Source organism: Anabrus simplex, chromosome 3 (genome assembly GCF_040414725.1).
Source record: "Anabrus simplex isolate iqAnaSimp1 chromosome 3, ASM4041472v1, whole genome shotgun sequence".
NCBI lineage: Eukaryota > Metazoa > Arthropoda > Insecta > Orthoptera > Tettigoniidae > Anabrus > Anabrus simplex.
This window is the reverse complement of record NC_090267.1, coordinates 419,363,363-419,940,078: the sequence shown is the minus strand read 5'-3', so window position 1 is coordinate 419,940,078 and position 576,716 is coordinate 419,363,363. Positions and strand designations below refer to the sequence as shown.

The window sequence follows — 576,716 nt, the reverse complement described above, 5'->3', positions numbered from 1 at the left end:
TATTTATTTATTTATTTATTTATTTATTTATTTATTTCGGAAACCAAAACAGCGAGAAGCCGAATTACACAGTTCCGCAATGAAAAGTATTTTTACAGTGGAGAAGCACAATGCAAACATTTTTAAAAAGTGGAAGAGCAATGAAGAAAAATCATCTAATGGCAAAAGTCAAAAGTCTTCTCCGTACAGGCCGTGAAGGCCCTTGGAGGGGTGGAAGGTAAGGGCTTCCACTATCCATAACCTCGGCACTTGATGGGGAGAGTGGTTAGCTCTACGACCGGCCGTCTTTGCGCCCAGGAATTAACCTGCTACTCATTTTTGGTGTAGGCTGAGTGAACCTCAGGGCCATATGCACCCCCGGAAGTGGAAATCTCGTTCCTTAAATTTAACGAGTTCCTGACGGGGATTCGAACCCACGCCCTTTCGGGTGAACCGAGCACGCCTTTACCGCCTCGGCCAGGCAGCCCCTAATGGCAAAAGTAACGGGAGAAAATGAAAAACTAACAAAATAACTGTAGAGACACAACCAAAACCAAACCAAACCCCATGGTGCAACAGCCCCGAAAGGCCTCGGCCTACCAAGCTCAGCCCGAAGGCCTGCAGATTACGAGGTGTCGTGTGGTCAGCACGACGAATCCTCACGGCCGTTATTCTTGCCTGTCTAGACTGGGGCCGCCATCTACCCGTGAGATAACTCCTCAATTTTAATCACGTAGGCTGAGCGGACCTTGAACCAGCCCTTATATCCAGGTAAAAATTCCTGACCTGGCCGGTATTCGAACTCGGGGACGCTACCCCTATACCGCGGGGCAGGCTTAGAGACACAAGAATTAACAATAAAACATAAAGGCAAAATAAAAGAACGAGGAAAGTTAAAGATAAAACGAAGAGAACTTGTGGCTAGGCAAAGTAAGATAAATACAGATATGACACAAATGTAACGGTGTAGTACAGTAATAAAAATACATTATGTACAATAGAGGGGACAGCAATGAGAAGAGATAAAGGAATACGAAGGAAATGAGCTAGGTTAAGTTAAGGAATAATCGACGAAAGGAAGTATACGAAGAAAAAAAGTCCATGTTCCTGTCGAAAGATGAAGAGTTGCGGAGGGTTGGAATGCGGAGACGATGAAGAGTTAAGGAGGGTAGGAATGCGGATAAATAAAGTTCTTTGAACAAGAGGGAGGCGGGAATACGGAATATGAAGGAGTGGATTTATCCTGGTTTTGTGAGTTGGGACATGTAGGGAAAAGAAGGATGCAGATTCAGGAAAACGAAATAAACTGTTAACAGCGTTATCTAGGAATCTAAGGTCAGCTACTTTCCCGCGATGAGATAACGGGCGAAGGTTTAACTTATCCAGAATTTGATTGCTGCTCACGTCTCGACAATCAGATACTCTGGCTCTAACAATGGAACAGAAGAATGACTGCACGCAGTCAGTGTGATTCAGATTAGTGGGTGAAGAGGTAGACGAAATGGGAGACGCGAATTCAATAATCGGTAGGATGCAAGATACACAGTGGGCTCTGAGGGCGTGGATAACGGTGATATCAGAAAATCTATAAACAACCCGAGAAGTGGCATTGCTCGTGAAGTTATCTTTTGTATATGGGGATAAATAACAATTTACTGTCAAACAACACTCCTAACTCATTTCGCTCTGTTAGAGTTGGGAACGGGTTACCGAGGAGCGTACATTTACTAAGAATAGGGGATTTACGAAGCGTCCCTTTTCTCGCCCTTCGTGGCCATCACCTTTCTTTTGTCGATACCTTCATTCTTCGAAATGTCGGACCTCTTTCTTTTTCTCTCTGATTAGTGTTAAGAGATGATGGTTGCCCAGTTGTACTTCCTCTTAAAACAATAATCGCTACTACTACCTTACTCTTCTGAGTAAACTGCCTATGCCCCCTTGTAAATAACTTACACTCCCCCTCTCAGGCAACCACTGATCTATAGCAGTTAAAGGGGCAGCCATTAATTAATTAATTAAATTGATCCTGTTCGGTGGTTTCTTAATTTGAGTTAATTTTGTCTGGGAGCAGTGCTGCGATTATGGGGGTGAGGTGGGGGAGTCACCCCCCATTTTACGGAGAAAATTAAGTTTTTATTCCATATTAGCTACCTAAAACTAAGAATTTAAAAAAAAGTAGTTTATATAAAACATGTTGTCCATTACTTAATGGTTTCCTTTAATTTATTTCAATATTTAAAAAATAATTTGCGGAAATGTGGATAAAATGTCATTCGACGCAGCTCACTGATTAGTACAGCGCCACAGCAAGTAGGGGAGACTGGAGTAGCAGCGTGTAGAAACGTGATTACTATCAGTGGCGGCTCGTGACAAAATTTTCAGGAAGTTCACAACATTTTTGTTCACGTCTCAATGTAACGCAAATAGGTAAAATAAAACCAAAAAACATTCCATTAAAACTTCTTTGTAAGGTTCTTTCTCCACTCTTGATATGGTAGAACCCCTCTAACCGAGAATCCATTTTATCTGAGACTAATCTATGAGTGTACAACAAAACTAAAATTACTCATCATCATCATCTGTTTACCCTCCAGGTTCGGTTTTTCCCTCGGACTTAGCGAGGGATCCCACCTCTACCTCCTCAAGGGCAGTGTCCTGGAGCTTCAGACTCTTGGTCGGGGGATACAACTGGGGAGTATGACCAGTACCTCGCCCAGGAGGCCTCACCTGCTATGCTGAACAGGGGCCTTTTGGAGGGATGGGAAGATTGGAAGGGATAGGCAAGGAACAGGGAAGGAAGCGGCCGTGGCCTTCAGTTAGGTACCATCCCGGCATTCGCCTGGAGGAGAAGTGGGAAACCACGGAAAACCACTTCCAGGATGGCTGAGGTGGGAATCGAACCCACCTCTACTCAGTTGACCTCCCGAGGCTGAGTGGACCCCGTTCCAGCCCTCGTACCACTTTTCAAATTTCGTGGCAGAGCCGGGAATCGAACCCGGGCCTCCGGGGGTGGCAGCTAATCACGCTAACCACTACACCACAGAGGCGGACACTAAAATTACTACTGCTGCTAAAATGTTTTTATTCTGTACCCTGGTGAGGTAAGGCGAATCTCCCATAGGGTGACGTCTTCTGTCAAGCCAGGAGATATGTTGCAGTGAAGGTGAAAGGAGAGCGGCCATGGCCTATAAAAGGAACTGCCCCAGAATTCATCTTAGTGAGGGGAATGGAAACCACGGAAAAAAAAATCTCAAGACAGTCGACGGTGGGAACAGCCCACCGCCTCCCAAATATATAGCTGAAAAGACACAGTAAAGCCGTGGCCACTGTTAGTCGAAGCTACTCTTCTCGGTGAAAGTAAAATTCACAGCAACTTTGCTGCTATGCTATATTGTAGCGAATATTAAAGGATGCGAGCATGGGCGCCCGCAAGGGGGGGCAAGGGGGGGGCACTGGGGGGGCACTTGCCCCCCCCATGGAATTCTAAAGATGTTGATGTTCAATTGTTTAATATCATACTAGATTATTTCATAAACTGAAATTACTGACAGTCAACTAGCATATGTTATAACTGGAAGTTTCTGTAAACAATTTAATGTTGCTGACGTTATATTGGTTTTTAAATTCAAGAAAATTGTTAATGTGCCCCCCCCCCCTGGAAAAGATCCTGCGGGCGCCCATGGATGCGAGCACTATTCTTGGTCTTTACTGGGCACGAAGTTAACCTAACATGGGGGCATTCCCTACTCATCACCAACGATTTCGCTCAAATTTATAGAACATAAAGGGCTTGGCTAGAAATGAAAGTACTTAAACTGGGAACTCCATATGGCCAAGCGTATAGAAATTAAAAATAATGTCGTCGACGCAGCTCTCGCACCGTATAAGCCACTTACGTTAGTGCGGACGCCGAGCAGTAGTTGGCGTAGCGGTAAGAGCTTGGACTCGTAATTCGATGGTCGTGGGTTCGACTCCCCGTATGGAGAATATTTTTTTCAATTTTTATATTATTCATTTATTTTAATTTGTTTTATTTATTTGTGTGCAAAAGGCAAATAGGACGTCATTTTTTTAATGAGCGCACAATTGTAGAAAATTTGGAGTTGCGAACTTTCCCGACGTGTTCAAGCAGAAATTCTTCCTTTTTCTCCTTTATTGGCTATCTCCCCTCCTTGGGGAATGTGCCATAAACGTGAATAGTCGTTTCGCTGAAAGATTCGTTTTCACCTGACAAGTGAAGGTTGCTCCTGGCGGCTGTACACAAACAATAGATTCTTGGCGCAGGTAGAAAAACGTCTGACGATTAAATTCCAATTTTTTACTTTTCTATGCCCTTTGCTTATAAATAAATAAATTAAATAAATAAATGAATAAATAAAACGAATTATTCACTTCTTTGCTTAATTGGAAAATTAATAATATAAAAGTTGACAGAAAAAAACCAGTCTCCACACGGGGAGTTCAACCTGCGACCATCGAATTACCAGTCCGAGCTTTTACCGCTACGCCAACTACTACTCGGCGTGCGCACTAACGTAAGTGGCTCATACGTTGCGAGAGCCGCGTCAACATTTATATTTTTATTTTTATTTTCTATACGCTTGGCCATCTGGAGTTCCCACTTTGGGAACTTTCATTTCTAGCCAAGCCCTGCATGTTCTGTAAATTTGACCGAAATCGGTGGTGACAAGTAGGGAATGCCCCCTTGTAAGTATGACAACAAGCACATAAATAATGCCACCACATTTAACGGTACCGGTGTTCATATTCATTTCACTTGAAACTATTCTCCACCCACAGCGTAAAGCAAACTTCTTTCCGCGATTACAAACACCTGTCCAACCTGTCCAGAATTTCTAGCGAAATCTTCCGGCATGGTAATGTAATAGTAACTTCTGGGTTGTTGCGGCTAACAGTAACCTGCGAGGTCAACATTAATACTATCTGTAGTTACATGCTGATTGTACATGCGCATGCGTATAGTCTTCAGGATCGTAGCGAAAAATCCGGTGTGCTCCCTGCATTGTCAGTGAAAACGAATAGCTGTCAGTGTAACGGAGCTTCGATATAAGTCGAATGCTCTCGATCGATTGATGAAAACAGGTCGAAACAAAGGAAGCTATTTTTTAATTATCCGTGAATGTGCAGGAGAACCGGGTGTTCACGTGCTAACGTGCCCTTGAGAACCCACCACCACTGCTCACTATCTGGTGGCGCAAAACCTTACTTGAGCACTAAATTTGTAGTCTATACGTACACGTCCATGTGCTACAGCATGACTGATTGGGGAGGAACATTCACTTTGGTGTGTTCATATTGTTCTTGGCGACCACGTTAGGATAACAAGGCTTCATTTCGCTCCCAGTAGCTCAGCAGGAGCACCCCCACCCCCCTACTACCTTCCTTCCCCTAATTTCTCCTCCAAGCTCGGGTCTTCGCGAGTGTTTGTGCCATCGGATAATAATCGCAATTCTAGCATGAGCTGAGAGGAATGGAAAGAGGGGTATAATTTTTCCAAACTCAGGAACAACGAGGTGTGATTTACCCGCCTGCCCCGCACATTCGTCAGTCTGGCAGTCTCACCAAATCAATATGTCTAGTTATACCTTAGTGTCGTATTTTCTTAGTGTGTAGTCGAATAATAAATGGCTCCTGTATTGTATAATCGCGCCGTACTTCTATTTAACTGTAATACATGTGTAATATTGTTCCTTTGGTGAAAGTCTTAGTGTACAGTAGTGAATCATAATCTTAAAAAAAAAACTACTGTGACCACAGGCACGGTGGTAAACAGTCAACCTTTACTTCTCTGTCAAAATTCGTTCAGAGAGCATCAAAAACTTACCATTATGTTGCTTTCTTTTTCTTTTTCAGTTTTGTTGTACATCCATGGTACTTTTTGTTGTCTATACATTTTTTTACCCCATCCAACATGTTTCTTCCTGAATTAATTATTTTTGAGAGTCTGATGCGGCCACATCTGTGGTGTAGTGGTTAGTGTGATTAGCTGCCATCCCCGGAGGCCCGGGTTTGATTCGCGGCTCTGCCACGAAATTTGAGTAGTGGTGCGAGGACTGGAACGGGGTCAACTCAGCCTCGGGAGGTCAACTGAGTAGAGGTGGGTTCGATTCCTACCTCAGCCATCCTCGAAGTGTTTTTCCGTGGATTCCCACGGCCACTTCCTTCCCTTTTCCTTGCCCATCCCTTCCAAACTCCCCCCCCCCCCCCACAAGGCCCCTGTTCAGCACAGCAGGTGAGGCCGCCTGGGCGAGGTACTGGTCCTCCTCCACACTAGTATCGCTTCGACCCAAAGTCTCACTCTCCAGGACACAGCCCTTGAGGCGATGGAGGTAGGATCCCTCGCTGAATCCGAGGGAAAAACCAACCCTGGAGGGTAAATGGATTAAGAAAGAAAGGCATACAGCTCTGATCCACCAGGGAAGCTACGGGGCTGGTGTCGCAAAGTCTTCAGTATGAAGCAATAACATTTTGTTGACCCTGTACATACAACTGAAACGCTGTATACAATAAATAAATAACCAGTATCTCAATCTGTTGCAGGTCTTCCCCTGACGGAGCAGACAGTGCGTCCAACCTGCCTCGTCAATCTTGAGTCGGTAAGTAGCTGACGTCATTTACATCACTGATAACATTAATTAGAATGTAGTAGCAGTGGCAGTTCTCCACGGGCTGTCAGTAAAACACAGGAGACTTATCTTGTCTACAGAAGATTATGTCTCCATGAAATACGCGGCCCGTTACGACCTTTAAAGAAAGACATTTGTCATGTATGCAGTATCTCAAATTTCAGTTATGATTCTACTATCTCCAAGAACCTAAATAATCAACCTTCTTCTTCTTCTTCTGGTGTCATCATCATCATCATCATCATCATCATCATCTGTTTACCCTCCAGGTTCGGTTCTTCCCTCGGACTTAGCGAGGGATTCCACCTCTACCGCCTCAAGGGCAGTGTCCTGGAGCTTCAGACTCTTGGTCGGGGGATACAACTGGGGAGTACGACCAGTACCTCGCCCAGGCGCCCTCACCTGCTATGTTGAACAGGGGCCTTGTGGAGGGATGGGAAGATTGGAAGGGATAGGCAAGGAACAGGGAAGGAAGCGGCCGTGGCCTTCAGTTAGGTACCATCCCGGCATTCGCCTGGAGAAGTGGGAAACCACGGAAAACCATTTCCAGGATGGCTGAGGTGTGAATCGAACCCACATCTACTCAATTGACCTCCCGAGGCTGAGTGGACCCCGTTCCAGCCCTCGTACCACTTTTCAAATTTCGTGGCAGAGCCGGGAATCGAACCCGGGCCTCCGGGGGTGGCAGCTAATCACGCTATCTGGTGTCATCACCTCACAGAAGGATGGCGTCTGGTTCCCTGGCTAAAGGCTTAGTGTGCTGACCTTTGGTCCAGAAGGTTCTGTGTTCGACTCCCGGCCAGGTCCGGGATTTTAACCTTCATTGGTTAATTTCAGTGGCTCCGCGGCTAGCTGTACTGTACAGTATGTGCCGTCTTCAGCATTAAAATTCATGGTATGGAGGACTCGGCCCTCACAGACGCGCAGGTCGCAGATACGGCGTCAACTCGAAAGATAAGTATCTGGGAGAACTGATAACACAAAACTTCTGTTGTATCCCCCGACCCAATGTCTCGCGCTCCAGGACACTGCCCTTGAGGCGGTACAAGTGAGATCCCTCGCAGAGTTCGAGAGAAAAACCCGACCCTGGAGGGTAAACATAAAGTAGAAGGAGAAGAAGAATAAGAACAAGAAGGCCCTGATCGAGAAACTGGAGGTCAAAGAAAAAGAAAGGCACTGGGGAGCACAGAAGACGGCATGGTGACGAACTATTCACCCACGTAGAGAAGATTACCTATACCATTCGGAAACGAAGAATTACCTTTTATGGGTATGTGACACGAATGCACCAAACAAGACTACAACATACAATAGGAAGGGCCTAGGAGTGGGAAGGGATCGGCCGTGGCCTTAATTAAGGAACAACCCCAGCATTTGCCTGGAGTTAAAATGGAAAACCACAGAAAACCATCTTCAGCGCTGCCGATTGTGGTACTCGAACCCGGATGCAAGCTCACAGCTGCGCGCCCCTAACCGCACGGCCAACTCGCCCGGTACCAAACAAGACTGACCAACCGTGTCATTGCCTTCTTTCAGCAAAAGAAAACCAAAACCAAAGAGGCTTGGTTCATTGAGGTGGGTAGAGAGCTTGAAGAAGTGGGAATCACACATAATGACATCCAGGAGCGTGTCCCACTTAGGAAGAAACTTCAAGCGTTCCAAGGTTTCCGAGACAAGCCAAAAATAAAACCAGGAAAGGCATGGACACAGGAGACGAGCGAACGACACCGAGAACACATGCGGAAGTAGTGGGCAGACGTCAAAGTCAGCAATAGCCAGTTGAAATGACGTGTTCCAGAGTTGGCCGATACGATATGAATGAATGTCAAAGCACTGTCTAGGTTCCGCGCCCAGGATAATCTTCTCCGTCTCCTCCACGTTTCCCTTCACCTTTCCTGTCTTTCTTTAGTACTTTTTACAATTTGCCTTATGACGCACTGGCACAAATAGATGTTATGGCGACGACGGGAGAGGAAGGGGCTAGAGCTTGGCAACTCGAAGTGAAACCCCGCAAGAAATGCGAACTTCGAATAACTCCCTCCTGCCCTTCCGGCCAGTAAGAGTAGCTTTCTAATCTGTAGGGAAGAGTCCTACAGTACCGGCCGTTCTGTTTCCCGTGTTTGGTGCTAAATGGCAATAACTTACAGGTGGCATATGAAGGATGCTACATGCCCACGTTGTCATACTTTGAGCGTTTCGTTTAGCGTTCAGTCTTGTGTGAGATGCGAGTGTTGTACATTGGCTGGCTTACGATCGCGCTTGAAAATATATTTTCAAGCCCCTGGTACTCCATTTCCAGGTAAATTGTTGATTTTGTTTTAATATTTATACGTAATATATATTCTTTAAGGATCTACATCTGGTAAAAGTTTCTTGGCATGGTCTGTTAAACAACATTAAGACGCGGGAGTTTTGAAATGTACCGGCCACTCATATGTGTCCAGTACCGGCCAATAGGAGTTAGAAATAAAATTACATCTACTTATTTTCACTTACCAGGGTGAAATGACAAAGAAAAGGGGTTAAAAAAGGAAAGTGGACCAAGAACGAGATGACGAGATGAAGACGGCACTAAGCGAAATGTGTTCTAACGAAATGACAGCAAGGCGGACTGCTGAGGCTTTTTGTGTGCCAAGAAGTACGTTATGAGATCTTCTGAGAGCACTTCAGAGATGGTGTGTCTGTGGATCTAACTCCTCTAATCAGGAGATTTTTAAACCTTTTAAACCTTTGATGATGAAAGGGAAAATCAGTTGGTTACTAATATGAGCAGCATCCGATTTACCGCGCCAACCACCCAGCAGATTGCCTCGTGTGTAGAGCAGCACCTGATTTACCCCGCTAACTACTCCGCAGATCAGATCCAGCAGATTGCCTCGTGTGTAGAGCAGCACCTGATTTACCCCGCTAACTACTCCGCAGATCAGATCCAGCAGATTGTATCGTCTGTAGAGCAGCACCCGATTTACCGCGCCAATCCCCCGGCAGATTGTCTCGTGTGTAGAGCAGCACCCGATTTAGCACGCTAACTACTCAGCAAATCAGATCCAGCAGATTGTGTCGTGTGTAGAGCAGCCTCCGATTTACCGCGCTAACTAACCAGCAGATTGAGTCGTGTGGAGGACAGCGCCTGATTTACCCCGCCAACTACTCAGCAGATCAGATCCAGCAGATTTTGTCGTGTGTAGAGAAGCACCCGATTTACCGCGCCAACTACCCAGCAGATAGGGCCGTGTGCCTTACAAGCAGCCTTTGCATTGTAGCGGAACACCCTATTTTGCTTTAAAACAATTAACATCGCGTGCCTGGTGAAGTCTTTGCCAAGCTAGCCCTTTACTGCTCATTGCCGCAGAAATGCATCTGTTTATAGACGCATATATAAACCTCTCATGCATGATTTTTCTTTGCGTTTGGTGACGAAAATGTCAAGCTTCGAAGTTCAACTTGCGTTTAGAGTCATAGGTGTACCAACAATTCGTAACTGGAGCTAATATTTTAACACTGTATGTGATGTTGTTTTCCATAATGGAATATATATTTACGCATGTTTGCGGTAAGACCAATCCTCGAGTATGCCAGTCCCGTCTGGGGAATTGCAGCCAAAACACATCTGGATAGGGTCCAGCGCGTTGAAAATCGTGTGCTGCGCCTTAACGTGCGTACATACATGCGAGCTTATTGTTGAAAACTAAAATGTCCGAGTGGCTCGCAAGCACTGCTTGAGCCATTTGCGCGCGAGTAGGATCAGTCTGTGCCTTGTTTCCATCGAAATTGTCTTTTGAACAAGAAACTCTCCTTTTCCAGTAGTGAGACTACTTTTCTCTTTGCTCCGTTTCCCGCGGTGTGACCCTAACAAAGAAATATATTTTTCTTACATTTTCTCCGGGTCGTCCAATTGTTGTACCAATATACCGCCATGCATCCTCTTTCACACTATTTTTAAAGTATTCCCCATTTTTCGGGTCACATAAAACAGAATGTGTCCGATAAGTATCTATTAGCTTAAGCACATCTTCATCCCACCAGGTCGCCATGCTCGCAGGATGCTCACTGGTCACGTTCACCCTTGCGAGCATGTTCCCTTGCCGACCACGCTGAGCGCGAGCATCCCTGTGTGCTCATCAGAAAACCGAGTCCAGTCGGGTCAAGTCCGAACGGCTCAACGAATGCTCGCATTACGCTCTGAACGCCGTCGACGCTTGCGAGCATGGTAGTCTGAGCGGCTCATGAGTGGGTACGCACCTTTAGGAGGCCAATGGTTCGAACGTAATCGAGACATCCATTCTGACCTTAAAGACATCCTTACCAGAATTAAGAAGAACCCCCGTAAATTGTATTCTGGTATAGAAGACAATCCCAACGCCCTCGTTTCATCTTGGGGCAGTTATGAAGCTGAAGGTCTTCGCAATAAAAGGCCCAACGTCATCATTGCTTAAACCTGGGATCCACTGAAGTCGATGTGGAGGAGGAATAATGTTTGACACCAATGCTCGTTTCGAAGAGGTCCGCTTGTTTCTCTTTGAAGAGGGGTCTGCAAGGTTGGAAAGTTGGTATAATCGTACTTCGAAGACTTTCCACTCGCTTTTATGTCGGCTGGCAAATCAGTGGTTGTGGCGATGTATATCTCCGCGAAGCTAATAAAAGCTGGTGTTAAATAGAACATTTTTTTCGGTTTACTACTTGTAAAGTTATAGTAAGTTCTTGTTATATAGTGCTGTACAGGGTGAATTGTTTATGCAGTTAGGAAAGGTACTCGACCATAACTTATCATTTCTATGCGATGTAAGCCATCAAAGACGGCGAGTAGGCCTAATCGGTAAGCTAAATATATTTAGTTCGATTTCTTTCACTGTTGTTGATGTTTATTATTGCTTGTGCTTATGTATTTATTTTATAACGTAAATCCTTGCAATATCCCAACTCCGACAGGACTTAAAATTTTGCATGAAGAAACTAAATTTATGACAAGTAACTTATTGAAAATTCTTCATCTGAACTTACCATTGATATGAATAAAATTGCAAGAGTTAAGGAATTTAAGAACTTGGGTGAATGGATCACTGAAAATTGCAATGAAAAGAAAGTAGTAGCTTCAAGAATTTAGAAAATGGAAATTGCTTTTCAACATACAAATAATGTTTATAAAAAAAAATGTTTCTCCTCGAACTGTATAATTCCTCATTACTTAACAGTGATCAAACCTAAAGCACTTCACGTTTCAAAATGCGCAATTTACACCTTAAAAATTTAAATGGACAATTAGTGATTAAAGAAAGGAAAATCATGAGAAAAATCATAGATCCAAGTTTAAAAATAGAATACATTACCCAAAACCGAACTCGGAAATTATATAAAAATATCTTAACTTACTGATACAATTAGACTGCGAGGAGTTCAATTTTTAAGCCATTTTGAAACAAGGAACAACACTAGATTTCGTTATGAACACACAAATTTCTGCAAATCAAACGTACGAAATCAAAATGGTATAAGCATGTAGAGAAAGATCACACTTAATTAGGATCACCAAATCTGCAGGATAGAAATTTAATCAGGAAAATTCTTCACTCAAGGGGATTTGAGGGAGATGAGAAGAAACCAACACGACGTACTTGGTCGAGGAACGGAAATTACAACAAACGATGAAAATTAAGAACTACTGGGCAAGGGGGAAACCTCAACAAATTTTGATTCCGCGTGGTCCTAAGTAATCCATTCGCGCACAAAGAGAACAATAAGAAGAATCCCAACTCCGTTAAGGTGCGAATGAAAAATACGTTTGTGTCCATTTTAAAATATTGTTTTCCTGACGATAGAGAATGTGAGGCAGCAAATGTTCAGTTGTAGCGGAAGACTTTCTTTTGTTCCGCAACACCCTTGAAAGCAATTAGACACGTGATTAGACGTTGTTTATATTGAGGATCAAGCTCTCTGTCGTAGAGAGAAATACTGTCCTAGCAAAAGAGAGCACAAGGGGTTGGAAAAGGAAAAAAATGGTGATAGACTGTCACTATTGTAACGGCTGCTGGGTTTTGAGGGTTCCGTAGACTTACTTACTAGAAACAAAAGACAAATATTACGTGGATAATAAATTTTATTCACAAAGACAGCTAACCTCCAACTGATCGCGCGATTTTTTCCGGGGGCCCCCAGAGCCCGCAACCCCCGCGTGGCGATCAGCTCAAATCTGCATCACCTCCAACATGCTATCAGTTTTAAGAATAAAGAGATAGCACGGAGGAACAGGAATCGATACTACAGGAGTATCGGCCTGTTTCCATGTCAGACATGCTAGCAGGCAGACTTTGTGTTGGTAAGATGGTATTAAGGGTCAGGACAAAACCACATAGGCGGAAAGAGAAAAATGCCTACATGTAAAAACCTAACTAGAGAACGCCATTCAGCACAGCGCCATCTTGCAACAGAGTATGCGTGTGACGTCACATATTTAGCACATATTTTGCCTTACTTTGAAGTGCTATTTCATGAAAACTACCTTTCAGATATGTATTTATTTATTTACTTATATTTCATTTATTTATTTATATTTATTTATTTATTTATTTATTTATTTATTTATTTATTTATTTATTTATTTATTTATTTATTTATTTATTTATTTATTTATTTATTTATTTATTTATTTATTTGCAACAGGTACCTTCCTCTTTCATCTGTCCATTGAAACATTAGACATAATCGTAAGTTAAATACTCTTGGCGATATGTGCGTTCTACTCAAACACTAAAAGCGTCTTAAAATTTGTCTTTCCATGTACTTGTTGTCGGGAACGTAAGTCTACGTTAAAATGAAGGAAAGTAACACAAGTTATTGGAAACAATGATAGACTCAGCAAGTGGTCAGGCGGTCGCCAGCCCTGGCTCTTCAAGTTGAGAGCCTCTGAAAGTACAACCCCCGCCCCTTTTAGTCCCCTCGTATGACAGACATTGGATACCGTGGATGGATTCCACCATTCTCATCCACAGAATAATCTTGGGTGTGCCAAAACAGCTGCTGTTCTGCCTCATATCTTGCAAATTTTGTAGTGGCCCGTAGTTCACGCGACCGGGTTCTCTGGTTCTCCCGTAAAAGAGCTCTTCACGTTATCTCAAGAGGTCCTCAATTCCCTTCCAACTCTTGGAGCAGAATGAAATACTTCGTCGCGCAAGGAATCGTTTTTGTTTTTCCCTACTTGTTTAATGTCGCATTGACGCATCGAAGGTTTTTGGCGAAGGAAGGATGGGAGAGGGCTAAGATTGTGAAGGCAGCGGCCGTGGCCTTAATTAAGGCACAGCCCCAGCATTTGCCTGCTGTGAAAATGGGGAAACAACGGAAAACCATCTTCAAGGCTGCCAACCGTAGGATTCGAACCCGCTATCTCCCGAATGCAAACTCACAGTTGTGCGACCAGGGAATCGATGTCAGGCAGGAAGAAGTTGTCAATATACAATCCATCGCATCATTTCTTATTCGTCGCTCTGTTAAAGGTTTGAAAGTATATGAGCAAACACTGTCGTCATAAATACGAAGAAGAGGCAAAAGACAGTCTTAGAAGAAACCTCAATCAAAACAAATATAATTACATATTATGTACATGCTTGTGGGCGTTATGCGATTTCGCTCTGGGCTGCCCCTCCATTGGTGGCGGTGATTTATGCCCCAGAAAACAGAACATAAGAAATAAAAAATAGGCCTATGTACGTACAATCACACACTCCAAAATCCAAAATTTCAACGATACTTTTATTTCTCTGGCCCAAGATCAAATCAGACAGGATTTGAAATAACCTTGAAGACTCTGAATTTCACACGAGTGATTCACCATACAGTACTAATGAAGTGATAACCAATGTGTTCTCATTGTTCCTGGTATAATGGCTATATACTTCGTACCTGTCGGCGCAACCATACATGTCACAACGTGGATAATGATTGAACATATGTGCCACGGTTTTTGCGAAAATCTGTTTGATGCCAGTGGTCAGTTGAAGCCTCTAACGATGCCACATCAGTATAAGGCAGCTGCGAAATCAAGTCAGTGAGTTTGAAAACCGTCACAAGGAGAGAGTATAGTATTGCGTTGTTCCAGAAAAATTGTGGAAAATTGAAATAGAACGAATGTGACTAAGGAGAGTACTGTCAGGGCCGAATAATGTATCAGTAAAGAAAGCAGAAAGTACAAGTGGGTGGAGACTGCCCCAGGAAAGGGCCTATATTTGGCACACTCGACTCACAAGTTGTGAACTTCAAGAGAGAGATCATACTATTTCAAGTTCTGAGATTGTACAGGCTACTCACTTGTACTGATTGCACAGTGAAAAGGTCATCAAAAATGTACCCCTTATATTTGTGTACGGAGCTTATGATCAAAATGTCCCTTGGTCCTAAAGCAGTTTGTATGTATGATGTAAGACAGAGACTGTTTATTGAAGTCTTCTCGTGATTGCGGGCCCAGTTTAATCCAAGCTAGGAGAGACAATCAACTCTGTTCGGTTTATAATTGAGCGCGAAGCATTGGCGCGTGAAAGTCAAATATTTATTACTTCCGGGCCGTCGCGCTTAACGAAGTTGGGAGGATGGAAACATGGCTTTAATGACGAGCTCCATACACACTGGCCACCTTCTAGCTTTCTACAAGATTAAATTGAATCATATTTCACACATTCGCTCGGACTTTTTGTTGCAGTCGGCCGGCTTGCTTGAGGCGTACGAATGTGCTACATGTGTAAACATGCCCCAGACTCGTGTTCCTGAAGAGCTCCACTGACAAGTTAATTCAATTCTTATTCACTCAGTTGATTTGGGTAAAAATTGGACGTTTGCCGAATGTTGTAGAGGTCGACGGCGTTTTATTTGACAGGAAACGAGGTAATAGAACATCGATGAAATTCGAGGAAGAATATATTTAAGAATATCACCGCCATCGTTATTAGCTTTCCTTACCTTCTTTTTTTGCTAGTTGCTTTACGTCGCGCGGACACAGATAGGTCTTATGGCAACGATGGGACAGGGAAGGGCTAGGAGTGGGAAGGAAACGGCCGTGGCCTTAATTAAGGTACAGCCCCAGCATTTGCCTGGTGTGAAAATGGGAAACCACGGAAAACCATTTTCAGGGCTGCCGACAGTGGGGTTCGAACCTACTATCTCCCGAATACTGGATACTGGCCGCACTTAAGCGACTGCAGCTATCGAGCTCGGTACTTTCCTTACCATTGTAACTTTTCTGATTGTGCATTTTCCTGCCATTGCATTTTTGTAGTCGCGCAAAGTCCTGTTTTTAATTATCTTCTCTTCACGTTGTTTTCCCAGGTCGGTCTGTTATTTTGTCAATTTTGTTGCTGTTTTGCTTTTGTCATCCTTATGTTGACCTTGTGTATTTGTATTGTTTTTGTTAGTGTTTTTGTTGTTGTTGTTTTTGTTGTCGATTATCTTTCTTGTTTCCCTTCTCTTTGTAGTTACATGTTTTTTAAGTTTAATTTTGGGTTGGTTTTAGTTTAATGTTGGTTTTCTTTCGTTTTACTTGTGATTTGTTTTGTATTGCTTTATTTTGAACAAAAAGAAAAGAGTTTAAAAAGAAGAAGGACGGTTAAGATTGTGGCTGGGTCGCTTAATTGCGGCCAGTATCCAGTATTTGGGAGATAGTGGGTTCGAGCCCCTCTGTCGGCAGCCCTAAAGATGGTGTTACGTGGTTTCCCATTTTCAAACCAGGCAAATGCTGGGACTGTACCTTAATTAAGGCCACGGCCGCTTCCTTCCCACTCCTAGCCCCTTCCTATCCCATCATCGCCATAAGACCTATCTGTGTCGGTGCGACGTAAAACAACTTGTAAAAGATTGTGACTGGAACATTTCATCTATCCAATTGTTTATATCTTCTTCTTTGTTTCTTAATATGTTTAAATAAAAGGAATGCCATCTCCTCATAGACAATAATGGCCGCTGGAGGAGTGAAAAGTAAGGGTTTTCGTTACATATAACTCGGTACAACGCCCGGTCACCTTTGCCCACAGGCATTAATCTAGTACTCATTTTTGTTGTAGGCTGAGTGAACCCCAGTGCCATGTGCTCTCTACAAGCAGAAATCTCGTTTCTAAATTGTTCTACTTCCTGGTGAGGAACTGAACCTAAATCCTTCCTAGTGAACCAATATTTTATTATTAATTTTACAATTTTCTTTATGGTGCACCGACACAGATAGGTCTTATGGCGACGATTGGATACGAAAGGGCAAGGAGTGGGAAATAAGCGGCCGTAGCGTTAATTAAGGTACATTCCCAGCATTTGCCTGGTGTGAAAATAGGAAACCACGAAAAACCATATTCAGGGCTACCGATATTTTTGCTGACATTTTGTTTTTTTCGTGCTTATGTAGACCTTGTGCTTTGTATTGTCTTTGTTGTTGTTGTTGTTGTTGTTGTTGTTGTCATTCTTGTTTCCCTATTCCTTTTTAGTTACCGGTACATGATTTTTTTACTTGAATTTTGTTTTGGTTTTCGTTTAACGTTGATTTTGTTTTCGTTTTACTTGTGATTCGTTTTGTATTGCTTTATTTCGAACAGAAATAAAATAATTTAAAAATAAGGAGAAGAAGAGGGATGGTTAAGACTGTCATTGGTTCGAAACCCAGTGTTCCTAGCCCTGAAGATGGTTTTCGGTGGTTTCCCATTTTCACGCCAGGCAAATGCTGGGGCTGTACCTTAATTAAGGCCACAATCGATTCCATCCCATTCCTAGCCTTATCCCATCTCAGCGTCGCCATAAGACTTATCTGTGTCGGTGCGACGTAAAGCATTTTTTTGACAATTTTGTTTACGTCGTACCGATACAGATAGGTCTTATGGGGACAGAAAATGACTAGAAGTGGAAAGGAAATGGTCGTAGCATTGTTTATGATACAACCTCAGCATTTTTCTGGTGTGAAAATGAGGAACCACGGAAAGATATATTCAGGGCTGCCGACAGTGGGGTTCGAACCCACTATCTCCCGAATGAAAGCTCATAGCTGCGCGACCGTAACCCACGACCAACTACTAGGTCCTTTATTCCTCAGTCAGACAGCACCAAATTATAGTTATTTCTGTAAATATATTAGACTAAGAAAATAATGTAGGCTTTAATTGGTTAACGAACCCAAACTTTAAGGTTTTGAAAAGTAATCTCTGAGGATATAACATTTCGAGAGTTTTAAGTTAAGGATCTTTAAAGAAGATTTGAAATTCTCTTTCTGTGCGGGTTAGATAAGGCAGCAGATATGAAATTCCCTAAACGTTCCCGAGTCTGGTCGCATTCCACGGTCGTGACGTGACGTCTGTGTGTACGGGAGGTGACCCAAAAACTAATCGCACTATTCATCAGACGGTGCCCCAGTGTCTTTCATATAACCAGCAATATGGAGATCTGTAATTAGTCTTCCGGAGCACACAATGGCCATGGCAGATTAATTATGGACACAATGGCGAACTGGCTGTGGCTTTGTTAAGAGAGGGACAAGTTGAGGAAACTCTCCTCGCTGCTTTGATGACAGCGTCAAGAGAAGTGTGAGGTAAAAACGTCCAAGGAGACCATTTCAAGAAATGGGAAAAATTGGTTGTGCTGTACAGCATCTGTGGAGATATATTTGATAAATATTATTTGTAGAATCTGAATATCTAGGTACTTATAATTGTTAAAAGAGGCAGGCAAAAGGGCAGACAGAACAAGCAAAAATGACTCAAAAATAAATGCAATTTTTTAAATGTATAATTTATTAGAAATACTGACTGCATAAACTCCATTTTCATACATTGCTGAAAAATTATTCTCCAATGTCTAGTGATATATCATCGCGTCCTTTCAAATAAAGTAGATGAATCGAAATCGACCTTCAACCTATTAGGTCGTGTTACGTACATTTCGTACGTGTTGAAGAGATGTTAATTACAGAACAAAAATGGCCAACAGGACACCAGTGGGATCCGAACCAACAACCTCCCGATTTCGCGTTGGTTGCTCTACCAATTGAAATTGCACTATTAATCAGACGGTGCCCCAGTGTCTTTCATACAACCAGCAATATGTAGATCTGTAATGTTATGGCAGCGTAGTCTATATGGGGCAAGTTAATATAGATGAGTTTCCATAAACGAGTGGTTTCTACCTGACAAATATAAAGACTGTTGTTGTAGTAGGCGACCTTTTAAAGATAGAAACGTGATCCCGCGGATTTTGCTTGTAGAACTTTTCATGCTCTACAATTCTTGTGCATATACAGTAGTTTATGGATATCCTTAACGATTTAGGCAGCGTAAACCAAGAAAATGTTCGCGTGGCGTCATTTTCTTGGAGTTAATTCGTTGAAACCGTTACTGCTAGGCTTCCTTTCATGGCAGTTCAATATGTATTTCACGAAAACCTTACTCAGTAGATCCCCCACCGAGCTCGATAGCTGCAATCGCTTAAGTGCGGCCAGTATCCAGTAATCGGGAGATAGTGGGTTCGAGCCCCACTGTCGGCAGCCCTGAAGATGGTTTTCCTTGGTTTCTCATTTTCACACCAGGCAAACCGCCGGGGCTGTACCTTAATTAAGGCCACGGCCGCTTCCTTTCACTTCCTAGCCCTTTCCTATCCCATCGTCGCCATAAGACCTATCTGTGTCGGTGCGACGTAAAGCAACTAGCAAAAAAAAAAAAAAAAAAAAAAAAAACAAGACTAGGAAAATCCAATATTCGTGATTTTTACAGATTCTGGGCTTCAAGCCTCTAGTTGACAAATTTACAATTTCAAAGAGGTATAAACTTAGGCAAGGGCAGAAATCCCTTAACTCAAGAGCACTTGCTCCCTAAATACAATATCTGGCCTTCCAGAGGCACTCTTTACAATAATCAAAACTTGAAAAAAGAGCTAACAGGCTCTCCAACATTCATCCAATTTTAACCGCCCGCTTAAGGCAACATTACACACAACTCTTACACTCTCTGGCCTTTCTAGTCACAATTTACAATTGACATTACTTTTACGGGGTTATTCATAACACAACCTACTGGGCCTTCATGGAAAAGAACAGGTTAGATAACTGGCCCAAACACCAAATGAAAGGAGGCGTACACTTGCATTCCTAGATAATAAAGAATAAAATCCTAACGGGGCGCTTGGCCCAGAGATACAGGGGCTAATCCCAAGCTACTGAGGTGACACGAATAAAGATTGAATTAATGCATTACAGAAAGGAAGAAAACAGTTACAAAACGTAGTCACCTCAAACCAAGATGAAGGGGAGCTCGATAGGGTAGCTTACTCTCTATCCTCGATTTACAGTTAAAGCTTTATGAAATTTTTACATTAGCCGAAAGAAGATTTACATTTTAGAAAAGTTTGTTACATAACTAAAGATTCGGATCTTCCCCTCGGAATAATTTGCAGATACAGCAGGAAAAATGGAATTATGTGGCCATTACCTTGTAGATGTTCTAGCTGCCGACGAAAGAGGCCGCCCGCCGCCTGCTGAAAGACACACACTCAGAAAGACGACCATCAATTAGCCAGGAAACGTGAAGAGCCGCAGTTTATAAACCCTCAGGGAAGGTTCGAGATCATTCAAAACTAATCAGGACACACCATCTAAATTTTTATTGGCTAACACAAAGTGAACAAGAAATGCCAGATTCGTAGAAAATTAATAACAAAAAGTTATGATTGGCCAGATTCCAAACTGGCGGAAAGAAAAGGAAGTATTGCCAACCCAAAAATAAATGAACATAGATCAGTTATGGACAACCTAGAAATACAAAACTTCTTTAAATTATAAATTCTTACACCTTGCACCAGGGTGTATGATCATAGATTTTCGGTAGTGTGATCTGTAGAGAAATGTCCAAACTTCTTGATGTATATCAAAACAAAACAAGGAGAAATTCAGTCAGTTTAGGAAACTTCACAACAAAACAATTACTTAATATTTCAGTGGTGACATCTTCTGATTAAAGTTCAAACTTGTTGGGTTATTAGTTTCACTGTTTGACCAATAGAGGAGTTCATTTAGGCGTTAATTTTGAATGCGCGGCGTTGAGATGTACCTCCCGGTACAATAATAATAATAATAATAATAATAATAATAATAATAATAATAATAATAATAATAATAATAATAATAATAATTTATACACGTAGAGATAGTCGAGCAGGTGAAATGATCTGAGTGTAGCGTTGCTCTACTTTCGGTGAAGTCGCTCTTCGTATACTTTCGTGCCTTCAGACAGACCAATGATTCCAGGAAATCTCTAATTTAACTACTTCATTAATTTGAAATGTAATATGTTGCTGATGAACTGCATAATTATAAGCTCTATCAAACTGATCTCTCTGTAGGTGAAGAGGTTCAATTTGGGGTCTTACAGGTCAATAGCGACCAGATTGATGGGGACTGACTGTGTCAGTTACTTGATTAATTATCTATTGAGCATAAGATCAACTAACAGGATATGTAGACCATTTATTAAGGGCATCTGTAATTAAAACCTGCATCTTTATATATTCATATCTAAGAAACTTCTTGTTCAAAAACGACAAAGTATTGTTGAACTTTTAAAATCAACTGTGGTAAAATTCGTGCGTAATATCAACTATGTCCGCTTCGATGCTGTAGTGGTTAGTGTGATTAGCTACCACCCCCGGGGTCCCGGGTTCGATTCCCAGCTCTGCCACGAAATTTGGAAAGTGGTGCGAGGACTGGAACGGGGTCCACTCAGCGACAGGAGGCCAACTGAGTAGAGGGGTGGTTTTCTGTCGTTTTCCACTTCTCCTCCAGATAAATGCCGGGATGGTACCTAAATTAAGGCCACGGCCATTTCCCTCCGTCTTCATTGTCTATCCCTTCTAATCTTCCTATCTCCCCACAAGACCCCTGTTCAGCACAACAGGTGAGGCGGTCTAGGGAAGCGCTTGTCCTCCTCCTCAGTTGTATCCCGACCCAAAGTCTCAAGCTCCAGTACACTGCCCTTGAGGCGGTAGAGGTGGAATCCCTCGCCGAGTCCGAGAGAAAGACCAACCCTGAAAGTTAAACGGATAATGAAATGAAAATGAAAATTTCAACGATGTAGTTTCCTTAGTCCATCAAACGTGATGTATAATAAAAATCTTCCGGGCTATTATGCCGTGGCGACTGCCAGCGGGATACAGGAGAGAGTATCTACACGACGCCACAGAAGATGACTACCGCAGCAGTAGTCGAAACGTCTGGGAGAAGCGAGAGGAGTGGACCACGGCATAATAGCCGGAAGATTTTTATTATATTGACACCGGCCGAGAAAGCCTTCATACTTTAAAAACGTGATGTAAATTGCAATAAATTACATTTACTAATTAAAATTTTTATCACAACCTTAGGTAAAATTTTCACGGATGAGGTTACTTTATGAGTCGTAACTCCTTTCTGCACAAATAAATAACTCTATAATCTGTGACAAATGGAGAGTATTTGTCCAGCTAGGTCTGTATTACTATTTATTTATTTATTTATTTATTTATTTATTTATTTATTTATTTATTTATTTATTTATTTATTTATTTATTTATTTATTTTGTTACGAGTTTTTTTTTGTTGTTGTTGAACGCAGAGGTGTAAGAAGGTGCGGGCTTGAATGAGTGGACAGAGAAAAGATGAGACCGTAATTTAAAACACTAACATTTGAAATTTAAACAATCAAGTACCATAGAGAAAATTGTTAGCACAATGAATTCAAAGAGATGAGTTTTGTAGCTGAAAAGTTACACTATTTCAAAGAGCACTTTCGGTCCACTCAATTACACTCTAGGAGACTGTGCTCCAAATTTTACAACATTCCAGCCTCTCAAAAGACATGTTTCTAATCCAAATTTTACATTAGATTACTTTGAAAATAGTCCTTACTGACTTTTCTGCTCTACAGTCTGATTCACAATTATTGTCTACAATTAATGGCACCTTAAACAGAGGCAATAAGTGCCCATTCTAAGTGGCCTCATTGGCCAAAAGAAAAGTTTTAAGTAATCGGCCACAAACGAGATGGTGACAAATATTAAGTTCCAAAAAAAAGAGATGAAATTTACAGTTTTAGAAAATCGTAGTCACCCCAATACCAAGTTGAATGGGAATTACGAGAGGGTGAACATTCTTTATTCCCTAAGTTACAGCTTTCCCAGCACGGATTTTGAATAGAGTCCTTAGACTTGCCTGAAGATTACATTTATACGGTGATATTAAAATTTAGAAATTTACATTAAGAATTAATTTTGAAAGCCTCCCCTCTAGTCAGCTTTCAGGAGCTATCACATATTTCAAATATGTCTGCCATTACCTTGAGCTGGTGGGCATTCCGACGGCGAGCAAGGCTTGGCCCTGTCTCCACTAACGTATGCACTCTAGACTGGAACGAGGAAGAAGAAGAGAATATGGCGCAAAAGCTCCCAGGTTTTTTTATAGCAGAGGGGAAAGTTGATGGTTTGTACACACCCAAAATTTTGATTGGTCATCAAATATAATACCAATATAAATGGTCCGTTATTGGACATTATAAATTTTTCAGCTAACTCGTTCCTGGTTGCCAGCGTTTCGCCCCAGTGTGCTAAGATGAGCTCATCAGTTGATAAATAGCATACCTACCAAGACGCATGGCTAGTGCATACCGTGAAGGCCACTGCGTAGGCTATTTGGAGCCACCGGCCAGTGGAGCACTATGAGAGACTTTGTCTCATTACCAAAAATTGATGCCTGTCTGGCCATCAGATGATCATAAATCAAATATATGTACTAAATTTATGTTTAGCTAATACTTTCAGGAAGAAAAGGAGGCCATGTATTGCTGACAACTTCAGCACATAAATTCAATTTATAAACACTTCAGGTTAACAAACATATAGGATAGAATTTTCCCTTGAAAATTAGCTGACCGGGTGACTTGGCCGTGCGGTTAGGGGCGCGCGGCTGTGAGCTTGCATCCGGAATATAGTGGGTTCGAATCACACTGTCGGCAGCCCTGAAGATGGTGTTCCATGGTTTCCCATTTTCACACCAGGAAAATGCTGGGTCTGTACCTTAATTAAGGCCACGGCCGCTTCCTTCCAACTCCTATGCACTTCCAATCCCATCGTTGCCATAAGACCTACCTGTGTCGGTGCGACGTAAAGCCACTAGCAAAAAAAACATTAGCTGTCCATCCTCCCACCAGAGGGGGCACATAATACGACAGTAGAGACATCTGAAGGTTAAAGTTCCAAACTTCTTCCACTACACAGTTCAGGGTTTAAATCACAGACGGTCTTCTAAAAGGCGCTCAGTTCAAATGCAGGAAGAAGGTGTACCTCCGGTATTTATTTATTTATGTATGTATTTATTTATTTATTTATTTATTTATTTATTTATTTATTTATTTATTTATTTATTTATTTATTTATTTATTTATCGCATTGTTTTTTCTACCGGTAGTGTGTCCGAGTACGTCCGACTCGTTGGCTGAATAGTCAGCGTACTGGCCTTCGGTTCAGAGGGTCCCGGGTTCAATTCCCAGCCGGATCGGTGATTTTAATCGCTTCTGATTAATTCTTCTGGCTCGGGGACTGGGTGCTTGTGTCCTACTCAACACTCTCCTCTTCATATTCGGACAACCACCACAGAAACACGCAATAGTGATTACATCCATCCATTTAGGGTTGGCGTCAGGAAGGGCACCCGGTCGTAAAACTGGGCCAAATCCACATGTTCGACGCAGTTCGCACCCGCGACCCCACAGGTGTGGGAAAACGGTACGAAAAGTAGAAGAAGAGTGTGTCCGAGTACATGTTCGGCTCGCCTAGTGCGACTTGCGCGTATGGATGATGATGATGATGATGATGATGATGATGATGATGATGATGATGATGATGATGATGACGAGGTACGGAAAGGGTGAAACCCGGTGTCAGCACATAGCGTACTCCTGCCGAATAACACCAAGTGTCCGCTCAAGATTGAACATCCCCATCCGACGCATCCATTACCATCAACAGCTTAACATTCCCTCATTCCATATGAACACTGCGGAGAGGTTTGGAATTGAACCCAGGCCTTTGGCACTCAATTTGGTGATTATAAATTGTACACCTCCACCTCTCCTAAACCGCCGTAGAACATTGTAATTGTGTTTTGTTTTTGTTTTTATTCACCAAAGGTACTCGAACCGGCTAACCACGGTGTCACGCCGTATAGACTTAACGCCTTAACGATCATGGCCTCCTGTTGGGATAGCGGCTGCTGCATTATCGGGTTATTCCACCAACAGAATGCGCTGTGCTCCGCGGAAAATTCCCCGTGCCAGCATAAAAAACAAAACTGTGACAATAAAGTTCGGTGAATGAAGTCACAACGGTCGATCCGGCAACACTGGCGTCACGCAACGCTGCATCTGCGTAGCAGCAGGTTTTGACCACCTGCTGCCAACGTTGTTCGGTTGAGCATCGTGTGTGTGCCGTTAAGACCTGTTTGACACGGTGCGCGTTTAGTGCGTTGTTTCTGAACTGCGAACAGGAACATGAACGACCAAAAGATCAATGTGCAGTTTTGTTTTAAACTTGGCAAGACACCGAAAGAAACGCATGCGATGCTGGTACGTGTTTATGAAGATCAAGTACTGTCCTTGAAGTGTGTGTACGAGTGGTTCGCCCGTTTTCTAGGAGGCCGGGAAAGTGTTTCTGACAACCCCCGTAGCGGAAGACCGGCGACCGCCGTCAGTGACGAAAACATTGAGAAGGTGAGGACATTAATCACGAACGATCGGCGATTAACTGTGCGCATAATAGCGGATGAACTGCAGATTAACCGTGAATCCGTGCGACAAATCGTTACTCAGAAGTTAGGGAAGAGGAAAACGTGTTCTCGTCTTGTGCCACATCACTTGACTGTCGATCAGAAGCAGGTACGTTTAGAGGCTTCACAGGATTTTGTCGAAACGGCGGATGCGACACCACAGAAATTTGACGATATTCCTGACATCCAACAGAACGTGACGAGGCTTTTGAACACCACCCCAAAGGAGGCCTTCTTGCAAAGTTTCCAGGACATGTATCGCCGATCTCAGCAGTGCATAGTTATGGGAGGGAACTATTTCGAAGGACAGTCACTGTTGTGCATTGTTCATCTATGGTGATAGTACAGGACTATTCACCGAACTTTATTGTCATAGGTTGTATGTTTTACTTCTAAAAATGACCACAACCGAAACAGCTTCCCATTTGTCACAAGTGTAGCCGAAAAGTATTTTACCCCCATTAAAATGGGTCTTCAAACCATTGGAGGTGTTAGGGCCATACTTCCTATAGTTTATGGAATCTGTGTACTTTCTGTAAGTCTTCCCTGTAGCGTTCAGGCAATTTAAGTAGTGTTCTGAATTTGATTAATAATGATAATGATGTTATTTATTTTTACGTCCCGCTAACTACTTTTACTGCTTTCGTAAATGCCCGGGTGCCGGAATTTAATCCCCCAGGAGTTATTTTACGTGCCAGCAAATCTCCTGACACGAGGATGACGTATTTGAGCACCTTCAAATACCACCGCACTGAGCGAGAAGAGAACCTGCTAAGTTGGAGTCAGAAGGCCAGCGCCTCAAGAACCTGAGCCACTCAACCCGGGAAAAAAAAGTTAAATATCTTTGAATTCTTACCCTTTTAATCCTTCCTTCGGCTGTTATTTTACTGCTGAGATATGTGAACTCATCTACATTTTCCAGACAACACACCCCTTAAAATACAATGGCATTGTGCAAGGTGGCGGCTACAAAGGACCCTGGGCAATGCCGTGTCCCTATGGCTCGGACTCCACGTAAAACTGGTGGTCCCTGTTGTAAACAAGGTTGGGCTTACAAAAAGCACAACTTCTTTATTTGCTTCACATGTAAAATTACAATATTTACACTAACAAAACTGAAAGTTATCTCGAAGCAAATTGAACTATGAATTTGGAGAAAGAGTCTGTCTTTGTACACTATATACACGTGGGAGTATTCACGTTCACTACTATTTCGGAAAGATAGTCTTTGTGACATGAAAAGTTCTTGATAGTCGAAAACTATCAGAAGCACTGACGTAAATATCTCAGAGAGTCCTTCCTTGTTGAAGTGTCTGAGTTCATTAACGTAAGTTCGATAACTGAAGAGTTCCTACTTAGCGAAACTAAGTCGATAATGGGAGCTAGCATTAGCTAGGGAATGATAGTGGCATATAATGGTAAGACTGGTATGGACAGCGGAATAGGCAAGAGGAGCGGTGGCCCGAGGTGAGACCTCTTACTGCCAGAAATTCAGTCCACCTGGCCGAAGCACATTTTCAAGAGGAGTAGCCTCCGTGCTCGACGTAGGGTGTATTCTGGAGCTGGACACCGGGGTCAGTGGGCTGTCTGGACAGGCTAGGAGCTCCTTTATATAGCACACACGATGTTCCAGGCACGCGCACTGAGGGCTGCGCGTCGAGGCTCGAAGAATAACACACTGGCACGCGTGTAGCTGGCTGGCGGATCGAGAAGGGAGCGACGGACATACAATACCCTCCCCTCCTAAATACGCCGGTACGGCGTGAAACGGCGGCGGCGCTGGCGGCGGCTGCGATGCTGGGCCGGAGCTGCTGATGTCTCTGTTGTATTGTCCGGAGCTGGGACTGGGCGGAGTGGCGCTGCCTCGTCCTGAAAGGAACCCATGGTTATTAAATGTTCTAAAGCTCGTTCAGCAATAGATTTATCTGGCTTAGCAATAGCATCAAAGCTGGACATGGGCGGTAGCGCAGACGTATCTGGTCTTGATGGCGGCAGATACGTTTCTCCGTAGTCTGTATCTCGTAGAGACGATGACCCAACGATCTGCAGATGACTCCAGGTATCCAGAGTGGGTTGGACTTGAATGTCCTGGTGTAGACCTTGTCGTTGACTGAGAACTTCGGTGGTGAGGTCTGAGGCTGGGCTGGAAGAGGCTGCAACAGAGAAAGTAAAGTTCTGTGAGGTCGTCCATGGAGCTTCTGTGCAGGAGTGATATTATCAGCGCCGGGCAGAGTTCTGTAGTTGCTTAAGAGTTGGAGCAATGCTTGGTCTTTAGTTAAGCCTGAAGAGATAGCTTTTTTCATACTTCTCTTAAATGTCTGTACAAAGCGTTCAGCTTCACCATTAGATTGAGGGTGAAAAGGCGGTGCTAGGATATGACGAATGCCATTATATGTACAAAAGTTCTTAAAAGCAGTAGCTGTAAATTGAGGTCCGTTGTCCGAAATGAGTACTTGAGGTAAACCTTCTGTAGTAAATATTTTCTGAAGAGCACGAATGGTAGCTGCGGTCGTAGTAGTTGAATGCATATCCACTACATATGGAAAGTGCGATAGTGAATCGATGACTATTAACCACATGGAACTGAGGAAAGGACCTGCGAAATCGATGTGAACTCGTTCCCATGGAGTAGTAGCAGGAGGCCATGAAGCTAGATCAGAAGACGGGGCGTTCTGATTCATTTGACATTGTTCACAATGACGGATGAGATTTTCGATGGCGGCATCAATACCGGGCCAGTAGCAGTGTTGACGTGCTAGTTGCTTTGTTCTGGATATACCCCAATGGCTTTGGTGTAATAATTCGAGAACTTGTTTCTGTAGGCGAAGTGGGATAACCACTCGGAAGATGGTGCCTGTTTCTAGAAGTACGACTCCAGCACGAGTCGTGAGACGATGCTGCAGACGATGATAAGGTGCAAGGTGGGCAGGAAGCTTGCTCTGAAGAGGCCAACCGTTGCGGATGTAATTACGGACGGTAGCAAGTGTACTGTCCCTATCCGTAGCTTTAGCTATGCAGGTAGCATCAATAGGAAAATTGGATACAGTATCTTCAAGTTCTATGTCCAACTGAAGACATTCAGATTCCTGAGAATCGAAGGCAGTATCAGGACCAACTGGTAAGCGTGAGAGGGCATCAGCATTACAATGCTGGGATGTGGCTCGATAGACAATCTGATAGGAATAATCAGAAAGGAACATGGACCATCTTTGAAGCTTGCGGAGGGAATTCTCAGGGATCTTATTACCAGGGTGGAATAAGTGTACGAGAGGCTTATGATCAGTAATGATCAGGAAATGGTTGCCATAGAGATATTCATTGAAACGGCGAATACCAAAGATGATGGCTAAAGCTTCTTTCTCTATCTGTGAGTATCGACGTTGATGGTCATTAAGTGTTTTCGAAGCGAATGCGATGGGGCGTTCCTGTCCATGACGATCCTTCTGGGAGAGAACGGCACCGACACCGTAGTCTGAAGCGTCAGTAGCTAGCGTGATGAGCTTGTCGGGCTGAAAATGAGTGAATTGTATAGCTTGAATTAAGGCGTTGTTGATGGTTTTCCATGCCAGTTGGCATTGCGGAGTCCACTGAAATTTAACACCTTTTTTACGTAGAGCGTTTAATGGAGCTGCCACTGTAGCGAAGCGGGGCATGAACTTATTATAGTAGTTCGCTTTGCCTATGAAGGACTGGAGCTGCTTGAGGTTCTGAGGTGCCGGCATGTTTACGATAGCTGAGACATTCTGTGCACTAGGGCGAATTCCAGTCTTATCAAGTATATGTCCTAGGTAGTGAACTTGAGGCTGAAAGAATGTACATTTAGCGAGATTCGTTCGTAGGCCATTGTCTTTCAATTTCTGGAGAAGGAGGCGTAGATTGGTTAGATGTTCCTGATGATCTTTTCCAGTAACAATAATATCATCCAGGTAGTTAGCACAACCGGGAATGGAGGCGGTGAGTTGAGCTAAATAGCGCTGAAAAATAGCCGCTGAGGATGAAACACCGAATGGGAGCCGCTGGAGCTGGAGCAGTCCGAGAGGAGTGTTGAGTGTTAGAAATTTCTTAGATTCTTCGTCTAAAAGTAGCTGGAGATATGCTTCTTTAAGATCAACTCGAGAGAAGAATTGTCCACCAGAGAGACGACGGAATAAGTCTTCTGGACGTGGAATAGGAAAGATATCTGTGTCGATGTGTGCGTTGACGGTAGATCGAAAATCTCCACAAAGTCGAACATTACCATCAGGTTTCTTGATGACCACTAGCGGAGTAGCCCATTGACTAGAAGTAACTGGTACCACAATTCCAGTTTGTATCCATCTGTCTAATTCTTTCATGACCTGGTCTTGAAGTGCGAGAGGTACTGGACGTGCTTTGAGGAAGCGAGGCTTAGCTCCGGACTTCAGCTGTATGTGAGCTGTATAGTCTTTTGCTGTTCCGAGCTGAGAGTCGAAGACTTCAGGAAACTGCTCTAGGAGAGCGGTAACGTCAGAAGTAGGATGCAATGTAGATACGATGTTAATGTTGTCATGTATCTGGAAACCAAATAAGTTAAATAGATCCATGCCCATAATGTTGGAGGCAGTGTAGTTGTTAACTACGAGAAGAGGAATGGCCTTCTGAATTCCTTTATAACTAGCCTGAAGCGTGATTTGACCTTTAATGTCAATTTTCCTTTTGTTAAATGTCACGAGCTGGATGTCAGCTGGAGAGCACGCAGGTGAACCTAAGTCATGGTATGTAGCCAGGTTAATAATAGAGACCGGTGATCCAGTGTCTAATTGAAAATCGACAGAATGATCAGAGAATGAGAGAGGAACGATGATCTTGTGAGAATTCTTGGTAGGAAGAATAAGATTGATCTGATCAACTTCCATGTCTTGGCGGGGCTGTATATGCTTCCGGCGTGCTGCAGGAGTCTTAGCAGGGCGGAGCGAACTCTGACATACAGTCTGAATGTGTCCAAGTTTATTGCATCGTTCACAAGTGGCTTTGAAAAAACGACAGTCACGACGTTCATGATGCTTGAAACAGCCTCGGCAGGAAGGCAGGAGTTTCGAGTTGCGTTTAGAATTGGGCTTCCTGGTAAAATGACGAGAGGGACCCGTGCGAGAATGCTTGGTAGAGAGCGCCTTGTCTGCGCGGTTCACTGTAGCAGAGGACTTGTGGGCCTGAGGCGAGACTTGAGCAACTTCGTGTGGAGAAGCTATGGCTGCGGCAGTCTTGGTAGTAAGCTCATAAACCGTAGCAATACGCTGGACGTCTTCTAAAGAAGGGTTACTCTTCTTGACAGCGTCAAAACGTATTTTGTCTTCAGGAGTATGTAAAATTACCATGTCCCGAATGAGAGAATCAGTGTAGGGTGAACCACAACCGTCCTTGGAGCATATGAACTGGCAGGGTTTAGCTAGACCACGCAATTCAGTTATCCATTCAGTATGTGTCTGATGGGGTTGCTTTCTGCTCTGAAAAAATTTATAGCGAGCAGCCACTATGTGAGGAGCTTTGGCATAGTGTTCAGTGAGACGGGCCAAGAGCTGTGCGAATGGTACCTCAGAGAGGTTTTCTTCTGGACTTAATTTACGTAATAATTCACACGTAGCATTGCCAACCGAACTAAGAAATAGTGCTCGGCGGCGTTGATCATCTGTGACAGAATGGCAGATGAAATGCTGTTGTAAGCGGGCTAAATAAACTGACCATTCTTCCTTAGCCGGATCAAAAGCAGAGAACGGAGGAATAGCTGATGGCTGTGTAGAGACAGAAATAGCTTGCATAGCCTGAATTAAGGATGTCTGTTGTTGTTGCATAAACTGTTGTTGTTGCTGCTGTAAGGCCTGGAATACGGTAGCGAGTTGCTCAGCTGTAGCCATTGCGAGATGCGTGCAATAAAGAGCAAGTATAGCTGTGTGTCAGAACTGGTTGTATGCGAGACCTTGACCGGTATAGCGGGGAGTGAGAGAGAGCAAGCAAACACGCTGGAGCGTGCCACACAGGTGGAGCGCACGACAGAGAGCTGTGGAATGTCGGCTGACGTTCCGGAGTGTGAAGAAGTGTAATAGCTTCACTTGAGAAAAGCGAACTGCTGTGATAGGTCGTACGGGCGCCAATGTGGAATGATGATAGGTACGTAGGATAAGGTCACTGTGCCCATGAGTGGACAATATCCCGCAAGAGTTTGTTGGTCTGTTGCAAATGAGTTGATAACCGAATGGACACAGGCTTGCACTTTGTTTCAACCGAGTGGGCGACACACTGAGCACTGATTGACTTCGTCGCCAATGTATAAGTGTCTGAGGGCACAGAGTTTGCTGTATCTCGGTGTGAATGAGTGGATGACGGGGCCTAGAAAGTTCGTGCTGTGTCTCGTCACCACTGAGTGTCGATTGGCGCAGATGAATTGCAAGTTTGTTATCCCGTCGCCCAGAGTTGGCGACTGGGGCCGATGAAGTGTAGGTTTTTTTTTTTTTACCTCGTCGCCACAGAGTTGTGTTGTAAACAAGGTTGGGTTTACAAAAAGCACAACTTCTTTATTTGCTTCACATGTAAAATTACAATATTTACACTAACAAAACTGAAAGTTATCTCGAAGCAAATTGAACTATGAATTTGGAGAAAGAGTCTGTCTTTGTACACTATATACACGTGGGAGTATTCACGTTCACTACTATTTCGGAAAGATAGTCTTTGTGACATGAAAAGTTCTTGATAGTCGAAAACTATCAGAAGCACTGACGTAAATATCTCAGAGAGTCCTTCCTTGTTGAAGTGTCTGAGTTCATTAACGTAAGTTCGATGACTGAAGAGTTCCTACTTAGCGAAACTAAGTCGATAATGGGAGCTAGCATTAGCTAGGGAATGATAGTGGCATATAATGGTAAGACTGGTATGGACAGCGGAATAGGCAAGAGGAGCGGTGGCCCGAGGTGAGACCTCTTACTGCCAGAAATTCAGTCCGCCTGGCCGAAGCACATTTTCAAGAGGAGTAGCCTCCGTGCTCGACGTAGGGTGTATTCTGGAGCTGGACACCGGGGTCAGTGGGCTGTCTGGACAGGCTAGGAGCTCCTTTATATAGCACACACGATGTTCCAGGCACGCGCACTGAGGGCTGCGCGTCGAGGCTCGAAGAATAACACACTGGCACGCGTGTAGCTGGCTGGCGGATCGAGAAGGGAGCGACGGACATACAACAGTCCCGTAATCGTGATCTTCCTTTCACGGGCCAAATTACATCAAGCCATCAGGAGTATGCGTCCCGGTAGTATATTGTCATCAATTTTCCTTATTCTTCACGATCACACGGGTTAAAATGTTACGTTGATCGTGCAAGATGCAGGGCCGGAATCTGGCGCAGGCTGACTACTGTCGTGGAAAAATGTATAGACACCCGAGTTAACACATCAACAAAAAGTTTTTCCTTTGTCCTAAATAGAAACAAGCTGCACCCAACTTTAAAAATTCATGACATTAAGAGCATTGATATCATTGTCACCAAACATGAATACGTCTTAAAGTAACTTATTGTTGATCTGTATACCATGTTTTTATTCCATCTTATATTTGTGAGAAAGGGTCCCCGCACCACAAAAATAAACTGTAAAAGTTGACAGTGTTCACAAATTAAACATAAATAAAACATTATTAAAGGTTTGATACGTGCACAATTTAATCATGCTCAAAGTTAACAACGTTAACTATTATAATAATCTTGAATATCTATGTATATATAAAAGAACTTGTCCTGACTGACTGACTGACTGACTGACTGACTGACTGACTGACTGACTGACTGACTGACTGACTGACTGACTGACTGACTGACTGACTGACTGACTGACTGACTGACTGACTGACTGATTCATCATCGCCGAGCCAAAACTACTGGACATAAAGAAATGAATTTTTGGGGATACATTCATATTAACATGTACTGCAGGTGCTCGCTAAGGGAAGATTTTTGGATATTCCGTCGCTAAGGGGGTTAAAAGGGGGGTTAATTTTTGAAATGAGTGTATCTATACCTCAATACTTTAAAGGTTTACAGATGCAAAAATTGGCATTTAGAATATCCTTTAAAAATAAAGAAACACGTATTTTTTTGTTTTCGGAAAATCCCAATAGAAGGGGTGGAAAAGGGTGAAAAATGGGTTGAATGTCTTTAATGAGGCTACTTATATTTCAGAAACTGAAAGTATTACAGACCTGAAAATTGGTATTTGGGATCTCCTTTAAAAATAAAGAAACACGTATTTTTTTGTGTTTGGAAAATCCAAATAATAGGGGGGGGGGGGTGAAAAGGAGGTGAATTTTAAAAATGAGTGTATCTATATCTCATAACTTTAAAAATTTACACATGTAAAAATTGGTATTTGGAATCTCCTTTAGGAATAAAGAAACATGTATTTTTTGGTTTTCGGAAAATCCTAATAAGAGGGGTGAAAAGGGGTAAAAAATGGCTGAATGCCTTTAATGAGTATACTTATATCTCCGAAACTGAAGAATTACAGACCTGAAAATTGGTATTTGGGGTCTCCTTTAAAAATAAAGAAACATGTACTATTTGTTTTTGGAAAATCCAATTAATGGGGGTTAAACAGGAGTGACAAATTGGGGTTAATTTTTAGAAAGATTATATCTGCAGTATATCTCAGAAACGTTAAATGTTACAGACGTAAACATTGATATTTGGAATTTGCTTTAAAAGTTAAGAAACACGTATTCTGGGAAAATCCAAAGAAGGGGGGGGGGTGAAAGAATTGAAAAATGAATTGAATAAATTGTATGAGGATAATTACATCTAATAAAAACTAAAGTTGTCACAGACGTGAAAACTGGTATTTGAATCTCCTTTAAAAACAAAGAAAAACGCGTTTTTTGGCGGGGTGGGTGGTAAATCATCTTGGACGGCGGGAGTGAAAAGGAGTTAAACTCCTTTCATGAGGACACATATCTCAAAAACTGAAGATGTTAGAGTCGTGATAATTGGTATTTAGAATATTTAGAAACAAGTATTTTTGCCGAAAAATTCACTTAAGGGGGGTAGTGTAAAAAGAAGTGAAAAACAGGTAATTATGTTTATGGGGATTCTTATATCTCAAAACTGAATGTAACAGACGTGAATATTGGTATTTGGAATCTCCTTTAAACAAAAAGGAACGCGCCTCCTTTTTGGGGGGGGGGGTGTAAATCAACGGCAGTGGGATGAAAAAAAGAGGTGAGACCAATTGATTTTACCGTTCATAATGTACTTATAAGGAACCTCCGTGGCTCACGCGGCAGCGCACCGGCTCTCACCGCTGGGTTCCGTGGTTCAAATCCCGGTCACTCCATATGAGATTTGTGCTGGACAAAATGGAGGCGGGACAGGTTTTTCTCCGGGTACTCCGGTTTTCCCTGTCATCATTCCTTCCGGCAACACTCTCCAATATCATTTCATTTCATTAATCATTGCCTCAGAGGAGTGCGACAGGCCTCAGCAGCCGGCACAATTCCTATCCTCGCCGCTAGATGGGGCTTTATTCATTCCATTCCTGACCCGGTCGAATGACTGGAAACAGGCTGTGGATTTTCAATGTACTTAATCTGATCATAAACAGATCATTTTTAATCTTTCCTGGGTTCGTTTTCAAGACCCATCTTTTCCTTTGGAGAATGTTCTTAGATTACAGTAGATTCTCCTGGCATTTAAATTAAAATTTAAACACATTTGAAATGGTGCTGGTCAAATTTTCAGCAATGGCAATGGCAGCAGATGTAATTTACCGCCAAGTAGCCGCCTTGCATCTTGCTGTGGGGTCCAGAACAACAACAACAACAACAACAACAACAACAATAATAATAATAATAATAATAATAATAATAATAATAATAATAATAATAATAATAATAATAAAATGGGAGGAACTTTCCCGTAATCTCTCAGAAAACGAGTCAGATCGCAAATTTTGGCGGATTCTCTCAGAAAACGGGTCAGATCGCGAATTTCGGCGGATTATATGTAAAACGTAAAGCATCCAATTATAAATTTCAGTATGATACCGTAGCGAAGCACGGGTATCTCGCTAGTATATATACACTGACTGACAGAGCAAATGCAACACCAAGAAGGAGTGGTTCGAAAGGGATGAAAGTTGGGGAAAAAACAGAGACGGCACGGACGAATAATTGATGTTTATTTCAAACCGATATGCAGGTTACACAATGCGCACGGCATCGACTCAGTAGGATGTAGGACCACCGCGAGCGGCGATGCACGCAGAAACACGTCGAGGTACAGAGTCAATAAGAGTGCGGATGGTGTCCTGAGGGATGGTTCTCCATTCTCTGTCAACCATTTGCCACAGTTGGTCGTCCGTACGAGGCTGGGGCAGAGTTTGCAAACGGCGTCCAATGAGATCCCACACGTGTTCGATTGGTGAGAGATCCGGAGAGTACGCTGGCCACGGAAGCATCTGTACACCTCGTAGAGCCTGTTGGGAGATGCGAGCAGTGTGTGGGCGGGCATTATCCTGCTGAAACAGAGCATTGGGCAGCCCCTGAAGGTACGGGAGTGCCACCGGCCGCAGCACATGCTGCACGTAGCGGTGGGCATTTAACGTGCCTTGAATACGCACTAGAGGTGACGTGGAATCATACGCAATAGCGCCCCAAACCATGATGCCGCGTTGTCTAGCGGTAGGGAGCTCCACAGTTACTGCCGGATTTGACCTTTCTCCACGCCGACGCCACACTCGTCTGCGGTGACTATCACTGACAGAACAGAAGCGTGACTCATCGGAGAACACGACGTTCCGCCATTCCCTCATCCAAGGCGCTGCACCGTGGACACATCCCTATGGGTATCGGCTGCCATTTGACGAAACGACCAACCTCCCCTTCTCAGCCCGATCACCATACCACTCGTAAAGTCGTCTGTCTGCTGGAAATGCCTCCGTTGACGGCGGCCTGGCATTCTTAGCTATACACGTGTACTGTGGCACACGACAACACGTTCTACAATGACTGTCGGCTGAGAAATCACGGTACGAAGCGGGCCATTCGCCAACGCCGTGTCCCATTTATCGTTCGCTACGTGCACAGCACAGCGGCGCATTTCACATCATGAGCATACTTCAGTGACGTCAGTCTACCCTGCAATTGGCATACAGTTCTGACCACTCCTTCTTGGTGTTGCATTTGCTCTGTCAGTCAGTCAGTGTATATTTTAGTTGGTGATTTTTCCAGGTCTCATGCTAACAGCATATAAAAATTATCGTACATTAAGGAAGAATAAATAAAGAATGCACAGATTTTTATGAATCACATTTCAGACAAGTCGCCTTCATTTTTAGTGTTCCGAGGTATCTGTGGAACAGCAGAGGTGAAAGAAGGTGCGGGTGGTGAACAGGTCTCAGGCTACGAAGTTAAAATTAATTTAAAATTTAACAAGGTTATATTTTCTTTTCAAAATACAGAAATAACAAAAATGGCAGGTACAGAGTAGCAAGGCAACAAAAGTACAATTACAGTATTTACAGGATTTGGGCTTCGAGCCCCGAACTCACAATTCTTGGGCAATTAGCCCAACTTTACCCCAAAACAAGATTTAACAGAGGGGCAGAAAACCCCATTCATGCCCAGGAGCACTTGCTCTAAATTACACAGAAAAGCCTCCTCGAGGCATACATACTCAATTTTCAGAAAAGAGCCACTCGCTCTCAACTTTAAGCCTATCAAAGGCCACACCAAACTCCACCTTCAAGTTGTCCTCTAAGGACATAGACACCGGGGTAAAATACCCAACCTACTGAGGTCTATTAAGTGAGAAAAAGGTTAATTACATGACCTCCAAAATAACAATTTGAGAGGAGGCGATCTGCACTCCTAATACCTTTTGTTTAAAACCTAATCTGGCTCCAGGCCGCTAATGCAAAGGCTAATCCCATACTACGGAGGTGACTTCAGAAGGAAACAATTTACATTACGTTAAGGAAGAATCGGTTATGAAAAATAAGTTCACCTCAAAACAATATGAGTGGGAGCTCGAGAGGGTTAAGCACTCTCTATCCCAATATGTAGCTTTAAAAGAGAATAGATGCTAAGAGTCTTTACATTTTAGGGAAAGTTACATGGTGGAAACGCTTCGGACCCGCCCCGAGAGTTAAACTGCTGAGCTAGCAAGAAAAGAAGTTATTAAACGGCCATTACCTTGTTGTTGAACTGCTGCCCGAAGACAGAGGCGCTCCCGCCCCCTGCTACGTACTTTACACTTTGAAAGTTGGTACTGAAGTGGCGCAGAGACCCTAAAATCAGCAGTTTATATACTCTCGCGGAAAGTTTGAGGCGTTTCAGGAAAGAAAACACCCGCCCACAATCATTTATTGGTTAGGGTTAAGCAGCATATCCAATTTGCAGAAGAAACCCCTTATTGGTCGTAAATTAATTAACGAAATTCGGGATTGGCTAAATTCAAAACAAGGGGAAAGAAAGGGGAATACAGCCAACTTAAACAATACCAGGAAGAAATTTAACAAGAAACGAACTTTTGAAATAAAAATTTCTCCAAAAAACAGTTCTTTCACCTTGCACTAGGGTGCACTATTGTAGTTCTTCAGTAGTGTCCTCTAGAAGAGAAAGTTCACACTTCTTACTACAAGCAAAACAAAAATACGTCGAAAACGACCCAGTTCAGAAACTTCAAAATTTCCAAGTAGTGACATCTTCTGAGAAACTTGAAAATTAACACAGTAGATAAAGTTCAGACTTCCTCCAGCAGAGGAGTTTCAACTGGCGCAAAGTTTGAATTAGCGGCGTGGTGGTGTACCGCCCGGTACAGACCTCCCCCCCCCCCAAAAGTCCCTCCAGGGGTGACACATGAAATTTGTTTGATACCCAGGTTCAAGTTATGATGTTGCTGTGGAGATTAATTGCAGAAGCATTTATAAAAATTGTCTAAATTTGGTTTGATCCAGGTTCAAAATTCTTGTAGTAACTGTTGAAGTAATGTCTTTATGTTTGTAGAAGTTGAATTCAAGAGGAAAAACTTTAAATTCTTGAAAGAGAAGAAAATTTTCTAAGTCCACCAGATATTGCAGTTGAATTCAAAAATGTAGTAATTGTTGATATTAAATGTCCATGTAGCTGATTAAATATTTTCAAGGTTGATTAAGTTGGATGGCCAGACCGGCCGCTGCAGCTTGTGTCCAGAGGAGGCCGCTCGGACCCCTCAAGTACCCTGAGATACCGCTCGCCCGCACTATAAGAGGAGTAGTGGTGTAGAAGCACGCCGCGCCCGCGGCGAACATATACAGGGTGCGGGCAAGTAGCAGGTCGTGCGCCGCACATCAGCCTTGGCCGGGAGGAGGGCTCCGGCTCGCCGTACACTGGTCGACCTCGCTGGAGAAGAGGGGGCCCTTCCTCTATTCCAGTAGCGGTACGGCGCCGCGCGGCTGCGGGGGCACTGAAACATTAAAGCTCGGCGGCAGAATTTCTGTTGGACCAGAATGATTTTAGGGTACATTCATTGTGGTGAGGTTGAGGGGCCAGCGGCGTGGAGATATTTATTTCATTCCTCTAAGCCACTGTGTGTTGTGGAGCAGGAGACGGGAGCGTGGTAATGGCCGTGGCAAGGACAGGATGGCAGTTTAACTGTGCGGGGGGGTTTACAATAAATGCTTAAATATTTAAAAAAATATTATAGAAAGGGCAGAAGGCCAAAAGTGAAAACCTCAAAAAAAAATATAACCTTCCTATTCCTTTCAAGATTATATGAAGCAAGTTAGCACAGAAATTATACAGGTTTCACCTGCGACAGGTGAACCCTAAATATCCTCTCGGTGGCTGGATTACTTAATAACAACGTAACCGGCGTAAGGAAATCGAGAATGACACACGGCCCATGAAATCTGGGGGCAAGCTTGCCCGCGGGAACAAAATTCTTGACCATCACTTGGTCGCCTACCTTCAAATTGGTGGGTCTCCGTCCACGATCATATCTTTCCCTAACCTTTTCATGAGACACTTTAAGATTGGCTTTAGCCTTCTTCCAAAGATCTTTAATGTTGTCCGGGTCTATTGTCTCGGGTAGAATGTCACTCAGAGACCAGAGGTTAGAGAGCGGCGTGTTGGGAACAAACTTGGACATCAAAGACGCTGGAGTAAATTTATGAGATTCATGAACCGCCGAATTCAAAGCAAAAGCTAACCAATGCAGGGACGTGTCCCACCTGGAATGATCTTCATGATGATAGGCAATAAGCGCGGACCTGAGATTACGATTAACCCGTTCAGCCAGAGATGGTTGAGGGTAATAAGTAGAAGTAGTTACATGAGAGATGGACAGGTCAAAACAGAATTTACGAAAAAGATTTGATGTGAAAGCCTTAGCATTATCAGACACAATATATTGACACGGACCAAAAGAAGCAAAGATAGAATTTAGACAAGTAATGGTGGACGGAGCGGTAGCCAGCTTAGTCGGAAATAACCAGGAAAATCTTGTAAAACCATCTACACATACAAGGATGAACTTGTTGGCATTTCCCTGTGACTGGGGGAAGGGTCCTACATAATCAATATACAGGCGTTCCATGGGGCGCGACGCTTGATGAGAAGACAACAGGCCTACCTTGGTGGACATGGTTGGTTTACTAAGCAAACAGGACTTACAAGCCTTTACTAGTTCACGGATTTCACCGTCCATACCCTTCCAGATGAACCTTTCACGAATCTTTTCACGAGTTTTAAAGATACCAAGATGCCCGCCTAATGGGGTCTCATGATAGTACTTGAAGAACATAGGTACAAGAACAGCTGGAACGACAACCTTCATCATCTTATCATGCCTCGAAGGGCAACATAGAACACCATTCCTCAGCACATAGGGGACGACATGTTCCCCAGAAGAAAGGGTTTCCATTATCGGAGCCAGCTTCGGATCTTCACGTTGGTATTTCTCGATATCCCTAAAGAGCATGGGAGCATCTGTTAAGATGGCATTAACATCAAATAGTATGGACTCGGGAGGAGATGAACTGTCGACTGGTTCATGGGTCTCAACGTCGTTGGAAAACATACGGCTGAGTCCATCAGCAACAACATTTTCGGTACCTCTGATATGCCTGACATCGAATTGGAAGGCAGAAATACAGATGGCCCAACGGGCTATACGACCAGTACGACGCGGCCTCCCTAAGACCCAGCTTAAGGCTTGATTATCTGTCTCCAGGTCGAATTTGACATGTTCCAGATAGAGACGGAACTTTTCTAAGGCAAATAAGACTGCCAAACCTTCGAGCTCATAGATGGAATACTTGGCTTCTTGAGCCGATAGAGTCCTAGATGCATAGGCGATGGGTCGCCTCCCTAGTTCAGTCTCTTGAAGAAGGACTGCAGCTACCGCCGACGACGACGCGTCGGTTTGGACGATGAATTTCTTTGAGAAATCAGGCATAGCAAGGACAGGGGCATTACAGAGAGCTAATTTAAGATCTTCAAAAGCGGCTTGTTGAGAAGGTCCCCACTCGAATTTGATGCCTTTCCTACGAAGAAGGTTCAAGGGCGCCGCTCTATTAGCGAAGTTAGGAATAAACTTCCTGAAGAAATTCACCATACCAATGAACCTGGCGATACCTTTAATGTCCTTGGGAGGTTTAAAATCACGGATGGCCTGTGTTCTAGAATGATCGACTGCAACACCATCAGGTGACACAATATGCCCTAGGAATGACATAGAGGGCTTAGCAAAGGCAACCTGGGACAACTTGACAGTTAACCCAGCCTTACGAAGGCGATTGAGAACTTCTCGCAGATGATCTAGATGTTCTTCAAAGGTCTCCGAAAATACGACGACATCATCCAAGTAGTGATACAAGTACTCAAATTTGATGTCGGAGAAGACCCTATTTAGCAGCCTAGTGAGTACAGCTGCTCCCGTGGGGAGCCCGAAAGGCACGCGGTTGTATTCATACAAATTCCAATCCGTGGCAAACGCTGTAAGATGTTTAGACTCTTCCGCTAGAGGAATTTGATTATAGGCCTGATTCAAGTCCAAGATAGTAAAGAACTTGGCCTTACGAAACCATGAAAAACAAGAATGAAGGTCAGGAAGGGGCACAGATTGTAACACCACCTTCCGATTGAGAGCCCTATAATCAATGACAGGCCTGAAGCCCCCTTGGGGTTTCGGGACTAGAAAAATAGGCGAAGAATACGCCGACTTAGAGGGCCTAATAACACCATCCTTCAACATCTGATCGATAATTTCTTTCAGAGCCTTCATTTTTGGTGGAGATAGCCTATAAGGTGGAAAACGGACAGGAAGCGAATCCGTGACCTCAATATTGTATTCAATAAGGTCAGTAACACCAAGCGTATCAGAGAACACCTCTGGAAACGACTGACACAACTTACGAATACTATCAGCCTGCTCCTCAGGTAGATGTCTAAGGTCTAACAACATCTCATCTTGGGTAGGCGAAATAGATGAACATGATGCAGAATTTCATTTTAACAAGGGGATTTTACAATTGGAAGCAAATTTGAATGTGCACGACTTACTCTGAAGATCGAGCACAAGACCAGTGTGAGAAATGAAGTCCGCTCCCAATATGATGGGGCAAGACAAGTGCTTAGCCACAAACAATTTGATTTTCCATGTAAATTTAAAAATACGAATTTTGACCTGTAAAGAACCTATAATTTCTAATGGAGATGAATTAGCCGAAACATATTAGATCGAAGAGGAACAATAGTCAGGAAGTTTACAAACAGATTTCAATTTTGCATACCATTCAGCCGAAATAATAGAACAAACACTGCCTGAATCTAATAGAGCTGTTATAGGCTCATTATTTAACTCAATTTTGAGAAAGGGGACCGGTGCGGGGGTATCCGCCGCAATCCTAAGACACTCTTTGGGGCATTCAAAAGATGGATTTGCAGATTGACCGTTCCCTGAATTTTCGATCTGTTTACCAGGGGCTGAGCCTCGGAAAGATGGATTAGTCGACTCAGCCGAAGCCACTAGTCACTTTTTATTATTGGCATTGGTGGAATTTGCACCAGAGGTTGAGCAGGAGGGGGTGCTATTTGAATTTGGGCAATTCTTGGCGATATGTGAGAAAGCCCCACATTTAAAACAGCCTTGTGATGAGCCAGCTCCATTATTTGCCCTACTAGTTTTGACCAATGGACATTTATTGCGAAGATAGTCAGGCGACCCGCAAGCATAACATTTACGGGGTGTGACTGGTCGGCGAGGTGGAGGCCGAGTATTACTAAACGAAGGAGGGGGTTCTTTCGCGACACGCAAGGAATCGGCGTATCTAACTCCTGCCGCTGAGACGGCCAATGCTTCAAGTTCAGAGAAGGTTTGCGGGCACGCCGCGAAACACAAATATGACCTATAAGATGGTGAAATGCCTTCCACAATAGCCTGTACAATCTGATCCTCAGGGAAGTGAAGAGCAAACACTCTAGTATAGAACTTAATGTCTTGTATGAAATCAGCCGGATTTTCATCCAATCTCTGTACTCGATAATAGTACTTCTGAATCAGAGATGACCTCGCGCGAGCAGGAATAAAATTTGCAAGCAGATGTGCATGAAAATCTTCAATAGATGACTGTTCGGCAATGGCTCTTACTATTTTATCTGAGAGAATACCAATTGCATAAGGATAAATTATCTGTAAAATTTGACACGGAGAAAGAGGAAAAACAAGGGCATGATCTTGAAATTCAACTAAAAACCTTAAGAATGAAATAACTTCACTGGTGGTATTAACAGAAAACTTAGAGATACCTCTGAGCAACATTGCTAATGGATGAGGCAAGCTGCTGAACCCAGGTGACATAGTAGGTAAAGGTTTCAGTGGCAAAGAAGTTAGTTCAGAACGTACATTATTCAACGACATACGGCGTTCAGACTCGTTGTCCAATGGGGCAGAGATAGTTTGAGCTCCAACGGTTTTCCTATTGACTTCTCCCTTAGGAGGCTCTTCCTCGCTACCTACATTCACCGTAGCGGGTTGATCAGTTTTGGGAGGAACTTCCCCAGTTAACAATTGAGTGACCTTACTAGATAATTCAGAAATATTTTCAAGCACCGTACTAGCTTCCTTCCTCTGAACGTCATTCAACTTTAGAGACAACAGATCGTTAACTCTATATTAAAAATGAAATAGCCTGGCTTGCACACGCTTTTGATTAGGAGAAGGATCATTTTCGTCAAAAAAACTAACTACAGATGCTAGCCCAGTAATATTCTCGATGATCGTGGAAAGAGAGTCGTCAATTTCTTTCTCTCCCAAAGTGGGGATGGAAATGGGCAAATCAAGGGACTCTCTAAGCTTGTTTGTGTCTACTGCAACCGTGCCTCCAGATTGCACATTTCTGATAGTTAACTCATAGATCAACTCCTCCTTGCGCAAATAGTTAAGATGGAGAACATCGCGAGGGCCGGGCATGATGACAGAACAATTTTGAAACAGGACAAATCAAAAATTCCAGCAACTGAGAAAATCGTTAGAGTTCGGATCAAAGCAATGTTTAGCCGTCAAAAGGGGCTAAATTGAGACCCATTCAACCACGCTCTGCTACCACTTGTTCCGAGGTATCTGTGGAACAGCAGAGGTGAAAGAAGGTGCGGGTGGTGAACAGGTCTCAGGCTACGAAGTTAAAATTAATTTAAAATTTAACAAGGTTATATTTTCTTTTCAAAATGCAGAAATAACAAAAATGGCAGGTACAGAGTAGCAAGGCAACAAAAGTACAATTACAGTATTTACAGGGTTTGGGCTTCGAGCCCCGAACTCACAATTCTTCGGCAACTAGCCCAACTTTACCCCAAAACAAGATTTAACAGAGGGGCAGAAAACCCCATTCATGCCCAGGAGCACTTGCTCTAAATTACACAGAAAAGCCTCCTCGAGGCATACATACTCAATTTTCAAAAAAGAGCCACTCGCTCTCAACTTTAAGCCTATCAAAGGCCACACCAAACTCCACCTTCAAGTTGTCCTCTAAGGACATAGACACCGGGGTAAAATACCCAACCTACTGAGGTCTATTAAGTGAGAAAAAGGTTAATTACATGACCTCCAAAATAACAATTTGAGAGGAGGCGATCTGCACTCCTAATACCTTTTGTTTAAAACCTAATCTGGCTCTAGGCCGCTAATGCAAGGGCTAATCCCATACTACGGAGGTGACTTTAGAAGGAAACAATTTACATTACGTTAAGGAAGAATCGGTTATGAAAAATAAGTTCACCTCAAAACAATATGAGTGGGAGCTCGAGAGGGTTAAGCACTCTCTATCCCAATATGTAGCTTTAAAAGAGAATAGATGCTAAGAGTCTTTACATTTTAGGGAAAGTTACATGGTGGAAACGCTTCGGACCCGCCCCGAGAGTTAAACTGCTGAGCTAGCAAGAAAAGAAGTTATTAAACGGCCATTACCTTGTTGTTGAACTGCTGCCCGAAGACAGAGGCGCTTCCCGCCCCCTGCTACGTACTTTACACTTTGAAAGTTGGTACTGAAGTGGCGCAGAGACCCTAAAATCAGCAGTTTATATACTCTCGCGGAAAGTTTGAGGCGTTTCAGGAAAGAAAACACCCGCCCACAATCATTTATTGGTTAGGGTTAAGCAGCATATCCAATTTGAAGAATAAACCCCTTATTGGTCGTAAATTAATTAACGAAATTCGGGATTGGCTAAATTCAAAACAAGGGGAAAGAAAGGGGAATACAGCCAACTTAAACAATACCAGGAAGAAATTTAACAAGAAACAAACTTTTGAAATAAAAATTTCTCCAAAAAACAGTTCTTTCACCTTGCACTAGGGTGCACTATTGTAGTTCTTCAGTAGTGTCCTCTAGAAGAGAAAGTTCACACTTCTTACTACAAGCAAAACAAAAATACGTCGAAAACGACCCAGTTCAGAAACTTCAAAATTTCCAAGTAGTGACATCTTCTGAGAAACTTGAAAATTAACACAGTAGATAAAGTTCAGACTTCCTCCAGCAGAGGAGTTTCAACTGGCGCAAAGTTTGAATTAGCGGCGTGGAGGTGTACCGCCCGGTACATTTAGCATTACGTTTTATTTGTTAAAAATAAAGATGATTAACTGCTAAAAACATTCAGCAACTTTTGTGTTTAAAAAGGAATGGGATATTTCGTTGAGATGTGAGATGCACCACGTCTTCAGCCTAGGAGACCGCACAATCTAAACCCGGCTCTGGTAAGAGACGTTAGTGAAGAAACGGTGGGAAGTTCTTGACCACAAAGTTTCAATACCACTTACGATATTTTAAAATATGGTCAGAAACAAGCTCCACAACTGGCAATAATTTCGTGAATTGAAGGTTATAGACTGTGCGAGAACGTGTGAAACGACTTCAATACAAATTGAACTGAACCTGAAGGCCTGTCTCTGACCCTTATCCACTCTCGAGGAAAAATCAAACAGTTATTGGAGCTCGTCTTCCCGGTCGATGTGGTCGTTCCATTCAAAGTACCGTGACGATTCAAATGCTCACGAACTTCGTTGACCTGTTGTTACACGAATTAACCTTCCCTCCCTCCCACCACCCTCTTTCCGATCCCTCTCATGAGACCTCGGGAGGCCAATGACCCAGGATAACAAATTACCAATTCCAACCGCAACGCCGAGGTTGTGAGAGTAATCACGATCAATATCAACAGATAACGATGTATCATAACATTTAAAGAGGAATCTGCTTGTCCTGTTCTTTCTTTTATGTTTTAATGTAGCACTAACTCTGATAAGATTTGTTTGAACCCACCACATCTCCTGAATACAAGTTAATACGACACGTAATGCCCAGATAACTTGCTAGGTGTAATGATTTTTGTCTGCCTCAGTGACTGAATGGTTGCATACTGGACTTCGATTTAGAGGGTTCTGCGTTCGATTTTTGGCCAGGCTGGAGGCTATATCAACGTCTGGTTAATTTATTTGGCTCGGGGACTGGGTGTTTATGATTTTCTTATGAATACACGCCACTAAAAATAACCACAGAGACACTCAGTAATTAATGCATTCCACCACAGGAAGGGTATTCGAATGTAAAATTTGACTATGCACCAGGCTGTGAGAAAAGTGGCAGAAGAAAATATACGTTATTATAAAAAACCAAACCAAACCCCATGGCACTACAGCCCTTGAAGGGCCTTGGCCTACCAAGCGACCGCTGCTCATCCCGAAGGCATGCAGATTACGAGGTGTCGTGTGGTCAGCACGACGAATCCTCTCGGCCGTTATTCTTGGCTTTCTAGACCGGGGCCGCTATCTCACCGTCAGATAGCTCCTAAATTCTAATCACGTAGGCTGAGTGGACCTCGAACCAGTCCTCAGGTCCAGGTAAAAATCCCTGACCTGGCCGGGAATCGAACCCGGGGCCTCCGGGTATGAGGCAGGCACACTACCCCTACACCACGGGATACATTATTATACTGCAATAAAATGTGGTATATATATATATATATATATATATGAAGCCATCTCTTTTCAGTTTCTACTCAGTTAAATTATAACTGTTAAGTTCTTCAGTCTATCGAAACTAATTTTGAATAATAAATGTATAAACTGAACCTCAAAACTAGCTTTACCTACAAAAACCTCAGCACCTCACCCTATGTAGCAATTTTCGTTGACTTCCAGAAGGCTTACGACTCAGTAGACAGACAGTCCCTCTTTGAGACGACTGAAATGGGACTGGATAAGAAGACTTTGAATCTTGTGAAGGCTACTCTAACGAACACCATGTCCAAAGTCAAATTCAGAGGGGAATTATCAAAAAGCTTCGAGATCAAAACAGGTGTTAGACAGGGAGATGGTTTGTCCCCTATCCTGTTTAACTGTCTGCTGGAGAAGGTCATTCGGGAATGGACGAACACACTAGCTGACAACTCTGGATTAAAAATCGGCTACAAAAAATACAAGTTAACAGTTACTTGCTTAGCCTTCGCAGATGACCTCACACTCTTAGCTTCAAGTATGGAAGAAGCTACGTACCAGCTATCCTCCCTAGAACGCATAGCAGCTAAAGCAGGGCTAAAGATCGCTGTCAATAAAACAGAATTTCTGACCAACAGCAGAGAAGCACCCAACTTCATTTCTTTGGGGGACAAAATAATACACAAGGCCAACTCATTCAAATATCTTGGAGAGTGGATAACCCCAAATGTTAATGAGGATCTTGCAATGAAGAGTAGATGCACTAAATTAGAAAAAGCTTATCATCTTTGTAAGAACATATACAAGTCTAAATCTCTCTCCTTGAATCTTAAACTTAGACACTACAACACCGTAGTAAGACCATCTGTACTGTACACTTCAGAATGCCTAAATATGACCCGGAAAGGACAACTCAGAAAACTAGAACTGAAAGAGCGAAAGATCCTCAGAAGGATTATGGGTCCCATTAAACAAGGAGATGGCTACAGAATCAGGCTCAACAAGGAACTGTACAGTAAAGTAGAGAGCATTACAACAGCTATGAGGACGAGAAGACTAATCTTCTATGGTCACGTAGTCAGGATGGACAGCCAGAGACTCACTTCAAGAATCTTCAACACTGTATCTAGAGGGAAAGCAACAAATGCCAAATGGACGAATTTAGTGCGGAAAGACCTACAATACCTAAACATTGATCACATTGACATTTACAACCGAGATAAATTCAGAAAGTTAGTCAAGACATCTGACTTTCTCCAGTCACTAACAACTAAATCACTGCGTCCAGGAGTAGGAGTGAAATGGACTCAAGAAAGAAAAGACATCAATAGCGCTAGAATGAAGGAATACTGGGCTAAGAGGAAGAAAAGAGGTCACCAGAGTTAAGAACCACGTTATCTATCGTAGGCCTAAACTAAGAAGAAGAAATGTATAAACTACCTGAAGAATAAAACATATGGTATCCGAATTATACCTTTAAAAAAAAATTAAAATGGCACGTTTCGTCCTTGAAAGAATATCTATCGAATGACAGTCAAAAATATTTAGAAATGTATAAATATTTCTGTTTATTTTTGTTTAAATCATTGAAAACTTGAAATTTGGATATTGAATTTCACGACCGCAATGTAATCGAAACCGATTTTCAACCTATTACGTCGTGTTACGTAAATTTAGTGCGTGTTGAAGAGATGTTAAGTACAGAGCAAAAATGGCCAACCGGACACCAGTGGGATCCGAACCCACAACCTCCCAATTTCGCGTCGGTTGCTCTACCAATTGAGCTGTGGTGGCCTAGGCCATCTTTGCTCTGTTGGAAAGGATCTAAGCTACAGGTCTGGTACTACTACCATCACACTGTAGAGTGCGTTTAAGTCGCCCGTTGAGGGCCAAGTCAATGAATATTGAATTTTCACGACCGCATTGTAATCGAAACCGATTTTCAACAGTCGGTTTCGATTGAAATTTGGAACTTATTTTAATGAAATCCTCACTTTTCTAGTGGAGAATACGAGTTGTTGCAATACTAACGCACGGAAAACACGTGACTACGTGCTGCCGCCACTATCGAAATGTAAACAAGTTTTGATTTAATTAGGGGTTATGTTCGCTATTGACGCAAAACGAAGAAGGAAACCTAACATGACTTTCAAAGAGAATAAATTGTTACTGAATTTGGTGTTAGAAAGCACTAACATAATCGAGAATAAGAAAACAAATTATAGTCCATTCATTGCATATTTCACTCAATACATAAGGCAGTATTCCTTCATACTTCATTAAAATGTCATGCAGACGTGTACCGTACAAGATATAATCAAGAATTCACATTAGGCCTACCTATGAGTTGGAAATTCCAGGTTATGTACGGTCATGGATAACACCGATAATGTCGAAGCTTTAGGATAACCTACAGTGTCGAATCTTTTAGGTAACCTAAAATATGTCTGAAAATCAGTGCCGTCGTAGTCCTCGAAATATGTCGCACGTTCCTTTATCCACCAAGAGCGTTTATTAACTGCATAGTCTTGATCATATTCCTTGTCGCTGTGATTATCTCTTAGAATTAGGTATAACAGCCGTCCACGAGCTGCCATCTTGGAAGGCTATTTATTATATTAGATTTCCCATTTACCGGTCAACCAATCTCCAGTAAAATTTTAAGTCGAGATAGTGTTGTTGGCGAATACAAACTTAACTGTTATCTCGGTTTACGTAGCCTTAAACCAAGATAAATGCATTTACTCGCGTTGGTGAATTCAGGCCTAAAAGTCGAGGTTACGAATGATGGGAGTCTCTACCTCTCCATAGCCTTTCGTGCTTATTAAATGACTGCTCTTCTGCTCTTTTGACGAATGAATTTGATTGGGGAGGAGGTTCGAACCCTTGGAGAAAAGATCATAGTTATTAAAGTCATAAAAGGTCATAAAAGGTGTGAAAATTACTTATCGGTATCGAATCTTTTGGAGTCGGAGCAGGGAAGAAAGGTGCTTGCGGGGCTGGATAGGAAGAAAGCGAACAGGCTGTGTTGGTGGCAAGGCTGCAAGATTTATGAGGTAGAATACGTCTTTTTGACAGAAATGAGGCAGATTGAACAACAATATTTACTGAATACAAGTCGTGATCCTGTCGTCTTTGATTCATTCTGCACTAGCTTTAAATATCTAGATTTTATCTTTTCCAGAACTTCTCATTGCTTCACACTCAGTCTAGTATTCCTTGCTATTCTAAGTTCTATGCTTTCCGTGTGTTCTGTCTATTCCTTAGAAGCTTTGGTATCAAAAATGGTGGCAACGCATATTACAAATTTTGTTACTGATCAGTGGAGGCGGGTAAATTTGTATAACGAACGAACGAACAAACAAACAAACAAACAAACAAACAAACAAACTTAGGCTACTTGTGATTTTATAGATATGGAAGATTTTAAAATTACAATTACTATATATTACTGAATAAGTGGTAATGTGGGAAATTATGATTAGGAACGTTGGAGAACGCTCTTGTTTATTACAGTCCGATAGTATGAGAATTAGCTCACGTACGGCATAAGTTTGATCGACATATTGCTAGCGAAGGTGTTCCTAGTGGAGACGAGATCTAAACTGAGTTGTTTCTTCATAAGATCCAACATGTTTTGAGAGTGACGAGGACCGATGTTGAATTCTTCTATTATAAAGCTAGGTATTTTTGTGTCAAATTCTACACACCTCAAAAAATGTTTTGCACCACATGTATATTTTGTGTTCGTTCGTGAAGGATGTTCATGTGAAGAGTTGCTGCATGACAAACAGGCATGGGCGCCCGCAGGATCTTTTCCAAGGGGGGCCACATTAACAATTTTCTTGAATATAAATACCAATATAACGTCAGCAACATTAATTTTTTTACAGAAATTTGCGAATATAACAGATGCTAGATGACTGTCAGTAAGTTCAGTTTATGAAATAATCTGGTATGATATTAAACAATTGAACATCAACTTTTTAGAATTCCAGGGGGGGGGCAAGCGCCCCCCCTTGCCCCCCCCCCTTGCGGGCGCCCATGCAAACAGGCATCCGAATGACGTGCAATACTACCTGTTAGTGGACGTAGAAGTAATACACGTAGTCTCAGAACAGTCCAGAAGAGTGCGCTGTTACCGTCACCTGTGGACACAACATGACAAGAGCATATTTATGTCGTTTGCATTTGAAAACATGCCTCGGCGAGTCATTACAGCTTTTGACTATATGCGCATAGTGGGATTGCGTCAGCAAGGACTCTTTGTGAGACCAATCGCTGGCCTGGTTTATATATACCATTGTGACTTTGTCATGACATACAACCGCTATCGTGTGACAGAAAATGTATAAGAACGTCCTCACAGTGCTCGTCCGTGGTCAACAACAGCACCTGTTGCATGCGATTCGTGGCTCGCAGGAACCCGGTAGACACCGCAACAGAACTGCGCAATGCCCTACGGCAGGCAACTGGTAGATCTGTATCTACGTAGACAGTCAAAATCGTTTCCATAGGGACCACCTACACTCAAGGAGTCCCTAGGCGAGCACCTGCATGTGCATCCGAACATCGTGGCGCCAGGCACAAATGGGCAAGGGAGCACTTGGACTGGACTCTGGAAGAATCACGGCGGATCCTCTTCCCGGATGAGCGCCGAATGTGTCTGACGACGGATAATCGTCAGAGGAGGGTTTGGAGAGAGCGAGGTAACGTCAGACGGGTGCTGTACGCCAACACACATGCCCACTAAGGAGGCAGATCCGTCATGTTTTAGGGCGTCACTGATCATCGTAGAAGGCAATATGACTGGTACACAATACCGGAACATAATCGTCGGCCATTATTCAACCGTACCGACAGCATTTCGGCGACAGATTCGTTCTTCAAGACGTCAACGCGCGCCCGCACCGCTCCAGTCTTGTGAACCTCTTCCTCGGGGAGGCCCATATCGTTCGGTCGTTCGGATGGAATGACTAGAAGTGTTTTGGTAAAACCTCCAGCAAAGTCTGCAATGCAAAATTTAGTGATAAAATGGCGTGAAACGGGCTCTATCTTACAAATAAAGTTGTAGGGGGTCCGCTGTCTGTAATTTCGTTTGTTTTGCCAATTTTTCAGATATTTATCCGTTTTAGGTCAACTCAAGACCGAATCGGTGGTTTTTACTTTTCGTGTCTGTTTGTTTGTTTGTTTGTTTGTTTGTTTGTTTGTTTGTTTGTTTGTTTGTTTGTTTGTTTGTTTGTTTGTTTGTTTGTTTGTTTGTTTGTTTGTTTGTTTGTTTGTTGCGGTGTCTCCGGACATGAATCTAATTAAACATTCCCGGGATATGCTGAAACAGACAGTGCGACGACGAACGAATCCACCTCTTACCCTAGCCGACCTCCGTAGGGCTGCTGTCCAAGAGTGTGACAGGGCCGACCAGGCAAGCCTCAACCGCCTTGTGGACAGCATGCCACGACGGGTCCTATGATGCTTCCCTGCGCGGGGTGGAGGTACACCATACTGAGAGGTAGAATCAGATTCTCATGTTCGATAAGCGGATGTACGTTGCCGAATAATAGAGTGTGTGTTGCGCCTGCCACTGCTTTTCTTCGCATCACTCGTGTTATGCTTGACAAACCGTATGTATTTGCATCCAGTATAATCCCTGGGGTCATCCGCAAGCTAAAAACACGGAACTCCAGGTGGTGCAAAGCTTTTCTTGAGGTGTGTATGTCGGCGATATATTTGGCGGTAGCATAGTACTTGATCAGCATCGAGTAGAGAAACATGGCACAGTTAGATATGAACACATCGGAATGGATGGAAACACAACCGAGCCCGAGAGACTGATTCGCCATCTGCAGACGACTCCCAGTTGAATGAATAAATTAATTAATTAATACTGTCTCTCCCAATTGCGGATGACCACCAACTGAGGGACTCCCAGTTCACAAGCTCAAAGGCCGCGGAAGTGGTGGGCTTGTGCGTCCCGCTTGGCGGATGACCCCACTTTCTTACACAGGCCGTACTCTCTGGCACGTTGTGTTGCAGACTTCTTCGGTGTGTTCGATTCCTAAGATTCCCCTCCATCTTCCTGAACGCGTTTATGGTAGATTCTGATCCACTCCCCGATCATATTTAGACATTGTGCCAATTTAGCGCAATTTTTTACTTTTCTGCTGACCTGGCGACGAAGTTTTGGACGTTATACAAGGGCCATCAAGAAATTAAACTTCCCCATGCTTTAACAATACAACATAGTTACATGAAAATCTTTATTGGCTCCCGATACAGCAATGTTGGAGCTATATTTTGACATAATCACCACCAGAATTGAGACACTTGTCATATTGTAGTATCGACTTTTGTATGCCGCTGTCGTAGAAGTCTGCCGCCTGGGAATGGAACCAGCGTGTGACATTCGTCTTCAGCTCTTCGTTCGAGTGAAAATGCTGACAGGAGGACAGGAATTGCTTGCGATACAAGAAAAGATGACAATCACTGGGATCCAAATGTACGGTGGATGATCAAACACCACCCAGACAAACTCCTTCAGAACAATTGCTGAGCGCCGAGCCGTATGTGGGCGAACATTGCCATAGATCAGGACAACACCTGCACTGAGCATTCCACGCCTCTTGTTTTGAATGGCCCATCGCAATTTCCGTAGAAACTTTATCACAGACCGAACCTTGCAGGTGGCGGAAGGTAGAATAGGAGCCACTGCTGCTGCGCTACTGACACCAGGCACGACTTGTCCGGCCGGTATATGATTGCTGCGTCATAAATCTGTCACGCATGCTCATATTTTTCGGCTAAATACGTTTACTTTACAAGAATAGAAATTGGGAAACTTAATTTCTAGATGGTCTAGGTCAGGCATCGTCAATCGAGAATGAAATGCCTTCGGAGCCAGTCTTCTCCCCGCTCTTGAGGAACGAGAGCAGCTTAACGAGCAAGTAGGGGAAGTGCACGACACAGTACGTGCTGCAGGCCAGTGGCGCAAAGGTATAGCGCATCTTTCTGGACAGGTTAGATTGCGACGCGATACGCGTGAACTCATGTGAGGTGACAGTAGTGTGTTTCCACCTTTATTCTCACACCACACGACGTTCAAGTATAGTCAGTTAATGTTGCACTTACTATGGAAGAGAGTTCAGCACCAGCGTATAGACCATCGACGCCAACAAGTTTCAAACCTTCTTGGGAAGAAGAGTATTTGATACTTCAAGAAAATAACACACAATGTGTAATATGTAATAAAATATTGAATCACATTAAAAATTTAATCTGCAGCGCCGTTTTTTTCCTTTTGCCACGCCAACAAGTATGATAAATATGAAGGACGGGAAAGAATAGCGTTACTAGAAAAAACTTTAAAATAACACATTTGAGGATGTAAGTACATTTCATATTACCCTACTCAACTCTATTTATATTACAATGTTTGATAATTCCTCAGAAATGATTTATTTATGTACCGGTATGTATTTAATTGCTGTTGTTAATATGGTAACATTTCCGAGCGGCAAGTACAGTAAGCCACGGTATGCAACCCGCCTGTCCACTGCTCTCTTATCACGTGACTGAAAGCCGTCCAGAGCGGAGCAAGTAACACCGGCTTCCTAGAGCAACTGCGTGATGACGTCTGGTCTAGGTAGTAACCAATGATGGCTAGTATGATAGAGTTCTGCGCGATAAATGTAGTTATAGGCACCACTTTCAACAGTTTAGCACCACGGATAGGAGCTATGGCAATTTTACTACGTTTCAATAATTTCAGTTTCAATACACAGTAGCGGACGCCGCCACGATTTGCCTTGACTTCACCGATTACCGAAACCAATTCAAATACTATCTTCACCCTTCACCTTTGTAACCTTAGGCCAGGGATGACAAACCTTTACCTACTAGCGTGTCAATTAAGGACTTACTTATCCCTTTTTTACTGTCCAGTGTACCGAAAACGTACAGGGTGGGCAAAATAAAAGTGACCCGGAAAATATTTATAACACTGTCATGGAATTGACCCTTGTTAATGAGCAGGAGAACTGCCCATCACAGCCAACGCTGGAAACCGTGATTTCGATGCACCAATCTGTTGCTGACACATGTCTGCGCATCCGTATCTCCCGCATCTCCCGAGTACGTCACTGTGTCATTACAGGCGTGTTTATTGACCATTTGAATGCAACTCAAAATGGTGTTCAAGATGAAACAGCATGTATTCATTGTCCAGTGTTACGCGAAGCAAGATTCGTGGTAAAGAATTTAAGACTAGAAGTGTTTAGGTAAAACCTCCAGCAAAGTCTGCAATGCAAAATTTAGTGATAAAATGGCGTGAAACGGGCTCTATAGCGAATAGAAATTGTAACTATCCGAAAAGATTTCGAGCAGCAGAAAACATTGCTCGAGTGAGGGAATGACTGGAACGAAGTCCAACAAAATCTCAACGCCGTTTATCTGTGCAAGGGGAAATTAAGAAATCGTCGTGCCGAAACATTATTAAAAAGGACCTGCATCTATATCCTTACAAATTTACTGTTGTGATTGCGTTAAAGCTTCAAGAACCTTCGTGTGTGGTTTCGGAATGAAGTGGGGTCAGCACTTTTGGATCCTCAGTTTTTCATATATTCAAATGAGGTCATTCCCAGCATCATATGTGATTTTCATTAACAAGGGTTAATTCCGCGTCAATTTTATTTCGACCACCCGGTATCTGAGTTAGTGCAACATTTGCAAAAACATAATTTCTGTAAACCATAGGTTGTATTGCAGAGAGTACACAGTCCCACAGATTGGGTATAGTCAGAGAATGCTGTATCGACACAGGTCTGTAAAGGCATTCTCCACGACTGATGTTTTGTTTGTTCAGAGCGAGCTACACTCATAAACCTTAATTTGTTTTGATCGGTGGCTAATAGCACTGCCAGTTTCCTATAATGGATTAGTCCCTGGGCGGTGCTGAAATACGTCACGTTCGTTCACAGTGTCATCAGCGTTGTAACACAAGAAGCAATGCAGGCGTACAAGAGATGTCTATAAATCTTCAAGCTTTAGAGTTACAAGACCGTCACATATTTCAGTCGTGTGTGTTTACCGTTCCTAACTTCATATCCCTATGAGAAGGATGTTGTTCAAAATCTTGGAATTTCATATCTTGGATTACCGAACTGTAATTTACAGTGATGAAGGCACCATGGCTTCGGAGGTCAAGATTCGATTCCCGTCTGGGTTGTATAAATGTAATCGTAAACATTTAATCCCTTTGTACCGGGGACTGGGTATTTGTGTGGTCTCCAGCATTCCAAAAACTCTCAAATCACACTTAAACTCCATCCTTCGCCACACTAACATGCAGTTTCCCATACAGTCTAGACTTAACTCACCTCATCGGAGGGTCTTTCTTATAAGGTCTGCATTCGGCTATGACGGCCACGCGATTATTATTATTATTAATAATATTATTGTCCGTCTTCGTAGCGTAACGTTTAGTGCTATTAGCTGCAGTTTTCGGAGGCCCGACTTCGATTCCCAGTACCGCCAAAGATTTAAGAATAGCAGGACGGCTTGTATGTGCTTAAAATGGTAAACGCAGCTCACCTTCATTAGCGGTGCGCCGGAAGAAAGCTCCACCTCCTGGTGGAATACGGGGACGTCACTGTACTTTACATTATTATTATTATTATTATTATTATTATTATTATTATTATTATTATTATTGAGCAAGTTGGTCATGCAATTTGGGTCACGTATTTGTGAGCTTGCTTTCGCGAGATGGTGGGTTCGAACTCCGATGTCGGCAAACCTAAAGATCATTTTCCGTGGTTGCCAATTTCCACAAGTACTTTAATTAAGGCCACGCCAGCTTCCTTCCCAGTCCTCACCTTTTCCTATCCCATCGTCGCCGTAAGACCTGTCTGTGTCGGTGCGACGTAAAACAAATTATTATTAATATTATTATTATTGTACCGGGCGGTACACCTCCACGCCGCTAATTTAAAATGTGCGCCAATTGAAATTCCTCTGCTGCAGGAAGTCTGAACTTTATTGACGGTATTAATTTTCTACTTTCTCAGAAGATGTCACCACGTGGAAAACTTTGAGTTTTTGAACTGTGTCATTTTTGATGTGTTTTTGTTTCGCTTGAAGTAAGAAGTGTGAACTTTCTCTTCTAGAGGACACTACTGATGATCAACAATAGTGCACCCTAGTGCGGAGTGAAAGAACTATTTTTTTGGAGAAGTTCTTATTTCAAAAGTTTGTTTCTTGTTAAATTTCTTTCTGTTATGGTTTAAGTTGGTTGTATACCCCTCTTTTTCCCCTTGTTTTCGATTTATCCAATCCCGAATTTCTTTGAGTTATTTCCGACCAATCCGATGTATCTTCCCCCAACTTGGATATGTTTCTGTACCCTAGCCAATAAAGTATTTGCGGGAGGGTGTTTTCATTCCCCTAACGCCTCGAACCTTCTGCGAGAGGATATAAACTGCTGATTTTAGGGTCTCCGGGCCACTTCTGTTCCATCTTTCAGTGTATAAAGTATATAGCAGGAGGCGGGAAGCGCCTCTTTCTTCGGCAGCGGTCAACAACAAGGTAATGGCCGATTAATAACTTCTTTCTTTGCTTGCTCAGCAGTTTAACTCTCGGGGCGGGTGCGAAGCGTTCCACCATGTAACCTTTTCCTAAATGTAACTACTCTTTTCATATATTCTCTTTTAAAGCTACATGTTGGGATAGAGAGTGCTAACCCTCTCGAGCTCCCACTCTTATTGTTTTGAGGTGAACTTATTTTTCTCAACCTATTCTTCGTTAACGTAAAACAAATTGTTTCTTTCTAAAGTCACCTCTGTAGTATGGGATTAGCCCTGGCATTAGTGGCCTAGAGCCAGATTAGGTTTTAAAAACTAGTGTATTAGGAGTGCAAGATCGCCTCCTCTCAAATTGTTATTTTAGAGGTCATGTAATTGCCCCTTTTCATAGACCTCAGTAGGTTGGGTATTTTACCCCTGTGTCTATGTCCAGTGAGGACAACTTGAAGGTGGAGTTTGGTGTGGCCTGGGAGAGGCTTAAATTTTGAGAGCGAGTGGCTCTTTTGAAAATTGAGTGTTGTATGCCTCGTGGAAGCTTTTCTGTGTAATTTGGAGCAAGGGCTCCTAGGTATGAATGGGGTTTTCTGCCCCTTTGTTAAAACTCGTGTTTGGGGTAAAACTGAGCTGATTGCCCAAGCAGTGTAAAATCAGGGCGCGAAGCCCAATTCCTGTAAATATTGTAACTATCCTTTGTGATTTGCTACTTTGTACCTGCCATGCTTGTTATTTCTTTGTTTTTGAAAAGAAAATATAACCTTGTTAAATTTTAAATTAATTTTGCTTTCGTAGCTGGAGACCTATTCACGCCCGCACCTTCTTTCACCTCTACCTACCACGGAAAACTCCGTAACAAGTGGTAGCAGAGCGTGGTTGAATGGGTCTTAATTTAGCCCCTTTTGACGGCTAAACATTGTTTTGTTCCGAACTCTAAAAATTTTCTCAGTTGCTGGAATTTTTTTGGTTCTTTTTTTTTTTTTTTAATTGTTCTGTCACCATGCCTGGCCCTCGCGATGTTCTCCATCTTAACTATTTGCGCAAAGAGGAGTTAATCTATGAATTAACTATTAGAAATGTACAATCTGGAGGTACGGTTGCAGTAGACACAAACAAGCTTAGAGAATCCCTAGATTTGCCCATTTCCATCCCCAATTTGGGAGAGAAAGAAATTGACGACTCTCTTTCCACGATCACGGAGAATATTACTGGGCTAGCTTCGGTAGTTAGTTTTTTTGATGAAAATGATCCTTCTCCGAATCAAATTAAGCGTGTGCAAGCTAGGCTGTTTCATTTTTCAAATAGAGTTAACGATCTGTTGTCTCTAAAGTTGAATGACGTTCAGAAGAAGGAAGCTAGTACGCTCCTGGAAAATATGTCTGAATTATCTAGCAAGGTCACTCAATTGTTAACTGGGGAAGTTCCTCCCAAAACTGATCAACCCGCCACGATGAATGCTGGGAGCGAGGAAGAGCCTCCTAAGGGAGAAGTCAATAGGAAAACCATCGCTGCTCAAACTATCTCTGCCCCATTGGACAACGAGTCTGAACGCCGTGCATCGTTGAGTAACATCCGTTCTGAATTAACTTCCTTGCCATTGAAACCTTTACCGACTATGTCACCAGGGTTTAGCAGCTTGCCTCATCCATTGGCAATGTTGCTCAGAGGTATCTCTAAGTTTTCCGTTAATACCACCAGTGACGTAATTTCATTTTTAAGATTTCTAGTTGAATTTCAGGATCATGCCCTTGTGTTTTCTCTTTCTCCATGTCAAATTTTGCAAATTATCTATCCTTATGCAATTGGTATTCTCTCTGATAAAATTGTAAGAGCCATAGCCGAACAGTCATCTATTGAAGATTTTCATGCACACCTGCTTGCAAATTTTATTCCCGCCCGCGCGAGGTCATCTCTGATTCAGAAGTACTATTATCGGGTACAGCGCTTGGATGAAAACTTGGCTGATTTCATACAGGACATTAAGTTTTATACTAGGGTGTTTGCCCTTCATTTTCCTGAAGATCAGATTGTACAGGCTATTGTAGAGGGAATTTCACCTCCCTATAGGTCATATTTGTGTTTCGCGGCGTGCCCGCAAACTTTCTCTGAACTTGAAGCATTGGCCGTCTCAGCGGAAGGAGTTAGATACGCCGATTCTTTGCGTGTCGCGAAAGAACCCCCGCCTTCCTTTAGTAATACTCGGCCTCCACCTCGCCGACCAGTCAATCCCCGTAAATGTTATGCTTGCGGGTCGCCTGACCATCTGCGCAACAAGTGTCCACTGATCAAGTCAAGTGGGACAAGGAATGGAGCCGGGTCATCACAAGGCTGTTTTAAATGTGGGGCTTTCTCACATATTGCCAAGAATTGTCCCAATTCGAATAGCACCCCCTCCTGCTCAACTTCTGGTGCAAATTCCACCTATGCCAATAATAAAAAGTGACTAGTGGCTTCGGCTGAGTCGACTAATCCATCTTCCCGAGACTCAGCCCCTGGTAAACAGGTTGTAAATTCAGGGAACGAGCAATTTTCAAATTCATCTTTTGAAGGTCCCAAAGAGTGTCTTAGGATTGCGGCGGATTCCCCCGCACCGGTCCCCTTTCTCAAAATTGAGTTAAATAACGAGCCTATAACAGCTCTCTTAGATTCAGGTAGTGTTTGTTCTATTATTTCGGCTGATTGGTATTCAAAATTGAAAGCTGTTTGTAAGCTTCCTAACTATTGTTTGTCGGCGATCCAATACGTTTCGGCTAATTCCTCTCCATTAGAAATTCTCGGTTCCCTATATGTCAAAATTCGTATTTTTAAATTCACATGGAAAGTTAAATTGTTTGTGGCCAAGCACTTGTCTTGCCCCATTATATTGGGAGCGGACTTTATCTCTCACACTGGTCTTGTGCTCGATCTTCAGAGTAGGTCTTGCACTTTCAAATTTGCCTCTAATTGTAATATCCCTCTATTAAAGTGTAATTCTGCATCATGTTCTTCTATTTCGCCTACCCAGGATGAAATGTTGTTAGACCTTAGACATCTACCTGAGGAGCAGGCTGATAGTATTCGCAAATTGTGTCAGTCGTTTCCCGAGGTGTTCTCTGATACTCTTGGTGTTACTGACCTGATCGAATACAAAATTGAGGTCACGGATTCGATTCCTGTCCGTTTTCCACCGCATAGGCTATCTCCACCTAAAATGAAGGCTCTCAAAGAAATCATCGATCAGATGTTGAAGGACGGTATTATTAGGCCCTCTAAGTCAGCGTATTCTTCGCCTATTTTTTTAGTCCCGAAACCCCAAGGAGGCTTCAGGCCTGTCATTGATTATAGGGCTCTCAATCGGAAGGTGGTGTTACAATCTGTGCCCCTTCCTGACCTTCATTCTTGTTTTTCATGGTTTCGTAAGGCCAAGTTCTTTACTATCTTGGACTTGAATCAGGCCTATAATCAAATTCCCCTTGCCGAAGAGTCTAAACATCTTACAGCGTTTGCCACGGACTGGAATTTATACGAATAAAACCGCGTGCCTTTCGGGCTCCCCACGCGAGCAGCTGTACTCACTAGGCTACTAGATAGGGTCTTCTCCGACATCAAATTTGAGTACTTATATCACTACTTGGATGATGTCGTCGTATTTTCAGAGACTTTTGAAGAACATCTAGATCATCTGCGAGAAGTTCTCGATCGCCTTCGTAAGGCTGGGTTAACTGTTAAGTTGTCCAAGGTTGCCTTTGCTAAGCCCTCTATGTCTTTCCTAGGGCATATTGTGTCACCTGATGGTGTAGCAGTCGATCATTCTAGAACACAGGCCATCCGTGATTTTAAACCTCCCAAGGACATTAAAGGTATCGCCAGGTTCATTGGTATGGTGAATTTCTTCAGGAAGTTTATTCCTAACTTCGCTAATAGAGCGGCGCCCTTAAACCTTCTTCGTAGGAAAGGCATCAAATTCGAGTGGGGACCTTCTCAACAAGCCGCCTTTGAAGACCTTAAATTAGCTCTCTGTAATGCCCCTGTTCTTGCTATGCCTGATTTCTCGAAGAAATTCATCGTACAAACCGACGCGTCGTCGTCGGCGGTAGCTGCAGTCCTTCTTCAAGAGACTGAACTAGGGAGGCGACCCATCGCCTATGCATCTAGGACCTTGTTGGCTCAAGAAGCCAAGTACTCCATATATGAGCTCGAAGGTTTGGCAGTCTTATTCGCCTTAGAGAAGTTCCGTCTCTATCTGGAACATGTCAAATTCGACCTGGAGACAGATAATCAAGCCTTAAGCTGGGTTTTAGGTAGGCCGCGTCGTACTGGTCGTATAGCCCGCTGGGCCATTCGTATTTCCGCCTTCCAGTTTGATGTTAGACATATCAGAGGTACCGAAAATGTTGTTGCTGATGGACTCAGCCGTATGTTTTCTAACGACGTCGAGACCCACGAACCGGTCGACAGTTCATCACCTTCCGAGTCCATACTATCTGAGGTTAATGCCATCCTAACAGATGCTCCCATGCTCTTTAGGGATATCGAGAAATACCAACGTGAAGATCCGACGCTGGCTCCGATAATGGAAACCCTTTCTTCTGGGGAACATGTTGTCCCTTATGTTCTGAGGAATGGTGTTCCATGTTGCCCCTCGAGGCATGATAAGATGATGAAAGTTGTCGTTCCAGCTGTTCTTGTACCTATGATCTTCAAGTATTATCATGAGACCCCATTAGGAGGGCATCTGGGAATCTTTAAAACTCGTGAGAAGATTCGTGAAATGTTATCTGGAAAGGCATGGACGGTGAAATCCGTGAACTAGTAAAAGCTTGTAAATCTTGTTTGCTCAGTAAACCCACCATGTCCACCAAGGTAGGCCTTTTGTCTTCCCATCAAGCGTCGCGTCCCATGGAACGCCTGTATATTGATTATGTAGGACCCTTCCCCCAGTCTAAGGGAAATGCTAACAAGTTTATCTTTGTATGCGTAGATGGCTTTACTAGATTTTCTTGGTTATTTCCGACTAAGCTGGCTACCGCTCAGTCCACCATCACTTGCCTAAATTCTATTTTCGCCTCTTTTGGTCCGTGCCAATATATTGTGTCTGATAATGCTAAGGCGTTCACATCAAATCTTTTTCGTAAATTCTGTTTTGACTTATCCATCTCTCATGTAACTACTTCGGCTTATTACCCTCAACCATCTCTGGCTGAACGGGTTAATCGTACTCTCAGGTCCGCACTCATTGCCTATCATCATGAAGATCATTCTAGGTGGGACACGTCCCTGCATTGGTTAGCTTTTGCTTTGAATTCGGCGGTTCATGAATCTCATAAGTTCACTCCAGCTTCCTTGATGTTCAAGTTTGTTCCCAACACGCCGCTCTCTAACCTCTGGTCTCTGAGTGACATTCTACCCGAGACAATAGATCCGGATAATATTAAAGATCTTTGGAAGAAGGCTAAAGCCAATCTTATGGTATCTCATGAAAAGGTTAGGGAAAGGTATGATCGTGGACGGAGACCCACCCCTTTGAAGGTAGGTGACCAAGTTATGGTCAAGAATTTTGTTCCCGCAGGCAAGCTTGCCCCCAGATTTCATGGGCCATGCATCATTCTTGATTTTCTTACGCCGGTTACATTGTTAGTAAGCAATCCAGCCACCGAGAGGATATTTAGGGTTCACCTGTCCCAGGTGAAACCGGTGTAAATTTTGTGTCAACTTGCTTCATAGAATTTGATAGGAATATGAAGGTTATATTTTTTTTTGAGTTCCACTCTTAAGGCATTCTGCTCCTTCTATTTTATTTTATATGTAAGCATTTCTGTGAAACCTCCCCCGATTTGTTAAACTGCCATCCTGTCCTTGCCACGGCCATTACCACGCTCCCGTCTCCTGCTCCACTACACACAGTGGCTTGCTTAGATTAAATGCCATGGATATTTGCACGCCGCTGGTCCCTATACCTCTCCAACAAGCCTGTGCCCTCAAAAAAATGATAATTGTCCAACAATTCTGCCGCCTAGCTTAAATGTTTCAGTGCCCCCGCAGCCGCGCGGCGCTGTGCCGCGGCTGGGTTCGAGGACGGGCCCCCTCGGCCCCAGCGAGGACGACATGTGCATGGCGAGCCGGAGCTCTCCTCCCGGCCTAGGCTGATGTGCGGCGCACGACCTGCTACATGCCCGCAGCCTGTATATGTTCACCGCGGGCGCGGCGTGCTTCAACACCTCTGCTCCCCTCATAGTGCGGGCGAGCGGTATCTCAGGGTACTTGAGGGGTCCGAGCGGCCTCCTTTGGACGCAAGCTGCAACGGCCGGTCTGGCCATCCAACTTCATTAACCTCAACTACATGAACAGTTACTATAAGCAATGACTACACTTGGGAATTCAACAGCAATATTTGGTGGACATTGCAAAATTTTCATCACTTTTAAGTATTAAAAAAATTTATCTTCAGAATTCTACTTCTACAAACTTAAAGACTATACTTCACCTGCAACAACAAAATTTTTGAAACTGAATCAAACCAAATTAAGAAAATCTTATAAATTTTTTTTGGCAATTAATCTCCATATCTACATCAAAACTTGGACCTGGTTTTCAAACAAATTTCATATATCACCCCTGGTGGAACTTTTGGGGGGGGGGAGGTCTGTACCGGGCGGTACACCTCCACGCCGCTAATTTAAAATGTGCGCCAATTGAAACTCCTCTGCTGCAGGAAGTCTGAACTTTATTGACGGTATTAATTTTCTACTTTCTCAGAAGATGTCACCACGTGGAAAACTTTGAGTTTTTGAACTGTGTCATTTTTGATGTGTTTTTGTTTCGCTTGAAGTAAGAAGTGTGAACTTTCTCTTCTAGAGGACACTACTGATGATCAACAATAGTGCACCCTAGTGCGGAGTGAAAGAACTATTTTTTTGGAGAAGTTCTTATTTCAAAAGTTTGTTTCTTGTTAAATTTCTTTCTGTTATGGTTTAAGTTGGCTGTATACCCCTCTTTTTCCCCTTGTTTTCGATTTATCCAATCCCGAATTTCTTTGAGTTATTTCCGACCAATCCGATGTATCTTCCCCCAACTTGGATATGTTTCTGTACCCTAGCCAATAAAGTATTTGCGGGAGGGTGTTTTCATTCCCCTAATTCCCCTAACGCCTCGAACCTTCTGCGAGAGGATATAAACTGCTGATTTTAGGATCTCCGGGCCACTTCTGTTCCATCTTTCAGTGTATAAAGTATATAGCAGGAGGCGGGAAGCGCCTCTTTCTTCGGCAGCGGTCAACAACAAGGTAATGGCCGATTAATAACTTCTTTCTTTGCTTGCTCAGCAGTTTAACTCTCGGGGCGGGTGCGAAGCGTTCCACCATGTAACCTTTTCCTAAATGTAACTACTCTTTTCATATATTCTCTTTTAAAGCTACATGTTGGGATAGAGAGTGCTAACCCTCTCGAGCTCCCACTCTTATTGTTTTGAGGTGAACTTATTTTTCTCAACCTATTCTTCGTTAACGTAAAACAAATTGTTTCTTTCTAAAGTCACCTCTGTAGTATGGGATTAGCCCTGGCATTAGTGGCCTAGAGCCAGATTAGGTTTTAAAAACTAGTGTATTAGGAGTGCAAGATCGCCTCCTCTCAAATTGTTATTTTAGAGGTCATGTAATTGCCCCTTTTCATAGACCTCAGTAGGTTGGGTATTTTACCCCTGTGTCTATGTCCAGTGAGGACAACTTGAAGGTGGAGTTTGGTGTGGCCTGGGAGAGGCTTAAATTTTGAGAGCGAGTGGCTCTTTTGAAAATTGAGTGTTGTATGCCTCGTGGAAGCTTTTCTGTGTAATTTGGAGCAAGGGCTCCTAGGTATGAATGGGGTTTTCTGCCCCTCTGTTAAAACTCGTGTTTGGGGTAAAACTGAGCTGATGGCCCGAGCAGTGTAAAATCAGGGCGCGAAGCCCAATTCCTGTAAATATTGTAACTACCCTTTTTGATTTGCTACTTTGTACCTGCCATGCTTGTTATTTCTTTGTTTTTGAAAAGAAAATATAACCTTGTTAAATTTTAAATTAATTTTGCTTTCGTAGCTGGAGACCTATTCACGCCCGCACCTTCTTTCACCTCTACCTACCACGGAAAACTCCGTAACAATTATTATTATTATTATTATTATTATTATTATTATTATTATTATTATTATTATTATTATTATTATTATTATTATTATTATTAATATTATTATTATTATTATTATTATTATTATTATTATTATTATTATTATTGAGATTGGAAAGTTTCTCATTCTTCGAACACTGAAAGTATCGGGTAAATAAAGGGAAAGGCTGGGAAAAGTGAAAATGGAAGACTCGTAAGGATGATACTGTCGGTGTCTAAGGGGAACAAAATTCGTCAAGAGAGGTCTGACAGGAGAGAAAACAATGCCAGAGGGGAGAAAATCGGAAAAGATAAGAGAGTTCGCCAAGGGTGGTACTTCGGAAAAGATGACAGGAGTGTACAAAGTAGACTCAGGTGCTGCTACGCTTCACAGACAGTTAACATCTGGAGGATAGTACAGTAATCCTTTAGTCTACAAGTTCTAAAATCGCTGTAATGTCTCGGTGCTTGCGAGAAATGAACCCTTACAAATTATGGAGTGAAATCCAGTTAATAAGTTATCTTAGCAGCGCATAGAGCAATAAAATGAATCGAATGTAGTAGCCATGTTAAGGTCTGTCGTCAACGTCAAGCTCATTTCCAGACATTTGATCTGGTTTACATCCACTTTAGAGACAAGACCAGACGAAGATAAACAAAATTTATTTTACTTTCTTTCTTAACATGTAATGGTCCAAAGAATAACTGACCGAGCTCGATAGCTGAAGTCGCTTAAGTGCGGCCAGTAACCAGTATTCGGGAGATAGTAGGTTCGAATCCCACTGTCGGCAGCCTTGAAAATGGTTTTCCGTGGTTTCCCATTTTCACACCAGGCAAATGCTGGGGCTGTACCTTAATTAAGGCCACGGCCGCTTCCTTCCCACTCCTAGCCCTTCCCTGTCCAATCGTCGCTATAAGACCTATCTGTGTCGGTGCGACGTAAAACAACTAGCAAAAAAAAAAAAAGAAAAACTGCAATTAATATTACAAGGGGTATAGGCCTAATAGGTCAGATTGGATATCGGATTTGTTGGTGGCGAAGTTAGAGGGATAGGCCACTTTAGCCACTTATTGCAGTAATATGATAAAATTATGTAATGCACAAATGTTAACAATAATAATAATAATAATAATAATAATAATAATAATAATTATAATAATAATAATTATAATAATAATAGCCAAACAAATCGGAAAATACAAAGGTGATTTCAGAATAGGCGGATCATATCCAGAACAGATTCTAAACATCAAAACTATAATACGAGATATACCAGCCCTCCTGCCGGGAATCGACCCCGGGTGCTCGAAGGCGGTAGGTAATAGTGCTAACCGTTACGCTACGGTGGCGGACTAATAATAGTCTAACAATTTCACATAGATAAAACGTTTCGCATTACTTCGTCGTAGTAGTACTACAATTTTTGAAGCTTAATAATTGTAAACGCCTCTGTGGTGTAGTGGTTAGTGTGATTAGCTGCCACCCCCCGGAGGCCGGGATTCGATTCCCGGCCTGCCACAGAATTTGAAAAGTGGTACGAGGGCTGGAACGATGTCCGCTCAGCCTCGGGAGGTAAACTTAGTATAGAGGGAGTTCGACTCCCTCCTCAACCATCCTCGAAGTGGCTTTTCATGGTTTCCCACTTCTCCTCCAGGCAAGTGCCGGGATGGTACCTAAGGCCACGGCCGCTTCCTTCCCTTCTCCTAGTCTATCCCTTCCAATCGTTCTATCCCCCCACAAGGCCCCTGTTCAGCATAAAAGGTGAGGCCACCTGGATGAGACACTGCTCCTCCTTCCCAGTTGTATCCCCCGACGCAAAGTCTCACGCTCCAGGAAACAGCCCTTGGGGAGGTAGAGGTGGGATTCCTCGCTGATTCCGAGGGAAGAACCAACCCTGGATGATAGATGGATTAAAAAGGAAAGAAATAATTTTAAACGTTTGAACTTTTCATCATCAACCCTGTGAATCCGCGATTATCGAAAAGAATGATGAAAATGAAACAGTCTTTCCAGGACGAGATTTTTCTTGCTGCTTTTCGCCATTATTTTAGCCTATCTGCCTTGCCCGTAATTTTAAAATTATATGAGCATATAAAGCCGGCCTCACGGATTAGGGGTAGCATGCCTGCCACTTAACCCGTAGGCCCCCAGGTTCAATTCCCGGTCAGGTTAGGGTTTTTATCTGGTTCTCGGGGGGTTGTTCCAGATCCACTCAGCCTACGTTATAACAGATGAGGAGCTATCTGACGGTGAGATGGCGGCCCTGTCAAGAAAGCCGAGAATAACGGCCGAGAGGATTCATTGTGCTAACCACATGACACCTCGTAATCTTCAGGTCTCTGGGCTGAGCAGCGGCTGCCTGGTATGCCATGGCCCATCGAGGCAGCTGCACCATGGGGTTTTGCGTTTAGGGTTTGGTTATTAGAATAGAACTTGACTAATTTGGAAGAAGTCGACCGAATTATATCTCACAACATTAATATCACAAAAACTAAGTGTTATCGAAGAATGTAGAGACCGATACATTTGAGAGTATAATATCTCAGTATCAATGCAATTTGGTAGGTACAGTATGATATACCAGGTAATCTGACATGTCTTTCTGTGGGCCACAAGATTTGTCAGGATAGGCGTTGTCAGTGTAAAAATCAAAGCCTTATCTGTTCAAGTCAGCACATGCCACTGCTCCTATACGTCGACTGAAGAGTACGTCTTTCAACTGTTAAATAATGGAAATACAATGGTATATAAATAATATAATTTATGAGCAGGGGCGACTCGTGATGTAGGTAGTGCCATTGTGTCATGGCACCACCAATATAATAAAGAAATAATATGAGAATTTTCCTCTCAAATACAGTTTATATTAAATTTCAAATAAATGTACACTTATTTTTATGTCTTTATTTGAACGAACACGAGAACCGACACGCGCTTGTATGAGTTATAGAGCCAAATCTCACGTGCACCGCTTCCGAACATTAAACACTGTACAAAATACCGTTTGGCTTCAGTTTGTATATGTCGTTAAGGGGCTGAGGGAGTACGTCTGTACGGCTGTGTGACTCAACGTTTCAATTTCATCCGTTAGATTACAGTATGCAGGCCTAACAAACACAAGCATATTGTACCGGGAAATGGTTGTTAGGCAAGAGTATGGGAAGGATCTCGGGTTGTGGACGGTTGCTATTGGAGCAGGTACAGAGAAGGATGATTTCGCAGGGCGAATAATAGATGGTAAAAAAATTTTGACAAGATTTTATTAATAATTTCAAGAAAATAACCCTGCTTCTCATTCATCAAAAATTAAATCTTCCATTGATCTCTTCAAAATCAAATTAAATTACTGAATCGTGTGCGCTGTTACGATTGAACAAAATAGAGTCTTTGTCCTACACATCCACTTGATGTTTATATGAGGTTCAGAATGAATACCAGTTTTCAATAATTTCAGCACACATTAAATTACTGAATCGTGTGCGCTGTTTCGATTGAACAAAATAGAGTCTTTGTCCTACACATCCACTTGATGTTTATATGAGGTTCAGAATGAATACCAGTTTTCAATAATTTTAGCTCACCCTACAGTTCATCTAAGATTTCACACAGATTCAAATTCAAAAATAAAAACTTTGATCATAAACCTTTATTCGATCACTTTGTAAATTGAACAATATTTTTTAGAATTCAAAGAAAATTAAATGAATCACTTTTGGTGCAAGCCTAGTCTATTTAAAACCATTAAACAGAATATCAAATTGCACTTGCTTTAGCAATCCTACAGTCCAATTAATGATCTTCAATCACTTGTTCCAGACATCCTTCAGTCCAGATAAATAAATTAAACATGAATTTTAAATTGTGCACTTGTCGTAGAACAAGGCCTACAGTTCAATTAGGTTGTTATGAAATGACTTCCCACTACAATGATTTCAAAAAGAACATCCTAAAGTTCATTTAAAAATTGATCTTGTTTTGGAGAGAAACCTAAGTTCATTTAAATATGACCTAAAGCCCTGTTAAATGATCTCCCGACAATTTGAACAAGTAGTAGGATTGGAATTCACAGATCAAAAATTCGGTTAGACCACGCACTTTTCACTTAATATGCGTAGCACAGTTGAATATTCAGAATGATTGAGTGCCTAATTAATAAGTCAGTTAATGTTTAAGTGTAATTACTCACTCAAGAAAATGTAAAGTACACTTATGTCACCTGAGTTCTGCTTATAACAGTAGTTGAAGTACGGCTCTGCAGCTTGATGACTGGAACTTCTGCAGCGAACAGCCTGGAGCCGAACTTAGCACAGCAGTGAACCACGTCTTAATCCGACGAAGTTACCACGTCTTAATCCCACGAAGATACCACGAATAATCCTTCGAAGGTACCACGAATAGAAAAAGCCACTTCCAAAGCGACAGTCTTGTTCAGAGTTAGAGTTAACAACCTGCCGAGATTTTATCCATTGTGGCATCCAAGAAGTTAGTGAAAGAATACCTTGTACTTGCTCTGAATTATGTTAAAATTCCCAAGAGAGGAAATCCTTGACTTCATTTGACTTTTTCTACAGCTGAGGAACAACAGCGAGCTGCTAAGGCTCTTGACCAGTATATGTGGAGAAGAAAGCTTCTCAGCTGTGATATTGTGACCACTGATGCACAGAAACGTAAACCTGAAGACAGTGACGTCCTTCTGTCGTAACCGAGCACGTTGTTACCGCCTCGGTTAGACAACTCTCCTAATTTATCATACCAATTCGATGACTTTTCAATAATTTTTTCAGGGTCGCATTGCGTCTTCAAAGTTGTCTTGTTATGACGACGATGATGATTGTTGTTTAAAAGGCCTAACAGCTAGGTCATCGGCCTTTAATGGCACAAGGTACAACGAAATGCAATTTAAAACTTCAAAATATATCCGCTGACTAGAATCTAAAACGGGTGATCGTGAAAAACAATCGGTGGATTCAATTTACAATGCCTTAGTTACTGGAATGATAGGTATTATCTAAAGGGGTCCTAAATCCAGGTCACCGACCCCTCATAATGGTACTAATGACTGGTAAAGCAGAACCATGGTTTTCTTCCTATAGTGGTACTAATCACAGGTAACGTAGATTCATGGTGTTTCTCGCATGGTGGTACCAATCACATGTAATGTAGACGTAACGTGTGTCACACACAAGGGCACCACTCGCAGGTAACACAAACCACATGTGTTTCGCACATAAAGGCACAACTCACAAGCAAGACAGATGCATGGTACTCCTCACATTCGGTGCGACGTAAAGCCCCTAGCAAAAAAGAAAAGAAAAAAAAAGGTACTCCTCACATAGTGAGCCTAATCACGGGCAACGGTATTCCAGTGGTATTCCTCACATAGTGGAACTAATCACAGGCCACTAATACTCATGGTGTTGCTCACGTGGTACTAATCACAGGCAATGTATTATTGTTGTTGTTGTTGTTGTTGTGCCGGAGGTACACCCTCTCCGTACATTTAAACTGAGCGCCTTTTAGAAGGCCATCTGCAGTACGTAAAGTGAACTATCTAGCACAAGAAGTTACTAACTTTATCATTAGGTGTATCTACTGTCGATTTACATGTGCCCCCTCTGGTGAGAGGATGGACAAGTCATTTTCAAGAGAATTTTGGTATTTATCAGTTGGCTAAACTGTAATGTTGTAAAGTCTTCTTTTATTTCTTAGGTTACTAGAACTGCTATCCCTTCCTTCTTCTTCAAATTTTTGGGCTACTCATGAATTTTGGATAATTATTAAATTAACCGATAGAAATAGTGGATGTGTACAGGGCTTCGGCCCAGAGATTTCTGGATACTTCCTCTCCGCTATAAAAGCTGGGACCTTTTGGGCCATGTTGTCTTTCCATCGCAACAGTCAAGGGGTTTAGAGTGTGTTGAGGAGGCAGGGGCAAGCCTTGCCCATCTCCGGAAGACCCACCAGCTCAAAGTAATGGCAGACATCCTGTAATCATGATATTGGTTCAGAAAGCTACTTGAGAGGAAGGTTTCAAAATTCTTTCTTAATGTTAAACTCAATCTTTCACTGTAAATTTTCAAACACGTCTACCTAAGTCTAGCTTAGGGAATAAAGAGAGTGAACCCCCTTTTATTCCCATTTAACTTGGTACTGAGGTGACTATGACTTCGTAAACTTTAAAATTTTCCTCTTCGTTTTGGAATTTAAATTTAATTCCATTTAGTCACCTCTGTAACTTCGGGCCATAAGCCCATATAGGGGTTTTAAGAATTTGCCTTTTGTAGATAGATATAGGGTTATTTTGCCAGACATTAAATGTTTTTCTTTTCGTTTCTATGAGAGATTGAATTTCTAGGTAATTTTAATCTAACCAATCTGGATGTTTATTTTTGGCGAAACCAGCCGATTCCTCACAGGCTGAGGGCTCTGCTGACTTGAACGTTTGCCACTGATCTTCGACATTATCTGGATAATTCTCAGGCAGCTTTTTATCAAGGAGTTGGTGTAATTTCGATTTAACGCTATCATATCTGAGACGCTCGGTGTTCACCCTACATCTGATATGCTTTCCCTGCTTCCAGTGCTTCTGTATTCTATAACTTGCAGAGCCATAACGTATCAGTCGGTGATCAGTCCAGCAGTCGTCAGCACTTATCAAAGCCTTTATGATGAATACGTCGCGTTTGCCTCGAGCACACACGTAATCGATTAGATGCCAGTGTTTTAATCTGGGGTGTTGCCATGAAGTGTTACATTTGTTCTTTTGTCGGAAAAATTTGTTCGTGATTACAAGGTTATGTTCAAAACATTTGGTTAATAGAAGAGTTCCATGAGAGTTGCTTTTACCGAAACCTTCTTTACCAATTACACATCGAGTTGGGAATAGAATTCTTCCTCCTGGTCGTCATCGGAGGTGAGAGTCCGAACGTACGCGCTAATAATTGTAACTCGTTGGTTATCAGTGGGCTTAAGGCAAAGGGTCATAAGCCTTTCATTTATACCGCATGAGTGCTCATCAAGATGATCAGCAATTTTATTCTTGATAGTAAAACCAACTCCGTGGATACGGAGCTCATTTGAATTCTTCCCTTTCCAAAAGAAGGTACAACCTCCACCATGCACTTTCAGTTGTCTTTCAATTGCAAGCCTTGTTTCACTGAGATCAGCAAACTCAATGTTGAACCTCTTCAGTTCACCAGCAACAATCGCTGTTTGTCTTTGTAGTTGATTACCTGTGTAACAATCCTTCAGAGTTCGTATGTTCCAAGTACCAAAATTCAGTCTGGACGCGGCAATCCAGTCTGGCGGAAATAGGCTTACTATGTTTAGGGCACCTATTTTAGTCCCCTCCCCATTCAGGGTAAGCAGAGTGGATCCTAAACAGGCTTTCTTAGTCACGAACGCAGCATACAAAATGCTCTACAGCCACCCTCTAGTAAAGGGAAGGTCACACATTCGCCGTCTACGTGCCAGCTTGCTTCTAGGAGCTCCCAGGTAGCACAAACCCATGGTGTTCCTCACATAATGGTACTACCCTCAGGCAACGTAGACAAATGGTTTTCCTCACATAGTGGTACTAGTCACGGGCGCCAGCCAAACCCGTGGTGTTTCTCACATAGTGGTACTGCTCCTATATAACGTAGACCCATGGTTTTCCTCGCAAGGTGATACTATCGCAAGTAACGTCGACTCATGGTGTTCCGCAAGTAATGGTACTAATCGCAAGTAGTCTCATGACTTTAATGTCATCATCCCTTGGTCGCCCCTTTTAGTCGTCTCTCACAACAGGCACGGGATACCATGGGTGTATTCATCATCTGCGTCCATCACCCACAGTGGATGTATGACAGTTGTCTCATTCACATACATTACCTCTTATTAGTGAGATGCTGGAACCCGCTAGGTTGATGATGAGGCTCCGGAGAAGCCATAGAAAGGTGCAGGCTTCAGTTTGTGGGAACAGACATCTATATTGAGGTCAAGCTTATCTGCAGTCAATAGAGAATGTGTAAGAGCTGGCAGGACCTTTTGGAACAAAACAAAGGCTGCCGGTTTGTCGGAGTTACACACAATGCCGTACGGCCTTTGGTAGAGTAAGACTTGAAAGCAGCCAATTTAATGTGCTATTGTGCTACCCTCTAGCTCTGCAATGCCTCGGGACAGGGGTGTACCACACTATATAATCATTTGGAGATATACAGTACATTCCGTAGATTGTTTTTTTTATTCAAACTGAAACAACTGAAGGTCAATCTAAGGAATATCTGAAGTCTGTATTTAGTGCTTTTCTCATGTTTCCTTTTGTATTATTATTATTATTATTATTATTATTATTATTATTATTATTATTATTATTATTATTATTATTATTATTATTATTATTATTATTATTATTATTATTATATCGTGAGAGTCCATGGCTTAGGCGGCAGCGCGCCGGCCTCCCATCGCTGGGTTGCGTGGTTCAAATCATCCTGTTCACTCCATGAGAGATTTATGCTGGACAAAGCGGAGGTGGGACAGGGTTTTCTCCGGGTACTCCGGTTTTCCTTGTCATCTTTCATACCAGCAACACTCTCCAGTATCATTTCATTTCATCTGTCATTCATTAATCATTGCCCCAGGGGAGTGCGACAGACATCGACAGCCGGCACACTTCCTATCCTCGCCGCTAGATGGGGGCTTCATTCATGCCATTCATGGCCCGGTCGAATGACTGGAAACAGGCTGTGGATTTTCATGTTTTTAATTGTTGTTGTTATTATTATTATTATTAATAATACGAACAGGTGGGAACAATGGCAGGAAGATACTCGAAATAAGGAAATAAAGACTAAGGTAGAAATGAACACTATAGATGAAGCTGTACGCATAAATCGGCTTCGGTAGTGGGTCATGCGAGGCGAATGGAGGAGGATAAGTTACCTAGGAGAATAATGAACTCTGTTATAGAGGATAAGAGAAGTAGAGGGAGACCAAGACGACGATGGTTAGACTCAGTTTCTAACGATTTAAAGGTAAGAGGTATGGAACTAAATGAGACCCCAGCACTAGTTGAAAATAGAGGACTGTGGTGACGTTTGACAACTTCACAGAGGCTTGCAGACTGAGCGCTGAAAGGTATAACGGTCTATAATGATGTTTATTATTATTATTATTATTATTATTATTATTATTATTATTATTATTATTATTATTATTATCTTCTATCTATCTAAATCTATTTATCCTCCAGGGTTGTTTTTCCCTCGGACTCAGCGAGGGATCCCACCTCTACCGCCTCAAGGGCAGTGTCCTGGAGCTTCAGACTTTGGGTCGGGATACAACTGGGGAGGAGGACCAGGCGGCCTCACCTGCTATGCTGAACAGGGGCCTTGCGGGGGATGGGAAGATTGGAAGGGATAGACAAGGAAGAGAGAAGGAAGCGGCCGTGGCCGTAAGTTAGGTACTATCCCGGCATTCGCTTGGAGAAGTGGGAAACCACGGAAAACCACTTCGAGGATGGCTGAGGTGGGAATTGAACCTTCTCTACTCAGTTGACCTCCCGAGACTGAATGGACCCCGTTCCAGCACTCGTACCACTTTTCAAATTTCGGGCACAGCCGGAAATCGAACCCGGGCCTCCGGGGGTGGCAGCTAATCACACTAACCACTACACCACTGAGGCGGACATTATTATTATTATTATTATTATTATTATTATTATTATTATTATTATTATTATTATTATTACTATTATTATTATTATTATTTCACAACATTATATTGACGCTGAATATCTCCTCTGTACCAGATAAGACGAAGGGGCACCGTATGAACTATACTCGCAATTATATACATTATATTGACATCAGATTCATCACCTTTTTTATGTGTAGATATAAATTATTTCCAAAACTTCTTTCTTTCGTTTGGCTTTACCTTGCAACGACACAGATAGGTCTTATGGTGACGATGGGATAGGAAAGGGCTATCTTTGGGAAGGAAGCGTCAGTGGCCTTATCTAGGATACAGCCCCAGCATTTGCCTGGTGTGAAAATGGAAAACCACGGAATACCATCTTCATGGCTGCCGACAGTGGGCTTCGAATCCACTATCTGCCGAATGCAAGCTCACAGCTGCGCGGCCTTATCCACACGGCCAACTGGCTCGATTCCAAAAATATATATTTACATGGTGGAGTCGTGGATGTTCCATCTTCAGAAACTTGCGGACGATGTGAGAGGCAGCTAAAATGACTGCTTTTTGAAGTTCTACGTAGCTGAGTGGGTGCAGATTGAGAATGTTGAGGTTTTTGTGCAATGTCTTTGGAATAAGACCATTGCATGCTATGATTATTGGACTGTGATAATCTTCTTGGCTCTCCACATTGCTTTATTTTCCATCGACAAATCAGTGTTATTATTATTATTGTTATTATTATTATTATTATTATTATTATTATTATTATTATTATTATTATTATTATTATTATTATTATTATTATTATTATTATTATTATTATTCTGTATCACCGCGAGAGTTGGCAAACTGATACATTTCGTGTAGCTGTAAGCTTCCTTTCGGAAGATGGTGGTTTCGAACACCACCGTCGGCAACCCTGAGGAAGGTTATCACTAAAGCACTACTCACAAGACTTCTGAAGCAGACTGCCTAAAAGGTGAATATCAGGCAGGTTTTAGAAAAGGAAGATCATGTGTAGAAAAAATTTAATCTCAGACCATCTTATAAAATACGATAAACCAGACGAACTGTGACAGTGTTTATAGATTTCAAACAAGCATATCATTCCTTAGCTGGACAAACAAATTTTTATGTGCTGGAAGAATTTAGAGTAGATAAGAAAACAAGATATTTAATCGCATAGACACTGACTGGCACCACCTCGAAAGTTAAGTTCTCAGGGGAAATTTCTTAACCTTTCGATATTAAGACAGGGGTCAGACAAGGATATGGCTTATCTCCATTATTGTTCAATCTTGTGCTAGAGAAACTAGACCGAACCTTGGAAAAGGAAACATAACGGATTAATATCGGCAAGCGAATTAAAGATAAAATGCATATCAACTTTTCGGTCTTCGCAGATGATTTGGTGTTCCTATCCCATAACAGTCAAAAAGCAAGTCAGTTCCTGGAAATACTTGATGCAATTGCATCTGAAACCGGATTCCAAATCTCATATGAGAAAACACGAAACATGGAAGGATCTCCTCGACATTTAGACAAACAACTTCTGTTAACTCAGTTTGGCAATATCTCCAGATAAATAATTCCAAATACTTAGGGGAAAATATCCAACCATCCGAGTTAAATCGCGAATCTAACAAAGACATAATTTGTAATTTATCAAAAGCCTACAGAATCACACGAGACAGGTAAAATAACAATAACAAAACAATGTCTCGGGACGCTAAATTGAAACACTATAACACGGCAATTAAGCCTCAAGAACCCTGATCAGTGGAGGTAAATCACTATTGTTTAAAAAATGCTATTTGTTCGGGGCGTCACCTATAGAGATTTTTTTCCCTACTTGCACCATGTAATATGAACCTGCGTGTAAGTGGAATGGAGGAAGTGTAGAGTGCTGAATGTGAGGAAAGGAAAGTTATGGACGATACAAACCCCCCAGTCTCCAGGCCAGGGATATTAATCATTTAAAATTAAAAATTACTGACCCAGCCGAGAATCGAACCCGGGGCCGGCGGGTGACAGGAAAACACGTTGCCCCCTTCACCGTCGGGCCGGACAGGTAGATCACTAACACAAAATTTAGAAAAACAAAATAGGGAAATCTCTGTCCCAGTTTGCATAGAAGGAGTGTTGATGAAAAGGACGTGTCCTGAATTACACCAGAATTTTGATAAAATATCAGACAAAATTAGAAAAAGGCGATTGAAATGTTACGGTGATATTCAAAGACTAGAAAGTGAAAGACTTACTAAAAGGATATTTAATCATGCCTCCTCACAAAAAAAGTCAAGAATAATTGGATAGTCGACATTGAAAAAGACCTCCAAGAAATCAACTTAACACACGAAATTATATGGAACAGGCCAAGCTCTAGAACACTCGTGAACAAACATAATTTTGCTGAAAAACCCAGGAGAGAACCGAAACTGCATGTACGGAAGAAAAATCATAGCGAGACGATGAAGAGATTCTGGGAAGATACGATAACAAATTCATCTGCTACATAAGTTCAGTCGCACTCCTTAGTTGGGCACAATAATAATAATAATAATAATAATAATAATAATAATAATAATAATAATAATAATAATAATAATAATAGAAATCGCTATGATTCAAATCGAACTCTTAAGGAAATCGCCGAACAAACTGGGCTGCAGATGTTGTTTGAAAAATACAGATGTAATGACTAACATCAAAGACACACCACGGAAACACCGGACGAAATACGGAGACATCAGGCGAGTAGAAAAATTGAAGTACATGGGTGAGATCAAAATGAAAAATGGACTGGACACGGAAGCATGTAGAGCACGAACACGCAAACTTGAAAAGGCCTATGTAACGTCAAACACGTTCTATAATAAAAGAAGCCTTTCCCAAAACACTACTACACGTCACTATAAAACGGTAATGAAGCCAGTAGTTTTGTATGCTGCCGAAATCTTATCCTAAAATGCCAATAAAGGACTCCTCCACGAAATAGAGAAAAAGGAGAGCACGATCATTAGGGTATTCATGGGATCCAATTACAAGAATGGCGCCCATTAAGGAAGTCTATATCAAGATACAGAAAATTACAGACATGATCCGTAAAAGACGGGAACGATTTTACGGTCACCACAAATGGACGGATACAGGTTGACCCTACAGATCTTTCACTTTTCTGATTCAAAAACCTAATTCGGGTACCTGGATACTAGACAACTTCTCTCTAGGTTAATATGAGGCTCTGCTAAATCCTATCTCAACATTGTTTCACATACATACATACATACATACATACATACATACATACATACATACATACATACATACATACATACATACATACATACATACATACATACTGCGCCCTCGTCTTATACAATACATGTATACACTGCACGAGTTGGCTACACAGTTTTGGTCACGTAGCTGTGAGCTTGCATTCGGGATATAGTGGGTTCGGTCCCCACCGTCGGCGGCCCTGAAGGTGGTTTTCCGTGGTTTCACATTTTCACACCAGACAACTTCTATACTACATTTAACACCATGCGCTTTCTTCCCAGTCCTAGCCCTTTCCTATCCTATTGTCGCTGAAAAACCTCAGTCCGTGTGACGTCAAAACAGTTTACGAAAAACCATACATGCAAGCATAGAATAGTGCTGGTTTCTAACTCCCAACGTTTCACCAGAAACTGAGCCCCATATTTTCAAGAGTTCGCTCTTTCGAATATAAGTAATAGACTGAAGAAGATGTTTAGAGCTGTTTTACAATTCGTGTTCACTGAGTAAAATCAAGTGGCCATTCCTGCTCTCAATAAGACTCCTGAACCTTATTATAAGTAGGACCCGGATGTTTATGACCTAAAACTGTTAGAAATAGGCAAGCATTTATGACCTAAAAATATATTAAAATATGACAATAAATATGACTTCAAAATTTGTTGCTAACATTCAAAACCTTGCCGCTGTATAAATTAACATTATATTGAAAATATACTTTCAAAATCTAGAACATTCAATAATAATAAATAACTAATATTATTAATTTTATTATTATATTTTGAATTTATTTAATTACTCAATCCAGAGGTAACTCGCGACTCTGTACAGAATGAAATAAATGTCACATTTTGATGGGTGATCAGGAAGAATTACAATAGCAAATTACATATATTTTAAAGTTTTGAAATAGGAACGATCTTCTATTTTGATGCAAAATTGTCTTGTAATAGGGAAAAGACCGCTCAATATCGCAGGATGTTACTGGGCCATATTTGAAATACGTCAAACCATTAGAGTTTAATTGAGGCTGACTATTCCGTCTCTTTAATTGCATCTGCCTCTTTCTCTACAGCTTACCCTCCTAATTAACATAAATATATATTTCTAATATAATTGTATGAAATTACAGATAACACTTAGGAAATGTAAAAAATCTGTCTTTGAGACGACTGCAAGCAAGTATGCGCAAGTGGAATAGAAAGATAATATGATAAAAATACGAACATTCACGTGGAAATATGACCATAACCTAAAAGTTACAGGAAAACGATAAACAACGTTAAAAGAGCCAAAATATGACCCTTGATTTTTTTTTGCTTTACGTCGCACCGACACAGATAGGCCTTATGGCGACAATGGGACTGGAAAGGCCTAGCAATCGGAACGGAGCGGCCGTGGCCTTAATTAAGGTATAGCCCTGGCATTTGCCTGGTGTGAAAATGGGAAACCACGGAAAACCATCTTCAGGGCCGGTGACAGTAGGGCTCGAACCCACTATCTCCCGATTACTCGATACTAGCCGCATTTAAGCGACTGCAGCTATCGAGCTCGGTACCATTGAAAATTTTAGTCACCGTAGATTAAATCATGCTTAAGTTGTATTTTCCATGGAAATAATATAAAGAAAAAATATGACATGTCATAAACATCCGGCCCCTAATTATAAGTTTTTTAAGGTTAGAAAATACTACATACTATATATTATGTGTCTGGCTTCCTGTGGCCCGAGGACGCACCTTTCACCAACTCTGACCAAGAAGCTAATTTCCCAACACGCGTCTGGTCTGTTATCATGTGTACCTCAGATCGAATGTATTTCAGTTCCACACCACATTATTTATTGAAAACCGTTCTCTTTATTTGTTTCCTTTTAGCATTTCCAGAAAGTCGGTATCTCAGTTTGGATCATTAAGTTTACAGCCTTTGAACAAATATCCTGAGGTTAGGAGAAATAAACGCGGTTTCCTAGAACTGCTGGGTGGGTAGAGGTGACGAAGTCCAAAGTGCATGTTAAATCTTCCGCTATGAACCAGCTTGTCCACATTCATAATAAATACACTGCTAGCCCAGAGCCGACATTTATGTGTAAATCGTCAGGAACGAGATGACACTTTTGAATCAAAGAAGTAAAGGATTACTAGGTAAACTTGCGAATTCTCCTTGCTGGTTAAGAGATATGTTTATTTTATTATTCACGGGTGCCTGAGCAGGCTCAACGTTCACTTACTGTACTCAAGGTTTTGAGATTGGTGATCAGTGGAGTCAGTATTTGTGTTGAAATACGACAAACCTGTGTAAATTGATCTACTAGCACGTCGCAGAACCTTATCGGGCACAATCTGGCACTCTGTATCTTCAGACCTACTGTAGGTTAAAAGTAGTTCATAGATATAACACTATTATTATTACTATTATTATTATTATTATTATTATTATTATTATTATTATTATTATTAGCATAATACCCGTCGAAACCTCAACAGCTTTATTTATTTATTTATTTATTTATTTATTTATTTATTTATTTATTTATTTATTTATTTATTTATTTATTTATTTATTTATTTATTTATTTATTTATTTCCTGTCAGGAAAAAAATCAAGGCAATTGAAAGCTCACAGTAATAAAACAGCCATAGTGACATAAGTAGCACCCTCGAAGCGATCGCCTTGTAAAAGGAAGTCAAATGGAGCTCGGTGTCCAGATGATAAAATAAGGTACGTTCTGTTGTAGAACTTGTTTATAATGTTCGTCGAACCAGCGCTCTACCGTCTTAGTACTCACTCAGATTATACCATTCCTCTGGTACGATTACGATATTACCCCCTTTTTTTTCTATTTGTTTTACGTCGCACCGACACAGATATGTCTTATGGTGACCATGGGATAGGAAAGGTCTAAGAAGTGGAAGGAAGCAGCCGTGGCCTTAATTAAGGTACAGCCCCGGCATTTGCCTGGTGTGACAATGGGAAACTACGGAAAACCATCTTCAGGGCTGCCGACAGCGGGGCTCGAACCCACTATCTCCCGGTTACTGGATACTGGCCGCACTTAAACGACTTCAGCTATCGAGCTCGGTATTACCCGTTTCTACCTGGTACAGTACCACCCGTTTGTGTGACCTTCCCCAAACCCCCCTTCAGTTTTGCTAGATCCCCCGGTTTTTTCGTGTATCATCAAGTTATTTAATATATTTTTCATTTTCAGTTATATTGATCACCGGCAGTCAATATATGGGAACTACCTACGGTCATCTAGTCTTTTACCAAATCCTTCACACATTGCATTTTATTCTATTTTATGTTTTATAGATTTTAGTATATTTGTTATCATGTCTGCCCTCTAGTGAGTCTTTGCTGAACTCAACAACACTGAAGGCGTCACACAAGTTTTTGTTTGAATCGAAGTTGAAGCTCTCGACATAAATATGTCTTATGTCTGGGGATCATCTGAAAATTTGCGTCACAAAATTAGCGACAAGAAAGGTTTGACGCGATGTTACGAAGTGACCGTGCAGGCTGTGATGTGAAGTACTGATGGATGGCCATGATTGAGAGGCATATTGTCAAAGAGGGGCTTTAGAGTGCAGATGGTCGATATGATTTGCAGGCTGTGATGTGAAGTATCCTACTGATGGATGGCCACGATTGAGAGGCATATTGTCAAAGAGGGGCTTTAGAGTGCAGATAGTCGATATGACTTTGCAGGCTGTAATCTGAAGTATTGATGGATGACCATGTCCGACTCGTTGGCTGGATGGTCAGCGTACTGGCCTTCGCTTCAGAGGGTCCCGGGTTCGATTTCCGGCCGGGTCGGGGATTTTAACCTTAATTGGTTATATCCAATGCCTCGGGGGCTGGGTGTGTGTGTGTGGCGTATTCAACATTAGAAATCATCCTAGGTAGGGCCCTCATTTTCACAGACATGCAGGTCGCCTAAATAGGCCGTCTACTAGAAAAAGACCTGCACCAGACCTCTCCGGAGGCCATACGCCATTATTATTATTATTATTATTATTATTATTATTATTATTATTATTATTATTATTGATGGACATGACTCAGAGACATTTTTCAAAGAGGGGCGTTAGAGTACAGATGATCGATATGATCTTGCAGGCTGTGATCTGAAGTATTGATGGATGTCCATAACTGAGAGACATATTATCAAAGAGCAATGTTAGAGAACAGATGGTCGATATGGTCTTGCAGGCTGTGCTGTGAAGTATTGATGGATGACGATGACTGAGAGACATATTATCAAAGAAGGGCATTGAAATACAGATGGTGGATATGATCTTGCGGGCTGTGATGTGAAGTACTGATGGATGGCCATGATGAGAGGCATATTACCAAAGAGGGGCGTTAGAGATGGTCAATATGATCTTCCAGGCTGTGATCTGAAGTATTGACGGATGGCCATAAGTGAGAGACATATTATCAAAGAGGGGCATTAGAGTACACATAGTCGATATGATCTTGCAGGCTGTGATCTGAAGTATTAATGGATGGCCATGACTGAGAGACATATTATCAAAGAGGGGCATTAGAGTACAGATAGTTGATATGATCTTGCATGCTGTGATGTGAAGTAGTTGTGATTGTGTTAAATTGTTAAGAGTGGTATAGTACTACTTTCCCATACCTGCAGATAACGCAGCTGTAGGAGAGTATTTTTTTCTCATTTAAATTTTCAGTGGATGGACGAGTGAAGTAAGTTCACAGTTGAAAATGTAAAATTGTTGTTAATTTTACTCTACAACATGAAAAATACATGTATACAGTACTATGACAACATTGTCTGTGAAACGGATGTTATAAAAAAAAGTCCAAGTCAGTGAAAAATATGTGAAATAAACCACTAGATATACATTCCTCCAGTTTTTTTATTTTATGATAATTCCACGGTTTTTTTAATTTTCTAGTATTGTACCCCTATTAGGGATAATCAAGATATGTAAATTCAATCGTTATGACCGAAGTATTGAACCCTTGAACTTACCATTCCATCGTTGGTCGGCCACGGCTGCTACAGTAGAACAATTTAGAACTCTTAAATCCTGGGTCGTTGCGGGAATAAATTCGGTCACGATCTTAACCAAACGATGGGGTTCAGAAGAGAGCTTAACTACTTGAAATGAGGAGCAAAAATGTGCTTACTAACTTTTATTAAATTGAAATAGCACGATAACATCATTGATTTAATATGCATTCTTGCAAAATAAAAAAATATATAAATTATTGATTTTTGAATGTTCCAAACACAGTCACATTACATACCGTCACTTTGTTTCTTGCAATATCGAAGAGTTGCTTCGGAGAAGTTAATATGTTAGTGGACAGCAAAACTGAAAAACTGAAAAAGGGAAGACCTGAAAACCGGGCACCTATTATTCCAAACAAGAACTGAGAGTTAATCCACACGATCCGTGGAAAATCTGACTTTCAACGAGTAGAACGCCTGATTTTCTCTCAATTAAGGTTATCCACCAGTCGAATACCCTTAACGGATACGGAACACCCGCCGAATGGACCCTTAATCGAACCAAACTGACAGTTGCTTTGGATAGGTTGCGAAATATTATGGGAAAGCATGGTGTTCACTACAAGTTAACAGCATCATTCACAATTGAAATAAAATCCCACCATGTATTTGTCATTCATGACACCCTTAAGTGATAAGGTAATCCCGATGCTAAATGTGCATCACCCCAAACAGCTGTTCGGAAGGAACCAACAACAACAGGATCCGTGAGGATCTTACGTTATGTCGTTCTAAAGGAACAAAACTGCGAAATGCAGGAAACAATTACTAATCATGCATTTAGAGGAAATGCCAAACACTGAAGTTAATTAAAAAGTGGAAAGTCACTTGGAAAATATTATTATTGAACCGATTTTCAGGTTAGAAATGGGTTTGATATGCTTAATAAAATTACCAGTCCACGCTAAAATTTACTACAACTTTAAGGAATTCTTTCCCTTGAAAAACAATGCTACCAGTACAGATCTCTCTATTTACTGTCTGTCCCAACACACTACTTGTAAAGTGATTCCTTACTTACTTTAACTATGAATAAAAATGAAAGTACGACAAGATTGAAAATAAAATAAAATACTGGCTGACGAATCGAAACCGCATTCGCAACTCAAGTCTCACACTAATACACTGAGTGTCAATATGCACACTATCAAACGAGAACGGACGTCAAAACGAGAAAACAATAAAGTCCGTAAAAATAAATTAACATCTCGAAGTCATTAAAGCTTAACACGCACGGAGAATCACAGTAAAAATATTTAATCTATATCGAGCCGATATCCAACACTTGGACAACCCTCACTCGTCAACAGCTGTCCCGTTATCTCAATGGAGAGCTACGCATTGACCCTCTTCATAAATCATATCGTACTGTAGATGCTACCTTCCTCCAGGCCGCTTCAACAAAAAAACAAAAGAAACATCTAAACTGAGACTTGAGTGTGTACAGCTACCATCCCAGACCTATCGTCGGGCTCACTTGAAATCTGTACACCCTAACACTAATCATTATGTACATGATACCTTCCAAATTCTATCGTCGGGCGTGACCTAGGACGTCTCATCATCAGTGACTCCAAGAATAACATGTGACGTCCTAAATCTATCGTCGGGCGTCAAAGTGGGTCGTACTACGCCTCCCTTAACATATCAGGCGAACTAGCAATTTCAAACAGACTCTGACTTTTAATACTAAATCTGGTCAGACAAAATACGCACGACGGAACCACGTCTCTTACTATCAAATGAATGCAAGTCGAAAAATACAGTAAGTCTCTACCATTACAATACGTGAGCTCAAAAATAAATATGCGTGACGAACGATTCTCCACCTCGAACACAATCTCAGCCTGTGCACTGAAGTGTTAGGGAAGCAAATGAAAATTCCCAACACACGTTTACCATTTAATGTATGCCTTCAAAATAATAATCATCACTACCGCATTCGAAATTCTCAAATCGCCTATCATCAATTCCAACTATTTTTATCAATGACCTATCCAGTGAACAAATTCAATACAACACCAACCGTGTGTCCAAAGTGCTCTTTCATCCTTGAGGTCGCTCATTATCTTATTATCCATACGGGCTTTACGTAACAAAATCACTGGACGTTTACTACCAAGACTTTAACATTTTACTAGAGTCGTTTTCACTTGGGATCTTTCTATAAATTTACGATGCTTCACACCATAGTCGTCTCAAATTCGGATTGATTGCGGAAAACAATACAGCCTGCCTCAACACAGCCTGTTTCCTAAATACTTCCTCTTCAAACATAAAGAGCTTATCTCAAAATCCTTCTCCTCGCTTTATTCCAGCGGTATCACTTCTCTCTCATCTCCACATACATATAAATTCGTCGCTCTCAATCCCTTTTCCTTCAAGACCCTTTTTCATACGTCGATCCCCTGGTGAAAACGACAACCATTATTAAACACATCTCTACTTTACTATTATACGACTTTCGAACCTCGAGAGTCCAAGAGCACACATCGACCTTTCGTATCACTGATATACACGATGTCTCAAAATTTTCTTCCCATTAATGACTGTGACTCTAACAAACTTCACCGAAATCATCTAAATATGCCTGCGATCCTTGTAAAAATATACTGGTTAAATGCACTTTAACATAGAAAAATTTCCTTATCCCGCGGTAGACATTATTATTATTATTATTATTATTATTATTATTATTATTATTATTATTATTATTATTATTATTATTATTATTATTATTATCGACAAACATTTCTGAATTCAACTGACATCTGAGATTAAGATATTCGCCACGACAAATTTACACTTATAACGTTCCAAAAATCCACGCTTTGGATGATATCTCATCGAACATTCAACACAAAATTTTAAGCGTCGCATTTTACCGTTCTTGACATGAACTTTACACACTGAAATTTTCACACGCTGACCAAAAATTACAACACCTTTCGCCGGATAATTACGAATATCAACCCGACAATCATCTGGAAAATTTGTTGGGACAGAACAATAACTAACTAACTACAACATAATATAAAATAGACAGACCTGCACAATGGTGACATTCCCAGCATTCTGGTTACATCATCACCAGCTGACCTCGGGCTTAGCCGCTCATTTTCACAGATAACATTTCATTTCCAAAATCTCACTCATCCAAACACTACCCTTCACACACACGATATTAAAATTACCACATGAATCAGGCACTTTCTCTGTAATTTGCACCACGAACTTCCCTCGTTCCGCAGTCGACTACAACTGTCTGATGCGTTCCCAGAGTGGTTTCTCTTCGTTACCCCAATAAAAACAGGTGTTCAGCAGATAAAGGGAGCAGAACTACTCTGAATAGCGTCCCCCAGACCCTCTTCACTTTCAAGCGTACATGAGATGATATAAATAAAACCTGCTGTGTATATTTCAACCAGCCTACACCTTCCTAGTCGTCGGCAAACGTTCAGAACTTTTCCAATCACTTTCTCTTCTTAACCAAATATATGGACCTTAGCCACGGACATGTATTTAATTATTTGTCGGTCAATCTGGCGCGAATTTCTAATGACGACGGGCACAAGCTCCCGCGGCTTCAAGTTCCAGATCGACACTGAAAAATCCACGGTGGGGGGTTTCTTTTATAATCTCAGAAGGGACGCTATCCCCACTATGAGGCTTGATTGTGAAATCTGCCAATTTCGCGTCTAATAGACCGATTTTGATGAGACTTGTCCCAGAACTCCGGACAGACTTGCACTTATGTTAGATGTTAAATTTATAATTTTTCTACACTCACAACAGGGGAAATAAATTATTTCTGCCCGTGCGTTTCGCGCGTTTTCTTCCTCCCCTGACCTTGGCACGTGTAGCTGGTTCGCTGATCTCACGCTAACATGTACTTAGGCTTAACTGCATTTAAGTTTTTCCCTGGTGTCACTATCTTCACGTAGGGTGTACGAATAATTTTGCTTATTTATTTCTTTATTTACTATATTGCCAAAATCCCTCGTTGTATAGAATTCCATGAATTTAAAGAATTGTCGGGCACTCGAGTTCCACCGAGGTGTCCCGGCAATTCACGAGCTTGCCGTGAGTTCCTTCCCACGCGGCATCGGGGCTCTTAGGAGCGCAACATGGCTGCCTTCAAACATAAAAGTACTTTCTTAATACCAAATAAATATTGGAGAAAAAAAAATATTTTTCTCACCGTAGAATTATGGGTTCAGTATAGTAGTTGTCAGTGGTAAAAGAGCACATTTTTCTCAAATATTTACCCGTTAAGACTGATAAACCAAACCCCATGACACTATAGCCCTTGAAGGGCCTTGGCCTATCAAGCAACCGCTGCTCAGCCCGAAGGCCTGCGGATTACGAGGTGTCATGTGGTCAGCACGACGAATCCTCTCGGCCGTTATTCTTAGCTTCCTAGACCAGGGCCGCTACCTCACCGTCAGATAGCTCCTCAATTCTAATCACCTAGGCTGAGTGGACCTCGAACCAGCCCTCAGGTCCAGGTAAAAGTCACTGACCTGACCGGGAATCAAACCCGGAGCCTCCGGGTAAGAGGCAGGCACGCTACCCGTACACCACGGGGCCGGCTCGTTAAGATTGATGCCCTTTCAAATAATAATTGATGCATATGTTCTACAAACGCCCCTGAAATTTTAGAGAAGGTAGTAAATTCATTTTTAACAGTAAATTTGATTATATATTCACATTCGTGGGAGTATTCTCTTCATTCGGTTTTCCAAAGAATACGGGTAGTTATTTGTATTCATAGAACCTAGTTCCCATTAAAACAAGGTGCTTATCGCCTTCACAAATGCGAGGGATCATGACAATTCTACATACTGTTACCACATCAGCTGTTCCAAGAAGAGGCGAAGTCTGGTTTGTAAGCGAATCGATACGGTGCACTTTGCGTGCGATTGTGATCATCATAAATGTTATTATAATTTTATTCTAGCAGTCTATATACCTTCTGCTGGCCACAATACAAAGTACTATCATGTTAGGTACTAGGGTCAGTACCGACCGCTTTGAAGTTTGTCGCGGATTAATAACTGATCTGTCAAATATGAGTGATGAATTATTTGCTAACTGCGCACGAGAAATCTTCTACTGAGATAACGAAACAAGAAGCACGTGCATTTGTCATGCAATTGCAATCGTTTTTAAATGGTAAGCTGTTTATCCTTGACATGACTGTCGAGTGCTACACAACCCAGAATTGGGATCAGTTTGCAATGTTCGTCGCCGGGCCCCTGGTGTGGGGTAGCGTGCCTGACTCTTACCCGGAGGCCACTGATTCGATTTTAGGCCATGCCAGGAAATTTTACCTGGATCTGAGGACTGGTTCGAGACCCACTCAGCCTACGTGATTACTAGACGTCGGATACATATGCAGTATAAATCACCAATATTAACATGCAACTATGCTGCAAAAAGTAGTAAAGTATGCATTTAGGTATGCACTTATTTTCATACTACTAAAATTTGAAAAAGTGTTAACGAGGAGTGGAACGGGGTCCACTCAGCCTCGGGGGGTCAGCTGAGTAGAGGGGGTTTGATTCCCACCTCAGACATCCTCACAGTGGTTTCCCGCGATTTCCCACTTCTCCTCCAGGTAAATGCCGGTATGGTACCGAACTTAAGCCCACGGCAGCTCCCTTCCCTCTTCCTTGCCTATCCCTTCCAATCTTCCCACCCCTCCACAAGGCCCTTGCTCACCATGGCAGGTGAAGCAGCCTGGGCGAGGTATCGGTCCTCCTTCCCAGTTGTATCCCCAACCCAATGTCTCACGCTCCAGAACACTGCTCTTGAGGCGGTAGAGGTTAGATCCCTTGTTGAGTCCGAGAGAAAAAGCAACCCTGGAGGGTAAACAGATTAAAAAAGAAAGAAAGAAAGATAAAACATTTGTAAGAAATTCAAACGTAACATTCCATTAATAGACTCACGCGATTCACATACACCCATATATAAAATCTTACCCTTACCCCATGGCACTATAGCCCTTGAAGGGCCTTGGCCTACCAAGCGACCGCTGCTCAGCCCGAAGGCCTGCAGATTACGAGGTGTCGTGTGGTCAGCACGACGAATCCCCTCGGCCGTTATTCTTGGCTTCCTAGACCGGGAATATATAAAATCATGATCATGAATAAACAACTGAATTTAAAAAGGAAAAACACTCTGCTTACAGCTGCATGTGTTCCACTAGTACAAACAATCCGTGTGTAGTGCGTGAGACGTATCAATCTATCAGTGTTCACTGTTAAAACAATATGCACACGTTTCACACATAAGACACAGTGTGTTAATTAATACACACGATAAATCAATTAGTTTGGTTGTAAGAAAACCGGAAAAAACGTGAAGAAACACCCTTCAATACATTCCCTTTCATTTTACACTGTACATTCTACTTTCCGTCCATAATTTGCCTTGCAGTACCCTACAACAATACTCTACAAATTTCAATTTTCTAGCTCGTCTGGAAGATGTGCCGCCATCTTGATTTGGGGGGCAAGCGGAGATGAAACTTAGGAATTTCCTGAAAAATGTTAAGCCTATGAAACCTGTAGGTTTTTGCTTTGGATAAATATATACTACTACGTTCTTATGCTGAGCCAAAAATTTGAAGCCCCTCAGGGAATGGTACCTAACTTTTTTTTGCTAATTCCTTTACGTCGCACCGACACAGATAGGTCTTATGGCGACGATGGGTCAGGAAAGGGCTAGGAGTGGGAAGGAAGCGGCCGTGGCCTGAATTAAGGTACAGACCCAGCATTTGCCTGGTGTGAAAATGGGAAAACACGGAAAACCATTTTCAGGGCTGCCGATAGTGGGGTTCGAACCTACTATCTCCCGAATACTGGATACTGGCCGCAATTAAGCGACTGCAGCTATCGAGCTCGGTGGTAGGCCTACCTAATTTAAGGCCATGGCCGCTTCCTTCCCTCTTCCTTGCCTATTCCTTTCAATATTCCCATCCCTCAACAAGGTCCCTGTACAACATAGCAGGTGAGGCCGCCTGGGCGAGGTACTAGTCGTCCTCCCCAGTTGTATCACCCGACCCAAAATGAAATTGAAAATTGTAAAAATGTGTCTGGCGGCACATCTGCCAGACAAGCTAGAAAACTGAAATTTGGCGAAATTATAGATTTTAGCCTGTTACCGACGGAAAAATTACAAGATGTTTACATTTTCCACTTGGAAGTTTTCTTGTATAGATCGGTGCCCTTTTTTTATTCTTTTTTGTTTTTTTTTTTACAGTTTGCTATAGGTCGCACTGACACAGTAATGTATTATGGCGAAGATGGTGCAGGAAAGGCCTAGCGTGGGAAGGAAGCGGCCATGGCCTTAATTAAGGTACAGCCCCAGCATTTGCCTGGTGTGAAAATGACGACAGTGGGGTTCGAACCCACTATCTCCCGAATGCAAGCTCACAGCTGCGCGTCCCTAACCGCACAGCCAAATCGCTCGGTGGTGTGTCTGTTAAAACTAGCTTCAGTGCGGAGAATGATCTCTCTACATCTGCAGATGTGACAGATAATTCTTGAATTCGGGAGCGAGTGCCGGTGTTGGGCCTAAACTTTCTGGTAGATCCATATTACCAGCACCACCCAAATATTTCTTTATAGCTACCATGACGTCGTAACCCGCATTTTGTTTAAGGACATATACGGTGTTTCCTGGAATACCTTCCAGTTCACGCTTCACATTCTTCATAATGTCCAAAGAATCACCAAGACGCAACTCACGTGTTTCTAACTTCATGATTGATTGTGGTATGATTTGGAAGTGTGGCTTGATAAGTACCAGTTCCCTTTTAATCGTTTCATTGCCGAAGGAGTTAACAGCATTAGTTACTTTACATTTTCTTGAAGACTGCTTGTAAAGCATGTTAAAATATGCACAATAAAAGTCGAAATTTGAAATGTATGCACTAATTTATATGACATCAAGTCGGTTTGGAGCGATCTATATATAAAGGAATAAAAATGAAAATAGACGTGAATTAATGAGGCACTTCCAGGCATCTCAGAAACTTACAACCGGGTATCAGAGAAGCTAAGACCTTAGTACCCCTAGAAAAATATAAAATTCTCAAAATTCCGTGAGGGGGACACGCTGGGGGGGCCTTCAAATTTTGGGCTCAGCATAAGAACGCAGTCGTATATACTGTATTTATCCAAAGTGATAACCTATAGGTTTCGTGGGCTTAAAAACTTTCAGGAAATTCCCTCGCCCCCAAGTCAAGATGGCGGCACATCTGCCAGATGAGCTAGAAAATTTAAATTTGGCGAAATTATAACTTTCACTCTGTTACCGATTGAAAAATTACAAGATGTTTAAAATGTTTCACTTTTGACCCCCGAAAAATATCGAAATATGGAGGCAATTTTAATGAAAGTGCAGACATTACTTTCGAGGTATTTTGTGGCTAAATGCTAATTGCTATCAACAAACGGATTGCTCTTTCTGTTCCTAAAATGGAGAATTCTACAATTTTTGTCCTATGACTGTTTGTCGTATCTCGACCTTTTCTACCTTACATTGAGCTTCGTTTTCCCAGTTGTGGTCAATTTTATTTTCCATATATGATTTTACTGATTCACACACATATAAGATGGATAGAAGTACGAAATTCAGCAGACCATGTGTAAGCCAAATTACGTTATCCTAGCTGCCATCCATGCATAGGAAAACGGAAGGAATATGCGAAAACTGCACTGCAATTTCAGCCTAATCTAAGTTTCTAAGCAATCTAAGCTGCAGCCGATGGAGATACGACAAAACATCAAAGAACCAAAATTGTAGGTCGTTTCAACATCGATACGCCTGCCAAGTTTCAAGACTGCAGCTGTCTGCTAAGTTGGCAAAATAATGTTTCAACTTGTGGAAAGCGTACGAAATTTGACGTGGATCGAAATATTCACCTCTATGACGGTATAAATAGCCGAGATAAGACAAAATGTCTTTGGACCAGAAATGTAGGCCACTAAAAGTGTCGTTTAAAGCCGCAATCCTCTTCTCGATACAACCTACCGTTTCGCCACAATAAATTTCCAAATGAAGGTCTGCACTATTTTGCGTGCACATTCCCTGGCTTTATTTATATAGACCTATATAAAAGCAAGTCGGTTTTGAGCGATCTATATACTGAACCCATGACTTTTGTGCCCTAAGAATATCAAGTATTAAATTGTCAATGGGATAAGAAGTTCGATTCTTGATAGCATGGAACTGACACGTGACGAGGGGGTGATTACCTTCGGTCTCACGCTCTGGGATACGTGACGTCAGTCGCACGTGTCAACGGCGGAAGAATCTTAAGTCATTTTTGTGAACTATTTCAAAGCGCGTGTATATGGCGTGCCCAAGCCAAGTCGAAAAGATAGTGCCTATCAAATGAGGTCATTTATTCCACAAATCGAACACGTATAAATTTTAAATGTCCATGAACACTACCGCCGGAAATATAGCGAGTATGTAGTCACCTTCATAACCCTTGTAATTATAGTTTAGTTAAGTCTGAAAAGTTATAGAAATGTTCTTGGCGGCAAAGGGAGATGCCCGGAGAGAGGGGGTAACTGCTATAAATAAGAATTGACGCCATGACGAAGGCTCCTGCATTTTGTGTTACGAAGCTGACGACAGAGTGTTGAGCTGCTCTGTGAAATCAAACAACAAAAGTAGACTAAGTTCAACCAACATATTTTAGCCATTGTGGCTGGGGTCTTGACTCCATGTGGAGATAGTTTTTCTTGAGTGAAAATAGTTGTACCAGATAGGACGGTCAAACTACCGAATAAAATTTGGAGTGGATGAAGAAAGTAAGTCGTGTGCGGAAATAATTACAGTCTACCATGTGCGCTCAACAAAAACAAGTGACGGGTATTTTTTATGCTTTATTTCCAGTAAACCTGAAGAAATATAATGACCTGTAAAGCCAGAAATGTAAAAATGGCTAAATAAAATTACCAGGGTCGCTGGTGAGCCCAATGATGACCGATGGCGTAACATAAGGTATGTGACTTACCATCTTACTACCTATTATATCTTGTTTCATGATCTCTAAAAATGTGTATTTGAATGGGGTATATACGACACAGTGGTCACCCCTATGTGGTTTTTGTAAATGTTAGAATACGATTAAAAAGGAGTCATTTGTTTTATTTTCCACATGGATAAATTTTTGAAGTCTTGCGAGTGCCGTATGATGTTGTAAAAGTTATTTTTTTTGCTAGGGGCTTTACGTCGCACCGACACAGATAGGTCTTATGGCGACGATGGGATAGGAAAGGCCTAGGAGTTGGAAGGAAGCGGCCGTGGCCTTAATTAAGGTACAGCCCCAGCATTTGCCTGGTGTGTAAATGGGAAACCACGGAAAACCATATTCAGGGCTGCCGATAGTGGGATACGAACCTACTATCTCCCGGATGCAAGCTCACAGCCGCGCGCCTCTACACGCACGGCCAACTCGCCCGGTGTAAAAGTTATTAAATAGGGTTTCGAAGTGATATCACGTCCAATGTACATCGCCATTTCCGTGTGTTTACTGCCTATATTTTGTGATGTCAAATTAAGGTGTTCATTCGACGTAAAAATTTTCTGTCTAAAATTTTGACGTAAATAATATAAGAAATCCATAGTCAATCGAGTGGAAGCGCGCTGTCGGGTGAGAGTATAGAGTGATGAATTTGGTCACGGAGTGAAACGTTTTGTAGGCCCATTTAAACTGTGTCTGACTGACAATAAAGAAAGATCATTTTTCGTGAAAATCCAGTTATTAATTACGATATCATTTTATGCGAAGTCATTTATTATTAATGCATTGTGCGTTATTAGGCGTCGTGAATTCCAGTAAGGATTTTATTCCAGTTCTTTTGTCGGTGATAGTCGTGAGTTGGGAAACAGAGGTTAGTTTTGTCGTGCGAGTCGAGATGAGATTTGTGAATCAGGTTAGAGACCTGCCAATGAAGCCGGGACTTGTGAAAGCCCGAGGAAGATTTTTATAATGTTGGGAATGGAAAGCAATATACAAAGAATCCGCGCTGGTATTAATTTGCGACGTGTATAATTATTGTGGGCATCTTGAAGTATAATCTATGTGCATTTTGTTGGTTAGAATATCGTATTTGTTTAATTATGTCGGAGGAGTTTAAAAGGGAGCATTTTGAGAAGCCAGTCAGGTAGAACGAAACAGATGTATCGTATCACAGCCAAGCAAGCTTGGGCGAGAAGCCGTCAGCTGATAGGGGAACACAGCGGGGATAACGGGACACGCGTGGAATTGAGATTGTATTTCTCGGCCGGGGAGAACGTTAAATGTGGATTTAGTTGAAATTTTCATCCGGTAGTAACCTGAGTATTATTAGATACTGTAAAATTTGTTTAATTGGGGACGTAATGTGCCTTTTATGCCACAGACTTGGAGTATAATGAACAAGAATAGCAAAATTCAGGGTTGTCCAAAATATAGAGCGATGGTAGATTGTTTGTCTGTGAGGGGTGCGCAAACTTTAAATGTTATGACGAGATATGACATCGTAATTATATGGCGAGTTGCTTTTGGTTTGTACGTAGATTATTAGGGTTATCGAAGTGTTAATAATGGGTAGGGTTAGATTAGATTTAAAGTGTGAGGTCATAAAACAGGATATAAACTGGACATGAATGATGTAATCGTTCTTTTCCAGCAATAGGAATCAACAGATATACATCACAGGATCAAAAATTGTGAGAACACAATTGCGTAGGAATTTGTGAAGAAACCAGAGTCCGCGGAGATAAAATTTGTTGTCCTTTAAGATTTCATTAAATCATTTAAATTTATTTAATTATTAAATTCAGTGAAACCTCATTTTGAAATAATTTTAAATCAAGCGAATAACTTGGAGATGCATTCTGGAAATCTTAGTTTGTTTTCTGGGGAATGTGTAAATGTTAACGTAACGATTAAAGGGACATATCCGAAGGTAATGGATTTTACTGCCACAAAGTATTGTGAGCATTGCTATTGTTGTATTATTTAACTTTCATTGATTGGGCAGTGAATGTGCTGGGGATAGTAAAGTGGAAACTTTGATCATCAACCGATGTAACTTAATTGTGTTTAGCCTTCAGCTTAGAAACTTGGATGGTCTTGGGGTCATCAACCTCAGTGACTTAGATTAGGGTCATATGCCACTGTAGCGTCATTTTCCTTGCGGTCATCATCCACAATGACTTTAAAGTAACTTAGAAGTTTAGATGTCGATCATGACATAGACGCAGGTCACATCGATTCATTTAAGGGTCCATGTCGTATAACCACTGTGTGGCACACACCGATTGGACTGCCTTAATTATACCCAGAGTCCAGAGTTCGTGTTACGAGGGCTGGACCATAACGAATCACTATGATGGTACATGTGGTCTCACATGGAAGCCGAATTTAAGGATTTCCAGACTTTCCTTTCTTTAATAAAAAATGAGACAATGTTTTCTAGTAAGAATGCCCATCATGCAGTTACGTCAAAGGCTCACACCAGTGTTCTGACCTTCTATGTAATAAAAATGATTGTGGAGTCCAGTGGACACGATTAATTTCAATGATACCGTTGACAAATCAGAATGCTTCAGAATTTCATGAATAAATAGGAATCTTTTAAACAGGCCTTTCATTCAAGTAGATAGATTAGAATTACTGAACCCTGCCTTTACCTCAGCAAGTGACGATACGACCCAAGAGACAGATCTCATGAACTTTGCTGATAGGTAAGAAAGGTAGGTATCCCTCAATATGGACCAAAAGGGTTCAATACACAGGCATAAAATTGAAAATAGACGTGAATTAATGGAGCACGTCCAGGCATCTCAGAAACTTACAACTTGGTACTAGAGAAGTTGATGACCTCAGGATCCCAAAAAAAATCGAAAATTCTCAAAATTCCCTGAGGGGGGCACGCTGGGGGCTTCAAATGTTGGGTTCAGCATAAGACCTTAGTCGTAAATGTTTATCCAAAGCGATAACCTATAGGTTGCTTGGGCTTAAAAACTTTCAGGAAATTCCTAATTGTACCCCTCTCGTCCGTAAATCAAGATGGCGGCACAATCTTCCAGACGAGCTACAAAACTGAAATTGGGCGAAATTAAAGCTTTTAGTCTGTTATCGTCGGAAAAAATCCAAGTTGTTTAAATTTTTCACTTTTGAACCCCGAAAAACATCGAAACATGGAGGCAATTTTAATAACGGTGCAGACCTTCCTTTCGAGGTATTTGATGGCTAAGCGGTAAGTAGTATTATAAAACGGATGGCACAATCTCAGTTCAGTTTGAAGTGATCTACAACTTTGGTCCTATGACCTTTTGTCGATTCCTTCTTCGAATTCCATTTTTTGTAACCCAAGTGTGGTGAAGTCAAATATGATTCCAGTTATACTAATTTTAATTTCTCACGGATGTCCATTGCTGGTTGGGCGAATTCATTCTAGGTGGAAAAAAACATTACATTCTAAATTCTGCAAGTACTTATGTTAACAAATATGAAATTTATTTTCTAAAATTATGTGTCTCTAAAAATATATAATGACTGAAAGAATAAGTGTTTCACTCATATATCTTTGCACAGATTGTTGCATACCACCAGAATTTTGCATCTTTAAACATTACATTCCTTCATTAAATATGTAATTAAAACTAAAATTATGAATGAATTTGGGTCGAATTTTTACATCCTTTTTGCCGGGTTTTAGGTCCTTATTTGTATATTTTTATATCTTTGTTCAAGGTCTGTTTTAGGCAATTTATAGCTCTTCAAATTCCGAGCCATAGTGATGATATTAAATGAAATTTCACACATATGAGGTTCGGACTCCACGTGAAATTGAGGGTTTTGTAGCTACGATCACATCACCGGTCTCGTAAAACAACAAACTTGCTTGGTTTCGGTCCTATGTTTGTAAAAAACGTTTTTGAAGAATCCTCAGCGGACATTGTTATACAAATTCTGAATTATTATTGAATATGTTTAGATACTGTCCATCTTCTTGGCTAAACGGTCGGCGTCGCGGTCTTAGGTTCAGAGAATCCTGTGTTTTAATCCTGACCGGTTGGAGGATTTTAACCGTGTCAGATTAATTCCTCTGCCACGAACACTGAGTATTTGTGGTTGTATCAGCACACTTCCCTTCATACATACACAACACATCACAATCTAAAAGCCATGGAGCGTAACGAATGTGATACGGGCCCGTCTGCCAAAAAATTCTGGCCCCTCAAATAAAATATAAAACCTATGAATAACTGAAAATAAATGTAATTACAACAGGTTGAAGTAATGCAATACGTTGTCAAGTTATATAACCAAAGGGATTATTCGTTATTGTAAGATTATTATTAGATTGTTAAATTATAAAATTATTATTAATTTTAATTGGTTTCGTTTTTCAGTAACTACAAAACTATGCCCTGTAACCGATACCGAAGTCTGCATTATAATAATTTACTTGATTACAGAACAGAAAAACATACGAACAAAATTAAATCAAAAACTGTTCAAATGAAGTTTGAAAATTTTCAAACCGTACAACTGATAAGCCTATTATTAACTTCACGCCAAGAGTGCTCGTTCGAAACTGAGTCGACTGATCGTCACTACACAAACTTCTTATTGGCATTGCCGAATGAATGTGCAACACCAGTTGAATGTTCTGCAAAATATGTGGATAATACGATCTCAGGTCCACTACACCGCAAGAAATCATCATGTTCTAAATAAATTATGATATATTGGCATTAATTTTCATTGTTGTAATAATTTTTAAATAATTTGGTGCAGGTCTTTTCAGAAGAGCGTGTCACGGTCTTCTGAGAGACGGCAACGGCGAGCATTTTGTTTACAGTTGTTCTGTGTTACACTCAATACAACAAACTGCTGCTAGATGTAATCAAGTGGCAATTATCCTGCGTAAAATCTGTAAAAAAAAAAAATAAAAAAAAAAACGAACTCTTTCGACTGATACTACAAAATTTTCCATTTGCTGGCGAGATGTAGTGTTTACAGTGCACTATGTCTTCTGGTATGGGCTATATCAAATTTGTTACTTTCATTGACCTGTCTCAGTCTCATCCTTGGCTTTGAAAATATGAAAGTGACTGAGGTATGAGTGATGCTAGTAATACCATTCCTTATGCAGCCAGTCCCTGTTATGAATGGTGTGAAAATATCACTCATAGGGTCAATTGGTGCATGTATTTCAGTGGGCTTGGCAGACTGATATGTAATAGCAACTGCTGGCTCAGCGATGAAAGCAACGGGAAACTACCTTACTCCTGATATCCCTAATACGCCTCTTCAGTGACGCCTAGGCTATTTATGACAGCTGTTGGCGGAGCTGCAGAGGATCAAACCAGCCTTCGGGCTGAATACCCAACATGCATATCTGCCTGCTGTCATTTCTTGATGGATACAGTACTTTTGCATCCATCTCTTGGCACAGGCCAGAGTAAAGTGTAGCTTCCACCGAAGTACTAGTCAACATCCATGGCTGTGACAATATGGAAGTTGCTGGGGTATGAGTAGTGCTGAGTGATGACATTCGGAGCATGACTAGTGCATCTGAGTGTTATGAAAGGTGCTACTCATAGGGTCAGTCGTGCTGCAATAGTACTTTCTGACCCAGTGAGGAAAGCAATGGCAAACTACCTCACTCCTCATCTTGCCTAGTACGCCTCATTTTGGTGCTGCCATTGGTTTTGGGGGTTTCCTTATAACCGCATAACCTTTGGTGGTGCTATTTGAGGTCCAACCAGCCTCTGGGCTGATGACCTAACAGACAGACGGAAGAATACCGAAGAGAAAATCGATGTTAAGTTTGTTTTGGCTATCAGATATCTTGACGAGTAAGTCAGATCCACTTATCACCGTGACACTCATTGCACGCGTCTGCTGAAGTGCATGCTGCGTGTGCAGATAGCAGAAGTGTGTTCCATGGACTATTACGTCACCATCAGCTTCAGCGCGTGATTAATCATGACAGTTCATTTCTAAAACCATCATCGTGTCGCATGTCAAGTGCCCGAGCACGAGCGATGAGGGGGTTCCCCGATAGGACGAGTGGGAGTTCTCGACGTTTACATTTGGCCGATCGCAAAATGGGTCACACACAACCTCTTATCCCCGACAGTATACACCATTCCAAAGTGGAAATCTCTGACGAAAATGTATACGAAATGGGCGAAATCCGCTGAGTAAAATGTTTTAGGATGTAATAATAATAATAATAACAATAATTTCGTCCTCTACTGCTTTTCCCACACCTTATGGGATCGCGGGTGCGAACTGTGTCGCACATGTGGATTAGGAAGTGTTGTTGTCTGAGTATGAAGAGGAGAGTGATGGAACTAACGCAAACAACTAACCCCGAGCCTCAAGAATTAATCACACGTAATTAAAGTCCCCGAGCCAGCCGAAAATCGAACCCGGGACCCTCTGAACCGAAGGCCTCAACGCGGAACATTCAGCCAAGAAGTTGGACAATAATAATACCGAGCTAATAGCTAAGCGGTTTGGCCCTTGTTGCTGTCAGCTTGCATTCGGGAGTTAGTGTGTTCGAACCCCACTGTCGACAGCCCTGAAGATGGTTTTCCGTGGTTTTCCATTGTCACACCAGTTAAATTCTGGGGCTGTACCTTGATTACGACCACGGTCGCTTCCTTCCCACTACTAGTACTTTGCTATCCCATCGTAACCGTAAGACTTATCTGTCCGTGCGACGTAAAGCGAATCTGTATATTTTAAAAGTTTAATAAAAACAGCGTTGTCCAGTCAGTCAGTCCGTCCGTCCGTTCTACTGGACTGATTTGCTTCATTTGTGTTTTATTCTCTCCAGAATTACCTCCTGGTGAATCATCAGGTAATCTTAAGTTTCTAAGCTCAGACAGCTTTGAGTAAACCTAAAATAATCACAAAACGACCACTGTAATAACAACAGACGAAAGCTTACCCTAGCCCGCAATACATTCAGTACTTAGCGGGTTGCGCAGTTAGGGAGCAATATCCACTCCTCGACACTAGAATACCAGTTAAAGAAAAGAATCAAGTCAAATTTTGTTTTTTATACAGAAAAATTCATTTGAAATGTTAAATATATAGAGAGGTTTGATCTTACCCCTGAGAGTACAAATAATTGTGCGTTCACATATGTCTTAACCCGCAACATATTTACGGCAAAGTTCCAAACTTTTGTTGAGGTCTATATTCACATAAAGATACCTGGGAAGCTTAACGATTAAAAATAACGGCGACCACAGGGCAAATCTGGTACGCATATGACTTACTGTCTGGAAAAAGAATTATATGGGGTATGACACAACTAGCATCCATGCGGTTGGGATTTGGGAGGGTGTGGCATGTAAATGTAATTGAAAACTGGAATATTTGCATCGAATCCATAATTTTTGGGGTCACTGAAATTAATATTGACACTCTGGATGTTGTTTAATTTAACATCGACACTGGGGGTGAAAAGTGGGGGAAAAGAAAATGTCTAAAATGACCGAGTTTATGGATGTCCAAAATTACCAAGATTGAGGATGTAGACTACGTGTGCATGTTTCAACATAGCTCTCAACCAAACTTGGCTCACATTTTACTTACTGTCTGGAAAACAATTATATGTGAGTAAAGACACCCCTAGCACTCCCACGTTCGTGGGTTCGGAGGGAATGATAGGAAAAATTAATCGAAAACGACAAATCGTAGTATCAAATTCATACTTTTTCGGGGTCGCCGAGATGAATAGTGATACTTCGGATGCCGTTTAAGTCTCCACCCGCATTGGGGGTGAAAATAGGTTAAAAACGAACTGTACAAAATGACCGAGCTCTCAATCAAACTTGGTTCGTATCTGACTTACTATTCCCGACACCCCTAGCAACCCTATGGTTGGGATTTGGGAGGGAATGACATGTAAATGTAATCGAAAACTACAATATTTGCGTCGAATCCATAGTTTTCTGGGTCACTGAGATGAATTGTAACCCTCTGGATGCCATTTAAATCCAAGTTCAACCTCCATTGGCATGGGGGTCAGAAGGATTAAAAAAGAAACATCCAAAATGCCTGACATTACTGTTGAATCGACTGTAATTATTATTATTTCACAATTTGGCGAGTTCTACAGATGGTAATGAAAAATATATGAAGTGAAAGGGGCATCAGATAAAATATTTAACATTCAGTAACATGTGGGTCGTGACAAACACGTGGTATCCAGAACGACAGTGGTTGACATATCGATACTCAGTTATTTTTCTTGTAAGAAGCACATTTTTAAAAAGAACTGAAATATTATTCTCTCAGATATTTCTGTGTCCATTACTATTATTATTATAATGACATTTCCTAATTGTTTTCACTTCATTACAAGTTAAATGTAATGTGCATCGTGCACATGTTTACTATTTTGGGTAAATTTACATTTTTTTTCTTGATAATTTTGGGTCATTTTCTCTCTACGAGTATTTTAAGGTTCAAAGATTTTTAGGTTATTTTATATGTTTTGGGCACATTTTTCGTCACAGCCTCATTGGACTACGTTCATTCAGGTTTCCTTGTCTCTATATCCTTCATTCTCTTAACATGAGCATTTCTTCTGTCATCTGACCAGGGAAGTCGTTTCGCCCATTTGACTTCATCTTCAGACACACTCCAGTCCTGGATGTTTTGTTTAAAGATGCGTCTGTCTAGGACATCTTGTTCCGTTATGCCGCTCAGCCTCAAATCATCAGCCACTCCTTGGTGCCATCTGGGTTTACCTTTGAGATTTCAAACTTGTGTTAAGATCTTTTTCGTTAGTCTGCTGTCAGACGAACGGAACACATGACCGTACAAAGTCAGCCTACCTTTCCTGATAACGTCTGTTACTTTGCTCACCTTGTTATGCACTTTTTCATTTTTCCTGAGCTTCTATATTCCTTCCTTTTTAATGGGTCCTAAGATCTTTCTTCCTATCCTTCATTCTAGTTTCTCCAGTTTTCGTTTTGAGGTTTTATTTCTCAAGCTCAGTGAATATAAAACTACTTTTATCTGGTAGTGTCGGATCTTAGCTCCCATGATAAAGCTTTCTTATTCTATATCTCAAGAGTCTTCATGTATGCTGCCTTCATTTTCCTTAATTTTGCCTCCACGCCCTGTTTTTCATTGTTCTTCATAGAAGGCCATCAACATTCCGGCCATAATCATATGTAATCCGAACTGACCTGAAATAACATGTGAATTACAGCCGTTTGTACAAGTTCAACACAGATCAGACCTGTTTAGCCTTTAGCTTGAAGTTAAAGTATGTGTTCGACGATCTTCACAGAAAACATGTGTTATGGGTTTTAATATATTTTGTTTGTCATAAAATTACAAACAAGAGGGTTACTTACACTGCCTTCAAAACTTAAAGGCCGAAAGTAACGTTCACATGCTGTGTCACTACCAAGTACCACAGCTCGATGAAACTTGAACCACCAAGCGAGTTGACCGTCGGTTGGGGACAGGGATCTGTTAGCCTGCATTCGGGAGATAGTGGGTTCTAACCCAGTTAAATGCTGGGGCTGTACCCTAATTAAGGCCACAGCCGCTTCTTTCCCATTCCTAGCCCTTTCCTATCCCATCGTCGTCATTAGACCTATCTGAGTCGGTGGGACGTATAGCAACTAGAAATAATACTTGAACCATACGTATGAAGAACTGCTACAGCACGGTACGGTAGGCCACTGAAAGAAATACCCGATGAGACGAACTGAAATTACACTTTTACACAGAGACAATACGTTACAAGTAACTAACCTCATGCATTACACGAAAGTCCCTGAGACTCATGATGGTCCCCTAGACATTACAAGAGGCGGAACATGGTTCCTAAAACAGTGTTTGATCACCACGGTTAGTGATGGATGCTCTGCAGCGTACTCGCATGCTGGCCACAAGGTTGGTAAGGAGTTCAAGTGGTAGGGCGTTTCATTCCTCCACCAACACGGTTGACAATTGCTGGATGGTCGTTGGTTCATGTGGAGGTGCTGCAGTACGTCTCCCCAACGCATCCCACACGTGTTCGATGGTGGAATTTAAGTCAGGGGAATGGGCAGGCCAATTCATTTGCCGAATATCCTCTCGTTCCAAGAGCTCCTCTACCTGCGCTGTTCGATGTGATCGCGCATTGCCATCGATAAAAATGAAGTCAGGGCCTAATGCATCCCTTTAAAGACACATATGAAGGAGTACACTGTCACAGTAACGTTGAGGTCAGTACGCCCATGACACATAGTGCCTCCCCACACCATAACATTCGAACCACCAGAACGATCATGTTCCACAATGTTCCTGGGTGCATTATGTGTTGCCACCTCTCGCCAGAAGAGGGCATGTCTAGAATCACTACTCAGATTGAGTCTGCTGTCATTTGAAAAGAGCACACGACCCCACTCCTCGTCGGTCCAGTCCTGATTTCCTTGACTCCAAAGCAAACGCAGATGTGTGGGTGTCAACAGAACACAACGTAATGGTCGTCGGGCAAACAGGTGACCTCCATGCAGTCGCCGTGCTACTGTGGAGCGTGAGATTACGTGCCTTATAGTCATGTTAAATGTGGTTGCAATTGCACCCGGTGTTTGACGTGAGTCTCTTCTTGCCTTTTGCACAATGTAGCGGTCATCTGCTGCTGTAGCTAACCACTGTCAACCACCTCCACTCCTTCGGGCATCAGTGTATGTGGCTCGAAACGCTCCCCATGCACGTGAAACAATGCTGAGAGCAATACCAAACTCCTGGGCTACACTCGTCACACTTCGCCCTTCTTCGAGGTTCCCGACGATTCTTCCCCGTGTGAAGTCGTTCAAATGTTGTCCTCGGACCATGGTGTAATGAAGAACACCACCACAGTACACCGGAAGATTTCGCTGATTGACACACACAGTCTTGTCCCGCTCCATCAGCTGCCTCGTTTTGCGGGGCCAGGCCAATTTGACGCTACACTCGCGCTGACCTCAGGCTAGCGTTCTGTGCAGCGTGTGGGAGACCTCTGCCAACATGCTCCCGAACTTTCATTCATTTCCACCGAGTAATTAATAATATATTATGTTACTTTGTCTACCTCGCCCGTAAGTTGTGCACAGCAGTGTATGTAAAGGTAGTCCAACAAACTGAAGACTGCACAAAAATCAACGAACACATTGTGCAAAATATTGTGGAAGGAGATTGTAATGTTTGCTACAGTTGTGATTCCTACAATTTGACGAAGGGACTGACAACCAATTGTGTAATCTAGAATTCGTAAGTAGTTTAAATCCATCAGGCCTGCCAACACACAGATTTATTTTGAAGAAAAATATTAATGTTGGTCAGAAATTTAAATGCCAAATCAGGACTTACTTAACTGTCTTCACGCACCTCCATGAATACACTGTCACTGCTCAGTTAATTATCTCTGGAAAAACTGTTAATAATAATAATAATAATAATAATAATAATAATAATAATAATGGCTTTACGCCCCACTAACTACTTTTTACGGTTTTCGGAGAGGTGCCGGAATTTAGTCCCGCAGGAGTTCTTTTACGTGCCAGTAAATCTACCGACACGAGGCTGTCGTATTTGAGCACCTTCAAATACCACCGGACTGAGCCAGGATCGAACCTGCCAAGTTGGGGTTAGAAGGCCAGCGCCTCAACCGTCTGAGCCACTCAGCCCGGCCGAAAAAACTGTTTCCATACCACAAATTAACCTCACCCTCTCCAACCCAACCTTACCTTTTCAAATGATCAGAATACAGTTACCACGGAAAGTAGTTAATGTGACGTAAAGCCAATAACGTTATTATTATTATTATTATTATTATTATTATTATTATTATTATTATTATTATTATTATTATTATTATTATTAAAATTATTAAAATTGCCTTTACAATTGAGGACCAAAGATGGGAAAGGGTGAAGGTGCCTAATATGAAAAAAGTGTGTTTTTTGTAATAAAGGGGATGTGTTAGTCATGCTGCACATGGTGGTCACTTGTGCATGTGCCTGAGGTCATTAGTTTAGTTTAGGAATTTCAGCATGTAGAGCCACAGTCCCGTGTGTCCAGCTAAGTTTGTTGGGGAAGGATGAATGTGCCAGCGTCTCGCACTGCAATCCTTCTGTGCTGCTCATTGCTATAACTCATATGTTTTCTAATTTCTGAGCCACTTAATTTTAAAAAATGACATATATAGAGGCTAAACATTGTTATTTAATTATATACAATTTATTGGATGTGGTGTCCGACTCGTTGGCTGAACGGTCAGCGTACTGGCCTTCGGTTCAGAGGGTCCCGGGTTCGATTCCCAGCCGGGTCGGGGATTTTAACCTTAATTGGTGAATTCCATTGGCCCGGGGGCTGGGTTTATGTGTTGTCTTCATCATCATTTCATCCTCATCACGACGCGCAGGTCGCCTACAGGAGTCAAATAGAAAGACCTGCACCTGGCGAGCCGAACCCGTTCTGGGATATCCCGGCACTAAAAGCCATACGACATTTCATTGGATGTGGTTTACTTGCACTACAAAGACCGTAGTTAATAATTAATTCCTGGTCTCCTTTGGTAGAGAAGGGTATGAAATGTCGTATGGCTTTTAGTGCCGGGACATCCCAGGACGGGTTCGGCTCGCCAGGTGCAGGTCTTTCTATTTGACACCCGTAGGTGACCTGCGCGTCGTGATGAGGATGAAATTATGATGAAGACAACACATACACCCAGCCCCCGTGCCATTGGAATTAACCAATTAAGGTTAAAATCCCCGACCCGGCCGGGAATCGAACCCGGGACCCTCTGAACCGAAGGCCAGTACGCTGACCGTTCAGCCAACGAGTCGGACGTAGAGAAGGGTGAAAGTGCCATTGTGATCGGGAATTCTGTTAATGGCGTTTGCTTGAAAACATGTTTCGCACTTTCACCCTTTTCCATCTTTGGTCCTCAATTACTCTATCTGCAAGTATCAGAGACAGACGCTTCAAAGAGCTGGATTATACTTGCCAAAGGCTGTATTTACTCATGGACAACTATAGAAGACTTTTAAGAGTCAATAATTCTAATAATATTTGTGTATCAATTACCGAAGATCACAAACAAAAAATTTCAAGATTGCATTCTGACATGAAATATTGTATACAAAAAGGTATTGTAAACTGCAGATATGTTTACCATAATAAACTCTATTTGCTATTTTGAGTATACACTTCGCCAATTACTTCACTTCAACAACCTAAGAACAAAATGAATATTTTTTGAGGGGACAGGGAAAGGATAAGTGTACGGAAGTTTCGCACGGGTTTACTGGTTAATAATCTTACAGGTCCTACCAAAAGTTTAAGGACACCTGCATATTTCGTGAACATGATTCCTGTCCTTAAACGTATAGTCTCAGGCATACGATTGTTTACAGGGAAACAAAACATATTTAGAGGAACATTTGCTGAAATGTTCATTAAAATATCGTTCTTTCTTTCGAAGTTATTGAAGTTCTTATTTATAATAATTGGAAAGAAAATAGCTATTTGTTAATACTTGTGGAGCTCTGGACAGCGCAATATGAGGATTACAGTAATATTTTTTGTTGTGGAGGAACAAACACACACACACACACATATATATATATATATATATATATATAAAATCGTAAAGACCGTGTGTCTGTACATTGATTATTTTGAAGACATTTCTGTACAGTTATCCGTTTTAGGTGCAATAATGACCATCTGCATAATTTTTAGCTTTGGTGTCTGTTTGTCTGTTTATTTGTCTGTCCTTCTATAACTTGAAAACTACTGAATATATTTCCACCAAACTTCATATTTAGAATCCACCTGTTCTTGGGTAGGTTTTAGCGCAAATATCGTTTCTAAATCACTGAACTGAGTGGGGATTTTTACGAAACCGAAACCTTGAATTTGCACTCCCTCAAGGTATACCCAACCGAACTTAATGGAAATCTACCTGCCTTAATGAAAATTAATATCTAAACCTTTTTTTCTCATGTTCATCATTTCGATAACAGGATTTAATAAGGGAGATATCATTAACGGACCGTTTTTTGGTACACATCCCAGCGGACTTTACGCAAGAGTTGCGGGTGCTTGTAAAGCGTATTTCTTACAACTTGAAAACTACTGAAGATATTTGAACCAAACTTTATATATAGCATCTATCTGTCCAAGGGTAGGTTTTCTTCGTGTCAGTTAGTTGGTTGGTTGGTTGGTTGGTTGGTTGGTTGGTTGGTTGGTTGGTTGGTTGGTTGGTTGGTTGGTTGATTGGTTGGTTGGTTGGTTGGTTGGTTGGTTGGTTGGTTGGTTGGTTGGTTGGTTGGTTGGTTGGTTGGTTGGTTGGTTGGTTGGTTGGTTGGTTGGTTGGTTGGTTGGTTGGTTGGTTGGTTGGTTGGTTGGTTGGTTGGTTGGTTGGTTGGTTGGTTGGTTGGTTGGTTGGTTGGTTGGTTGGTTGGTTTCTAAATCCCTGAACTAATTGGGGGTTTATACGAAACCGAAACAGTGATTTCGCACTCCCTCAAAATATACACAACCAAACTTAATGGAAATCTACCTGCCTTAATGGAAATTAATTTCTAAACCTTTTTTTCTCATGTGCATCATTTCGATACCTGGATTAATAACGGAGATATCATTAACGGACCGTTTTTCGGTACAAGTCCCACCGCACTTAACGCAAGAGCGGGTGCGCGTAAAGCGTATTTCTTACAACTTGAAAACTACTGAGATATTTGAACCAAACTTTATATTTAGCATCCACCCCTCCAAGGGTAGGTTTTAAGGTTTATACCATTTCAAATTCCCGGAATGGATTGGGGTTTTATAGGAGACCGAAATGCTGATTTTTACTCTCCCACAATATACAGAGTACAAGACCAACCTGACTGGAAATCGATCAAACTATTTGGAAATCCAATACTAATTTCTTTTTCTCATGTGCATTTTTCAACGGCAGGATTAATAAGGGAGATAACATGAAAGGTCGGTTTTCAGGCTAAGTCTAGCGGACATAGCCCAACAGGTGTTATACGTGGAACAGATTACTTATCTATCTAGATAAATCATATCGTAACGACCGTGTGCCTGTGCATTGACTATTTTGGCGAAATTTTCGTACAGCTTTCCGTTTAAGGGGTAATAATGACCACCTGCATATTTTTTAGCTATAGTTTCCCGGAAGTCCTAAATCCCCCGCCCAAAATCAAGATTGCCTCACAATCTGCCATACGAGCTGAATAATTGAAATTAAGCAAATGTGTACGTTTTAGCCGGTAACCTAAGGGAAACTTCCAAGATCTTTAAATATTTCACTTTTTATGCCGAATAATATCGAAATATAGGCAATTTAATGACGGTGCAGACCTTCGTTTCGAGGTATTTCGCGGCTAAACGGTAAGTCCTATCACAAAACGGATGGCACGATTTCCATTTAATTTCGAGTGATCTACAAGTTTGGTCCTGTGATATTTTGTCGTCTCTCTCTCTCCCTTATAGGGTAGATTTGGCTGTATATTTCGATGGTTCGTAAATTTTGTGCTTTTTACACGTGTATTACTTACTTTGACACACCTATAGGAAAGGAAGAGTCATCGAATTTGGCACGCTCATTAACACGACCAATGGCTATATGCGAACCCAATTTCATTATTCTAGCTTCCACATAAGTATGTGAAAAATAATGTAAAATGATGAAAATGTACCCAAATTTCACCCCGATTCAAATAACGTAACTCAATCGAACCCATAAATATGTGAGATACGAGAAAATGCTTTAACACCAAACATGTAGAGCGATAAAAGGGACGTCTCAGGGTGCAAACCGTTTGTTGGTATGATGTACCGTTTAGGAGCAGTAAATCTCGAAATGGTTTGCACTTTCAAACGTGCCCATGCTTATCTGTCATCTATATAAATATAATCGCAACGACCGTCTGTCTATACATTGGCTATTTTGGCGGAATTTCCGTACAGTTATCCGTTTTGAGTTGTAATAATGACCACCTGCATATTTCTTAACGTTGGCGTCTGTTTGTCGGTTTGATTGTATGAGTGTTTATAACTTGAAAACTACTGAATATATTTCTACCAAATTTGATATTTAGAATCCACCTGTCCTTGTGTAGGTTTTAGGGCCAATATTATTTCTGAATACCTAAATTTACTGGGGGTTTATCCGAAACCGGAACCACGATTTTGCTCTTCCTCAAAATATGCACATCCGAAATTAATCGAAATCTACAATCCTTAATGGAAATCCATTTCTAAAACTTGTGTTCTCATGTGAATTTTTCGACAGGAGGATTAATAAGTGAGATATCATGGACGGTTGGTTTTGCAGGTTAAGTCCAGCGGACGTAGCCAAAATGTGTTGTACGTGGAGCAGATTCCTTATCTATCTATATAAATAAAATCGTAACGACTGTGTGTGCCTGTGCATTGACTATTTTGGTGAAATTTTGGTACAGATACCCGTTTGTGGGGTAATAATGATCGTCTGCATATTTTTTGGTTTAATTTCCTGAAAGTCATAATTTTTACCCCCTTACCCAAAATCCATGTTGCAGCATAATCTGCCAGACAAGCAAGAAAATTGAAATTTGGCAAAATTATACGTTTCAGCCTGTAACGAACGAAAAACTTGACAGATCTTTAATTTTTTATCCCCGAAGAATATCGAAATATGGAAGCAATCTTAATGATGGTGCAGACCTTCGTTTCGAGATATTTCGTGGGATAAACGGAAAGTCCTATCACATAACGGAAGGCACAATCTTCCTTGAATTAGGAGTGATCTTCAACCTTGGTCTTATGACTTCTTGTCGTATCAGTATCGCTTATACGTTAGATTCGTCTCTATTTCTCGATTTTAAGTAAATTTGGACTCTTTACCTATATAATTCATACTTTCAATCACTTACAGGAAAGATCAAACACCCAGTACCCATATGTGAGCCAAATGCTATGTCACATAATTATCCGAAAAGTAATGCTATGTAAGGTAATCTTACACAAATTTCAACCTATTCAACGTTTCCGACTCAATCTGACCCATGAATAGATGAGATGCGAGAAAATATCATAGGACCAGCCATTTAGATTGCTAAATACTGCGCATTACGGTACAATCCTTTGTCAATATGACGTACCGTTTAGCAGCAGTTAATCTGTAAATGAAGGTCTGCAATATTGTAAGCATGCATATACTTTCGTATGTCCATCTGTATATATTCATTGATGTCGATTTGTAGCGATCGAGAAAGGGTGTGTCTGCTATTGTAATCAGTACTCCCTACACCGACTTTGACTGCTGGCAGTAGGAATGGGGTCCTTCTCCTACTCCTGTGTAACTGGCATTAGTAAGGAGGGCCTACCCTTTTAATGAATAATTCACTTCTCGATTTGTCTTGCAGAAGGCAAGGGATCGTGCAGTTTTGTTCGAAAGTCCCCTACCCTATTGTGTTTGGCTCTAGGCCAGGGTGCCCGCCATTATAAACAAATTGTCCAATCTGAAATTTGACTAGCATTAGGCACAGTGGCCTGCTATTTTCATGGAAACTCACTAATTCTGTGTGACTAGCAGTAAGCTGGCTGGCAGCAGTAAAAAGGGCCTGTCATTGTGACGATTACTGCACAACTCAATTTTGACTGGTGGTAGGGAAGTTGCCTGCTATTATAATAAAAACTCCTCAACTGTAATCTGTCTGAAAGTAGGAAATGGGTCTGTCATTGTAACTAAAACTCCCCAAATCGATTATGACCGCGCAGTAGGCAATGGGGCCTGCAATTATAATGTAAACTTGCCAACTCGATTGTGAATGGCAGTAGGCAAGTGAGCCTGCCGTTATCATCACAACTCCGCAACGCTCACTTTACATTGGAAACAACGTATGGGGACCTACCATGCTATTTCTCGAATAAGGCTAACAGACATGCAATTTTAAGACAATCTAATTTACTGCACGCACAGTATTTACGTCGATATCCGTATACAATGTAGAATACCGTTGCGAATTTATAATTGTAATAGAGAAACAGAATATATTACCATTTAAAAGTACCCTCCGTTTTATAGCTCGCAACAGAACCACAGAAAGCGGTAAAAGAACAAACATTCCTTGATAATGGACGGACAGGAGACCCCTCACGCTAGCGAGATCATTTGTGTGTTACGTTGTAGCGAGATAGGGCCTATCTACAGTATAACGTAACACAAGAACGATCTCTGTAGCTTGGCTTAGATGACGCATCGTGATAGTACAGTCATGGTTTTCACAAAAATACACTGGGACTAAATATTTGTTTTTAACTTAAAAAGCCTAACCTAAACTGAATCAGCAAAATTTAACTGGTATTTTACCGTCGCCGAAGTTCTATAGATTAAATCGCGTACTGAGTATACGTGATCAAAGAAAAATTAGGGGAAATATTCGTCACGACGTATAACACACGTTATATTCGTGAAGAATGGCACAGAACTCATGAAAACTTCACCTATAACCGAAGAGGAACAGTACAAAACTTCACTATATACCACTATACAAAATTATTTTATTTCGCGCTTAGCTCTGTGTTCATACTGGGCAACCTAAATATTTTTCTGCGTCTATCGGAAAACATATTATACACGTGCCATCAATGAATTGCTCAAAAAACTTTATACATGCCGAAATCGAAAAATAAAATATATTCTTCTATATTACAATTGATTTCATAAACTCGCTCTATTTTTATGAAATGAAATGAAATGGCGTATGGCTTTTAGAGCCGGGAGTGTCCGAGGACAAGTTCGGCTCGCCAGATGCAGGTCTTTTGATTTGACACCCGTAGGCGACCTGCGCATCGTGATGAGAATGACATGACGATGAAGACGACACATACAGCCAGCTCCCGTGCCAGCGAAATTAGTTATGGTTAACATTCCCGAACCTGTCGGAAATCGAACCCAGGATCCCTGTGACCAAAGGCCAGCGCACTAACCATTTAGCCATGGAGCCGGACACTCTATTTTATTAGCGAGACGATGTGCAAGTGGCTATACTGTTAACATGTTGATATTTTTCTTGTAGTCTCTAGTGTGTGGCGCTGAACACTTCGAGTGTCAAGTATTAAAACTAACATCCCTTACCTAAGCTAGCTGGCCTGTCGCCGTAAATTGCTGTCGGGGGAGAGTTCACAGCCCCGCCCCGACCCTGGACAAGGAAGCTTCAAGTGCATGCGTCAATCAAGTGACTTAAATTTCGCTGGGGGCAGCTCTCTTTCGCGCCGGCAAGGAAATCCAGCTCGCTGGAGAAGCTGAACTGCGATAGTGCGAGCGGATTATCGAGACAGCTGTACTTGGCTTGGCTTAGATGTTCGCAGCTTTTTAAACTAAGGAATAATAATAAAATGTAAATACAAAATTCTTTACCCCAGCAGCGCTGGGCTAGATGGGGCTCAGTGCACGCCACTGCTGAAAACAAGAAATCTGATTCTTTCTACAAAGCGCGCAGAAGGGTCTGCCCTTGTTTGACGTTGTGTGAACACCTCAGGTATCAGCAATCTTTACACCATTGAAGGGATAACGGACAATAGGAGCACATAAAACTTGTTACAGAAGATCGTTGAAAAATGAGCTGTAAAGAGGGTTCGAGATTCGTCCAGGATAACAATCATGAGCAGACTGCGTTTGATTGAAGATTATGGTATAGATATTAACGCTCCATCAGATGCCACGTACATCCCAACCGAGTATACCGAGTGGACCGTAGCAAGTAAGCAAGGTTGTAGTTTCATGTGACTGTTGGTCATGAATTCATGATTATAGCTACGGGACCAGAGGCGTGATGAATATGACACGTGCCCTTCTGGAGGAAACAAGATTGGGTCCTCCCAAAGTAATTGTATAACACCTATCAATAACAAATACACATTTACCTACAACAGATACAATATCGCATTCTATATAATTTTAATATATACAAAGGACTTATTATAAGATTGCCGGGCTGAGTCGTTCAGACGGTTAAAGTGCTGGCCTTCTGATCCCAACTTGGCAGGTTCGATCCTGGCTCAGTCCAGTGGTATTTGAAGATGCTCAAATACGTCAACATCGTGTCGGTAGATTTACTGGCATGTAAAAGAACTCATGCGGGACAAAATTTCGACACCTCGGCGGCTCCGAAATCCGTCAAAAAAGTTAGTGAGACATAAACACAATAACATTTGTATTCTCGTTTAGAACCGTTAGAAATCACGTCAAGTAACTACAAGGCATTTCTGGAAGCCTTCTTTGCAGCCCAAATGCGTTGAATTCTTCCTCTGGCCACCTGTCTTCTCTCTTCTCTCTGCCGCTGCTCTGCTTTTTGCTCATCGAGAAAGCAAGCCCTTCAAGTTGTTTATCACTGATCCGTGTTTTGATCGGTTAGAGATGTCCTTCTGATTCAGTCTCATGCTCTTGAGGTCCTTCCTTATTTCCTTGAACCATTTACCCGAGACGTTAGACCTATTGTCCAATGCATTAAAAATCTGCTACCGGGCGAGTTGGCCGTGCGGTCAGGGGCGCGCAGCTGTGAGCTCGCATCCGAGAGATAGTGGGTTCGAACCCCACTGTCGACAGCCCTGAAGTTGGTTTTTGCCTGGTTTCCCATTTCACACCAGGCAAATACTCGGGCTGTACCTTAATTAAGGCCACGGTCGCTTCCTTCCCATTCTTAGGCCTTTCCTGTCCCATCGTCGCCATAAGACCTATCCGTGTCAGTGCGACGTAAAGCAAAATAGCAAACAAATCTGCTTCATTAGTCGGGTTGCATCCATCCTGAACAGATGTCCATAGAACTTCAGTTGTCGTTTCCTTATTGAATCCATCAGTCGCTCATTATCCCTGCATAGCTCTTCACTTCCTCGGAGTCTACACTGTCTATCTGATGTCTTGGTACACATTATTTTGCGAACGATCTTGCACTCATACTTCTCTGCTTCTCTCAGTCCAGCTTTTCCTGTCGTTCTGAGGCATGCACTTGCGTACAGACACTCGGATTTGATCAGTGTGTTACAGTGTCTGAGTTTAGGTTTTCTCGAGATTGCCTTTTACTTGTATAGGACCTGCATCCTACGAAACGTTGCGGCCACCTTCTCACTAGTTTTCATCTGCACTATCTCACCAAGATATCTCAAACAGTATATTTATTTTCTATTTTGCCGTACTCTATTCGTTAAGTGTTTAGATGATGTTCGGATATTGGTTATGTACTTTGTTTTCTCGAAACAAATTCGGAGGCCAGGTTTCTCGCCTATTCTTTCATCTAGTTTCTTGGTAGGATTGCAAGGTCATCGGTGAAAGCAAGGCAGTTGACTCTCACGCCATTTTTTGAGTCTCTAATGTGAACTTTGTTCAGTACCCTTTCCCGGGTAATTCCTTTTCCCATTCTCGGATGACCTTTTCTAACACGCAGTTGAAGGGACTGAGGACATTCCATCACCTTGTCTGACGCCAGTTTCAATTAAAAACTCTTTGGATACTTATCCAATTAATTTTAGTTTTGAATGTGTCTGTGTTAGAGATTGCTTAATGATTTCCACTGTTTTACAGTCCACTCCAAATCATATCAAGATGTCAAACAATACTTCCCGGTCTGCCGAGTCATAGGCTTTCTTAAAGTCAACGAAGACCACTACCAGTTACTTAGAGACGTAATTTTCTAATATCCTTTTCAAGCACCAAATCTGCTCAACGCAGGATATCCCTTTACTGAATCCACCTTTATATTCGCCAAGTTGATGATCTACTTGCTCTACTAGCCTATCCTGCAGTGCTTTGGAGAGTACCTTGTAAGTATGAGGTATGATAGAAATGCCACCATAATTGTTGACGTCAGTTCTATTTATTGTATAGAGGATGAATCAGTGCTGTTTTCCATTCACTAGGTATTATTCCAGTTCCTCAGATCTTTTCCATCTCTTGACTTAGGGAATTAATGGTAATTTATCCTCCACTTTTCAACTTTTCTGCTGTGATTGAGTCTCCCCCGGCGGCTTTGTTATTCTTCAGTTCCGCAACTGTCCTCCGAAGTTCATCAGGGGTAGGACGGAGCTGAATCGTTGTTTCTTTGTTCTGGAATTATTCTCGGCCATTTTTCTCTGGGTTCTTCGCAGTTAAGCAGTGTCTTGAGGTACTTGGCTAGGATCTCACAGGTTTTTTCATTATTCACTGTCAGTTTCCCATTGTCTCTGTTGAAGTTCAAACTTGGTGGCTGATAGCCATTTACATGGTGCTTGAAGGTCCTGTACAAATTCCTGCTGTTGTTTCTTTTGAATTCTGAGTCAATGCTCTCGATTTCTGTTGTGATTAGGCTCTTTTGGTTTTACGAAAGGTTTCTTCAGTCTGCTTCCGCACTTCTATGTACTCTGAGAGCTTACCTTCTGTTTTGTCTGCGTACCATATTTTAAAGGCCATTGTTCCTTGGTCGACTGCCGTATTGTGATCTTTCGTCCAACATGAACGCTTACACCTCCTTTGTAAAGGTGCAAGTTCTTTTGCAGTGTGTACCTCTTATTTTTTTATATCCTGCCAAGTCTCTGCTATCCTTTACTGTAACAGGTCTTGAAAATTAGCTTTGTTTTGACTTAGCTTATCCATGTCGATCCTCAAAACTTTAATCTGAGGCAGTTTTTTATTTACTGTAAGCAGGCTAACCTTTATACGGGTCAAGAAGTGATCTGAATCAAGACTGGCTCCTTTTCTTACTTCTACATTCATAATTTCCCTAATACAGTATTCCGTTTCGATATTGCAACGTGGTCCAACTAAATTCACCAAGCTTCTGGTTTTCTTTTTCCTGGGATGGATTTTGAAATTAGTAGATATAAGTTTAAGATCGAAGGTATCATAAACGTCAATAAGCCTACTACAAATTCTATTTATTCTATTGTGGGCAGGGTAGTTACCAACGATATTTCGAAATCGTCGCTCCTTCCCAATTTGCGCGTTGAAATCGCCCATTAAAATTTTGGCAATGTCAGGTTATTTTTCACTTCCTAGCTGGTCCCAGAAGAAGTCTACTTTTTCAGGGTTTCATCGATTGCCTTCGTATGTGCGCGTTGAACAAAGTATACTTTTTGTTTGCACATTTGGATGTTAGGCTAGAGAGTCTGTCTGAAGAGGAGCTGAACTCTGTAACGGAGTCAATTATTTGTTTGTGAACACAGAATGCTGTTTCGAGCTGCCATAGATTTGTTCCAATCGTTTTCCCGGGTTTTCCTTGAATGTTCTGTAATTACCTGATTCAAAGTTATTTCAGTCTGTGAATCATGTCTCCTGTAACGCAAGTATCAGAATTTTCTGTTTTTCCATCTCGTCTAGAGTTCGTTTCAATTTCCCGGTCTGAAGTAGAGTTTGTATGTTGACTGTTCCAAAATAGTGACGCTTCTTAGATCGAAAATTAGACCTGGTTACATTGATTTTTGTGTCAGTTTCATTTCTATTGCTTAAAGGGCTTACAGATGGCTCCGACTCCATCTTGCATATTGGTACAGGCTCCGCAGAGACCGAAGGCCTGTGTGCACCGCCTAAAGCGACGGTGGATTTCCGTTGCCGGTTACCATATGGAGTAGTTCTTTCAGAAAGTGTTTCCATCATGCATAATAATTGTTACTTCACAGTATAATTGGGAGGACAGATATCTCTGTCCAATGTAAGAACTGCGGCTGTAAGCCGTAAAGCTGGTTCTTCCGCTCCCTCTACCGTTGGGAATATACCTCTTCCGCCATCGAGGCCGTGGACCGATGTTCCTTTTTTCTTCAATTGATCCGCGGGTGCTTATTTGGCTAGGCCTTATTCGCACCTGTCCTGTATATCTGCAGGAACGTTCCCTACCAGCCATTGGGAAGCGCCGTGTAGAGGTTGAAGAACCCCCACCCCAGTGTCTCACGCAGGATTAAGCCCAGCCCTTACTCAGTTAAGTGCTAAACTCCCACGTAAGTTAACAGGACACGGAAACAATAACATTATTATTAACATATCTCTTCATTTACACACAACAGACCACTCTACTAATTACCACAGAAACACGCAATAGTGAGTATATCCCTCCACATAAGATTGGAATCAAGAAGTGCACCCGGCCGTAAAACTGGTCCAGACGGAAGGAAAACAAAAATATCTACCGAAGATAAGGCAGAAATATGATCATGAAACAAGAAATAAACTTGTTCTCTCACAAAATCCCATTCATGTGTCGTTTGGTAAGCACTTAACTACCACATGACCTCATAAAGTACAGCACGGGGCCTATTCACCACGAACCCCCTTCCTCCGCACAATTAAGTTACAAAATAGGAATGTCAATGAATCTATTGAGAGTTAATGGCATCACGCAGACGCCACTAATTAATTCAACCTACATTATGACTGAAACGAACCGTACGGTAATTCCAGAAAATTACAGCAAGACTACTTCATCATCCAGCTGAGCGGTCGTCACGTACCTGGAGTGCGTGCGTGTCCCAAATTACGAGGCACGAGCAAAATATAATGCAGGGAGATCACTCACTTCTCAACATCAGGAATGCTTGGAACGACTGAGCGCCACTACAACACAGAGGAAGAGAGTCGCACATTGACGAAGTGGTAACAAATTGAGATTCCTCTGCGTTTCCTTTATTACTGTGATTCCTGGAGTGTTGTCCGCCGAATATTCTAAAAATGCTGCTAATACGAGATGTGGGTGCAGAATCGGAATTTGTATGTACTGAGGGATAATACGAAGCGAAAATAAGGATTACTAAGATATGCAAGCAATCCCCTATGTATTGGTTGAGTTCTGGTTGTGGGGAAGTACTCCTTTATTGGTCAAACAATTCCCGGTTTCGTTCTTTTATAGAAATATTTTGATGCTCATATTCCATAAATTCCAGTTTTGCATGTGGTTTCCACCAAAATTCATAAATTACTGAAGAAATTTGTATAGAAATGTCTATGGAAGTGTATTTTATCTATGTGAACTATAAGTTCTAGATTCCTTTCTTTAACAAGAGTAATTTGACTTTTAACAACTTATTAGTAGTGTAAATACATGCATTCGAAAATTAATACGAAAGATGACGTATACGGAGCAAAAAATTCTGATGAAAGATCTTCAATATTCTAGAGCAGAGGTGCTCAACTGAGCGCGCGTTAAGGCTAGCACACTGCGGCCGGGCTGGCCTGACGTAAATGCGGGCAGCTTATGTAGCAAGCATACGTCACAATGATGTGGGAAAGCGAACTATGAAGCTTTCCTCCACTACTCAGTGAAATGTTGATTCGGGTACTGTATTAATAATAAACAAACAGAAAACGCTATAATCGCATGAAAACATACATTTTCAACATATTCCAGTTTGATTTATATTGTGTTCTATATACAGTAGATAGTCAGTTTTGTTTTCTATTTATATATTCAAAGGTAAATGACACGTTATAATTTTTGTGTTACATGTTACAAAGGTACAAGGTTTAAGCGTACAAGGTCGGTTTAAAATTCCTTGCATGGGAATGACAGTATTTCCATTAAACAAGTAAAATTCCTGTTATTCATTCAGCAAAACGTAATAATTGTTACATAATTCAACAAGTGTACTACTTGATTTTGCGCTCTGTTGTAGTGTTATGTGACTTTACCCGTTCACTGAATTTCTGAAAATAATATTTAAAAGTCATATATCAGGCGTCCGATGATTACAGCTAGCCTCTAAATGCTGAGGAAGTTTCACAACGAGTGAGGACGTAGATATTTACTATCAAAGATTAAATTACAACAACAACAACAACAACAATGTAAATGCATCTACCAAATAGATGTTCAGTATGCCTTCAAATGAATAACCAATCTGATGCTATACCCGGTAAGCATGAATGGATTGTTGGCGAGTTTATCAGATAATTTAACCCCAAGCAACCACAAGTCGCAGCTTACCCACCTTAACTCCGTATTATATTAGAAATATTTCTAAAGCACCTCTTAAAATATAAGATTGAAAATTGTAACTCATTACGTAAAATGAAAATGAAAACCTACAGCCTGTTTTCCAGTCAATGATCGAGTCAAGGATGGGATGAATGAATCCCCCAACTTGCGGCGAGGATAGGAATAGTGCCGGCTGCCGAGGCCTGTCGCACTCCTCTGGGGCAATGATTAATGACTGACAGATGACATGAAATGACAGTGGAGAGTGTTGCTGGAATGAAAGATGACAGGGAAAACCGGAGTGCCCGGAGGAAAAGCTGTCCCGCCTCAGCTTTGTCCAGGACAAATCTCACGTGGAGTGACCGGGATTTGAACCACGGTATCCAGTGGTGAGAGGCCGGCGCGATGCCGCCTGAGCCACGGAGGCTCTAATTACGTACAATAGGCCTACAAAAATATGTGAGGTTGTCAGCCAAACTCTTTATTGTATCCAATCAAAATACATAAACTGTATCGAACATAAATCAATTATTTCTTACAAATTAAATTGAAAATGGTGCAGATTTCTGCCCTCTTTCTTTCATTATTTTCTGCCTCCATTTCAAACTCGGGTATCGCTGCAGTGATCGAGAGTGACTGGGAGAACTTCACCCCTTCACGGCCTGTGACGAAACCACGTCACTGTGTCTGAATAGCGTACGCTTATCGCCTGCCTGCCCGCCCGCTTAGAGTGCTGTGTGCCCTCGGGACGAAATGCCCACCGTGAGCACCTCTGGTCTAGAGCATGCAGCCTCAACTTGAGTAAAAGTTCTGTTCACGATCAAGACCAAGACTTGTCTAATAATGAATGTTTGAATTTAATAATGCTTTACCGTTGGTGTATACACTAGTAAGTGGTACTTTCGTTCGTCACTAGATGGCTCACTGTGCCCTAGCCTTCCGAGTACGAGATGACGGACCCATCTTAGCTCCAATTAAGATGTTTCTCGTTCCATCAACTGTGCGCGCGTGGGGGACTCAAATGAAGAATGCACCCATGGTATGCCCTGTCTGTCGTAAGAGGCGACTAAAAGGGGGACCAATGGATGAAGGAATTAGAACAAAGCGACTACTTGTGATTCGTACCGTAATGTGAGGAGCACCATGGTGAGGAACACTGTGGCTCTACGTTATTTAGTAGCAGTAGCATTATGTGAGGAACACCACGGGTCTGAGCGTTGCCTGTAACTAGTACCTTCGTGTGCATCCCACCGAGCGGGGGAGCGGGCGCTCGGCTGCAGAGACTGGCGTCTAGCGGGAATGGGTGCCGGGCGATGCGCTCGAATATGTTCGTTCCACTGCGTTCAGAATGGGTCTGCGTTACCTATGAGTAGAACCATGGATCTGTGTTGCCTGAGGGTGGTACCATAATGTGTGATACACCGTGGATCTACATTGCCTATGATTAGTCCCACTATGTGGGCAACACCATGGATCTAGCCGGCGCCCGTGATTAGTCCCACTATGTGAGGAACACCAAGGGTCGGCGTTGCTTGTGAGTCGTACCCTTATGTGAGGAACACCATGAGTCTACCTTACCAATGATTAGTACGATTAAGAGGAGTCAGTGACCTGGATTTTGGACCCCTTTGGACAACATGCATCCTCTCAGAAAATAAGGTATTACGAATTGGGTCCACTGATTGTTTTGGATTCATTATCATTTTTAATCATCATCTGTTTGAGATTCTAGTCAGTGGATACATTTTAAAGTAATAATTATCCCTTCGTTTCGTTGCTCCTTGTGTTATTACAGCCAATGACCTAGCTGTTTAAACAACAATCATCATCAATATCGTCATCAAGAACCCATGCGCAGCAATGAAAGAATACTGCAGTTCTTAGGACACATTGCGAGACGATCTGGAGAAAATCTAGAGAAGTTGATTATGGAAGGGAAATTAAGGGCAGTAAATCACAGGTAACGACTGTAACAGATGAACAGGGCAAGTGAAGGCTATCACCAGTTTACCTCTCCAGTGATCCCTGAGGAAAACCGAAGACTGTCCAGGATGGCGAAGCTACAGCAGAGATGTGACAAGCAGTTACAAAACCAGTGGTTGATCACGCTCAGAAATTGGTAAATTAATTAGTGATGGTCATTTGCTGCAAATGACCGTAAAAGCTGCTTTTGACTTTCCTATTATAATAGGACTACGCAAATTAATTTGGAAAGTACGCATTAATGAGTAAGACGAGAGATATTTTATTATTAGGGTTCGGAAGTTTATGACCTAAAAAAGTATAAAATATGCCCCAAAAACTAGCTAAATATGACAAGCATTTTAGGGACAGGAATCAAATATTCGAGTATTACTAACAGAGAACCTGCCAAAAAGTTATTGGCGATAATACAGCAGACACATTGAATCATACAAACTGACAGAGCTACATTAGTTATGTTAAAACTGTATACATTCATTCAGTAGCATACCTCTGAGGCGCAGTTATCCCTCTGTTCTCCAAACGAAGGACAGAAAATGAAGTATTAGCATGTTTTTTGGTATCTTCGGCGTACGTTCGTACAGCATTACGTCCTCGGAATCAGTCTTCTAAACTTGCTACCTATCTGTTTCACGAAAAGAAAGGAAAATATATCTACTACAGTATTTTGAAATCCTTTGTTTGAAACTCGACAGATAACATGTACCTTGTTAAAAACGACGTCTCAATTTAAACAAAATGGCTCAAAATATAACGTACTAGAGTGCTGGCCTTTGGTCACAGGGGTCCCGGGTTCGATTCCCGTCGGGGTCGGGAATTTTAACCATAATTGGTTAATTCCTCTGGCACGGAGACTTGGTATATATGCCGTCTTCATCATCATTTCATCCTCATCACGACGCGCAGGTCGTCTACGGGTGTCAAATCAAAAGACCTGCACCGCACCAAGCCTCTCCGGAGGCCACGTGCCATCACTAAGATGACCAAATATGACCAAAACAATAAAATTGGCAGATATATGAATTTATGTGCAACATAAAATTGCTTCGAAGGGGATCAGGGACTTATCTTTCACCGTTATTCTTCAGATTTCGGGTAAAATGAGCTCAGCAAAGAAATGTGACTTTTCCTTAACATCCGAATATTATTTATAATAAACATGATGAACTGTAGTTTGACGATGATTCTTTCGTACAACATTCTGCTTACAATATTCTGTTCAGTCGTTGAGTATATCATTTGAGCCCGTAATCATTTCCTTTGAATAAAAATCCTTCTCAGGCCGTATAAAGAACTTAGAGACCACCAGTTCATTTTCTATTAGCTTGTTTGTTTATCGTATGAAAACGGAATATATCACTTTTATGAAACTCAGAATATGTTTTACACAAATTAGCTTATATAGCATGTGTCAAATGGGAAATGGTTTCCATTATGATAATTTTCATGAAGTAAAAATACTTTGGCCTAGTGCAAGTGATATTTAACCCAGAGAAATTTTCAATGGAGTGCAACATATTGAGTAGGCGAGATAATAGAACAACATAGCAGTCCCTTGTTTGGACAATCCTGATCTGATCTAATCTCATCTATATAACTCATTTTGCCTTAACATCAGCTCTCTTCAATAATACATTTGAGCAATAGAGCACACAATCAACTGGACGTAACTCTATTCTTCTGATGAAGCCAACAGCTGACATATTGACAGGTTACTGCCAGAGAGCTTAAATCTATATAAATAAAATTGTAGAGCGTCTGTAATTTCGTTTATTGTGCCATTATCTGAGGTATTTATCTGTTTCAGGTTAACTCATGACCATGTCAGTGGTTTTTAGCTTTCGTGTCAACCTGTTTATCCGTTCCACCAACACGGAGAAACGGCGGGATAGATCTATACCAAGCTTCATATTTAGACTCTACTCATCCAGGAGCAGGTTTTGTTATGTATATGGTTTAAAAATCACTGAATAGACTGAGTGGTTATAGGAAGACCAAACGAGTTATATTATATTTTCTCATACACTATTGATTATTTGAAAAATCTATAGACTATATGTGAAACGACCATTCATTTTAAATCATTTTTACGTACATAATTCCGCTTACTCTTAAAATAACGGAGAAATTTACTATTTTCTACGGGTTTCGTGCTCTGCAGCGATTAACGGCCACATTCGCAGACCGACAACGAACCTACCGGTTGTCATGACAACGTCTCAGTCTGCTTGCCAGTGGGGATGTAACGTAATGCCATTTTCGTCATCATTCCTGTGAACTCGTGGTTGTTAGTCGGGTAGAAAGCGAGAGAGGCGTAAAGCTGCCATTCTGCAGAATATTTGCGGAGTACCGTTGGAGCATTAACATCGTCTTCGAATAGCACTTAAGGGAGGCTGTTAATATTTGAACAGTACCGTGGAGTGAAGTCGATTATTTTACACTGGCATTTGCTATAATTTTTACTGTATTTCTCCTCTATTTCAGATTTTTGCTTTAATTTCTTGCCTCTGTCTTGCCTCTCTAGGCTTTAGTCATCTTATCTGAATACTGTACCGTACGTCGGGATGAGTGACAGAGACGTTTGAGGCGCTGGCCGTCTGACCCCAACTTGGCAGGTTCGATCCTGGCTCAGCCCGGTGGTATTCGAAGCTGCTCAAATACGCAGCCTTATGTCGGTAGATTTACTGGCACCTAAAAGAACTCATGTGGGACTAAATTCCGGCACCATAGAAGTAGTTAGTGTGACATAAAGCCAATAACATTATTAATACTGTGCCGTACAGTCAATTCTGAAATCGTCCTAATTTTGTCTCGAATTTGTTCACCTTTATCGTACTTCACGTTGCTGCCATGTGCCTTTAGAGAAAAATAATAGTTTAAAATATCGTATTAAACGTGTGAATAGCGACGTGTAACCTTGCATAAATTCATGAAGAAAACCTGTAATCCATTACAAATTCCCTAGCGAAGAACGGGTACAAATGCAAGTCTGTATGTATAAAACAATAATTTTGTCTGTGCGTTGCTCCTCTTATAAATGAAGTTGTAGGGGGTCCGCTGAATGTAATTTCGTTTGTTTTGCCAATTATTCAGATATTTATCCGTTTTAGGTCAACTCAAGACCGAATCGGTGGTTTTTACTTTTCGTGTCTGTTTGTTTGTTTGTTCCACCATCACGGCAAAACGGCTGGATAGATTTCAACCAAACTTCATATTTGGAGTATACTCGCCCCGAGGAAGGTTTCTATATGCATTTCATTTTAAAATATTTGATTAGACGGGGATTTATAGGAAAACCATTCTGGTTTTCCTCCATTTTCTCTTATACTATTCATTTCCTGTAAACTCCGTGGACCGTATGTGAAACGTCTCTTCATTATAAACAACTTTCGTTATGTTCATAATTTACCTTACTATTCAAATGACGGAGAAATTTACTATTTTCTGCGGGTATCATGGTCTGCGTGTGTGACCGACAGACCGACAACGAACCCACAGGCTACCATGACAACGTCTCTGACTGCTTGCCAGCAGGGAAGTAACGTATTGCTATTTTCCTCAACATACCTTTAAATTCATGGTTGTTCCTTGGGTAGAAGGCAAGGGAGGACGTCAATCGGCCATTCTGCGGGATATTGGCGGAATATCGTTGGAGTTTATAACCGTCCTCGAATAGCTTAAGTAATAACCCCATTAGTCATCTTATCTGTTGACCTAAGAATGTCTGCGCCTAAATTTCTCCTCTGTTACCTCTTTCTTATATCCATAACTCACACCAGCATATTTTGTTGAGGGGCATTTGATTTTCCAATACATTCACTTGGTATTTACATATTTTTCGTCATCCGGCTGTCCTCAGTTTTAATCCATTTTCTATTAATTTCAACTTTCTTTACTGAATTATTTTCTTCCTTAGTTACACCGTATGTATGCGAGTGCTAATCCTGAAAGCTTGACACTCTTTCCTTTGAGGAAATATTCTAAGCTATGCAAATGTACAACTTTCGGCCCCGGAAAATATAGAAATATGGATGCAATTTTAACGCCGGTGCACACCTTCGTTTCGGGATGATTGGTGGCTAATCTGTAAGTCTTATCACAAATCAGAAAGCACAATCGCCTTTCATTTTGGAGAGATCTACAACTTTGGTCCTATGATATTTTATCTTATTTCTATTCCTTATACGTTAAATAGAGCTGTATTTCTCTATTTCAAGTTAATTTTATACTTTCACACGTACATGTTAACATTAATTTGGCACACTTATAGGAAAGATAGAATCATGACATTCGGCACGCACATTGGCATGACCAGTGGCAATGTGATAGCCAAATTATATGATTCTATCTGTCACATGAGTATCACAAATATAAAGTAGTATGCGAAAACTGTACAAAATTTCACACCCAATGATTCTAACTCAATCTAACCCATAAATATAGGAGATACGAGAAGATGTCATGGGACCAACCATGTAGAACACTGAAAGAGGCATCTGATGGTGAGGTCCGTTTGCAGATATGTTGCAGAGTTTCAAAGCAGTAACTCTCGAAATAAATGTCTGTACTTCTAGAGTGTGTCTGTACATTGACTATTTTGGCGACATTTCTGTACAGTTATCCGTTTCAGGTCTAATAATGACCATCTGCATACTTTTAGCTTTGGTGTCTGTTTTTCTGTTTTTCTGTTTGTCTGTTTGTCTATAACTTGGAAACTATTGGATATATTTCCACCAAAATTCATATTTAGAATCCACCTGTCCTTGGGTAGGTTTCAGGGCAAATACTGTTTCTAAATCCATGAAATGACTGGGGGGGGGGGGTATACGAAACCGAAACCGTGATTTTGCACTCCCACAATATGTACACAACCAAACTTAATATAAATCTACCTGCCTTAATGGAAATTCATTTTAAACCTTTTTTCTCATGTGCATCATTTCGGTAAGAGGATTTATAAGGGAGATATCATTAACCAAACTTAACTTAAGAACGGGCGCGTGTTGAGCGTATTTCTTACAACTTGAAAACTATTGAAGATATTTGAACCAAACTTTATATTTAGCATTCACCTTTCCAAAGGTAGATTTTAAAGGTCAATAACATTTCCTGTTCCTCGAATGGACTGGCGGTTTACAGGGAACCGAAATGGTGAATTTACTCTCCCACAATATATACAGTACATGACCAACCTGACTGGAAATCGACCAAATTTGTTGGAAAACCATTTCTGAAAATTTTTTCATGTCTATTTTCTCGACAGAAATATTAATAAGGGAGATATTATGAATGGTCGGTTTAAGTCCAGCAGACATAGACCAAAAGGTGCTGTACGTGGAGCAGATTCCTTCTCTATATAAGTAAAATCCTAACGACTGTGTGCCTGTACATTGACTATTTTGGCGAAATGTTCGCACAGCTACGCGTTTAAGGGGTAATAATAACAACAATCTGCATAATTTTTGGTTTAGTTTCCTGAAAGTCCTAATTTTAACCCTCCTCGCCCAAAATCCACATTGCGGCATAATCTGCCAGACGAACAAGAAAACAGAAATTTGGCAAAATTATACGTTTTAGCCTGTAACGGACAGAACATTTCCAAGAGCTTTAACATTTTCACTTTCTTCCCCGAAGAATATCGAAATATGGAGGCAACTTCAATTATGGTTTCGCGAAGTCCTATCACATAAGGGAAGGCACAATCTCCGTTCAATTTGGAGTGATCTACAACCTTGGTCTTATGACTTTTTTTGTATCTGTATTCCTTTTACGTTTGATTTTTGTCTATTTCTCGATGTTAAGTAAATTTGGACTTTTCACATGCATAATTCATACTTTCAATCGCTTATAAGAAAGATAGAATCATCAAACTCTACACGAAAACTGGCCCACCCAGTAGCCATATGTGAGCCAACTGCTATGTATGTAGCTGTCACATAATTATCTGAAAAGTAATGCAACGTGAGATAATCTTACAAAAATTTTACCCTATTCAACGTTTCTAACTCAATCTGACCCATGAATAGATCAGATATCATACGACCAGCCATTTAGGCCGCTAAATCTGACGTCGTATGGTACAATCCTTTGTCGATATGACGTACCGTTTTGCAGCAGTCAATCTGTAAATGAAGGTCTGCAATATTTTAAGCATGCATATACTTTCGTATGTCGACCTACAGTATATATATTCACTGATGTCGTGTTGTAGCGATCGTGAAAGGGTGTGTCTGCTATTGTAATCAGTACTCCCCACACCGACTTTGACTGGCAGTAGGAATGGGGTGCTTCTCCAACACCTGTGTAACTGGCATTAGTAAGGAAGGCCTACCATTCTAGTGAATAATTCACTTCTCGATTTGACTTGCAGAAGGCAAGGGTCCATGCATCGTTGTTTAAAAGTCCCCTATCCGATTGTGTTTGGCTATAGGCAAGGGTACCCGCCCTTATAAACAAATGTATCTATCTAAAATATGACTGGTATTAGGCATAGTGGCCTGCTATTTTGATGGAAACTCACCAACTTGGCGTGACTGGTAGTAAGCTGGCTGGCAGTTGAAAAAGGGGCCTGTCATTATAATTATAACTGCACAACTCAATTTCGACTGGTAGTAGGGAAGTTGCCAAACATTCTAATGAAAACTATAATCTGTCTGGAAGTAGGAAAGGGGGCCTGCCATTGTAACGAAAACTCCCAAATCGATTGTGACAGCGCAGTAGGCGATGGGGCCTGCAATTATAATGAAAACTTCCACACTCGATTGTGAATGGCAGTAGGTAAGTAAGCCTGCCGTTATCATCACAAATCCGTAACAAGCACTTTACATTGGAAACACCGTATTGGGAACCTCCCTATGCTGTTTCTCGGATAACGCTAAGAGACATGCCATTTTAAAACAATCTTATTTACTATGTACAGTATTTACTTCGATATTCGAATACGTTGTAGAATACCGTAGCGAAGCACGGGTACATTTGCTAGTAATTTAATAAGAATGGTATTTCTGCATCGATCGAGTCCACATTAAGAAGGAAATGTAATTCTTAATTTTCTTTCATGTCTGTCTGTCTGTCTGTCTGTCTGTCTGTCTGTCTGTCTGTCTGTCTGTCTGTCTGTCTGTCTGTCTGTCTGTCTGTCTGTCTGTCTGTCTGTCTGTCTGTCCATCATGAGGAAATGACTGAAAATAATGTAATGAAAATCATGTAAAGTCGAGGAATAAGGCACTACAGTCTAGGCCAGGGATGGCGAGCCTATGACACGCGTGCCACTAGGTGATACGCGAACAGGACGTCGGTGGCACATCAGACAACATACTTCAATGTTTTTAACATGTAATAGGTCAGGAATCTAGCAACATAGGATATTTTAATATTACGCTTTAATAAAGAAGTATGTCTCAATTAATTCTACGGCTATAATATTTTTACAAATTTTACTAGATTAAAGCAAAAATATACTGAACCCTTTTGGTCCATACTGAAGGATACCTACCTTTCTTACCTATCAGCAAAGTTTATGAGATCTGTCTCTTGGGTCTATCGGGTTCTTCGTCACTTGCTGAGGTAAAGGTAGGGTTCAGTAATTCTAATCTATCTACTCAAATGAAAGGTTTGTTTAAAAATTGTTCCTATTTATTCCAATGTTTCATGTAGCATTTCTGCTATATCCACGGTATCATTTAACTCAATTGTGTCCACTGGACACCACAATTAATTTCACATAGAGGGTCAGAACACTGGTGTGAACCTTTGACGTAACTGCCTGATGGGCATCCTTACTAGCAACCATTATTAATTAAAGAAAGGAAAGTCGGGAAATCCTTAAATTCGGCTTCTATGTGAGACTACATGTACCATCATAGTGATTCTTTATGGTCCATTCCTCATAGCACGAACTCTGGACTCGGGGTATAATTAAGGCCGTCCAATTGGTGTGTGCCACACAGTGGTTATACGGCATGGACCCTTAATTGAATCGATGTGACCTGCGACTATGTCATGGACCGACGTCTAAACTTCTAAGTTACTTTAAAGTCATTGTGGATAATGACTCAAGGAAAATGATGCTACAGTGGCATAAGGCCCTAATCTAAGTCACTGAGGTTGATGACCCCCTGACCATCCAAGTTTCTAAGCTGAAGGCTAAACACAATTAAGTTACATCGGTTAAAGTTTCCACTTTACTATCCCCAGCACATTCACTGCTCAATCAATCAAAGTTAAATAATACAACATTAGCAATGCTCGCAATCCTTTGCGGCAGTAAAATCCATTACCTTCGGATATGTCCCCTTAATCGTTACGTTAACATTTACACATTCCCCAGAAAACAATCCAAGATTTCCAGAATGCATCTCCAAGTTATTCGCTTGATTTAAAGTTATGTCAAAAGGCGGTTTCACTGAATTTAATAATTAAATAAATTTAAATGATTTAATGAAATCTTAAAGAACAACAAATTCTATCTCCGCGGACTAATGGTTTCTGTTACGGAGTTATCCGTGGAAGGCAGAGGTGAAAGAAGGTGCGAGCTGGAATAGGTCTAACTACAAGTTCGAAAGATGAATTAAAATTTCAACAAAGGTTATATTTTCAAAACTTAACAATGGTGACATAGAATTTGAAAACTTAACAAGTCAACAACAAGCCAAAATCAGATACAAAGAAATTACAAGTGTTAGGGGATTATTACAAGGTCTGGGCTTCGAGCCCAACAATCACAATCCTTGAGCTATTAGCCCAACTTTACCAAGGTACAAAATTGAACAAAGGGGCAGAAAACCCCATGATGCCAATGAACACTTGCTCCTAATTACAATGTTAAGCCTCCTAGAGGCACACAGAAATCAAATTTAGGAAAGAGCAGACCCGCTCTCAAAGTTCAAGCCTATCAGGAGGCCATAAGCAGACTTCATACTGACTGAAGGAAAACAAAACGAGTTAAATAAATGGCCCAAAATACAAAATTGAATGGAGGCGATTACTTGCACTCCTACACTAAAGTTTTTTTTTAAACCTATGTGGCGCCAAGCCGATAATACAGGGGCTAATCCCAAGCTAGAGAGCTGACTCGTATGAGAAAATTTTAATACATTAAGGAAGAGAAGAAACAGTTATGAAAACGTAGTCACCTCATTTTCAAAATGAAGGGGAGCTCGAGAGGGTAAAGCATTCTCTATCCCCGCTTTACAGTAAAAGAGATTTGTAGATTTTACATAGACAGAAAAGGAATTTACATTTTAAAAAGATGGGTTACATATTAAAGGATTCGAACCCTCCCCGAGAGTTAGACTGCTGAGCTAGCAGAAAATCAAGATGTTAAAAGGCTATTACCTTGTAGAAGAACTGCTGATTGAAGAAAGAGGCGCTTCCCGCCGTTAGATGTTATACTAGTGGCCTCGAGACCAGAAAATCAGCAGTTTTTATACCCTCGTGGAACATTCGAGAACTTTCAGGAATGAGTAGACACACCCTTTCGCTTTTATTGCATAGCTTAGGGCAACATATCTATGTCGAAGAAGACGTACATGATTGGTTGGAAATAAATTAAAGAAATTTGGGATTGGCTAAATTCAAAACAGGCGGATAGAAAGGATTAATGTTGCCAACCCAAAGATAACAGAACAAAATATAGTAAAAACAAAACTTATGAATACTAATTTTCTTCAAGAAGGTTCATTCCTTCGCACCAGAGTGCGTAATCATAGTTTTTAGTAGAGACATCTGGTAGAGAACGTCCACACTTCTTGATCAAATACAAACAAAAACACATCAAACTTCACACAGAGCTATCTTCGGAGAAACTGTTGAGTTAATACAGTTTGTTAAAGTTCAGGCTTTCTCCTGTAGAGGAGTTTCAACGGGCGCAATATTTGAACTAGCGGCGCGGAGGTGTACCGCCCGGTACAGTTTCTTCACAAATTCCTACGCAATTGTGACGTAAAATTAATCCTGTGATGTTTATCTGATGATTCCGATAGCTGGAAAAGAACTATTACATCATTCATCTCCAGTTTATATCTTGTTTCATGACCTCACCCTTTAAATGTAATCTAACCCTAGCCATTATTAACACTTGGATAACCCTAATAATCTACGTACAAACCAAAAGCAACTCGCCATATAATTACGATGTCATATCTCGTCATAACATTCTATAAAGTTTGCGCACCCCTCACAGACATAAAACTATCATCACTACCATCGCTCTATATTGTGGACAACCCTGAATTTAGCTAATCTTGCCCATTATATTCTAATTTCGTGGTCTCAAATGCACATTACGTTTCCAATTAAACAAATTTACAGTGATTAATAACACACACGATATTCCCGGATGAAAATTTCAACTAAATCCAACATTCAACGTTATCCCCTGCCGAGAAATGCAATCTCAATTCCATGGGTAACACACACTGCATGTTCCGTTATCCCAGTGGCGAACCCCTATCAGCTGACGGCATCTCGCCCCAAGCCCGCTTGACAGTGATATGAGACATCTGTCGTTCTACCTAACTGGCCTCTCAGAATGCAACCTTTAAACTCGGCCGACATAATTAAACAAATACGATATTTCTAACCAACAAAATGCACATAGATTATACTTCAAAATGCCCACAATAATTATACACGTCGCAAATTAATACCGCCATGGATTCCCTACTTCTACTTTCCATCCCCAAACATTATACAAATCTTCCTCGGGCTTCCACAAGTCCCGGCTTCATTGACAGGTCTCCAACCTGATTCATAAATCTCATCTCGTCTCACACGACAAAACTAACCTCTGTTTTCCCAACTCACGACTAGCACCGACAAAAGAACTGTAATAAAATCCTTACTAGAATCCACGACGTCTAATAACGCACAGTGCTTTAATAATGAATAACTTCGCATAAAATGATATCGTATTTTAATAAGTGGATTTTCACGAAAATGACTGAAAAATTCTACTAAATCTTTTTTTATTGTCAGTCAGACATAGTTTAAATGGGCCTAGAAGAACTTTTCACTCCGTGACCAAATTCATCACTCTATACTCTCACCCGACAGCGCGCTTCCACTCGATTGAAAATGAGTAACTATGGATTTCTTATATTATTTACGTCAAAATTTCAGACAGAAAAATTTTACGTCGAATGAACACCTTAATTTGACATCACAAAATATGGGCAATAAACACACGGAAATGACGATCTACATTGGACGTAATATCACTTCGAAACCCTATTTAATAACCTTTTACAACATCGTATGGCACTCACAAGACTTCAAAAATTTATCCAAGTGGAAAATAAAACAAATGAACCCTTTTCGTCGTATTCTAACATTTACAAAAACCACATAGGGGTGACCAACTGTGTCGTATATACCCCTTCAATTACACATATTTTAGACATCATGAAACAAGATATAATAGGTGGTAAGATGGTAAGTCACATACCTCAGGTCACGCCAGCGTTCATCATTGGGCTCACCTGTGACCCTGGCATTTTTATTTAGCCATTTTTACATCTTTGGCTGTATAGATCATTTTATTCTTCAGGTTTCCTGGAAATAAAACATAGAAAGAAACAGAAAATGCCCTTCACTTGTTCCTGTTGAGCGCACACGATGGACTGTAATTATTTCCGCACACGAATTACTTTCCTTATCCACTACCAATTATTTCCACTCAAGAAACTATCTCCACATGGAGTCAAGACCCCAGCCACAATGGCTAAAATCTGTGGGTTGGACTTAGTCTACTTTTGTCGTTCGATTTTACAGAGCAGCTCAACCCTCTGTCTTCAGCCTCGTGATACAAAATGCAGGGGCTTCGTCATAGCGTCCCTTCATATTTATAGGCACCACCTCCTCTCTCCGGGCATCTCCCCTTGCCTCCAAGAAAATTTCTGTAACTTTTCTGACTTAACTAAACTGTAATTACAAGAGTTTTGAAGGTGACTACATACTTTCTACATTTCCGGCGGTAGTGATCATGGACATTTAAAATGTATACATTTTCAATTAGCTGGATTAAATGACCTCAATTGATAGGCACTATTTTTTCGACTTGGCTTGGGCACGCCACACACACGCGCTCTTCTGAAATAGTTCACAAAATGACTTAAGATTCTTCCGCCGTCGACACGTGCGAATGACGTCACGCATCCCAGAGCGTGGGATAGAAGGCAGCCACCCCCCTCGCCACGTGTCAATTCCGTGCTATCAAGAATCGAACTTCTTATTCCGATTGATAATTTAATATATAATATTCTTAGGGCACAAAGGTCATGGGTTCAGTACCTTACTATTCAAATTTACATGTTTTTAAAGGTAAGACAAAATAAAGGCAAAATAAAACCAAGAAACATTCAGTCGAAACTAATGAAATGAAATGAAATGTCGTATGGCTTTTAGTGCCTGGAGATCCCAGGACGGGTTCGGGTCGCTAGGTGCAGGTCTCTTGATTTGACGCCCGCAGGTGACCTGCACGTCGTGATGAGGATGAAATGATGATGAAGACAACACATACACCCAGCTCCCGTGTCAGGCAAATTAACCAATGATGGTTAAAATTCCCGACCCTGCCGGGAATCGAATCCGGGACCCCTGTGACCAAAGGCCAGCGCGCTAACCATTTAGCCATGGAGCCGGACAGTCGAAACCAATACCTAAATGAAATCATATGATGGACTTAATAATGATTTTAAAGGAAAATAACCGATGACACACTAGACAGTAAAAAAGTAATAAACAAGACCTTACTGATACGCTAGTCGGTAAAGATTTGCCATCCCTGGTCTAGGCTATAAATATTTTCTTTCACTCGAAGAAATATTGTTCAGTCATGTTAACTGGCAATCTGCCTGTCTTTGAGGTCATCAGCTCAGAGGCTGGTTGGGTCCTCAAATAGTACCATCAAAGGCTGTACAGTTATAAGGAAACCGCAAAAACCAATGGCAGAACCCAAATGAGGCATACTGGCCAAGATGAGCAGTGAGGTAGTTTGCCATTGCTTTCCTCACTGGACCAGAAGGTGCTACTGCAGAACGACTGATCCAACACTCAGACGCACTAGTCGTGCTCAGCACCACCCATACCGCAGCAGCTTCTATATTGTCACAGCCTTGGATGAGACAGTGACCTCGGTGGAAGCTACACTTTGCTCTAGTATCCAGTATTCGGGAGATAGTAGGTTCGAACCCCACTGCCGGCAGCCCAGAAAATGGTTTTCCGTGGTTTCCCATTTTCACACCAGGCAAATGCTGGGGCTGTACCTTAATTAAGACCACGGCCGCTTCCTTCCCACTCTTAGCCCTTACCTGTCCCATTGTCGCGATAACACCTATCTGTGTCGGTGCGACGTAAAGCAACTAGCAAAAAAAAAAAACCACTTTGCTCTGGCCTGTGCCAAGAGACTGACACAAAAATACTGCATCCGTCAAGAAATGGCAACATAACTGGCAATGGCAGAGATTTTTGTCGTGATTGTCTAAAGATGAAAAATCGCGTGGTTTTCAGCCCATATCGACAAAGAAATTGTGAAGATGACTTAAAATGAGCTGAAAAATCGTGAAGGGACGATGGCTTACAGAATAAGACAGGAGGGAGCCGTGAGAGGGGGGAAAGACACCCTTTACACTGATTGCCCTAATAATAAGGAATCGAAAGAAATGTGAAGGACCGGGCGAGTTGGCCGTGCGTATAGAGGCGCGCGGCTGTGAGCTTGCATCCGGGAGATAGTAGGTTCGAATCCCACTATCGGCAGCCCTGAAGATGGTTTTCCGTGGTTTCCCATTTTCACACCAGGCAAATGCTGGGGCTGTACCTTAATTAAGGCCACGGCCGCTTCCTTCCAACTCCTAGGCCTTTCCCATCCCATCGTCGCCATAAGACCTATCTGTGTCGGTGCGACGTAAAGCCCCTAGCAAAAAAAAAAAAAAAAGAAATGTGAAGGCCTAAATAATTGAAAACCCACAATGCGGAGAACATGCACATGCACATGCTGAGTGGCTGTCCCGTCAAGGACGGGTACTAGAGCCAGTGAAAAATAAAACGGTATTTCCACGCTGAAAGTGTGTTCACTGTGGAATACTTTCTTATTGCTACTTGTTTAACGTCACATCAACACATCGAAGGGTTTTCGTCGACGGAGCCCATCATGTGCTTGGTTGAAAACAGGAAACCACGGAAAATCATCTTCAGTGCTGGCGACGGTGTGATTCGAGCCCATAATACCTGTGTTTTTGACTTGCTTTAATTTTGAAAACATTTCTTAGCAAATAATAAACGTAAAATTAAATCATTTCCTCAATTGTGCCGAAAGTTAAAGGGCTAAAGGGCCCGCAAAGATTTCAAATTGTGAGTCTTGGATAGCTCTTCAAACTATAAAAACAAAATTTCGAAAATCACTTTCAGCCTAAATGCAGTTCCGGAGAAACAGCCTAAAATCGCGTTTCTTTCGTTCGTTCGTAATCTGTTTACTCTCCAGGGTCGGTTTTTCCCTCAGACTCAGCTAGGGATCCCACGTCTACCGCCTCAAGGGCAGTGTCCTGGAGATTCAGAATTTGGGTCGAGGATACAACTGGGGAGAATGACCAGTACCTCGCCCAGGCGGCCTCACCTGCTATGCTGAACAGGGGCCTTGTGGAGGGATGGGAAGATTGGATGGGACAGGCAAGGAAGAGGGAAGGAAGCGGCCGTGGCCTTAAGTTAAGTACCATCCCGGCATTTGCCTGGAGGAGAAGTGGGAAACCACGTAAAACCATTTCTAGGATGGCTGACGTGGGAATCGAACCCACCTCTACTCAGTTGACCTCCTGAGGCTGAGTGGACCCCGTTTTCGTGGCAGAGCCCGGAATCGAACCCGGACCTCCGGGGGTGGCAGCTAATCACACTAACCACCACACCACAGAGGCGGACGCTTCTTTCTTTACTCGTTCTTTTTTTTAGATTCAAATCCTAGCCAAATGAACTTATTTACAAAATTATTACAGTAATGTGTTCTTTAGTTCAATATCCTCAGGAGATTTTCATTTTTTTAAATGTCCACACTGAACGTAGTTATAAGGTATTAAGGGAAACTCTGCATTGACTCATATTAGCGCTCTTAGTGGTAGGAAAAGGCAAACTGCTGATATAATCGACAGGGATAACGATGATTAAGAAAAGGATTGTAATTTTTAGGAATAAATAAAGAACATCTTCTTATACTCTACTATATTTCATTCACCTAAAATTCGCAGTTCATATCCCTAGGATGTTTCCAACATTGAGTTGTTTGCCTGAAGAGCTGGAACTGTGGATTTTATATTTATTATTTTACGATCATTAACTATTTCATTTTGTAATGATTTGCTAGATAGTCAAAATAAAATCATTTCGAGTTTCCGATTCTCTCAACAAAATTCTGGAACTCTCGCTATATTACTAAAAATCGCATGCTTCTTCCTATTGCTTTCATTTCATCCAATCACTTTTTGTGTCTCGTCGAGTCAGCCAAGAGTTACAAAGGTCTCCGACATGACAAGTCATCACAAGTATGACAACTAGTCTGAAATAAGCGTCTGGATACCTGGAAAATAATAGTACAAACGCACAAGGGGCAGACGGAGGGACAAAGAGAATTGGCGCTACTAAATTGCATTTCCTTACAATCATGTCTTCTGTATCTCACTGTTTCAAATTAAATTTTGTGTTCTATTATTATTGTACATAATTCTCTGTTGAATGCTTTCTTTTTGCTACTTGCTTAACGTCGCACTAACACATCGAAGGTTTTCGTTGTCGGAGGGATGGAAAATGGCTAGGATGGTGAAGGTAGTGGCCATAGCCTTAATTAAGCTACAGCCCCAGCTATTGCTTAGTTGAAAATGGGAAACCACGGAAAACCATCTCCACGCCTGCCGACGGTGAGATTCGAGCCTACTTTCTCCCGAATGCAAGTTCACAACTGCACGACCCTAAAGTCGCTCGGTCTGTTGAATACTTATATGCTAGGTAGTAGTGGTTATTATTATTATTATTATTATTATTATTATTATTATTATTATTATTATTATTATTATTATTATTATTTCGCATTATTTGGGTTAATTTTTAACTTTTGAGAGTCGTTTTAAAAACTTATTTTAGTTGGTCCTTATGTATCACCTTAAACTGGGTTTTTAAATCATATAGATAGGGATCAATATCTTTCATCGTAAAGTTAGATATTAAATAATGTGGATTCAAAACGGTGCCGACTAGGATCGCGTATTTTGAAACTGGTCCAGGTAAACAACTCAAACCTTCTTGGACCTCCTCTTTGAATTCACGTGTTTTGAGAAGCCACAAACTCGAGACCTATGCGTAAACCTAGGGGTTTCCCTCTCACCGTCCGATCGTATATTTTGTCGTCATTTGTTTGTTAATGAATCAGATGGAGAAACAGCCTTGAGAGAAGTTTAATTTTCTTGTAGTGGCCTTCTCGTAGAACATTCCGACATGAATCATGAAGACAAGCCGACTGATATGCTGACTCATCCACGCAGCGTGCTGGAGTCTAGTAACTTCGAGTACCTACTTCTAAGGCGAACGACGCGCCGATCAATGTCTATGATTAGGTTAAGCCGCGATTGGCTTGTACGTCGCACCGATATAGATAGGTCTTATGGTGACGATGGGACAGGAAAGGGCTAGGAGTGGGGAGGAATTGGCCGTGACCTTAATTAAGTTACAGCCTGGTGGGAAAATGGGAAACCACTGAAAAACCATCTTCAAGGCTGTCGACGGTGGGGTTCGAACCCACTATCTCCCGAAGGATGGATACTGGCCAAACTGAAATGACTGTAGCTACCGAGCTCAGTAATAAAGTATGAGAAATTACAATCCTTTTATTAATCATCGTTATTCGGTCGATTAGATTAGCAGTTTGCCTCTTTCTACCACTACGAGCGTTAATGTGTCAATGCATTGTCTCACTTAAGCCCTTAAAACTACACACAATGTGGACATTTTTCAAAAAAAATCAAAACACTCCTGAGGGTACTGAACCAAGGAACGCATTACAGAAAAAATTATGTAAATACGTTAATTTTGCTAGGATTTGAATAAAAAAGAAAACGAGTAAAGAAACAAGTGATTTTAGGTTGTTTTTTCCGGAACTGTCCGGCTCCATGGCTAAATGGTTAGCGTGCTGGCCTTTGGTCACAGGGGTCCCGGGTTCGATCCCGGCAGGGTAGGGAATTTTAACCATCATTTGTTAATTTTGCTGGCACGGGGGCTGGGTGTATGTGTCGTCTTCATCATCATTTCATCCTTATCACGACGCGCAGGTCGCCTACGGGAGTCAAATCAAATTACCTGCACCTGGCGAGCCGAACATGTCCTTGGGCACTCCCGGCACTAAAAAGCTATAGGGCCTACGCCATTTCAGTTTTCCGGAACTGCATTTAGGCCGGAAGTGATATTCGAATTATTTTTTTTAGTTTTGTAGAGCTATCCGAGACTCGCAATTTCAAACTTTTCCGGGCCATTTAGCCCCTCAACGTTCGGCACAATTGAGGAAATTGGTTAATTTTACGGTTTTTGTAGTATGGGGACCGCTACTTTGTGTGCTAAGAAATGTTTTGAGCATTTAAAACCCGTAACTTTGCCTATACCGTCTGCCTATGAGGAAAACACAGTTATTTTAATTGTACTATTTGCTTTACGTCGTACCGACACGGTAATGCGTGGGTGTGGCGGCGATGGGATGGGAAAGAGCTAGGAGTGGGAAGGAAGCGGCCGTGGACTTAATTAATGTATAATCCCAGCATTTTCCTGGTGTGGAAATGAGGAACCATAGAAAACATCTTCAGGCCTGCTGACAATGGAATTCGAACCCACTATCTCCCGAACGGAAGCTGAAGACTACGTGACCCAAACCATGCGGCCACTTGCTCGGTACAGAGAATTTTAAGAATTGCCTAGTTGTAGGAGTTCCGTGTAGTGAACTAAGTACGAACAGTCTAATGAGATTCAGTGTTACATTGTACCGAAGTATATTGTTAGAAAATGACTGTGCTTGCTGTGATAGATCATGCTAGCGTTCGTGTCGGTTATCTGGGGCTTCCAAAGGATCACTTCCCGCATACCGAGAAACAGCGCCGCTCAATCGACAGTATGGCGCGAGACATTACGAAACACCCACGCATTACCTGGAACTCGGAGTGGATGTACATACACCACCGGTAACAGCATATTCCAGTATCTCCTTCCCAACCTGATTATGTGCTGAATTCGTGAGGTGTTTATAATGTACTTCTGGGCTTGTTACGACAGCAGTTTCCAAGAAGTATTAAAGGATATCTCCACCCCAGCTTTAGCCGTCTTGTTGTACGGCAGATTGGCAATGAATTGGCAGTTGCCTTTCAACCCTCATTAGCGGGATGCAAGTATGTCAGTACCCCGGCAGAAATATACAGTCAGTCCCGCAAGGATTATAACATAGTATGTTAGTTGTATTGCTGCTATTCTTACCTAGAAATGATTCTGGACGAGAGATGTGCGTGGGTTTCTTCTTCCGCCACAACCCACAATGGGATATATATTTCAAAGGTGGTAAGTCTAACCTAAAAATTCTCACGAAATGTGGACGATGCTTACAGGACTCATAATACTACATATTATCAGCCATACTTGGGATCTTAGCTGTGAAATGGTATTCCAGGGATATTTTTGGTTTTCTGATTCGTGCAACCGTACGCTCAACACGACATCATAACAGCAGCAACACCAACTTAATATTAGTATCTCGGAATTATTATTATTATGATTATTATTATTTTATTGTTGTTGTTGTTGTTGTTGTACTGTGATTTCCCTGGAGTAGAAAGGGAAGAAGCGTGATGGGGTGATAGGGAGACGATCTGAAATATAAGGATGATGTAAATGTATTAAAATTTGAGAAAGTTTTAATTTTCTCTCTTTACTCAATAAGGTAACCAGTAACGAATAACAAAAATAGAGCATTATTGTTATTATTATCATCGTCATCCCCGTACGAATCGTTATCAGCACTGTAAATACTATCTCTACAGTGTGGGAACTGCACGTTCGCGGTATACACGCTAGGAAGAAGAAGCAAAAGAAGAAAAAAAGGACGACAAAAATGGATTTCAAGACCCTCTAGTTTCTTATTCTTCTTCCTTAAGAATGAGAAGTAGATAAGGAAGCAGAAGAAGAAGAAGAAGAGGAAGAGGAAAAGAGGAGGAGGGAGGAGAATTTTAGGACCCTCCTGAATAGCTTTCTCTTCTTGTTCTTCAACAACACCATCTTAATATTAGTATCTCTTTTACGTTTTAGTGTGTCGTACAGTGTTCACTTCTGAAAATTCCCGTAATTACAATTTGCGTTCACCGTATTCCCTTCAATGAGCTGTGATGAGTTTAACCGTCAAAAAATAACATGCGTTCTCGCGCCTATATACGACCACGTCCCGTATGTAGAGCACTGCCATTGGGCTTCACTCTCAGAGCTCCAAAGCATCTCCCTGTATTCTTTACTCCCTAGTTCAGATCGTTAATAGTTATGCAAATCTCACTGCAGAACTGTTGTGCGGGTAGAAGGCACTTGCGCCTTTGGTTCAATGCGTTTGCATTCTAACCTATTAGTTAGTAGCGGCTAGCCCTAATGTCACCCGGACGGTGTCCTTCCTAGAGAACGAAAGGGTTGTTTTATTTTCTCTCGATATTTGAAGTCAAATATTGGACTCAAAGAATGCTAAGAAAATTACATTTCATTATAAAACTGTAAATTGGCATCCATAAAGAAGACTGTTCGGCAATATCAAACTTAGGTGACTGACTGACTTTTAGCGGGCAGTTGACTGGTCAATGTTTTCTGGTTGAAGACAAGCACGGACTCTTGAGCTTCCGTCCGAAGGTATAGTGTTGGTGAGGGGGTTGAGACGTAAGGGGGAAGCGCGCCGATGGACGGTTTCGGTGGGGAGGATGGGTGCGGAAAGAGGCTTTCCGTAGCAGTGTAACAGTAAAGATGTCCTCAGAAACCCCTAAAGGAGATTACGCCAGCCAAATCTCACATACAATAAAATTAAATAATAACTGATAGCTTTGTTTGTCCTATTATTTATATTTTAAGAAGAAAAATAATAAATTATTACATTGAAATGTAACGTTTGAGACCAAGAATTTTGATTCAAATTGGGCCTCTGGGTTACACCCCGCTTTTGTGAGGGATGGCAGCAGTAAATTACTTTGTTTTCGCGCGGAAGACTTGAATCAGTGCGGGAGTACTGGTCAGTAGCAAAGAAAGAAATGTGGGGAAAATGTACCGTGATCCCCCCTCCCACCCCCGACCTGAGAGTCCACCGGCCGCCACTGTTATTAGTACTTAAAAATCCTTTCCCTAGTTATTATCTGGAATGGGGGGATAGTTCGCAATTAGGATTAAGTTTGGAGTCAGGCATGCCATCTTCTTCTCCAGCGTGTAAAACAAGGCTGCCATCGAATACGTGCAATGCCTTGTGTTCAAACACGTCTGACAATCAATTAGGTGGCGTGTTCAGGCGTGCATTTATTTTGAGCGCTTTTCGCATCAGAATACCGTATCATTGCTGGTACTCGCATGCACAGAAATTATGTACCCACATAAACAATCAACACTACCCCACTCCAGTACCGAAAAGGAGGGGAAGGGAGTGAATGGGTAGGGCTGAAGGCACAAAGTGTGTTTGGCTATACATTCACCACTGAGCCCATTTCAGTCACAACGGTCTTGTAACGGGCTATCTACCTACAGCATTGCCTTAACCGAGAAGGTGGTGGGGAACACCATGATTTGTTTACATCGGGACACTATTTCTGTGCATGCGTGTACACACCAACATGGCTACAGCTACTCGACATTTGATGTGCTAGGTAAGGCTATTATCAATACTTCCCGGAAAATGTTGGAAAGTCTGTAACTCATAAACGATCCACCGTACGGCCTGTCCTCAATATGCTTCGCGAAAGTGAGTCCCATGACCTATAATGTCACCCCTAAATATTTAAACGACTAAACTATTTCTAGTTTCAGATTTCCGCAGAAGAGTGTGTCATTTGTTGTTCACTTTCTTCGTTTTATTCTGGTTTATGTGCATGTCGTTATCATGTGACCATTTCTCGTTCATTGTCATGTCAAACGGAGAGAAAATTCTGTTCGTTTTATCGACAGTTCTTTAAATCCTTTGTTACCACGAAAATGATATTTATCGCGTCTTATTTGCTCCATTGAATCAGATATTACTGTGATGTTCCATGTGCCTTTCAGAGACAATTGTCTCTTGAATAGCCGGGCTGAGTGGCTCAGACGGTTGAGGCGCTGGCCTTCTGACCCTAACATGGCAGGTTCGATCATGGCTCAGTCCGGTGGTATTTGAAGGTGCTCAAATACGTCAGCCTCGTGTCAGTAGATTTACTGACACGTAAAAGAACTCCTGCGGGACTAAATTCCGGCACCTCGGCGTCTCCGAAAACCGCAAAAGAGCAGTTAGTGGGACGTAAAGCAAAATAACATTATCATTGTCTCTTGAATAAGGCGCTGTAGGTCATCACTTTACGCGGAGGAGTGTGATAATTATTGTGAATACGTTCCAATGTACTTCCACAAAGTTAGCTAAGACGCTGATGCGCGGGTATATACAGGCGTTACGAAACCGTGGTAAAACTCTTACCGTGGTATTGTCATTAACCTGTTGCACCATTGCTAATACTTGGTTTTGAAACCGCGGTTTCTTGACGCACATTTTTCTCGCTATTGTTCTCCTTGGAAGTAATTCAAAGTAGTATTCAGAAGGCAGTGATGAGTTTGACAGTCACTTGCCTTCACTTTATGAGGAAGGCAGTGATATTTTCGATAGGCATGTGTCCCTAATTTATCCAGTTCCCAGTTGTTGTCTGGAACAGTCAGGTGTCTTTTTATTTCTAGGACGAATATTATTTCAACTTTTTTTTACACTTGTATAAAAAATGTTTTATAATCCTTTTTCTCTTCATCAAAATCATTGCAGTCGTTTTTATCATATCTTATATTACAGCTCCTTATGTATAAGATTAATTAATTTTGTTTCGTTAGGTTAGGTTATCAGTATAGCCGATATAAAAATGAAGGACGAACGAGAGTGCCAAATTTTAGTTCATTTGAAACTGAAATGCTCACTGACTTATAATTATTTCTTGGCGAAACAGGATTATTTCTTCAAGTAGGGAAGAGTCGGTCACCTATATATTGTAACAAGGACGCCACAATCTCTTTCTCTCTGCTTATCATCTTCAAGATACTGTAGATTTAAGACATGTGGAGCCAAATCCATTTTAACGATAAGATCACTGCATTTCGGATGCACACAATGTGAGGTTACATCGCTCACTCATGACCGGTAAACTTTTAAACTTTTAAATCGGATCACGACACTTTTGATGCACGTAATATACAACTTACTCGTGAGGTTATGTAGAGTAGGCCTCCTACGTAGGCCTTAAGCCTCGGTTAGCTGCTGAACTTAATTAAGTACCTTGAACTCATTCTACTATAAATTCTCACTCATTGATTAAGGAAAAAAAATTACCGGTATGATCTTCATAGCAATTCTCTATTGAGTTAGTTGTCGACTTTTGCACTTTTATACGACCGGCATTGATATTCCCCTTTATGTTTCACTGTAGCGGTAAAAGGTGTAGAAAAAAATCTTAAATAATATTCCAAATAAATATTGTTATTAGAGCAGTCTTCCTGTAAAATCAATGCAATTTGTTTTTTATGTCACACCGACACAGATAGGTCTTAAGGTGATGATAGAATGGGATGGGATGGGATGGGATGGGAAAGGCTTAGGAGTGTGAAGGGAGCCATGGCTTTGATTAAGGTACAGCTTCAGCATTTGCCTGGTGTTAAAAATGGGAAACCACGGAAAACCATATTCAGGGCTGCCGACAGTGGGTTTCGAACCCACTGTCTTCCGATGCAAGCTCACAACTCCGCCCCTAACCGCACGGCCAACTCGCCCGGTCCCTGCAAAATCAACCAAAAAGGAGATGCATCGTACTTCACAGGTTGTTTTGTACTGTCTGACTTAAAAATCAAGCAACAGTATCCAAAACGTACGCACAGAAAAACGATTGGCATATATCGGACCTGTACAACGTACGGCCAAATTTATTTTAAATTTTGGCTTGTCTATATGACTGAAATTATTTAGTAATGTTGACTTTACTTCCCACTAACTAATTTGTGATTTTTCGGAGACTCTGAGGTGCCGGAAATTTGTTCCGCAGGGGTTCTTTTACGTGCGAGTAAATCTACCGACACGAGACTGACGTACTACCGGACTGAGCCAGAATCGAACCTGCCGAGTTAGGGTCAGAAGTCCAGCGCTCTACCGTCTGAGCTACTAATCCCGACTGATCGAAATTATGTAATCATCCTGGGGAATATGAAATTAGACGATTTTTTCCTAGCGTTAAATTAATTATTTAAAAGAAATTAAATCATGTTCGTTGGAATATCATCATTCTAAAAGGATATACCGGTACCACGTTTCTTAATTTCTTTCTTTCTTAATCCGTTTACCTTCGTGGGTTGTTTTTTTTCTCTGAATCAGTGAGGAATCCCACCTCTACCGCTTCAAGGGCAGTGTCCTGGAGCGTGAGACTTTGTGTCGGGGGAATACAACTGTAGAGGAGGACCAGTACCTCGCCCAGGCGGCCTGACCTGCTCTGGTGAAGATTGGAAGGGATAGACAAGGAAGACGGAAGGAAGCAGTCGTGGCCTTAAGTTAGATACCATCCCGGCACTGGCTGGAGGAGAAGTGGGAAACCACGGAAAACCACTTCGACGATGCTGAGGTAGGAATCGAACCCCGCCTCTAATCTACCTACCGAGGCTGAGTCGACCCAGTTCCACCCCTCGTACCACTTTTCAAATTTCGTCGCTGAGCCGGGAATCGAACCCGGGTCCCCGGGAATGGGAGCTGATCACAATAACCACTATACCACAGCGACGGACACGTTTCTTACTTTGTCGACAGAATATTCCACCAGAATATCGTTTAACAGTGGGTGGAAAATAGGCCTATAAAAGGCATGTATATCACTTCTAGGTGAGTAATTTGAGGAGAGAACTTCTGTCGATGTGGGAAATATCCTGGAAGTGCAGTGTGATATTTTTAGTAAAATTATAGGTAAACTTTGTGTTCATGTTTAAATAGATTTTATCGAGAAATTTTGTAGCTACTATATATATGTTTTTTTAATTGTTCATAATTTTAATTGCAAGTCTCTAAAATAATTACATTTTCATATTAATTTGTCTTTATCGTAGACCTACTAACAAATTTACTTGTTTAACTGCAGTGGACTAGTTTAAGATTCAAGGTCCGAAGTGATCTACACCTGGGTCAGGTGGTCCGAGTTGAGTTTGGCCTTCAAAGTTCACCAAGTTGTGCAGGCTTGGTATATTTATAGAACTACAGAAGCGTTGAATGGAACTCTATCGCGCCGTGAATCTAATCGTATGCATTTGTTTACTAAATTGTGCGCAATTTGAAGTGTATTTTTTCTTTGCGATTACAACCTGCGATAGCAAAAATGTTATTAGATGTACTGTAGCCGTCCATATATCAGCGATGAACATTGGTGCCTTTCCCGAGCGCTTATTCCTCACCCCGTGTGAACAAGCACCCACCGACTGTGGCCGCCGTCATATTTGTCGCGATTTAAACCGCATGCTCTCTGTTTGTGCCCACTGAGTCACAGTGGTCTCTACGGGTACTTCACCGGCTTGGCTCTTAGAGTGAAATCTACAGCCGCTTAGGAAGGCTGTCCTGAGTGCGAAATCCAGTACTACGTCCGAAGAGTGGCCATAGCAACATCGGGAAAGCGTAACTCTAATATCAAACACACTGGACGACGACTTTGGATTTGTCTTTTTATTTACATTCATTCTTTACTCCGGTCTCCTCTCCTCTCCCCACCTTTCGTCCGCCTCTGCTCCTCAGTGTTCGACGAGTGAAGGCTTGTTCTTTCTTCCACAACACGCGTGCTGCACTCCAGACAAAGATATATTGTCACTGTCATTATTTAAAGCCCTTAACTGAAAACTTATCGCAGGGTCACGTGATACGGTGCAACAGCATTTATTCTTTTCCCTCCTTCTCTGAGTCAATAGGTTAGCTTATGAAGTGACGTCATTGTTGTGAGATTACCAGACTGTAGTGGTGGGGGCAACGCAAGCAAAGCCAGCTGACAACAGAAGTGAAGGCTAGCTGGCAGTGAACAGGCACGGTGTGTAGTGTGTACGATCGGTGAAGCCGTGGTCACAAAGCGAGTTATTTCTCTTGTTGAGAGAGACGAGAGTGCACGTTAGTGTTTAGTGAGCGTGTAGTGGGGCTAGGTTCAAAGCCCGTGACCTGCTATTGTGAGAGTGTATGTGTGTTGTATAGTGAATGCTGTTCTTGTCCTACAGTTGTGTGCCATGAACACGTGACATTTGATTCAATACAGGTAAGTGGGCTGCATTTATGTCATTGTTCCATCTTCACAATGCAAGGGCATACCGGTGATTAGATATCGGCTTACTTGAACTTTCTCCTTCCACGTGTTTAGCTCCCCTAAACTTGAACTCCCATTTTAAAGATTTTGAAACATTTATTGACGTGGCTATAGATTGGTGGTGTTTTTACGAGAAATGTTAGTACAGTGAGGAAATTGTTATTAATTAAACATCAGTGTTCATGTTCAAGAAGAAATCAAAAAGGAAAACGATCCTACAGGTTACTGTTCAATAGAGTCTTGGTCTTAAAACAGATACCTGTTGCATTCGTCACTGCTGTTTGGAATGGTCAAAGTCAGTAGCGTAGCCAGGATGGACGGATGGGGTGGGGGTGGGAGGGATTTGATAGAACATAATGAAAGTGCTCGTGCGTATGTAGCGCGCGCATGCATGACTGTCATAAGCACACTGATGTTGATATTCAGATTGCAATACCGGTAAATTACAAAATCATACATTAAAATAGAGAAGAAGAAAAATATGATCAAAGTGAATAGTTTTACGGCGAGTGGTATGTTCAGATTGCAGTCTAAAATCCAACTTTCGAGGCTTCATAGTGAATATATTCAAGAGGTCTGTTGGCTTTACAAATTTGTCTCTGTGAATATTCGAAAGAGCCAACCCTTGTGCGTCGACTCTCACTTGTTTATTGTCTTCTGTTTCTTTTCTTCTGTAAAAATTTGTGGGGTGGGGGTGGGTGGGAGTGTAAACCCCAGTAATCCCTGCTTGGCTACGCTTCTCATCCAAGTGCACTTACGAAGGAAGTCATCGTTATTTTATTTTTATTTTTACAATTGGCTTTATGCCGCACCGACACAGATAGGTCTTAATGGCGATGATGGGAAGGAAGTGGCGACCTACCCGAATACTTAAAAATTTATAAGGAAAATTATACGCTACTTAGCAGTAACAGCGTACCGAGTGAGTTGGCTTCGCGGTGTGGGTCACGTAGCTGTGACCTTACATTTGGGAGATAGTGGGTTCGAACCCCACTGTCAGCAGTCCTGAAGATGGTTTTCCCATTTTCACATCAGGCATATGACGGGGTGTACCTTAATTAAAGTCAGCAACGTTCTTTTCTTCTTTTTTCTTTTTTCATTCCTGGCTCTGCCCTATCCCATCGTCGCCATTAGACCTCTGTGTCAGTGCGACGTAAAACAAACAGCAAACATTAGGAACGATGTAAGAGGAGGGAGTTCAAAATGTTGTCTTCGCCAAACTTTACTTTAGGATCGTTTTGTGTTCTTAAGAAAGAAATGAGAGAGAGAGATAAAGGGCTTTCGTATGATAGCCCCGGGAGCACTCGAACTGAGCGAAATATGTTACCGGCGCACACAAACTGAGCGAAATATGTTACCGGCGCACACGAACTGAGCGAATTCTTCCTGCCTCAACTAAACCCTAACACTCGAATAGAGCGACTTGCTGTCCAGGTAAAGAACACACCTGGCCTTGCTGCGTAGACGACTAACCTCCCCCACCTCCACCCCAACACCATCATCACCTGTCAATCAGTCCTGTTGGGTCACACTTGTCATTAATTGTTATACCACAAAATAAGTCTCTTTGAATTCACTTAAATTTGTTATATTGAAAATAATTTCACAGTATTACAGTTAGTGCAATTTGCGACCTACAGAACTAATAACGTTTGTGAAAGTTTTCACGCGCCCTTCAATGCATCGTGTGATTCCTCGCATCCCAATATTTTTGTGTTTTTTGAAGAACTTCAGAAGAAGTGAAACAGACATCTACATAAACATAAACAGTGTCTGGAATGGAGCTTCTTCAAGGGCAGACAAGAAAACCAAAAATTAGCAAGATTTTATTTAAACAAAATCCATCAACTTGAAAATAGTGAGAGTTTTACAACTGAGTTTTCGTCGCACTGACACAGATAAGTCTTACGGCAACGATGGGATAAGAAAGCGCTAGGAGTGGTAAGAAAGCGGCCTTAAATAAGGTACAGCCCCGGAATTTGCCTGGTGTGAAAATGGGAAACCACGGAAAACCATCTTTAGGGTAGCCGACAGTGGGGTTCGAACCCATTATCTCCCAAATGCCAAGCTCACAGCTGCGTGACATAAGACCTCACTGTGTCGGTGCGACGTAAAGCACATTCTAAAAAAAAAGTATACGAATATACTGGAAACCAAGGCTCCAGAGTTATTGCAGTAAGAAGTCCTCAAATTCCACAGACTTCAAACAGGATTAGTTGTAGCAGTTTTCAGAATGAATTTCTGCTTCAGAATCCAAAGTTATGGGCCAAAACGAAACTGTGTTAGCCTACTTAGTGAAATTAACAGTGCACAAAATCATATGACTGTACCGGTGCGGGTTGTTGTTCATTTGGTAGAATTCAGTCTCGTACTAGTGTGTGTGTGTGTGTGTGTGTGTGTGTGTGTGTGTAAGAGCTTCATCCTGATAGTACTTAGGTATTTTAAACAGATTTTACTGTTCTATACAGCATATATTAAATTATTATTTTCCGTTTCGATTTCAGTCAAGTGCATTATACAGTATAATAGGTAAGAAAGCCTTTGTTCCTCTTATGTTTACATAGATGTGTCTTATAAGATTAAAAGAGTAATTTCAATCTAACAAAATTGCCGGACGCTAGTTATTCGATTTCGTTTATATAACTTTCCATGCATCGAGGGCAATGATTTATATGGCATACTGTAGATAATTAACTCCATTAAATTCCTACGCCTACTTTTGCATCTAATTAAGTTTCTTATAGTTACTGTGAGGTGCACTTGATTCAGTTTCACGGTCGTTGTATACGGATAATAAGCGAGCATGTGTTCTGTGAGATGGCAGTTTTCTCCACTGTTGTTACACCGTTCTTGCTGACGATGTACTCTGCAAGTAAAATAAGGAGTTTATTTGTTCGTTCTGCTCGGTGAATGCAGGCTTCTTTCCCACGTGTTCGAAGACCTGTTGCTAGCTTGCTTGCCTGTCGTATCCCAGCTTCGTAGAATCAATTTCTACATCTCATGTCCGGCTTCTTCTCAGAAAGGAACTGTAGTAAATCACGTAGTGATCCCAGTTTTTCAGGGGCCGCGTTTCCTGATAGACTTCAGAATTGTAAACATATCGTACACTTGTAGACAGCATATAGAAAAATGATGATTCGTTCCGATTTCAGTCGAGTGTATGTTTGCAATAGAAGGCCTAATGGTATTGGTATTGCGTACAACTATCTACTTTTACGTCCGGCTCCATGGCTAAATGGTTAGCGTGCTGGCCTTTGGCCACAGGAGTCCCGGGTTCGATTCCCGGCAGGGTCGGGAATTTTAACCGTAATTGGTTAATTTCGCTGGCACGGGGGCTGGGTTTATGTGTCTTCATCATCATTTCATCCTCATCACGGCGCGCAGGTCGCCTACGGGTGTCAAATAAAAAGACCTGCATCTGGCGAGCCGAACTTGTCCTCGGACACTCCCGGCACTAAAAGCCATACGCCATTTCATTTTCATCTACTTTTACAATTTTCGGAGACGCCGAGGTGCCTACATTTCGTCCTGCAGATGTTCTTTTACGTACCTATCTATTTACCGCCAATAGGCGGTTTGTGCCGGGATCGAACCCACCTACTAGCACTCAGAAGCCGAGTACTCTGCAGTTTGTCTTGTTTCTATTAAATCGCCCGGGTCGAACCCCACAGTCGGCAGTCCTGAAGATGGATTTCCGTGGTTTCCCATTTTCACACGAGGCATATGCTGGGGTTTTACCGACCACGGCCGATTCCATTCCACTCCTAGCCCTTTCATATACCATCGTCGCCATGAGACCTATCTGTATCGGTGCGACGTAAAGCAGCTTGAAAAAAAATTAGATAGCTCCAAAGGTTGGTTGGGTCCTCAAAATGCAACCACTCTTTGCTTTGTGATTTTTAGAAAGAGTCCAAAATCTTAAAAGTGGTGTTGACGAGATACACAAAGTACGAAGTAGTGTGGACAGTAGTTCACTTCTCCGTCTTGTTTCCCCCTGAGGCTTTAAACTTGGAAGTATGGGGTGGCATCTGCGGAACCACAAAATTAGTTTAGCTTTGTTGTCATTTACGCCACGCTCCTCAGTGTCGTATTTCCTATCTGCAGTGTTACCCGTCATACCAACACCCGAAAATCCGTCGAAATGAGACCTATCTCTAAACGGTTTCTATATATATAAAGGGGCCGATGACCTTCGATGTTAGGCCCTTAAAACAACAAGCATCATCATATATGTAAATGCAGACATCTTTACTTACCGATGTCTATTAAAGTAAGAATTCATCAACTGCCTCTAGTTCCGCAGTTGATGTGCTGGGTTGATCTACTTTGCGGGACAAAATTCCGGCACATCGGCGTCTCCGAAAACCGTCAATGTAGTTAGTGGAACGTAAAAGCAATAACATTATTATTATTATTATTATTATTATTATTATTATTATTATTATTATTATTATTATTATTGACCTATTTTGAAGTTCTCTGCCATCGGCCAATTTGGTTGAGAACTTTTTCTGGCAGGGCATAATAATGACATTCTCTCACAGTGAGGATTGAATTCATTGCGTTAGTTTCAAGCCTATTTCTGAGGGTTATTTTCATTTTATTGAGCATGCCAAACGCGATTTAATTCGAAATAATTTCCACCAGAAAATACGTCAAATCTTCTCACTGTCCGGCTTGAAATTTTGTCAGTTTTGACGTAAATTTCGTCAGGTTGGCAATACTGCCCATCTTTCCTCCCTTGATTAACTTTTGTTTTCTTCTAACTGTGGCAGTAATACATTTTCATACACGTCTTTACGCTTCTCTTTCTCCTGTCCATACCTTTAATATTCGAAGGTTCGGACCTCTTCCATTTTTTTCCTAGCGTTTGTCAGTCACTAACTCGGGTACACTAGGTTTTCGACGACAATGGAATAGGGAAGGGTTTTCTCTGGCATGGAAGCAACCGTGGCTTGAACTAATGTACAGCCCCAGCATTGGCCCGATGTGAACGTGGAAAACCACAGGAAACAGTCTTCAGGGCTACTGAGTGTAGGACTCGAACCCATAATTTCCTGAATACAAGAATGCATTTTCTTCCGCGTTAGCAAAAGTTTACGAACACACCCTATATCGGCATGTGTTCGAACGCACAGAAATTATCATCAGTGACACCCAACATGGCTTCAGACCGGGGAAATCGACAACGACAAATCTGTTGGAGTTCACTCATGAAGTATCTGCAGCCATGGATACAGGAGGCCAAGTTGATGTAGGTTTCGCAGATTTTAGAAAAGCATTCGATAAAGTTGATCACGATGCACTTTTAAATAAATTGGTTTATTATGGACTCTCTCACAGCTTAATCAAATTATTTGCATCATATCTCTCTGATAGACAATTTGTGTCATATAAAGGATTTGAATCTCTGAGTATTACAATACTCGATCTGCTGTCCCACAGGACTCAAATCTTAGACCATTACTCTTCTTACTACTTACTAATGAAAAATGAAAACCCACAACCTGTTTTCCAGTCATTGACCGGGTCAGGGATATAATGAATGAAGCAGATATAGGCTGTTAGTACGATGGGGTCGCGACTCCCAAAGTGATTTATTAATGAATGATAGATGCTATGAAATGAGAATGGAGAGTGTTGCTGGAATGAAAGATGACTGGGGAAAACCGGAGTACCCGGAGAAAAACCTGTCCCGCCTCCGCTTTTTCCAGCACAAATCTCACATGGAGTGACCGGGATTTGAACCACGGTATCCAGCGGTGAGAGGCCGACGCGCTGCCGTCTGAGCCACGGAGGCTCCCTACTACTTACTGATGATCTTTCTAAATGCATACAGTATTCAAACATATTGCTATTCGCAGACGATGTAAAAATTTTCAAAACCATTCAGTCACAGGAAGACGGTAGATTTCCTCAGAAAGACCTCAATAGCATATCACATTGAAGCGTTATTAAGTTAGATTTTAACATTAACAAGTGTCATGTAATGGTATTTTCCAGAAATAAAAATAAAATGAGTCACTCGAATAATATTTGGAATACTAATCTGTCATCAGTGAATTCCATCAAGGATCTTGGTGTGCATTTTGACGCTCTCTCTACACATAAACGAAGTTAATGCAGATACTTAGTGTTAAAATTTATTAAGAGATGCACACGTGACTACACAAATCCCGAGGCAGTAAAGCTATTATACAACTTCTTTGTAAGAAGTCGGTTAAAATATGCATCGACCATTTGTAATCCCAGCTTTAAACTATATGAAAACAAAGTTGAAATGGTGCAAAACAAATTTCTTGCATACCTTACGTACAAAATAACTAATAATTACGCTAAATTTGATTCGTATGATGATTTAATGAAACAACTTTGCTATAAGTCCTTAGCACATAGACGAGTAATTGCAGTTCTTCTATTTGTCAAAAAATATTTAACAGTCTTATTGGTAGTCCTAACTTGCTCTCTCTGTTCAACTTATCTGTCCCTAATCCAAAGCATATTACTTTCTACTGCTCTAGATCAAGAACCCAACAACATAGCAATTCACTAGTATTAAACTCAATGAAAATATTTAATAGATATAGCAATGAGTAGAGATAGATATATTTGCAACTACATACACTTCCATAGAAGAACAATGTAAACAAAAATTGTTTTCTGTTCTAAGTTAATATCCCACTTTGCTGACTCTTATTGTTAAGCTCATAAGTGTAAAATAGTTCTCTTTTTAGGGTCTAGTAATACCATCTCAGGGCCGATGACCTTCGATGTTAGGCCCCTTAAAACAACAAGCAGTAATACCATCTACCTCATCATCATCATCATTATTACCTTCGATAACATCACTACCATCTTGTATAATTACAGTATTAATGCGGCTTTAAAGCCGTTAGTAAATCATTTTAATTGCAATATATTAAATACCGTACCTTGTTATACTATGTGCATATGTAACTGAATATTTGTAATATAATGTTACTGAAGAAAAGTGTATTTTTGTTTCATTTATGACTTCATTTTACAAGGATTTTCGTAAGAGGTCCGTGGTGTAGGGGTAGCTTGCATGCCTCTTACCCGGAGGCCCCGGCTTCGATTCCCGGCCAGGTCAAGGATTTTTACCTGGACCTGAGAGCTGGTTCGAGGTCCACTCAGCCTACGTGATTAGAATTGAGGAGCTATTGACGGTGAGATAGCGGCCCCGGTCTCGAAAGTCAAGAATAACGGCCGAGAGCATTCGACATGCCGACCACACAACACCTCGCAATCTGCAGGCCTTCGGGCTGAGCAGTGGTCGCTTGGTAGGCCAAGACTCTTCAAGGGCTGTAGTGCCATGGGGTTTGGTTTAGTTCCATAAGAGATAATATACTAATTTTAATTTGATATTTTTTATCTAATGTAATAGTATATGTGTTTCGCATCATTAGGTTTACACCTGTCTGAAGCACAATAAATAAATAAATAAATAAATAAATAAATAAATAAATAAATAAATAAATAAAGTCACTAAGAGGACGAAATGTCGCTGCGATTCTCGCCATTGCAATGTTATCCTGGTCATCAAACAAGTGGTTTAGAAATCAATACATACGAGTCAATTAATGTACATTTGACCATCTAGAGACCGAAAATGAGGCGTAGGCTTGGAGTAATCACGTGTAAGGGGGATGAGAGGAACAGATGTCCCTGCGGCGCTACTCCAGACAACAAACAGGCAGGAGGGGTCGTTACAAGCACGTGAGTCGCTTTGTTGGCGGCACGTCCGGATGGTCATCGGCTTTCTTGATTGTACCTCCGTGAGATGTTTTCATGTCGTGCACCCTTAAGGGTCCATCTCTAATTTTATTCATTGCTACCCAATGAGTTGGCCGTACTTGGAAGGATTTACGGGGAGGGAGTTGAAAATATGGGTTTCGTCAAACTTCATATTTAGGATTTAACACTCCTCCACTTCTGACTAAAACAATGAAGTTTTTATGGTTTACTTTATTCTTGTCATCCGAGGGTTCGGCTCTTTAGCTGAATGATGATCATACTGACCTTCGGTTCACAAGGCCCCGGTTTCAGTTTCCGGCCGGACCAAGGATTTTAACTCCTTATGATTAATTCCTTTGGTTCCGACCCCTTATGGGTGGGGACGCAGATGAAGAATACATCCACGGCATCTCCCGTCTGTCGTAAGAGACGAATAAAATGGACCCCTTTGGAGAGTGTGTTGGCGACCACGGGGCCCTTAGCTGAGCCCTGGCATTGTTTCCACTTACTTGTGCGAGGATCATCACTTTCGTCTATCCTGTCCGACCTCCCTTGGTCAACAGTTGCTATTTTCCGACCCGGACAGTATTACAGCATTCGAGGCCTAGAGAGTCTCATTTTCACACCCTTCGTGGCCCTTGCCTTTCTTTGTCCGGTCACTTCACTTTTCGGAGTGTCGGATCACTTTCTCTCTCTCTCTCTCTCTCTCTCTCTCTCTCTCTCTCTGACCCCCTGTGGGTGGCCGATGCAGATGAAAAATACACGCACGGTATCCCCTGCCACTCGTAAGAAGCGACTAAAAGGGGCGACCAAGGGGTGATTGAATTAGAACCATGAGACTACTTGTGATTAATACTATCACGCGTGGAACACCATGGGTCGCCTTTACTTGCGAGTAGTACTACTATGTGAGGTACACAATAGGTTTGTGATTAGTAGCAACAGTGGGTGGATCACTATGGGTTTACAGTACCCGTGATTAGCACCACACCGGGCGAGTTGGCCGTGCGGTTAGGAGCGCGCAGCTGTGAGCTCGCATCCGGGAGATAGTGGGTTCGAACCCCGCTGTCGGCAGCCCTGAAAATGGTTTTCCGTGGTTTCCCATTTTCACACCAGGCAAATGCTAGGGCTGTACCTTAATTAAGGCCACGGCCGCGTCCTTGCCATTCCTAGGCCTTTCCTGTCCCATCGTCGCCATAAGACCTATCTGTGTCGGTGCGACGTAAAACAAATAGCAAAAATAAAGTCTTCTGTGCGTCCGAATACTCGCCACCTTATTGATTGTCGGATACGTTTGAACACTCCAGGCATTACACGTATTCGATGGCAACCTAGTTCCACACCCTGGCGAAGTATTGCGATGTCGGCAACGACATGTCTGACTCCAAACTTAATTCTAAATGAGAACTATCCCTCCATTCGAGCTAATATGCTTTTGCTGGCAGGACCTAGTGTTTACAGTGCACTATGTCTTCTAGTATGGGCTAAAGCAATTTTGTTACTTTCATTGATCTGTCTCTGTCTTATCCTTGGCTTTGACAATATGAAAGTGACTGAGGTATGAGCGATGCTAATAATGCCATTCCTTCTGCAGCCAGTCCCTGCTATCAATGGTGTGAAAATGTCGCTCATAGGTTCGGTTGGTGCATGCATTTCAGTGAGCTTGGCAGACTGATATGTAATAGCAACTTCTGGCTCGGTGAGGAAAGCAACGGGAAACTACCTCACTCCTCATTTCCCTGGTACGCCTCTTCAGTGATGCCTAGGCCATCTATGACAACTGATGGCAGAGCTGTTGAGGATCCAACCAGTCTTAGGGCTGAAGATTGTACATACAACTAGCTCGTAAACGGTCGACCATAGGACATGTGTTCATACTTCATGGAGACTTTTTGTATGGTTTTGGACGTCGGCGGTTGCAGAGTAGGCTTCGGCCTACAAGTGGCCACGGCTTTACCGTGGCTCTACGCCTCTGTATTCCGGAGGCGGAGAGGGGTTGGTCCCTAGCGTCGGCTGTCCTGAGAATGGTTTTCCATTCTCCTGCACTACAGCGAATGCCGGGACGGTTCTTCGTATAGGCCACGAGCGCCAAACCCCTCACCTTTTCCGAGCATCTCCTTCGCCGTAACAAATCTCCTGGCCGGAGAGATGGCGTCACCGTCAAAGCGGCCCGCTTCCCCATTCAGGAGAGGAATGAAAACATTTTAGTTCTAGTAGTATTCTGGATGTACTATTCAGACACCCTCTCCCGGTTACTTTCCGCATGTTTGGGAACACACTGTATAGTGGTCTTGACAGTGTGAGGGATTCTCATTACCACTGTGAAAGCATCTGTTTTCAAACAACTTTCAATTAAAACACGTCCAATAACTCCGAATGAGCAATATCCTGAGATACTGGCAAGTGAACTGTATCTTTGTATCCTTGTGTTTTAATGGTTTTCCGTGGTTTCCCATTTTCACACCAGGAAAATGCTGGGGATGTACCTTAATTAAAACCATAGCCGATTCCTTCCGGCTCCTAGGCCTTTCCTGTCCCATCGTCGCCGTAAGATCTGTGTCGGTGCGACGTAAAGCAACATGTAAAAATGGTCCAAATGTCAAAATCTGTCGATTTAGGTCTTTATGACTGTCTGAATATTTTCAGAAAATATTATTGCTCCCTCTTCAGCTTGTACTAATACTTTCCAGGAATACAGCCTACTCTTGATTTTCATACATGTTTGGAGTTAGAATAAGTGGCCCATTGTCGCAATACTATTACAGCCATTGGTAGTGTTTGGAGGCCATGTCATGATTCATGAAACTCTGAATATAGCAGTGGGCGCCTGCTTCAGGCAGCATATCAGTCATGACTATCATGACTCATTCTCTTCCAATTGTAGCTGGTCCACTTTTATATCCAAAGTTTTGTTGGAAATTAGAGGTTAGTGCTTCCTTACTACAACTCATTTTAAAATCCTTACCACCACCCCTCCCCCGCGTGGGTGAGGGACGCAGACGAAGAATACACCCACGGTATCCCCTACTTGTCGTAAGAGGTGACTAAAAGGGGCGACCAAGGGATGATGAAATTAGAACCATGAGATTACTTGTGAATAGAACCATTACGTGACGAACACCATGGAACGACGTTACTTGAATTAGTACCACTATGTGAGGAACACCATGGGTCTGCGTTGCTTTCGAGTGATGCCTGGGTCTGCATTGCTTTAGAGTGATGCCCTTATGTGAGGAACACCATAGGTCTGCATTGCTTGCGAATGGTCGCCTTATGTGAGGAACACCATGGGTATGTGTTGCTGCAGTGGTGCTACTCTGTAACACACCATGGGTCTGCATTATCTGTGATTAGTATTACCATCAGAGGAACACCACGAGTCTACGTTACCTGTGATTAGTACCATCCTAGGAGGAACACCATGGTTCTGCTTTACCAGTGATAAGTAATATTATGAGTGGCCGATGAATAGGATTTTATACACCATTTTTATAATAAGTATCATCTCAGAAAAGAAGGCATTGTGAATTGGATCCACTGATTGTTTTGGATTTATGGCCATTTCCTCATCATCATTTGCTTTATATTTTAGTCAGTGGATACATTTTGAAGTGTTAATTATCGTTTCATTTCGTTGCACCTCATGCCATTAGGGCCGATGACCTAGCTGTTAGACCCCTTTAAACAACAAATATTATTATTATTATTATTATTATTATTATTTATTGTATGTTGGGTATTCAGCCCAAAGGCTGGTTTAATCATCTAAAGCTCCACCAACAGCTGTCATAGATAGCCTAAGTGTCACTAAAGAGGCATACTAGGGAAATGAGGAGTGAGGTAGTTTCCCGTCGCTTTCCTCACCGAGTCAGAAGTTATTACATTTCAGTCTGCCATGCCCACTGATATGCATGCACCAACTGACCCTATGAGCGATATTTTCACACCATTCATAACAGGGACTGGCTACATAAGGATTATTATTATTATTATTATTATTATTATTATTATTATTATTATTTAAAATCCTTGTGCTAGCCAGAGTTTTCGAATAAGGGGCAAATACACCCACATCACAGCCAATGGTGTTTACAGACAATCAAATATAGCGATATATTTGATTTCTCTCAACTACGAATTCCCTGCCTTAAAAAATCCGCCGATCCGGGCTGGAATTGAGCGCCCGGTCTACAAAAAGCTAGTTTGCTGGCCCTTCGATCTTCAGTCCTTCCACCGTTTACTTGATCGGGCCTGTACGCTTTCTATCAGTTACAGTCCCCCAGGAGCACACAATTGGTTTTTGGGTCAGATAGTTGCTAAATTGTTGTCCGACTACTTGGCTGAATGGTTCGAGTTGAGGCCTTCGGTTCAGAGGGTGCCGGATTCGATTGCCAGCCGGGTCGGAGATTTTAATTGCGTTTGAATATTTATTCTGGCTCTGGGACTGGGTGTTTGTGTTTGTCCCAACACACTCTTTCTTTAGATTCAGACAACACACCACACTACCAACCACAAGAGAAACATGCAATAATGATTACATCCCTCTACATAGGGTTGTTGTCAGGTTCGCACCCGCGACCCCGCAGTTGTCGGAAAAGCGGTAGAAAAATAAGATAGCTGCTAAACTGTTGTCCTCTATAACCATCCGTAAATTCGTGGTAGATTCGGAGGTCGAACTTGAGCGTAGTGGACGGATGCTTGCTACGTTTGGTGCTTTTTCAAGACCACTAAAAATCCCAATAATGTTTGATCGGACCTTGTTTCTAGGCCACAGCTTCAGACACTTATTGAATGGATGAAGGAGCTCGATGTTTTGTCACAGAGGCTCCTTGGTTGTCTGATCTCGGAATAGCAGCATTCCATTTCTGCAGTTCTAGCCTGTTGCGTGAATTGGACTGAAAGCTTCTTGTTTTTGTTCAGCTACAGAAGAAAAGGCTTGACGCTGTCCTTCAAAGGAAGCATTGAACTTGGCTCGCTCTTTTCTCGCCTGTGCATGCCCTCTCTTCGGACGTCTCGAATTTCAGGTCTCTTAGCAGGTCAAGTGAGGATCTCACTCCATGAGTAGCGTGACTTAATCCTAGCTCTAGTTGAGAATTAGGAGTGCTTAACCCCAGTGATAGAATCGATTGTACCATTAATTTTGAGAATTTTTATCACATTTTTACCGAGGGCGGGCTGCGGGAGTTTTGCTGCCCTGTGCGATACTAGCAAATGCCACCCTTCCCCCTTTCACCCAGACATTTTTATCCACAGGGCCAGTCTTCCAGTGATTACTACGTTCAGTATTTATTCGAGCACGTAATCATAAAACATAACCAATTCTAAAAAGTAATATAAAACACAACTCAGAATATAAAACTTTCAGAAATGACTGTAATATCACAGACAATACACTTTATTTTCTACTAGTTCAACCACCCGTCGCCAAATCACCTATTTCTATGTTTTTTTTTAATAACTAGTCATCGGTGCGAAAGATCTCGGTGTGGCCAACTTGCTGGGAGATTGAGTCCATACGAGGACAAGCCAGCATCATGCAATTACTCGTGATGGAGAGCTGTCAGTCTCGTATATCACACGTGAGACTACTTATAATTTCATCATATCGTTACGAATAAAACTCCGCCTGTTTCATTACTCCAATTTATTTCAGGTCTAGCAAATGCACCCGTGCTTCGCTACGGTATTCTACACTTTATACGGATATCAAAGTAAATTACTGCACATGCAGTGAATAAGACTTTTTAAAATTGCATTTCTCTTAGCTTTATCCGACAAACAGCTTGGGGAGGTCCCCATACGTTGTTTCCAGTATAAAGTGTGAATTGCGGAGTTGTGATGATAACGGCAGGCTCAGTTGCCTACTGCCATTCGCAATGGTGTTGGGAAGTTTACATTATAATGGCATGTCACATTGCCTAATGCGGGATCCCAATCGATTTGGAAAGTTTTCGTTATAATCGCAGGCCCCCTTTCCTACTTCCAGATAGATTACAATTGAAGAGTTTTTATTATAATGGCCGGCAGCTTCCCTACTGCCATTCAAAATGAAGTTGTTCTGTTGTCATTATAATGGCAGGCCCCTTTTCCCAATGCCAGCCAGCTTACTGCCAGTCACACCGAGCTGGTGAGTTTCCATTAAAATAGCAGCCCACTATGCCTAATGCCAGTCGCATTTTAGATGGGTACATTTGTTCATTATGGCGGGCACCCTTGCCCACAGCCAGACACAATCGGGTAGGGGAGTTTTTAACAAAATTGCACGCTCCCTTGCCTTCTGCAAGTGAAACCGAGAAGGGAATTATTCTTTACAATGGTGAGCTTATACAGGGTGTAACTAAATATATTGGAAAAGCTCCGGGGATTCTATAGAGGACCTGACAACAGTCAGAACATGTCCTGTAAACATATGATTTATTCGCTTTCGTTTCCGTGTTACAGGCATTGTTTGTGGTGTGCATAACACAGACCACTTCACTATGCAGGTTGGTCATTTGTGTCGATAAAGTGTAATTTACTACTTACAGATCTCTACAGAAGGTGCTCAAAGTGGCTACCACGAGCTGTAATGCGCCGCATCATTGACTGTCTCACTCGTTCCCTTATTCCAGGCGTCTGTCGTATCTGCCGACACCCTTGCTCTATTCTCTGACGCAGCATTTTCACGTTATGAATAGGTGTGACATACACAATGGCCTTCAAATGACCCCATAAATAGAAGTCTAATGGATTGAGATCGGGAGAACGAGCAGGCCACGGTGTCGGTCCTTGACGCCCTATCCATTTGTTTGGAAATCGCTGATGTAAAATTGCTCTAGCAGCAAAAGAAAAATGAGGGGTTCTCCATCATGCATGAACCAGATCCGCTGAATTAAATCCAGTGGACATCTTCTAACAAACCATGTAAATCATTTGTTTAAAAGGCGCAGTATGACGCTCCTGTCAATGTTCCCGGTAAAATTAAAGGAGCAATTAATGTCCGCATTTTGAACACCTTCTGTAGAGAACTGTAAGTAGTAAATTACACTTTATCAACACAAATGACCAACCTGCATAGTGAAGTGGTCTCTGTTATGTGCACCACAAACAATGTCTGTAACTTGGAAAAGAAAGCAAATCAACCATATGTTTACAGGACATGTTCTGCTTGTTGCCAGGTCTTCTATCGAGCTTTCCCACATATTTAGTTACAACCTGTATATATCCACACAATTCTAATTAACCATGAATGGCCACACACACTAATTGTTGTCTATTTACAATTTCCCCCCCCCTCTCTCTCTCTCTCTCTCTCCCTTATGGCACAGTAGGCGGTCCAGCCCGTTGTTATACCTGCGGACGCTTAAACCTTACTTTCACTTTCCCCAAGTCCAGTCACCTCATACAGCAGCTGTGTGTAGACAGCTGGATTTGAACACAGGGCTACGGGCCACTCGACACACGATGACTGTTCGTTGGTTAGATTTCACAGACAGTCCAGTAATTCACACAGTCACGTGCAGTGAACAACTAAACAACTCAACGGTATTCAACAGCAGGACGATACTCACGACAGCGAACATTCACACTCGCGATAGCGGCTTCTCTCGCGGACTCAGGCCGAGCTTCAGTCCACAGAAATGCAGGAACACACAGTACAGTCTTCATTTACGTCGTCTCCAGCCCACCTACTCACTTGTCCCTCCGACACCACAATTACAGCTCCTCGTTCATACCTCGGTGGGACACTAGCGACAGCCAACACCTATGTCGCTCTCAGCTTAGCCACCGAACCCCAACACACTGAGTTTCACACCGACTCCACCACGGTGCCCGACACTGTGACTCTCTGTCCGCAGCTAGCCTCCCTTTTTATAGCTCGGGTGATTTGAGCCAGAATTTTCGCGAGGTGACTAGAGGCGGAACATTCCCGTTGAATCTCCAAGAAACTCACAGGTAAGCCGGCCGACGAGAACAATACACGGAAAGGCCGGCCCCACCCTGCAAGCTGACTAGGAGAAACCAGGTCTTGTGAGTCACTAGCCCCTTCCTGGAAGTACCGAAAGGGGCTACCACGGGGCTGCCACGTAGCAATATTTTCACATCGTCGTTACGCCTGCGAAAACCGCTATGCGATAATATTTTTAGAGAAATACTGACCCGCAGCACGTATGCGATCCGTTTCACGGAAAGGGACCCAAAATAGGATTTTTCATTAGAGAGATTTGTGGTTCTAAATCGGCATTCTTTACTGAGCATTTTGAAAAAAAGTTCATGCTTCTAGGCGCAATACTTCAGAAAATATTAATTTTTGACTGTTTCTATGAAGAAAGCTGTATTTGGAGAAAGTAGCCGTTACAGCTTTCACTAATTTTCCTACGAATTGTACAAAGTTTTGATGACATCGAGTAGCGAAGACTGGACCTGCTGCGTAACTTAGTTTATTAGAAGACCCATAGGTAGCGCACAGGAATGTAATATTTACACCCCAGACACTTCAGTTCAGCTCTGCTGTAAAGTTTCCATTGCCGACTTTGATTCCCTTTCCGCGCAGCGGATTACATGTTATAAGAGCGAGAAGTCCTTGATGATAGTCGCACAATATTGATCCTTAGATGACAGAACCTTACCGGCCAAACCTCTAAGCTAAAATATTTCACATAGCGGTTTCTGCAGGCGCAAAATAATTGTCGCCATTGATACAAGAGGCTGTCTAGCGCAGGCAATAAAGATGTGCTCGGTTCATCTGGAAGGACGTGTATTCGTTTCCCCGTCAGGAAGTCGAAAATTTTGAGAAACGTGATTTCCACTTTTGAATCGGCTCATGGTCTTGAGGTTCACTCAGATTACACCAACAATGAGTAGCAGGTTAATTTCTGCGAACAAAGGCTGCCCTGCATAGAGCTGAGGTTACGAGTAGTGGAAGCCTTTACCTTCCACTCCTCCAACGGCCTGCGTATGACCTGTATGGAGGTGGCTTTACAATGCTTGTCATTGGCACAAATTTCCAGTGTCAAGTTTAATTTGTCCATTGTGAACTATGTATTTACTTTGATGATACTTTCACATTAATAGACCATTGGGCGGTCTTTCGGAATTTTGCCGTGTGCGAGAAATAAACTTCAGGAATTCTTTACTCTTCGGTAGCACGGTCGTAGTCGCGCTCGGAATTTTTTTTTTTTTCCAAGGACGGGGAACAAACTCTTCGTGAAACGTATAGAATTCCTATAGTTTATTTCTTTGACACGGCAAACAACCCAAAAGGTTATCATATCTACGTTTCATATTTTTACTGCCGCTAAAACCCTCCAATGGTCGTATGGCTCACAATAGTGATCCTGGGTGATCAGCTGTTTACTCTTAATCACTCCTCTCTATTGGTTTGGCTGTTGAGCTTGAATCTCTGTGTGAGAGTCTCGCCCTGTCACCTGTTATCATAATAATAATAATAATAATAATAATAATAATAATAATAATAATAATAATAATAATAATAATAATAATAATAATAATATACAGCCTCCGTTGCTCAGACGGCAGCGCGTCGGCCTCTTATCGCTGGGTTCCGTGTTCAAATCGCGGTCACTCCATGTGAGATTTGTGCTGGACAAAGCGGAGGCGGGACAGGTTTTACTCCGGGTACTCCGGTTTTCCCTGTCATCTTTCATTCCAGTAACACTCTCCACTGTCAATTCATGTCAACTGTCAGTCATTAATCATTGCCCGAGAGGAGTGCGAAAGGCATCGGCAGCTGGCACAATTCCTATCCTCGCCGCAAGATGGGAGCTTCATTCATTCCACCCCTGACCCAGTCACTGACTGGAAAACAGTTTGTAGGTTTTTATTTTCAATAATAATAATAATAATAATAATAATAATAATAATAATAATAATAATAATAACTGTAGTAGGGCCTAGACCTGAGAGACTAACATCGCGATGCATATCTTATACATTCCCTCCCTTTGACTGTCAGATTCTGGAACTTTTGCGGGTGAACCGAATCGAAATCTACTACGCTAATCCATAGACCATGACAGTAGGCCTACATAAAAGATTGATTAAATTAAATTTCTTGCGAATGAAGTAAACTCCGCCCGCTGTGTCGGCATCCAATGCGCGCTACAGGCCTTAACTGAAGTGGGAGTGTATGTAAACAGAATGGAGTGGATGTTCATGTGTCACCTTCATTCTCCTCACCGGGAAGAAGTGAATGAGAGCCACGTGGTGAAGACGGAGGCGGCGTGTTGGCGGCGTGGGATGAAGTGGGCGCCCGTCAGCCTAAAATGGAGACACGAAAGTGCTGGGCTCTGCGTGTCTTGATATCAATAGGACCTTTGTGTGGTGTGAGAGCTGGAACATGATTTTCATGCCACACAACAGCAGACTAATCATGCTCTACGATACTTGGTCGTAAAATATTAAGAAACAACCTAATTTAAAAGAGCAGGAAAGTGTCTATAATTAGAAAGATAGGGCCGATGACCTTCGATGTTAGGCCCCTTAAAACAACAAACATCAATTAGAAAGATACAGCCGAAACTTATTAAAATTATGAACAGGGAGAGAGTTGATCTACTTAGAGGGAAAGTTATTCGATTATTTACCAGTCAAATCCAGTGGGGTTCTTTTCCAGCGAAGTCTTAAACCAGGGAAATAATAATAATAATAATAATAATAATAATAATAATAATAATAATAATGCATGATCATTAAGTACTGGTATGCCTTTCAGCGTTCAGTCTGCAAGCCTCTGTGAATTTACTAAACGTCCCCACAATCCTCTATTTGCAACTAGTGCTGTGGCCTCATTTAGTTCTATACCTCTTATCTTTAAATCGTTAGAAACTGAGTTTAACCGTCGTCGTCTTGGTCTCCCTCTACTTCTCTTACCCTCCTTAACAGACTACATTATTTTCCTAGGTAACCTATCCTCCTCCATTCGCCTCACCGGACCCCACCACCTAAGTCGGTTTATGCGTACAGCTTCATCCATCGAGTTCATTCCTAATTTAGTCTGTATCTCCTCATTCCGAGTACCCTCCTGCCATTGTTCCCACCTTTTGTACCAGCAATCATTCTCGATACTTTCATGTCTGTTACTTCTAACTTATGAATAAGATATCCTGAGTCCACCCAGCTTTCGCTCCCGTAAAGCAAAGTTGGTCTGGAAACAGACCGATGTAAAGATAGTTTCGTCTGGGAGGTGACTTCCTTCTTACAGAATACTGTTGATCGCAACTGCGAGCTCACTGCATTAGCTTTTCGTTGTAATTGACAGATATTCCAGTGCCTGCTTACAGTAGCATAGCTACAAAATCGAATGAAAGCATACATTACATCACAACAAAAAAATACGTGAAAACAAAATATTGCAAGAAATTATATCAGAACGCAAAGTTAAATGATAACGAATGTTATGTATGTTGGGTATTCAGCCCGAAGGCTGGTTTGATCCTCCACAGCTATGCCAACAGCTGTCATATATAGCCTAGGCATCACTGAAGAGGCGTACTAGGGAAATTAGTGAGGTAGTTTCCCGTTGCTTTCCTCAAATGATAACGAAAGAAGAAATAAATTCATGGAAACAGAATGCAGAACAAAAACTTTCGAGCCGTGTAACATAACAATATTACAATCAATCGCATAGGAATTCACGCAAAATTTACAAAATAGAACTTCGGATATTCCATCACTAGTCGAGTAATATAATAATTACAACGCAATCGCTTAGAAATTCACAGGCAATGTAAATAATTCCAGTATGCTAATACTACAGTTTCCACAAAATTGAGCGGTACAGGGACTTAGCTCTAGCTTAACGTTTATTTACAACACACAAAAATTTGTCTAAAATTATCAGAACATTGGTTGGTGTCTTTTCTTAAATCATGTAATGTTTTTTGGAAAAAGGCTTGTGAAACCCCCGCAGATAGTGCATTATAATCCAATTCCCCTATTTACAAAGGACTATTTACCATAGCTTGGTTTCTACAACCTTCCTTTTATTTTACGAGAATGACCGGCCCTACCTTTGCCACTTCTGTAATGAAGACCATATTGTTGTTGTTGTTGGTGGTGGTGGTGGTGGTGGTGGTGGTGGTGGTGGTGTTCATTATTAATTTAAGGGGCAACACATCGCAAAGAAATCGTTGAAGAAATGAGAAGAACCGGGCTGAGCAGCTCAGATGGTAGAGCGTTGGCATAATAATAATAATAATAATAATAATAATAATAATAATAATAATAATAATAATAATAAATTATGTATTGTATGTTCCACTAACTACTTTTACGGTTTTCGGAGACGCCGAAGTGCCAGAATTTCGTCCCGCATGAGTTCTTTTCGTGCCAGTAAGTCTACCGACACGAGGCTGACGTATTTGAGCACCTTCAATTACCACTGCGTTGAGCCAGGATCGAATCTGCCAAGTTGGGGATCAGAAGGCCAGCGCTTCAACTGTCTGAGCCACTCTGCCCGGCACTCGCTTTCTTAGACCAAGTTGGTGGGTTCGAGCCGGCGCAGTCCGGCGATATTTCATGTTCAGATTCATCAGCTTCCTGTCGGTAAATTTATAGATACGGTATGTAAAATAACTCTTGCGCGACGATATTTCGGTATCTTGCCGTCTCTGAAAATCGTAAAAATAATTAGTGAGATGTGAAACCAGTAACTTTAGAAAGAGGAATACGGTATTTCAGAACCGCCGAAAATGAGAATATCTGAAAAAGAAAGAAAAGGCCTACCAAGGGTGTACAAATGAAAGGCACTGTAGACAAAATGAAAGCCAGGAGCCTCGTACAAGTACGTGGAAGCAGTGCCAGTCTCAAGATTGGGGCCCAGTGATCGCCGCTGTAAGTTTTCAAGTTCAGAACCCCTCGCAACACGCCTCCACAACCATCAGCACCGAATACCGGTAGGGCCTACCAACAAAAAAAAGTGGGGCAGAATAGAAGCTAGGCTAGAAAGAGTCTGAATTGCAGTATTACATCTTAACCATTTAACCACACCAAGTGGGAGTTCCAAGCACTTGTTGATAATTCTGTCAAAAACTGCTCTTTTTAATCTCCTGATTTTAACAGTGATTGCACAGAGAAAGCTATTTAAAACGCGGTATCAATGGAAGTATGATACCTGCCCTACTTCCGGTGATCACGTCAGTTTTTAATAGCATTTTCATTTATTTTTTTACTTGGGTAATAGGATCAACGTGGAGTATGCATTCTTAGAATAAGAGATACAGCTTGCAGCCAGTGTTTCCGGGAAAAGACTATGTTAGGAAAGTGGTTAGGATGTTTGTTTCCTTGTGTAAGGTTTGGAACGCGAGGTTATCTTAAGAGGAAAAGAGTGTTTGCTTGAGCAAATACCAAAGTGAACCTGCTGCCATCCAGTCGCGGCGGTTGCTCATGAATTGTAGTGATAAGGGATATGAAGACTTTCGAAAGTGGAACACCAAACACTTGTGTGTGTGTGCGGGGGTGGTGGGGAGAGGGTGTACATGCATATATTCATGAGGCTGTCACGTACATCAAACCAGGCGGGTGCACGGTTCAGGTCTCGTAGCTGTGAGTTTGCATTCGAAAGATCGTGCATTCGAATCCCACCGTCGGCAGGCCAGAAGATGATTTTCGTAGTTTCCCATTTTCACACCTGGCAAGTATTGGGGCCGTTTTCTTCACAGTTTTATCCCTTTCTCATCCTCACGTCGCCGGAAACTTTTCATGTCTTAGTTTGAGGATAAACCACTAGAAGCCGGAATGGAGGCTGACATGATAGAAGCACAAGTTGGCGGTTTCAATCCCGGCTCAGTCGGTTGTATTTGAAGGTGCTTAAATACGTCAGCCTCGTGTCGGTAGATTTACTGGCACGTAAAATAACTCTTGCGGGACAAAATTTCGGCACCTCGGCGTCGCCGAAAAACCGGCCAAAGTAGTTAGTGGGACAAAAAACAAAAACATTATTATTGTGTGTTTAGTAATCAGCCCAAAAGCTGGTTGGATCCTCAACAGTTCCGCCATGAGCTGTCATAGTTGGCCTAGGCATCACTGAAGAGGCGTACTAGGGAAATGAGGAGCGAAGTAGTTTCCCGTTGCTTTCCTCACCGAGCCAGAAGTTGCTATTACATATCAGTCTGCCAAGCCCACTGAAATGCATGCACCAACCGAGCCTATGAGCAACAGTTTCATACCATTCATAGCAGGGACTGGCTGCGTAAGGAATGACATTACTAGCATCGCTCATACCTCAGTCACTTTCATTTTGTCAAAGCCAAGGTTAAGACAAAAACAGATCAATGAAAGTAACAGAATTGCTCTAGCCCATACCAGAAGACTTAGTGCACTGTAAACACTAGGCATTCATTATTATTATCGGCGTAATAACATAATTATTAAACCAGCGAAAGAACGCTATGACAGACTGGGCAGTACTGCAATAATGTGATCAACAGACTGCAATTACTATAGAGATGATGATACCAAGCAAGTGGCTGTGGGGCTTGGGTCACGTAGCTAACAGCTTGCATTCGGGAATCCCGCTGTCGGCAATCCTGAAGATGGTTTTCCGTAGTTTCCCCATTTTCACACCAGGCAAATGCTGGGGCTGTAACTTAATTAATGCCACGGCTGCTTCCTTCCCACTCCTAGCCCTTTCCTACCCCATTGTCGCCATAAGACCTATCTGTGTCGGTGCGACGTAAAACAGATTGCCAGGGAAAAAAAAAATATGAGAACAAATTGTATCCAAACCAAGACGCTGGCGATCTAGTCATTATCCCCAGCTAGACAAGTGCCCTCTGATCAGACATCCTGATCCGCAGTTTTCTTGAGGTAGGGTGGCAATTTTCTTTCCACTCCTCGTCTGGCCAACAGAAGTGGCAAGTAAGATATATGAGCGACCCTCAAGATGGTTTCCCTCGGTTTCCCACTTTCACACCAGGCTGTACCTTAAGTAAGGCCACGGCCGCTTCGTTCCCAATCCTAGCACTTTCCCATCCTTGAGTAGCCGAAGATCTTCACTGTGTTAAACCACGTTAAACAACTAACAAAAAATTAACAATACGGGTACCTATGTAATAGTATTCTAAATGTTATAGTTCGTACTTCGACATAGTGAAGAACTTAAAACTTTTATTAACTGACTTGTGAGTCGACGCTGACAAATAGTGGCTCCCTTCTTTACAAATGTTGTAATGAACTAATTGGTTTTAGTACTAGACCTGATTGACACGAGCAATTTATGGTAGTAAATCGAATGTATATTGTAACGTAATGTATGCTTTATTATTGTTGCGATTTTTGTAAGTGAGTTAAGGAAGTATAATGCTAACTTCATGTACCTTCAAAAATGTTTCTCGGGGTAATAGCAATCATTACCACCAGAAATATTAATACAGCTGTCAAGAAAGTTGAAAGAAGTGCTGATACTGCTACGGTTATATAAGACATACTAGCAAATGTACCCGTGCTTCGCCACGGTATTCTACAATGTATACGGATATCGAAGTAAATATTGTACGTGCAGTAAATAGTTTTAAAATATATTGCATTTCTCTTAACGTTATCCGAGAAATAGCATGGGGAGGCCCCCATACGTAGTTTCTAATGTAAAGTGTGGGTTGCGGAGTTGTGATGATAACGACAGGTTCACTTGCCTACTGCCATTCACAATCGAGTTGGGAAGTTTACATTATAAATATAGCCATTGGTCGTGTCAATGTGCGTGCCAAATTCGATGACTCTACCTTTCCTATAAGTGCGTCAAACTAAGTACATGAGTTTAAAAAGCACAAAATTTACGAACAATCGAAATATACAGCCAAATCTACACTATAAGGGGGAGAGAGGGATGACAAAATGCCACAGGACCGAAGTTGTAGATCACTCCAAATTGAACGGAGATTGTGTAATCCGTTTTGTGATAGGACTTACCGTTTAGGCACGAAATACCTCGAAATGAAGGTCTGCACCGTCATAAAATTGCCTCCATATTTCGATATTCCGATATTCATCGGCATAAAAAGTGAAAAATTAAAAGATCTTGGAAGTTTTCCGTAGGTTAATGGCTAAAACGTATAATTTTGCTTGATTTCAGTTTTTCAGCTTTTGTGGCAGAGTGTGAGGCAAGCTTGATTTTGGGCGAGGGGGGGGGGGGGTAAAATTTAGGACTTTCAGTAAACTATAGCTAAAAATATGAAGATTGTCATTATTACCCCTTAAACAGAAAGCTGTACGAAAATTTCGCCAAAATAGTCAATGCACAGACACAGGTCGTTACGATTTGATTTATATAGACAGATAAGGAATATGCTCGCGTACAACACCTTTTGGGCTATGTCCGCTGGACTTAGCCTGAGAAACCGACCTTCATTATATCTCCCTTATTAATCCTCCTGTTGAAAAAATTCACATGAGAAAAAAATTGAAATTGGATTTCCATCAAGTTTGGTCGAATTTCATTCAGGTTGGTCTTGTACTTTATATATTGTGGGAGAGTAAATTCACCATTTCGGTTCCCTATAAAACCCCAGTCCATCCCGGGAATTTGAAATGGTATTGATATTAAAACGTACCCTTGGACAGGTGGATGCTAAATATAGAGTTTGGTTCAAATATCTTCAGTAGTTTTCAAGTTGTAAGAAATGCGCTTTACACGCACCCGCTCTTGCGTAAAGTCAGGTGGGACTTTTACCGAAAAACGGCCCGTTAATGATATCTCCCTTATTAATCCTGGTATCGAAATGATGCACATGAGAAAAAAAGTTTAGAAATTAATTTCCATTAAAGCAGGTAGATTTCCATTAAGGTTGCTTGTGTATATTCTGAGGGAGTGCAAAATCACGGTTTCTGTTTCGTATAAAAGCCCCAGTCAGTTCAGGGATTTAGAAACAATATTTTCCCCAAAACCTACCTAAGGACTGATGGATTCTAAATATGAAGTTTGGTGGAAATATATCCAGTAGATTTCAAGTTATAGAAAGACAAACAAACAGAAAAACTGACAAACACCAAATATAGCTACACCTGGACAGGTGGATGCTAAATATAAAGTTTGGTTCAAATATTTCTAGTAGTTTTCAAGTCGTAAGAAATACGCTTTTCACGCACCCGCTCTTGTGTTAAGTCAGGTGGGACTTGTACCGAAATGTACCGTTAATGATATATCGCTTATTAATCCTGTTATCGAAATGATGCACATGAGAAAAATGATTTAGAAATTAATTTTCATTAAGGCAGGTAGTTTTCCATTAAGTTTGGTTGTGTATATTTAGAGGAGTTCGAAATCACGGTTGCGATTTCGTATAAACCCCCCGACAGTTCAGGGATTTAGAAACAATATTTGCCCCAAAACCTACCCAAGTACTGATGGATTCTAAATATGAAGTTTGGTGGAAATATATCCAGTAGTTTTCAAGTTATAGAAGGACAGACAAACAAACAAACAAACAAACAGACAAACAGGCACCAAAGCTAAAAATTATGCAGATGGTCATTATTACACCTGAAACGGATAACTGTACGGAAATTTCGCCAAAATAGTCAATGTACAGTCACACGGCCGTTACGATTTTATTTATAGATTTGCATTTTTATTTTTTGGAGTTGTGGTGCATAATGTTTGTGAGAGAGGTCACGTCAGGCAGGGCAGAATAATACGTCCTTTTACTTCATATTCCAACTATTCAGTGCCAGAGCTGGTCAAAAGTTCGTCTTCATTATAGGAGATTTAAATTCTGCGGGTACTGTGAATTTTAATTTTCAGTCTATTCCTTTGTGTTAAGAGACATGGTCAAAATCACAATTACGTCTCTATTTCTATATATGCGGATAGGTCTTTAAATTAATTTAGGTATAAATTTCACACAAAGAAAGAACAATAGACAATTCTGGGTTATTCATTTTCCCAAAGTTACCGATTTAAATTCTAGTGTACTGTTTGGTGACAGTGCTTAATTTTTTTTAAACATTGATTGGAGGGCTCCAGTTGTAGATTAGTGTTATCTACGGCCAGAAATGTTCTTTTTTAATAATAATCACAACATTTATTCAGTTCAAGAGGTTGTTGTTGTTGTGGTGGTGGTGGTGGTGGTGGTGGTGGTGGTGGTGGTGATTATTGTTTTGAGGAAATGCAACCATCCTCTATTAAAACTAATCAGAGAGAAAACATGGAAGGGGTCTGACACTTCGAAATATTAAGATATCAGCTGAAGGAGGTCGGATAGGATAGATGAAGGTGAGGAGACTGGCACAAGTAAGTAGAAGCAATGCCAGGACTCAGCTAAGGGCCTTGTGGTCGCCAGCCCACGCTCCCATGTTAAGAAACCCTGGGGCCCCGCTTAGTCGCCTCTTACGACAGGAAGGGGTACCGTAGGTGTTATTCTACCGGCCCCACCCACAGGGGGACGAGAGGTTGATTCTTTTGTAATATTTTGTTCGCTATACTCATCTACGTGCCTCCATTGATCAGTGCCAAAATTTGTACCAATGCTCATGTGGCACTCGGAGGGGTCGTAGAGGTATTTATATCGTCAAAGATTTCATGAAACGGGTCATAATATGTGATGTACTGGTAGAAAGTTTTATGTGTTGACTCCATATTTGATAACAGAACTCTTAACGGATAGACTGGACATACGAATAGCATGGAACCTAAACTAGCAAGGAATATCTATGATACAATGTAGCGATTCATTCTCTGGAAAATTAACCTCCATCCCATGAATGAGTATGGAATGATTGCTTTCAGGTGCGGATTAGTTGCTTCAATCGTTTGTACCATAGTTTTGCATTCCTCTTAGGTTCTTGATTCTTAAACGATGACTTTAATACGCATTTTCTTGACTCTGTTTATAAAATTAAACGTTAGAGGGCATTAGACCTGCGCAGGTTATTGTATATAGAGAAATTTTATGAATAAATTAATTCCATCACCTTGTCTATGGAGATTGAACAGCCAAAGTAGGGGACTGCCTCTAGGGGTGAAGTACAGTAGGGACTTCGAGGGCCCTAGGACCGCTACGGTAGTTGTAAAGGCCCTTCAGGAACTTTGAAAAGCGATGACAAAAGGGGCTCTAGTTAAGACGCAGCAGATCGTTATGTATGTTAGGTACAAAAATGGGCAAAACAAAGAAAAGAAAGTAATGAAAACTTTAATCTTATAGCAGTTGTAAATGTTTTAAGGATGAGCTGTGTTTTTAATAGAAAAATATTGTTAGTGTAAATTGTATAGTACTGTATTTTAGAACATTTTCTTCTTCTTCTTCTTCTTCTTTTTAAATTTTAAATTTAACATTTAGTGCTTGATAATAATGTATTTTTGTGTATCATTTGCCACCGAGGTAGACACCTCATTTGCAAATAAAGTGATTTTGATTTGATTTGTTTTGATTTGATTCCAACCTATAGAGACTTCGTTTTAGTTGCAGATTTGAAAGTCTGCTCTCAGTCTTTCACCTCAACTTCATCATTAGGAGAAATCATAACTTCATGCTCAGTAGTGGAAACTAGTTGGTTTATGAGATTGTACTGCATCAGTGTGTGTGAAACGTAATGTTGTTTATCTTACGGCACCGGATTAATGATTTCCTAGTTTAAAAAGTTGTACAAACTTAACGAATTGATATCAGTAATTCGCAGTAATTTCAAAAATTTATCAAACTGCAGAAAAACAAACAATTGATTGCTAGAATGGGAGAGGGAGCTAATCCACACAGACATGGAACTGAGATATTTTGAATTTTGCATTTGTCTTTATTGCATAAAATTGAGCACAGTAACAGTGACATTTTTGGTTCATAAACAATTGTTTATATTCCAAAAAAAATACAGGAAAATTAAAATTGTCTTCTAATATCCATTATTTCTCTAAAAGAATGTCAGCTTCAAATCTGAACAATACCATAGAAAGAGTTTTGTAATAACACTTTCTATGCCTCTTAAGACGAATATTGGTGTCCCAAAGTAGATTAAATTGTAAAAATCGGTTACTTTACAATTGTCATCAATTATTTTAAAATGAGGTTAGGTTCGGATTTACTTAAACATGAATTTCGTGTAACATTTAAGGTTTACTAATAGTGTCTGGGGTTTAAGTCACACAGACTCTAAACAGCCGTCTATCACCGTCAGCAAAAACATGTGACAGCAAGCACTTGTGCTATTGGCTACCACTACCTGTCGTAATGTTACCGCGTGGCTCGGCTCCCTTTCGCGCTGCAAGATTGCTTTTAGAGATATTCTAATATCTTTCTTTTGTACAGTGGGAGAGTAAAAGTGGACAGTAATTCTTCATATTTTGTGGGATAATAAATATATAATATTAATATCCAAATACAGTGTGTCAATAACTCATTTTTTAAAACAATTTATGGGTTAGCTCCCTCTCGCATTCTAGCACACGATTTCTATTTGTGATGAATTTCCAAGTGTTTGTTGATGTAATATTGCATTCTATTACGACAACAGTTCATGTGTATTGTCTCATTACCTCGAAACTTTGCAAGTATGCGTCGGTATATTAATGATACGTTGCGGGCGGAACCCGCGGGTAAATGCTTATTCCACATTCCGAACGGTATAAATTCAGATGTGTTAAAGTATACTTTATTGTTTTCTCTTTGATGTCATTACGTGTTTACAATGCGATTGCCCTCAGCCATGCTAGGAACTATGAACTGCTTTGTTTACGTCCGGTGCTTTGTCGCCAGGTAAATTAGCACGTTAAGTCTGACTGCTCTGTCAGTCGGTCAGTCCTTGGTTATCATTATTATTAACAACTACATCGCAATTGGGAAATATCCCGGTGGCAATGGTCACTTGCAGTAGGGTGATAATAAAGTAAAGTTAAAACATAATTACACAACAACTACAACAACAAGAGTACAACAAGTAATTCCATGTAAAGAAATACTACCAGTTTAACATTCTAAATCCAGCATAGTCAAATACAAATTCACACACAACTTAAGTATTTCCAGTGCTTAACACTGCGGCTTACTATACTACAGGTTCAGCTTACTACTAGCTTTACTGGGCGAGTTGGCCGCGCAGTTAGGGGCGCGCGGCTGTGAGCTTGCATCCGGGATATAGTGGGTTCGAATCTCACTGTCGGCAGCCCTGAAAATGGTTTTCCGTGGTTTCCCATTATCACACCAGGCAAATTCTGGGGCTGTGCCTTAATTATGGCCACGGCCGCTTCCTTCCAACTCCTAGGCCTTTCCTATCCCATCGTCGCCATAAGACCTATCTGTGTCGGTGCGACGTAAAGCCACTAGCAAAAAAAACACTACTAGCTTAACATTACAACAACGTCATATACAAATTCACACGAACCTTAAGTATTTCACAATTTTACACTATGACTTACAACAACAACAACAACAACAACAACAACAACAAGAGTACAACAAGCAATTCCCTGGCAAGAAAATATTACAAGAAATACTGCTACTAGTTTCACATTCTAAATCCAGCATCATCATATACAAATTCACGTACTCCGATGTAGAGCGTCCCAGGTGATTGGTAGGGGTGGGGGGGATCCTTGCCGGCTGATTTGAGGGAAATAAAATACCCCTCGCGGACCAAACATATAACCCCCTGTGGGTGGAGAACGCAGACGAAAACTACACCCACGGTATCCCCTGCTTGTCGTAAGAGGCGACTAAAATGGGTGACCATGGGAAGATCAAATTAGAACCATGAGACTACTTGTAATTAATACCATCACGCAGGGAACACCGTGGGTTGCTTTTACTTGCGCGTAGTACCACTATGTTGGGAACAAAATAGGTTTGTGATTAGTAGCGACTCTGTGTGGCTCAGGATGCATTTTACAGTACCTGTGATTCGTACCCCTATATGAGCGACACAATGGTTTTGCCTTGCCTATGCTTAGTACACACTATGTGAGGAACACCACGGGATAGTGCGAGTCCCTGTGGTGCGTCCACTTATGTGAGGAACACCATAGCTTTGCGTTGCCTGTAAATAGCGCCGCAATGTCCGAAACACCATAGGTCTGTGTTACATGTGCGCATTACATTACCTGTGAATAGTACCGTAATGTATGGAATACCGCGAGTCTACACTACTTTTGATTAGTACCGCAACATGACAAATACCATGGTTCTACTTTCCTAGCGGTAAGTACCATTATGAGGGGCCGATGACCTGGATTTTGGACCCGTTTCGACTACAAGCATCATCGATTAAGTATTGTGGTTTAGAGGCAGTCCCTTGGTCAGTAATACTATTGTTTAACGCTAGTTTCTGGGGAATGTGGGGCATTGCGAGTCGGATCCACTGATTGTTTAAACTTCATATCCATCCATTCATTTTTCGTCCTCGCGTTTTCGAATTCTGGTTAGTGGAGGATTATGGATTTTTAAATTGCCATAATATTTGGTCTCATTTCGTTCCATTAGGGGCCGATGACCTAGATGTTAGGCCCCTTTAAAGAACAAGAAGCAGCATCACATCACCATAAGTATTTCCAGTGCTTAATACTACGTCTTCGAACACTACAGTAGCTTACTGGTAGCTTAACATTAAAACACCGTAATATACGAATTCACACGTACCCAAGTATTTCTAAATTGTACACTATGACTTACAGTGTCCGACTCGTTGGCTGAATGGTCAGCCTACTGTTCTTCGGTTCAGAGCGTCCCGGGTTCGATTCCCAGCCGGGTCGGGGATTTTATCCTTCATTGGTTAATTCCAGTGGCTCGGGGGCTGGGCGTTTGTGCTGTCCCTGCAACTTACACACCACACATAACACTATACTCCACCACAATAACACGCAGTTACCTACACATGGCAGATGCCGCCCACCCTCATCGGAGGGTCTGCCTTACAAGGGCTGCACTCGGCTAGAAATAGCCACAGGAAAAAAATGACTTACAGTATACTGAGAGGCCCAATTACTATTATCATAGCATTGTAAATACAGCACGTTCATACACAAATTCACACATACCTTAAATAATTACCTCTACAATTTACAGTCCATTACAATATGACACCATCACATAAAAATGTACACACAGTTTACAGAATGATGGAGTCTATTCTTGAAGCATCTTACATTTTTGGGAAAAGGCTCTAAAACAGCTACAGTTAATGCGTTCCAGTCATCAATTTCCTGATTTACGAACGAATATTTACCATAGTTTACTGCGATCTTTACTTTATGTGGATGATCTGTTCTACTTATTTAACAGGGCTTTTATAGTCGACTGTTGAACTCTCCCAATGCTTGCTTATTCGTGTAATGGCACATAAGAGTTCGTTTCCTTCTAGTCCTCAGTGTCTCCCACCCAAGTTTTTCTATCGTGCTTGTCACGCTACGTCTAGGATTGAAATCTTTAAGCACGAATCTTGTAGCCTTTCTCTGTGCAATTTCAAGTTCCTTAATGAGTCCTCTTTGGTATGGATCCCAAACGGCTGCTCCATATTCCAGGACTGGCCTATATAGCCCTGCGCCTTCGCCTCGGAACTGCTGCCCTTTAGCACCCCCATCACTCAGTGTAAGGACTTGTACGCTTTGGTAATTACACTTCCTATGTGGGTGTCCCATTTTAGATCTCTCTTTACCGAGCTCGATAGCTGCAGTCGCTTAAGTGTGACCAGTATCCAGTAATCGGGAGATAGTGGGTTCGAGCCCCACTGACGGCAGCTCTGAAGATGGTTTTCCGTGGTTTCACATTTTCACACCAGGCAAATGCCGGGGCTGTACCTTAAGGCCACGGCCGCTTCCTTCCACTTCCTAGGCCTATCCTATCCCATCGTCGCCATGAAACCTATCCATGTCGGTGCGACGAGCAAATAGAAAAAAAAAACTCTCTTTACGTGGATTGCTAGGTACTTGCATGAGTCACTCGCACCCAGAGCGTCCGATCCAAAACAGTAATGAGAGTCCGCATTCCTATGTTTCTTTCCAATTCTAAAGGGGCTGCATTTTCGAGAATGTGTTTTCATTTTGTTATCGAGTGCCCACTTATAGAGTATATTTATATTGGCTTGTAATAACCTATTATCGCTGGCATTCTGTATTTTTCTGTATATTATGCAGTCGTCCGCAAACAATCTGCATTCACTTCGAATTTCGTTCTGCAGATCGTTGATAAATGCCGTAAATAGGAGTGGCCCTATAACACTACCATGTACTACTCCCGACGTTATACTGTATAAACTTCGTCGGAGTATTTACTTCCCACCTTCACCCTCTGCTTGCGGTCTGTCAAAAATTACCGGATCCATAGGAACCACTCTTTTATTAATGTTTGTTTCTACAAATTTTCGGACCAGAATTTCGGGTGGTACTACATCAAATGCTTTAGCAAAATCAATTACAATAGCATCAACTTGCACACCAGTGATACAGCGATTCCAGTGGACAATTTCTGCTAATTTTTTGGGATCCGTATATTTTTTCTGATAAACTTAGACTTGATATTTATATTTGATTTTATATTTCTGTTTCACAAACTGAAGAACTTGCACAGGCATCTGCCTTACGATTTCAAAGGACGTCAGTAATATGTAACCGAAAGGAAGTCTAGAGTACTATGTAGGACTATGTTCAAGATGGAAATGTCAGTAATGTATCGTGAAAGAGTACCTTTTCCCTTCACTCAAAGTAATTCGGACTGTAAGGGGTTAGTAGCTCTGCAAGAATTGACAAATAATTTGTGTGTGCCCATGCTTTTTAAAAATCGTGAATAAAATACAGCTACAGGATTAAAAAGTGTATTTTGAAGTCATGGTCGGTCGACAGACTGTAATATCAAATAAAGTTGTAGCAGGCTATAACGTAATTTTACGCCATGTGTACAGCAGGTGATAATATCGTAAATGTTATTTTCCAAACAAAACCTTTAATAGATTGTGGAAGGTCAAATTACCGGTTAGGAATGTGCAGTCACGAATGCAAATATAGTAAGGATTATGTTTCTTTTGAAATAGACACCTTGTTGACTATTATTTTGGCTTTAGGTATAGGCCCTATTGTGAAATGCTGATATATTTACGTCTGGGCTACATCCCGCATAAAGAGAGAGAGATTCTCCCGGTAATAGATACAATCCTCATTTTAAGTTACATTTCGTTATACCTATTGTAGTTCTTGTTATCTGTTCCGATTAAATATATCCGTCATAAAGAGAACACAAAGAGTAATAATGTAGGAGGAAAATTGCACACCTGGAATTTCACTGGGGAACGTTCTAGAACTAGAATTGTTTGTGTTGTTTACAAATTGCTACCAGAATCAGGCGGACTGAAGACGAGGTTTTTTAACAAGTCATTAATCAATGACTGGCGAGCTGACACTGTCAAGGAACCCGTCCCATTTCCGAAAAGCACAAAGTTGTTGATGATATTATTGAAGACACTAAACACGTCAAGTCTACACGTGCACTATCAGCTATGCATGTTGGGTATTCAGCCCGAAGGCTGGTTTGATCCTCTGCAGCTCCGCCAACAGCTGTCATAAATAGCCTAGGCGTCACTGAAGAGGCGTAATAGGGAAATAAGGAGTGAGGTAGTTTCCCGTTGCTTTCCTCACCGGGCCAGCCGTTGCTATTACATATCAGTCTGCCAAGCCCACTGAAATGCATGCACCAACCAACCCTATGAGCGATATTTTCACACCATTTATAACAGGGACTGGCTGCATAAGCAATGGTATTATTAGCATCACTCATACCTCAGTCACTTTCATATTGTCAAAGCGAAGGATGAGACTGAGACAGGTCAATGAAAGTAACAAATTTTATATAGCCCATACCAGAAGACACAGTGCACTGTAAACGCTACATCTCGCCAGCAAAGGCATTCAGCTGATAATGGAAAAACTTGTCTTAAGAAGAACGATATAAATTTTATTTCATATTTTGTCGAGTTTAACATGTTTTCGTTCTTATGTAGTACGTGGAGGTTTACGATACTGTAGTTACTTACCGCACTCAACTTACGCCAGCATAAAAGCATATCATCATAAACCTTTATTAATACATGCAAACAGTTATCCTACATGCGAGATGGCTACACTACGTCATGTGGGCGAGTCAGTAAGTGTGTGGACTGATTCTTGGATTATATTTTCATGGATGGCTTCGATTCTTCGAATGGTGGGTTCTGAACTGAGCTTAGTCTTCTTGATATTAAAATTTAAAATGTCTACATAGTAGACTATGAAATGAAATGTTGTACGTTACGCGTGCGAAAGTGTTTGACCCACGTAAAACTTAAATTTCGGCCCTTAGAACGTACATAACTACGAGGGCTGTACATAAAGTAGTGGCAAAGTAGTCCAGACACTCGCAGGAGATCGGGCATTCGCAAATAGGGTATTGGAGCGGATAGGTGGCGCTGTTCTCGAAGTGTAGTGTGCATTTAACAGGCATCCAGTAGGGAGTTTTGTTGCCGAATGGCGTTGAAATTGAAGGGAAAAGTGTCAATTTCACCGCCTTAAAGCATATTTTCAAAAGGTAATCAGCATTCATGGATTAAAATCGAGGTTGCAGTGGCAAAATTGCATCAGAATGTTTTCAAGGATTACGTGAATCCTATGGCGAGAATGTATTACCGTCTAGGTCGGTTTCACGATGGGTCAAGGCGTTTCGTGCGGTTCGGAATGAGACTGCAGATTTCCACCGCACAGGTCAGCCGTACAAAGTGGCCTAGTTTCCGTAGGTCATCGAAGGATTGTCAGGGAATTATCCGTAGAAGTTGGTCTCCATCATCAAACGGTGTGGCATGTACTGACGAAATGTCTTAATATGAGGTAAATTGCGTCCCGTTGAGCTCCACATCAACTCGCCGACGCGACGTACAGAAACGGTACCAGTATGCGCTGGCTGGTATCCACCTGGATAGATACCGCAACAAAGGAAACTCATTTCTGCAGCGCATTGTCGCCATTAATGAAACATGGGCACGAGCTTACGAGCCTGAATTAAAGCGTCAGTACAATTAATGGCGTTACCCAGGTTTGCCACGTCCACAGAAATTTCGACAGGAACCCAGTCAGTTGAAGCTTATGCTGATTGTGGCATAACACTATGAGGGTGTTATTCTTACGCATTCTGTGTCTGAGACCCAAACCTTCAACAGTGATTACTATTGCCGATTTCTGGAGCGACATCTGAGTCCGGCTATGCGGCCTAAACGTCCTCGTTTAGTGCGAGACGATCGCCCTATCGTGTTGCATGACAACGCATTTGTCATGTGGCAAACAATGCCAAGCTGTCATTGCAACAGTGAAATTAGGAGGTTTTGGAATACCCTCCGTATTCTCCAGACAGGAGTCCTTGTGACTTCGACCTGTTTCCGAGTTGAAGGAATCCCTCCGAGGCCACCGATTTCCTGACGTGGCACCTGTACTCTGCGCAGTAGGGCGCTCCGTCGCTGTCATCAACGGCTTCCCAACATTTGGCAAAAGGCAATAGACGTTGTGTATGACTATATTGAAGGAATGCAATGCAACTGTACTTGATAGTTCATTAAATATTGTGTCACACTTTATTTACAGCCCTCGTATCATCTTAGCCATGGGCGACCTGAAGGGGTGCAGCGTAGGGCCGTTGCCGCCCAACCCCTCGTTTACAGTGTTGTTTGAAACAAAACAGTGCGTAGGTTTCGGTCTTTCTGCCTCTTTCACGAGCCTTGCTACCTGCCACCCCTTCGTCTGTTGAAAAGAGATTCATTTTAACAACTGCTCTTCCGCTTGAACTTGTATTTGTTCAAAGAGATTTTTAAAGGCGATAAACTGGAACATGGAAGTTTACTGGCATTTCAGTTCTCCACTCGAAGATGTTACATAATTTTGTTTTCAAATAATAATAATAATAATAATAATAATAATAATGAGCGAGTTGGCCGTACGACTAGGGGCGTATGAAACATCTTAAGTCACAAATCGAGTATAATTTCTACATTGCCACAGTTTATCAATATTTGTTAGAAATTCCCTTGCCATCTATGACAGCTTCGATTCTGCAAGGTATGGAATCGACCAACCTTTGAGGATCTTCTGTGGTTATGTTTCTGGACCAACCATGGGTGATGATTTCTACAAGTTCCTTTTCATTGCTGGTATTTTGGTGCGAAACACGCATTTTGTTTAAGTCAGAGTTGTTCGTTGGCTGTGGCAGAACATTAATAAGCTGATCGTTCAACCATTTCACGCTCAATTTTTCTGTGCACCATCTTCCTGAAAGATGCATTGATTGTGATGGTCATCAATGGAAAGCGGCAGATTTGCTTCCAGGATTCCAATCGGGTATGTCTTGGCATTTATTGTACGGTCTACGACATATAGTTGACCAACCATGTATTACCAAGCATTTCCACACCGCCACACTGACTCGATGATTCATGGTAGCGATGTGCTTTCTGGTAACAAAAAATCTTCGCCAGGTCGACGCACTTATGTACTGGAGACTACTTCCAAATATGGAAATGAGGGTCTCATCATTCCCGATTACCTTGCCCCAGGTCCACATCAGTCCAGGTCCTCTATTCAGTAACCCACTTCACACGTTTCTCCGTTTACTGTTTACTAAGGTATGGTTTATTTCTTGGTCTTCTCGCCTGCAAATGATTTGCACTCTCTTTTCTTCGGATCGTTCTATAAGTACTACTTACTCCTGATGATTCCAGCACCCCCTTGATGTGTTTTACAGTATGCCGACAGTCTTGTATCGCAAGGCGTTTCATTTTGAGGACAAAGTAGAGCTTTTCTCACAGTTCTAGGAACAATTTTAGTACTTTCTTTATGTTATTACGTTCCTCACTTTTCTTACACCTTAGCTCCATCTCCCAACTTTACACATGTAGCCTTTCTCACATAATGTAACAGCTTTGCTGCCCTTGGATAGTGACTAAGGAATCCGTTTCTGGGGCACAAACGGGTGTTTATTTGTTGTTGTTGCTACTGCTAAAAATGTCGTATCTGTAAGTTTTAGGCTGTACACTTACAATCTGCATGACGTCGCACCGACACAGATCATATGGTGACAATGGATAGGATAGGGCTAGGAATGGGAAAGAAGGGACAGTGGACTTAACTAATATACAGCGTCGTCCCCCCTCCTAGCACTTGCCTGGTGTGAAAATGGGAAAACCCGGAACCATCTTACGGCTGCCGACAGTGGGATTCAAACCCACTACCTACCGAATGCAAAGTGACAGCTACGTAACCTAAGCCGCGCAGCATTTCGCTCGATTATTATTATTATTATTATTATTATTATTATTATTATTATTATTATTATTATTATTATTATTATTATTATTATTATTATTAACCCACCTGAGGACTATGATCGTTTGTGCGACTATCGCCTATAACGATCGGTAATTGGCGAGCGCTTCGGAATCGTTATAGCCGGTTTCAACTGTATGTATTTAATCATATGGTTATTACAACTATTGACCAGTTCACAAGTCCAAGTCAGAATTTTGGAGTCATTCAACAGCACCTTCTGTGAGTTGAGACAGGTTGCTGGACCTTCAGATTAGGATGACATGGATGGCATGATCTGCTCCTTTTAGTTTGTCACACATTGGAGAATCTATTCACTCCCAGTTATGATGCAGGTATTTGCAGTCACCATGGCTGGTTCTCAATGTGTTGAGATGACATCATTTTCTTGGTAGGTCTAAACCCTCAGATGATGTCCCATTTTGTGAAATGTAACCCCTATATTCCTATTCAGATATAGATACCTTCCCCACCTCCCACTTTCATTGCCAACTATCATTGCACATGCGATTTACACGACGAAGTCCGTCACTTTCAATGAAATCAACATTGTACTTTCCTGATCTTGAAGCGGTTTGGGTTTCTCACGAGAAGCTAGGCTTCTAGAAAAGAGTTTTGGTAACAAAGTCTAACAAATCGTTATTTTAAGACTCTAAGATGCTAGGTTCAACAAACTTATTATGAGATAATTGAAATATGACTGTCGGTGAAAAGAGTTAAGAGTGGTCCGTGATTAGTTGTCTTGCTCTCAGACCTGTTCAATATTCCCCTTCTTGTCGTGACTTAATAAGACATTAAATAACTCCAATGTAGCACCTATTAGGTACCTCTGTAGTCATTATAGGCAAATTTGCATCGCTCCTTTTTGTACAAATCATCCATTATTTTTTGGCCATTCATCATAAGCCATCTCAGATATCTCGCGTGCATTAAATCTAGATAGCCACTCGACTTTTTCTTGGCCTTTTTCCAATTACCTGAGGTCGATTCTAGATGTGGATTACGCCCAGTTTTACGACCAGATGTCTTTCCTGATGCTAACCCTGTGTGTTTTTGTGGCGGTTAGTAGCTTGATGCGTTGTACTTAAATGAAGATGTGTATCAAGACGAACACTAGTAGTACCCAGTCCCAAGACAGACGAATTAAGGTTAAAATCCTCATCCTGGCCTAGAATCGAACCCTGGGCCCTCTAAACCGAAGCCCACTACGCTGACTATTCATCAAAGGAGCCGGGTAATCGAAGTTGCCTGTAGTGATAGAAAACAACATTCTAACAACTTGAAGGACGACATCATGTTTACTACTATTTTGTTTAACTAACATAATGTATTAATAGTCATTTTAGACTTTATGATAGTCTTAAAGTTGCATCCAAATTGATTCCTTGGTTCTAACGAAGAGCATGTCTGAATTGATTTCCAGGTTTTAAGGAAGGGCACGTCCGAATTGATTCCATGAGGTGGAGCCACTACATCTTACTTCCCATTGTCCACAGACTTAGGACTGTCCACATGTTGTAGGTATGGTTAAAAATGTGTGGCTTTCCAGTGATTATCAATATTAAAATGTAAACTTGCAACTGCCAGATAAAATAAAGATAATCTTTCCGCTATTTAGATGACAGAAACTCGTAGCAGTTCTTTCGTAAAAGCTCATAGCGTGTAATAGTGCAATTCGTCAGATTTGCCATTTCTTGTTTCGTGAAGTTCTTTTTATCACGTATATTTTTCGAAGCTCTTTCCCTTGCCAATTTGCAACTTAACATAGCTTTCACTCTGCACCGCCTTCAAAGCTTCTATTAAGAGTTTAGATGGTTGGGCGGAGGGTGGGGGGTAAAATGGGCGTTAAATCTAATGACTGAACGTGAGGATTGCGTAATGCGTGAAATAAGATTTTACGTATACATTAATGTAGGTTGTACTCTTGGCATGTTTGCTTCAATGAAAATAAATTCCATACAGAGAGCCGTATATAAAAATACAAATTTATTCAACAGATAATTGGGAACCAAGGTGTCTGTCACATTTTTTATACTGATTTATGAATATACATGATAATTGGTGATTCCGATGGTTATATGACATCCAGGTAGAGATTGGCAAGGTGGGAATCATTTCAAACCAACACTTAAACACAGTACGAAAGTCAACTGGTGTACTAATTAATCTGCAAGGGACGTAATACGGAAACATCGGGTCTTCAGATAAGTTTTAGATAATGTGATACTATGTGAATTGGAATAACTGCAGGTAAGCATTTCCGTTTCGCGAAGACTTCCTCCGTTTCCTCGCAAGTAAAACAAGAGCGATCAGAGTGTTCTAATAATTTTAATATTCTCGCTGGGTTTCTGTATGTTTTAATACTGCAGTTTAAAATACGACCTCTTAGCCCAATCATTGTCCTCTAACCCTATCACACCTAAAGTACAGTATCTACACAGGTAGAAATTCAAACATTTTTCGTATTTTGGCCCCCTTGAAAGGCACAAAGTGTATTATCATCATGAAAGAAAATGTAATTTTTCTTAAGAAAATTAACGATACTAATCGCGCGTAAGTTAACCTTTACAGTGTTACGTAGTAGGTTCGAACCCCACTGTCGGCAGCCCTGAAGATGGTTTTCCGTGGTTTCCCATTTTCACACCAGGCAAATGCTGGGGCTGTACCTTAATTAAGGCCACGGACGCTTCCTTCCAACTTCTAGCTCTTCCCTGTCCCATCGTCGCCATAAGACCTATCCGTATCGGTGCGACGTAAAGCAACTAGCAAAGAAAGAAGTATATAGTGCTACTGTCTATTTTAATCCTCTGAAAAGAAATACAAAGGCCTCGCTCTTTTTAAAACCTCATGGGAAATCTACCTACAATGCATTAATGCCTGCAACATCTTTCTTAAAACTGAAAATCCTCTTGTTACTGCTTGAGGGATTCTCACGCGGAGAGTTGGGAATGTATAGAATGTCTCAAATTAACAAACTCCGATACTCGAGGAAACAACCGCCAAGAACGGCCTGTTCGTTATTAAGAAGACCCGTCAAGAGCTATGAGAACGTGAATTTACCTCCTGGTGTTCACTACCTGAAAAAGGACTCGGAGTGCAACTTTACCAAAAGCACACACAGCAAACTCCTGGGTGCGAGATCACACCGGACTGTCTTGTAACGAGTGGAGAGAGGCTATAAAGATGACAGCTAATGTTTCTGCGGTGCGCTCGGTGGCAGGCAGATCCGTGGACAACAATCTCGGCCGGCATTGCCCCGGAGAGAAAGACACTCTTGGTCATGTCCTGGGATTCTGCAGACGCGGGGAGCTCCTAAGAAATACGCGGCACCGCCAGACAGATCCTTCATTGCCAAATAACTGAGAAAGAATGGATTCAATATACATGAAGAGGTCCACTGACTGACCATAAACAGCAGTTCGCAGAGAATTGACATCATAGCCTTTAAAGACAACAGTTCTCAGGGATTTACCTTAGATCTGACTGCCAGGTTCGAGCACCATAGCGGTCAGCCAGAGGAGTCAATCTAGAAATGAAAAAAATACAAACCCAGTATCCCTTACTAAAAATCTAAATATCAGCTTCAGGGAATTGAAATAATAGTAATAATGGTCGGAGCTCGTGGTACCGTACCTCGTCACTTTATCGCCACGTGGAATCGCTTCCAACTCCCAATGAAGCTCATCCCCAAAATCGTGACTCTCGTCCTCTGATGCTCCAAGATCCTGAGACACCACCTCTACAGCACAGAATTGCCGCACTAATTATACAGTTTACTATCTTCACCATCATCATCTTAGCGTTCGTCCCGCAATGGAGCAGGGTCCACTGTTTTGCAAGCCAATCTCCGCTTGGTGTTATTAAGGCTATCATTTGAAACAAGATGAACATAGCGCATGTCTTCTTGAAGGCGATCAAGCCAGCTTTTCTTGGTCCGACCACGTGGCCTATTTCCAGATGATGTGATGCGAAGTGCCGTCTGTACAATAAATGAACCTCCTCTACGCATTACGTGGCAGTACCACCGAAGTTGGATCTCACGCATCTTGTCTACGATCGCGGCAACTCCCATGATTTTCTGTATTTCTAGGTGGGTGACATGATCTAGCCGGGTCAGTCGAAGTGATCAGCGAAGCATGCGCTTCTCCAAGACATGAAGCGCTTGCTCGTGCTTGTTGGCCAGCATTCAGAGCCATACAGAGCGACTGGGCGAACAAAAGTCCTGTAAACCTTAGCTTAGACTTCAGGTGGATTAGTATCCGACGATGACAGTGAACACCGGTAGTTTGCCGCCACTTCACCAGGCCGCATTTACTACTCCACGGACTTCTGAAATAATGTCACACTCAGCGTTGACCAAAGAACCCAGGTACTTAAACTGTTCTACTTGGCCAGCTATCTGAATGGTTCCATTTGTCTGCGGACCGCACTCCATGTACTCAGTTTTCTTAGTATTGAGTCCAAGTCCATGAGCTCCTAGTTTTTCGTTCCACTTTTTAACCAGCTCTTGAATCTGTCGACGCTCCTCAGTAACCAGTAGAACATCGTCGGCATACAGCAGTGACCATGGGGGTAATGACTGGATTGACTGGATATCGGAAGTGACTGTGTCCATACACAAAATGAAGAGAAGCGGTTACAGAGCCGACCCCTGGTGGACACCAACCCGAATGGGGAATGGCGGTGAAATACTGTTCCACAAACCTACTACGCTGGCGTAGCAGGGGAGGAGAGGTGATACTCGCACATGGCGGGTCCCAGGTGGCGGATAGGAGGGTCCTAACCGGCTTGCCGGCAGACTTGAGGGAAATACCTCTCGCGGACCAAACGCACAACCCCTGTGGGTGGGAGACGCAGACGAAGAATACACCCAGGGTATACCCTGCCTGCCGTAAGAGGCGACTAAAAGGGGTAACCAAGGGATGATTGTATTAGTACCATGAAACTACTTGTGAATAGTAGACGCGGGGAACACCCTGGGTCGCTTTTACTTGAGCGTAGTACCACTATGTTAGGTACAAAATAGGTTTGTGATTAGTAGCAACAGAGTACGTTGCCGGCATTTACAGTGCCTGTGATTAATACCACTTTAGGAGCGACACCATGGTTCTGGCTTGCCTGTGATTAGTACCCACTATATTAGGAACACCACGGGATAGTGCTAGTCCCTGTGGTTAGTACACGTATGTGATGAACACCATAGTTTTGCGCTGCCTGTAAATGGCGCCGCAATGTGCGAAACACCATAGGTCTGTATTACATATGCGAATTTTATTACCTGTGAATAGTACCCTAATATGTGGAATACCGCGAGTTTCCGCTACTTTTGATTAGTACCGCAACATGACAAATACCATGGTTCTATTTTCCTAGCGATAAGGACCATTATGAGGGGCCAGTGACCTGGATTTTGGACCCCTTTGGACTACAAGCATCATCGATTCAGTATTGTGCTTTAGAAGCAGTTCCTTGGTCAGTAATACTGTTTTACGTCAGTTTCTGTGAATGTGGGTCGGATCCACTGATTGTTTTAAATTTATATCCATTCATTCTTCGTCCTTCCGTTTTGAATTCTGGTCATTGGAGGATTTTGGACTTTTAATTCGTCATTATATTTCGTCTCATTTCGTACCATTAGGGGCCGATGACCTCGATGTTAGCCCCTTTAAACAACAAGCATCATCATCAATGCTATTTACCATATATTAATTATAATTGTCCTCAATTAACAGAACTGTATTGATAAAATGTTATGTTTACCGAGCTCGATAGCTGCAGTCGCTTAATTGCGGCCAGTATCCAGTATTCGGGACATCGTGGGTTCGATCCCCACTGTCGGCAACCCTGAAGATGGTTTTCCGTGGTTTACCATTTTCACACCAGGCAAATGCTCGGGCTGTACCTTTATTAAGGCCACGGCCGCTTCCTTCCCACTCCTAGCCCTTCCCTGTCCCATCGTCGCCGTAAGACCTATCTGTGTCGGTGCGACGTAAAGCATATAACCAAAAAAAAGTTATGTTTAACCTTGTTTTAATAGCAGCCTTTAAATACAGGCGGTTGTTATTAAATAAATGAAAATGTATATACATGTTCGAAAGGTGAATTGTTGAGGACAAACACTTATTCTGTAACATTAAAAGGACATTAATATGCTCCTAAATGGAGGTGAGTTGCAAGATGCTTTTCATTTGTTATTTTACTTTTATGCTTTTACTACATCCTGATAGATTGCAGTAATCGAAGTCAGAAGCAGAGATGCTGTTATTAATAAGTACAACTCTCATGTCAGTAATCGTAAGCGAAATGAAGCATCAGAAGAAGAAATTCAGAAGTTGTGAATTGAATGGAATTTGTGTATCGATTACTACAGAGACGTACTGAAAACATGAAAACCTCCTGCAAAGACTAACGAGGAACTCATTTCACTTCGAGGTTGCGGGAATACAACTTTATTGATATCGTTGAAAGCACCACTCAGTGTCGAATTCTCGTGCGGTGTATTAACACTAATGAAAATCCCTGTCCACAGAAGCAGCACTGTGTCCCTCATATTTGGATACGACAAGCAGTCAGCAGACCTCGTCATCCGTTTGATGGGGGGAAAGTGGTCTCAATTATCGGTTTTAACAGTTACCTAATAGTTTATATTAGATATTTTAACCAACTTGTTTTACAGTGAATAAATATTTTACCGAGCAGTCGCTTAAGTATACGGGGGATAGTGGGTTCGAACCTCACTGTCGGCAACCCTGAAGATGTTGTTCCGTAGTTTTCCATGTTCACACAGGCTGTAACTTAAAGCCACGGCCGCCTCCTTCCCACTCCTACCCCTTTCTTGTCTCATCGTCGCCGTAAGACCTATCTGTGTGGGCGGACGTAAAGAAAAAATTGCAGTAACCTGAAGTACATGTTCTGGATTTTGAGGTTTTACTTCACGTTAGTGTAGTTCTTCCTCAACACTGTGTTGTCCTTATCTAATCTTGTCTGTCTTTCTGTTATCATCTAAGACGCGATTTAGATCGCAAAACTATGTTATGTTTGTATACTCAAAGATAGCGTACTTGTATTTAGAGCATGCGTTACAGCTTGAATACTGATCGGTTTCAACACTGATGCTTTTGAGTTATGATGCTGGAGGAGACTTCTACGTATATCTTGGACTGCCAAGAAAACAAATAATTGGGTTGTTCAGAAAGTCAGATCAGATGTATCACTTGAGGCCTGTTTTGTAAAGCTAGCTGGGATGCTTTGAGCTTGTAATGAGGCAGTCTGATTCGATCGAGAAAATGTTAATCATGTTTGTAAAAGTGGGCGGAATATGGAAACAGGGACGGCCGGCATTATTGAGGTGGGTAGACTCCATCAAAGAAGCAACAAATTCACTGAAGAATATGAAATGTCTAGTTGAAAACAGTATCACAGTATTGCAGTCTGAAAGTGACTGAAGTATGAGAGATACTAATAATGTTATTCCTTACATCCTTGTTATGAATGGTGTGTCACTCATGCACTCATGTGTGCATTTTAGTGGGTTTTTCAGACTGATATGTAATAAGTAATGACAAATCTAGCTCGGAGAGGAATGCAACGGTTAACTACCTCACTCATTTTCCTAGTACGCCTCTTCTGTGACACCTAGGTCATCTATGACGGCTGATGGTGGAGATGTCCAGGGTTCAACCATTCTTCGCGCTGAGTATTAAACATACGTGCATACATACATACATACATACATACATACATACATACATACATACATACTGTATATCACCAGAGGAAAGAATTTGTTTTGACTAAGCCGTAGGGTGACCAACTCTAAATATTCAAATGGAGGACAGACTCTCAATAAAAGGAGGACTTTTCATGAAGACAAATGGAATTTCAATTTTTAAATGCGAAGTTTAGTATTACATACCTTATAATTGTTATATTGATGAAGATGCTGACGTTGTAGCTATGTTATGCTGATTACTTATCGACTGCACACACTTTCGACAGCAAAGATGATCTTTTTTCTTGTAATAAATAATTGTAAAACTCTCCACATGACATGCTTTTTTGAAGCTGTGCCTCACTGTTATAATACCCTTATTCGACTCGGTCAGCAAACGGTTTCTTTCTTCTGATCTCTGTATATTAATCATGGAAAACACTCTCTCAACGGTTGCATTGCAGCCTAGAATAGCGAAATAAAACTGACAGTAAATGTTTCATTGTCAGAACTACATTTCTTGAATATTTTTTTTATTTTATTTTTTTTACGAAATGTGCATTCAATGTCTATTAAAGTGGAGGAACCCTATGACGGGAGAGTTTAAGAGCTTCCAGTGGATGAAGCTTCATAGTATGAAAGACATGAAGTTTGAAGACGTTCTTCCTTGTCTGTGTTTGCAACCTAGAGGTGGGGAGATAGACGATCGAATAACCAAGTGAGTAAATGACGTATTCTGACAGAGGTATCCAGAATATGGACTGAGAGGAAGTTCAACAACAATAGCTTTGCAACAGAGAAATGATAATGATGATGATGATGATGATGATGCTTGTTGTTGAAAGGGGCCTAGCATCTAAGGTCATCGGCCCGCAACAGAGAAAACCATAGGAAACTGAATAACTAAAAAACACAATATACAAAAAGTCGGACATTTAACAGTAAATAATAAATGCCTGTCGGACAGAGAACAAGCATTTTTTTTAAAAAGGAGGACATGTCCGGCAAATACCGGACGGTTGGTCACCCTAGACCAAGCGATTCCAACTGAAGTGTTCCCACGGCCCCGGCAGCAGCCCCGGCGCTGTGCTGTAGCACCGGCGACGTGGTGGGGGAAGGACGGTAAGTGGCATAGGCAGAACCACAGGTCAAGTAAGCGCGCAGCTTACGAAAACAATATTATTTTTGACAATTTTGTGAACACGTAAACAATTTCTTCCGTACATACATTGCGTTTGCCTTAATGTACATTTAGCGTTTAAGTCTAGTGTTGACATCGTTTTGCGGCAACTAATTTACCAATATTGGGTACAATCGATTTGGCAGTAGAAATTCTAAGTACAGCCTCTGAGACAACATCAGACAGAAGTCCTTGTTATACATTTATTTAAATTCAGAATAGAAAAACATCTGTTCGTGTGCATAAGTTGTACCGAACATCGACGTAAATTTCAAGGCAAGTGCATGAAGTCTGGGAAATTCTTGTGGATGAACACCTTTGTAAAAGGAAATTAAATCACCGTTGTAGTGGTAGTACCTGTCCTTTAGGATTTTGTTGCACTGTAGTTTTATCAACTCTGTTTGGAAATATGATGGTGGTTTTTCAGGGCGCGCTGAAAATGGGGTCAAATATTTCACGTTGAGGAGCCATATCATTCATTTATTTGGATCGGGAATTGAATTCATCGTGCGAAGTCTGTAACGACATCTGACAGTCTCCAAGATTTCCGCAAGTAGAAAAATGCAATGATTTTAATGAAATAAAATTGTCAAAATTTCCGGCTTCAAGCTGACTTGTCAATAACAAACTCTGCATTTTGAAAGCCTTAATTCTATCACACATGGTGCTAATCATTGTTTTTCCCTTGCAATGAAATATTAAAAGCATTCAAATAAGACGTTATGTCCGTTAAGAAAGTGAGGTCAGCTACCCATTGTTTATTCCGCAAAGTTGGTTGTGGAGAACATTTCATCTCCATGAACAATCATTGCAAAAAAGGTTGCTAGCACTTTCGCGCAACATAACCAGCGCACAATACAATAAAAGGGAATGTTGCTACATTCTGCCTCGAGATCTTTTAAAAATTCTTTGAACTGCCTGTGGCTCAAACCTTGCTTTCTGCAAAAATTTACCCATTTTGACACAGTATCCATAACAGATTTAAAGTTGCGGAAGTTTTTTTGCACACAATTGTTCTTGATGTAAAACACAATGTACTGGGGATGGAGGGGAACGGTGCTGCTGAGTTCAGCGCTGGTGCGCCTCAGCACTAAGTGCTCGAGTTGGAAAAGCCGCCCTAGACTAAGGTCACTTAAAGCTGAAGGTTTTCTATTATGCAGTGATATAAGACGTCGAAAGAAATTGTAAAAAGACAGATGTCGAGGTTAGGAGGGTCAACAATTGAGTTGTACTTTTCCCAGTGCACCAGTTTACTTTATACATTGCTCAACGCCTTATCAATAAGGTCAAGGATACGTACTGTATGTCCGTCGTGATGATACTATCGATCAGTATAGTTCAGTTCGCTTCAGCTCCGGTCACTGTGACAGCCATCCATAGTTTCAACATACATAATACAACATCGACGACCCCGCGCCCCCATCGTCAACCATCCTTCAGACTGTCCTCCATAAGAATTATTTTCCCGATCATCTGGGCCTGGCAGCTACGCTTTGTCCCATAGCTGTCGAATAAGTTTGACTTGGTACATAACTCTGCTCTTATCTATTTTTCTGGAAAAGTGTGGATTTTTACCTTGTTTTTTAAACCTAAAAATTAGCTTATACCAATCTCAAACTGAAATTTGACGTGATTGCATAAGAATGCTTCTTTTCTTTACCGTTACTCTCCGTACAGCACATTTGAAAGCAAGTAACATATATACGGAGACGTCAGATTATCTTTCGGCTGGGATTGGCGCAGCGCTCGGGACACAGCGATTTGAAGGTTACGCTAGTCACGTTGCTCTCACCTCTCTGGCTCCTAGCTGTTTCTTGCAATCAGCTGTGTGCGACTGCAACTGTAGCGCAAGCCAGGCGCTGCGCGAGCCACCTAGCCAGCACCCGGCCGAAAGATAATTTGACCTCACTGAAGGCCTATAGTTGGGCCCACGATAGTTGAAGTCTGACATTTGAGCGGCGAAAGCAGTAAGTACGAAGCACGCTGTGTCGTCATAGTGTAACGTTCCAGACGTTACAGTGTAATTATGTTAATTTTATTATGTGTAATTAATTCAGGAATTTAACGTCATGATATTTATTTTGGTATGTAATTGTATTATAATTCATGTTTAATCATTTGCTCACTATCATTTCATTACTTTGTAACTACGACTTGTAAACGAGGGCTGAATATCCTAATATTCACTTAGATTCTTGCGACAGTCGGTTAAAATTAACTTGCAGTAGATTTCCTCTATCTTGCCACATCACCGAGGAAGAAGGAAGGACAAATTTAGACATCAAGTTCTGGGAAAAGCGAGCACGTGTTCAAGCGTTCTAACGATGCTACCGTATTTCGACCAGAATTATTCAAAATGATCACCGCCTATATTTTCAAAGGAGCGTCATGTTGCCATGGATACTGAGTGAAAGGACTAATAGAAGAACAGTTGATATCAGGGTTTAGACCCGTCAACTCTAATATCTGGAGTGGGGAGAGACGTGTCATCTGATTGGACCACGTGTAGCGACCTGTAATTAGCGCCAGAGAAGGTTATAAAAGGGCGTGTTGGAGCTCTTGGCTTCATCTTCTACGGATCTTCTACGAGACTTCTACGTGATTCTGATCGATATTATTCTACATTATTCTACTTGATTCTCTACTTGATTCTTCGTCTCGATACTTAGAAATTCTGAATGAGGGGTGTATAGCCACTCTCATCAGGAAGTACATACAGCTCGACTACGAGACCGGTTTGAACCAGTCTAAGTCAATAGGTAGTATTAAACCAGATAGAAATGAAACTTCAGAGAACATTTTCAGTAAAGTTGGAAGGATTCTTGATTGAGTATCCTCTCCATATAACCCAAGGTGGTTCTTCTAACTATGACTTAGGGCTTATCTCCAATATATGGGATAAAGCATAATAGGGAGTGTTAGTTTTGAAGTCATCTTCCAATTAGTGGTGGGTGCAATTTGCAAGGCAGGAATGGTACTTAGCTGCAGATGAAGAGATCTCAAAGACGACCGGTGATGTTCCAGCTACAAGGATGGAAGCTTTCCAAGGACCAGCAGAACAAGACTACATGGTGAGCAAGCGAGTTAAAGATATTGCAAGTTTTCGCGAAGTAGAGTCATTCAATTTTTTGTTAAATTCATTTTCTATTTTAAATTCAGTTCTCGTTAAACCGTCGTCATTTATATTAAAGATAATAAATAATATTTTTCTAGTTCACTTTAATCAATCTGCCTTAATTAGCCTTTTGATTTCTAATTCTCCTGCTTAATGATTAGTGCACTATCACCCCACCCCTGTGATAAGAGTCCGTCCAAGCTTGATTATAAATTTTTATCTTTAAGTCCTCAACTTAAAGATTGGCGCCCTTAGCTTGAATGGTTGCATTTCTCGTTCGATGATTGTTCTCCGAGAGGGGAAACCACAATAGTTACCTCCATCTGGGGCATATCACCCCTTCATACAGGCTGAGTGTTTAATAAAACATGTAGACCGAATACAGTTCAGTAAACGTTGGCCGGTTCCTAAGCTCGTGCTAATATCACTTTCTGGCAATAACCTCAACAAATGCTCATGTTAAATGCAAAATAGAACTGCACAACGAGCCAGTGATTAAAATACAAAAAAACTAACGTCGAAAATAATATTCAGAAAACAAACACGTGAATACATGAAGCAGCAACAACTAACACAGTTAATGCAGTACACTCCAAACAGTATCACAAGTGACAGAGCAAGCTAATCCACATGGCGATAGCTTCCTTAAATGTGGCATCCATGTTATCGTTGCCATAGCATCAGACCATTTTCGAGCAGCGTCAGTCAACTTTTTCTTGGCGATGGCGCTAAACGCCAGACGCAACTCTCTCGGGCCTTAGTACAGTTTCATTGGAAAGATGTCCGACTCGTTGGCTAAACGGTCAGCGTACTGGCCTTCGGTTCAGAGCGTCCCGGGTTCGATTCCCGGCCGGGTCGGGGACTTTAACCATAATTGGTTGATTCCAATGGCACGGGGGCTGGGTGTATGCGTTGTCTTCATCATCATTTCATCCTCATCACGACGCGCAGGTCGCCTACGGGAGTCAGATAGAAAGACCTGCACCTGGCGAGCCGAACCCGTCCTGGGATATCCCGGCACTAAAAGCCATACGACATTTCATTGGAAAGATTTTAGAGAAAGAGTCGCTGCTGCTCGCCATCAGACTGAGAGGGTTGCAAACCTGACAAACAGTGTTGGAGCTACATACATCGACTGAGTTTTCGTTATGGCATATATTAGTAAAAGAACTGTGTATATTCTCATTACTGTAGCACCGTAAACATCTGCGTGCACTTTTGCCTGGCTGATTTAGATCTGCCGCTATGGACAAGTAGTTGCCCTATTCTATCCCAATGTCACCAAAAGACCCGTCTGTGTTGGTGCGACGTAAAACAAATAGCAGAGAAAATTCCACAGTTTTAGCTGACTAGCCCTTCAGCCAAGCAACTCAATGAAAAAATCCAAGGGATATGAGCTACCAAATTGTAGGTAAATATAATATAATGAAGTATGAGAATATATTCTTTACTTATTCCTAAAAATCAAAAACTGCCTGAGGGTATTGAACCAAGGAACACATTACAGAAATAATTATGTAAATAAGTTAATTTGGCAAGGATTTGAATCAAAAAGAAAACGAGTAAAGAAACAAGCGATTTTAGGCTGTTTTCCTAAACTGTATTTATGCCGGAAGTGATTTTCGAAATTTGTTTTTAGTTTGGCAGAGCTGTCCAAGACTCACAATTTGAAACTTTTCTGGGTCCTTTAACCCTTTTCGGCACAATTGAGGAAATTGCTAAATTTTAATTTTCTCGTAGCATGGGGACCCCTACTTTGTCTGCTAAGAAATCGTCGCTGCCGGGACGAAAAAAACCTCCTGTGTGAAATATTTTAGCTCACAACTTTGGCCGGCAGTGTTGCCAACTTATATTTTCAAGATCCGCTAAATACTACTAAAAATCCGCTAAAATTCCGCCAAGAAATCCGATCTCTAATAATAATAATAATAATAATAATAATAATAATAATAATAATAATGAAATGGCGTATGGCGTTTAGTTCCGGGAGCGTTCCAGGAAATGTTCGGCTCGCCAGGGGCAGGTTTTAGATTTGACTCCCGTAGGCGACCTGCGCGTCGTATTGAAGATGAAATGATGATGAAGACGACACATACACCCAGCCCCCGTGTCAGCGAAATTAACCAATGATGGTTAAAATTCCCGACCATGCCGGAATTGAACCCGGGACCCCTGTGACCAAAGGCCAGTGCGCTAACCATTTAGGCATGGAGCCGGAAATAATAATAATAATAATAATAATAATAATAATAATAATAATAATAATAATAATAAAAGTAAGTGTCTGCACTCATCTGATCTGTGAGTTTCACTGGGATTAACCCTCTGCCTGCGAGCCGGCGAGATAAAACTTGTAGGCGCTTTACTGCCGGGTGCAAACTAGGTGAAGCCCCACCTCAAGGGCCACACACAGAACAGGCCAGTTCATTAAACGGTCTTCCATCATAGCATAAATATAAATGCTACTCTCTCACAGTTTCATTATCTGTCGTCATTCGTCACCACGCATTAGAAGTTTATGATATCATGATCTCGTAACATCAAATCCAAATACTGTAACATGTTTTCCTCATGTGACTGCTAGCTCCTGACAAGAACTACGAAACAGCTCGGAGACAGACTGGAGTAGAAATTTTAAAAAAAAAACGTAAAATAGATAAAACGCTAAATTCCGCTATAAAAATCTAGAATTTCGCCAAAAAATCCGCTGTCCGCTAAATTATATATTTCTCCGCCGACAGTCTTCTAATTCCGCCAAATTTAGCGAAAAATCCGCTAAGTTGGCAACACTGTTGGCCGGTAAGGTTCTGTTATCTAAGGTGCAGTGTTGTGTGTTTGAAGTCAAGGCATTCTCGCTCTTCATAATGTATGTGCTGCGGGCCAGTATATCTCCAAATATATTATCACAAAGGACGTTTTGTCCCAGCAAAGACGAAATGTTTTCAACATTAACAAGTTTTAGCTAGTGGTTTCAACGTCACGCTTACTCAGGTAATTTATCGGCAACGATAGCATAGCAGGAGATGAGGACTGGGACGGAAGTGGCCGTGGCCTTAATTAAGGTACACCCCTAGCATTTACCTCGTATGAAAATGGGAAACCGTGGAAAACTATCTTCAAGGATACTGATGGTAGGATTCGAACCCACGATCTCCCGACTGCAAACAAGCTTATAGTGACGCGGCCCGTACCACGCGACCAACTCGGTCGGTCCTGAAAAACTTACCACACCGAATGACTTCGATTTTGATGTAAATGTCATAATGGGTATTGAAAGAGCCTCCGTTGCCCAGGCGGCAGCACGCCGGCCTCTCACTGCTGGGTTCCGTGGTTCAAATCGCGGTCACTCCGTGTGAGATTTGTGCTGGACAAAGCGGAGGCAGGACAGGTTTCTCTCCGCATACTCATGTTTTCCCTGTCATCTTTCATTCCAGCAACGCTCTCCAATATCATTTCATTACATCTGTCGGTCATTAATGATTGCCCCAGAGATGTGCGACACGCTTCGACAGCCGGCATAGTTCCTATCCTCGCCGCTAGATGGGGCTTCATTCATTCCATTCCTGGCGCGGTCGAATGACTGGAAACAGGCTGTGGATTTTCATTCTCAATGAATATGGAAAATGCCTTACACGTTATTTATTTAGCGTTCAGAAGTAGGCCTATATCTTCGTTCATACTAAATTCCATACTCTGTGAAAGAAAACGCTCCTCGCGTGTTTCTTCCTACTGACTCCATATCGTCTTGAATTCTCCATTAATTATCTGCTTAACGAGAAATTCATCTGCCACTTCGAGGACGGGAAAGCATAATGTTGTTGATTCCGTTAAAAGCACCACACAGTGTTTAGTTCTCATGCGCAATATTCTCTGGCTCCTTGGTTGAATGGTCAGCGTAATCGCCTTCGGTTCGGAGGGTCCCGGGTTCGATTCGCGGCCAGGTCGGAGATTTTAACCTAAAATTATTTCCCCTGGCTCTGAGATTGTGTATTTGTACAGTCTCAAAAATTCCTGAAACTCACAACACCACACACAACAGCATCCTCCACTACAAAACACCCAGTTCCAACCCTCGTTGGAGGGTCTGCCTTACAAGGGCTGCACAAGGCGATCCAAACATGTCCTCGCACACTCCCGGCACTAAATGCGCAATATTCGCTGTTCATGGGAAACCTTGTCTACAATAGTGTGGGTATGCAACTTACTCTTGATGATACTACAAATATGATCGTTCTGCGATTTTTTTTTTTCCCCGATAGAATTAACTTTTGCGATCAGTGTAGTGACTGTCATTTCATTCGCAGCTTGTGATGTAAGTTGGAGTTTACTTTTGTCGTTTCTTGAAATGCTATCTCCTCTAGAACATTTTCCTATTATCATTCTCCTATGGACAAAGTTTGTCAACTTCCCCGATCGCACTTTGTAATATTTTAGTCCCACGTTCATCGGATCCCTAACCGTCATCAAAGCAAGAAGAAGGTCTTGGAAACAAGGTCGTACCCTCCTTTCTAATCGTCATCAAAGCAAGCGGAAAGTCTTTCAAACACCCTTCAACCTTGCAGGCCCACCGTCTAAGTGATGCAGGTGGTCGTCAACAAACGTTGTTGACAAATATACTACTCCTCCGCGATGACTGTGGCCTATCCTAGTTAGTACGCGCCTGGTTTAGTTCTCATTAGTGCCTTTAGATGTTTACGCAACTGTATCTGGGTCTGTTGAGAGAGTTTTGAGAACAAATACGCCAAAGTGAGTAGTCAAGATACAGATTGGCAACAATGTACTAATAGAAGCCCAGACACGCGCCGTTAATGGCTTTAAAAGGTGTTAAGGATCAAAAGCGAGGATTCCACTACAAACTCCGAAAGACCCCTTGTGGGTGGGGGACGCAGACGAAGAATAACGAAGACGGTATACCCTGCCTGTCGTAAGAGGCGAGTAAAAGGGGTGACCAAGAGATGATGAAATTAGAACTATCAGACTACTTGTGATTAGTACCATTACATGCGGAACACCATGAGTCGACGTTACTTGCGGCTAGTACCACCTTGCGAGGAAAACCACGGGTCTACATTACAGAAGAGCAGTACCATTATGCGAGAAACACTATGGGTCTGGTCTTTGCTTGTGATAAGTGTCATCGTGTGTATTCCACTGGTGGGTTACACTGTGTTCAGAATGGGCCTGCGTTACCTATGAGTAGTAGGCCCTACCGCTTGATGAGAAACACCATGGGTCTACGTTGCCTGTGATTAGTGCCACTATTTGAGAAACACCACTGGTTTGACTGACGCCCGTGATTAGTGCCACTATGTGAGAAACACCATTGGTCTGCGTTGCCTGAGTGTAGTAACATTATCTGAGGAACACCATGGATTTGTGTTGCTTGTGGGCATTACCATTCTGTGAGGAACACCATGGATTTGTGTTGCCTGTGGGCATTACCATAATGTGTGATACACCGTGGGTCTGCATTGCCTATGATTAGTACCACTATGTGAGCGACGCCACGAGTATACGTGGCTTGTGAATAGTTCCACTAACAGTAAGTGAGGAAACCACGGGAATACCGGCGCCAGTGATGTGAGGAACACTATGGGTCTATGTCGCTTGTGAGTAGCGCCCTTATGTGCGAAAAACCATGGGTTTGTGTTACATGTGAGTGGTGCCATCGTGTGTGACCCTTTGGTCGCAGGGTCCCGGGTTCTATTGGCAGCAGGGTCGGGATTTTAAACCATAATTGGTTTATTTCCCTGACACGGGGCTGGGTGTATGTGTCGTCTCCATCATCATTTCAGCCTCATCACGACGCGTAGATCGCCTACGGGTGTCATATCAAGAAGACCTACATCTGGCGAACCGAACTTGTCCTCGGACACTCCCGGCACTAAAAGCCATACGCATTTCATTTTTTGCAGGGACTGAGTTCTGGATCATTATTCATTTCCTTAGTATGTCTCTGCAGTAAGAGCCTCCCTGGCTCAGGCGGCAGCGCGCCGGCCTCTTACTGCTGGATACCGTGGTTCAAATCCCGGTCACTCCATGAGAGATTTGTGCTGGACAAAGCGGAGGCGGGACGGTTTTTTTCTCTGGGTACTCGGTTTTCCCTGTCATCTATCATTCCAGCAACACACTCCACTATCATTTCATTTCATCTGTCAGTCATTAATCATTGCTCCCAGAGGAGTGCGACAGGCCTCGGCAGCCGGCACAATTTCTATCCTCGCCACGAGTTAGGGGCTTCATTCATCCCATCCCTGACCCGGTCATTGACTGGAAAACAGGTTGTAGGTTTTCAATATGTCTCTGCAGTAATGCCTGGGCCAGTGGTATTCAAAGTGTCGTACGCGTACCACTAGGGGTACGGAAAATTATCGTAGCTTCTGTTCAGTGAGCAGTTCAGAAAAGAGCCGAGCCTGCTCATTTTCAATAAAATCTTGTATTGATACGGTGTTTTTGTCTACCACTACAGTGTCACCTTTCCGAATTATTAATTCTAAAATATGCGTCAGTTTGTACCTCCCATTGACTTGGTATGTAAAAATGTTTATTTATGTTTCATTGCTCTTGTTTTAAATTTGTGTTTCGAAATCCACTCATTCATTTCATTTTATTTTCTCAGTAGCAGTGTAGGACCTACAGTAGTAATTGTTGCATTAATAATAATCGTATGTATATCGTTGCTAGGCAATGAAAACCTCGATTCCACTCACTAGAAAACTACGTTTCTCCATCTGCCTTGTGAAGGCCTGCCGCGTTGCCTGAGAAGGGAAGAGAAGACTCCAACTGTCGAATAATTGGGCTATCATTAGGCAATGATAATGCCGAGAACAGTTCTCCAGCCATTGCTGACCGCTCATTTTTGGGCTTCTTCTGTAAACTTTACTCCGAAGGAGTTACGAGTGCCGGGCTGAGTGACTCAGACGGTTGAGGCGCTGAACATCTGACCACAACTTGGCAGGTTCGATCCTATCTCAGTCCGGTGGTATTTGAAGGTGCTCAAATACGTCAACCTCGTGTCCTTAGATATACTGACACGTAAAAGAGCTTCTGCGTGACTAAATTCCGGCACCTCGGCGTGTCCGAAAACCTTAAAAGAGTAGTTGGCGGGACGTTAAGCCAATAGCATTATTATTAGGCTTTCCTTTGCACAGCGACGATTATATACAATACGTTATTGTTATTACTGAGGAACAGGGTGGTGTAGTGGCTTAGCTGTTTGCCTTTCATCCCGGCGATCGTGGTTTGATTCCTTGTGTTGCTAGGGTAGGATTTTCAGTTGAAAATCCCGTGGTGTGAAGAATGGCATGCGACCTTAAATGCCCGGCCACAACTCTTTTATACCTCAGTGCGTGCAGGGACCCTGAGCAAACGAGATAAGCCGCGGAAGATGATGACGATGATGATGATGATAATTATTATTCTAGTGAATATAGGACGTGGGTTCGAATCCCCGTCAGGAAGTCGTAAAATTTAAGAAACGAGATTTCCACTTCCGGAGGTGCATATGGCCCTGAGGTTCACTCAGCCTACACCAAAAATGAGTACCAGGTTAATTCCTGGCGGCAAAGGTGGCCGGGCGTACTCCATCACGTGCCGAGGTTAACAATGGTGGAAGCCTTTACCTTCCACTCCTCCAAGGGCCTTCATGGCCTGTACGGAGGTGACTTTGCTTTGCTATCCAGTAACAAGCATTAGTTATTTCTGGTATAATCGCAATCGAGGGTACGACGGTAAAAGAATTGGGTTTTGGGGATACGCCAACCAAAAATTGGAATACCCCCGTGTGGGGGGGCGGTAGAATAACACCCACGGTATCCCCTGCCTATCGTAAGAGGCGACTAAAAGGGGCCCCAAGGGCGCTGAACTCGCGAGTGTGGGCTCTTAGCTGAGTCCTCTATTGCTTCCACTTACTCGTGCCAGGCTCCTCACTTTCATCTATCTTGTTTGACTTCCCTTAGTCAACTCTTGTTCTTTTCCGACACCGACGGTATTAAAGCACTCGAGGCCTGGGGAGTCTTTCATTCTCACGCCCTTCGTGGCCCTTGTCTTTCTTTGGCCGATACCTTCATTCCTGGAACTGTTGGAACCCTTCCATTTTTCTCTCAGATTAGTGTTATATAGGGGATGGTTGCCTGGTTGTACTTCCTCTTAAAACGATAATCCCATGAACCTACTACGCTGGCGGAGCAGGGGGAGAGGTGATACTCCCACGTGGCGCGTTCCAGGTGGCGGATAGGGGGGTCCTAACCGGCTTGCTGGCGGATTTGAGGGAAATAAAATACCTCTCGCGGACCAAACACACAACCCCCTGTGGGTGGGGGACACAGACGAAGAATTCACCCACGGTATTCCCTGCCTGTCGTAAGAGGCGACTAAAAGGGGCGACCAAGGGATGATCAAATTAGAACCATGAAACTACTTGTGATTAGTACCACCACGCGGGGAACACCATGGGTCGCTTTTACTTGCGCGCAGTACCACTATGTTAGGTAGAAAATAGGTCTGTGATTAGTAGCAAACGAGAGCGCGACGGCTTTTACAGTACTTGTGATTAGTAGCACTCTATGAGCGACACCATGGGATGACGGAACCCATGGTTCTGGGTTGCCTATGATTAGTACCCACTATATGAGGAATATCACGGAATAGTACGAGTCCCTGTGGTTAGTACACTTATGTGATGAACACCATAGGTTTGCGTTGCCTATAAATGGCGCCGCAATGTGCGAAACACAGAAGGTCTATAATACATGTGCGAATTTCATTACCTGTGAGTAGTACCATAATGTGTGGAATACCGTGAGTCTACGCTACTCTTGATTAGTACCGCAACATGACAAATACCATGGTTCTACTTTTCTAGCGATATGTACTATTGTGAGGGGCCGCTGACTTGGATTTTAGACCTCTTTTGACTACGAGTATCATCGAATCAGTATTGTACTAGAGAAGCAGTCCCTTGGTCAGTAATGACCTCGATGTTAGGCCCCTTTAAACAACAAGCACCATCATCATCAAAACGATAATCACCACCACCACCACGCCTAGGCTATTTATGATATTTGATGGTTAAGGGATCCAGCCAACCTTTGGGGTGAAGACTCGACATACATACCTCGAGAAATACCCTTGACTGTTGATCGGTATTTGTAGATGCCTACATGGAAACCTCTTCACAATATCTTGAGCTGAAGACCGCTCAGGATGGAAAAATCTCGTTAAGTATGCAGTTACTAATGAAGTGAAGAAATGAGGTCACGACGCTCAGCAATGAGTAAACCGACTGATGATGATGACATGGAAACAACCCTTCTTTTGTCTGCCGCTAGCAATACTTTAAGATCAGGCGCAGACTGACAGTTCTTGTAACTCGCGTTTTGCACTTACTCTAGTGAGAGGAATTCGCCTTATTAGTCTATTGTTCGGTCTGAGAAGAATGTGCACGAGTTTTCTCGATTACGTCATGAAGGTTAGGATGACGTTGCAGGAAATGCGCCACAACTGGAGTGCTGGACACTGCTGGCGGGGAGGTCGCCTGCTGACGTAACAGCCACCGTGAATTTTTTTTCCGCGGAGAGTCGACAGGTGTTTTGTTAGACTGTGTTGTGTCTATGGTGGCGCCAGCCGTACGGTCGACTAGCCTCACCGCAGCTGTGCTCACTCAGGCGTGCTCAGTCTGAACTTGAGTTTCTTTCTCGAGAACACGTCGTACCCTCAAGCTGTCCTGAGAGGTGCTGCAATCTTTTATTTGTTGTCTCATATTCGATAATACAATTTTTCTACGATAGTTGCCTTCAGCTTTTGCACTTCCTGTGTGCAAGATCTGTGTATATTGTTCAGATTTTCTGAATTATTACTATTATTATTATTATTATTATTATTATTATTATTATTAAAAACAGGTGTGGAACTAAAAGGACGCCACAGAGCTAATTGCGAATAGTAGATTATGAAGGCGCTTAGTTAATTGGCAGAGGCTTGCATACCGAATGCTGAAAGGCACAGCAGTTTACAGTGAAGATGTAAGGTAAGGTATATATGCACTTCTATAACTCGAATTTTGGATATCTCGAAGGGATTTTCGTTTCCCGATGGAATCATATAAAGGCGGAAACACACTGCTGTTTTACGTGTGACATAATTATTTTCCATACCTCGAGGTTCTATTACTTAAGCTCAGGTATGAAATATATTTCTGTAATTGGAAATTATGCGTTTCATTACACTTTTTCAGTCCTCATCCATTCATTCATTATGATTATAGACCGTTATGCCTTTCAGCGTTCAGTCTGCAAGACTCTGTGAATTTACTAAACGTCGCCACAATCCTCGATTTGCAACTAGTGTTGTGGCCTCATTTAGTTCTATACCTCTTATCTTTAAATCTTTAGAAACTGAGTCTAGCCATCGTCGTCTTGGTCTTCCTCTGCTTCTCTTGCCCTCCATGCCAGAGTCCTTTATTCTCCTAGATAATCTATCCTCCTCCATTCGCCTCAAATGACCCCACCACCGAAGCCGGTTTATGCGTACAGCTCCATCCTTCGAGTTCATTTCTAACTTAGCATTTATCTCCTCGTTCCGAGTACCGTCCTGCAATTGTTCCCACCTGTTGGTACCAGCAATCATTCTCGCCACTTTTATGTCTGTTACTTCTAACTTATGAATAAGATCCTGAGTCCACCCAACTTTCACTCCCGTAAAGCAAAGTTGGTCTGAAATCGGACCGATGTAAAGATAGTTTCGTCCGGGAGCTGACTTTTTCTTACAGAACACTGTTGATCGCAACTGTGAGCTCACTGCATTAGATTTACTACACCTTGATTTAATCTCGCTTACTGTATTACCATCCTGGGAGAACACACAACCTAAATACTTAAAATTATCTATCTGCTCCAGCTTTGTATCACCAATCTGACATTCAGTTCTGTTGAATTTCTTACGTACTGACAAAAATTTAGTCTTCGCTAAGCTAATTTTCATACCATACTCATTGCACCTATTTTCAAGTTCCAAGATATTAGACTGCAGGATTTCGAAACAATCTGCCATTAAGACCAAGTCGTCAGCATAGACCAGACTGCTTACTACATTTCCACCTAACAGAATCCCTCCCTGCCATTTTATACCTTTCAGCAGATGATCCATGTAAACTACGAACAGCAAAGGTGAAAGATTACAGCCTTGTCTAACCCCTGTAAGTACCCTGAACCAAGAACTCATTCTGCCCTCAATTCTAACCGCATCCCAATTGCCAACAAAAATGCCTTTGATTGATTTTAATAATATATCCTTAATTCCATAGTCCACCAGTGTGGCGAATATCTTTTCCCTCGGTACCCTGTCATGTGCTTTCTCTAGATCTACGAAACCTAAACACAACTGTCTATTATCTGTGGTCTGAAATCACACTGGTTTTTATCCAGCTTCCTCTCAACCACTGATCGCACCCTCTCTTCCAAGATGCCAGTGAATACTTTGCCTGGTATACTAGTCAATGAGATACCTCGATAGTTGTTGCAATCCTTCGTGTTCCCTTGCTTTTAGATAGGTGCAATTACTGATTTTGTCCAATCTGTAGGTACCTTACCAACACTCCATGCTAGTCTTACTACTCTATGAAAGCCATTTCATCCCTGCCTTCCCACTATACTTCACCATTTCAGGTTTAAATTCACCTATTCCTGCTGCTTTATGGCAATGGAGTTTATTTACCATCCTTTCCACTTCCTCAAGGGCAATTTCACGAACTCAGTTTCTTCCTCCCCATGAGCTTAGCTATTCGCAACATCACCAGGAAGATTTCCTGCTAGGTTGAGAAGATTTTAGAAATATTCCTCCACCTGTCCAGTGATTCCATGGGATCTATTATGAGTTCACCTGAATTACCTAAAACACTGTTCATTTCCTTTTTCCCTCCCTCCCTAAGATTCTTTATTACTGTCCAGAAGGGTTTCCCTGTTGCTTGACCTAGCCTTTCCAGGTCATTACCAAAATCTTCCTACAATTTCTTTTTGGATTCAACTACTATTTGTTTCGCTCTTTTTCTTTCATCTACATACAATTCCCTGTCTGCGTCGGCACTTGTTTGGAGCCATTTCTGACAAGCCGCCTTTTTACGTTTACAAGCTGCTCTTACTTCATCATTCCATCCAGATGTTAGCTTTTTCTCATCTTTACACACAGTCGTTCCTAGGCATTCCCTTGCTGTTTCTTCTACAGCATCCCTATATGCCACCCATTCTCTTTCTATATCCTGAACCTGTTTGCTGTCCACTGTTCGAAACTTCTCACTAATCACATCCGTGTACTTTCCTCGTCCTGGTGATTTTCTACGCTTATTCGTTTGCAGACATATTTCACTTTCACTATCCTAGGCCTACAGATACTTAGTTTTCCCCACATTCTGGTGGGGTGTGATAGAAATTATGTAGCAGGTGTGGACTTGGCCCAGTTTTGCGAACGGATGCCTTTCCTGACTCAACCCTACCTATAGAGATGCATTTACGATTACGTGCCTCTATGGTGGTTGGTAATAGTTTGTGCTGTGTGTGTGAATTGAGAGCTGTATATTAAGACGAACACAAACACTTATCTTTGAGCTAGAGAAATTAACTAGACGCGGGTAGAATCCCCCACCGGACCTTTAATCAAACCTGGGACCCTCTGAGCCGAAGGCCTGAACGCTGGCCATTCATCCAAGGAGCCAGACTAGGCTATGCTCACTTTGTCAACAATAATATAAAATTACTAACTTGCTTGCTCATCCCGAAGGCTGACTTGATCCCCAACAGCTCCACCATCTGCAGTCATGGATAATCTATATGCCACTGGAAGCGTAAGTAGGAAAACAGTGACATAGTTTCCCGCTACTTTTCTCACCTACCCAGAAAGTGTTATTACTAGGCCTCGGAAGTTGAAGACCTAAACATTGCCTGAAAAAGACATACAAATTTCCGCAAAAGGACCTAAAGACTGGCAAAAGGACGTGAAAATGCGTACCAAATTCATTCATAATTTGTTTTAATTACATATTTTTAATGAAGGAATATAACGTTTAAATACAAATTCTGATGCTATGCAACACCGAGAGTAAAAGTATATGAGTGAAATACTACTTCTTTTAGACGTTATATATTTTTAGATTAACATAATTTAAAAAGAAGAAATTTCGTGTTTGTTAAAAAAGTACTTGCAGAATTGAGAAAGAAATATTTTTCCTCCTAGAATGAATTCAGCAAACCCGCAATGGACATCCTGGAGAAAGAAATTGAAATTAGTATAACAGGAACCATATTTGCCTTAACAACACTAGGGTTACAGAAATTGGAATTCGGAAACATTACCTCAGTTGGCTTTGCACAATAGTCATCTCCAGATTCTTAGGTGCAAAGGATCGTCGGTTTTCAGACAGCACTTTGTGAAAGGTGGAGGAGTAATTTCTCTCCACATAAACGAATGTTAAAGGTTCATACGTGAAGCAAGTGAGATAGAACACTCACATAAAAAAAAATCTCCTTTCAGTACTTCACTTATCTTGCACATAATTTGATACCCGTGTTTTCTTTCACGCGTTGGTTTCCTTTCTCATATCCTCTCTTTTCAGCTATGGTTCTATTTACTAGAGAAAATATGTTTAAAAGGTGATGGATGAACTGATGATGATTCCAATTGGGAAGGGGTAGTAATAATTTATTCGAAAGAAGATGAAGTTACAGAAAAGTCCGTTAAGACCTAGTGAAAGACTAACAAAGGACACAAAAAACCGCAGAAAAGACAAAAAGGAGACAAATAAAACCCACCATTTTCTGGCCTTTATGACCCGGAATGAACATACATTATGTTGGGCCTAGTCTTCGGATTTTTCCTTAACTTCCGAGCCCTAGTTATTACATATGAGCCGACCTAGTTGTATGAAAATTATTCATTATCAGTCATTGTAACGATGCCTTGACGCCATTCATCACAGGGCAGGCTGCACGATGAATTATTACTGATCATCGCTCTTTCAAATTGTCAGATTCGAAAATGAAACGTAGACACATCTATGAATGCAACAGGCTTCTCGTATCCATTCCAGAAGGCACAGTGCTATGTAAACACTGTATCTCACCGGAGATGAATCTGAGCTTTTACGTGATTTTCCTGAATTGCAAATGAAAAGTGGAGAAAACCAAGGTGATGGTAAAATAAATTCGTGTCCTCATCCCGAGGTGGTGCAGCTCTTTTCAGGCACACCCCGATGGAGGTGAGCCCCCGATGGAGGTGAGCTGCATGTACCATTTCTACCACATACCAGCCCTCCTGCCATTCTTAAATTTCTGGCAGTACCGGGAATCGAACTCGGGCCCCCGAGGACGGCAGCTAATAGTACTAACCATTACGCTGTGGAAGCGGATAAAGTGATGGTGGTATGATTAAAGGGGAAAAGCAACAGGATTATCGCCTTCTTTAATACAGGTGCTGTATAATAGAATTCCTAATTATTATTTTTTGTAAAGAGTTTGCCGCCGTTCGTGTTCTTCTTAAGAACCACGCATAGGTCCCTTACTAAAGAAGTGCTAAATTTCCGATGAGCGTGCTACACTCCTCCTCAAACGTCTAATGGTGAAGCCTAGCAAAAACTAAGAACAAGCATACTTATGCTTGCAAACACAGGAATATGGCCATTTTTCTATTCCCATTGAAGCATCCATCTATACTGCTGCACTTCTCGCCATTCGAGAGGCACTGTAATACTCACAATCAAGAAATCTTATGAAGACACTTATTTCAGATTCACTAAGTGCTATCAGGAAATTGGGGCATCCTCGAAGAAATATACGAACACACTCTTACATCTATGAAATATTAGAATTATCGGCTGTCATGGAATCGCTCGGAAAGAATCTGTCATTTTAATGTTGAAAACAACCGAGCGAGTTGGCCGTGCGGTTAGAGTCGCGCAGCTGTGAACTTGCATCCGGGAGATAGTGGGTTCGAATCCCACTGTCGGCAGCCCTGAAGATGGTTTTCCGTGGTTTCCTATTTTCACACCAGGCAAATGCTGGGGCTGTACCTTAATTAAGGCCACGGCCGCTTCCTTCCCACTCCTAGGCCTTCCCTATCTCATATCGCCATAAGACCTATCTGTGTCGGTGCGACGTAAAAAAATGTTTAAAACATGTCTTAGCAGACAATGTAGGGGTCCCCATTCAACGAAAAACGAAAATTGAAGGGCTAAAGGGCCAGGAAAAGCTCTATCAAACTGAAAAACTAATTTCGAAAATCGCTTGCAGCCTAAATGCCGCTCCGGATAAACAACCTAAAAATCGCTTATTGCAGCATCTCTTCTAGAAAGAATTTGGCGCCTGTCAAAATGCGCGTGTACATAACAGTACACTAGGAATATTGAATGTCCTTTTTAGACATTTGGTTTAAGAAATGTGAACATACTGTGCAATTTCGGCTAATATAATCATATTAGAGTACATATTTGAAAGCCAGAAAACTCAGCAACTAAGCATTTCCAGACTCATGTTGATATAAACGAATTTTCTTCTCTGGTTGTAAAGAACTGTTGTTTAAATTTTGTTCACCTTGTGTATAAATTTCACCGTAAGGATTTACGCGTACTATTTCTCATCTGGGAATCCGTAACATGTTTCTCAAATTATGAACGTGTGCTGTCCTTGTAAACGTCGGAAGTTCCTCAAAGGGACTTCGGAATCATTTATCACCTCGTTTTTTTAAAATTCCTTGTGTTTTAATTGATACCGAACACGGAACGTTGCGTGTTTTAGACGTTAACAGATGACGTGAGGACTGTCAGACCGCGAACAGCGAAAGAAAAAATTACTGGATTGTTTCTTTTTTCCTTTGTCATTTGGAGGAGGGTGTTTTTGAAGTCACTGCCGGTATATTTACGCATCATAAGCCAATGGTCAAGATTTGGATATGGAGAAGTACCATAATTTTTACTGACCAACATTTTAGCTATAAATTTAATATCTTCAAAATATTAATAAGATTTACACCGCATATAGAGTATAGAGTTCAGACGTACTGTTTTGGTCTAATGAGGGCAGAGTTTCCGTAATGAGCAAGCTGAAAAATGATACGTAGTCAGGATGCTCTGGATGAAGACGAGCCATAGTTGCTTGAGTTATCCTGCTATGTTGAAAAGAGTTTCTCATGGTTGGTTCCATTTTTCTTTCCTTTTTGGATGTTATATAACTATTCCTAGATTTAGACAATTATGCTCGCATGCATTGCTTTGATTGTTAGGATTAATAACTCCGTTTGCCTTTGTTTTATTTCTTAAGTTTCTGTTACTAATACTATTAACTTACTGGTAACGCTTATTCCGAGGAAAGGGGAGAGCGTGGTTATATCAGTCGCTTCGTACCCGGAAGGCTGAGGTTTGAATCCCAGTCGATCTGGGGTTGAGATTTTCATCTCAAGAATTATGGGGTATCAGACAAGGGTATCCGGCCTTAAACCCCGGCCAAAACTATAGGAGCCTGGGTGGCTCCAGGGACTCCAGAAATGGCTGGAATTTTCTTATTACAAGTTGCTTTACGGCGCACCGACACAGATATATGGCGATGATAGGATAGGAAAGGGCTAGGAGTGGGAAGGAAGTGGCCGTGATTTTAATTAAGGTACAGCCCCAGCATTATGCCCTGTGTGAAAATGGGAAACTATGGAAAACAATCTTCAGGGCGGCCGACAGTGGGGTTCGAACCCACTATCTCTCGAATGTAAGCTCACAGCTGCACGCCCCTAACCTCACGGCTAACTCGCTCGGTAATAATTGGCATAACGTGAAGAAATTTTTTACACTTATTGCAAAAAAAATACAGAAATATAACCAGTGATATCTATTTTAGGAATATTTGCTTACTCGAGACAAAATAATTCCGACGTGGGTGAAATTCTGTATGACAATATTATGCTCTTTATGAAGCATAATTCACCATCATTTCTTTGCAACTTAACATCAAGGTTTTCATGTGCCCTACTTCCCTTCTCTAGGTGGTGAAGAACAGAACAAAAACAAATCAAACCAAATCCCATGGCCTCTTTTTTGTTTTGTTGAGAGCGAGTACATGAGAGTCCCAGAGTGAAACTATACCCTTCTACTCATCTGTTTCCTCGATGTGCCGATAAGTCGGAAAGTCTACGTCACGTACACTGGCGGGGGAGAAGCGATCTGTCATTGACCCCCGTGTCAGAGATGAAACCCCCTGTTCGCTAGGTGGATAAAAATCTAGTTTTGAATTTGGAGTAATTTAGGTGAAGATGAATTTTAGGAGGGTGGAAAGCTTCCCTTCTTAACCAGCGGGCCATTTCAGTGGCGGAGGGTAGTGGTTTAATTCAGAGATAGGCCCAAAAGTGGGGAGGTAACCTGTTAAAACAGGTCGTAAATAAGCCAAGGGCCGCGTTGTTTGAAACGAGTGTTCGGCGCAACAGGGCCATAACCTACCAAGCGAACGCTGCTCAGCCCTATGGCCTGCAGATTACGAGGTGTCGTGTAGTCGGCACGACGAATCCTCTCGGCCGTTATTCTTTTCTAGACCGGGGACGCTATATCACTTCTTCGATGACACCTTGGATGATCACCCGACAAAATTAATTAAAAGTCAGCGTTATATTTCTGTCAAATAGCTTCTCAATTGTAATCACGTAGGTTGAGTGGACATCTAACCAGCCCTCAGATACAGGGTAAAAATCCCTGACCTGGCTGGTAATCGAATCCGGGGCCTCCGGGTAAGAGGCACGCATGCTACTCCTACACCGCGGGGCCGCCCTGAATGGTGAAGACTCCGATTTTAATCCCAGAAGCCACCTGCATAGCAGAGTAATCTCCATTCTCCGTACAAGTCATGAACGTCCGCGAAGGAGTAGACTATGAAGGCTCAGTACTATGTGGAAAAAGTTAGTCAGCCTTAATCCCGGCCATTTTTGTCCGTAGGAATTTTCATTTGTGACTTTTCATTGATTTGAAGGAACAGCAATCTGTGCTACTTCAGCAGTGGAAGTCGCTCTTATACTGTAAATTTGTCTTCCTGACCTCACGTCTTTCTGAGTGAACCGAACACGTTTCTACAGCCTCGGCGTGGCAGCTACCTCTGGATCTCAAGATTGTGCAGTGGCATATACTGAGGGAGGACTGCCAAGGCTATCGGTGAAACCCAAACCTCAAATGAGAACAATGGAAATCTAAAGCACATTATAATGTAAGCATTGTTCCATTTACAAAACTTAACAATTAGAAAAAACGTCGCACGTATTTCTGAGAGTAAGGCATCGGAGACTGATCTTGCTGCCCAGGCTCTGTGTCCCTCTCCCCTCGACAACTCTACCAGGCTTGCTGCTGTATGTCCAATGGGTGCGGGGCAGGGGGGCTTGTGGGTTGGGGGGGGGGGGGGGTAGGTGTGCTAGGCTTCGTTCCGTCAGATCGCGACTGCTAACAACCATACGTTCCTTTAGAAAAAACGTCGCACGTATTTCTGAGAGTAAGGCATCGGAGACTGATCTTGCTGCCCAGGCTCTGTGTCCCTCTCCCCTCGACAACTCTACGAGGCTTGCTGCTGTATGTCCAATGGGTGCGGGGACAGGGGGGCTTGTGGGTTGGGGGGGGGGGGTAGGTGTACTAGGCTTCGTTCCGTCAGATCGCGACTGCTAACAACCATACGTTCCTTTAGAAAAAACGTCGCACGTATTTCTGAGAGTAAGGCATCTGAGACTGATCTTGCTGCCCAGGCTCTGTGTCCCTCTCCCCTCGACAACTTTACGAGGCTTGCTGCTGTATGTCCAATGGGTGCGGGGACAGGGGGGCTTGGTGGGGGGGGGGGTAGGTGTGCTAGGCTTCGTTCCGTCAGATCGCGACTGCTAACAACCATACGTTCCTTATCGTATGTACTTCCTCACCTCATACTTCTGATTCAATTATGTAGATAACAGAGTGCTGGTATTTCACTCCCGTTTACTTCAGCATCCTTCTAGGAAGACAGTGCAGGGCTGCTGTTATAGGAGTAATATAGTTTTCTTTTTACAGGTAGATCTGCTAAAAAAATGCAATCGTTCAGGTTTAGTCTTCCCTATTGTTGGTTAGGATCGAACCCATGATGATGGGTCGGACACCACTGATCTCCCGAGGAATAATAAACCAGTGAACGATGGGTACGACCGCTGGTAATGTTGTAAAATTCAAAATTTAATTTAATTTAATTTAATTTAATTTAATAATATTAATAATAATAATAATGATAAATGTCCATGGCATCTGCTGACCTAATGAGGAGGAAATGAATTGCGAATAAGTCATAAACACCCAGTCCCCAAGCCAGGAGACTTGAGAGTACGAGGGGGTTGATTCTGAGAATTGAACCTGTGCCATAGGACCAAAGGCAAGCATTCTACCCATTTAGTCACGAAGCTGGACCTTAATTTGCTAAGGATTTTAATTTGCTAAACCTTAAGCTAACGTCTCCACTGATCAGGTGTTGAGTAAATATACTAGCAGAGGACAGGACAGTAGCTTGTGAAGCAGCCTTGACAACACAGCAGGCTTCTCCGTTGCAGCTCAAAACACTTTAAGGTGCGTCCGCACCAAGATGTTTTCGTTAACTTTGTTAATAAACACTGTTAATGAACGATGTTCATGAACATTTTTGGATGTTAATTAACAAAATAGCGTGTTCGAGCATGTTGATAAACAAAATTTCTTTAACTTTCATGAATGAAACTTTTCGTGTTTTCGTTAACATTTTGGTTCGTACATGCGAAAGGACGCAATTAGAGTACGCGAATTCGTAGCGCGGAATACGGTGTTTTCTTCTAAAAATTGACTATCAAATCGCAAGCGAAAGTTCTGATATACAGTACCTTTAATTATGTATGAGATTCTTTTAGCTGTGTTCTAATGTAGTTTCATTTCGAGCTTCGCTCCTCGCTGAATAACTTTACCTCCCATAATCGCTTGTATATCATCCAAATAATACTATCCTAACCAGGTTAAATGAAGATTTTCTTTATTTCGTACCTTTACCAATTCCTTGATATTGTTGTATAAACATTCAAACACCTCAGACACAATCACTGAAATTACTTGTTTTTGGTATTCTAGAAAAATAGGTATATAAGTGAAATGTCACCAGTTACTAGGAATCTTAAAGTTATAGCCCATCTATAAAAATAAATAGTCTGTCATTAGTGGAGCCGGCTTTCCGATAATTTGTATCATTACTTGTAATTTTAGACTCGCCTTTCCCGTAATTTTCATTGTGACACTTCGCGTCTGCGCTTTTCTCTAATTGTACCCATTAAAATAATGAAAACTGCAGCGGTAAGTATTTTCTTCTTCCTGTCCCTATAATTTGTAACCTCGCAAACAGCTATTTTGGTGTGGACCCAACGTCGAAGAAGTTTGTTAACAAAAGTTTATTAACATGTTGAGAAATGTTTTCATTAACATTGTTTATGAACTTTGCTTCGTTAACATTGTATATCATCAAAATAATACTATTAACTAGGTTAATGAAGATTTTCTTTATTTCGTACCTTTACCAATTCCTTGATATTATTGTAGAAGGATTCAAACACCTCAGACACAATAACTTTGGTATGGACTAACCGTAAAGGTTGACGTTCACTAAAACAACCTTCGAAAAGGGGTAACCTAAGTCCAGTGGTATCTCACGTCTTGATCCTAGCATACGCCACTGCGATTGTGGATTCTGAAGTAGTCAGATTCTTGTAGGGCGGACAAACGTCCATTCGGCACCCCATATCTTGCGATGTCGATGCGTAAAAATTCTCCGATGACACATTGGATAATCACCCGACAAAATTAATTAAAAGTCAGCATTAGACCTAGGTCTTCCAATAAACTTCCAATTGTTCTTATTGTTCTTTCTTCTTGTAGTCATATCTGAGTTACCTGGGGTCGGCATTTCTTGTAGGTTAAGCCCAGTTTTACGGTCGGATGCCTTTCGTTAACCCCATTTCTACATGGATAGACGTGTTCACCGTTGCGTGTTTCTGTAGTGGTTTGTAGTGGGATGTGTTTTATATACATTAAGATGTACACAATATTACCCAGGCCCCGAGCTAGGGGATTCAACGGGAAGTGGCTAAAATCCCTGGCCCCGCCGGGAATCGAACCCGGGACCCTCTGAACCAAAGGCCGCAATGCTGACTGTTCAGCATAGGCGCCGGACTCTAATTGGTTTACTGTGTGGTAGAGTAAAAACGAGAATCGACAATGACATTCTGACATTCAAATGGCGTCAAATCAAAATTGCTACATGCGGTTGCTGGGGCCCAGTTGTTGTCATTACTGCAACGAGAAATAATTCGAACTCTTTTGTTGTCCAGCCTATTGCTGTAGTAAGGTTGGAGGAACTGTTTATCTTATCATATAGCAACGCCTAGAAGTGAAGTATACTGCCGTATCTTATCTTCATTTGAAAGAATAAATAGATTGGGAGATTGTCGGGTTATCGATATACTGTATAACGTTTATTGCCTCACAATGTTGTCATATGGCTGAATGTTAACGATGGTAGTACTAATATTCTTACAAAACTGTAAGCACTAAGTGCAGAATAGTTCGTAAAAGTGAACAGTTGTGAACCGGGTTGTGCAAACTGAGGTCTCTATAGCCATGGATATTGTAAGGGGGGACGTTGATGGTCATGAATGGCTAACATTACGTCTTTTGTTCAGGTTGGGCCACGTAGTTTCTCTGCATACTCTTCCTGATCCGAGAAATGGTTGATGGAAATATTGTTTAAGTCCCCGAATATAAGCACGGCCGTAAGGTAGGAGCAAATTATCATCGAAATTTCTTGATTATTATTTATTTATTTTCCTTGAATTGTACATGTATAATCTAGGGGTGGTAGATCGAGAAAGGGCAAGTCTCACATACATGGACGTGCCTCCATCACCACATGTATATTTACATAAACTCTACTGAATATTTACATATGTGTAGACAATTTTAAATGTACATATTTATACTCCGAACACTGTACTTTTAGAATGATAATTATCTTGATTCGTGCTATACATATTAGAGTAAGAAGACCCAGTCAATTATGCCCTTACTCATGTCCCTGCATACACACTCATTCACCACCACTCCCTCACCCGAACGCATACACATTCGCCCACATTCAACAGTGCTTGCACACATCATTCTTGAAATTCTAATTTATACCAAGTTATATACATCACATATGGGTTTCTATTTCCATACACATTTTCTTTACTGCGTGGAGGAAGTGAGGAAGAAGAAGCAGTTTTACTTCAGATGGTAGAAGATTCCAGAAACGAGCAGACGTGCATAAAATCCATTTAAATATAATGTTGTTCTGGCGAGGGTTGGAACAAGAGTAACTTCTTGGTCTCTCTGAACAGAGCGGTAATTATGCTGCAGGCGGTGCAAAGGTGAGAGGTGTGTGTTGTCTGTCAGGGATTTGTTAAAGAAGGCTACGTCTATTGTTTACATAACGAGTTCACTCTTGGCAATGACCTGGCTGTGTTTAGAGGGATGTGTTGTATTTATTATAAGTTAGTTCACGCACGGACCATACTTTGCCAATAAAATTCAGTTGATAAATAACGGCTGTGCAAAGTGGCGGTCAGTAACATGGGTTGTCTATTGCAATGTGCACCCCATGTGCAAAACGAAATATGTGTACCGGGCGAGTTGGCCGTGCGGTTAGGGGCGCGCAGCTATGAGCATGCATCTGGGAGATAGTGGGTTCGAATCCCACTGTCGGCAGCCCTGAAAATGGTTTTGCGTGGTTTCCCATTTTCACACCAGGCATATGCTGGGGTTGTACCTCAATTAAGGCCACGGCCGCTTCCTTCCCACTCCTAGCCTTTTCCTATCCCATCGCCGCCATAAGACCTGACTGTGTCGGTGCGACGAAAAGCCACTAGCAAAAAAAAAAAAAAAAAAAAAAAGTATAACGATGGTTCGTCCACTTATGTAGCATATGGCTTGGAACTTTGGATGACTAAGAAGGATGATCAAGAGCTTAACGACACTCATTTGAGGACGCTTCGATCGGCTCGACAAAGTCCGGAATGACGTTATCCGCCAGCCTCTGAAAGAAACACCCATCTCGGGAAAAAGCCCAATCGGATGGTTTGGACATAGAGTATTGGAAGAAGATTAGAGGAGTTTGTGGCTCACAGAATTGAGAGGATGGCAAGGCGATTGGTTTTTGCTAGTCGTTCAACGTGGCACTAACACATCAAAAGTTTTCGGCGACTTAAGGATGGGAAAGAACTAGTATTGCGAAGGTAGCGGTGTGGTATTAAGGTACAGTTGTCTCGAATGAAATTGGAAAACGACGTAAAGCCATCTTCAGGATTGCTGACGGTGGGATTCAAACCCATTTTCTCCCGAATTCAAGCTGGCAACTACGTGACCCGATCCACATGGTCAACTCGCTTGGCCAAGACTAATGATGATGATAATAATAATAATAGTAATAATGTTATTGGCTTTACGTTCCACTAACTACTTTTACGGTTTTCGGAGACGCCTAGGTGCTTGAGTTTCGTCCCGCAGTGTCAGTAAATCTACCGACACGAGGCTGACGTATTTTCGCACCCTCAAATATCACCGGACTGAGCCAGGATTGAACCTGCCAAGTTGGGATCAGAAGGCAAGCGCCTCAATCGTCTGAGCCACTCAACCCGGCAGGACGAATCAGCACTGGCACGACCAAAATAACATGGAGAGCTAGAGTTATGAAGGAATATTCTTATCGCTTTCATTTTTCTGTGTTCTATCGCCAAGCAAACCTTCAGAGGGACTCAACAGTTGAGTAACCGCTATGTTAAATGTCCTGTATCGCCTAGCAGGATCGCGTATTTGTGGACCTTATCCTCTGTATGTATGTCCATTAACGAGATTCCTGCTATGATACTGGTGAACTCTCATTGAACCTGACGTAGTTAACATACATGTACACGCTTATTATTCGCCTATTAAGCTACCTATGGTGGAGCGAATGGCCGTGTTAAATATTGTAATTGGAGTTCTCACCCGAACTTGGCTAAGCCTAGCTCGTGAAGTCCCGTTTTGAGGCTGCAGGCAACTGTAAAACCTTATTATTTTTCGAATTTGCTGTCGATAATATTGCTTAATACTCTATGATGATGACCATTAGGCAAGGCGTTCGTTGATTTACATTTCTAATTACATCTCATCTTGATATAACAGTATTTTGGGCTTTGAAATGAGAAACGGTGTACATTTCTGGTGCTAGACATGTCTCGAAGCCGGTTTAACTTCCCTTATTTTGACGGTAAGAGAGAAGAAAAAAAAAGCGGATTTTGACCTTGGAAGGGCGTTATAGTATATAGTGGAAGGTAAGTTTGCGGAAGTTTTCTGGCCACTTGCCCAGCCCAATCCCCCTGCATACTACTGAACGTTAATATTTGCCACGCTACGAGACGCTGGCATAGAAATGCCCGATTGAACATTCCCGTGAATGATCAGAAATACCAACACGTGCAGGAAAAAATCGCATGTCAGTATAGCCATATCACTATAATAAGACAGGTATGCCTATTGAATCAACAATGGACAGTTACTGGGGGGACTTGTGAAAATGAAATGCACTGCTGTCTCGATCTCGAGGCGCTGTCTACCAAAAACAGTTTGATAGGACTAATAGCTTATGCTGCCTATTTACTTTCTAGGGTCCAAGACGCACAGTTTTTCAGACTCCCTTTACTCTTTTAAAATATATCTGCTCTTCCCGTAAACTTGCATAAGTACAGGATGGGCAGAACAAAACAGGCCAGGTAAATATTTATAAGACTGACGCGGAATTGGCTCTTGTTAATAAGCAGGAGAACTGCCCATCACAGAAAACGCTGGAAACCGTGATTTCGATGCACCAATTGGCTGTTGTCACATGTCTGCGCGCATGAGCATCTCCCGCATGCTCTGTCCGAGTACGTCGCTTTATGTCCTCGTGAATTCCAAATTTATCTTCATATTGTGGGGCAAATATTCGTTAATAGGGGAGTTAGGGATTGAAATAACTTACCTAGGGAGATGTTCATTAAATTTCCAATGTCTTTGCAATCATTTAAGAAGAGGCTGGGAAAACAACAGATAGGGAATCTGCAACCTGGGCGACTGCCCTAAATGCATATCTTGATTGATTGATTGATTGATTGATTGATTGATTGATTGATTGATTGATTGATTGATTGATTGATTGATTGATTGATTGATTGATTGATTGATTGATTGATTGATTGGAGCAGACGTGTTTAGTGACCATTTGAATGTAACACAAAATGGTGCTCGCGATAAAACAGCACGTGTTCATTGTCGAGTGTTACGCGAAGCGTAATTCGTGGACAATCTCTGCGGAACTGTTTGCGCAAGAGTTTAAAACTGGAAGTATTGTGGCAAAACCTGCCAAGTGTGCTATAGAAAACTTAGCAGCAGAATGGCGTGAAACGACCTCTTTGGTTAATAAAAATCCCGAATAAAATCCGAAAAGAGTTCGAGCACCAGAAAATACTGCTCCAGTGAAGGAAAGCCTGAACGGAAGTTCGACGAAATCTCAGAGCCGATCGTCGTGTTCGAAACATTATCAAAAAGGACCGGCATCTGTATCTTTCCGAAATTTACTGTTTAGCATGCGATAAAGCGTCCAGACGAACCTTCGCTTATTAAGTTCTGCCGGTAGTTTCTGTGAGATTCTGAACGAGTGAATAAACGAATCATTGCACTGAACGATTGAATCATGATTCAGTGAACGAAATGAAACGACTCGTTTGTGAATCGAAAGCTGAATCGAGAGATGGTAGCTACAACTCGTTCCTTGGTTCCTCGTTCGTTCTGAATCATATCGCCAAATCGGGTATCCACCATTTTTGAAGCAATGACAATTTGTGAGGAACGACTCTGTTATTTTTTATATAACCAAAACTGAAAGTCCGGTTCACAAGTCAAATACTCCTAACCTAACCTTACTGATTTTTTTAAAAAAATCAGAAATTATCACTTCGTTTCAAGTCGCACACTTTCCGGAACTGTAATATACACTCCACTTCCAGCTCGTTGCGAAATGTTAGGTTACGTTTACTTCAAGGTTCTTGTTCTCATTCTGGTGAACTACTGTGAACTAACGTGTGGAACATGGCCACAGAAATGTTCATATCTACTATAGATTTCAAATTAGATTGTCGTATACATTCGAATGGTAACTACTTAAACTTGGAAAGGATTAGCCAGACAGTTGTGTAGCATTTTTTCGACTGTAACCTCTAAAAAGGATATTACTCTTGTTAAAATGCTAGCAATTGCCTTGAAAATTTAACTTGTTGTAACTTGTAAACTTTAAAGCAGTAGCAGTTATAAAGAATATAACGGAATGGTTCATCTGAGTCCATGGTTTCGCTTTCGGCTCTCCGTCACGTGGTAAACAAATGAACGAATCATTTTAGTGAATCATTTCAAATGAATCAGATTCCCCATCTCTAGTGTGAAGTGGAGTCAGGACTTTTGGTTCCTCAGTTTTTCATTTCTTCATATGAGGCCATTTCCAACATCTTCTATGATTTTCATTACAAGGGTCAATCTAGCATCAGTCCTATCGTAAATATTTTTTTTTTTTTGCCAAGTGACCTATAATAATATGAAAGAAATAAGCTTTCCAGTGGTGGAGGAATTACAGAAATTGGTTGAGTGCTACACGATATTATGCTCCATACACAAATGAACTTGCAAACTACTTTGTTACATTAGTTAGATGAGAAATATGAAATTTAACAGAACACAGTGCTGTGAGCTGTATGACCAGATTAAAGTAAATTGTTAATGAATTGTTCAGTACTGCCAATGTTACAATCAAACAAATATATTCGTATATCGATCAGTACTTTCCTTTTCCCAAAGCCTCGACAACTGGTGATATCGCAGCAGTCAACGCTGCCACGGGAGGCGAAACGCAGGACTGTCATTAACCGCTATTATTGGATATGCTAGGTATAGGATCGAGGTGTTCAGTGCCTGCCTGCGGGTTGTCAAGGTGAAACCGCATTGGTCGCGGTCACGGACAACAAAAACAAACCCAGCCAGTCTACAGGTCTCTCTTACAGTACTACCGAGTGAGTACATTTCCGTAACAACTTTTTATCTGATACTTCACCAGCTTCTAATGCGATCCTCTTATGATGCCCAATCATCCATCTTGCATTTCCCTTTTACGGATGGCTTCACAGGGTAGATCGCTTGATACTTTTTCTGGTCTAGTCGGCTTTACAGAGTATTCTTGATCAAGGTGCAGGTCTTCTGGTACAAGGTGTCCATTAATTACATTAATCGATGCTGATTTTGCGACCAACGTACGGATGTGAACAAGTTTTCCTTCGTGAACAAGATCATAAGGGATTGGAATAAATTACCTGCAGCAGTCTTTGATAGATTCCCTTCCAGTATCAGTATGTTAAAGATCATTAGTGCTAATGAAAAGCAACAGTTGTAAATGACGAACACTGAATTTGTGATTTTTCTGCTGGATTTAGAATGTTAAACTAGTAGGATTTCTTGTAATATTTTCTTCCCGTGGAATTGCTTGTTGTACTCTTGTTGCACTCTTGGGTAATTATATGAAAGTGACTGAGGTATGAGCGATGCTAGTAATGCCATTCCTTATGCAGCCAGTCCCTGCTATGAATGGTGTGAAACTATTGCTCATAGGGTCGGTTGGTGCATGCATTTCAGTGGGCTTGGCAGACTGATATGTAATAGCAACGTCTGGCTCAGTGAGGAAAGCAACTCCTCATTTCCCTAGTACTCCTCTTCAGTGATGCCTAGGCCATCTATGACAGCTGATGGCAGAGCTGCTGAGGATCCAACCAGCCTTCGGGCTGATGACTAAACATACATACAATTATGTTTTAACTTTATTATCAAACTACTGTAAGTGACCATTGCCACCGATATATTTCCCAATTGCGATGTAATTTTTAATAATAATAATAATAATAATAATAATAATAATAATAATAATAATAATAATAATAATAATAATAATAATAATACAAGGCCTACTTTCTCATGTTAACTTCTGAACATCACTACTAATTCCTTCATACATTTGCCGATTATTACTAGATAATCTGAAAAAATCCTGCCACGGTAATTTGTTTAGATGGGATTAACCAAAGACATCAGAAATATGTTTTTCAGTCAGTTCTGTGATAATGAAATCCATATATAAAGTAAAAAGAATTGGAGACAGAGAAGACACCTGAAATACTTCCCTTCTAAATTGAATGGGACCAAGCGAGTTGGCCGTGCGGTTAGGGGCGCGCAGCAGTGGGTTTGCATTCGGGAGATGGTAGATTCGAACCCCACTGTCGGCAGCTCTGAATATAGCTTTCCGTGGCTACCTATATTCACACCAGGCAAATTCTGGGGCTGTTCCATAATTAAGGCCACGGCCGCTTCTTTCCCACTCCTAGCCCTTTCCTCCCTCATCGTCTCCATAAGACCTATCTGTGTCAGTGTGACATAAAGCAACTTGTAAAAAAAAGAAGATGAAGTCAATGGGTTCCGATATCTGACGAGCGGCATTAATTCTCTTATGATTTTTGTATTTAAACATTTAATTACCTTACGCAAGTTTGTTAGTAATGATTATATATTCAGGCATTTATCTAGGTGGTCAAGACTTACCACATCGAACGCGTGGGTGACATCCAGCATCGCCACATTTAGATCATTCAGGTCTTCTTTAGATTTCCTCAAACATCTACCAAAGATATACTAATGCAGGTTCCTGGCTGATGACCAAATTATTTCTGATTAGCATTAAGGTGAATAAATGAACTACATTTTACATTCAGAGTTTCCTCAATGAGGCACCTAAATTACTGAATATACAGTATGGTCGATCGATTTCATGGCTTACTCCTTTCTCCTTTGCCTTATAAATTGAGATGGTTCTTGCCTCTCTCACTCCTTCACGGATACCAAACATTCCATTTCAACATCACGTTGTTGAAAGCATCAATTACACTGGAAAATTTCCGATACTTCCAATGTTCTTACTAAAAGTTTGTCCGGTCCCAAAGTCGAATCTGATTTCGTTTACACTTGTTTCATTTTAACATCTTCAACTGAATTTTCAAATGACTGGTCAAGTTCATCCTGTACCTTACTATCATGAGTGTTATTGTAACTATCTAGTTATTTACTATGTTCTAATACCCATTTCAACTGTTAGTTTCCACCGCAATTTCGCAAGGCTCATTATTTTGATCATTGTTTACTATAGATCTAACACACAGTTTTCCTGCGTACGAGTACCTCTTCATTGTAGATACAGCGTTTAGTCTGCAAGCCTTTGTGAATTTACAATATCCTATATTTAACTATCTCCGTGCCCTCGTTTAATTCCATACCTCTTATCCTTCAGTTATTAGAAAATGAGTAACCATCGTCGTCTTGGTCTCCCTCTACTTGTCTTACCCTCCATGACCGAGTTCACTATTCTCCTAGGTAACCTATCCTGGAACTACCGAGCTCGATAGCTGCAGTCGCTTAAGTGCGGTCAATATCCAGTAATCGGTAGATAGTGGGTTCGAGCCCCACTGTCGGCAGCCCTGAAGATGGTTTTCCGTAGTTTCCCATTTTCACACCAGGCAAATGCCGGGGCTGTACCTTAATTAAGGCCACGGCCGCTTCTTTCCAATTCCTAGGCCTTTCCTCTCCCATCGTCGCCGTAAGACATATCTATGACGGTGCGACGTAAAGCAGATAGAAAAAAAATATCCTGGAACTGTCGACAGGCCTGAATATGGTTTTCCGTGGTTTCCCATTTTCACACCACGGTTGCTTCCAGCTCTTTCCTATCCCATCGTCGCCATAAGACGTATCTGTGTCGGTACAACGTTAAGAAAATTGTAAAAAAAAAAATAATATACAAATGAAATTTCACATACCTGATAGCAGTTCAAGCAATCAGAACGTGTTAAATAATGCGTGACACTATGTTTATTAATATATTGACTCGTGTTATAAAAGCGTGCTATATCTTAAGAGGAAAAAATAAAAGAACTAAACTATAAAAAGGTCACAATCATTGAACCACAAGATACGATAAGACTCTATATAACAAACATGATTATCTGACAAGAAATATATATGAGACGGTCTGGAACAAATGGAACTAGGGGCTTCCAAGAGCCGAACGGGGCCCACAGAGAGTAAATCGTTGGACGATTAGTAAAAATAGTTTAATCTTTAACTTGTATCGTGGATTTTAGTAACGTAAAATGTATCTCCGGGTCACTTGATCACTATTCAAGTCACTAGTTTATCCATAATAGCTGTGAGGTAATAAACTTCACATACAGATTCATTTGAACGAGTTTTATAGTATGTGTGATGGCAGAAAACGTGTTTCAATGTTTTTAAACTCAAAGATGTAAAACTGGGTACGTTACAGCATATGGGAAATAAACACAAATACAGTACTGCAAAAGCAGACTAAATCATCTGAAATGTTTGAATTAATTAACTATCATTAAAATATACATTTCATTGAAAAAGGATAATTTCCTTTGTCCATATAATTGCAAACATGCAATATATTGACAAAACAAATCTATGTTTACAAGCAAAGTAGTATATTGACGTTGCGCCTGTGAAAAACACTGTGTGAAATATTTCATCTTAGAACTTTGCCCGGTAATATTTTGTCATCAGAAGTTAAATACCGGTACTCTGCAAGTTATTTCAGAGAATTCTCGCTGCGGTGCTGCGGGTCAGTATTTCTCCCACAATATTATCCAATAGCGGTTTTTGCCGGCGCAACGATGATATACTCGTACACGTACGTTTATGAAATTATTCGCTCTTCGCCAGCGAATATTTTGTTTATAGGAATTTTGATTAGCATAGTGTCTTAGTTGCTTGTTTGCTTTCCACTTGGTCGGTCGAGGTTTGAATCCCGGTGAGTCTAGAATCGGAATTTTTGCCTGAAAAAAGCATATGGCGTCAGAAGTGTGGTTTCAAACCTACGGCCAAAATATGCGAAGTTGGCTCCAACTACTCCAGAAATACCTGATAGCAGTTTAAGCAATTAGAACGTGATAAATAATGCGTGACACTTATGTTTATTAAAATATTGCTGTTGTTATTAAAGCGTGATGTCCGACTTGTTGGCTGAATGGTCAGCGTACTGGCTTTCGGTTCAGAGGGTCCCGGGTTCGATTCCCGGCCGGGTCGGTGATTTTAACCTTCATTGGTTAATTCTAGTGGCTCGGGAGCTGGGTATTTGTGCTGTCCCCAACATCCCTGCAACTCACGCACCACACACAACACTATCCTCCACCACAATAACCCGCAGTTACCTACACATGGCAGATGCCGCCCACCCTCATCGGAAGGTCTCCCTTACAAGGGCTGCACTCGGCTATAAATAGCCACACGAAATTATTAAAGCCATATATATCTTGAGGAAACAATAAAAGAACTGAACTATAAAAAGGCTACAAATCATTGAACCACGAGATACGATAAGACTGTATATAACAAGCATGATTATCTGACAATAAACTCAGACCGAACGCACGATTTTTGTACTGTTTTAAAAATTTTGAAAATATCTGCACGTGTAAATTAATATCCATTCCAAACGTTCTGTTGATGGAATTCAGGTAACATTTTATTTAGAGTATGTTGATAAGGGACATCATTAGTGCAGTGGTGCAGTGTTCTGCTTTCTTTGATCATAACAGCTATGTTAAAGTCTATTTTTGTTTTATTTTGCTCTAAATAGACATAGAATCTCCACAATTACTCGACGCATTGTCGAGTGTTTCTGAGTCAAAATCTTTTGTACCTAAAAAAATAGTTTCGGGCTATTGCAGTAGATACCACGTCATACTGGTGATACATTAAGCCTTTTCTGCAGCCTATAGTCGTTGCATTCTTCCTCTGGCAGCCAGTCTTATTTCCTCCTTCCATCCGCTGTTTGGCGTGTGTTCTTCATGGAAGTCTTGAAGTTATTTGCCGTCTGTGCCGTGTTCGATCTGAGAATGTTTTGTCAACCACTTATAATCCTTTTTGAACAGATATCCGCAGAATAATCTTCTATATTGTCAATTAGACATTGGGAATCTCTTGCAACGATAAACCATTTCTTTTTGTAGATTTTTTTAAATTCCCAGAATCAAGATACAAATTCCGAAAGGAGGTATGATCAACATGGCATATTTCTATGAAATGAACTTGGAGAAGTGGACCATGAATACACAGGCACTGCGGGAAACCGTGAAAATTTACAAAATCACAATTGAATGAAATAGAGTACTGCAGTTACAATTTAAATACTGATGAGTATAATAGCCATTGTAAGAAAATGGGTCAAATGTCAGTACACTATTGCATAAATAACACCAAAATAAAGTAATGCACCTTGGTGTGATATTCCAAACAGAAAAAAGTAATTTAATACAAGCTATTGTCAAACTACGTGAAAAAAGTTAGGAAATACAAGATATAAGCGTATGATGTCTGAACAATAGCTGAATAATAATAATATATGCAGGAGTAAAATGGTAACGAGAAACCGTGTGAATTGAGTAACAAAGACACTTCACTGTGGATGTTATGTAATGCCCTAGCAACTGAGCGCAACCACATTCTTGACCTTGCTATCGGCACATCAGGGCACCACACAGCACACTACAGACCGTAAACACACTCACAACAAGCGAATGTGAGTATTGATGTGATCGTAGTCAAGTCTTTTGTAGAATAAGAACGCAGTTCGTGACTTTTCATTAAAAAATTGCACATGCGTTGGCTGTAATTCAAACCACGCTCGAGTATAATACTGTCCTTGTACACAGGATATCCCAGAAGGAAAGGTCAATATTGAAGGATATGAAGGAATGAATATTTGAAGCAAAATGCTCCATATGGATATATGTCCTATTCCGAATGGTTACGAAGATACAACACATTTACTGTGCATGTGTTTTTGAGCTAGTGGCGCGCACGTATGTCTCGTTCCAACCCAGCCTCTTTGAAGTTTTATTCTAGCCTCAACATGTAGTTCAACTACCTGTGCAGGAACAGAAACACATTGTTGAAATGGTACATCGTATTCCTACTACCAGCATTTATTTATTTATTTATTTATTTATTTATTTATTTATTTATTTATTTATACTAGGAATATTTTGTCGGTACTCGCCTACTTCAGAAGGTCTCAGATTGCTTTTTTAGTCGTTTCCTTCACTGGCGGCTGGATAACAAATGCGAAAAAACGTAAAAGAAATTCCGCAAAAATTAAATTTTATTACCGCAAAAAAAAAAATCATTACCGCAAAAGATTTCTACCTACGAGTACAGTCGGGGATGCGTTCGCAGAGTTGCATAGTACTGTTGCCAATCACAAGTAGTTGATTTTTTTTTATAGATGTGTACTTGAAAACTATGTACTCTAAGGGAAGATGCTAAATTTCCCCCTAATTTATGGTCCAGTATACCAACAGATGAAATCAGAACTACAAATTTTGTGGAGTCATTTCATAGACATTTAAAACAGTCATTTTACAAACTCCATCCTTCTATCCACGAGTTTGCAGAAGCTTTAAAGCAATTGCAAAGTGAAACTTATCTGTACTTTAATACAGCGCATTATAAAATTAAAATAAATATACGTGACCATGAAAATCATCGTGTTGCTACTGAATTGTGGGACGAATATCAACGTGATGAATTGCCGTTACTGGAGTACGTAGAAAGAATTAAACATCGGTTCCCGTTCTAGGACAAAGGTTTCACCGGGGCAAGCAGTGTGCTGCGCTGCCAGTTTTAAGTGTTTTATTTATTTTTTTATTTTGCTAGTTGCTTTACATCGCACCGACACAGATAGGTCTTATGGCGACGATGGAACAGGAAAGGGCTAGGAGTGGGAAGGAAGCGGCCGTGGCCTTAATTAAGGTACAGCCCCAGCATTTGCCTGGTGTGAAAATGGGAAACCACGGAAAACCATTTTCAGGGCTGCCGACAGTGGGGTTCGAACCTACTATCTCCCGAATACTGGATACTGGCCGCACTTAAGCGACTGCAGCTATCGAGCTCGGTAGTTTTAAGTGTAAGTTGCTGTACACTTTATATTTGTGGTAGTGATTTCTAATATTTTGCGGTAAAGATATATCCACTTTTGCGGTAATGAAAATAGGAAATTTTGTAGTAAACGCAATCCTGCCGTTACTGGCACTAGTTTCTTGCATCCTGTTTCATCTGCCAACCTCCTTCCTGTTCGTAGCCTTGGCTGCACACATGAAAGCGCATTGAAGTATTAAATAGGTGGTTCAACACAACTGATGGATATTAAGCTGCTTGCCCCTTGATATTACAAGACAGTTCCTTTTCTTGGCCATTATTTCAGTTCCTGTGATTTCCTGCTATATTCTACAAAATCTCTGAAAGCACATATATTGATACTTTGTGTTTCCGCATATATTATCCACATCAGCATCAGAAGACTAAATTTTGGTGTGAGCAGCACTTACGTCACTCGAAAGTGATTTTACCCCCTGTGGCTGTGGGACGTATACGAAGAATACACCCACGGTATCTCATCCCTGTCGTAAGAGGCGACTAAAAGGGGCTACCAAGGAATTACGACATTAGATCCATTAGACTACTTGTGATTAGTATCATTACGTGCGGAACACCATGCGTCGACGTTACTTGCGACTAGTACCACCTTGGGAGGAAAACCATAGGTCTACGTTACATAGGAGCAGTGTCATTATGCGAGATACACTATGGGTCATCGTGTATATTCCGCCGGTCATTTCCACTGTGTTCAGAATGGGCCTGTGTTACCTATGAGAAGTATCACTATGTGAGACACGCCACGGGTTTCACCACGCATCCCTCATTAGTCCTAAATTTCTGATTAACTCACAAGATGTCAAAATGTTGAAAATGCCCATCCCGTCTTGAACCTTCATTGTTCTTAAATCTGAGGCAACTCACCTAATAGTAAATATTTCACTTATTTTGTTCAGCCTTTGCCGTAATGACGCTGCACATTCATTTAGTTCAGTGTGGTTCTTTGGGGTCATACTATGTACTGAATGAAGTTTATCAAGGAAGTAGTGAAAATGAATTATACCTGGAGATTCCTCCCTCCTGTCTTGAACTGCTAACTCCAGTCTGTAGTTAGCGCAGTGCCATGTGATCAAATTCGGGAGCATAAATCTTGCAACTGTGTAGAATAGAATACTCCCATCCCCTAGTTCCGGAGGAAATTCCTCAGAAAAGACTGACTCTTGTACCCAATCTATGCAGCCGGATCCGAACGTACCTTCACAACAAGCACACTTTATGCACAACCTTTCATCTTCTCTTAGTGTGTTGATAGACAATTCCCTTAATTTTCACATTAAACAGTCATTAAATGAAATACGCGGAATCAACATTCTGTTGAGCTCTCCTCCTTGCCCAATATTTCATTTGCATCTATTGTTGTGATTTCTATTCCTCCGACCAAGTGAGTCCTGGTTGTTTCTTCTCGTCTTCCTCAAATCCCCTTGTGTGAACAGTTTTCCTGATTACGTTTCTATCCTGCGTATTTGGTGAGCCTAATTCAGTGAGGTCTTACTCTAATTGCTTATACCATTTTGATCTCGTACGTTTGTTTAGTGTCCGTCTCTGTGGTGTAGTGGTTAGTGTGATTAGCTGCCACCCCCGGAGGTCCGGGTTCGATTTCCGGCTCTGCCACGAAATTTGAAAAGTGGTACGAGGTCTTGAACGGGGTTCACTCAGCCTCGGGAGGTCAACTGAGTAGAGGTGGGTTCGATTCCCACCTCAGCCATCCTCGAAGTGGTTTTCCGTGGTTTCCCACTTCCCCTCCAGGCAAATGCCGGGATGGTACCTAACGTAAGGCCACGGCCGCTTCCTTCCCTCTTCCTTGCCTATCCCTTCCAATCTTCCCATCCCTCCACAAGGCCCCTGTTCAGCATAGCAGGTGAGGCCGCCTGGGCGAGGTACTGGTCATTCTCCCCAGTTGTATCCCCGACCAGGAGTCTGAAGCTCCAGGACACTGCCCTTGAGGCGGTAGAGGTGGGATCCCTCGCTGAGTCCGAGGGAAAAGCCGAACCTCGAGGGTAAACAGATGATGATGATGATGATGATGATGATGATGATGTTTGTTCTGTAAAAAAATTATGTATTCGATACGTAAGTTTGTATTTACTCATTCTTTCCAAATGAATTGAATTAGTCACAGTCTCATTGTATCAGTAAGTTTAGATATTTTAAAATATATTTCCGAGTTGGGTTTGGGGTGGTGTATTCCATTGTTAATTCTTGGCCCTAGGAATTTTCTCATGATTTTCCTCTCTTTAATCTCCAATTGTTCCTTTAAATTTGCTTGATGTAAATTGAGCATTTCTGAAACATAAAGAGCTTCAGGTTTGATCACTGTGAAGTAATGACTAATTTTACTGTTCCAGGACAAGCATTTTTTGTTATAACCATTCTCCGTGTGTATGGTTAATCCATGTCAGAAAATGTTTAAAAACTGACAGCCCCATTTTCGTATCTCATTAGTTTGCTCCATCGTAGAAAGTTATCTTGAAACTTGTCATTGTACGTTTACGTAAGAGATATTGAAATAAAATTATCGAAGTAAGTGACGAAGTAATCGAGAACATGAATATTACCAGTACAGTCGTACAGTTCAATTGCTGGAATTAAAACTTCTCAATTGTCTACCTTGGCTTAAAAATAAAACTCCTCAAAGTTTCAGCTTCTATTCCATGGCAGAAATACCTCCCATTTTTCACAGCAAATGTTGACTGGAATAAAGAAATAGACTGAGATTACTCAGGACTAAAGTTAAAAATTTAAAAAAAGACAGAATCTGTGACAAATATGTGCCATTTAATAGTAAGAGCAAAGTTAATGGTTCGGGCCCTTCTGAAGTCGTAATAATTTTGACGCGAAGGGGTCGGAGGTATCCTGCAAAAATTGGTGTAATGCTTTTCATGTAACGCTAAGTGATCAGAACTCAGAAAGTACTGTATTATATAAACGAAGAGTACGTCCGGACGGAGCCGGGAGCCGGGCGCTTGAGCTCAGAAGGCCAGCGCTTCCTCCGTCTGAGCCACTCAGCTACTGGGATTCGTAAGCGAAAATCACACGTTTCCGGCTAGGATGGTGAAATACTGGTTGGTTGGCAACTCTACCACTTGTTCGCTACTGTGGTAACATGAAGCACATTGTTAACTTGAAGAGAACGGAAACCTGTAGGATGCTGAGCAGGCAGCAAGCACGGCAGGTGCGCGCCAAGCAGTGTGACTACTCGACTCGACTGAATCACAAACAAGCTACACGCTCAAGGCCGCCTGTGAATGGCTGCTAAAACCTACAATATTTTTATTTCAAACGCCGAGGCGAATTCGTGAGCACAGAACTTTGTTGCAACCATCTCAAATATCTGCTAGTTGTTCGGAGTCAAACCACTATACAACTACCTTCTTTAAATACAGTAGGTTACTATTGTGTTGATCTTCCATGTTCTTCTAACTACAGAGGGTGGCCAAAGTATTCAATTTTGCAACTCACCAGTCCTTATTTACATAAAATTGCATAATTAATCCTACACAATGATCAGTACTTGGTGTGCATTCCTATGTGTTTGATAAGAGACTGGAGTCATTGAGGCATACCATTTACCAAATTTACACAGGTTATTTGTGGGTCGTGATGCCAGATCTCGGTAAGTCACTCCATTAAGGTTTGCTTGGTAGTGATGTTACTCTTCTTCGATTTGATCTTAATTATAGCCCAAATATTTTCAATAGGGCTAAGATTTGGTGAGTTTCCTGGCCAGGGGAGAACATTGACCACCTTCTCGGCCAAATAATTCAACACTGACTTTCCCATGCGACAGGGAGAGCTCCATCCTGCATCATAACAAATTCCCCGTTTGGAAGCAAGCCATTTGCTTTTGGCAGAAGTACTTTTTTCAGTGCCTTAAGGTACTGATACTGATTCATAGTTCCCTCTACAATATAAATATCTCCAGGGCCCCACACTGACCTCATTCCCCAAACCATCACACTGGTTGGGTGTTCAACACTCTGTTGAACACAATCAATGTTGAATTCCTCGTTCGATCTCCTGGTGTATTGGGAGGATTCGTCGTAAATAGAGAAGATGGATTCATCTGTATAGATCACCTGGAAGGAAAACAGACCCCTTTGTAACATTCGGATTATAATTGACACTCAAAGCGAGGGGGAAACAGTTCCATACATAATAAAATTAACTTCCAAAAATTCTCAATATGTGACATTTTACTATAGTGGGCCTCCTCAAGTAATTAATCCTTCTAAATGAACTTTTGATGTCTATTGTAGAAATAAGCAAATAAAAGGATTTAACTTTTGCCAGTCTAATGGGGCCCAGTGTCTGAGGCCTCTCGCCCACTTAAGGCACTTCACAGCCATTGAAGGAGTGATCTTGGCTTTTTTTCCGAGGCCGACAAGTTCGAAATCCTTCCCTACCGAGTGTTCTTCGCACTGTTCTTGGCGACATATCCACTCCATACTCATGCATCTTGAGGGAGAGTTCCTTATTAGTTGATTTCCTGTTTTGTAGGACAAGATTTTTAAGTTTTCTCACGCCTCTGTCACTAAGTTTTTGTTTACGTCCACATTTTCCACCACGATTCCGTTGGTATTCTTGCCCTTTTTTAAAATTCTGCTAACAGATTTTTGGGATATATTCAGTTTTTGTACTATGGCCCTCTGCGAGTAAGTCTTTTCTTGTAAAAGAACACGTGCAACTGCTATTTTCCGAGAAGATAAATCGCTTGCCTTACCCATAACCTCTCTTTTGATTCGTGACACAACTTCACACGAACATCTGAAAATACAATGTCTGTTTAGTGTTTCCTGTTGATAAAACACAGAAGAGAATAATTCTCTACATTAATAGAAGCATTTAACTTCCAAAAATACACCAATGTCCGCCTCTGTGGTGTAGTGGTTAGTGTGATTAGCTGCCACCCCCGGAGGCCCGGGTTCGATTTCCGGCTCTGCCACAAAATTTGAAAAGTGGTACGAGGGCTGGAACGGGGTCCACTCAGCCTCAGGTCAACTGAGTAGAGGTGAGTTCGATTCCCACCTCAGCCATCCTCGAAGTGGTTTTCCGTGGTTTTCCACTTCTCCTCCAGGTAAATGCCGGGATGGTACCTAACTGAAGGCCACGGCCGCTTCCTTCCCTCTTCCTTGTCTATCCCTTCCAATCTTCCAATCTTCCCATCCCCCACCAAGGCCCCTGTTCAGCATAGCGGGTGAGGCCGCCTGGGCGAGGTACTGGTCATTCTCCCCAGTTGTATCCCCCGATCCAGAGTGTGAAGCTCCAGGACACTGCCCTTGAGGCGGTAGAGGTGGGATCCCTCGCTGAGTCCGATGGAAAAACCATCCCTGGAGGGTAAGCAGATTAAGAAATAAATAAATAAACCAATTCATTTAATGAATAAATGAATGAAAACCTACAACCTGTTTTCCAGTCATTGACCTGGTCATTGATGTAATGAATGAATCATATATAGACTGCTAATATGGGGTCGCTACTCCCAAAGTGGTTTAGTAGCCTAATGACTGATAGATGCAGTGAAATGAAAATGTTCGAACCCTGAAAATGGTTTTCCGTGGTTTCCCATTTTCACACCAGGCAAATGCTGGGGCTGTACCTTAATTAAGGTACAGCCGCTTCCGTCCCACTCCTAGCCCTTTCCTATCCCGTCGTCGCCATAAGACCTGTCTGTGTCGGTGCGATGTAAAACAACTAGCAAAAAAAAAAAAAAAAGAAATGAAAATGGAGAGTGTTGCTGATATGAAAGACCGGAGTACCCGGAGAAAAACCTGTCCCGCCTCCTCTTTGTTCAGCACAAATCTCACATGGAGAGACCGGGATTTGAACCACGGTATCCAGCGGTGAGAGGCCGACGCGCTGCCGACCGAGCCACGGAGGCTCCACTAATTCATACGGACCATCGATTTGAGCAGGAGAAATCCGTTTCGTACATTGTGAGAAAATTGATACTTTTTTGTGTGAATTACTCGAATCGCAGTTTGTTAATTTTTGCTTCTCGCATCACTATTGTTAGATACTCACTACACCGGGTGAGTTGGCCGTGCGGTTAGGGGCGCGCAGCTGTGAGTTTGCATCCGATAGATAGTGACTTCGAACCCCACTGTCGGCAGCCCTGAAGATGGTTTTCCGCGGTTCCCCATTTCCACACCAAGCAAATGCTGGGACTATACGTAAATTAAGGCCACCGGGTGGTGTTAGTCGTGGCGTTTCGGCTCATCAGCCTATTACAGTGGTATTCAAGTGTGATACACATAACATTAGGGGTACGAGGGATCGTTTCAAGGGGTACGAAAATTTATCGTAGCTTCTGTTTTCAGCGAGCAGTTCAGAAAGGAGTTGAACCCGCTCATTTTCTATAAAATCTTGTTTCGATTTAGTCCCCTAAATTCCCCACTACACAGAGACCCCTTTCCGAACTATTCATTCTAAGATATGTGCAAGTTTGTACCTCCCGTTGACTAGGTATGTAAAAATGCTTACTTATCCTGCATTACTCTTTTTATTAGTTTCGAAATCCACTCATTCACTTCCATTTTTTCAGTAGCACTGTAGCTGCCTCTGTGGATCAGTTGTAGAGTGTCGGCCTCCGGATCCCAAGATAGCAGATTCAAACCCGGCAGAGGTAGTCGGATTTTTGAATGGCGGAAAAAAGTCCATTCGGCACTCCATGTCGTACGATGTCAGCGTGTAAAAGATCTCTGGTGACACACTTGGTGTTTGGCAAAGCAAAGTCGCCTCCGTACAGGCCATGAAGGCCCTTGGAGGAGTGGAAGGTAAAGGCTTCCACCATTGTTAACGTGATAGGGTAGAGTGGTTAGCTCTACGCCCGGCCGCCTTTGCACCCAGGAATTAACTTGGTACTCATTTTTGATCTAGGTTGAGTGAACCTCAGGGCCATATGCAGCTCCGGAAGTGGAAATCTCGTTTCTTAAATTTTACGACTTGCTGACGGGGATTCGAACCCACGTCCTTCCGGGTGAACCGAGCACGCCTTTACCGCCTCGGCCAGGCAGCCCCTACATTTGGTGTTTACCCGACAAAATTCATAACATCTCAGCCATAGACGCCCAAAAATGTTTCGGTTTATTCGGTTTGCCATCTAGTGGGCCTAGAGTAAAACAGATTGACGAGCAGACAGCCCGATGGCGTTAAATTGAAATGTCTGCACACGGTAGCTGAGGCCATACGATTAGTAGTAGTAGTAGTAGTAGTAGTATATATAGTACAATACTAATTGTTGCATTAGTAATACTCATACAGGCCTACATTTCGTTGCTAGGTAGTGAAAACCTTGTCATTCCACTTACGATAAAACCACGTTTTTCCATCTGTCTTGTGAAGGCTTGCCACTTTGCCTGGGAAGGAAGCAGAAGGCTCTAACGGTTGAATAATTGGTCTTTCGTTAAGCAATGAAAATGCCAGGAATAGTTCTCCGGACATTGCTAACAACTCAGTTATGGGCTTCTTATGTAAATTTTATTCCAAAGGAGTTACAGGTTTCCGTTGCCCAGCGACGATATAATACATTCTTGTTATTTTTGGGGAACAGGGTGGTGTAGCGGCTTAGCTGCTTGCCTGCCATCCTGGCGACCGTGGTTTGATTCCTGGTGTTGCTGGGGTGGGATTTTCAGTTTTAGTTGCGACATGAAATACCTGGTCACAACTCTTTCGTGCCTCAGTGCGTGAGGAGACCCGGAGCAACCCGGATAAGCTGCGGAAGATTATGATGATGATGATGATGATGATGATGATGACGACCACGACGATAGTAAATATTATTTGGTATCCAGCAACAATCACTTGTGATTTCTGGTATAATCGCAATATACTCGTTTTCCGGGAGTACGAAGGTTAAAAAAAAATGGATTTGGGGGGTACGCCAACCAAAATGTTTGAATACCACTGGTCTATTAATTAACACGAAGAAAACCCAAGCAATCAGAATAGGACAACCTAGGCCAGGGATGCCGAACCTATGACACGCATGCCACTAGGCGACACGCGGACACGAATTCAGTGGGACGTCAGACAGCATACGAACGTATTTTAGTGTTTTTAACATGTAATAAGTAGGCAGAAAATCTAGTAATATAGCATATTTTAACACTACGCTTTAATAAAGAAGTATATCTCAATTAATTATGTGTTTACAAATTTTATTAGGTTAAAGCAAAAATATACCTTATTCTTAAAAGGTACCTGTTTTAAAGAATGTAGTTTTCAATGATGTTTGTGAAATTGTGAAATGATGGGGGTTTCCTGATGATTTTAAGGGAAAATAACCGGTGGCACACTAGGCAGTAAAAAGTAATATACAAGACCTTAACTTACACGCTAGTCGGTAAAGGTTTGCCATCCCTGACCTAGGCTTTGAAATGCCCTAAACATCATGCTTCTGCCTACCCTGATACTCCGTGGTGAAGTGTACCTTTTCAGAAGTCTGAAGTGAACGTAGGTGTTAAATGAAAATAATCGCATTACAAATGTCTGCAGAAAATTACATGCATATCTTCATCCCTTAAATATTAGACAATCCATTCTGCCACATGGTATGAAAATGACACTCAAACACTCATTTTACGGTACAAATAATTAGTTATGGTACTCTGATCTACTAACCGATACAAATGAAGGAACAAATAATGAAACTTCAGAAGACAGTGAACTTGAATATCAGTGTCTTCTCCCCATTTTCTATCGCGGGTCCCGGAATTTTTCAGAGCATCTTTCTTTCTAATGCCTTCCAGCCTACCTTTCCCAAGCACATCCAAGTTTCTGCTGCACACAAGCATTCAGGTTTCATTCGTTTGTAAGCTCAATGTAATAAGTACTACAGAGCCTTAAAACCCCGATATTCATTTTGAAACACCCGGAAGATTAAGCAGTACGTGCTAACCTGCTCTCTACGCAGACTGTGCTCCTAGATGAGACAACTCCTGCCTTTGTTCGTCCACTTTGCTACCACCTTTATATGACAGTTCTTCCTTCCTCGCCGCTCGCTGTTAATTTATTTTCAGTGAGAGCATTTCTCTTTCTACTTTCTTTTCATTTCCTTGAATGTCCGCGGACCGTATCCGTCCCGTTACGCTAAGCTCGGTTGCAGGCCACGTTCTAATGGCCCCCTCCGTTGTGCGTGCACTATAAAATATTCGTCCCAGGAGGCTACCTGATCTTTTGCATACAAACGAGTGATCTTTGTACCGAGCTTCATTTCGTGCTGTTTACAGGTCAGTGTCGAAAAGTGTGCTAAACTGCCCGCGGAATTATGTTGAAATTATAACTGCAAGAGATCGACACTATAATTGAATTGCCTGTTCATTGCACCGGTAATCATTTATTGAACGATGGTCTTTGGTAACTCATTACTAGACATCGGATACATATGCTGTATAAATCACAAATATAAGTATGGAACTATGCTGTAAGAAATGATAAATATGCATTTAACCCTGGAGTGATCGCGATGGGTCTACGAGACCCGGGCGGACATACTTATTGGTGTTCCTGTTGTTGGAATGCACCGAACGCTTCCGCCTCCCTGGTAGCTTCTTGGCTCCCGACCTTCAACCGAACACAGTAGCCCGCTCTCAGTTGCCTTGGAAACTTTGAGCGTACAGGTTGTTCAGGGTCTCACAGATCCGGTGCGACTGTTAAATTTAGTCTTTGTTGTCAAACTTCGCACTGTTAGTTTAGTACACTTTTTCTTCTGTGTAACAATCGATGAAGCTAATTCTGGGTATAACTACCCTGTGCCAGCACCTGCCACAGAAGTTCCCAGGAAAAGAAAGAGATGCCATTTCTGCACAACAAAGACAGGAAGACATCCTTCATCTGTTCCAAGTGCCAACATTTCATTTGCGGAGAACATGAACAACTAGACTGCAGAATGTGCGTAGAAATTGATTAATGTGATGTTTCCCTGTACTTGGATGTTTCTAAAACTAATTTGATTTTGATTTTATGAATTATGGCACATAATTCACACATACCTAAAAAAATCATATTTTTGTACCAGTAGTTCAAGTGTGAAATTCTCAAAAATATGTTTTATTAAGACTTTGTTGATAATAGATGAAAGTGTTGCTTTGTGCATGTAAATGCAAGCAAAAGTGGAAAAAAAATAAAAAAATAAATACATTTTACTCTTACCATGTTTTACCTTTCACAAGTTAAAAGAAAACAATCAATTTTTCAGTGTAATTATAAATTTACACTTTTCGGTTAAGAAACAAGGTAGTGAAATATTGTAGTCATGTAAACTGCATTAAAATAAACTAAATAATGTCCTATAATACTGTAATTGGAAATAAAGTATAAAAATCTAATAGTAAAACACTGAGAAAAAATGGTTCTGAGAGACCCGGTGCGACCATTAATATTGACAAAATCCATGCGACCACTCCAGGGTTAAGTATGCACTTATTTTCATGCTATTGAACACTTATGAAATGCAAACGTAAGATTCCCTTACTAGATTCGCGTAATTCGCCCACACCAATACATAAAACGATGCTCATGAATAAGCAGTTGAATGAAAAAAAATCACAGTCTAGTTATAGTTGCGGCTGTTCCACCAGTACAAACAATCCGCGCATAGTTTCTGAGACGTATCAGTGCTCACTGTCAGTTCATATGCACACGTCTCCTGGACAAGAGACAGTGTATTAATCAACACACATCTTCATTTTCTACCGCTTTTCCCACGTCTGTGGGATCGCGGGTGCGAACTGCGTAGCACATGTGGATTTGGCCCTGTTTTACGGCCGGATGCCCTTCCTGACGCCAACCCTGTATGGAGGGATGCTATCACTATTGCGTGTTTCTGTGGTGGTTGGTAGTATAGTGCGTTGTCTGAATACGAAGATGAAAGTGTTGGGACAAACGCAAACACCCAATCCCCGAGCCTGAAGAATTAATCAGACTCGGTTAAAATCCCTGACACGGCCTGGGATCGAACCCGGGACCCTGTGAACCGATGGTCTCAACGCTGAACATTCAGCCAAGGAGCCGGACTTAATCAACATAAATGAAAAATCATAAGTAGTAAGGCTGTAAGAAAACCGTGAAAAAAAGCACAAACTTCAATAAACACACTACACATTCCCCTCATTTTACACTGCACATCCTGCTTTTCCTCTCCATAACTGAGAAGCGGTTTTTTTTCGAAACTCGATAAATGCAAAAATTTTCGAAATTGAATTATACATGCTGATGTTATCAGTTTGACCTTACTATCCTGCGCAATCATCTTTTTGCATAAGTCGATATTTGCCATGTATAGCAGTGGTTGAAATCACTAGGTTTTTACAAAAGTCGATATACAGTATGTTCTCGGAAAGTGAAAGCAAAACTCGATAAATGCAGTTAACTATTAATCACGTGGCATTCTCATTGATAATCGGAAGTGTTATTCTGTGGAACAATGGAACGCCGGACTCCGTTATTGAAAGGATGTATTCTTGGAACTGCATGCCAAATGTTCCCGCGATTAGCCCTCATTGTCGTCGACAAAATGAAACTCACTTCTTGAGAAGTTTTAAACAAGTTACTGTGCGAGGAACTATTTCACTCTACAACAGTATGAATGATGAATATAAAGATTCTGAAACTGGCGTACCGGTTCAGGAATGTGTCGCTGGAAGAAAGTCTAGATACAAGAAGAGAGTACCTGGAAAGCTGGCTAGAACTAAAAACGAACCTAATATTAAATGCATTCATGGGCTCAAAGACTTGCCCACAAGTACAGAAACTAAAAGGATGAAACAATGCAAAGCTGCTGAACTCTGCTATGAAGATATCACAGAATTCCATCATCATGTGACTTCTTTAAACAAGATCGATCAAGACAAGTTTCTGTTGAAGTATATGCACATTTCCACACCTCAGCGCAGGCTAGTGAACATTGAAAATGCTAGGATAGTGATGGGACATTCGATTCATTTTACTGAATCGATTCATTTGACTCCGTTCACGTTACTGAATCGATACAGTGATTAGATTCACGGCACATTAGTCACCGCTCCTACTGCATCTGTGTAGTATGTGATGGTAAGACAGCAGCAACAGCATTCAGTGCTCGCAGCTACCATCTGGTCTTCATATTATGAACTCCTTTCTTAGAAAAAAATGCTAGTCACTCTAACACATCGAAGGTTTCCGGTGACGCAGGATGGGAAAGATTAGGATTAGGAAGGTAGCAGCCATGGCCTGAATTAAGGTACAGTCCCAGCATTTCCTGGTGTGAAAATGGGGAAACTACGGAAACCGACGGTGGGATTGGAATCCACCATCCCTCGAATGCAAGCGCATAGCTACGCGATACTAACCGCACGACAACTCGCTCAGACATTTTTGAAAATATGTATTTTTCTATCAGCTGAGGATTTTTTAAAAATCGTCATATTTTTTTACCCGAGATGTACAGTAGCCTGCTGGTTTTCTGATTCAACATACTGTTGGTTAAGTTATTGCGTCTGTCCACATATGACTGAAGTCTTGTGCAACGATGTGACATATGAACTGAGAGAATACTGAGCCGTTCTTCCCAATATAAAAGAGGTACTTTTGAGTGGTCATGAGCATGACTCATAGTCATAGGGCAGGCTAGAGTCGAGTTCAATTATCAAATGTCAACTGTTATAATACTAAGATTCATTAAACTGATAAATAGTATAACCTAATAGCCTACCTACTTACTAGCTACTTCAGAATTATGTTTTGACTGGCTTTTTAACACTGCAAATAAATCCATCTATTATTTAAACCTCCCTGTATGAAGAGGACAGTGAATGCAAATGGGTATTATTTTCAAATGAGGTGAGCTCGAGAGTCCATTATAGCATACGATTCTTTCAGTGTACCATGGCTCCGCGTGTATCTTGTGTCTCACTGAGCCGCGCTCGTTTACTATTCCTTCGATGTGCTATGATTCACTGTCTCGCTGCAGTGGAAGCTCGGCTCCCCGTCAACGACCAGTGAGTGCGCCACTCAGCACTGTCCGCTGGGAGTAAGCTGCATCGTGTGCCGTGAGCTTGCCGTTCCTGTGAATCGATTCACTCGGGGACTCGAATGAATCGATACACTGCTTCGAATCATGCATTCAGTAGCCAACACTAGGAAGAAGAAAACTGTTACTGTGAAATACAGCATTAGGAAGAAAACTGGTGAAATACTATCTGTCTGTGCTGCAACTTTTCAAAGAATTTCTGGCATATCAAAAGACCGATTATCTTATCTGGCTAGTAGGTTTCATCATACTGGGAGATTACTTAAGATAAATCGAGGTGGTGACAGAACAGGCAAGGAACACAAGGACATAACGGTTGCCATTAAGAATCACATCAAAAAGTCTAAATGCAGAGAGAGCAATCATCAGTCAATAAGATGTGGAAGACATTCTGTGAAGAAAGGAAAAGTTCTGGATTGAAACTGTGCTAGCTGTCAAAATACAAGTATATATTCTATAAGTGTTTCAATCTGTCATTCAAAACTCCTCACACTGACACCTGCTCCACTTGTAAAATTAGTCTGATGAAAATAAAGACAGAAACATGCCTAGAGAAGAAGAATGAACTAAGGACAAGTTATAGATGGCATAAACTTCGTTCAAAGCGGTTTTATCAAATAATGAAAGAAGAAAACCCAGGTTTCATCAAGATATGTTTCGACATGCAACAGAATCAACCAATTCTGAAGTTATCAGTGAGTGAGGTTTTCTATGCTAGACAAGTGTGGTTATATAATCTCTGCATCATGATTCACTCAAAGTAGCAGAGAAAGGAAGACATATTTTTCTATACTTGGCTAGAAACATAATCCTCAAGAGGTTTCTTCCCTATTTGGGGACCCAGCTACATGGCTCCAGACAGAGTGTTGGGTAGAATTGAGAAAACTTATAGAAGACGGGAAAACATACTGTCTCCCAAACAATACTATGATATCTTAGAGAAGCATGGCACCCTTAAAATTCTGAGCAGGGACTGGGAAATCAAAGATCTGAAAGAGAGTTTACAGAAGGTACTACGAACTAGGTTGCCATTTAAAATGAATAGTCAACGTGTTATCACCTATAATAAGAGACGTAAGTGAGTTTCCGTATCAGTACAGGATACGTACTTTGCATACAGTGCAAGTTGAAGTTCTGAAAATGAAATATAGCCATGAAGCATTGCTAAAAGCCTCTGTTTTACCATAGAAAAATATGGTGAGCAAAGAAAAGAAGGATGTTCAAGCTCTACTGAATTTTTTTGAAATACCGGATGATGCTGTGGATTTCTACAGAGTCGTGTTAGAAGACAAGTAAGTCTTCTGATGGCTATGTGTTTTGATGAGTTCTTAAATATTGAGTAGACTTTATTTCGTAAAACTTAATTTTAATTTAACGTGCGTGATATGAATGTGTTCATTCATTACAATAGGATTGATAACATAGGTTAATACCCTATTTTGTTTTATGTTACATTGCTTGATGCTAAGCCTATTAGAAGCTAATAATATTATGTAATCTTACAATACTAAGTAGCCTGTATTATAAAATGTATGACAATGGATCTCAAAAATCAATAAATATTCAAAAAATATTATTCACAAAATAAAAAAAAATAAACATAAATAATTCCATAAATAAAAGTATATCATTCAGTTGGAGTATTATTGTGAAGTTCCGTTTTACCAAAATATTATTTGAATGCATCAACTTTTGAAAATAACTTGAGAAACTAATCTTACCTCATCCACCTTAAGTTTCAACAAGTTCTGTTCAGGTACCGTGCTTGTCTCTATCGGAACTAATATCGACGAAGATTTGAAATGTTTCATGCATATGTTTCTAAGTGAAAAAAAAAAGAAAACATTTCCTGAAAAATGATGTTTGCTGTAAATGTTGAGTTTTGGAAAAAACGCTCCACAATTCGCTTTGCAGTACACATCAACAATCTTCAAGTTTTCTGGTATAAATCTATGGCGTTTGTCTGTTAAAATTAGCTTCAGTGTGGAAAAAGATCTCTCTCTACATCCACGGATGTGACAGGAGAGTGCTTGAATTCGGGAGCGCACGCCGTGTTCTTGTCGTGATTATTCTGTGGAATCTTCCTACAGCTGTAATGTTCATTCAGAACAAGGCCAGCCATGCCTCACGAGTTCATGGCATTAATTACTTCACATTTTCTTGAAGACTGCTTGTAAAACATGTTAATAAATGCACAATAAGAGTCAAGAACATATACAATAAATCCGAAATTTGAAATGTATGCACTGATCTTAAATATATGCAAATATGCACTAGGCCTATTAAACTTAATAATTAATCCAGTTTCACCTTCAAACGCACTTCTTTGCCGGTTTTGGAGGTCCACATATCGGCATACAGATCCGATGTCTACCGATCACCACCTCCTTTCTCGAAATCCTCCTTGAATACAGTGATTTTAACATTGAATAAGTTTCTTCGCAGCACCTACTTGGCAAAAGCGACACACAGACGTTACTAACAGATCATGGCGCATGCGTATACATGGCCGTAGTTACCAGAAACTATTGTTAAGTGAAATGAAAATATTCAGCCTGTTTCGAGTCATTTCACCGGGTCAGAAATGGCATGAATGAAGCCCCATCTAGTGGCGGGGATAGAAATTGTACCCTCTGTGGGTGGCGGTCGTAGACGAAGAATACACCCACGGTATCCCCTACCCCTCCTAAGAAGCGACTGATGACATTAGAACCATTAGATTACTTGTGATGTATCATCTCGTTACCATAAGAACTATCTGTGTCGGTGCGACGTAAAGCAAAAAAAAAAAAAAACTATCAATACATGCGGAACACCATGGATCGACGTTACTTGCGACTACTACCACCTTGCGATGAAAACCACGGGTCTACGTTATATAGGAACAGTACCACTATATGAAGAACACTACAGGTCTGCGCGTTGCTTGTAATAAGGGTCATCGGGTGCATTCCACCGGTCGGTTCCACTGTGTTCAGAATGGGTCTGCGTTACCTATGAGTAGTACCACTTATATGAGAAACACCATGGGTCTGCGTTGCCTCTCTATGTAAGAAACACCACGGGTTTGGCTGTCGCCCGTGAGTACTACCACTGTGTGAGAAAAATCATGGGTCTGCGTTGCCTGAGAGTAGTACCATTATGTAAGGAACACCATTGGTTTACATTGCCTGTGGGCGTTACCATAATGTGTGATACACCGTGGGTCTACAGTGCCTATGAATAGTACCACTATGTGAGCAACACCTTGAGTATACGTGGCCTGTGATTACTTACACTAAGTGAGGAACACCACGGGAATACCGGCAACCGTGATTAGTCCCACTATCTGAGGAATACCATGGGTCTGCGTTGCTTGTGACTAGCACCCGTTTGTGGTGCCATTGTGTGCGACATACTATGGGTCTACATTACCTGTGATTAGTACCACCATGCGAGAAACACCATGAGTGTACGTTATCTGTGGTAAGTACCACTATAGGAGGAACACCATAATTCTGCTTTACCAGTGATTAGTACCGTTATGAGGAGCTAATGACCTGAATTTTGGACCCCTTTAGGTAAGCATCATCCCAGTAATTAAGGCATTGGAAAGTGGATCCACTGATTGTTTTTGTTTCACAATCATTTTTCCACCATCGTTCGTTTTATGTTCTAGTCAGTGGATACATTTTTAAGTTTTACTTTTCATTTCGTTCACCTCGTACCATTAGAGGCCGATGACTAGCTGTTAGGCCCCTTTAAACAACAAACAACAACATCATCATCGATAGGAATTGTGCCGGCTGCCAAACCTTGTCGCACTCGTCCGGGGGAAAAGTTAATGACTGGCAGATGAAATGAAATATTGGAGAGTGTCGATTGAATGAAAGATGAGTACCCGGAGAAAACCTGTCCCGCCTCCGCTTTGTCCAGCACAAATCTCGCATGGAGTGACCGGGATATGAACGACGGAACCCAGCGGTGAGAGGCCGCGCGCTACCGCCTAAGCCACCGAAGCTTCTGCCTAAAATAGTAACTGATAATAATTGTAGACACCTTGTTAGCAGTTGCGTAATGTTAACAAAACAATAACGTCCTGAGTTTGTGGTGGTGGTGGTGGTGGTGGTGGTGGTGGTGGTGATTATTGTTTTAAGATAAAGTTTAACTATGCAACCATCCTCTATTAACATTAATAGAGGGAAAATGGAAAGGGTGCGATACTTCGAAAAATGAAGGTATCGGCCAAAGAAAGACCAGGCCTCGCAAAACCTCATTTCCTTGGGGTCGGGAAAAGAAGAGGAGCTGACCAAGGGAAGTCGGATAGAATAGATGAAAGTGACGAGAATAGCACAAGTAAGTGCAGGCAATGTCAGACTCAGCTAATGGCCCCGTGGTCGCCAATATATGCTCCCAAGTTCCAGCCCTTAGAGCTCCTTTTAGTTGCCTATTACGACAGGCAGGGGGTACCGCGTATGTTTTTCTACCGCCCCCCCCCCTATCTACAGGGTGGGCCCGAGCTTAATCCCTTGGAAGTTGTTCTTTGGAATGTCAAAGTTCCTCTAAAAAGAAGTGAGTGAAGTCGGATTAATAAAATACTTTTTTCTTGTTTATGTCGTTTAATTATTATTAAAGAAATATAGTTTACACGTGAAGTTTTCATGACAACTTTTTTTTTAAATCTTTATTTACGCTCTTACATCCCGTATTGTTACACATGCTGTGCGTTTTGACAGATGGGGCTGGAGGGAGGAGCAATACACGTGTCATTGCACAGTGTTAACACATTCTTGCATTCATTTCTCCTTCCCTTCGCTTCCAGGTCACTTGTTCGTTCGTTCAGACCGCTGCGTTCTGTTGTACGTAACTCAGAAGTGAGAGGTTTGGCAACTCCAAGCAACACGAGCCGGCCAGCAGGTTTATGTCCATGGCAACCGCAGTGGGTCCTCCCACGTTTCCATGGCAACCATATCCCCTACTTTCTTCTATCTACCCAGGCAGGCAGTAAACCGACCTCCCTCTAAGAACTGTCAGAACGCATCTTTCAGTATTACGAATGTTGTGTTTTCGACACGTTGCACCTTTCACTTCGCTTCCTGAGAAGTAAGTAACAATTATTCTAGTAATACTGAAAGGTTTGAATTACATTTCACTGTCGTTCTGTGAATAAAAATGTACGCTGTCATGCCTAACTGGTTAGCATGCTGGCCTTTCGTCCAAATGGTCCAGGTTGTATTCCTGGCCGGGTTGGGGATTTTAACTTTTATTGGATAATTCTTCTTGCTTGGGGGCTGGGTATGTGTGCCATATTCAACAGTAGAATTCATCATAGGTAGGGCCCCATCTGCACAGAACCGCAGGTCACTTATAGAGGTCAACTCGAAAGAGCTGCATCAGGCCTGTCCAGAGGCCATGTACCATTTTTATTAAATACAAAAGTACCCTTATTCTTTGTCAGATCTCATTTCGACGCATACGAGGTAGTAGTTCATGCTGGCATATCTGTACGGAGTTCGGAGGAGGATACTTGGAGGATAAGTTTTTTTTAATTATTGTGTGTTAAGAATTGTTTTAGTGTTAAGATTACTGTGGAATTAATTAAAGCGTACGGCAGTGTTAATGTGTTAATGTTCGACGTAAAACTTCAAGAAGCTTGCTTCCTTCGAAATATACGCGAATTTTGAGAAAGTCGTGGGAAATGCGCAAGAAACTTAGTTTAAAAGGGACAGAAACGTACTCATGATGGGTTTGGACTGCTCATGGCAACACACACACACTTCATTTGGGGTAATCGTAAGGAAAAGGTGATGGTGGTTGTTATTTTTTTAAAGTTTTTTTAGAATTTCCTTTACGCCGCACCGACACACACAGGTCTTATGGCGACTATGGGATAGCAAAGGGGAAGGGAGCGGCCGTGACGTTAATTGAGGTATAGCCTCGGCGTTGCCTTGTGTAAAAATGGGAAACCACGGAAAACCATATTCAGGGCTGCCGACAGTGTGAATCGAACCCATTATCTCCTGAATGCAAGCTGACAGCTACATGCCCCGAACACGCAGCCACTCGCTCGGTATTTTTTGTTTTAACGGGAAGTGCAACTAGATAGCCATCCTTACCAGAGAAATAGAGGACGAAAGCCAACCCTTCGAAAAATGAAGGTAGGCCTATCGGCAAAAGAAACACGAAGCACCAGATCGTCGGCGGTTGCAGAGTAGGCTTCGGCCTACCAGTGGCCACGGCTGGTCCGTGATCCGACAGCTCTGCACTCCAACCGACCAATCTATTTGAGGAGGTGGCCACGGCTCTACCGTGGCTCTACGCCTCTGTATTCTGGAGACTGAGAGGGACTGGTCCCCACCGTCGGCTGTCCTCAGAATGGTTTTCGTGGTTTTTCCATTCTCTTGCACGAAAGTGAATGCCAGGACAGTTCGTAGTATAGGCCACGGCCGCCAGTCCCCTCACCTTCTCCATACATCACCTTGACAGCTCCAAATATTCCTGACCTGAAAGAAGGCTTTACTCTCTAAGAGAGTAGTTAGTTTGAAGTTGGACGAGAGGCACAAATACACCCTCTTTGGGTAGGGCCGATGGAATACATCTAGAGCATCCCGTCCTGTCGTAAAAGGCAACCAAAAGAGGACTCTAGGGACTCTCAACTTCGGAGCGTGGTTAGGCTACCGTGGAACCCCTAGATGAGTCTGGCATTGTTTCCACTTACTTGTGCATTGCTCCTCACTTTTATCATTTTTACACCCTTCGCGGCCCTTCCATTCCTTTTGCCAATACCTTCATTTTTTTCTTTTTCCTCTTGATTGGTGTTAAGGTAGGATGGTTGCCTAGTTGTATTACCCCATCAAACAGTAATCACCATCACTACCACCGCCACCAGCCACAAATACTGAGTCCGAGTCCGAAGGAACTCGGATAAGAAAGAGGAAAGTGAGAAGGCTGTTAAAAGTGAAGGCTCACTCAGGGGTTACTGTGAGAAGATCTCTAGTATTTAAAAATTGAACGTCTCCTGGCTTATGGTAGCTCCCATTAGAAAAGGTGTTATTCACCAAAATGCTGCCGTACTTTTAACATACAGAAGGTGTGGATCACCCTCACTTTCTGAATGTTATTATAGAGCTTGTACAATATCGTTGGAATTATCTTCACCATATTCATTCTTCCTTTCATCACCGCTCTTCTCCAGTGCGACGCGCATTCATGTATTTCAAATTAACGAGGAGAAAATAGCCTGAAAAATGAAAGCCACAGTTATTAGATTGCAGAAAAAGCACTGGCCTACTTCAGCTTTCCAGGAATAAGAGACATGCGGAAATGTGAGTGACCTCTCCCACATCCTAAGGTAGACACGCAACATTTCTGCAATATCGGAGCGAATTTCAGATACTCGCCATTTGTAGTGGATCGAGATTTCCTTCAACATGTATTGCGGAGACTATATCTCGAGGTAGGCTACACCTACAGTCTACTTAATTGGCTTCTCTCCAAGAAAGCTGTAGTTCAGTATTCCCGATCTAGGTCTTAAAACTCAATGTATTGGTGTGGTGCGGGTCAGGTCGTTAACGCTCTCACATACTGGGTTGTCCTTTTTGCATTTTTGCATACGAAGGGAATTTATCAATAGCTGCCTCAATCAATCAATCAATCAATCAATCAATCAATCAATCAATCAATCAATCAATCAATGAATAAATAAATAAATAAATTATCGGCATTTAGGGCTGTCGCCGAAGTTGCGGACTCCTATCTATGCTTACCCTCTTCATCCCCTTAACAGGTGAGTGTCAACCCAAGTTCCATAGCAAATTTATCACTATTTACAGCGCGCCTAAGCCTCCGTGGCTCAGACCGCAGCGCGTCAGCCTTTCATCGCTGGGTTCCGTGGTTCAAATCCCGGTCACTGAATGTCAGGTCTGTGCTGGACAAAGCGGAGGCGGGACAGGTTTTTCTCCGGGTACTCCGATTTTCCCTGCCATCTTTCATTCCAGCAACACTCTCCAATATCATTTCATTTCATCTGTCAGTCATTAACCATTGCCACAGAGGAGTGCGACAGGCCTCGGCAGCCAGCACAATTCCTATCCTCGCCGCAAGATGGTCTTCATTCATTCCATCCCTGACCCGGTCACTGACTGGAAAACAGGTTGTAGGTTTTCTTTCTTATAACGCGCCTGGGTCTCTTTGACCCACTCCGGACCCCGAGTACTTTCTCTGTCAGCAGGGCTCGGATTTTTAATACGTACCATATTTTTATCCTTTACAAACTTAAATTAAATACCTTTGTAACTTTGTAGCATTTGTGAACAAGACGGCACGGTTTTCATTGGTAAAATACACTGACTGACAGAGCAAATGCAACGCCAAGAAGGAGTGATTCGAAAGGGATGAAAGTTGGGGAAAAAACAGAAACGGCACGGATGAATAATTGATGTTTATTTCAAACCGATATGCAGGTTACACAATGCGCACGGCATCGACTCAGTAGGATGTAGGTTCACCGCGAGCGGCGATGCACGCAGAAACACGTCGAGGTACAGAGTCAATAAGAGTGCGGATGGTGTCCTGAGGGATGGTTCTCCATTCTCTGTCAACCATTTGCCACAGTTGGTCGTCCGTACGAGGCTGGGGCAGAGTTTGCAAACGGCGTCCAATGAGATCCCACACGTGTTCGATTGGTGAGAGATCCGGAGAGTACGCTGGCCACGGAGGCATCTGTAAAGCCTGTTGGGAGATGCGAGCAGTGTGTGGGCGGGCATTATCCTGCTGAAACAGAGCATTGGGCAGCCCCTGAAGGTACGGGAGTGCCACCGGCCGCAGCACATGCTGCACGTAGCGGTGGGCATTTAACGTGCCTTGAATACGCACTAGAGGTGACGTGGAATCATACGCAATAGCGCCCCAAACCATGATGCCGCGTTGTCTAGCGGTAGGGCGCTCCACAGTTACTGCCGGATTTGACCTTTCTCCACGCCGACGCCACACTCGTCTGCGGTGACTATCACTGACAGAACAGAAGCGTGACTCATCGGAGAACACGACGTTCCGCCATTCCCTCATCCAAGTCGCTCTAGCCCGGCACCATGCCAGGCGTGCACGGTCTATGCTGTGGAATCAATGGTAGTCTTCTGAGCGGACGCCGGGAGTGCAGGCCTCCTTCAACCAATCGACGGGAAATTGTTCTGGTCGATATTGGAACAGCCAGGGTGTCTTGCACATGCTGAAGAATGGCGGTTGACGTGGCGTGCGGGGCTGCCACCGCTTGGCGGCGGATGCGCCGATCCTCGCGTGCTGACGTCACTCGGGCTGCGCCTGGACCCCTCGCACGTGCCACATGTCCCTGCGCCAACCATCTTCGCCACAGGCGCTGCACCGTGGACACATCCCTATGTGTATCGGCTGCGATTTGACGAAGCGACCAACCTGCCCTTCTCAGCCCGATCACCATACCCCTCGTAAAGTCGTCTGTCTGCTGGAAATGCCTCCGTTGACGGCGGCCTGGCATTCTTAGCTATACACGTGTCCTGTGGCACACGACAACACGTTCTACAATGACTGTCGGCTGAGAAATCACGGTACGAAGTTGGCCATTCGCCAACGCCGTGTCCCATTTATCGTTCGCTACGTGCGCAGCACAGCGGCGCATTTCACATCATGAGCGTACCTCAGTGACGTCAGTCTACCCTGCAATTGGCTTAAAGTTCTGACCACTCCTTCTTGGTGTTGCATTTGCTCTGTCAGTCAGTGTAAATGTATATTTTGCTATATTTTAAGTCAGATTTGATAAAAAATGGTATAAAATCACATTTTGGTTATTTATTATTATTATTATTATTATTATTATTATTATTATTATTATTATTATTATTATTATTATTTAGCCGTTCCCTAATTATTATTACATGTTTGGTGTCGATAATGCCAAGTGATATACTTTGCAATTGGTTATTTTGAATTCCCTTTCCTTAGAAATATGTTGTTAGTCGGGCTCCTTGCCTGATTGGCCAGTGTATTGACCTTCGGTTCAGAGGGCCCCGGGTGAGCCAAATACTTTACTGTCTATGGTTAATTTATCTGGCTCTTAACGCACTTTTCATCTGCATACAACACACCACATTACCAACCACTTCCGGAACACGCAGTAGTGAATACATCCCTAAATATAGCGCTGGTTTCAGGAAGGGCATCCGGCCGTAAGTCTGGGGGCGAATCCCACACGTGCCAAATCCAGTAAACTGCAAAAAAAAAAAAAAAAAGACCAGGAGAAGAAATGTTTTGCTGTTAAATGGTTTAATGGTAAGGAACGTGTTTGGCGAGCTGTAAGTTGTCTAAACTGAAAGAACAAAGGGATGCTAGGAATGTGGCCAGTGTATTGCTGGTCTTTTAAGGAAATTTTGGACAATATTTAATTTCTTTTACGATATATTTCCAAATTTTATTGTCATATTTGGGTATTTTTAGGTCGTAGGTGAATGCATATTTGCAAAGCTTTTAGGCCTTAGCAGGTGAGCATTTTATTTTATACCGAGTGAATTCGCCGTGCGGTTAGGAGCTTGAATTCGGGAGATAGCGGGTTCGATTCCCACTGTCGGTAGCCCTGAAGATGTTTTTTTCCGTTTTTTGCCATTTTCACACCAGGCTGTACCGTAATTAAGGCCACGGACGCTTCCTTCCCGCTCCTTCCCCTTTCCTATCCCTTCGTCACCGTAAGACCTGTTGTCGTGGCGATGTACAGAAAATTGTAACAATGTTTATAATGACCCCCTTTTTTAATGTCTTTAGTTATGTTTTATTAGTGAACGTTTTTGCATGGATATTTGTAGTGACTCTCTGTCCCATAGGTGAAGAAAAAAGAACATTTTTCACCATCAGAATGTCGGCTGGCAAGGTGGGAGAGTTGGTGATGTACAATTTCTGATCACTAGATTGCGTGCTGAAAGCCTGGATTAAATTCCAAACTTCTCCGCATTGTTCAAATAAAACTAGGCCATATGACGCTGTCGTCGGTGATTCGTCCTTCGAATGGAGACGTTAAGCCTTTAGCACACCTCTTGGTGTTATTCGACAAGGGTAGGCTATGTACCGACATCAGCTTTCACTTTCTCCTTACATCATCATCATCATCATCATCTCCCCCTAGACGCGTAGATTGCCCGTGATCATCAGATAGAAAGACCTGCACTAGGCGAGCCGATAAATAAATAAATAAATAAATAAATAAATAAAATGAAACGGTGGATTGTTGACAGATATTGTCGATAGAACTGTTACAGTATTTATAACGTTGTTGATGAATATTACCTGGCGCCAACCCTTGTGACAGCATTTCAAACATATTATGTCTTCGATATGCAGTAGTTTTCACCACGTGTACCATTGTGAGAATGATGGTAGACTTCTTACTGGATCAGAAAACAGATTTGCTGTTTCGACTCTTCCGTTCTGTACTGCAAAAGGTAATACTGGCGATCTGTCCTCCAACTTATTTTGAAAATGGTATTAGAGTGGGTCCGGGATCATTTTTATCAGTGAGTTGATATTTTGCAATACATTTCGCGAGTTCGGAATACTTAACTGTAAAACACTAATAATGTCTTAGTGTTACGGATCCGTTAAAGAACATACAAATTACCCTTAAACGAAACGTTTATTATTATTATTATTATTATTATTATTATTATTATTATTATTATTATTATTATTATTATTATTATTATTATTATTGTACCGGGCGGTACACCTCCACACCGCTAATTTAAAATGTGCGCCTGTTGAAACTCCTCTGCTGGAGGAAGTCTGAACTTTATGGACAGTATTAATTTTCAAGTTTCTCAGAAGATGTCTCTACCTGTAAATTTTGGAGTTTTTGAACTGTGTCATTTTCGACGTATTTTTGTTTTGCTTGTAGTAAGAAGTGTGAACTTTCTCTTCTAGAGGACACTACTGAAGATCAACAATAGTGCACCCTAGTGCGGAGTGAAAGAACTATTTTTTTGGAGAAGTTCTTATTTCAAAAGTTTGTTTCTTGTTAAATTTCTTTCTGTTATTGTTTAAGTTGGCTGTATACCCCTCTTTTTCCCCTTGTTTTAGATTTATCCAATCCCGAATTTCTTTGAGTAATTTCCGACCAATCCGATGTATCTTCCCCCAACTTGGATATGTTTCTGTACCCTAGCCAATAAAGTGATTGTGGGCGGGTGTTCTCATTCCCCTAACGCCTAGAACCTTCCGCGAGAGTATATAAACTGCTGATTTTTTGATCTCTGCGCCACTTCTGTTCCATCTTTCAGTGTGTAAAGTACATAGCAGGGGGCGGGAAGCGCCTCTTTCTTCTCTAGCTGTTCAACACCAGGTAATGGCCTCTTAATAACTTCTTTTCTTGCTAGGTTGGCAGTTTAACTCTCGGAGCGGGTTCGAAGCGTTTCCACCATGTAACCTTTTCCTAAAATGTAACCAATCTTTTCATCTATTCTCTTTTAAAGCTGCATATTGGGATAGAGAGTGCTAACCCTCTCGAGCTCCCACTCACATTGTTTTGAGGTGAACTTATTTTCTCAACCTATTCTTCGTTAACGTAAAACAAATTGCTCTTTTCTAAAGTCACCTCTGTAGTATGGGATTAGCCCTTGCATTAGTGGCCTAGAGCCAGATTAGGTTTTAAAAACAAGTGTATTAGGAGTGCAGATCGCCTCCTCTCAAATTGTTATTTTAGAGGTCATGTAATTGCCCCTTTTCATTTAATAGACCTCAGTAGGTTGGGTATTTTACCCCTGTGTCTATGTCCAGTGAGGACAACTCGAAGGTGGAGTTTGGTGTGGCCTTTGAGAGGCTTAAAGTTGAGAGCGTGTGGCTCTTTTGAAAATTGAGTGTTGTATGCCTCGTGGAGGCTTTTCAGTGTAATTTGGAGCAAGGACTCCTAGGCATGAATGGGGTTTTCTGCCCCTCTGTTGAAACTTGTGTTTGGGGTAAAACTGAGCTGATTGCCCAAGCATTGTGAAGTCAGGGCGCGAAGCCCAAATCCTGTAAATATTGTAACTACCCTTTGGACTTGCTACTTTGTACCTGCCATGCTTGTTATTTCTTTGTTTTTGAAAAGAAAATATAACCTTGTTAAATTTTACATTAACTTTGATTCCGTAGTTTGAGACCCGTTCACGCCCGCACCTTCTTTCACCTCTACCTACCACTAAAACACGGTAACTATTATTATTATTATTATTATTATTAACTACCTACACTCGTACCCTCGCCAGTAACAAAATGAAAGATGTACTTTCAGCTAGGCTGATAATACAACTTCAGAATAAATTTCTAAATTGCTCTATAAATTAAATGTTGTGTGTTTATATCTCGTTATATCATTATTCAGATAGCTCCAGTTGTTGTGGAAATTGATCAGGTGAGAATTTCAGCTTGCAGCGTGAAGTATTTGTAAATCGAAAGTAGTTTCTAAAAAAAGCAGAGGCACTTTTTTGGGGATGGGGACTCTGGACTCCCTGGATCCTCTCTCTCCTAAATATGAATATTTTTGCCAACAAGAATGTGCAAATTGATCAAGGTTTCTTATTCAAGAACTGTTAAATTGATCACATCAGAGAAATGTATCCTACTTCAAATTAGACTAAAATATTTATTTTCAAGTAGTGCAATGTTATCCCTCACTTGGTTGACGAGTGATCGGTGCAGTGTTAATGATAGTGTTTGCGCCAGGAGCTCTTCGTCGGTGATGAAATATACAGGGAATAGAAATGCGGGCACTTCAAACAACGGTATATTATAGCAATGCATGAAGGAAGATATAAACATGAAAATATACGTGAATTAACGAGATACTTTCACTAACTTTCATTGAATGACATTTTATTCTCATACTGTTTACACCCCTTCTCTTTCTGCTTTCCCAACAATTAAAGCATTATGACTTGATATGCTACTTTCTTGCTTTGCATCCGCAACAGTATTGTTTTTGCTTTTTGGATCTCAGTTATAATTAGACTTCATTGTGAGAAGACACAACAGATGGGCTATTTACAAAAGAAATCTCGAGAGAGAAACCTTGAGGTAAAATAAAATATGCGTTTCAAGATTTATAGAGTTAAATAAGTATTAGGAGTATTTTTCTGTCGAGAGAACGTGGACATGAAACAATATTTAGTTATTTTTGCAAGTACGGTATTTGATTCCACTTTGTCATATAAATATTCTCTTTCTCATTAACTTTGTGCAAAATCCCAATGTGATAGAGAAAAATAGTGATTACAGTTAAACTCAGCACACCAAAATATATAAGGTAAATTTTAATTGCCTCAATTTTCGTAGGCCTCTGTAATTAGTGGTTTCGGAGAACAGTTTCACATTCAAACTTCAAAGAAGGCATAGTGTCCGGGGGAAAAGGAACGTTACGCACAGGGTGAGTTGTTAGTCGTGGCGTGACATTATGATGATTTTAAATCTTTATTTATGGGAACAGAAACGTACGGTAGTTGTTAGTGCCCAGGTGACTCGTGTTATTAATTCAGCCATGTGTACGGAGCGCATGGTCGCGTGTGGCAGGCCCGCTGCTTGTAATGCGGGTCCTACGACTACGTGACGGTGTAATATGGACGACGTGTGGGTAGGCTACCTTTCACGCGACTTCCATTCCATTCCCACTCTCTCCCCCGTCACCTCGTCCGGACCTTGTGGGAGTATAATTAGATTAGGTTTTGTTTGCGAAACTGTTTCGTATACAAAAAATTTACACAAAAGAATTTGTAACATGTTGAGTAACATGCAGAACTGCATGATATTCTCTCACGGTAGATATAATCTCGCCAGGAGATGTGTAGTATGAGGACTGATCCTTTAACAGCATTATTTTCGTTTTAGTGCTAGATGTGGTGATGTAGACACAAGTTATGGGTGGTTTTGAGTTTCTACTATTGCCTAATCCGCACTGTGACACTAATGGGACGGAGCTTTTGTTGGCCAACGGCAAATCTTGACGCGATGTGGTTTTCGACATCTTAAAAAAAATATTCTCGTGCTTTGGAGGCGAAAAGAAGTAACTCATTTCCTGTTTATCCTTGTTATAACCCGACTTAAAGCCCGGAACAAAACATTGTGCCGACATTTTCACATGTCTGTCTGTTAGGTCATCAGCCCAGACGCTGGTTGGATCCTCAAATAGCACCACCAAAGGTTATGCGGTTATAAGGAAACCCCAAAAACCAATGGCAGCACCAAAATGAGGCGTACTAGGCAAGATGAGGAGTGAGGTAGTTTGCCATGTCTTTCCTCAATGGGTCAGAAAGTACTATTGCAGCACGACTGACCCTATGAGCAGCACCTTTCATAACACTCAGATGCACTAGTCGTGCTCCGAATGTCATTACTCAGCACTACCCATACCCCAGCAGCTTCCATATTGTCACAGCCATGGATGTTGACTGGGACTTCGGTGGAAGCTACACTTTACTCTGGCCTGTGCCAAGAGATGGATGCAAAAGTACTGCATCCATCAAGAAATGACAGCAGGCAGCATTTTCACATAACATTACAAATTCACGTAACACCATATATCGTCAGTAAGGTATATTAGGTATAACTCGCGCTCGAGTTAAAGAGGAGAAAAAGCTATTTGACTCGTATTCATCGCTTTTCAAACAGTTACAACAACAATAATAATAATAACAACAACAACAACAACAACAACAACAAGAGTGAGCAACAACCTGACTGCTATAGCAGCCTCATGGACGATAGGAATATAGACATCTTAAATATTAGCATGCGGCTAAGAAGTTGGCTCACCTGTATGTTCTGTTCGCTATGTACGAAATATTATCCAAACGTTCCTGGATTGCGTGTACTTGAAGCATGTTGTTTAACGTCCAGATTCGAAAGTTGGACATAACAGGCTAGCTCCGAACTACTCCGTGATGTGGTCAGCTGAAGTAGGCCCTACAGTATACAGCCTACGGCTTATAACCTTATTGACAAGGAGATATTGTAAATTGTATATGAATTTCCACGTTAAAATGTTTGATTTACAATGTTAGGGTAGCAGTAAGTCACAGTATCGTGTTCAGTCTACTGTGAACCGTAGTCTTAAAGCATTGGAAATATTTAAGTTACCTGCAAAGAAATGTCCTCGTATTCCTCGTGGTGGTGCAGCTCTTTTCAAGGAAACTTCCGATGGTAGGAGGTACATACACCATTTTAACCACATACTAGGCCTACTACCAAACTTAAATTTCTGGTATGGAGCGAGCTTAGGGAAGCGCAGCTGTGAGCTTGCATTCGGGAGATAGTGGGTTCGAACTCCACTATCGGTAGCCCTGAAAACAGTTTCCTATTGTTTCCAATTTTCACACAAGGCAAATACTGGGGCTGTACCTTAAAGGTAGTTAATGGGACGTATTACCAATAATTTTTTTTATTTATTTATTTATTTATTTATTTATTTATTTATTTATTTATTTATTTATTTATTTATTTATTTATTTATTTATTTATTTATTTATTTATTTATTTATTTATTTATTTATTTATTTATTTATTTATTTATTTATTTATTTATTTATTTATTTATTTATTTATTTATTTATTTATTTATTTATTTATTTATTTATTTATTTATTTATTTATTTATTTATTTATTTATTTATTTATTTATTTATTTATTTATTTATTTATTTATTTATTTATTTATTTATTTATTTATTTATTTATTTATTTATTTATTTATTTATTTATTTATTTATTTATTTATTTATTTATTTATTTATTTATTTATTTATTTATTTATTTATTTATTTATTTATTTATTTATTTATTTATTTATTTATTTATTTATTTATTTTAAAAATTAGCATTTTCAAGATTAAAGTGTTGGCAGTAGGGAAGAAACCTAAGAGGTCGGGAATACAAAACAGGAACAGGTAGGTCAGAACCTCCGTGGCTCAGGCGGCAGCGCGTCGGCCTCTCACCGCTGGGTTCCGTGGTTCAAATCCTGGTCACTCCATGTGAGATATGTGCTGGAGAAAGCGGGGCCGGGACAGGTCTTTCTCCGGGTACTCCGGTTTTCCCTTCGCAATTCATTCCATCAACACTCTCCAATATCATTTCATTTCATCTGTCATTCATTAATCCTTGTCCCAGAAAAGTGCGTCAGGCTTCGGCAGCCGGTACAATTGCTATCCTCACCACTAGATGGGGGCTTCATTCATTCCATTCCCCACCCGATCGAATGACTGGAAACAGGCTGTGGATTCTCAACCGGTAGATCATTTCTATCTAAGTATTTAGGATGTGTATTCTCCCAGAATTGTAGTGTAGTAAGCGAGGTAGAATCAAGGTGCAGATAAGCTAGTACAGTGAGCTCACACTTGCGATCAACGATATTCTGTAAGAAAGATGTCAGTTCCCAGACGAAACTATCTTCACACCAGTCTGTTTTCAGACCAACTTTGCTGGACGGGAGTGAAAGGTGGGTGGACTCGCGGTAAATCTTATTCATAAGTTAGAAGTAACAGGCATGAAAGTACTGAAAATGATCGCTGGCACAAGCGGTGGCGGGAGGGTACTCTGAATGAGGAGATAAATAATTTTGGAATGACCTCAGTGGATGAAGCTGTGCGCATAAACCGGCTTCGGTGGTTGGGCCATCCGAGGCGAATGGAGCAGGATAGGTTTCATGGGAGAATAATGAACTCTGTTATGGAGGGATGGAGGGTAAGAGAAGTAGAGAAACTAAATGAGGCCACAGATCTACTTACAAACAGAGGATTGTGGAGGCTTTACTTAGTTACTTCACAAATGCTTGCAGACTGTACGTTGAAAAGTATAGCACTCTGTGACGATGTATGTATGTATGTCAGTTTTTACTTTCATGAAATTTGCCCATTATCAGTAGGGACATGCAGACATATTTGCTATTTGCTTTACGTCGTACCAACACAGATAGGTCTTACGGCGAAGATGGGTCAGGAAAGGCCTAGGAATGGGAAAGAAGCGGCCGTGGCAATAATTAAAGTACAACCCCAACATTTGCCTCGTGTGAAAATGGGAAACCACGGAAAACCATCTTCCGACAGTGGGGTTCGAATCCACTATCTCCCGGATGCGAGCCCACAGCTGCTCGCTCCTAACCGCACGGCCAGCTCACACGGTAAACGTATCTGAACAAGGCGCAAGTGCCATCTACCCACTCTGCAGTTATGTGAGTTGCATAAATTTTAGGAAGTTCTGATTGTTTAGATCCGTAATAGTTACGCAAATCTCACTGCAAATCTCACGGGCGGAAGGCACTTACGCCTTGGTTAAATACGTCTGCTACTGTGCGGTTAGTGGTGCGCAGCTGTCAGCTTGCATCCGGGAGATAGTGGGTCCGAATCCCACTGTTGGCAGCCCTGAAGATGATTTTCCGTGGTTTCCCATTTTCACACCATTCAAATGCTGGGGCTGTACCTTAATTAAGGCCACGGCCGCTTCCTTCCCACCCCTAGCCCTTTCCTATCCCATCGTCGCTATAAGACCTGTCTGTGTCGGTGCGACGTAAAGCCACTAGCAAAAAAAAGTCCACATTCTAATCTATTCGTACCTAATTATAAAGTACAGGCTGTTTTTTGTGGATCTTCGTTACTGTCTTTCAAGCGCGACGAATTTTACAAGCAATGTTCCTACTCCAAGTGCTTTATTACACCGCGTAACTTTTTTGGTGTTCAAGATTGGCACTCCGTGTATGTCTTCATTCTACATCTGCTAACAGTGCTTGTGCAGACAAAAAGGCTGATCTGTGGAATTCGACGTGCGCTTCCGCAGACGTTTGCTACAAGGCCGTCTATCAGTCCATGGCAAACGTTTAAAGACAGGGTTGACCATTATTAGTAACATGAAATACTTTTGAGGCTCGGTGTACGACACTCTGGCCAGGATGAAAGGTTTAAAAAGGTGGTTATTGAAGGAATGTCATCCCCTGTGGGTGGGGGCGGTAGAATAACACCCACGGGATCCCCTGCCTGTCGTAAGAGGCGACTAAAAGGGGCTCCAGGGGCTTTGAAATTTGGAGCGTGGGTTGGCGACCACTGGGTCCTCAGCTGAGCTCTGGTATTGCTTCCACATACTTGTGCCAGGCTCCTCACTTTCATCTATCCTACCTGACCTCACTTGGTCAACTCTTGTTCTTTTCCGACCCCGACGCTATTAGGTTTGCGAGGGCTAGGGAGTCTCATTTTCACGCCCTTCGTGGCCCTTGTCTTTCTTTGGCCGATACCTTCAATTTTCGAAGTGTCGAAGCCCTTCCATTTTTTCTCTCTAATTAGTGTTATATAGAGGATGGTTGCCTAGTTGTACTTCCTCTTAAAACAATAATCACCAATTTAAGGAATGTCATCTTATGTTGGGTACCAAAATGGTGAGAGAGTAATGAGAGGATTAAAATGTATGAAAGATATGCATTTCTCAATTTTTTGACTGATTATCCCTAAATAGGGATGAAAACATCCTGTACACATCTAATATCTGTATGAGTTATTATATGTCGATGCCACGATGGAAAAGCATAGCTAGAACGAAATATTGAATGAACTATTTTTTTACGCCGCACCAACACAGTTAGGTCGTATGGTGACGATGGGATAGAAAAGGGCTAAGAATGGGAAGGACGCCGTGGCCTTGTCGGTCCGATGTAAAACAAATGATAATATATGCAGTTTTAACTGAAAACGATCTTACTTGTAATAACAGCGATTAGATGACGTGCCCTTTATTTTTTCATGTTCATTGATATCTACATTTCTTTAATGCAAGTGTTTGAGACTCTGTGCATCATTTATCAGTATATATGCCCAAATGAAATAGGATTCATCCTCTTCTATTGGATCATGGCCTGCTATACTTGCAAGCCACTCATCCGTTTACGGTTTAATGGCGTCGCATCTTCTAAATATATTTTCTCCAATTTCTTAAACAATCCTTTAATTTAAAACTAAAGTAGTATTCCCCGGGCCGATGACCTTCGATGTTAGGCCCCTTAAAACAACAAGCATCATAATCATCAGTATTCCCATTTTTTTGGAAAAATGCATTCTTGTATGAAATCTGTGAGATTAACTTTAGATTTTGCCATAATTTTCGCACAATTATTTACTAGTCCAAATTCTATAAATTATTATTATTATTATTATTATTATTATTATTATTATTATTATTATTATTATTATTATTATTATTTTGCCTGTTGCTCACGGTAAAATTTTCCTTCAAATTTATTGCACAATAGGTCTAATTTAATTTTATAAAATTTCTGTTGCTCACGGTCAAATTCAAGTTTTATAAAACCTTTGATAAAACTTTTCATAAAATAGGATATATTCTATTCCGTAAAATTAATTTTGCGAAACGAACCAATTAGCGAAGCTGACATGACGTTGATACTGGCGCTACGACGTAAGAAGATTGTGAAGCTCGTTTGTAAACATAAACAAACACTTCTAAAATGGCAGGATCCGGGTACTAAGGAAGCTGTTAGTGTTTATATGAGGTTAAAACGCCAATGTATCACAACAGAAATGCAAGAATGGAGGCAGAAAACTCAATCGCCAAATTTGTGTCACAAGTTTGGTTGAACACAACCCAGGCTGATTGGAAGGTGAAGATAAATGTACAAGGGGCACTAGGAAAGTTTTGCAATGTGAGTGAACGCTTCAGTATTTTTCAAAATAATTTGCATCACACTCAATACACTTCTCCCTACGTCGAAACCAGTCACTGAACCAACTCTGCCACTTTTCCTTGGTTACATTTTCACACTATTGATCCCCTACTGCCAGAAGCTCCTCGACGGACGCAAAACGCCGCCCTTTCAGCTTCATCTTCACTTCTGGGAAGACCGCGAAATCACATGGGGCAAGATTAGAACTGTATGGAGGGTGATCAAGCACAATCAACCCTGATCTGGCAAGAAAATCCATTGTTACATTAGCATAATATGCTGGAGCATTGTCGTGATGGAATAGCCAGTGTTGAGGCGTGACCTTGGACAGAGCTGCTTGAGAGCCTGGATGACCTGAGGTAGACAAGTCTCATTGTACCACTTCGCAGTAACTGTCCTTTGTGTTTCTAGCACAACCCGAGTCAGGATGCCTTGTTTAGTGAAGAATACTGCAATCATCCTTTTCTTCATTGACATTGGTTTTCGCACAGTCACAGGAGTACCCTCATCTTCAAACAGTCACACCTTGTTGTGGGATTTTGTTGGGACACCGTAATAATAAAGCCAAGTGTCGTCACCGGTAACGATGCTATTGACATTACGCGAAGTCCCATTTTGAAACTGTTTTTAGCATTTTTCGGCACCATTTCACTCGATGTACCCTTTGTTCTTCTGAAAGTGAATGGGGCACCCAAAGGGAACAAACCTTTCTAACATGGAGATGGTCGTGTAGAATTGAACGAACAGCTGGTGCAGGGATGTGGAGGGTCTCTTCTACCTGCCGATATGTCAACCGCCTCTCTTGCTTCAACATTTTCCTCATAGCTTCAATGTTTTCCTCAGTCACTGATTCAGAAGCTCGCCCAGAACGAGGATCGTCTTCAACCCCAAAATTTCCCCTCTGGAACTCTTTGTACCAGCGGAAAATTGTTGTCCGATGTGGAGAGTCTTTCCCCAGCACAGGAGTCATTTCCTCCAGGCACTGGTCAGCAGTTAATCCACGAGAAAAATTGTAGCGGATAATTGCGCGATATTCACCTTTAGACCACACTGACATCCTAACTTGCTTTCAATTCCACTGCTTGACAACAACTGGTGTGAAGGTCGCGCCTTGCTGTCTTCTAGACAGGGTTTCACCCTTCTTTTCATCCCTCACCATAACAGGGGTGTCCAGCCAACCGTTTTTGCGTATTGCAAAACTTTCTTAGTGCCGTTTGTACTTCGAAGTCGATTCTTGGCAGCACATACACATCATAGTTCAGAATTTAGTTCATATATGACCATCCTGATGCTTCCACGAATGTAATAAAATAATTTTACCGTGAACAGCATAACTTGTTTTCGTCATATTTTTATAAAATGAGTTGTACAGCAAAATTTTCGAAACATTTTAGCATGAGAAACGGGCGTTATTATTTGCAAAGGTACCGTTATGTTATTTAATGTATTAGTGCGCAGGGTTTTGTGTACTGTGATGTTTGTTCTTTCGTGTCATGCCTTCTGAAACTATGAATGGCTCCCAATTGGCACGGCGCCCTAGCCGGCAGCGTGAGATACGCCCAGCGAGGTTTTTCGCTTCCTTTCAAGGAGCCGACCTGTCATGTTTATTTAAAGGTCTTGTTGGGATAACTCCAGCGAGCTACTGGTCCGTTAACAGCATACATCCCGACCTTCACAGCGAACATGTCAATTCTTTTTAGCGCACTCTGTCTTCAAAGCCTCTCAATGTCTGCATGTTACTCGAGTACATCTTTCTGTGCTCGAAAGTATATTTGAATAATAAGAATACTCATAATGTAACCAGGGTCAGGTAAGATACTAAATTTCGTATTTCATAGCTCTTTGGTAAAAAGGAAGTTTTGGGTTTCAGAATATGTACAAACGTAGTGTAGATATTATCCAACGGAAGTATTCCAAGATATCATTTTATGTACAAACTGTGAAGTTACAGAAATGTAAGTTGTACCTGTTGTGTTGTTCGAGTGTTTATTGAATATGTTCGTGTTATACAATTGACATTTTGTACACAACACAAAATATCGTAAATAATGTAACTTCTACACTAATTGTACTCCATAAATCATCATAGATCTAAATTTAGGCTTGTCGTCTACTTTGCTATAGGATGAAAGCTAGAATCTCGAAATGGCATTATCACACCAGGCTGGATTCGTAAGTTTTAAATCATCTTCCAAGCCATCACAGTTGAGTTCATCATCAGACTTATTCGTGTGAATATCGAAGTACTACGCCTTTGCTGGTGAGAACTACTGTTTACCGTGCAATATGTCCTCTGGTATGTGCTAGAGCAATTTTATTACTTTCATTGATCTGTCTCAGTCTCAGTCTTAGCCTTGGCTTTGACCATATGAAAGTGACTGAGGTATGAGCGATGCTAGTAATGCCATTCCTTATGCAGCTAGTCCATGCGATGAATGGTGTGTAAATGTTGATCATAGGGTCGTTGGTGCATGCATTTCAGTGGGCTTGGCAGACTGATATGTAATAGCAACTTCTGGCTCAGTGAAGAAGGCAACGGGAGACTACCTCACTCCTCATTTCCCTAGTACGCCTCTTCAGTGATGCCTAGGTCATATATAACAGCTGTTCGAACCCCAATGTCGACAGCCCTGAAGATGGTATTTCCGTGGTTTCCCATTTTCACACCAGGCAAATGCTGGGGCTGTACCTTAATTAAGGCCACTGACGCTTCCTTCCACTTCCCAGGCCTTTCCTGTCCCATCGTCGCCATAAGACTTAACTGTGTCGGTGCGACGTAAAGCAAATAGCAAAATATATAACAGCTACTGACGGAGCTGTTGAGGATGCAACCAGTCTGTAGGCTGAATACTGAAATTACATACATACATACATACATACATACATACATACATACCCATCGAAGTACTAATTAGGATGAAATGAAGTGGCGTATGGCTTTTAGTGTCGGGAGTGTCCGAGGACATGTTCGGCTCGCCAGGTGCAGGTCTTTCTATTTGACTCCTGTAGGCGACCTGCGCGTCGTGATGAGGATGAAATGATGATGAAGACAACACATACACCCAGCCCCCATACCATTGGAATTAACCAATTAAGGTTAAAATCCCCGACCCGGCTGGGAATCGAACCCGGGACCCTCTGAAAGAGGATGGGATAGTCTCCTAGCTTCCTGACTGACAATTGTCCAGAAAGTCACGAAGACACTGAGACTGGAAGAGGAAAGAGTATCGTACAGGAAACTGTGTGGCGCTTCGTGATTAAGAAAGCTGACCCTATTTAAACGGAATAAATCAAGGGGAGGAAGAAAAAGAGGTTTGCTAGTTGTTTTACGTCGCACCGACACAGATAGGTCTTATGGCGACGATGGGATAGGAAAGGCCTAGGAGTTGGAAGGAAGCGGCCGTGGCCTTAATGAAGGTACAGCAGCGGCATTTGCCTGGTGTGAAAATGGGAAACCACGAAAAACCATCTTCAGGGCTGCCGACAGTGGGGCTCGAACCCACGATCTCCCGATTACTGGATACTGGCTGCACTTAAGCGACTGCAGCTATCGAGCTCGCTACACAGTAATCTAAGGACCCTTTCAAATCCACCTCCCAACCTTCTTTAACAATATCAATAAACGATATAAGCTTGACATATCGTCCAATTAATGTATATTCCAGATCAAGGTGAATAAACTCTTAAATAATAAAATATTACTTGAAGTGGTTTGCGACATGGATATTCTCACGGTTTTGGACAGTTGTTGATTATATGTACTTGATCATGTTAAGCATTTGTCATGTTTCTTGTATTGTATTATCAAAGTGCACGTTCGTTAATTTGTTTGTTGGAACTACCAGTGTGAATTGCTCAATGTAACTGTATCTTGTGCTCTGTGAATAAATAAGTTTAATTTGTTAACTTTATAAGGGCGAAGTGCTTATGACTACATTTCATTTTATCATTGACCGTAATACAGTTATTTTTCTTGTTTTTTTTTTTTCAGAGAGGAAGATGGAATGAATCTCTTTCAGGTAGGAACAAAATACTTATTACGCAAAGAAACTACATATAGGCATATTTTCTTATTAATCTAAAAGTCAACGATGATGTTTATTGTTGCTTCACGCGGCCTAACCTCTAGGTTATCGGCCCCATTTCAAATATATCCGTATCAATATAAATTCGTTAAATGATGAAATAGTCATCTTAAGTACTTTAAATAATCTTAAAAGAGACTCCACAAAATACGGCAAAGGTTTGTAATTACAAGCAAATAACTAAATTGCAAAAAATAGTATGTCATTTTTACTACCAACGAAAATAATTTAAATCGCCTTTCTCTGAAATATGCGATCTCTTACTAGTTTGCTTTGTAAATATCTGTCTCGTTCAGTTTTGATAAAGGCTCTGATTATCACAGTTGGGATAAAGTAAAAACCACTCCAGAGCGAGCAGAAAACTGTTATTTACGAGTAAAGTTCAGAGGTTAAGGAAATAGTTTTTTATTCTGTTTCAGTTATACTTTTAAAACTAAGCAGATTTAGGCTTTATTCATCTAATTGCATCGTTGGTAATGTTCATTCTTTCAACATATTTTGTTTATATTAGTTCTGTTAGTAGTATATTTCCATGATATTAGGAGGAAAAGAGCATGTTTCGGAAATATGATATCCGTTGTAATGGGGTAGTTTAACGGTTCCCGTAAAGAATAAACTGAATAAAATGGTAAGTGGCGAGCAGATTGGCAACAAAGCGTGTTTGGGACGAGTCCTAGATGAACTTGGACTACAATGTTGGCTTTATACGCATTAGGTGATAGCGTGGTCTGAGGAGCGGTCGCTTGGTAGGCCAAGATCCATCAGGGCTGTAACGTGCTATTGGTGGGGGGTAATCCGTGGTTAGTGGCATCATCCGCGATGCATTGTCCAGCGTCGTACTGACCGAATGTCTGGCGTCATGCTGTCAGGCGCCATTGGGTATAGTTTACGGCTTCGGCTGCTACGTACTGAGGGTTATCTCACCAGCAAGTGGTACATCAGGGAAGGTGCAGAAGCAGAAGACATGCCCTTCATTCTGCGCACACCTGACGCAAAAATCCAGTAAGTCAAATCCTAAGAATATTTTGCTAGGTATGTTCAAGCTTGCTTCGAAGTACAGCAGGTACAGTTTCTTCCGTGGCCTGCGCGTTCGCCAGATACATAACTTATTGAACATGTTTGGGATATAGCCGGTCGACAGCTATATAGTCCATCAAAGTCGTCTTGCTGCCAGCATCAGTGAACTGTGGATTTGCAGACAAGCATCCTGGCAAGCAATTCCCCAGAAGGACATCTGAGGCCTCTCTGATTCTGTGCCAAGACGTATAGTTGCTCTCATTGCAGCTAGGAAGGTTTCTAATAATACTGGTGTTTTCATATATATTACCCTGAAACCTCAATCATTCGTGTATATCACTATTAGTAATATGTAGAATAAATTTTAGTATGTTCCTTTGACACTTTTATGATGTTGCAATTTTCGTATGTAGGCTATAGCCTATACAGTAGATAAGCTTCTGGGAGAGGAAGGTAGACCGATATATTAGTAATTAGTAATCTGACGTTGAAAAGGGGAAAGAAATTAAATGATTTTATTGTCAAACATCCTCAGAACCGGCTTATTCCAGGCATTTTTGGGGCCACTCGAGCCACGCTAGCTCAGTTTAAATTTTGACCAGATGACACATGACTTTTCATGTGAAAATTTCGGGTGTAAAGCCAGCAGTTGAGTTGCTGACAAAGACACAACGATAATCACGCGTGTAAATAGATGTACTAGTTTCGAAAAAATAAGTTCGTGACCAAAAAATTAAATACTCAAGGATAAAACCGAACTGTTAATATATAGAAATTAGCCTACTTCTGAAAACCACTCTCCTCATTCATTGCAGTTGATGACGAGAACGGAAATAGCGTGAACAATGAGGGGATTGTGTGACGAGCATCGGGTTATGGTGGTTAATATTTAGCATCAAGGATATGTAACTGCGGTTTAACCTCCGAACAAGAGCGCTTGAACTCCCGTTAAGGCTGGACATGAGTGGTGGTATTGTGTGTCTTAATCAATACGTCTTTGTCCCATACATAAGGGCATGCAGCATCGGCGCGAGTGAGTCGACTGTGGTGGAAGGGAACTCAACGTCCTGCTGTCTGGAACAAGCAGTTCGAATACATCAGATACATTTCACCTCTTAAGGCCAACTGGGGGTGAAAACTACATGTTTAAAAACCCATTTTGTAGGTTCGCATCAAGAATATTTATTATAAGACTACCAAACTTTACTCATCTTTCAACATTAACTAGGGCAAAATGCATCTTCTAGAGGCATGATTCTTTTCGCATTAACGATAAACGCTACAAAAAATATTTTGAAGCGATTTTGAGATATCTTAACGAATCATATGATTCTGGTTAAGAAATTAGTGTTTTTATTTTCGCGAATTACAGCGATAAGGCCAGTTTAAAGCGAAATTTACTTATTTTGCGATAAGTACGAAAATGCAGCGAAATTCGTGGAAAATAGCGATCTTTAAATTGTATTTTAATATCACGTGTGTGAAGGGAAACAGAGAGCAGAATAAGGATTTCTCATTTCAATAGAAGTATATCTTCGTATTAATCTGTAAAATCCCTTACTGGTATGGCCATAAAGGGTGATAGCTATGGCCATTTAGGGTGAAGGGTACTTTGTTATGTAATCTGGATTAGGTCTATATTACAGTTTTAAACAACATTACGTAAGGAATAATGAATGATTATCAATATTGTCTCTCTTTATTTAGCTATCATTCACATAAATAATTAACAAATCTCACGAATTAAACTTTTTATGAATAACTGTAGGAAAGGGTTAAAATTATGGGGTCAGCCCTGTTCCGCGAAATAACGCGAAAAATTGTTTCCTTTTCATGAAATCGAACATAAATTAATGCGAAAAAAGCATGCCTCTAAGTAAGCATGCATAATTTGAACTATCTCCCTCAGTTCATCGACAGGTATAAGAATACTAACAAACCACATTTAAAAATTCAGATTTCTGCCACACCTGTATGTATATACTTTGAGTCTCGGTTCATTTTGTGCAAGTTAAATACATTAGTACCTGCAATAATTATTAAATTTATTAAAACGGGGGTCACAAAAATATATTTTCTCTCGAATATTTGTAAGTGCTTAGTGTCATGCTGCTTATATTATAGGAAAGAAATACATGTACCGGGCGCGCAGCTCTGAGCTTGTATCCGGGAGAGAGTGAATTCGAACCCCACTGTCGGCAGCCCTGAAGGTGGTTTTCCGTGGTTTCCCATTTTCACATCTTAAGGTCACGGCCGCTTCCTTCACACTCCTAGGCCTTTCCCACCCGGTCGCCACCATAAGACCTAGTGTCGGTGTGACGTAAAACAAATTGTAAAAAAAATGCGTGTTGCAAATTTTCCTTGCAGATTTTAGGCCGTTAAATAGGTGACTGAGTTGGTTTGCTGTAGTTCTTCCTCTTTTTCGGTAGAAAAGTTTACTTAAAAGATTAAAGAGTGCCAGTTTTGGAAATATAATCGTAGTAGACATATGAGTAGGAGTGGAAGTTGTGTCGGCATATTTAAACAACCATTTAATATTCACTTTTTTTTGTTGTTGCAAGAACATTCAAATATTATAATTTTTTATTCATGAAAAGGTCCTTTATTCAAAAAGGGGAAGGACAAAAATCTTCTTTTTCTGCAGCTTTTCCACATTTGTGGGGTCGCACATTTGGATTTGCTCTGTTTTACGACCGGATGCCCTTCCTGACGCCAACCCTATATGGAGGGATGAAATCACTATTGTGTGTTTATGTGGTGGTTGGTAGTGTAGTGTGTTGTGTGAATAGGAAGAGGAAAGTGTTGGGACAAACACAAACAGCCAGTCCCCAGGCCAGAAGAATTAAGCAGAGGAGGTGAAAGACTAAAATGTTAACTTATAATTAATTTTTCACGTCCGGTGCCCTTAAGAAACGATAAGGTGGAACAGCACACGCTTATATACAGTACTTTCCTAGCAGAACGTGTGGACGGTATTCGGAGTAATCAAACGTCTGCAAGAAAGAGGCATAACTGCTTTTCAACTATGAGAAACTTCTAATTTGAAAGATATTTAAAAATTGCCATATCCTACAAATGGTTATGCAATATGCTATTGGAATATTTTCAATAGCCCGCTTGGTGTCCATAGTCATTAAGGCGTCAAATCTTTACGGTCTGACACTGTGGTTAGCTGGTTCGAGTCCCGATCGTGGAAAAATGTCACCGTCAGAACGTTGGCCAGCAAGATAGGAGAGGTGGTGTGTACAATTTCCAACATCTAGATTTCCTAGGCGTACCAATGGCCTGGATTCAATGCCAAAGCTCTGCGCAGTGTTCATATGGAGTGAGAGAATATAACGCTATTGATGGTGATTCGTCCGTCGGATGGAGACCTTAAGCCTTGAGCAGATCTCATGGTGTTACTCGCCGGGTTTGAATGACAAGTTTGAAGCTCTTTAAAAGTCAACTAAGTGGTTTGAACTCACCATTCTGGTCATCCTCTCCTTAACGGAGAACCGGAGATTATACATTAGTACCGGCTTTCGAATTGAGTCCCTCTGCCAGTAGGCCCCACATAGTTATACAATGGCATTAAATATAATTTAAGTATAGATAATTATAGTAATATTTTGTAATGGAAGAATAATTTGGAATTAGTGAAAAAAGAGCTGATAATAATTATAAAATAAAAAATGGAAGGTAATTGTCGAACCATCATCTCCCGAATGCAACTTAACAACTACACGGCATTAACCGCGCAGCGAACTTGTCTTCAATTCACGGTTGCACAAGGCTTCTCAGTTGAAAAGTAAGATAATTTTATTTAGAATTCCTGTGGAATTAAAGGGAAATCAAATTAAATCTTCAGGTTTGTAAATTATATTCCATTCACACACGACATTAGCATTGTTCATGGAGAGCGTGCAGGATATTTTGTGCATATCTGCGAACAAATGATGTAGAATGGTACAATGTTGGCTCATTAGCGAGTCAAAACATTTGTATTTCTTCCCCAGGCCGTTAGTTCTTAACCGCGATCTCTCCTTTCTCAGAGCATGACGCACGTCAGGCCGCGAGATTTCATTGTTTAGGGACAGTTGTGGCAATTCTTTTGTTGGAAATAATGACTTTGAATGTTTGATGTTTCCCACACCGTTGGCGCCAGTGTATGTTATCGATTCTATTAATTTTTATTGGTAATTCATGCTTTAGAAGGTCTTTTCTCCCAAAAGGCTTTCGTGTAATCAGTGGGAAATGCATGATTCAAAGCATTCTAGCACCAGGCATGATGTCACTAAATTCCGAGGTTTGCCGTATTCAGGGAAAGAAGGGAGGGCAATTTGATCACATTATGCAGTAAGAAATCAGCCAACAACATATGCAAATTGAGAAGAACATAGTTAAAGATAGAGGCAAATAAAAACACATCAAAAGAGCTACAAAATTCAAATACCTAGGAGAGATTTTGACTCCAAACATGAACGAGAAAGCAGCAATTCAAGAACGTGCAAGAAAGATGGAAACTGCGTTTAGATTATGTCAGAACACCTACAAATCTAAGTCACTCTCCTACCAGGCCAAATTCAAGCACTACAGCACGATAGTCAAACCTGAATGTTTATACGCAGCTGAGACAATAGCCACGAAGGGACGCTCAGATTTGGAAAAGAAAGAAAGGAGGTTCCTTAGAAAGATTCTAGGACCCATAAAATCATCAGACAAGTTTACATTTCGCATGAGACCAAACCGAGAACTATACCAACAATTTGAAAATGTCACCACCACAATGAAAAAGAGGAGATTGACGTTCTACGGACATATTAAAAGGATGGGATCGGAGAGACTCGCCAACAGGATCCTCACCTTCCAGGAGAACAGGAAGACACAAGTCCCATGGGTAAAAGAAGTCCACCGAGATTTAGAAAAAATGTGGGATCACGGCAGAAGATATAACAAACAGAAAATTCTTCAGGCAGAGAGTTGCGAAGGTGAAGGACCTAACTGATGAGAAAACGAGGAAGAATAGAATATTCTCGACAGAAGAACGAGCACGAGCAAGGCAACGGATGAAGGAATACTGGCAAAAGAGGAAGGAGAACTTGAGAAAGCAATGAAGTTGCCTAATCGTAGCCCATAGATGGCTGAAACGAAAAGGAAGAATAATAATAATATAATTATTAAATACCCAGTACTAGTTACGTCTTGTTAAATAATAATATAAGATCCGTAGGTCGACACTACAGGACAAAAACAGAGATCTACAAATGGAGCGTTCAGCAGAATAAATTTGCAAAAATTATAGTTTGATTGACAAATATGAAGTAGATAAAATATTACAGTAGACAAAAGAATGCATGAACATGTATAGAGTGTTTTATATGATCGTGTTTTGCAGTGTCGTATTGCTAACAGTAAGAATGGATGAATGGTCAGCGTAGTCGCCTTCGTTTCAGAGGACCGCGGGTTCGATTCCCGGCCGGGTTGAAGATTTCAACATAAAATGGTTAATTCTCCTAGCTCGGGAATTGGATGTTCGTAATGCCCCAACGTCCTTGCAACTCGCACATCACACAACACTATCCTCCACTACAAGAACACGCCGTTTTAACATTAGTTACATAATATTTGAAAAACGTTTCCAATCAACGCACTTCATTAATTAATTTCAAAAAATCTGTGCCATTGATATTCTTTAAACTGATACATTAAGTGTCAGTATTAATTATAATAATCAGTGAATAGAATACTGGCATTTATTGAACTCAAATCTAAGACTTTCCTTATGGCATCACAGAGAACACGTGGCACTTAGTCATGCTGGACCTATCGTATATTTTTTGTAAGGGTTTGTGCCATACATCATCCACCGGACATGCATGCATTGTCTTGAAAAACTGTAGTACGTACAGAGGTTTTCTCTTGTTCTCTTGTTGTTTAAATGTATTTAGAATAATCTGCTAATGTTTCATGCAGTAACTCTTAGTATTCTCTACCGCATTACTGGAGCGGGGAGGGGGTGAAAGTCAGTGGGAACAGTTGGGATGATGTCAGCTTCAAAAGCTCATGAGATTATCCAAGTCATGGAACAGTGGAGAGTTGTAACGATTAAGTGCTCTTCTAAAAACTCAACAGTTGCGTTGTATTTGCGCTGGTACACAGTATGCGGGTGGCTAGCGTGGGATACATGTTGCCACGCCCCATCAGTCGTGCTCCAAACTTGGTCTTCTATTTAAATTCATAGAGGAGCATGTAAATGTCCGTTCGCATTGAGGAAAGGCTCGATATTGCTTTTAAAAGAGTGTATTTAATTTACTAGGAACTTTTTTTTTTTTTAATCCCATTGAGTGAATGCGACAATTGACAAGAACTCGACTATTCCCATTACTCTACAAAAGTTATGCATGTTTTACAGAGTAAATTACTGTCGACTCCATTGTCTTCTTTTAAACCTGGTAGACTATTATTCCCCCTGTGGATGGGGGCGGTAGAATACAGTACATCCGGTATAACCTGACTATCGCAAGAGGCGACTAAAACAGGTAAACCCCGTGGGACTCTCAAATCAGGAGCGTAGGGTGGCGTCCACGGGGCTCTTAGCAAAGTGTGACATTGCTTCCACTTGCTTGTGCTTGGGTCCTCGCTTTCATCGTTCCTATCAGAACTCCCTTGACCAATCCTTGTATTCTTCTGAGCCCGCCGGTATAAGGTTTGCGATCCCTAGGGAATCTTTCATCTTCACGTCCTTCGGGGCCCTTCAGAATCAATCAAAATCACTTTATATGCAAATGAGGTGTCCACCTCCCTTCTCTTTCTTCCGCCCATGTCCTGGTTCTTCGAAGAGTCCGATCTGTATTTCTTTCTGATTCGCGTTAAGAGGGTGTGGTTGCCCTTAAAACAATAATTACTAGTAACACAACCGCAGATGATGATGATGATTATGATTATTATTCTTATTATTAAAGTCTACGATCTGATCAAAGATATCAAGCTAACCAGGTTCATCGCCAGTCTCTTCCAGAACCACAGGTTCTTTGTTGACATCCAGGGGCAGTGCAGTCGTTGGAGAGCGCAGAAAAATGGCCTACCCCAAGGAAGCATACTGACGCCAACCATTTTCAACATACAAATAAATGACCAAGCGATAACTCCACATACTAGTAGTTTCTTGTACACTGATGAGTTTGCTCTGGCAATGTACAATATGAAACAGTGGGGAGAAATCTCACTATCTCTCTCGAAGGTTTGTCAAGCTATTATAGCGCAAACCAACTAAGGCCGAAACACCCTAAGACACAAGTGTGTTCCTTTTGTCTAAGGAACAAGGAAGTGCATCATAGACTGAAAATAATGTGGTCAGATATTAAGCTGCAAAACTGTGATAGTATGTATCCATCAAGAATCATATGCTACGAAAATGGGGTTGTCAACCTGTCAACCATAAACTGTTCGAACTTCTGCACTGGCATTGCGTTATTCTCTCACAGAGTATGCTTGTCGAGTTTGGTACAATTCAACTCAAACGAAACCCGCAGGTTAATAACTGGTAGCTTAAAGTCGACTCCAGTGGAAAGGATTTGCCATTTCGCAGAAATAGCACCACCCTATGTTGAAGAAAAGTGGCTGCGAACAAGGAGAGATTAAAAGTCAAGCATGCACGTACTTATATCCACTAAATGGACATGTACATTCCGTGTAGAGACTTGAGTCTAGGAAGACTTTTCTCCACACATCTAAAGGACTAAAAATCCCATCCGAAAGAGCCAACAGTGGGGATAGAACCCACCATCTCCCGAATGCAACCTTACAGCCAACTCGCCCTGTCCAGTGTGGCACCAAAGTGCTGATGTAAAACAGGTTGATGTCCAATTAACGACATCATGAGAATATCAGACACCCTAAAATCTACTCCTATTACTTGGTTTCGCTGATTTGCAGTCATTTGTACAGACGATTGAGTGATCCCACATCCCAGACCACAACGGACAGAAATGTAACCTGAATCCAAACCTGGACATCAGGAACTTCGTCAGTGCCTTCAGCTAAGCCTCGGAACCACTGATCAGGCGCCTTTAGCCAAGTTTACTTACGGCAGGATTCCTCTTCCAACCAGCACCATGCAGCCTACCTATCCAAGTGATGATCAATTTTAATGTTGCTATTCTTAACACCGAGCGAGTTGACTGTGAGGTAAGAGCTGTGTAGCTGGAGCTTGCATTCGGGAGATGACAGGTTCAAACCCCCTGAAGCTGCTTTCCCGTGGTTTGCAATTTTTACAGCAAGTGAATGGTGAGCTATTTGGTTCGAACCCCACTGTCGGCAGCCCTGAAAATGGTTTTCCGTGGTTTCCCATTTTCACACCAGGCAAATGCTGGGGCTGTACCTTAATTAAGACCACGGCCGCTTCCTTCCCACTCCTAGCCCTTTCCTGTCCCACCGTCGCCATAAGACCTATCTGTGTCGGTGCGACGTAAAGCAACTAGCTGAGCTATTCCTTAATTAAGGCTGCAACCGCTCCCTTACCTTTCCCATTGTCCCCGAAAACCTAAGTCCATCCGTAGTTAGACCGTTAGCAATAAAAGAAAAAGAAGTTATTAATAATGCCTATTGCTTGATTTGATTTAGAGTCATTTGTACAGACGATTGAGTGATTTCGATCTCTGATCGGAAACTTAGTACCACCTCTCCATTCAGGGATTGTTTGTTTGAGGTTCATAATCCTGTCGATAATGTAGTACTTGGGCTACCTGTGGGAAACATGAGGGATGGTGTGACTTGTTGACGTGTTCTGAATGCTTACGTGGACTACACGCAGTGACTCAGAGACTAAATGGTTCGTCACCTTTCCTTAAGGCCAAGAGAAATAATTGCTGTATGAATCACAGTTCTGTAAAGAATACATGTATTATGAAGCAGGGCCCGAAACAGTATATTACTCGCTGCAGGGGCGTAGCCAATAAACTAAATAAACATTCAGAGGCATCATTGTAGAACCAACAGATCTCTTGAAACTATTTTCTAAGAAGTCTCGAAAGTCAGATTTTAGATTGTAAACTCAACGTACTATTCGCTGTGAAACTGTTGACCATGATCCTATTGTTCTTGTTTTGTATTTTAATGTAAGATTTTGTAGTGTACTGCAGTCTGAATATCAACACAATTCACTTGCATCAGTCTCTTAATAACAAGTCTTGAATGTACCCAACACACACGAACAAGCATCTTCATTGTGTTTTATATCATTTTTAACTATAACCCCCACCATCGGTGCATCCTACCTACGCTATTGATTTGCTGATTGCAAGTACAGAAGGAGCTGCTGTCGCTTGGTAAAATTAATCCTGCGTAATACTGCTCCCGTGTCTTCGAATCCATTCTTGAACTCTCTTGCAAGTTTTTCAGTCACAAACTCCTTGATTCTTTGTCTCAGCAGCCATCGATTTTGCCTTGTGTAGTCAGTTTCAGGGAGCGGAATATGTTCTTCCTCACAGTGTGTCCGACGTGGACAGTCTTCTTTATCTTGAGTACGTTATCAAGTTCCCATTGGAGATGTGCTCAGTCCACGAAATTCATAGCATCGAAAGTGAGATCCATATCTCAGTGTCTTCCAGCCTTCGTATATTATTGTTATGAGTTAAGCGATAACAATCTCATCGCGAGGGGCTGTATTGAATTGCGTTTTGTGTAACATAGGTGATTTTATTAATGAAAGAGTTCTATATATTTTTGCTTAAACAAAGGTTGCAAAGCAATATTTTAACTCTAGTACGAATTAAAGAAGGACAAATGATGTTTCCTTGTCTTCCGGCTCCTAGGCTGAATGGTCAGCGCAGTAACCTTCGGTTAAAGGGTCCCAGGTTCGTTTCTTGGCTAGACCAGGGATTTTTTTTGCCAGTTGTTTTACGTCGCACCGACACAGATAGGTCTTACGGCGACGATGCGAGAGGAAAGGGCTAGGAGTGGGAAGGAAGTAGCCGTGGCCTTAATTAAGGTACAGCCCCAGTATTTGCCTGGTGTGAAAATGGGAAACCACGGAAAACCATTTCCAGGACTGTCGACAGTGGGGTTCGAACCTACTATCTCCCGAATACTGGATACTGGCCGCACTTAAGCGACTGCAGCTATCGAGCTCCGTGCCCGGGATTTTAACCACGTCTTGTTAACTCCTGTACTTCGGGGACTGGGTATTTATGTTTGTCTTAATACACATATTCATTTCAGTGTTCTCCCCAGAAATTTTCTTCAGTCGGGTGACAGAAATGAGTAGCCGGGTGGGGAATACTACGTAAAAATGAAAAGGATCACATTTAAAAATTTTCCCTTCAGGGTATTTAACGGTAATAAACAGATAAACCTAACTGCAAAATTGAACTATTTTAATGTTGTTATGACGAACAAGACATACCAGAATATTTCGAACTTCTAGTGTTCTACTGCTTATTCATAATAATGTAACACTGGAGCTTTACCACTCTGTTGTTATGGAGTGCCGTATGAGTTTGTGACATGTGGCATCCTGTGCTTGCATGAGATTCCACACTATTCCGGGGATCACTCGCACACACTACGCGATAATCAAGCAAAACATTTAAACTCCGGTGCAATTTTTGCAATTATGCTGACAATATAGAAGATTTCATCATTTAAATAAACATTTTACAGGATTTAAATTTTGATTTGGAACACCAAATGACTCAAATATGTATAAACAATATGTAACTAGCACATGTCTATGCTATGTTAGCCGGGCGGTCTGTAAAAACGGCAGAGTGGTGCGCCCAGTAAAAAGTTCCTAAGGAAAACACTGCATTTACACGAGACATATCACACTACAAACCACCACATAATAATGAATACATCCCTCCACACAGGGTTGGCATTTTCAAAGGCATCAGGCCGTTGCTGGAATACGGTTAAGAAGAAGAAATAATGATAATCTCGTGACACCTGAAGTGAGGAAGTGATTCTGATTTGGTTAATGTTTCTCATTTATTATTAAACCAAAAAGAAAATATATCATTGTAGGACGAAGCAAACACCCACCGAGGAAGGTCCACTTTGTACCACGTGGCCGCAAACGACAAGATTTATTAGAAAATGTGTATGGATCTTCCTCAAGATTCATACTCACACTTAAAAAACCAAACCCCATGGCACTACAGCCCTTGAAGGGCCTTGGCCTACCAAGCGACCGCTGCTCAGCCCGAAGGCCTGCAGATTACGAGGGGTCGTGTGGTCAGCACGACGAATCCTCTCGGCCGTTATTCTTGGCTTTCTAGACCGGGGCCGCCATCTCACCGTCAGATAGCTCCTCAATTCTAATCACGTAGGCTGAGTGGACCTCGAACCAGCCCTCAGGTACAGGTAAAAATCCCTGTCCTGGCCGGGAATCGAACCCGGGGCCTCCGGGTAAGAGGCAGGCACGCTACCCCTACACCACGGGGCCGGCGCATACTCACACTTAATACAGTGAAATCTCGATACAACGATACCGGGCGGACCAGATAAGAATATTGTTGTTGCGGAAGTTATCGTTATATCGAGGATTTAGCGGTAATTCATCTCATTTCGCAAAGTCTGTTGGTAAACATCTTACATTAATTTCCTCACAATTCATAACATTCAACATTTAATTCCGACAAAGACGACATTTGAGAGCACAAAACAGAAAGAACACACAAAATTAAAACTAGGATAGCTTACCTCATGTACATTTGGCAACAGTGTACCGTACACTGTTTTTTTACAATGTTGAATCATTTTTATTTTATTTGATAAAACTAGTTTTTCATTCACAGCATTATACTGTTGTTACCACTGCTTAACACTAGGCTGCAAAAATCGGAAATGACAGTCTGTTTCATATTCCTTACAGACAAGGGAACGCACAAAGATATTGAAGAGTGAATGAATGGGTGGCTATATTTCTAGAAAATAGAACTCAGAGAATTCAGTGTTCTCCCCAGAAATTTTCTTCAGCCTGTTAGCAGGAATGAGTTGCCGGACAGGCAATACTATTTTAAAAATATGATAAAATGTCAATTCATTCGCCTCAGGTCATGAACAATAATATCAGGCAGGTGAACATTAACTGCAAAATTGAACTATTTTAGTGTTATTATCCCGAACAAAACATAATCTAGTATTTTGAACTTCTGTTGTTCTACTGCTCGTTCATAACCATGTAATATCGGGGCTTACCACTCGGTTGCTGTGGGTGCAATATGGGTGACGACATCCGGAATTCATTGCTAGCATGCGATTCCACGCTAATCCAGACACCGCTTGCGCACGATACTACGATATAATTGATGCAATTATGCTAATAATAATGATTTATCATTTAAATAAACAGTTTTTCAGTATTTACACATGAATTTGGAGCACCCAGTGACTTCAGTATGTATTCATATAATGTAAGTAGCACATATGTAGGTTATGTTAGCCGGGCGGTCTGTAAAAAATGTCCTAGGAAGAACATTGGAATTAGAGTAGGCGAATAATGACTAAGTAATAACTAAGAGGGGAATTCCTCAAGACATACAATATTATTGGACCTTTGTTTTCTCATGTATATCAATGAGATAATAAAGAAGTGGATTCAGAGAAAATACTTTTTGCCGATGATGTTATTCTGTATAGTGTAATTAATAAGTTACAATATGGTGACCAACTGCAAAATGACCTCGATAAAGTTGAGATGGACAGTATGCAATGGTATGATGATAAATGGGTTTAAAAGTCAGGTTGTGAGTTTCACAAATAGGAAGAGTCCCCTCAGTTTTAATTACGGTGTTGATGGGGTGAAAGTTTCTTATGTTATTCACAAATCAATTCTTGAACGTTGGAGAGAGTATTCTTGTTACGTTAGAAGAACCCAGACATATGTTTTTTGAAAAAGACTGATATTCATTTTCATCAAGATGGACATAAAGATGGATGGTCTTAATGGCAGATTGTGCCGAAAGCCTGCAGTGTAATATCTTGGAACTTGAAAATAGGTGCAATGAGTATAGTATGAAAATTAGCCTCTCCAAGACTAAATTCATGTCAATAGGTGAGAAATTCAACAGAATTGAATGTCAGATTGGTGACACAAAGCTAGAATAGGTCGATAATTTCAAGTATTTAGGTTGTGTATTTTCCCAGGATGGTAATATAGTGAGATTGAATCAAGGTGTCGTAAAGCTAATGCAGTGAGCTCGCAGTTGCTATCAACAGTGTTCTGTAAGAAGGAAGTCGGCTCCCAGACGAAACTATCTACATCGGTCTGTTTTCAGACCAACTTTGCTTTACGGGGGCGAAACCTGGGTGGACTCAGGATATCTTATTCATAAGTTAGAAGTAACAGACATGAAAGTAGCAAGAATGATTGCTGGTACAGACAGGTGGGAACAATGGCAGGATGGTACTCGGAATGAGGAGATAAAGGCTAATTTAGGAATGAACTCGTTAGATGAAGCTGTACGCATAAACCGGCTTCGGTGGTGGGGTCATGTGAGGCGAATGGAGGAGGACAGGTTACCTAGGAGAATAATGGACTCTGCTATGGAGGGTAAGATAAGTAGAGATAGACCAAGACAACGATGGTTAGACTCGGTTTCTAACTATTTAAAGATAAGAGGTATAGAACTAAATGAGGCCACAGCACTAGTTGCAAATCGAGGATTGTGGCGACGTTTTGTAAATTCAGAGGCTTGCAGACTGATCGCTGAAAGGCATAACAGTCTATAATGATTATGTATGTATGTACAGTTTGTATAGACATTTTAATATACTTTCTGTCAATTTTAATTATTCTTTACATCATACGTTTTTCTATTCATTGTTTTATATATGATTGAAGAAGGCCTAAATATTTGGCCGAAACTTACACCAAAGTTTTTAATCATAACCTTTTAAGTGTGTTTTAATATAGGCTATATTGGCTGTATTGGCTGAGGTGGCTTGTTTAATTTTTATCCTTTTTCGAGGGAATTTTGTATGTTATTCATTATTCGACTAATATCTGCCAAATGATCTCCCATTTTCCCATTTTCACATCAGACAGATGAGGGGGCTGTACCTTAATTAAGGCCACGGCCACTTCCTTCCGACTCCTAGCTCTTTGTGAAAAAAAATCTGCCAGACACTTTGCGAACGTTCCTTGTTTACACAACCACTAAATCTGTTGCTATTTTTATTTCTATCCATATCGACTTACTAAGTAATAGGTATTCAGTATACTCCCAGCTTACCCTGTATGGCGAGTATTTACCGAGCTTTCTGGTGTGTTAATGACAAACAAGTGGACTTAAGCGATCAATTGGCCTGTCATCATATTATAATTCAGAATTCATCAAACACCACAACCTCAGGACAATGTTGCCTTTGCTCGTCGCTTTCCCACTTTAAAGGAGCTGTTTTGCTACCAACAGTTTGGGCGTTGTATTTGCGGACTTGCCAACTGTCTGCTTGGCTGCCTTTACACGGCTGAAGTGCTAATGCTTGCCAGTCGCGCACTGAGCTTATGAATGGGCCCTCAGATTGCTCGCAAAAGAAGTCGTCTGAATAGAGAATTCTCTTTCGAGCGAAACAGATGAACTCGTCGGCGTTGGTTTAATTTGAAACCTCACAATTGCCGCAGAAAAGTGTGTTTGGTGGTACTCTGTAGTTAATGCTCGGAGATATTTCTATTTTCTATAACGTTGGATATAGAGGCGGCAGCGTGTCGACCTCTCACCGCTGGGTTCCGTTGTTCAAATCCCGGTCAATCCATATGAGGTTTGTGCCAGACAAAGTGAAGTCGCGACAGGTTTTTCTCCGGGTACTCCGATTTTCCCTGTCATCTTTCATTCCAGCGACACTGTCCAATTTCATTTCATTTCATTTCATTTCATTTCATCCATCAGTCATTAATCATTGCCACAGAGGAGTGAGACAGATTTCGAGAGCCGGCACAAGTCCTAGATGGGGGGATTCATTCGTTCCATTCCTGACCCGGTCGAATGACTGAAGATTTAATTTAATAACGTTGGATGTGGGGTATATCAGTGGTTTTTCCATCTTGCCTGCATGCACAGGTTCTGTGTTCACTAAAACGATAATATTTAGACTTGCGCAGTAGTAGTAGTAGTAGTAGTAGTAGTAAAATGTTGACCATACTGATTGATTATGTTATCAGAGGTAGGTAATTATGAGCAATCAAAGGCATTTATGTTGACAAGCAACCCCGAGAGAGAATTGATGGAGGAATCGGTTGGTTCTTGATTCAAAGTAGTTACAGAGATTGGAAAAGACTGTTATCTTTCACTCTTATGGATCAGTGGTAGATTTTCGGCCCCCGGATCCCAAGGTAGAGGGTTCAAACCCGGCAGAGGTAGTCGAATATTGGAAGGACGGAAAGAAAGTCCATTCGACACTCCATGCCGTACAATGTTGGCATGTAAAAGATCTCCGGTGACACATTGGGTGTTCACCCGACAAAATTCATTAAATCTCAGCCACAGACGCCCAAGACAGATTCGGTTTACTCCCTCTGCCATCTAGTAGGCCTAGAGTAAAACGGAACATCGAAATTGACGAGCAGCCAGCCAGATGGCGTCAAATTAAAATGTCTGCAGACGGTAGCTGAGGCCATACGATTATTATTATTATTATTATTATTATTATTATTATTATTATTATTATTTTGCTAGTTGCTTTACGTCGCACCGACAAGGATAGGTCTTATGGCGACGATGGGAGAGGAAAGGCCTAGGAATGGTAAGGAAGCGGCCGTGGCCTTAATGAAGTTACAGCCCCAGCATTTGCCTGGTGTGAAAATGGGAAACCACGGAAAACCATTTTCAGTGCTGCCGACAGTGGGGTTCGAACCCACTATCTCCCGGATGCGAGCTCGCGGCTGCGTGCTCCTAACCGCACGGCCAACTCGCCCGGTATTATTATTATTATTATTATTATTATTATTATTATTATTATTATTATTATTATTATTGTTATTATTACAGATGGGTCGTTTCTTGAAAGGAATAAAATGGCAGGGGACAGTTCATTTGAATGGAAATGTAGTAAGCAGTTAGGCCTATCGGCGACTTCGTCCTAATGGCAGCCTGCTGAAAGGCCACAATCGTAATGTATTGGGATTTGAAAATAAATGCAGCGAATATGATATGAAAATTAGTATTTTGATGACTGAAGTGATGTCAATCGGACAGAAACTTAAAGGGTATTGAGTGTTAGATAAGGAAGTTGGAACAGGTCGATCATTCCAAATATTAACTCAAAATGCGTATTCTCCAAGGATGGTCGTATACCAAATGAAACTGAATCTAGATATCGTCATTGCGCTTCGAAATGCCGTTGTATGACAATGTTGGTGGGAGAAATACTGACCCGCAGCACATGTATCACTTACAAGGAAACCATACCATCTTAAGTCTCCGATATGGTTAAGACTTGGTACGACTTCAATAGGAATGCTTTATTTAGCCGTATAAAAATTAGATTCCCAGTCGTATATTTAGCACCTATTTTGGGTTGTCAAAACTTGCTCATTTACATACCGCATAGACAGGAGTGAGTGGCGGGAAGCAGGTAGAGGTGGGCCGGCCTGCCAGTTCATGTGTCACGCTCTCACCGTTTCTCTCTTACACACACATTACTTCCCCACCTCTAACTTCCTCACGCTGCTCACTCCTGTCTACGCGGTGTTTAAATGAACAAATTTTGACACCCCAAAACAGGAGTTATTAATAGGACTGGGCATCTCATTTTTAAATGGCTGAATAAAGCATTCCTACTGAAGCCGTTGTACCAGATCTCGATGTGAGAGGAGACTTAGTCAGGCTTCCTTGTTAGAACGAAAATTCGTAAATATTTTTCACGCAGTACTGAACCTTAGATGATAGAACCTTTCTGGTCAGAGTTCCAAGCTGATATATATATATATATATATATACATTTTTTTACAAGTTGTTTTACGACTCACTGATGCAGACAGGTCTTGTGGCGACGACGGGACAGGAAAGGGCTAGGAGCGGGAAGGAAGCGGGCGGTGGCCTTAATTAAGGTACAGCCCCAGCATTTGCCTGGTGTAAAAATGGGAAAGCACGAAAACCATCTTAAGGGCTGCCGACAGTCGGGTTCGAACCCTTTATCTCCCGAATACTGGATACTGGCCACATTTAAGCGACTGCAGCTATCGAGCTCGGTGAAATATTATCACAAAGCAGTGTTTCTAGGCACAACGACGATCTAACAAAGCTATTGTTAACGTGTAGGACAAAAGAAAATATATTTAGTATAGGAACAGTTAAATAATTATAAGAGGAAAATGTAATGCACGTATCAAACTTGAACGAATTGCAATGAAAGAATGCTCTCTCCCTTATTTCTGGACGATCCGGAACTAGGGGATGGGAGTACTGCTATTCTATTATATTATATTCTAGTCTATTCTGTAACAAAGCTAGTGCTGTAAGCATTCGGCAGCTAATGCTAATGCTCGGAGATACGAGTATTTCTACAATTGAATATGGACTATGTGAGTGTTTTCCCATCTTGGCTGCTATCATCGATTAAGCTTTCGGACGAAATACCTTTACATTCCTTCGTTTTCAGACCGCATTTACTGTACTGGCCTGAAAGCCGGGTGGACTCTAGCATCTCTCATTCATAACCTGGAAGTAACAGACATGAAAGGGAATGGTTTCCTTATTGTAGCCTACTTCCCTATAAAACAGTAATCACCACCACGACCAGATATGAAAGCAGCGAGAACGATTGCTGGTCCAAAGAGGTGGGAACAATGGATGTAATTTATTTGTAACTAGTTACCCGTCCCGGCTTCACACGGGAGTAGTTATGCATTTTTAGGCGATAGGTTACTTTTCACCAAGGGTTTATGATAGTCGTTTTTCCTCCAGTAATGATTTTTTGTTAGTTGCCTTACGTCGCTCCGACACAGATAGGTCTTATGGCGACGATGGGACAGGAAAGGCCTATTAATGGGAAGGAAACGGCCGTAGCCTTAATTAAGGTACAGCCCCAGCATTTGCCTGGTGTGAAAATGGGAAACCACCGAAAACCATCTTCAGGGCTGCCGACAGTTGGGTTCGAACCCACTATCTCCCAGATACGAGCTCTCAGCTGCGCGCTCCTAACCTCACGGCCAACTCGCCCGGTCTCTAGTAATGAACATGAAAAGATTTTGTTTTATTGTAACACGCAAAAAGGGATACGTAAAGCTGTCCATTAGAAAAAACATCCACCGAGATCAATTCCAGGTGCGTGTTGGCCGTGCGGTTCGAGTTCACAGCGCGCAGCTGTGAGCTTGCATCCGGGAGGTAGTGGATTCGAACCCCACTGTCGGCAGCCCTGAAGACTATTTTTCATGGTTTCCTATTTTCACACCAGGGGCTGGGGCTGTACCTTAATTAAGGCCATGGCTGCTTCCTTCCCACTCCTACGCCTTTCCTATCCCATCGACGCCATAAGACGTATCTGTGTCGGTGCGGCGTAAAGCAAATTAAAAAATATCAATTCAGCCACGCTAAGTTTCTCACCCTGTGCTTTGTTCAGTCATGCCATAGCAGACTTATACAGGGCATTGGACTCGTTAGAAATCAAAAGGCAAATCTGAAGGAATCATAGGGATTGTCGGTATTAAGACCGCTTCTCCTGTGCCACTTCCAGTCAAATTAGTAACTTCAATCAAACAGTTTTTTCAAAATGTTCGCCACCATTCGCGTCCCATTGCATAACTTTGGTGGGTGTAGATTACGTAACAATATAATAAGCACACCGTACTTTCAAAATCAGTTCGTATGGTGGCAAGCCGGAAGGATGTAAAGACTTTCGAAATTATGTAGGGTAATGAACAGCTTATTCACTATCGACTGCTATGTATACCGACTATTATCCTTGAACATGGGCGTTGAATTTGGAGAAATAGGACTCCCTTTGTGTTTGTGAAGTCATTCTTTCTCTTTCGGTCTGGGCATGGTGGGTTGTCATAGATTTTATATAGATTATGAAAAATGACCGAAAAACTATTCATTATTGTATCGTAGCATGTTAAACGAATGCTGGCCTAAGTCGTTGATAGCTCGCGCGCTGTTTCGCGATCTACTCTGTCGCTCTGTAGCTGATTATTTACATTTCAATATTTCAAAATGAAGATTGCGCGAAAAAAATGACAATATCTCAGAGTGTAAACACGAAAATAACACTCTTTAAATTCGATTTTAATCTGCATTAGTTACTTGAGGGGAATAAACAATGTATGTTGATTAGAATTGACTAATTAATTTAAGAGTTGTTTTTACATTTGATGGTGATTTTTTTTTGCAAACTTTAACATAAAAACAGTTAGGGTAGATCATGTGTTAAAGATAGATATATGCTGTCATTGACTTTTTTATAGAACTTTTATGCTGAACAATTCTTACCCTCGTAGTATATATGGGTGTTTAAACGGTTTAACCGGCGTAAGCTAAAACGGCACATGTACTGCCGTTTTCTCTTCAACTTGCTCCACCCTTCTTGGCGTACTTCGGCCGTGGTTGTATGTTATATCTAGGGTTCGGACGTTTATGAGCTAAAGAAGTACAAAATACGCAAGCAAATACAGTATGCCCTGAAAATTAGATAAATATGACCTATAAAAAGGTAAAATATGACTTAAGCATTTTAGGGATGTATGTATGTTCAGTCCGTCAGCGATTCCGCTGGTGGGATCCTCAACAGCTCTGCCATCGCCTGTCATAGATGGCCTAGGCATCACTGAGGAGGCGTACTAGGGAAATGAGGAGTGAGACAGTTTCCCGTTGCTTTCCTCACATTTTTAGGGATAGATGGCACATATTAGAGTATTACTAACATTAAACGTGTCAAAAAGTGATAAACGATAATACAGCAGACATGTTTAATCATGCAAACTGACAGAGCTACAGTAGGTGAATTAACATTAAGTATCATAGCCCTGAATCATAGTTCTCATTCTATTTTCCTAAAAAAATTAACCAAAAATGAAGTTTTAGTATCTGTTAGCGTACGTTCGTACAGCATCTCTCTCAGAAACATGTCTTCTAAACCTGCTACCTACCGGGCGAGTCGGCCGTGCGGTCAGGGGCGCGCGGTTGTGAGCTTGCATCCGGGAGATAGTGGGTTCGAATCCCACTGTCGGCAGCCCTGAAGATGGTTTTCCGTTTTTTCCCATTTTCACACCAGGCAAATTCTGGGGCTTTACCTTAATAAAGGCTACGACCGCTTCCTTCCAACTCCTAGGCGTTGCCTATCCCATCGTCGCCACTAGCAAAAAAAAAAAACCTGCTACCTATCTGTATCGGGAAAAGAAAGAAAATAAATCTATTACCGTATTTTGAAATCCTTAGTCTGAAAATCGACGCAGATGACATGTACCTTGTTAAAAAGGATGTCTCAATGTAAGCAAAATTGCTCAAAATATAACCAAATCTATTTATTAAAAGAGTTTACTAAAAACAGCTTTGGCCAATTTGCTTCACTTTTATTTTATTTTCTTCGGAATTACCTGCCGGTGAATCGTGAGACATTGATAGGCCTCTTTAAGTTCAGCCAGCTGTGAGTGATCATAAAATCTCGTCATTAAATAATGATCACTGTAATAATTACAGGCGAAGACTCACCCTAACCCGCAATACATTCTGTACATAGCAGGTTGCTAAGCGACTAACACTTTCATTATATTCTGATATTGTGATTTTCATTCTTAGTAATGCCATTGCATGCAGCCATGTTTGATTACTACCTGTCAAGCCAAAGAGTACACACTTCCCTGATCACGGAAGAATAATATTCCCTGCAGGATAGTCTTTGGTTCTCTAACCTTTCTCAGCTTCCAAATATATTCAACAGATGGCAGAGCGATCCTAATAACTTACATACTGCTAACGTTCTACGTACAGACAGACCCCATCATGGCATATCTACGCCTTAGATATTATCTGGTAATACTTATCGAAGGATAACCTAGCTATACTAGGAGGAGTGAAGGCCATGTATGTTAAAAAGTTCTCTGCCTGGCAAAAACCACTCCTTCGAGACTAACCTATGAGCTCACAAGACAACCGTTCTATATAGAAGAGCTGCGATTGAAAATGCCATTGCTTTGTACGACACAACACCAAGCTTTACATCAAGAACTGTGTGATGACAAAGCGAATATATGGATAAATGTTTACCAAACAGACGACATGATGACGTCAGAATGGATTCATTCTGACTACGAACTGCGACGTACCATAACGAGTTTCTTATTAAATGTTCATACAAGTATTGAGAAGGGCAGGCAAAACAACATGACTACAACAGCCATATCAAGACGAGTTATCTGACCTATTTTATGAAGATTGGTACGTAGCAGCACGAGTCCTCTATTATGACCTTATATCACTATAATTAGCAAAATGTGATCGAAACAATAAAAGTGGTCAAAATATGCATTTATATGCAACATAAAATTGCTTCAAACGGAGTCAGGGGCCCATGATTGTCTTCTCTTTTTTTTTCAGTTTTCGGGTAAAACGACTTCGGGCGTAAAATATGACTTTTCCTTAACATCCGAACCTTTCTTATAACATTTCTCGAGAAATGCTTAAGAGAATGATGAAAACCGCATCAGAATTCATCCAGTGGTTCTCAAGATTAGCCATCACAGACAGACAGACAGACAGACAGACAGACAGACAGACAGACAGACAGACAGACAGACAGACAGACAGACTTGATCGAGGGCTTTATTTTATACTAAGTAGAGATGAGAAGATAAAGGCTAAGTTATGATGAACTCGATGGATGAAGCTGTGCATATAAACGAGCTTCAGTGACGGGGTCGTGTAGGACGGGTGGAGGAGGATAGGTTACCTGCGAGAATTATGGACTCTACCATGGAGACCAAGACGACAATGGTTACACTTAGTTTTATATTAATATTTAATCATAACGTGTGGACCTAAACGGGGATACACAGTTTGTTGTATAAATAAATAAATAAATAAACAAACAAATAGGATTGCGGAGGCGCCTTATTAATTCTCAGATAATTTCGAACTGAACGCTGAGAAGTATAAGAACCCATAATGAAGATGTACTCTGTGTTATGTTGTCTATGTATGCATGTATTTATGTACATTATTTCATTAACCCGTATTTTCCAGATAGTGGTTGCAGCAGAACGGCGTGGGAAGTGCTGTACTGTGTACTCTAAACATGGACTACGGTATTAACGCAATACATTCCAGCTCTCCGTTACTTTGTATTTCCGCTCCTTTGTATTTTTCGGCGCTTTGTTCCAAGTTCATAAATACCTCCATGAAAACTTGGAAATTTATCTCACTTGTTGTTAATACTTAAAACTGAAATACAAAATCTTGTGTAATGCGATTACTGCCTCTCGCGGGCTACTTGGAACTTTATCTCATTTAAGTTGCCGTTTATTTTGTGAGCTTTGCAAACATGAATTGAGGTTAGCATTTCATGTTCTGTGTAAATTATGTTAACTAGAAACGGCCTACTTGCAAGCCATTAGCATTGTTAGAGAATTTTCTCACAAGGCTACACTCATTTGTAATGGAATACGATATGAGGTTTTAAAATTAATTTCACCAGTTAAAAGCATTAGCGCCGGGCTCAGTGGCTCAGACGGTAGAAGCGCTGGCTCTCTTACCCCAACTTGGCAGGTTCGATCCTGGCTCAGTCCGGTGGTATTTGAAGGTGCTAAAATACGTCACCCTTGTGTCGGTAGATTTACTGGCACGTAAAAGAACTCCTGGCGGGACTAAATTCCGGCACCTCGGCGTCTCCGCAAACCTTAAAAGTAGTTAGTGGAACGTTAAGCCATTTGCACGACTCTCCACCGATTTAAAGCAAACTTCGAAGTAAGACTAAAAACGGTTAACTATACAATACTATACTATTGTGAATACAAAAGCTTACCGAGCGAGTTGCCAATGCTGTTAGGTTAGCTTGTGAGCTTGCATTCGGGAGAACCCAATTGTCGGCAGCCCTGAAGGTGGTTTTGCGTGGATTCCCATTTTCATACCAAGCAAATGCTGGGGCTGTACCAATAATTAAAGCTACGGCCGTTTCCTCCCCAATACTAGTCTTTTCCTACCCCCTACTCCATAGTCGCTATACATTAAGTCCTAGATGTCGGTGCGACGTAAAGCCAATTATTAAAAAATCCACAGTTCTAGCCCTTCAAGCCAACAACTCTTATGTTGAAACCATCCTAGGGATAAGAGCTACGAATTTTAGGTAAATAAAATAAAATAATAAAGTATTAGAATATATTATTTATTTATTCCTAAAAATTACAATCCTTTTCAGTCATCGTTATCCAGTCGATTAGATTAACAGTTTGACTTTTTTCTACTACTACGAGCGCTAGTGTGAGTCAGTACATTGTTTCACTTAAGCACCACTACGAGTGCTAATGTGAGTCAATTCAGAGTTTCACTTAAGCCCTTATAACTACATTCGGTGTGGACATTTTTCAAAAAATCAAAAAAATACCTGAGGGCATTGAACCAAGAAATACATTGCAGAAATAACTAGGTAAATAAGTTAATTTGGCTAGGATTTGAATCAAGGAATAAACAAGCGATTGTTGGCTGTTTTTCCGGAACTTCATTTAAGCCGGAAGTGATTTTCGAAAATTATTTTTTGTGTTTTGTTTTTGTTTTGTTTAATAGAGATATAGAAGACTCACAATTTGAAACCTTTCCGGGCCCTTTAGCCCTTCAACTTTAGGCACAATTGAGAAAATGGCTTAATTTTATGTTTTTCGTAGTATGGGGACCCGTACTTTGGCTGCTAAGAAATGTTTTCAATGTTTAAAAAGAATACGAAGTATAACATCGACTCAAGCCTAAACTTCGGACCGGGCCAGGATAACCTTCTGTGAAATGTAAGACCTAAATATTCTCCGTGTTTCTGTAAGAGATACCTGTGTCTAGATATTTTGTGACTAGGAGTAATTTCATACAACAGTATTCTAGAATTCAATGAATTCAATGGATGTAAAATTATCTTCATTTTATCTGTGGTCGTTGGAGCAACCGTGACTGCCCGGAGGTTTGATACTCTGCAGTATTTTTCAGGAGAAAACAACGCTCTAGGATCTATCTAATATCAATACTCTACAGTCTGCATTAAAAGCCAAGCTTCGCAGTGATATTTTTATATTGACTTTGTTGGGCTGATTTACCGCTGAGGATAATGTTCCCCATTACATGTACTCCATAACTGAATACTGCAGGTCTATACATTACTTGAAAACAAAGTGAGATCCAAATATGAGATAAATATAACATCACATCATGTTGAATCAACCAGAGAACATCAAAGCATGAACGTACAAAAGTATTTTGAGCTAAACAGCTTTATCTACACCACACATAAAGGTAAATTACAGCTGGTTTTCACGTATTGCAAAAATTAAAGTAAGCTCTTTGCACACCTCACAGGTACCGAGCGAGTTTGCCGTGCTGTTTGGGTCGCGCAGCTGTGAGGTTGCATTTGGGAGGTAGTTGGTTCGAACCCCAGCCCTGAAGATGGTTTTCCATGGTTTCCCGTTAAGGTCACGGCCGCTTCCTTCCCACTCATAGAATTTTCATCTCCCATCCTATATGTGTCAATGCGACGTAGAGGAAATTGTAAAAAAAAAAAAATTAAAAAAAAAAAAATCCTGACTGGTTTGCGTTAAGGAACTGGAATTTGTAGTTGTGGTAGTGGGCAGGCACGCCGACTTCGGGTAACTATTGAGGCGGGGGGGGGCATAATTAACATGAACATGTCTGTTACGTCAATCAGCCCAGAGGCTGGTTGGATCCTCAAATAGCACCACCAAAGGTTATGCGGTTATAAGGAAACCGCTGGCAGCACCAAAATGAGGCGTACTAGGCAAGACGAGGAGTGAGGTAGTTTGCCATTGCTTTCCTCACTGGGTCAGAAAGTACTATTGCAGCACGACTGACCCTATGAGCAACACCTTTCATAACACTCAGATGCACTAGTCGTGCTCAGTCGTACTCAGCACCACCCATACCCCAGCAGCTTCCATATTATCACAGCCATGGATGACACTGGGACTTCGGTGGAAGCTACACTTTACTCTGGCCTGTGCTAAGAGATGGATATAAAAGTACTGTATCCATAAAGAAATGGCAGCAGGCAAAACATGAACATAGGCATGTGAAATGAGCAACAACTATTAATGCGAACATTCCTATAAAATAACAATACTCACAAACAAAGAAAAAGAAAAGCATAACAATAATGGAGCTTCTTTCTCAGTTATGTAGTATTATATTAATTATATTAATACTTGTACATTTATTTCTTGTCATTACTGGTTCATGTTATCACTAAACACTGTATCATTGACGAGTGTACGCAACGTAAACAATACTGTAATGTATAAGCATGTTTTAAGTGATTTGTTAGAATCTGAGGATGTTCTTGTAGAACGAAACATGTTTTTCTTTGTATAAGTGTGTATTTTTATAGGTACGAGGACGGTTTGAAAAGTTCTCGGAATCAAAGCTAGATGTCAGTGCTAGAGCAACGAGGTTCCCGCGCAATAAACAAACATCCTTTGTGAGTGAACACGTGGCGCGTCAATGCTCTAGCTGCAGGAGTGTGGTAGTGACGACTCTTTGTTGTTGTTCCCACATAGTGATTTGTGACAAGGGAAAAACTGAGATTCGAGCAGTGATTAAATACTTTGTAAAGAAAGGTATGAAAGCAAAGGAAATTCATGCCGACTTTCAGAACACACTGGGGGACTCTGCTCCTTCATTTTCAACTGTTGCCAAGTGGACCAGCGAGTTTAAATTTGGTCGGGAGAGGTTGGATGATTTCCGCGTAGTGGTCGGCCAAAAAGTGTTACGACCCCAGAATTTATCGCAAAAATGCATAAAATGGTCATGGAGGATCGTCGACTGAAAGTGCGGGAGATTGCTGAAGCTGTAGGGATGTCTTCTGACTGGGTATATTATATTTTAACCGAAGAATTGGGTATGAAAAAATTATCCGCAAGATGGGTGCCGCGGCTCTTGACATTGGACAATAAACGCACCAAACTGGAAATGTCCGAACAAAGTCTGGCCCGTTTTCAGTGCAACCAACAAGATTTTTTGCGCCGGTTTGTGACTACAGATGAAACCTGAGTCCACTACTATACCCCAGAGACAAAACAGCAGTCAAAGCAGTGGAAACATGCTGATTCACCACCACCAAAGGAAGCAAAGGCACTGCGTTCGGCCGGAAAGGTCATGGCCTCAGTTTTCTGGGATGCAAAAGGCATTCTGCTGATAGATTATCTTCCTACTGGTCAAACAATTACGGGGTAATACTATGCAAACCTCCTAGACCAACTACAGGAAAAGATACGCGAAACAAGGCCTGGTTTGGCAAGGAAAAAGGTCATCTTTCATCAGGTCAACGCTCCGCCGCACACAAGTGTTATTGCTATGGCAAAACTCCACGAACTGGGGTACGAATTGTTGCCACATCCACCTTATTCACCACATTTGGCACCATCAGACTTTCATCTATTCCCCAAGCTGAAAATTTTCCTCGGTGGACGGAGATTTTCTACAAGGGAAGAACTGACAGCCGACACGTATGTTTATATATAGTGTTATAATTTATATTGTAATTGCAGTATGTTTGACGGACTGGAAAGTTTTTGTTACATTTATAAAGGTATGTTTTATGTACGAAGCTATCAAAAATAATCATAAGTAAAAAAATGTAGAACCTGCTTCATAAATACATTTTCTGAATAAATGTATTATTATTGTATATTGTTCATTTCATGATACGAAATGTGAAAATTTCTACCGCCAGTGGTACCGCCTGAATAGACTCCATTGGGAAATGTAGTTCTCTGAAGGAATATCCGCTTTCAGATCTCATTTCTTGATATAAAACGATCTACCGCCTTCTCCAGATTCAACGCCTTAGCAGCCTCCGAAGACTACCAAACTTCACGTTTTAAGGGGACTTAACATCTAGGAGGAGAATTTTTGGAGGGACAAAATGGCTCTTTGCCCACCTAAGATCATTTTTTGGGGCAGAAAACGTCTTGTCCCCCCCCCCACCCCACCCAAAGTCGGCTCCACTGGTTGTGGTAGTGATGGTGGGGTGGGGGTGGTGGTGATAGTTATGATTATGATGATTGACGAAGAGGAAGTAGTTGTAATGCTATTATTTTTATTACTGCAAAAACTAATTCGCTTTAAGAAGAATATACTTCAAAGAATTTGCCAATTTGCTACTTTGTAGGTTTACAAAAGAATATTCACTAATTGCTATAATAAATGGAGAAGCACTTAGGATTCTGGATTAATGCATATATTGAGAGCTGTTGTATTCCTCTGGGAAGCAGAGAGAGAGAGAGAGAGAGAGAGAGAGAGAGACATCGGGGGGAGGGGGAGAGAAAAAGGTAGATAAATTTTGTGAATTGTAATTTATTAGTTTTCGTCAGTGTGACTGACGAGTCCCTCCAGGTAGCATCCACATTGACAATAAAATATAGTTATTTCAAACCAACAGTCTCTGTGGTGTAGTGGTTAGTGTGATTAGCTACCCCCCTCCCCCCGGAGGCCCAAGTTCGCTTCCAGGTTCTGCCACGAAATTTCAAAAGTGGTAAGAGGGCTGGAACGGGGTCCTCCCCAGAAGGTCATCGGAGTAGAGAGAGGTTCCATTTCCACCTCAGCCATCCTCGAAGTAGTTTTCCGTAGTTTTCCGTAGTTTTCCACTTCTCCTTCAGGCAAATGCCGGGATGGTACCTAACTTAAGACCACGGCCGCTTCCTTCCCTCTTCCTTGTCTATCCCTTCCAAACTTCCCATCCCCCTTCAAGGGCGAGGACTGATGAGCGAGGGGGGAGGTAGTAACTTGCTTTTCTGAAGTACTCCAAAAATTACGGAACGTGTTTTCCAGGAAAAAAGAGACTATTCCGCAAAAAAAGAAAGTTATAAAAATTGCTAACTTATAAACCACTCGTGTCTTTGTGAACGTAAAATGTACAGCCTATACAAAACAATCGCTAATGGCATAGATAGAAAGACATTAGGATGCTCATCTAATGCATATTAAGAACTCTTGTACTTTAGGTTGCTAAGAAAGAGAAAGAAAGAGCGGAAGTTTATAAGAGATGCCCAGTCAAATGAATGGAGGCGTTAGTACGTGCCCTGCAAGTTACTTGAAGTCCATTGTACGTATTTTTCAATCAGAGACGGTCGTTTGCCTGCAGCTACTTACTTGATTGAACCTTCAATTGACGAGATGAAGCATGTGTGACGTCAAGCGCTGATGAGTCAAAGCCAAATGGAAGTAAACAAAAATAATTCTTTCTAATCATGCCATTCAACATATTCTGTGAATGAATGTACATTGCCGACCAAAAAACAGCGTAATACTTGGATGTTTTCAAATATTATGAACTTAATGAATCCAAAATGAAGTTATAAAATATAATAAAGTCCGCCTCTGTGGTGTAGTGTTTAGTGTGATTAGCTGCCACCCCCGGAGGCCCGGGTTCGATTTCCGGCTATGCTCCGAAATTTGATAAGTGGTACGAGGGCTGGAACTGGTCCACTCAGCCTCGGGAGGTCAACTGATTAGAGGTGGGTTCGATTCCCACCACAGCCATCCTGAAAGTGATTTTCCGTGGTTTCCCACTTCTTCTCCAGACAAATGCCGAGATGGTACCTAACTTAAGGCCACGGTCGCTTCCTTCCCTCTTTCTTGTCTATCCCTTCCAATCTTCCCTCCTCCCCACCCCCTACAAGGCCCTTGTTCGGCATAGTACGTGAGGCCGCCTGGGCGAGGTACGGATCCTTTTTTACCTGCATCTGTGGGCTGGTTCGAGGTCCACTCAGCCTACGTGATGTCTTTTTGAATTCTAGTCAGAGGATTGATTTTGGAATTATTTTTAACTTTCAGTATTGTGAGTTGATTCCGCTGATTATTTTACATTCCTATTCAGCCATTCGTTCATCATCAAGTTTTGAATTTTGGTCAGTGGATGAATTTTGGAATTTTAAATTGTTATTAGGCCTACATTTCGTCCCATGTTAGGCCCATTTCAACAACAATCATCATCATCATCATCATCATCATCATCATCATCAAGAGAGAGGTCGCTACTTCTAGACCGCGGGGCTGGTGGTACGGTTTAATGGAATGTCGAAATTGATTTGTAGACACCCTAAAGGGGCACCAATGGATGCATACGATAGCTAAGGCCATATTATTATTATTATTATTATTATTATTATTATTATTATTATTATTATTATTATTATTATTATTATTATTTGTTTAATCGAATAGCACTTTTACAGAGAAGTTCAATACTTCAATTCTTGCTATGTTCCTTCTTCTTCGCCCACATCTGTTTCATTCGTTCTGATCTCTGTTTCTGGAGCTGTTCTATGTTATGTGGCTGCTTTCTTTTTATTTCTTGTTCATTCCCGAAGATCATTTATAGAATTTTGTTCCTAAATAACTTCCTATTTTTATGTGTATCCTTAATGTTAATGATGGTTCATGTTTGTGGGTTACTGTAGTCACGTCCTAGTTCGTGAACCGTAGGCAACGGCTGAGTGGCCTAGTAAGTGGTCCTGAGAGTCGGGATACCAGTTGCTATGGAATGGGAGTGGGCATCTCGGACATATTCTGAGTCATGGCCCTCCTTGTGCTCAGGAGCCTAGGACTATACAATTCACCGGTGGTCCATAACCCGTTAGAGGAGAGATCCTCACTTGGACTATGTGCAAGTAGGGCAGCATCCTGCTTCATGAATTTACCGAGCTCAGAACATTTTAAGCAAGCGGAGTCTCACTCCCATTTGACAGGCGAGGGACTCCTTGGAAACAACTTGGCAAACGAAATGGAATTCGATGGGGAGCTATCAATATTAATGGGGCTTATGGAAGAAATAAAGTTGAACTGGCTGAGTCAGCAAAGAGGATGCATTTGGATGTGCTAGGAGTAAGTGATATTCGGGTAAGGGGAGATAACGAGGAAGAGATAGGAGATTATAAAGTGTACTTGACGGGTGTTAGAAAGGGAAGGTCAGAGTCTGGGGTAGGGCTCTTTATCAGGAATACCATTGCACGCAACATAGTTTCTGTTAGGCACGTAAATGAGCGAATGATGTGGGTAGATTTGTCAGTTGGAGGAATTAGGACTAGAATTGTGTCCGTGTATTCACCATGTGAGGGTGCAGATGAGGATGAAGTAGACAAGTTTTATGAAGCATTGAGTGACATCGTGGTCAGGGTCAACAGCAAGGACAGAATAGTGCTAATGGGCGATTTCAATGCGAGAGTTGGGAATAGAACTGAAGGATACGAAAGGGTGATTGGTAAATGTGGGGAAGATATGGAAGCTAATGGGAATGGGAAACGTTTGCTGGACTTCTGTGCTAGTATGGGTTTAGCTGTTACGAATACATTCTTCAAGCATAAGGCTATTCACCGCTACACATGGGAGGCTAGGGGTACCAGATCCATAAGAGACTATACCTTAACAGACTTTGAATTCAGGAAATCTGTTAGGAATGTACGAGTTTTCCGCGGATTTTTCGATGATACAGACCACTATCTGATCTGTAGTGAACCAAGTATCTCTAGGCCTAGGGTAGAGAAAGTGAAATCTGTCTGCAAACGAATAAGGGTAGAAAATCTCCAGGACGAGGAAATTAGACTGAAGTACATGGATATGATTAGTGAGAAGTTTCAAACAGTAGACAGTAAGCAGGTTCAGGATATAGAAAGAGAATGGGTGGCATACAGGGATGCTGTAGTAGAAACAGCAAGGGAATGCCTAGGAACAACTGTGTGTAAAGATGGGAAAAGGCGAACATCTTGGTGGAATGATGAAGTGAGAGAAGCTTGTAAACGTAAAAAGAAGGTTTATCAGAAATGGCTCCAAACAAGGGCCGAGGCAGACAGGGATTTGTACATAGATGAAAGAAACAGAGCAAATCAAATAGTTGCTGAATCCAAAAAGAAATCATAGGAAGAATTTGGTAACAACCTGGAAAGGCTAGGTCAAGCAGCAGGGAAACCTTTCTGGACAGTAATAAAGAATCTTAGGAAGGGAGGGAAAAAGGAAATGAACAGTGTTTTGAGTAATTCAGGTGAACTCATAATAAATCCCAGGGAATCACTGGAGAGGTGGAGGGAATATTTTGAACATCTTCTCAATGTAAAAGGAAATCATCCTGGTGGTGTTGCGAACAGCCAAGCTCATGGGGAGGAGGAAAATGATGTTGGTGAAATTATGCTTGAGGAAATGGAAAGGGTGGTAAATAAACTCCATTGTCATAAGGCAGCAGGAATAGATGAAATTAGACCTGAAATGGTGAAGTATAGTGGGAAGGCAGGGATGAAATGGCTTCATAGAGTAGTAAAATTAGCATGGAGTGTTGGTAAGGTACCTTCAGATTGGACAAAAGCAGTAATTGCACCTATCTGTAAGCAAGGGAACAGGAAGGATTGCAACAACTATCGAGGTATCTCATTGATTAGTATACCAGGCAAAGTATTCACTGGCATCTTGGAAGGGAGGGTGCGATCAGTCGTTGAGAGGAAGTTGGATGAAACCCAGTGTGGTTTCAGACCATAGCGAGGCTGTCAGGATCAGATTTTTAGTATGCGCCAGGTAATTGAGAAATGCTACGAGAGGAATAGGCCGTTGTGTTTATGTTTCGTAGATCTAGAGAAGGCATATGACAGGGTACCGAAGGAAAAGATGTTCGCCATACTGGGGGACTATGGAATTAAAGGTCGATTATTAAAATCAATCAAAGGTATTTATGTTGACAATTGGGCTTTAGTGAGAATTGATGGTAGAATAAGTTCTTGGTTCAGGGTACTTACAGGGGTTAGACAAGGCTATAATCTTTCACCTTTGCTGTTCGTAGTTTACATGGATCATCTGCTGAAAAGTATGAAATGGCAGGGAGGGATTCAGTTAGGTGGAAATGTAATAAGCAGTCTGGCCTATGCTGACGACTTGGTCATAATGGCAGATTGTGCCGAAAGCCTGCAGTGTAATATCTTGGAACTTGAAAATAGGTGCAATGAGTATGGTATGAAAATTAGCCTCTCGAAGACTAACGTGATGTCAGTAGGTAAGAAATTCAACAGAACTGAATGTCAGATTGGTGATACAAAGCTAGAACAGGTCGATAATTTCAAGTATTTAGGTTGTGTGTTCTCCCAGGATGGTAATATAGTAAGTGAGATTGAATCAAGGTGTTGTAAAGCTAATGCAGTGAGCTCGCAGTTACGATCAACAGTATTCTGTAAGAAGGAAGTCAGCTCCCAGACGAAACTATCTTTACATCGGTCTGTTTTCAGACCAACTTTGCTTTACGGGAGCGATAGCTGGGTGGACTCAGGATATCTTATTCATAAGTTAGAAATAACAGACATGAAAGTAGCAAGAATGTTTGCCGGTACAAACAGGTGGGAACAATGGCAGGATGGTACTCGGAATGAGGAGATAAAGGCTAATTTAGGAATGAAATCGATGGATGAAGCTGTACGCATAAACCGGCTTCGGTGGTGGGGTCATGTGAGGCGAATGGAGGAGGATAGGTTACCTAGGAGAATAATGGACTCTGCTATGGAGGGTAAGAGAGGTAGAGGTAGACCAAGACGACGATGGGAAGACTCGGTTTCTAACGATTTAAAGATAAGAGGTATAGAACTAAATGAGGCCACAACACTAGTTACCAATCGAGGATTGTGGCGACGTTTAGTAAATTCGCAGAGGCTTGCAGACTGAACGCTGAAAGGCATAACAGTCTATAATGATAATGTATGTATGTATGTATGTATGTATGTTATTATTATTATTATTATTATTATTATTATTATTATTATTGTTACGGGGTTACACGTGGAATGCAGAGGTGAAAGAAGGATCGGACTGGAATGGGTCTAACTACAAAGCTAAGATATTGATTAAAATTGAATTAAAGATTATATTTTCAAAATTAGCAAAACTTAACAATTTTGACATTGAATTTGAGCATTCAACAAATAACAACAAGTTAACAAACCAGGTACAAGACCAGAAAAGCCAAAATTTAAAGACACTTTAACGATCTGGGCTTCAAGCCCCACCTGTTACAATTCCTGAGCTCTCAGCTCCCAACCACATATTACCATAGGGCAGAAATCCCCTTATTTCATGGAGCACTTGCTCCAAGCTAGCACTGTCAGGCCTCCTAGAGGCACATATCCAAATACAAGAAAGAGCTAACCCAATCTCAATTTTTCAAGCCTATCAAAGGCCACCAGACTTCTACACAAAATTTCCATCAAGGCACAGCTTACATCAAATGAAACGGGGTTATCTTGTACCCAACCTACTGGGCCTTAGTAGAAAAATAACAGGTAAGTTAATGGCCCAGAATGCAAAATGAATGGTGGCGAGAATTTGCACTCCTACAAGAAACTTCTTAAAACCTAAGAGGCGCGAGGCCGATGAAACAGGGGCTATTCCCAAACTATGAAGGTGACTCGTATACAGAATAAATTTAACACATTAAGGAAGAGTAGAAAAACAGTTACGAAAACGTAGTCACCTCGAATCAAAAGGAAGGGGAGCTCGAGAGAGTAAATCAATCTCTATCCCCGATTTACAGTTAAAGATCTGTGAAGTTTTACAAAATATTTACATGTTTAAGAGATAGGTTACATAATAAAAAGGTTTCGGACCTTCCCCGAGGGTTAAACTGCTGAGCTAGCAAGAAATAAAGATGTTAAATGGCCATTACCTTGTTGAAGAGCTGCTGCCCGAAGGAAGAGTTGCTACCCGCCCCCTGCTACACGTCCATACACTAAGGTAAATGTTAATGATCCGGCCGAGAGACAAGAAAATCAGCAGTTTTTATACTCTCGGGGAAGATTCGAGACCTTTCATGAATAATTAAGACACACCCACAGTCGTTTATTGGCTAGAGTACACAGTTACATGCAAAATGAAGAAGAAACGATTGGTCAAAAATTAATTACAGAAATATTTGATTGGCTAAGTTCAAAACAGGCGGAAAGAAACCCACGCATGAAAGAACGAAATTTAGTAAAAACAAAAACGTATGAATATAAAATTTCTTCAGGAAAGTTCCTTCACTTCGCACCAGGGTGCATGATCATAGTTTTTAGGCGGTGACATCTATGAGAGAATGTCCACACTTCTTGATTAATGGAAAACAAAACAAGTTGAAATCCACACATTATTGACAACTTTGTAATCACAAAATTTATGGTAGTGACATCTTCTGAGAAAACTTATGAGTTGATACAGTTGTTAAAGTTCAGAGTTTCTCCTGTAGAGGAGTACTTATTGGCGGAAGATTTAAAATTGCGGCGTAAAGGTGTACCAGCCGGTACAATTATTATTACTTTACCTTTCAGCAAACATCACAGTTCTGATAACATTATTAATTCATATCACCAATTCATTGGTTCAGGTAAAATTTCTCTAGACTTATTAGACGGCGCGATGTTACATGATGGAATATGTTTAATACATCACCGTTTTGGGTCATTTCTGACAATGCCTGTTTACCAGTCCTACAGTGATCAAGGATTTGTTAAGTGTACCATTCAGCTTCTTGCTCGTCCTTTCCATTGTAAGCTTCATTGATCCGTTACCGTCTCGACCCATTTCCTTCCTTGTCTTTCAACTGTTACTCTGCCTTGTTCTAGTTTACTGGCTCTCAGCGTGTTACTGACCTCCCTAGGTGTAGGCCTACCGGTTAAATCTCGTCCCTCTTGGATGCTCGAGCTAAAAGACTCCCAACGGTCATCTCGAATTCGTTCTTTGTACAAAGAAACAGCATTGGTTAATAGGGATGTACTGAAACACTATCGATAGATGTCTCACGAGTGGTACACGGTGTGCGCTTGTCGATCGTCATTTGTTCTATGTTTTTAATGGAAGTTGTCTAGTTAATTCAGGAAGTTAAAGTTTTCATATATCGCAATGGCAGAAAAGAAAAAGAAAAAGAAAACTGTTTTGACTGACTTGCACTGTTTCAATGCTCCAAAATTGAGGTCAATCGTATTCATACCATCAATTTCCTAAGGAGGAGCCCTTCCGTAAAATGTGGTTGACCGAGCTCGATAGCTGCAGTCGCGTAAGTGCGGCCAGTATCCAGTATTCAGGAGATAGTAGGTTCGAACCCCACTGTCGGCAGCCCTGAAAATGGTTTTCCGTGGTTTCCCATTTTCACACCAGGCAAATGCTAGGGCTGTACCTTAATTAAGGCCACGGCCGCTTCCTTCCCACTCCTAGCCCTTCCCTGTCCCATCGTCGCCTTAAGACCTATCTGTGTCGGTGCGACGTAAAGCAACTAGCATTTTAAAAAAATGTGGTTGCATGCGCTTCGTAGACAGGACCTAAGAAATAAAAGTGTAACTCATAATATCAATGTCTGCTCGAAGCATTTTGCAGTTGAAGATATTGTCATTGCTGAAAAGAGTGAATGAGATAATGTTAATTCTAATTAAGAAATAATTTTAAAATAAGTTAGTGACATTCTCGGACGGTAGAGCGCTGGCCTTCTGAGCACAACTTCGTATGTTCGATCCTGGCTCAGTCCGGTGGTATTTGAAGGTGCTCAAATACGTCAGTCTCGCGTCGGCAGATTTACTGGCACGTAAAATAACTCCTGCGGGACAAAATACCGGCACCTCGGTTTCTCCGTGTTCTCCGGTTTTCCTTGTCATCATTCATTCCAGTAACACTCTCCAATTTCATTTCTTCTGTCAGCCATTAATTATTGCCCCAGAGGACTGTGATAGGCGTCGGCAGCCAGCACAATGTCTATCCTCGCCACTAGATAGGGCCATTTCCAGTATTATTCCATAATTTTAGGTGAAATAAGAAGACTTGAGGAGAACGCTGTACCTTCGATATAATGGAATGGCACCAGCACCTTAGAAATAATCCCGAGAGCAAGAAAGTTTTAGGGAAGCAACCATAACATCGTGTGCGATGGTGATGGTGTACCATGAATAACAGAGTAACCTATAATTTGACACTGGAGCACCATCAATTCCAGACTTCCTGAACATGAAAGAATGCATCAATTCCAAATTTAAAATATTTATGATTGTCTTATGACCTGGAACAAGGTCTTGAAATTCGTGCGTTGTAGGGAAATTCAGTTCAGTAGAACTGGACGTAGCCTCGTGCTTTATGTAGCCTACATCTCTAAACTAATATGTATATACTACCCATGTTTTCAAAACAATTAAAGAACTCAATCTTAACAAAAATACTAAAAGAAAAGGTTTTTACTTTTAGTCACTCCCTTTCAGTAAACTCGCTTCTTTCCGAATAATTTTCCGACCTTTTCCTTCATTTCCGTCTTCAAATCCGCAATCGTCATTGCGCCTATATATTTTTCCCATATCTTTCGAAACATCAGCAGAATATGGTAACTTCATTTTCATGCATTTAAAGTAACAGTTTCGTTTCGATTATCATAAATTTCGAAATACTCCATATAAGTCTCATGTAAAACAATCGAGAAGCGGAAAGCGCATACCGGGTATTACCATTACGCTGCCTAGCGGACAAGTTTTGCGTGATACATCCCTATTCCGCTGGCAGGGAGGCTGGGTGTATGTGTAGTCTTCATCGTCATTGCATCCTCATCACGACGCGCTGGTCGCCTGCGGGCGTCAAATTAAGACCTGCACCTGGCGAGCCGAACATGTCCTCGGACACTCCCGGCACTAAAAGCCATACGCCATTTCATTTCTGGTAAATATGAAGTTAGTGGGATAATTTAGTTTCAAAATCCCAAATAATCTCTAGCAATTTCGAGAAGAATGTTTTCGAGAGTGATATCGCTGATACGCACTTGTACCAGACTGTTCCTCTCATCGTTTTTGTCCAGTCTCCATTCATTCTTGATCTCCTCCTGCCTCAACGTGTTACATATGAGTGGTCTGAGTAGTCTTCAATTTTCTGACTTTCCATAGCTCATTCCTTCTTCCAGTCAAGAAAGCAATACAACTGACGAAGTTGCCACTCCAGCTGGGCAACAGTTGCCTTTGGAGGCGAAGGTCCCTGTTGCCTGTATATAGCATTTGTTTTTTCTCTTCCTTTACCTTCATTCTTCGTAGGGCTGGAATTCTTTCTGACCATGGGCTGACTATTCTGCTCTTTTTCTTATTAAAACAGCAATAAGATTTTAGGTGTTATAACAACAACAAAAACAACAACCGTGTGCAGATACAGTAAAACCTGTCCTCAGCGGAAATTCAAGGGACCGGAATTTTTTTCTGGTGTTGGCAGAATTCCGTTTCATGTACGTGATTATAAAATAAAATTTAAAAAAAAATCAAAAGTGCATACCTCCGTTAGATAATCCAGCAGTAGATTTATATGATTCTGTGCGGTAGTGGATACATTAATGACACTAATTCATCAGCTCTAACACAAATCTGTTATTGCTTAGAACTTTCTCACAGTGCACAGTAATACAGTAAATACACTTATTTAATACACATTGCATGTTTTGTAGAAATAATACCAATAGTAATACTGTACAGTACTGTCATTTATTTCTTCCAGTAATCTAGAATTGAACGCTGAACACAACTATTCCTGGTAGCACGGTTCTCAATTAAAATGCGAGCGTGGCAAAGAATGTCGAACAATTTTGCGAAAAATACTGTATGTCCTTGACGGCTGATATGGCATGTCTGTAGGACTTCACATTACATAAACCATCTTCGTCATCGTCTTCGTTCTCGTCATCATCGCCATCCATTTTTTTTTTTTTTTCTTGGAGGTGACGGGTGACGAACTCTTCCATGTTGTCAGTCGCCGCCTCTGTCTAAACTTCTAGATCAATAGCCACGTAAACTTCTGTATTGACATTACCAAACTTACACTGTTCGAGAGTTTGTTGGAGCACGTCAGTTTTTTCGTTTATTATGGTTCCTTCGTCAGGGTGTGAGACAAACTTGGCTTTGTGAAAGCATTGAAGTATATTTGGCGACACTCCTTTCACTGCTTCTACGATCCAAATTACAGCATCGAGCACAGAGACAGACATTATCTGGCCGTCTTAGATCCATTTGGAATACACATGTACTGAAAAGGAATAGGAAGGAAATTTACATAATTTTCCGTTATAGTAGCAAAATGTCCTTCCGTTTCCGCGTCAGACAGGTTCCGCTAAATACAGGTAAACTTTCATGAATATTAAACCATAATTCACGGGATCGAGAAAATGTTCCGATATGGACAGTTTTCCGGTTCGTAAAGGTTCTGCTAAAGGTAGGTTTTACTGTATTTTGGTTTGACAACATTCATGTTGCCTGCGTGTCAACTTCGATGTTCCGTTTACTCTAGCAGATGGCAGCGAAACGGATCTCTGTTGGGCGATCCTAGAAAGAGTTTTAATTATTTTTCCCTTCTAAACACAGATATATTTTTACACACCGATATCATACGTCGCCGGCCCCGTGGTGTAGGGGTAACGTGCCTGCCTCTTACCCAGAGGCCCCGGATTTTTACCTGAACCTGATGGCTGGTTCGAGGTCCACTTAGCCTTCGTGATTAGAATTGAGGAGGTATCTGACGGTAAAATGGCGGCCCCAGTCTAGAAAGCCAAGAATAACAGCCGAGATGATTCGTCGTGCTGACCACTCGACACCTCGTAATCTGCAGACCTTCGGGCTGAGCAGCGGTTGCTTGGTAGGCCAAGGCCCTTCAAGGGCTGTAGTGCCTTGGGGTTTGGGTTGGTTTGGATATCATACGTCATGGAATGCCGAATGGATTTTTTCAACTCTTAAAAAATCCGGTTACTTTTGCCTGGTTTGAACCTGTGATCTTGAGCAGCTCACTAACGCTAATCCATCAAGAGAGCTAGATTTTAGGTCATCCGATTTGTACTCGTATATCTTATTAGTTCAAACTACACATTATCTAGAATACTATGTTCCAAGCTGACCAGAATTCCCAACGAACTATGTTAGTTACACTTCACCTAAATATTCTCGTGTGGATAGAGAGGAATACTAAGTAAACGTACATTTCACAGATGTCGCGAGTTGCTCTCCTTGAACACACTACATTCCGTACAATTATTACGAGGCTGTAATTACATTACTAGGCTCTTTAGGATTGCTGTAAGAGCGCAGGTCTTTCTTGTATTTGCCAATGAATTCTAGCGTTTGCCAAGTTTTAGTCCTTGATTCTTATTTCTGTAGTTCCTATTTAATAACAGTGATTGACTGGAAGATAACATGCATTAAAAAGCTGAAAAATATACTGATGCACGTAAAGTGCTGGTAAAACGGACCATCCACGAACCTGCTACGCAGGCGTAGGAGAGGGAGAGGTGATACTCCCACGTGGCGCGTCCCAGGTGGCGGATAGGGGGGTCCTAACCGGCTTGCCGGCGGACTTGAGGGAAATAAAATACCTCTCGACCAAACACACCCCCTGTGGGTGGGGGAGGCAGACGAATAATACACCCACGGTATCCCCTGCCTGTCGTGAGAGGCGACTAAAAGGGGCGACCAAGGGTTGATTGTATTAGAACCATGAAACTACTTGTGATTAGTACCACCACGCGGAGAACACCAAGGGTTGCTTTTACTTGTGCGTAGTACCACTACATTAGGTACGAAATTGGTTTGTGATTAGTAGCACACAGGAGCACCGTGCGGTCGGCTTTTGCAGTACCTGTGATTAGTACCGCCATATGAGCAGGACCATGGGATGATAGCTACCATGGTTCTGCCTTGCCTATGATTAGTACCCACTGTATGAGGAACACCACGGGATAGGGAGAGGTCCTTGTGGTTAGTACTCTTATGTGATGAACACCATAGGTTTGCTTTGCCTGTAAATGGCGCCGCAAAGTGAGAAAAACATAGGTCTGTATTATATGTCGAATTTCATAAGCTCTAAGTAGTACAATAATGTGTGGAATGCCGCAAGTCTCTGCTACTTTTGATTAGTACCGCAACAGAACAAATACCATGGTTCTATTTTGATATCGATCAGTACCGTTATGAGGGGCCGATAACTTCGATTTAGGACCCCCTTTTGACTGCACGCATAATCGATTCAGTGTTATGCTATAGCAGTAGTTCCTTGGTCAGTAATACGATATTGTCACGTCTGTTTATGTGAATGTAAAGCATTGCGGGTAGCAACCACTGATTGTTTTAAATTCATGTCCATCCATTCATTCTTCGTTCTCACGTTTTTGAATTCTGGTCAGTGGAGAATTTTAGACTTTTAATATGTCATTCCATTTAGTCTCATTTCGTACCATTAGGGACCGATGACCTAGATGTTAGGCCCCTTTAAACAACAATAATCAATTATCAATCAAAACGGACCAAAGGACCGGGCGAGTTGGCCGTGCGGTTAGGGGCGCGCATCTGTGAACTTGAATCCGGGAGATAGTGGGTTCGAACCCCACTATCAGCAGCCCTGAAGCTGGTTTTCTCATTTTCACACCAGGCAAATGCTGGGGCTGTACCTTAATTATGGTCACGGCTGCTTCCTTACCACCTCAGGACTTTCCTAACCCATCGTCGCCATAAGACGTATCTGTGTCGGTGCGACGCAAAGTCATTTGTAAAAAAAAAAAAAGAAAAAAAGGGGTCTAAATATACGCTTTTGAAAGATGTTAAACTTTTTGACAACAGGCGCCGAACTGAGTTTAGCACAAAGAAGGAAAAAAATCACACTGGCCGAATTACATACTTGTACAGTGTCAGCAGCGCATTCAGTGTCTGGGAAGCTGCCCAGAATGCTTCATCACTTGCAGTATACTGTTCTATATGCACGACTATGACAATAGACATCCTTTGATCAAAAGTACCCAGACACTTAGGGTGTACTTGAAACTGTATCTTAAGTTATTGTATGGTTCTCTTTTATAACCGCTGATGACTTCTAGTTAACCACATAACTCCGGCCAACATTTTTAAACATTGTTTAGGAAGATGAAGTTTTAACTTTGTGTAAATTGGTACTATCGACAAATGGGACACACACAAGGAATAAATATAAACTGAGTGACACACTGCAGACTTCCATTCCAACAGAACTTGTTTAAAAGTGTCAATTTACCAAAACTTTTATTTGAATTTCACATCGGGTGTTTTAAGTGCCTTCTATTTTGTCATTATACATTTTAATGTGTGTTTTTATGCCTTGTGATAATGTGTACTGTTAGGGATTTTAATGATTGTACATACATTGTATAACTTGCCAATGTTTAGAATTATAAGGCTGAGGATTGACCCCCGGTTGGGTTGAAACCGGTTCCTTAAATAGTGAAATGATCTAAAAATCTCTGTCATTCTTATAGTGTATTGAAAGGTGGAAAACCTCATTCCTGTTCTCGTACTTGAAACTGACTTCTTAATGTTCCTTGGATGTACCTCAGTAATCGCCATTAATACGAGGGGAGTCCATTCTCGGCCTTTGTAGCAGCTCGAACTACTACTGGCTTCGTGTAGAAACTCCGTACTTTCCTGACTACTCATAGAAGATATGAGTGTGTTGCAGACCTGTATATGGCAGTGGCGGTTGGTGGTTTCTGAAGCTGGGTGTTGCATCAAAATGTTCACTGTCACTTTTCTTATATGAAATAACAGGAAACTCTGTTATTGTTAAGTAATGAACTACATTCCCATTAAAAATGAAATATATCCGGAAATTAAAACACAGGAATTAAGGGGCTAATTACACTGTATTACTACAGTTATTCTTACCTAACTTGAATTGAAAGTTTACTCTCGTGTTTTTCATTGATGCAAAATGTTGGTAATATTGCTGGTGGTCCGGTATGGGGTGCTCTAGTGGCGAGGAAAGGAAATTACCGTTGCGAGAGGAGAGAAAGCAGGAACGAAGTAATCTCCGCAGCGTGTGCAATCTAACGGGGACGTTTAGAATCGTTTCTCGATAGGGGGCTTGCTGGTCTTGTGCAACATCCAAGCACCAATACTGGCGAGCATGCTACCTGATGCTTCGGATCGTCTCTGCTGAAACTACATTGTGCCGAGCCGCCTATTTGGGAGTTGTAGGAAAGCAAACCCTAAAGTTTGATTCGAAGCCGGTAGCGTTTATTGGTCCACTACGAGGCATTAGTACATCGAACGACAAAAGATGGTGGATTTTAACATATTTTAGATTATAGGTTTATTAAACTAAAAGGTCAGAAGGAAAGACGACAAATTAAGTGTAAAATTATTGGGAATTGTGCAACACGGCAACAATACCACGACTGTCCCTGGTATATGGTAGCTTGTTTTTAATACTGTTACATTGGAGCAGTACTTCAACAACTGAATATATCTGTACACATTCTGATAGGTAGAGTGGTGAATTGCTTCCACACGACCCCTCACATCTTCCTTAAGAGAGGTATACTGTTCAAACGCTTCAGATCAAGTGATGTTTAGTTTATACATCGGAAACATTTTACGTTAGTGGTGTTTATTTCAGTGAAAACTTAATCAGAAATAACACACACATCTACGTTCATGTGAAAGGGTTGAGGGAGAAAGTAAACAAAAATTGTCGGTCTCTCCTTGTGTGCGCGAGAATTAATTAGTTAACTGGTAATGGAAGAGCAGTGTTGATAAAGCGCAAAGCCTCCTAAAACCCGCCCGCTTGTTGACAGCCCAGCCGAGACCAAACAAATGAAGCCGGCTACATCGTCTCTCGCTTCTGCATTAGCTAATCAATGATTATGTCGTAGATTAGCTACAACAGTGGGAAGATAAGATTCGTTTTCAGTAAACTGATCGCGAGTACAGAGCTGTATGCAAAGACGAGATTTGAATTCGAATACCAACGTTCGTTTATTCCTCCTCCTGGTACACAGAACTCTGGATGAGAACAGGTCGATGCAGTGCACCCTGATCTATCTTAAATCGGTGCGAAATTCTTGTTGGCCATAGCAGAATAAGATATATTTTGTCCGAAAACACGTATATCCTCGGTAACATGTAAGAATGCACGTTAATCCATCTGTGCCATAAACAGAACAGTATCTAGCGGTATGTAGTGTTCAGATGCAGCTCGCTGCGACACTCCTGTTCGTACCTTAAATCTCATCTCTACAACTCTGACAGAAAAATAAAGAATGAAGGAATATTGTGATTGGAAAAGAAACATACAGACGAGACTGTTGTATTACTCATTCATATCTGAATCTAACATTGCATCTATAAAGGAAACCGACAAGTACTTGTGTCAGAAAAATTGCCGTGAGTATATCACAGGAGATTAGTGCAAACTTCATAGAATGTTCGTATATTTATATTCTTCTTACAAGTATAAAAAATGTTACAGATTTGGGTTTATTAGCCCGATGGGGTTTACTTTTCATATATGTATAGGCCTATATATATATACAGTATCCAGATAAACAAAATATTTTCATCCCTGCTTTGTGTCCACATTTCTTCCCTCTCTTTAAAGTATCACATATACATTTCTTCCCTCTCTTTAAAGTATCACATATTAATTAGCATATGGGACTGCTGCCTAGCCGAGGAGGTAAATACATGTTATGTTCACCCTTAAGGTCCTGGGTTCGGTTCTTCATTAGGAAGTCGAAAAATGTAGAATGTAGAAAATGTAGAAATAAGACATTCACATGTAGAGAGGCACTTGGCCCTTAAGATTACTCTTCCTGCGGTACAAATGAGTACCAGATTAATCTCTTGAGGGCAAACGTGGCCGGGCATACGGTTAACGACTTAGTTCGAAAATGGTTCTACTTTATTTCAGTATTAACTAAATATCAACCATTGAAGTCGTACCTCATGACATTTTAACGAGGCCTGATAGTCGAGTAACATCGTTACTCAGCGATGTGGCCGAGGTTAGAATCCCGACTAACACACTATAGGATTTTTGAAATTGGAAGTCACGCCCTTGTGGCTCGGGGTCCACGTAAAACTGAGGTTCCATAGCTATGATATCAATATCAACAGTCATATGAAACTACAAGCTTGCTTTTCACATTCTAACCATCTGAAAACAGGCTAGCAATTAGGAATCGCCGGGAAGAGCAGGCCCAATTTCCTCATGCCGAGATACCGTGCATATATGATTAGGAAATATTGTCAGTAATAAAGATAACGGGACACGATAATATACATTAAATAGTCTACCGTCCGACTCTTTGGCTGAATGGTCAGCGTCGAAGCCTTCGGTTCAGAGAGTCGTGGGTTTGATTCCCGGCCGGTTCGGGGTCTATAATCGCGTCTCACTCATCCTGCATCAGAAATGAGTACCCGGTTAAAACCTGGAGGAAAAGGCGACCAGGCATAGAGCTAACCACTCTACCCCACCAAGTGGTGAGGTTACGGATAGTGGATCCCTTCACCTTCCACCCCTTCGTGGTGTGCACGGAGATGACTTTGTTTTGCTGTATTATATTACTAAGCTATATAAGTTGTACGTTAGACCTTCTTTGGTAACAAAATTAATGCAGTTCCATGTTGACCCAGGCTTCTGCTATTGATGTTGTTTGGCAGCCCTCCCCCCCCCCCCCCCCCCCCTTTGCGTAATTAATTTATCCGGTATATAAAGCCCATTATATCACTATATACAATATAAACTTATGTGGGTCCAGTAGCATTGCCATATGCTGCTTCTTCCGTAGCCTGCAGTAACATTCTGTCCGAGCGTCATCTGTTACATATTGACGACCAACACGCACTCTCTTCATGGTGGTCCAAACTCGTGCCTGATGTCGCATCATGTTAATCTACTGTTTTTATAGCTTGGAACAGGTGTTGGTAGGATTCCTAGCGAAAAGTAAATGTTGGAGTGATTTATTATTTACTTTTAGATAGAACTGTTATTTTGATCACATAAGCAAGTACCGTAGGAGCCTCCGTGGCTCAGGCGGCAGCACGCCGGGCTCTCACAGCTGGATTCCGTCGTTCAAATCACGGTCACTCTCTGTGAGATCTGGACAAAGCGGAGGCGGGACAGGTTTTTTCCTCCGGCTACTCCGGTTTTCGCTGTCAGGTTTCATTCCACTCTCCATTATCATTTCATTTCATATGTCATTCATTAATCATTGCCTCAGAGGAGTGCGACAGGCTTCGGCAGCCGGCACAGTTCCTATCCTCGCCGCTAGATGGGAGCTTCGTTCCATTCCTGACCCGGTCGAATGACTGGAAATAGGCTGTGGCTTTTCATTTTCAAGCAAGTACCGGGGGAGCGTCCGTGGCTCAGGCGGCAGCACGCCGGCCTCTCACCGCTGGGTTCCGTCGTTCAATCCCGGTCACTCCACGTGAGATTTGTGCTGGCAAAACGGAGGTGGCACAGGTTTTTCTCCGGGTACTCCGGTTTTCCCTGTCATCTTTCATTCCAACAACACTCTGCAATATCATTTCATCTGTCAGTCATTAATTATTGCCCCAGAGGAATGCGACAGACTTCGGCAGCCGGCACAATTCTTATCCTCGCTGCTAGATGAAGGCTTCATTCATTTCCTGAGCCGGTCGAATGTCTGGAAACAGCCTGTGAGATTTGTCAACTTAAACGTCATGGTGCATTTTTGGGAACTAACAGTATCTTTAAATATTTGAAAGTGCCAATCTGAGTGGCTCAGACGGTAGAGCGGTGACATTTCTGAGCTCAAGTTGGTGAGTTTGATCCCGGTTCAGCCCGGTGGTATGTGAACGTACGCAAATACGCTAGCTTAGTGTTCGTAAATTTACTGGCACGTAAAGGAACTCCTGCGTAACAAAATTCTGACTACTCGATAAATGTGAAAACTTGGTAGTTAGAAAGACCTGACATCAATATAATAATGTTTTAAAAGTAGGATGCATGCTGCATAATCACCCTCGTTTTACATACGTTCGTTCCTTATCTGTAGAGCCCGGATTTCCATGCACTATCAAATCTCAAAATATGCATGCGTTCATGCACTATCAAAATTCAGTTCCTTTTGAAATATGAACAAAAACTACCCTAATTTCCCCAAATTGTTTTGATTTAAGCTCATCCGTTTATCATTCAGCACATACTTAAGCACAGAAAATTATCTTTTTACGTCACGAGAAGTGATAGATGCATAATTCAATGAAGACATGTGGACAAAGTGAGGTCAAATTGTACGTCTTTTGCATTTTCACCACAATTCGTCTTTTATAAGCTTGACGAATTCAAAATCAGGATTTGAACGAATTAGTTTGTTCAACTTATCTCTATCTGCGGCAGCTGCTTCTCCATGCGATGATTGCAGACACATTTGAATGTCCTCAATAAGTGGTAACGATTGCTTGCTGCGATAACACAGACGTGTGACGATTGAGAGTTCCGGGTAGGACATTCCAGGATAACAACGGTAGAGGGTTCAATGAAAAACGAGAATTTGTAAGCTGCTATCCCAGTAACGCGGCGCCACAGAAGTGCGATACAAGATTTCTTTCGTTCGTCTAACAGACGAAAAATGAGCCGGCAATGATTAATGCACAATTTACGGTTCAATTTATAGCAATGTACAACTGTAAAATTGGGACACCTTATTCCTAAGAATTAGATTTCGACGCGGGGCCTTCCGACTTACGTCATTGTTTACTCAAGCAACAGATAAGAAAGTGTTTGGTTAATTGCATTATACTGTAGAACCTGTACCGTATGTAGGCTACTAACTATGGTTGTCACATAGGATGCCAGGAATACATTCTCTCCATCTCTCAGTAATAGACATACTGTAGCCTACAACGTGAAAACTTGTCCCAAATTCTGCAAACTAACATTCAGAAAATGCACTATGATGCAAGTTAACAATATATATGCGTCAAAGTCAGAATAAAAGTCATATTATGCAATATTAAACGTCCAAATATGCGCTATTAAATCCAAAATCTTCCAAATATGCATTATACACGAATTTTCTCCGAAAAATGCCAAAACATGCAAACATGCACGGAAAAAGAACGATTATTTGGAATTGTTAAGACGTAAAACGAATATTTGCAAAGTTTGAGAGGTGTAGCTAGCTTATTTAAAAACATGCATTTGCATGGAAATCCGGGCTCTACTTATCTGTTTACCCTCCAGGGTCGGTTTTTCCCTCGGACTCAGCGATGGATCCCACCTCGACAGCCTCAAGGGCAGTGTCCTGGAGCTTGAGACTCTGGGTCGGGGATACAACTGGGGAGAATGGCCAGTACCTCGCCCAGGCGGCCTCACCTGCTGTGCTGAACAGGGGCTTTGCGGGGGGATGGGAAGTTTGGAAGGGATAGACAAGGAAGAGGGAAGGAAACGGCCGTGGCCTTAGGTTAGGTACCATCCCGGCATTTGCCTGGAGAAGTGGGAAACGACGGAAACCACTTTCGGAATGGCTGAGGTGGGAATCGAACCCACCTCTACTCAGTTGACCTCCCGAGGCTGAGTGGACCCCGTAACAGCCCTCGTACCACTTTTCAAATTTCGTGGCAGAGCCGGGAATCGAATCCGGGCCTCCGGGTTTGACAGCCAATCACACTAACCACTACACCTCAGAGGGTCTTACATTCATTTTACTAAATTGCATATTATTTATTTATCGTATGGTTACACATTACAAATAGGCATGTGAAATTAATAATACTTTCTTTATATTATAAATACTACACTAAGATAACTAAATTGGTGACATATTTTAACATCAGGAAGTTAGTGAAGTTCCCATTATAGGACCTGGTCTTGCACTCCTGTATAATGTGGCAAATGGTCTGCCCGTCAGCCCCACAGTCATATTTTGGAGATTGTAATTTATCCCACTTATGGAGAGCATCTGCGCACCTGCCATGGTTGGTCCGTATTCTATTTAAGGTAGACCAAATTCTGCGAGCCTGTTCAAATGCACGTTGCAGGGTAGAGTTTGGTAGCTTGGAGGGCAGTTTTCTCGCCAAGTTTGCAACCAGGAACTAACAAGTTTGAAGTTTGCCATAGTTAAATTGCGTAACAAAAACAAACCCATGGTACAAGAGCCCATTAAGGATCTTGGCATATCAAGAGACTGATACCCAGTTAAATGTTCTACTGATACTAGAATGCTATGTGGTCAGCGTAACATCTATCGGTTAATCTATTTCTCCCATCTGGTTGTTTTACCATATGACCAGAAGATTCTCGTGGTTCCATCCTGTCTCGGAGATTTTGGGTTCTTTCTTTCCTATTGGGGACTCGGACCATCCTGTTGATTCTTCTAGGTGCTCTGAGATGGTTAAGCCCTTTCAGAAATTTAGGCGGGAAAAAAAATTAAAACGACTCCTGGACTCCGCGTAACCTATTATTGTTGGATGAAGCTAAAGCAGGTCGAACAGGGAGGAATAGTTCCCCTCCTTTGGCTGGAAACAATCATGGTATCTCCAGCCTGTCGTAAACGGCCACTAAATGGGTTAAACCCTAAAGCCTCGGAACTTGTGAGCGTGGGTTAGTGACTACAGCTCCATGTGTTGAGCATGGCATTCTTTCCACGTATTTGTGTCAGGCTTCTCATTATCAACTTTCCTGTCTTTTGCCCATATCCTCATTCTTCAAAGGTTTGGACCTTTTCAATTTTTCCTCTGAGTACAGTTAGAAGGCGATAGTTGCTCATTTCTGCATCCGCACCGGGCGAGTTGGCCACACAATTTCGGCCGTTTAGCTGCTTGCATTCAGGAGATGTGGGTTCCAATCCACTATCGGGATGTCTGAGGACGTTTTTCCACATTAGTCAAATGCTGTATGTTGACTATGGTCACCGCTCTACTCCTTTCCTATTCCATTGTCTCGCATGCCAAACAGGTGGATGTAGCTCTTAATGAAACCTATAGAATTATAACAGGCTGCTTGAAATCCACTCCTGTTCAATGGCTTCACCATCGCGCAGGAATAGCATCACCTCCTATTCGAAGAGGAAAAGCTGCCAATAAGGAAAGAAAGAAAGAAAGTGGCGTGGGAAAGAACCCATCTTATGCATGGGTACAAACCGCATCTGTAACGATTGAAACCAAGGAAGAGCTTCCTTAGAACATTAAAGGAACTGCATGTATGAAAATGGAACTAGGCCTTTGCGCGGGTCCATGGCGTCCGTGGATCTACCGACCCCCTGGCGTATATGTTTGTCGGAGGCTATACGGCAGGCACACCTCAAGATTGAGGTAGATACCATCTTTAGAAGAGTGCATGCATTCCCGGTGCTATGAATTTTTTTGTACGACGTCGTGTTTATAACAATATTGTATACTTTCAGGATGTATTAAAACGTTTGGAAATTCGGATATTTTGAGACAGGTCGTCGAGGTATCAAACTGGCTTGTTAAACCATCCTCTGGAATTCGGATATTTTGAGATGACACGATAAAAGAGTAGCCGTGCATAAGCAAGTACTCGACGCAGATGAACCCCGTCGTGGCATAAGTTTTGAGCCTTGAGGCTGGCGAAGTGAAAAGTATTTCGTGTGTGTCCAGGATCACTCGAGTGACTTTCCGTCCTCGATTCCCATTCGTTAATGTTAAATGTTTGTGCTCGCGTGACGAAGTTCACTTTCGAGGAACGTTTAGAAAGCCATTGCATCGCCTTCCGAGAATGTTGACTGATAAGCTAATGGCAATATTCTCATCATATATTTAGGAGCTTACTCTTATCAATGTTCGTTATCTCGGTTGATTCATCCCGACCACAGAAATTCCACTTACGAAATATTTCATTATGGGACATGAGTGAGAGTAATTCAGAAAATACAAGTCAATCGAAATGGGAAGCGATGAAATAAAAATTAGATAAGAGTGATTATTGTTGTTATCGATCTTAGCCAGCTGTGGACGACGTGAAACAACTTCATTATTTTCTTCCTGTCCTTACCTTCCTGCCTTTCCAGTATTTCCTCATTCTTACAGCATGTTCCCTCCGTCCAGACAGATTTCCTTTGCTTCTTCCCTTTCTCCTGGAATCCCCCAAACTCCTTCATTATTTCTCTGAACCTTGTTCAAGCTAATATTAAGTTTCTAGTCATCTATATCATGCTTAACTTAGATGAACCGTCGTTTGTGTGTTTTATCGAAATTATAAAATTTTATCTTCTTTAGCCTTTCTGTATTCATCCGCAGCAGATGACCATATTGAATGTCAAGGTTGGGAATACGAAACTGGGAAAGGTAAACTATTTCAAGTATATATTGCGTGTGTATTCTCCCAAGATGGTAGTAGTGAGATTGAATCAAGGTGCAGAAAAGCTAATGCAGTGAGCACGCAGTTGCGATCGACAGTATTCTTCAAGAAAGTCGGCTCCCGGACGAAACTGTCTTTACACCAGTCTGTTTTGAGACCAACATTGCTATATGGGAGAGAAAGCTGGGTGGACGCAGGATATCTTATTCATAATTTAGAAGTACAGATATGAAAGTAGCGAGAATGATTTCTGGTACAATCAGGCGCGAACAATGGCAGGAGGGTACGCAGAATGAGGAGATAACGGCTAAGGCAAGAATGAACTCGATTGATGAAGCTATACGCATACACCGGCTTCGGTGGTGGTGGTGGTGGTGGTGGTGGTGGTGGTGGTGGTGATGGTGGTGTCATGTGAGGCAAGTGAAGGAGGATAATTTACGTAGCAGAATATGACTCGGTCATGGAGGGTAGGAGAAGTAAAGGGAGATCAAGACGACGATAATTAGACTCGGTTTCTAACGATTTAAATATAAGAGGTATCGAACTAAACAATGCCACATAGCTAGTTACAAATAGAGGATTGTGGAGGCGTTGAGGTAATTCACAGAGGCTTGCAGACTGAGCATTGAAAGGCGTAACAGTATATAATGAAGTTGCATGTACGTAATTATTGGTACAAACAGGTGGGGACTGTGGGAGGAGAGTTCACCTTTCGAATAGAATGAGAAGTCTTATCCTTGTGGTTCATATTCGTCGTAAAACTACTAGAATTACTGCGGCAAAAATCACTATAGATGTAGGACGATGCATCGCCTCAAAACATCGACTCGAGTGAAGTGAAAGAAAAGAAAAGAAAGAAAGAAAGAAAGAAAGAAAGAAAGAAAGAAAGAGATAGATTAGATAGAAGACTTGGTTGATATGCCTCTCTCAATTCAATCATATAAAAAATACCGTACTTGCAATGAAGATGCGGGAATACAGTGGCCTGGCACACCAGACAAATAATGAAAAACAAAACCTGTACAGGTTCTTACAATAATCTATGACCTTGTACACAAATCGCATCCAGAAAAGGTGACCAAACTTGGACTAACAAAGTCACTAGCTTTCAACAGAACACCTTTGTCATAGTTCGTAACTGTCTGCATAATAGTTTGGTTTTTTTTTACGTCGCACCGACACAGATAGGTCTTATGGCGACGATGGGATAGGAGAGGGCAAGGTGTGGGAAGGAAGCGTCCGTGGCCTTAATTAAGGTACAGCCCTAGCATTTGCCTGATGTAAAAATGGGAAACCACGGGAAACCATCTTCAGGGCTGCCGACAGTGGGGTTCGAACACACTATCTCCCGAATACTGGATACTGGCCGCACTTAAGCGACTGCAGCTATCGAGCTCGGTTCTGCACAATAGAAGACATTTACATGTTTGGAACATCCGCTATTATAAGTAATACTGCCATGAGGCGTTAGAACTGACGCTTGAATAAATAATAATAATAATAATAATAATAATAATAATAATAATAATAATAATAATCAGATGGCCTCAGCTACCGTATTATGGTTAGTCCACACCAAAGTTAATAAACAATGTTTACGAAACAAAATAAACAATGTTAATGAAAACATTTCTTCAAATGTTAATAAACGTTTGTTAACAAACTTCTTCACACCAAAATAGCTGTTTGTGAGGTTAAAATTATTGATAGGGTCAGGAAGAAAAAAGTACTTACAGCTACAGATTTCATTATTTTAATGGGTACAATTTAGATAAAAGCGTAGACACGAAGTGTGACAAAGAAAAATACTGGAAAGGCGAATATAATTAAGGTTGGAAAGAACACTTATGCCAGAACTTTTAATTCATGATGCAGCAGGCTTTCAAAATTCTCTTAAGCATGCCCCTACGGAACTTGCAGTTCTTGTTGACAGTAATTGGGTCTGAAATTGCAAATATTGATACAGATTATCGTAAAACCGGCTCCATTAATGACTGGCTATAGATAGGTTATAACTTGAAAGATTCCTAGCAACTGGTGACATTTCACTTACATACCTATTTGTCTACACTCTACAGTATCAAAACAAGCAATTTCAGTTATTGTGTCTGAGGTGTTTGAAGCTTTATACAACAATATCAAGGAATTAGTACAGGTACGAAATAAAATCTTCATTTTTACCTATCTAGTTAGGATAATCTTATTTTGATGACATAGGTTACAAGCGATTATTGGAGGTTAGATAATTCAGCGAGGAGCTAAGCTGTAAATGAAACTACATTAGAACACAGCTAAAAGAATATCATACAAAATTAAAAGTGCTGTATATTAGAACTTTCGCTTGTGATTTGATAGTCAGTTTTTAGAAGAAATAAGAAATCATCGTATTCCGCGCTACGAATCTGCGTGCTCTAATTGCGTCCTTGCGCATGTGCGAACCGAAATGTTAACGAAAATACGAAAAGTTAATGAAAAATGTCATTCACAAAAGTTAAAGAAAGTTTATCAACATGCTCGAAAAGTTAATGAGCACGCTATTTTGTTTATTAACATCAAATATGTTCATGAACATTGTTCATAAACAGTGTTTATTGACAAAGTTAACGAAAACATCTTCGTGTGGACGCACCTTTACAGATCCAAAGTACTGCCACCTAGACAGCGTGCCTACTAGTTTCAAGGTTGGGATTGTGCTGCTGCCTAGCAACGAAAGCGGGCAATGAACGGATACTTGTGTTAGTTTAATTTTATCGGGTGACACTGAGTGTGCTGACAGAGATCTGTAACGGGTGTTTGCGAATTGGACCGATGGTTATAGGAATTTGGAGAACAGTCAGTTAGTGGGGTCGGACTGGTCCGACGGTTAGTACAGGGGGTGGGGTCGAACTGGTCCGACGCTAAAATATCAAAACCAAGGATGGAAGAAGCCTTATCATCCGCTCATATATTATACCAAGTATCACAATAAAACGACACAGTACAATATAATAAATATATGTAGTGGCTTTTTTCGACCAGGTTAGGTTAGGTGAGGACAGGTCAGGTTAGCCCCCTTTGACCCGATTTTGTCTTATCACCTTGTGAATTTTTAAATCAAAAAAAAAAACCTACTAACTCTCTCGCTTAACACGGAAAGCATTGGACACTGCACTGCTCTGAGACTGTGGGAGAACTGACACTGAGTCTAGTGAAACGAGGCAGTGCGACAGGCCCGAGTGGCTACTGCCGCATGGCTCGGCAACCGGCAAGGCCCGCGCTAGCCACAGCAGTGCCCAGAAGAACTGATCCCCGGAATAACTGGACTGGCGAAGAATAGGCTTATGACTTGTGCATGATACCTATTCCCAACTAACGCAATTACCTGGACCTCTCCGGAACCACATCCTTGCATGTGCTACATATAAAATGTCAGGTTTTGCATGTAGGCATCTCTCTAGTTCAGCCTGTGTGGTTTTGTCCTGACCCTTATTATCCGATTACACCGCTATTGATACCCATCACCACATCTGACCTGGTAACATGCTGAGCATGGGGACAGGCAGATACTCCTGTACTATCACACTCCCTCTCCTCCCTGCTATCCTTTTCTTTTTAGAGCTAATAGCATGTCGGAGACGATGTAGAATAGTGTCGATTATCACGGGGGGGGGGGGGGCGGGCTTCGGGGGACCCACCGACAGAAAACAAAAGTTCAGGTTTTGGGGTTTAGTTTAGTAACCCATTCGGGAATTCCCGCCTTAACTGCCAACTGTCCGTCGGACCAGTTCAACCGCCACCTTTCGTTATGGAAGAAAAGTATCTTTGAAATGTTTTGACCGTCGGACCATTTCGGTTCTACCCTCTGTAACATGCCAACAAAAACAACCGATGTTTTTGATCACCCTTCAGAAGTCTACTAAGGCCAGGATCTATCCCATGGACTCAGATCATGAGTTCGATACTCTACCAATGATCCGTCGATTATTATTTTTATTATTACTATCCACATTAAAGCCGGGCATAGATTATACACCGAGTTGCTCATTGTGGAGAATTCTCATAGCATGTCTCAAAGTTATTTTATAAAAGTTATTCCAATCACGTTATATGGGTCGGAAGCAAAACTTTCGAACAGAAACTTTTATTCTCTTTGTCCATTAGTTCACCTGTGTCGAGAAAAGGCGAGGAAGAGCGAAGAGTAACTTGCTCTTTCTCATCGCTCGCTATAGCTGTCCTCGAAGTTTTTCCCCTTCATCTTTGTAGTGTAGTAGTTCCGGTGTATTGAAGTTTGTGGAATGAGGTTATGCTGTATAGGCCTATGCATCATTTCGTATTGTCTGCACTCTTAGTTGTCATAAATTTGATGCAGGAAGTAAATAAATTTAAGGTAGGTATTTATTCGTAACAAGGAAGTTATTTTCCTCGGAAATGTAATTTAGTTTATCTTTGCATTGTAACAAACCTATATTCCATATCTGCCATTAACATGTATCATACGTATGTAACTTCTATGATTGTATAATTTCATATGATTTAGATGTATCATATTGTAAAATTGTACCTACAAAGACAGTGATCATCAGGACTATGTTTCAAGGTGTTGGAAATAACGACTCAAAGGTAGTGGAATGTATAAACATCCTGTTTATTCTTTCTTTCTTTCTTAATCCGGTTACCCTCCAGTGTTCGTTTTTCGCTCGGATTGAGCGAGGGATCCCACCTCTACCGCCTCAAGGGCAGTATCTCGAGCGTGAGACTTCGGGTCGGAGGATAAAACTGGGGAGGAGGGCCAGTACCTCTCCCAGGCGGCCTCACCTGCTATGCTGAACAGGGTCCTTGTAGGGTGGATAGGAAGACTGCAAGGGATAGACAAGGAAGAGGGAAGCGGCCGTGGCCTTAAGTTAGGTTCCATCCCGGCATTTGCCTAGAGGAGCAGTAGGAAACCATGGAAAACGTCTTCGAGGATGGCTGAGGAGGGAATCGAACCTCCCTCTACTCAGTTGACCTCCCGAAGTTGAGTGGACCCCGTTCCTGCCCTTGTACCATTTTTCAAATTTCGTGGCATAGCCGGGAATCGAAGCCGGGCCTCCGGGGTTGACAGCTAATCACACTAACCACCTATTTCCTCACGGCTCAGTGCTGATATGGATTAAGCAACAAAGGTATAATTTAATGAATAATCTGTTATCATAGCAGTTACGGTAGAACTGCACAAGACCTAAATGGCTGGAAATTGTATTCTATGTAACTTTTTTATTTAGTATTTATCGATAAGACCACTAATAAAATAAGTATTTGAGAATTAAATGGTATGTCTTCCCCTTAACTACCATTTCACTCAGCGTGAACAAAAGTATCTATAACCTAAAGTGTAGCACCTTATTCCACGACTTTAAATACAGATTTTCATTAAATTCTGTTCAGCCATTTTCTCGTTATGCGCAGACAGACATGACGGAATATTTAAAAAATACATTTCCTTCTCACTGTGGAAACGGCCGATACCGAAATGCCATTCTTTTAAAATTCTGAGCAATGAAAAATGAAATTAAAGTGCTTTTAGTGCCGGGTGCGTCCGAAGACAAGTTCGGCTCGCCAGATGCAGATCTTTGGATTTGACACCCCTAGGTGACCTAGCGACCTACGCGTCGTGATGAGGATGAAATGATGATGAAGGCAACAATACGCCCAGTCTCCGTGCCAGCGGAATTAACCAATGATGGTTAAAATTCCCAACCCTGACGGGAATCGAGCCCGGGACCCCTGTGACCAAACACCAGCGCGCTAACCATTCAGACATTGAGCCGGACGTTCTGAGCAATGTACAGACAAAACTCTTATTATTTATATATATAGACGAGAGGTTTCAAAGCGTACTGCAGAGTTTTGTCTCCTATGGATTTATACATCGTAGAAATGCATTTCTTCAGAATCTCGAAGTTAACAATAATAATAACAATAATAATAATAATAATAATTGTACCGGGCGGTACACCTCCACTCCGCTAATTTAAAATGTGCGCCTGTTGAAACTCCTCTGCTGGAGGAAGTCTGAACTTTATCTACGCTGTTACTTCTTTACCTTCTCAGAAGATGTCACCACGTGGAAAATTTTGAGTTTTTGAACTGTGTCATTTTTGATGTGTTTTTGTTTCGCTTGAAGTAAGAAGTGTGAACTTTCTCTTCTAGAGGACACTACTGAAGATCTACAATAGTGCAACCTAGTGCGGAGTCAAAGAACTATTTTTTTGGAGAAAATTTAATTTCAAGAGTTTGTTCTTTGTTAAATTTCTTTCTATCATTGTTTAAGTTGGCAATATCTACCCCTTTCTTCCCCTTGTGTTGAACCTAACCAATCCCGAATTTCTTAAATTAATTTCTATCCAATCAGATGTATCTTCCCCCAACTTGAATCTGTTGCGGGGTCCTATCCAATAAAGAGTTTGTGGGAGGGTGTTTTCTTTCCCCTAACGCCTAGAAACTTCCGCGAGAGTATTTAAACTGCTGATTTTTGGGTCTCTCGGCCACTTCTGTTCCATCTTTCAGTGTGTTAAGTACATAGCAGGGGGCGGGAAGCGCCTCTTTCTTCTCCAGCCGTTCAACACAAGGTAATGGCCGATTAATAACTTCTTTCTTTGCTAGCTCAGCAGTTTAACTTTCGGGGCGGGTTCTAAGCGTTCAACCATGTAACCTTTTCCTAAAATGTAACTTCCCTTTTCATCTATTCTCTTGTAAAACGACATATTGGGATAGAGAGTGCTAACCCTCTCGAGCTCCCACTCACATGGTCTTGAGGTGAACTTATTTTCTCGTCCTATTCTTCGTTAATGTAAAACAAATTGTTCTTTTCTTAAGTCACCTCTTTAGCATGGGATTAGCCCTTGTTTTTACGGCCTAGTGCCAAGTAGGTCTTGATCGAAGTGTATTAGGAGTGCAAGTTCGCCTCCTCTCAAATTGTTATTTTAGAGGTCATTTAATTAACCTGCTTTTCATTTAATAGACCTCAGTAGATGGGTATTTTACCCCTGTGTTTATGTCCGTTGAGGACAACTTGAAGGTGGAGTTTGGTGTGGCCTGGGAGAGGCTTAAATTTTGAGAGCGAGTAGCTCTTTTGAAAATTCTGGGTTGTATGCCTCATGGAGGTTTTTCAGTGTAATTTGGAGCAAGGGCTCCTAGGTATGAATGGGGTTTTCTCCCCCTCTGTTAAAACTTGTGTTTGAGGTAAAACTGAGCTGATTGCCCAAGCATTGTGAAGTCAGGGCGCGAAGCCCAAATTCTGTAAATATTGTAACTAACCCCTTTTGAATTGCTACTTTGTACCTGCCATGCTTGTTATTTCTTTGTTTTCGAAAAGAAAATATAACATTGTTAACTTTTAAATTAATTTTACATTGCACTATAATTTCGTAGCTTGAAACCCATTCACACCCGCACCTTCTTTCACCTCTACCTACCACGGAAAAGTCCGTAACAATAATAATAATAATAATAATAATAATAATAATAATAATAATAATAATAATAATAATAATAATAATAATAATAATAATAATTTTCTTCTAACTAAATTTCGGAATTGCGTGGCTGTGAGCTTGTATCCGGGAGACAGTGGGTTCGAATCCCACTGTCGGTAGCCCTGACGATGGTTTTCCGTGGTTTGCCATTTTCACACCAGGCAAATGCTGGGGCTGTACCGTAATTAAGGCCACGGCCGCTTCCTTCCCACTCCTAGGCCTTCCCTATCCCACCGTGTAAAGCAGCTAGCAAAAAAAAAAGTTCCGGAATTTTTCTGTTTTTGAAATCAGTAATATTCCGTCCAGACAATATTTTGTACAACTGTCACCAATTCACTTTTGTAATTGTGGGGACATTATGAAATTGTATGGTACAACAAAAAATAAAATGTAAACATTTAATATTTATTTTACTCAGAATAAAATCCGTCTGTAAAAATTGTTTCTTCAACACTGGAAAAACTATGATTTCGCTGTAATTGCGGTAATGAATTTTGCTTGACACATGCATAAAACTAGTAGCTTCTCGTATTGTGTGAGAAAGGGCTTTTGACTACACCATAATTATGACTTATTGCACCTCACGTTTCTCAGTGTACGTTCCTAACGAGCATGGAATTCTAGGAACTTGTGTTTACCTGCTAGATTAATTTGGGGACGCAGGTGGCCAAAGGCCAATGACCTCTCTGGTCTGCTCTCTGGGGCGAAGTATTTAAAAGTCTATTCTTAGATAATCTGATAAGTCTTGAGTGAAGAATGGTGTGTAACAAGCTAACAGAATGGAAGGTGTGACGGTGTTTTGAATGTAACCAGAACAGCAACACGCTAGGCGAGATGTAACCAAACAGAAGTATTATTGGAACGCCAGCGGCGTTGTGGTCAGAATGATGCAAAGACTGTCCTTGTAATAGGGATGTACTGAAACACTACCGATAGATGTCTCACGTGTAGTACCCGGTATGCGCTTGTCGATCGTCATTTGTTTGTATGTGTTTTAATGGAAGTTACCTAGTTAAATGTTAAAGTTAAAGATTTAATATATCGTTACGACAACAAAGACGACGAGAAAATTGTGATGCCTGACAATTGCTGTGTCCCTATGTCCCAAAATCAAGGTCGACCGTATTCATACTATCAATTTCCTAAGCAAGATGCTTTCCGTAAAAAGTGCCTGCATGCGATTCGTAGGCAAGACCTAAGAAATAAAAAATATGACTCCTAATATCAAAGTCTGCTCGAAACATTTTACAGTTGAAGATTATGTCATTACTGAAACTGGTAAGTTAGCTAATTAGTACTAATTGAGAAATAATCTTATAATAAGGTAGTACATTCTTAAAAGTTAATATGACCTATTTCAATCATTTTAGGCGAAAGACGAAGACTTAAGGAGAACGCTGTACCTTCGATATTTTCATGCTGTGGCACCGGTACCTTGGAAATAACTCCGAGAGCAAGAAGATATAGAAGTAGGAAAACAGCCATAACACCGTGTGCGGTACGGTACACTGAATCACACAGTGACCTATAATTTGACACTGGAGCACCATCAATTTCAGACTTCCTGAACAGAAAATAACTCATTACTTCCAAATTTAAATTTTTTATACCGGTATTTGTCTTATGGTCCGAAACAAGATCCTGAAACTCGTGCGCTACACGTAAATGAAGTTCAGTCGTACTGGATGTAGCCCCAGGCACTGCTGTCACACTAATGTCGTGCCTTCTGTACGCCTATAACCGGCAAAGAAAAGAAAAAAATACCGTATTAGGAATGTTTTCAAAATGCTATTTGTACTTTAAAAATTCAATCTAAAAAAAACGCTAAAAGAAGGAGTTGCTGCATTTATTCCTTACTGGTACCTTTCAATCAACTCTTGCATTTTTCCGGATACTTTTTCGCCCCTTTTCTTTAATTCTGCTTCCAAATCCGCAATCGCCATTGCACCTATACCATTTTCCGTCTTGTAGAAAACATTAGCAGAATATGGTAACTCCATTTTAGTGCATTTAAAGCAAAAGTTTCGTTTCGATGATCGCAAATGTAGGAATACTCCATATAAGTCTCATGTAAAACAATCGAGCAGCGGAAAGCGCATACCGGGTATTACCATTACGCTGCCTAGCGGACAAGTTTTGCGTGATACATCCCTATTGAAGTCGTGTAAGAAAAATGACATATGGCAGCCATTACTACTGCTAGTTACTTCCAACGTACTTTTTAGAGTGTGCTGGCATAATTTAGGGGCTCCCGTTTTGAGTTCATGGCTCTGCCATTGAACATTTTAAACCTGATAAAGAGGACTGGATTGAGCTGCAGTCCAAATCGAGACGCTATCCTCGTAATTACTTTGGGTTGGCTTGGAGACACGTACAGGATCTCTTTTGTAAACGCAGACCGAGCGCACAGTGTTTGTACTCTGCGCTACAGCTGCTGCCTCAGCCCAACTTACGTCGCGGGCGGCCGTCCTGCTTTCTTTCTTGACTTCATGAATCCAGGTTGTTGCTGCTTGCTTTAGTACAATATACCTCAGAGCAGATGTTCTAAAAATCTCCCTCCAGCTTGGCGGCACAATTCACATCGACGCAATAATGATTCGCGTATTCCTTGGAAAATTCCCGGACACGATGTGGAGGAGTGGCGACGGACAGACAGACGGAAGGACACAAGGAAGGTCACGCGGACAGCGCCTTAGCAAAAACAGTGTCGCTCGTTGACGCTCGATCGTCGGGGAGATCGGGAGCCGGAACTAATCACCGCAGACCTGTGGTTCCTATGTTCACAATACTTGTATTTATACCCTCTAACACTCCTTTAATTTACGAAACAAAGATTTTCTGCACCTTTTATAGAAAAGAAATATCGGATTTAAAATAGACTGATATTATTATTATTATTATTATTATTATTATTAGTTATTTCTTTCTTTCTTTCTTTCTTTCTTTCTTTCTTTCTTTCTTTCTTTCTCCGGTAGGGTCTTCTAGGGACCACGAGACAATTTCAGTGCTTCATCGTTTGTTGCTTCCCTCTACCTTCTCCAATATTTCTTCATGTGCTCCTATGCCTCCTTTTCCTCTCCTCGGACTATTCTGAACCTATTTTCCTTCCCTTCCTACCTTGGAATCCTTCCATTTTTTACACGTTCTTTCTAAATCTCTCTCTCTCTCTCTCTCTGTGTTGATTCTTCTTCCCTTGTTGTTTCTTTGTTTCTTTCCAAATCTTTCTTGACTTCATGAATCTAGGTTGTTGCTGAGTTCTTGTTCCAAAGATATTTGAAGATCTGGTTTTGGCTAACATGTTGTCATCCAGTGTGTATAAATGTCCAAAAAAATGTCAATCGCCTCTTCCGCATTGTATCTGTTATGTTTTCTATGTTCCGGTATATTTCATCACTAGTTCTTGATTTCCAGAGTTCTGTAGTTCTTAGCGGACCGAGTATTTTCCGTATAATTTTTCTTTACAGTACTTGTAATTTATTACTATTATTAGTACTGAATTCTCCCAATACTGGAAGACGTTAAGCAAATAATTCAATAATTTCTTCTGTGGGTTCTTCTCGTTTTTCCAATAAGTGTTTATTCTTTCCGAGAAGGCTTGTTTACTTTCTGCTGACCACTTTGGTCTGTACTATTTTTGTTGTGTTTGTTTTATTATTATTATTATTATTATTATTACTTTATTTCGATTCGGTCAGCTATGGACCACGTCATTTAAATTATTTTCTTTGCGCAGTATTCCCGCAGACTGAGCCAGCTTGACCTCAGAAGGCCAGCGCTCTACCGTCTAGCCTGTTCAGCTTGACATGTTTCCTGTTTTGTCGAGTGACAGAGGCAAACTGCGGGGAACCTTTACGTTTCACGAAGGCATTATTCCACTTCCCCAAAACAGAAAAAGTAGTGACCACGACTCTTAAGATGATCCATGGCATCCTGAGGACGAGTTTTGCAGGGCACTCCGTCCAGCGAACGTGTTTGTGGTCTTCCTCAAAACCGACGATTCTCCACTTTCAGTTGAAGGGTTATCTTTGAAGCTGAGGTGTCAGTGCTGCGGAGTCCGTGCCCATACCATCGGATACCGACTCTCTCTCTCTCTCTCTGTGTGTGTGTGTGTGTGTGTGTGTGTGTGTGTGTGTGTGTGTGTGTGTGTGACCTTAAATTTCTTCGGCACATAATCGTTCCCTCATGATCTAGTGTAGTCCAGCCAGTGGACCATCACATCTTCATTTCCATCGCATGAAGTGTCTGTTCATATTTTTTATAGTGTGGGCCATAATTCGGTTCCATAAATAACCACCGGTCTGATTACTTTGCCTTAGACATAACCACATGAAAAACATAAGTCTCACCCCGCCATGGCTCAAGACCGAATGAAATGGAGACAGTGGAACCACAAAGCTGACCTGCCACTACGCGGGACAAACGCTGATGAACATGATGATAATGATGATTATTCCTGTGCATCGAACCGCAACCTACAACAGATCGTTCACTATCACCGCCACGAGCTGGTGGAATGAACTCCCTAATGACATAAGGGAAGCTAAATCTAAGACAAAATTTAAAATCCTTTGCCAGCGTCATCTTTTAAGCACTTAGTCTTTCTTGAGTGTGAATGGGATGCATGAATGAGAGTGAATATGGTTGTTTATTGCAATGTGTTCCTGTATATAATTTAGTTATACTTTACTCACCTTAGTTTAGTTAGTGATACTTTAGTTGCTTTAGTTATACTTTAGGTTGTAAAGATTTCATATGTTTAAATTTTATGTAAAATATACATTGTATATACATGAAGTGGTTAAGTGTAAGAAAGGGCCGGGAGCCCTAACTTCGCCACAATAAAGACTCTTTAATAATAATAATAATAATAATAATAATAATAATAATAATAATAATAATAATAATAATAATAATAATAATAATAATAATCGTCATCGTAATTATTATTATTATTATTATTATTATTATTATTATTATTATTATTATTATTATTATTATTATTATTACTTCGATTTATCATCAAAAACAGCAGTGGAGTCGTATCATTGTTTATCATCATTGCACGTAACATAGCGACTCCATGAAACACATCACTCTGTTTGTATAGAATAACCATACGTATTAATAGTGTTTATCAAACTATGTAGTACTGGAATTTAATGGAAATACATGGTTGATTTCCCCCCTTTGACTGTTCACCCCTCGAGTACATTTTTTAACTATATGCATTATACAAGTAACAAATGTAGGGTAGTCCCGTTTTAACGCGCGGGTTAAATTATGCATGACGCAATGAAGCACTTGTGCTAATCATGTGAGGAGGATTTTTGAACATCTCTTGCGAATGAATGACAGAGCTGGTCCCCTTATCTCTAGCCGCATTCCACCACAATGACACAACAATGGCGGACTCATTTAAATATTATCTTTGTGGTCTGGACGAGTATTGGTTCACAGGAAAGGTTTCAGCTGTCATGGGCTGAATAGAACAGAATGCAGATTACAGCCTGGGGGTTAAATGAGAATGATGACACTTTTTATCAGACTGTATTGCATAATCTTCCATCACATTGTTCTGTACAATACTCGCCTGCTGTATTAAAAGTTGGAAAGAAAGCGAAATAGTAGACAAGCTTGACTGATGTTCAGTCGACCGTGATATTACAGATATGCATTTCGCATACTTTACAACAGATCCCGGATTATTAAAGAACTACTATTCTTTATACTGTATATCTGTGGACGTAGGGCAAAAATGCATGTCTCCAAACACATTTTTTTCAGGAGAGAGTGTTAAACATTTAAAATACCAAAAACCCAAACCGCATGGCGCCGCAGCCCCGAAGGACTATGGCCTACCAAACGACCGCTGCTCAGCCCAAAGGCCTGCAGATTACGAGGTGCCGTGTGGTCAGCACGATGAATCCTCTCGACCGTTATTCTTGGCTTTCTAGACCGAGGAACATTCAAGATGCTTTCAATAAATCGAACTTCCATTGTGAAAATATCCTATGCAAATAGAAATGGATAATAATAATTTCGTGTGGCCATTTCTAGCCGAGTGCAGCCCTTGTAAGGCAGACCCTCCGATGAGGGTGGGTGGCATCTGCCATGTGTAGGTAACTGGGTGTTATTGTGGTGGAGGATAGTATTATGTGTGGTGTGTGAATTCCAGGAATGTTGGGGACGGCACAAACACCCAGCCCCCGGGCCACTGGAATTAACCAATGAAGGTTAAAATCCCCAACCCGGCCGGGAATCGAACCCGGGACAGTCTGAACCGAAGGCCAGTACGCTGACCATTCAGCCAACGAGTCAGACATAGAAATGGATATATAACAATGATACACGACAGAATATAACATATTTATTATCATCTGTAAGGTATAACAGTTATATATGTTAACCAAAAAGATTAGCCAAGGTAAAAATAATTAAATGCATATATTCAGTTATACTTGACGTCGTTACTATTTTTGTTAAAGCAGGAAAAACAGAATTAGTGAACCTGTGTGTAAATTCCCCATCCAGTGAAAAGTTAAAACGATATATATTTTTTTGATAAATCGAACATAAATTAACTTGATTTTTTTTAAATTACAATTTGCTTTACGTCGCACCGACACGGATAGGTCTTATGGCGACGATGGGACAGCAAAGGGCTAAGGGCGGGAAGGAAGCGACCGTCGCCTTAATTAAGGGCTGCCAACTGCCAACAGTGGGGTTCGAACCCACTATCTCCCGAATGCAAGTTAACAGCTAAAGCATTAACATAATTAACTATAACATTATTTAATTTATTTATTTATTTATTTATTTATTTATTTATTTATTATTCACTAATCGGCCAACTAGGGACCTTTATAGCTTTCGTTATACATTCTGGCGTCTACTCAGTTTTCGATTGGTCCAGTAGGTTTTCATTAGATCGCTGTGTCGAGTGTGGCGCTCATCCGACCACCTTCCACCAGTTGTCCACTTCGCATCCCGAAAAGTCCCAAATTCACAATGCTTCTTCTGAAAAGGTCTCGTTCATGCGCGTCTTTTGGTTGTAAGCCCATTTCTTCGAGGTCTTTCTTGACGTTAATCTACTGAGGAGTTGTTGTTTTTGGTTCTGAGTCAAAATTGTTAAAAATGCGTTTTGTCCATCGAGAGTCGTCCATCCGTCGTAGGTAATCGTAAAAGCGAGCCCTGCGTTTGCGCATTGTCCGTGATCTTATCTATCTTACAGTAATAATGTTATTGGCTTTACGTCCCACTAGCTACTTTTACGGTTTTCGGAGACAGACGCCGAGGTGCTGGAATTTTGTCCCGCGGGAGTTATTTTTTGTGGCAGTAAATCTATCGCCATGAGACCGACGTATTTGAGCACCTTCAAATACCACCGGACTGAGCCAGGCTCGAACCTACCAAGTTGGGTTCAGAAGGCCAGTGGCTCAACAGTCTGAGCCACTCAGCCCGGCTATCTTATAGTAGGTTTCTTGTCTGGATTTTCGTACTTACATCCCGTTTTTGTAGTTCGGGCCAAGAATGTTGTGGAGAATCATTCTCTCTTTTTGCTCTAAATTAGCGAGCGCACATTTCTGAGAAAGGATGAGGCATTCTGGCGCATAGACAGTGCTTTACGACAGTGTTATAATGATGAATTTCGGTACTTATAGAAAAGCACATTTTGTTATATATACTGTAGCCTATATAATCCGGGTGGTTCGGAAAGCTACCTCCATTATATTTTTATTTTTTCCTCTGGTCGCTAAGGCGTCTGTGTCTAGTCCGTTTCATTAAATACCTTACCAAGGTATTCATTCATGCACACGGTTCATTGTTCCATGTTTGGTGTTCATTTGGGTCGTGCTGAATTTATGTTTGACAATACTTCTTTCTTTTCAAAGGATATCTGCAAGCCTGTTTGTTCTGGTACCTCTTTCAGCACATTAATTTCTTCTGTTGCAGTTCTTCTTCTTCTTCTTATTATTATTATTATTATTATTATTATTATTATTATAGGAAATATATACTATGATTTTTGTACTGGAAAACGAAATGAAGTAACGCTCAGAGCCAAGTAGATTTATCCATATTCTTTGTAAAACCAGATCCTCGCTCTTTCATGGTTAAATAGATTGTGTAGTTTGCTGGTCCAATTGGGAGCCGTTCCACTACAAGCCGAGTTTATCCTCCAGGGACTGACGGTGCCATCCATCACTCCTCATGTGTGCAGTCCTCCAACTTCTAACCACCTCACTGCGCTGACATTTTAGACGTTCTTAGGAGTGCACCAACAAGCTCATGTGAAAGACATCGACATCACTTAAATTACAGCTTCAATGTCGATGTAACTACATACTGAAGTTCATTAAAGTTCTGTTGTTGTTCCGCTAAATGGTTAAACGACATTGAGGAAATCTCAAAACAAGTAGTGGGTGGACAGAAACCGTCCTCATGTTCCCAAGAATGAGGTCAGTGGCGACCATAATGACTGGAATGTTGAGTGTTATAAAATGCAAGATTGTTTTGCGCATTTTTTGGGTAGTAAAATAATATGATAGCACATTTGATTATAAGGTAAAATTTCTCTCAAAAAATTAGCCAGACCCTGAATATTTTATTTCACTCTGTTGGAAACGGGACATCTGACTTACAGATGAATTTCAGTATGAAGAAAACGAAGATTTTTAGTAAACATCCCGAACTAGTTCGTATAAATATCATTCATGCGGGCAAGAGGTGAACAGGCCAGAGAATTCATTTATCGTAGACAACCGCTGTAGCATGGAGATCAAAATGAGGATAAGTAAATGTTCTTTGACAAATATTTGCAGGGAAGTACATGTATTGCTGAACAATCAAGAATTGGCGTATGAATAATGTGAAAGTCCTGTATCGGGTCGGAAATCATCCTCCTTGAATGAGGCGGTACAGCTGCAACAAAAAGTTATGCAACTCACTTATTGTTAAACGACGCGTTCCTGACGATGCGACTATCTGTACACAGGGCAACTGTTCCATATCAGAATAGCATTAAAGAAAACAATGAAACGGACGAGAAACTGTCGTAATGGTTAAATATGTAGGGGCCGATGACCTAGATGTTAGGCCCCTTTAAACAACAAGCACCATGTCAGCGTTTTCCGGGCTTATAGGCCGTGGTCCAGGAGCGAGTGAATGTCCCGACGTTTCATCGAAAACTGCGTTCGGCATTGTCAAGGGTTTCGACTGGCTTCGATAGCAGCGAACCTCTACTGAGAGAATAATACAATATTGCTTTAGCAATTTTACATTGTCTTGTTTGAAAATAACCGCGAGTTTTGTTACACGCGCAAGTCGCAATGAGTTTCGAGATCATGTTCAGCGATAACTTTTTTGCTTATATTACCAAAGGAATGGACCGTGTTACATACCACATTAAGATCATGGAGGACCATCGCGTACTTGAAATTAAAGGGTCAACGTATTTCGTGGAGATTAACGTTTGTATTGTGTCAATTCGTGTGTTTTTTTTCCTATAAGGCTTGATTTTTAAGATTTGACGCATGCGAAACGCAGTGTGCGTTGCCAGAGTAAGTTGAGTGAAGTGAAAAGTATTGTGGTGCGCCCGCCGTCTGAGCAGATTCGCAGAGATACTCGTATCTCGCTGCGTCGCGAACTGACGAAATGGACGAGAAACTGATCGAACAAGTCCGAATTCACACAGTGAGGCGGTTCTTTCATATCTATTATTCGGCTCACTGTCAGTACTTTAATGAAATGTAGAATCATGTGGAAAAGGCCCCTTGAGACTCGAAAGTAGGTTCTATATTTAATTTCACTGTCCATTAGATGGCACTGTACAGTAGAAGAATATTGTAGATTCTCTCAATACTCCTATTATTCCCCATCAAAAGAGTACAGGGGAATTTCCTCTCCGTGATCCGCGTCCTCTTCCGAAAGTAGCACGCAGATGGCGATATCCATTGGACGGAACATCACTTCGCAGTGTAAAAAATTAACAAAGCCGTGTGACGTCATCACAGGTCTCGCACCCCGTGCCTCGCATGTGTCAGGTGTTAAAAACCAAGCCTTGAGCACACGAACCTTATACCTTTCGAAAGAAAATCTCTCACTGAACGAAAAAAAAAAACGCTTACGCTGCCATGCTCTTTTGCTTCCGAGCCCTAATTTTGAAATCCCTCTCCCCCCTCCCCCGCCCACAGCTTGGCACCCTCGGAAAATAGAGATTTTTTCCCCCTAGGATTCTTGCGAGGTATCAGGTTCTTCGGAACCAAGCTTCCTAGGGTGCCCAGAAGGGCCTCTTTTACTGTTGTTGTCCACCTCCACCACCACTACTTACCTACCTTTATACATTCCTACTCTTCGATTTCCATTTATTATTACATGCAAGAAACAGCGGGAGAGAGTCACTATCAGGTAGCGTACCGTTGTTTTAAAAAGACAAAAATACATTAAGAACAGTTAATTTATCACTTGTATGCCAGCTGGACGCATGTCGAACTCTTGTTCCGTTTCTCTACGGGATCGGGTATGGAGTGAGATTAATTTTCGTAGCGAGTTTCACGACAGGATGCCCTTCCTGACGTCAACCTCATCAGAGGAGTTAATGAGATTAAATTAATGACGTGATATATGATAGTGGAAAGGGAAAGGGAGAGTGTGAAGCCCGGTGCTGGCATATAGCCTACTCCTGTCGAGAAGCAGGGTCTGCTCAAGGATTAACGCGTCCATCTGAAGGTCGAACCACCATCAACAGCGTCGTATGTTCTCACTTCACGTGAACACGGCCGATAGGTTTGGAATTGAATCCAGACTTTTGGCACGCAATCTATAGGTCATTCCACGTTAAGAAACCAGTATTGCTCTTATGACAACAGGGTACCGCATCGAACAGCTCTGCTAAACAGAATCATGGGAAAACTGGGGTATACATATTGGTGCAACTCAGCATTTAAGTTCAAAATAAAAGAAGGAAGAAACTAAGCTGCAATTTAAAAAAAATCTAAGGTACAGGAGTTCTAAAGGAGGCAGGGGATGGGGTATTTAGGTTTTTACAGTAACAAGGGTAAACTACTGCACATACAGAACCTCATTATTGAAGTTCAAGGCAAACTGGGAGAAAATAGACAACAGATAAATTTTACAGGCTCGGGGTGGGGGATGCAGTTAGTTGCATTTAATAAATTTTGGGCAACGTCGGGTAGTACTGTGCCGTCATATCGCCCCATGAAAAGAATGCTAACAAATAAATGCGCTTGTGAAAAAGTGGTAAAAATGTGGCAAAAATAAAATGCGCTTAAGAAACAAAAGCTAAATAACAAAACCAAGCACAGATAAAAAAAAAACAGAGCGAATTTCTGTGTTAGTAAAAGTCATTCCGTGATGTATTCCTGCACACTACAGTATCAGAATCTTCAGTAACAACTGCGTACAGTACAAGAACATTAGAACTCACACACACTTTTCTTCGACAGTGATAAGCTGCCGGCGATTCACAGCGTAACGGATTACGCATTGCATGTACCAGAGCAACTCAGAAGGAAAATGAAGGAAGGCAACACAGCGATAGCTGTCCTCGCCATTGTGCATCCTCCCTGAGAATGTATTTGTTAAACAGAGTATGTTAAGTAGTTATTTTAATACCTCAGGGCTAAAACATGGTCAGCCATTTTCTTTCGTTCATAAAACAATACACAGTACATTATAATACTCCTTAATCACGAGGAATTATGAGTCTCTAAGAGGGGGTGTGTTCACTCCCTTTAGTTCCATAAGACCAACACTGTTTTCTTAACATGGAATGAGCTATAGTAATTGTATACCCCCACCTCTCCAATCCTACCGGCCAACATTCTGAGGGAGAACTGTGCCCATACCCATCTTATAGAGCCTTAGTCCTTGTGGTTACGTCACAGGCTGTAAAGGTTGGAGAACATGTACTGGCACACTCATTCAAAATGTTCTCCATTACAAAATTTGCACCATTTTGCATTATACATTATAATGCTTACAGTCCCTATAGAAGACCTCACAGTTACAAATTAATTTCATAAATTCACAATTTGGTTTCTTTGAAAATGAAAACCTACAACCTGTTTTCCAGTCTTTGACCAGGTCAGGGATGTAATGAATGAACCATATATAGGCTATTAGTACAATGGGGTCGCCACTCCCAAAGTGATTTATGAATGACTGCTAAATGCTATGAAATGAGAATGGAGAGTGTTGCTGGAATTAAAGATGACAGGGAAAACCTGAGTACTCGGAGGAAAACCTGCCCCGCCACCGCTTTGTCCAACACAAATCTCACATGCAGTGACCGGGGTTTGAACCACGGTATCCAGCGGTGAGAGGCCGACGCGCTGCCGTCTGAGCAACGAACATTGAAAATAACGCTGAATCAATTTCACGCAAGTATGAAATGCCGACTGTGATCATATGGTATCAAAATCTTCTATCACAATTTATATCTCTTCGACACTGACCTATTACCAAGTCAAATTCCACGATTTAAGAATGACAGTAGTCTATATCAATACCACGGTTCACGGTGTCCCTCATTTCATTTGACGGTACCGCGGCGCATAGCTTGCCAACAACCTATTCTACTTATCAATAATATAATAAAAAATCGATTTATTAGTAAGCTATTTTTTTCTAATATTTCTCCAGTGAGAGCACATGCCTAGTTTGTTTGTTTGTTAAAAGGCAAATTGTCAACGACCTTGCTTTAACAATCAACGTCTCCAGTAAAAAATGCACAATAATGTACGAAATAAACTAATATTTATGTTGAGTAACCGTGTGAGTAATACTGAGAATGAGTAATTTTACAGTATGATAACTTAGCATTATTTTCTAGCTTGGAGAACAGTAAAAGAGAGGGATATACAAGGCTAGGGCGGTCAACTGCCTAACCAACGTAGTGCAGGAATGAACCATAATGGCGGGCGAGCATACCTAGTCTTTAGAGAGCCCTAACAAGGACCAAGGGGAATGTTTTCATTCCCCTTCCCGAAGGGAAGGGGCGGGCCACCTGGAAGGTAACTCCTCTCTGGCCAGGAGATTTGGTTGGGTTTGGAGGTTTGTTGGAGTTAGGAGATGGAAAGGAGGGAGCATTGGTTGTTAAGGAGATGTGAAGATTTGGCCTCTTGGGTAAGGTGCGTAGCTGTTCCGTGCTTTATTATGCAGTGTTTACAGTTACATATACATTTGTGTTTACAGATTTTACATTAAGGTTACAATATTATTGGTACATGTGATTTTGAATATAACTAGGCTGTGGGTATGGTGGGATGAGAATGGCTGGGAGCAGGTGTGAGGTTAGAAGATGTAGGGTGGTTGTACAGTTGTGTAGAGAGGTGATAAGGAAGTGGAGGAGATCCAATGTGGGTGGGGGCGCGAGGTGGGAGCTTGAATGAGGGAGAGGTGGATAGACTTGTCGATATGGAGGGATTGGAGTGGGGGGTGGCCGGGGGCGGGGATGTGCAGTAACTGATGGATGGCGGGTGGGACGGTTCCACTCGGTGGTGTTCGCCGAATACTTGGGCTCCTGTAGTGATGAGTTGCTGGACATCTTGTTCTGACGGTAGTTGTAGACGGACCATGTACGTTGGGCCATGCTTGCTGCGTATCCTTACAGGGACGGCTGTGGCACGAAGTTCTTGGATTATTTACCTTTCAGCGACGTCCGGGGTGATACCTCGTGGTACGCAGCTCTACGTAGACTCGGGAGGTGGTGGCTGCTGGGTCGGCGTTGTGTGGTCGGCGGTGTTATCTGGTAGGGCCATTTCAGTCGTTGCCTGCTGGGTTGATGGGTGGGAGGGGGGGGGATTTGTTGTCATGACCGGGGAGGGATGGCAGGTTGTACTGGTGGTGGTTATGGTTGAGGAAGGAGTGCTGGCAGTAGTTGTGATGGTTGTGATAGTGGTTGTAGTAGGGAGAGAAAGTGTGAATGGTATTGTCCTGAATGGGGCTCATGGAGGATGGAAATGTACTCAGGCTCTGCTTGTAGCTGGTCTAAAGTGGGCTGCGGTGGTAGTATCACGGCGTAGGATTTATTCCTTATAGTGGCTCCGGTGGCGAAGAGGCGGCGTTCGTCTTGTTCACCTATGACTTGTACAAGTAGATGTTCTGACGATTTCTTGGTGCGGCCATCTATTAGGCGGAATGCATTCACAATCTGGGCATCTGCTGTTTTGAGTTCCTGGTATATTTCTTTCTCTGGGATAGAGAGATCTACCCTTGGGATGAACACATAAGGCATGTTTGGTGGTAGTGGGGAGGCGACTGCCAACTAGGCGTCTGCCTGTTTGTGCTTTATTGCGCTCGACTGGGTTGCTAGTAAAAAAGTTCGGAGTGTGTGTTTCGTGACACTTCAGAGTTCGGAGAGGAGATGACGTAACCACAACGCCACTGTGGTTGAATAGCATACGCTCATAGACTGCCCACCCGCTTACAGAGTTGTGCACCCGCGGTACGAAATGCCCAGCGTGAACACCTGTGTTGTAGAGGGCCCCCCTTTCAGTCGCCTCTTAAGACTGGCTACGGATACTGTGGAGGTATAAATGGCACTCTGTTGTCATGACCGCCTGTGAGGTCAATATCCTCGTCTGTGACAAGTATGTATAGTTCTGGATAGTTACATCTGTGCTGTGAACCCAGATTTAACTATAAGTATTATGAATTCGGTCGCTTAAAATTCGTTATCACAAGGCACAAAGAATAGATTAAGTGATTGATACGGCAAGTCAAATCTTACAGCATATGTCAGCCTATCAGGGAAGTTTCAGAAACTGTCTGGTAGTTGCTTATTACTGTAATAATTGAGCAACTATTCCGCGCATCACTAATTAGAGCTTGCCGCCGTCACGCGACCGTGTAATGAGCCTTCTGCCAGCCAGATGTTCCTTCGCCGGCTCTGAAGACTTCATTGTCTCCCTTCATACCAAATATTCTTCACAAAACACTCACTAACATGTAAAAACTAACCCTATTTTGCAATCATGAGGAATCTTTTTTTCCTTAAAAGAAATATGTGTTACAAGTTAGCTAAATAACTTCTGCGGACTGTATCAAAACTAGATTTTATACACACCTTGTGGGCGACACCGGTGCAAAGTTAGTTTGTTTGCATGATTGATTGATTGATTGATTGATTGATTGATTGATTGATTGATTGATTACCGAGTGAGCTGGCCGTGCGGTTAGGGCGTGCAGCTGTCAGCTTGCATTCGGGAGATAGTGGGTTCGAACCCCACTGTCTGCAGCCCTGCAGATGGTTTTCCGTAGTTTCCTATTTTCACACCTTAACTAAAGCCACGGCTGCTTCCTTTTCACTCCTAGCTCTTTCCTGTCCCATCGTCGCCGTAAGACCTATCTGTGTCGGTGCGACGTAAAGCCAATTGTAAAAAAATAGGATTGATTGATTGATTGATTGATTGATTGATTGATTGATTGATTGATTGATTGATTGATTGATTGATTGATTGATTGATTGTCATAACCAGAAATATCACTTAGAGTGCAGTTTATAAACAAGGAAGGAAATCGCTCAAAAAGTTGCAGCGATAAGACAGAATCCTCAAAAGATTAACAAAGTTTCCTGTTTGGTAAAAATAATCGCAGGTATGTACTGTATGTTGAGTGCTCGGCCCGAGGCTGGTTTGGACCTCAGCCGTCATAAACACAGGTATTATTGTCGTGGCAGAACTCAGAAACTTTATAACTACAGAAATCAGTTCTTTAGTACTGAGCTTACCGTAAAGCGAATAAACTACAAAGAGTTTGATAAAAAATATGTTTATATAATCACCTACAAATCAGGCTTATGATAACTAGGCCTACTGTATAATATGAAGAGCGCTCTAAACCTGGTATATCTACATTCCCACAGAATACAGGTCCATTCAATGTTGTAGGTTTTAAGATCAGAACATGAGCTTAATTTGAATTATGTTCGCATAAACTCTAAGAATCATTTGAAATCGCTAGTTAGAACGATTGGCATGTGCATGTGCCGGTATTCCCAGGTTCTTGAGTGTGTGCTAACACATGTTTGAGAGTATGTTTTAAGTGACGTTAAAAACGTCAAAAATGGAATTCCTGTACATTTTAATAGTTTCTTTTCCGCACGAGCTATTTGTAAAGAGAAATCCTGGAATGAGATCTTCTGCATATTACCAGTTTTGCATTTAAAAAAGGGAAATTGGCATCTTCAAAACGGTGAAATGTTTATTCTAATTGCGGGTCTTTTGGTTATAATTTGAATTCATTCGTTGTGAACAAACACTTTCAACCTAAACTTAATAATAATGTTATTGGCTTAACGTCCCACTTTACGGTTTTCGTAGACGCCGAGGTGGCGGAAGTTTGTCCCGCAGGAGTTCTGTTACGTGCCAGTAAATCTGCCGACACGAAGCTGACGTATTTGGATCTGAGGGTCGGTTCGAAATCCACTCAGCCTACGTGATTACAATTGAGGAGCTATCTGACGGTGAGATTGCGGTCTCGGTCTAGAAAGCCAAGAATAACGGTCCGGAGGATTCATCGTGCTGACAACATGCAACCTCGTAATCTGCAGGCCTTCGAGCTGAGCAGCGGTCGCTTGGTAGGCCATGGCCTTTCAGGGTTTTTGCGCCATGAGGTTTGGTTTGATTTGTTTTATTATTACTAGCATGTGCCCGCGGCTTCGCCCGTGTTTATTAATTCAACCGCGTTAGATGGTATTAAACCGTAAAAGTTGATTTGCTAATGACACTAACAGCGTCATTTCTTCGAGGTGCATTCGGACCCCGTTCCATCTACCTATGTTCAAAATTTCAGATCACTGCGCGCCGTAGATTTGGCTGGGCATCGCGCACACATAGACAGACAAACACTTCCTTTTATTATAGATAGATACAGTAGATAGATGGATAGATAGACAGTAGTATAATGACACACAGTCACAGTCTGGAAAGGAAGGATTCCAGTGACTATTTCGTTCGGCTTTTGTCCCGTCTGGAGAAAGGTCAATGCCTTTGTAAAAGCAGTTTTGTTTTATGCGTATGAAATCTGCAAAGTCATAACTTCCGTCTACCACTAACTCGAGGTGTTCGTCAGCCGTTGCTTGCGCCGGATTTTCACCGTAGGATGGCCTGAAATCATAACCAAGAAATTGTAGTGGAAACTAACGGATCAGTGACAAAGTAAAGAGATGCGTAAAATGGTTGGAGCAATGGAATATGTGGCTCCAGGTTGAAATTCACAAGGGACTCAAACGCAAAGGTGGCCAAGGAGAATCTGAAAATTTACCATTGAAGAAGTCCTTGGAAGATCTCGGGCCGAAGTAAAAAACTTAGCCACTGACAGAGATGATGGTCATTCTTAGAACCTCTATGTATTGTATGGCGTAAGGAAATACGTAAGTCAGTGGACGAAAATACCGAATAAAGCTTAAAAAACCGTGAAAAATGGTACAAGGAAATGAAATGTCGTATGGCTTTTAGTGCCGGGATATCCCAGGACGGGTTCGGCTCGCCAGGTGCAGGTCTTTCTATTTGACTCCCGTAGGCGACCTGGACGTCATGATGAGGATTAAATGATGATGATGATAACACATACACCCAGCCTCCGTGTCATTGGAATTAACCAATTAAGGTTAAAATCCCCGACCCAGCCGAGAATCGAACCCGGGACCCTCTGAACCGAAGGCCAGTACATTTACCGTTCAGCCAACGAGTCGGACAATGGTACAATGAAAAGCTCTGTCCGCTTCAAAAACCTGTAATACCATCGTGGGCAGAAAACATTAAGCATTGACCACTAAAGATCGGAAGATAAAATTACAGGAAGGGTTTTGAAAAATGGGAGTGGAAATAATCCCAGATTCAGCTGTTAGTTCCGTGGAAAGAAAGTTGTGGACTAGGGTCTCTGCTAATGATATGTAATATAACGACTGTATTTCCTAGACCAACTGGCGTTGAGCCAAGAGATTTTCTTTTTATGAGCGATCTTTCATCATTGCTAATGATGTACTTTTTGTTCGGATAAGCGACTCAAATAATTGCTACTCTGGCTGAGGTAGAAAAACCGAGACTCGATGTTGTAGTCTAGCACAGTCTCTCCGGTTCTCTAGGGCAAGATGAGGTCAGTAAACTGTATATAAAACATGAACTAGAAGGCCTCTCATCTGGAAAAATTCAGGGCTGAATTACAGCTTAAGATACGCTGTGGTTTCAACCACACTACACATTCTTTGTAAATTGGGTATTAATAACATCGACAATGTTGCAGTTTAACTACGAGAAACATGTTATCACTATCAGATACTTGTACCCCATAATCAATATTATAATTTCCACAGCAGTCAACTCGCTATGAAGTTTCACGTGAAGTCAAAAGTGAGACTTATAACCATTCCTCTGAGCATTTGAGAAACGTAATACCTTATTAATTTTAGCCCCTATGAAGATAATGGTAGTAATTGTTTAATTTGAGGAAAAAAGCTACGGGATTTTCTGCTCCTTTTAACATAAATCATATCTGGATACATGGCTGGATCGCCAGCATCTTCGTCTCCAGTCTCGTGGTACCAGATTTGATTCCAGCTGGGTTGTAGGATTTGAACCGTAAAATAGTTCATTCTCTTGCCCCCAGAATTCTTATAACACACACTACGCCACTACCTCCCACCACACTTACTCGCTGTTAAGAGCAGGCGTCGCCAATTCTCGTCGGCTAATGACAGGCACTCTAAATTATTTTATTAACATTGTTATTATAAAAATAGTTGGCACAGAAGACGTATGTTGATGTATGCTTTCCAGGCGACTGCTGTATGTAATTACAAGGGCAAACTTTTGGATAAATGGAACGTGTCGAATTCGTAATGTTCACAGACGTTTCCTCACCAGATATGGCTGAAATCTTCAAAAAGGGTGAATCTCTCACGAGTATCCATTTTCAGACAGGATTGGACAAATCCCTGGAAGCCTCCTGTGTTAGCTTCCCCCCGTCAAACCTCAGGTTGAGAAAACTCCTGGGGCTGGTTATACCATCTACAGGTAAAGAAGCAGGTAACTTACCTGCCGAGTAAAAATATATCCGTTCCAGGCAACACTCTCGGCAAATATATATTTGTTAACTGAAGGGTAAATCATTATCTGGGACTTCGAGGGTCAGAGGTATTTCTTGAGCAGGTATTTCTTGAGAGCTGAAATTGTTCGTCGTATTCTACGTTGCCCACAACCTAGATCAGCTCATTATGTAGATAAAACGAAGGCACAGCAACACTACTGTACGAAACAAATATATATATATATTAAAAAAATATCCAACATTCCAACACCTAGTTGTACTAAAAGTCTGATGCCGTAACAGCTGGAATAGCGAACCATTTGTTCCCTTCAAGTACCCAGAATAACAATCACCTGATATTTCACTATGGAATTCCTTTCTAAAAGAGGGTTAAGTGGTTTGTGCAACCTCGCTCAGAAGTTCCCGATGCTAGATGACTGGGCGTGTAAATACATTGTGAATACAGTTATAGTAACACTTTCGATCTTTCGCCTGGGGACGAGGATATCGTCTGACCATTACCCCTCCTGGTCGAGTCCATTCTTCTCCTAGATACTACTGGAATAGCAAACCATTCGTTCAGTATTCAGAATAACCGCCATGTAATATATATACAGGATGAAGCGAAATTCCCGCACTCGGGCGTCGCAGTGCGACTCCTCACATGCCAGCAATAAAAAAATCTCTCTCACAAAAGTTCGTCATTTAATAGCAACATTCCTGCTAATGACATTGTAATGACCTGTGTTGATTTCAGCTGGAAAAACCAGTCTCTCTGAGGTTATAAAAGGGCATGTGGAGAGTGAGTGTCTGCCATTATGACGAAAATTCTCCAACTTGACTGTGATTGATGGTAGGCAAAAGAGCCTACCATTACAATGAAAATTCCCTAACCCAGTCTTCACATGAGAAAAGAAGTATGGTGACTTCCCCGTCGCATTTCTGGAGTAATGTTAAGAACTATGCAATTTAATAGAGTCTTACAACGTGTACACTACCTAACCTAGAATTCCGTAGCTAGTACCTCATTATGAAGTTCACAAGCTCGACCTCATCGAAATAGTCATTCCTAACTTGAGGGATAAGTGATAGATACTGTTCGTTATTAATTCCTCCTAGCCATCGTCCCAACTGTTTGTTTAAAAAAACATCCTCACTCTTTTCATGTAGGATATATGATGATGATGATGATGATAGTAATTTTCGCGGGTGACCTTGTGATCTTCCGCGATTCCCTGGACACTGGTGACAAGCAAATCAGCCAACGTCAAAGGCAAGCGACCGGCGCGTTCAGATCTCCTTTGATGAACCTTCGTTCATGCCGAAACATCGACCCGACACCCAGAATAAAGCGAACGGAAAAGTTCAAGTAGGTTACCTTAGCGAATGGTAGAGAAACAAACAAACAAACAAACAAACAAACACAAAAACGCCAGGCACAACAGCCCCGAAGGGCATTGGCATATTCAGAATCTCGGAAAAAGAAGCCCTCGCCTCAGCAAAATAGGAACGGCGCACATAGACTTCTGTAATCTACATACCGCAATGCCAAGCTCAGACACTACTGCAAGATCATCCGTCCAGAGACTATGCATACAGCGGCATGCCTCGCTATGAAAAAGAAACATCTGATAAACTGGAAATCAAAGAACAAAATATCTTGCGGCAAATCCTTGGTCCCTACGAACCTACTACGCTGGCGTAGCAGGGGGAGAGGTGATACTCCCATGTGGTGCGTCCCAGGTGGCGGATAGGGGGGTCCTAACCGGCTTGCCGGCGGACTTGAGGGAAATAAAATACCTCTCGCGGATCAAACACACTACCCCTGTGGGTGGGGGACGCAGATGAAGAATACACCCACGGTATCCCCTGCCTGTCGTGTGAGGCGACTACAAGGGGCGACCAAGGGATGATTGAATTAGAACCATGAAACTACTTTTGATTCGTACCATCATGCGGGCAACACCATGGGTTGCCTGTACTTGCGAGTAGTACCAATAAATTAGGTACGAAAGTGGTTTGTGATTAGTAGCAGTAAAGAGGCTGGTCTGGGGGTTTCCAGTACCCGTGCGTCGTACCCATGTGAGCAACTCCGCGGGCCTTGGGGTGGCCTGCGAGTTGTACCGCTATATGAATGACACCGTCGGTCTGCGTTGCCTGTGATTGGTGCCCACTATGTGAGGAACATCACGGGAATACCGGCGCCCGTGATTAGTACACCTAGGTGAGGAGCCTCATCGGTTTGCGTTGGCTGTGAGTGGCGCCATTGTGTGTGAAACACCATAGGTCTGCGCTCCCTGTACGAAGTACAATACTTGTGAGTAGTACCATCTTGTGTGGAACACCGTGAGTCTTCGCTACTTTTGATTAGTACCCCAACATGACAAATACCTTGGTTCTACTTTACTCGCGACATGTACCATTCTGTGGGGCCTCAGACATGGATTTTGCACCCCTTTAGACATCAAGCATCATTCTGCTTTATAAGTGGTCCCTTGGTCAGTAATACTATTATTTACGATCTTTTTTGTGTCTGATCCACTGTTTTTTTGTTTATTTGTTTTTTGTTTTTTGTTGGGTTCATGTCCATCCATTTATTTTTCATGACTTTTTATTTTATTTTGGTCAGTGGATGAATTTGTTTTTTTTTAAATTTCATTTCGTACCATTAGGGGCCGATGACCTCGATGTTAGGCCCCTTTAAACAAGAAGCATCATCATCAATCCTTGGTCCTGTCAAATAAAATGGGGAATTCTGTAGAGGACATAACCACGAACTGTGCACGCACGTGATAAAGACCAATGACTCCAAGCTTGAAGAGCGAAGGTGAATAGATCATTGCTTGTGGACCAAGACTTTGAAAATGAACCTGTGTAACAGATATCTTTCTTTCTTTCTTAATCCGTTTACTCTCCAGGGTTGGTTTTTCCATCGGACTCGTCGAGGGATCCCACCTCTAAGGGAGGAGGACTAGTACCTTGCCGTGCTAGTAGCTGCTATACTGAACTGGGGCCTTTTGGGCGGGGGGTGGGTGCAGATTGGAAGGGATAGACAAGGAAGAGGGAAGGAAGCGGCCGTGGCCTTAAGTTAGGTACCATCCCGGCATTTGCTCAGAGGAGAAGTGAGAAACTGCGGAAAACTACATCGAAGATGGCTGAGGCGGGAATCGAACCCCCTTCTACTCAGTTGACCGAGTGAACCCCATTCCAGCCCTCGTACCACTTCATATTTTTGCGGCAGAGCCAGGAATCGAACCCAGGCCTTGGGGGTGGCAGCTAAGCACACTAACCACTACACTACAGAGGCGGCTGTAACAGATATACTAATGATAAATTCCTAGTAATTTCTAAGTCAACGAGGTATGTGCAATATCTTCCTCGCCAATATCTTCCTTCTTCGTCGCGATAGCACGTGCTTTATCAGTTCAGTTGTCTAACCAAAAAATATTATAACAGCAGCAGGACAGCGTTTATAGAGAACAGGTGTGTGCTGTCCCTTTAAAGAGGCATTCGGCTTGGGTTATGCCAGCAAAGTTTACATTCAGTATCACTACCGTCCTCGGATTGTAATTTGAAGCCGTGGAACGCTGCTCTCCGTATTGTGGTCGACGAAGTTGTTGCGGCTGAGCAGCTGCTGGTGTGTGGGTGGAGTCCAACACAAGGTCAGGCTAGCCGCTTCATGTGGCACGTACCGGAACGTTCTTCGTCACGTCTGCTCGGGAGCAGGACCACTGTGCTTGTTTACCAACTCCGAGGAGTGATATTTGAAACCGCACAGTTTGTTAGCTTTGGCTGAATATGGTTGTTATTATTGTCTATGTTTATGTACTTAATAATAATAATAATAATAATAATAATAATAATAATAATAATAATAATAATAATAGAAGCTGCTCAAATAATCCGGCTTCGATGGTGGGGTTAAGTGAGGCGAATGGAGGAGGATAGGTTACCTCGAACTAATGGATTCGGCTATGAGAGTAAGAGAAGGAGAGGAATATCAAAGCGACGATGTAAGATATGTAAAGGTAAGTGGTAGAGATTTAGACGGGACAACAGAACTTGTTTGAAATAAAGGACGTTGCCCATAGTTCACGAACTAGGACGTGTCCGGAGTAAAAATAAAAATCTACATTTTCATTTCATTCATAAACATCTGCCCTTATAGGGAACCCCATCTTCTTCCCGATCTTTTCCCAGTGTATTGGTTCGACACTTGGTGTGAGTATGGTTCAGTTTTACAGCCGGTGCCCTTCCTTACGCCTACCCCATATGCAAGAACGTATTCACTATTGCGTGATTTTTTTGTCGTGGTTGGTAGCGTGGTGTAGAAGAGAAGTGAACTGCGATGAACACAGTCCCCGAGTCAGAGGAATCGGTCATGTCTGTTTGGTCATCAACCCAAAGGCTGGGTGGATCCTCAAATAGCACCACCAAAGTTTATGGGGTTACGAGGAAACCGCAAAAGCCGACGGTGGCGCTAAAATGAGGCGTACTAGGCAAGTTGAGGAGTGAGGTAGTTTGTCATTGCTTTCCTCATTGGGCCAGAAAGTGTTATTGCAGCATAATCGACCCTATGAGCGACACCTTTCATAACACTCACTGTGTTCTGAATGTTAAAGTAGTGCTCGGAAGTTGAAGACCCATAAAATGCCTAAAATATACCTTTTAAAAGATAAAAAATATCCAAATAACGACCTAAAATTGGGAAAGAGGACGTAAAAATGCGATCCAAATTCATTCATAATTTTAGTTTCAGTTAGATATTCTGTGGAAACCTGCACGCTAACATCGAAGGATTGTATTAGGATTCAAGCCTGTGAAATGTCATTTCTTAGAACTGCCTTCCAAAAGACACGACTTGATCATGTGAAAAATGGAGATCCGATCTAACCTAGGTCTAAATGAGACTTAAATGGTTTGGGCATGTTAAACGAATGAATAGCACAAGGTTACCATGTGCTTATTTGGAGAAGAGAATAACAGGTAGAAGACCAGCCGGAAGACCAAGAAGAAGATGGATGGACCAACTGAGGGAAGACGTGGAGAGAAGAGGATGGAATTCGGAATCTGTCATAAGCAACAAAATCTTTTTGAATATAGGCAACTTTGGAAGACGCTAGTTTTCAAACACCCTACCCGGCTCGCTGGAAGGGCAAACTGATGATGATGCATATTTAACTAGGAATATAATGTTTAAAAATACAAAATTCTGATGGTATGAAAAATGCAGCGTAGAAATATGAGTGAAATAAGTCTTCTTCCATACATTATCCTACTTTTAGATTAATGAAAATGAAAATGAAATGAATTGCTTTTTTGTTTAAAAAATGTACTATCAGAATTTAGGAAGAAAAACTTTTTTTCGTCTAGAATGAATTCAGCGAATCCGCAATGGACATCCTCGAGAAAGAAATTGAAATTAGTAGCCTATAACTGAAGAATTATGTATTTGGCTTAACCACACTTGGGTTACAGAAATTGGAATTCGGAAATCTACCTTACCTCAGTTGGCCTTGCAGTATCTCACAGTAGTCATCTCCAGGTTCTTAGCTGTTAAGGATCGTCGGTTTTCAGACAGCACGTTGCGAAACATCGAGAAACGTCTCTCCACATCAACGAATATTAAGGGTTCATACTTAAAGCAAGTGAAATCTTCCCCTTCAGAAACACTCGCATCAAAATTTTCTCCTTTCAGTATTTTACTTATCTTGCATGTAATTTGATACCCCTGGTTTCTTCAACCACTAGTTTCATTTTTCATTTCATTTTCATTTCATCGGGCGAGTTGGCCGTGCGGTTAGAAGCGGCTGTGAGCTTCGATCCGGGAGATAGTGGGTTCGAATCCCACTGTCGGCAGCCCTGAAGATGGTTTTCCATGGTTTCCCATTTTCACACCAAGCAAATGCTGGGACTGTACCTTAATTAAGGTCACGGCCGCTTCTTTCTAACTCCTACGCCTTTCCTATCGTCGCCATAAGACCTATCTGTGTCGGTGCGACGAAAAGCCCCTAGCAGCATTTTCATTTCATTTTCTCTCTTTTCAGATATGGTTCAAATATGTGCTTACTATGTATTTATTGGAGAAAAGGTGTTTAAGAAGTAATGGATGAACTAATGATTCAAATTGAGAATGGGGCAGTATAAATGTAGTCAAAAGAAGTTGAAGAAAAGCCGTTGAAACCTAAAAACAGGCAAAAAAGTACCAATAAGTCAAAAAAGCCAAAGAGGTAAAAAAAAATACAAATAAAACCCACAGTTTTCTGGACTGCAATGACCCAGAATGAACATATACAGTATTATGTTGGGCCTCGTCTTCGATCACTAAAGCAAAAAAAGGATTTTTACTCAGTTTACGAGCCTTAATCATAACTTAGCACCACCCATATTCGAGCAACTTCCATATTGTCACAGCCATGGATGAAACTGGGACTGGGTGGAAGCTACATTATGCTCTGGCCTGTGCCAAGTGACAGATGCAGAAGTACTGCATCCAGCAAGAAATGGCAGTAGACAGAAACCATATGCAGTTAAAATCATCGACCCGGTACGAAATCAGCCGGGATGAGTGGCTCAGACGGTTCAGGCGCTGGCCCACCTTGGAAAGTTCGATCCAGGCTCAGTCCGGTGTTATTTGAAGGTGCTCAAATTTGTCAGCCACGGGTCGGTAGATTTACTGGCACAAAAAAGAACCCCTGCAGGACAAAATTGTGGCACCTTGGCGTCTCCGAAAACCGTAAAATTAGTGGAACGTAAAAACCATTATCCTGTCGGAAATCCAACCCAGGGCCCTGTCAACCGAAGGCCAGTACGATGACGATTCATCCAGTGAGCGAGCGAACATTTAATTTTTACTTTATTTATTTATATAGTTTATGTTTTTTAATTTATTTATTGATTTAGTTATTTATTTTAGGCATTTCAACTTACCGTTTAGCCGAAGGCAATTTCATTACGTGCATTTATTTCTTAGCCTCAACTAAATTTCCTTGTAAAATATGTTTCATTTTATTTATTTATTTATTTATTTATTTATTTATTTATTTATTTATTTATTTATTTATTTATTTATTTATTTATTTATTTTTGTTCTTGTTTCCTCAGGTTTTTGTTCCTGGATCTGGAAATAACTGGTGACTGTGATTTCCAGGGACGATCGATTTAGGTACATTAATTGAACTCCAGAACGCTGACTTTGATGACTCTCCGTGGCACTGAATAGAACATTCCTTTCATTCTGCAGTACTTTCTAAAGTGTCGTAAGTAAATTGTTTTCCTTCAAGTTTATTTTTCTTTCTTTTACCTGCGTATTCATTTGTCTTGGTTCGAAGCCATTATCTCCCGAATGGAAGCTCACAGCTGCTAATATTCTCTAAATGTTAATGTGTGCTAAGTCCCAGTTGCTCAGTAGTCGTTGTCAGTTCAGTTTTTCTAAAGCAGAGTAGCTCAGCTGGGCGTCCGTTGAGGCTAGCCCAGTGCGGCCGGGCTGGTCTGACGTAAATGCGGGCAGCTTACGTAACAAGCATACGTCACAGTGAAGTGGAAGAGCTAACACACTTAGCAGGTAAGTGGAGCAGTAACGTTCGATTGTGCTACGAAGCTCTCCTCCACTACTCACCGAAATGTTGATTGGGGTACAGTATTTATAAAATTAAAAAGAAAAGAAAAGAAAAACAGACCTTTTCAGGATATTCCAGTTAAAATTTATACTGCACTCTGTATAAACTGCCATAGTTTTATTTTCTTATAATTATACATACAAAGAAAACTGATACCTTACAATTTTTGAGTTAAAGTTTACAGTGATACGCGGTTTAAACGTAAAAGCTACGATTTACAATTCTTTGGATGGAAATGACAGAATTTCCATTTAAAAAAGTCATTCAGTCAGCAAACATAATATATTTACATAATTCAACAAGTTTAATGCTTGATTTTGCAGTGTTGTTGTGTTATGTGGCTTTCCCTGTTCACTGATGTCCTGAAAATAGTATTTAAAACTTGTCAGGCGTCCGATGATAATATATAGCCTCTAAATTGCGAGCGACTTGCATCACGAGTCAGATTCGGTGAGGTGCTCTTTCTTTCAATATTTTCTGCCGCCATTTCCAACTCGGGTATCCCCGCAGTGATCGAGAGTAACTGGGATAACTTCGCCGAGCCTTCACGGTCTGTGTCGTAACCATGTCACTGTAGCTGAACAGCATACGATCATCGCCTGCGGAGTCAAAGCGCAAGCATAGCCACAGCATTGTACGTGGCTGAGTATATTATGTCTACGCAGTACAATCGTACAGTTCATTCGTCGTTCATTGTGAGAGTCTTTGGGATCAGCACTGATGAACTCTTGGACTAGAGATAGCTGAAAAATAACGTTGCAGTTACTTTGTCACAGTTACATGCCTGTCGCTGTTACAAATGTAACGAGGACAAAAAATAACAGGTTACCGAGTAACGACAACAGAATAACGTACGAGTGAAAACAGTAGCTGGGAAGTGGGAATCGTCACTAGTACTGTAGCAGCTTAAAGACACAGAAAGTGACCTTCAGAGTTCAGAGAGTACGCATGTCTTCTAAGTGAGAGCGCTTTCGTAGGAGATTGCTTTAAGTCAAATACACTATAGTGTATAATATACTCTACTGCTGTCATCTGGAACTAAAGTCTAAACTGTTATGACATATTGAACTGCTCAGAGGTAATCGTTGACTCAGACATCGAGCAGGGCTACCTACATTAAACTGTTATTATAAGTTTCACCCGTATAATTTTTCTTGTACCATAAATAAATTAGTATGCTATCTTTCCATATTGATATTATAGAGAACATAACATTACTTCATTTTACTGAATCGATCCTCATGTACCGGTTTGTGTTGAGGTTTGGTAGACAGATCATCTTTTCTTGTCTTCTATCCTTGATCGGGACATTGTCAAACTCACTCCTCTAGATTTCAGAAAAGACGCTATGTTGTCTTCTCATTTCATCCGTTGTCTGCCTCTCGTTAACTTTATAGCAAATAGGAATGCGTGTTTTGCTGCACTGACTTTCAACAGTGTAGTGATGCGTGCGCGCATGTGCGAGTGGATGAATGGGACTTCACAATACAGCTGTAAGGAGACAAGCGTGAAGCCGTGACCAATAAAAGATGAGTAACGTTGGACGTTATTTTTAACTGTTACTTTTCACAGTTACCTTATTGCAGAAGTAACAGATGTAGCAGTTACACAAAAATAACCGTTTGTCACACCTCTATTTCGGACCGAGGGCTAAACGCTCTCAGGAGGTGGGGGGAGTGGTGGTCTCTCTTCAGTCTGAGGCATAATTTGTAACATTCATTGGAATAAGATCAACTGGCCTCAAGTTCAAAACATACTTATATTTTAAGTTTTGTAAGAATTCTTTCACAAGTTGTTCTTAAAACTTTTAAAATGTTTTTGTAGTTTTTAACTTCACTAATGTTTCTAGATCCAGTTTGACAGTCGTTTTCTTAATTTTTCGAGTTCTTTATAAACTGTTAACTTTTTAAATCAATGAAAATCCACAGCCTGTTTCTACAGTAGTCATTTGACCGGGTCAGAAATGGGATGAATGGAGTCCCCATCTAGCGGCCAGGATAGGAATTGTGCCGGCTACCGAAGCCTGTCGCACTCCTCTGGGGCGATGATTTGAAATCAATATTCACTGTACTGAGTTTTCTTTGTCTCCGGGCAGCCTCTAGGCGGAGGAAGAATTTATAACAATAAACAAATGCTGTATTCCTAAACAAGCTTTCATGTTGCTCTACAGTATTTCCACGACTACCGGTAGTAGTCAAATGAGTGAAAACATCGTCAAATTAATTAATTCTGTTTCCTATGCATAACCTAATGAAATGAACATAATTAAACATTTGCTTAGCACATGGCGTTTGTATACACAAAATAACTTATTTTGTTTCTTCGCCATAATCTAATGCAATGAATAGAGCGAGACATTAGGCACAATAACACTATTGCAAGTTTAAATCTGTTTTGATATGCGTCCGTTCCCTAGTTGTAACGACAGGCAGTGCAAGCAGCTGCCGACAGAACGCATACTCCACTCCTTTACCTGCCTGAGCTGCCCATTGAGCCGAATTGTGTCCTTTGCTCTATCTAAAGAGAATGGATCAGTGAATATAAGGCTACAGTATATTAGGACATGTTCCAAAGCCCTATACGGCTACCAAATTGGCCGCTCCCTGCAATATGTCCTGCGCTTTTCGTACCATTAAGATATCCTGCTTATAATGATATCACTGAACTGGTACGGATTTTACAGGAAAACTAGACAGTTATTCTCGAGGTACACACTGTTTGTCTAACACAAAGGAGAAATAAAATTCCTAAAATAGATAGCAGGTCTAAGGAGAATCTTAACGAAACTGTACGTTGAATTCCGCAGTTTCCTCTTTATAATACATCATTTAACCATCACGCTCAACACTTCTGTTGTACAACTAGTGCATTTCGAGTAAGTTTTATAGGTTCTTGAAGGAGTTCGCACGGTTATAAGAGCTTTCAGATGTAAGGAGGACAGAGTTTATGTACTTAGCGAGTCCATTAAAACGAAAAGGTGTAATTCATAATCTTCTTTTCCAGCTTTTAAGTTCAAAAATAAAAGAGAACTCTCCCCACGAACGAGGTACGTTTTATGTATCTGGCTGTAATGAGGGAGGGTGGGTAGGCGGGCGGCCTCGTAAAACTTCCAAATCATTTCTTCCTCCTCCTTTGCCCTAGCCATTTTACCTGCATACAGACGGCGCTCATGACCATGTAACGACCAAGCTCTCTCTTATCGAGCAAGTCGCTTGTCTGTGAACATTTTGTTTGTGGCCCTTTTTATGGGCGACATCTTGTTTTCTGCATAGCTAAAGTAGCTAACGTCTCGTGTCGTTCTTAAATTACGTACACCACCGAATCTAAAATTATTACGACTAAAATTTCGGGTGTGAGATAATATACGCAAAAACATATTTCAATTCATTTTACGTGCGGTATTGTTATAATTGCTTCTGCTTCCCAGTCTGCCACGAATTGAGTACTTATTTGACGGACTGTAACAAACAAGCCTTCGATGGAGGACTCACTATAATAATAATAATAATAATAATAATAATAATAATAATAATAATAATAATTAGAGACGTCCTTAAGCAGAACTCTTGCTGTTATAACACGTCATTAACTTCATCTTATGAACTCCTCTGTTGAGGTTGAAGTCAGGAAGGGCTTCCGGTCGTAAAAACTCGCTACAAAGATTCAACTCGCTTCATACTTGACTCAGTAGAGAGACTGGACAAAGGTTGGATATACATATGTAGTTTACTACTCTATACAAGCCGTCAACGGCTGTGGCAGAAGCCAGAAGATACAGTTATTTACAGCGAAAAGTCAGGAAGCAAAACCAGTCCCAATCGCTCGTATTGATCTCAGAAGTCTGGCGAAGAAATGGAAAAATATATCGTTGAATGGTATGGGCACGGTCTTGGATGAGAAGTATAAGGTGAAAAATAAATAAATCCAAAACAAAAGTAGTAGAATTCAGTCGAATTAAGTTGTGTGAAGCATGATGCATTAGGTTAGGAAAAAAAATCTTAATTGAAGTATTTCTTTCTTGTCTTAATTTTTTATGTTTGTCTTAAATTTTGTTGCAAATCCTTACTTGTAGTGTATTACTCTTACATTACTTTAACACGTAATTAATCGAGCAATAATGATTAATGCGTTTTACAGTTAAATATAACATAACATATGAAAATGAACTGACTGAACTTTAAGATAGTGGCCAACTAGCCTAATGGTGTAACGATACCTTATTAGAGGAATGTGCATTTAGTAGTTCGGAAATATCTAGATTGAAGTCTATCACGAAGGTTGCAATTGGTGAGTTGGAGTCTAAGGAGTTATTTTTGCGAACTGCACTGTTGTTGACCCTATAAACATGAAACTTTAACAGTGTCAGAATAAGTCGAAAAACTGATTCTGTTGCATTTTATGCTATTGAATGTAGCTTTGCGAAACTCGGTACGTAGAGTGAAGGAAAGGAGGATTTCCATTTAGTTTGTATTAATTTATTAGAACAGGGTGGAAGAGTTAGTTAGGTCAGGTCATCTGCCCAGAGGCTGGTTGGATCCTCAGATAGCACCACCAAAGGCTATGCAGTTATAGGAAAACCACAACAACCAATGGCAGAGCCCAAATGAGGCGTACTAGGCAAGGTGAGAAGTGAGGTAGTTTGCCATTGCTTTCTTCACTGGACCAGAAGGTGCCACTGCAGCACGACTGATCCTATGAGCAACACCTTTCATAACACTTGGACACTATTTGTGCTCCAAATGCCATTACTCAGCACCACTCATACCCCAGCAGCTTCCATATTGTCACAGCGATGGATGAGACTGGGACTTCGGTGGAAGCTACACTTTGCTCTGGCCTGTGCCAAGAGACGGATACAAAAATACTGCATCCATCAAGAAACGGCAACAGAGTAAGTTAATTTATTTTGGGTCTAAGGATGAATCCACCATTATCGTCGTTTACATTTTATCGAAAAATTATGCATAACTTAAGTATGCTTAGTGAAGTCCAGTTTTTCATGTCGCACACGCGTTTTTGTATACTGTTTTATACCAAGGATGTTAACGTTTGTAGAGCGATAGTCGAGTGGCTTCGTCGCTGCTTTCTCGCCGGGGCGGCCGTGAGTCGAATCCTGGCCAATGAATGATGGATTATAGAAATGAAAAGTCGCGTCTCCGTCTTCAGTTTTTACGTAATAATGGAAGTCTTTTGGCAAGTACAATCTTGCTTACTTTCTTTGTTTACCTTTTTAGATGTTATTCTCGAATACTTTTTGTGCGATTTTATCTGTAGACGTAATATTGAAAGATGCGTTCTGACAGTTCTTAGAGGGAATAGGGGGTATGGTTGCCATGGAAACGTGGGTAGAACCACTGCGGTTAGCATGGAGGTAAGCCTGCTGGCCGGCTCGCGTTACTTGGAGTTGCCAAACCTCTCACTTCTGAGTTAAACACAACAGAACACAACGGTCTGAACGAACGAACGAACGAACAAGTAAGCCGCAAGCGAAGGGAAGGGAAGGGAAGGGAAGGGAAGGGAAGGGAAGGAGAAAGGAATGCAGGAATGTGGTAACACCATGCAATGGCACGTGTAATACTACTCCCTGCAGCCCTATCAGTCAAAACGCTTTTTTAAATATTACTGGTATAAAAAAGGATAAATGTTAAATGTTTCCGCTGCACGAAAAATATGGAATCATGGATATTTTGGGGCTTAGAAGGCGAAAGAGCTTGCATTCGGGAGATAGTGAGTTCGAACCCCACTGTCGGCAACCGTGAAGATCGTTTTCCGTGGTTTCCCATTTTTTACACCAGCCAAATTCTGGGGCTGTACGTTAATTGAGGCCACGGCCACTTCCTTCCCATTCCTAGGCCTTTCATATCCCATCGTCGCCATAAGACATATCTGTGTCGATACGACGTAAAAAAATAGCAAAAGAGACGAAAGCGAGTGCAGATTCTTTAATTTGTAGCCTCTTACGACATTCAGGAGTTACAGTTAATGAATGCATCCTTTCACTCCACCTACAGGGAGATAATGATTTACGATCAATCAAAAGACATAATTTTATCTTCCTTCCGCAGTGTTCAGAATTTAATTAATGTTTTCCCATTAAAATGACTCGTCATTGTTTTGTTTACAGCTTCTTTATACGTCGAATACGTCCAACATCAACATATTCCTAAAACATGTCTTTCCGCCCACCAAAATGGCGTCGTTCTTCCATCCATATGACGTACACTGGTTGCTTGGTTACGGTGTCGTTTTTTTCTCCACACAAAACTGCCTACGCTAATTTCAGATAGAAACCCAAACCAAACCAAACCAAACCAAACCCCATGGAACTACAGCCCTTGAAGGGCCTTGGCCTACCAAGCGACCGCTGCTCAGCCTGAAGGCCTGCAGATTACGAGGTATCGTGTGGTCAGCACGATGGATCCTCTCGGCCGTTATTCTTGGCTTTCTAGTCCGGGATAGACAACCAGCACAAAAATATAATATCCATTTTAATATGGGACCTTCCTAATTATCTGGGTTTTTAAATAACTTTTTTTAAACAATAAGTCTGCTCCGTAGTGTAGGGATAGCGTGCCTGCCTCTTACCCGGAGGCCCAGGGTTCGATTCCCGACCAGCTCAGAGATATTTGCCTGGATCTGAGGGCTTGTTCGAAGTCTATTCAGCCTACGTGATTACAATTTAGGCTATCTTGACGGTGATAGCGACTCCGATCTAGAAAGCCAAGAATAACGGCTGACCACGACACCTAGTCCTTCTGGCTGAGCAGCGGTCTCCTGGTCGGCCAAGGTCCTTCGGGGCTCGTATGCCATGGGTAGAGGCGTGATTTTTTCGCATTAACGATAAGTGCGCGACAAGAAATGTTATGAAGCGATTTTGAAATATCTTAACGAATCATATGATTCTGGTTAAGAAATTAGTGATTTTGTTTTAGCGAATTACAGCGACAAGGCCAGTTTAAAGCAAAATTTACTTATTTTGCACCGAAATTCATGGGAAAAAAAAAACTATCTTGAAATTATATTCCAATTTTACGTGTGTGAAGGGAAACAGAAGACAGAATAAGGATTTCTCATTTCGACAGAAGTGTCTCTTGGTACTAATATTCTATAAAATCCTTTAATAGTATGGCCATATAGGGTGAAGGGGTAATTTGTTTTGTAATAATTATTAGGGCTATATTTTAATTCTAATCAAGATCACATAAGCAATAATGGATTATTATCAATAGTTTCTATTTATCTTTCACATAAATAATTCACAAATATCACGAATTAAACGTTTTATGAATAATTTTAGGAAATGATTAACGCGAAATTAAAGCGTTGGAGTCAGCGCTATTTCGCGAAATAACGCGAACAGTTGTTTCCTTTTCGCGAAATCGAGCATAAATTGATGCGAAAGAATCATGTCCTAGTCATGGGGTATGGTGTTCTTTTAAAAATACGGAAAACGCTCAGAAATGGTAGATGATGATGATGATGATGTTGATGATGATGACGACGTGTCCTGAATGTTACACTGAGTGGAAAGGTGGTGTAGGTGAGATATTGACAGAAAGTGCTGAAGTCGAGGAATTGTTGGCTTTCGATTTGTTATTTTATTGTTATTTGGCTAATCGGGATTGCTTGTATACGACTGGTTTGAATAATTGCATCTCTTTCTCTTGGCACATGGCTCAGATCCATTTCTAGTGAGATGTTTACAGTTTGTATCTTGTAGTATAGGATAGGAAAAAATGATACTTTCATTCATCTGTCTCAGCTCCGTCCTTGCCTTTGACAATATGAAAGTGACTGGGGTTGGTAGGTTGGTGCGTGCATTTCAGTGGGAGTGACAGATGATATATAATAATTTTTGGCGCAGTGAGAAAACCAACGGGAAACCGCCTCACTCATTTCCCTAGTCTGTGACAGCTGATATTGGAGCTGTTTGGGATCAAACGAGCCTTCGGAGTGCGGACGCAACAACTTGGCACGGGCCAGAACAAAATATAGCTTCTACTGAAGGCTCAGTCTCATGTATGGCCGTGATGGTATAGAAGCTGTTGAATGATGGGATATGCGGAGTATTGTCATTCAGAACATAGGGTCCAATCGTACTGTATTAGCACTTTGTCTCAGTGTGGAAATGGCAAACTACCATCCTTACCTTGTTTCTTATGCTTCATTTCAACTCACTCGCCGGTTTTTGCGATTCTCCTATAACCGTGTAATCTTCGATGGTGTGGTCTGGGGATCCAGTCAGTCTCTGCATTGACGGTGGTGTCAGACTTAGGCACGGATACCATGGTCATACGCTGAGAGCCCGTGGGAAGTAAACTTCGATATCTGCTGATACAAATAAGAATTCAGGGGAGAATCATGCTGAGTTCAAACTAAACAATCTTTCAAATGATACAAATCCTACTATATTTCACAGCCACTTCGTGTTATTTCAAGAAACGCAGATCGTAAATTCGTCTTGTGTTGATAAGTGCATAATATACGAGCTTCATAAAAAGGTGCTAACTCTATCCACGTTTCTTCTACCACGCATGAGCAATATAAAGAGTTTATAGGATCATAAGAGTTTATTGTTTGATAACTACACAGACTTTAGAACAGGAAATGATTACTATAGTGTATATGTCAGTTGATGAGGTGATCGAGTGGAATGAAGGCTGGCATAAAAATAGAAGAGTGGCTTTTTATATCTCTCCTGTTGCTGCCGTCTCATTTTAAAATACTTGGAGCATTTTAATCAACAGTCCTGTGAGCTTAGGCCCTACTACTTATTTAATTGTTGGAAAATCTGTGTTACTGAGGTGCCTCTTCAATTAAGGTACTGTCTCGAGTGACTGGGCGGATGATGTGGAGGAATTAATGGCTATGAGAAAGGTACAATTTTATTTCTATTTCATTGCAAACTGTAGTCTATTTCTTTCTAACTGCTTTTATTTATTGATTGATTTATTTATTTATTTATTTATTTATTTATTTATTTATTTATTTATTTATTTAAACATTACACGCTTTTTCGCCCAATTACAATGACCAAAATACACAAATAGGAACTTATGAATTACATAAAATCACAATAGAAATATCTAAATTTTAAAATATACCTAGCATAATAATCACAGGGCGAGTTGGCCGTGCGGTTAGGAGCGCGCAGCTGTGAGCTCGCATCCGAGAGATAGGGGGTTCTAATCCCACTGTTGGAATCCCTGAAGATGGTTTTCTGTGGTTTCCCATTTTCACACCAGGCAAATGCTGGGGCTGTACCTTAATTAAGGCCACGGCCGCTTCTTTCCCATTCCTAGACCTTTCCTGTCCCATCGTCGCCATAAGACCTATCTGTGTCGGAGCGAATTAAAGCAACTAGCAAAAAAGCATAATAATCTATATAATTTATTAAGCCGTTTTTCGGAATATAAATCATGAGAAAACGGCTTAACAGATATCATTGAGTGACCCCCCCCCCCGCCCATTTTAAAGCGTACAATCTGAAGCCCCTCGGAAAAATTCTAGTTTTTATAAATTTCCCCATTTTCCTGCGTAATTTTCTAATTTTCTTATCTTAGTTTCTTCACGTAGTGTTCCGCTTGGCACCTGGCGTAATTCTAAGGTCCTACGATACGTAGTGTTGCAGTTGGTATCATCGCTGGTAACGCTATTGTGGGGTAATAGCCTGTTTTAAGGACTAGTGTGTTAACGTACTGTTAAGACGGTAGCATAAACATAACTAAAAGCTGTGACTTGAAGTTTTATTATTATGGATTTACCTTCGTTATACAAAGTGTAATAAGTAATATAAATCACATACTACCATGTCTCCTAAAATACGCCCCCGAAGATTGGGCCGATCCTACAGAGACCCATTTGAGCCCAGAGAGTGCAGCAAGTAGATAGCAGAGACAGACTGCAGATTCACCCAGGTACCTTGAAGTTATTATTTTTTCAATATCTGCTGCACAGGCCACTGGTAAGAATACGAACTGATTACTAAACTTAAGCTACTCGCAACAAAATGGACTATGCAATTTAGAGATGTGAATTCTAAACAAGAGAAAATGAATACCATATTATATAAAGTAACAAAATCGGAAAAATGATAATACTAGAAATAGAAAAGTAAAAAATAAATTATTAGAAAAATGCAGTGGTACATAATAGAAAGTAATTCAGTTAATTATGAAGTTAAATTAAACTGAGAATTCCATTAGCAAGTAAGAAATAGACTTGATAAAATACGCAAAATATCACTGAAATTGAATGAAAAGTTTACAGATAACTTAAAAATGTAAGGATCGAGAGGTCGACACTCTACCACTGATCAACAGAGTTTATAAATGGCTTTGGTTGGCTATGAGTGAAGGCTACTTTTGATACTTAAGGCGTGATTATTGTTATTATTATTATTGATTATTATTATTATTAGTTTATTTGTGTTTGGAAAAATCCTTGGTCAAATTTACAATCTGGATAGCTGCTATCAGCGTTGGATTTCGAATGATCAGGCTACCCTGTCTTATCGCGAACCTAAGTTCAGCTGCTAAGATGTGTCGTTATTTTTTACCAACCAAATCAGTGAACCAATTCCACAGTAATTGACATTTCCTAAACAAGTAAATTCCAATTGCGTAAAGTTATGTGAGAATTGCGTTCGCACTACGCTCTTGTTTCGATTCCAGTGCCAGGTCATTTGTAACTTTCCACTGAACTATATTCTGCTTAACAGGAGAGTTTCCAGAATAATGGAGTAAGTATTTCAGGCACGCGTGGTATTCAAAGTTCAACTACAGTGAAACGTCACAATTCTCTCAAGCACGTACTGCGTGCTGTAGAGAGCTCACGGCAATATGGACCGATACGGACAAGTAAATTTAGCTCAGCATCAAAATAGCTCGCTCACTACACACGGTCTCACACCATACTTTATCTCATATATAATTTCATTTTTAACTGAAAATTAAATTACAGTATCTACTTTCAACAAGAACGGCGATATGAAATTAGTTATTCTTTAAGGCAAGAGCTTCTTCTTATTTTTCTACCGCTTTTCCCAAACCTGTAGGGTCGCGGGTGAGAACTGTGTCGCACATGTGGATTTGGCCCTGTTTTATGGTCGGGTGCCCTTCCTGACGCCAACCCTATATGGAGGGATGTAATCACTATTGCTTGTTTCTGTGGTGGTTGGTAGTGTAGTGTGTTGTGTGAATATGAAGAGGAAAGTGTTGGAACAAACACAAACACCCAGTCCCCGAGCCAGAAGAATTAATCATAGGCGATTAAAATCCCCGACCTGGCCGGAAACCGAACCCGAGACCCTCTGAACCGAAGGCCTCTACGCTGACCATTCAGCCAATGAGTCGGACAAGCCTTTAAGGCAAGAGCATGTAACGGTAAATAATGATGGCCTGTCGCCTCCACAGAGGTCTGGTGTAGGTCTTTCGAGTAGACGCCTTATGAGTGACCTGTGGGTCTGTGAGGATGTGGCCCTACCTAAGACGAATTCTAATGTTGAGGACGGCACAAATACCCAGTCCCCGAGCTAGAGGAATTAACCTATGAGAGTTAAAATCCCCGACCCGGCCGGCATTCGGACCCTGGACCCCTTGGACCAAAAGGGCAGCATGCAGCACGATCATTTAACCAGTGTGTGTCTACGGATCGGAAGCACTCATTTTGAACATGAAAACACACATCAAAAATACTGAGCAAAAAAAGAACGTAAAATCACCAGGAAAATTTTAGGTCCAAAACTCACATGTGAATAATACAGATTCATAAACAAACAAAACACAAAATATTTATAGTGACAGTAAAAACACGTTTTTGACAGACTTAAAGAACAAATAGCTCAATTATGTGAAAAAAGGAGTGAAGTCAAAACAGATACACATCGGGGAAATAAAAAAATGACTTTAAATTGACAAGAATCACATAAAGCCAAAAACAGATAGGTCTTTAGATAAAAGAAATTATCCACGGTGTCCCTTGCCTTTTGTAGGAGGTGACTAAAAGGGGACCTGGGGCTCTCAAATTGGGAGCGTGGATTGGCGACCACGGTTCCGGTAGCTGATTCTGGCACGTATTTGAGTCAAGTTCCTCAAATTCATCTTTCTTATCTGATCTCTTCTTCGAACGGTTGGACCTCTTTCTTTTTCTCTTCTGATTAGTGTTAAGAAAGGACTGTTGGCCAGTTGTACTTTTTCTTAAAAACAATAATAACAACCACCACCACCACTACCACTACCGCCAGCGGATCCAACATTCACAGATAGCAAGTTGACCGAGAGGACAAATCGAAGAAAACGACGGGAGCAACTTGGACCACTGAGCGAGAGGCTGGACTTTTTGAGTAACGTAGTACATTCAGGAGATAGTGGGTAGTGGGTTCGAGCCCTGAAAATGCTTTTCCGTGGTTTCCTTAATTAAGGCCATCGTCGCCATAAGACCTATTTGTGTCGATGTGACGTAAAGCAAAGTGTTAAAAAAATTAGAGGACCAGAGAGAGAGAAAGAGAGAGAGAGAAGACACCCACAGGAAAAGAATGAAATAAATAGAAGCATAAAGGAAGACAAACACCTCTCTCTGTGAAGTTCTGCCGAGCTGAGTAGCTCAGACGGTAGAGCGCTGTCCTCCTGAGCCCAACTTGGCAGCTTCGATCCTAGCTCAGTCCGGTGGTATTTGAAGGTGCTCAAATACGTCAACCTCGTGTCGGTAGATTTACTAGCACGTGAAAGAACTCCTGCGAGACAAAATTCCGGCACCTCGGCGTCTCGAAAAACCGTAAAAGTAATTATTGGGTCGTAAAAACCAATAACATTATCTGTGAAGTCCTAAACGTTTCTTCGTAATTAATATTAATAAAAATACATGAATTCGTTAAATTACCGAACGGAGCGTCCGCACGTGTTAACGCGCTACGGCTATGGAGCCAAGCTCTGCATTCGGGAGACGAGTGGGTTCGAACCCCACTGTCGGCTGCCCTGCGAAAAATTTTCTGTGCTTTCCCATTTTCGCTTCCAGGCAAATACCGGGACAGTTCGTATTCATAGGCCACAGGCGATTCCTTCAACCTTCTTACCCAGTTTCATTCATTATCATTCATTTCACCTTCATTAGCTCCTTAACTGTCCGACTCGTTGGCTGAATGGACAGCATACTGGCCTTCGGTTCAGAGGGTCCCGGCTTCGATTCCCGGCCGGGTCGGGGGTTTTAACCTTCATTGGTTAATTCCAGTGGCCCGGGGGCTGGGTGTTTGTGCTGTCTCCAACATCCCTGCAACTCGCACACCACACATAACACTCTCCTCCACCACAATAACACGTAGTTACCTACATATGGCAGATGCCTCCCACCCTCATCGGAGGGTCTGCCTTACAAGGGCTGCACTCGGCTAGAAATAGCCACACGAAATTAAAAGCTCCTCAATGAGGCTGGTGACAGAAAGGGCATCCGGCCGTAAAAAAACATGCCACATAACTTCCCGTAACATGAAATGGAACAGAGGAGTAGAAAGACAGACATGAATTTGTTAAAATAGAAAATCGCGTTTCTGTGGTTCGAAATCCATGTTAAAATTGGAGGTTCCGTGGCTATGATCACGATATCAACAGTCACGTGAAACTTCTCACCGCTGCATTCCGTGGTTCAAATCCCTGTCGCTCCATGTGAGATTTTTGCTAGTCAAAGCGGAGGCCGCTCAAGTTTTCTCCGGGTACTCCGGTTTTCCCTGTCATCTTTTATTCCAGCAACACTCTCAAATATCATTTCATTGTCCGGCTCCATGGCTAAATGGTTAGTGTGCTGGCCTTTGGCCACAGGGGTCCCGGGTTCGATTCCCGGCAGGGTCGGGAATTTTAACCTTAATTGGTTAATTTCGCTGGCACGGGGGCTGGGTGTATGTGTAGTCTTCATCATCATTTCATCCTCATCACGACGCGCAGGTCGCCTACGGGTGTCAAATCAAAACACCTGCATCTGGCGAGCCGAACTTGCCCTCGGACACTCCCGGCACTAAAAGCCATACGCCATTTCATTTCATCATTTCATTTCATCTGTCAGTCATTAATCATTGCTCCGGCTTTGGCAGCCGGCACAATTCCTATCCTCGCCTCTAGATGGGGACTTCATCCATCAATTCCTAACCCGGTCAAATGACTGGAAAAGGCTGTGGATTTTCATTTTCGTAGTATTTGTAAATAATACTACAACATTTAATAAAAAACATCTTCAGCCACCCAAACAGTCCGGCAACGGCATCGGATTATGAAGTGTTCGGAGATGATCGAATGATCGAGCTCTTTCCCTTACAAAGTGTAATCGATTTAGGATCACGCGAGAAGTGGTGGTAGTACGCAAAAAAATATGTCGCATTTAAACACCCTCAAATGCCACTGAATCGGGCCTTTCTTGAGAAAGAGCAATGACTAACGGACTGCGCCAGTGAGGTAGACATTAGGCTCGTAGGTTTTAGGTCTTTCTTGAGTACTAGATAATGAAAACAATGTATTTCTTTCACTATGCATAGTATGCTACATGAAATGCAGTAGTGTCTGATGCTAAAAGACACGTAAACCAAATGATTATATGTGTACGCGTAATTCATGGCGTTTTCTCTTTCTTGTCCCTTTAACTCTCTAGTTGTGTTATCTTCATTCATACATTTATTTAATTCGTCTTTATTCACCTGTCCTTCATCGCTTTCATCATACTTGAAAATCCTTCCTCTTTTTTATTAATGCGATGAACATTTTAGTTTCTATTTTATTTAACTCTGTGTATCCTCAGCATCAGACGTCCATTAAAATACAGCAACATGATCTTCTACTACGTATTGAGAAATGCCTTCTGGAAGTGAATGAGGGTACCGCACGTCATTGTATTCTTTTTTAATGGACATACCACAAAGATTACGTTTATGGCGTTAAAGCAGCATTAATCGAAGAGTTGAAAGAGGCAATTGAAAAACAATGCCTCATAATTCCACACGAAATGGTGCGTATCGTTATTGGATCTATTTGTCCGCGTTGCTAGCTGTGTCTTGTTAATGATGGTCGTCGGTTTGAACATGTGCGTACAAGAAGCGAGTATAGACTAGCTGCTGTTTGTAGTCTTGTTTAATTTGCTTGATGTTGACGCAAGTGTAATAGACTAATATAACTTGGAAACAATATTCTTTAACCCATGGGTAAATAATGCAAATATTGATGATGATGATGATTATTATTATTATTATTATTATTATTATTATTATTATTATTACTTACGTAGTTATGTCCAGACTTTACAATTTTTCTAGTTGTTTTACGTCGCACCGACACAGATAGGTCTTATGGCGACGATGGGATAGGAAAGGCCTAGAAGTTGGAAGGAAGCGGCCGTGGCCTTACTTAAGGTACAGCCCCAGCATTTGCCTGGTGTGAAAATGGGAAACCACGGAAAACCATCTTCAGGGCTGCCGACAGTACAGTTCGAACCCATTATCTCCCGGATGCGAGCCCACAGCCGCGTGCCCCTGACCGCACAGACTTTAATTGGTATAAATCACGGTCGTATTATTTGTGAGGTTATGTCATGAAACATCTGCTGTATATATATTAATATGAGTTTATTTAATGTAAGAACACGTAATTAATCCTATAATGTATTATTACCTGTATATATGCTGTACAATCCACTGCAATATTGTGCAACACACTGTAATAAGTCCAGAAAAACGCTATGGGCGACTATAATTATGTAGAACCTTCCTTACATTGTAATTAGGCTATTAGAGACTCCCGAATTTACGAGAAAATATGTTGACATATTCTTCTAGAAGCCTGGCCAGGCAACGGTATACAAAGAGTTAGTCTTGGGAGTAGAGTTGCTTTGATGAGACTTGTGTTGAAGTCGTTTTAGCCGAGTGTTTGAAGTCAAGTATGTGAATTGGTTATGTTGGGTTGGTAGTTGACATGCATCTGTTGTCGTCTTTTTCTGATTCTTCGTAGTAGTGTTTTGTCTTATGATAGCAGCTTATTAGTTTGTGTGTATAGAATTTGTGTGAATAACTTGTAAATAAAATAGTGTACACCACTGACAGCATTTTGTATGCGTCTTTGTGGATATGTCAATGTAAATGTACTGTTTTGTAATATCTTTCATTTCCAGCGTTAAACTTGTATCTTTAAACACAATATTTATTGTCATTCATAGTGCAAAGTCTTTTTATTCTGTGCGTTTTCTTCGTTTTCTTCAAAGACCTTAATTTATTGTAGAAGAATATGGTCACCGTTACATTCACCATGTCGCTTAACATGTCACTGGCTTAGACTAACTACTTGTGGTGGTGGTCATTGTTATTTTAAGGGACAAAACAACGTGATTATCATCCCCACTAGCCACAATGTATATGGTCCACGAAAGCTTCTGTCCAATAATAATAATAATAATAATAATAATAATAATAATAATAACTAGAAGAAATCAAAATCGCAGTGCAAGAAACAGCATTTGATATTTTAGGAATATTGGAAACAAGGTGGTCAGGAAATGGGGACTTCTGTTCAGACGGATTTAGGCCCGGTTTCATCAACACATGTTAGTACTTAACAAGGTGTTAAATCATTTTAACATACGATTTAAGAAAATTTGCGTTTCATCAACAAATATTAACATTAACAAATGTTAAACTGCGTATTAAAGTTAACATAATCCATTTCCAATGTTAAATGGCTAACATTAGCATTTAGCAACCTGTTCCAAAATGGCTGCTATGAATCTCGCTTTCGAGGCGGAATTGCTCTATTTAGATCTTTTACAAAACAGCCCTGATCGAAGAAGAGTTCAGCGACGTAATGACTTTGAAAATTTGACGGATCCGAAATTTCTTCATAGATACAGGTTATCGAAAACAGTCGTTGCTAAGGTTGTTGACGAAATTCAAGTGAGGTTAGAATATCCTACGAAGAGAAACTTACCTCTTTCTCCAATGTTGCAGGTACTGATAATATTACGAGTTTTTGCTACTGGTTATTTTCACATAATGGCCGGAGACAATGCTGGAATTTCTAAAGACACTGTTAATAGAGTTGTTTGTCGTGTGTCTGCAGCCATAGCATCCATGAGAAGGAGGTATATAACATTCCCTTCAGTAGAAGAGCGTCAGTAAATTATCCGCGACTTCTATGAAATAAGCCGTTTTCCTGGTGTTTGTTCTACGTGCAATAGATTGCACACATGTAAGAATCCAATCACCTGGAGGCAATTGGGCCGAAATATATCGTAATCGAAAGGGATATTTCTCTGTTAATGTTCAGGTGATTAATGAGCATAACCTCCAAATCAGGGATATACTTGCTAGGTAGTCTGGTTCTGCACACGACAATACAATATTTAATAACTCCCATATCGGAGCACAGTTTGAAGTGGGACAATTAACGAAGTGATTTTGTTAGGTGACAGCGGATACCCGCTAAAAAAAAGTATCTGTTTACCCCATTGAAAACCTCGCGGACTTTTCCCGCGCCTCGTCCTTTTCTTTTATCGTCAAGCCATCTGTGCGCTTGCACTCAATAACTTATATATATATTTACTAACTAATTCAATTAACAACTCTTCTTCGAAGGAGGAAAAATTAGAACTACGATTCCGTTTCACTTCACGCGCCATATTTTACAGCTGTGCTCAAACAAAAGCGCATCGGAGCGCGCTGTAAAACAGCATGTTCGTACCACTGCCTCCTTGATTCGCACCAGTTCGCAATATTGGGAGAGTTAACAGTCGATTAGTTAACATTTCACAAGAAAAGTTTGATGAAACGCAAGAAACCTAACAAGATGTTAAATTTCTAACTCCGTATTAACTAACTACTTGTTAGTATGTATTTAACATGTGTTGATGAAACCGGGCCTTAGAATAATTCACAGTGGGAGTGAAAAGTCGGGAATGAATGGAGTCTGTATTACAGTATCTTGCGAAGAAAATGGTCCAATCATGTGGTCAACACATACCATTTAAGCGACAGTTTGATGATGATCCAAGTGAAAGCCACTCCAGTTGATCTCGTGATCCTTCAGGTATACTGCCCAACATCAAACATTCCCGACGAAGAGGCAGGGGTAGTCTACAAGCAAATTGAAAGCTTATTAGAGCTCGTAGGAAATAAAGCTGATGTGGTAATAATGGGCTATCTTCAATGCCTCTGTTGGTTCACATGACAGCTTGAAATATGTTCGTAAATTCGGACTAGGGAACATGAAAAAAGAGGTCAGGGACTTATAGAATTTTGTGAACAACATGACATGGTTATAAGAAACCCATTCTTTGAAGTAACTGTCCGAAGAACGTACACACGGGAAGCACCTGTAGATAATGGACGATATCAGATTGATTATATATTAGACAGCGATATCGAAACCAGATTAAATCCAGTCACAGCTGTCCAGGACCTGGCGTGGACAGTAACCACAATGTTGTACTAGCCAACTGTGACATTAAGCTCAAGAAGAATTTGAAATCGACCCAGCATAAGCGAAACACGCAAAGTTTAAAGAACACTAGCATACAGAAGGCATACAAAATGAAAACTAATCAGTTAGCAGACGCTCTTCATGACAGTGCTAAATGGGAGAAAATAAGGAATGGCATAACTGAGGCTGCTGATGAAGTGCTGGGAAGGAGAAACTTACAGCCGAGAAAGCCATAGATGACTCATGAAATCATAAACCTTACTCGTGAAAGGAATAAGAGAGGAGAGTAGGGAATAAAGAAAGGTGCAAAGAAATTATAAATTAGATCACAGTAAAGTGTCGCGAGGCAAAGGAGTACTGGATGAAGGAGACAAGTGAGATTATAGAAAAGGACATAATCAGAGGACAAGTGGAAAGGCATATTTTAATAGCAGATCCGTACAACACAAACCAAAAACCAGAAGCTCCATAGTCGAAACTAAAATGGGATACCTCTTGTGTAACACCGAAGATATTTGTTATCTTTGGAAAGTACATTGAAGACCAATTCGAAGGAAATGATATCAGATTATCGAATTATCACTCTCCTGTTTCGTGCTTCAAAAATACTGTTCAACATCATCAAGAATAGAATTAAAGGAAAGTTAGAACACTACATCGCCCAGTTTGGATTTCTATCATGGAGGGGTACTAGGGAAGCAATTCTGGCATTACGTTTAATTATAGAGAGAATACTTGAGAAGAATAGGGAAGTATATGCGACCTTCATTGAGTTAAAGGAACCTTTTGACCGAGTCGACTGGAAACGGCTTTTCCTTACCATGAAAGAAAGCAGGAATTGATTGGAAGGATAGACGCCTCATTCTAAATTTATACAGAATGCAGAACACTGATTTTGAAATCAATGAGACGAAGAGAAATGCCAAAATAAGAAGAGGTGTTAGGCAAGGATGTCCATTCTCTCTTTATCTCTTCAGTATGTTAATCTCCTTTTCATGAAGGAGAAAACAGCGGGGATCAAAATTAATGGTAAACAAGTATATTCTATATTAGCAGAAACAGGCAAAAGGATGGAGAGAATGATCAACATACTAGGAGAAACTTTAGGCAAATGGAACTTCAAAATTAATGCAAACAAAATAAAAAACATGACAATATGTAAATCCAAGAAAACACCTATAACACACATCAGAATTGGCCCTGATGAAATTGAACAACTGAAACAGTTTTGCTACCTAGTAACCCTAACCACAAGTGATAATCGGAGCATATCAGAAGTCACGAGGATAGCAATGGCAAAGAGAGCCATCCAAGATAACAAGCATCTGCTGGCCAACAAGTATAGGCCTACAGATGTTCAAACTCGGAAGGCCTTTGCAAAATACTTGCATGGAGAGTGCTTCTGTACGGTTGTGAAAGCTGGACATTAGGAATGCAAGAAAAGACTAGAGGCATTTGAAATGTGGATCTGGAGGATGTTGGACTGAAATGAAGAGCAATACCGAAGTTCCTAGAGAGATAGAAGAAGAAGAAGAACGGAGTCTGGTAACTGAAATGGAAAAACGGAAAATAAAATGTATTGGTCGCATTCTTCGTCATAAAGAGCTCCTTTGTAATATCACTGAAGGAAAAATTGCCGGGAAAAGAGAAAGAGGACGACCCAGAGTGTCTTATTTCAAGAACCTGCTTCTGAGTTGATAAGACTGGCTGCGGCGACAAAGCTTAGCCTTTATAATATGATGGTGATACTAATAATAATAATAATAATAATAATTTTTTTTTTTTATTATCGTTCCGGCCATCTATGGACCACGTTTTACAGTCTTTACGTTATTTTTCACCAGTCCTGACTTCACATTCTGCCAGTACTTCTTCATCCTTGCACTAACTTCTTTCTTCTGTTCTTCTGTGTAGGTTCTCTTCTTCTTCTTCACAAGTTCTTCCCCAGTCTCCTGGAAACCCTTGAACTCCTTCACTTTTTGTCTAAATTTGTTTCTGTCCAGTACGTCCTCTTTTTCTACTCTTATCCTGGCCAGGTCGGTCCTTACTTCCCGAAACCATTTTGGTTCCGTCTTCCTTAGGCTGAAGAAGCTGAAAATCCTTTTTGTCAGTCGGTTGGTGTCCATTCTCTGTAGATGTCCATAAAATTGAAGCCTTCGCTTTTTCATCAATACGACGACTTCCTCTGTCTTCTGGTATAGTTCTTTGTTGGGTCTAAGTCTCCTCTCCCCACCTTTCATTTTCGGGCCCAAGATCTTCCGGAGCATTTTCCTCTCTTTCTTTCTGATGTTCTCTAGATCTCCCTTTCCAATCATGTCCAATGTTTCTGCTGCGTATAATAATAATAATAATAATAATAGCCCACGATAAAGGGGATCAGGAAAATTAAAATAACCTTCTAACTCACAATTATGAATTACCGGTATGGTTGCAAACCTGCATTCCCGAGCTCGATAGCTGCAGTCGCGTAAATGCGGCCAGTATCCAGTATTCAGGAGATAGTGGGTTCGAACCCCCCTGTCAGCAGCCCTGAAGATGGTTTTCATTGGTTTCTCGTTTTCACACCAGGCAAATGCTGGGGCTGTACCTTAATTAAGGCCGCGGTCGCTTCCTTCCCACTCCTAGCCCTTCCCTGTCCCACCGTCGCCATAAGACCTATCTGAGTCGGTGCGACGTAAAGCAACTAGCAAAAATCTTCCCCATCGTGGCCATAACACCTCTCTGTGTCGGTGCGAATAGAAAAAAGAAAACTGCATTACCTCACTTCCCCATCTCACCCCCACTTTGACTCTGAATTAAACTTGTGAGGTAGGGGGTGGTTGCTGTCCTCGTCGTAGAATAGAACTTTGCCAGGGGGGAGGGGGGGGGTTGAGAGTTCAAATACAAACCTCCGAGCTGACAGGATCACGCCAAATCAACAACGCAACGGTGACACTGGCTGAAACCGACGATATGTTTGTGTTTGAATCTGATATCTCGGCATGGCACTCAAGCCGTCCTTAAGCCACGTACGGATTTAGCAACACCGCCTCGCAAAACCCATTTGAATTCGCCCGCGAAATGATCTGATTGGCTAACTTCACTAGCTGATAAAATGACAAAGGTGCAAGATATCGAATTAATTATCAAGGCCTTCATACTTTACCAGTAAGTAAGGGATTACGATGAGGTATAATTTTATTTATTATCTCTGAAGTATTTTTCTTTATCTCCTTCTTCTGAGCTTTTTTTCATAGAAGTCTTTCACCTAGTATTGAATTAGGGAGACTTTGACCTCCTTTAGGGATTCAACCGTTTAATCCTCCCATTTCTTTCAAATGATGTATCAGCATGACAAACCCTTTAACGCTGATATACCAGGTTCACATTGTTTCTGACCACCCTGTATTGCTCTACTCTTGACGTGGTTTTACCATCAACTCGAACATCAATCTGAGAAGCTCTCCTTGTCACCTTGGTCTTCCACTTAGGAAGAACAGTCAAGAACGTCTCCATCTTTCGTTGTTAATGGCCTTTCGTGTGGGCTAGATATCCATGGATAATACCATAAAGACCGTGAAGCACAGATAAATAACCTGCTGTCTTCTGAATCTGTCATATATTAAATCATACTAAGAACAGACTGGGCAGTTCAAATGATCTCGCCTTTCTCCTTTAACAAGTAAGACTCCCACTGTGACAAGATTAACGAAGTCTAACTTTACTAGTTTGGTCCCGTAGGATCAACCTTACACATCTACCCTATTCTTCTCATCTTGAAATCAATTTTACGTTCTCTTAAACTCGTGTACTCCTCTTAACACAAAACAATGATAGACTGAAAATTCAAAGTCGTCGAGTATAAGCTAGACTGGAAGAAAATAGAACGCCATTATAGAGATTTTTTGGCTAGTTAATTCACGGAGATTTTTCACCACTTTGCCAATAAAACGGTGCATTTCGATGCTTTTACGAGTTGAAATGGTAACGTTCGCCATAAATTGCCCTAAATGCTGCCTGTCACATTCCTAACATAATAGAAGTACCGGTACTTTACTTTATTGGCAAAGAGTGTATTGCACAAATGTATTCTTTATTTCGATTAGAACCATAAAAACCACATCAAGTAACTCATGATATATTTCTGGAAGTTTTTTTTTTTTTTTGCGGCGTAAAATCGTCGCACTCTTCCTCTGGCAGCCTGATTTCTTTTTTATGTTAAAATGTTCATCATTCCGAATAATCAAAAATTACGTATCAGTTTTTGTCTATTCACTGTACTGCTCGTGTTTTCTATGTAAGTCCTTGAAGTTGTTCATTATGCAGTGTGAAGATACGTGATGCAAATATGTGACTAGAAATAGATTTTTTAAAAATGACATTTATGACGGAATATAACCTTTTTATCATCTGTGATAGAGATGGCTGAAAAATAACGTAGCAGTTACTTTTTCACAGTTATGTATGCCACTGTTACAAATGTAACGAGGACAAAAAGTAACAGGTTGCCGAGTAACAACAGAATAAGGTATAGTGAAAACAGTAACTGGGAAGTGGGAACTGTCACTAGTAGCAGGTTACAGACACAGAATGTGACCTTCAGAGTGCAGAGAGTACGCATGTCTTCCAAGTGAGAGCGCTTTCGTAGGAGATCGCTTTAAGTCAAATACACTATAGTGTATAATATACTCTATAGTGTATTTGTTTAAGTTGCTGTTGTCATCTGGTAACTAAAGTGTAAACTGTTATGACATATTCAACTGCTCAGGGGTAATCGCTGACTCAGACACTGCGCAGGGCTACCTGCATTATATTATTATAAGTTTCACCCGCATAATTTTTCTTGTACCATAAATAAATTAGTATGATAATTTTCCCTATTGATATTATAGATAACATAACATTACTTCATTTTAGGGAATCGATCCCCTTTGTACCAGTTTGTGTCGGGGGTTGGCAGAGAGATCGTCATATTTTCTTATCTTCTATTCTTGATCGGGGCATTGTCAAACTCACTCCTCAAGATTTCAGAAAAGACGCTATGTTGTCTTCTCATTTCATCCGTTGTCTGCCTCTCGTTAACTTTATAGCAAATAGGAATGCGTGTTTTGCTGCACAGACTTTCGACAGTGTAGTGATGCGTGCGCACATGTGCGAGTGAATGAATGGGACTTCGCAATACAGTTGTAACGAGACTCGTTTGAAGCCGTGACCAATAAAAGGTGAGTAACGTTGGACGTTATTTTTAACTGTTACTTTTCAGAGTTACTTTATTGTAGCCGTGACAGATGTAGCAGTTACACAAAATAACCGTTTGTCACACCTCTAATCTGTGAGATACAACTCTCACACGTATCTTTGATCAAAAAGATTGGAATAGGTACACATAATTAAGTGTACATAAGTAGTTTTATTTTGGTCCGGCTCCTTAGCTGAATGGTCAGCGTACTGGTGGCCTTCTCTCCAGACGGCGCCAGGTTCGATTCCCCAGACTGATTACCTAGGATCGAGTAGTGGTATTTCAGTTGCCATTACAAAGAATACTGCCATGTATTTGAAACGTCGGCAAACTGTACGAAATGTACAGAAAACAATACGGTTCAGCCCGAAAGAAGAACTAAATAACTCTACATACAGAGGAAGCTTCACATACAAGATAATAAAACAGTATATTTCTGAGGTGAAAGTTTCGTTCTCTGTATTGGTTATAAATACGTAGAGTTTGTATCTGATTTTTATAAAATACATTTATGGAATTTTATCATCATAACATATTTGTTTTGTAGTTATTCGCTAAATAGTCAAAATAAGTACATTTTGAACTCAAGATTCTTTCTAGAATGAATGAATGAATGAATGAATGAATGAATGAGTGTGTGATTATCCCAGTTATGTATGAGCTATGTGTTAATGGTTTCATGCACAGTAGTTATGTGTGGAGGTACAGTATATATCAGTTTTAATCTGTAAACTTGTATACTGTGAGTATAGGCCTATATTTAACCAACGAAGATGCGGCTTGTCCTTTCTCAATCTGCCGTCGTTAATTGTGGATTTTGAAAAATAAATAAATGCATAAATAATAATAATAATAATAATAATAATAATAATAATAATAATAATAATAATAATAATAATGTACAGTCATTCACAGACGGTGCAAACATAGTATTGTGAACGCTGACATGGCAAGAAATAAAAATGTACCTGTGTTTTTCGTTTCACTCATTATAAATGATGCATTTTTACTATTTGCGCACTTATAATCTAGTAACGTCTTCTGCTGTCCGGCTCCATGGCTAAATGGTTAGCGTGCTGGCCGTTGGTCACAGGGGTCTCGGATTCGATTCCCGGCAGGGTCGGGAATTTTAACCATCATTGGTTAACTTCGCTGGCACGGGGGCTGGGTGTATGTGTTGTCTTCATCATCACTTCATCCTCATCACGTCGCGTAGGTCACCTACGGGCGTCAAATCGAAAGACCTGCACCTGACGGGCCGAACATGTCCTCGACACTCCTGGCACTAAAAGCCATGCGCCATTTCATTTTCATTTTCAACGTCTTCTAAGGGAGTGGCAAAGCTTTACTCACTGATGGAGTGAAAGAAATGCTATTACTTGCCATATTAACCCTAAAAGGAAGCAGATTTTTCCTGATCCACTTTCACTCGAATGCCACAGAATTATTCAGTTGACTCTTCGTTTTCGGGCCAGAATTAGATTGTGCATGTTTCTTTGCGAGTTGATCATTAACTTAAGTGCTACTAATGGTAAGAAACGATTTGTTTCGGTCCTTGACTGAATGGTCAGTATGGTGGCGTTTGGTTCAGAGGGCTTCGGGTTCGATCGGGGACCGGGTCGGTGATTTTAACTGCGTATGGTTAATACCTCCGGCTCTGGGACTGAGTGTTTATGTTTGTCTTAAAACACAACTCTTCATCAGCCGCTCCAAATGGACCTGGAAGGGCTGAATGCAGATGATTACAACGCTACATTACTGAGAATATCTATAGGCCTTCTCTTCTTACTGATATGTGCTATTACGAAACCTCACCCGATTTATTTAGCTTCAACATTATTGTCTCCTAGCTAGTCCTACAGCCATCCCAGTCTGATAGCGGGCAGTAGCCGCTGCGCCTGTCCACTTGCACACAACGTACCACATTACGAGGACAAGGATTTTCATTACCTAAAATGTTTAAAAACTGATCTAAGAAGGACTGCAAAAATCCACTAAAATGATCCAAAAACTTTAAAACATGACATAAATTGTTAATGAAATTTTACAATCAATTTACTAATCGAGTTGGTATAGCCTGTACTTATGTTATAAACATTATAATCTTTTAGGCTTTTGCCATGTCAAGAAAACAAGGTGAAATACTCAATGTTTCGCAGAGAACTTCGCTCAGCGTCTTCAGAAGGAAAGCTCGACTGTTCACGAGAAAGACTTTTTCCAGTTGGAGGTGTGTCTCCTGGAATGTGGACATTTCCAAGAAGTAAGCGGTGAACAAAGTATCTTCAGTCCCCAGATTGACAAAGCGTTGTGAAGATTCTCAAGTCTCTGTATTCATCCTCACTTAAAGTTGCGATAATATCCAATGCCACACGCGTAAATGCTTCAAAATCCTAAAACATGTAAGAAAATTACTCAAAAATTATAAAATAGCCTAATAAATTCCAACAGATGACCAAATAATGACGTATAACTTTAGAAAATGACCTAAACATACTCTAAAAATGGCAAAAAATGACAAAAATTATCTAGTAAATGAGCATTTCTATAATGATCAGGAGTTCTGTACAAGTTAGCAGTGTTTGTTGTGAACCAATTAAAATATGACTTGTCATCAAAATCCTAGCCTTGCACATTACCAACGAGGCTACAACAAAACGCATGTAATAGGTTTGGCGTGAGCAAGGACATCCGACCACAAGGAATTGGGAAACGGCCAAAAACAAGGAAGAAAGAAAGAAAGAAAGAAAGAAAGAAAGAAAGAAAGAAAGAAAGAAAGAAAGAAAGAAATGAAGTTTTATCCTAGTTAAGACATGCTCACGGCCCGGTAGGATTCATTGCAGTACCCGGTACTGGATCAGAGAGAAAGCCGTACCTTCCAGTTGGCCCACCCCTCCCCTTCGGGGAGAGGAATGGAAACATTTCCCTATGTTCCTAGGATCACGACCCGTTGGTTGAGAACCACGGCTTTACACTGCTTTTAGGTTCGTGGTAATTTACGTAACTATGGCAAATTATATGCGGCATATTCGTTCTAGTTTCGAACGTGGATGAGATATCATCTTTTGTCCCCATACTCGTTCAAACAATAACAATAGCTCGAAGGTTAACGCTAGTGACCCCCTAAAGGGATTACAAGCAGCTGCGCGAGGTTGGTCATTGTTCGTGCTGGCTGGTACTCTCAGAAAGGATTACAAATGTATAGTAATCTATCCTAAGTGCTTTGTCCGTATTGCGTGCTCTCCTTGCAAAGAGGAACCCTTTTAGACTAAGAGAAGGCATATATTCATCGATTTTACTTATTGCCTGTTTGTTTGCTAGACAGCGTAATGAAACATGGACAGATTTTTTAGAGCGTGAAATTTAAATCTTACTTCTAGGAACACACACACACACACACCAACTGTGTTGCACTCAACTTACAACTGAGGTTTTTGTTATTATTATTATTATTATTATTAGTAGTAGTAGTAGTAGTAGTAGTAGTAGTAGTAGTAGTAGTAGTAGTAGTAGTAAAACCAAACCCCATAGCACTACAGCCCTTGAAGGGCCTTGGCCTACCAAGCGACCGCTGATCAGCCCGAAGGCCTGCAGATTACGAGGTGTCGTGTGGTCAGCATGACGAATCATCTCGGCCATTATTCTTGGCTTTCTAGACCGGGGCTGCTATCTCACCGCCAGATAGCTCCTCAATTCTATTCACGTAGGCTGAGTGGACCTCGAACCAGCCCTCAGGTCCAGGTAATCGAACCCTGGGCCTCCGGGTAAGAGGCAGGCACGCTACCCCTACACCACGGGGCCGGTAGTAGTAGTAGTAGTAGTAGTAGTATCTATATATTATGAGTTTACTAAAACAGCTTTGGTAAATCCGTCCGTTCTACTGGACCGATTTGCTTAATTTTTATTTTATTCTCTCCGAAATTACCTGCCGATGAATCACGAGACGTTAACAGGTCTCTAAGTTTAGCCAACTTTGAGTAATCATAAAATCAAATCATTAAATGATCATTCCAATAATTATTGCGGGCGAAGGCTTACCTTAACCCGCAATACATTCTGTATAATCAGGTTTACTAAGCGACTAACACTTTCATTAATATCCTGATGTCATTTTCATCCTTAGTAATACCATTGCATGCAGCCATGTTTGATTACTACCTGACAACCCACAGAGTATACACTTCCTCTGATCACGAAGAATACTATTCCTTGCTAGATACTGTTTGATTTTCTAACCTTTCCCAGCTTCCAAATAAACTCAACAGATGGTAGAGCGTTCGTAATAACTTAAACATGCTGCCTTAGACATTATCTGGGAACACGTCTCGAAGGATAACCTGGTTATACTTAAGCTACACTTATGTTAAACGAGTTTTCTGTTTTGCATTATATTTATATATATATATATATATATATATATATATATATATATATATATATATATATGCTCCTTCGAGATTATCCTATGAGCTCACAAGACAACCGTTCTAAATACCATTGCCTTTTACAACACAATACCATGCTTTACATCGACAACTGCGGGATAAAACAGCGAATATATGGATAGATTTTTACCAAACAGACGGCATGATGACGTCAGAATGGATGAGTTCTGACTACGGACTGCGGTATACCATAACGCGCTTCATATTAAATGTTCATAAAATAAGGGCAGGCAAAACAATGTGACTACGGCAGTAAAATCAAGACGGGTTACCTGACCTATTTATAACGAATGCTGCGGAGCGGCACGAGTCCTCCAATTATTATTTTTTATTATCATCATTATTATTATTATTACTAGCGAATGTACCCGTGCTTCGCTACGGTATTCTACATTGTATTCGAATATCGAAGTAAATAGTGTGCATGCAGTAAATAAGATTGTTTTAAAATTGCATGTCTCTTAGCGTTATCCGAGAAAGAGCATGGGGAGGTCCCCGTACGTTGTTTCCAATGTAAAGTGTTTGTTATGGATTTGTGATATAACGGCAGGCTCACTTGCCTACTGCCATTCACAATCGAGTTGGGAAGTTTACATTATAATTGCAGGCCCCATTGCCTACTATGCGGAGAGAATCGATTTGGGGAGTTTTCGTTAAAATGGCAGCCCCCCTTTCCTACTTCCACACAGATTACAGTTTTTATTATAATGGCAGGCAATTACCCTACTATCACTCGAAATTGAGTTGTGCAGTTATCATTATAATGCCAGGCCCATTTTCCTACTTCCAGCCAGCTTACTGCCAGTCACACCAAGTTGGTGAGTTTCCATCAAAATAGCAGGCCACTATGCCTAATGCCAGTCACATTTCAGATGAGGACATTTCTTTATAATGGCGGACACCCTTGCCTACTGCCAAACACAATCGGGTAGGGGAGTTTTTAACAAAACTGCATGCTCACTTGCCTTCTGCAAGTCAAATCGAGAAGTGAACTATTCATTACAATTGTAGACCTTCCTTACTAATGACATTACACAGGAGTTGGAGAAGGAACCCTTTCATACTGCCAGTCAAAGTCGGTGTGGGGAGTACTGATTACAATAGCAGACCCACCCTTTCTCGATCGCTACAAATCGACATAAGTGAATATATATAGATCGACATACGAAAGTATATGCGTGTTTATAATATTGAATATTGAAGACCTTCATTTACAGATTAACTGCTACTAAACGTACGTCATATCGACAAAGGATTATACCATAAGACACGCCGGATTTAGTGGCCTAAATGGCTGGTCCTATGATATGTCATCTATTCTTGGGTCAGATTGAGTTAGAAGCGTGGAACAGGGTAACGTTCTTGTAAGATTATCTCACATTACATTACTTTTCGGATACATACATAGCATTTGGCTCATATATGGCTACTGGGTGGGCCAATTTTCGTGAAGAGTTTGATGATTCTATATTTCATATAAGTAATCGAAGGTGTGAATTATGCATGTGAAAATTCCAAATTGACTTAACATCCATTAATAGAGAAAAATCAAACGTAAAAGGGATACAGATACGGCAAAAAGTCATAAGACCAAGGTTGTAGATCATTCCAAATTGAACGGAGATTGTGCAATCTGTTATGTGATAGGAATTTCCGAAGGTCTGCACCATCATTAAAATTGCCTGCATATTTCGATATTCTTCGGGGATAAAAAGTGAAAAATTTAATGATCTTGGATATTTTCCGTTCGTTACAGGCTAAAACGTATAATTTTGTCAAATTTCAATTATCTTCTTTTTCTTCTGGCAGATTATGCCGCAGTCTGGATTTTGGGCGAGGCGGGTAAAAATTACGACTTTCAGGAAACTAAACCAAAAATTATGCAGATGGTCATTATTACCCCTTAAACGGAAAGCTGTACGAAAATTTCGCCAAAATAGTCAGTGTAGAGGCACACAGTCGTTACGATTTGATTTATATAGATAAGGAATCTGCTCCATGTAAAACACCTTTTTGGCTATGTCCGCTGGACTTAACCTGCAAAACTGACCATTCATGCTATCTCCCTTATTAATCCTCCTGACGAAACAATGCACATGAAAAAAAGGTTTAGAGGTGGAATTCCATCACGTTTGGTCGATTTCCAGTCAGGTTGGTCTTGTTCTGTATATATTGTGGAAGAGTAAAATCACCATTTGTGTTCCCTATAAACCGCCAGTCCATTCCGGAACATGAAATGTTATTTACGTTTAAAACCTACCTTTGGACAGGTGGATGCTAAATATGAATTTTGGTTCGAATGTCTTCAGTAGTTTTCAAGTTGTAAGGAATACGCTTTACACGCACCCGCTGGTGAGTTAAGTCCGATGGGACTTGTACAAAAAAACGGTCCGTTAATGATATCTCCCTTATTAATCCTCGTATCGAAATGATCCACATGAGAAAAAAGGTTTAGAAATTAATTTCTACCAAGGCAGGTAGATATAAATCAACGTTGGTTGTGTATATTTTGTGGAAATGCAAAATCACTGTTTCGGTTTCGTATAAACCCCCAGTCAGTTCAGGGATTTAGAAACAATATTTGCCCTAAAACCTATCAAGGACAGGTGTATTCTAAATATGAGTATGGGTGGAAATACATCCAGTAGTTTGAAGCACTCGCGTACATACGGCGTAATTAAGGAAGAAAATAATACAGTTAAGAAAGTTGAAAGTAATAGAAAATGGATTATAACTGAGGACAGCCGGATAACGACAAATATGTAAATACCAAGTTAATGTATTGGAAAATCAAATGCCCCTCAATAAATTATGCTAGTGTGAGTTATGGATATAATAAAGCGGTAACAGAGGAGAAATTTAGGTCCATTGATTCCTAGGTAAACAAAAAATAAGAATATGACTAATGGTGTTATTACTTAATCTATTCGAAGGCGGTTATAACATCCAACGATATTCCGCCAATATCCCGAAGATAGGCCGATTGAAGCCTCTCTTGCCTTCTACCCAAGGAACAACCACGAATTTAAAAGCATGATGAGGAAAATGGCAATACGTTACTTCCCTGCTGGCATGCAGTCATAGACGTTGCCATGGTAACCTGTAGGTTCGTTGTCGGTCTGTCGGTCACTCAATGCAGAGCATGGTAAGAGCAGAAAATTGTAAATTTCTCCGTCATGTAAAGAGTAAGGTAAATTATGAACATAACGAAAGTTGTTTATAATGAAGAGACGTTTCACGTACGGTAAACGAAGTTTACAGAAAATCAATAGTATAAGAGAAAATGGAGGAAAACCATTGTGGGTTTCCTATAAAACCCCGTCTATTCAAAGATTTTAAAATGATATGCATATTGAAACCTTCCCCGGGATGAGTATACTCTAAATATGAAGTTTAGTTGAGATCTATCGAGCCGTTTCGACGTGATGGTGGAAAAACCATTCTGGTTTTCCTATAAACCCCCGTCTATTCAAAGATTTTAAAATGATATGCATATCGAAACCTTTCCCGGGATGAGTATACTCTAAATATGAAATTTGGTTGACATCTATCCCGCCGTTTCGACGTGATGGTGGAAAAACCATTCTGGTTTTCCTATAAACCCCCGTGTATTCAAAGATTTTAAAATGATATGCATATCGAATGCTTCCACGGGAGGAGTATACTCTAAATATGAAGTTTGGTTGAGATCTATCGAGACGTTTCGACGTGATGGTGGAAAAACCATTCTGGTTTTCCTATAAATCCCCCGTGTATTCAAAGATTTTAAAATGATATGCATATCGTAACCTTCCCCGGGATGAGTATACTCTAAATATGAAGTTTGGTTGAGATCTATCCAGCCGTTTCGACGTGATAGTGGAACAGACAAACAGACAAACAAACAGACACGAACAATTTTATGTATATAGATAGATGACGGATAAGCATGAGCACGTTGAAAAGTGCAGATTTCCACTTCGAGATTCATATCTCCTAAACGGTTTATGATATTAAGAAACGGTTTGCGCCATCAGACGCCTCATTTATCGCTCTACATGTTTGTTTCTAAACCATTTCCTCGTATCTCCCATATTAAGGGGGTAAATTGAGTTCAAATTCTGAATAGGGTGAAATTTGGGTACATTTTTAACATTTTACATTACATTTTGCCTACTTATGTATAAGCTAGAATCATGAAATTTGGTACACATATGTCCCTTAATCGTGCCAATGTGCGCACACAACGTGATGATCCTATCATTCTTATAAGTGTGTCAAACAATAAAATATACTTGTAAAAATCACCAAATTTACGAACAATCCAGAAATACGGCCAAATTTAACGTATAAGGGAGAGAGATACGACAAAATGTCACAGGACCAAAGTTGTAGATCACTCCGAATTGAAGGGACATTGTGTCATCCGTTTTGTGATACGACTTACCGTTTAGCCAAAAAATAGCTCAAAAGGAATGTCTGCGCAGTCATTAAAATTGCCTCCATATTTCGATATCTTTGGGGTTAAAAAGTGAAAAATTTGAACACATTGGAATTTTCCCGTCGGTTAGGGACCAAAAGCTATAATTTCACCAAATTTCAATTGTCTACCTCGTCTCGCAGGTTGTGCCGCCATCTTGATTTGGGGGGATGGGGGATAAAAATGAGGAAATTCCCGAAACTTTTTAAGCCCACGGAACCTATAGGTTATCGTTTTAGATATACTATACGACTGTGTTCTTATGCTGAGCCCAAAATTTGAGCCCCCCCAGCGTGCCCCCATCAGGGAATTTTGAGAATTTCCGATTTTTCTAGGGATCCTGGGGTCATCAGTTTCCCTCGTACCAAGTTTCAAATTTCTGAGATTTCTGGAAGTGCCTCATTAATTCACGTCTTTTTTCATTTTTAAATATTTATATATACATCGCTCCAGCCCGACTTGCTTTTATATATATAGATGACGGAGAAGCATGAGCACGTTGAAAAGTGCAGACTTCCACTTCGAGATTCATATCTCCTAAACGGTTTATGATATTAAGAAACGGTTTGCGCCATCAGACGCCTCATTTATCTCTCTACATGTTTGTTTCTAAACCATATCCTCGTATCTCCCATATTAAGGGGGTAAATGGAGTTCAAATTTTGAATAGGGTGAAATTTGGGTGCATTTTTAACATTTTACATTACGTTTTGCCTACTTATGTATAAGCTAGAATCATGAAATTTGGTACACATACGTCCCTTAATCGTGCCAATGTGCGCACCTAACGCGATGATCCTACCATTCTTATAAGTGTGTCAAACAATGAAATATACTTGTAAAATTCACCAAATTTACGAACAATCCCGAAATACGGCCAAATTTAACGTATAAGGGAGAGAGATACGACAAAATGTCACAGGACCAAAGTTGTAGATCACTCTGAATTGAAGGGACATTGTGCCATCCGTTTTGGGATACGACTTACCGTTTAGCCAAAAAATAGCTCAAAAGGAATGTCTGCACAGTCATTAAAATTGCCTTCATATTTCGATATCTTTGGGGGTTAAAAGTGAAAAATTTGAACATCTTGGAATTTTCCCGTCGGTTAGGGACCAAAAGCTATAATTTCACCAAATTTCAATTGTCTACCTCGTCTGGCAGGTTGTGCCGCCATCTTGATTTGGGGGGATAGGGGATAAAAATGAGGAAATTCCCGAAAATTTTTAAGCCCACGAAACCTATAGGTTATCGTTTTGGATATACTATACGACTGTGTTCTTATGCTGAGCCCAAAATTTGAGCCCCCCCAGCGTGCCCCCTTCAGGGAATTTTGAGAATTTCCGATTTTTCTAGGGATCCTGGGGTCATCAGTTTCCCTCGTACCAAGTTTCAAATTTCTGAGATTTCTGGAAGTGCCTCATTAATTCACGTCTTTTTTCATTTTTAAATATTTATATATACATCGCTCCAGCCCGACTTGCTTTTATATATATAGATGACGGAATAGCATGAGCACGTTGAAAAGTGCAGACTTCCACTTCGAGATTCATATCTCCTAAACGGTTTATGATATTAAGAAACGGTTTGCGCCATCAGACGCCTCATTTATCGCTCTACATGTTTGTTTCTAAACCATATCCTCGTATCTCCCATATTAAGGGGGTAAATGGAGTTCAAATTTTGAATAGGGTGAAATTTGGGTGCATTTTTAACATTTTACATTACGTTTTGCCTACTTATGTATAAGCTAGAATCATGAAATTTGGTACACATATGTCCCTTAATCGTGCCAATGTGCGCACCTAACGCGATGATCCTACCATTCTTATAAGTGTGTCAAACAATGAAATATACTTGTAAAATTCACCAAATTTACGAACAATCCCGAAATACGGCCAAATTTAACGTATAAGGGAGAGAGATACGACAAAATGTCACAGGACCAAAGTTGTAGATCACTCTGAATTGAAGGGACATTGTGCCATCCGTTTTGGGATACGACTTACCGTTTAGCCAAAAAATAGCTCAAAAGGAATGTCTGCACAGTCATTAAAATTGCCTTCATATTTCGATATCTTTGGGGGTTAAAAGTGAAAAATTTGAACATCTTGGAATTTTCCCGTCGGTTAGGGACCAAAAGCTATAATTTCACCAAATTTCAATTGTCTACCTCGTCTGGCAGGTTGTGCCGCCATCTTGATTTGGGGGGATAGGGGATAAAAATGAGGAAATTCCCGAAAATTTTTAAGCCCACGAAACCTATAGGTTATCGTTTTGGATATACTATACGACTGTGTTCTTATGCTGAGCCCAAAATTTGAGCCCCCCCAGCGTGCCCCCTTCAGGGAATTTTGAGAATTTCCGATTTTTCTAGGGATCCTGGGGTCATCAGTTTCCCTCGTACCAAGTTTCAAATTTCTGAGATTTCTGGAAGTGCCTCATTAATTCACGTCTTTTTTCATTTTTAAATATTTATATATACATCGCTCCAGCCCGACTTGCTTTTATATATATAGATGACGGAATAGCATGAGCACGTTGAAAAGTGCAGACTTCCACTTCGAGATTCATATCTCCTAAACGGTTTATGATATTAAGAAACGGTTTGCGCCATCAGACGCCTCATTTATCGCTCTACATGTTTGTTTCTAAACCATATCCTCGTATCTCCCATATTAAGGGGGTAAATGGAGTTCAAATTTTGAATAGGGTGAAATTTGGGTGCATTTTTAACATTTTACATTACGTTTTGCCTACTTATGTATAAGCTAGAATCATGAAATTTGGTACACATATGTCCCTTAATCGTGCCAATGTGCGCACCTAACGCGATGATCCTACCATTCTTATAAGTGTGTCAAACAATGAAATATACTTGTAAAATTCACCAAATTTACGAACAATCCCGAAATACGGCCAAATTTAACGTATAAGGGAGAGAGATACGACAAAATGTCACAGGACCAAAGTTGTAGATCACTCTGAATTGAAGGGACATTGTGCCATCCGTTTTGGGATACGACTTACCGTTTAGCCAAAAAATAGCTCAAAAGGAATGTCTGCACAGTCATTAAAATTGCCTTCATATTTCGATATCTTTGGGGGTTAAAAGTGAAAAATTTGAACATCTTGGAATTTTCCCGTCGGTTAGGGACCAAAAGCTATAATTTCACCAAATTTCAATTGTCTACCTCGTCTGGCAGGTTGTGCCGCCATCTTGATTTGGGGGGATAGGGGATAAAAATGAGGAAATTCCCGAAAATTTTTAAGCCCACGAAACCTATAGGTTATCGTTTTGGATATACTATACGACTGTGTTCTTATGCTGAGCCCAAAATTTGAGCCCCCCCAGCGTGCCCCCTTCAGGGAATTTTGAGAATTTCCGATTTTTCTAGGGATCCTGGGGTCATCAGTTTCCCTCGTACCAAGTTTCAAATTTCTGAGATTTCTGGAAGTGCCTCATTAATTCACGTCTTTTTTCATTTTTAAATATTTATATATACATCGCTCCAGCCCGACTTGCTTTTATATATATAGATGACGGAATAGCATGAGCACGTTGAAAAGTGCAGACTTCCACTTCGAGATTCATATCTCCTAAACGGTTTATGATATTAAGAAACGGTTTGCGCCATCAGACGCCTCATTTATCGCTCTACATGTTTGTTTCTAAACCATATCCTCGTATCTCCCATATTAAGGGGGTAAATGGAGTTCAAATTTTGAATAGGGTGAAATTTGGGTGCATTTTTAACATTTTACATTACGTTTTGCCTACTTATGTATAAGCTAGAATCATGAAATTTGGTACACATATGTCCCTTAATCGTGCCAATGTGCGCACCTAACGCGATGATCCTACCATTCTTATAAGTGTGTCAAACAATGAAATATACTTGTAAAATTCACCAAATTTACGAACAATCCCGAAATACGGCCAAATTTAACGTATAAGGGAGAGAGATACGACAAAATGTCACAGGACCAAAGTTGTAGATCACTCTGAATTGAAGGGACATTGTGCCATCCGTTTTGGGATACGACTTACCGTTTAGCCAAAAAATAGCTCAAAAGGAATGTCTGCACAGTCATTAAAATTGCCTTCATATTTCGATATCTTTGGGGGTTAAAAGTGAAAAATTTGAACATCTTGGAATTTTCCCGTCGGTTAGGGACCAAAAGCTATAATTTCACCAAATTTCAATTGTCTACCTCGTCTGGCAGGTTGTGCCGCCATCTTGATTTGGGGGGATAGGGGATAAAAATGAGGAAATTCCCGAAAATTTTTAAGCCCACGAAACCTATAGGTTATCGTTTTGGATATACTATACGACTGTGTTCTTATGCTGAGCCCAAAATTTGAGCCCCCCCAGCGTGCCCCCTTCAGGGAATTTTGAGAATTTCCGATTTTTCTAGGGATCCTGGGGTCATCAGTTTCCCTCGTACCAAGTTTCAAATTTCTGAGATTTCTGGAAGTGCCTCATTAATTCACGTCTTTTTTCATTTTTAAATATTTATATATACATCGCTCCAGCCCGACTTGCTTTTATATATATAGATGACGGAAAAGCATGAGCACGTTGAAAAGTGCAGACTTCCACTTCGAGATTCATATCTCCTAAACGGTTTATGATATTAAGAAACGGTTTGCGCCATCAGACGCCTCATTTATCGCTCTACATGTTTGTTTCAAAACCATATCCTCGTATCTCCCATATTAAGGGGGTAAATGGAGTTCAAATTTTGAATAGGGTGAAATTTGGGTGCATTTTTAACATTTTACATTACGTTTTGCCTACTTATGTATAAGCTAGAATCATGAAATTTGGTACACATATGTCCCTTAATCGTGCCAATGTGCGCACCTAACGCGATGATCCTACCATTCTTATAAGTGTGTCAAACAATGAAATATACTTGTAAAATTCACCAAATTTACGAACAATCCCGAAATACGGCCAAATTTAACGTATAAGGGAGAGAGATACGACAAAATGTCACAGGACCAAAGTTGTAGATCACTCTGAATTGAAGGGACATTGTGCCATCCGTTTTGGGATACGACTTACCGTTTAGCCAAAAAATAGCTCAAAAGGAATGTCTGCACAGTCATTAAAATTGCCTTCATATTTCGATATCTTTGGGGGTTAAAAGTGAAAAATTTGAACATCTTGGAATTTTCCCGTCGGTTAGGGACCAAAAGCTATAATTTCACCAAATTTCAATTGTCTACCTCGTCTGGCAGGTTGTGCCGCCATCTTGATTTGGGGGGATAGGGGATAAAAATGAGGAAATTCCCGAAAATTTTTAAGCCCACGAAACCTATAGGTTATCGTTTTGGATATACTATACGACTGTGTTCTTATGCTGAGCCCAAAATTTGAGCCCCCCCAGCGTGCCCCCTTCAGGGAATTTTGAGAATTTCCGATTTTTCTAGGGATCCTGGGGTCATCAGTTTCCCTCGTACCAAGTTTCAAATTTCTGAGATTTCTGGAAGTGCCTCATTAATTCACGTCTTTTTTCATTTTTAAATATTTATATATACATCGCTCCAGCCCGACTTGCTTTTATATATATAGATGACGGAATAGCATGAGCACGTTGAAAAGTGCAGACTTCCACTTCGAGATTCATATCTCCTAAACGGTTTATGATATTAAGAAACGGTTTGCGCCATCAGACGCCTCATTTATCGCTCTACATGTTTGTTTCTAAACCATATCCTCGTATCTCCCATATTAAGGGGGTAAATGGAGTTCAAATTTTGAATAGGGTGAAATTTGGGTGCATTTTTAACATTTTACATTACGTTTTGCCTACTTATGTATAAGCTAGAATCATGAAATTTGGTACACATATGTCCCTTAATCGTGCCAATGTGCGCACCTAACGCGATGATCCTACCATTCTTATAAGTGTGTCAAACAATGAAATATACTTGTAAAATTCACCAAATTTACGAACAATCCCGAAATACGGCCAAATTTAACGTATAAGGGAGAGAGATACGACAAAATGTCACAGGACCAAAGTTGTAGATCACTCTGAATTGAAGGGACATTGTGCCATCCGTTTTGGGATACGACTTACCGTTTAGCCAAAAAATAGCTCAAAAGGAATGTCTGCACAGTCATTAAAATTGCCTTCATATTTCGATATCTTTGGGGGTTAAAAGTGAAAAATTTGAACATCTTGGAATTTTCCCGTCGGTTAGGGACCAAAAGCTATAATTTCACCAAATTTCAATTGTCTACCTCGTCTGGCAGGTTGTGCCGCCATCTTGATTTGGGGGGATAGGGGATAAAAATGAGGAAATTCCCGAAAATTTTTAAGCCCACGAAACCTATAGGTTATCGTTTTGGATATACTATACGACTGTGTTCTTATGCTGAGCCCAAAATTTGAGCCCCCCCAGCGTGCCCCCTTCAGGGAATTTTGAGAATTTCCGATTTTTCTAGGGATCCTGGGGTCATCAGTTTCCCTCGTACCAAGTTTCAAATTTCTGAGATTTCTGGAAGTGCCTCATTAATTCACGTCTTTTTTCATTTTTAAATATTTATATATACATCGCTCCAGCCCGACTTGCTTTTATATATATAGATGACGGAAAAGCATGAGCACGTTGAAAAGTGCAGACTTCCACTTCGAGATTCATATCTCCTAAACGGTTTATGATATTAAGAAACGGTTTGCGCCATCAGACGCCTCATTTATCGCTCTACATGTTTGTTTCAAAACCATATCCTCGTATCTCCCATATTAAGGGGGTAAATGGAGTTCAAATTTTGAATAGGGTGAAATTTGGGTGCATTTTTAACATTTTACATTACGTTTTGCCTACTTATGTATAAGCTAGAATCATGAAATTTGGTACACATATGTCCCTTAATCGTGCCAATGTGCGCACCTAACGCGATGATCCTACCATTCTTATAAGTGTGTCAAACAATGAAATATACTTGTAAAATTCACCAAATTTACGAACAATCCCGAAATACGGCCAAATTTAACGTATAAGGGAGAGAGATACGACAAAATGTCACAGGACCAAAGTTGTAGATCACTCTGAATTGAAGGGACATTGTGCCATCCGTTTTGGGATACGACTTACCGTTTAGCCAAAAAATAGCTCAAAAGGAATGTCTGCACAGTCATTAAAATTGCCTTCATATTTCGATATCTTTGGGGGTTAAAAGTGAAAAATTTGAACATCTTGGAATTTTCCCGTCGGTTAGGGACCAAAAGCTATAATTTCACCAAATTTCAATTGTCTACCTCGTCTGGCAGGTTGTGCCGCCATCTTGATTTGGGGGGATAGGGGATAAAAATGAGGAAATTCCCGAAAATTTTTAAGCCCACGAAACCTATAGGTTATCGTTTTGGATATACTATACGACTGTGTTCTTATGCTGAGCCCAAAATTTGAGCCCCCCCAGCGTGCCCCCTTCAGGGAATTTTGAGAATTTCCGATTTTTCTAGGGATCCTGGGGTCATCAGTTTCCCTCGTACCAAGTTTCAAATTTCTGAGATTTCTGGAAGTGCCTCATTAATTCACGTCTTTTTTCATTTTTAAATATTTATATATACATCGCTCCAGCCCGACTTGCTTTTATATATATAGATGACGGAATAGCATGAGCACGTTGAAAAGTGCAGACTTCCACTTCGAGATTCATATCTCCTAAACGGTTTATGATATTAAGAAACGGTTTGCGCCATCAGACGCCTCATTTATCGCTCTACATGTTTGTTTCTAAACCATATCCTCGTATCTCCCATATTAAGGGGGTAAATGGAGTTCAAATTTTGAATAGGGTGAAATTTGGGTGCATTTTTAACATTTTACATTACGTTTTGCCTACTTATGTATAAGCTAGAATCATGAAATTTGGTACACATATGTCCCTTAATCGTGCCAATGTGCGCACCTAACGCGATGATCCTACCATTCTTATAAGTGTGTCAAACAATGAAATATACTTGTAAAATTCACCAAATTTACGAACAATCCCGAAATACGGCCAAATTTAACGTATAAGGGAGAGAGATACGACAAAATGTCACAGGACCAAAGTTGTAGATCACTCTGAATTGAAGGGACATTGTGCCATCCGTTTTGGGATACGACTTACCGTTTAGCCAAAAAATAGCTCAAAAGGAATGTCTGCACAGTCATTAAAATTGCCTTCATATTTCGATATCTTTGGGGGTTAAAAGTGAAAAATTTGAACATCTTGGAATTTTCCCGTCGGTTAGGGACCAAAAGCTATAATTTCACCAAATTTCAATTGTCTACCTCGTCTGGCAGGTTGTGCCGCCATCTTGATTTGGGGGGATAGGGGATAAAAATGAGGAAATTCCCGAAAATTTTTAAGCCCACGAAACCTATAGGTTATCGTTTTGGATATACTATACGACTGTGTTCTTATGCTGAGCCCAAAATTTGAGCCCCCCCAGCGTGCCCCCTTCAGGGAATTTTGAGAATTTCCGATTTTTCTAGGGATCCTGGGGTCATCAGTTTCCCTCGTACCAAGTTTCAAATTTCTGAGATTTCTGGAAGTGCCTCATTAATTCACGTCTTTTTTCATTTTTAAATATTTATATATACATCGCTCCAGCCCGACTTGCTTTTATATATATAGATGACGGAAAAGCATGAGCACGTTGAAAAGTGCAGACTTCCACTTCGAGATTCATATCTCCTAAACGGTTTATGATATTAAGAAACGGTTTGCGCCATCAGACGCCTCATTTATCGCTCTACATGTTTGTTTCAAAACCATATCCTCGTATCTCCCATATTAAGGGGGTAAATGGAGTTCAAATTTTGAATAGGGTGAAATTTGGGTGCATTTTTAACATTTTACATTACGTTTTGCCTACTTATGTATAAGCTAGAATCATGAAATTTGGTACACATATGTCCCTTAATCGTGCCAATGTGCGCACCTAACGCGATGATCCTACCATTCTTATAAGTGTGTCAAACAATGAAATATACTTGTAAAATTCACCAAATTTACGAACAATCCCGAAATACGGCCAAATTTAACGTATAAGGGAGAGAGATACGACAAAATGTCACAGGACCAAAGTTGTAGATCACTCTGAATTGAAGGGACATTGTGCCATCCGTTTTGGGATACGACTTACCGTTTAGCCAAAAAATAGCTCAAAAGGAATGTCTGCACAGTCATTAAAATTGCCTTCATATTTCGATATCTTTGGGGGTTAAAAGTGAAAAATTTGAACATCTTGGAATTTTCCCGTCGGTTAGGGACCAAAAGCTATAATTTCACCAAATTTCAATTGTCTACCTCGTCTGGCAGGTTGTGCCGCCATCTTGATTTGGGGGGATAGGGGATAAAAATGAGGAAATTCCCGAAAATTTTTAAGCCCACGAAACCTATAGGTTATCGTTTTGGATATACTATACGACTGTGTTCTTATGCTGAGCCCAAAATTTGAGCCCCCCCAGCGTGCCCCCTTCAGGGAATTTTGAGAATTTCCGATTTTTCTAGGGATCCTGGGGTCATCAGTTTCCCTCGTACCAAGTTTCAAATTTCTGAGATTTCTGGAAGTGCCTCATTAATTCACGTCTTTTTTCATTTTTAAATATTTATATATACATCGCTCCAGCCCGACTTGCTTTTATATATATAGATGACGGAATAGCATGAGCACGTTGAAAAGTGCAGACTTCCACTTCGAGATTCATATCTCCTAAACGGTTTATGATATTAAGAAACGGTTTGCGCCATCAGACGCCTCATTTATCGCTCTACATGTTTGTTTCTAAACCATATCCTCGTATCTCCCATATTAAGGGGGTAAATGGAGTTCAAATTTTGAATAGGGTGAAATTTGGGTGCATTTTTAACATTTTACATTACGTTTTGCCTACTTATGTATAAGCTAGAATCATGAAATTTGGTACACATATCTCCCTTAATCGTGCCAATGTGCGCACCTAACGCGATGATCCTACCATTCTTATAAGTGTGTCAAACAATGAAATATACTTGTAAAATTCACCAAATTTACGAACAATCCCGAAATACGGCCAAATTTAACGTATAAGGGAGAGAGATACGACAAAATGTCACAGGACCAAAGTTGTAGATCACTCTGAATTGAAGGGACATTGTGCCATCCGTTTTGGGATACGACTTACCGTTTAGCCAAAAAATAGCTCAAAAGGAATGTCTACACAGTCATTAAAATTGCCTTCATATTTCGATATCTTTGGGGGTTAAAAGTGAAAAATTTGAACATCTTGGAATTTTCCCGTCGGTTAGGGACCAAAAGCTATAATTTCACCAAATTTCAATTGTCTACCTCGTCTGGCAGGTTGTGCCGCCATCTTGATTTGGGGGGATAGGGGATAAAAATGAGGAAATTCCCGAAAATTTTTAAGCCCACGAAACCTATAGGTTATCGTTTTGGATATACTATACGACTGTGTTCTTATGCTGAGCCCAAAATTTGAGCCCCCCCAGCGTGCCCCCTTCAGGGAATTTTGAGAATTTCCGATTTTTCTAGGGATCCTGGGGTCATCAGTTTCCCTCGTACCAAGTTTCAAATTTCTGAGATTTCTGGAAGTGCCTCATTAATTCACGTCTTTTTTCATTTTTAAATATTTATATATACATCGCTCCAGCCCGACTTGCTTTTATATATATAGATGACGGAGAAGCATGAGCACGTTGAAAAGTGCAGACTTCCACTTCGAGATTCATATCTCCTAAACGGTTTATGATATTAAGAAACGGTTTGCGCCATCAGACGCCTCATTTATCTCTCTACATGTTTGTTTCTAAACCATATCCTCGTATCTCCCATATTAAGGGGGTAAATGGAGTTCAAATTTTGAATAGGGTGAAATTTGGGTGCATTTTTAACATTTTACATTACGTTTTGCCTACTTATGTATAAGCTAGAATCATGAAATTTGGTACACATACGTCCCTTAATCGTGCCAATGTGCGCACCTAACGCGATGATCCTACCATTCTTATAAGTGTGTCAAACAATGAAATATACTTGTAAAATTCACCAAATTTACGAACAATCCCGAAATACGGCCAAATTTAACGTATAAGGGAGAGAGATACGACAAAATGTCACAGGACCAAAGTTGTAGATCACTCTGAATTGAAGGGACATTGTGCCATCCGTTTTGGGATACGACTTACCGTTTAGCCAAAAAATAGCTCAAAAGGAATGTCTGCACAGTCATTAAAATTGCCTTCATATTTCGATATCTTTGGGGGTTAAAAGTGAAAAATTTGAACATCTTGGAATTTTCCCGTCGGTTAGGGACCAAAAGCTATAATTTCACCAAATTTCAATTGTCTACCTCGTCTGGCAGGTTGTGCCGCCATCTTGATTTGGGGGGATAGGGGATAAAAATGAGGAAATTCCCGAAAATTTTTAAGCCCACGAAACCTATAGGTTATCGTTTTGGATATACTATACGACTGTGTTCTTATGCTGAGCCCAAAATTTGAGCCCCCCCAGCGTGCCCCCTTCAGGGAATTTTGAGAATTTCCGATTTTTCTAGGGATCCTGGGGTCATCAGTTTCCCTCGTACCAAGTTTCAAATTTCTGAGATTTCTGGAAGTGCCTCATTAATTCACGTCTTTTTTCATTTTTAAATATTTATATATACATCGCTCCAGCCCGACTTGCTTTTATATATATAGATGACGGAATAGCATGAGCACGTTGAAAAGTGCAGACTTCCACTTCGAGATTCATATCTCCTAAACGGTTTATGATATTAAGAAACGGTTTGCGCCATCAGACGCCTCATTTATCGCTCTACATGTTTGTTTCTAAACCATATCCTCGTATCTCCCATATTAAGGGGGTAAATGGAGTTCAAATTTTGAATAGGGTGAAATTTGGGTGCATTTTTAACATTTTACATTACGTTTTGCCTACTTATGTATAAGCTAGAATCATGAAATTTGGTACACATATGTCCCTTAATCGTGCCAATGTGCGCACCTAACGCGATGATCCTACCATTCTTATAAGTGTGTCAAACAATGAAATATACTTGTAAAATTCACCAAATTTACGAACAATCCCGAAATACGGCCAAATTTAACGTATAAGGGAGAGAGATACGACAAAATGTCACAGGACCAAAGTTGTAGATCACTCTGAATTGAAGGGACATTGTGCCATCCGTTTTGGGATACGACTTACCGTTTAGCCAAAAAATAGCTCAAAAGGAATGTCTGCACAGTCATTAAAATTGCCTTCATATTTCGATATCTTTGGGGGTTAAAAGTGAAAAATTTGAACATCTTGGAATTTTCCCGTCGGTTAGGGACCAAAAGCTATAATTTCACCAAATTTCAATTGTCTACCTCGTCTGGCAGGTTGTGCCGCCATCTTGATTTGGGGGGATAGGGGATAAAAATGAGGAAATTCCCGAAAATTTTTAAGCCCACGAAACCTATAGGTTATCGTTTTGGATATACTATACGACTGTGTTCTTATGCTGAGCCCAAAATTTGAGCCCCCCCAGCGTGCCCCCTTCAGGGAATTTTGAGAATTTCCGATTTTTCTAGGGATCCTGGGGTCATCAGTTTCCCTCGTACCAAGTTTCAAATTTCTGAGATTTCTGGAAGTGCCTCATTAATTCACGTCTTTTTTCATTTTTAAATATTTATATATACATCGCTCCAGCCCGACTTGCTTTTATATATATAGATGACGGAATAGCATGAGCACGTTGAAAAGTGCAGACTTCCACTTCGAGATTCATATCTCCTAAACGGTTTATGATATTAAGAAACGGTTTGCGCCATCAGACGCCTCATTTATCGCTCTACATGTTTGTTTCTAAACCATATCCTCGTATCTCCCATATTAAGGGGGTAAATGGAGTTCAAATTTTGAATAGGGTGAAATTTGGGTGCATTTTTAACATTTTACATTACGTTTTGCCTACTTATGTATAAGCTAGAATCATGAAATTTGGTACACATATGTCCCTTAATCGTGCCAATGTGCGCACCTAACGCGATGATCCTACCATTCTTATAAGTGTGTCAAACAATGAAATATACTTGTAAAATTCACCAAATTTACGAACAATCCCGAAATACGGCCAAATTTAACGTATAAGGGAGAGAGATACGACAAAATGTCACAGGACCAAAGTTGTAGATCACTCTGAATTGAAGGGACATTGTGCCATCCGTTTTGGGATACGACTTACCGTTTAGCCAAAAAATAGCTCAAAAGGAATGTCTGCACAGTCATTAAAATTGCCTTCATATTTCGATATCTTTGGGGGTTAAAAGTGAAAAATTTGAACATCTTGGAATTTTCCCGTCGGTTAGGGACCAAAAGCTATAATTTCACCAAATTTCAATTGTCTACCTCGTCTGGCAGGTTGTGCCGCCATCTTGATTTGGGGGGATAGGGGATAAAAATGAGGAAATTCCCGAAAATTTTTAAGCCCACGAAACCTATAGGTTATCGTTTTGGATATACTATACGACTGTGTTCTTATGCTGAGCCCAAAATTTGAGCCCCCCCAGCGTGCCCCCTTCAGGGAATTTTGAGAATTTCCGATTTTTCTAGGGATCCTGGGGTCATCAGTTTCCCTCGTACCAAGTTTCAAATTTCTGAGATTTCTGGAAGTGCCTCATTAATTCACGTCTTTTTTCATTTTTAAATATTTATATATACATCGCTCCAGCCCGACTTGCTTTTATATATATAGATTATTATTATTATTATTATTATTATTATTATTATTATTATTATTATTATTATTATTATTATTATTGTCTATCTGACTTCTGTATAAAACTAAAATATTTTCGTCTACGCTGGGATAGAAGAGAGTTAGTTAAGCTATAACCCCCCACTTTAACCTAATGTAAACAGGAAAACAAAGTAAGACCATCTTCAGGGCTACCGATAGTGGGGTTTGATCATCTACCTCCGACATGTAAGATTCCAGTTACAGTTAACTCGCTCGTGGCGTGGTCTAGGAGTAGCGAGTTTTCCTCTTACCAGGAAGTTCCGGGCTCGATTCCTGGCTAGCAGGTCAGAAATCTTTACCTGGATCTGGGGGGTAGTTCGAACAGTTGAGGAGCTATCTGACGGTGAGATAGCGGCCCCGGTCTAGAAATCCAAGAATAACGGCGGAGAGGATTCGTCGTGCTGACTGTAATCTGCGGACCTTCGGGCTGAGGAACGGTCGCTTTGTAGATCAAAGCCAATCAGGGCTGTAGCGCTGTGGACTGTTTGGTTTATTATTATTATTATTATTATTATTATTATTATTATTATTATTATTATTATTATTATTATTATTATTATTATTATTGCACCGAGCCTTATTATAAAATTACTCCAGAGTCACTTTGCTGCCAGCCGTTTAAAGTCACATTAATGCATACCGGTATCGATTTTCGGTGACGATGAACTAGGAAAGGTCCAGGACAGTGAAGGAAGCGGCCACGCCCTTAATCAAGGTATAACCCCTTTGCCTAGTATGAAAATGGTAAACCACAGAAAATCATCTTAAGGGCTGCTGGCGGTAGGGTTCGAAATCACATCTTCCGAATGCAAGCTTACAGCTAGTCAAGCGCACCACTCAGCCAACTCTTATTCCGAGCGAAGAGAATCTGAGAGAACAGAAGAGGGCGTGTGTGTTTTGTTTGTCATTCGATCAAGATAAACCTGTCGCGATTCTTTCTTTCTTTCTTTCTTTCTTTCCTTCTTTCTTTCTTCCTATCTTGCTGTCATTTGTGCGATGCTGCACCAATTTGATTTTGGTTCGAGAGCAATTATTTATTTAATAATGATGATGATTATAATAATAAAAATGTTACGCCGTTAACGTCCCTACGGAAGACCTTGGACGACATATTGCCGTGATATTGACTTGAAGGGATTTTATATTGAGCCAACAAATCTGCTGACAAAAATAATCCCCTCCCATTTTTTCTTTTATGTCGACAAACTGGGTAGGACATGCTTCATTGTGTGGCAGATTTTCAGTGAAAATCTGAATAGAAGGTTCTGCTGAAATGGGAATAAACTCGCACGTTATCTAAGCTAGTACCGTTGCTTTAGTAATCCTTGGTGAACTAACAGGAACTCATACTTTCTCGAACCCTAAGGATGAGATAGTGTAAACCGGCTGTCACTCCGATGAAATGTACTGTTGTGTGGGGAGAGCTTTACAAATGATGGAGTATTTATAATAGCTTGAAAAACTCATCCGGGTGTACATCTGGTCGTCTAATCTTTCTTTATACATTCCTGCCGTACTTGTCTGTGATATGGTATGTTCTCGACACACAAACGCTTACACTACTGCTACGAGACCGTTGACTTATCCATTATCCCATATTGGTTGTTGAAAAATCATGTTATAATGGAAAAAATCACGACATTTTGTTTAGAACCTCATTCATATCCCTAACATCTGCATGTTTTGTTGCTGATATAATTTCCCGGCATTGTTTATATAAAAACGATTGTGGTATGGAAGATTGGGAAAATGGTTTCGCATAAATATAAATGATGAAAATGAAAACCTACAACCTGTTTTCCAGTCAGTGACCGGGTCAGGGATGGAATAAATGAAGCAGATATAGGCTATTAGTACGATGGGGTCGCCACTCCCAAAGTGATTTATTAATGACTGATAGATGCAATGAAATGAGAATGGAGAGTGTTGCTGGAATGAATGATGACAGGCAAAACCGGAGTACCCGGAGAAAAATCTGTCCCGCCTCCGCTTTGTCCAGCACAAATCTCACATGGAGTGACCGGGATTTGAACCACGGTATCCAGTGGTGGGAGGCCGACGCGCTGCCGTCTGAGCCACGGAGCCTCCCAAATATAAATGATATGCCATATAATAAATTATCGGAGGTGCTTAAATAAAAAACAATGGAAGAAGATAAAATGAATCATTCCCTCTAAGTTGATGGAAAACGAATAGTATAATAATAATAATAATAATAATAATAATAATAATAATAATAGCGTATAACCTAAAGAGAGGCCTGGCACAGGTCTTTTTGTAGTAGACGGCCTATACGCGACCTGCATGTCTGAGGATTTGTAATGTTGAAGGTATTACAAACACCCAGCCTCCGAACCAGACGAATTGACCAATTCATATTAAAATCCCCGGCCCGGAATCGAACCCGGGGCCTTTTGGATCGAAGTCCAAATCAAAGACCGAATAATAAGAACCCAGTATTACTAGGACACCATATCATTAGCTCTCAGATTCTTGCCACCTGTGGTTAGGTGGCTTCTTGTGCACTCAATTGCGAGTTCGATCTTGACACATATCGCTTGTTTGATGAAGACAGAAACGTACATCTCTTCGTCTTTTGTTCGTGTCACCTAATAAAACACTTTAGAATAGCAGTGGTGATTATTTTAAGAGAAAGTACAACTGGGCAACCATCCTGTATTAACACTAATCAGAAGGAAAATGAAAGTGGTCTGACTCTTGGTTGAATGAAGTTATCTGTAAAAGGTCCGGCTCCATGGCTAAATGATTAGCGTGCTGGCCTTTGGTCACAGGGGTCCCGGGTTCGAATCTCGGCAGGGCCAGGAATTTTAACCATCATTGGTGAATTCCGCTGGCACGGAGGCTGGGTGTATGTGTCGTCTTCATCATCATTTCACCCTCATCACGGCGCGCAGGTCGCCTACGGGAGTCAAATCAAAAGACTGCACTTGGCGAGCCAAACATGTCCTCCGACACTCCCGGTGAGGATGGTTGCCTAGTTGTACTTCCTCTTAAAACAATAATCACCACCACCATCACGACACTTCCGGTACTAAAAGCAATACGCCATTTCATTTCATCTGAAAAAGAAAGAAAAGGACCAGTAAGGGCGTGAAAAAGTAAGACTCCCTAGGCGCAAACTTAATACCGCCGGTATCAAAAAAGAACAAAAAGTTGCTTTACGTCGCACGGACACAGGTCTTAATGGAGAAGATGGGACAGGAAAGGGCTAGGAGTGTGAAGAAAGCGGCCGTGGCCTTAATATGGTATAGCCCCAGCATTTGTCTGTTGTGAAAATGGGAAACCACTGAAAGCCATCTTCAAGCCTGCTGACAGTGGGGTTTGAACCCACTATCTCCCGAAAACTGGATGCTGGCCGCACTTAAGCGACTGCAGCTATCGAGCTCGGTTTCGGAAAAGAACAAGCATTGACCAAGGGAGGTCGGACAGGAAAGTGCCATAAGTGGAGGCATGCCATATTCAGTTAGGGGAACCATGGTCGCCAACCCTCGCTCCCAAGCTCCTGGTCCCAGTTTTAGTCGCCTGTTACGACAAATGCATTCTGCCGCCCTCGCCCACATGGAGAAGACACGTTAGTTCAGAGAAATATCATCTTCCTGCATGGCGGTTCTCATTACGAAGTACGGTGATGAGCGTTGGCCGGCAGAGTAGGGGAGGTGGTGGTGTACAATTTCTAATTACTAGATTGCTTGCCAAAAACCTGGATTAAATTCCAAACCTCTCCGCAGTGCTCAGGAGTGAGGGCATATGATGCTGTTGATGGCGATTCGTCCGTCGGATGGGGACGTTAAGCCTTGAGCAGACCTCTTGGTGCTATTCGACAAGAGTAGGCTATTTGCCGGCACCGGGTTTCACCCTCTCCCTACTATCATATATCACGTCATTCATTTCATCTCATTAACTCCTCTGATGAGTTTGACGTCAGAAAGGGCATCCGGTCATAAAAACCCGCCACAAGAGATTCATCTCACCTGATACTCGACCCCGCAAGGAAACGGGACAAGGGTTGGTCAAACAACAAGTAGTTCCGATTCCACCTAATTGGAAGTTCCATGCTTATGATCACGAAACCGAGAGTCACGTAAAACTACATGATTGTTTGCTTGCACGGCTTTTCGCTCAGAGGCCGAGGTTTGAATCTCGGTTCATGCTAGAGTTGAAGTTTCATGAGTCCTGAAACCGCGATCAAATTGAGGTAGGTTGTCTCCAGTGAACCTAGAAATAACTAGGATAAGCTTGAGAAAGTATTCTTTAGGTCTCCGTTTCACTGCTCTGAACACTTGCCTTTTTTGTTTTGTTTTTGTTTTTGTTTTTGTTTTTGTTTTTGTTTTTGTTTTTGTTTTTGTTTTTGTTTTTGTTTTGTTTTGTTTACGATTCAAATTCGACTGAGTGGCAAGAACGGGCATACACATAGATTAAAAGGCAAGCTTACACTTGTACGTGACAATTGATATCATTATTGTAATCACGGAACCTCCAGTTTTACGTGGAATCCGAACCACAGAGACATGATTTTCAGTTTCGAAAATTCTATATGATATCCATTGGTTGGGATTCGAACAACGGTCATGTCGGTGGGACTGCCACCACTCCCCTATCACATCTACTACTAACACTACTACTACTACTACTACTACTACTACTACTATTCTATTCTACTATTCTACTATTCTATACTCTTATTACTATAGATTTAAAGAGACGTTGGGTGTCGGAATTTTGCCCTACAGGAGTTCTTAAACATGTCATAGGCCAAAGACACTACTTGTTACATTTTTACACCCTGTGATATCATCTATCTCTAACGGGATCTAACTCGCTACCTTGGGAACAGGAGAAGTAAGGGCAATGACTAACCAACTGTGCCAATGAAGTCAGAATCCATACATTATTATTATTATTATTATTATTATTATTATTATTATTATTATTATTATTATTATTATTATTATTATTATTAAACTCCTGTCTCTTGCATTCATAACTTTCTGTAAGACGAGTGACTGCAGCGGGTTCCGATCTCGTAAACTCTGACACAGAAGGCCAATATCTAACTGCGCAGAGCAAAATTCCTAATGAACTCTAATTTACAAGGCAGCTGATGAAATGCTCGGTAACGATACTTTACGGTCGAGGTACTGACTTAATGTACGAAATTTTCTCGTGTTCTGAGAACATCGCCAGGCTTCGTTGCTGCACAAAAGTATCGTAGATTCTATTTTCAAAAATACTAGTAAATGTGTCATATTTTTGTGAATGAGAACAAATGGACGGATGCTGGTTGGAACGGAAGGGGCCGCCTGTCGTAGGAAGTGTATGGCACAGTCCTCTTCCCTCCCCGAGAGCGAATGGGGGAGGTATGGGAGTGGGGAGCGAAACCGGTCCGGATAGCCTGTGTGCATGCATGTACAGTCACATTCTGTTGACAAGGTGTTCAGGTACACTGGTCACTACTCTGGGAAACAATGTTCCTTTCTCCGTTTCGTAGGCCCTGCAAGCGTTGTGGTAATTGTAGTTTGTAATGAAAATAATAAACCGAAGGAGGAAAATAAGTTCGAAGCTCTTGAAGAATGAACGTATCGGCTAAAGAAAACGAAGAGCGATGAATGGGAGGAAAATTCAAAAATCCTGTCATCGCTTTCTGAGACACTGTCGGTAACGATACTTTACGGTCGAGGTACTGACTTAATGTACGAAATTTTCTCGTGTTCTGAGAACATCGCCAGGCTTCGTTGCTGCACAAAAGTATCGTAGATTCTATTTTCAAAAATACTAGTAAATGTGTCATATTTTTGTGAATGAGAACAAATGGACGGATGCTGGTTGGAACGGAAGGGGCCGCCACCCTTCTGTTATTTCGTTGACGGGACAATCATACTGCATGTGCAACGTTATCTAATTCAATTTCTCACACTAGCTTTTTTTTTGCTATTTTGCGTTACGTCGCACCGACACAGATAGGTCTTATGGCGACGATGGGACAGGAAAGGCCTAGGAATGGGAAGGAAGTGGCCGTGGCCTTAATTAAGGTACAGCCCCAGCATTTGCCTGGTGTGAAAATGGAAAACCACGGAAAATCAACTTCAGGGCTGCCGACAGTGGGGTTCGAACCCACTATCTCCCGGATGCGAGCTCACAGCTGCGCGCTCCTAACCGCATGGCCAACTCGTCCGGTCACACTGGGTGTATCCAAAGATATAGAAGTTAGTCAGTAGGTCAAACTTTTGGAGATTCACATTGATGCCAAATTGAACTGGGAAACACACATTGATCATATTAATAATAAAAAAATCACGAGCGACCTATTTGATATGGAAATTGAGGGATTTAGTTAGCAGTGACTCCCTAACAAGGATGGCATATTTTGGTCTCATCCAGTCACACATTACTTTAATTTTAATTTCGTGTGGCTATTTCTAGCCGAGTGCAGCCCTTGTAAGGCAGACCCTCCGATGAGGGTGGGCGGCATCTGCCATGTCTAGGTAACTGCGTGTTATTGTGGTGGAGAATAGTGTTATGTGTGGTGTGTGACTTGCAGGGATGTTGGGGACATTAACCAATGAAGGTTAAAATCCCCGACCCGGCCGGGAATCGAACCCGGGACCCTCTGAACCGAAGGCCAGTACGCTGACCATTCAGCCAACGAGTCGGACGCACATTACTTATGGGCTGTTATCATGGGGGCAATTCTTCTAATACAGAAAAAGGTTTTCCGTGCAATCTGTTGCGCTGGTACAGTTGGCCATTGTCGACCTCTCTTCATTAAGCTTAACATACTGACAATTATAAATCTGTATACAGGATGTTAGGGGTATACGTGCAGATATTAAGCTAGTCGGCAAAGAAAAATACATCTCACAATATATGCTATGTACTTTTTACCTTGTCCTATTAGTTTGCCCATAACTGAGCCAAATATTTCAGGAGCTAATGTGTTTTGAACGGCCGTAGTAGGATACGCCGGTTACGTCATTCTGTCCACGCGTAGTGGAAGTACAGTAGCAGAGTATAGGGCTTGTTGACCTGTTTCTTATCGCAGGCCAACACATGTTGTTGTGCACTTCCCCTAAAGGCTTGGCAAGTAGGAGAGGTTGAATCACGTGCCTGGCCACTTGCTGTACTCGAAAACCGGTCTAGGGTAGTCTGTGTGAAAAGTACACAGAATTCTTACAGTGACGTCGAAGATCCGTACCACCACATGCATGCGAATCAAGTGTTGTGTAGTTGTGTGTGATTTATAAGACGTCATTGGCATTACTCAGTGATCCAAGCTGACAAAATTAAAGGAAATAGTTAATAAGTAATGAAAAATGGGCGCAAAATTTCTGTGCTGTTATTGCGACACTCTACGATGAACTTCTGGCAATAGACAATGCGAGTTGTCTATGCTTATTCATAAACTTTTCAGGTCAATGAAAGGACGGTGGGCACTGAAAGAAAAGACTATAAGTATTCAGTGAAATTGTTATTAATGAGACAAATTTCAAAAACCGTAGTTTCATCCATCGTGAACATTGCTCGAAGGAAAAAGAGCTACTGTGGAATTGCCGCCGGGCATTTGTAATAGAAGGCTTATTCTGCCTTTTCCTAATATGTTTACCCTCCAGGGTTGGTTTTCGCTGGGACTCAGCAAGGGATCCCACCTCTACCGCCTCAAGGGCAGCGTCCTGGAGCGTGAGACATTGGGTCGGGGATAAAACTGGGGAGAATGACCAGTACCTCGCCCAAGCGGCCCCACCTGCTAGGATGAACAGGGGCCTTGCGGGGGATGGGAAGGGATAGAAAAGGAAGAGGGAAGGAAGCGGCCGTGGCCTTAAGCTAGGTACTATCGCGGCATTTGCCTGGAGAAGTGGAAAACTACGGGAAACCACTTTCAGGATGGCTGAGGTGCGAATCAAACCACCTCTACTCATTTGACCTCCCGAGGCATAATGGGCCCCGTTCCAACTTTCGTACCACTTTTCAAATTTCGTGTCAGAGCTCGAAATCGAACCCGGGCCTTCGGGGGGTGGCAGCTAATCACACTAACCACTATACCACACAGGCGGACAGAAGGCTTATTACTGGACAGTAAGTGCCGATAGGTAAAGTGATGACTGTAATGGACCCGCTTAATTAGAACTTCCGTGATCATAATAATATTACTACTACTAATAATAATAATAATAATGTCTTTACGTTCCACTAACTAATTTTCACGGTTTTCGGAGACGCTGAAATGCCAGAATATTTTACCGCAGTGTTTTTTAGTGCAAGTAAATCTACAGACACGAGACTGGCTTATTTGAGCACCTTCAAATACCACCGAACTGAGCCGCCATCGAACCTGCCAAGGTGGGATCAGAAGACCAGCGCTCTATCGTCCGAGCTACTCAGTCCGGCATTACAGGTTAGAATAAGTTGGTCGTGTGGTTAGGGGCGCGCAGCTGTGAGTTTGCATTTTGGTGATAGTGGATTCGAACTCCGCTGTCGGCAGCCGGGAAGATGGTTTTCCGTAATTTCCCATTTTCACATCAGGGAAATACTGGGACTGTACCTTTATTAAGGCCTCGAACGCTTCCTTCCCACTTGTATCCATTTTCTCTCCCATCGTCGCCGTAAGACCTACTTGTGTCGGTGCGACGTAAAACAATTTGTAAGTACATGTTTCGGTAATTCCGGAGACATGTCCGCAATTACAAGATTAATAATAATTCGGACTTGTTAAAAGTTCAGTGTTTTCTGTAGTGTTTTCTGACAGATTACCAGCTACGGAGTTTGAGTCGTTTAACTTTTATTTTAGTAATAGTTAGTAATAATGGACTAACACAGTTTTTATTATAATTTTGGTAGGTGGCTTTACGACGAATGCAAGCTGACAGCCGCGCGCTCCTAATCACACGGCCAACTCGCTCAGTAATAATAATAATAATAATAATAATAATAATAATAATAATAATAATAATAATAAATGTTTACGTGCCAATGGAGACGCGCGGTTTCGGAATTTTGCCCACGGGTATTCTTTAACGTGCCCTTAATTCTACCGATCAGAAGCGGACGTATTTGAGCACCTTCAAATACCAGCGGACTGAGCCAGGATCAGCCTGCTAAGTTCATGAAACCAGAGCTTGAACCGTCTGAGCCACTCAGCCTGGCAACGTTTATTTTGATACGTTTAATAGGCACTGCAAAAGCAGAATGCTTTAATTTACCATTAAACAAGTTCTTTTCATTTGGAAGCACGAAGAGGAGGTACATTTAATTAATTTATTTTTATAACATGTCCCTTATTGATATGAAGCAAAACGTTCGATGTGCTTTGACAATTCAATTCTGATACTACTCACTTGGAAATCCTATCCCACGCATTCTTTCGTTTACGTAAGAAACTTTATTTACGTACACGTCAACACGGGGTGTTTCTGCATACGGCGAGTTGGTCTCCCAAGAATCCATGGTATTGAAATCACACTGTGGGAGAATATTTCACGTAAGCAGTTTGACAAATTCACTAGACCTGTCACGTGCCGGTTTGGTCGTGTGCTGTTCCTAGCGACGGGGGTGTGGTGGGACGGGTTCCCGCCCCTACATGAAACCACCGGACTAGAGGTATGAGCTGTCTGTCTGACCTTGACCTGAATAACAGCTGTCAGAGAGGCGAATTATCGTCCGTACTAGTACGCGAGTTACTTCGTAGTAGTACGAGGGCTATTTTTTTTTATGGTCCGATCGGTCGCGACAGTCAAACGCCCGCGAATATATGATGAACCGCTGCGCAGATGTGTTGCGCAACGTCGTTGTATTTGAATAATTCCAGTGTATGAATACCACGAATACCATGATATGCTGCTAGTGTATCGTGTGGCAGAACAGAACACGGGTCGCCCTCCATGAATCTATCGGAAAAGGCTTCGCAACAGACGGGTGCCGAATCCAGCAACGATACTAGCTGTACTGCAGCGTATTCGCGATGCAAGTTGTGTTACATCACGCTTTCAGAAGCGATGGCCTAAACGGCCACGTGTAATTCTAGACGCGGAAGAAGACATCCTGACAATGGAAATGAAATGGCGTATGGATATTAGTGCCGGGAGATCCCAGGACGGGTTCGGCTCGCTAGGTGCATGTCTTTTGGTTTGAATCCCGTAGGTGACCTGCGCACCTTGATGATAATCAAATGAGGATGAAGACAACACATACACCCAGCCCCATGCCAGGGAAAATAACCATGATGGTTCAAATACCGACCCTGCCGGGAATCGAACCCGGGACCCCTGTAACCAAAGGCCAGCACGCTAACCGTTTTGCCATGGAGCCGGGCATCCTAACAATAGTAAACGATGATCCCGGGCGCCGTACGCGTAGTATAACACGTGCCGTTGGTGTACCAACTTGGACCATACGTAGGACACTGCATGAAGAACTAGTGCATCCTGACCATATTCAACGGGTGCAGTGTCTTTGACAGCTGATTACCATTTTCTTACGAGTTGATGTACGTCGCCACGACACAGATAGATCTTACGGCGACGACGGGACAGGAAAGGGCTAGGATGGTGAAAAAGCAACCGTGGCCTTAATTAAGGAACAGCACCAGCATTTGCCTGGTGTGAACATGGCAAACCACGGAAAACCGTCTTTAGGGCTGCCGACAGAGGAGTTCGAACCCACTATATCCCACTCATGGGCTGTGGAACATCCCCATTCAGTAGGAGAAGGCAATTTCCAGCACCGGTTATGAATTAATACCTGGATGGGTGTAGTAGGAAGTCGGTTACGTGGACTAATCATCTTTTTATTAATGTTACCTTGCTCCTGTAGATACAGTACGTTACTTGAGATTTCAGAGGACGTGTCGCTTCGACTACGCAGAACCACGTGGATTTTACACGATGGTGCAGACATTTCCTCAACGGTGGACAGGACGATGTGGAACTATCAATTGGCCAGCCAGATTTTCAGACCTTATTCCAATTGACTTTAATGTCTGGGGGAACATGAAACACAAACTATATCGAACTGAAGTACCCACTTCGGACGACTTCCGTGAACGTATTGTTTAAGCAGCAGAGGATATTCTGAACAACCCTGGTGAAATGAAATGAAATGAAATGAAATGAAATGTCGTATGGCTTTTAGCGCCGCGATATCCCAGGACGAGTTCGGCTCGCCAGGTGCAGGTCTTTCCATTTGACTCTCGTAGGCGACCTGCGCGTCGTGATGAGGATGAAATGATGAAGACAACACATACACTCAGCCCCCGTGCCATTGGAATTAACCAGTTAAGGTTAAAATCCCCGACCCGGCCGGGAATCGAACCCGGGACCCTCTGAACGGAAGGCCAGTACGCTGACCGTTCAGCCAACGAGTCGGTCACAACCCTGGTGTCTTGGCTCGAATGCGTCGCAACTGGATTCGGAGAAGTGAAGCCTGCAGGGAAGCCCAGGGTGATCACTTTGAACAATTGCTACGAGTTTTACTTTGGTATGTCAGATGTTACGCCATTTGTGCAACGCAATGGCTTGGGAGTACAGTACAGTATCGTTATAGTATTTTGAGTCTCGATAGGTCGATATTCTCATAAATCCGAGCAGGGAAACTTATGTACCGGTAACAAAAATTATAATCGAGAGTTTCAGTGCTTGTTAAAACGCTAGACATTGACCTTGAACGCATTTCGGCAGTTGCTCAATCCTACACTGCATGTTGTTTTCTTTTTTTTTTTTTTTTTTTTTTTTTGCTACTTGCTTTACATCTAACCGACACAGATACGTCTTATGGCGACGATGGGACAGGAAAGGGCTAGGAGTGGGAAGGAAGCGGCCGTGGCCTTAATTAAGGTACAGCCCCACCATTTGCCTGGTGTGAAAATGGGAAACCACGGAAAACCATTTTCAGGGCTGCCGACAGTGGGGTTCGAACCTACTATCTCCCGAATACTGGATACTGGCCGCATTTAAGTGACTGCGGCTATCGAGCTCGAGTTAAAACAGAAGACACTTTGCGTTTTTAAGGGCCGATGACCTTAAAACAGCAATCATCACCATCATTAACACGTATAAAAATTCAAAAAATGCTTGTTTTATATTCATCACTACTGAAATATGAAAAAAATTCAATCAAATTAGTTATTTCATTCCCATACTCGTAGAGGGGTGGGTGGGCCGTCAGCTATACGTGTAGCTCTTGGGCCATGGAGTAAGGAAGTAGAGTTGTGAGGATGAAATAATTCAAGTTGGACGTATGTCTTGTACATACAATAAATTGAATTGAACATGTTAGTAAATACCTGAACTCACAGAGAGATAACCGCAGCAACAACACGGACCCCAGAGTAGGCCCGCAGAACACACCACCCAGGACAGAGACCCCCCAAACACCCCGTTTATTGAGTAAATGTTCGTGGTACGATGTTATATAGTACAATGTTGACATACATACCTGGGTAAATAAATAAACAAACAAACAGATAGAAATAGTTGGCCTTGAACTTGCTGTGCCGAGTGAGACGAGTTCTTAGTCCAGATATGTGAACAAAACAAGCACTGAGGTCATTGACCATGCTACACTTTTAAAGGCTACAGAGCAGATTAAAGGCGATCTATCACAAGGCCGAACTTAAACATGTAACATAACGTAAGATGTAACTCTGTCACATGAGAAACGAAACACACCCGGGCTGGGGAAACAAACACAGATCTTACAGCACTGTCTTGAAGCACAGGACAGAAACAGAAGTATACCGGCACACGACACAAAAGTTGAATTAAAGACGGAAAAAGTATTGTGTCACATGAAGCTAAACTAAATAATAAAAATAATAATATAAAAATAACAATAATATTAATAACAAAACATCAAATATGAATAACAAGTATACGACTTAAAAGGAGAGTAAAAAGAGGAATAAGACGAAAGTATGAACAGGTGAATAATAATAATAATAATAATCAAAAGAGAAAAAAGAGTGATAAGAAAAAGTTCAATATGAGTAGTAGCAATAATAATAAGACTGAATAATAATAATAATAATAATAATAATAATAATAATACCGGTAATGTTATTTGCTTTACGTCCCACTAACTACTCATACTGTTTCTGGAGGCGCTGTAATTTAGTCCCGCAGGAGTTATTTTTACGTGCCAGTAAATCTACCGACACGAGGCTGACGAGCTCCTTCGAATGCCACCGGACGGACCCAAGATCGAGCCTGCTAAGTTGGAAACAAGAAACCAGTGCTTTAAACGTCTGAGCAAGTCAGACTGGCCGCTTTTATTTTGCTTTATTTTACCATTACACATATGCTTTTCGTTTGCAAGCACGAAATAATAATGTAATTTTTTACGTCCCAATAACTACTGTGGCGGGTTTTGGAGATGCCGAGGTGCTGGAATGTTGTACCGCAGGACTTTTTTTTAATGCAAGTAAATCTACAGACACGAAACTGGCGTATTCCAGCACCTTCAAATACCCCCGAATTGAGCCTCCATCGAACCTGCCAAGATGGGATCAGAATACCAGCGGTCTATCGTCCGAGGTACTCAGCCCGGCATTAGAGCTTGGAATACGTTGGTCGTGCGGTTAGGGGCGCGAAATTGTGAACTTTCATTGGGAAGATACTGGGTCCGAACTCCACTGTCGACAGCCCTGAAGATGGTTCTCCGTGGTTTCCCATTTTCACATCAGGAAAATGCTGGAGCTGAACCTCATTTAGGTCACGAACGCTTCCTTCTCACTTCTACCCCTTTTCTGTCCCATCGTCGCCATAAGACCTATCTGTGTCGGTGCGACTTAAAGCCAATTTTGAAAATCATCATAATTAGGACATTATACAACTGTCGAGATCCATAGTTATAAACGATGAGAAGTATTTTCTAGGCAGACATTATTGGCGAGTAATCAATAATAATAATAATAATAATAATAATAATAATAATAATGATAATAATGGTATTTGCGTTACGTTTACGGTTTTCGGAGACGATGATGTGCCGGAATTTAGTCCCGCAGGGGTTCTATTTACGTGCCACTAAATCTACCGGCACGAGTGTGACGTATTTGAGCACATTCAAAAACTACCGGACTGGGCCAAGTTCGAACCTGCGAGGTTGGAGTCAAAAGGCCAGCACCTCAACCTTCTGAGCCACACAGCCCGACAGGAGGCATGAAATGTAGGTTTAATTTATTTATTTGTATAACATGTCCATTATTCGTTTGAAGTAAAACGTTGGCTGTGCTTGCCTAATTCAATTCAATCCCATGCTTGCTTTCGTTGGCGTAAAGACATAGGTTTTCAGGTCATTTCCATACTCACTAGACCACGGAGCTGACGACCACAGATATCCCAATCCCCTAAGTGACGTAACAGCAAATGAACCAGTATTAACGCTGACAATTCGATACAGCTCCAGGGTCCGAAACCGATAACTAGGGTTGTCTGACGGAAACTAAATACTAACAACAAAACCAGTCTAGCGAGAATGTAACGTAACATGGTGAACACCGGTAGCAGCCTTCAGCTGTTATCGTAGTTCAGTTGCTCGTAAACATAAAACCAGTTTGGCAAGTATATTACGTAACATCTCGTGGCATTACAAAGGTAGCGATCAGCTGTTACAGTAGAACCAGTTTGGTACGGATGGCGCGTGACTTGCCTGTTGTCAACGGAAAGCTATTCATTCGCAGAACGAGGCATACCTATTCTAAAAACATCATATCACTTTGCTCTCGAAAATAATTTCCGCGGATTACTAAAAGTTTGATATATAGTGGTTCGTCACATCGTTCTCTATTGCTACAAGAAATATCTGCACGTATACACCGAACACCCTGTATTTATGTCTCTTTGATATATGTTAATAACAACATAAATGAATTCAGTACTAGGGAAAACATTCACCTTCATGATACTCGGGGTAAAGCAGACATTGACATCCCAATTCATAGGCTGTCAAAAACTGCTCACTAACATAAAATCAGTTGTTCAAGATTATTAAATAAATTACCACATTCTGCACGGTCCACTACTTTAAACAATTTTAAAAGGAAATTGTATGATTGGTTAATGAAAATATGAAATGGCGTATGGCTTTTATTGCCGGGAGTGTCAAAGGACATGTTCGGCTCGCCAGGGGCAGGTCTTTTTTGACTCCCGTAGGCGACCTGCGCGTCGTGATGAGGATGAAGTGATGATGAAGACGACACATACACCCAGCCCCCGTGCTAGTGAAATTAACGAACGATGGTTAAAATTCCCGACCCTGCTGGGAATCGAACCCTGCACCCCTGTGACCTAAGGCCAGCACGCTAACCATTTAGCCATGGAGCCGGACATTGGTTAATAGAAAATCCTTATAATACGTCTGAATTCTTAGAAATGCATAATGTTAGTATTAAGTTTTAATAAAAGGTGTTTGTAGATGTAGCTTTGTTTATATATAGAGTACTAAATTATTATCAGTTGACGAAGCTTATTTCATTGTATAATATGGCCAATGGGAAATAGATTCCTGATTCTTAACTCCCAGCTACTTTTTGCCAATATTCAGGTATGCACTTTTACTCGGGACGCAGCAGTAATCCCCATCTATCTGAGATTAGTGGCAGTAGAAGAGATCACATCACAACAATGGTCAATGTAATCTTATTTTTGATCAGTTTTATAAGTTTTCGATATTGTAGGCCTTCACATATAGTTTTCTTCCGACTCTGTGATATTAGGGCATCTAATGACCGGAGTCCTTCTTTCGTGACTCCCTCTTGTCTTATTCTTCAAGCGATCGTTTGTGGATTTTAATTTCCATTTGTTCCTTTGATTTTTTCTCACTTTTTTATAATCACAGTTTTGTACTTGTCGATATGGACCGATGACCACGCGATTTTTCACCTTAAGAAAATTATAACAAAATCCATCGCTAGATGACACGATTGAACGATACTTCCATGCTAGCAATGCTCGGCATTGATATGGATTAAGCAACAGTCTAAATTCATGAATTGTCATAGTCGGTATGGTAAAACTTTCTAAGATAATGATCGGAAATGCTATTCTTTATTACCTTTGTTGTGTAATACTTTTCGATAGGACCAATATCATAGGTATTTAAAACTTAAATTTTAGGCGCCTTCCCGTTAACTACCATTTCATCCAGCATGAATAAAATTATTTATAGCTTAGACTGTAGGGCCTGATTCCCTGACATTAATACAGATTTCCATTAAAAACTGTTCTCCCATTTTCTCGTGGTTCGCCGTTGATATCGACTTGGCAACAATAATCGAAATTCATGAATATCTCCATGTTCATAGCTGGTACGATAAAAATGTATGACATAAATGATCGGCAATTTAATTCTATTTACCTTTAGTTATGTATTACCTATTTATCGATAGGACCACCATTAACGTCGATATTTGAGAATAAAATTTTAGACCTTCCCCTAAACTACCATTTCACTCCTCTTCAGCCATTTTCTCGCGATGCGCGTACAGACTGAAATGAAAAAAGGCATATTTCCTTGTTACTGTGAATGCGACTGAGACAGAAATACCATTCTTTGGTAATTCTGACATCCAGTTATCTCAACCACTTCCTCTACCATCATCTTTTGAAATCTTCCCTTACTTGTCTCCTCTATAAACCTTCAATATCAACACATCGCTCTTGTCCGTTCCTATTTATTTCAGTAGCAGATAAAATAACTCATTTGTACCTGCTACTATATTATGTTCTTGGAGAAAAGCCCCAGTTAGTTTTAGTCAGGCGGTATTTAAAGGTGCCCAAATATAGCAACCTCGTGTTGATAGATTTACAGACACATAAAAGAACTCGTGCAGGACGAAATTGACGTCTCTGAAAACTGTAAAAGTAGGTAGGTAGCGGGACGTAACACCAATAATAATAATAATAATAATAATAATAATAATAATAATAATATAAATCCCAGTTGAAATTAGAGATATTTATCCGAGGCTGTTCAAAATTAAATGTCGGAAGTGTCTGAAATGGTATTTGCAATAAACGACAAAAAGCAGATTTCAGAAAAATGGATCACAATTTCAAAACTGTTATCTATCAATCAATCAATCAATCAATCAATCAATCAATCAATCAATCAGTCAATACAATCAAACTTATGTTAAGTCCACCAATAAGGAATTCACACTGTTGATTTTTTTAAATTAATGCTATTTGTTCGGGGCGTCGAACTAGAAATATCTTTTTCCCCTACTTGCACCATAAGTGAGGAACCTGCGTGTATTTTGTGAATGGCGAAAGTGTAAAGTGTTGAATGTGAGGAAAGGAACGTTAAGGACGACACAAACACCCAGTCCCCAGGCCAGGGATATTAATCATTTACAATTTAAAACCCCTGACCCGGCTGGGAATCAACCCGGGGGCGCCGGGTGACAGGCGGACGCGTTGCCCACTACACCGCGTGGCTGGACCTGCTGAAATTTAGTAAATTAATTTTAATGCAGAGTATTTGAAAATATTTTAACTAAAGATTTTGCGAATAAGATTTATAATATTTTATGAATTTTCTTTTGGGTTTACGTCGCACCGACACAGATAGGGCTTACGGCGACGAAGTGATAGGAAAGGGCTAGGAGTGGGAAGGAAGCGGCCGTGGCCTTAATTAAGGTACAGCCCCAGCATGTTTCTGGTGTGAAAATGGGAAGTCACTGTAAACCATCTTCAGGGCTGCCGACAGTGGGGATCGAACCCACGATCTTCTGAATACAAGTTCACAGCTGTGCTCCTCTAATCGCACGGCCAACTCGCTCGGTTTGATGAATTCTATGACTGTGTAATAAAATATAGTTTGCCATAATAGCAGGCCTCAAAGACAGAGGTCCGCCATATAAGAAGCGAATAAATGATGATGATGATGATGATGATGATGATGATAAGAAAATGCTAAGAAGAATTCTAGGTCCTAATGTAAAAATATGAAATGAGAAGACTCCAACAAAAAATTGTATCAAAGAACAGAAGGAATGGTTGAATTGATGAGGAAGAGAAGAGAGAGTTTTATGGACACTTCTTGATTATGGAAAATAATAGACCAACGAAGAGATTCTTAGAATTCTTCAGGAAGAGGAAGACAGAGCTGAATTGGTTTCGAGAAGCAAGGTTTGACTTGAAGAAAATGCGGGTTCCGGAAGACTACATCATTGACAGAAATGGATTTAGACAACAAGTCCCGTGGTTTCCAGGGGGGAGGGTGGGGAGGTCTGTCCCGCGAGGGTACACCCGCCCCGTGCATTCAAATCAAGCGCCTTGTGAACTGACATCTTACTCTTAAAACTTGAAACAACTAGTGCAAGAAGTTTGGACGTTGGTCAATAATTGTCACTACTAAAGTGAGAAAGTAATTTGTTACTTTAAGGTTTCCTAAACTGAGGTGGTTTTTTTTTCACAGTTGTCAACATTTCGATCTCTTTCCGCCAACTTTAACATTAACCAATTGGAAAATCCCTGTATTTAATTTTCAACCAATCAGAGCTTTCTCCTACATGTTTAATTATCCAATAATAAACTGGGGGTGTGTCGGGCATTAGTCCAGATCTCTCGAACCTTCCCCTCGCGTATAAAAGCTGGCAATTTTTCGAGCTACCTTGTCTTCTTGATCGTCGAGTGTACTGAGCGTGTGCTAATAGTGGAGGCGGGGGCGTTTTCGCCCTTCATCGAGCAGTCCAGCTCAATAAGGTAATGACAGCCAGTTAATCATTAGGTGATAGCCTCTGAAAGCTAACCCGAGGGGAAGGTTTCCTGTCTTTAATTATGTAACCTTTATTTCCAAAAATGTAAACTTCATCTTCAAATGTAAATCTCAAACTAGCCTAGAAACTTAGACGAAATTCGGCAATAGAGTGTGTAACAGACGAAATTCGGCAATCGAGTGGGTGACGCCCTCTCGAGTTCCCTATCAACTTCTATTTGAGGTGACTATGTTTTTGTAATAGTTTCCTTTGTGGTCTTGTAACTTAAATTCTCCCTATCTAGTCACCTCAGTAGAATGGGATTAGCCCCTGTAACTTCGGGCCAGGAGCCCAAATGGGGTTTTTATCTTGTGTGCAAATTTCAAGGAGTGCAAATGTCTGCCTCCACAGCATTTTGATTTTTGGGCCAGTAACTTTAACCTATGTTTTCTTTCCTTCCCTCCAAGGCCCGGTAGAATGAGTATTCGATACTCCTGTTATTTCAGTTATGTGGTTAAACTGTTTAATGAGAGGTTAATACAATGAATTCTGTTTGTATTGTACAATGGATGTTGTGCCCTTAGAGGCCTGAAAGTATAAAATTTCGTGAGCAAAGATGCTCGGGTAGTTGAAAGTTGCCTCGATAAGGCAATAATGGTATTAAGTTCGGGGCTCAGTCTCCTAGACTGAAAAAAGGAGATCCTATACAGAAGAGCAAAAGAAGGAAGTAGGAGAAAGAATGAAAAGATCCTGGTTGAGAGTAAAGGCAGAGAAGGCTAAAAATACCGCAAAGATGGACGACCGAAAAGAAGGAGAAAATAATTAATAATGAAAAGTCAGTGTGACATTGCGGCTATCAGACTTCTTTGTTAGCTTATGTATTTTGAAACGGTTTCACTCTTTGGTTTTTTCCTATCCAAAAATCAAGTTCTCAGAAAAAGAAAACTATAATTTAATTTCATCGATTGTAAATGTTAAATACATTGACGCTCTTTAGGCCTTTCAAGCATGAAATTAGCAGCATTTCGTCCCAGTGTGGCAGTAGGCTCATCAAGTATTATTATTATTATTATTATTATTATTATTATTATTATTATTATTATTTTTACATCGTTATGCCCAACTGAGCAGCACGCTTGAACTTAATTTAGCTGATGATTTTTGCCTTCTTCTCTTCCCGAAATCTCTTCATCCCCTTTCTGAAATTCTTCTTACGTTCTTCTCTCCAGGTATTATTAGTTCTAGCTTTTGGCTCCGCGAAACAACGATTGTTAATCCGTGTTCTGAAAGCAGATCAGTTCTTCACAGTTTCCTGGTTGATGTTGATTTCCTGAAGATCTGATTCTATTTCATTTAGCCAGTTGTTCTTGACTTTCAGTGTGAGGACAAGATTTAGAATTCTTTTGGTCAGTCTATCGTTGTTCATTCTGAGAATGTGATCATAGAATTTTAACCTCCTTTGTCTGATAGTGTCTGAGATTTTTTCAATATGGTAATAAATTTTATGATATTTCCTTTTCATCCATACTCCCTCTGTGCAGACTGGGCCGAAAATTTTCCGTAACATTTTTCTTCCTTGCTTTTCTATATCTTTAATGAGTTATCTACCGCCAATGATTAAGGTTTGCGATGCGTAAAATCTTTTAGATTTTATTACTGTATTATAATGTTCTAGTTTTTTCCGAGATAATTATTTTTTGTTATGTGTGTCCCTAGTGATTCGATATGCTTTCTGTTATTTAGTAATTCTCTCCTTAATTGCTTCACGTTGTAATCCAGAAGGTTAAATGATTTCTCCAAAGTATTTTAATTTATTTACTTGGGAAATTTGTCCAAATTTAGTCATCATAGTTTGCCCATCTAGAAACCGAGAGGCTCCTTCCATGTACTGGGTTTTATCATATGATATTTGAAGTTCCGATTTGGCTGCAATTTCATGTAGGTTTTCAAGGAAGTGGATTGTTCATGCCTATTATTAGAAAGAATTGCCAGGTCGTCTGCAAAAGCTAGACACCGCACGTGAATTCTGTTTTTCAGTTGTCTGCCAAGAGTTATTCCTTTAACTGTTTTTCCCAGGTTCTGATTACTTTTTCTAGAACAAGATTGAACAATAGAAGTGACAGTTCAGCTCCTTGTCGAATCCCTGTGTTGACATCAAAAGGCTCAGACATTTCTCCTAAGAATTTAACTTACCGAGCTCGATAGCTACAGTCGCTTAAGTGCGGCCAGTATCCAGTATTCGGAAGATACTAGGTTCGAACCCCACTGTCGGCAGCCCTGAAAATGGTTTTCCGTGGTTTCCGATTTTCACACCAGGCAAATGCTGGGGCTGTACCTTAATTAAGGCCACGGCCGCTTCCTTCCCACTCCTAGTCCTTTCCTGTCCCATCGTCGCCGTAAGACCTATCTGTGTCGGTGCGACGTAAAACAACTAGCAAACTAACTTTGGAAGTAGTGTCTAATGTTTGTCTGATCCATTCTCTTGTTTTTCTGTCTACTTTAAAATCTTCGAGTACTTTGAAAAGTGTCTGTCGGTCTATGGAGTCGTATGCTTTTCTAAAGTCTACGAAGATGATCACTGTCTAGTTTTTTGCATTTGTAAGATAGTTTTGAGATTGAGTATTTGTTCTGTGCATGATCTGCCCTTTCTGAAACCTGTCTGGTATTCTCCAATGAGGTGATCTGTTTGTCTTTCGAGTCTTCTCAGTAGAACTTTGGAGAAAATTTTGTAGGTAATTGATACCAAGGAGATATTATTATTATTATTATTATTATTATTATTATTATTATTATTATTATTAAGAAGTGCATTGTAATTGGAAGATAACCCGATGGCAATGATTACTTACAGTAGTATGACAGCGAAGTAAAATTCAAACAAACATTTCATGAAAAACAGTCTTAATACAATAAATGATACCGAAACAAGAAATTTCACTAACTTATAAGAAAAGAAGAATACATTAAAACAAGAAACACAAGAACCTGACAATTAAAATTACATACGGGCATTGTAGCATAATAATTAAAAGCAAGCACAAAGAAATCAATACGAAGTGTGCGGAAAATAACTTACAATATGGAGCGTAACATAATTACAACGCAGTCACTTAGAATTTCACGCAGGATGTACAAAATATTCCATTACAAGCAGTGTATCACAGTGATAGTTACAATGCAATCCCTTATACATTTACGCACAACTCACACATTTCTAATGCCTTAATACTTTTACAGTAGATTGAGCTTAACATTTAAATAGGACATCATCACAGAAATTTATACAAAATTTACAGGACACTGGAGTCTATTCTTGAAGCATTTTACATTTTTGGGAAAATGCAAAGACAGGATGAGAGAAAAGATCTTACAACAAAGCAAATTGTCTTAAAATCAAAAGGTTTCTTGCATCGTGAACCTTCCAAAAGAGATCGGTTTTGAATGATATGTATGTAAGTAATTCAAAGTAATGTCTACATCAGCTAGGCCTATTGATTGTCATACTTGTTCACAAGAAGCCTGTAGGCTTTTTTCACGAGTTGAACTTAAGAAAAGGATCATTTGACCAGTAAACTTGTGTGTGAAAGTAACATTATCTTGATTGTTAACATTATCTTGGTTGTTACTGCGCTACAGGAACTGTTCTTGCGTATGTAAAGATAGCTCTGTTTTAACTTGGACCGCAAGTGGAAAACCACGACCAGGAACACTGTAGGTCTCTGTCCCAGAACTTCCTGAAAACAAAGTTTGTGTATATTACAGGCTGATTATAAAAGCCACATCTTGTTGTCATTCCTATTGTTGTTTCTCCGTCTTTATGGAAGGGATGTACAGCATCGTGTTCAGCAATCCCGTGTAGCTGGGGCAGGCTTAAGAAATGTGTTTCCTTGCACAGCCTATTACATTTCCCTATTACATTTCCCCTACTTCCTCACCCTAGGTATTCTGTTGTAACGTGTGCAGGTACAGTAGAAACCTCCTGGCTGTTGATTTCAGGCGCACATTAATGCGACGAATATGTCCCAATTGAAGATAAGATGTACGAATAATTATCTAAAGGCCATTTTCCTATGTTCCGTAATTTCACAAGAAGGTTTGTGGCTATTTTTGCCTCTAACTTTGTTTGCGAACAATTATTTTGAAAACTGAACCAGGTTAGAAAAGTGCGCACGCATGTACAGTATAACAGACGATCATTTCAAGAGAGCTGTACGTCTGTGTATTCAATGAATTCAATGTTATTGGTTTTACGTCCCGTCATGTACGAACATCATTCTTCTTAATACAGACAAACTTGTAAACCATATAAGCGATCTACAGCATGAAAAATGTTTAGAACCAATTGCGATGAAATCTGGTATCAATTAAAACACCATAAAGCTAATGGTAAGTCATTTGGCAGTGAAATAATATTTACATACTTAAAACCATAGTTGTTTGTTGAAACAATTTTAAATGGAACGTGCTGTATCGAAGGCATCGATTGCCATGAAACTAGAAAGGATCATTAGTTATCACATCAGAACCTCGCTGAACGCCTGCCGTTGTTACCTAGGCTGGTCACAGTAAGATAAAAATGAGTGATTTTGAACACGAATCAGGCAGTTTCCTCGTTTGTGCTAATAACATATTTATATATACGATGTTCCAATAATTTACGGAGGGTCGTATGCAACAAAAGACGGAAACAAATTCCTACCTAAACATTGGTTGTGAATATACTAGTGTGTCGCGTTATGGTCTTATTATGATGGGGCACTGGTCCATTTTCATCGTAGGTTTAGGCGACGCCTAACATGGATCATCCACGAGCGATGGATTGGTTGGCCTGCCTGTTTGCCTGACCTTAACCCTTAGATTTTTGGCTTTGGGGACCTGTAAAGACCATGGCGTATGCGGTCCCCATAAATGGCGTGCATACGTTATGAGAACGCGTGTTCAGTGCCTGTGATGCAATCTGGCAACAGCCAGGCTTGTTCTAACGAATGCGTGATTCCATGTGACATAAGGTGGAAGGCTGCAGTTCAATGGGTGGCGGTCACATCGAGTACATGTTGTGAAGGGTAGATATTGGCACCACACTACCCCTGCTCTAGGAATCGGATAAAGAAACGAACTACCGTAACCATAGCAACATCAGCTCCAGTATGCTTACAGCAGCGAGATTATGTACAATACAGTATATCATAAAAACCTAACATGTTACAGACATAAAATTTGGTATGTGGAATCTCCTTTAAATAAAATAACAGAATTTTTTTTGTTTTCAGAAAATCCATTTAAGGGGTGAGGGTTGAAAAGAAGTGAAGAAGGAGTTGAATTCTTTATTAGAGGATACATATATCTCAGAAACGGAAGATGTTACAGACGTTAAAATTGGTAGCCCATACTTGGAATCTCTCTTAAAAATAAGCAAACGCACTTTTTCTGGAAAATCCACTTAAGGGGGTTAAATATTTTTTTAAAGCGGGTGGTATTTTAAAATGAATATCTTCTTCTCTTCTACCGGTTTTCCCACACCTGTGGGGTCGCGGGTGCGAACTGTGTCGCACATGCGGATTTAACATTGTTTTACGACTGGATGCTCTTCCTGACTCCAACCCTATGTGAAGGGATGAATTACTGTTGCGTGTTCCGGTTGTGGCTGATAATGTGGTGCGTTGAGTAAATATGGAGAGGATAGTGTCTGGACAAACACAAACAACCTGTCCTCGAGCCAGAAGAATTAATCACACGCGTTTAAAATATCCGACCTAGCTCGGAATTGAAGCCGGAACTCTGTGAATCGAAGGACTCAATGATGAATTCTCAGCCAAGGAGTGGGGCAGTTTTTAAAATGAAAACTTAACATGTTACAGGCGTGAAAATTGGTATTTGTAATCTCCTTTAGAAATAAAGGACCCCCCCCCCCCCCCAACCTTTTTCTTTTTTACATGTAGAGTTCCATGTCGCATGTTCCAGCTTTTGCTCTGCCAGTAGCTTGGTCATTTTAACCCCAAAAGGCAATGCCACAAACGTGGGTTACAAAGAGGTTCTCGCGTAAATGAAATGCAACTTTTCGGCGAGTTTTTATACTTTACGGATTTTCAGATAATGTCTTAGTGCAGTACCGAGGAACAATTAATTTTTACCAACTTACGAAATCCTCGCGAGCGAAGCCGTGGGTAACAGCTAGTATGCTGTAAAATAGGTTTGTAGCGTGTGAAATTCTGTTCGTGTTGTCAGAATCTAATTTTCGGTATAAAGTGTTTATGTATCTTTAAAATAGAACTGTTTCTATATTTCTATATTTCTACAGTGCATATAATCGATTGAATCACCAGTTGGCAACCTTTGAGTTGTAGCGGAACACATGCTTTTGTCTCTTAACACCTTTAGGAGCAATTAAGACTGCGTACCTGGGCTTCTAGTAGCAGGTTATTGTCAAGCTGGCGCTTGACTGCTTACTTTCCGTGAATTTATTTTCAAAATTCTTCATAGTAGACTCGGACACATTCACGCAAAAACCTAAAAGCGTTAAAATACAGTACAAACATACTGCTTTAGATACCAGGTTACACTACTGTAAAGTCTTTGTGCAGTAGTAAATATACTTGGCAATAATGTTTGTTTGAAGATGCCCTCCAACATCACTTTGAGCAGTGCTTCCCGAACTTTTTTCCATAGGACACTTTTCTGAACTGCAAAATTTTGCGCGACATTCTGTCCCTCAAATGAAAGTATCCCACGCATTAATAGGCTTTCAGGCGACTCAGAGTTTGGAAAACGCTTACTTACAGGGTGGGCCTGCATGGTTTCGAAGACCTTCTGATCGTTTTGATGTCGGCTGTGGGTTTAGTGGACGTGGTAAAAATGAAATGGCGTATGGCTTTTAGTGCCGGGAGTGTCCAACGACATGTTCGGCTAGCCTGATCTTTTTAATTTGACTCCCTTAGGCGACCTGCGCGTTGTTATGAGGATGAAATGATGATGAAGACGACACATACACCCAGCCTCCATGCCAGCGAAATTAACCAATTATAGTTAAAATTCCCGAGCGTGCCGGAAATCGAACCGGGACCCCTGTAAAAAAGGCCAACACGCTAACCATTTAGCCATGGAGCCGGAGCCGGAAAATGAAGGTGGTGACTTGACGCAAGACCATTCTACGTCATCGTCAACTGACTGCTCCGAGCTACCCAGCTATCTTTCAGCAATTAATTATAACACTGCCGTGGATTTTGCGGCAAAATCACCGTTAAATTTAGGATATTTTAATTGATCATTCATTTAAATGTCATCGAAATCTGTCAAGTGCAACCCAAACAGTTCCCTTGTGAAATTCTTACTGTCACAAATGCAATACTCCACTGTTGCATTACTAACACGTTAATAACGTGTGCATAAAGTCTATACGTACTTCATTTTCGATGCTGGTTCCCAAACGAATACTGATGACAGATATGTTCAGTACAATGGTATGCCAGCATCACTTTTGCACACCCCTAGACGCAGGAGAAGGCAGCGCATGACGTCGACCTCTTGATGTAAACAACAGAAGTTATTTTACCCGAGGAGGAGTGAGTAAATTCTGTCAGCTTCTCCTCTGGAGTCCACCCATCCCTGAGTTAGGGTGTGTAAAGATCTGTATGCTGCTTCATCATCGGTATTATTATTAATATTGTTCTGCCTACTGCCATTTCTTGATGGACTCAGTACTTTTGCACCTGTCTCTTGGCGCAGGCCAAAAATGTAGCTTCTACCGAAGTCCCAGTCTTACCATGGCTGTGACATACAAACGCTACTGGGGTATGGGTGTGCTGAGTACCGGTAATGATATCCGGAGCACGACCGGGGCGTCTGATTGTTATGAAAGGTGTTGCTCATAGTGTCAGTCGTGGTGCAGTAGCACTTTCTGGCCCAGTGAGGAAAGCAATGGCAAACTGCCTCACTCCTCATCTTGTCTAGTACGCCTCATTTTGGCGCCGTCATCGGTTTTTGCGGTTTCCCTTATAACCGCATAACCCTTGATGGACTATTTGAGGTTACAGCCAGCCTCTGGGCTGATGACCTTACAAACGCATTATTACTATTATTTATTTAGTTATTTATTTGCGATTTGGCCATAATTTCACTTTTTCGTTGTCCGAAGTTTCCTCTTCCTCCAGTACTCTTTTCATATGGGCGTTATGCTGTTCATCCGTCTAAGCTCTTCCCGTCTGTTTTGTTCTTTCCACTTGAAACCCTTCCAAATTTTGAATCATGGTCCGAAATCTTTTCCTGTCTAACATCTGAACTTCCTGGATGTTGGACTTCTCTAGATCATTACGAACTTCCTTAATCCATGCCGTCATTGTTATTATTATTATATGCTGTGATTAAGGGATGTAAATATTATATTTAATAAAGGATGAACTCTCCCCTCCCTTCCTCTCCTCAAAAATGGAGTATGTGCTGCCAAAGGGTGGCTGTATCGGTTGACAATGCTAAACGGTACTAGGCGAGAATTAAGTTAGGAAACCTGCCATAACCAGAGAGACACGACCAAGGTGATCTAGGACGGAAGTGATGTGACTTTGTCATTATCTTCTTGTTATAGAGTGCGCGACTTCTTTGTCGGAACAAAGCCAGCATTGACTGTCGTTTGACTTGCATGCAATTGTTATTACTGGCAGGTTCTTTGTATGACCTGATAATGGGCGGTAGTTGGAATGGCATGCACATTGTGAGCCTTCGCTTTTCTCTCGTCTCAAGAGTGATGGAGTCCTACGATTATCTCCAGTCCAACTGAGGAACAACTGCCCTCTGGGATCAACACGTGCGAAGGTCACGGGACTTGAAAGTACTTCTCTGTCTTCAGATGAAGTGCCTGTATGGGTAGAGGAATGAAAAGTGAGGAGCCCCACTTGTTTGACTTACCTGCTGATTAGTTAGTAGTAGTTTGTATTCGCTCATTACGTTGTTTACATATTTACAGGACTCTGTTTATTATATACGCAACTCTTCTAATAACATTAATACTTAAAAGAAATTCAACTCTTAATTATCTCTTCCACACATTAAATATATTATTATTATTATTATTATTATTATTATTATTATTATTATTATTATTATTATTATTATTATTATTATTATTATTATTATTATCGGATGAATATTCATGGTTGCGCAGAACGAATTTATTTCTCCCACCCAATATTTCTACACCGGCTGATTTTTCAAATGAAGTCCATAGAACAAAAGTTCTAAGAAAAACTGTTTTTGAACACTTTGTTCTTTTCAAATATATTACGGTAAAGAGTTCCTGATATTTCTCACGTTGACAGTGTAGGTGCAGCCATCTCCCTATAGACCATGAAGACCCGTGGAGTAGTGGCAACTAAGGGTTTCCACGTTTCCACTATTCGTAACGTCAGCACTAGGTGGGTTGACATGATGAGGAATTAACCTGGTACTCCTTGTTGTTGCTGTTGTTGTTGTTGTTGTTGTTGTTGTTGTTGTTGGCTGAGTGAATCCCAGGGCCATGTGCCTCTCCAGAAACTCAAATTTAATTTCCATGTTATTTTTATTTTACTTTCCGACGAAAAGTCAAACCCTCGTCCTTCTGTGTGAATGGAGCATGTCATTACCGCCTCAGCTAGGCAGCCCCTGACAAGTGCAAATACAAATCTGTAATGATCTGGCTAAGTTGAGTGTTATTCTCCCCCCCCCCCCCCCCCGATGTATTCCACAATCTCCAGGAAATTGCTGGAAGAGTATCTTATTTCTAGTCTCGGCGCATACCCAAATGCTAGTCCTAATTATTGCAATGTTCCTACAGTACACGTTTCGACACACTCGAGTACATGGTAGTGATGACCTACAGTTAAGCTCCTAAAACCAATCGAACAAGGAAGAGGCTGTGCGGTTTGGATCACGTAGCTATCAGCTTGCATTCGGGAGATAGTGGGTTCGAACCCTACTGTCCGCAGCCCTGAATATGGTTTTCCGTGGTTTCCCCATTTTCACACCAGACAGATGTTGGGGCTGAACTTCACCGAAGGCGACGGTCGCTTCCTTCCCACTCCTAGCCCTTTCTAATCCTATCGTCGCTATAAGACCTATCTGTGTCGGTGCGACGTAAGGCAGATTGAAAAAAAAAAAAAAGACCAAACTAATCGACAATAATATTACATTGACTGAATTTTGTTAATCTGAGGTCAGCGCTGTCTTTCCTGCTTCCTCCAACGTCCGCTAGATGCACTGCTACGATTGTACAATAACGGACCCAACAACGGCGGTACAACTACTGGCAAATACGTCTTAAACTCTGAATTATGCAATTCCTTCTATTTCTAAAACTCTCAAAGCCATCACATTTCTTTTAATCGTGCTTGCATTGCTCGGGATTCGACGATGTCACTCAACTATCACGCCCCATATTAGACAAAGTCAGGTCCAAAGCAGTGCTTTTCTTCCGATGTATTGCGCTGGAAAAACGAAAGTTCCGGTTTCTCTGCTTCTTTTTCTTTTCACTCAAGCACACTGTTTTATTACTGGATCCCACCATTCGTTTTGAAAGAGACATTGAGCAGGCGATTGAGGCTGACAGAGAAAAGAAAGATGTTTATGAACCATATTTAAGCAAATATTACAACATCCGACTTGAGCAGTGGTCAGTTAAAGGACTGCTTTTTGGTAGCAGGGGAGGTACTGCAAAATACACCCCAAAAATATACCCAACAACATCATAACAGGCATTATCAAAGACTTGTTAAGCATTGTGCACCACCACCTTTATGTTTCAAACTTGTTAATCTAGGCGACTTCGTGTGATCCGCTATGAATGTGTTGCATTCCATAAAATCCAGCTGTTATTTTGTTTTTGCATACGAATAGTTTTTATTTTTGCAAGTTTTTTTTGTTATTGGCTTTACGTCGCACCGACACAGATATGTCGTATGGCGACGATGGGATAGGAAAGGGCTAGAACTGGGAAGGAAGCGGCCGTGGCCTTAATTAAGGTACAGCCTGGTGTGAAAATGGGAAACCACGGAAAACCATCTTCAGGGCTGCCGACAGTGGGGTTCGAACCCACTATCTCCCGAATACTTGTTTCCAAGTCTTAACATTACTTCTACTAGCGTTGTTTTGTAAAGTTCAGAATCCTTGTGGTCACACACAATACGTGTACTGACGTTCTTGAACATGTACAATATATATTCTCTTTAAACGTCATCAACGCGACGATCACAATGTACTGATTTCGCATTCTGGTACATTAAGAAAGCAGTTAAATGACTTCATTTCAAAGTTATCATGCTTCTCGATTGTTTTAAAGACGTTAAGATGCCGGTGGTGATTATTATTTTGAGGGAAAGTACAACTAGGTAACCGTCCCTTCTCAGATATCTTAAGAACGCTGATATGCGAACATGATGTGTTTTGTCTCAAAATTGGTAAAGATACTATTTCTTGCCCACAGTTACTGTATAGGGAGCGGAACTATTTTCAGAATACCCTACGTAGACAGTCTTGCCTTGCCACGACGGTAAAGGTATGTTTGATTCACTCGGAAGTTCATAAGTTCGATTCCTTGTCCGTGAGCCGAGAAATTAGGAATACGACTGCTAGCTCAGTGGAGGACGAGGACCAGACGTCGAGTTGGTGCTGAGATTTGGAATTTTAAAAAAAATGGTGTGTGCCGTTCCGGAACGGTTAAGAAGTACTGCGTTCACCCGAAAGGACGTCGGTTCGTGAAAATGTAGCCACCATTACTATTTCTGGAGAAGCACAAGATCCTGGGTCTCATTAAACCTGGAACAGAAAGAATTACCTGATTATTTCCTTAAAGCAATGGTAGTACGGTGTAGAGCTAAACAGTTCTTCTTTGCATGGAGCTTGCGATTAGTGGTAGACTTTATTTCTACTGTCTACGAGTCTTCGTGGTCTGTAAGAAGAAGCCTTTGCTTTGCTGTTGGCACGTGGATGGATTTGGTGAGTTTATTAATGTATCAACCTCACAAACCCACTGCTTACTAATCTCAATTCCTACTCCCTTGCGTATCAAAATTGGAGTCTTGGAGCTTCTTGCAGATGCTCCCTAATAACATGGTTCTCTCTCACGTTTTTCACGCACATGTTATTAAAAGTCATCCCTGATCTCACGTGCTTGCAGTCGAGATTAACATCTCACATGCAGGGAACTCCATTTCCTGCTTCATTGACTGTACCAGGCGGCATCCTCAACCTTTTTTTCTGTTAGTTTCCTCCCCACTCTCTTGTCCTGCCTGCTCTCCTTCTGAATGTGGCCGACTCCCTAAGTAGCGTAGCATACCGCCCGGTGCTAGAAGTGGAGGTATGCCTGATGCGTAAAACACGATCAGACCGCTTGACGTGTTAAAGTGTTATCGGCAGGATCAATCCTTGAAAGAACGATGTAGTGTGTTTTTATTTGCTGTGACGGAGCAGTCATGTCGTTGAAAGTAGAAGAGTCCTTGAAAGAAGCGAAGTATATCCTTTGTAGTACATGTAATGGGAAATTATATCGGCTAATGTCATGTTCTGCACTGCTTATCTGAAGAGATGTGTATTGTGTTGTTGAGCTTGTTACCAGTAAACCAGTGACATACACTCCTATTGTAGTCTGTGTACTGGCCACATGGGATTATCTGGCTGATGTAAGGTAACAACATGTTAATTATACGAGTGAAATTACAAATTCATCTAGTCAGAAAACTCAGTGAAAGGCTGTGTTAAAATTACAGGCTTTTAAAAATTCTTACCTTTTTAATGCTTTTAACGTTGATCTTGCAATATATTTCTGTGAATGTGGAACGACGCTACCATTCTTTTATTTCCTTCTTGTGTCATTGAATTTCGTTCAGCTAACAAATTGCTGCGCCTTTAATGAAACGGCACCGATTATAACAAACGTAGTGAGGATCATGACCAGCGGTAGATCAACGTAAGAAATGAAACTTAGACAACAAAACACATACCGGCGAACTAGAATAAATTATTTTAACAAAAATGAATTATAATTAGTTTGGAGTTGTTGGTGTTGTTTTAGTGAGTTTGTCAAAGAAAGATTGTACAGAACTTGTAAAATATTTGAGGAATACGCATTTCAGCGAATATTTGTGATGATCTGTAAAGTGAGAAGTTGCCGAGGGTAATACGGGCTTGAGGGATTATCGGACGTCGGTATCCTTCAAATGGAGAAGCCAGAAGCCAGGTAAAATAGAAATATATTATTTTGTTTTCGTATTTTAAACTAGAATGTGTTACTTTTCAGTTCCTCTCGAGCATTTTACATTGTCTTCTTGTTGAATATTTTATTGCCTGCATTTCGCTTGATATACTAATATTCACGATTGTTAGAAATATTTTTAACGTTGGTGTCTTTACATTGGACTTTGGCAAATTATATCTCCGATCATAATAAAGGTAGGGCAATGTTTAAACGAAAGATTAATTGTCCAAGACTTCGTTCGTACATTTCTCATGCCGGGCTGAGTGGCTCGGATGGTTAAGACGCTGGTTTTCTGAACCCATGTTGACAGGTTCAATCCTGGCGCAGTCCGGCGGTATTTGAATGCGCTCAAATACGTCAGCCCCGTGTCAGTAGGCTATATTCACCGGCACGTAAAAGAAATCCTGCGGGACAACATTCCGGCACCTCGGTGTCTCCGAACACCGTAAAAGTAGTTAGTAGGACGTAAAACCAATAACATTATTATTATTATTATTATTATTATTATTATTATTATTATTATTATTATTATTATTCCTCATGTTCTTCTTTCTTAACCACTTTACTCACACGCTGGTGGGGTCGATGGTACGATCTGTGTCGCACATATGGCCTTGGCCCAGTTTCATGGCGGGATGCTTTTCTTGGTGCCAACCACATATGTAGGGATGTATCCATCTATCACATGTTTCTATGGTGGTTGACGGTATGGCGTGTTGTGTGTAAATGAAGGTGTGTGTGTGTGTCTTAAGATAAACCCACTCTTCGAGTCTAAGGAATTAATCGCTAAAATCGCCGGCCCGATCGGGGACCCTCTGATTCAAAGTGCTAAACTGAACATTCAGCCAAGGAGCAGTACAAATTCCCTGTTTTCTATTCTGTCAAAATTATTCTATACCACATAGCATTTCCAGTGATTCAACTCTAGTTCTCTCTTCTCTCGTGTGGCAAACAGTTTATAGTGTGCACGCTAGGGTCATTACTTTTTCTCCTTTATCCCATTCATCGAACCGGTTATTATTATCATAAACTGATCAAATATTGTATCAAGAACAATTATTAGCACGTCTCTCCTATTTATCTTACTGTTAGGTTTATGTCACGAATGAAACCAAGGTGCCCTAGAGTGAGCATATTAGGGTTTATAGGCCTAGCTAATTATAACATTTGATTTGCACTCAAAAAGTATTGATCTTGAATCTACCTTAAATAAAAAGCGATATATTGCAATCATTTTCGACCTGGTCTTAAATAATTACATCCTTATTTACTATTGTAATATCATTACAATCCTCGATCATCAATCGTACGCGTAACAGGTTTCTGAACACACATCTGTCAGCATGTCTTGCATACTACAGGATGTTCCACTCCCAGCGGAGCCGAGAGAGAACATGCATGTTCCGAGTAGTATATTCATAAACTCCCGCGTATTCTATTACCGATACCGAGCTCGATAGCTGCAGTCGCTTAATTGCGGCCAGTATCCAGCATTCGGGAGATAGTAGGTTCGAACCCCACTGTCGGCAGCCCTGAAAATGGTTTTCCGTGGTTTCCCATTTTCACACCAGGCAAATGCTGGGGCTGCACCTTAATTAAGACCACGGCCGCTTCCTTCCCACTCCTAGCCCTTCCCTGTCCCATCGTCGCCGTAAGACCTATCTGTACCGAGCGAGTTGGCCGTGCGCGTAGAGGCGCGCGGCTGTGAGCTTGCATCCGGGAGATAGTAGGTTCGAATCCCACTATCGGCAGCCCTGAAAATGGTTTTCCGTGGTTTTCCATTTTCACACCAGGCAAATGCTGGGGCTGTACCTTAATTAAGGCCACGGCCGCTTCCTTCCAACTCCCAAGCCTTTCCTATCCCATCGTCGCCATAAGACCTATCTGTGTCGGTGCGACGTAAAGCCCCTAGAAAAAAAAAGACCTATCTATGTCGGTGCGACGTAAAGCAACTAGCAAAAAAAAATATATATTACCGATATTATTACATTTATTGCTTATTTATGCACCCAATAGCCTTTATAATGAGTACTAACCTTTTTTACAGTCGGTGTTGAAAGTGGTGTCCTTTAGCATTGAAACATTTCTGGCATCTTCTAATGAAATTGCTATTCCCACGCATACATTCCTGTTGCGTAATTGTCCTAATTACTGTTTTATGGTTTTTAAGTTTATCTATGGTGTGAAGATAGTTTCTGTAATATTTGTTTTTTTACGGCATATTAAGTGGTCCCTTTGTTCTTACTTTATTCACGAGATATCTGTTTCTCTACCTGGAACTGGAACCCCGTGAAATCTCTCCTGAAATCGCCTACACATCTCTCTACATGATTCGGTTGTTACATATGTGCCATACATAAAAACTATTTGTTTAAGCGTGAAGGCATTTCAGCGATGTAATAATGTAATTAATCTACTTATTTCTGCTGTAATTCATCCATACCTGCTCTTGCAACAAACATATCACTGCACGGCTTTCACGCCTTCCCATGACACACAAACTCAAGTAACTGACCGCCTCGTGGCTATGCAGTGAGGCAGCATGAACGTGCATGTGCATGTCGACTGCAGGCCCCGCTGGGAGCGGGACACATTCTACCAATCCATTTAAACCAAATGACATTAAATTATCGCAATACCTTAAGCGTACCAAGATGATTTGTCGAGCCAGGTGGCCTGCAGGTATTGAAGTAGTACACGTCTTCCTCTGCCCTTTTGCTTCGTTTTCATATCCAGTTTTGCTGCTCTCATATCAGACAGCTCCTCAGTTGACTGAAATGCTGAGGGAATCCTGTTCAAACACTCAGGAAAAGAATTAAAATCCATGGACGAGATTGGAATTGAATCTAAGACCTCCAGGTAGGTTGCCGAGCTATTTGTTCCCTGCCAAACCTCTGTCACGGCTCACTGTTCCATTTGCATAGTTTTTGCCTACTACTCGGAGTACGATCGACATTTTGGGGAAAAGGACTGTGAAATGTGTTCTTTGGCAGACTTTCAGTTGACAAACAATAACTTTTAAGGTGTCCTTTTAATACAAGTTTGTTTCTTATTGTGTTGGTTCTTTTTATCTTTTCTATCTGAATTTTTGGACGTGGAGAATGGAGTTTGTTTGAGTGGAATATTCATAATTAATGGAAATACTGGTGCCTTCGATTTTTCGACTTATTCTCTAGATTATCTAGACGTAGGCCTAACCAGAAGTAAATCTACGAGCTGACTACCCCGAATGCAGCTTAACTTCCGAGATATCATCCTTGTTTCTTCTACCTGAGCTGTGTCGAACATATGGCCCTTTCGGATGACATTTCGGACAGTATCCCTATGTGTAGGAATGTATTCACTACATAGTCTTTCGATGGTGGTTGGTAGTGTGGTGTGTTGGGACAAACATAAACACCCTGTCCCCGAATCTAAGACCTCAACGCTAATCTAGAGAATAAATGTTTATGAATATTCATGAAAATCTTAGTCGGTGAACAACGCCCCCGACATCCATCATAAAATGTGCTTGTGTTGTTGTAAGACATATTAGTAAACGCATAAAGTCATCTCCGAACAGGCCATGAAAGGTAAAGACTTCCACTATCCGTAATAATGGGGGGTAGAGTGGTTAGCTCTACGCCCGGCCGCATTTGCCCCCAGGAATTAACCTGGTACTAATGTTTGGTGTAGGCTGAGTGAACCTCAAGGCCATGTGCACCGCCGGAAGTGGAGATGTCGTTTCTTAAATGTTACGACTTCCTGGCGGGGATTCGAACCCACGTTCTTTCGGGCGAACCGAGCACGCCTTTACCGCCTCGGCCAGGCAGCCCCTAGTAAACGAATACCTCATTACTAAGGTGTGGATGTTAAGGAAGTAATATTTATTACCTGAATTAGTTTTACCCGAAGTCTAAAAAATAACTGTGAATGATGCGTCCGTGACCTCGTTTAAAGCAATTTTAAATTGCTTTTAAATGCATATTTCAACCATTTTTCTAGATTTGGTCATATTTTGCCCCATTTTAGTGATACAATGTCATATTTGTTTATATTTTGAGCATTTTTGTTTAAATTGAAGCGTCGTTTTTAACAAGGTACATGTTATCTGCGTCGGGTATCAAACAGGATTTCAAAATACTGTCGTAGATGTATTTTTCTTTCTTTTCCCCAAACAGATAGATAGCAGGTTTAGAAGACATGATTCCAAGAAAGAGATGGTGTACGAACGTACGCCGACAGATATAAAAAAAGCATGTCAATACTCCGGCTTTTTTTGTTTGTTTGTATTTTTAATTATTTCTTAAAGGAAAACAGAGTGTAAGTTGCACGTCAGGGCTTTGATACTGAATAAATGTATAAAGGTTTGACGTACCTATTTGCATGATTAAATGTGTCTGTTTTATCGCTAATCACTTTTTGTTACGTTTAACGTTAATAATACTCTCCTACTTGCTGCTTATCCCCAAAATGCTTAAGTCATACTTTACCTTATTTAAGATCATATTTAGCTAGTTTTTTGGGCATATTTGATCCTATTTAATTGATTAGACTCAGCGAATCGTTAAAAGAAATGAAAACCAGATATTAGTTCACCAATGCTAACCGATGTAATTCTACTTGAATTCTACTTCTGTCGTTTAAGCAATAATAATAATAATAATAATAATAATAATAATAATAATACCATTTGTTGAACGTCCCTTCAGTTCTAGATTTTACGAGACGTCAGTGTGACATAATTTTGAGTCGCGGTAGTTCTTTAACGTACTGGAATCTAACTTGAAATTGTAGAACCAGAATTACACTGATGTCAGCTGGGTCCACAAGAACAAGTTACCGCGCCGCTAAGGTTGGCAGGAAGTTCCTGAAAATCATCTCTTGAGCGCTTAAGAGGAATTGTTCCCTTAGTTTGAAAACTGAAAACTGATCATTTGTAGATCAGTTAAACGGTTTTACTAACTTTTCTTCGTCTGTGCTTTTTCCCGGCTTTCCTGGTCCTCCATTACATCCTATCTTGGGCTCTGGCGGAATTAGCAATGTAATGTTCCAAGTTAGTAATTACTCTTACTGTCCATCTTAATTTTTGGTCTTCGCAGTGCTGGCTCACCCTTTAATATCCTCTGTAGTGGGGGGGGGAAAAACGCAGCCTTTTTCCAGCCATTCGACCGAGTCAGGAATAAAATGAATGAAACATCGATCATGTCTGTTGCCAAAGCCTGTCGTACTCCTCTGGGGCAATGGTATTAATGACTGACAGATGAAAGGAAATCATACTGGAGAGGTTTGCTGGAATGAAAGGTGACAGGGAAAACCGGAGTACCCGGAGAAAAACCTGTCTGGCCTCCGCTTAGTCCAGATGGAGTGACCGGGATTTAAACGACGGAACCGAGCGGTGGGAGGTCGGCGCCTGCGCCTGAGGTACGGAGGCTTATCCTCTGTAGTAATTTAACAAAATAAAATCGCCGGCCTCTGCTACCATGTGCAGACATTTTAATGTGATGTCCTATTGACTGCCGGCATATCAATATCGACGTTCCGTTTTACACTACCTGATGGCAGGAGAAAAAAATTTATTTTGTCGGATAAACATCCAATGTGTTGTCAGCGATCATTTACATGTTGTCCGGCTCCATGGCTAAATGGTTTGCGTGCTGGTCTTTGGTCACAGGGGTCCCGGGTTCGATTCCCGGCAGGGTCGGGAATTTTAACCACCATTGGTTAATTTCGATGACACGGGAGCTGGGTGTGTGTGTCGTCTTCATCATTTCATCCTCGCCTACGGGCGTCAAATCAAAAGACCTGTACCTGGCGAGCCGAACTTGTCCTCGGACACTCCCGGCACTAAAAGCCGTACGCCATTTCATTTCATTTACATGTTGATATCGTACGACATGGAGAACCAAACTGACTTCATCCCACAGGTTATGGCCTACTCAAAGTGAAGGAAGAGATAGACGGCATTGACCGAAGTTGGTAACATTAAAAAAGGTATAATATATATAGTTCATTCCCTAAACCTTCCTTCGAAACTTGGGCACAACGGAGTCACCACTGTTTAGGAATTTACCTTTACTGAAGTTGTTGGGAGTTGTGACTGGCTTCACCGATGATCGTTCTAACCAGTATTTCCAACTCAGCGGATTTTCCGCCAAATCTGGCGGATTTTAAGGAACAGCGGATAAATTTTCCATTTAGCGGACAGCGGGTTTGTTGACGGATTTTCAAGTTTCTTTTAGCGATTTTCAGCGGTAACAATATTACCTTTCATCACCAGGAGAAAAAAATAATACAGAACTTACTACGGTATAATCGTCTACTTATTCCCGTTGTATTGAACTTATACTCGTTTTCTATACCAGTTCTGGCCCACAGCCTCATACATAATTTATTACAAACGTTACTGTACTCCGAGCCGGGTAGTGTCGTGTTTGATAACGTGTTTCTTTTACATCAGGTTCTTTTTGGTACGTCAATATGTCGAAAGAAAAGGTTAAAAAGAAGGCAGATATTTCGTGAAGAGTGGTTAAATAATTACATTTTAGGACTAGCTGGTTGAGCTTCCGAGTGATCCCAAATGCGGTCGGTGCATCTATTGACAGTGCAGTATAAATGCGAAATTGTTGGACATTATTTCTTTTCAAACTTACCAAAAAAAAAATTGAAAACGGTAATGAACGTGAAAATAACTTTCGAAATAGATTTGAAATTTCCGTATGTGCTTTGCTGCTGTGAACTGCCAGCATATATTTTGAAAACGAATAGTACCATGTGGCTTCATATTAAACCACAGTACCTTAACCTAGCACATCTGCTGCAGAGCATATAGGCCTAGTGCGGGGAGGAGATGATGATGGACTCCTGGTGAGTGTTGAATTAATCTCTTTTATTAAAACAGCTGGTAGGTGTATATTATTTTGCTTCAGTTCGAAATTTAACGGAAATTAGCGGATTTTCAACTAAAATTTAGCGGAGAAAGGATTTTTGGGTTGGCACCACTGGTTCTAACCCATTTGAAAGATGAGTCGAAGTGGGTGGAAAATATTTCTCAGAGCGTGGAATTTTTAAAGTTGCCGCAGATATTTTCCCACCAAAGAGCTATTGCTTTGTAGGTTTTTTTTTTTATGTTAGCACTTTAGAAAGTCTTCAACCGTGAAGGTATTCTTGCTGTCACTTGCATTGTGGGAGTTGGGCCTCCGAGCTCAACCCCTCATCCTTGTTCGTCTCTCTTAACCACGCTTTTGTGTCTCGTTTAACCAGTATGATTGTCCCATTAGATTATTTCACTATTTTCATATCCATGCCCCCGGTTCAATTGAATGGTAAAACATATTCTTACACTCATGTCCAGTCGTATGAATCAGTCGGAAGGATACGGCGACGCGCCTTGTTAGTGCATCGCAGTAAATCAGCGATCTCAGAGGAATAACCTTCAGATCTTGGATTCAGGTGGTGGTGGCGGTGATTGTTTTAAGAGGAAGTACAAGTGAGCGATCATCCTCTATTTAATACTAATGAGAGAGAAAATATGGAAGGGATGCGACAATTCGAAAAATGAAGATATCGACCAAAGAAAGACGGGGACCACGAAGGACGTGAAAATGAGACTCCCTAGGCCTCGCAACCTAATACCGTCGGGGTCGGAAAAGAACAAGAGTTGATAAAGGGAGGTCGGATAGAATAGATGAAAGTGAGGAGTCTGGCACAAGTGAGTGGAAGAAATGCCAGGACTCAGCTAACGGCCACGTGGTCGCCAACTCACGCTCCCAAGTTGAGAGCCCGTGGGGCCCATTTCAGTCGCCTCTTACGACACGAGATTTTGTTCAGGCCAGAGATGAACTGATTTGCATTGTCGTGTTTTCCTAATGTATTCACAAAGCTTGTGAAGGGCATGGGCCAAGCAGGCTACATAAGTTATCTTTGGGAACAAGGGCTTCAATTGGTTAACTGCCAAAAGCACGTGCGGGGACTTGTGTCCTTAACCACCAGAAGAACATTTCCGAACTGGGTTCTACCGAGCCTCAACTTTCGACAACAATCCATGCATGACTGCAGTACTGTACTGACATTAGCTTTCTGCAATTCATACATCGTCAATAACACGGGCTTAACTTCCTCACCTACCAGGAGAAAAATTAAAACGCTCAAACTACTGTATATCGATCCATTTAGTCTGCGGTTTCATCTAGTACGATTCCCACAAGATAATCACACACTCTGTCCTTAATATTCTTTCTATAGTTTCTTCCTAAATAGGCTCAAAATTTCACTGACATTTATGTATATTTTTTAAGAAATCCATTAAAGCCCTAATGGTTCACCTTATTGAGTGGACTTGCCTTAGGAAAGGGTTTCATCGTAACAGCACTTCTATCAGTTTCGATGAAATCGTGCCCAAACCCATGTGACAGGACGAAATATCAAGATTTGGACACCCTCGGCATGGCTAATTCTTGACTGAACTTGCCAATGTAAACTAGCGATAAAAATATGATTTTAATAGCAATGAATTGTTCGATGTTATTCCCTATTATTACCGTAGCGAGATTTGAATTTCAAGCCGACTAAAATCCGATTTTTATTGGACCCTTGTTACAATGCTCTTCTGTGCCTTAGAAATGACTTGAAATATTTATGAAATTACTTACAGTATTTACAGTTCGAAATATAGTTGCCTTGCTTTTCAAATGGCGGTATAAGATCTACAACAGCACTGTTCATTGTTTAGGTATGTCACAAAGTTCCTTTTCTAACTTCCTCTGTAGTGGTAACATGTGAAGATTCGCGCAGGTCACTGCGTTCGTAATACAGTTCAGGGTTACTCAACTACTCTACTATGCAGCCCGACATATTATATGGTGTGGCCCCGGAAACGATAATATGACCTATTCAGTTCTATATCTATTTAACTTATGTCGACAGAGCTCGTGTATATTTTCTATGTCAGAATCCTTCTCCTCGGTCTTGAGCCCTTGACTGGGCGGGAAGGCGTCTCATAATATATTTTGTCACGCCAGGTTTAGCAGTATAGCGCTGTAGTCGCATGAAGGGATATCCGTATCAGATGCAATAAATGCAAATTGAAAAATTCAGTGTAAGTCACGTCAGTAATGACCACGCAGTACGAAGTCGGTAACCTCCCGTGGGCGGGGGACGCAGACGAAGAATACACCCACGGATCCCCCGCCTGCCTTAAGAGGGGCGATCAAAGGATTATAGAATTAGAACCATAAGACTACTTGTGATTACGTGAGGAAGATCATTGGTCTGGGCGTTGCCTGATCTGGATTTTGGACCCCTTTAACAAGCATCATCTCATAAAAGAAGGCATTGGATCATCATCATCATCATCATAATGTCTGACTCGTTGGCTGAATGGTCAGCGTACTGGCCTTCGGTTCAGAGGGTCCCGGGTTCGATTCCCGGCCGGGTCGGGGATTTTAACCTTCATTGGTTAATTCCAGCGACCCGGGGGCTGGGTGTTTGTGCTGTCCCCAACTTCCCTGCAACTCACACACCACACATAACACTATCCTCCACCACAATAACACGCAGTTACCTACAAATGGCAGATGCCGCCCACCCTCATCGGAGGGTCTGCCTTACAAGGGCTGCACTCGGCTAGAAATAGCCACACGAAATTAATTAATCATCATAATCATCACAGTCACTTAAAACTGCCCGCCTGTGGATCCTAAAGTAACATATTCTTCGTGCATTATGTTGAATCTTCGTTAAACGAACTTGGCCTTTCTTGGCCCAAAATGTGACTTTGATTACTTCGCTTCTGTCAGCTGTTGGGTTAAGTGGGTGAACAAGTGTTAACGTTTGTCCTCTACTACCAGCCTAGGAATCATGACACTTCCCATTAAGGCCACGTGTCAGCACGTGAAATACTGTTAAAACCGGTCTGAACTTCCTCTTTGGCCTGATATCTTGATAGTCGCGTGTTCGTCATGCTCTCTGCTCCCGTACACAACTGGCATATTGTTCTATCACTACCGGTTGTTGGCTCCCTTGTTCCACATGCCTTCCAGCACGATGTGTGGTAAAGTGAGGGGAGGAATATTGTTGTACAAAATGTATATTGTGTACGTCGTTATCTAATAGGGGGTACGAGAGAGAACTCCTTAACCACCCCCTTCCACTGTACCATTCATACACTACCACCCGCGTCGCAGCGCTGTATGGTCCTCTTCTGTATCTGGGAGAAAACTATTAATCACCGTTATGTTGCAGAAAACTTGGGAAAGAAATGTATTTATTTATTTATTTATTTATGTATTTATTTATTTAAAAGGTGGGACAATCGTTTGAGGATGTCTCATCTGTTGAGCATTGGTACTCACCTTGGTGGTCTGACATCTCTAGCAATATCGCTCTGTAGATCTAACTTCCTATGGTAGGAGGAAATAATACATCCACAGTAACTCCTGTCTGTCCTAAGAAGCAGCTAAAAGGTACGAGCCTCCTTCCTACGCGGGGTCTCCCAGTTTGGGAGCATGGGTTCTAGTTGAACTTGGTATTGTTTCCCCGTTAATGTATGTAGTTATCTCAGGCTCCCGACTCCCAACTTTCTTATTAATCTCTTTTGATCAATTTTCATTCTCTTCCGACCCGATGGTCTTTCATTTACAGCCATTCTTTTGCCGATACCTTCATTCTTTGAAGGTCGAACTTCTTGCTCCCTCCACTGTTAGTTAAATTAGGAGGCATTGGTTAGCTCGTTGTGAAAAAATGAAATGGCGGATGGCTTTTAGTGCCGGGAGTATCCGAGGACAAGTTCGGCTCGCCAGGTGCAGGTCTTTTGATTTGACTCCTGTAGGCGACCTGCGCGCCATGATGAGGATGAAATAATGATGAAGGCGACACATATACCCAGCCCCGTGCCAGCAAATTTAACCAGTGATGGTTAAAATTCCCGACCCTGCCGGGAATCGAACCCTGTGACCAAAAGCCAGCATGCTAACCACTTAGGCATGGAGCCGGACAGCTCATTGTATTTTTCCACAAAACAATCACCACCAATCCCTAGATCTTAATTAGAAGGATACTCTAGATCTAGGGATTAGTGGTGATTGTTTTGAGTAAGGGAGCGAGTGTATAGCAGTGTACTGATAAGCTCCTTGAACAGTCGTCATCATCATCATCATCATCATCATGAACTTTTATTATTATTATTATTATTATTATTATTATTATTATTATTATTATTATTAAGGCGACTTTATTGTGGCTAAGTTAGGGCTCCTGACCCTCTTTTACATTTAACCACTTAATGTATATAAATGAGCACCTACTGTAATTTACAATATAAATGTTACAGTTTTACAATTTAAGATTTTCAACATTTTACTATATGCTAACACTATAAAAACTGAAATGACCTAACCTAAAGATATTGAACTTTTACAGTCTAAAGTATAAATTACAGCTACATGCTGCTGCAACACGTTACAGTACATACATACATTATCATTATAGACTGTTATGGCTTTCAACGTCCAGTCTGCAAGCCTCTGTGAATTTACTGAACGTCGCCACAATCCTCGATTTGCAACTAGTGTTGTGGCCTCATTTAGTTCTATACCTCTTATCTTTAAATCGTTAGAAACTGAGTCTAACCATCGTCGTCTTGGTCTACCTCTACTTCTCTTAGCCCCATAACAGTGTCCATTATTCTCCTAGGTAACCTATCCTTCTCCATTCGCCACCCATGACCCCACCACCGAAGCCGGTTTATGCGTACAGCTTCATCCCAAATGAGCCTTTATCTCCTCATTCCGAGTACCCGCCTGCCATTGTTCCCACCTGTTTGTACCAGCAATCATGCTTGCTACCTTCATGTCTGTTACTTCTAACTTACGAATAAGATAACCTGAGTCCACCCAGCTTTCGCTTTCGCTCCCGTAAAGCAAAGTTGGTCTGAGAACAGACCAATGTAAATATAGTTTCGCCTGGGAGCTGTCTTCCTTCTTACAGAATACTGTTGATCGCAACTGCGAACTCACTGCGTTAGCTTTTCGACACCTTGATTCAATCTCACTTACTATTTTACCATCCTGGGAGAACACAAACCTAAATACTTGAAATTAGCGACCTGTTCTAGCTTTGAATCATCAATATGACATTCAATTCTGTTGAATTTCTTACGTACTGACATCAATTTAGTCTTCGAGAGGCTAATTTTCATACCATACTCATTACACGTATTTTCAAGTTCCAAGATATTAGACTGCAGGCTTTCGGCACAATCTGCCCTTAAGACCAAGTCGTCAGCATAGGCCAGACTGCTTACTACATTTCCACCTAACTGAATCCCTCCCTGCCATTTTATACCTTTCAGCAGATGATCCATGGAAACTACGAACAGCAAAGGTGAAATATTACAGCCTTGTTTAACCCCTGTAAGTACCCTGAACCAAGAACTCATTCTACCATCAATTCTTACTGAAGCCCAATTGTCAACATAAATGCCTTTGATTGATTTTAATAATCTACCTTTAATTCCATAGTCCCCCAATATAGCGAACATCTTTTCCCTCGGTACCCTGTCATATGCTTTCTCTAGATCTACGAAACATAAACACAATTGCCTATTCCTCTCGTAGCATTTTTCAATTACCTGGCGCATACTGAAAATATGATCCTGACAGCCTCTCTGTGGTCTGAAACCACACTGGTTTTCACCCAACTTCCTCAATCAATCAATCAATACTGATCTGCATTTTGAGCAGTCGCCCAGGTGGCAGATTCCCTATCTGTTGCTTTCCTAGCCTTTTCCTAAATGATTTCAAAGAAATTGGAAATTTATTGAACATCTCCCTTGCTAAGTTATTCCAATCCCTAACTCCCCTGCCTATAAATGAATATTTGCCCCAGTTTGTCCTCTTGAATTCCAACTTTATCTTCATATTGTGATCTTTCCTACTTTTATAAACGCCATTCAAACTTATTCGTCTACTAATGCCATTCCACGCCATCTCTCCGCTAACAACTCGGAACATACCACTTAGTCGAGCAGCTCTTCTTCTTTCTCTCAATTCTTCCCAACCCAAACTTTGCAACATTTTCGTAACGCTACTCTTTTGTCGGAAAAAACTCAGAACAAATCGAGCTGCTTTTCTTTGGATTTTTTCCAGTTCTTGAATCAGGTAATCCTGGTGAGGGTCCCATACACTGGAACCATACTCTAGTTGGGGTCTTGCCAGAGACTTATATGCACTCTCCTTTACATCCTTACTACAACCCCTAAACACCCTCATAACCATGTGCAGAGATCTGTACCCTTTATTTACAATCCCATTTATGTGATTACCCCAATGAAGATCTTTCCTTATATTAACACATAGATACTTACAATGATCCCCAAATGGAACTTTCACCCCATCAACGCAGTAATTAAAACTGAGAGTACTTTTCCTATTTGTGAAACTCTCAACCTGACTTTTAACCCCATTTATCAACATACCATTGCCTGCTGTCCATCTCACAACATTTTCGAGGTCACGTTGCAGTTGCTCACAATCTTGTTAATCACTCTATAGAGAATAACATCATCCGCAAAAAGCCTTACCTCCGATTCCACTCCTTTACTCGTATCATTTATATATATAAGAAAACATAAAGGTCCGATAATACTGCCTTGGGGAGCCTCCGTGGGTCAGACGGCAGCGCGTCGGCCTCTCACCGCTGGATACCGTGGTTCAAATCCCGGTGACTCCATGTGAGATTTGTGCTGGACAAAGCGGAGGCGGGACAGGTTTTTCTCCGGGTACTCCGGTTTTCCTTGTCATCTTTCATTCCAACAACACACTCCATTATCATTTCATAGCATTTATCACTCATTAATAAATCACCTTGGGAGTGGCGACCCCATTGTAATAACAGCCTATATATGTTTCATTCTTTACATCCCTGACCCGGTCAATGACTGGAAAACAGGTTGTAGGTTTTCATTTCATTCAATACTGCCTTGAGGAATTCCCCTCTTAATTATTACAGGGTCAGATAAAGCTTCACTTACTCTAATTCTCTGAGATCTCTTTTCTAGAATTTTTTTTTTTTTGCTAGGGGCTTTAAGTCGCACCGACACAGATAGGTCTTATGGCGACGATGGGATAGGAAAGGCCTAGGAGTTGGAAGGAAGCGGCCGTGGCCTTAATTAAGGTACAGCCCCAGCATTTGCCTGGTGTGAAAATGGGATTCGAACGTACTATCTCTCGGATGCAAGCTCACAGCCGCGCGCCTCTACGCGCACGGCCAACTCGCCCGGTCTAGAAATATAGCAACCCATTCAGTCACTCTTTTGTCTAGCCCAATTGCACTCATTTTTACCAGGTCTTCCATGATCTACCCTATCAAATGCCTTAGATAGGTAAATCGCAATATAGTCCATTTGACCTCCAGAATCCAAGATATCTGCTATATCTTGCTGGAATCCTACAAGTTGAGCTTCTGTGGAATAACCCTTCCTAAAACCGAATTGCTTTCTATCGAACCAGTTATTAATTTCACAAACATGTCTAATATAATCAGAAATAATTCCTTCCCAAAGCTTACATACAATGCATGTACTTACTGGCCTGTAATTTTCAGCTTTATGTCTATCACTCTTTCCTTTATACACAGGGGCTACTATAGCAACTCTCCATTCATCTGGTATAGCTCCTCCGACCAAACAATAATCAGATAAGTACTTCAGATATGGTACTATATCCCAACTCATTGTCTTTAGTATATCCCCAGAAATCTGATCAATTCCAGCCGCTTTTCTAGTTTTCAACTTTTGTATCTTATTGTAAATGTCATTGTTATCATACGTAAATTTTATTACTTCTTTGGCCTTAGTCTCCTCCTTTATCTCGACATTATCCTTGTAACCAACAATCTTTACATACTGCTGACTGAATACTTCTGCCTTTTGAAGATCCTCACATACACACTCCCCTTGTTCATTATTTATTCCTGGAATGTCCTACTTGGAACCTGTTTCTGCCTTAAAATACCTATACATACCCTTCCATTTTTCACTAAAATTTGTATGACTGCCAATTATGCTTGCCATCATGTTATCCTTAGCTGCCTTCTTTGCTAGATTCAATTTTCTAGTAAGTTCCTTCAATTTCTCCTTACTTCCACAGCCATTTCTAACTCTATTTCTTTCCAGTCTGCACCTCCTTCTTAGTCTCTTTATTTCTCTATTATAATAAGGTGGGTCTTTACCATTCCTTACCACCCTTAAAGGTACAAACCTGTTTTCGCATTCCTCAACAATTTCTTTAAACCCTTTCCAGAGTCTGTTTACATTTTTATTTACCGTTTTCCACCGATCATAGTTACTTTTTAAAAACTGCCTCATGCCTGCTTTATCAGCCATATGGTACTGCCTAACAGTCCTACCTTTAGGCCCTTCCTTTCTATCACATTTATTTTTAACTACCACAAAAACAGCTTCATGATCACTAATACCATCTATTATTTCAGTTTCCCTATACAGCTCATCTGGTTTGATCAGCACGACATCCAGGATATTTTTCCCTCTGGTTGGTTCCATCACTTTCTGAATCAGCTGTCCTTCCCATATTAACTTATTTACCATTTGTTGGTCATGCTTCCTGTCGTTCGCATTTCCTTCCCAATTAACATGTGGCAAATTTAGATCTCCCGCTACAATCACATTTCTTTCCATGTAGTTTCCCACATAGCTGACTATCCTATCAAATAATTCTGAATCCGCGTCCTCTCAACGACTGCTCGCACCCTCGCACACGTTACAATAAACAGCCATATTCACTTTCATTCATGGATCCCATTCACACTCAAGAAAGCCTAGAAGGGCTCATAAGATGACGTCGGCAGAGGGGTTTAAACTTTGTCTTAGGTTTATCATCCCTAATGTCATTAGGGAGTTCATTCCACCAGCTTGTGGTGAACGATCTGTTATAGGTTGTAGTTCGATGTACAGGAATTTGTAGCGTACAGCCTGACCGGGTACTGAACATGAGTAGTGAATTACGGTAGCGAAGTCTGGGGTAGGCAGGTAAGGAGTATTTTCAGAAAGCACTTGATTCACCAACGTAGTCGCATGGTATTTACGTCTATCATTCAGTCGTAACCAGATACCTGTCTATCGAAGGGTGATACGTGGGCATGTGGACGTAGGTCGAATGCATACCTGACACATGCATTTTGGGCACGTTGTAGTCTCATGCCCTGCTCATTATTTACATCAATAAAAACTGTATTGCAGTATTCTAGAATGAGCTTTATTTTCATGAACCAAGGAAATATATTTTTAAACTGCTTCAGGGGATTCAGGCTTTGATATATCTCTTTGCACACATTTGTCTCATGTTGTGACCGGTTTAACGTTTCGCTTATAGTATTATCTTATTGTTTTAAGACGTGTAAGTTTTCCGAAGTGCCGATGATTATTGCTTGCGTTTTTAAGAGGATTGCTTTGTTACTCCATGCATGATTAATTAGAAGATTTAAATCTGCGTTAACTTGTTATACAGCATTTCGAATTTTATCAATTCTTGGGTGATAGTAGATCTGCAGATCATCAGCATAAAGATGATATTTGGGTGTGTAATATATCTGGCAACATCGTGTATGTAAGTTGCAAATAGTAGTGGTTCAAGTACATACCCTTAGAGGATCAGGGGTTTCTTAAGCCACTCAGATCTGTCATTATTTACTATGCCATACTGACGGCGACTTGTGAGGCACGAACTTAAAAAGTTTATTGCCGTCTGGCTGAAAATTAATGAGTCCAGTTTCGAAAGTAGCATCTGAGAAACAACGGTATCAAAAGCATTACAGTAGAAACATCAAGTAGAACCAGTACAGTCACTTGTCGTGTGTCCACTGCGTATCGCATGCCATCTGTTACTTTCAGTAAGGCAGTCATTGTGCTTGAAAACAGATTGGTACAGGTTATCGTATTCACAAAGACGCACACACGCGATGCTCTCAGTTGTGTGCACTGTTTTATTTACAAACTAGCAAGGTACCCGTGCTTCGCTACGGTATTATACTGAAATTTATAATTGAATGCTTATTGTTTTAGAAATATAATTCGCCGAAATTCGCGATTTGACACGTTTTCAGCGAGAATCCACCAAAATTCCCCATCTGACTCGTTTTCTATTAGATTACGGCTGGTTTCCATCATTTTTAATCTGGATAAAATCCTTCAGGAGATCCGGCGTAGTGTCATATTGGGCGCCTTGGCGGCAATGAACCCGCGGCCGGACTGCATTCTTAGTCATTACCCGTCCAGGAGCCGTTTCCAGCGCGATCCGCATATTTGACGACGGTCCGGAACATGATTATTATTATTATTATTATTATTATTGTTATTGTTATTGTTATTGTTATTGTTATTGTTATTCTTATTATTATTACTATTACTATGTGTTGCTGGGATGAATGATGACAGGGAAAACCGGAGTATCCGGAGAAAAACCAGTCCCGCCTCCGTTTTGTCCAGCACGAATGTCACATGGAGTGACCGGGATTTGAACCACGGAACCCAGCTGTGAGAGGCCGGCGCGCTGCTGCCTGAGCAACGGAGGATCCTTATAAGTACATTAAGAACAGTAAAATCAATTGGTCTCACCTCCTTTTACACCCCACCGCCGTTAGTTTTTACTGCCATCCCCCCCCCCCAAAAAAAATTAAAAGAAGGCGTGTTTCTTTATGTTTAAGGGAGATTCCAAACACCAATGTTCACGTCTATTACCTTCAGTTTTGAGATATAAGTATCCCCATAAATATAATTTACTTTTGTCACTTCATTTCAAACTACTCCCCCCCCCCCCCAAGTGAATTTTCCCGCAAAAAATACTTGTTTCTTTAATAGTGAAGGATCTTCTAAATACCAATTATCACGACTCTAACTTCTTCACTTTTAGATTTATGTGTCCTCATGAAAGGAATTCAACTCCTTTACACTCCCGCCCCCCAAGATGGTTTCCCCCCCAAAACGCGTTTTTCTTTGTTTTTAAAGGAGATCCAAATACGAATTTTCACGTCTGTAACAACTTTACTTTTTATTAGATGTATATATTCTCATACAATTAAAGTCAATTAATTTTTCAATTCTTTCACCCCCCTCCCCACGCTTCATTGGATTTTCCGAGAATACGTGTTTCTTTACTTTTAAAGCAGATTGCAAATATCAAATTCCACGTCTGTAACATCTTCATTTTTAAGATATCAGTAGCCTAATTAAAAGAATTGAACACCATTTTCAGTCACTTTCACCCCCCCCCTCCACCCAAGTGGTATTTCCGAAAATTAAAAATACACGTTTCTTTATGTTAAATAGAGATAAAAATACAATTTTTCACTTCAGTAACATGTTAAGTTTTTTTTAGATATACTGTAAAAATTCTCATTTTAAAATTTCACCCCTTTTGGGTTCCCCTTAAGTGGAGTTTCTAAAAACAAATCACCTATGTTTCTTTACATTTACAGGAGATTCCAAACACCCACTTTTTACGTCTGTAACATTTTACGTTTCCAAGATAATCTTTCAAAAAATTCACCCCAATTTGTCACTTCTGTTTAACCGCCATTAATAGGATTTTCCAAAAACTAAAAAAATACGTGTTTCTTTATCTTTAAAGGAGATCCCATATACAAATTTTCATTTCTGTAATATCTTCCGTTTCTGAGATATATGTATCCTCATTAAAGGCATTCAACCCATTTTTAACCCTTTTACACCCCTCCTATTGGGATTTACAGGAAACAAAAAAATACGTGTTCCTTTATTTTTAGAGGAGATTCTAACTACCAATTTTTACATCTGTAAATTTTAAAGTTTTAAGATGTAGACACATTCATTTTAAAAAATTCACCCCCTTTTCACCCCTCAATATTTGGATTTTCCAAAAACGAAAAAATACGTGTTTCTTTACATTTAAAGTAGATCCCAAATACCAATTTTCAGGTCTGTAATATCTTCAGGTTCTGAAATATAAGTAGCCTCATTAAAGGCATTCAACCCATTATTCACCCTTTTACACCCTTCCTATTGGGATTTTCCGAAAACAAAAGAATACGTGTTTCTTTATTTTTAAAGGAGATTCAAAATACTAATTTTTACATCTATAAACTGTAACAGTTTTGAGATATAGATACACTCATTTTAAAAAATTCACCCCCTTTTCACCCCCCCCCATTAATTGGATTTTACAAAAACAAAAAAATACGTGTTTCTTTATTTTTAAAGGAGATTCCAAACACCAATTTCCAGGTCTGTAATATCTTCAGTTTCTGAAATATATGTAGCCTCATCAAAGGCATTCAACCCCTTTTTCACCCCTTTTCACCCCTCCTATTGCGATTTTCCGAAAACAAAAAAATATGTGTTTCTTTATGTTTAATGAGGATTCTAAATACCAATTTTTACATCTGCAAACTTTAAAAGTTTGGAGATATAGATTCACTCATTTTAAAAATTCACCCCCTTTTCACCCTCCCATTAATTGGATTTTCCAAAAACAAAAAAATACGTGTTTCTTTATTTTTAAAAGATCAAAAGTACCAATTTTCAGCTCTGTAATATCTTCAGTTTCTGAGATATAAGTACTGGTATACTGATTAAGGGCATTCAACCCATATTCCCCATTTTCACCCCTTTTCACCCCCTCCTATTGGGATTTTCTGAAAACAAAAAAATACGTGTTTCTTTATTTTTAAAGGAGATTCCAAACACCAATTTCCAGGTCTGTAATATCTTCAGTTTCTGAAATATATGTAGCCTCATCAAAGGCATTCAACCCCTTTTTCACCCCTTTTCACCCCTCCTATTGCGATTTTCCGAAAACAAAAAAATATGTGTTTCTTTATGTTTAATGAGGATTCTAAATACCAATTTTTACATCTGCAAACTTTAAAAGTTTTGAGATATAGATACACTCATTTTAAAATTTCACACCCCCTTTTCACCCCCTTAGCGACGGAATATCCAAAAATCCTCTCTTAGCGAGCACCTACATCTTAATATGAATATATCCTCAAAATTTCATTCATTTATGTCCAGTAGTTTTGGCTCGGCGATGATGATGTCAGTCAGTCAGGACAAGTTATTTTATATATATAGATTATATACATATTGTACACACACATTAATGAACCGCCATCTTGAACAAACACTTGACTGCTGCATTAGCGTGTCAACCAACTACCAACACAACAAAATCACAACATGAATTCACACACTGAATTCGACTAGCGACTTTCACTAACAATTCAACTATACTACCCAAGACTGTCTCTTTATATACCTTGCCTGCCCAGGCTTGTAGAAAAGTATGACACTACATGTTTTTCTCGTATCTTCTCGAGTCTCCAATAACGTATGTACAAATGGATAGGATGTTCTATAAAACTCTAGTGACAAAGGTGCGTTGTTCTGGACTATTACCCTGTGTCGCACAACATTACATTGGATTTATATATCATATTACAGGTAATAATAAATTATATATACTATTAATTACGTGTTCCTACGTTAAACAAAGTCGTGTTATTATACGAACAGCAGACGTATAGTGACATAACCTCACATGTTTTGTTACACAAGAGAGATCATACAACACACAAATAATAAATGATGCGACCACGATTTATACCATATAAAGTCCATACATAACTACCTACGTAATAATAATAATAATAATAATAATAATAATAATAATAATAATAATAATAATAATAGACGTAGACATCTTCATAGCCATACCTCGTAAGTCATAATAATACTTACTAATCGAGCTCGATATTTCCACTATTTTCCCATGGGTTTAGAGAATAGTTTCCAAGTTATACTAGTCCATTACACTTTCATCAAGGTCGAGCAGTGAATAGTTAGTCAAGTAAGCAAGGACTTGTTCGTGTATCAAGCGTTGTAGTACTTTGGAATGGCGTGGGAGAATGGATATGGGGCGATAATCTGATGGTAAACTAGCTGAGTTACTCTTAGGAATGTGAATGACGATACCGTACTTCCACATAGTTGGGAATACTCCCTGTACGGGGCAATAATTAAATACATGTGTCAGAATAGGTAATATTGCACCAATTATGTTTTTTAAAAGATAAAGGTATGCCGTCATTACCCGGAGCATCTGATTTGAGGGAGTAAAGTACACAATCTGCATCGTCCGCACTAACATTTTTGAATGTGTATTTTACTTGATTTTCTCGGGAATGAGTATTTATTTATTATTTCATTGTCAATAAATATATTATTTATTATTTATTTTATGCCTTTGTATGTGGCGAAGTTAGGGCTCACGGCCCTCTCTTACACTTAACCACTACGTACAGTACATAATTCACATACTTTGGTAAAATAACATTAGCAGACCCTAGGAGCTACCTAAATTTATGGAGTAATATTATAACAGATTATAATTGCTATTTTTAATGATTAATATTATCTAGCCTATCTACATCACCTAACAATAGTTCAAAATCACGCTTGCAATCATACACACTAACATTCATACAAGCTGGATATTTGCTGCTACTTAAACGATTTTGTGTAGGCCTACCTTATGAGGACGTGCCCCGAACTTGCCCCTTGTGTAGGCTGAATGAACCTCAGGATGATGCACCACTCTAGAAGTGGATATTTCATTTCTACTTTGACTTCCTGATGGGGAATCGAAACTGCGTCCATCTGAGTGAATGGAGCGTGCCTTTACCATTTTAGCTAGGCCGGCTCTCAGTGATGGTCTTGCGAGGAGAAAAGGATCTCGAAGATTTTTCTTCCTTAAACCCACAATTACGTTACCTGAGGCTGAGGTCATCAAGCAACAATGGCCTAACGCCGTCTCTTAAATTCGTACTAGAACTGAGAATCAAAACCGGATCAACAAGGTAGGAAGACTGTGTTACAAAAGTGCAATGTTATAATTTGGTTCGTTGGTCAGCTCTCATGTACTCTTCCATCCTCCCCCGCATCAGTTGCTGTTTCACAAGGCTAGGCAATCAACCACACCAAGACTTTTAAATTCTTATAACAGAGGTAGAAATCGAACTCTGGACCTCATCTGTCAATTGTTGTAACCAGACAGAGAAGGTGGCCGACAATCTTGGACTCTCAGATTTGGTAGTAACGAGGCAGACAAGGTGAGATGCAAAAGTGTATTTAAAAAAAGTAGAAGCAATAAAAAGGCCGCGGATTCCATGCAAAACTTCTCAATTGATTGTCTGTGCAGAGAGATGAAGTCAGTTTAATTATTTCCGTTATTTCATATTACAGCTGTTGGTTCCAACTAGAGGGGTCACTTACTACTTTATCTCAAGGTCGTGTTTTCATCCGATGGCATGTAAATACTTGAGTTATCTTTGGGCTTATATTGACGTTGAGAAGTGGCCGCCTCTAGCAAACACGCTCTCTGTTTCTCAGAAATATTGCCTGGCTCTCCAAAAATAAACTTTCTTCGTAGTTTCCCTATCGCAGTCTACAAACTGATGTCTGGGCAGGTGTGATGACGAGGCTGTTGGGCATTTCGATAACAGTTCAAATTAAACGGCCGGAAATTACTCCAGAGATAGTGTGAAGTTTGTCTGTTAGGTCATCAGCCCAGAGGCTGGTTGGATCCTCAGATAGAACCACGAAAGGCTATGCAATTATAGGAAAACCACAAAAACCAATGGCAGCACCAAAATGAGGCGTACTAGACAAGATGAAGAGTGAAATAGTTGGCCATTGCTTTCCTCACTGTGCCAGACTGTGCTGTTGTAGCACGACTAACCCTATGAGCAACGCCTTTCAAAACACTCATGTGCTCCGATTGTCACTCATTACTCAGCATAACCCATACCCCAGCAACTTCCATATTGTCACAGCCGATAAGACTAGGACTTCGGTGGAAGCTACACTTTGCTCTGGCCTGTGCCAAGAGATGAATGCAAAAGTACTGTATCCATCAAGAACTGACTGTAGGCAGAAGTGTGAAATAATAATAATAATAATAATAATAATAATAATAATAATAATAATAATAATAATAATGCTTTTACGTCGCACTAAATACCTTTTTGGGGTCGTCGAGATGCCAGAATGTGGTCCCGCAGGAGTTCTTTTACATGCCATTAAATCTACCGTCTTGAGGCTGGCATATTTTAACACTTTCAAATACCACCAGACTGAGCCAAATTGGGCTCAGAAGGTCAGCGTTCCACCGTCCGAACTACAGCCCTGCTTTTGGAGTAGTGCGGCGACTGCCCGATGTTGAGGGAACTAGCTTCTTGTACCCCCATCATAGCCAGTTGGATCACAGCCGAAGAATGTGAACTTAAGGGAAAAAAAATCCATAGCATACCATGTCGGCACATAAAAGATGTCTAGTGAACATATTAGATATTCTATGGTGCTAAATTTTCTAATGCATCTACCCAGAGGTTCGGCTCGCTGGTAGAATCACTGATTGTAGTTATAACTGCAGGGGCGGGACATGTTAAAAAAAAAGACGGACAGTGGAAATTGACCCCGAAGTCATTCAGGTACGAAACTCTGGAATTAATTCGAGACGGGTTTGGGCCATTGGTGCGTAGCGCACTCAGCCTCAGGTAACACAAGTGAGTTATGTTGTATGTTCGGTATTCAGCCCGAAGGCTGGTTTGATCCTCCACAGCTCCGTCAACAGCTGTCATAGATAGCCTAGGTGTCACTGACGAGATATTATACTAGGGACATGAGGAGTGAAGTAGTTTCCCGTTGCTTTTCTCACCGTGCCAGTAGTTATTACAATTCAGTCTACCGAGCCCACTGAAATGCATGTACCAACCGACCCGATGGACGATATTTTCACACCATTCCTAACAGGGACTGGCTGTATAAGGAATGGTACTATCTGTACTAGCATGTCTCGTACCTCGGTCACTTTCATATTGTCAAAGCCAAGGATGAGACTGAGACAGGTCAAGGAAAGTAACAAATTTATTCTAGGTGATACTAGAAGACAGAAGTGTATACACTGCATCTCACCAGCAAAGGCGAGTTGTTGAGTTACCCACGTTAATGCGGGTTAAAAGAACAAAATATCTTCGAGCTCCTTTTCCGGTCAGAGGATTATCACTTAGGGCCTGTCTAGCCGAAGTGATAAGGTGTGCTGGGTTCACCTGGAAGGACGTGGATTCGATTTCTTGTCAGCAAGTCTTAACAATTTAGGAACGTAACTTTCACCTCCGGAGAGGCAAATCATCCTGAAATGCACTCAGCCTACACTAGAAATGAGTACCAAGTTAACTCGTGGGGATTAAGGCGGCTAAGTTTAGAGCTCTGTCCCACTTGGTTCCACAGAAGCAGCCTTTACTTCCACCCCTCGGAAGACCTTCCAAGATCTGTACAGAGATGGCTCTGCTTTACGAACCGTTTTAGGACAGAACTGTGGTCTCTCATAAAATTTTAGCAATTGAAGGACTAACTCATTCCGCCGAAGTATGTGTTTTTAATGTTGAGAACATTTCTTAGCAGGCACAGTGCTACGAAAAACGTAAAATTAAGCAATTTTCTCAAATGTACCGAAAGTTGAAGGGCTCCCGAATAGGTTTTAAAGTGTAAGTCTTGGATAGTTTTATCAATATAAAAAATAAAAATAAAAACAGATTTCGAAAATCGATTCCGGCCTAAACACAGTTCCAGAACAGCCTAAAATCGCTTGTTTCTTTATTCGTTTTCTTTTTGATTCAAATTCTGGCCAAATTAACTTATTTACACAATTCTTTCTGTAATGTGTTCCTTGGTTTAGTACCCTCGGGCGCTTCTTTTGATTTTTGAAATATGTCCATACCGAATATAGTTATAAGGACACAAGTGAAACTGCATTGGCTCACATTAACGCTCGTAGTGGTGTTTAAGTAAAACAATACATTGACTCACATTAGCGCTCACAGCGGTAGAAAAAGGCATACTGCTAATCTAATCGACCGGATAACGATGATTAAAAAAAGGATTGTAGTTTTTAGGAATAAATAAATAAAGAATTTCTCAAACTTTATTATATTTTATTTACCTAAAATTCATAGCTCATATCCCTAGGGTGTTTGCAACATTGAGGTGCTTGTCTGTAGGGCTAGAATTATGGATTTTTGAATGCCAGAAAGCGAGCTTGCATTTTTACGCGATTTTTAACATTGCGATCATAACCACGGAAAATCCAGTTTACATAGAATCTGGATCACATTCCCAAAATCTCACATGCATTGACTGGCATTCGCACCACGGCTGCCTTGGTGAGAAGCCAGTGATAAAGTTACTGCCGGACTGAGTGGCTCGGACGGTTGAAGCGCTGGCCTTCTGACCCCAACTTGGCAGGTACGATCCTGGCTCAGTCCGGTGGTGTTTGAAGGTGCTCAAATACGTCAGCCACGTGTCGGTAGATTTACTGGCACGTAAAAGAAATCTTACGGGACAAAATTCCGGCTCCTCGGCGTCTCCAGTGGGACGTAAGAACATTATTATTATTATTATTATTATTATTATTATTATTGCTAAGTTACCGTAGTCTGTGTCAGATGGGAAGCATTTTGGTACCGTGAGTTTAGTAAGAATTGTCCAACCAAGCGGCTGCTACGTTGTCGCGTTCTTCTTCTTTTTCTACTACAACTACTACTAAATTGTTTTCAATCTTCCTCTGAAGGGGAAGCAGGCCTCATAGACGGTGACGCCATCTTTAAGGCCAGGAGATTGGTGGTGGTTGTGATTTGTAGATAAGGTGAGGGGGTTGGAGACTGTCCCAGCATTCTCTTCAGTGCAGAAGAATGGAGAACCTCGGAAAACCATTCTCAGGACAGCTGACGGTGGGGGCCAGCCCCTCTCTGACTCTCGAATGCAGAGGTGTAGAGACACGGTATTGTGTAGAGATTAGAAGAATACAAGAATGAGGAATGTGGCCTGCAAGCACGAACTTCCTGTTCTGCCCAGACAGATCGGGTCTTATCTGCAACACGAAAACATTGACTCACACTTGGCAGTTTGGTGGAGCTGCCAGTAGAAGATAATATAAAGTCTCCTGGGTAGTAGTGGAGTTGCTATGGTAACCATTGCGTCACTGGCTCTGATGGTGAAAACCCCTTCGCCCCGTGCCTCACCGGGCATGTGCATTCTTCTCATCTCCCAACAGTAGAGCCGTGGTCATCCGTAAACTGCTCGTTTGGTCGGTCGGAGTGCAGAGCTGTCGAACTACGGACCAGCCGTAGCCACTTGTAGGCCGAACGAAGCCTACTCTGCAACCGCCGACCCGTTACTCCACCCACTCAATGGGTTGCGCTGTGTGGACAATTTCACTGCGTTAAACATAACTTGCGCCAGGCCAAAATATCTTTGACGAAGAATACCCTGATAGTTTCGGAACCGCACTTGGGCCGGTGAACATTACAAACATCATGAACATTTCCTAATGGAAATTATTTCTAGGCAACACGTGCGACGAAAGTGTTCAATGTATCATTTTAAACAGGAAGGGCCACTATATTAAGCAACAATCTGGCCTCCGCTTGACGCCATCGGGTCATGCTATCGTGTTGCCATTAAGAGGTACTAACATCACGCACTGAGCTAGTTGGCTGTGCGGTTAGGGTCGCGTAGTTGTGAGCTTGCATTCGGAAGACGTTGAGTTCGAATCCCACCGTCGGCAGTCCTGAAGATGATTTTCCGTGGTTTCCCATTTTCTCACCAGGCAAATGCTGGGGTTGTATCTTAAGGCCACGGCGCTACCCTCCACATCCTAACTCGTTCCTATCCTTCCGTCGCCGAAAATGTTCGATGTGTTAGTGCAATATTAAACCACTAGCAAAAAAGTAATAATAAAATGAACACTACGCGGTTAACAATTAGTGTAGCTGTGGACTCCGGCGTGGTGGCACGTCGTTTGTCGTTTGATTCCTCTCAGTGAGTTCTGTAATTATACGGTGAAAACGTATAACTGTTGTGCGAAGAAGCGCGAAAAATGTATCTCCCTCGTAATATATGGACAATAAATGGCTTCAAAATGATCAAAAACTCGTTCGGGAGAATTCAGTAAAGTCCAAAATCACGATTGTCGAGCATCAAATTGCTTATTGGGAGGCTTCCGAAGTTAAGCAGCAGAGCATCGTGAAATGAGTTCCGCGCTGCTGGAGCCCCAGCCGAGCACATCTACTGCCCCAGTGGGGGGAGGATGATTTGGAACTCATGGGCTTAAAATATGAGTACATTAGTTTAGAATTAAGAAATATGTTAACAATAAAATGTCGAACCCATTGAACAACTTATAGGGAATCTGCCACCCGGGTGACTGCCCTAAATGCAGATTAGCGGTGATTGATTGATTGATTGATTGATTGATTGATTGATTGATTGACTGACTGATTGATTGACTGATTAATTAATGGATTGATTGATTAATTAATTAATTAATGGATTGATTGATTGATTGATTGATTGATTAGACAATACCTGTCACGCTGTACGTATTTTACGTCACCAAGCGAGTTGGCCGTGCGGTTAGGGGCGCGCAACTATGAGCTTATGTTCGGGATATAGTGGGTTCGAATCCCACCTTCGGCAGCACTGGAAATGGTTTTCCGTGGTTTCCCATTTTCACACCACGCAAATGCTGAGGCTGTACCTTAATTAAGGTCACGGCCGCTTCCTTCCCACTCCTAGCCCTTTCGCTATCCCATCGTCGCCATAATATCTATGTGTGTTGGTACGTTGTAAAGCAACTCGTAAAAAAAAAAAAACAAAAAAAAAACCGGGTATTTTACGTCAAAACTTGCGGCCATGGCCCCGACAAAGCCCTGTTCGAATGTTTACTTCATAGAACGGGATGAAGAGTCAGGTTGTAAGTTTGACCAAGTGGTTAAGTCCTCTCAGTTTTAATTACTGTGTTGATGGGATGATAGTACGTCATGGGGATCACTATCTATAAGTACCTACGTGTTAATATAGGGAATGATCTTCATTGGAGTGATCACATTGACGGAGTTGTAAAGATAGGTTACAGACATCTTCACATAATCATGAGGTTATTTAGGGGTTATAGTAAGGATGTAAAATAGTTTGATTCCAGTGAATGGGACTCACACCAGGACTATTTGATACGAAAACTGGAAAGGAAAGCAGAACGATTTGTTCTTCCTTATTTCCGACAAAGGAGTAGTGTTAACGAAAATATGCAAATTTGGGTTTGGAATACTTGGAAGTAAGGAGACGAGCTGCTCGACTAAGCGGTGTGTTCCGAACTGTCAGTGGAGAGATGGTGTGCAATAACGATAGTAGACGAATTAGCTTGAATGGTGTTTTCAAAAGTTGGAAAGATCATAATATGAAGATAAAGATGGAATTCAAGAGGACAAATTGGGGCAAATATTAATTTACAGGACGGAGAGTAAGGGACTGGAATAATATATCAAGGGAATTCATAGACAAATTTCCAAGTTCTTTTAACAGATTTTAGAAAAGGCTAGGTAAACAATTGATAAGAAATCTGCCACCTAGGCGGCAGCCCTAAATGCAGATCAATGATGACTGAAACGACCACAAATGAGATAGATTCCCTTTGACACGGACTGTGGGCTATTGAAACAAACTATTTAGTGAAAACGGCTGCTAGTTTCTAAGAATTATTGCAACTGGCGAAAAGTAGCTAGTTTAAAATGCTTTCATAGATCTTCATTGTAATATACTGTTCTAAGTTTCAGCGTTCAGTCTACAAACCTCTGCGAATTAACTGCAATCCTCCACAATCCTCTGTTTGCAACTATATATGTGACCTCGTTCGGCTCTGCGCCTCATCTCTTCAAATAATAAAGAACCTTGGTCTCCCTCTGCTTCTCTTACCCTCAGTGACCGAGTCCATTGTTCTCGCAAGTAATGTATCCTCCTCCATCCGTCTCACATTATTCCACCGCTAAATCCTGTTTATTACGCAGAGTTGCATTCGTCGAGTTTATTTCTTAAGCTGCATTTACGTCGGCGTTGCTAACTCATGTTACCAACAAATGTTGATAATATTTTTCAAAACACACTAATTTATGAATGTATCAACATGCGTTGTTAGGAACAGATTTATCATGCTGCCAACAGAAATTTTACTATCTAGAAAAACTCTGTTAAGATCAAACAATGTTAGCAACATTTGTTACCAACTATGTTATGCCGCGTTTACACCGCATGTTACGGTGTTCTCACACCACAGACATAATACGTAGTAAACACTTGTTAGCTGGCTGTCAGTGGCAGGAGACACCATGATCGCGGCTTTGGGCAAAAGGGAGGGAATGTTGCTAACATCGAAATTGTAAGTCATAGTGGTGTTCTGTTACCAACATTTTGTTGTCAACGTCTGTTGCTAAAATGTGTTGCTAATAAAAAGTTATAAACATTTGTTCCTAACTTTCAGAGTAAATATGGCTTTACGCTTTTATCTCCTCATTCCCGAGTACCCTCATGCCACTGTTCCCACCTAATCGTACCAGCAATCTACCTCACTGGCGTCATGTCTGTTGTTTCCAACTTACGAGTAGGATACCTTGAGTCCACCTGGCTTTCACTCCTATATAGCAAACTCGTTCTGAACACAGACCAATGTAAACAAAATTTCATGCGGGAGCTCACTTCTTTCTTACAGAATGCGGTTGATCGCACCTGCGAGATCTGTACATTAGCCTTGTTACACCTTAATTTGATTTCACTTACTGCATGGCCATCTTGAGAGAGTACACATCGGAAGTATTTGAAATAATCTACCTGTTCCATTATTGCGTTTTCCTGCATGATATTCAATCCTCCTAAATGTATTTCCAGCTGACTTCACTTTAGTCTGGGAAATGCTAATTTTCATGTTGCACTTGCTTTACGGAGAATAATGATTCGTCGTATTGCAATTGCGAGAAATGTTGAAATATTCTAGAACACGCCTTATCACCATGTGTAGCTATCCGCAGGGCACAGGTTACTTTCCGTTTCCTTGGTACCACTGAAGGTCGTTTTCTTATGCGTGCAACGGGAGAGGGGAGGGTGACGTGTGGGAGGAGATACGGAAAACATTTCCGGAGAGACTCACGTTACGTGACTAATTACGTCTTACTGATAACGATGTGACGAGCATGTCTTCATGGCTGAGTACTGAGATGATCTGGTTCTGTACGAATCGCTGGAACAAAATACTATGAACTCTCCATTATTTCTGTGCGGATTATTTGTCCATCCTAAAAAAATAACATAATTAATAAATTAATGTAGAGCTGTAGCTTTTATGGCAGCAATACATCTCTCGCCGCGTGACAGAGTTTTTTTTATTTTTTTGCTAGTTGCTTTACGTCGCACCGACACAGATAGGTCTTATGGCGACGATGGGACAGGGAAGAGCTAGGAGTGGGAAGGAAGCGGCCGTGGCCTTAATAAGGTGTGAAGATGGGAAACCACGAAAAACCATCTTCAGGGCTGCCGACAGTGGGGTTCGAACCTACTATCTCCCGAATACTGGATACTGGCCGCACTTAAGCGACTGCAGCTATCGAGCTCGGTGACAGAGTTTCAGATCCATTGTTATCGCTCTAGCGTCTCTGTGAAAATGGGAAAATTTCTGTTGTTGATTAGTCCGTCAGAAAGAAGCAGCAATCTAGAAAGGAGTGAGGCAAGGCTGCAATTTCTCCCCAGTCCTTTTCAGTGTTGATATAGAACAGGCAGTCCAGAAAATTAAAGAGGAATTTGGAAAATGAATCACAATCCAAGGAGAGGAAATAAAAAAAACTCCAAGTTTTGTCGATGATGCTCTTATTTTATCTGAGTCTGCAGAAGATTGCAAGAAATTGCTGAATGGTATGGATGCAGTCTTGGAGGAGGAGAACAAGATAAGAATTTTAAAAAATGTCAAAACAAAAGTTATAGAGTGCAGGCGAATGAAGTCAGGTGATGCAGGGAATGGTCTTAAAGGAAGCAGATAAATATTGTTACTTGTGCAGTAGAATAACTAATGATGGCAGAAGTAAGGAGGACATAAAATGCAGACTAGCACAAGAAAGGATGGCCATTTACAAGAAAAGAAATTTGCTCACTTCGAACAATGATATAGGAATTAGAACGAAGTTTTTGAAGACTTTCGTCTGGAGCGTTGCATTGTATGGAAGTGAAATATGGACGATAATTACTTCAGAAAGAAAGAGAAGAGAAGCTTTTGAAATGTGGCGTTACAGAAGACTGCTGAATCAATCAATCAATCAATCAATCAATACTGAACTGCATTTAGGGCATTCGCCCAAGTGGCAGATTCCCTATCTGTTGGTTTCCTAGCCTTTTCTTAAATGATAGCAAAGAAATTGGAAATATATTGAACATCTACCTTGGTAAATTAATTCCAATCCCTAACTCCCCTTCCTATAAACGAATATTTGCCCCAATTTGTCCTCTTGAATTCCAACTTTATCTTCATATTGTGATCTTTCCTACTTTTAAAGACACCACTCAAACTTATTCGTCTACTGGTGTCATTCTACGCCATCTCTCCACTTACAGCTCGGAACATACTACTTAGTTGAACAGCTCGTCTCCTTTCTCCCAAGTCTTCCCAGCCCAAACTTTGCAACATTTTTTAACGCTACTCTTTTGTCGGAAATCACCCAGAGCAAATCGAGCTGCTTTTCTGTGGATTTTGTCCAGTTCTTGAATCAAGTAATCCTGGTGAGGGTCCCATACACTGGAACCATATTCTAGTTGGGGTCTTACCAGAGACTTATATGCCCTCTCCTTTACGTCCTTACTACAACCCCTAAATACCCTCATAACTATGTGCAGAGATCTGTACCCTTTATTTACAATCATATTTATGTTGATTACCCCAATGAAGATCTTTCCTTATATTAACACCTAGGTACGTACAATGATCCCCAAAAGGAACTTTCACCCCCATTAACGCAGTAATTAAAACTGAGAGAACTTTTCCTATTTGTGAAACTCATAACCTGACATTTAACCTGTTTATCATCATACCATTGCCTACGGTCCATCTCAACATTATTGAGGTCATTTTGCAGTTGCTCACAATCTTGTAACTTATTTATTAGTCTGTACAGAATAACATCGTCTGCAAAGAACCTTATCTTGATTCCACTTCTTTACACATATAATTGATATATATAAGAAAACATACAGGTCCAATAATACTGTTTGTCTTGAGGAATTCCCCTCTTTATTATTACAGGGCCAGATAAAGCTTCGCCTACTCTAATTCTCTGAGATCTATTTTCTAGAAATATAGATGGATAGATCGAATACTGAATCGAATGATACTGAATGGTAAGAAACAGATAGGGAATCTGCCACCTGGGCGACTGCCCTAAATGTAGATCAGTAGTGATTGATTGATTGATTGATTGATTGATTGATTGATTGATTGATTGATTGATTGATTGATTGATTGATTGATTGATTGATTGATTGGGTGAGAGGTGAACGATTCGCCTAAATTTGACTAGAAGAAGTGACAAAATGATAGGACATGTCTTAAGACACCCAGAACTTGTTCAGTTAGTTTTGAGGAAAGTATAAGCGGTTAAAAAGGGCAGGGCCAGACCAAGGTATGAATATGGCAAACAGATTAGAGTAGATGTAGGATGTAGTAGGTAAGTAGAAATGAAAAGGCTAGCACAGGGTAGTGCGGCTTGGAGAGCTGCATCAAACCAGTCTTTGGACTGATGACCCAAACAACAACAACAACAATTAGTCTGTAGGGTATTCAGTTTTACCTCGCCATGGAAGAAAACCGTAAGAAAAACCTGTTTCAACAATAAAGCAAGAATTGGAAGATAGAAAAAGAAAGACAATTCGAGAAGAGGTATTTGGCTGTTAATTTGGCAGCAGATTATGGAATAGGAGTATAAACTATCTTCAGTTTTAAGAAAATACAAGCAGAGGAATTTGTGACAGTGGTAGTGGTGGACTTTCAAAAGCTACAGATTTTAAAAAGTCTACATATGAGGCGTTAGATGTCGCACTTCTACCGTGGTTCAACGAAAAAGGGCATATGAATTTATCATCACCGGTACATTATGTACAAAGATAGTCTAGTTATCCTACGAATTTTAACAGAATTGGATTATCCGTGTTTTTCAGTTTTTCGTGCATATTCTCCCCTTCTGTAGTCCGAATGACCAGGAGTTTACTGTAGTGTTAACATCGGTAAGAAGTGGTAAAAAACTGGAATGAAACCGTTTCCTAGGAACTTAACAGATCCTGCCGAAAAGCCAGCTGAAATTGAAATCCCTGACCAACTTGCTTTCTCAGGAGTAGGCCTACTTAGAGCACTGAAGTACAGACCTTCCTAAACCTTGTGAAGGACAATGAGTAGAACACTTATCATGGCAGTCTCAGTGATTTCTTTAATCCTATAAGGATGGCTCATGAATAGATTAGCAGCTCGAATATTAGTTTATAATATATTTTGTTTAATGACAATTGATAGCTCTTTTCATTGTCTTCTGACATACGACAGATATATTTAAATAAATGCCGAAGATGATGCATCTACCCTTTGTGACCAGCAAGAACATTCGAAACCAGCCTAGTGACATCGTATTTGGCTTCCTACCAAAGCACACGCGGTTCAGATCGTGGCCTCTTACCGGAGACCTTGTTTTCGATTCTCGGCCAGTTCAAGAATTTTAATTCTAGACTGAGGGGTTCACTCAGCATCGTGAGACCAAGTGAGGGGCTGACTAATACGAGCCAAGCAATACGGCTGAGGATGTTACGCTGACCATGTTTACTCCAATATCTGCTTCCATCTGGCTTGGCAGACGAAGGCCCGTAATGGGAAGTTGTGCGTTGCTTCAACGGCTATAAATTTTATGAGATATCAAAATTTTGCCTAAACGTGGATTTAAGTATACCAGTAAACCTACTGATACGCGTTAACGGACTGACCGGGATTCGAAACCAATTTGAGGGCGAGTTCATCAAACATTTATGCCGCACAGTCTGTCTAGTGTAAGGCTTCATTTAGCAAGAAACCACAAACAAAGAAAATAACTTGGCGAATTTTTACCTGATCCTTCCACTGTTCTCTTGTCAGCATCGGTGATCTTGGACACATCATTGATTGAAACGAATTATTATCATCCTCTTAGTCTAAAGCAGGTTCAGAAGGACGTAGACTTAATTCTCCTAAAGTAGAGATTATTCAAATGTGCTGCAAGCCACTTTTCTGAGTAGATTAGTGCTAAGAAGGGAAGAAGGTATAAATGCTACGGAGACCTTCACGACGCCAGAAGACAAGGGAGAAGAAAAACTTTTCTCGTATGAGGTGGGTTGACTAGCGCATACAAAAGAGCGCTGGTCTTCTGAGCTCAAGTTGGCGGGTTCGATTCCAGCTCAGTCCGGTGGTATTTGAAGATGCTCAAATAAGTCAGTCTTCTGCCGGCACGTATAAGAACTTCTTTGGGACAAAATTGTGACACCTCGTTGTATCTGAAAACCGTAAAAAGTAGTTATTAGTGGAACGTAAATTATTTTTATTAGTCTATTATTATTATTATTATTATTATTATTATTATTATTATTATTATTATTATTATTATTAGGCCTATTATTATTACATACGGATACAAATTAAATTAAATTAAATTAAATTAAATTAAATTAAATTAAATTATGTATATTTGCTGAAACTCATTATCTTTAGTGTACCGGGAGGTAAACCTCCACTCCGCTAATTTAAAATGTGCGCCAGTTGAAACTCCTCTGCTGGAGGAAGTCTGAACTTTATCTACGCTATTAATTCTTTACCTTCTCAGAAGATGTCACCACGTGGAAAATTTGAGTTTTTGAACTGTGTCATTTTTGATGTGTTTTTGTTTCGCTTGAAGTAAGAAGTGTGAACTTTCTCTTCTAGAGGACACTACTGAAGATCAACAATAGTGCACCCTAGTGCGGAGTCAAAGAACTATTTTGTTGGAGAAATTTTTATTTCAAATGTTTGTTTCTTGCTAAATTTCTTTCTGTTATTGTTTAAGTTGGCTGTATACCCCTCTTTTCCCCCTTGTTTTAGATTTATCCAATCCCGAATTTCTTTTAGTAATTTCCGACCAATCCGATGTATCTTCCCCCATCTTGGATATGTTTCTGTACCCTAGCCAATAAAGTAATTGTGGGCGGGTGTTTTCATTCCCCTAACGCCTAGAAACTTCCGCGAGAGGATTTAAACTGCTGATTTTAGGGTCTCCGGGCCACTTCTGTTCCATCTTTCAGTGTATAAAGTACATAGCAGGAGGCGGGAAGCGCCTCTTTCCTCGGCAGCGGTCATCAATAAGGTAATGGCCGATTAATAAATTCTTTCTTTGCTAGCTCAGCAGTTTAACTCTCGGGGCGGGTGCGAAGCGTTCCACCATGTAACCTTTTCCTAAAATGTAACAATCTTTCTTCTATTCTCTTTTAAGCTACCTTCTGGGATAGAGAGTGCTAACCCTCTCGAGCTCCCACTCTTATTGTTTTGAGGTGAACTTATTTTCTTAACCTATTCTTCGTTAATGTAAAACAAATTGCTCTTTTCTAAAGTCACCTCGGTAGTATGGGATTAGCCCTTGCATTAGTGGCCTAGAGCCAGATTAGGTTTTTTTAAAAACAAGTGTATTAGGAGTGCAGATTGCCTCCTCTCAAATTGTTATTTTAGAGGTCATGTAATTGCCCCTTTTCATTTAATAGACCTCAGTAGGTTGGGTATTGTACCCCTGTGTCTATGTCCAGTGAGGACAACTTGAAGGTGGAGTTTGGTGTGGCCTGGGAGAGGCTTAAATTTTGAGAGCGAGTGGCTCTTTTGAAAATTAAGTGTTGTATGCCTCGTGGAGGCTTTTCTGTGTAATTTGGAGCAAGGGCTCCTAGGTATGAATGGGGTTTTCTGCCCCTCTGTTAAAACTCGTGTTTGGGGTAAAACTGAGCTGATTGCCCAAGCTGTGTAAAATCAGGGCGCGAAGCCCAATTCCTGTAAATATTGTAACTACCCTTTTTGACTTGCTACTTTGTACCTGCCATGCTTGTTATTTCTTGTTTTTGAAAAGAAAATATAACCTTGTTAAATTTTAAATTAATTTTGCTTTCGTAGCTGGAGACCTATTCACACCCGCACCTTCTTTCACCTCTACCTACCACGGAAAAACTCCGTAACATTTAGTATTGCATGTTCCATGCATTTAATGTTCTATCAGAATTTGAATTAGTATCAAAATATAATTCATCTGCCGTGCAGATAACAACACTGTGCATACCCACAACAAATATTACGCATGGCTTCAGTTGTTTGACAATATTTGTCCTCTTGAATTCCAACGTTATCTTCATATTAAAAACTCCATTCAAGCTTATTCGTCTACTAATGTCATTCCACACAACATCTCCACTAACAGCTCGAAACATATCGCTTAATCGAGCAGCTCGTTTCTTTACTCTCAAATTACCCCAGCCCAATGTCTGCTACATTTTCGTACACTACTCTTTTGTCGGAAGTCACCCAGAACACACCGTGCTGCTTTCCTTAGGATATTCTTTAGTTCTCGAATCAGGTAATCTGGTAAGGGTTTCATACACTGGAAACATAGTCTAATTGGGGTATTACCAGTGACTTATACACTCTCTCCTTTACATCCTTACTACAACCCCTAAATACCCTCGTAACTATATGAGGAGATCTGTAACGTTTATTTACAATCTCGTTAATGTCATTACGCCGATGAAGATCTTTCCTTATGATAACACCTAGATACCTAATTATCAAGTATTTTCACATCATCAACACAGTACAGGACTTTTCCTCTTGGTGAAACAACTTGACTTTTCACCGCGTTTGCCATCATACTATTGCCTGCTGTCCCTCTCACAACTTCGTTCAGGTCTCTTTGCAGTCGCTCGCAACCCTGTAACTTATGTATTACTCTATGCGTCGCTATGAAACTGTTCTGAAGCCAGTAGTTCTATATGCAGCCGAAACCCTATCTCTAAATGCCAACAAAGGACTCCTTGAAGAACTGGAGAAGAAAGAGCGCAAAATTGTGAGAGGAATCTTGGGATCATAGTACAGAAATGGAATCCATCAAAAGAGATCCAGTGAGGAAGTCTACAGCAAAATAGAGAAAATTACCGATACAATCCGAAAAATACGGGCATGATTTTACGTTCATCTGAAAAGAATGTACGGAAGAAAGTTAACTAAGGAGATCTTTCACTTTATTTTTTTATTCAAACCCCAAAACCACAATTCCCTGGTTTAGAAATACCAAAGAAGACCTGCAAATGCTACATATCTCAGCTGAAGACGCTCTTAACAGAGATCGCTTCTGCAAGAAAATATTGACGAACGGGCTAAACCGAGGCGAGCAACCGAAGAGAAGACACGGTGCCCCTTGGACAGAGGAGCGTAAGCAGGCCCAATCACAAGGAATGAGGGAAATTTGGGCTCTAAAGAAGGTCAGATTCAGTGTCAAATGTAACAAGACTTGACGTGATCCTTGATGGCCCCAGCGAATTTTATATAATATATAACACCATCCGCAAAAAATCTTTGATTCCAGTTCTTTATTTGTATCATTTGTATTAGTATAGGTCTATTGACGTCCGAAACGGGGGAGGAGCTTACGGTCAGCTGTTTCCAATATGGCGGCGAGATAGTGACGGGAAGTAAACATGACAGTGATCGGGTGTGCGTCTGTAGGATTTATCAAGTATTCAAAATGTCTTTGGTGTCGTATGCGCAACTGTTGAGAGTTGTCGGGGATTTCACGCGTCCATTGGTGGAAGGGAAAGAAATATTCAAGCGTAATTACTTGATATGTGTAGGTAAAAAGTTTGAAACCGAAGATGAAACTGGTGTTGTAGCGTTGTGTTTACAATCACCCCACATCGATTGAACAAGGGGGTGAAAATGTGAAGTGCAACTGTATATGTAAAGCGGGTTTGTCAGAGAAATGTTACCGTTGACACGCTGATTCACCTTAACAGTTAAGCTACTGTAATTTTCCACTATTAGAGGTTATGGAGTAATTTCTTGTTGATTTGGTCCATGCCAAGCCTTAGCCAGGTGACGGGGGAGTTACCTGTTTTGTAAACTGTAATCTTGGGGAAGAAAGAAAATAATACTTCTACTAAGTAAATGTTGTAAAGCAAATAAATCCTAGGCTTTATACAGGCTTGTGCTGGAACAGCCCACATAAACTTAATGTTCTTCCATTTTTACCATCAGCACAAAATTTAGAACTTAGAACCGACAATAATAAGTATAAAAATTATAACTACCTACAGAATATGCAGACTAAAGTTGGAAAATTATAATTTAAGAGTACTATAACCTCTACAGTCACAGCTGTTTGGGGTTGAAGAATACTTGGTTTGTCCAATTCTACCAAATAATTAGGTTATGGCTTCTAATTTAAGATGACCGGGCGAGTTGGCCATGCGGTTAGGATCGTGAAGCTGTGAGCTCGCATCCGGGAGATAGTGGGTTCGAACCCCACTGTCGGCAGTCCTGAAGGTGGTTTTCCGTGGTTTCCCATTTTCACACCAGGCAAATGCTGGGGCTGTACTTAATTAAGGCCACGGCCGCTTCCTTCCCATTCCTAGACCTTTCCTTTCCCATCGTCGCCATAAGACTTATCTGTGTCGGTGTGATGTAAAACAAATAGCAAAAAAAGTTAATTTATGATGGAAAAATACTACATATTTTCTTTCATTGTTAGAAGTATTTTATAGGCAATTTAAATGCAGCGCTTAATTACTACCAGTTAAAGATATTACTCACATGTAGATAGTTAATTTACTGTCTGCTGTTACACATATGAAGAAGTTTACAAAGAGTGGATTACATTCTATGTGCGGCACAGAAGTATTAGGCTACAAGTTTATCAGTATTTTTGATGTAGCTAAATCTTTGTGAATACAAATTAGAGACAATAAGTATCAATGAGTACAATAAACAGTACCGATACCTACGCTGTGGAAAGAAGTCGTCTTTACAAGAATGCAGACTGCACACTGTCATATATCGCGTAACGCGTTTTCCTCTCTGAACTTTTTGTACAGGAAAGTAGTGAACAGATTTCGCATCCGTTTTATACGATTTGCAACCGTATACAGAGCAGTAGCTCCTCAAATTTGACAATTTTCTTTCTGTTTCCATCACGACGTCAATGCTTCGCCATGTAAATAAATCTCACCAGTCACTATGTTGCAGCTTCAACATTCTACCGCGTGGCTGCGCCATCCAACTTTTCTGACGTCAATAAGAAAAGATAAAGGAGCAATAATACTGCCCTGTGGAACCCCCTTCTTAATCACTACAGGATCAGATAATACTTCACCTACTGTAATATTTTATATTTATATTATATTTTGTATTTTCTAGAATTTGAACGACTGTTTTTAAATATATGTACCGGTACGTAAAATATAGATTAAGTCCCTGATCAGTAACTACAAAAAGTCACAGATCAATGTGCAGCTTGTTTAACTCCTGCACTGGTTCGTCTCTGGCCTCATGGATGTCCGACATGGCTCACTTTTAACCAAGATTGTCGGTATTTGAAGTGTACCAACGAACTAGGTGTCCCGTTCTTTAGTAAGGTGACAAGCAGCCAAGGGTACCATTCGTTAGGAAAGTGACAAGCAGCGTTTGGGGCAATTAGTAGGGAACGTTATCAGTTAAACTAGTTCTGAAAAGCTTAGAAGTGGACCCTTTTATTTTTGAAGTCCAGGTAATAAAAATCTCCATGTATTAACTAGTCAAGAAACACTCATGGCATCAGAATAGCGCACTGAAACCCCTCCAGTAATGCTTTTGACCACGTATCGCACAATCAGTAGGACGTAACGGTGGTATTCTGATGAAGTCGACAGCCGACATATTGGGAGACTGGAGCCCAAAGAGTTTAAATGCAAAAATAAAGTAACATATTTCCGTGATGAAAGTTTTGCTGTGTAGGTTCTGGATGCCTATCTCTTTTATTAAATGTTTGTTTTATTATCATGACATTTAATTTTGTAGTTATTTACTAAACAGTCAAAATACAACTCGAGCTCCAGATTCTCTCTAGATTCTGGAGCTCTCCTTATATTTTTGTTTAATTTTTAAAATTTGCTTTACGTCGCATCGACAGATAAGATAGATCTTGTGGCGACGATGTGATAGGAAAAGCTAAGAGTGGAAACGAAGCGACCGTGGCCTTAATTATGGCACAGCATTTGCATGTTGTAAAAGTAGAAAACCATATTCAGGACGGTGGCGTGCCAGATGCGACCGTGCCGCATGCGACTCGTGCCACTAGCGACCGCATAATCTGTAACCGTGCCGGATGCGACCGGCGTTGACAAACAAATTGTCATTTGATAAATTGTGTCATCACCCAAGATAAGGTAAGCTAAACGAAGTGCAATGCCATTTCAATAAGTCCTGTAAGCAGCCACTGCCCCTACTTTACATAACACTTCTGGGGGAAACTCGTTTTACAACACGAAATATGGTGATGCGTTTACGTCTTTTCCCACCGGGCTAGTTGGTCATGCGGTTAGAGGCGCGCGGCCGTGAGCTTGCATCCGGGAGATAGTGGGTTCGAATCCCACTGTTGGCAGCCCTGAAGATGGTTTTCCGTGGTTTCCCATTTTCACACCAGGCGAATGCTGGGGATGTACTTGACCAGGGCCGCTTCCTTCCCATTTCCATTCCTTGCCTAGCGCAGGTCTTTCTACCCGACTCCCTTGGGCGGCCTGCGCGTATGGATGTGGGATTATGATAATGAAGTAGGGAGAGATGAAACCCGATTTCGGCACGTAGCCTACTCCTCTCGAATAATACCAAGGGGTCTGCTCAATGCTTTTCGTCGCCATCCGACGGCCGAATCACCATCAACAGCATCATATCCCCTCACTCCATTTGAACACTGCGAAAAGGTTTGGATTTGAATCCCAGCGTTTGGCATGCAATCTAGTGATTAGAAATTGTCTACCACCAACTTTCCTACCCTGCCGGCCAACATTCTGATGGTGAATTTTATTTTTTTCATCCAGGCTAAGTGGCTCAGACGGTTGAGATGATGGTGTTCCGACTCCAACTTGGCAGGTTCGATCCTGGCTCAGTCCGGAGGTATTTGAACGTGCTCAAATACGTCAGCTTTGTGTCGGTGGATTTACTGGCACGTAAAATAAGTCCTGCGTGACTAAATTCCAACACCTTGGCGTCTCCTTAAACCATAAAAGTAGTTACTGGGACGTAAAGCCAGCAACATTATTATATGTTTCTTTCGACCAACGGCACTCGAACTACTAACAATGGTGTCAGACCTTTATTTTAGAAAGACCAAGTTAGTTACTTATAAACAATCTGCCACTTGGTGACAGTCCTTAATGCAGATCAATTGTAAGTGATTGATGGGTCGTATGCGGCACGATGCTTATCCGCTATTGGCACGATAATGGCCGGGTCGCATCCGGCACGTAACCTTCAGGACTGCCGATAGACTTTGTTCTAGCGCCTGACACTCAGGAGCCATCATCGGATAAATTCGTGCATGATTGTCGCGGCCGGATATTTAATCGAATCCTCCCTCTGCTTGAGCGTTTCAGAACTAAGGATTAATACTTTCTTCGAGTTGAGTGTATTGTGAACAGAATTACAGGTTCAGTGATATAATTGAACGCTTACAATGCTATTGCGTGACCAGTTTATAATCGTTTTTAATGCTTTCTGTTATTTGCAACATATTAAGAGAAAATAAAGAGGCTAATATTATTATGAAAGGCATACCTAGTTACAAATTTTCATAATATCATATCGTTACGATGGAGGCCCATATAAAATTGAGGGGAGCAAGCTGATAGAATATTATATTCGAATATTATTTATTCACTAATAGTGCGTGGATTTACGTGCTTCGCACTTAGATGGCACTATTAATTGTACTTCTTATGAGTGCTGAAACTGCAGAAAAAATGAAAACCTACAACCTGTTTTCCAGTCACTGACTGGAATGAAGCAAGCTCCATCTTGCGACGAGAATGGGAATTGTTCCGGCTGCCAAAGCCTGTCGCACTCCTCTGGGGCAATGATTAATGATTGACAGACGAAATAAAATGGTAGTGAAGAGAGTGTTGCTGGAATGAAAGATGACAGGGAAAACCGGAGTACCCAGAGATAAATCTGTTCCGCCTCCGCTTGTCCAGCACAAATCTCACGTGGAGTGACCAGGATTCGAACCACGGTATCCAGCGGTGAGTGGTGGACGCGCTGCCGCCTGAGCCACGGAGGCTTTTTAAATTCAGTACACTACCTTAATTAATTACTTGTGACGACTTGATAGAATTAAATAACACACTAGCTAAATTATCTCACTCGAAGATTCTCAAAGAACGAAAAGTGAGCGGGACTTGTGACACGATGCATTCGGCACTTCGAGCCGAGTGACAGCGAATATAGCCGATGACGGCTCCTGGGTGTCAGGCGCTAGACAAAAGTTGCCGATAGTGGGAGTTTGAACTCGCTATCTTCCGAATGTAAACTGACAACTACGTGACCTAAACCATGCAGCCACTCACTCGGTCAGCTTACATTACTCTACAGTTCCTTTAAATCTTGCCTGTATTCGAAGACTTAAAAAGAAGTATCCGATCACTTTTTGTGTCAGAAAGAGGGGTTTGGTGAAGTCATTTGCCTTAATTAAAGGGGAGCTCTGATACTGATCATTGACTACACGTACCGGCTCAAAAAGTAAACTGAGATGGAATATCCAGTTCATTTTCTCCATGAGGTGTACACTTCTTCTAAATACGGTAGCGTCTTCAGAAATTACACGAACACATTACTGCTGTGACCTCTGCGTTGGTTGTATTCTTTACTCCCTGGCGTTGGTGCAGCGTTGCCAACTTCGGAAAATTTGAAAACCGTACAGAAATTCAAAATAAACCGTATTCTTTATCGTAAAACCGAATTCACCCAAATACACCGAAATTCAATAGAATGCGTGCAATAATAACAAGAAGCAGTAATATCAAATAGGATTACTTACCTGAAACGTACTAGTAGAAATAAGAAAATACAACATACTGCAAACTCCCCATTATCCGGGTGCGGATTATCCGGTTTTGGGATTATCCGTAAATACTTCGGCGAATTTTAACTAAAAAACGAATCCAGAAGTACTGTATTCTGTTATAATTATAACGAATACTTTAGTTTAGAATGTACTATTGTGCGTGTGACTCACGTTTTACCCTTAGAAGACGCTACGGGCACCATTCACACCGTCGGTCGTCCCTGAAAGTGGCTTTGAAGGTTTTCGTAATGAGGAATGTGATACTGCTACTCGTGTAATCGATCTTGTGAAACAAATTTCTGGTTGTGAAGACGTAGATGACGAAAGCATCCACGAATGATTAAATAGCGATGCCTAAGAACCGCTATTTGAGCAGCTACGTGACGCGGGTGTAGTGAACAAAGTGTTTACGGCAGAGGAAAGCGAAGACGAGGCACTGAAATGCGTTGATCAGCTCCTGGAGTACGCAGGACAAAATTCTTTTGACTATACCGATGTTTTGACTCTCCAGAAAATGAAGGAAAAATGTGAATGGAAAGCAGAAACAGAACGAGTTAGACGATTATTTCCCGAAAGTGAACTGAAAGCAAGTTACGCGAAGTACAGTGTGTTTTTAAATGTAAAGTTGTCAGTTTCTGGCGAGCTACAAACAAGTAATACAGTGGCCTTTCAAATGTAATATGTATAATGTTTTGAAAATACTGTATAGTAAATGCACAGTTTCTGGTAAGAATATGGTATTCTAGATTATCCGTATTTTTCCATTATGCGTGTAGTCTCGGGTCCGCATTGACCCGGATAATCGAGAGTTTGCTGTATAGGCTACACTTTGCCCTTTCTTCACATGTTGGATCAGGACGCAGCCACTTCCTATAGGCTACTGCCTATACTCTCCCACGACTGCCTGTACGTTTGTTTCCTTCCAGGTGTTTTAACAGAGAGTTTTAATTTTTTGGGTGTCGAAGGACCTGCTTTATTTTTTGAATCAGAAGTCAACCGAATCTTTACTTATTTAACATGTAGAATAAACGCCAAAAAAATAAGTTATTTATATATATACTTAATACATAGTGAGCTAACCAACAAGAAATTGAAGCACTGCACTGTCACGCAACATAATTTGTAAATAAATCACAATATTATTGATAAGTTTGACGAAATCACGTTATCCATAATATTTATAACTAGACGCTGCACTGTTACATGTTTGATGTTACACCGCACTTCACACTGGTTAAGAAACTATCGACGGAGTACGGTGTGGGCTGATTCAGGAGTTGTTGTTGTTTGAGTCATCAGTCCATAGACTGGTTTGATGCAGCTCTCCATGCTACCCTATCCTGTGCTAACCTCTTCATTTCTACATAACTGATGCACCCTGCATCTGCTCTAATCTGCTTGTCGTATTCATACCTTGGCCTACCCCTACCGTTCTTACCCCCTACACTTCCCTCAAACACCAACTGCACAAATCCTGGGTGTCTTGAGATGTGTCCTATCATTTTACCTCTTCTCGTCAGATTTATCCATAACGATCTCCTCTCACCAATCCGATTCAGTATCTCGTCATTCGTGATCCAATCTATCCATTTCACCTTCAGCATTCTTCTGTAACACCATATTTCAAAAGATTCTATTCTCTTCCTTTCTAAGCGAGTTATCATCCACATTTCACTCCATACAATGCCACGCTCCAAACCGAAGTCTTCAAAAACATTTTCCTAATTCCTATATCAATGTTCGAAGTGAGCAAATTTCTTTTATTAAGAAAGGCCTTCCTTCATCGTGCTAGCCTGAATGTTGTGGCGTCCTTATTTCTACCATCGTTAGTTATTTTACTACCCAAGAAACAATATTCATCCACTTCCTTTAAGACTTCACTTCCTAATCTAAATATTTCCTGCGTCACCTGACTTCGTACGACTGCACTGCATTACTTTTGTTTTGGACTTATTCATTTTCATCTTGTACTCCTCACCCACGACTCCGTCCGTACCATTCAGCAACTTTTCCAGATCTTCTGTAGTCTCGGATAAAATCACAATATCAGCAGCATATTTCAGGGTTTTGATTTCCTTTCCTTGGATTGTGATTGCCTTTGTAAATTCTTCTTTGATTTCCTTTACTGCATGTTCTATATACACATTGAAAAGGACTGCAGACTGATTATATATATATATTGTAGATAATTCTTCTTTCTCGGTACCAGATCCCGATCACCCTCAGAATCTCAAATAGTTTGGTCCAATCAACATTATCAAATGCCTTTTTCTAGATCTACGAACGCCATATTTGTGGGCCTGTCCTTAATTCGATCCTCTAAGATCAGACGTAAAGCCAGGATTGCTTCACGTGTTCCTACACTTCTTTGAAGCCAAATTGATCTTCTCCCAGCTCAGTTTCAACTTTTCTTTCCATTCTTCTCTAAATAATACGTGTTAGAATTTTGCAGGCGTGAGATACTAAACTAATGGTGCGGTTGTTCCCACACTTGTCAGCACCGGCTTTCTTGGGAATAGGTATAACAACATTCTGCCGAAAATCGGATGGCATTTCTCCTGTCTCATACATCTTACACACGAAATGGAATAACCTCACCATGCTGGTTTCTCCTAAAGTAGTCAGTAATTTAAAAGGAATGTCATCAATTCCAGGTGCTTTGTTCCTATTTAGGTCTCTCAAAGCTTTGACGAATTCTGACCTCAAAATTGTGTCACCCATGACATCAGCATCAACAGCCTCCTCTTGTTCCCGAACCATCTCATCTATGTCCTTACTTTGATATAACTGGTGGATATGTTCCTGCCATCTTTCTGCCTTGTCTTCTTTATATTCATACACCTAGTTTTCCTTTCTCCAAAGGTTTGCTTGATTTTCCTGTACACAGCAACTACCTTTCCTAAGACCATTCAAGAGTATACCTGTGAACAAAGATACGACTACGAGATCCACAGTTGATAAAGTTTGAAGTAGGATAATCCCGGCCGCAGAATGAGACAGAAAAATCTTAAGTGTCTGACTATTCATTGGTTGAGATGAAAGCAGCTCAAAGGTGAATAACAACATTCAAAATTTGGGAGCCCCCGGGAGAAGTTGAGTCCATGTCCAGGAAAGGAGGTATATTCAAGCAGGAGAAAAATTAATTTTGCTTACAAAATCTGAACATTTCCAACAAGAAAAATGTTAATTTAAAAATTTCGCAGAACCGCATAGTAACCGTAAATTTCGCACTTCGTGGCTGGACGAGCATAAAACCAACGCATGGCGTGTGCGCATATGGAGTGTTACAGAGAGGGAGAGGTTTGCTTGAAATAAGTATAATGTAATTCAAAGAGAGCTGATAGTTTTTTTTGTTGCAAGTTGCATTACGGTACGTCGCACCGACACAGGTCTTATGGCGACGATGGGATAGGAAGGGGCTAGGAGTGGGAAGGAAGTGTCCGTGGCCTTAATTAAGGTACCGCCCCAGCGTTTTCCTGGTGTGAAAATGGGAAACCACGGAAAAACATCTTCAGAGCTGCCGACAGTGGGATTCGAATCCACTATCTCCCGATTACTGGATACTGGCCGCACTTAAGCGACTGCAGCTATCGAGCTCGGTGATGAATTTATTAACGACAAGAAAAGTCCAGATTTCATATCACCTCTGTACAGAAGATATACTGGATATGCCTTCTCTTCGCCTTGGGCTGGAACAGTTCGTTGTGGTCCTGCTGCTGTTCTCGTTCGACCCTGGGACGCCTTTTGATGGAGGTCTAGATGGTCCGGATGATCTGGAAGTTCTAGAAATTCTGGATGGCCTAGACGTTCTAGAAAATCTGGATGGTCTAGAAGTTCACGTGATACGAGCGTTGCTCGAGCTTATATACTCTGCACTCGCGTCCTGGACGTTTTTTGAGTTATACAAACAGCTCCTGCGCAGATGAAAATGATTATAGAAATGGCCTCAGAATGATTTTAAACACTTACAGATCGTGCACTCAAAGAATTAATTAATTAATTAATTTCACTCGACAGGATGTTAATAAAATCTGACCCGTGTTCTGAGATTAAACACTTGAAGGAAATTGAATGCGGTAAAATGTCACTAAAATTAAACACCCCGCTCTACATTGCTTCTGGAAATGTTTGTAGACTGAGTCGAATATCAAATAGAATCGAACTCGTAACACAGAATAGCCACTCGGAAAATAGTATAATTGTATAACTTTGCACTGTCCAATGTCAGTGGAATAGACTAAGGAATTAATACAAATAACGCGATACTATCCATCTTAAAAGATTTCCAACTTAACATTAATGTAAATATTGGCAAAATAAAGTTTTATCACTCGGTGATTGTTAATAAGTTTACACGACATCTTATAAACTTGAAGATAATCACTTCAATTAATTAGCAACGAAAATATTCATCCTGTGAAATTAGTCTCGTTCACTTTAGTTAATCACAAATAATATCGTAACACAGATGGAGTTGAGTCTGTCTATAGGCTGTCCTTGGCTCGACCGCATGAAAATTTAATACTATTCACAGAAGCACAAGTTCAAATATACTGTTCGTAGTCAAGAACCTACTGAATGTTTAGAAAGTATGTGAGAAATAATCTCCACTTTGTAACTGTTCCACCTCGTCAAAACACTTGGGGAGATGAAAGTTATTATCTTGGGACACATGAATATTAAATAAACTATTTGTGGCTTGCCCGCATATTGCCACGCAAATAGAAACAATTAACATTCCATGGTTCCCCATTTCTCTATGTAATGTTTGGGCGCCATGGTTACAGTTTTAAGCAAAACTGTAAACCAAAATTTATATTTACTAGCATAGAGACTTATACTTAAATCACAGGGGTAGGATTTTAAATAATTAACCATTAAGTATCGCTTAAGAAAGAAAATTAACGCAATATAAAATACAAATGAATTTATTATACAAAAAAATGAGATGAATCGGAAAAGTTTCCTTAAAGCGTGGAGGAATTTAGAATTTACTTTACTGAATTTAATGTTGCTTGCTTTATGTAATTGAAGCTCACCAATTGCAGCTTCCGTTGAAGTCATCTGGTTTCCGTGGTTACTCGTTCTCTTCTTCTCGATGTAGACTTTGCTCCATGGACATCCTTCCTTCCTTCTCTGATATGGTACGGGCTATCTGGACTAGCACTCCCTACATGCCTAGTCTTTAAAATAGACATTGGCCCTATACTTGTAAAAACTTATCAGCGTTGATCGTATGAGGAGAAAATTCAGAGATATGAATTTTTCCATTTTAGTAGAAATCTCAATCCAACTGAGCTATACTGTTTATACGGTACAGACTTGTACCAAAAATCCATGGACTTGAACTAAACATAGTTCTTCGTCCAGAAGATTTACTGAAAATAACACAAGCCGTAAGCTTGTTTCGTTTCACGTAGATCCGATAACATTACCGCAGCTGAGTACTGTATCGAAGCGACAACACATTGTACAAAAGTAACTATGTCGCGGAGCGACCACATACTGTTTCAACAATCAAATCACGTCGTTCAAAGTAGATGTTCACAGTAGAAGTAGTAGTGATGGAGTTCACGTAGTTAGGTTGTAAGGTTGTAAGGTTCCGTTCTCGTGTTGAGAATCAGTATATATCCGGGCTCACCCCCACGCTTGGTAACAGTTCAATCTCAAAACTCGTATACAACGAAGTATCTGATTCGATAGATCGAAGCATCAACTCCCCTTCCCTTCTTCCTCGACAAGTCCAGAAGGCGTGGCGATGATATAGCTGACCAGCTTGCAAGCCTCGCGCACGGGTCGCTGTTTACTAGCCTTGGTCATAAAATAAACCCATGACTCACGCAAAATCCCAAGCTTCAAGAATAACCCTCCGTATACACAAACATGAGATGAAATGAAAACAACTATGTCTCAACATATTGACCGTATTTACAACATAATGAATTCTTATCCTACATAATATAATAATTTAAATACTAATACGATGTTATTATATATACAATATGATTCCAAATGATTGACGTTGAATAAATATGTTATTACAAATAATTGCCGATGGCGGATAAACTTGATATCAAATGATATCGCGTAAAATGATATTATATTAAATTAGTAGGGCTGGAGAAGCCTGGACGGTTACAACTTCCCAAAAATAAAAGTTCAGTGAAGCATGCAAAGTACTCTCAATCGTCTTTCACTTGAGAAATCCTAAGTTCAACTATAATGTTATACTTTGTCAAAATATTTCAGTCACTCGATGAAAACTTAGGTTTTAATGCTCTGTTCGAAGTCTATCATCCGAAGAAATATTATGATCAATTTGAAATGTAAGCACTCGGCTGTTTAGCGAAATATTTCAATCACTTCGCAATTAAACATTGGATAGAAAATAATACAAGTCCCAGAAACACATAACTTGAATTAAAGAAATTATTAGTCACTTGGAAATGAACCCAAGTTAAATTACACTGTTCAAGTTCACATTGAAAAGTTTTATCACTTGCGAATGGACAACACTGAAAATAATTATAAGTCCGGTTTGTGTTACCGCGGAGTTAAAAGTTTTCTAAGTACGAAGAACATCAAACATTTGACATTCGGCGAAACCGTACTTTTGCGATGAATAATGCCACCAGCCGACCGTCCGCTCTCGACTGTGGTACTTGACTGACTTTGACCTGCTAACTGGCCCCCCTTTTATATAAGAATCGTGGGAATTTGTATTCTGTTGAATATCACCCTCGATTCTGGTCGGATTCTCTTCAAACTTGGTGAAAATGGGGACATAAAATTGGTTAACACGACGATGTTATGTTCTTAATTTTATCTTAACCCAAAAAAGTTATTAGCAATAGAACGTATCGAATGTTCTACCGGCTGACGTAATCCAGCTGTGACAAGATAAGGTGTGATGTGACGTCACACGTTCCACGTCACACACTGCCTGCTGTGAGCTAGCGTACGGCGCGCAGTTCGAGTTCAGTTGGTGGGGACTGACTTGGACCAGCGTTCCTGGTACAGTATATAACGTGTACGGTTTGACATTCGAAGCGTATGGTTGGCACCGGGCGAGTTGGTGGTGCGGTTAGGGGCGCGCGGCTGTGAGCATGCATTCGGGAGATAGTGTGTTCGAATCCCACTGTCGGCAGCCCTGAAGATGGTTTTCCATGGTTTCCCACTTTCACACCAGGCAAATGCTGAGGCTGTACCTTAATTAAGGCCACGGCCGCTTCCTTCCAACTCCTAGGCCTTTCCTATACCATCATCGCCATAAGACCTATCTGTGTCGGTGCGATGTTAATCCACTAGCGTATGGTCGGCAACGCTGCGCTGGTGGGATGTAACTGAACATAGTTTTCATTTTAGTTAGTAGGGGCTCATACTCACTATCCCAGGGAGCTTGAGACATTGTAAAGTGAGGAAGAGAGACAGGGGAGATGGATAGAAAGTTGGTTACCGTACTGTTAAATGCATAGGCTACCCTTTCTAGTCAGAAAATGTACAGATTAATTACAATAAAATCCTTGTAACGAGCTAGAATAGCTCCCGCGCAAATACTCTTCTACCCACACATTTCCTCGTGGGTTTAGCAGTATATTTTTGTTTATTCTATCAGAGTAATTTTGTAAAGTGTAGTATAATGTTGTGGAATGCAGTGAGCGAAAGGTAGCGAATGTTTTCACAAAAGTCAGTAGTACTATACCCACGTGATTATGCGGTGTTTATATTGAGTCTTAAGCTCTCTTGAGAGTGACTAGTATGTTTGTCAGCTCCCAATATTGCTCTTTGTATGGAATTTGTCCGATAACGTGTGTTGTCATATTTGTAGAAGTGCGTATTGGTGCAATATTAGAAGCAAAGATCGAGACGTCGCCACGGCTTGTGATCAATCTGTTCAACTAGAACTCTCCGGTCCTGTCATGGAACGTCCTAATCCCGTTTAGTCATTTTCAAGATAGTTTCCTTTAAGCATTTTGACGTTCTTAGCTTTGGATTATATTAATCTGGAAGTTATTAGGAGCGACAAAGTTGTGAAATACCTTCTTCTAACCATTTATCTTCCAAGGCCTGATTTTATAATAAAAGTTTAAACTGAAGATTGATTAAAACTATAACTAGAGTTTAAACCAGTATCGAGTCTTCTAATGTCCTATCTAAGTTAAACCGAGGTAAAGGAGGGAAGATGCGATCTTGGTAGCAGTGACTGCTGAGAAGGGATCATGTTTTTTTTTTAAACTTCTGATAGCCAAAATGGCGGATGTGAAGAATAAATGTCCTAATTTTACTTCCAAGGAAATACGGAACTGATTGTGTAATTACAGTAGTACGGAAATATTTTTTGCCTTGTTATGTTCCCATGCCAGTGTTCATGTTAATTTACAATCATTTCTATAACGCAACAGTGGAATTGTGTTATAGAAAACTACCAACCTGAAAATCTTGAAAGCTGACATCGAAATTGGAAGTGTTATTCTGTAATAAGAGTACATTCCTCTTTTATTACCTGAAAACTGAATGCAAGCGTTCCTTTGTTTATAAAATTTACACTCTTGACACTAACAGTTCTAAAACGTCACTTTTGCATTGTTACCTTTTCGTTGTATATTTTATTCTAGCTCCGATTTGCCAAAATAGTGTCGCAGTCTGTTTAAAAACTCAGTTTCATTCCATATATGAAAGTGCCCTGCCCTTCATAGAAAAATTCCTGCTGGACATGGTCATTCAATAATTTGAACCTCATCTTAATCATCGCTAAGTATTTCTTCAAATACCTCGAAAATATCCCCGAGATCATTTGTTCTGTCATGTTGTATTGTTATTTATTCTTAAACTGCAGTTTACACGGTAGATGAGTGGCAGAAAAAATAATCTCTAGTTAAACTGCAGATTGAGTTTTATAATATGCGACTGACAGATAAACCAAAATTTATACTGAAACAACAGTTTAAACCTCTATTATAACAGCGGTCCTAAGGCAACAGTTCTAGAAGGAATTGAGCTGAGTGAATCGTAACGTGTGATGTATAAGACGTAAAAATATGCCTACATACAAAATTCTAGTTGCTGTGCGCTAGAAGGAAGTGTGTTCAAGAGTAATATTACCCTACTTCTTCCTAGCTTTATTTTTTCAATTTACAGGGATCGGCACTTGATGTGGATTTGGCCAATTTGTACAGCCGGATGCCCTTCCTAACGCTAACCCTATGTCGAGGGATGCATTCACTATTGCGTATTTCTGTGTTGGGTGGTGGTGTGATGTGCTGTGTCGTATGCATTTGACGAGATAACATAAGACGAACACAAACGCCCAGTCTCCGAGTCAAAGAAATTAACCATACTTGTTCCTATTTGGTATCGAACTCGGGGCCCTCTGAAACGAAGGCCTCTGACCATTCAGCGAAGGAGCCGGACAACAGTTACATAATAGTGACTTTTATTAATTGACATGTGCTCTATTTCACCTGCTGCCACTTATTTCCGCTAGGAATAGGCATGTTACTACAAGAACTACATATTGAATAGGCCTCAACTATATCCCAGACTAGGGATTACCTGGAAGAAGAATTTTTGAACAGGGCATTTTCGGAAACATTATAATTAGAATATTGGGCGATAAGTACGGCTATACGGATTAAAAATTAAGACAGATTTCGAGCATCATTTTGTAGACCATCATTCCATGTCTAGGCAGCGAGTGAGTCCCAGTGCAATACAAAATTTGTGAGCTTGACGCAAGGGCGAAGTTTGTAAACAGTTAATCTGTTGCCAAAACCAACATACTGGTACATCTACCTCTAATTATACGCGATTATAGGACCCGTCAATTTCAGAAAAGTAAACTTGCTAGTGATCTGCTGTTGGCGTACTCTGTGTGCTGTGTACGACCCACACGCCATTGATAACATATTCAATTCACTTCAGTAAACCAAACCCTCCATGGTCATAGACGAAGTAAGCAGACGCGGAGGTATTCTTTGTTCAATTTTTAAAAACGTATTACGGATAAATATAACTGTAGTACTTTTCTATGGCATATTCAGGTTTTCGAATTGTTCTTATTTAGCAGGATCTCTCCAACGACAAAAACTATTGATATAGAGAGGTTCAAGCCCCATTGGTAGAAAAACAAAAATTCATTATCAAAATGTTGGCCGACAGGGTAGGAGAGGTGGTGGCATATTATCTATAATCATACGATTGCGTGCCAAAGGCCTGGATTCGATTCCATACCTCTCCACGGCGCTCATATGGAGTGATGGTGGTGGTGGTGATTATTGTTTTAAGAGGAAGTAAAACTAGGCAACCATCCTCTATTAACAATAATCAGAGAGAAAAATTGAAGGCATCCGACACTTCGAGAAATGAAGGTATCGGCCAAAGAAAGGCAAGGGCCGTGAAGGGCGTGACTACATAGATACATAGGCCTAGATACCTAATATCGTCGGGTTTGAAAGGAACAAGAGTTGACAAAGGGACATCGGATAGGAAGGATGAAAGTGAGGAGCCTGGCACAAGTGAAAGCAATGTCAGGGCTCCGCTAAGGGCCCCGTGGTCGCCAACCAACGCCTTCAAGTTAAAAGCTTTTATTCGCCTCGTACGACAGGCAGGTGTTACCGTGGGTGTTATTGTACCACTCCCACCCACGAGGGGTTCATACGGAGTGAAGGCATATGGCTCTGTTGATAGTGATTTCGTCCGTCGGATGGAGACGTTCAAGCTTGAGCAGACCTCTTGGCGCTATTCGACAAGAGCAGACTATGTGCCAGCACCGCGTTTCAACCTTTCCTTTTCTACTATTATATATCACGTCATTCATTTCATCCCTGATGAGGTTAACGTCAGGAAGGGTTTTTGGTCGTAAAGACTCGTTACAAGGATTCATCTCACATCATACAAGACCCCGCAGAGAAACAGAACAAGAGTTGGACTCGCACATCATAGCTACTACAGGACTATCAGTTTTACGTGGAATCCGAACCGTAGGGACATAACTTTTCAAATTAAAAATCTCACGTGCATTGGCTGAGATTAGAACCACCGCCACTACCGCCATGTTGAGAAGCCATTGACTATATAATTCGGCTGTCACGTCCCTTTGTACAAGAATATCTCTCATTCGTTCGTTTCAATTTTTATAAAGAATAAGCGGAACAAGAAATCAAAGAGACGTCTGGAAAAGAAGCATCGTTCCAGGAGAAGAAATCGAAACTTAAGATTTGAGGATGATATTGTTTCCTTATCTGAGCCTCCGTGGCTCAGACGGCAGCGCGTCGGCCTCTCAACGCTGGATACCGTGGTTGAAATCCCGGTCACTCCATGTGAGATTTGTGCTGGACAAAACGGAGGCGGGAAAGGTTTTTCTCCTTGTACTCCGGTTTTCCCTGTCATCTTTCATTCCAGCAATACTCTCCATTCTCATTTCATAGCATCTATCACTCATTAATATAAATCACTTTGGGAGTGGCGACCCCATCGTAATAACAGCCTATATCTGATTCATTCATTACATCTCTGACCCGGTCAAAGACTGGAAAACAGGTTATAGGTTTTCATTTCATTGTTTCCTTATCTAAGTCTACAGGGGATCCAGAGAAATTGCTGTATGTTGTGGGCACAGTCTTGGAGGACTACATGTTGAAAATGAGTAGACTAGGTACATTAAAAAAACGTAATGGAATTCAAGGTGACGCAGGAAATACCAGATTAGGAAATGAAGGCTTAAAGAATATAAAAAAAATCAAGCTTATACCTTTACATGACTGTTGATGTGATCATAGTCACGGGACCTCCAATTCTACGTCATATCCGAACGACAGGAACGTGACTTTTCGTTTCAAAAGTTCCGACTTAGTATGTGATTACGGCATTCGACCATCACGTCCCTCCTCCTTCTATTCAAATGATTAAAGATCCAAGGGACACTATCAGATAATAATAATAATTATAATGGAATACAGACATCAACGGGGGAGAGAGCGGGAGAGAGAGAAGTATAACAGGGAGCTGAGAAATTCAAATGTCTGGGGGAATGGATACAACTGGTGATGGTGGTGGTGGTGATTATTGTTTTAAGAGGAAGTACAACTAGGCAATCATCCTTTATATAACACTAATCAGAAAGAAAAAATCGAAGGGATCCGACACTTCGAAAAATGAAGGTATCGGCCAAAGAAAGACGAGGGCCACGAAGGGCGTGAAAGTGAAAGACTCCGTAGGCCGCGCAACCAAATACCGTCGGGGTCAGAAAGGAACAAGAGTTGACCATGAGAGGTCAGATAGGATAGATGAAAGTGAAGATCCTAGCATAAGCAAGTGGAAGCAATGCCAGGACGCAGCTCAGGGCCGCGTGGTCGCCAACACACGCTTCCAAGTTGAGAGCCCTAGGGGCCCCTTTTAGTCTCCTTACGACAGGTAGGGGATGCCGTGGGTGTTATTCTACCGCCATCACCCACAGGGGAAGAATGGATACCACCAAATGGGCCAGATAAACACGCGAATAAGGGAAAAGCTAGATAACCGAAACTAGTCTACGGACTAACTCAAAATAGGTACAACAATTGAGAGCATTATCCTACAAGGCTATGGACGTCTGGTGAGAATGGACGGGAACCGATTAACGAAAATCTTTGTACAATGTAGGATAGGAGGCTACAACGAAGTGGGCGGAAGAGGTCAAGAGGGGTGCAGAGGAAACTGGACCTACAGCAGATGTGATCAACAACAGAAAGGAGTTCAGAAGCTGTTTCAACATAAAGACATTCGAAAGGAACCACCAAAATGTAGGCTCGAATTGATAATATTCTGGGGACAGAGAAAGATTAAAAGTGAAAGAATGGAGCGTTTCTGAGTAGGAATAAGAAGAAAGAAAGAAAGAAAGAAAGAAATGACCAGATAGCTTAAGTTTATACGTGCTCCATAGTGGGCCAAATTAGGATCTAAGAAAATGATGGCCTCAGCTACAGTTGGCGGGCATTTTGCTTTGACGTCATTTAGGCTGCCCGCGTGTCAGTTTAGACGTTTCGTTTTATTCTACCATATGTCAGACAAACGGATTACTGTTGGACGATGTATGAAAATCCACAGCCTGTTTCCAGTCATTCGACCGGTTCAGGAATGGAATGAATGAAGCCCCCATCTTGCGGCGAGGATAGGAATTGTGCCGGCTGCCGAAGCCTGTCGCACTCCTCTGGGGCAATGATTAATCAATGACAGATGAAATGAAATGATATTGGAGAGTGTTGCTGGAATGAATTATGACTGGTAAAACCGGAGTACCCGGAGAAAAACCTGTCCTGCCTCCGCTTTGTCCAGCACAAATCTCACATGGGGTGACCAGGATTTGAGCCATGAAATCCAGCGGTGAGATGCCGGCGCGCTGCCGCCTGAGCCACGGAGGCTCCTAGGCGATGTATGGCTTAGTTTTAATTAATTTTGTTGTGTAAACACAGTGTGTGTCACCAGAGATATTTTACAAGCCAACATTATACAATTTGGGTTGCTGATGTGCGGAATGGACTTTCTTTTTCTGCCCTTCATAAATCCAACTGCTTCTTCCGATGACTCTCTGCCAAGCGAGTTAGTTAACTAGGTGTGCAAGCTTACGTTCGGGAGCGGGTGGTGGATTCGAACCCCACCGGTGATGGTTTTCCGTGATTTTTTTTTTTTTTTTTTTTTTTTTTTTTTTTTTTTTTTTTTTGCTAGTTGCTTTACGTCGCACCGACACAGATAGGTCTTATGGCGACGATGGGAGAGGGAAGGCCTAAGAATGGGAAGGAAGCGGTCGTGGCCTTAATTAAGGTACAGTCCCACCATTTGCCTGGTGTGAAAATGGGAAACCACGGAAAACCATCTTCAGGGCTGCCGACAGTGGGGTTCGAACCCACTATCTTCCGGATGCGAGCTCACAGCTGCGCGCTCCTAACCGCACGGCCAACTCGCCCGGTATTTTTCATTTTCACACCGAGTACACGTAGGCTACTTTAATTAAGCCTACGCTCGCTATCATGGCAGTCATAGCCCTGTTTTACTCTTCCATTGCCAAAAGCCTGTGCGAGTTAATGCAATGTTAAATAAATAAATAAATACATAGATAAATATACAACTAAATAAATATTTGGACTGGTGACCCCAGCAACAGCAACAACAACAACAACAACAACAAACAGTGACCATTTTTATTATGTGCTGTAACTCCGCCCTCCGTATCGAATTGACTCTCACAGTGAGACAAGTATCTTGGGATTTCATTCAAGTTATCAACCCTACAATTACCTGAACTAAGTGTGGGAAAGATGAAGAAACCTCTGAGTATAACTGCCGTCAGACGTTCTAAGTCCAGATTTCTACCACAGACCACACCCACAAGTATAGTTCCTTTGTTTCTACCGACCACGCAAGAGTGAGCAGGGGGTTAATGAAGACACGCTTATCCTTTGACATCAAGCATACAACCATTTTGTGTGATTTTTTTAATAAATAAATGTTTGTCACCGGCATTGTCGTATTAGCTTCACTAACAATTACCTCCGGGCTGTGTGACTCAGACGGTTGCTTCGCTGGCCTTCTGACCCCAACGTGGCAGGTTCGATCCTGGCTCAGTCCGGTGGCATTTGAAGGTGCTCAGATACGTCAGCCTCATGTCGGTAGATTTATTGGAACGTGAGAGAAGTCCTGCGGGACTAAATTCCGGCACCTTGGCGTCTCCGAAAACAGTAAAAAAGTAGTTAGTGGGACGTAAAGCCAATAACATTATTAACAAAATTACCGTGGAAGAAAAAAGAAAAACCAGTCCAGATGTTCCAGATTGGCCTTGGCCTACCAAGCGACCGTTGCTCTGCCCGAAGGCCTGGAGATTACGAGATGACGCATGATCAGTGCGACGAATCCTTTCGATCGGTGTTCTTGGTTTTCTAGAACGGAGCTGCTATCTCTTCGTAAGATAGCTCCACAGTTGCTCTCACGTAGACTGTGTAAACCTCGAACCAGCCCTCAGATTCAGGTAAAAATCCCTGATCCGGCTGGGAATCGGATCGAGGTCTCTGGGAAAGAAGCAGGCTCGCTATCTCTAGACCGCATGGTTGGCGAAAAAGCAATAGCTTGCTTTATTTGTTTGTTTGTTTGTTTGTTTGTTTGTTTGTTTGTTTGTTGTCGGTGACCAAATAGCGAACAAGCGAAAACTCTTATAAGGGATCAGAAACAGTGAAACGTAGACACACTTTCGATGGTTTCGCCTTGGGAAGGCGAATAGAGCTCGATGGGGGGCTGATGAAACCAGGTGCGGTATTGACCGTGCATGGAATGTGCGTCGGACCAGCAGCTCCCAACGTGCTCCCAACACAGGCGCAATGGAAGCGCTTCGACTCTACGAAGAATAAAGAATATTGGTCAAAGAACGAGAAAGGCCACGAAAGAGGGCATAGACATTGAAGACTCGCTAGGCCTTGCAAACCTACAGTAGGCCTAATGCCGTTGGGATCGGGAGGAACTAAGAGTTCACCCAGGGAGGCTGGATATGAAAGATAAAAGTGAATTGGCTGGCAAAACTAAACTGAAGCAATGTCAAACTCAGCGAGGGTTCCCGCGGCCGCCAATTCATGCTCCCAAGTTGAGAGACCCTGGCGGGGAGGAGAACTGAAGACAGTGTAGTGTCACATTATTATTATTATTATTATTATTATTATTATTATTATTATTATTATTATTATTATTATTATTATTATTATTATTATTATCGTCATCGTAAGGCCTCATCTACCACGTGCAGACATTTTAATCTGACGCCCATTAGGCTGTCTAGACATCACGTGACTATGTGCATTTTCAGCCGAATCGTGACACCCATTGAAAAATCTGCCATGTACAGTAGTAATGAAACACAGACGTCGGTGACCGATGAAATGGAGGACCAAACCGAATATCGAAGGTTCATTTTAATATCCTGCAAAGACTTAAAGCGTTGGTGAATGCAGTAAATTAGCACAGACGAAAATTAGTTTGTGTCTAGAACGACACCTTTCCTCAAAACCGCTCTTGAAGTCACCGATGACTTCCTATTGCACGCCCTTCAATCATCTCGTCTGGCTTTAGGATTACGCTACATCTTTACAGGCAATAAGTGTGAATGGAGTCTGGCTCAAACTAGAAGCAATGTTGATCCAAGTTCAAGGTCATGTAGGCCGTAGAGAAAGCCAAGTAGAGAACGTTACCCAGATCATAATTCTTAGATTTCTTTTTATATCTCCAGAGGGCTCCCCGCATATGCGAATTCTCGGGAGTCCTATTCGTTCATTTCCATAGAACTGGAATTCTAAACGTGATGACTGTGAGTTTATGCGTGTTAAGGAAATAATGAGGTTCTGAGAAGTCGACCAGTACCTCTATGCCCGAAGAGGGACGCGGAACAGAAGGGAACAATACAAACTGTACCGTAAAATTTAAAAGTGTAGCATTTGTGGGGTTCGGAATTCTGTATATTCAGGGATATATTGGTCTCACCTCCTCTTCTCTGTGAGAATTGCTGAAGAAGACGAGAAGGTTGAGAATTCTTTTAGTTGTGTGGCCATTTTCATATCATTAGAAAAGGAGGACATCGCAACATATTCATTATCAACACCATGACAATGCATGACGGTACCCTATTTAATATTTGTTCATCAAGCAAATATTTTAATTTTCACAAATCCAAAACAACATTGACTTAGGAAAGTTACATTGGGAAAAGAATGTGAAAACTACATTGCAAAACAAATCTACACAAAGTTCAATTATTACTTACTGTTTAAAAATCACATTTTAAAAGTATATTTATTCCTTCTTTGCCACCTAAAGGAGTTTTATGTCGCCGAGGAAATATTTATGGACTCTCACAGTGGAACAACATTGAAAAGCATGGCATAAAATGTTAAATTCGGTCATGCCTAGAAAGTGGAACATCTCGCTTTCATATTGTTTCTGTAATCTCTATTGATAGGATCTACAAGTTTACCAAAATCTTCGTTTATCTTTAACAGGTATAATCAGAAACGCCAAACTATACGTTTTAATGTATCCTACCGACGACATGTACACATTTATAACTAAAACCTTCCCAGAAGGTGGATAAATCATTCCGCTGGAGGGCGGCGCCGGATGGAGGGAATATAGATCGGAAAACCGGACTCTCTGGCCTAAAACCGAACGTCTGGTCACTATACTTCTCACAATGAACTGAAGTTGTCGGGTTTGATCCCTGCTTAGTCCGGTCGTATTTGGTATTCAAATACGCCAGCTCGATTTACTGCCACGTAAAAAAAGAAAAACTCTTATGGGACAAATATTCGGCGTTTCCAAAAACCGTAAAAGTAGCTAGTAGGACGAAAACGAAGAATATTATTATAAACAGACTGACTCCTTGGCTTAATGGTAAGAGTTACGGCATTCGGTTCAGAGGGTCCCGGATTCGATTACCGGCCGGGTCGGGGATTTCAATCGTGTGGGTTTAGTTCTTCTGGCTGGGGGCTAGGTGTTTGTGTTTGTCCCAACACTCTCCTCTTCGGACAACACACCACACTACCAACCACCTCAGAAACACGCAATAGTGATTACATCCCACTTATAGGCTTGGCGTCAGGAAGGGCATCCGACAGTAAAATAGGGCCAAATCCACATGTGCGCCTTAATTCGTACCCGTGACCCCACGGATGTCGTCTTTCTCTCTGTACTTTATTATTATTATTATTATTATTATTATTATTATTATTATTATTATTATTATTATTATTATTATTATTATTATTTGCTGCACGTCGCACCGACACAGATAGGTCTTATGGCGACGATGGGATAGGAAAAGGCTAGGAAGGAAGCGGTTGTGGCCTTAATTAAGGTACAGCTCCATCATTTGCCTGGTGTGAAAATTGGAAACCACGGAAAACCATATTCAGGATTGCCGACAGTGGGGTTCGAAACAACTATCTCCCGGATGCAAGCTCACAGCTGCGCGCCCCTAACAGCACAGCCAACTCGTCCGGATTTTATTAACATTCACCTGATACTTATTCTTTAAAATTCCAGATAGGACAAATAATTGCCTATGCCGGGTTCTGTTTAGTTTTTGTCTGTTCATCTGTTGCAGTATCGCGGGAAAACAGATTAGTGGAATTTCGTGAAACTTTGTGTTTAAGTTCAGAATAAGGGCAAGTAGGATCTTTGTTAGGCTATATGCTGTTCAAAAACACTCCGCAGGAAGGGGGCTTCAGAGGGAGCCTGAAACATAAATGTCGATGTACGAGACCGAGCGAGTTGGCCGTGCGAGTTTGCATTCGGAAGATAGTGGGTTCGAACTCCAGTGTCGGTAGCACTGAGAATGGTTTTCCGGGGTTTCTAAATTTCACACCAGGCAAATGCTGGGACTGTACCTTAAGGCCACAGCCGCTTCCTTCCCACTCCCAGCCGTTCCGTATCCCATCGTCGCCATAAAACGTAAGTTACAGTAGGCCTATCTGTGTCGGTGTGACGTAAAGCAAACATCTTTTACGGTTGGTTTTACAGGAAAATTTCTCATGACAAAATGAATTTAGAATTTCATTTACAAACTTTTTGTTGTATAAAATCACAGGATATTTTTGTTGTATACCTTTTCTCTATGGAGAACATCGCGGCAACATTTTAAAAGCTGTGGCATCCCTCTGTACTTTTTGAATATTAACCTGATATTTGGTTTTCATAGCAGTCGGGTTCCTTGGCTGAGTGGTCAACGTACGGGTCTTCGGTTCAGAGGGCCCCGCATTCAACTACCGGTTGGGCCGTGAATTTTAACTGCGTATGATTAATTCTCCTGACTCGCTAACTGGGTGTTTGTGTTTGTATGTCTCCACTTATGGCTGGCGTCGGGAAGGGCATCCTGCTGTAGAAGTGGGCCAAATCCAGATTAAGTGCCGACCCCCCCCCGAAAAAAATGGTTGAAAGGCCAGGAAGAAAATGATTGTTTTTATCGGAAATTCTGCGACCCATGCGAAAGCGGAGAGGAAAGCCTGAAAACGAATAGAACCACGAAAGTTCCGCCAGACACTGATCAAACAGAAACGGTAAATTCTCCTGGTTGCTGGCTGGTTTTATTCTCTGAGCTTCGAATTACTTGGAATAATACGACTGTAACTTCAGGTTGCCAGGAAGAAATGTGAGTGCCATATTATTTAAGTTTAAGGGTTTTCATATTGCCAAAGTATATTATACAGTGGCCGTATTCATATCCTGATTTCAGGTTTGGAAACGGGTACTCTATCTAACATATCTACCGATAGAAACGAAACCTCGAAATATCTCCTTGGATATTTCTAAGTCAATAAAAATATCATGCAAATGTTGATCGTGCCGTCAACACGACAGGTAGGCTACAGCAATTAGTTACAATATATAAATCGGGCCAATAACCTCGATATTTGGTTCCTTAAAATAATAATAATAATAATAATAATAATAATAATAATAATAATAATAATAATAATAATAATCCTATATGTAAATTATACGTAGGCTATTAATGCTTAAACCTAGCCAAGATATTATATGCATATGATAATGAACATCAGGCCATTACAGGAGGGATAAATTATAGTCTGTTCTCTCTTTCGGGTCTGTCCGGTAGGCCATCCTACCTTACGTACTTCAGTTCTATGCTCCCCATTCTAGTTCGGGTTGTACCACAGTTGGGTCATTCACTTGATTGGTACCGCTTGCCGATTTAGTTAATCTCGTCAGATTGGCGTGGCGCCACTGGCATCATGTAGCCAGCATCATGCACACAGCTGAAGTCTAGAAGCAGAGAATGAACTCTGGGTTTTCTCTCTCGACAGTGCTACACACTCGATGCTGCAGCATGAGGTAAAGCGAAGTGATACAAATACAATGATTTCTTTTGAAAGGGCTAGGATTGGGAAGGTAGCGGCCGTGGCCTTAATTAAGGTACAGTTCCAGCATTTGCCTAGTGTGAAAATGTGAAACCACTGAAAACCATCTTATTGGCTGCTGACGGTGGGGTTCGAACTCACCATCTCTATAATGCAAGGTGACAGCTACGCGACCCCAACCGCATGGCCAACTCGTTCGGTTTTCTTTGTCTTCTCTAGATAGTTTGTCGTAATTTTATTATTATTATTATTATTATTATTATTATTATTATTATTATTATTTCTCTTGGTTTACAAAATGCGAATCAGAATTTACTTCACTTCAGTCAGAACAGAACCTAATTCTACACTATTTTTTCAGCATTAGGGAATCTACAGAAGCGTTCAATCAAACTACTTGCATTATGGTAGTTGAAGTCATAGTTAGTTAGTTAGTTAGTTAGTTAGTTGGCCGATTAGCGAATACTAACTAGGGATCACGATAAGTTTCATTATAGACCTACATTCTGGCGTTTTTAAAAATTTCATTTGATCCAATAGGTTTTCATTCTTTGGACCACTTTGCACGAGTTCCTATATTTTCATCTCGGTAAGTCGCAAAAGTCACTCTGCTTGTTCTGGAAAGGTCTCCTTTGCGAGCGTCTTCTGGTCGTAGGCCCAATCTTGGAAATTATTTAACGTTAACATATAAGAGAATCGTTGTTTTTGGTTTTGGGTCAAAATAATTTACAAAAGGTGTTTTGTACATTGAGAGTTGTCCATCCGTCAAAGGTGACCGTAGGAGCGAGCTCTGCGTTTATTCATTGTGTTCGTGATCTTCTATAACTTACAGTAGATTTCTTGTCTGGGATTTTCTTATGTAGATCTCGTGGTTTTTTTTTCTTTTCGTTTGGGCCAAGTATGTTATGGAGAATCTTTCTCTCTGTTTGCTCTAACTTAGACAGCACATACTTCGGAGTGAGGATAAGGCATTCAGATGCATGGAAGATAATTTAAAATGGTACTATCGAAGATGATGACCTCAGGATACCTAGAAATATCGAACATGCTCAAAATTCCTCGAGGGGGCTAGGCTGGGGGGTGGAGGGGTTGGAGTTTCAAAATTGGGGCTTAGCATAAGAATGCAGGTGTAATTATTTCTTTCTCGCAGTCGGATATATTTATCCAAATCGATTAACTATAGTTTTCATGTGCTTAAAAGCTTCCTGAAAGTACAAATTAAGTTTTAACATCAAATCCCGAGAAAATGTTGAGGGGAAATTTTCGAGATATTAAGAATACTAATAAATGTAACTGGATGTGAAGCAATCTGTACAAAAGTATAAAAATTAAAATAGACTAGAATTAATGAGGCTCTTCTAGGCACCCTACAAACCTGAAACTTGGTACGAGAGACGTTGATGCACGAAGAATCCCTAGAAAAATAGAAAATTTCCAGAATTCCCCAAGGGAACCAGGCTGGGTGAGGGTTTCAAAATTGGGGCTTAGTATAAGAACGGCTGCAGTCGCTTAAGTGCGGCCAGTATCCAGTAATCGGGAGATAGTGGGTTCGAGCCCCACTGTCGGCAGCCCTGAAGATGGTTTTCCGTGGTTTCCCATTTTCACACCAGGCAAATGCCGGGGCTGTACCTTAAGGCCACGGCCGCTTCCTTCCACTTCCTAGGCCTTTCCTATCCTGTCGTCGCCATAAGACCTGTCTGTGTCCGTGCGACATAAAGCAAATATTAAAAAAAAGTATACGAACGCAAGTGGAAGCATTTCTTTCACCCGGTCGGATACAGTTTTCCAAAGTGATGACCTGAAGTTTTGTTTGACTTAAACGTTTCCTGAAAGTCCAAATTAAGTTTTAACATCAAATTCCAAGAAAAGTTGAGGGAAATTCTCGAGCTATTAAGAAATGTGATAGAAAATCTTGACTCGGGAAGCGATAATGGAAAAACAATCTTTGCTTCATTTAAATAGTCATTCCTACTCCTAAATGTGGTTCGCCTTTCACAACAATCTCAAACTAGATGAGTCTGCTAAAGAGATCAACATGGTTCCTCCTTCACATTATGCTGTTAAAAGAACAGTTGAAATGTTTACCAACATTGAAGACCACTTAATTTCATGTTGATTGGATTTTGCTAAACATTACTATTCACATTCACTTAATATTAACCCCAAAATCTAACCTACCCATCATTCCGCTTGGAAGAGGTCTGCAAAAATATCGATCCTTGGAAAGGGAATCCGCAGTGCTGATATGTTTACAGAACCACTGAGTTAGAAAGTTGACGTGCTTTATTAATCTCGGGTACATTGAAACATTAACATATTTCCAGTTGTTTTAAGGATACAACTTCTGGATTATTAGCTCCTTCTAAAACTGCGTGGGAGAAGAATAGGACGACATCTTACTTTTCGACGTATTGGCATATCAGATTCGTAAAACGGGAAGGACTATGAAAAGTGAAAAAATTAAACACTGCCTTGACCGTATACCGTATACCGTTAGAAGAGAACAGGAGTCGACCAAGGGAGATCGAATAGGAAAGATGAGAAATTGGACGCAAGTGGAAACTGAGTCTGAAGTGGTTACTACTCACACCTCACAAATTATGAGCCGTGGGGGGACAGGGATTTCGTTTAGTTTCATTCATATATTCGTCCTACATTCAGTTTGAAAGCGCTGAATGTATAACAGTGAACTCTTCGATAACTGCAACGTAGCTGAAAATGAGACATATCAATGAGACAAAAGAATACGCAGACTCAGTAGATTAGCTTGTGTGACATAAACTTCATTACGCAACATCTCAAGGGCACGTTAGAAATAGCAGTAGAACTTAAGACACAAAGTAAAGTAAAATGATATAGAAAAGGTTATTTTTGTTTTGTTTTACGTGGTTGTTGACTCACTGACATACAACATTAATTCTCTTGAAAAAGCGCCGTGGTATGGATTACCATACTTTTTATATGTTGTAAGTTATGACTGTTGCAGGCAAATGCTTGAGCTGTACCTTAATTAAGACCACGGCCGCTACCTTCCCAATCCTAGCAATTTTCCATTCTTGCGTCGCCAAAAACCTTCGGTGTGTTAGTGCGACGTTAAACCACTAGTAGTAAATAAATGTTACAACCAACAACATTGCATTTACATTTTAGTTCCTTCCTTAAAATGAAGTCTTATTAGTATTAAAATACGCTTCGGTCCCTTAACGATCCTCCGGGAGGAGAATTTGTTTTCGAATCCCAAGAGCTTCCGCGTGTTTAATTCTCTCTGGCTTCATTATCGGCATAATATTGATCAGTGGGTTATTTTCTCCACCATCAAGGAGAAATTGGAAAATACTTTCCTCTCGCGATGGTAAGACATTTCGCTAAGTAGCATTTTAGAATTCCTAGCTAAGGTACTTGTTCTTCGCTACGGAATTCTGCGCTGTATACGAATTTGTAGAAAAATTACTGTACACGCTGTGAGAAAGATTTTACTTTAAATTTCATGTCTCTTACCGTAACCCGAGAAACACCATACTTTGTTCCGCATGTGAAGTCTGGGTCGGGGAGTTTTGATCATAATGGCAGGCCTCCTTTCCTACTGCCAGTATCAGTCGAGTTTGGGAATTTTTATTATAGTGCCAGACTCCCTTGCCGACTGCCATTCACAATCGAGTTGTGGTGTTTTTACTATAATGGCAGGCCACTCTCCTAACGCCAGTTCAATCGTGTTGGGGAGTTTTGAGTATAATGGCAGATACCCTTAGGCCTACCCACTGCCAGTCACAATGGAGATAGGGAGTTTTGATTACAATGGCAGGCCTCCTTGCCTATTCTAGTCACAATCGAGTTGAGGTGCTTTCATTAGAATAGCAGGTCCCTTGCGTACTGCCAGTCACAAACGTTTTAGGGAGTTTAAATTATAATGCTAGATCATATTTCCTGCTTCCAGTTACAGTGTAGGTGGGGTGTTTTCATTATAATGTTAGGCACCCTTTTCTTTTGCCAGTCATAGTCGAGTTGGGGAGTTCTCATTATAATGGCAAGCCCTCTTGCCTATTGCCAATCATAATCGATTTGGGTATTTTTCGTTACTATGGCAGCCCCCTTTCCTTACTGCCAGTAACAGTTGAGTTGGGGAATTTTCGTTAGAATGGCTATCCCCTGTTTTCTACCTCGAGTCAAAAAGCAGGTGGGGAGTTTTCATTACAATGGCAGACCATCTTTCTTACTGGCAGTCACAGTTTAGTTGGGGAGTTTTGATTATAATGTCAGGCCCCTTTAACTACTGCCAGTCACTGTCTCCTTGGGAAGTTTTCATTCATATGTCAGTGACAGTCGAGTTGGGGATTTTCCATTATTACGGCACGTCTCCTTTCCTGCTGCAAGTCACAATGCAGTTGGGAAGTTTTTATTATAATGCCAGGCCCCCTTGCCTGCTGTCAGCCACAATCGAATGGGGCTATTTTCAATATTATGGTAGGTACTCTTGCCTACTGCCAGTCATCATCGAGTTGGGGATCATTCATTACATTGGCAGGCCGCCTTTCCTACTGCCGGTCACAGTTGCGTAGCGTAATAAAATGTATAATGCCGGGCTGTATAGCCCACACGTAGAGCACTGGCCTTCTGAGCCCAACTTGGTAGGTTCGATTCCGACGTAGTCCGGTGGTATATTAAGATGCTTAAATACACCTGTCTCGTGTCAGTAGTTTTAGCGGTTCCGTAAATAACTCCAGCAGGACAAAATTCTGGCACCTCGGAGTCTCCGAAAACCGTACAAGTAGTTAGTGGGACTTAAAACCAATAACATTAAAAATAGTATTGTCAGGCTCCTTGATTGAATGGCCAGCGTAGTAATCTTCGGTTTAGAGGGCCCCGGCACGATTTCCGGCCGGGTCGGGGGTTTTAATTGCTACCGGTATAGTTAATTCCTCTAGCTCGAGTACTGGGGTTTTTGTATTCGTCTAAATACACATCTTCATTCTCTTACAACCCTTCACACTGTCTTTATCCATAGTGTAACGCTTCATTCACTTACAACCCTTCACACTGTCTTTATCCGTAGTGTAACGCAGATGTCATCACGTAGTTGCTCTAGGGAGCTGGTGTTACTTGCTCCGCTCTGGATGGCTGTCTGTCACGTGACGAGAGAGCGGCGGACAGGCGGGTTGCATACCTTGGCCGTACTGTACTTACTACTCGGAAATGTCACCATATAAACAGCTAGGTATAATAATAATAATAATAATAATAATAATAATAATAATAATAATAATAATAATAATTTGGAGCAGGGATCATGTGAGACGAATGGGTCACAAATTATACATCAGGACAAGAAAATTATTCATTGACAAAGAATACCTACAGTAGTGTGCAATATGCCCTGAATAAATACATTTTCACGATTAACAGAAGCTTTTGGGACATGTATATTTACCGAAAGAAAATGCAATTTGTGTGATTTGTACACATTCTTTGCACTCTCGTTAACATACATTTCAATATTTGTATGGCATTTGACTATGTCAGCAAATTAAACACACGAACTGAAACATATCACTGGTGTACTGCTACTTCACAGGACCTTTTGGGCTCATTTAGATAGTATTGTATCAATGTTTGATACTTTCGTTTGCGTACTAGCAAGTCGCAAAGCACATTTCAAGTTTTCATCGGTGAGCCTACTACTGTGTCTAGATTTACAAATCTCCATTAACGAAAACATCTGTTCACATAAATTTGATCCGAATATACTTAAAACACGTGCATTAAATTTGTGCAGTCTAGGAAATCTCTCCCGTGGAAAACGAACATAAAATTCAGTCAAACTGTTTGTGTTTGCAAACTTATCTTTCATTTGAGTATCGCACTCTAAGTCAATCAGTTCTAGCTGCAGTTCTGGTCTAACAGTTTGCACATCAACTGAGAGGGCGTGGTGAACACCAGCAGATCCTTTTCTAATGCCTGAATATCGCGAAACCTACTGACACATTTCTCATATAATGACATTAAAACCGAGTAGGCTTGAACACTGTGTGATGCGAGGAAACGCACTACTGACACCTCACATGAATTCACCCGTATCGTGTCGCAGTCTAACCTGTCCAGAAGATGTGCTGTTCGTTTGCGCTTCTGGTCTTCAGTACGTATCACGTCATACACTTCCCCTATTTCTTCCCCTACTTGCTCGCTAAGCTGCTCTCTTTCCTCGAAAGCGGGGAGCAAACTGGCTCCGAAGGCATTTTGCTCTCTATTGACGATGCCTGGTGTAACGGTTAGAGATATTAGCTGCCGTCTTCGAAGTGCTGGGTTCGATTCCCGTTACTGCCAGAAACTTAAAATTAGAATGTAGTTAAAAAGGTACTAACAGCTCACCTCCATGGGGGCGTGTGCCTGAAAAGGACTGCACCACCTCGGGACGAGGACTCGGAACTTTACATTTTACTTCACACTACCAACCACCACAGAAACACGCAATAATAAATACATCCCTCCTCATGGAGTTGCGTCAGGAAGGGTATTCGGCCGTAAAACTGGACCATATCCACACACAGTGCCAATCCCAAGGAAATGGGGAAAAGGCCAGGAAGAAGATATAATTATACTGAGGTTGCTGATGTAAGTTGTCGACTACCTGGAAGCATAAAATCCTTTACTTAATTTCTTTGTTACTGGAACAATAATAAATAGTGTTATTGGCTTTATGTCTCACTAACTACTTTTACGGTTTTCGGAGACGCTGAGGTGCCGGAATTTATTACCGCAGGAGTTCTTTTACTTGCCAGTAAATCTGCCGACACGAGGCTGACGTATTTGACCACCTTCAAATACCACCGGGTTGAGTTAGGATCGAACCTGCCAAGCTGGGGTCAGAAGGCCAGCGCCTCAACCGTCTGAGCCACTCAGCATGGCGTTACTGGAACACTTCAAGTCGCAACTGAACTAGAAGATACATATGCCAACTGCGTATGAATGTCACCAAGTTTATCTTCATCTGGATTATGTTTAGGCTTGATCCTACCGGGCGAGTTGGCCGTGCGTGTAGAGGCGCGCGGCTGTGAGCATGCATCCGGGAGATAGTAGGTTCGAATCCCACTATCGGCAGCCCTGAAAATGGTTTTCCGTGGTTTCCCATTTTCACACCAGGCAAATGCTGGGGCTGTACCTTAATTAAGGCCACGGCCGCTTCCTTCCAACTCCTAGGCCTTTCCTATCCCATCGTCGCCATCTGTGTCGGTGCGACGTAAAGCCCCTAGCTTGATCCAGCTATGCATTATAGGAAAAACTTATTAATCATTTCTGGTCATAATAATAATCAGACGAATTTATATTATAAACAGTGCGTTTCTGCTAGGTATAAAATCCTTCCGAAGGAAGAAAAAATAAATTGTGTGTCCAGAATATTCATTCACGGACCCCAGGAAGAGCTTCGGGGATCCCCATCTCCTACTTCGAGCATCACTGCAACTGTTGCATCCATTTGGTAACAGTTTAAAACTTAGAGGGTAAGAGTGGTGGTGGTGGTGGTGATTGTCTTTTAAGAGGTAGTACAACTAGGCAATCATCTTCTATATTAGAGGGTAAGAGGGACATACGCTTTGCAGTGGTCCCAGAAATACTGGATTGGTTCCTTACCTTAATACTCTCACCATTGCTCTAATAATAGCCGGGCTGAGTGGCTCAAACGGTAGAGGCGCTGGCCTTCTGACCCCAACTTGGCAAGTTCGATCTTGGCTCAGCCCGGTGGTATTTGAAGGTGCTCAAATACGTCAGCCTCGTATCAGTAGATTTACTGGCACGTATAAGAACTCCTGCGGGACTAAATTCCGGCACCTCGTCCTGTCCGAAAACCGTGAAAGTAGTTAGTGAGACGTACAGTAAATCCAATAACAACATTATTAACTTCTATTGATAGTAGATGCTTGTTACCCAAAAGTGGTAAAAAGCGTACTCCGTTCACCCGGAAGGACATGGGTTCGATTGCCCATCAGGAAGTCGAAAAATGTAGAAACAAGATTTCCCCTTCTGGAGAGCCACATGGTCCCGAAAATGAATACCAGGTTAATTCCGGGGGGTTAAGGCTATCGCACATAGAAGTAACCACTCTATCCCACGTAGTGCGGAGGTTACGAATACCTTAATCTCATCCGTGGGCCTCCATGACCTGTGCGGAGGTGGCTTTGCTTTTACTATCGATATTGTGAGTAGGTCTGATGACTGCAATGTATTTACCCCTTAGATAGGACAACAACATTACTCTACATTTGTTTCATGGCACATCTTCCATCTGCCTTAGTTTGCTATTTTGACTGCTCGGTGCATCTCGTTGTGTTGTTCAAGTACATCTTCGACGATGTTTTATCATTAGCTCTTCTCATCTACATGCTCATTATCTACACGAAGCTACGTCACCATCTGTTGTTGATTACCTGAGTCATGTCATAAACCGCCAGTCCGGCGAACGTTCGCATCTGGCTAGGTCGTCCTACAGCCTTGTGGAAGGTTAGTCATCCGTCGCTACCTGGCTTTCAAAGAAGAACAGAGGACAAACCGGCCGGCTGCTTGCGTGCCAGTCAGTTGCCGGCTGTCGCCTGTAGAGCGCGCTGGTTTCAAGAGCCGAGTGATCCGTAAGTGATTTGCCATAAGGGCGAGTTTAGGTCGTCTTGATTCCGGCGAGGAATGTGGGGCATGCTATTAACTGCGAGGAGCAGATTTGGCATTGCCTCATCTTACAGAAGCTGTGTGCGCGGCTGCTATTGTGTTTATCACGTAACGCCGTGTTCCCAACTCGCGATAATTACTTTACACACATCTCGTAAACCTGCCGATGAACACACTACTTGTTGCTGTATTGCTGGCTGCTAAGGTTATATATAGCTGAGTGTCTCTTCTTAGCTTATTTGTGCGCGTGTGACTGCTACTCAGTGGTTATGCCGACCTATTGTTTGTGTTCCAGTGCGCATTGTTGCCGTCCTCTTGCATTCTGTTCTTATGAGACGTGTTAGCAGTTTCAGTTACGATACGTGTTTAAACAGTGAGTGTTAAAAAATATACCTTCGGACGAAAGGATGAACAACTTCAAGTGTTCTGTGACCGTTATATTTTGTACCCAGGATATATTTAATTTAAATACTATAGCTGTAAAGCAAGTTGCTAGTTGATCAAAGGAGCTGCAAAGTTGCCGATAGGCCTACTTCATTTTCTCGATTGCTAACGACAGGCTTATGGGCTGACAAGGACAAAGTTACTTCAGGTATGTTTAACAGGTTCTCTTTTTTTTTTTTTTTTTTTACCTTACATTCGCTTTTCTTAAGTGATGGCGTCACATTTGTCATTAGTGTTACTATATCTGAAATATGCCGAGTAGGTTGTCAAAGCGAAGACCATTATTGGTTGAGGAAGCACTGTGTGATTTCGCGGTAATTTTGAAGATGGGCTTTCAAACCTGAACACTTTGAAACCATAGGCTAATCAATGAAAAATGTTTTTGTTGTCTCCTTTTTTATTCTTAATATTTTGTGTGTGATGAATAAGCAAATCAGTTCGTGTTATAACTAGTTTCTTTCTCATTATGTGAAAGTAATTGCGACATGTGCAAGGCATTCAGTTGCATTTGGAGATAGTAATAACAATGTTATTGGACTTACGTCCCCCTAACTACTCTTTTACGGGTTTCGGAATCGCCGAGGTACCGGAATTAGTGCTGCAGGAGTTCTTTTACGTGGCAGTAAATATACCGACACGAGGCTGACGTATTTGACACCTTCAAATACCACCGGTCTGAGCCAGGATCGAACCTGCCAAGTTGGGGTCAGAAGGCCAGCGCCTCAACCGTCTGAGCCACTCAGTCCGGCTGCATTTGGAGAAAGCTGAAGGATTTTTGGGTTAGCTTAAGGATGTAATGTGTTATATTCACGTCAGATCTCCAACCCTGTGTTCCAGTCGTGTAGAATCTTTTTGATACGGGTCTGCAGCTATGCGTTGTAGATGCCTCTGGCGTTCTGAGATTGGGATTCTGTGGTTTCCCATTTTCATTTCCAGGCAAATGCCGCGACAGCTCCTATCCTTAGACCACAGCCGATTTCTTCCACCTTCTTCCTCAATTTTTATTCACCATAATTAATTTAACCTTCAACTCCTCAAGTGAGGTTTGCGTCGGGAAGGACATCCCGCCGTAAAACATGTCATAACATATCACCACATCTCCGGTCCCGTATCACGAAATCTACATATATATTCATACATTCCGATGCCTAGGGATATCAACATGTTATTAAGCTATCATTTTTTGTAGTGAGCGTAGATTAATATGGGAAGCTCACTTAATATTATCATCACTCCTTAACGTTCAGCCTAGGAGCTGGACGCTTCCATTATTCAAATGACGTTAATTTTATTTATTAATCTTCCAGAAATTGCAGGTGACCACAAGGATCCAGAGTACTACAAGAAGTTTATACACTAATAGCCTACAGCGGTTATGAATGAAGGTGAAATATAACAATCAAAGAGGGAGATTTCTTATTTGCATCACTTAAGTGCGTTGAGATGAGGATGTATCTGAAAATCTTGATTGATTCCTTTAGTGCTGTGAGGGCAACGGTATGGATGGCATCTTTGTTGATTCTGAGTCTGTCTGAGAGAAGTCGACGAAGAAAGACGTAATCATACCCCTGCCTCCGACCGTAAGCCCCGCAACTTCCGGGTTTTTGAGATGTTATTTATTAAGGTGGTAGGAGATACACGGGCTGTATATATTTTCTTTTTTTCAACTTATATTGGCTCTCACATCAGTCTCGAATCTGATAGCTTGTGTTGATTATATACCATCTTGTTGTATCGTATACAGGAGGGAAAATAAAAGGTGCCGGGTTGACTGGCTCAGAAAGTAGATCGCTGGCTTTCTTAACCCAGGATGGCGGGTTCGAACCCGGCTCAGTCCGATTGTATTGGTAGTTACTCAGATACGCAGATCTTATGTCAGTAGATTCCCCGGCACGTATTAAGACTCCTCCGGGGCACATTTCCGGCACCCCGACGTCTCCGAATACCTTTGAAAACAATTGGATGTAAAATCAGTGACATTTATTACTTAAAAGGAAAAGGTTTACCTGAAGGAATTTGGCAAGGGATACGGTATTGACGTCGTCACCCAAGTTGGAAACACGTGGTCTTCCTATGAATGAAACAGGCGGACGGACATCTGTTGCCCACAATGCCTGCAGTAGTGGTGAACGTAGACTACAGTCGCGGCTACAGCTGGCTGCATGGTGAGTCATAGCGCGTTTCTCAAGAGGATGAGAATTCTTGCTCTATGAGTCAAATCATTTTGAAGAAGGTTGTCAGAGTTCTTGGAACCAGATAAGGTAATACTCGCGAAATATGGTCGGTGTTTTCAGGCTTTCATTGTTATACATTTTAGCATTCCGTACATTATGGTCTACATGTGAGGCCCGATGAACTCGCAGAACATGCGCATGTTGTCCGCACAAACATCTACATAACTGCTACAGGCCTAAAGAGCTTGCTTGAATGGCTTTAGCATCTACAGTATATCAAGCAACCGCGATCCAATAAAAATCAGAGTTTGTTGTGGCAATGCATGAAGAGAGAACAGAGAGAACTGTAAACAAAGCTCAGTATAAATGAATTTCCATTAATGTAAGTGGGCAGCTGACTGATACAGAGCTGCGTCAGTTGTATTGTAAAAGGAACACGCCGCTATTAGAACGTCACGCCAGTCCACGGTGGTTTAGGGGTAGTTTACCTCGTAGAATGTCTTTTTTTAGTATCCCTTCAATTGCTGTAGATTGAAGATACACCAGGATGCCGGAATTTTATCCCTCGGGCTGGTTGCCTATGATGGGCGTTTTCACTTAAACACCCCCAAAATGCCTCCGAACTTAGCCAGGATTGAACCTGCTAGCTTGGGAACAGGAGAACGACTAGCGGACAGCACCACTCCAATCGGCGGTAGCTTCCTGAGCGAGAATTTACTTGCGGTAGGGTGGCTGGTTTCACTAGGAAACTTGTACGTAGGCACCCATCCAATTTCTGACCAAGCTTAACACCTAACCTCAGCCTTTGTATTGGTCCCTGAGGATTTCATGTTCCATGAACGTCGTTCATCTTAGATTCCCTATTTTCGTCAAGGCTAGTGGCTTTGAAGGTTTAACCCACATTTGCACGAAAACAAGAGGCTGTTGCAAGTTAGTGGAAGTAGTGCCAGATTTGTCTTGTGATCCCATGGTGAGCAGCAGATTTTTTTTCTAATAATAGGCTAATAATAATAATAATTATTATTATTGTAATAATTGTATGTATGTTGGGTATTCAGCCTGAAGGCTGGTTTGATCCTCCACAGCTCCGTCAACAGCTGTCATAGATGGCCTAGGTGTCACTGAAGAGACATACCAGGGAAATGAGGAGCGAGGTAGTTTCCCGTTACTTTCCTCATCGGACCGGAAGTTGCTATTACATATCACTCTGCCAAGTCCACTGAAATTCATGCACCAACCGACCCTAAGAGCGGTATTTTCACACGATTCATACCAGGAACTGGCTCCATAAGGAATGGCATTACTAGTATCGCTCACACCTCGTTCACTTTCATATTGTCAAACCCAGGCATGAGACTGAGACAGGTCAGTGTAAGTAACAAATAGTGCACTGTAAACACTACATCTCGCCAGCAAAGACAATAATAATAATAATAATAATCAAAATGCCTGAAGTCATAAATTATTATTATTATTATTATTATTATTATTATTATTATTATTATTATTATTATTGTCTTTGCTGGCGTCAATTTCGACGTTCCGCTCGTTCTACCAGATGGCGGAGAAACTGGAACACGTTTGGGCAACCTGTGACTGAATGTTAGTGATTTTTGTTTCGGGTAAACACCGAATGTGTCACCAGATATATTTCACATGCGAACATGGACTGTTAATGTAGTCTACTTTTCTCTGCCCTTCAAAAATCCCATTACCTCTGCCAGGGTTTGAACCCGCAATCTCGAGGGGAGTTGGCTGTCACTCTACCACTGATCCACAGAGGAAGATTAAGGATTGTTGTCTGCCTTGCAATTTCTCATCCCTGCACAGGAAGATCACATCTTGCTGACTGTAAAACTGTCTGTCTAAACCGACCAATTTTTTCCGCACTTCGCGGTCTGTTATTTAGAATTCATTGGTATTCGAAGTGTGGTACGCATACCACTAGGGGTGCGCGGGTGTTTCTCAACTGGTAAGCACATTTCTCGTATCTCCTAACAGTTTAAGGTGAACAGCAGAAAATAGTTGAGCCGCTCATTCTCAATAAAATCTTGTTTTGATTTATTGTTTTTGTCTACCACTACACAGAGTCCCCTTTCTGAACTATTAATTGACTACTACTACTACTACTACTACTACTGAAACGTTTTCATTCCTCCCCTAGCTGCCTCTGTGGATCAGTGGTAGTGTTGGCCTCCGGATCCCAAGGTAACTGGTTCAAACCTGGTAGAGGTAGTCGGATTTTTGAAATGCGGAGAAAAGTCCATTTGACACTCCATGTCGGTACGATGTCGGCATGTAAAAGATCTCTGGTTGATACATTTGGTGTTTACCCGACAACATTAAGAAATTGACGAGCAGACAGCCAGATGGCGTCAAATTAAAATGTTTGCACACGGTAGCCGAGGCCATATAATAATAATATTATTATATTATTATTATTATTATTATTATTATTATTATTATTATTATTATTATTATTATTATTATTTCCCCCCTGAAAGGACAGGCGGGCCTCTTAGACGGTAACGTCATCTCTCTCTTTTTTTTTCTAGTTGCTTTACGTCGCACCGACACAGATAGGTCTTATGGCGACGATGGCCCAGCATTTGCCTGGTGTGAAAATGGGAAACTACGGAAAACCATTTTCAGGGCTGTCGACAGTGGGGTTCGAACCTACTATCTCCCGAATACTGGATACTGGCCGCACTTAAGCGACTGCAGCTATCGAGCTCGGTACGTCATCTCTCAGGCCGGGAGATTCGTTACGGTGAAGGAGATGTATGGAGAAGGTGAGGGGTTGGCGGCCGTGGCCTAAACTGGGAACTGCCCCGGCATGCATTCGCCTTAGTGCAGGAGAATGGAAAACCACGGAAAACCATTCTCAGGACTGCCGACGGTTGGGGCCAGTCGTGAGGTCCAGCCCTGACTCGTCTCCCGAATGCAGAGGCGTAGAGCCACGGTAGAGCCGTGAACACCTCTCCTCTGCTTGGTTGGCCGGTCGGAGTGCAGAGCTGTTGGACCACGGATCAGCCATGGCCACTTGTGGGCCGAGATCCACTCTGCATCCACCGACCTAATTGAATAGGTATGTAAAGTTCCTTACTTACGCTGCATTCCTCTTTTTAAATATTTTGTTTCGATATTCACTAATTCACTTCATTTTTTTCTTCAGTGTGTATAGAACAGTAGTAATTGTAGCATAAATAATATTACTCGTGTCCTTTATAGGTAATGAAAACTCATGAGAATACCACGTTTCTCAATCTGCCTTGTGAAGGCTTGCCATGTCGCCTGAGAAGAGAAGCGAAGAGATGAGAACAGAAGACTCGAATGGTCGAATAATTGGGCTATCATTAAACACTGAAAATGGCGGGAATAATTCTTCGGCCATTGATCACCGCTCAGTTTTGGGCTTCTTCTGTAAAGTTTACTCCGAATAAGTTAAGAGGTTTCCTTTGCCGAGCGACGATATCTATTGGCCTACAATACATTATTGTTATTATTGGGGAGTGGTTGTGGTGGCGGTGATTGTGGTGATTTAACTTATTGTTTTAATAGGAAGTACTGTTGAGCAACCATCCTCTATTATTATTGGGGAGCAGGATGGTGTAGAGGCTTAGCTATTTCCCTGTCATCCCGGTGACCGTGGTTTGATTTCCGGTTTTGTTGAGATGCGATTTTCAGTTGAAAATCCCGTGATGCTAGGAAGGGCATGCGATCATAAATCCCCGGCCACAACTCTTTCATGCCTCAGTGCTGCGGAAGATGATGTTTATAGTTAATATTATTTGGCATCCAGCAACAAGCATTTGTTATTTTTGGTATAATCGCAATATACTTGTACTTGGGGGGGGGAGGGGGGTCGAAGATAAAACAATTGTATTTTGGGGGTACTCCAACCAAAAAGTTTGAATACCACTTTGTTAGATCATCAGGCCGGAGGCTGGATGGATCCCGAAATAGCACCACTAAATGTTAGACTATATTCTACGATTATAAGGAAACCAAAAGGACCAATGGCAGCGCTAAAATGAAGTGTACTAGGCAATATGAGGGTGAGGTAGTTTCCTCAATGGGCCAGATAGTGTTTTGGCAATACAACCTACTCTATGAGTAGAATCTTTCATAACACACTGACGCACAAATTGTGCTCCAAATGTCATCACTCATTACACAGTAGCGAGCAAGTTGGGCGTGCGTTTAGTGTCGCGCATCTGTGAGCTTGTGTTCGGGAGATAGGGGGTTCGAACCCCATTGTCGGTAGCCCTGAAGATGGTTTTCCGTAGTTTCCCATTTTCACACCAGGCAAATGCTTGAGCTGTACCTTAAGGCCACGACTACTTCCTTCCCATTCCTAGCCCTTTCCTATCCCATCGTCGCCACAAGATCTATCGGTGCGTCGTAAAGTCAATTGTAAAATCGTTATTCAACACCACCCGTACGTCAGGTGCTTCCGTACTGCCACAGCCATACATGAGACTAAGACCTCGGTGGAAGTAAAATTTTGTTCTGGACTGTGCCAAGAGAGAGGTGCAAAAATACTGCATCCATCAAGAAATGCCAACAGGCGCACACTTGTCGATAAGTAATATTAAAGTCTTTGCATTTGTCGGTACAGCGGACTGATTCTTTCAGAACAAATTATTTGTAATCTTGCTAAAAAGTTCACTCGCCCGTGTGCCACTTATTCTTTGAAAATATATGATAATGTAATGCTATTCGTTTATATGTCCCGCGGACTATCTTTTGCCCAGGATGAGTTTTTCCTTTTTACAAGTCGGTAAATCTACCGGCATGGGATTGGCGTATTTGAGCACTTCAAATACCACCAGGCTCGGAAAGCTATTGCTCTACCATGTTACCATCTGAGTAACTTAACTCAGCTTGGATGGAGGAGGTGAATTTGCGCCAACACCTATTCAAAGGCCTTGAATTTGCCCAGCGTCCTCTGCTGTACTATCGTTCAGAAGTTTAGATAAGCAGTGATATTGTTGTTGAAACAGCGATAACACATCGTGATCTCGTGGAGCTACGGTAGAAGACAACAGCCTATTTCAGTGATGAGTGTTGACTGATGTAAATCGGCTCGACGTATTGAACTGAAATTTTGTATGGGTATAATTGAGATATTGAATTCACCCTTGAGCCTGTTTTATAAAGTTATAGTTAAAGTGGTGGTATGGGGCCATCTGTACTCTCGAATGCCCACTACTAGAGAGTGTATGCCAGTGAAAGGCTTATTATACTTTGGAATTCGTGTCCGGATGTTCAGATAATATAGTGGCATATTATGGCTCATGGGATGTTTCTTACAGTAATCACTAGAGTGCGAGAGTTGCGTAATCGATACTTGAGGAAGGCGCAAGGAAGAACTACAGTACTGATTAAATGTTAGCTAAATGTCACGACTCGTGACACCAGTTAGCTACGGGATGTACTGTTTTGATATTGTAACAGCCGAAATTATGACATTTAAAAAAAAGCCATATTTTAAAAAAGTCTCATGCACAACAAATTTCGGTTTATTATTTTATTATTATTTTGAAACTTATTAGTTAATTATATTGTTTATGTATTAATCTGCCTGTCCGACTCGTTGGCTGAATGGTCAGCGTACTGGCCTTCGGTTCGGAGGGTCCCGGGTTCGATTCCCGGCCGGGTCGGGGATTTTAACCTTAATTGGTTAATTCCAATGGCCCGGGGGCTGGGTGTTTGTGCTGTCCCCAACATCCCTGCAACTCACACACCACACATAACACTATCCTCCACCACAATAACACGCAGTTACCTACACATGGCAGATGCCGCCCACCCTCATCGGAGGGTCTGCCTTACAAGGGCTGCACTCGGCTAGAAATAGCCACACGAAATTATTAATTATTATTAATCTGCCTGACATTACAGGTGACCACAAGGATCCAGAACATTATAGCAACTTTTACATTAATTGCCTATAGCGGTCATGTATGAAGGTGAAATATAAAAATCAGGTTACAGAAGTTAAAGGATTAAATTTTAGTACTTTTAATAGTGGGTGGCATTATAAGAAATTGGTTTTTCATACTTAACAAAAATTATTCTTTAAAGCATAGGCGACTGCAAATCTTGAATGCTGTATGAGTGCACACCTGTGCTGGATTTTAAAGCTTTCGGGTAATTTACACTCTGATTCCACGCGAAGATTATTTATGGTAAGCTCCTCATCTCATCGTTTCTCAGTATCTAAACGAGCATGTTCACTTCTTTTGCTTTTTTTCTGTCCTTGGATTTTCTTCGGCGATTTAAACTGAAACGCATTTTTGTTAAATTATATGCTAAATCTTATGTAAACTTACCAACCCACAGGTGAGATTTAAACGTCTCTGCGAGACCTTCAAAAGTGACACAGGACTCATGAAAAGAAAAGATGTGTCCCAAGGTTTGAAGTGTCTGTTAATACCAAAATCTAATTTTCATTTTTTCCCATAGCTATTTCTACTCCCTCACTTAAATTGGGAACTTGTCAAGTAATAATGGTACATTCATCTATGACTTTTCGTCATCCATCCTTCGTAAGAGATTCAAACCTATTTTATTTTCGTGATTGTTTGTCTATTTATTTATATGTTTATGTATTTATTCTTCGTAAACAACAGAGGTTATTATAGGCCCCAGTTAGTGTACCAACTCTACTTATATGTCTGTCGAATATAATATAGTGTTTTTCAGTAGACGCATGTTAAGTGCATTATATATTTAATATCAAATATAATATTAGAGTTACTTTAATCCAACAGAATGACACCAAATTAAGATACAATATATTTGTTACAAACTAACAAAATTCTAAGTAAGTAATTAACTATCAAGTCTCATTAATTCTCTTTAGCATATACAGTCATTGTTAGGGGTAGGAATCATTTCTCTTTTGCTATGGAGTGCTCATAGCAATTCTGAAACCGAACATACATTTGTTGAGAGGAATACTGAAGAACAGGTCTTTTGCAGACATCGCACAGATGAGTTTTGTGAAACAGTTCTTGTTACAGGGTTCTTAAATGCTGCGGTTGACCATCTTCTGTTCAGTACAATACTGGGGACATGGACATTGAGGAGTGAGAAATACCGAATTATTAATATTGTTGTATTTACACCTTTGTATAAAAACTTCGTATCATCCATCTGTCGCCAATATTCTAATTTCATCATAGGAATTCCTCATACGGTACCAGGAAGGGGTGAGTGCCTATTGTTTTGAGATACAGGAATCTGCGAAAGCGTTTCTGAACTTATTCTATGGGTTTAATATGATTTTTGCAGCCATGATTCCAAAATTGGCTCTCATATTAGAGTTTTGGCCGTACAATAGCATTCTATAAATGAATGCATGTACTAAGTTTCGTGAAATCGTAGTTTTCGGTAACTTGTTTTTTGTTGAGGATGAAGACTAGCTCATGGACAAACATTACTCTAAGGTATCTTTGTTTCCTTTACTGGTTTTAGTAATTCCACTTCTAATTTGTACAACTATCTGACAGGATTCTTGTAACGAATAAAAGACATCCACACGCACTTGAGTATGTTAAAAACCGAGTGAGTTGGCCGTGCGGTTAGGGGCGCGCAGCTGTGAGCTTGTATTCGGGAGATATTGGGTTCGAACCCCACTGTCGGCAGCTCTGAAGAGGGTTTTCCGTGGTTTCCCATTTTCACACCAGGCAAATGCTGGGGCTGTAGCTTAATTAAGGCCACGCCCGCTTCCTTCCAGATTGTTTCATTCATTGTTTCACTTTACTTGCCCCTTGCCTCATTTTCAGAATTTATCTTTTCAGTTTATACTCTCCACGAATCTTTTCTCCGAATTGGATTTAAATGGTTCAGACATGGAAAGTTTGCTCTGATTGTTGCAAGTATTGCGAAAGAAGCGATAATGGTTTGAATGTTTGCCTGGAGTTGACATGGGAAACTATTGTAGACCACGCTTAGGTTGGTGATAGTTTCTCAAACCTGACAGCCCATAATTATGTGCTCAAGATGTTTACGGCATAACTTGATATATAATTTTTTAACATCTTAATTAAAAAATATGATTTGTGGCCGTGAAAGCCTTAATTGATATTTACCTCAATGGGGAGGACTTTTTTTTTGTTAATGGAGAATCATTTCTCCTCTGGTATTTTACAAATCCCTATTTGCTAACTAGGCGGGACTGTAGAGCCTCTAGATGGTCTGCCAGTGCTAGGTAGTGGCTTGGAAACGCGTGCCAGTCCAACTGACGAGCCCATTGGCACGCCGTGGGCGAAACACTGCGCACACGCATGCTCGCACACACGCGCGCGCGCACACCCAATCACCAAGAAGGTTCTTACTGCTGCGATTTTTTTGATCTGAGGCCTTGGAAGCCTAAATTGGCATCGTAAAATAATTTAATGTTACTGTTTTTTACGCCACTCAGCCTACGTAATTACAATTGAGGAGCTATCTGACGGTAAGATAGCGGCCTCGGTCTAGAAAGCCAAGAATAACGGCCGAGAGGATTCGTCGTGCAGACCTCGTAATCTGCAGGCCTTCGGGCTGAGTAGCGGTCGCTTTGCAGGCCATGGCCCTTCGGAGCTGTTGCGCCGTGGATTTTGGTTTGGTTTTTGTTTGTTGTTTTTAACGTCCCACTAACTACTTTTTGAAGGTTTTCGGTGACGCCGAGGTGCCAGAATTTTGTCCCGCGGGAGTTTTTACTTGCCAGTAAATCTACCGACACGAGATTTGAGCACCTCCATATACAACCGGACTGAGCCAGCATCGAACCTGCCAAGTTGGGGTCAGACAGCCAGCACCTCAACAGTCTGAGCCATTCAGCCCGGCTGATTATATGAGTAATGAATGTCCAGGAATAGAAGCAAATATAATTGAAGGTAGTGAACAGTAATTATAATGTGCCTGGCTGTTGACACAAGGCGTAACAGCGCTGGCTTCCTGACCCCAGGTTTAATACCGGTTCAGGCTAGTGGTGTTTGAAGGTATTCCAAGTGCATCAGGTTTGTGTCGGTATATTTATCAGCACGTGGCTGATTCCTGTGGGACAAACGTTTTGGCATCTGGGCGCCTCTGAAAACCGTAAAAGTCGTTAGTGGGACATAAAACCAATAACATTATTATTATTATTATTATTATTATTATTATTATTATTATTATTATTATTATTATTATTATTATTCTGAAATGGAACAGTGATTGGGAGGGATTGAAATCGTAGCTGAATCAGAAATGTAACCCAACCGAACTGGTTTGGAAGCTACTATACTCGACCACGGCAATGGATGATTACAAGCAGCATGTAATTGAGTCTGTTAATTATGATCGTGATCAAGGCATTGATTGAAATAAGCACACTTAAATTTACGTACGCCGCAACTGCCAACAACAACAAAAAAAAAAAAACTGCAATGCTGTCTCTCGAGTGAGATTCGTATTGGCAGCACTGTAAAAATAAAATGGCGTATGGCTTTTAGTGCCGGGAGTGTCCGAGGACATGTTCGGCTCGCCAGTTGCAGGTCTTTTGAGTTGACTCCCGTAGGCGACCTGCGCGTCGTGATGAGGATGAAATGATGATGAAGACGACACATGCACCCATCCCCGTGCCAGCGAAATTAACCAATGATGGTTAAAATTCCCGGCCCTGCCGGGAATCGAACCCGGGACCCCTGCGACCAAAGGCCAGCACGCTAACCATTTAACCCTGGAGCCGGACGGCAGCTCTGTGTTGGGACTGCATTGACGGCGATACAGGTAGGCCTACACAGTCTGAAGAGGAAGCGAAACTACCTTCCCGAAGCAAATGTATAATGATTTCTTCCATATAAAGCAGATTGAATTGGAAGGAAATGACAAACTTCTGGTCTTCATGCGCTTTCGCCATCTTGCAGTTTTGACCAACTTGCTGCTGAAGCAGTCAGTAGTTCATATGATTACTGATTTTATTATTGATATCTTCGGTTCATAGGGCCCCGGGTTCTAATTCCGGTCTGACCAGGGATTTTAAATGCGTATAGTTAATTCTTTTGGTTGGGGAGTGGGTGTTCTTGTTCGTCTTAAAACAGTTGTCTTCATCTATACGCAACACATCGCATTACCAACTACCACAGAAACACGCAGTAGTAAATAATAATAATGTTATTAGTTTTACGCCCCACTAATTACTTTTACGGTTTTCAGAGACGCCAAGGTGCCGGAATTTAGTTCCGCAGGAGTTATTTTACGTGCCAGTAATTCTACCGACACGAGGCTGACGTATTTGAGCACCTTCAAATACCACCGGACTGAACCAGGATCGAACCTACCAAGCTGGGGTCAAAAGGCCAGCAACTCAACCGTCTGAGCCGCTCAGCCCGTCCCAATAATAAATACATCCCTCCACATAGGGTTGGCATCAGGAAGGGCATCCAGCCGTAAATCTGGACCAGATCCAAATCTAGTGCCGACCACGAAAAATGTAGAAAAAGCTAGGAATAATAATAATAATAGTAATAATAATAAATTGGAGGAGTCTCTATTACTATTCTAGCTTATTGACTCATATTGGGTGATTGTCTGGTAGCCTACTTGTAGGAGTAGGTCCTCCATATACTGTAAGTTTACTTCGTTTTTACTACTCTTCGTCTCCCGTTTCCTTTCTTTCTAGCTTCGAGATTCACACCATGGGAGGTTGACAGAATCTTTTAACTAGGCCTATTTCTTGTATCTGTAGCCTACATGGTGCCTATGATCGTGAAGGCGCAAGTCTTGATGATCTGACATCGTGGGTAGTCTGCTCGAATCCCGTTGGTGAAAAAAAAAATATTTTGAATGTTGGTCAGCAGGTCCAAACCTCTCTACATTGTTCATGTGGAATGAGGGCATATGCCGCTGTTGATGGCGATGCGTTCGTTGGATGGAGACGTTAAGCCTTGAGCAGACTGCTTGGTGTTATTCGACAGGAGTAGGCTATGTGCCAACACCGGGTTTCATCCTCTCCCTACATCATCACATGTCGAGAGGCGGAGGTCGCCCATGGGAGTCCATTAGAAAGACCTGCACCAGGCCGCTCCGGAGGCCGCATGACATAATATAACATATTTGTGATAATACTGATAATCTTTGTCGTTTTTATATTATATTAAGGACCAGCTCATTTCCTTGTTAAACATGATAATCATATTCTTCATCTTCTTCATGAGAGAAAATCCTGGTTGACGGACTGAGTAGCTCAGACAGTAAAGCACTGGCTTTGACATAACTGATCATTTGAATATCTTTGCACTGTTTTAATAATAAATGTCGAGTGTTAAAAAAGGCATTCTAATGCTAAAAAGGCTAGTTGGATTCCCACCAGCTCTACCATCAGCTGTCATTAGTCCAGGCGTCACTGGAGATGCGTTCTATTCCGCTTCAGTCAGGTGGTACTGAAGGTGTTCAAATACGCCGGACTTGTCGCGTGATCCAAGTGAAATAGAGTGGTTGCTCATTTTTGGTGTAGGTTGAGGAACCCCGGGACCATGTACCCCTCTCCTCTCTTTTCGAAATTTCTCGGCAGGGAATCGAATCAGCGTCTTGGCTCACGAAGGTGCCTCGGGTAGGCAGCCCTCAAATATCCTTCCGTAATATCGGATGTCACTTCATTTTCATGAGTCAGGGAATGTTTGTTTACCGTTGCGACAGCGCTGAATACTTAAGACCAGATGACTTTCGACTGACCTAATGTTCTTTTGTTAATGACTTGATAAGCAACACTTGTTTGTGGACGAATTAGGTAAGTGGCTCCCTGTGATTATTTCAGTTCTGCTGTGTGAGATGTTGTGACCTTCCTAGTTTTAAAACGTCTCTCTTCTCGAATTTAGTATAAATATTGTTTTATGTTTCAACAGATGAGAAAATTAAAATTTTGAGGGTTGCAGGTTTGTAAACGTTCCCCCTTTACCTTTGGATCACGGCATTATATTTAATTCTGCCTGTTCAGCGATGCTTATTTCATTTCCAGGGAGCTGCTAACCCTTGCTACAGACGATTAACCAGGCACCTTTATTTTTTCAAACCATGCGTTACAAACAGGCTTTTCTTTAATTCATGTCTGGCAGCTGCCGACAGTAATACATACAGGTCTTCGGCGATGCTGGGATAAGACTGGGTTTGTTTGCACCACTGTAGGAGATCAAGTCTGATCACCGAAATATTGCATACAGTATTCGCTTAGCATTGACGTCGGAATCCTGGAATCACATCTTAAACTGTTGTAGAATATCGGTCTCTGGATCCAAAGATCGCGGGTTCACACCCGGCAGAGGTAGTCTGATTTTTGAAGGCGGAAAGAAGTCCTTTCGACACTCCATGCCGTACAATGTCGGTACGTAAAATATCTGTGGTGACACATTTGCTGTTAACTCGACAATATTAAATGAATCTCTGTCTTTGTAGATCGCCTAGGAGAGATCGGGTTTATTCTTCTACCCGGTACAGTAAAACGGAACGTTGAAATTGATTGCAGGCAGCCTAGATTGGATCAAATAAAAATGCCTGAACACGGTAATAGATCATACGATTGAAACAAACATAATTGCTAAGTGTACAACACGTCTACGTTTTTAACAGAACCTTAAAGAAAAGGTGGCCAGTACCGTGACGTACGGGTAGCAGAATTTCTTCTAACTATGATATGCTGGTTTTGATTCCCAGTCTCAATGGATGTTCATCTCAGTCTAAGGATTTTAATTTCTTCACTCGGTTTCGCAAGCCAGATAAGGAGTTTTTTGATAAAAGACACAGTGAACCTGGTCATGTAAGCCAATCAGTGTGGTTGAGGAAATCGTCACGCTGACAACGTGACACTATAATAGGCCTCCAGTGCTCAAAAAGAAGTTTTTCATAATCTGGTGTAGTGCACTTCTTGTTTTGGCAGTTATTTTTATGGCGCTCCAGGATACATGTCTCGTTCCATCTCTCACCGGTTCGTCTCCAGAAGTACACTTCCATTGCTCCTGGTGTCATGGGCTGTGAGGTGTTGCCCTCTTCACGGGAGCTGCCCTATGGCGTGGATTAAGACTAAGAGGACCTTTCGGTGCAGGCCTCCTTGATATCGGTCCTTAGTCGTGCAGCTGATTTCGCGTTGTCTCATCTGGCACATTTACTCCGGGAGCCCTAAGAAGAACCTGGCGGAAAGTGGTGGCAGTACCAGTGGGCCTGCAGCCTGGTGAAGGCAACAAATACTGATCCTCTCTGCGAGATGTTTCGCGTGAGCGTCCCGTCCGTGGTCGATCAACAACCGTTTGTCACCCTGATTTATTTCAAAATCCTGGAAACATCAGTCTGATTCACTCCAACACGAGCAGGGACATCTACTTGTTGCCATCCATATTGCAGCAGTATTACAGTTCTAATGTTGTCAGTAGCAGAAATGAGTATCTTGTCATATTTACCTTATTCCTACATGCGCTGTCTACACACCCCCTTACCTCGGTCCTACACGTTCTGTCTATACACAATTGAACTTACTAGGCTGACCAACACGACAAATGCCTCCTATCGGACAAATATCGAACCTGATTTGAGTTTAGCGTCACTAATATCTCAGACCCTACAGTGCATAGCGTAAATATGTTTGAGGTACACTGATGTATACTGACATTTTTAAGTGCTGTATTTGTAGATCTAGCTGGGCATTGGTTGTTTTGACAAGCCCATAGGCTATCTCTTGTAATGAGATACTTCAGAAACAAAAGTGGCAGAAGAGGTCACAGTTTTAGTTACAATACAAAAATATGATGTAGATGCGTAGATCAGTTTTAGAGACATGCTGTAAGGTGTTGTAGAGTACAATAATATTGATCAACCGCTTGACCGTAACACATGTTTCTCTTACAGTGAAAATTCTCGGAGGAAGCACATACGATGCTCAGCTTTGCGATTTGTATTTCAGCGTCTTATAGGCGATTGATCACCGTTAGTCTAGGATAATAACGAAAATGTATTTATGAATACATTTTTAAAACATCTCTGTATTACTATACTTTTGGTTTACATTTCAGTTTTAGGGCGTATGTTAATCTTTATAGCATAAATGTATTGATGACTTTCGGTGCGTATTATCCGCCTTCTAGCCATTCCCATAGTACTCCGGTACTTGAAATGAAGCAATGAATATGTCTGGAGTGAGTTAGGAAAACACCGGAGGGAAATAACATTTCGCTGAGATTCGAACCTCTGATCTCTGAACGTGCAGTTTCCTAGCCTTTACAAGGAGCGTAAAAATAGTTCTTCCAAGATGAAAATTTCAGTGATTGTGTAGAAAATTACTGTGGTCTTACTTTATGGAGTCCCAAATAGAATGCAACAGTCGGCGTCAAAGGTGCAAGAGCCGAGTTATCTCATTAGGTTGAAATTTGCACCAAGCCTTTGCTATTCCACACGTCTTTCACTTCATTGCATTTACCAAGCTTCACACAGTCTGAGTCGCCGATGTTAACCTGTTTAACTGAAGCCAAAGCACACCACATTCCAGCTACACAAGCAGTCAAGGGTCAACTGGTCCAATTTAAAAGGAATCCACTTGACGAGACTATTTTAGGGTAGCTCTCGTTTCAATTGTCCTTAGCTAGAAACATCTGTTGTGTAGCTCAAGCACTACAGCACGTACATTGGGTTGGAACCACTTTTAATTAGCAATTCAAGTTACTATAGACTTTAGTTTTGCTTGTTTCCATCATTTTCTTATACTTACCATTACCAGATTTTGAACTTTTGGACCTTCTAAAGTGTTCCGTGGGTCGATAACCTAGATGTTAGGTGCCTTTAAACAACAAGCAAACAAGCATCAAGTGTTTTGTGGGATTCATTTTTTGGTAGGTAATGTATTATTTATTACTTGCCCGAGTAGCCTAACGTGTTGAGGACTTGGTAGCGTTAACAGCAGTTATCTTCAGTAAATTTTACTTCCCTCCGGATAATTTTTCGGTCCCTCCATTCAAATACAGGAATTGTCTTATTTCAAGTCCCAGTCTTAGGCAGAGGACAATTACACATGTCAACCTAAACATCTCAGTAACCAAGACTACCTGTTTCTTAACTCTAAATTACAGGCAGCTCAGACGACCAAATGTCTCGGACGTTTATATTAATGGACAACATGTTATTAATAACAACTAATTGGCTATATATCATACTGGTTTTATTCGTGCAAATATGGAAATCCTTGCCTCTCCGATCTGGTTGAAGCAGAGTACACACGCCTATCTACGGTATATAAATAAAAGGTTTGTCTGTACTTCGGTCAGAATTGTTTAAAGTTGGTATTTTTGTACCGATCATGTCAATAATAATAATAACAATATAAGAAAACAGCTTTTAAATCTCTAATGTGTATGTAGGCCTATGTACGCGCATCACGAGAAAAAGGCTATCGATGTTTTAAGCTCAGGGGTGGAAACACGACAATTAATTTAAGGTACCGTATAAATAGTTTTATGCACGCTGGGAAAGTAGTATAGTGGAAGGTCTCAAGAGCGCTCATGCCCGGGGGCAAGGAGGGGGCCACTGCCCCCCTCTAGCTCTCAGGAAAAAGAAAATTCTGATGTAGTCAGGTGTTTTTCTTTCAAGAAAATGATTTTAAAGTCTGTATTACGTAGAAGTGGTAATACCGCCCCCCCCCCACCAACAGGCAGGGGATACCGTGGGTGTTATTCTACTCGGAATACAAATCGCCATTCATCTTCCAAAAATTAAAAAGACTACATTCCCCAGGTCTAGCCGCCCCCCTCCCCCTGCAAACTGTCATATTGGGCGCCCATGGAAGGTCTAGTTATTAATTCTCAAATATCTTGGTTAATAATCGAACTATTGATAAATGTTGAATGACAAAAGTTAGAGAAAACAAAATTTCCGATCTTATTCATAGCCTTTGTGGCGCTGAAGGGGAGAATCGTAAGTTCTGATCTTCCATGCGTTAGACATTTTTATCGTGAAGGTTGTCTATTACAAAGCGGGCCGTAAACGGACGTCTACAGTTGAGCGATCTAGGGAAGTTACCTCGCCCATTGGAACAGATTCTGTTTGAAGATTAGCAGGGATGATCTAGGAAGTCGGATAACTTTTTTTAAATCTTCCCATTCCTCTAGATCATGCTTATTCTGATAATTACTGGTACTGACTCACTGGTCCAGCATACTATTCGGGCTATTTGTTCCGTACTTCGGAAGCACTCATAGGAATGGTGAGTTAACACACTGAACGGAACACAGCAGAACGGTCTTTGTTGTGGACAGGTCATTCCAGCTCTGGAACTTAATGGTCCATCGCTATCGGCATGATCTCCAGAGCAACTCTCCGGTGGTGGTGGTGGTGGTGGTGGTGGTTACTGTCTTAAGAGGAAGTACAAGTAGGCAAACATCCTCTATTAACATTAATCAGAGTGAAAGTGGAAGGGGTCCGATACTTCGAAAAATTAAGGTATCGGCCAAGGACAGACAAGGGCCACGAAGGGCGTGAAAGACTCCCTAGGCCTCGTGACCTGATACCGTCGGGGTCGGAAAAGAACAAGAATTAACCAAGGTTGGCCGGATAGGATGGATTATAGTGAGGAACTTGGCACAAGTAAGTGGAAGCAATCCCAGGATTCAGGTAAAGGCCCCCACACTCTCAAGTTAAGAGCCCCTGGGGCACCATTTGGTCACCTCTTACGACAGACAGGGGATACCGTGCATTGTTACTCTACCGCCCCAACCCACAGGGGAAATAGCAACTCTCCGGCACTTTACCTTAAACTTTCACACGACCGTCATTGATATTTCCCTTATTTTTTACTGTTTTGGAAAGAACGAAAAAGTTTGTAAGTAGTATTCTAAAGCAATTTTTTAATGAGCTTTAATCCTGTCAAACCAACCTTGAGAGAGATACATCGAGTTTTATATTTCGGGTTCCCTCTGAAGCTCCTATTCTGGTGATATTTTTAAACTACATACAGCTAGGATCCTACTCGCCCTTATCCTGAAATTAAATACCAAGTTTCGTGAAAATCCACCGATCCGTTTTCCCGTTATGCTGTATATTTTTTTTTTGCTAGCTGTTTAACGACGAAGAAAAGGTTAATCACTTTAAGTTTTAAATGTTATATTTATTTACCTGAAATCATATTTTCATTGATTACACAACGCATTGTATGGTCAGTGCCCTATGCACATTCTCGTAGTCAGTGTTCATTGTTAAGTTCATAATGCCATATTTTATGACAATTTTTAAAAAGTTGCAAATTTTGCAATTTCACCGAATAGATTTAAAGGGTCATTGGCTTATCTTAATTTACGATCTTGCAAATGAACGTTCTCTTGCAGGCACTGACCGATTTCCTCACTCTAGTATTGTGTTTTTGTACCCCTGGCGACGATGACGGACTCCATACACCGCGGCATGGTACCCAGAAGATCCAGGATCGTTTCCTTGGGGGGGGGGGGGGGGTTGCGCCTTCACTTCCCCAATAGTGATACTGGTTTCATTTCATTCGAGGTGACAACATTTCGATGTCTGACATTTTGCCCTAGTATATCCTGATATCCTGTACGTGTTCAGTGGGATTGAGTTTTGGACTAGGTGATGGCCGGTGCAAGATTTGTATCCGGACGTCACGTAAAGAATACAATACATAATGGGCGACAGAGGGGCGGGCGTTGTCGTGCAGCAGTCTGAAGTTTTCGCCGACATATGGAGCTGTTAGCACCTCCTCAATATAGCGGTGTGAATTCAAAGCAACTCCATCAATGATGACTGGCTCCGTTTGCGCCTCAATGCTGATGCCATTCCAAACCATAACGGAGCTACCTCCAAAGCGCATTTTCTCGGAGATATTGTAGGGTGAATATCGCTCCCCAGTCCGTCTCCATGCTCTCGTCCACCTAGCAAGTGACCGGAGGCAAAATTGTGATTCTTTTACGAAGAACGATATAGAGCATCACTGACTGTTGGTCAACAGTCCAGCTCCAGTATTGATGCGCAAATTATAATCGGCGCTTCTCGGTGCTGGGGAATAAGCTTCACACGAGTGAAGAGTCTTCTTGACATCAATTTGGGTTCCAGAAGTCTTCGCATTACAGTCCTCTCACAACAATGTTTCTTATAGCGCTGAGACGATTTCTAGCCTGTACCGCGGTGGTGTAGCTATTTCGCAAAACCTGAAAGACCTGGAACCTGTCACCCCTGGTAGTTGTAGACCTCCGACGGCATGATCCATGTTGTCTCTGATGGATACCAAATTCACAGAATCGTCTGAGCACTCTGAATACTTCCAAACGATGCACCAATCACATTAGCGCCTAAACGAACGCTTCGTCCATCTTCCATTAACGCGTTGGCTCTCGCAACGTCTTCTCGGCTAAGAAGCATATTTGCTCAACAAATGTGAGAAACTGAAGAAATTTTGTTACTTTTGACAAAAATTATATCATATACTAACATATGTACCCGTTCTTCGCACGGGAATTGGTAATAGATTTCACGATTCCTTCATGAATTTATGCGAAGTTACATGCCTGTATTCAAAGGTTTAATACGGCATGTTAAACTGATATTCGAAGGCTGACTGGAAAAGGTTTTCCAGTATGTTGGATGAGAGGATAAAAACTGTCTCTCCTATACCCGAAGATTATGACAAATTCATTGATATCGTGAAGTTCTGTTCACGGGCATCAATTCCCAGAGGCTGCAGGACACGCTACCTTCAAGGTATAACTCGTGAAACAACTGCTCTGCTGCATGATTACTACAGGCTTCACGAAGAAGACCCATTTAGTGAGCAAACGATTCAAGCAGCACAAAGTGTTCTTTCCTCTATCTCTCAGGCAAAGAAGGAGACATGGATGAAGTTGATGTCTGAAGTCGATATGGGGAGGAATAGTCAAGAAGCTTGGAGACTTTTAAAACGCTTGAGCAATGATCCTACGCAAGATAACACACATGCCAATGTGAGTGCAGATCAAATAGCACACCAACTTTTGCTTAATGGAAAACCAAAGCTTTCCATGAAAGTAGGGAAGAATCCTATAGTTAGACAACCAGACGAGAGCAATGAGTTATCTAAGCATTTCACACTAACTGAACTGGAATTAGCTTTCAGTAAGTGTAAGATTGGGAAGTCAGCAGGACTCGATGACCTTCGAATGGAACAAATTAAGAACTTTGGTCCTACTGCGAAGTGCTGGTTGCTAGAACTCATGAATAACTGCGTTCAGTCTTCCATGATACCTAAAATATGGAGGAAGGCTAGGGTCATAGCCATTCTAAAACCAGGCAAAGATAAAAATTACCCTAGGAGCTACAGGCCAATCTCCTTATTATGCCATCTATTTAAGATTCTGGAGAGACTAATCCTCAATAGGTTAACTGATAAAATCGAGCCACTTCTGATTCCGTAGCAAGCTGGAATCAGGAGAGGGAAAAGCTGCACATCGCAGGTGTTGAAATTAAGTCAACACATAGAAGATGGCTTTGAAAGCCGGAAAATCACAGGAGCTGCATTTATAGATCTCTCGGCAGCATATGATACTGTTAATCACCGAATTCTCCTTGGAAAGGTATACAGCATGACAAAGGACTTCCATCTGACTTGTGCCATTAGAAACCTACTTCAAAATCGAAGTTTCTTCGTTGAGTTCCAGGGAAAAAGAAGCAGGTGGAGGATACAGAAGAACGGACTACCTCGGGGAAGCGTGTTGGCACCAATGCTTTTCAATATTTACACAAATGATCATCCTCTTCCTGCCGGGACGAATAGTTTCATCTATGCTGATGATTGTGTCATCACCTCTCAGGGGGTTAACTTCGAGGCGATTGAACAAACATTGTCCACAGCTCTAGACACTCTTGCTGGCTATTACAAGAAGAATCAACTAACACCAAACCCAACTAAGACGCAAACCTGTGTTTTCCATCTAAACAACAGAGAAGCTTCCCGAACTCTGAAGGTCACTTGGCAAGGCATAGCATTACAACACAATCCTACCCCGAAGTACCTCGGAGTCACTCTGGATCGTGCCTTAACCTACAGAAAACATTGTTTGAACATCAAGCAGAAAGTGGCTGCTAGAAACAATATTGTGCGGAAGCTAACTGGAACATCTTGGGGAGCACAGCCAGACACAGTGAGGACATCTGCCCTTTCGCTCTGCTATTCCGCAGCTGAATACGCATGCCCGGTGTGGTACAAATCTTGCCATACCAAAGCAGTTGATGTAGCACTCAACGAAACCTGCCGCATTATTACTGGATGTTTGAGACCTACACCTTTGGAAAAAGTGTATTGCCTTGCAGGGATAGCACCTCCCGATATTCGCCGTGAAGTGGCAGCCAAGAAAGAAAAGAGAAAGGTGTTGACATCGGAAGCCCACCCTTTGTTTGGATATGAGCCACCACGCCAGCGGTTTAAGTCTAGGAAAAGCTTCTTGAGAGTAACCGAAACACTTGCAGGAACAGCACAGCAAGCAAGAATTCAAGAATGGCGCGTCAAGAGTAAACATACGAGGATCAGTCAATGGATGACCCCAAAAGAGGAACTCCCTCCTGGCCATGTCACAGATTGGGTGAATTGAAGAGCACTGAACAGACTGCGCTCTGGTGTTACGTGGTGCAGGGTAAACCAGAAGAAATGGGGTTTCGAAGTGGACAGTACCTTGTGTGTATGTGGAGAAGAGTCCGACTCGTTGGCTGAATGGTCAGCGTACTGGCCTTCGGTTCAGAGGGTCTCGGGTTCGATTCCCGGCCGGGACGGGGATTTTAACCTTCATTGGTTAATTCCAATGGCCCAGGGGCTGCGTGTTTGTGCTGTCCCCAACATCCCTGCAACTCACACACCACACATAACACTGTCCTCCACCACAATAACACGCAGTTACCTACACATGGCAGATGCCGCCCACCCTCATCGGAGGGTCTGCCTTACAAGGGCTGCACTCGGCTAGAAATAGCCACACGAAATTATTATGTGGAGAAGAGCAGACCACAGCCCATTTGCTGCAATGCAGTTCATGCCCATTCAGCTGCACAACAGAAGACCTGGTTAAAGCGAAGCCAAATGCACTTGATGTTGCAAGGTTTTGGGCTCACATAGTTTAATTGGCTCTTCGCCATTGGAGTATTTATATTATGTTTTATGTTTTTCCTTATCTTTACTTTTAAACTTATGTATGCTTCTGACACGATATAAAATACTGATATTCTTTTACGGAAGCACGTGGCAGTAACGGGAAGTACGATAAGCTGAACAAAGTGGAGACAGAATGGGGGTAGATCACAGAGTTTATTGAACGATACAGTTCTTGGCTCGAAGTTGTTCATCTCAAAGCGGGAGTGGCACTGGCTGAAGACTCATGTAACTAATCGTTGAGGATAACCTCTCTTATTATCTGTTCTATCGAAAAGAGTAAAAGGGGCTTTTTAGTTAAACCGTTTAACTCAACTTGAACTGACATGACAGCCTGTAAAACAGTCCATTAATTATAACTCCCTTGTTACCCTCCTATCAAAAAGGTGCACGTGAGAAAAATATTTTTAGAAATAGATTTCCGTTAAGGCTGGTAGTTTTCCATAAAGATTGGTCATGCATATTTTGTGGGAGCGTAAAATCACTGTTTCGACTTCCTGTTAACTCCCAAACCAATCCAGGATTTAGAAATAATGTTGACCCTAATACCTACCCAAGGACAAAGTTTGATAGAAATATATGCAGTAGTTTTCTAGTTATAAGAACTCAACAACCGAACGGACAAATAAAAAATAAAAAATAAAACGTCCGCTCGAACTTAGACTGAAAAACGGTCCGTTAATGATATCTCCCTCATTAATTCTTGTAACGAATTGATGCACATGAGAAAAAGTTTTATAAATTGATTTCCATTAAGTATGGTTGTGTACATTTTGTGGGAGTTCAGAATTACGGTTTCGGTTTCGAATAAACCCCCTGCCATTTCAGGGATTTAGAAATAATATTGACCCTAAAACCTACCCAAGAGCAGGTGATTTCTAAATGTGAAGTTTGTTAGAAATATATCCAGTAGTTTTCAAGTTATAAGAACTCAGGCAAACAAACAGACACAGACAGACACCAAAGCCAAAATATATTCAGATTGTCATTATTACACCTGAAACGGATAATTGAACGAAAATTTCGCGAAATAATCAATGTACAGACACACAATCGTTACGATTTTATTTATATAGATTGAAAATCCACCAATAGTTTCCGCTCCAGCGTCGCAAAACCTTTTAAATTTACGTTTTATTGCCTGTGGATGCAATAAAATCAGCGCTTAGCACGCAGGGTTGAAAAGTGGCTCGTGGAGTGGCATTTATGATCACTTATTTCTAAAATGGTTGAATACATGTATTTTAACTCATAAAATCTCCCTAAACGGAAGCGACCTAAGTATGTTCGTGTTTATTTGTTTCCGATTCAATTTTACGAAGCGAACCCTCTTTTTTCCTTTTTTTTTCCTGGCCAGTGTAGATTGCGATTAGTTTTTGCCTGTTCAGGATGACTGTGATGATTTAAGGTCAAGTTTCATCATTAAAACAAGGTGTTTCTGAAATTGCTGCAGCACCAAAATGCATAACATTATCAAGAAATTCTCCAGAACCGTACATCAATATTGCTTAATGTAGGTTTACATGTAACAAGCTTTAACAGCTTCATTTTAGACAATAATCCCGTATTAACTTAAGATTAACTTAAATATTGTGTTTAAGTGGTCCGCCGCGGGTAACTACTAGTTATTTATTAAATATAATCCAAGGAAGATTTTTGGTATATATACTTCAATTATTTTTGTACCAACTTTGTACAATTTGTCTTTCCAATTTAATAATGCAATTTGATATTCTGATATATTATTGTAGCTGATGATGTCCCTTAGGACGAAACATGTAGTATATATCTATTAATGCTTTCATTCCCCACCTTGAGGGGGTGGGGCGGGCCACCTAGAGGTTAACGTCCTCTCTCTGGCCAGGAGGTGACGGGGAAGTGGAAAAGTGTGGGATGAAGGAGATGGGTAAATGGATGTAAAGGAAAAGGACATGTGAAGAAATGGCTTCTGGGCTAAGGAGTACAGTAGAGATGAAACTTTATTGAAAGAGATACAATGTCGTATACATTGAAAAACAGAGATGAGTGAAGAGTTAGACGAAGGTGCTAGGGAGAAGATGGGAAGCTAGGATGTGGTAGAAAGAGAAGTCAACTAGGGAAGTGAGAAGGTGGAGGAGGGCATGGTAAGGTGGTGGTTGGGGGAAGTAGTTTGGCGGGGGTGGAACTGTAGAAGATCGTAGACGTGGTGAGTGAGTAGGAGGGACAGGCCGGGAACGACTGCGGGGTGGGGGAGGACGGTGTAAGGGTTGTGGAGGTGAATAAGAGGGTTCGACCCAATGATGGCGACCGTAGAGGTAGAGTCCTTGAGCGATGAGGCCCTGGATGTCGTCGGGAGTTTGAAGTAGGAGGCGCACCAGGAACGTTGGACCGTCGACATTGTAGATGCGAGAAGCTCGTCGTACAGGGAGGCCTGCCTAAGATCTTGAACAATGGCTGAAGGCGCTATGCTTGGATCCACACCGCGAATAACACAGCTATAGGTGGAAGAATGTTCAGGTGGCGGTGAACGTACCACGTTCGTAGGTGGAGCGGTGGAAGCTCCTTCGGCAGATGGCTGAATAGATGTAGGCTGGCGATTTAGGGGATCAGGGGGTGAGATGGGTGGGGAGAAAGGTTATCGGTAGGGGAAAAGAATGGGACGTAGTGGTATTAGTAATAGAAAGGATGGGAGAGGAGTGAGCAGAAGTAGTGATGGTGGTAGTAGTGGTAGTGGGAACAGGTATGGTAAGAGGAATATTGAGGGATGGGTAAGCAGATACAGTGGAGGTGATGGTAGTAGTTGTGGGGCAGGATGATGGAGGGGAGTGGGGGGTGAGAAATACGGAGGAGACGTACTTGCAGCAGACGTAGCAGGGTCTTCAACATCCAAGATCTGGGCGATGACGTGGGGAGGTGTAGTTGTCACTCGGTGGAGACGGCAATGAAGAAACACTCCATTAGTCTGGACGTGGTTGCAGGCATGCAAAGTGTAGAAAGAGAGAAGCACCTTTGGTGCGAGATTGGGGCCGTCGTAAAGTCTGGTGACACCTGAGACACCATGTGTGCGAAGGGCACTGTAAATGTCCTCGTACGAGATCGCTGGGTGAACGTCGTGGATTATACAAGTAAACGTGGCTGGGGAAGGCCGGCCTCCAACTGGGTGCTAGCCGATATGCTTATTAGCTTGGCGAGGTGCAGAATTACAGGTGTGGCGTCACCCCTGCCGATCAAAAATTGATGTGACAAAAAATTGATGTGCGTGTTCGCATATGATGTGAGTCAAAAAGCGCGTGTGTACATGTACTAAATATAATAAATTATATCTGTATTGAATAGGCGGACCACTTAAATATAATATTTAAGTTAATCTTAAATATTCGCTTTTTAATGTAGGTTTATCATCAGTAATGGGAAGAAAACAAGAAAGAAATGTAATTGGGCTGAATTACAGGAACCTGAGAAATATTTTACTTGATTCCAAATTACTTTTTTCAACAAGTAATCAGGAAAATTAATGTCTTTAGTGTTTCAAATAATTTGCCATGTATGAATACAAATAAAATAATTGGTTCTTAAAATTATCATCGCTAAGCTTCAACCTGTTTGGGGGGAATACACCTTTGCATTTACTGAAAAGATGCCCTACAGGAGTACTTCAACGATACCTGTGTTTAATTTTAAGAATATTGTTGGATAAGTGTGATGTCTTTAGAAGTACTGGAGAGGTAAGAATGAACCTCATCCAGAATTGGTAAAACTACTGGTTCTGCTGTAATGGAACTGAAAAATTATCTTCATAATTTATTTTCTCCCATTTCTGCTTACGTGCAATGTATATCAATTACCGGAAAGTAATGATTGCAATTTTATTTCAAGAAGCAAATTACGTATAAAAATTACATTTTGTAACAAGTAACAATTACAAGTAACAGTTACAAAGAATGTAATCATTACAAGTAGTCCAATTACTTTTAATCAATTCAGTAGCATACCCAGGATCGGCCGATGGAGGCTGTTACGGTTACAAAATCACGATAGAACGTAATGAAGGTGCTTGTGTATGTGTGGTGCGCGCATGCACGAGTGTCATAAGGACACTGATACAAGTAAATTATGTTGATATTCAGATTGCAATACTGGTTCACAACAAAATCTTACATTAAAATACAGAACAAGAACAATATGATCAAAGTAAATAGTTTTACAGCAAATAGTATGTTCAGATTACAATCTAAAATTCTAATTTTGAGACTTAAGAGGTCTGTTGGTTTTACAATTTTATCTCTATCAATATTCAAAAGAGCCAGTCCTTTCAGTTGGCTCACTTGTTTGTCATTTATGTTTTTCTTTTGTAAAAATTTCATGGGGGGTTCTAACCCCCACTTGGTTATGCCCCTGACTCAATTACTTCCCAACTCTGTTTATCATTATACTGTATCGATCTTTGTTATATATATGTTCAATGGTTTATGATTTGACTGTTGTCCTGTTGCTTACATGCATATTACATATGTTGCAGATTTTGCTTCTCTGTACTGTATTTCAATAACTATGTTTCCACATACAAATAACTGGGCAAATGCCCTTCATTTCTTAATCCTTAAAAATATATATTTTGTGAAGTCTCTTCAATAGGACTTGATTCTTTGCAGTGTCTTGCTTTCTTCTCACAGTGTATTTTCCAATTTTTTTTTTTTTTTTTTTTTTTTTTTTTTTTTTTTTTTTTTTTTTTTTGAGATACTCCCCCCAAAGCAGTCCTATGACTAGGTGATACTACATTTTATTATATGGCATTATTACCAGGTTCTACTTATTTATACAGAGGAATGAGGAGTTTAAATTTTACAGTTTGTTCCCACTCTACATTTTTGTTTGTTTAAAATATTCATTCCCAAAGCAGTGATGTGACTAGATGATAATACAATTTGTATGGCATGTTTCAGGTGGCTGTGAAATGAAATGATGTGGTGTTGAACAATGGCAGCACGCAGTCTCCTGCTCGTAGTGTTGGCACTCTTGTGCCTGGCTGCTAGTGAAGAGGACTGGTCCAACTGCCCAACAGTGTGCAAGTGCAAATGGGTGTCCGGAAAAAAGGCAGCAGAATGTACAAACGCAAGTCTTACGACAATACCTAGTGGACTTAGTGCGGAGATTCAGTCTCTGGATGTGTCTGGGAATCGTATTCCAGCTTTAGTTGGCGATGCATTTAAAAGTGTAGGACTTATCAATTTGCATAAAGCTTATCTCAGAGAATGTGAAATACAAGAACTTCATAAAGAAGCTTTCCATGGACTTCAGATCCTAATTGAATTAGACCTGACGGGAAATCGAATACACTCCCTACATCCTGGTACATTCAAGGATAACGTGCGGTTGCGAATCCTCTACCTGAATCGCAACCCTATTCAGAAAGTGTATGATGGTGTGTTTAGCAATCTTCCTTTTCTTCAAACAGTGGAAATGTCAGAGTGTCAGATAGCTCATATTGGACACAAGGCTTTTTCTAATGTTCCAAATCTTCAATCACTACGTTTGGATAGAAACAATTTAACTAACATGAAACCAGACATCCTGAAGCATATGGATAAATTAAAAAGCCTTGAACTCTATAACAATCCATGGAACTGTGACTGTCATTTGAAGGCTTTTAGAGACTGGATAATACAGCGTAACCTGTATGCTCAACCTACAGCTTGTCATGAACCTCCCAGTCTCCATGGCAAACTTTGGAGTGATTTGGAATCTGATAGCCTTGCTTGTAAACCACAAATCATGAATGTTTTACCATCAGACAACTACAAGGCTGGTGGTGGAAATGTAACAATGAGCTGCTTGGTGGTAGGTAACCCAGCACCGACGGTTCACTGGGTATACAAGCATGAAATAATTGGCAATCGTTCGAGGAAAACGCTCAATGACCATTGGTATGTCGTGACGGAAAACAGCGACTCACCAAAGTGGGTAAATCTGACTATTGTGGATGCCAGGTTTCAAGATCAAGGAGAGTATGCCTGTGTGGCACGAAATTTGGGTGGAATGGACGAGAGAAAAGTGAAACTGGAGATGGTGAACGGTTACGGCCGAGCAGGTGGTGGTGTTTTGAGTGGGTCAATTAATGACACATGGCCATGGATTTTGGGTTTGGCCATTGGTGCTGTTGTACTTTTAGTGATAGTGCTGATTCTCTCTTATTGTTTCTGTCGAACTCGTAATCCTAGGGGTGTTGTGAACAAGAAGAACTTAGGAGATGGCGTATCATCCAATGGGGACCTGAGTTATCATTCAGGGCCAGTGTCAGAACAGGAGAAGTCTCTCATCACAGTGGTAAATCCTGTACAGAAGCCACCAAGGCGATACGAGTCTCTCAGTACTAGTACTCCTAATGAACTAGAAGTGAAAGCTACATTACTTGATAATGGATCTGTGTTTAGTAAGTATGAGGGGTGTGTTTTGTAAGATATGAACTGTGATGAGTTGTCTAAAGATGGAAGTTAAGAGTTGTCATAGAGATAGATTTTTGTATGGGGAAAATAAGACTTTGTAATAATTAGTAAATAAATTATTTTATCTTTCTGACTTTGGTTGTTAAAAATTATACTTTCAAAATCCATTCTTGTTAGTTTGATTTTGTTTATTTTAAACAACATTAATTTTCTACACTAGACAGCTCATTTGAAAATTCCAATTCTTTTTTTTATTTTACACTACACTTGTCTCATTCATTTGTTTTACAGCATTTCTCTTTCATTGATTTACTTCCAGTAGAACTCTGAAGTTATGAGGTCCTAGGAATGAGGGTGGTTAGGTTTCATGGTAGCTGTTCAGGTCACTAGACTTGCCAGATACCGGTATCTTGTATTTAAAGAGGAAAAAATTGTGGCCTGATGTAGGTTACGTGACACCTCCAAAAATATATATTTCATCCTCTGACTGAATTTTGTATTTTGAAATGCATATGTGCCCTCTTATTTGAGCAGTGCAAAGAAAATTACGAAGTGTGTTTGTAATAATAACAACCAGAGTGTTAGTAAAAACCTACAGCTTTGCTTGATAAATAGGCTACTGAATATTTATGTTTTCCATTACTAAATCTATTAAATGATTCATACCTGCACAGTCGCACTCCTTATATATACTGCTTCCTGTTAACTATTATTTTAACATGGCAAGTAAAATAATATTAATAATAATAATAATAATAATATGGCCTCAGCTATTATATGTAGGCATTTTTATTTGATGCCATTTGTACTGCCTGCACATCATTTTTGGTGTTCTGTTATATTCTACCAGATGGCAGAGTATGATAACCTAAGTCACTGTTGGGGAACTATGGCTGAGATTTAATTAATTTTGTCAGGTAAACATGAGATTGTCATCAGAGATCTTTTACATGCTAACATCGTAGAACATGGAGTATCAAATGTACATTTTTCCGCCCTTCATAAATCTCACTACATTTGCTGGATGTGAACCTGCAATCATGGGACATGGAGGCTGAAACTCTACCACTGATCCTCAGAGGGAGCAAACATGGCAGATGATGAGTAGAAATGTTTTTCTTTCTTTCAAGTTTATAAAAGGGCTGACAAACTTATCACTAAAACCAATCTAAACTGTTTGGTTACGGTGAGGAAAAAAACATTGATTTTCTCATATATAACTGTGAAGGAAAAGGACCAAATTGAAATGTTCCTTTTTCCATCTGTAAATCTGGCAAGTCTACAGTGAATATAAATTAAGCTTGGAGCTTCGTAATTAAATTAGGAACACTACCATGTAAGTTCTTATGACATTTAATATTTTTTCTTCTTGGTTAAGTTTCCTGAAGTACTTCAAGTGTTATAGAAAGCAATTAAATTTGGGTGTGTGAACATATTACATAGCAAGACCAGTACCATTTTTTCTTTAAGATAATGTCAAGTACCACAAGTTTCTTAGGCCTATCAGCATGGAAAAGTGTTTGTTTTTCATATGTTTTATTCTCTTGCACATGCATGTGTGGTTTATAGTTCAAATCCCCATATGTTAATTTTTTTATTCATTTAATGTTTTTTATACCTTTTTGTTAATTATTGGTGATATATTGCTCTGGGTGAGATGTGTTACCTATTTTGCTCTTTTCTAGTCATGTACTAATCACTGATGAATTGTTTTGGTAGTACTAACTAGCGGATAAAATGATAGGGCACTTACAATGCGTAGGTAAAGGTTAAATTAGGAACAAAAATGGATGAAGCTGTATGTATGAACCAGCATCAGTGAAGGGGTCAACTTAGGCAAGTGGAGGAGGATAGGTTCCCTAGGAGAATAATGGACTTGGCCATGGAGGGTAAGACAAGCAGAGGAGACACGGCACTTTCAGGGTATAAAAACTAGACAAGATCGCAGTGTTAGTTGCAAATAGAGGATTGTAGAAGCATTTGGTTCATTCACAGAAGCTTGCAGACTGAACACTAAAAGGCATAACAGTCTATAATGAGGCTATATATATATATATATATCAAAGAGAGAGTACAAACAGATACACTGGAGGCATAGCAATGACAAGGACAGAGTCAATAAATGGAAAACAAAAGGCAAAGCTATCTCAGTACCCTCTGCAACCTCAGGACTAAGTGAGATAAAATTGTTTGCTGTATACAAGGCCAGCTTTGCCCTCAGTACTCTGGTACTCTCTTCTGGTGTAGGTTGACTAAACTACAGAATGATATGCCCCACCAGAAATGGAAGTCTTGGTTCTAAATTTTTCTACTTCTGAAGCGAGAAACAACGCCTGCTCTGTAGAGTAATCTGAGCACACCTCTTACAAATTCAGATGACAACCTCTTGGAGTCAGTAATGTACAATCTACAAAAGCAGGAAATAAGAAACTGTTGTAAAACTGTGGGAAGTTGAGAGTAGAACATTAAATGTGACTAATATTTTACTGCTTTACTCTAAAAGTCAGACAGATCGCCTCATCCTATGACAAGAAGGATAAATGTCTTGTTAAGTGATGTCATACAACATTCAAATTTAATTGCTTTTTTTTTTTTTTTTTTTTTTTTTTTACAGTGCAGCAAAGTATTTTTCAGAAATTTTATCTAAGATGAATGGATAAATAGTGTTTTCCATACATTCTGAACATAAATTATGCATTCATTTTCTTTTTTCCTGAATTTACAAGAGAAGAAACAAATTATAATGTGAGAAAGTAATTGTGATAAATCTTCAATCATATATTTTGTTTCAAACTACATTGACAATTTTTCCAGACCTCATAAAATAGCAATTGTTATGATGGAGCTACTATTATATTCCTGTCCTTTCTCCAACAAAAATAATTTAAATTCTTTCTTGGTGAATTTTTTAGGCCTTTGTCATTTTTAAAACCCACAGTAGGTCTTTATGATCTACTAGGTTTTCCCAGAAGGTTTCCCTAATGAAGATCACTGGTTGTATAGTATAGTAGCTAGAAAGTCTGAAATGAAAAAAAAATTACAATTTTAAGATAAATTAATGTCTGAAACTTGAGTGCCTGGAGGGAGCTCCCATTCTCCATTATATATAACCTTGGATGTCTCCAAAAAGATAACGTAAAATGAGTAATTGAAAAACACTGACCATTAATTACACTTCAGTTGTTTTTGTGCTGTGGTAGGGTGCTGATGAGAATAATTTTAATGTCTAGCTTTTATGCCCCTCATTTATGTGTTACACTTCTTAAACACTTATTCGTTCATTAGTTTAAATGAAAATGATGCTTACATTACATTGCCTTTCCATGGATGAAGTGCTGTTAGCTAACTAGGAATTTGTATTGACTCTGCAGTGCTCCATGTATTTTTCATTTTTTTGGAATGAACATTTTTAAAGCCACATTTTGGAAATATTCTGTTAAAAAGATTTAGTGAGGACTATAGGGGCTAGGGTTAATTACCTGTAAATTACAGAGTTTGTGGCTTGATGAGTATTTTGACATTTAGACAGTACAATTATTTCTCTACTCTTCTTTGCTGTCAAACTTGAACTTCAAGCGGTAAATGATTAGCCTATACTAACATTTTCTGGTCAAACATAATTCCTGTTGTACATACAGCAATAACATGCAGAATTCATCTTCTCAGCTGAAACTAAATCTTTAGACTTCGTTTATACAAAATTGAATAACCTTCTCAATTCTTTTACAGTTGGGCCAAGTGTAGCAGACAGTGACGATCACCTGCAAGATCGCTCTCTAGATTCATTGGAGACCATCCCTCAGCGCTCTCGTGAAACTCTTGATGCAGCTCAGACCTTACCCCCAGATCTTCTATCATTTCCTTCACGGGCAAGCCAGGTATCTCCTGCAGGCAGTACAGCTTCAACAGCCCCAGACAATACACGCCTTCCTGCCCAGCATGGGCCACAATCTCCCCTCCAAAGTCCACCATTCCACCACATATTTGGCACCTTACCTTATTCACGATCACAATCTCCTTTCTCTCCTGCCCCTGCAGCACCTCCACGGGGCTATGTCACCATTCCTCGGCGTCCACGTGTGCCCAGCTGGAGCAGTGCTCCCAACCCATCGCTTGCAATAGATCCTCTTGCTTACCGTCTAGAACCTGTCTATGATAATCTTGGTCCACGAACTACAGCTGATGGCAGTTCTGTCCTGTCTCTGAATAAGAGTCTTGGTTCAGAGCAGTCCCCAGCATCTGGAATGCGTGGACGCCCCCTTCCTCCTACACCCACCATCCAGGGTAACAACACATTACCACCTTATTATGCTCCTATTGCACCCATTGAGGAACAGCCCTCCCCTGCTCTTCCCAGAGCAAATACAGGAAGGAATGTACAGAGGAGTACTCCTAACATCAGTGTTGCGTCAAGCCCTTCTCCCAGTCCTCTTCCAGTAAATACACCACAGAAGGCTCCTTCCAAAAAGGACAAACCAGACAGTGCTCGACAGCGAGCTAGTTGGGCTAGAATTGCTCCTGAAGGTGCTAGTCTCAAAGCTCTTGAAGAGGAACTGGCCAACACTCCCAACAAAAGAGCTTCAACTGCATCGACAGCATCTTCCCCGTCTTTGAATAGTCCATCGGGGGCAAGAAATATTAAAGTACCCCCTAAACCACCTCCAAAACCGAAGAAAAAGTCTGACTCTTTGTCAAATCCATTATATGAAGATGAAGGTGAAGATGGAACAGAAGTGTGAATAAGATGTGTGTAGTTACGTGTTGGAAAGAGAATGAAGTTTGTAAACTGGATGAAATATCCACTTGTGGTGTGAATAGGAATGGTGCTAACTGAGGACCAAATTCGTTGTTGTTGGCCTCATGACACAGGGTATGGTGGCTTGTTAATGGTGCAGGAACTAGCAGTGGAGTTAGTGCTGTGCGTTGCCATTATTTCAGTGCCTTCAAGAATATTATTCCATAGCTTGAGTGTATGTTTTGGCTGGTGCAAAATGAACATAGCCAGATCATCTCCGTTAATTTTTTCTTCCTTCATTTTGTAAAAGCTCTGTGTATTATGGGGTATTTGCTGTGCTATGGTTAAAATTTGTATCGAGACTGACTGCAGTAGCTGGATAAACAGTATTGTTCATTTTAAATATTAAGCGTGAGCAGATATGACTTTAAGGATTTAAATGAAGACAACTGATGTTGCTGACAAAACCATTGTACATGTATTTATGTTGATAGAAGTTCCTGTAAAAGAAAAATTTATTGAAAATTATATGCTGTTAGGGAAGAGAAACAAAAGATGGCAATTTGTAGACTTTTGTCATCTACCAGAGTATACAAATCTTCATATTAAAACTACCATACTATATATGTATTTATAGGAAGTCGTGCAGTTTTACGAAGACTGTCATGATAACTATTTTAATTCTTTCTTGTTTAACGTTATTTATACTGTATATCTTGTTATTTTATTGTATAGATTTCTCTTACCTGTTTTTGTTCTTTTTTCTTTTTTTTCATATTCGAGTAGCCTTTTAGAAGCATTTCCTTTAGTAATCTCTGCTGTTATTTCCTGTGTTTTCTATCCTTTAAGTCATATCGCTATGCAGAATTCTACCTTATATATTCTAACTAAACTTCAGAGCATGGTTTTTCTGATGTGCAGTTCTATAATAAGTTTGGGCTTCCAAGACTCCAGGAGGACATCGAATTACACGTTTCCTTTTCTTTCTTTCCTTCCATCTTTCTTTATTGTTCTTTTCTTCTTTTTAATTTTTAAGTGTCATGTAAATATGAATATCTGGATCCCACCATATTAAATATAAAATATTCTTAAATTTTTAAACTATTACATTATTGCTGTGTGCGTGTATAGAATTTGAATAATTAAATGATGTATACGTACATGATCCAAGGTTGAAGTGCAGCAATCAATCGTTATTATTTTCAAGCATTTGTATATAGTGACTGAAGCCTTTCTTATATATTACAGAATGGTTGCCATCTTTTACTTACCAGCCTGTGTGCTTTAGATTGGAACAATTAATCAAAGAAATTTTTATTTTTACATTGTAATTTATTGTTCCTTACATCTAAGTAGAAGGTACATGCTAGTGTCGTTATTCTCTCCATTCATTCCTGTCTTTTCACATTTCCCTTCATTAATAATAGACATCAGATTTGCATACAGAATGTGTCTGTGTAATGCATAAGCAGATTCATTCCAGAAGTTTTTTATTTTCATAAATTATATTACTGTTATAGGAAGAATAAAAAGGAATTCGTATGCAACACATTCCTTAGTTGATAGAGCATATTTCAGTGACATATTTGCAGATATGTATAGTATTTCCTTTTATTTTTTCTTGCATGTTATTAATTCTTAATATTGTATTGAATGGACTGTTGAATTTCAATTGAAATTTTATCGTTTTTCATTCCGTCCTATTTCACTTTATAGGATGAACAAGGACTACAATTTTATTCTTGAATCTATACAAGCAAAACTACTAGCTTTTTACATGAAGAATGTATACTCATTTCTCCTGCATTAATATAGGGAAAAGATTTATGTACTTAATGCATTAATCAAATCTGTTATAACTTCACTTATTTATCAATCCGATTGGGTGGATTATTAGGTAAATGGCATAATGATAGGAGTGAGACTATCCCAAGATCGTTTGCAGATGTCCAGAATAATCATTCAATAGCATAATGCAGTTTAGGCTTAAAAACTCTATTTCATTAGTTAAAATTGCTATTCAGAATGCCCCATTAAAAAAAAAAAGTTAATATTTGTTACAGCATAGGTCTTTAGTTTAATTTCTCTAATAACCAAAATTTGTATGTTATAGCAGTCTTTATTCTTATGATGGCGTGTAGGCTTTAACAAGAATTTGAAGTACTATTTGGTGTCCGGTCTGTGTTCTGGAAGGATGTTGTTTTTATTATTATTATTATTATTATTATTCTCTCTTTCTTAGCATTAATCCCGACTTGCAGGGTCTGCTGCTTTGCTACATCTCCTCCATTTCTGTCTGTCGTTGACATCTTCTGGTGTTAAGCCAACACTGTACATGTCTGCCCTGATGTTGTCAGTCCATCTCTTTGCCGGTCTTCCTCGTGGTCTTGTTCCCTCTGGGTTGATGTGGAGCGCTGTTTTGGCAGCTGAGTCGTCCTGTTTTCTCATGACGTGGCCGTACCAGCGGAGACGGGCTTCCCTCACTTTGTCTATGATGGGCGCGACACCAAACCTTTGCCGGACGTCCGTGTTCCTTATGTGGCCACATCGGGTCAGCCCCATGGACCATTGAAGCATCTTCATCTCCGTGGTTGTCAACATTTGCTCCTGTTGTTTCGTCATGGGGCGACATTCAGTCCCATAGATCGCTGCTGGCCGTACCACACTCTTATAAACTTTTGCCTTTAGATATTGAGGCATCTTTTTATCACAGAGGACTCCAGTGACCTGTCTCCACTTGAACCAAGCTGCATTTACCCTCATCCGAGTATCAGGAGTGGTGTCACAGTTTGAGGTGACGACGGATCCCAAGTACTTAAATTGCATGGTCTTCTGCAGGTCTTCTTCACTGATACTTATGGTACCTCTGGTTTGGGGGCCACATTCCAGGTATTCTGTCTTCTGGATATTGAGGTGCAGTCCATTTTCAGCCAGTCTGTCCTTCCACGTTTGAACCTGATGCTGGAGTTCAGGACGGGTTTCTTGTGCAAGTACCACATGATCGGCATAAAGAAGGGTCCAGGGATGTGAAGTCTGTATGTCAGCTGTTGCCGTATCCATGCAGAGGATGAATAGCAATGGTGAAAGGGCAGAACCTTGATGAACACCCACAATGATATCGAAAGGCGGAGAGATTCCAGCAGGACTCCGGACGACACTAATGGAATTGCGATACAGAAGTTGCACCCAGCTTACATACTCTTCAGGGACGCCATGACAGCGAAAAGCTCGCCAAATAAGTTCGTGTGGGATACGGTCAAAAGCCTTTTCTAGGTCTAGAAATGCCATGTGTACACTCTTCTGTCTCTCTCTGTGCTTTTCCATCAAGAGGCGTGTGGCATGGATAGCATCGATGGTACTGCATCCCTTAACAAATCCACACTGGTTTGGTGTTATTATTATTATTATTATTATTATTATTATTATTATTATTATTATTATTATTATTATTAATGAGATTCTGAAATCTGAAAATGCTGACAGTCTTTTCACTAACGAACTCCATGTACCAACTTGGTCATTTATATCACTTCGCAGCTCCTGCGTGATTGTTTTCTGTAACAACTCCTTGTTACTATACAAATAACCAAGCATCTATTTGCACATGAAATGTTGAAATTAAGTTTTACAACAAGAAGTCCTATCACAAAATTGATGGTAAGTGTTTTTCTTTCCTTGGTCCACTTAGCTGGTATTAGAGGAAAGAAGAACCTGGCATAATGGCCTCATACGGAGCCATCTTTACAGCTTCTGCCTACAGTTCTTTAGTAAAGTTGAATATAGATGTAACTTTTTCTTGGCTTGACCCCTGCTTTCCCTGAAGTGATAAATTTCTTGAAATTGGGAAATTGACCGTTTGAAATTTGATTGTTAGTTCCACTGGTCTGTAGCTGACACTGTCTGGCTCTATGGTAAATGATTAGTATGCTGGCAGTTGGTCACAGGGGTCCTGGGTTCGATTCCCAGCACGGTCGGGAATTTTAACCATAATTGGTTCATTCCGCTGGCATGGGGACTGGATTTATGTGTCGTCTTCATCATCATTTCATCCTCATCATGACACGCAGGTCGCCTATGGGCGCCAAATCAAAAGAGCTGCATATGGTGAGTTGTCTTTGTTCACTCCCAGCACTAAAAGCCATCTAGTTTTCATAGCCAGTGCCTATGCACTTAACTTGCACAAAGTTAACAATACTTAACGTGGAAAGAATGCTGAATATTGCCCTTTGTACATACAAAACAATAAATGATATGTATGTATGTATGAAGAATGTAGACAAATTAGAGGATTTCCAAAAATGTATGTGGACGGCAAATTTTATGATAATTTTTTTTTTTTTTTTGCTAGGGGTTTTACGTCGCACCAACACAGATAGGTCTTATGGCGACGATGGGATAGGAATGGCCTAGGAGTTGGAAGGAAGTGGCCGTGGCCTTAATTAAGGTACAGCCCCAGCATTTGCCTGGTGTGAAAATGGGAAACCACGGAAAACCATCTTCAGGGCTGCCGATAGTGGGATTCGAACCTACTATCTCCTGGATGCAAGCTCACAGCCGCGCGCCTCTACGCGCACGGCCAACTCGCCCGGTATATGATAAAAAAGAGCCCATGTCCGTATAAATGCTGACGTATGGTAACCCTATTATTATTATTATTATTATTATTATTATTATTATTATTATTATTATTATTATTATTATTATTATTATTATTATTGCTGCTGCTGCTGGTAGTGAGCCTCTTTTGGCTCAGGTGGCAGCGCACCGGTCTCCCACTGCTGAGCTCCGTGGTTCAAATCCCGGTCACTGGGTTTTCCCTGTCATCTTTCATTCCAGCAACACTCTCCAATATCATTTCCTTTCATCTGTCAGTCATCAAACATTGCCCCAGCCCTGAGTATGCCCTACAATTTAATCTTCTTTGTGGTGAATAGGAGGAATTTCTTAATGTTTTGAAATGTTCTCCTTTTTAAGGAATCAGAAACATTCAGAGGTTTAAAAATGCCTTTTCCAGTTGTGAAAGAATAAATTTGTAAGTAACTTGACCACTCGACAATAGTTTCCGGAGGCAAAATTAAATTTTCCAGGTGGTAAATATTAGTCATCGTTGTCAACGGTTGTCAAACTTATGTTTCCATTACAAAACAGTTAAAGTATTAAAATGTCATCATCTAAAGTGGACAAGATATTTTACTGCTATCAAATATAAAACCTGCTATTTTGAGCTGTTGAAAATTGTAGAATATTTTTTGCAATTCCTGGACATAAATGAAATGTAGAGCAGAATTTTAAATTGATTTCTGCTCTATGGACAGACGAAACAGACTGTTGGTAGACTCTGTGGAGGATATACTTCTAGTTAAAAATTACTTCAAACACTTCATCTGTCTTAGCAGTATAGTTATTCTTTAAATAGGTCATATACAGGGTCCGCCAGAAAAATGTATACACTCTTTACGGAACAAAAACTATTTATCGTGTGGTTTTTTTACATTTCAATTTTGATTACACTACTACTACACTACTTCAGTTGAACATATGGTTACATGAGATGTTTAAAATGTTCACCGTTGGCTGCCAGACACAGAGCAGAACGACGAGCGGTCGTTGCAACAACGTCCGTCTGTGTTTGAATGGGAATCTCTGCACATGCCGCTGTAATCTCCTGGCGAAGGACCTCCAGCGTGCGTGGCTTACGTCGATAGGTTTGATTTTTCACAGTTCCCCACAAGTAAAAGTCCATAGGGGTAAGATCTGGAGACCGTGGGGGGAACTCAATGGGCCCTCGTCATCCAATCCAATGTCCCGGCAGAATGTCATCCAGGAAGCTGATAATGCTACATGGTAGTGTGGTGGCGCCACGTCCTGTTGGTAGAAGACTACATCATCGCCTCCATAAAGCGCATGTACAGCTGGTAAAATTAATGTGCGTTACATTCCAAGTACACTGGTCCAGTGACAGTACCATCAAAGAAAAGGAGTCCTAGTAAAGTCCTCGACGACAGTCCACACCAGACATTAACCCCTGGTAGATTGACCGCCTTGTCCACATGAATATGCGGATTTTCCGGAGCCCAGTAGATACAGTTATGTCGATTCACTGATCCATTCAGTTTAAACTGTGCTTCATCAGACCACACTAACTTCGTCACAAATTGTTCATCTCGGCTTACCATTTGCTGATACCATTCGCAAAATTGCATTCGACGATCGGGATCGTCCTCATTAAGCGCATGCAGTAATCGTGGGATGTGAACTTTCCGCTTAGCTGTTTTCAAAATTCGTCGCGCACTTTTACTGCTGCACTGCTAATCCCCACATTGCGTAGCAGACATTCAGACACGTGAGCCGATGAAGCAGGACTGATAGCTGTGCGCGTTCTTCCTTTGTGAATATCACAAATTGTTCCATGCATCTCGAACTTCCCAGTAATGTGTTTTAGGCGTCTGTTTCAAACTTCCTCCTCCACTTACGTTGCACTTCAACGGCATTATCAAACCTGATAAACCACTTCAAAATGTACTTTCGTCGCTCGAACGTCAAATGTGCTCCAGCCATTTTGTTTTCCCACTATCGTGATGCAAGTGCCGACATCTGTTGAGTGAAAGACCATACTACAACATTTAAAAACAATGATAACAGTTGACAATATCCATATCCCGATATCGTCTAACAAAGAGTGTATACATTTTTCTGGCGGATTCTGTATTTTGCAACAAATCAGTATGTATCTTATATATGAACAATATTTTACAGTAAAGGTAGGACTGATTTTATTCATGGTATATTTAAAGTGAGAATAGCAAAAATTAAATATTGCATATTTCCAAGTTTGGTTTTCTTAATCTGTGTATAATTTCACAATGTACCATACTACATTTTAGAGCATTCTGCTAAAAGCATTTAGTAACCCTACCTTCCCATGAACTTCTCACCTAATGTCCATTTATATGGACTGGATAATAATCATATTCAGAATTAGTTTAAAATATATTACTCATCTTCATCATCATTATCATAAACAGATAACTAGTCCAATCTGTATCTAGAGAAAGAACAACTCCCAAGTCAGCCATTTCATGATTTGTATCTTAAAATAATTCAAACAATGAATGTCAGTTTTCTAACTTGTAAGACCAAGATAGTTCTAGGAATAACTGTTTAACCATCACAATGATCCTATTGTCATGTAGGATCTGTGTTCTTTACATACAGGGTGTAACATCTACCAGAATTTGTCTGGGATATTGTCACTGCCGAATCATTAGCCAAACTAAAATGCCACAAAAAGGTTACCATACTGAATATTGTCAGTGAGGTTATTAAAACAGTTTATGAGATATCTGAAAAAAGTTTAGAAATTCAAATGACATTGACATTCAATAAAAATATTTGTCGACAGTGGATCTGATGATGATATGGCCTAACTTTTATGAACTGACAAATGTTGAATAAAAAATATTTTTAAAATATTTCCTTCTGGTTTAAGGTGATAGATATCAAAATATACTGTGTTTAGAAATTGAGGAGGTAATGTCTGATACCCTTCAGACTAGAACCTTACAGCCTTGTTTGAAGACAACCATTTCTGGAGTTATTAACACAGAAAGTCTACACTTGTAGATATGATAGCTTTGAACTAAGCATGTTATGCATGCATGAAGCACAAAATTCTGCAAAATTGACATATTACCAGTTTCATTTGTTAGCCTATACAAAAAATTTGACTAATTTGCAACAAATAATTCAAATCCCTGACCAGTCATATTTTAGATCAGATCTAATGTTGTTATTCATCAAAATGACATCCACCTCCATAGTGTAATGATCAGCGTTATTAGCTGCTGACCTTGTGGACCCTGGTTTGATTCCCAGTGTTGCCAGAAAGTTAAGATTTTTTTTTTTTTTGCTAGTTGCTTTACGTCGCACTGACACAGATAGGTCTTATGGCGATGATGGGATAAGAACGGCCTAGGAGTTGGAAGGAAGCAGCCGTGGCCTTAATTAAGGTACAGCCCCAGCATTTGCCGGGTGTGAAAATGGGAAACCACGGAAAACCATCTTCAGGGCTGCCAACAGTGGGATTTAAACCCATTATCTCCCGGATGCAAGCTCACAGCCGCGTGCCCTTGACTGCATGACCAACTCGCCCGGTAAATTTAAGATTGGCAAGAGGGCTGATATATTCTTAAATAGGTACATGCAACTCTCCTCCATTGGGGTGTGCACAAAAAGAGCTGACCATCTTGGGAAGAGGACACAAATTTATTTTAACATAATGAATGAGTAACTTACTCCAAATTCATTTCTAATAAATAAAATACATTCCTTTGTTGCTATTATTAATAGCTGTCATTTCTGAGACATCAAGACCATAGCCTGTAAATTTTGCTGTGGAATCGTTCATAAGGTCTTTTGCAGACTGTAACTGAAAGCAATTATAGTGAAAACTATTTTTGGAATCTGAGTCATTTCCTACATTCATTTTCATTATTGCCTTCATGATGCTTAAATGTGAATTCAAAATCTGATGTCTATTTATTACTTTAAAATATTCTGGTTGTATTTAAATATGTATTTTACAATTTGTGGCTTCATTTGTATAATAAAAGTCTATTATTAGTAATTTTAACAATAGTGTTGACTAGAAAAATGCCAAATCATACAATGAATATTGGTAAAATGATCTTAAGCATGTAAGCTCTAACTAAAGGGTTTGCTTGGTAATGGATTAAGAATCAGATCTAAGTTTAAACCATATATTCATGAAATAAATAATTGTCACAATATTCCTAAGGACAGCAATTTTTTGTTTGACTGTACCTACTATAAGAACCAATTGCAAGTGGTTAAGCATGCTTATGGCAGCTATATAATATTTGTGGAAAATTTGATTGCGTAGAGTTTCTTTGTCAACCTTTCAGCTATTTTATGGCAAGTTGCTTCAGTGTAACTTACAAAATCCTTGCCATATTCTGCTACGTGATATTGCTGGACTTGTGACTATTTCTTACTAGAAGCGCAGTGTAAATTTAACTTACAGTTTGATATTAACTTGGTCTTTTAATGCAAGCCTTTAAAAGACACAAGAAGTTCAATGCTGTTTTACCTGAAAGTATTTTTGAAATATGTGAACTATACTACTGTTTGTTTCTGCTTCAAACATAGATTAAAGTTTTCATTTTTGGAAAGTCCTAATACATTTTTTGATGAAAATAATTTAAAATTCATGAGTATGTAACAGAAGAATTTTGATGTAATGAATGAAGTTTATGTTCTTCTCATAACTAGCAATGAGACTGATTTCTTTATTTTTCAAGTGAATAAAAGAAATACTGCCATAATGGTAAGAATGTTCATATCCCTGTTTGTCATCCTTGAACCTTATCTCTTTCTATAATGATTGCTGATGATTGTTCTTCCCTTTTTTAATCAAATTTTTCAACAGAAGCAATAAATTAGGAATGCAAATTTTGCATTATTACTATTACCATACTTTTTTTCTTCTTTCTGTTCGAAGTACCATTATGCTTGATACTAATTTTAGATTTCCACATTCTCTACATGTTACTGAATCACATTCCTCATTTTCTGCACTTTTTATATAATAGAATAGGGAGTTAGATTCATTTAGTATGTACTATTGATTTTGTTGGGGAAGAAGGCCACTTCTCTTTTTTCCCCCTATTATTTAGACAATGTAGAATATCCACTTGATGTGAGATCAAATCCCCTTCGTTTAAATGTTCTTTGTGGTGAATTTAAACACTTTTACAGATGATGTACTATTTTGATCTACTGTATTCATTTTAATTTTTGTCATTTCCAAGTGTAAAATGGAAGTAATATTCCCTTCACAACACAATGTTTTCTTCTTAGATGAGAAAGGCTTCATTCGCAAGAACTTGTAGGGCATACACATAATTATACTCATTTCTGTTTTTTAAAGATTATTTTCTGTTTTAGAAAGAGAAACAGTTATTTACTTGAAGGAGTAGGATGTCACATACCTTAATCTACTAAAGCAGGGATGCGTGAAAATGTTGATCACAGTCCACTCAATTTAAAAATGGTGTTCATTTTTGCTTAAGTTACAGTAGTTTAATTTAATTGAATAAAATTAAAATAATTTAGTATTATTAGAACAGTTGTGGTTAGTTGAGGATTACGTATGAGGCAGAGCAAGGTCTATGTGAAAAGTACTGTTATCATGCAGTTTCTTTCATTTCACACAACATAAACCCAAAAGAATTTCATGTCTTTGATTATGGGCTGTAAAGTAAATCTAAACTAAATATCATACTTGTTAGTAAAGCCAGGTAAAGCTACCTCCTGCTCTCACTCATTCTCACCAGCGTGCTGCAGGGAGTCTCATGGGGAATGTGCATATCTATCAAGGCCAAGTGGTGTCACGAGTGGGAACAGGTCATACTCTGATAAAAGCGATACTACTTCATTCTCGACACTGGAGGCCACTGCTTGAACTGTGAGTGGCCACTTGCTAGCCTTCCTCACTGATAATGGTGAGCATTGTCATGAACAAGAGTGAATTCAGCATCATATTCATCTCTAAAAGGTTGTACAAATTGGCAAAGAATTTAACTGGTATACCACTGGACAGTAAACTTCCCTTGAGTTGGTAACAAAGGTGTGTGTACAACACCCATACACAGTCCCAGCTCAAAACATTACACCGTCACCACCAAATGCATGTACCTCTTGACACTGGCATAGGCAGCGGGGGGGGGGGAAGATTTCATGAAACTAGAGCGAGGATCAGCCGTTGTTTTATGTACAGTATGAACAAATTAAGAACTTACACCGAAATGTTAAATTAACATAGCGACAACAGATCTACTAACAAGGCTCAGTAGGGCTATACATAGTTCTCCATATCTGTACTGCTTGAAGGAGCTTGAATGGAAGGAAAGGACATAGCATTGTGATGCGCAGGGATATTCCCCTGTAGAAGTCCCAGGATTGGGAATATAACTGCATGTTGACAAAATAATGCCAAAAGATGAGAAGGGTAATTAGCAAGAGATTGTACTCTGTAGGGGGCTGGAACGTGACCACCAAGATAACGGGGGCCACGGCCAAAACAGTTGCAAGCTTACGACATTGTGTCAGCTTTTGTATAAACTCTGTTCCTGGAAACGTCATGTGGTCGTGATTGTTGAGTTGTACTGTGCTTGAGAGATGTGCTGTATTTAACTTGCAGTGCTGGGAAGACTATGACGGGATTGTGATCTGCACGTTAGTTCATTTCGTGCCATATTAGTGACATTTTTTAAGATGACCGTTTTGCCATAAAGAAGCCATAACTATGTACATCCTCAGTAAGTTATGAAAAAGTATTGTATTCTAACAGCAGCACTAGCATGTAGTAGCAAGACATAATCGCGGATGTGTGCGTAAGTTCTGTAGGTAGGCCTGTCTGTTCTGTCAGATGCCTGGGGACTGATTGGAACTTCAAATAGAACCATCAAAAATGCAGGTAACTATTTTGTAATCGGCAGACATGATAGCTCAGTTCCAATGGTTCTATATTCTCATCAAGACGACCGACGTTTGAATCGCAGTTGATGCATGCACAATTTTTAAAATGGGAAGTCACGTTCTGTTGATCTGGAGTGTACATAAAACCGTAGATCCCGTCGTTAATGATTATAAGATTTAAAATCCCATGAGCCCTAAGCTTGCTTACCTTTTTTAGTACTTTTGAATCATTATGACATCATTTATGATGGTGTATTTTGAGTATCCAACCATTCTTCGGGCTTACCTAGTACCTTAAATTTTGAGTGGATTCCGTAGGTGGGGTATAAATCCAGGCCAGTAGCATGAATATGACTTTACCTCGATAGGGGGATATGAAAAGAAAGCTGGTCATGCCAAGTGCGGTGACGGATCTTCAATAAATATTGGTGGTTTTGATTGTTACAATGTAATTATATCCAGCAACCGAAATCATAGCTTCTGTAGGTTAAAATAAAGCAGCTGCATTATTGATGTTATGGGGTTACCCATGGAGCAGAAAGAGGTTAAAGAAGGTGCTAGGGTGAATGGGTCTAACTACAATATCAAGAATTGAATTAAATTTTTAACAAAGGTTATATTTCTTTAGAATTTCAAAAATTAACAAATAACAACATGACAGGTACAATTAGCAATCTTTAAACGAGACTTGGAAAAATCCAAAATTCAGAACTTTATAATAATTTTGGGTTTCAAGCCCCTAATTTTTCAATTTCTGAGCTACCAGCTCAAGTTTACAATTCAAAATGAGAAATAATTAGTCAAGGGCAGAAATTCCCTAATTCAAGAGCACTTGCTCCCTAAATTACAATGTCTAGCCTTCCAGAGGCACCCTTCACTATTACAAAATTTCAAAAAGAGCTAACAAGCTCTGTCTCTTCCAGCCTATTCAAGGCGACATCAAAATCTTACAATCTCTGGCCTCTCAAGGCCCAACTTACAAATTGAAACAGGGGTATCTAGTACCCAACCTACAGGGCCTTTGCGAAAAAGAGATTAAATAAACGGCCCAAACACAAACTGAATGGAGGCGTACACTCAGGGGCGGATTAATGGGGGAGCTAAAGGGGCTGCGGCCCCGCGTTCCAAGGGGCCCTGGCCCTTGGCCAAACCTTAAACTGTATAAAAAGGTCTGCTGCTCCACCTCCCTGCATGTATATGAGTATTTACTCTCACAAAATATTGAAAACGCACTCTTCGTTCCTTCTTATCAGCTGTCCGCGTTAGTATTTCATCACTGCTAGAATCAATTACCGTCCGGGGACACGAACCCTCCCTACTTATGCACTGTAATTATTGTAAAGGTTATTGTTGACGAAAATTTTAATCTGGCAGCTTGCGAGTATGGGCAGAGGGGGAAGGGAGGAAGAGGTCTAGGAAGTGAGCGGGAGGGGACAGGGGAAGCACGGTGGAATGCGCATGCTACTATTATATCTTTGAGCCGGCCCCGTGGTATAGGGGTAGCGTGCCTGCTTCTTACCCGGAGGCCCCGGGTTCGATTCCCAGCCAGGTCAGGGATTTTTACCTGGACCTGAGGGCAGGTTCGAGGTCCACTCAGCCTACGTGATTAGAATTGGGAAGCTATCTGATGGTGAGATAGCCGCCCCGGTCTCGAAAGCCAAGAATAATGGCCGAGAGGATTTGTCGTGCTGACCACACGGCACCTCGTAATCTGCATGCCTTCCAGCTGAGCAGCAGTCGCTTGGTATGCCAAGGCCCTTCAAGGGCTGTAGTGCCATGGAGTTTGTTTTGTTTATACTATATCTTTGCATCAGGAAGAGAAATTCCAGTTCACCTCTGATTATTGAACCATTCGTAAGTTACAACTGTAATGTTCTTGTAAAATGGATAGAAAATATCCTAGTGGTTGCAAAAAACGTAAATTCTGCTTTGTATGTCGATTTGATAGTGATGATGAAACAAATGTAAAATATGTTTTGGCATTATGAAATATTAACATGAAAAATAGAGAAAAATTATAGTCTATTTCAACACTTTCCTATTCATAAATCTAAGTGGAAGTGGTTCTATAACGACTTCAGTATGCTAGTCTTACGTGATGTTACGAAGAAGGGGCCCCACATTTTTAAATAGCCCAGGGCCCCCAAATGCCTTAATCCGGCACTGCGTACACTGCGCTCCCAGATAATGAAAACTTAATAACCTACAGGGCTCTCGGCTGATGAAACAGGGGCTAGTCCCAAACTACTGAGGTGGCTCGCATGGAAATTACTTTAATACATTACAGAAAAAAGAAACAGTTACTAAATCGTAGTCACCTCGAACCAAGATGAAGGGGAGCTCGAGAGGGTAACTCACTCTCTATCCCCGATTTACAGTTAAAGACTTTAGGAAACTTTACATTAAGCGAAAGATGATTTACATGTTCAGCTGGCCGAAGAAAGAGGTGCCCCGCTTCCTGCCTTAACACACACACTCAGAAAGACGACGATCAATTGGAAAAGTAGCCCACAAAGCCGCAGTTTATATACCCTCAGGGAAGGTTCAAGATAAATTAGGACACACACTCTTAATTTTTATTGGCAAGTTCAAAGTGAACAAGAAATGCGGGATTGGTTGAAAATTAATTACCAAAATTTATGATTGGCCAGATTCAAAACTGGCAGAAATAAAAAGGAGGATTGCAACCCAAAAATAAATGAACATAGATTCAGTTAAAGAAGTGTCATATTTCTAGGTTTTCCATAAGATCTACCACATTATACCAAAGTGCATGATCATAGTTTTTGGTAGTGTAATCTGTGGAAGAATGTCCAAACTTCTTGATGTATAGCTAAACAAAACAAAGAGAGATTCAATCAGTTTAGGAAACTTCAGAATAACACAATTACTTAATATTTCAGTAGTGACATCTTCTGATTAAAGTTCCAAGTTCATATAGTATCAATTTCACCTTTTGGTCGATAGAGTTTATTTAGGTGCTTATTTTGAATTTGCAGCGTTGAGGTGTACCTCCCGGTACAATTTATATTCATCATCATCATCATTTATTCGTTCTAGCAAGCCGGCTTTATTATTGATACTGATGGTAAAATTAATAATATCCTTCTTTTGTGAGGAAGTAGAATCTCCATTTAAAAAGGAACCACTTTGGTCTACGCCCCGTGAAGGTGAAGTGTGTCATAGATATTTCGATTACGGGAGACTCAATGCCAACACTATTGCACCCACAAACAAGGATGTATCTTCGCCATCCCATTCCTTTCTTAACTCTGTCAGTGCCGGGAATTGAGTGCAGGATGCTGTAAGTCACATTGCTACAATGCTCCTTAGCTTCCAGCTAATTCTTCCTTCCGGTCTTGTGCATTTTGGACAGTTGGAAAATGTACGCCATAAGAAATGCTCCTCATAAAACCTTTGTAAAAATAATAACTGTACCTGTTTATAACAATAATTACAAACGCCTCCTTTTCATGTGGCTTAGTTGGTTGAGTCGCTGGGGGCGGGGCGGATAATCATAAACTTGAAATTATATACTTGATAAATGAGTACCTGAGTTCATAGATTCAAATCCAGGCTTAGGTCGGTGGCACGTAAAAGGGTGTTGTAAGTGCAATAGCCCCGTGTCATTGCCTTCTGGCACGTTAAAAATTCTCCTGCAGGATAAAATTCTCATGCTCCGGTGTCTGTTAAGAACTAGTATTTGGGATGAACTTTACACAAATAAAAGTACTATCCCCCACAAATATGCCACTGGCACAGACTACCATATACTGGCCCCAGGGTTAAAACTATAGAACAAGACTAATCTTGAGGGTTACACACCCACAGGCAATCAGTCTACCAAGCAGTCGCTCTACATGTTCAATCTTTACTTGGTTTGGAATGTCTAATGCCAAAATATGCGGTTAAGAAACATTTTGGTGACAATGTGAAGCCGATTGAATTTTACGAAAGTGATCTTGAAAATGCAAACAAGGACATTCTGGAGGTGGAGTGGTGTTTATGGGAGCTGAAATGCAGAATCTCATCAGAAAATCAATCAAAGACTGTGATTGAAGTTCTAAAAGAAATCAACAAGACCTCATTTCCAAATATTGCTACTCTTCTTACAATCCTGGCTTTTATTCCAGTAACTACAGCATCTGTGGAGAGAAGCTTCTCCACCCTGAAGAGGCTAAAGACATATTTGAGGAGTAAAACCAATGAGGAAAGGCTGACGGCTCTTGCATTCATGGCAGTACAAAGAGATATCAATGTGGATATTTGCGAGGTTGTGAAATATTATAGACATAGTGCTCGAAGACTACCCGTTTCTTAGAGGCAAACTACTTGTTCTTAAACAATGTAGGTACTGATATACAGGGTGTAAGGGTATGAGTATAAATATTTCTTGTAGCAGTCAAGAACGATGTTTCAAACCAATGTACAATCATATTTTTGTAACCTGCGAAACTTATTTTCGGGAGCAAAGGAATACAGTTTTGGGAGTAGGCAATAGCTTGACTGCGATAGTAAACAGGTTCATTGCCCCCTCACTACCTGCACTCCCCTTCTGTTGTGTAACACGTAATTTCAAGACAAAAAATGATGGATAGACGCAGTGCCCAAGTGAGAGTCATCAGGTGGGGGTGGGGCAGATATTCATAAACTTGAAATTATATGCCTGATAAATGAGTACCTAGAAGCTGCAATATCAACACTGTTAGCCATTGATCATGCCTAAGTAATTAATAGAGGACAAAACATAAAAACTGCACATACGTATAATAGTGTCACAAAATTGTAACTTTATACTACTATATTCTGTATCCCAGGCTTGCAAGAGAAAGTAATAGGACGAGGTAAACCCTATGTAGCATACGTTGTGACATCTATTTCTCTTAACCAGCTAACAAAATATATACCCATACCCCTTACATTCTATATATATATAATGTGTGTGTGTGTGTGTGTGCGCGTGCGCGCGTGCGTGCATGTTTTTCTTCGCCACATTCTTTGTATAAAATGTTACTTCTTTATAACTTATCACATGACCATTATTACAATAAAATTATCGTATTTATTCAAGATCAGAATATTGCATCTTTAGTCAGACAGTTTATTCTTGCATTCATTTCACTTGTGTTTGGAGTATATGAAATGCTGCAGTTAATGTTGGGAAGGAAATAATAGATGAAGACAAGGGCATATGCAGAGGTGGGGAGGGAAGGGGGAGTGTCCAAGGAGTCCAGACACCCCAAGAGTTTTAACAAATTCAGTTTGACTAAGCATGTATATTATTATTAGTTTCTCCAATCTGCATGAATACAGCACTCTTACAAGGAACCAGGGACACTTATTTCTTTATAAGGTATTCCATACCACCTAAACTCTTCGGAAGCTTGGACACCCACCAAAATAAAATTCTGGATGAAGACCTACCATAATGGCCCCCCCCAAAACTGAAATCCTGGATACGCTACTGCCTCTTGAACATGCTGGTACTTTCGACCATGTCCTTTATGTCTCCACACCCTTCATCGTCAGGTATCTGGCCTGAGTGATATCTGTGTTTCATCTGCAAACATGACATTATGCCAATCATCCAACCCCCAGTTAAGACATTAAATGGCCCATCTTCTCATCTCCACATGATGACAATTCTCTAGTGGAACGTGGAATTGGTCAAAATTACTTTAATTGGGTATTATGCCGTCGATTGCGTACAGTTCTTGCAGGTACATGGATCCATATTTCCCTCAAGAGGTCATCTCATAATTGTTGAGGGGTCAAAATTGGTCTCCTGTGCGCTGTTACATGGATCTTGACCTGGCTTTGTCACCCTCAGTCTGTCAGTCACATAGTTGGCCTCACCGTACCTTTTCCACATTTTTGACACTGAACTTCGGCTGCTGTTTGAGTATGTCCAGCCTGAATCACTACCACAATTCTGGCTCGATCAAACTGGGAAATACACATTGCACATGGAACATAAACACCAGCTGAAGCTCGTACTGCATTGTTTACACTACTACCAGTCTTCATCGGAATGGCATAGATCACCCCAGGCTCAACACATACTGTAAGCATTCACATGTGTGTATACAGTGCTCTCTACCACTTGCAACAGAACTACACACACTCTACCATAGCGGTATTCAAAGTGTGGTACGCATACCACTAGGGTCGTCTCAAGGGGTACGCAAATTTATCATAGCTTCTGTTTTCAGTGACCGAGCTCGATAGCTGCAGCCACTTAAGTGCGGCCAGTATCCAGTATTCGGGAGATAGTGGGTTCGAACCCCACTGTCGGCAGTCCTGAAGATGGTTTTCCGTGGTTTCCCATTTTCACACCTGGCAAATGCTGGGACTGTACCTTCATTAAGGCCATGGCCGCTTCCTTCCCACTCCTAGCCCCTTCCTATCCCATCGTTGCCATAAGACCTATCTGTGTCGGTGCGACGTAAAGCAACTTGCAAAAAAAATTTCAGTGAGCAGTTCAGAAAAGAGTTGAGCCTGCTCATTTTCAATAAAATCTTGTTTTTATTTAGTGTTTTCGTCTACCACTAGATAGTCCTCTTTCCAAACTATTCATTCTAAACTATGTGTCAGTTTGTACCTCCCATTGACTAGGTATGTAAAATACTTATTCTGCATTGCTATCTTTTAATTTTTTGTTTTTAAATCCACTCATTCCTTCAAACATTTTCAGTAGCAGTGTATATAGTATGATAGTAATTGTTGCAATGGAAACGTCATCATTTCACTCACGAGAAAACCACATTTCTCGATCTCTTTAGTGAACGTTTGCCGTGTTGGCTGAGAAGGGAACAGAATATTCCAATGGTCGAATAATTGGGCTATCATTAAGGAATGCAAATGCCAGGAACAATTCTATGGCCTTTGCTGAACACTCAGTTTTGGGCTTCTTCTGAAAAATTTACTCTGTAGGAGTTACAAGGTTTCTTTTGTCCAGTAACGATATGTATACAACCCATTATTGTTATTATTGGGGAACAGGATGATGTAGCGGCTTAGCTGCTTGCCTGTATTCCCGACACTTTTGGTTTGATTCCTGATGTTGCTGGGGTAGATTTTCACTTTAAGGGCGTGCGACCTTGAATCACCTGACACAATTTTTTCATTTTTTAGTGCGTGCAGGGACCCTGAGCAAGCGTGATAAGCTGCGGAAAATTATTATTACAGTAATATTATTTGGCATCCAGCAACAATCTAGTAAATTGCAATATACTTGTACTTTTGAAGGTAAAACAATTGGATTTTGGGGGTACACCAGCCAAAAAGTTTAAATACCACTGCTCTACCACACAACACGACTAATCCCACAATATTGCACACTTCTTTTGAGCTTAGTCAGAAAACCATTTATTTAAATATTATTTTATTGAATCTGAGTTTGCACATATTTTTGAGGAAACTTAATAGGAACATAGTTACACCATTTTATTAATGATGTGCCATCCTTCTCAAACTATAATTTGACCTGAATATATCTGAAGATATCTGTTTTACCAAGTTCTGCAAGAAAAAAGTTTAATTGCAAAGTATAGAAGTTACAGTATGCACAAGACTGCAGAATGGAGACTGAAGATTTTAAAGCAACTTAAAAAGGTAATGTAATACCGTAACAAGTGGTAGTGGTAACTTTTTCTAAGAGAGAAACTATAGGATTATCAGCCCCAAAACCACAACAAAGCTGTTCTGTATGTATGGAGGTTTCCTACTTTTCTGTGAATATAGGTTTTGGCACATTTGAAGAATTAATGAGATACCAGTAAAGTGGCATGTCTCAAGTCAAGGATTTTCCATGACTTTATTTGCTGATTATTTTATTGTTAAGTTCACTTATTTTCTTAGTTTTGGGTTGTTTGCCTTGTTTTCTCCTCCAGTTTTTATTGTTTGAAATTGTTTTCTGTGCATGTTTTATTTTTATTTTGCACAATTATTTGGTTTGTTTTCATTGCTCATTTCCTTTTTTTTATATAGGCTATGTTTACATAAGTTTTTTTTTTGCTACTGGCTTTATGTCACACCAACACAGGCCTTATGCCGACGATGGGATAGGAAAGACCAAGGATTTGGAAGGAAGCGGCCGTGGCCTTAATTAAGGTACAGCCCCAGCATTTGCCTAGTGTAAAAATGGGAAACCACGGAAAACCATCTTCAGGACTGCCGACAGTGGGATTTGAACCCCACTACCTCCCGGATGCAAGCTCACAGCTGCGTGCTCCTAACCGCATGGCCAACTCGCCTGGTTACATAGGTTTTACTTTTATGATTTGTTTAACATTCTGACCCAATCAAAAGAGGGAGACTCATTCATGGCTTTCAGTAGTTACCCACTTTAAAGTACGCTGAAAAAGAAGGACTGATCAATAAATACTGTAATATGAGAGGTATTCCTTGTATGACTATTACTTACAGTGGTGAAAATGGAATCATTTTAGTCCAACAGGATGAGTTCAGGAAATTCTGTCATTACTAGAAAATTACAGTAGGAAAATAAAGTTCACTATTGCCCTAGTATTTTATAAATATATTGCAGAGATCTGTAACCAAGAAATATGAAGAAAATTAGTGAACTGATAACTGAACAAAATATTTCAAGGCTCTCATACAAAAATACTCAAAAATCGGTTTGGATACTTCAGGTCATCTTACAGGGGCAAATTAATAAATAAATGGATGTTGTTAATCTCTGTTGATCCATGCAAAGTAGACACATCTCAATTTGAAGACTACAGGATACCACCTTCTTCTTCGTCTACTACCGGTTTTTCCGCTCTTTTGGGGTGGCGGGGGCAAACTGTGTCGCACATGTGGATTGGGCTCTGTTTTACAGTTGGATGCTCTTCCTGATGCCAACCCTATATGGAGGGATGTAATCACTAATGCGTGTTTCTGTGGTGGTCGGCAGTGTAGTATGTTGTCTGAATATCAAGAGGAACGTGTCGGGATGAACACAAACACCTGGTTCCCGAGCCAGTAGAATTAATCAGGCACTATTAAAATTCCCGACCCGGCCGGGAATTGAACCCAGCACCCTCTGAACCAAAGGCTTCAACGCTGACCATTCAGCCAAGGAGTCGGACTAAAATACTATTTTCAATACTTGTCATATATAGAGAGATTGGAACATGAAAAGGAACACATAATGGGAGAAACACAATGACAGGTCAGAACAGGAAGAGGGAGCAATCAATAATTCACTACTGATCTGCATTTAGGGCAGTTGCCCAGGTGTCAAATTCCCTATCTGTTGTTTTTCTGGACTTTTCTTAAATTATTGCAAAGAAACTGGAAATTTTATGGAAGGAGGAGATGAGTACAAACATGAAAAACAAAAGGACAAGGACAATCTCCACATCTTCTTACACATCTGTCTTCAAATAGATGGACTCTCTCGTTACCAAGTCCAGTTCTTCTAAATCAATTTCTTCTCATCCTTGTCCTTCACTTCCCACATTAAGAAAGATCTATTAAGATGACCCTTCAATGAGTGTTGATAACTGGCAGAGCTTGGAAGTGGAAAAGAAATGGGTGTGGAAGAACTGGGATTGATGAGAAGAGACCTATCTCTTTGACGATGGCAGTGTATGAAGATGTGAATTTTGCCCTTGTCCTTTTGTTTCCTTGTTAAGTTCACTTATTTTGTTCTTAGTTATGGAGTGTTTGCTTGGTTATATCCTCCAGTTTCTGTTTGGAATTGTTTTCCTCTCATGTTTTATTTTTATTTTGCACAATATTTGATTTGTTTTCTTTGCTCATTTCCTTTTTTTAAATAGGCTATGTTTTTGTTACCTCAGTAGAGCTTTCAACCATCTTCCTTGGCTGTATTCAAGAACTCGAGGGGATATTAACATCTCCTCTGTTGCAGTATCTGTCCAGGTAGATGCCAGCCAATGCATACCAGTACCATTTCTGTAGTGCTGTTCTGTACTGTTTGTGGCAGGACGCAATTTTCCGTATGTTAAGACATTTCGTCAGTATGTGCCACATCGTTTGATGACAGATACTGCCCCCATTTTTCCCGAGCTAAGCCCAAGCCGTCGAGCGAGAGATCCCAAGGTGGACCGTTCGATCGTTGGCTATCACTTTCTAGAGGCATTTAAGGGTTGTTAGGATTGATGACCAAGCAGGATAAAAAGAAATGTTAAAACAACACTCTGACATTTATTCACATAAGCAAACAAACAAATGAAAATATTCTTGCTGATATTTTTTTTTTACAGAAATAGAACTTTCATAATATTGCATTTCTTCCTCGACTTAGAGTGACACGTTCTTAATCTCCAGCCTTACTGTGCTGTAATGAAACCAAAGAAAAATTAGGCCTCTTGCCTTTTCAAATCAAAATACTTGACTGAAAGAATTAAATAAATTAACATAGAACTTCATAAAATCATAAACAGCTGTCTTGCTAACGAGGGTTTTACAATAAATGTGTTCAAAGCTTTACTAATTCAAAGTAGTCTCAACACGTGGTTTTAGGATGTACTCAACTGAATTTGTCATTTACAGTATTTAATAATTGTCAATGACACCAACATGAACTTCGGTAGAAAATGAAAATTGATTTCAAAATTCTCAAAATTAATTAATTATTATTCTGATTATTATTATTATTATTATTATTATTATTATTATTATTATTATTATTATTAATTTCTCATCATTTAATTAGCCCATGTTTCATTGTCACACGATCGTGTTCTTATTAAATTTCCACTGCATTATTTACCTAATGATCGTCATTAGCATTTCAGAATAATTATTTTGAATTAATTATTAATGACTTATTTTCACCATAACTCCAATTAATTATGCGGCTAACAAATTCTACCTCTAATCTTTGTATTTCATTTCTATTCAAATTAATCTTAAAGTATTTCAAATTTTAGACATTTACATTACCAACGTGTGAGCTAGTTAAATAAATTTTATTTACAAATCGAGTGCCTTCATAAAGTAACGAGATGATCTTTCCTTTTAAATCTCACTAATTAAGAAAATTAAATTCTTCATAGTCTTCCTCGACTTAACTTAATCAAACTTTCCCTTAAGGGCATGAAAATTATTTCTTGAGGCAACACACAACGATGAGTGCAATCTGCGTCACAGCGAGTGCGTGACCAGATCAAAATCAAATGAAACCAACATGACACAAGAGAAATATACATATTTACATACACACACACATTCACACTAGGGAAACACGTTTTTATGTACATATTTACATCGAATCCTGTTTTGGCAAGTTTATTTATGATTTTTATTGGTGGTCGGGACGCGTAATGTCTAGCAGAAATAATCCGTGTACTGAAATTATCCTTCATTTATAGTGGCTAGTGATCGAAGTCATGGGTATCACTTGGTAGAAACACATTTCACATATCAATGTAAGTTCACCTAACTAATGAAATCATAATGGAAGATTCTAGTAAAATCCATAAGCACTACCATCATTTGGGCTACAGGTTGAAATTACCGCAAGCGTGAGCCTTACTTGTATTACTTTTATTTCCTACCTGTGAAATACACTCGCAACACGTGCTCCAATAATTATACTCCATCTTGCGCTCCCAATACACAAGAATAAATCAAATATCATCATTAAATCATCAACTGCACAATTATACAACAAGTATCCCTCAGGATTGGTCATATTCCAGACCCTTCATGAACAGAGCACATTCAATCTCACATATAAGGACTCTACAGTAATTTTATGGCTCACGAGCGTTTACTTCTGTTTTACCCGATCTTTAGTTAATATTATTATTATTTAAGTGATTATTACATCTACTGATCCTCATGGAATATCGTAAAATTAGATGACTTCATCATAAATGCAACAAGTGATCTTGAAAGACACTAGGTTCGACCCTATTCACTCAAAATGTACACGTAAATTTCCATCCAGTAACTTTCAACATTACAAGGAAAGTAGATTTATCGTGTGGTCAGTGATTATTAAATATAAGGCTCCTTAAGCATGGGAAATCATTCAAAGACAACCTACATGTCTACTCTAATAGATTCCAAAATTTCATGCACACGTACCTAGTCTACCACGACACCTTAAGAAGTGGAAAAATGAAATATTTCTAACTACAACAAACTAATAGATCTACGACTTAAGAAGAAAGACCTCTAGTTGTACAAAAGATAAGACAGATAAATTAAGTTAAAAAGGTACTCAAGTTTTTGATGTAGTTCGATTCCCGTCGACAGTCAGTTATTCCAGCATACTCCTCCGGTCAGTCTCCTTCCAATTACCAGATACGCCTCACATTTTACAGCTCCATGGAGGCTCTGCAACAGGTGTCCCTCGATGAAATAATGTTGTCGGTGATTGCAGAATTATCCATCTTGAGATGTTCAATTCTACGATGACTTCCGTAGAATGCCGGTCACAAGCTGTAACTGAGATGACAAAATTAAGTATTTTGCACAAGCACACGCCGAATATAAATAGCTCGTCTACACTGTCACACTTAACTTGGCTCCTAGGCGTCTTTATTCCATAGAATTCACTAATGGTTTCTCTAAATTCTAGCAGAACGGCGTCGACTTAAACTGAAATTACTTCTCCACGTGGTCTGAGAATGTGGTGTAGCACAACACGACGAAGGATATTCGGAGTAAGAGCTTCAAGAACATTAAGAGCATTAAGAGTTTCACGAACATTAAGAGAGCGATTTACTCGAAACAAGGCCTTTTATCTAATTAGCCAGGGAGGTGTGATCTTCAGCGAGGACGGTAATTGGCTGATGGTCTCCTTTAATTGGCTCAGACTATTCCAGAAACAAGCAGGGTTGCGCGCGTGCGAAGGCAGTCACGTGGTTTGCTCTGACCTTGGCACAGTCTTGCCGGTGTGTTACCCCTCTGAACGACGAAAAAAAAAACTCGTTCTCAGCTCGCCACGACTCCCCAAATGATATACTGCAGTTACAAGCAGACAATAAAATTTTCACTTTCCACTTGTTAAAATATTCGTAATATCGCCAATTTTAACGGGGACAATACCAACCTGTAAGGATAATTTCTGGACAGTCCATCGATGGTTTACGGAAACGAGACCACTCACAATGTCAATCTGATCTTGAAGAATGGACAGGTGACCTGTGCAGTGCAAATCTGCAGTCTCATTCCAATCCACATGAAACGTCTTGACCCATCGTGCAACTATAAATGCATTCTTGCCACAGGCTTCGTGTAATCCTCGATAACATTCTGATGTATTTTTGCTACGGGCAACCTCTATTTTAATCCACAAACGCTGATCACCTTTTGAAAACGTGCTTTAGAGCAGTGAAATTGCTCCTCACTTCAATGCCACCCAGCAACAACACTCCCAACTGGATGCCCGTCAAATGCACAATCATTCATTCATTTCCATGTCTGGTCAGCATTTCCAAAAAAATGCAGCTGTGATGGCATTGTTTCCTCTAAAATCATCTTGTGATATGCATGGTTTGTCCATGTCTACAATGTCTTACACATAATGAGTTTGAGTGTGGAATAGTTTGAAGCATTCAGGGACTTAAAGTGCTACAGAACACATTGGATACCACCATCATGTCTCTTTTCTCGTTACTTTCCCATTTTCCACTTTTCCTTTATATGGACAGGTTTTGCAAGGACATCCAACTCACCAAAAGTACCCGGCAAACGTGAATCAGTCTCTGCCTTTGAATTATTATCTCTTGCGTCACTTTGTTCTAAATGAATCTCCAATCATATGAAAATCATGAAACATTAGCTAAATAAACTACAAAGTGCAAAATCACACCTGAGTGGAATATGAGAGAATAGGTTATAAATACCTTCATCACTAACATGAAGTTCGAAATCAGGGTCTAGACCTGAATCATCTACCTCTTCTTCTGGACCACTGTCATCGAAAATCTCTCCTAAAATCTCTACAATTCCGCTTTTATTGAATAATCCAATCATGATAGCAGAAACAAAACACAGTCTAAACACTTCGCACGATGTAAATGAAACTCTGAAAGTGCACACCACGAGCAGCTGGAAGTAAGGCTGGAGACAGGGAATGTAGAAGCGAACTCGAGCAAAAATAAGCTGCTATAAGTTCGAGAACACAACGACAGAGGACACGAATGCACGGTATAGCTGTTATGAAAGTTCTTTAAAGTGGTATGTATAGTTTCCGCCTGATTCTCGTCCTGGCTTTGTTGACAATATAACAAATATGCAGGCCCGAATTAGCCTGGGGCGCGGTCAGTCTGCACTGTTACCCCATCCTGATACACACTCGCGCTCGGTCTCCAATGTGTTAAGCGGTTGAGGGACCTCCATACAGGTTAAGGTAGGTCAGCACCAGGAGCTAGTTCTTCCTAAGGTGACATGTCTGTGGGCAGTGAGCTCCTCCATCTGTTAAGAAACGTTGTCTCTGGTGTGTCCTCCAGCGGCAGAATCCTAGCAAGGAAGCTCTTGCGGGATCTGAGACGAGACCTTGCAGCTTGGTGACCATGGAGTGGATGTCTATGGTCATTCTGTTGCTTCATTCTCGTGGCGTCTGCTGCAGTGACCCTCTGGATGTCGGGTGGGGCTATTCCAACAATCTGGTACAATTTCTGCACTGATATTGATTTTAGACATCCCGAGATTATCCTTGCAGTACTGTTGACTACTGTATCAACCTGTTTAGCATGTACTGAAGAGTTCCGCATAGGAGCGGCATACTCAGTGGCTGACACACAGAGCGCAAGTGCAGAAGTCCTCAGGATGTGCGGGCTGGCTCCCCAGGTGCTGCTGATCAGCTTCTTAAGTATGCCACTGCGAGCACTGACCTGTTTCATGTTCAAACATTGCTGCCTGTACTAATGTACAGCAGTCTAGTGTGACACCTTGATAAACTGGTGTTGGGCAATGTTTCAGTCGTTTCCCTCATAATGTGATGTTCAGCTGTTGCCGCACTTCCTTGTTTCTTAGATGAAATATACACACTTGCATTTTACTGGGGTTCAGTTTCATATGGTTGGCATCGTAGCACTTTTCATCCATCGCTGAAGTCAGCTTTCCTTTTATTTCTTTAAAGGATGATTCCTGAGCAGCTACCACTGTGTCATTGGCATAGATCAAGAGCCTGGCGCTTGCTGAAATTGGCTGATCATATGTGTAGATGTTATACATCGGTGAAGCTAGCACGAATCCTTTGGGGGGAGGCTGTTCTTCTGGGTTTGCCATCTACTCCTCTTACCTTGTAGCAAAACTTGGAATCTTCTGTTCTGAAGGAATGTGCTGATAAGGGATGTTAGTTGGTGGTCCTTGGTAAGATGATACACTTTCTTCAACAGCTTCCTATGATTCACAGTGTTGTATGCAGCTGTTGAGTCAACAAAGATGACTCCACTTATCTCACCACACTCAAAACCATCTTCTATGTGTTGGGTGAGATTCAAGATCTGGCTACAACATGATTTGCGAGCACAAAGGCCTGCTTGTTGTGGGATGAACTTCTCTTCAAGGATGATACTGATTCGGTTAAGTCCCTGGCATTCCAGTATCTTGAATGTATGACATATCAGGAAAGTAGGTCAAAATAATTTTGAGTCGTTTGGTTCTTTCCCAGGCTTGAGTAGTGCGATGAGTTGAGATTTGCGTCACATTTAAGGGATGTGTAACTTAATGGCACATGTGTTCATTAAGCTTAGTAACTACTCCAATGTTTTACTGCCAAAGTTCTTTATCTGTTTAACTCATAGGTCATCGACACCAGCAACCATGTAAATCTTCAAGCTGGAGATGGCAGCTTCAACTTAACCATGGAGAAGGGATCTCGAAGGAAGTGATTCTCTGCTTCAAAATCACACTGAAGGGCTTCTTTGGTCACCCTCCCTTTTGTTTTACATTCAGCAGGAGCTGGGTCGCCACTTGATTAGGTGCCACTCTGGTAAAGTTCTCCTGCTGTTTTATAGGATTGCCGCTAAAGTTTTTAAACAGTTTCCAGGCTCTAGACTATTAACTTCTTGTTGAGGTTCTCTACCAGGTTGTTCCACTTTCTTATATATATAAATACATTATTTACGTGCAGAACTAGAATCGCAGACAAGGCTATTTGTGGATGATGTCATACTATGAAGTTACAGGACCACGAGATTTGATTTGATTTGATTTGATTTGATTTGATTTGATTTGATTTGATTTGATTTGATTTGATTTGATTTGATTTGATTTTTTGTCAACTACAGAGTTATTACTTCTCCGATTACAGATGATATAATACATTTACGTAACAACCCAAACACTTTTTACTGATCCATTTTGAGAATCTGATCTGTACTCGCTCTAAGGCATTAACTAAGTATGAGACCTAGACAATGTTGTAAGATGTACAGTACACAATGATTTGATGGTAAACAGGATGAACAGTCAGGTTGTAAGTTTCACCAAGAGAAAAAGTCCTCTTAGTTTTAATTACTGTGTTGGTGGGGTGATTGTACCTCATGTGGATCACTATAAGTACATAGATTTTAATATAAGGAATGATCTTCATTCGGGTTATCACAATAATGAAGTTGTAAGGATATAAAATAGAGGGCATTTAAGTATCTGGTAAAACCCCAGTCAGAGTATGGTTCCAGTGTATGGTGCCCGTACGAGGACTACTTAATATGAGAACTGGAAAAGATCCAAAGGAAAGCAGCACCATGTGCTCTTGGTGATTTCCGGTAAAAGAGTAGCGTTATGAAAATGTTGCAAACTTTCAACTGGGAAGACTTGGGAGTATGGAGATGAGCTGCTTGACTAAGTGGTATATTCTGAACTGTCAGTGGAGAGATGGTGTTGAATGACATTAGTAGATGAATAAGCTCGGATGGAACTTTTAAAAGGAGGAATGATCATAATATGAAGATCGAAGTTGGAATTCAAGAGGACAGTTGGGGCAAATAGTAATATATATGAGGGTTGTAAATAAAGTGGTGGCAACGTAGTCCAGACACTCGCAGGTGATTGGGTATGTGCAAATAGGGTATGGGAGCGGTCAGGTGGTGCTGTTGTCAATATGTAGTTAGCCTATGCCTGAAGGACAAACCGCCAACAGTGACCACAACTGCCAATTTTTGGAGCGACATCTGCATCCGGCTATGCAACACAAATGTCCATATTTATTGTGAGATGGTCGTCCTATCGTGTTGCATGACAACACATGATGTCATGTTGCAAACAATGTCAAGCACTTATTGGGAGGTGTTGGAACACCCTCCATACTCACCTGATATGAGTACTTGTGACTTTGACTTGTTTCCAAAGATCTCTCCGAGGCCGCTTATTTCCTGACACGGCTTCTCAATATTTGGCAAAGGTAATAGTCTTTGCGGGTGACTGCATTGAAGGAATGTAATGAAGTTGTACTTGTTAGTTCATTAAATATTGCCACTACTTTATTTACGGCCCTCATAGGACAAGGAGTAAGGGAAATGTTAGACAAATTTCCAAGTTCTTTGAAAAAATTTAAGAAGAGGCTAGGGAGACAACTGACTGCTACTTGGGCAACAGCCATAAATGCAAATCATTGATTGATTGGAAAATGTAAGAAAATTTGCAGTATTGGGAAAAATATCAGACAATAAAATTAAGCCATGTAACATGTTTTCAATCTTTCAACTAATGTTTGTTCCTTCTATGACTGAAAAAGTTTCAGAATACACTCCTTGTAAAAAAAAAAAATAAATAAATAAATAAATAAATTCTGTAGCACCAAGCAGGAGTTGTTAAAATTGCATGAAACTTTGCATGGGTCATTGTAACATTGCTGTGAGTAATTACAAAATCAGATCAAAAAGATAGTTCATTGCATGAAAGTGAACACTTGGGAGATGTTTGTCGACCTCTGGCTTGGATATTTGATGTCATACGAGTGGGTATAGATGCGTACAGGTTTTGTATGATGTTATATCTGTCCATATTTGTTGCAGCTGGTCCTCTAGATAGTGTAAACTCCTAGGCTGCTGAAATTAGCCCTCCAGGTGGTCCCAGACATGTCTGATAGGCAATAAATCTGACGATAGGGTATGTCATGGATGTGTGGCATTTTTGTGGAGGCATTCCCATGATATTCTTCCTGAAAAATGCTCCTTGGTAGTCTTGCCATGAAGGGTAACACATAGGACCACAGGATGTCTTGCATATATCACTTTATCGTCAGTGTTCCATGTATCACTACTAGGGGTGACCGACTATTGTATGCGATGGACCCTCAGACCAGCACACCAGTAGTGGGGGTGGCAGTGTGGCGCACCGCTGCAAAGGCAGGATCATGGCACTCGCCACGAGGCCTCCAGACGCGAACATAGCAATCGTCAGTGCAAAATGATTACCTGGATTTTTCGCTAAGACAACCCGGTTCCAGTCCACAACAGTCCAGATTCATCGTTCAGGACATCACTGTAAACAGAGACAACAATGGATAGGTGTTAATGGCATGGCAGTAATGGGTACTGTGAGACTAAATTTCCTTCAGCCAATACATGAAAATGGTTTGGGTAGACACAGGAGCCTGTAGTGTTACATGTTGAGTGGTCAATGATATCCTTCCACAGCTGGAAGCAGTGTTCTGCTATGTACGAGTAGCCTCTATGAGCCTTTATATAGGCCATGGTGGTGGTATGTTCATGACCTCTGGTGACAAGACTGTTCACTTAATCACATCATTATGCTAATCTTTTGATTGTCTACTTGAGATGTAACTGCATGCTGATTTTTGCAGCAAAACAAGAACCCAACTTTTTTTGTGGCAATAAGTGTACAGCCAAAGGCTTTCTTGAGTTTTCTTGTATAATGTTAGTGCAATTTGTATGAACTAAGTGCAAACTTAAAGGAAAGAAAGTAAAGAGTGGCACTAGCAATTTAATATTCTCGTCTCATAAGCGAGCAACTTTGCTTAGTGGTGAAGAGGAAGCATAGTCTGAGGTTGATGATATTAATTCAAGCTAAAGAGTATTTTACTTATTTTCAAGTTCTCATCTAAAAAAAAAAAAATCTTATAATGTACTAAAATCTACTTCCACATTCAGCATATGTTGCAGAAAGGTTTGAGACCCATATGTAAATTACGTTAAGTGAAGCATAGAATTTTCTTAAGATAACCTGTAGTTGGTGAGAAGAGTCATAATATAACTTAATATTATTCATTTTACATTCCTCATTTATAGTTTTCAGAGATGCCAAAGTACCAGAATTTTGTTCTGCAGATGTTCTTTTACATAACAGTAAATCTATTGACATGAGGCTGACATTTCTGAGCATCTGAATGGGATGGATCCTGTCAACTTGAGCTGAGAAGACGAGCACTTTACCGTCTGAGTTACTCGGTGCAACATGAAGGGTTATGAAGGGAGCTGTGACTGTGTTGTGTAATATTTTATGACTGAACTGCGGTGGTGTGAATGATTGTTTTAAGAGGAAGTACAACTGAGCAACTATCCTCTCGTAACACAAACCAGAGTAATAAATGGAAGAGGTCCAACCTTTGAAGACTGTTTGTATTGGCAAAAGAAAAGAATGGGATGCAAATGGCATGAAAATGAAAGACACCATAGGCTTCACATTGGGACTGGAAGAGAACATGATCTGACCGTGGAAGGTCGGGTAGGAAACATGAAAGTGAGGAGCCTGGCACAAGTAAGTGGAAGCGATGCCAGTCTCAACTTGGGGTTGTATAGTTGCCTACCCACACTCCTAAGATGAGAGCCCTAGTGATTCCCCCTCCAGACACCTCTTATGATAGTCAGGGGATACTGCGGGTGTATTCTACCTCCGCCACACACAGGGGAAGACAAAATGTTGGGATGGAGAGCATTTACATGGTATTGTCATTATCATAAGCTTCTCTTCATGGATGATCCATGATGATGGACGTTGCAGAATTCATTTGTGTTACGAATCTTTGGTTATAGACAAATGGTATGGCTGTAGGAAACTGCAGCCATGAGATCTTGGACTACTTTTCCCAACTTCTTGTGTTATTAATTTCAGTCCTAGTAAAATTCCTCTCAGTTCTTCCCAAACTGCCTGCATCTTTATTTTCCCTCTCCTGCACCTTTTCAAAATTAGGCACATTTCCATTTATTTACAACCCAAGTGATGTAAATTTCCCTTCACATCATTTTTTATTATCTGTCTTCTACTCTGAAGACAGTTCCTATGGTCTGAGATTATTACTCATCAGGTCAATTCTTTTATACAAGATAGAGGCCATTTGAGTTCCTCATAGTGCTTTCTGTTGGAAATAGTGTCACATTTCTTCTCTGAACAAGAGAGAGTCAATTTTGTCAGTGGGGAAGCTTTTTCATATTGCTATCTTTTACACAGAGGAAGTCCACCACCGATATCTCCAGGTACTGTATGTTAAAGATATTGGCAGTCTATTTTCATATTCTTCAATGGTGTTATGATGTTATGGTGTTAAGAGACTTTTAAAACAATTTGCTCCCCTTCCCTGTGGTATTATTGTATTAGTAATTAATATATTGATATCAACTTCATTTTAAAAAATTGAACTATATAGGTTTGATCCACCACTGTTAAATTTGACCAATTCAGTAGTGTACTTGTTTTTAATGTACAATTATTTCTTTGGGAGTAAATGACTATTACAAACTATACTCTTTCAAATGTGGTGCATATGTTGGATGTTATGTGGGCAAGGTGCTTCCTTCAACCTCGCTACATTCGCAACTTACATACTCTGTTTCTTCAGCAGGACTTGGAGCTATCTGACAGTCAGAAGATAGTGGTTGTCTAGGAAGTCAAGAATAATGGCCACAGATATTCTTCATGCTGACCATGTATCATTTAATAATCCGCAGGCTTTCATATTGAGCTGTAGTAGCTTGGCAGGCCAAGGCTCATCAGGGCTGTGGTGCTATGGGGCTTCTTTGTTTGTATAAATAGTACACTTATCTGTAGCATATCCATACTGGCAGCAATCTAGAACACTTATAATATCACTATCAAAAGCTTCTGTTATTTTAACTCTACCACCTACAGCAGTTCACCGTTGGCCTTAACCTTGGCGAAAGTCTATTTCTAATCTTTCTAATGGTGCGTTGATGACTCGTTCTCTGGATTCGCTCCCCTAAGACCCCACTCAGAATTGATAATAATTCTTTATTTTAATTGGCTCTTGATGTTAACAGTGGAACATAAGCATATACAAGAACTTCTTCCTCATATCAAACATTATAAACAGGATGGAAAATAAACATAGTGGCAATTTACATGCTAGCAAATATGGTATTTACAAACCAGTTACTCATTATAAATGTCTTGATTCGTCATTCAGCAACTTGCTCCAGTGATAGCTTATTCATCATGAACACAACAAGTAGGCCTACTCAATTCAAACAATCTCAAGGAAAATCTGCCTGCTATCAACTCTTTGGCCTGGTTCTCTCTCATATAACCTTCACCTGGGTATCCTGTAAGTTACTGATAGTAGCATCACAATATTCTCTGAAGCCATGGTTAAGATAACAATGTAAGAACTCCTCCAATCTTTTGATAATTTTTAAATTTTAATTCCAGTCGATCATTACATTAAATTTGACAACAAATATTAGTAACATAGTTTGATAATTATAATATCAAATATGAGTTTGAAGATGATTTCTATTTTTCAAATACATCAGATGAAATTTCCATTTCCATGCCGTGAACTCTGCTCAGTGTAACTATACTGAGTTCTGGTGACAGGTTTCAGTTAAAGTTCCTATTATGTGGATATTTTAACTTGGGTAGAAAGTGGGAATGTTTAAAAATAGTGCAATTTATAACAATTTTCTTATCTTTCATTAATGCTAAAATGTACTAACTTTTATCAAGAATTTTCCTTCCTTAAAATGTGGAAGTTTGAATGTTTTAGTTTTCATATAATTCTCTCTCATATTCTTGTTGGTATAATATATACCATACTATTAGTACTCATAGACTGAGTAAATTTGTGAACTTTTTTAACCTAAATTGCTGGGCTGAGTGGCTCAGACGGCTGAGACGCTGGCCTCCTGACTGCAACTTGCCAGGTTCGATCCGGGCTCAGTTTAGTAGTATTTGAAGGTGCTCATATACATCGGTAGATTTACTGACGCGTAAAAGAACTCTCAAAAATGAGTATAGAACTGAATGTTACTACTGTATGAAGATTTTACATTTTTACACAGTTGAAAAAGGCCTTCCACCCTACAGAAAGAAACATAAGCAAGATTAAGTTGCAAGCATAGGTTTCCTATAACAGACATTCCACATGAAAGAACAAGAAGTTCAACCAATCAAAGACCACTGATCTGCATTGCCCAGGTGACAGATTCCCTATTGTTTGTTTACCTAGTTTCAAAAAAGTAGGAAATTTTTCAAACATCTACCTTGGTAAATTATTACAGTTCCTAACTTCTCTTCCTATATTCTAAAGAAATATTGACCCTAACTTTTCCTCTTGAATTCCAATAATTGTAAATTCACATTACGTTCTTACCTTCAAAAAACTTATTCGTCTACTAATGTCATTCCCAGCCATCTTTCCACTGACTGCACAGAACATACCGCTTAGTCGAGCTGTTCATCTCTTACTCCCAAGTTTTCAAAATTTTTGTAACACTACTCTTTTCATAGTCAATGTTTTTCACTTCTGTATTGATGACTACCTAGTTTCGAAAAGTGTTACAAAGTATGTTCCACCAATAAATACTATAAAATTTCAATATTTAATATTTGAGTACCAGTTTTGTCCCTTTTAGGACCATCTTCTGCTCAAAATGCATGAATTATGAGAAGCATTTGACAAACATACTTACAAACATTACTATGAACTAATTAAAATATAGGTATTTCACTAAAATTGTTTCATCTTTATAAACAATGAGAATTATCCTTGTTATGGAAGATACATTACGAAATTCTGTACTCAGTCATTCGAACAAACTGAAATTAAAATAATGTGTTGCTCTTGTGGCTGAAAATCTTGTAAGTTCTTGATAAATAGGTAGTGATTTGTTGGTTGACATGTGAATTCAGACATGTCATAAAAGCTTGATTGTGACATCAAATAACCTATATATTGCCTTGTTTGTTATCATCAGTCTAATTGGGTGGTGATACTTTAAAATTGTACGTTTGTTAAAAATACGGGGAGCTATATATATATTTTGCTTTTGGTCAAATTGAACAGTAATGCTTCACATTTAGAGTTTGTATGGTATTGAAATGATCACGTTAACACTTATTATGGTATACATGTGGGATTAAGTTTTGAGGGAACATCCTTCGTAGTTGCTGTTATCTGCAGAGTTAAAGTAGACTGTTGGTGGGTTGAAAGTATGTTATCTCGTGAGAATAAGTAGCTGTCACTAACTGTGTCAGATGTGCACTGCACAAGGACAAGAAGCAGGGGAACATTCCATTCACATTTAACATCTATATAACAGTTGCTTATCGTCGCAAGATAACGTACTTTCAACCCACCAACTGTCTACTTTAACTATGCAGATAACAGCAACTATGAAGGATGTTCCCTCAAGGCTTAACAGTCTCACATGTATACCACAATAAGTGTTAATGTAATAATTTCGAGACCAAACAAACTCTAATATGTAAACCATTACAGTTCAATTTGACCAAGAGAAAAAAAAAAAACATATATATATATAGCTCCCCATATTTGAACAAATGTACAATTTTAAAGTATCACCACACATGAGTGTTACCCAATTATACTGATGATAACAAACAAGGCAATAAGTAGGTTGTTTGATATCATAATCAAGCTTTCATGACATGTCTCAATTCACATGTCAACCAACAAATCACTATTTATCAGGAAATTAGGGCATTTTTAACTACAAGAACCACACATTATTTTAATTTCAATATGTTCAAATGACTAAATACATAATTTTATAACATATCTTCCGCAACAAGGACAATATTTTCACTGTTTTTAAAGATGAAACAATTTTAGTGTAAAACCAATATTTTAATTAGTTCATGTGTAGTATGTGTGTTTGTCAAATGCTTCTAATAATTCATGTATTTTGAGCTGAAAATGGTTCAAAAGGGCCAAAACTGGTCTCAAATATTAAATATTGATATTGTACTTACACAGTATTGATTGGTGGAACATTCTTTATAACATTTTTTGACACTTCTCTTTCACTGGAAATCATCCGAAACAAATTCTTCTGCTTTCCTTCGGATCTCTTCCAGTTCTTGAATCAAGCAATTCTGGTGAGGATTTCTCACAACAGAGCCTTATGTTGTCCGAATGAAATCACTCTTTAAATTAACCAGTCGCTAATATTCTTCTACTTTCAATAGCATGCCTCAATGTAAAATGTAATGTAAAAAGGAAGTTAATTCCTATGAAAATAGAAGTTTCTGACTTCTACTACTCATAGGATTTTTTAAAAAGTTGCTGTTTTTCTGAAATTTTAATAATTTAAAATAAACTTAGTGCTTATCTCACTTTAAAACTTTAAGATATGGTTTCAAAATCAATTATTGATTGGCAAACTTCTCCACACAAGAGTATGTTGATCACTTCAACATCAAGCCTCAATGTCTGTTGGATATGTCTGCCTAGTTTGCAATGTGTGGATAAAACTATGGTACAAAGTAATAGAGAATCAGAAGACTTGAGAAACATAAGCAGGACTGACAAGTCTCATTGGTCCTCTCTAGTTGGCTGAGTACTTGGGATCAATTTGCTAGGTTTAAGGGCAGATGCTCTTCCTGCCACTATGCAATAGTCGTAATGAAAATCCCATATGAGACAAGTGGCTAGATCACAGTATTGACTACGTCCCCTGCCTCACTCAATACATGTTAATAACTGGCATAATGTATGGTAGGTATTCTATCATTACAATATTGAATGAAGTTGTCCATATGTTAATTGGCTTAGATAGTAGGACTTCATGATATGAATCAGCAAATGTGGAGAGACTACTGAGAAGATTAATAGAGGCTACCATAAAATAAAATGGAGATAGAAGACTTTGTTGGTTTTAATATTAAAATTATTTCAAGGTCCAGAGTCTAGAGGTAATGAGACTGGATTGCTAGTTATATACTGAGAAATTGAAAATAATGGAAGTGCTTAGTGTCTTTTGAAAGTCTACATGGACAGTTGAGAACACAGAATCTTGTCAATGCATGTAGTTTTCAATAATGTTTTCTCTTATCTAATGTTGGCAGAACCTTCTTATCATTTGTTAACTACACTTGATGAGCTATTGGTTTGAAGTAAATTCCAGCAGACAGACACTAACCATGAACAAAGGTCAGCTGTAGGCATGAAGTGAAAGGGGAGAAGTAAAGAAAAAGTGAACCTGAGTGGTTGAAACACTCTGCCTTGTAAAGTGTGACTACACCAGGCCTCTGGAACAGTACTCGGAAAGTGTGACAAGATGTATTCCCTACAGTAGGTGAGTGACATAGGCTACCACGCTGCAGAGCAAGGTTGGCCATAGCAGTTGCGGGTCCTATAGCCATATTATACAGTACATAGTTATACATTTTCTTTATGTAAAATTAATGTATTGTGATTTATTATATTAGTGATATCATTTCTTCGACAAAGCAGACCTGACCAACAGCTGGAAACTGCCGATGATGATGATGATGATGATGATTTCTTCGACAACAAACCATTTCTGACAAACAGTTATAATTACAGTGCAGTATATATTTACATATACCGTATTTACAATCATATAAAGGAATCAAAGTATTGCAAATGATATGTTTAATTTTATAGCCTAATATTTAAGCTGTTTCATACCAATGAAATGCAGACACATTTTTCACTCCATGAAAGGGATTGAAATATTCGCTTTCAACCTATTTTTGGTGGGGCAGAGAGATTCTGTGCACTTGATTGTACATATAATTAATGGTGAAGAACAAAAGAAATATATATATAAATAAAATAAATATTCTATGGCCTCAACTTCTATGCGCAGGCATATTTTATTTGATACCATTTAGGCTACCTGGATATCAATTTCGACATCTGTTTTACTCTTATCAGATGACAGAGGAACAGATCTCTGTTGGGTGCCATGGAATTTCAATTATTTTTTGTAGGGTAAAGACCAAATATGTCACCAGGGAGTTTCTACTTGCCGACATCGTATGACATAGAATGCTGAATTACGGTAACTTTCCCCGACCTTCAGAAATCCAACCACAGCAGCCGGATTTGAAGCTGGAGGATGACTGTACTACTGATCTACAGAGGGAGCTAACAAACAAGTGACATGACTTGTATTAACTTGCAGGAGTTTCCTCTTTCTGTTTATCTACTGAAGAACTGACAGCCATGAGGAGCTTCGGTAGATTTAATATGCCAGCATTGCAGCAGAGTTTGTGGTTCTAGAATTGGTCTCTTCAACCAGTTAGACCCATTATTGGCAATATTGATGCCTTCAGAAGACAATCATTATACTCGCCAGCAAGTTAATGCCTTTGATGACGATGACAAATGTCCCTAATCTTCAATCATCTGTATAAACTTTCTATACTTCTTCACTCATGTATTTACTCAGCTTTTCTTGAATCTTACACTTCATACATCAAGAGTGAAGATGTATTCATCGGTCCCTGAATGACTGTTGATGAAGCTAATAATCAGAAAAGAGCTTTCAGAGGCAGAGAAGGAATGGAGATAGAAAAACTAGGATTGAAGAGGAGAAATCCCATCTAAGGGAAGATGTGGAACTTGTCCTTCTGTGTTTTCATTATTATTATTATTTTCCCTTTTTTCTATTGTTCCTCTTCCTACACTGTCCTATACGGTACTTGTATTATCCTAATATCTCTTTCTGTCCAAGTACTTCAATATATGCTGTCAGCTTGCACTCAGGAGATAGTGGGTTTGAACCCCCAATCCCAGCAGCCCTGAAGACTGTTTTCCATGGTTTCCTATTTTCACACCATTAAAATGCTGGGGTCGTGCCTTTATTAAGGCCATAGTCACTTCCTTCCCGCTCCTAACCCTTCCTGA

The 576,716-nt window shown here is 41.0% G+C and overlaps 1 protein-coding gene across 2 annotated transcripts; it reads left to right on the top strand.

Moving 5' to 3' along the window:
* The first annotated feature begins 146,785 nt into the window (after window positions 1-146,785).
* kek5 (kekkon 5) lies at window positions 146,786-539,287 on the top strand. 2 transcript variants are annotated; one of them, XM_067143405.2, is made up of 5 exons: window positions 146,786-147,023; window positions 267,938-267,965; window positions 352,900-353,054; window positions 531,952-533,438; window positions 537,181-539,287. In XM_067143405.2, the coding sequence occupies exons 4-5, from the start codon at window positions 531,986-531,988 to the stop codon at window positions 538,188-538,190; spliced, it is 2,463 nt and encodes an 820-aa protein (XP_066999506.1). In that variant the 5' UTR covers window positions 146,786-147,023; window positions 267,938-267,965; window positions 352,900-353,054; window positions 531,952-531,985; the 3' UTR covers window positions 538,191-539,287. The 2 variants fall into 2 exon arrangements, with proteins under 2 accessions (XP_066999506.1, XP_066999507.1); XM_067143406.2 differs by lacking the exons at window positions 146,786-147,023; window positions 267,938-267,965; window positions 352,900-353,054 and adding an exon at window positions 503,561-503,879.
* The last annotated feature ends 37,429 nt before the right edge of the window (window positions 539,288-576,716 follow it).

Bases quoted from the DNA above. Each gene is read 5' to 3' on its own strand.
- kek5 (XM_067143405.2), top strand. From the start codon at position 531,986: ATGGCAGCACGCAGTCTCCTGCTCGTAGTGTTGGCACTCTTGTGCCTG. The intron at 533,439-537,180 runs GTAAGTATGAGG...ATTCTTTTACAG, and splicing joins TGATAATGGATCTGTGTTTA to TTGGGCCAAGTGTAGCAGAC.